A 576,716-nucleotide genomic window follows, 5' to 3' on the forward strand; every position below is an offset into this window, starting at 1 on the left:
TTGTCCTGAAATGGCTTGCACGTAGACAACATTATCATCATCAAGTTATTTTTCTGTGTAATGTGTGGGACAAGCCAGGATCTTTAATCAGAAGCTTCTTGCTCACACATCATGAGGCCGGAACTCATTCTCCTCCACTCTTCCATCATGGATGTTATGATATATTTCAGCAAAAGCTCATTCAATCACTCCCACCAAGTGTGCTTCAAAATTTGTTGTTAACCACAGCCTGCCTTTATTCTGTAACCATTAATACCCTTGCTCTCTTCAGGTGTTGTTCCTCTCTCTTTTCAATTCTTCCATCAGCAGCTCTCTCTTCATAAACAACAACCCTTGACCCCAGCGTACCTGCAAACTACCACCCCATCTCCAACCTCCCTAGCCTCTCCAAAGTTCTTGATGTGTTTGTAACCTCCCAAATCTATTTCCATCATTCCCACAGCTTCACGTTTGACTCCCCCCAATTAGCTTTTCACTCCTGCTATAACACCAGAACAACTCTTACCAAAGTCAGGAACTACATGTAATGTGAGGTGATTAATGTAAACTGTCCCTTCTCATCCTTCTCGACCTGTCTGCGGTCTTTGACACAGTTGACCACACCATCCTCCTCCAATGCCTCTCCATTATCGTCCAGCTGTGTGGGACAATTTTCACTAGCTTCCATTCTTATTTGTCTAATTGTAGCTAGAGTATCACTTGCAAGGCTTCTCCTTTCACTCTGCACCATTATCTCTGGTGTCTCCCAAGGATCTATCCTATTTCTCATGCTGCCCCTCAGCAACGTTATCCAAAAGGGTATCTTTAGTTTTCACATGTACATTGATGACGCCCAGCTCTACCTCACCACCACCTCTCTTGGTTCCTTCACTGTGGCCAAATTATCAGAATGCTTATATAACATCTAGTATTGGATGAGTAGAAGTTTCCTCTAATTAGTTATTGGGAAGACTGAAGCCAATGCTTTTGGCCCCCATTCCAAACTTTGTTTCCTAGCTACCAGCTCCATTCCTCTCCCTGGCAACAGTCTGAGATTAAACCAGTCTGTTTGTAATCTTGGTGTGATATTTGACCACATATTTGTGCCAACGTTAAGACCATCTGTGTTTCCACCATCATAACGTTGCCCAACCTGAGCTGAGACCCTGTCTCAGCTCATCTGCTAATTTGTGCCTTTATTACCTCTAGACTTGACTGTTCCAATACACTCCCGGCTGGTCCCCTTGTTCTATCCTCTGTAAACTTGACATCATCCAAAGCTCTGTGGCCTTTGCCTTGACTATTTCCTGTTTACCAATCACTCCTATGTTCATTTACCTACATTTGCCCCTGGTCAAACAACACCTTGCCCCTCCCTAACTCATAATCTCCTCCAGCCCCACAATCTTCTGAGATATCTGTGCTCCTCTAATTCTGGACACTTGAGTATCCATGATTTTAAGTGCTTCATCATTGGTGGCTGTGTTTTCAGTTTCTAGGCCCTAAACTCCGGGTTACCCTCCTTACACCTCTTTCCCTTTCTACCCCCCTTTCCTCCTTTAAGCCACTCCTTATATCTTACCTCTTTGACCAAGCGTTTGGTCATCTGACCTAATATCTCGCTATTGGCTTGCCATCACATTTTGTTGTATAATGCTCCTCTGAAGCACCAGGGGAGGTTTCTTCATGTTAATGATGCTATATAAATATAAGTTGTTACCTAGCAGAAATCTGTTGATCACAGTTCTGAAATTTTCAATTGACCTGGCGTCAACAGTTTTTGAGGGAGCGGGTTATAGATTTCCACTGCACTTTGTGTGAAGGTATCACCACTAAATGGCCCAGATGTATGCAATATACTTCAACAAACATCAAATTATATTTCATGGAAAATTCATTCAGTCACTCCTACATAAAATGCTTCAAAGTCTGTTGATCATCACACCTAGTTACTGACTTGCATCCCCCATTTGACCAAGGCGCTGTGCAACACTTGCCACTGTTATCCTTATATAACTGAGGAGACAATGTTGTTTCTTCGGTAGCCTTTGTCCAGACAGTGGCTCTTTGATGAATTAGATTCTCAGCAGCCATTCACAACTCAGCTTGATTGCGGAAGTGTGGTTATTAAGCTATAACTCCACTGCGGCTTTCTGGAAGTGGATACATGACTGAATTAAGAAGGTGGCATTAAAAGTTAATAAGCTTCTAGGTATGTCAAGCCTCAGATTCTTTTAATGAGTTTTATTATACATAATTTTTTCATACAACTCTCTAGATGTTCCCTAGTTTACTGGGTCACTGCTAATTGCCATATTGATTAATATTTTAAAAGCTGCTGCAGGGTTTAAAAACTCAGAAAATGCAAATGATGGAATCATATCAACAGTCGGCTTTTTATGAAAACAGTTTCTTCTTCAGCCTGGTGCCCTCTGCAAGGCAGAATTCCAGCTGAGTGTTTTCCTGGCAGTTTTATTTATCCCCTACCTAGTTGTCTCCCCTCTTCAGAAGATGCTGGCTCAGGAAGTGATACCGTTCTCAGCTGGGCTCTCGTGCTTTATAGAAGTGGACATTCCTTTGCCAGCCAGATAGTGAATGCCACAGTGCTATTCAGCCAGGGTAATCGCACCCATCACTGATTCTGCCTTCAGGTGCACTCTCTACTGGCGGTCATTGGACAGCAGTCAGGGAATTTTTATTTTCTCCCTCAGTGTCCTAGTGATGTTGAGCCCAATTTTAGATCTCCTGCAGTTTCGCATCCCCATTCCATCCCCAGGTAAGCACATACCTGTGAACATCTAGGTGTAGAATGTCCAATAGTATCACATTGAATTTATCACCTCAACCACTGACTTAGTTGGCATTCAGATGGTCTTAATGCTCCTGACCAGCCAGTATTTCACTATTGAGTTGGATTTCTGTTCTTCCTTTTCTGTTAACCTTATTTTTCAGCCTTATTTTCAAATCTTTCCATGGCCTCGCCCCTCCTTATCTCTGCAACCTCCTCCGACCTTACAAGTCTCCAAGATATCTGCCTTCCTCCAATTCTGGCCTCTTGCACATCACTGAGTTTAATCGCTCCACAGTTGGTGGCTGTGTTTTCAGTTGACTAGGGCTTAAACTCAAGAGCTTCCCTCCTAAACCTCTCTACCTCTCTCTTCTCTTTAAACGCACCGCTTAAGACCTACCTCTCTGGACAAGCTGTCTGTCTGTCACCTGTCCAAATATCTATCCCCTTAAGCACTTCAGTATCAAATTTTGCTTGGTAACATCTCGTGAAAAACCTTAGGATATTTTACCACATTAAACATGCCGTATAAAGGCGCCATGACGTTTTTGTCCAGTCAAATAATGAATTATTTGGTGATATTCAGAAAATATTCAAAACACACTTTTACTATCGCAATCAGAAAACAGCGGCTGTACAAAACAATGCTTATTTTCATTGGTGTAATTCCTGTGATGTGCTAGATTTCATTCAAAATGTCTATGGGCGAAATTGTCCCAGATTTGCGCCAAGTGCAGTAGTGGGTATGAAAAACAATGTTTTTCCGGCCGGCTGCAACGGCAGGTTTTTGCGCCATATCGTACACTCCCCGGTGCATCCCGCCTCATTAATAATGCTTTCATGGAAAACACGCGGGATCGCAGGTGGCCGGGCTTGGATTTACCCACCGCACTGTGACCTTACTGCTTCCTCGCTCCGGGTGCCATATTTAAAGTGCACCAGAGCGCATGCTCACTGCCTACTTCATGTCTTCAGACCAGGACTGGTCCAGGTGACAGCTCGCCCTGAAAGCCAGGAAGTCAGCGGCCCCAAAATTTAGCGATGTCTCACTGGATCACTTTTTGGACACTGATGAGGCCAGCCACCGTGTCCTCTACTCCTGCTCTGGATGCAGGAGGTCCACCAGAATCTGGCCTGGGAGGTGGTGGCAGTGGTGGTCAATGCCAACAGGGCACGGAGAAGGTCAGCCACCCAGTGCAGGGAGAGGATGAATGATCTCATCCGTTCTGTCATGGTAAGTTAACCACCTCATCACTCATATCCTCTGGAGTTCATGTCCTCATCGTGTCCATGTCTCCGCTCACCACACAAACATTCCGCGCATCTTTATCATCCACCGTGGCATGCACTCTGCTCACACTCTCTTCATCTGTTTTCATGCAGGAGAAACTTGCTCACAACAGCAGGGAGAGGTCCCAGACCGGGGGTGGAGTGGCCAACATTAGGCCCCTCACTCACTTTGAGGAGTGTGCCATCGCGCTGACTGGTGAAGACATGGACCGTTCCTGCGGTGACGATGAGGTTGGTGGTGAACACTCATGAGAGGATCCTGCACCATATCATCCCTCTCTCAACGTGATTGTGAGTGCTCTCTCTCCTGCTTTTGACTCTGCTGCCATGCACTAATTATCTCTACTTTGGTTCACAGGGAGCTCTGACAAGCAACCAACATCCTCGGCCAGCCAATCCCTCACCTCCAGCCAAGAGGACACCCCCTCCATTGAAGAGCTGGAAATAAGCAGCCGGGAAGACCCGTCACAGCGCTTACCCACACCCTCCACCAGCGCAGAGACACACACCTCAGTGGGACCTAGATCTGGAGCAGGGTCAGGTTCAAAATCTGGTGGTCACCACATGGACATGTGTCTGTAGCAGGAGGAGGCAGGTTCAGCCGAGCTCCCCGGCACCCGAAGGACTGCTGGGGAAGAGATATCTGTGAGCTCCGAGTCAGATGTCGAGCCTCTGGATTCAGCCTCCCAGCTCATCGGGGAGAGTCAGCAGAAAGTGGGGGAACATCACGCAGAGAGCTGTTGGAAGCCCTCAACAGCATGGCACGTGAGTTGGAGAAGTGCGTCCGTCTGCTCTCTGATGGAGTGCACAGACCTGCACCCACTGCGGGAGCCATGAGTGAGTTCCTGCAGTGGCAACACAGGAGGGAAATGGGGCACCTTGACGTCTCTCCAGCTGCTCCTCTCCCTCAACTAGTCAGGCCGGGGCCCCCCGGGAACCCGAAGGGAGGAGGAGCGGCAGTTGGATATCCCTGGGTCATCCACTCAGGAATCTCAGAGGTTGTTCTCTCCCTTTGAGTCCCCTTTGCATGTGACCCCCCTCAGGCTTGTCCTCTGTCACCGCAGTGGGAGCAGCTGCCCACAGGGGGACAGCCAAAGTAAGCCGGGGTCCCCAAGGCCTCGGCTCTCCGGAGCATGGACGCCAAGTCATCAAAGGCAACAGGGCCAACCATTGCACAGGCTGTCTCCATCTCTGCTGCAGATGTCAGGGCAGCACCTAGAAGAAGTGCTAGGCCTAGAAAAGTAATGAAATTTTAATCATAAGTGGTTCCTTGGGTGAACATGTTTTGTCACTTTATGGGCAGAATTTTCCACTTGGCGTGTGGGCATGTGCCCGATATGCTCGAGCGTGAAGTAAGCATGCTATGATACCGGGCCAGCGTCCTGACTTCATCGTGCACTCGCCCGATATATCAGTTCGCAGGTGCACACGAGAGTCGGCAGCATGTCTGCCAACAATTAAGAGGCCTACTAAGGCCATTAAAGTATCAGTTAACTGGGATCTTTCACTGCCCGTCCAAACGTATGGTTGGCAGGCGGGCAAATCACACAGGCAGCCTTTAGATTTTTTGTGAAATCTCAGCCCCGGGTGGGATGAGGTTTCAAACCGTAATTAAAAAATAAATAAAAACTTTGGACATCATTTTTAATATGTCCCTGTTCATGTGACTGAGTCACATGTGGGGACATATATCTCTCATTTTTGAAATCTTTGTTTTTCTTTCTACAATTCTTCAGCTCCCTGAGGCAGCTCTGTGCCTTCAGGGAGCTTTCAGTGCGGAGTCCCCTGCACATGTCCAGACTTTAGCGCTCAAATCCCTCCCACCTGCACCCCAGCAACGCTGAGCTCCTCAGCACGCCTTTCATGCTGGCTGACCATTAACACCTTCCTCTCCCACTCACACCTAGACCTTCCTCTCCTCACCACCCTTCACCACGCATTCGTACCTGCCCATGGTGAGGACCCTGGGAGATGGTGCGAGTCCATGGTGAAGGCTCTGGGAGATGGTGCGAGTCCATGGTGAAGTCTCTGGGCTATGGTATGAGCCCATGTTGAAGTCTCTGGCTGATGGTACAAGCCCATGTTGAAATATCTGGGTGATGGTGTGAGCCCAAGGAGAAGTCTCTGGGAGATGGTGGGAGTCCATGATGAAGTCTTTGGGTGATGGTGCGAGCCTGAGGTGAAGTCGCTGGGTGATGGTGTGAGCCCATGGTGAAGTCTCTGGGTGATGGTGCAAGTCCATGGTGAAGTCTCTGGGAGATGGTGGGAGCCCATGGTGAAGTCTCTGGGTGATGATGTGAGCCCATGGTGAAGTCTCTAGGAGATGGTGGGAGCCCACGGTGAAGTCTCAGGGATATGGCGTGAGCCCACGGTGAAATCTCTGGGTAATGGTGGGAGCCCATGGTGAAGTCTCTAGGAAATGGTGGGAGCCCATGGTGAAGTCACTGGGTGATGATGTGAGCCCATGGCGAAGTCTCTAGGAGATGGTGGGAGCCCACGGTGAAGTCTCAGGGATATGGCGTGAGCCCACTGTGAAATCTCTGGGTAATGGTGGGAGCCCATGGTGAAGTCTCTAGGAAATGGTGGGAGCCCATGGTGAAGTCACTGGGTGATGGTGTGAGCCCATGGTGAAATCTCTGGGTAATGGTGGGAACCCATGGTGAATTCTCTGGGAGATGGTGGGAGCCCATGGTGAAGTCTCTGGGTGATGATGCAAGCCCATGGTGAAGTCTCTAGGAGATGGTGGGAGCCCATGCTGAAGTCTCTGGGTGATGGTGCGAGCCCATGGTGAAGTTGCTGGGTGATGGTGCGAGCCCATGGTGAAGTCTCTGGGTGATGGTGCGAGTCCATGGTGAAGTCTCTGGGAGATAGTGTGAGCCCATGGTGAAGTCTCTGGGGGATGGTGGGAGCCCATGGTGAAGTCATTGGGTGATGGTGTGAGCCCATGCTGAAGTCTCTGGGAGATAGTGTGAGCCCATGGTGAAGTCTCTGGGGGATGGTGGGAGCCCATGGTGAAGTCGTTGGGTGATGGTGTGAGCCCATGCTGAAGTCTCTGGGAGATAGTGTGAGCCCACGGTGAAGTCTCTGGGAGATGGTGGGAGCCCATGGCGAAGTCAATGGATGATGGTGTGAGCCCATGGTGAAGTCCTTGGGAGATGGTGTGAGTCCTGGCGATGTCCATGAAGATCCAAAGCCTCAGCAAAGTTGAAGCTGCTGCATGGAGAACCCTCACCTTCCTAGAGCTGCTTCATAGCTGAGCCATGTGCAAGAAGATCCACCCAGCATGCGATGCACGTGTTGCTCCGGGGTCCAGTAACTGTAGGCCTCCAGCATTGTCTTCTCCTTGGATGTCAGTGGTTTTGAGCAAGCCTCGACCTCTGCACCTCTCAGTTGTCCGGACGTGTCTGTACCAGCGTGTTTTCCTGCTGGCGTAACGGTAAATTGGTCCTGCCAGGACAATTCCGGTCGGGCCTTACTTTGCATCCCATTAGTGAAATGCAAGTCAGTTTCATGCCAGCCTCCTGCGGGATCCATGATCTGCCATGGCGGACACCATCGGATCATACGGCTGTGATTTCACGCCGGCGTTAAACCGATTTCTGCCCCTGCTGTTGCATTCTCCCCCTCCCCTGCTTGACATGACCCCTGCCGCAATGGGTAGTGGAAAATTCCGTCTTATAATTCCTCACCAATTGTAGATAATGGACTGCTATTGAGATTGCTTAAAAAATCCACATGATTTATGCGGAAGACATGGTTTGTTAGTCTGGGTGGAAAACCAGGCTGGAAGAAAGGGATAAAATTGTTTCCTTTCTCTGCTACCCTCTCAACTTCTGCATTCTCCATCTCCTGGTTGTGAGAGCCCTCAGTGACTTGTGACTGAACAATGTGCTCCGAGTAATCCACAGAATGGAAGTGCTACAATTCAATTTAAATCACCAATCTCACTCACATGGGTCACAGGAATGAAGATTTGAACAATCATAACGGTGAAGCAGGAAGTGTTGTTCTGAGGTTGATGGTTAAGTCACTTTGTGGGACAAAGTAGAGGAACTTTATTCTGTGTTGAGCCTGTGCTGTACCTAACCTGGGAGTGCTTGATGCAGTAAAGTGTGCTGACATCCTGCACCAGAAGGAAGTAAAAATATACACCCGACATATAATTTTAAATGATTTACAGATACTTCCAGTGGGGGTGGGGGTTATTTAGTGTGATCAGGGTCTGAGAGGCAAGACCATTTTCTTGACACTTAGAGTCAGGCAGAACAAGTTACAGTCAGAGCTGAGACAGTCCTTGAGCCTTTGTAGCTGAGTTTCAAGTGAGCAACCAGCAGGACATCATCAGTGTGGAGGAGCTCTCTGATCAGGACATAATGTGTTTTTGTCTTTGCTTTCAGTCTTGAGAGATTGACCTAGTGTGCAAGTCGACTCTTTCCATATCTGCAGGGAAGGCAAAGGTCAGGAGCATGGAGAATAAGATGCTAAACAGAGTGGAGGCTAGGACACAGCCCTGTTTCACTCCATTCTTCACTCTGAAACTGTCAGATGTGGAACCATCAAACAGTGCAGTGCGTGTTGTCATGGAAGGAGTGGATAAGACTGAGGATCTTCAGTGGACAGCCAATTTTCCCCAAAATCTTGTTGAGTCCTCCTCTGCTGATGGTGTTGAATGCCTTTGTGAGATCTACGAAAGTAAGGTAAAGAGGTATTCCCTGTTCCCTACGCTTCTCTTGTACCTGGTGTATTGAAAAGACCATTTCCATCTGCCAGCATGGAAACCATACTGTGCCTCTGGGTACTCTCGGTCTGGAAGTAGAAGGAGTCTTTTAAGTATAACCCTTGCAAAGGCCTTCCCTGTGATGCCAAGGGGTGAGATGTCCATGTAGTTGTTGCAGCCTCCTCTGTCGCCTTTCTTTTTATATAGTGTGATGATTTTGGTGTCACATATCTCCTGTGGGATGGAGCCTACTTTCCAGTATAGAAGGAGAAGGTCATAAAGTTGTGGCAATAGATGGGACTTTATGTGCTCGAGCAGTTTGGCTGGGATTCCATTGTTGCTGGTTACCTTTCTGTTTGTGAAGCAATCAATGGCCTTCTCGTGCCAAGTGATGAGAGTTCTGCATCTAAATCATTCATGACAGGAAGCATCAGGAGAGTGCCAAGCACAGAGCGGGAGATTTTTGTCTCACAGGAGTACAGTGTACAGTATTATTCAGCCCTGTGCGCCATCTGTTTACTTTTGTCGGTGAGCACATCAACATCTGCCGACTGCAGGGGTGAGGGGCAACTTTGGTGATGGTAGGACCAAGAGGTCTCCTGATCACTTATACATAGCTCGTAGATTTCTATTGTCACAGGCAGTTTAGATTCCTTGGCCCAGTGACTCCCTGTCTTTTATATAGCTGTCTTGGCTACTTTCAGGTTGTCCAGTGTTTTAGCTGCTGGGTTTATGTTGTAAGCTTTGTTTTTTGCATCAATGACAGATGTCATCTCAGCTGCAATGTTCTCAAACCAGTCCTTATTGTGGGTCCTGCCTTTACTAAATGATGCTTCTGCTGCTTCATAGATGATTCCATCTTCCAAGCTTCATTGATAGGAAAAGGAAAGAAAGGCTTGCATTTCTATGGCACCTTTCATGACCTCAGGGCCCCCTGAAGCACATTACATCCAATGAAGTACTTTTGAAGTATTGTGTTGAATGAAATGTGGCTGCCAATTTGCACACAAGTAGATCGCATAGTAAATAAAAAGGTACTTCCACTGCAAGTATTCCAGTAAAACGCATAGCCATTAATCTGAGGCCTTGATTTTGTGGCAGCGGGGTTAGGCAGGAACTTAGCTAACTTTGCTTAGTAACTGACAAATTTCCTTCTGCAACTTGAAGCTTAGAAGTGGAGCAAGATGTAGAAGAACACAGGCTAAAACTAATGAAGGCCCACTTTAGGATGTGTGGTAACCAGAACATTCAGCAAAAGGTGAGACATGGAATGGTCATTGAGAGCAGGCGCTGGGGCATTACATGAACATTGCATTCATTCAAGGCACAACTAATTGACACAATGTGATGGTGGGCTGGGGCTGGGTGGTCAGGGGAACTGCATTTAGTTTTGGGCACCTCACCTTAGGAAAGATGTATTGAATGTGGAGGGGGTGCAGATTCACCCAAATGAAACCGGAGTTTAAAGGTTCAAATCATAAGGGCAAGTTGCATAAGTTTAGTTTGTATTTCATTGAGTATAGAAGGTTGAGGCGCAATCTGATTGAAATGTTAAAATGTTACAAGGATTTGAGGTTGGGTACAGATTATTTCCTCTTTGTCAAGGACAAGGGGCATGAGCTGGAAATTAGAACTAGACCAGACAGGGAACATTTTTTTCATACAAAACATGATAGAACTCTGAAACACTCTCTTCTTTGAATGCTGGGTCAATTAGAGCTTCCATGACTGAGATGGATAGATTTTTGTTAGCTAAGGATATCAAGGGATATGGAGTTAAGGAGTTGAGGTGCAGAACAGCCATGATTTAATTGAATGATTGAACAGCCTACTCCTGTTCCTATCATTTGTCTGTTTCTAACAGTAAGTTAAGTTTTTCCCTGGGCAAATGTATTAAAAAGGGCCAGATGGGGTCCTCTTCATCTATAGTTATCTTGTGACCTTAAGAACTGTAATGTAGTTCGCTAGCCAGATCCACAAATGTACAAGTAGCAGAATAATGCAAATAGATTGAAAACAAGGAGGTCAGATGAAGAGGATCTGCAGCTGTAGGGTTGGGAGTGTTTGTTGCCCCACTTTAGGAGCTGTCGTCTGTTATTTGAATAGAATTCAATTTCTGTTCAGGTTACTGCACGTTTCATGACATTGTTGTATATTCATCTTTTTGTGGGGAAAGGAGAGAGGAAAACTGAACAGGAACCAACCCTGCTTCACAAAAGCATCCCACTCACTGGGCAATGAGGGAGGGTGATGGTACCAGCGGAAGAGCACGGTTTGTCGTGTAGACTTTCTCTCTTTCTAACTGGAAGATGAAACTGTTGAGTCAGATTTAGTGTAAACAAGAACAAGGGGCACAAAATTAGAGGAATATAATAGAACTGGAAAGCCAGGTCAGGAAGTTATTAACTGTTCGCTGATGGCTCAAAGTAAAACAGGAAATGCTGGATTTATTCTGAATCCTGACAATGGGTTTATAGTCAAAATTTATTGTGGTCTTTTCTCCAGATGCTGGTGAACATGCTGAGCATTTTTAATATTCTCTGATTTTTGTTTCAGATTCCCAACATTTATGGTAACACGTTCCTAGATCCAAATTAATGTATTTATAGAGCGAGTTATGAAATGGGGACACATTGTGGTGAAGTGGAGTTCTGATCTCCCATCCAGGTCAAATTTGGGCTGATTTGATTTTAACCAGGAATTTTTACAGCTGCTACTGGTGGATAAATATTTAGGGGTGGTGGACAGCGGGGGAGGGGGGGCGGGTCATTTTGGAGGACGATGTAAAGGACGATCAAATAGATGTCAGGTTGGCCGTCAGTTACCTGCCCTGCTCAGTTACTCTTTTGACTGATTTCAGTGTAACGAGATGCATAATGGATGACCAACCCTGGACGTGCCTGTGTTACAGCACTGTCCAAAGTTAGTGGGATCCCTAAAAAGTTCATTACGACATTCTTCCATCCACATCAACTCCTTTACTTTAAGCAGGATAATGCCTCAGTTAAAACAATGGGCAGGAGAGCAACATAGATCTGCTACTTTCTCTTTTGTTATGTCATCGACTGGTGATGAGTTACAGGGCACCAGACTGCAGCTACCTCAGTGTTTTTTTTTCAATCTGAAAGCTGTAAATACATGAAGCTGATTTAAAGATTGAGTTTAATCGAGGCTCAAACAGCTGCAGAATCTGCTGTAGCTTTTGCTGCTGCTTCTGATTGTCAGAAAATATGCAGCGAACCAATGGGAATGGGCAAAGCAGTGCTCAACCTCTGATCAACTTACCAGTTTGCAATTCATGGCTACATCATTGTCCTGTTCATGTGTGTAGCAAATTTTAAATGCTATATTCATTCCACTGACACCTCACTGTCTATCCCCTCTCCTATGACCTTCAGTTTTAAAAATATTATATATTTAGCTGTGTGCCTGCTCTGAACTCTAAGAACATCATTTCCATTTCTCCACTGTTGGAGGTCAATGTTTGGCATCAACAGCTGACTGAAGTTACACAACTGTTCCAGACAAAGGAGTATTGGTTGCACTTCTGATATGTTGGCTGTGAAAATGAAGCAGAAACACAGCTTAAGATGTTTGCTTTGCCTCTAATAGTGGGTTTTAACGTTTGTTAAATATTGATGTTAAACTCACTGACCTGCAGTTTGTCCTTCCCTCCTTTTAGCAGTAAGGATCTGTGAGATCATCAGTTTTCTGCCCTTCTGGGGCTGGGCTGATTGTGAGCTGTAAGCACTTTGCCATTAGAATTGGTGTGCACTCAATGGTTTGTCTGAATTGTTGACTTGCTGTCACGTTATTTTTCTATCAATAAAAATTGTTTTCTGTCACGTTTCCCATTATGTAGCTGACACAGTCATTCAGATGCTTAGACAGTGGGTGCTTTGGAGCGCTCTAGTAGTTCCCAGGACAATAGCAGTACTTACAAGGAATTCCTAGGGCCAGACCAGTGATTACAAGGCTCTCTCCCCTTGTAAACACATACACAAACAAAGCCACCAGCATGGAATTGTGAAATACTCAAGCCTATATCCTTAAAGATATTTTTGTCAACCCATCTAGATTAAGGCTCTTAATCTGTTCACAACCGCAAACTTGTCTCATTATTTTCACACTTAGCCAGGCCATTTAATGGACATCTAATTACATTATCATATTAACAGATATTTGAAGAGCCACTGAGCGCAGCTAGTAAATCTGTGAATAGCAATAATTAATTTGACTGCCCGCATGAATACATAAATTCAGACCTCATGAGGTAACCATTTTGATCTATTTGCTTTCCAATATATACTGGCAGCCTTGCCTGTTCACAGGTGGCTGAGCTGAAAACAAACTTTAATATTCTAGTACAATGAAATGGAAAGAACACACATCTGGCTGGATCTCTGAAATAAAAGCAGAACATACTGGGAATTCACAGCAGGCCAGTCAGTATCTCTGAAGAAAAGAGACAGGTTATAATATTTTATATCTGCACCCTTCATTAGAACTGAAGATTAAAAGTTGATTGGCTATATTGATTTGGAAAAATAGACAGAATACAGGGAAGAGGAGAGAACCAAAAAACACACTTGTCACAGATGTGAAGCCAATAAGTTAGCCAAACTTCTAACAGAAAATTATTAGGTGATACAAAAGGGAGATGATGTGGTAGTATAAAGAGGGTTTAAGAGTAAGTGGATAGTTTGAATAGATATATTGGAAGGATGCATGAAGATGGACAAACAAAAGCATAAGAAAATAAGGAAAAATAGATAAAGAGAGGAAATAACACAAGCAGCAAGTCTGAAAGTGAAACAGAAGATTAAAGGGAAACACTGTGAATCTACTGGATAAAAGAAAAGCAAAAAATGCAGGCCCATACCATGGGCTCTGCTTGTCACCCACTTACAATAAAAAAAGAAAATAGCCCTCTAGTCCTCACCCCTCACAACCCCTTACCTTCCCACTCACTCCCATGCCCCATCTATGCCAACTCATGGCATCTCATGCCCCTCCTCCACCTCCTATGGCTCCTCATACCCTCCATGCCAACAATTTCCCCTCTACCAATCGCCATGGCCCCTATTAACCTCCATACCAACTTTTGTCCCTCTGCCCACTACCACGGCTCTTTATAGTCACTATGCCAACTTAGTGCCAATTCATGCCAGCCCATGTCTTCCACACATACCACTTTTTCCTTGCACCTTCCATGCTAACTCACCCACTATCCACCATAGGAAGACCTCAGGAACGAAGGTGAGATGAAATAAAATAAAGTTCTAAGAGTCTATTACAGATTTCGTTGTTTTTATTTTAAATAATACTCGCATTCAAAAAAACCCATTCAATAAATTTAAATTCTTTCAAATGCGTAACCCCTAATGAAAACATTTGTGTTCGTAGCCTCACATCAAAGACTTTATAACCATTTGGAGCAGTCATCCAAACTGTGAACTTGCAGGGCCTCCACTCTGACAATGATAGCCCTCGGGTTTATGTCAGCCCACAGCCAGTGCAGCCACAGCAGGCATTTTCTTTCAAAACTTTAAAGGGCTTTGGGATTTAAATGACTTGATAGCTTGACAATTCCACTGGTTGTATCCACTTTTTAGGCATATCCATGTCTTCTCTTAACAATCTCAAAGGGCAGCTTACCTCTTCCAAAGGGGCACCTGGACCTCTCCAAAAGGATATTCTACCTCTCAAAATGACTCCAGCTGCTTTATATCTTTTCCACAGATGTCTAAGTCCCACAAGTCATGTTCTGGACATCCCACTTACGAAAATTGTAACTGTGTGAAGGTAACTACACTTTTCATTGTACTGCTACCTCTTAAACCATAGATGTGCAAAGTACATTCCCTCTCACCCCCAGCAAAAATGATGGAGGCAGGTTTAGGGGCAGGACTTATGAAATTGGGGCTCCAATACCATTTTGGCTAAGGTGTAGAACACTCTGGCTTTGTGAAAATTTGGGCCCATTTTTCCTGTTATTAGCTAATCCTCTATCCATGCTAATATAGCACCCTCAACACCGTAAGCTTTTATCTTGTGCAGTAACTTTTATGTGACACCTTACTGACTTATTGAATGCCTTTTGGAAATCCAAATACACTGCATCTACTGGTTCACCTTTATCCACCCTGCTTGTTATGCCCTCAATGAACTCTAATAAATTTGTCAAACATGATTTTCTAGATGTTTTTACATGATTACAGCATGTAGATGAGAAATAGGAGTGGCTCAAGGATAGATCTTTAGGGGACACAAAGGTAATAGTGTGAGACCAGGAAGTGAAGTCATTGCAAGTGATACTCTCGTTATGATTGGATAGATAAGAATGCAACCAGGCGAGAGTAGACCCACCCAGTTGGACGATAATAGAGAGGCATTGGAGAAGGTGGTTTGTCAGCAGTGTCAAAGGCTGCAGGCAGGACGAGAAGGATGAGGAGGGAATGTTTATCTTTGTCACAGTCACAAAGAATGTCATTTTTGACTTTAAGAGCCATTTTGAAATGTGGCAGGAGCAGAAACCTGATTGAAGGGACTTGAATATGGTGTTCCAGGAAAGATGGTAATGGGTTTTTGAGCTGACAACACGTTCAAGAACTTTAGATAGGAAAGGGAGGTTGGCCAGGATGATGGGGTCAAGGGTCATTTCTTTGAGGAGAGGGATAAGCTCAGAAGATTTAAAGGAGAGAGGGACAATACCTGAATAGAGGGACTGTTTACAATATCGGCTAACACGAGGGACCAGAAGGGGAACTTGTGTGATTAGAAATTTAGTGGAAAAAGGGTGGAGGGAACAGGAGGTGGGTTTCATGGACAAGTTGAGCTCAGAAAGAGCATGAGGAGAGATAGGAGAGAAACCAGAGAAAGTTCAGATCTAAGGCAGCGGGGGGGCTTTAGAGTATGTTTGGCTAAGTGGGCTAGTGGAAGGGAGGACAGAGGTAGCTGATTCAAGGTCTCATTGATGTTTTCAAATTTTAAGATTTTATAGATGCATTGAACACAAATAAATGGTTTGACACAAATAGGCGACACAGACTTAAGCTCAGAAGGAAGGCAGATAAGCAGTTTAGATTCACCTGCCTAACACAGGAAACAGTGAAGGTACAAACAGACTGCCGAGAACAACAGTAGAGAGGAATGGTGAAAGCAGGTTCTAGAAGTAGTTTGATCGGTTTTTAGTGAAAAAAGTGTTGTTGGATAAAAATATAAGGTATGGTATGAAATACATCTGAATTGGGAATATCGGGAGGAAGTCCTAACTAATGTTCATCCCTCAGCAAACATCAGCAAAGCAGATTCCCTGTCCACATTTACGGCTCATGACAACTTGCTGTGCGCAAATTGGAGACCTGTTTGCCTAAATAACAACACATTTCAAAAGCAATTTATTGGCTGTGAGATGCATTGGAACATCATAAGAATATGAAAGATACTATATAAATGCAAGATTTTTCTTTCATTTTTATATGCAGGAAGGCAATCAAGATCTATTAATAAATATATTGCTTGTAACATTATCACCATCTAGTTCCTGGCCAGTATATGGTTGCTAATAATGATAGCCACAGGGAAGGTAAATGACTCTGAGGATCATCATATGATCAGGCAATTTATAATGCTTTTTGTGGTTAGCATGAGCCTTGCTCCCGGGGACTAGTTGGAGCTTCTAATAGATTTTACTTTGCTTTTTTAAATTCATTTAACTATTTCCTTTTTTTTAATGGAAACCTGAAGACTGTGATCCTTAGAGTGGATATAAAGAAGTTGTCAATTATGTGTTGAGTAATCACTCCTGTGACATTTTACTATGTTAAAGATGCTATGCCATTAGATGTTATCACCTACAGGTGGCTAGGAGCCCACTCCCATGTGATACAGGTGTCGCCATGTTGTGGGGGTATCTCGTGGGTCTGTCTAGAGGTCAGTAATTGGGACAGGATCGGGTGACCCAATGTAGCCTGTGGAGTTTGTGGGGTTGAGCCCATAGTTGACAGCACTGGAGCTGTGGAAGGCATAGACAGCTCAGCAGGTATGTTAGTGTTTGCAGGAACAGGCTGATGGCAGCATTCACCATGGCTGGTAGAACTATAATCGGAAATGAAGCAGATCGCAAAGCCACGACAGAAGAAAGGGGCCTTTTAGCATTCATGCTGGGGAGGTGATGGCATAGTGGTATTGTCGCTGGACTAGTAATCCAGAGACCCCAGGGTAATGCTCTGGGAACCCAGGTTTGCATCCCGCTACAGCAGATGGTGGAATTTGAATCCAATAAAAATCTGGAATTACAGTCTAATGATGACCATGAAAGCCATTGTCGATCATTGTAAAAACCCATCTGGTTCACTTATGGCCTTTAGGGAAGGAAATCTGCCGTCCTTACCTGGTCTGGCCTACATGTGACTCCAGACCCACAGCAATGTGGTTGATTCTTAAATGTCCTAACTACTCCCAAAACAACACTGACAGGAGGTCCAGTTTCTAGGTTATCTTGTTATGTTAGATCATTTTTTCAAAATCCTATTTCAAATATTGTTGCGTTTTATTATTTCCTGTCCAGAATGCAGTGATTCACATTGGCAGAAGATCTACGATCTTCTAGGGATGGGTAATAAATGCTGGCTGAGCCAGTGACGCCCACATCCCATGAACGAATAAAAAAAAATCTGATCTTTTGACATGATAAGTTTGCTATGTAGCTGGGAACTGATGAACTTGCAAATAATGCACCAGCCATCATCAATAGAGGACCGAGTGGCATATATTCACCTTGGTTATTTTGTTGGCATTGTTAGTTAATATAGGAAGGGAATTTGATGCACAGGAAAGAGAAAAGGAAAGAAGTCATACCATTATACGTGGAGGCCTTGTGGTGCAATGGGCATTCCTGCCTCTGAGCCAGAAGCTCAATGTTCGAGTCTCACCCCAGGACCTGAGGGCCAAGGAAGGTATGTTTATAATACTGCCAAACAGTTATGTTTGAATTTATGAAAGGGAAATCATGTTTGACAAACTTGTTGGAGTTTTTTGAGGATGGAGTTTTTTGTAGCATAGATAAAGGAGAATCAGTGGATGTAATTTATGTGGATTTTCAGAAGGCTATTCATAAGGTCCCACACAGATTAGTAAATAAAATTAGAGTGCATGGGGTTGGAAGAAATACTCTAGGATGGCTTGGGAATTGGTTAACAGGCAGAACGCAGAGAGTAGGGTATAAACGGATCATTCTCAGGATAGCAGGCTGAAAAGAGGAGAATGAGGGGTGACTCAATGGAAATGTTTACGATTATAAAAGATTGGATAAACGCTGAGAAAGTATGTTCCCGCCTATGGGGAAGAGCAAACCTAGAGGCTATCCAAGATAAGATAATCACCAAGCAATTCAATAGGGAATTCAGAAGAAACATCTTTACTGCGAGGTGGTGAAAATGTGAAACTCGCTACCCTAGCAAGTAGGGCCACCAATAGTATAAATGTATTTAAGAGGAAGCTATTGAAGCATTTAAGGGAGAAGGGAGTAGATGAGGAAGAAAGGAAGGAGGCTTGAATGGGCATGGGCTGGTTGGGAGGAATGGTCTGTTTCTGTACTGGATATTCCATGTAATGAAAATAGCTGCATAGATGGGATGGGAAGAGGAAAACCTTGAGCTGTGCGGTCAGTGTGCTTGACACTGCTTGGTTTTCCTTGAGGAGGGGTGAGTCCGTTGGACAATACTGCTGCTTATGAAGCAGAACACTGTATTCTATTACATTTTTCTCATGTTTCCTTCTTCTCTGATGACCAGCATTGTCAACAGGCTTAGTTTATCCTCCAACATCTGCTTTTAATTTTAAAGGAACACTAGGAAATGAAATGTGGCACCACTTTGAAAGGATTTTTATCACTTCAGAAGATGGAAGTGGACAGCCATGAATACTCTATTAAACACTGAGCTTGTAAATGACTCAGTATTCCCTATTCCCAAAAGATCTCTTGTGGTTTTTATCTGTTGCCTATTTATACTGAGCAAGTTTACTCACACTAACGCTGTCCCTTTTGGGAAGATATCAGGTACTGAATGATTACCTCAGTAAAATTGTTGACAGTACAAAGGTTAGCAGTTACACACGTCCCAAGGAGAATGCAGTGAGAGAGAAATATGTGCTGTTTCTTCTTAAGTTTTATTCATTAGATGTGGGCATCACTGGCTAGGCATTTATTGCCCATCCCTAATTGCCCTTGTTTAGAGGGCATTTAAGAATCAGCCACATTGTTGTGGGACTAGAGTCACACATAGGTCAGACCAGGTAAGGTTGGCAGATTTCCTCCCCTAAAGGATATTAGTGAACCAGATGGGTTTTTACAATAATTGACAATGGTTTCTTAGTCATCATCAGTCTTTTAATTCCAGATTTTTATGGGGATTTGAACCTGGATCCTCAGGACACTACCCTGGGTCTCTGGATTACTAATTCAGCAACAATACCACTATGTCATCACCTTCTGCTGTACAAGCTGGCTATTAAAAATACAATTAGCTGTTAGAACGGGAGCATTACTGAAGGGGATGAGCTTGATTCCACTGCCTGGTATGTTTTCATCCTGCACTTTCTTCTACTCTTTCTCTTCCACCCCAACCCCCTCACTGCAGTGACTTTTGTCATTCATCAGTTTTAAAGTCTTCCCACTTTTGACCTAAGTTTGACACTGCACTGTTGCTGCCTGTGCATCTACTATACGCTGCACTCATTTGTTAATATACCTCAAGTATTAGTGCTCAGCCATGCTTGTTGAAAGTGTCAGCTTAGTATTTAGTTCATTGACCTACAGAAACTGGTAAGTTTGAACCCTACAATGTTACGTCTTTAGTTGAAGTTTTAAGACCTTTTGTGTCACTCTCTTAAAGAGGAAGGTAACTCTGCTATCATCAAAGATCTATTTCTTTTCAGAATGTGGATACGACAAGGTTAGCACTTATTGCCCATTCCCAGTTTGATACAACTGAATGGCTTGCAAGGCCATTTCAGAGGGCAGTGAAGAGTCAACCACACTCTTATAGCCTGAAGTGATTAGATCTTGGTGAAGCCAGTAGAAGGTTGAATTACACAGACTTGCTCTAGAGTTTCGAAGAATGAGAGGTAATCTCATTGAAACCTATAAAATACTTAAAGCAATAGGCAGGGTAGATTCAGGTCAGATGTTTCCCCTAGTTGGAGAGCCTAGAACCAGGAGACGCAATTTCAAAATAAGGAGGAAGCCACTTAGGAACGAGATGAGGAGAAATTTCTTTACTCAGAGGGTTGTGAATCTTTGGAATTCTCTACCTCAGAGGGCTGTGAAAGCTCAGTCATTGAGTTTGTTTAAGATAGAGATTGATGGGTTTCTGATTAACAATAATGTAAAGGGTTATGGGGATAGTGTGGGTAAAAGGCATTGAAGTGTTTGATCAGCCATGATTGTACTGAATGGCTGAACAGGCTCAATGGACTGAATGGCCTTCTCCTGTTCCTATGTTCCTAGACCTGGATAGGGTGCACAAGGTGTGGTCTAACCATGCAGAGAACTGTACAGTTTGATCATGACTTTCTCTGACATATATTCTATGGTTTTGACTTTATGTGGAGAAGATACCCTCATTGTCATTGTTTGATGCAAATTTCAGCAGAATGGCTATGGTTTAAGTTCCATGTTCAATATTTTATTGTATATACATGGCACCAATTGCATTACACACTTTTTACATCCTCAAAAAAAGCTCGTATTTTCTCAGATGCTTATCGAGCCGAGCAAAAGTACCCAATCTGTTACATATCGTGTCGCGTGACACGGAATATTAATCTTTTTACATTTGTTAAATATGAAATTTAAAAATTAAGACAGCAAAAATATCAGGAAATGTACAGTAAACTCGCGATGGTAACATTTTCTTATGATTGTGACGGAAAGACCACAAAACAGGTGGAAATGTGTTCCTGTTATTTGAATTGGTACAGAGTTGAAAGCAAAATGTTCTCGGTGCCACATGGATTCATTATAACAGAAATTTGGAAAGGAAAAGCTGCCTTTTTAATTTCTGTATTACCTGAGCTCTCTAGAGTCTCTCTCCATCACCAAAACTATTTTCATCCCATCATTCGAAAATACGACCAACTCATTTAAGGGAAAGTATCCCAACACTCTTGAGTGCGAGATATGATGAACAGCTGATAGTTCTGCATATCTCAGATTTATGGTGTAACCGACAGAAAAATTTCTCGGTGTCTGTTCAAAAATAATCTGCTGTGTGAGCCTTCACTTAAAAGGGAAATCACTGTTGGATACACAGCACTGAAATGTAATGTTGTCCCAAGCAGAAGCTGAAGGGCTCAGGGGCGGTGGGGAGGTTGTGGGGGGGGGGGTGGGGGGAGGGTGTGCTGAAAATCCACAGGCTGAGATCACGAGGGCTTTGCCAGGTTCCTGCTCATTGGTGCCCTAAAGTGCTGACTCAGCCAGAGATTTTGTAAGGTCAGTAGGTTGGCACATAATTAGCATGCAGCTCAATAATCTCCTGGGAATCCACAATCAGGGGACTGGCAGGGGCATAGCGGATAGGTCAACTTGGACACCCCTTTGAAGCCCAAGACCTGCCTGATCCAATCTATCAGGCAGGTTTCCAAATGGAAACCCAGCACTCCTGCCCTAAATAGGCTGCTTAAACAGGCAAATATTGTCCTACGTGTTATAGAACTCTTGACACCAACTTTCATGTACAAATGGGGGCAGGGGCCGTGGACAGTGGGAGCATGCACCATGCACACTAGGCTTCAGTTAAAGGACATCCAGCTGTTCTTAAAGCTGTTGGAGGCCGCTCCGAAAAAAACAGCCTGGGAATTTTTCTCGGTGGGGGAGGGAATTTTTCTTATTCACAGCTTTCAGTGTGTAGAAGCATTCATTTCTTCGCACAGTTGATTCAAATTCAGCTCTACTTCCCTTATTGGCACATTCATATTTTAGAACATGGTACCTCAGCTAAGCACGTAACCCAATCTATTTTGAATTTGAATTGGAAAATAAAGCCTGCGTCTTTTTAAAAAGTCTTAGCTATGAAGTTCTATTGACATGGGTGGTAACACCACTACTCCATTGTAACAAGATGCGGGGGAGGGCGGGGAGAGTTCAAATGTAACTTCAGGCTGGTCTCGCCAAGCTGACCCAAAGGTAGATAGAAGCTGAGAGGGCGCGGCGGGGATTGAGTCTGGGTTGCCAGCAGGCTGTAATATTTTTGTGGAGCACTCCTGTTCCTTCTAGTTCTACAAAAGTATAAGGGTAGTTTTTGTTGAATGACCCTGTAAAGGCTGCGGTTAGGCTGCTCAAGACCTAATTCACCAACATCTGCACCCGGATTTTGCATCATTCTACAATTGCTGTAGGACCTCGATTTGCATAGTTAAACAGCCTCAGGCCTCAGGCCTGCTTTGGGTGGGAGGGCGGACTGCTAGCCACTTACAAGCCCACCTTGGAGTTGCAGATGGGCCTCGAGTGTCAGTGGGGCAGTTCTCCCTCCCCCCACTTTATAACATCTGGCTGCTTGTCTTCAGCTAAAAAACCAATAGCTTGTGAGTTGAATTTCTCCCTTCTTTTGATTTCATGGGTATTTCTTGGGCTGTTTTCTGTAAAGCATTTGAGCGACCATTCAAATTCAAACCCCAGTTGTATCAGTGCAATTCTCAGACAGGCCCTCGGCAACCTTCAGTCTCCATAGTTACTGTTTCTCCTGTGATCTACGCAAGGTCCCAGAAAGCAGGCTACCTCAACTCAAAAGTGCTTCGGTGGACATTTCAGTACTTTGTTACAGTTCACCCATATCCAGATTAATTTGTGACTCAAAAATGTACATCTCAGCGATAAACTGCACTGATCCAGGTAGATAGAGACAGTTTTTGTTGTGCTAGCTCAATCTTACTTTGTTTTAAATCGAAAATTTAATAATCACTTCAAATCAGTCAATATTTGGACAGTAATTGGAAAAGATTTGGGAAGTCCTTTATCAGGAGACTGAATATAAATACTAGATTAATCAGAAATTCTTAGTTAAATTGTATTTAATGGCCACCACAAATGTAAACGAGTGATTAGAAGAAAGCACCTTTTCAGAGAAATCGATGAAAGAAGGATTTTCCAATGTAATTTCCCCCTAAAGCGCTTGTCACGCCATTTTGTCGGGCCAACTGTTTGCGTTTCCATCAACATTTCATTGAATTGTTACCTCTTGTTGACTTGCAGCTGAAATATAAGAAATGGAGGGTTCTGTCAGGCAATTCAGTATCGATGCGGCTATGGACCTCCACATTACTGTGAACGTATTTCGAGTCTTGTCGTAATGGGGCGGGTGTGGGGGGGGGGGGGGGGGGGGGGGGGGGGTGGGGGTGGGGGGTCGCAGTGGGCTGATGGCATGAAGCTGTCTTCCGAAGAACCGGTGGGGGGAGGGGTGCGGATTTTGAGGTTAGCTTTTCCAGTCCCTTCACTGAAGTTCATATTAAACATCGCACGCCTCTGCCTGTGTCTGCTGCCCCTCCACAGCCGGCAGAAACTGATCTTGCTCCGGTGGTTTCTTCACCCACGTGCCCAGGTCGGCTTTCCGCAATGCTTTAAACAGCTGCTGCTTGGCGGCCTGGTAGGGCTCGGCTGCCAGTTTGGCTTCGCAGTACATGGATGGCACTCCCTGAAGGTTCGAGCCTCGTGTACTCAGCTGTGGAGGAGAGCAAAACAAAACGAGTGAGCTGGTGCAGGCAGGAGGCTCAAACAGCTGTGCAATTTCCGCAGTTAATTTTCACAAGCAGTTCCCCGGCTCGCACACACCTTGTGGGCTTGTTTACTTCCCATAAAAATTTCAAGAAGAACATTAAAATAACGATGTGAGACTGGTCACGGCTGCTGCTGGTGCAGTGAAATGTTATAGTGGCAGGTGGATATAAAGTCTAAAACTCCATCTGTGCTCTAATTGAAATGATTTCAAAGGAAGCACAGCGTGGGCTAAAACATTTCCAAAAATGCTCCTTATCGCTTCAATATTTACTTCTCGATTGGTCTGGTTTCGTTGACGATTTACAATTACTTCATCCTCCCCTGTGGTAGGGTGTTAGTCACTGGTATAAGCTGACTTTAGTTATAGGCATTGCCAGAGTCTGGCAATGTTGCACTTTGGTGTCCAAGACCAACTGGAGACTGGGTGAGGAACAGGTGAGCTGGGAAAGACTAGCAGTTGAATCCTCCATGTTCCCTGGCTTGGCTACTTACTGATCAGCATGCAGTCCTAGGCTAGTCCTAGATCTCTGGACCTCCTTCTTCATCTACCTCCCGAGTCACTTTGTGCCATTGATGTGGCACCTTTGTGCCCGGGAGCAGCTGAAAATGAGGGTAGGACAGAGCAATGAGCGTACCTCCAACTGGGGTATTGTACTCAAGTGTGAAAAGTACTCCACACCACAGCGGGTACTACATTTCTTTTCCTGTGAACCTGTCATCCTCAGGCTATCTGGCAGGAGCTCTGCAATTTTACATATAGTGAGTGATTTTTACTCGACTCATCTGCCAGAAGCTGAATGGGTGGGTAGTTAAAATCCCCCAGTTTACTTACCCTCTGGAAAGTCACCAGCAACTCAGCTGAATTATGAGCTACTCAATTGTACATGTAAATATATTTATAATAATGATTATGAAGACTATGAACAGATAAACCGAATCCCAGAATGATTTCACTTTTCTCTTTTTATGAAAATGATATCACAAAACTGATCACAAGTCTGCACTGCTCTGGTCTAGGTGACAATTTAACAGAATTGAATTGCTACTGTTCATTGTATGTGGAGATGCAGGTTGGGGCCAAACTCATTGGAGTTTAGGAGGATGAAAGGTAATCTGATTGAAACATATAAGATCCTGAGGGGGCTTGAGAAGAACCTAGAACTAGGAAGCACAGTCTCAGAATGAGAGGTGTCGCATTTAAGACCGAGATGAGGAGGAATTTCTTCTCTCAGAGCGTCGTTCGTCTTTGGAATTCGCTTCCCTCTGCGAGCAGTCATTGATTGTATTCAAAGCTGAGTGATACAGAATTTTGATTGACCAAGGAAATAAGGCTTATGAGGGGCAGACAGGAAAGTGGAGTTAAGGCCACAATCAGATCAGCCATGGTCTGACTGAATGATGAAGTAGGCTCAAGGGGCCGAATGGCCTTCTTCTGCTCCTTTTTCTAACGTTCTTATATACTTCAGTAACAAGATCAACATGGTTCTTCCCTGAGCTCTAGAACCGTTTTTATTGCCTTTAATATGAACATAAACATGCATATACGAACATATGAATTAGGAGCAAGAGTAGGTCTTTCGGCCCCTCGGGCCTCCCACACCATTTTATAAGATCATGGCTGATCTGACTGTGGCCTCAGCTCCACATTTGCCTACCCCCGATAAACTTTGACTTCCTTGTTAGTCAAGAATCTATCTATTTCTGCCTTAAAAATAATCAATGATCCTATTTCCACTGCTCTCTGGGGAAGAGAGTTCTAAAGATTCACTAATCCACGCGAGAAAAAAAAAATCCTCTCACCTCTGTATTATTTTTGAACTGTGTCCCATGGTTCTCGTCTCTCCCACAAGGGGAAACATCCTTCCAGCATCCATATGTGTCATTTAACTTCCATAAAGTTATGTGTCAGCTGTAAATCAGGGGTAGCACCTTCCCCTCTGACAAAGGTTGTCAGTTTGAGTGCCACTTAAGACTGGAGCATAAAATCTAGGCTGATGCTTCAGTATTGTTCTAAGGAAGTGTGCATGGTTAAAGTTGCTGTGTTTCGGGTGGAATATTAAACCGATGCACTATCAGGTAGATGTAAATAATCCCATGGTGAAGGAGAGCAGTGGAGTTCTCTCTGATGTCCAAGTCAATACTTATCCTTCAACCAACACTTAAAACAACAGCTTAACTGTCATTATCACATTGCTGCTCCTGGGAATGTGCTGTATGCAGATTGTCTGCTGCTTGTCCTGCATTACAACAGTGACTAAGTTTAGTACTTCATTAGCTGTAAAGCACGTTGGGATGTCCTGAGATTGTGCAAAGTGCTACATATGCTAGTCTTTCGTGCTTTTCTTTACAAACATTGAATTACCATTAATAAATGATTCAGTTTGACGCAATTGTGTGTGTGCGCGCACATGCAGCGCAGGCTATCGTTACCGCATTACTGGAGATTGGTGGTTTGATGGGTAGGAGATGTCATAGGAAGATGCAGTCACTGATCTTGACCTCTTGTATTGGGTCATTGAACTTCTTGCGACACTGTAGCCAGGTCCATGGAACTGACCTCCCTGGCCACCTGCCCCCATTTCCTTTGGAAGGTAGTGTTTGAGGTCCTGCCGCAACAGTGCATAGCTGAATGTATACTTGATATCGCATTACACTCAATATTTTACTATGAAATTTTAATGATTTTCCATCAGAATTTTTACTGATTTTTCCATTGAAGTTCTATTGATTTTATATCATAAACAACCTGTCCTTTTTAAGTCATAAATGCAATATTCTTAACAAGAATTGTAGGGCTAAAAATTGGTTCGCTTCTGTTTTTGAGCGCGAGGGCTGTGTTTCATAATTAGCCTATGTCCAATCCCTCTGAGGCTAGCAGCAGGCAAACTTCGTGCTGCCGCCTTATTTGATGGATTGTAGCGTTCAGCTGGGCATGACGCACCCTGGTGGCTGGCTGAATGAACATAAGGACATAAGAAATAAGAGCAGGAGTAGGACTGTCAGCCCCTCAAGCCTGCCCCGCCATTCAATAAGATCATGGCTGATCAGCCCAGGCCTCAACTCCTCTTACTTGCCAGCTCCTCATAGCCCTCAAATTCCCGATATTTCAAAAATCTATCTACCTCCCTGCCTGAAAGGGTGGTAGAGGCAGATCATAACCCTCATAACATTTAAGAAGTATTTGGCGGTGCACTTGCGATACCATGGCATACAAGACTATGGGCCTAATGCTGGAAAATGGGAATAGAATAGTTAGGTACTTGTTTGACTGGTGCAGACTCGATGGGCCAAAGGGCCTTTTTCTGTGCTGTAGACCTCTATGACTCTATGACACCTCTTTAAACACTTTCAGTGATCTAGCCTCCGCAACTCTTTGGGGTAGAGAATTCCAGACATTCACTACCCTCTGAGAGAAGAAATTCCTCTGCATCTCAGTCTTAAATGAGTGTCCCCATATTCTGTAACTATGTCCCCTAGTTCAAGATTCCCCCACTAGCGGAAACATCTTCTCAATATCTACCCTGTCAAGCCCCCTCAGAATCTTGTACGTTTCAATAAGATCACACCTCATTCTTCTAAACTCTAATGAATAAAGACCAAACCTGTTTAGCCGTTCTTGATAAGTCAACCCCTTCATCCCAGGAATCAGCTCAATGCTCAACAGTGTGCATGGCCATCACATATTTCATCTAGCAGTGTTAAAGGCAGTCTACCCCTCTTAAAGGGGAGCTGTGCTCATTACACAGGCTACCTGCAGTTTTAAGTGGCTGTAAGGTAAAAGACCACAAAGAGCAACAGCCAAGAGAGAGGGTTCCAAAGTTCTTGGATGTGGCACTGCAGGGCTCCAGTAGGAGACAGGAGGAGAGAGGCCATGTTTCCCTGACAGGCCCTCAAAAGGAATGGGAGTAGATGGCCAACGAAGTCAATTCCCAGAATCCAATGCTAAGGACTTGGCTGTAGCGCTGCAGAAAGTTCAATGACCTCAAGAGAGTGGTGAAGATCAGTGAATACATTTTCAAATGTTGTCTCTTACCCACCACACCTCTAGTCTGTCACGCTGCTCAATGCGCTACACTTTCATCACTCATCCATCAGCACACCCTAGCATTCAGGAATCAGGTCAAACTTTCTCCACCTCACTTTCACATACCCACCAATGATGCCAGCCTCACACCTACCTCTTGCAACCTCCACATACCTTTAGCTATTCAGCTATGGCAGGCACAGCGCAACAGAGTCAGTAACACTCTTCCTTGCAGGACATGGCAGCTTGTGACTGCAGGGAGCAAAGCAGAACCAGAGTGGGACAGGCACTCCATAAACATCTAAGGTCGCTGGAGGAGACTGTGCTCAACATTGTGAGGCCAGCTGTGACATAGGCTGTTGTATCTGGCATTGCTGAGACTGTTCAGGATGATGCTATTTTCATACCTTATGGCCCTTTTCAAATCCTACCTCACCCTCATCTTGCTATCTGGCATGAAGAGCGAGTTGCAGATGGTGGACCACAGACCTCTTTCTATCTCCCCCATCTCCCTTCCTTCACCTCCAACCCAACCTTTCTACATTTCTGCTTTCAGATTCCCCGAAACTGGCATCTGGCCAGCCACTGAAGCCTCATGAGGCAGGGCAAGAACTACATCTGATGACCTGACCTGAGGAAGCCAGCCATCACTTGATTTGACACTTGCAGCCGCCAGCTCAAATACTGGCAAATTGCATACCTTAGAGGGTAGTCTAGAGTTGGGATCGGCACCTGGTGAGTCACCGGCAGGAGTGGGCTGCCGCCAGGCCAGGGGGATAGGAAACTCAATTTGTCAGCTCGCTGGAGGGCAAGGTCACAGACAAGTTCCCCTACAGGGGCTTCAGATTAAGACTTTGATGGAGTGGCCTACACAAGAACACTAGTTGAGCATGCACACAGAGTTGCTTGGTGCATTTGCAGGCCGGTCAGACAGCGTGTTGTCAATGTCAAGCGACATGAAGCTGCCCTGCTCCAACATGGCACAGGACTTCATGCAATGCTTGGAGCCCATACTTCCCAGCATGGCAGTGGTGGTCAGCACCATGACAGTGATTGCGGGCCCACCTGTCATGTAACATCTCAAAGCTGCTGTGGAAGCTTAGACTGAGGTCTGAGCTATGGAGCCATATTTTCATCCCCCTTTTACTGACCAGTGTGCCTTATGGTGCCCCTGTGTCACTGAGCACCGATTACCCTGCACCTTGTTTTATCATTCACTGTATCGACCTCGCATGGTGCTGCCAACAGGGAGCCAAGGTTGAATGCAGTCCTCAAATGATTTGGGGTCACAGGCTGAAGGGCAATTGGATCAGAATGCACAGGTGTACTTGATTCCCCAGTTTAAACTCATATGTCCAGGTCTTACTTTGACACAACAAGCCAATTTCCCATGGAGTTGTACATAGTAAATCAGCGAAGAGGGTCACAGTCCTAACTCTAGCTGTGTTGCAGTTTCTTTGTTTCTCATTTTCTGCTCCTGTCTCTGATGCTTTTCTCTCCTTCACTCTTATTTTTGCTTCTTTTCCTGTTAGCTCCTGCGTCTCTATTTTTTTTCAACTCTGCTTTCAGGTTGGAACTGATGTTGTCCAGTAAATGTCACCGACTCTCAAATTCTTGTCCTTCTCTCCAGCCCATCGTGCCCCTTACCCCCTCACCTTTGAATTACCAATTCCTGTACCACCCATTGCTATAGTCACTCAATTTGGCCTCAACTCTCAAACCATTCCTACTTGTTTGTCCCAAAGGCGCTTGATGAAAGTAGAGAAGGCCTCTTCCAATGTCTCAGTGAATTGCTCTGAAGCATTGCTGCGTGGGTAAACTCCAATACAGTACTAAAATTAATTAAATTAAACGGTAATTAAATTAGAAGTTAAGGAAGTTAACCCCTAAATATCTTCTTCCAGTCAGTGTGTGTTGAATTCAAACCTAGATCCTAAGAGCATTGACACAGTGCCCGCTGACTGTACCACTGGGTCTCACTGTTTTCTCACAATTTATGGGTAGGAGTCTTTCAGCTGATGTGGTGATGCAGATTTAATTGAAGGCTGAACAGTTTTATAGTTGCGTTAAAAGCTTGATGCCCCATTATCATTCCAGATACAGTGGCACAGCAATGTTAAAAATCTGCAATCCTTTCATTTCCCTCCAAAAAATAGGAGAAGCTTGTTTAAGGGAAACGGCATGATGTGCAGGGCAATCTTTCAAAATGTCGGATCAATAATTTATGAACAAAAAATATTGCCCTCGCAATTAATTCCACTGGGATACAAAAACAAAGTCAAAGTTTAAGGAAATTTTAGATTTTTCGTCGAAACCTGTGAATTTAGCATGTAACATAAATTAAACAGTGAAATAATTTATGTTCCACCAACAAAAGACTGAAAAATGTAGTTATTTAGCTTAAACAATAAATATTATCATTGGAATTATAACAAAACTTAATTAATGGAGCATTAGTAAAGTGTTTAACTAAGGAAGACATGATAAGACATTGAAAAGGATTTAAATTGTGTTGAAAAGCTTCAGGCTCCTAGTTTTGAGGCTTCCTGATATTAACTAGACTTTGTGTGGAGAATATTGATTCCATCACATTGAGTTTACTGGATATGTATCACTTATGAGCTGCCAGATATAATTTTCACTAAACCTGACTACACAGAAGAAATCCTTAGCAGAAGGAAACCTCATCCGTGACATTTATTAAAATACTGATAGATTCCCTCTGGGATGTATATTTGCAGCTGAAAATGTGTAAATCCAATAACCCATATTTTATTGAGGTGGATGTAATTTTGAATGGGAAATTTCAAACAAGTAGTCTATAAGGCTTGAGAGTTCTGTGTTTGACTCAATTGTATCAACAGGCTTTGAGTGTGTCACTGCATATAGCGTTTCTTTTTACTTGTTCACGGGATGTGGGCATTGCTGGCAAGACCAGCGTTTGTTGCCCATCCCTAATTGCCCTTGAGAAGGTGGTGGTGAGCTGCCTTCTTGAACTGCCACAGACCATGTGACATAGGTACACCCTTGTATCCTCGTAACTGAAGTTTCTCATCCCTGGAACCATTCTTGTAAACCTCTTCTGCACTCTCTCCAATGTATTCACATCCTTCCTATAATTTGGTGCCCAGAATTGTATGCAATATTCCGGCTGAGGTCTAAGGAGTGTTTTATATAAATTCAGCATAACCTTGTACTCTATGCCCCTATTAATAAAGCCCACGGTACTATATACTTTATTAACTGCTCTCTCCATCTGTCCTGCCACTTTCAATGATCTATGAACACTTACACCCAGGTCTTTCTGCTCCTGCACCCCCTTCAAAATTTCACTCCTTATTTTATATTATCTGTCCACATTCTTACTAACAAAATGCATCACCCCACACTTCTCCACATTGAACTTCATCTGCCACCTATCTGCCCACTCCACTAACTTGTCCATGTCCTTTTGAAGTCCTACACTGTCCACCTCACAGTTCACAACACTCCCAAACTTCATATCATCCGCAAACTTTGAAATTGTCCCCTGAACCCCAAGATCTAGATCATTAATATATATTGGGAAAAGCAAAGGTCTCAATACTGACCCCTGGGGAACTTGGCTACAAACCTTCCTCCAGCCTGGAAAATATCCATTGACCATTACTCTCTGCTTCCTATTTTTCAGCCAATTTTGTATCCACGTTGCTACAGTCCCTTTTATTCCATGAGCAACAACTTTTCCCACAAGTTTGTTGTGTGGCACTGTATCAAATGCCTTTTAAAAGTCCATGTACACCACATCAACAGCATTACCCTCATCAATCTTTTCTGTTACCTCTTCAAAAAACGTCAGCAAGTTAGTTAAACATGACTTTCCCTTTACAAATCCGTGCTGGCTCTTCCTTATCAACCCATATTTTTCCATGTGACTACTAATTCTATCCTGAATAATTGTTTCTAGAATCCTGCCCACCACTGAAGTTAAACTAACTGGTCGCTAATTGCTGGTGACAGAGTTTCCTCATCTGTCACCATGGCCTGGGTAGCAGCTACCTCCTTGGTGAAGACAGGTGCAACGTATTCATTTAATACCTCAGCCCCTTCGTCCACGTGTAAATTCCCTTTTAGATCCCTAATCGGCCCTACTTCTCCTTTTACCACCCTTTTACTATTTATATGCCTATAGAAGACTTTGGGGTTCCCTTTTATGTTGGCTGCCAGTATTTTATCATAATCCCTCTTCACTTCACTAAAATGCTTTTTCACCTCCCCTCTGAACCTTTTGTATTCTTCTTGGTTCTCAAGGGCATTTTCTACCTGACGCCAGTCATAAGCACACTTTTTCTTTCTTATCTTAATTTCTATATCCTTTTTTATCCAGGGAGCTCGAGATTTGTTTGCCCTGCTCTTCCCTTTTGATGGAATATACCTTGACTGTGCCTGAATCAATTCCTTTTTGAAGGTTGCCCATTGTTCAGCTACAGTCTTTCCTGCCAATCTTTCGTTCCAGTCTATCTGGCTCAACTCCATTCTTGCCCCATTGAAGTCGGCTCTCGTCCAGTTAATTATTCTTACTTTGGATTGCCTATTATTCTTTTCTATCATCATCCTAAAATACAATGATTACTGCCTGTTAAATATCCCCCCACTGACACTTGATCAAGTACCAGGTCCAATAATGCGTCTTCTCTTGTTAGATTGGGCACATACTGCTGCAGAAAATTTCCCTGTACACAATCTGGGAACTTTTGCCCCTCTCCACCCATTAAACTGCCACTGTCCCAGTCTACATTCGGGGTAAGTAAAATCACCCATTATAACTACTCTATAAAGTTTGCATCTCTCGAATTTTCCTGCAGATTTGTTCTTCTACGTCCTTCTCACTAGTTGGCGGTTTATAGACTACACTGAACAATGTAATCACACCCTTTTTGTTCCTTAGCTCTAGCCAAATTGATTCTGTCCTTGAACCCTCTGGGATGTCCTCTTTCTCCAGCACTGCAATTCTCTCCTTAACCAATACCACCACCCTCCTCCTTTCCTTCCTTTCCTATCTTTTCTGAACACCTTGTACCTGGGAATATTTAACACCCAGTTCTGCCCTTCCGCGAGCCAGGTCTCTGTTATCGCCACAACATCAAATTTCCACATGGCAATCTGTGCCTCTAACTCCTCAATCTTATTTGCTATGCTCCGTGCATTCAAATACATGCACAGAAACACTGATTTAGATTTTGTTACTTTCTCCCTCACCTCGACTTCATCTATTAACTTACTATTCTCTAATCTAGTGCTATCTGTCCCTCCCTGTATTTTGTGCACCCTGCTATTCCTCTCTAATACTTTCTTTTGGTTCCCACACCCCTGCTGAGTTAGTTTAAAGCCATCTCAGCAGCGCCAGCAAAACAAGCTCGGTCCCGGCTCTGTTCAGGTGCAACCCATCTGGCCGGTACAGGTGCTATTTTCCCCAGAGCCAATCCCACTGTCCCAGGAATCTAAAGCCCTCCCTCCTGCACCATCTTTCCAGCTTCACATTCATATGCCTTATCCTCCTATTTTTGTATTCACTGGCACATGGCACTGGGAGTAATCCGGAGTTTACTACATTTGAGGTCCTGCTTGCTAATTTTCTACCTAGCTTCCTAAATTCTGTATGCAGGACCACATCCCTCTTCCTACCTAAGTAATTGGTCCCAATGTGGACCATCACCTCTGGCTGTTCGCCCTCCCCCAGAAGAATGTCCTGCAGTTGCCCTGTAACATCCTGGACCCTGGTAGCAGTGAGGCAACATACCCTCCTGGTGTCACATCTATGGCCACAGAAACACCTGTCTGCTTCCCTAAGCAATGAATCCCCTATCACTATTGCTCTTCCTTTCTCCTTCATCCCCACTTGTACAGCCAAGCCACTCGTGATGCCACAAACCTGGCTCTGACTGCACTCCTCTGAAGAACCAGCGCCCTCACCAGCTTCCAAAACGGAAAACCAATTTGTGAGCAGGACCCCAGGTGACTCCTGCACCACCTGCCCACTTCTCTTGGACTGCCTGGTGGTCCCCATTCCTCCTCTGGCTCTAGGTCCTTAAACTGTGGTGTGACCACCTCTCTGAACATGTTATCCACGTAGCTCTCAGCCTTGTGGATGCACCACAGTGATTCCAGCCGCCGCTCAAGCTCTGAAACCCAGAGCTCAAGTTTCTGCAGCTGACAGCAGTTCCTGCACATGTGGTTGTCTAGGACACCGGTAGCATCCATGATTTCACACATATTACAGGACACGCATTCCACGCGACTGAGCTACCCTGCCATGTCTTAACTCTACTTCCCTTACCTTAACTTTATTCTACTTTGGATTATTTATGTTACTTTATTATATTAGCCCTAAATTTCCCTTATTCCTGGTGCTTCTCAGTTAAACCCAAGCACAGCAACTTTCTTAAAAATATTATACTTTCCTAAGTTATTACCAGGTCCTTCTTACCAAGGCCGCCACTATTCTTTCTGAGCAAAGGTAGGAAAGGAAAGGAGTACTACCTCCCTCCTCACTGAACTCCCTCAGACCCCTGCTCTTGAACTCTCGCCGCTTCTCATCCTGTTTTTATAGCTCTTCTGCTCTTCTCTAAGTCCCCCTCATCTTCCTCTCGCACTCTCCTCTAGGTGCTGCTAGCTGCCTGTCCCAGGGTCCTCCTCTCTCACTCTCCTCTAGGTGTTGCTGACTTTTTTTTGCAAAAATATACTTTATTTATAAATCTTCAAAAACATTTCGAAACATTTCAAATCACCATTACAAAAATACAAACAGGTTCAACTTTTACAACATGAAACAAGGTGTATCAGAAAAATCAATGAATATTTCAATCATTGGCAGACATACATTTTAATCGGTACAGCCTGAGGGGCTCTTTACAGTTCCCAGCCTCCCAGTGCACTGTGGCAGAAAGGTCTTAGGCAGCGACCCTTCCCCATTGCACCTTTGCGGCGGCTGCCCCAAGCTTAACTGTGTCCCTCAGCACGTAGTCCTGGACCTTGGAAAGTGCCAGTCCGCAACACTCGTTCGGGGACAAATCTTTGCGCTGGAAAACCAACAAGTTTCGGGCAGACCAAAGAGCGTCTTTCACCGAGTTGATGATCCTCCAGCTGCAGTTGATGTTTGTCTCGGTGTGTGTCCCTGGGAAAAGCCCGTAGAGCACAGAGTCCTCTGTCACAGAACTGCTCGGGATGAACCTCGACAGCAACCACTGCATCTCTCTCCAGACCTTCTTTGCAAAGACACAATCTACAAGGAGGTGAACAACGGTCTCTTCCCCACCACAGCCACCTCGAGGGCAACGTGCAGAGGGCGTGAGACTCCTGGCGTGTAGGAAGGATCTTACAGGGAGGGCCTTTCTCACCACCAGCCAAGCTACATCTTGGTGTTTGTTGGAAAGTTCTGGTGATGAGGCATTCTGCCAAATGACTTGGTCAGTCTGATCAGGGAACCATCCCACAGGATCCACCCTCTCCTTTTCCCTCAGGGCCTTTAAGACATTACGTGCCGACCACTGCCTGACGGACTTGTGGTTGAAGGTGTTTCTCTGCATAAATTTTCCCACGAGGGACAGGTGGTACAGCACAGTCCAACTACTTGGAGCGTTCCGCGGCAGTGTGGCCAGACCCATCCTTCGCAACACCGGGGACAGGTAGAACCTCAGCATGTAGTGACACTTGGTGTTTGCGTACTGAGGGTCTACGCACCGCTTGATGCAGCCGCACACAAAGGTGGCCATCAGTATGAGGGTGATGTTGGGCACGTTTTTTCCCCCTTTATCTAGAGGCTTGTACATTGTGTCCCTGCGGACACGATCCATTTTCGACCTCCAGATAAAGCGGAAGATGGCTCGGGTGATCGCCACCACACAGGAGTGTGGAATGGGCCAGACCTGCGCCACGTACAGCAACAGTGACAGTGCCTCACACCTGATGACCAGGTTCTTACCCGCAATGGAGAGGGAGCTTCGCTCCCACTTGCCCAGTTTCCTTTTCACCATAGACACTCGCTCCTTCCAGTTTCTAACGTGTGCCCTGGTCCCTCCGAACCATATCCCCAGCACCTTCAGGCCATCAGCCCTGACAGTGAAGGGGACAAAGGATCGGTCAGCCCAGTTCCCAAAGAACATGGCCTCGCTCTTCCCACGATTTACCTTGGCTCCCGAGGCCAGTTCGAAACGGTCGCAAATGTGGATAAGTCTGTGCACCGACAGCGGATCCGAGCAGAAGATGGCGACATCGTCCATGTACAGGGAGACTTTGATCTGAGTGCCTCCACTACCTGGGATCGTCACTCCTCTTATGCCCGGATCCTTCCTGATGGACTCAGCAAAGGGTTCTATTCAACACACGAAAAGAACAGGCGAGAGAGGGCAGCCCTGCCTGACTCCAGATTTAATAGGAAAGCTATCTGATTCCCACCCATTGATTGAGACTGCGCTACTGATGTTAGTGTAGAGCAGTTGGATCCAACTGCGAATTCCCTCCCCAAACCCCATTTTGGAGAGCACATCCACCATGTAGGTGTGCGATATTCTGTCAAAGGCCTTCTCCTGATCCAGGCTGATGAGGCAGGTATCCACACCCCTGTCCTGTACATAGGCAATCGTATCCCTGAGCAGCACGAGGCTGTCAGAGATCTTCCTGCCCGGCACAGTGCAGGTCTGGTCAGGGTGGATCACCAATTCCAGAGCGGATTTGACCCGATTGGCGATGACCTTGGACAGAATTTTATAGTCCACATTCAACAGTGAAATGGGTCGCCAATTTCTAATTTCCTCCCTTTCCCCCTTGTGCTTGTAGATGAGGGTGATAGTGCCTTTCCTCATGGTTTCTGACATACTGCCAGCCAGGAGCATATTCTCGTACACTTCTAGCAGGTCTGGGCCGATCCAGTCCCACAGAACCAAATACAACTCCGCCGGCAAGCCATCGCTTCCGGGAGTTTTACTCTTCTCGAAGGACTCAAGGGCCTCAGTCAGTTCATCAGGAGTTAGCGCTTTGTCCAGACTCTCCCGTGTACTGTCATCTAAGACCTCCGTGATAGAGGACAGGAAGGATTGGGAGGCCGTGCTGTCTGTGGGCTTCACGTCATACAATCCAGCATAGAAGGATTTGCTAATCCTCAAAATGTCAGATTGCAATGACTTTACTGAGCCGTCTTCTTCCTTCAGGCTGCTGATCACAGAGCTCTCTCTGTGTACCTTTTGGAAGAACAAACGTGAGCACGTCTCATCCTGCTCCACGGAGCGGACTCTGGAACTTGATCTTGGAGGCCTCCGAGGCAAAGAGCGAGGCTTGCTGGCTCTTCACCTCTTGGAGTTCCTCCTTGATATCGACCCCCATCGACCGCAGCCAGAGCAGATTCTGCATGTTTTCCTGGAGTCGGGACATTTCCCTCTGTTCCTTTCTAGCTTTCTGGGTGCCTTTGAGGACGGAAAACCTCTTGATGTTTCCCTTGATCGCTTCCCACCAGTGTGTCAGTGACTCAAAGTGGGGTTTCATGGTTCTCCAACCTTTGTAATCCCTCTTGAGCTCCTCAATGTTCTCTGGGGTCAGCAGTTGCACGTTTAGCTTCCATACCCCCCTGCCAACCCTCTGGTCCTTCTCTAAGTGACAGTCAGCCAGTAGGAGGCAGTGGTCAGAGAAGAACACTGGCTTGACGTCAGTGGATCTGACTGTGAATGCATGGGACACAAACAGGAAGTCTATCCTGGAACAGACGGACCCGTCTGGCTGCGACCAGGTGTATCTACGCTGCGCTCCATCTGCAGGGTTGCTGAAGACGTCGTGCAGCTTGGCATCCTTTACTGTTTCCATCAGGGATCTGGACGTAGCGTCCAATCTGCTGTCGGCCCTGCCGGATCGTCCAGCCGCATCGATGATGCAGTTGAAGTCACCGCCCAGAATGACCGGGCTGGAGGTCGCCAGCAGCAGTGGGAGCTGCTGAAAAACCTCCAGCCGCTCAGTCCCTTGTGACGGGGCGTAGACGTTAATTAAATGGAGTGGAGCATTCTTGTACATTACGTCTGCTACGAGGAGGCGCCCGCCCACCACCTCCTTAACCTGGGAGACGGTGAAGCTGCCTCCCCGCAGCAGAATCCCCAGGCCGGAGGAACGAGAGTCGTTTCCTCCCGACCAGATCGATGGCCCATGGGACCACCATCGTGACCATTGCCTGTAGGAGCTGAGGTGCGGTATCGCACACTCCTGCAGAAACAACAGGTCAGCTTTGACCTTGGCAAGGTAGTCCAAGGTCGCAACACATCGCGTAGTAGATTTAATGCTACGCACATTTATGGATACAATCTTTACACCCATTTTAAAGCAGTTAGTCGCTTACCAAACCTGTTGTCTCTGAGAGTTCCTTCATGCCCGTGGTGTGCTCAAATTGCTTCACTTGGGATGGGCTGAGGAAAGCGTCCTGAACCTCCCCATTTGCGGTGTTCTGCTCGGGTGGCATCTGGAGGTCTATGCAGAGAGCGGGGTTTGAAATGTCCTTTGTTGGAGAAGCTTCTCCAATCCTCTCCCTCTCTGGGGCGTTGCTGCTCCCGGCTTCCCGGAGCTGGGGTGCGCTGAGCGCCTCACTGCTCCCAGATTCCTGGGGTTGTGGTGCACTGGCCTCTTCAGGTTGTGGGCAAAGTTGGGGTGCGCTGGTCTCCTCATTTTCTCCAGTGTTCTGGAGCTTGGGTGTCTCGTCCTCCAACTCCCTAGCGTTTTGCCGCTTCTTCTGTTGGCGCCGCCCTGGCACTTCTTCGTCCGAAGAGCTGCTGCTCTTGTTATCTGTGTCGGATAGGAGACGCCTCTTGACTCTTGTCTGGGAAGAGGCTTGGTTTCTTTTTTGCCCCTTCTTCCTTTTTGCTCTCTTCACCAGCTGCCACTCCCCCTGCTGCTTTCCCACTGCTGCCTCCTCCTCCTCCGTTGATTTGCTCTCCTGAGGAGTGGGAGGTTCAGGGGGCAGTGCTGTTGATTGGCTGTCTGTTGCCCCAAACTTTTCCTCCACCTTGTCTCTCTCTGTGTCCTCCTTTGTCCCGTTGTTCTCCCTGGGGGCCTTGGTGGTTGGAGTGACACGAGGCATTTCTTCTGCTTCCCCCTCGTTGGTTTTAGCTGCCTGTGCATAAGTGCGGCAACGTTTAGGGCAAGTCTTGTAGAGGTGACTTGCCTCGCCACACAGGTTGCAGCACTTAGCCTGTTTACAATCTTTTGTCTGGTGCCCTTCCTTTTTGCAGTTCTTGCAGAGGACAGCACTGCAGTTGGCCGCCACATGACCAGACTTGCCGCATGAGCGACAAAGTTTGGGTTGCCCAGCGTAGACTAGGTACCCACGGCTTCCCCCGATAGCGAATCTGCAAGGGGGGTGGAAAACGGCTCCCTTACCATCGGTCTTGAGCGTTACCTTAACCTGGCGTTTACATGTCCAGATCCCCAAATTATCTTTAACTTCAGTGCAGCTCCCAACCTTATCGAAGTACCTGGTAAGGAAGGTGAGCACGTCAGCGACAGGGACGTAGGGGTTGTACAGATGTACCGTCGCAACCCGTTCACGATGCAACGGTAGAACAAAGAGCGGCTCCGCCGTCAGGATTTCATTTCTGGCAGGTCTTTCTTTTCCTCAAACACCTTCAGGAGTTTGACACAAGCTGCCACGTGCTTGAAGGTCACATCAAAGAAACCAGCGCTGGGGAAATCCTGTAGGTGTTGCTGACTGCCCTGTCCCAGGGTCCTCCTCTCACACTCTCCGCGAGGTGCTGCTGACTGCCTGCCCCATGGTCCTCCTCTCTCACTCTCCTCTGGTGCTGCTGACTGCCTATCCCAGGGTCCTCCTCTCTCACTCTCCTTTAGGTGCTGCTGACTGCCTGTCCCAGGGTCCTCCTCTCACACTCTCCTGATGGTTAGATTCTCTCTTGTTGGAGATGGTCATTGCCTGGCACTTATGTGGCACGAATGTTAATTGCCACTTATCAGCCCCAGTCTGAATGTTGTCCAGGTCTTGCTGCATATGGGCGCGAACTGTTTCAGTATCTGAGGAGTTACAAATGGAACTGAACAATGTTCAATCACTGATGAACATCCCCACTTCTGACTTTACGATGGAGGGAAGTTCATTGAGGAAGCAATGGAAGATGGTTAGGCCTGTTGTAGGATGTTGTTTACAGTTTGGTTGATCTAAAGAAGTCTTTGTACTCATAAGTATGTTAACTGTAAGTCTTTCTTAGAATTATTCATAAATATACAGCAAAGGATACAAGCTAGGAGCTGTCTCCATGCTTTTGGTACACAAGGCTCTGTCCAACACTAGACTGACCCTGGGTGTGGGTCATGAGTTATCTTACATCACTGTGTGGGTGGTGCTATACTCAGTCCTACATTAACCCCTTATGCGCCAGACCCTTATGCTACAGGACCTAGGGCACTACTCTGAGGAACTCCTGCAGCGACATTTTGGGACTGAGATAATTGGCCTGCAACAACCACAACTATTTTCCTTTGTGCTAGCAATGACTCCAGCCAGTGAGTGTTTTCCACCTGATTTCCATTTACTTTAATTTTGCTAGGGTTCCTTGATGCCACACTCATACAAATGCTGGCTTGATGTCAAGGGCAGTCACTCTTCCTGCATCTTTTGGGTTCAGCTCTTTTGTCCATGTTTGGACCAAAGCTGTAATGAGGTCAACAGCTGAATGGCCCTGGCAGAACATAAATTGTACATCAGTGAACAGCTTATTGCTACCTAAGTGCTGCTTGATAACACTGTCAACCACACCTTTCATCGCCTTGCTGATGATCAGGTGCAGACTGATGGGACAGTAATTAGCTGGATTGGATTTGTCCTGCTTTTTGTGGACAGAACATCCCTGGGAAATTTTCCACATTGTTGGGTAGATGTGTCTTCATTGAACTACTCATCTAGCTTGACTACAACAGTGACTACATTTCAATAGTGCTTCAATGGTTGTAAAATACTTGTTTTTTAATTCATTAAAGGGAAGTGGGCGTTGCTGGTTAGGCCAGCATTTATTGCCTACCCCTAAGTGCCCTTGAGAAGGTGATGGTGAGCTGCCTTCTTGAACCACAGCAGTCTATGTGGTGTAGGTATATTCACAATGCTGTTGGGAGGGAGTTCCAGGCCTTTGACCCATTGACAGTGAAGGAATGATGATATATTTCCAAATTAGGACGGTGAGTGGCTTGGAGAAGTACTTCCAGGTGGTTGCGTTCCGAGCTGGCCGCTTCCCTTGTTCTTCTAGATGGTTTGCAAGGTACTGTCTAAGGAGCTGTAGTGAGTTTCTGCAATGCACCTTGTAGATGATACACGCTGCTGCCAATGTTCGTCAGTGGTGAAGGGAGTGAATATTTGTGGAAGGGGTGCCAATCAAGTGGGCTGCTTTGTCCTGAATGATGTCAAGCTTCTTGCATGTTGTTGGAGCCAAGTGGAGAGTATTCCATCACATTCCTGACTTGTGCCTTGTAGATGGTGGACTGGCTTTGGGGAGTCAGGAGGTGAGTTACTCGCCGTAGGATTCCTAGCCTCTGACCTGCTCTTGTAGCCGCAGTATTTATGTGGCTAGTCCAGTTCAGTTTCTGGTCAATGGTAACCCCCAGGATGTAATGTCATGAAAGTGGCTTTATTCATACAAGTTTTTCTTTCTTTATAGAGGGTGGGTGTCCAGGAAAATCACAATGCACAGCTTATTCCATAACATAAAAGATCAAGGTTCATCAATTCACCTTCTACCATTGCAGAGTCACATAATACAATGATAGTGATAATGAAGATGTTGACTATCATAGCAATCTACAACAGACTGAGATATGATGCAAGGAAGCCCCCAATAGTGGAGAGCATTGGGAACCGTTGGTCCAAAGTCATCTTGTTCCCTCTCATTTTCCAAATGCCACTTCTTAATCTGCTCATATATTGCATCCCAAAATGACTTTTCTAAAAAGGGATCTACCTAATTTGCAGCTGAGTGAGTCACTCCAGAAATACATTGAACTGGGACAGATTTTCAGCATGCTGTCTTGAGTGAATACAAGATCATGGGGGTGAATAGAAGAGCACCTGGTGAATTTCTGCATGGTTCTCCCATTTAGTTGCTATAATGTCAGTGTAATCTCTGGGGAAACATGGAAAAACAGCATAGATACGGTTTTCAGCAGTTTCCCCAGCTTTTCTTTCAAGTCTACCCCGGACAAATGGAAGAGCACCCTTTTCCCATAACTCCCACAGAAATGAAGGTAACCGATTGCAACAGATGAACACATCATCTGTTAATAAGACATTAATGAAGTCATTTATGTTAAATAGATTAACACCACCACTAAAATAGTGGGAAGAGGAGTGTGATTTAAATACATTGTCCTGCTGTAATTCCATTGGGATACTGACAGAATTCCCAGGGATGCAGTGCAAACGCCTGCTTCTAGCCATTGATGCTGTTTCCTTGGGGGCTTCTTTGGTCTCCCAGTGAAGTTACAGTGAGATTCCAGTAAATCCCATGTCAACTTTCAGGATCTAAAGATGGGATCTTCCCAGGAGCGGGGAGGTCCCGGCGTTGGGAAATTTCTAGGATGGCCTGCACTCTCAGACTGAAGGCAGGATTTCCCCTGTAATATTGCCAGGATGAGGCAATCAACCTTGTCAAGGCTCCTTCGACAGCACCTTCCAAACCCGTCACCTTTACCACCTAGAAGGACAAGGGGATGGGAACACCATCATCTGCAAGTTCCCTTCCAAGTTACACACTATCCTGACTTGGAAATATATCACCATTCCTTCACTGTCACAGGGTCAAAAACCTGGAACTCCGTCCCTAACAGCACTGTGGGTGTACCTACACCACATGGACTGCAGCAGTTCAAGAAGGCAGCTCATTACCACTTTCTCAAGGGCAATTAGGGATGGGCAATACATGTTGCCCTAGGTAGCAATGTCCATACCCCTTGAATGAATACATTTTTTAAAAAACTGGCAGAGGGAATGAGGTGGTTAATTAAGGAAGAAAGGCGGGCCTTCCTTACTGCCAGTCCAATCAGAGAACCATCGGCTGTGCAGTCTCAACAGTGCCACTGAGAGAGGCAGCAAGTGAAACATGGGGCCACATCCATTTTGAGGTGTCCTGGCAGCGGCAGCAGAGTTCTTTATTTTTGTCAGGACCAAGCAGGCAGACTCTGACGACCAGAGGAAAAATGCTTTCAGCAGCAGCTTAGCAGCTGGTGGGCCGCTCCATGGGCCATTGAGCATCTGGCTCCAATGACTCCTCCAACCACCGCCCCCTCCCATCTCCTGGGGAGCCACAGGGAGGATGCCAGCAGCCTAGGGAAACAGTCCTTAATTGGGCCTTTAATTGTCTAAATTAGCCACCTGCCTCTGGTCGCCTAACAGCCGAACTGCTGCCATTCCTGCCACTGGGAAACTTCGCCGGTGGTGGGACTGCATTAGAAAGCAATCCCAATGTGGCTTCCGGGCAAGTTACCAGCCCTTACCCTCCACCCCCTCCTCCTAGCCCACCACCCCGTGGCCAGTAAAATTCCATCCTATGTCTTTGTCCAATTATACAGCAAACAGAAATTCCTAAGCTTATATCATGTTGCCAATGGCTAGTGGAAAATACAGAGATGTATTAAAACACATTGTACATTGCGGTATTGAGCTGTGAATCTGCTCTCTCACTTAGCGCAACTAATTTGAGTTATCCTCTGCCAAATTTAATTCACTCCAAACTGTTTCTGTTAAATGCAATACAACCGAAGTAATTGAATATGTCAATATGACAATGAACATCCACCACTACAACAAGGTTCTCTCCCTCCATTAGGGTTGTTTCTGGTTTTGTGTCCTTGTTAAGCTGCAGTACACTCAATTAACTTGCGGATGTCAATTGTGCTTCGAGCTCGGGGATGGGGATGCAATGGGAGGCAAGCTTGCTGTGAAATGCGATGAATATACTTACAGGGAGAGTAGGGGTTTTGAAATCTGTGCTTGTCTATCCATGTTTGAGATGAAAATCAGCACTGGTCCCAGCTCCAACTCCTCCAACTGATACTCCGGCTCCTACCAATGCTGTGTGCTGCACATTGTGGGAAGGATTGAGTTCCTGATCTTGCATAATGTAGCGCAGCAAAGTATAAACCTCTGGTGCAGCATTATCTGGGACTGGGATGAGGGGAGGACACGGTCAACATGAACTGGGAGACATGGGGAGAAGATTGTCCTTATGAAGTGAGAGACAGTGGGTTGAGTATAGTCTTGAATTGAGCAGGTGGTATGAAAACATTCCCATTGGTGGAAGGATTGAGAACCAGACGACACAGATTTAAGGTGATTGGCAAAAGAAGCAACAGTGACATGAGGAAAATCCTTTTTACACAGCGAGTGGTCAGGATGTGGAATGCGTCTCCTGAAAACATAGTGGAGGCAGGTTCAATCAAGGCTTCCAAGAGGGAATTGGATAGGCACCGGATGAGAAAAAATCTGCAGGGCTAGGGTGATAAAGTGAGGAAATGCAACTAGCTGAGTTACTGCAGAGAACTGGCATGGACACAACTGAATGGCTTCCTTCTGTGCTGTAACCATTCAATGTTTCTATGAATTGAGGTAAAGGAGGAGAAATAACAACAAAAACTTGCATTCATATAGCAACTTCAACATAGCAAAAAAAAATCCAAGGCACTTTGCAGGAGCATGTGCAAATAAAATTTAGCACTGACATAAGGACCTATTAGGACTGATGACCAAAAGCTTGGACAGAGAGTTAGGTTTTAAAAAGTGTCTCAAAGGAGGAGAGAGCAACAGACAGACATACCAGTGTAATCTGTGGAGGAAGGGGGGAGAAATGCTTGTATGACTGGGGTTGGGGGTGGGGAGTGCCAGGATGATCTCCAAGTTGTGGAGAAGGTAGAAAAATACTTCAAAATCAGTGCACTTGGATCACATCAGGACTTCAGTGGATGTTGAGTTTCTAATGTAGACTTTACTAGCATTGTTCTCCCATTTACAGTGAGCTAACAAATGATTATTGACTGCTGCTATAAACCGTAGTGCAAGAACATGCATCACTGGATCGCTAAATATTTACCTTGCTATAAAGCTTGGCCCACTGGGTATAAAGTGCACGTTTGCAGAGTCTGGACGCACTTCCCAGGTCACCCTTTCCAGTTGTGGCATTAATGACCTCCAGGTCATGGTCACCCACTGTCCAGTTTACACTGAAACTAGGAGACTTTCCCTGCTGACGAAATCCAGTGCTACTGATGCCTGCAGAGATATCAAAGTGAGTGAAATCAGAATAGGAGCAAAGGCCAGCATGGTGAACAGAGATCGAAAATGGGCACAATTCATTTCTCCTGGTAAGGAAAATGTCGAGAACTTTTGTACACTTAACCGCACACAGGTGGATAATTGTGAAATACGTGCCTCCCACTGGACTCATATTTTCCCTTTTCGTTATGGGCCTCATGTGAAGCCTTAGCTATCAGAGGGGAATTTGAGCAAGCTTTGAATCACAGTGCTGCTGGAGTGTGGAACCCAAGCCAATTTCCCATGAAACTCACTCATGTTGCAACATGTTTGGAAACATTTTAATGGAGTGAGTGTATCGTGAGAGAATCCAGTTTGCCTTTAAGGACTCATGAGAGGAAAATATCACTTTCAAAGGGTTCGAGGTAGGAGAGAAGAGCTCTTGGTACCTCTTAAGTATTTCTTTCACTTGTGCGGCTTGAACATACAGGTTTCCCAGTCAATTTGTGATCATGGCATATCACTTGTGACTGCTGCTTGATTTAATTTGTAATTAAAGTCATTGTGACTGAGTGTTTAAATATGGAAAGAGAAAAGCAGACTAGGGTTGACACCTGTGTGGTTTTGAATCAGAAAATCCAGAAGCCACTTTCCTGGGCCTCTCCTGACCTCAAAAATGCCACCTAGTCCTCCAGTTGGAGCTGCCATTCCAAATGTTGCTCTCTTTCAGACTGCGTGTGCCTGATCGGCTGCCTTCATCTCTGAAGGCATCTAACCTGTTACCTAGCTGCCTCTCCATAATTTCCTGATCTGTAGCTTCCCCCACTTGTGGATCCCCAGCATGATGGCTCTGCCTCTTTTGAATGCAAACTCTGTTAAAGTGATATGAATATGAAAAGTTAAACTACAGAAAGGAGTAAACCTCCAAAGTTCTCATCTTCTAAAAAGAGCTTTGACACGCCTTTTCGGCTCTTCTGCTGTTACTGGAGAAAAATAAGGGTTAAAGTAAAATTTTGTTTCTTAACAAAAGATGCGCTCAAATCGTATTTAGGGGGTTGAACCCTTTGGGTGTCAAAGGATGGGGAAGTAGGTGGGGAGTGGAGAACTGACTCAGTATTTACCATTGTGCTACCCCACTCCCCACCTTTCTTTGGCTTAAGTTTCTGATCCCACTTATGTTTTGTCCTAAGCTTCGATTCCCTCCCTTCATTCAGGACTAAGGGAGGGAAGCACTTGGGGAGAAGTTTAACTTGGTGGGACAGGGGAAGGGGCAAACAGTAGACATAAAGTCCATGAGCTCCTTATGCATGTTGATGGAAAGATGGTGATGGGAAGATGGGTTTAAGGAGATGTTGGTTATGAATAAAGGTGGTGGGCATTTTTTCTCTAAGTTGATTCTGCAGCAGTGGACAGTTTGGGAAGAGGAGAATGAAGCCCATACAATGCTTGATGTAGGGTCCAACTAGATCTGATGGTGGATGGCTATATTCCATTTACCTTATTACTAATTTCTGATTTTTCTGTGTTCATGTCCTTCTCTTTTTCTCTTTCTCTTTCTCTTTCCTCTACCACATTTGCCTCCCTCAGGACATCAGTGTTTTCTATAATTTCTGAGGTTAAAAAGCAGAAAAATGATGTGCTGTGTCTGGTCTCTCTTGACATTTTTCAATATATAAATGGTCCAATGAGGAGTGCAGGAGGGCATGCCAGGAGCAGCACCAGGCATACCTATAAATAAGGTGTCAAACTGGTGAAGCTACAACTCAGGACTACTTGCATGCCAAACAGTGTAAGCAGCAAATGATAGACAGAGCTAAATGATCTCACTGTCAATGGATCAGATCTAAGTTCTGCAGTCCTGCCACATCCAGTCATGAATGCTGGTGGACAATTAAACAACTCACTGGAGGATGAGGTGCCATAAATATCCCCATCCTCAATGATGGAGGAGCCCAGCACATCAGTGCAAAAGATAAGGCTGAAGTATTTGCTACAGTCTTCAGCCAGAAGTGCCGAGTGGATGATCCATCTCGGCCTCCTCCGGAGCTCCCCAGCATCACAGATGCCAGTCTTCAGCCAATTTGATTCACTCCACGTGATATCAAGAAATGGCTGAAGGCACTGGATACTGCAAAGTCTATGGGCCCTGACAATATTCCAGCAACAGCACTGAAGACTTGTGCTTCAGATCTTGCCGCGCCCCTAGCCAAGTTGTTCCTACATTTATAACACTGGCGTTTACCCAGCAATGTGGAAAATTGCCCAGGTATGTCCAGTACACAAAAAGCAGGACAAATCCAACCTGACCAATTACTGCCCATCAGTCTACTCTCCATCATCAGTAAAGTAATGGAAGGAGTTATCAACAGCGCTATCAAACAGCACTTGTTTAACAATAACCTGCTCACTGATGCTCAGTTTGGGTTTTGCCAGGGTCACTCAGCTCCTGACCCCATTACAGCCTTGGTTCAAACATGGACAAAAGAGCTGAACTCCCGAGGTGAGGTGAGAGCGACTGCCCTTGACATCAAGGCTGCATTTGACCAAGAGTGGCATCAAGGGGCCCTAGCAAATTGGAATCAGTGGGAATCAGGGAAAAGCTTTCCACTGGTTGGAATCATACCTAGCACAAAAGACGATGGTTGTGGTTGTTGGGGAATCCCCACCATCAACATCCATTGACCAGAAATTGACTGGGCTAGCCATATAAATACTGTGGCTACAAGAGCAGGGCTAGGATCCTGTGGTGAGTAATTCACCTCCTGACTCCCAAAAGCCTGTCCACCATCTACAAGGCATAAGTCAGAAGTGTGATGGAATACTCCTCAATTGCCTGGATGAGTGCAGCTCCAACAACACTCAAGAAGCTTGACACCATCCAGGACAAAGCAGCCTGCTTGATTGGCACCCCATCCACAAACATTCATTCCCTCCACCAGCGACACACAGGTGGCAGCAGTGTGTACCATCTACAAGATATACTGCAGCAACTCATCAAACCTCCTCAGACAGCTCCTTCCAAACCCAGGACCAATACCATCTAGAAGGACAAGAGCAGCCTAAATAGCCAAGTGGTTATGGTACTGGGTTTGTAACCCCAAGATCAAAAGTTCAAATCTCACAATGGCAAACTATGAAACAATATAACTTCATCTGAATAGGAACAGATGGAAACGTGTTTGTACTTGAAAGAGTTACATGAGAACACCGCCACCTGGAAGTTCTGCTCCAAGCTACTCCTCATCCTGTCTTGGAAATATATTGCGGTTCCTTCACTGTCGCTGGGTCAAAATCCTGGAACTCCTTCCCTAACACCACATGGACTGCAGTGGTTCTAGAAGGCAGCTCACCATCACCTTCACAAGGGTAATTAAGAGACAGGCAATAAATGCTGGCCTAGCCAGTGATGCCCACATCCCATGAATGAATTAAAAAAAACACTGAATGAGTTTGGACAAATGGATTGTCCAAGGCAATAGTGGAGATGGACATCATTGCAAACTGAAAAGGGAATTTGTAGCTTTTTGATGGAAGAGTGGATTGGAGGGTAAAGGGATATATTCCTTTCTTGAACTCTGCGATCAGCCAGATAAACTGAAATGGTGTTTTCTGATGCTTTCTCGTAATTCAATCAACTACAAAAGGCACGATTCTCAATCTGTTGTTGCTCTCCTCTACTTCTCTCCCCAGAGTGGGCCTCTGGGAAAGGCTTGTACAATCGAGTTCCTTCAAGCTGGATCTGCTTCTGGCTGGTGCACACATCAGCCCTTGCAAAAGGTAGACACTGCAGGAAACTCATGGCTCCTTGCTGCCATACTCAGTCAAATTCTGCCTTGATGTCAAGGCCAGCCTTGATTGCCTAGGTGGTTCGGAGAGGAATTTCCCAGATTTTTAAAATCCATTTTCCCATCTCTCCCAGGAGATGATATGGCTTACGGTGGAGTGGAGAGTGCAAGTGTTGTCACACATAAGGAATCACAGTTGTTTGGGACATATGCTGGGTGGACCTGGGGATCCTTGCCTGTCTATCATGATTCGTATGCTCGTATTTATAGTTCACCCAGTGCTGCACTGCACCAGGCACTGGACAGGAGAGGAGCTGTCAAATCTTTCCTGCTGTCAGAACAAAGTCAATGAGCAAGCTTATATTGTTAACTGCAGCTGATGGGGAGGGATCCAGGTGCTCGTTTTAAATGTAAAATACCCATTAACTTGTAGAAACTGAAAACTCCAGGGAAGTGGCTTCTCGCTTTGGTGAGGACTGACTTTGAGGAGTTACTGAGACCGACAGTGAGACTAAGCTGAATTAACATGACTGTAAGTTTTAATAAAAGCCTGGGGTAATGAGTGATGTTAATTCAGCTCCTTCAGACTGTCAAATTGTCAGAATCATTTATTCCTTCCAGCCTGGGCCCTGATGGTATCAAAGTGCACTCTTTAAAATCACAGACAGAAAACAAATCAAAAGGAAGTCAGTTAAAAAAAGCTAAGATTTAACCATTAAAAAAAAATCACTCTTTAAACTCTATTTTCTTTAAATTAAACAAGAATCCAGCCCTTTGCGGTGAATTTTAAGCCTCAAACCTGGATGGGTTTGGGTCTGGTGGGAAGTAAAAACTGAATAATCTGAAACCCACCCAGAACCCACCCGCTTCTGGTTTTAACGTACTGGCATCAGTAAAAGTGACCATTCTCATAAGAACCTGGCTGCCTCACTGATGGAAGGAAGCCTGCCTTCCTTATCTGGTTTGGCCTCTCTGACTCAAGTTCCACTACCAACATGGTTGACTCTTAACTGGTCTCTAAAGTGGGCTAGTATGCTATTCAGTTATATTAAGGGCAAGGTAGGGATTGGGAACAAATGCTGACAAGATTACATGGAACATTTGAAAAATCAGATGAACTTCCTATTACATATCTGATGCTGCTAATATTTTACTTCCTCTTTCATGGGACGTGGGCATCACTGGCAAGGCCAGCATTCATTGCCCATCCCGAATTGCTCTTGAAATGAATGAGGGGCAATTAAGGAAACCGCATTGCTGTGGGCCTGGTGTCACATGTAGGTAAGGCCAGGTAAAGATGGCAAATTTCCTTATTAGCCAACCAGATGGGTTTTTAAACAACAATTAGAGCAGCTTTTTAATTCCAGGTTTTCTTAATTGAATTCAAATTCCACCAGCTGCCATGGGATTTGAACCCATATTCCCCCCCCCTGCTTGCACAGAATTAGTCTGTCCCTCAGGATTACTAGGCTAGTGACATTACCACTATGCCACCATCTCTCTAACTAGTAGGTTGCTTTTCTTTAAGTGTCAACTGGTCCTACTTTTTGCAGCAGCAGTGACTGCTAACACATCTACTCTGCAACAGCAAGTCACCTGTGTATGAGAACATTCATAGACTATCATGACGTAATTCATTGCTGATTGCTGGGAAATTCAATGTCAAGATTTGTTAGGATAAAATATTCCAAAGAAGTTTGTCAAAATTTGCTGCTAATAAAGCACAAAAAATCAGATTAAAATGAAAGCTCATTTTATGAAATTATTGTACTCAGTAATCATTCAATAATGCTGTCTTTTCATTGTTTCACTGCAACATTAGGAAGCCATAGTGCTTAATATTTCCAAATTGTGTGCTTTGCCCAAGTGCTAATGCTTCATTAAATTGGCTTCTGTCCAAGTAAGCAATTATCTCTAAAATGCAAATTAAACTTAAATTAAGAACTTAATGACTGACATTTTAAAGATAATAGGAAAAATTATGCCATTCAGCAAAAGTGTGCATGGGTTAGAAACTGAAGGCATAAAAGTGAAATTCTAAACCCCAGCATTGTTTTTATTTTACTTTTAACATGGGGTCTCTAAAGATTCATTATTATAATGGTTATTATCTACCTATATGCATTATATGTAAATTACAGTGATAACTAATTAGGTGGATGAAATTTGGCAAAGTGTTAGATAGCAGAAATGGAAAAGTGAGTAGGGAGTATGGTGACTGCAGTTTCTGCAACTGAGTTCTTAGTTCTCAACCCTGAATTGGAGTTTAGCTTGAACTTGCCACCGTTGGATGGCTTACTTTAGTTTAATTGCTAGACAGAAATCTGTGTAAATGTAACAACATAGGCAGAACTTACACTGTTCGGATATAACGCACTAGAGTTGTGCATCTTCAGAGCAGACTGAGTGGGACATGAAGTTTATGGCCAAGGTAATGCACTTTAAGAGCAGCTTGAATTAGGAGCAATTGAGCATTAAACAAAAGTACTATTGCAAAATCTGGGAACTTATAGACAATCAAACATGTTATTAAATTAAAGAATAAGGGACATTTACAAATAAGTATCAGCTTTGAGATGAAGCAGTTTTTGATGAAATATGCAAAGAAGTGTGTGAAGATTAATCTAAAGGTCAACTTTTTTATTGGTGTGGGAAATAGAAAGAATAGTCTGTGCAGCGCATGCGGATAAAGATTTTGACGCTTACAGAATATAGGTCTAACAGCTTTTGATCGAATAGACTACTCTGTTAGTAGGAGAGACTAGGACCCGAGGGCACAGCCTCAGAGTAAAGGGAAGACCTTTTAGAACAGAGATGAGGAGAAACTTCTTTAGCCAGAGAGTGGTGAATCTATGGAATTCATTGCCACAGAAGGCTGTGGAGGCCAGGTCATTGAGTGTATTTAAGACCGAGATAGATAGGTTCTCGATTGGTAAGGGGATCAAAGGTTATGGGGAGAAGGCGGGAGAATGGGACTGAGAAACTTATCCGCCATGATTGAATGGCGGAGCAGACTCGATGGGCCGAATGGCCTAATTTCTACTCCTATGTCTTATGGTCTTATGGTTATTTATCAGGACTGGTTCCTTGAGTGCAGGAGAGGAGTGGAGTGGAGGACAGAAAACCTGGAAGTCCTGGTCCATGCATGTTGTGCAGTTTTAATGTTACAGTGTGTGTCTTTTTTTCTCCAACAGCATCCCTGCCCTGAATCCAGTCTGATTGACAGGCCTGGCTCCCTGTTGGGCAAGAACGTGCCAGAAGAGGCTGCAAGTCAGGAGGAGGAAGGGCAGCCTGCTGCTGGGATAGTAGTGGCGTTGAGGATTCAGGTGAACTGAATTCTTGACGTATCACAAAAGATTATATAAACCACAAATTCAGTGGCTTTAGCCGTGATTCATTTGGGTTAAAGTTCCCCTATCTCTTGCCCTGGTTCAACTGATTGCAGAAAGGCTGGCAGAAAGGCGACCCCTTAATGTTTATTCTACCGACTGCCTGGCCTATTGTTTATTTAAGAGGGCGAAAGGTTAAGCTCTGCCTGAGATTATATAGGCCACACATGACAGGCCACAATGAGGCCAGGGAGTGCAGGCCAGTTGTTGAGAAGACTGATAACATACCACTTAGAAGAGGCTGGTTGCATCGGTAGGGTGGTGGCAGCTGAGCGACATCCTCTAGCCGTTGGCACAATGCGCGGAAAAGGTGACCAACGTGGTGAGTGCTTCCCAGCACGATGCTCTGCAGGTAGATTGGTTCAATGAAATGACTCAGGAGAGATCCTTGAGCACCCAGAATGTTCCACCTGAAATACAGGAGAGGTTTAGCGAGTTAACCAAAGAAAGAAATGCACTTTTTTTTTGTTTAAATCTCATTTTAAATCATTTCACTGTGTCAGGATGTGTTTGTTCTAAACAGGGGCCTCAACCAGATTGCTCCCAGCTGAGCACTTTTCATTTGAACCTGTAGTTAATTTGGCGTAACCAGCTCCTCATCTGCTAATTGCGCTACACTGCAATTAAGTGTTGAATGGGCAGTTGGGCTAATGACAATTTAGTACAGACACTTGTACACATGTGTCTGATACATTTGTGACCTGCATTTTTATTTGGGCAACAGATTAAACAAAGGATATATTGATGTTAATATAGTAGCTTCACAAATCAGAAATTGAGAAATACAGCCAGACCTTTTGCAGCTCAGTCACTCTTTCCCTCCTTGAAATATTTTCAGTCATGAGAATACAAAAACAGAAGAAATTGGGGCAGGAGTAGGCCATAAGGCCCCTTGAGTCTGCTCCATCATTCAATGGTTGATCTACCTGAACTCCACTTTCCTAGCCTATTTCTATATCCCTTGATTTACTTAGAAAACAAAAAGCTATCAGTCTCTGTCTTTAATATTCTCAACTACTGAGTGTTAAAATTCCAAAGATTCACAGCCTTTTGAGTGAACCGATTTCTCCTCATCTCAGCCCTACATAGCCGATCCCTTATCCTGAGACTAATGCCTGGATTTCCGTCCACAAGGCGGGTGGTGTGAGTTGACAAACTCTCCCAGGGAGAAACTCCCCTGAGTGGTGGGATCTTTGTTGTGGGGAGCCAGGTGCAGGATGCAGCCTGACCCAACATTCCTTGCTACCCAATGCTCTCGACTGAAAGTTTCTGTGCGTTGATGCCAAATAAGGAGAGGTTTGCAATTGACTGAAGAAAGGCAAATAAATCAATTGTATTTATTGCACCTCTCATGCTCTTCATTCAAATAATATCGCTGGATCTTTGATGTCTACTGGAGAGGGCAAACAGCCTTAGGTTTAATATCTCATTTGAAAGACAACTCCTCTGACAGTGTTGCACTCCCTCAGTGTCGCACTGAGTATGATCCAAAGAGAATTCTGACACTCCAGAACAAGAACAATGGCCACATGGATGAGGTAATGGAGGGTGACTGACAACTGTGGAGCTGAACACCAGCAGTAAACATGGCTTCAGGTGAGAGGGAAGATGGATGGAGAATTTTTCTATTATGAAGTTGAATATGTGCTGAGGATATCCTCAGAGTCGCTAACCTCTTCCTCCACTGCCTCCCCTTTGCCAGTGCCAGATTGTGGAGAGCGCAGCATGCCACCACTATCTGTGACACCCGCTTTGAGGGGTATTGTACTGCGCCCCCTGACCAGTCCAGATATTGGAAGCGCATCTTGAGAAAACAAATGGTCCTTGTAGAGCCATGACTCATAACACTTCTCTGCCTCTGTTTTTGGATGACGGAGAGGCATCATGAGCCACCTTTTCAGGGGATAGCCCTTGGCACCCAACAGCCATCCATCCAGTCAGGCTGGTGCACTGAAAAGCCTCAGCATCTGGGAGTGTCTCAGGATGTAAGCACTATGGGAGCTGCCTGGGTACCTTGCACAGACTTGCAGAATCTGCATTTTGTGATCACACACTATCTGCACGTTCATGGAGCCAAAGGCACCAGGCTCACCAGCTGGCACCTTGATGGTCACATGTGTGCAGTTGATTCACCCTGGGCATGGGGGAACCCAGCAATTTCGGTGAAGCCTCTAGCTCACTCAGCCTGGCTGGCCTCATCCATGTGGAAATGAATGAAAGTCAATGCACGCCCGAATGGAGCTTCTGTCATCGGTTTGATGCAACTGTGGACAGCTGATTGGGAGACTCCACACAAATTCCCCACTGACCCCTGGAAAGAGCCGGAAGCATTGATGTTGAGGGCCACTGCGACCTTCAGAGCCACTGGCATGAGGTGTCCACCCACACAGATAGAGCTGATTTCGGGGCCAATCCTCTGACAAATGGTGTTGAGGTCTCCCTGCAGAGGGGGAGCCTCCTTTGGCATTCCACCTCAGACATATTGAGATAGCTGCATCGCCGCCTGTATACCCTGGCAGCAGGATAGTGGCATCTTCTGTGGCTCCTTCCACCTTGAATTTCCAGCTGGCCCTGCCCCCGCTGTGCCTGCGCTTCTCCTCCCACAGGTCACTCCCCTGGAAGCTGCAAAGAGACACCAGGCCTCCTCTCTGCCCATCTCCTCCTCCTCAGAGGAGGTGCCTCCAGCAGAGACCACAATCCCCAATACCAGGGTTATGGAAGGCTGTCTGATACCTGGAAAGGTCCACACAGTCCGAATCCTCTGGGGGCCTGGAAGACAACGATGAGTCTTGAAATGAAGCCTGGAAATGCTCAGAATGCAGCCCTGATGTGAAATGGAGCTGTCCAGTTCACACAAGCAACCAACAGCACATGATCTCCAAAACTCCTCACTGCTCACATTGACAATGCTGCTGATCCTTCTTATCCCGCCTGTGGATGAGCTTTTGCAAATTGGGGCCTGCCTGTTTTGCCCGTGTGATGGCCGAAAAATTGCACAGGTTACATAAGGTCGGTGGCACTTGGTGTGTCAAGGGCCTTAACTGGCCTTTTAATTAATGGTGGGTGCGCCTCCGTCTCCCACATGTGCCTGTCGAGTAAAATATCGCGACAGTGTGCATTGACATCGGGACACTTGGCCAACATCGCGTGTTCTTTCATGCTCGAGCGGGTCAGGTGCGTGCCCACCCGCTGAGCCAAAAATTCTGCCCTATGTGTCTTACTGTTGCCTTAGTGTAACTGGCGTTTCGATTAATTAGGGGATTTAGAAGTTATCATAGTAATAATTAGTAGATCTATGTATGTGCTTAAAATCATTTCTTATATTAATAAAGGTTTAATTTAGTTTTGTAAGCAGCCTATAAGACTTGCTGGTTTTCTTTTACTGAATTCAATGTCTGCATCTCAAAATAAGTACAACTTGTAAATAGCTGTGGCAGCTGCTTCAAGTTTCCCTCTGGGATTTGGGCAGCTTGGTATTTACCATCCACCTGCCTTATCAGTGCTGTGATCATAAAAGACACCAGCCAACGGGTTTATTTGAGTTTTAATAAAGAAAAGAGGATAGCTTATATTGCACTTAACCCGCTCTAAGTAAAATAAAAAAATACACGCTGACTTTCGCATACAAATGCACTCAAAGTTTGCACATGTGTAAATAGATTGCAGAATGGGAAAATGCTGATTAAGCAACTTCTGTAACATCCTTGACCCTGGAACCTAGGAGGCACCATATTATCCTGGAGTCACATCTACAGCCGCAGCAGCATCTGTCTACCCCCCTCACTAACGAATCCCTGACCACTATTGCCCTTCCTCCTGCCCTGAGCAGCTGGACCACCCACAGTGCCATGGCCTTGCTCTGGTTGACCTCCACTCACTCTCACCATTTTCCAAGGCCAAAAAATGGTTTGTGAGCATGATGTACTCAGGGGGATTCCCTTACTACTTGCCTAGACACCTTCATCTGTCTGGTAGTCACCCATTCCCTCTCTGCTTACATTAAGCTGCGGGGTGACCACGACCTGAAACGTGCTATCCATGAACCTCTCAGCCTCGTGAATGCACCACAGTGCCCCCAGCTGCTGCTCAAGCTCCAAATCCCGGAGGCACCTCCTGCGCACATGGTCATCCAGACCGCCAGGAGCGTCTAGGATTTCCCACATAGCGCAGGATGTGCAAATCACGGGACTGAGCTTCCCAGATATATCTTAACTAAATAGAATATGGGTCCTTGTTTTTATTTTACCCTTACTCCTACTTGAGTATAAACTAGGTGCTGGATCCTCCTCACGCACTCTCCTCTAGGTGCTGCTGACTGCCTGTCCCAGGGTCCTCCTCTCTCACTCTCCTCCTGGACAATCATGCCCATTGTATTCCAATTGTATTTAATTAGAGCATGTCTGGGAATCCTCTCAGCCTAATCCCAGTGTCCAAGTGATTAAGACTAATGGTCTATCTCCACTCAGTTGAATTTTTTTTATTTGATCATGGGAGGTAGCCATTGTTGGCTAGGCTAGCATTTATTGCTCATCCCTAATTGCCCTTGAGAAGGTAATGGTGAGTACCTGGATGCTATGCTAATGGGATAGAGGATGTGGTCCATTTACATTGCCCTCATGTCACTTCCTTTGGTTTTTGTGGACAGGTAAATTCTATCTTAATGGTGTTGGAATGTGAAAGCTATGGTAATGCTTTGGCTGGGAGCTCAAGTCACTGCTTTAAAAAAATTCAACTCAGCGTTCAACTGGTAGAATCAAAAAGCATTTATTGACACAAACCAGGCTTGATGACACCCCTGAGCTGCAGGGGAACACTAGTAGAAGTCAAGTACCAGTGCGCTGCAGGGAAACACTTCAAGAGCTCAGTACTTCTGCACTGAGAGAATGGTAGCTGGGGAGTGGAGAGGGTGAAGAAAATGTCCAGATGAGGGTTGTTGTTGTTTATATTATGTATTCCTTTCTGGGTTTGCTCTGGCTAGGATTATATGATAAAAACAAAAAAACTGCAGATGCTGGAAATCCAAAACAAAAACAGAATTACCTGGAAAAACTCAGCAGGTCTGGCAGCAAATGACCTTTGTCTTATCGGTTGGTTGGACGGGGGAGGGGTTGACGTTTGTGGGGATACTGGGGACTGAAGGCCTGATACCCCAAAGGGACAAAAATAACAAAACTCTTGAAAAGGATTTACACATGAGAGATTAACATTACTCCAAACCTTTTATGCTGCCAAACATAAATAAGAGCTCGTATTCTGTAAACTCATCTTTACAACATAAACCTAATGAAACCAAAGCAAATGAAAAGCATCTTTGTCATATTTGTCAAACCTTATAAATATTCATATCTGTATGTACTGTAATCTACTCCACTGAGGACAGCAAACAACATGAGAGAGAGAGAGACAGAGAGAAAGACAGGTATACAGCACCAACTGCATAACCCCATGGAAAATCAAGTTCCAGTTAAGCTGCCGTAGGCAATATTTTTGCTATTACAGGACATCCATTTTAGATACACAGTCACTGCCCCTCTCTTTGATTTTCTTTCTTATAGCACAACTGTTATTGAAATGAAGAATATTAGCAATCATTACTTCTTCATAATTGGTGGCAATGCTTTGCCTGATCATTTGAATTTGTACCCAAGGTATTTCTCATGTAATTCAAACTGAGATTCCTTGGCTGTTCCAGCAATTTCTCCTGTAACTTCGATGAGAGGCTAATGGAATAGCCACAAACTTCACAGGGATCCAGAAACAGGACAAAGTTCCACTATCGTTTTGTATTAGTGAGACTATCCAGTCCCCAAAACCCCACCCAACTCCAATATTTACAAGGCTAATGAGTGAAGGGATGGGGGTGATGGTAAGGCTGAGGTCATGGCCTCATTAAGTCCCAGCCTCACAGGAGCCCAGCATAAATTTGGAGACTGGTTAACCAGAATGAGAAGTACCATGCTGGAGAAGGCCAGGGATGGGTCACACTGCACCACTTGGGGCTGATGTGTGTTTATGAAGGGGGCTTTGAACCATCTCTACCTAGCAGTTCTGGCCAGGTTTCCTGGCAACTTGAGGCTGGTGGGCACCCCAGATGTATGCCAAGGCCTCATTTCCATTCACTGGGCAGGATTTCTGTTTTGGTTTGGGACCCCAGCGGTCCCGAACAGGGATGGCCAATTAATGGCCAGGCAATACACTTGTTGTCCACTTAAGGGTGGTGGGTTGGCATCCCAGGCTGGAGGGCCAATAGGAAGCCCTGCAGTAATGGCAAAGCGACAGCCCCACTGTCCAAGGTGGGAGCTATGCATGCATGTAAGGTGTGTAGGGGTGTGGGGGTGTGGGTGCCTAATGCTTGAGGCATCCTCTGAAGTTTGATTTTCTATTTAAAAAGACCATAACTATCAGACCGTCATGGTGGAGGGGCAGCTGCAGCAACTATGTTGATGCAGGCGGGACCCTAGTGGCGTGGAGCACTGGTGCCCTCTCCTGCCCCTACCCTGGTTTGTCACTGGATGGCTAGCTCCATCCCCTGGACTTGTTTCAGTGGGTTTTGGGACTTGAATGGATCGTGGTTTATAGAATCAGCGGGTTAGCTTGGAGGTCTGAGGGGAAGCACTCCTGCTTCCCCTGTCAAAAAGATGTGCTGGAAAGGCTCTCACCTTTTGGATTTGGCCCATTTTGCCTCCCTCCCGCTATTGGCTTCCTTGAATCCTGGGAAAGTTGGCCTGGAGCTTTCACACCTAAAGATCTGTTAATACTTGGAGGCAGGCAGCCTCATTGGCATATTAAATGCCTGATCAGCCTCTCGAGAACAGGTTAGTTATCAGTTCCCTGACCGGACAAGGGCATCCAGTGACATGCTAGGCTTGGTTTTTAGATTTTTGACAAGTTAACCTGAGTAAACTGTGCAGTGTTATTCTGCTTCTTCATTTATCCGAAGTTTGAAGAATCTTTCTTAGTCATTCAGAATGTGGGCATCACTGGAAGGCCAGCATTTATTGCCCATCTTTGGTTGTCCTTAGCAAGCGGTGCTCAGCCTTCTTCTTGATCAGCTGCAGTGTAGTGGTCTGGTACAACTGAATGATTTCTGTGGGACTGGAGTTATGTGCAGGCCAGACTGGGTCAGGTCCAGGTCTGCAGCCTTTCTCTGAAGGGCATTAGCAAACCAATTGGGCTTTTATGACAATTTGACAGCTTTTCATGATCGCTTTTGCTAATACCATCTTTTATTTTGCAAATTTTATTGTAAACTGAGCTCAAATTCTCAAACTGCCAAACTCGCATTCTCTAGATTATTGTTCCTGGCCTCTGGAGGAATAGTCCATCATGTTACAGTTTAAATAGCCAGATGGTGAAGGATAGAACACACATACAAACTTTTAGTTATAGCAACACATACTGCATATTATGTACCTTTAGCCAACACCAGACTTTCAGCATGGTCCTATATATATTATACATATATAGGAGCACAGGTGAGTCTCCAATTAAAGTCCACCACCTCAATACAATTAACCCACAGTTGATATACAATTAACACACTACACTACATACTCACTACAGAGAGCCTTACTTGTCTTTTCAGTCTAGCTGTACAATTCTATTTCCATGCCTTTACACACACCTCAACCTAAGGGCAGTGAATCAGGCTGGTAAAAGAGGCCAACATTGTAAACATTAAAATTCATACGGTAGTCTCGATGTGCATGCATACGTTCTTCATTTTCTATTTAATAGAGTGGTAATATCATTATTGTTAAGAATGCAGATAAACTATGACGATAAATCATTAACATCTTTTGATGAAACCAATGTTAATTCACTGGAACAATTTGCAATATTTCAGTTAAGCTACCAAATGCAATCAGTTTGTACATTTAGTAACATTGAGTAACATGGGTTATTAATTTATAATAAACATTTGCTATGAAACATTTACAAATGTACTGCTATCAATTGCTGTTAAATTACATTTAATTCTAGTGCTCCACTAATAGTGCTTATTTTGTTTAATGCAAAACATTTTGTTTAAATATAGCTTTAATGTCCCTTGTGAGAAAAATAACATGACACACATTAACCCAAGCCCTTGCAACAGCAAAAACAAGCTACACTTTTGTAGTGTCTTTCACATTACTCGAGGTCCCTTAGATGAAAACTTGCATTTATATAGTGCCTTTCATTGACATCCCGAAACACTTTACAGCCAATGAAGTATTTTTGAAATGTAGGCACTGTTGTAAGGTAAGAAATATAGCAGGCAACTGGTGCACAGTAAGATCCTACAAACAGCAATGTGATAATGATCAGATAATCTGTTTTTGTGTTGCTGATTGAGGGATAAATATTGGCCAGGAAACCACAAAAAAGAAATAGCCCCATAAGATCTTTACCATCCACCTTAGAGAGCAGAAGGGGCTTCAGTTTAGTGCCTCCCCTGAAGCAGCACCTCCAACAGTGCAGCACTCCTTCAGTACTACACTGGAACATTATTTTAGGTTTTTGTGCTGAACTTCTGGATTGGAACCCACAACCTTTGACTCAGAGGTGAGAGCATTACCACTTGAGTCATGGTTGACATCAGCATACCATGGTATTTTACAATGGAGCCCAGGGGGTGGGAAAGCGGTTGAGAGTGGGGTAAAAAAAGGAACTGAAGTTGAGAGATGAATGAAACTCTGGATTTATCTTGAGCAGTTTGATGGTATCCCAAAATGAAGTGTTACCTGAACTAGTTTGGAGTGAAAAGCCAGTTTATATATATCCTCAATCAATTCATCAGATCTTTAACCTTTGTCACCACCTAAATGTGTTTAGTGTGGGGAACTGAATTTTATATATTGGGATGAAATATACTAGGATGTTCTTACTTTCTGTAACTAGAATTTATTTTAAGTGACAAACATTACGAATGATGTAAACAGTTCCATATTTACATCAGGATTGAAATTTTATAGGAAGTATGAGGATCTTCTTAGTGCAACCAAACATGTTCCTACATTATTTTTACATTGCTAATACCACATATATTCTATTACAGAGGGAGCATTAAGCTGTATTATATTCTAATTTACTACAGCACTTACAGGAAAGGGTTGACGTTGATTTGGATGGATATTCCAGTACACACAAGCACACTAGTTACTGAGCACATGGAGCAGAAATGACCTGTAAAGTATTTTGAAAGATCCTTCCAGCTTAATGAAGCAAATGGGGGTGGGGGGGTGGGGTGCAAGGAGGAAAATATGTCCTTCTTTTGCCAGTCTCTGTAGCCTGTGGTGATTCTGTGTCCACCAGGGTGAGCAGGTGGCTTATTCCCAGGCCTTCACAAACATCTCTATAATCTGCTTGCTGCCAGTGGCATGTCGGTGGCCTAGTATAGTTCTTGCTCTGATCTTCCTCCCTGTTGAGAGTGCACCTGGCTGCACCAAAGGCCAGGGCTCAGCAACATGGGGTGATAAATAAACTGTTGTACAGCCTGCCTCTGAATTATTTGAATCAAAACTCAGAGACAGAGGAAACTGTAAAAGTTAAGGTTTCAGTAAACAGCTGAAAGCAAATTGTTTCAGAATGATCCAGGAATGCCTGCCTGAAAACTCGGCCGTGCAGTGACAATGATTTTTTCTAGATTATTTTACCTTTTAGTGAATGTCTGCCTTTAACATCAAAGTGGATGTTGAACTTTCCATCACGTTAACACTATTTAAGTTTCTTTAGTCTTTACAGATATTCTAATATTCTGCCATAAATTTAAATATAAATCATGTAATTATTCAATCTGGAGGAATATAACTGCATTCAATTATTTACATAAGGATTTCTGTCTAATGTAACTTCTATGTTATGCCTTCATGAAGTGCTTTGAGATGTGTTTCTATGGTAAAGGTCCTATGTAAATGCAAGTTGCTGTTTTATACTAAACACTGCACTATCAGAGGCCACCCTTTGAATGAGACATTTTGAACCGAGATCAAATGCTCTCTCAGGTGGATGTAAAAGATCTCATTGCATTGTTTCAAAGAGTGTCCTGGCCAATATTTATCCCTCAACCAACAAACTGAAAATGGGTTATCTGACCATTATCACATTGTGGTGTGTGGGAGCTTGCTGTACACAGGTTGGCTGCTACGTTTCTTGCATTACAACAGTGACTACTCAAATGTACTTCATTAGACGTGACGGACTTTGGAACGTGCTAAGGCCGTGAACGGCGCAATATAACGGCAAGTCATTCTTTCTTCCTTTTACTAATGAGGTCTTGGCCTACTAGAAAGTATGTTGAGAAATGCAATATGTAAAAAATGTTCCAGTCCATGCTGACAGTTCCACCCATAAAATCATAATGGAAATCTCACCATTATCGCACTTTCAACAGTGTGAGATCCAACAACAAAGACTGGCGGCTGTCTCTTAGCAAGAGGTTCACAGTATGGGTGCTGTAAATCTCCAGCACTCCATTGCTGCCACGCACACTAATGAGTTCCCAAAGCATATTAAATCAGTGGCTAAACATTATGTATCTAATTTTTTTACATCATTGTTCTTTTCATTAATTAACGTTTCTCCATCGTTAGTGCAATTATTGCAGTTGCCTTGCTGCTGTACATCGCCTTTCATGATTAATAAGTAGTCATTATATTTAGCTTCCCAAATCAGTCAATTAACAGAGAATACTTTGTGATAATTACAGACTGTTAAAGGCAATGTTCTGTACCTGGAGAGCAATCTGTTCTTTTGGAACCGGCGACACAGATCGCCATATAAAAAAATTCCTTCAATAATTTTCTAAAACAAAAACAATTCTCTCCTCTGTATTAACTCAACTGCAGAATCAATACTGTGAATTAAAAACATCTTTTAATATCATGCAAGAAAAAGCAGCCATCTGGCATTAGTGATTGAGGGAGGAAGATCTCTGTCGGTGTGGGTCGTTAAGGTAACATATTCATCTACTTAAATTCCAGTCTGAAAGCTCACATCAAATTGAAGATGATATTCATACATAAACAATTAGTCCATCTTTGCTGTCTCCAGGAAACATTTGCCGCATTCTGTCAACATAATTTGCATAATTGCACTTAATCCATGATCTAGTTCTATTTAATCCCAAGTAAATGTAACATGGTCAAGGCACAAAAAAAACTTTAGTGGCAGAGAGGTTGTCATTCAGTTTATATGGACGGTTTTAAATTGCTGATGTACTTATTCATTATTTAATAGGGCTGCAATCTTTCAGCTTTAGACACAATGGTCCAAATGTCTTGTAGCAGGCCAATGAATGGAATCTGCTGTTAGTGAGGCTTGTCCTTGCCTGTTTAATCTCGATGATACTTTGTGCAGCAAGTTGCTGATGTGTGAGGCGGGAACTCTCTCTAGGGCATCTGGGAAGAGGGAAAGTAAGTGCTTTTCCTCAACCAATCAGATTGAAGGATTGTGAAATTACCAGTGAAAGGACTGAAAAGGAAATGTAAATTCGAGTGGGTGAATGGAATGCCAAAGCAGGTACAGAAAGAGGAATAAAGAGAAGGGAAAGAAGATTGATTAAACGAGTGAAAAAAGAGATGGAAAGGAAAAGTCTTTTAAAAAATGCATTTAAAATGAAATCTCCAACAATTATTAAAATCAGAAGGATTGAGATTCCACAATTGCAATGGTTGATTTTCAGTGTCAGATGGGGAGATTGACAATAAGTAACTCATTGCTTAATAGGTTATTTGAATTTGAAATGAATTGACCTAACTATCTGTGGTACTTCCTATCTACGGTGGAAGAATAGGATCTTCACACAGGTCAATGCATTTGAGTGGAGAGCTGCACGGCATGATGCCATTTTTGTGAAGCTAACAGTGAAACAGTGCATCTCCCACTGCAACTTTACAACTTCTGCATTTGATCTCCTATCTGCCCTTGTTTGAAGTTGGTGTGGTATTTGCACAAAGGTAATGCAATGTTATTCACCTAGCCCGGCATGGATATGGAGCGATATGACCCACTGTGTGTAGTTGTCTTGGCACAAGTCTGGTTGGAGTGTGATGGAGGTGCTGGACATTGAGATAGAATCTGGATATGCCAAAGAATGCTGGATATGCTTCTGCACCAAATTTCCACAAGGCAGGACTTCCAACCATCCCAAACACTACCTTTGCCATCAGAAGGAGTGGGGTCAGGAGTGGGATCTCACTAGGTGGGAAAGCCTTACACCCACCGCAACTTGAGTTACACCAAGCAGCTTAGACCATTGGCCTTATCCAAGCTGACTGGTCCTTGGCCTGACGTAGGTATGGCCCACTTCAAAATAATGTCACCACTCTGAAGTGGGGCAATGATAAAAGTTAATAATTGGCTTTGAGGCTCTGGCACTTCCTAGTGCTCCCATTCCCTACCTCTCTTTCTCTGGTGTGTGTCCAAGATGTCCTCATAGTGGTGCAGGAATATTTAAAATGGGTGACCTTCTCCTGACCCCAGATACTTTGACAAGGTCAAGAGTAGAGGGCACTGGCAGACACTCCCGGACACTTGCGTGGGGCAATAACGTACTTTTCATCTTGTGCTACCAGTGACAATTCCAATTTTGAACACTGATGTTGGAAACATCCGGAGCATCCTTTAATATCACCAGCTGTTGCAATTCAGAAGTACTTGGTAGTTATAGCAGGAACTGAATAATTTGTTGCAGCATGGCTATATTTTACAGAATAAATGAGACCAATATCAATTTTTCTTGAGTATATTTCGTCTTGAGTTCGTGGTCTAAATGGTGTTTCTATTGGGTTTACCTGTTACCCTAAGAATGCTACCATAGACTGTTATTCGTAAAAGCCATTCTTGTTTATTTACAGATCTATATACATTTCAGTACTCTACACGAGACTGTATTTCTGCTTCCCATCAGATCGCAGTCTTTTAGTCATGTGACATTGCATCATAGTAACATAAGTAGTTACATCAGTATCAGGTGCTCCTTTACCCAACATCTTCCTCCAAGTCTTTATCCCGACTATCTACATACTCCTACATCTCCTCCGAAAGTCTCAGACTTCACAGGGTTAGTCTCTGTAGTGCCTTGACCAATCTCCCTGATCTGGTCCTGATTTCATTTCGAAGTTGAAGATGAACTGAACTCTCTTGTCATTCAATAGGAGTGTCCTCCACCTGTGTGGTTGTGGAGTTTCTGCTTGTTTCTGCTTCCTTGTCCCCCTCCGGATCTAAATAGTATATCCAAGGTTCCACTGGTTTCATTCCCAATGATATCAAGATTCGCCAGTTCCTTCTGATATTTCCCTGGTCCGCATCAATTCTATAAGGTCTCTGCTGTGGAGCTCTTTCTATTATAATGCCGTCTTTCTGTTGATCTCATTTGTATCCATACTCTCTTCCAGGGCTGTAGCACTTTCAAGTCTTTGCTCGTGTCTGAAGTCAAAATTGCGAGCTTGACTGTCTTTTTGTTGCTCCTCAGGCTTCCTAACTTTCTCACGATCGCCTAAGGTAATGTTAAGTTGTATCTGTTGTAGAGCTGCAAGTTATTATCACAGCTGTCTTTCCATCAATACTTTTGATGGCGAGAGCCTGTTTTTTAGTGCTGTGGTCCAATAGTTAAAAAGGGCTAAGTTAATATCGTTGTTCTTTTTCACCAATTCCTTGATTTGTTCGAACTCTTTTTTTTGCTTCTTCATTCAGCTGATTATATCTAGGTGAACCATTGCATGCACAAAACTATATTCCTGCGCAAAGTAGGAGCAAACTGAGGGGCGTTGTCTGACACCACAGTATCTGGGATGCCATGAGTTGCAAAGATTCTTCTTAGTGATGTAATGACTGCCTCTGCTGTGATGCTGTGCAGTCTAATCACCCCAAACCTTCTGGAGTAGTAATCAGTGACAATGATGAAAACTTTGCCTTTGAACTCAAATAAACCCATTCCAAGGCGCTGCCATGGCCTTGAAGGAAAAATGGAGGGTGTCGCTCTGCTATTTGCTATTCACTGCACACGTAAAGCAATTCATGATTAACAATGGAATGACCAATACCTGGCCGCCAGGCTGATTGCTGGGCTCTTGCTCAGCATTTTGCTTTTCCCAAAAGACCTTCATTGATTTTCTGGAGAACGTTGAGTCAAAGTCTTTTAGGGATGACTAGTCTGTCATTAAAAACTAAGAAATCATTGATGATTGAGAGATGTTTTCTCTGTTCAAGGTATTGGTGTAGTACTGGGTTGTTAGGAGTATACTCCGGCCATCCATTCTGGCAATACTCTTTTATTTTCATGCACTCACCAATCTGCTGTTGTGCTTGCTTAATTTCTTGTAATCTCTTTTCAGCGGTTGGTAAATGTTTGGTATTGAGCAAAGTATATACTTCTACTTCCTCAATAAAATTTAAATCTTGTAGCTTAAATCCTTCCACTGGACTCTTGATAATGCATCCACTGTTGTCTGATACTTCCTTTGAATGTACTCAGCAACCGAATCACATCTCATGAGCTGCAATCTAAGACATTGAATTCTAGGCAGCATTTTTGCAATTTCCTTTAGGGTTAAAAAGAGTAACCAAAGGTTTGTGGTCGGTTTCAATTTTAAACCTTAATCCCAGGACATAATCAGAGAACTTCCCACTGGCCCATGTGGTTACTAATGCTTCTCTCTCAATGGTCGCAAACCTCTTCTCTGTGTCTATGAGAGATCTTGAGGCTTAATAAACTGGTCTTCTTTGTCCATCTTTTTGAACTACACTGCACCCAAGTCTGCAGATGATGTACTTGCTGTTACAATTGTTCACAGTTCTGTATCATAATGTGCTAGAGTTTTTGGTGAAATTAGAAGGTTTTTGGCCTTGTGAAAAGCATTTTCCTGGTCCACATTCTAGCACCACTGTTGACCTTGACGCAACAGCTGTCATAACAGCTCATTGATTTCCTTCAAGTTTGGTAGGAATCTCTACTTGATTGATCATTCCAAGTATTCTTTGTAATTTTGCAATGTTTTTAGGTTGTGGGAACTCTCTAAGACCTTGGTTTTCTGCAGGTTGGCCATAATTCCCGAAGCTTGCATAATGTGGCCAATGAATTTTAGACTTTGTAAATTTACGTTTGTTATTTAATGTCAAACTGCTTCTTGTAGGATTTTGAGAACAGCTCTTACACAACGGTTATGTTCTTCCCTTGGTGAACCATGCATGAGAATGTTGTCCATATGGAATATTACTCCTTCCATGCCTTCCAGGGTCTGAGATGTTGTTCTTTGCAATATTTCTGGTGCAGAAGCAATTTCAAATGGTAACCTGGTAAAATAATAATGACCAAATGGGGGTGATAAAAGTAGTTAGCAATCTGGTTTCTTTGTCCAGAGGCAACTGCCAAAAGCTGCTGTTGGCATCCAATTTTGTGCAGAGAGTGCTTTTTGCTAATTTGGCAAGACTTTCACCCAATGATGGATCTTGTGCTCTACTGACTTGTTTAATTGAGTCAAATCCACACAGATTCTAGTGGAACCATTGGGCTTTGGTGCTGTGACCATTCTAGAACACCACTTTGTCGGTATGGTCACTGGAGAGATGATTCCATGTTGTAGCATGTGTTCAGCCTTGCTCTTGTCTTTGTCTAAGAGTGGGTGAAGGACCTTCCTCATTGTGAAGAGACTATAGGCTTAACGTCTGCCCTTAGGGTGATGTGATATCCTGCTTTCAGCTTTCCTAAGTCTGAAAAAATGGATGAAAATTCAGTCCTGAATACCTCACTAGACTGCTAGTCAGCAATTTCATCACTCTTATAAATGAGCCTCAGCTGCAAGCATGCTTTTCTGCTTAATAATGATGAATCCTAGCTTTGTATAATGTACACTGGTTCCACAATTTCTTTAAACTTTTATTTAAACTTGCCAAGTGTTGGCCTTTTATTATTACTGTTGTCCCTCCTGTACTTTGCAACTGGATGAAGAGTGGCTGTAATGTGATACTTTTAAGTCATTTAACTTCATCAGATAATACCGAAACACCTGTGCCAGTATTTAGCTTGAATTCTGTGGGTCACCATCAGCTTCTAATGCTCCAATTAGATGCTTTCTGTTTCATTAACTTCTCCTAAGGAGGTTATTTGTTTTTTTTTTGCGGTTCTTCCATTTCTTGGATTTTATTTTGTTTCATTGCTATCTCTTTTTTCCTAAGAGCTAAAGGAACTTTGGATCTGCAGACTATTTTAAAATGTCCTAACTTCCCATGGTTGAGGTACTCAGTTCTCCTTGCTGGGCATTCTTCCCGCTTGTATAGGGTTTTCCTGCCACACTGACAGCACCTCAAGATGGTGGTTGTTGCACTTTTCCCCAATTTCGTGGGCTTTTGTTTCACTGTGCTCTTTTTTTGTTTGACATATCACAGAATCACAGTGCAGAAGAGGCCCTTCAGCCCATCAAGTCTGCACTGACACGTGACCTACCTACCTGACCTACCTAACTAATCCCATTTACCAGCACTTGGCCCATAGCCTTGAATGTTATGATGTGCCAAGTGCTCAACCAGGTACTTTTTAAAGGATGTGAGGCAACCTGCCTCACGTGTCTTCACACATTTTTCCCCAAGGGACATCACTTACCCAACAAATAGCCCCTCTGCTTTGCTTCCTCACCTTGTCAGTCACTGTATTTGCACTGTCTTTGTGAGAGTCAAATCTTCCCTCGTTTGCATGAGGTCTGATAGGGTTTCATTGAAGACCCCAATTACTATACAATCGCATATTTATTTATCTCTGTGGATGCCATAATCACAATTCTCTGCAAGTCTGCACAGGTCATTTATAAATGAGTCCATGGATTTGCCCGGTTTTTGCATCCTCTTATTAAATTTTGCTCACTCAATTATCACATTTTTTCGAACATTGAAGTGTGAAATGAATGCTTGGAGGACTTCCTTAGATGAGTTTGAAGTCTCATCGCTGCCCTTTCTGGCAATAACATCATTTGCTATGGCCCCTACTGCATAGAATGAAGTACTGACTGATCCTTCTGTTCCTTCTTATCCAAACCTGAAACTGTTCTGCACTTGGAAAAACTCTTCTTCCAATTGTCCCAGTGTTGAGCTTGTTGGGAGCCTTCAATGCTTTGGAACAGTTCTGGGAATGGCAATGTAGACTCCTTGCTTCTGCAGTCCTCTCCTGGAGTTTTTATGGGTCTTAATGCTCTGTCCGCTGCCACCATGTTTTACCTTGAGTTTCGGGTCTAGGTGGAGTTTCTTTAGGGTTTGCCTGTTACCTTAAGAATGCTACCATAGACTGTTATTCATTAAAAACATTATTTTTATGTATAGATCTATATACAGCTTAGTACTCTACACACTTCCCATCAGATTTCAGTCTCTTAGTCATGTCGTATTGCATCATAGTTACATCAGTGTCAGGTGCTCCTGATGTTAACTCTTTACTCTACAGCGTATACTGATTTATAGAATGACCCCCTTTTTCTCATTGGTGTCTTATTTGACACCTCCATTTGGCAGACTTCTTCGTAAAATAAACTGATTAATCCCCCTTTTCTGTGTGATTGTGAGGGGAGAACAATGGTAATGTCACTGGACTAGTAATTCTGAGGCCCAGGCCAATGTTCTGGATTCAAATCCCATCATAGTAGCTGGTGGAATTTAAATTGAATTAATCAAAAAAAAAATCAGGAAATAAAGCTAGATTCAGTGATGGTGATCATGACAACTATTGCTGATTATTGTAAAAACCCACCTGGTTCGTTAATGTCCTTTACATAAGGAAATCTGCCATCCTTACCCAATCTGGCCTACACGTGACTCCAGACTCATAACAATGTGGTTGACTCTTAACTGCCCTGTGAAATGACAAGCAAGCCTCTCAGTTCAAGGACAATTAGGGATGGGCAACAAATGCTGGCCTTGCCAGCCATGCCCACATCCTATGAAAGGATAAAGAAAGCTGATATAGTTTTTGAGATGAGGGATGCTGGTTCTGGAGAAGGGAATACATTTCTGATTTTGCCAGCTGACGTCACCAGCAAATACTTCTGGCATAATGTGAACAGAATGCAGCTTATGGATTCTCTAGTCCACTTCAAATATGCCTGTCAGTACCTCCTGGGTCTCGGAAGAGCACTATTTACTGTTTCAATTGGATAGTTAAGTAACTCACGTTGCCTTCCCTTGCAGTTGCTGATTTACTCTTCTTGTTATGGGCAGTTTTATGTTGTTTACAATAAGAACTGGCCTTCCAGATTCACTACACTTAGTACCCTTAGAACCAGCAGGGAGAGACAGCTTCCATCCCATCAACTTGGTCTGAAATTAAAGCCTCACTGCGCAAGTAAAACCATAGCGATGTAATGATAGTGCCACACAAATTAGTTTTTCACTAGAGGATCTTCATTGTCACATGTTCTTCTGTTTCTTGTGCTTCATTCTTAAGATTTATAGCTTGAGGATATTTCTCTAGTCAGCTCATATTAACACAGACATTTATTGATGTATGGTTTATCTGGCCGTTACTGCTTCTTCTCAGTAGAGGGTACTGTTGTATAATGTTACACTTGATAAATTTGAGTTGTGAGGGGAATGCACTATTTGTGCTTCATGTTCAGTAATGACCTATGCAACTCCAAAGAGGAAACATAAGGCTCTTTTTTCCCCTCAGAAAGTGGGAAATTCTGCAGAAACTTCCACAGCAAAATCTCCAGAATTGATCAATTAAAGGCACAGTACAACCAGTCTATTCAGAGTACGCTGTAGCAACAAAGTTAGGTTATTGGCCTGAAATGTTGGGGTTGGTCTGCTTCGTGAGGCACCTGCTGCCATTTTTACTGGCAAGTTGCAGGGTTTGCTTGTGTTGCATCTTGGAGAATGGCAGAACACCTCATTATCATACTTAAATTAGGCTGCCATTGTGCAGATGGGAGCCCCTGACTTAAATTTTTCATTGTAACTTTGATCGGTGACTAGAAAGGCTTTGAGAATAGTTGCTGATGTCTTTCTGGTCGGTGGGCAGTAGGAATTATGGTGATCTTGAAATATTCAAAGATGGCGGGGGGGGGGTGGTGGGGTGGGGGGGGGGGGGGGGGTTGGTGCGGGGTCGCTCATGAAGTTGTCCTTATTAAAAGGCTGCATTTGTTTGAACAAATTGGACAAGTGCAGAGATTCCTACACAGCCTGATAAACTCAATTGGTAGTTAAAGGGACTCTTAATCCCAGGGTCACGGTTACTAGCCCCACTTTGGATTATGATTTTATTCTTAAATATTCCAAGAAATTTTAATTTTTCTTAAATTTTTTACAGGCTGCTGGTGGACGGATACCTGTTACCCCCAGGCACATACATTGACGACTGGAATAACTGTTCGAAAAACAGTATTGCTTTCCTTAATAATTTGCAAGCCTCCCAGAAGGAAAAAAAACAATAAAAACTGGGGTATAAGAGTACTGGTCCGAACTGGTCTTGTATACCTTACAATGGAACACCAGTAAAACTGGGGTATAAGAGTCTGAACTGTTTTTTTCCTTCTGGGCTTTACCTTAAATAAAACTCTCCATCAAGAATTAGGAGCAGGAGTAGGCCATTCGGCCACTCGAGGCTGCTCTGCCATTCAGTGAGACCATGGCTGACCTGATTGTGGCCTTAACTCCATCTATCTGACTGTCCCCCATTACCCTTGACTCCTCTGTCGATCAAAAATCCATCTAACTTGGCCTTGAAATTATTCACTGACCCAGACTCTAGTGCTCTCTGGGGAAGAGACTTTCACAGACTAACGACTCTCTGGGGGGAAAGAAATTCTCCTAATCTCAGTCTTAAGCGAGTGACCCCTAATATTTAAACTTGTTTTAAATTCCCCTACAGGTGGAAACATCCTTTCAGCATCCAACCTGTCAAGCCCCCTCAGAGATTTTAGGCGTATATGTGCACCTATGGATGTCAAGTGCCCTCAGGATTTTAAGTTTCAATAAAATCACCTCTCATTCTTTTAAACTCCAACCGTTTAAAAAAATCTGAAAATGATAGAATTTCAAGGTGAAGCAATGTTGAAACAAACCATTAAACAATAATTATAATTATACTTTCCATTACAAGAAACTGACTGTTAAAATGGCTGCTCTCTGAGCAGTTACATTTTTCCATTAACTGATGTTGTTGTAAGGAGAACTATAAGACATCGACTTGCAAACAAATGCATAATTCAGCACCAGAAAGCAGAGCTGCACTTAAAAGCATCTTTCTCTTTAAACGGTCATAGGCAGTGGGTGGAATCGTCCCAGCTTTGCACTAAGTTTGGTAACGGGCAGGAAAAAGGACATTTTATCCACCGGCCACAATGGCGACTTTTCACGCCGTGTCATCTCAATCCCGCCTCATTAATCAGGCATTCCTGGGAAACACGCTGTTTCGCTGGCGGGCGGACTCTCCTTTGCCCGGTGTGCCATCGCCTTGCCGCTTCCTCCTGCCGGGCGCCATGTTTAAAGGGCTGCTGCATGCACACCTGTCAATGCTTCCAGACCAGGACTGCTGCAAAGAAGACATGGCCCCGAAAGGCAAGGAGACTGCAGCCCTCCCAGTTTAATAATGTGACCCTCGAGCACCTTTGGGATGCTGTGGAGGCCCACTGTGATGTCCTCTACTCCCAAAAACAAGGTCACCAATCCAGCATGGGAGGTAGTGGAAGCGGTGGTCAACGCTAATGCCCTGCAAAAGAGGACAGCTACCCAGTGCCTCAAGAGGATGGAGGGTCTCATCTGTTCTGCCAGGGTAAGTCACTCTTCTCATCACTCAACTCACAGGGCAGAATTTTGCCCTTGATGGGCGGGCGTGCCCCACTGGCTTGGCGGCCTTGTGGGCAGCCGATTGCTGCTGCCAAAATGGGCCCCGCCGCCATTTTAAGTGGGCGGACCAATTAAGGCCCACCCAGCAGACCGCCCGACGAGAATGCTATGTGCTTTATATGCTGGGGTTGGGGGGGAAGGATTTCCCATCTGTCAAAGTGCGCTCTTTCACGCATGCGCAGGAAAGAGTGCACTGCTCCCTGAGACTAAGTGCTGCCTCAGGGAGATCACTGACAGTGTTTCAAACAAAAAATAGAAAAATAAAAAAATTATTAACATGTCCCCCTCTTGTGACAATGTCACATGAGATGGTACATGTTAATAAATATCAGAAGAACTTTATTAAACTTTTTTAAAACCGACACGAAACCTCATCCTGCCGGTGGATGAGGTTTCATGTATTATCAGAAGCCCGCTGGGGCTCCTGGCCTGCCCGCCAGCCTTAAGGTTGGATGGGCAGGGTCTTTAACTATCTTAATTATCCTGTCAATGGCCTCAATTGGCCATTTACAGGTCGGTGGGTGCACAGCCGTTTACGCTGTCCACCCGCCTTCCTGAATATTTAAATGGGGCGGGATGACGTCGGGGGTTCCTCCTGACATCATCCCGTGTCATTTTCGTGTCGGCAAGCAGGCCCCGCCCCCAACTCGCCGACAGAAAAATTCTGCCCACACACTGACAAGCCCATCACACATCCACAGGGATCTCAGACCTCAAGGGACAACACCACTAACTCCCACACACACTCTCACATCCCTATCAGGCTCATATCCTCTTGAGCTCACATCCCCATCTCGTCCATGGCTCCGCTCACCACACAAACATTCCACGCAGTGCCATTTGTCCTGCTCACACTCTCTCCATCTGTTCCCATGCTCACACCAGCAGGGAGAGGTCCCAGAGCAGGGGTGGAGTGGCCCACGTTAGGCCCCTCACTCAGTTTGAGGAGCGTGCCATCACGCTGACTGGTGAAGATGTGAACTCTGCCTGTGGCAATGGTGAGGTCATGAGGATCCTGCACCACATCATCCCTCTCTCAACACAACTATGAGTGTTTATCTTTCCCGCTTTTAACTCTGCTGCCATGCACTAATTATCTCTATTTTGGTTCACAGGGAGCTTTGTCAAGTGACCAACATGCTCAGCCAGCCAGTCTCTCAGCTCCATCCAGGTCCTCACCTCCAGCCAAGAGGACACTCCTCTATTGAAGAGCTGGAATTAAGCAGCCTGCAAGACCCATCACAGCGCTTACCCACACCCTCCACCAGCGCAGAGACACACACCTCAGTGGGAACTAGATTTATAGCAGGCTCGGGTTCACAATCTGGTGGTCACCGCACAGACACGTATCCACAGCAGGAGGAGGCAAGTTCAGCTGAACTCCCCAGCACATGGAGGACTTCTGGGGAAGAGGCATCTGCGAGGTCTGAGTCAGATGACAAGCCTCTGGATTTGGCCTTCCAACTGATTGTGGAGAGTCGGTAGAAGGCAGGGGAACGTCATGCAGAGCTGTCGGAAGCCCCCCAGGCCTTGGCTCGCTGGAGGATCCAAGCCAAAGTCATCAGAGGCAACAGGGCCAAACATTGCATTGGCTGGCTCCACCCCTGCTGTGGTTGTCAAGGCAGCACCTAGAAATCTAAGGCATAGAAAAGTTAAGAAATTCTGATCACAGATCACAGTTGGTTGCACAGGTTAACGCATTTTGTCACTTTACAATCAGTAAATATATTCACTTTCACTGAATAATGATCAGCTTCATTTACAGGCTTTGCGAGTCAGCCCTCTGCATCTCCTCCACACCATCAACCCCTGCCCCACCCCAGCCACTAGCAATTCAGCTGCACATAGCTGGCCCACGAGTGATTCTGGGGGGAGAAGTGTTATGTGTGTGGAGCTTCCTGCATGCAGCCTCCCACGCACGCGGATCCTTCTCCCATCACATCTCAATGTCCTGAGCATCTTCAACATGCTTGATGGAGTTCTCTTTCAGTTGTCCATCTGAGCTGACCTGCATCTCCGCCCACCCACTGACCACACTCCCGTGCAGCACCTGTTCTCTCCCACCACGAGTCTGGTTTCACGACACACAGGAAGGTAGGAAAGTAAATTGTGAAGAGAACATAAGGAGGCTACAAAGGGACATGGATAGGTTAAGTGAGTGGGCAAAGATCTGGCAAACGGAGTATAATGTGGGCAAATGCGAAATTTTCCATTTTGACATGAAGAATAAAGAAGAAGCATATTATCTAAATGGTGAGAAATTGCAGAGCTCCGAGATTCAGAGGGATCTGGGTGTCTTAGTGCATGAATCACAAAAGGCTGGTATGTAGATACAGCAAGTAATTAGGGAAGCTAATGGAATGTGAGCATTTATTGTGAGGGGAATTCTCACCATTCCCTCCTACCAGGCACACCCTCAGTTTACCCCCCAGGAGGCAGCCATTAACTCCACACAGTCCTCTCTCACATGTTCACCTGGATATGCCCCCCTCCAGACTTCTACCCCCTTGGAACTCTTTCACCCACCCCTACTCCTCCCCTCTTAGTGCTTCCCCCTTCCTGACTCCTTCTTCCACTCTTTCTTCTTCTTCCACTCTTACTCTTACCCCTCTCTGGACTCCTTCCCCTCTCTGAGTCCTTTTCCTCTCCAGACTCTGTCCTCCCGCTGGACTCCTTCCCCTCTTTGGACTCCTTCCCCTCTCCAGATTCCTTCCATTACACCTTCCTCCCCGCTTATACCTACCTCCCTAGTTGCTGTATTCTCCCCGTTATCTCCTCGTCCCCCGTACACCCTCACCCCACAACCTCACCCCGCACCCCCCCAACACACCTTCCTCTCCCAGTCGATCAAACACCTCCCTCTCCCACCCGCCGCCCCCCCGGTACATCTTCCTCTCCCAAACACAGCTGGACCTTCCTCTCCACCCCCTCAACCATCATCCATTGTGAGCAGACCCTCAACAGTGACTTTCCGCCTTCCATGAGCTGCTTTGCGCTTGAGGCAAGTCCATGAGAATGCACCCAGCATGTGGTGGATGTTCCTCCAGGGTCACAGTGCTGTCGGGCACCAGCATCTTCTGCTGCTTGGATGCCTGCGATGTGAGCAAGGCTCTGACGATAAGTCCCGACTTCTGCACGTCACACTTGTTAAGATGGGTTGTGCACCGTTGTGTTTTCCTGCTAACGTGGGCGGTAAATTTGACGTTGGAGGGATGATTCCTGTGAGCTGGGCTTATAATGATATGCAGATATATTACAATGAAGTTCCCGATGTCCGATGATGGGAATCCCGGCCCGCCTTTGATGGGCAGAGCGGCTGATCGCAACTGGTTTCATGACGCCGTGAAACCAATTTTTGGCCTTCTCACTGTATTGTCCGCTCAATTTGTTGGACACGCCCGACGCCAACAGGCACTGAAAATTCCACCCCCGACACCCACGTGCAGGATGTGCTCCCCCTAGTGTTGCAGCACAAATAAATGCAGCCTTAAATTTTACTGCTGCTGTGAGGTTGTGCAGGGTTTGGGAAACCCAGCAGTGAATAGAGAGAAGAGGTAGTGGCTGCAGAAGGCAGGTGTTTTTTTTACAGCACTCCTTGTGGGCCAGGAGAAGCATGACAGCCCCAACTCTCTTAGACCCTTGAGCAAATCTGTGACCGATCGCAACCTCTCGTCGTGGCTCAGTCTGATGACATGCACCCCCATTCCTCCAACACCTTTCCTTCTCTCTCAAAAGCCAGGTTCTGACCCATACCACACGCACCCCCAAACCTTTCCCACCTGTCAGCCAGTTAGCCAGCCTGTAACCTGGCCAGTTGCTGGGCAGAAAAATGAAAATAAAATTGATAAAGAGATCCTGCTGTAACATTTGGAAGGACCTCCTGATCGCTGGTGTTTCCCCACTCCCTGTCTGTCCCCCTGTAAATAGAGGGTTATTAATTCTATGACTCTCTACAGAGGCTGCCTGACCCACTGAACGTTTGCAGCAATATCTGTTTGTATTTCAGATTTCCAGCAGCTGCAGTATTTTGTGCTTTCGCTTCAAGGTTAGAAGCTCTCCTGTTGCAGAGTAATTTCAATGTTATTAGAGCAATGAATGAGTTAGATTAAGTGGCAGGGAAATAGGTTACCTGCAAACTAACATTCCCTGTGCTCTCCACCGCTCTGCTGGAATCTCACTCTCTTTGTGTGAAGACCATTGCACAATTTCTAGGATATGGAGCCATACAATAATAAAATTAACTCCATGTTTGCACTTCATTAAGAAAATTTGAACCACCAGGCTGTCATGTATCCAGGACTGGCCTAACCTATTGGCAGAGGGTAAAAATAGTTCAAGTGCAGATAATAGCATTTGTGTTTGTCTTCTGACTGAGAGTTTGATTTGAAGGTTCACTCACAAAACGCTTAACACAGTAGAAGATGCTGAGATGTGACAGGGATAAAGGTATTTGTGAGAGTGCAAGGCGACACAGACACCAGTGGCTCACAACCACCGTTAGGCCAGCATGATAGAAGTGGGCAACATTTGGAATATGACATTTGTCAATTGTCATCTAGACATGTAGGTCTGGCCTACATGTGACTCTTAAATGCCCTCTTCAGTGGCCTAGAAAGCCACTCAGTTGTAACAAACAGCTACAAAGACATAAAAAAGGAGTGAAACTGGACGGACAACCTGGCATCGACCTAGGCACCGGAAACGACAACGGCAAACTCAGCCCTGTTGACCCTGCAAAGTCCTCCTTACTAACAGCTGGGGTCTAGTGCCAAAATTGGGAAAGCTGTCTCACAAACTAGTCAAGCAAAAGCCTGACATAGTCATCCTCATGGAATCATACCTTATAGATAATGTCCCACCATCACCATCCCTGGGTATGTCCTGTCTCACTGGCAGGACCGACCAAGCAGAGGTGGCGGCACAATGGTATACAGTCGGGAGGGAGTTGCCCTGGGAGTCCTCAACATTGACTCTGGACCCCATCAGGCCACACATGGGCAAGGAAACCTCGTGCTGATTACCATCTACCGCCCTCCCTCAGCTGATGAATCTTCCATGTTGAACATCACTTAGAGGAAGCACTGAGGGTGGCAAGGGCGCAGAATGTCCAGACTTCAATGTCCATCACCAAGAGTGGCTTGGTAGAGCCAATACTGACTGAGCTGGCTGAGTCCTAAATGACATAGCTGCTAGACTGGGTCTGAGGCAGGTGGTGAGGGAACCAACAACAGGGAAAAACATATTTGACCTCATCCTCTCCAACCTGCATCTGTCCATGACAGTGTTGGAAGGAGTGACCACCGCTCAGTCGATGTGGAGACAAAATCTCACCTTCACATTGAGGATGCCCTCCATCGTGTTGTGTGGCACTACCACTGTGCTAAATGGGATAATTTCAAACAGACCTAGCAACTCAAGACTGGGCATCCATGAGGCACTGTGGGCCATCAGCAGCAGCTGAAATTGTACTTGAACACAATATGTAACCTCGTGGCCTGGCATATCCCCCACTCTATCATTATCATTAAGCCAGGGGATCAACCTTGGTTCAATGAAGAGTGCAGAAGGGCATGCTAAGAGCAGCACCAGGCATACCTAAAAATGAGGTGTCAACAGGACTACTTGCATGCCAAATGGTTTAAGCAGCAAGTGATAGACAGAGCTATTTGAACCCACAACCAATGGATCAGATCTAAGCTCTGCAGTCCTGCCACGTCCAGTCGTGAATGGTGGTGGACAATTAAACAATTCACTGGAGGAGGAGGCTCCATAAATATCCCCATCCTCAATGATGGGGGAGCCCAGCACATCAGTGCAAAAGATAAGGCTGAAGCATTTGCTACAATCTTCAGTCAGAAGTGCCGAGTGGATGATCCATCTCGGCCTCCTCCAGAGGTCCCCAGCATCACAGCTGCCAGTCTTCAGCCAATTCGATTCACTCCACATGATATCAAGAAACGGCTGAAGGCACTGGATACTGCAAAGGCTATGGGCCCTGACAATATTCCAGCAATAGTACTGAAGGCTTGTGCTCCAGAACTTCCCGCACGCCTAGCCAAGCTGTTCCAGTGCAGCTACAACACTGGCATCTACCCGGCTATGTGGAAAATTGCCCAGGTATGTCCTGTACACAAAAAACAGGACAAATCCAACTTGGCCAATTACTGCCCCATCAGTCTACTCTCCATCATCAGTAAAGTAATGGAAGGAGTCATCAACAGCGCTATCAAGCGGCACTTACTTTGCAATAACCTGCTCACCGATGCCCAGTTAGGGCCAGGGCCACTCAGCTCCTGACCTCATTACAGCCTTAGTTCAAAAATGGACAAAAGAGCTGAACTCCCGAGGTGAGGTGAGAGTTAATGCCCTCGACATCAAGGCAGCATTTGACCAAATGTGGCATCAAGGAGCCCTAGCAAAACTGGAGTCAATGGGAATCAGGGGGAAAACTCTCCACTGGTTGGAGTCATACCTAGCACAAAGGAAGATGGTTGTGGTTGTTGGAGGTCAGTCATCTCAGCCCCAGGACATCACTGCAGGAGTTCCTCAGGGAAGTGTCCTATGCCCCACCATCTTCAGCTGCTTCATCAGTGACCTTCCTTCCATCATAAGGTCAGAGGTGGGCATGTTCGCTGATGATTGCACAATGTTCAGCACCATTCGTGACTCCTCAGAAACTGAAGCTGCCCATGTCCAAATGCAGCAACACCTGGACAATATCCAGGCTTGGGCTGACAAGTGGCAAGTAACATTCGCGCCACACAGGTGTTAGGCAATGACCATCTCCAACAAGAGAGAATCCAACCATCGCCCCTTGATGCTCAACGGCATTACCATTGCTGAAACCCCCACTGTCAGCATCCTGGGGGTTACCATTGACCAGAAACTGAACTGAACTAGCCATATAATTACTTTGGCTACAAGAGCAGTTCAGAGACTAGGAATCCTGCAATGAGTATCTCACCTCCTGACTCCTCAAAGCCTGTCCACCATATACAAGGCACAAGTCAGGAGTGTGATGGAATACTCCCCAATTGTCTGGATGAGTGCAGCTCCTACAATACTGAAGAAACTGGACACTGTCCAGGACAAAGCTGTCCACTTGATTGGCACCACCTCCACAAACATTCACTCTCGCCTTCACCACCAACACACAGTAGCAGCAGTGTGTACCACCTATAAGATGCACTGCAGGAATTCACCAAGGCTCCTTCAACAGCACCTTCCACACCCATGACAATTACCACCTAGAAGGACAAGGGCAGCAGATAAATAGGAACCCCACCACTTGGAAGTTCCCCTCCAAGTCACTCACCATCCTGACTCGGAAATATATCTCGGTTCCTTCACTGTCACTGGGTCAAAATCATGGAACTCCCTCCCAAGTAGCACTGTGGGAGTTGTTAGCTCCCACAGCTAACATGGACTGCAGCGGTTCAAGATGGCAGCTCACCACCACCTTCTCAAGGGCAACAAGGAATGGGCAATAAATGCTGCCCCAGCCAGTGAAGCCCACATCCCATGAATGAATAAAAAAATCAGTATTACAAGAGAGAAGTAACGTTTTATGTTAGGATTATAAACTTTAATTTCAAGACCGGAGGCCGTGACAGGCACTATATAAATACCAATCCTTTTTTTTCCTTAAAATCAGAATGTACGAGAATATCTGAAAACTATTTTTTTGATCAGATGAAAGCATTACAGAAAATTCTATTCTCTGTGAACTCAATAGTGTTTCACATATTGTGGCCCATGTCAAATAGTTACTGACAGGAGAAATTGTACTGATGACACACAGGACAATTCTGCCATCTGTGTCTTGTGAAACCTTTTGCTTAGTGCCAGTTCCTTATTGTGATTGTAGTCAACAACATTAATTAATAAAATGTGCTTTAAAAAGTGTCCAATTTTTAAATTTTCTCTGCACTTGGCTATCCCTTTTCAGTCCTTTTCATTTATATATAGATCATTACAAACCAAAATAGCAATTGGGTCCAATTTATGTCAAAGGACCCCAGTATCAATATTAATAAGGACTTATTCCCTGACAGAGGTGGGCCTTTTGGATGCCGGCTGCTGTGTTAATGGGGCAGTAAACCAACCAACCACACCTGGAGGTTTTTACTGCATCCTCCAACCCTCTTCCTACCTCCAGTTCATGCCAGACCATATGGCAGCAAAAATCAACTCCTATGAATTTTTTTTAGGTGAATATTCAAACAATTTGCATCCTGAGTAACACCAATGTTATATTGCTGCCCAGTTAATAGTCCTACCCATTGCTGTGTTTACATCAGCTTGAATTAAAAAGAAAGATAAAAAGATAGTAAGCATTGCATTGATGCGCTGCCTTATTATGTCTTTTTGAAACATCTAAAAAAGTGTTTCACATTCAATGTGATTACTCTGAGGTGCAGTGATTGTTGTTAACAATGGCACAATGTCGGCAATACTCCAGCAAGAATCAGCACTGGTCTGAGATGTAAAAATCTGACCAGGAAAGGACAATAGCTACAACTTATTTTTCCTTTTCTGCCCCTTACCCTGGGCTACAGTTCTATACACATTCGAGTGCAGTTCTTTATTTTTATTCATTCAGGGGGTGTGGGCATCACTGGCTGGGCTAACATTTGTTGTCCATCCCTAGTTGCCCTTGACAAGATGGTGGCGAGCTGCCTTTTTGAACCGCTGATGTCCATGTGGTGTAGGTACATCCACAGTGATGTTAGGGAGGGAGTTCCATGATTTTGACCCAGCAACAATGAAGGAATGGTGATACATTTCCAAGTCAGGACGGTGAGTGACTTGGAGGGGAACTTCCAGGTGGTGGTGTTCCTATCTATCTGCTGCCCTTGTCCTTCTAGATGGTAGTGGTTGTAGGTTTGGAAAGTGCTGCCTAATGAGGCTTGGTGTACTGGTGTACAGTTTTACACACACTTGGATATCGTTATACACTCACTAGGGTATAATTCTATGTACACTGGGGTACAGTTCTTTACTCACTGTGGCACGGTTTGAATTAGCACTGGGCTACAGATTTATGTACAATGAAGTGCTGTTCTACATATACTGGGGCATGTTTTGTTGTGTGGTCACTACCTGTGGTGTACACTGCTTAGACATCATTAAGCAGTGTTGTAGAAGTTATCAAATAGGCTTTATTAACATCACTGAACTATGTACATATTTACAGTAGAGGGTACAGGTATGGAGAGGACTCCCTGGCATCCTTAGATGCTGCTACCTAGCACTATGCTGCTGACCTAAGCTCTAGGTCAGGTGCCTTCTTACATCACCAGTGGGCGGTACTGTACTTGGTCCCAGGTTAACCCTTATTGTACCAGGTCCTTCTACTACAGGGTATAGTTTGATGTGCACTTCATTACAGTTTTATGTCAACTGGGATGCAGTCCTTCATGTAATGGGGTACTTTTTACATATATTGGAGTATGGTTTAACACCCGCTGGAGTACAGTTCTGTCTGTCAATAAATCTCTATGCTCGTCCATTATTCCTAGTTACATACCATATGGAAAATACATTAACCTATCCTGCTGTCATCATCCAACTTGTCATCAGCAACCTTAGATATATGGATCTCTATTACTTCTTCTACGTCATTTATAAATATAGTGCAAAGCTTAGGTCCCAGTACAGAATCCTGAGGGAAATCCCTAGTCACATCCTGCCAATTGGAACACATATCCCATTCTCCCTTCTCTCCTACCTCCTTTGAAATTTCCTGTTATAAAAGAAAAAATGACTTGCATTTATATAGAGCCTTTCTTGAACTCAGAATGTCTTAAAGTGCTTTACAGCTGATTACTTTTGAAGTGTAGTCACTGTTGTAATACAGAAAACGCAGCAGCCAATTTGCATACACCAAGTCCACACAGACAGCAATGTGATAATGACCAGATAATCTGTTTTTTAAATGATGCTGATTGAGTGTTAAATATTTGTCAGAACACCGGGGATAGCTCCCCTAATCTTCTTTGAAATAGTGCCAAGGATCTTTTACATCCACCTGAGAACAAAGTTCAGGTTTAACATCTCATCTGAAATATAGCACTTCCAGCAGTGCAGCGCTCCCTCAGCACTACACTGCAGTGGCAGCCTAAATTTTTGTGCTCAAGTCCTGGAGTGGGACTTGAACACATAAATTCTGATTCAGGGACAAGAGTGCTACCAACTGAACCACAGCTGACCTATTAATGTTAACATGTTACCACCAATTCCATGTGCTCTCATTTTTGTTTACAGTCTCTTGTGTGGAACTTTATTGAAAGTTTTCTGGAGGTCCATATAAATGTAATACACACTCCCTTAACTACCAAGCTGGTTAACTCCTGAAAACGGTCAACCACGTTCATAAGACAAAATTTACCTTTTACAGATCAATGATGGCACTTTCTGATTAGTTCATCTTTGCCCAAATGCTCTCCACTTTGCTCCTATTAATTTATTCCAGTAACTTCTGCAGAACAGACGTTAGACTAATAGCCATATAATTTTCTAATTTATCTCTCTTACCCTTCACAAATAGTGGAGTGATATTGGCATTTTTTCAATCCAAGGGGACAATTCCTGAATTGAGAGAGCTTTGGAAGATCATTTTGTTGTATGTGTTCAAGATTGTGATGCAGATATTTGGTCTCTCAGGGAATCGAAGAATATGGGGAACGGGCAGGAAAGTGGAGGTGAAGCTGAAGATCAGCCATGATCACATTGAATGGTGGAGCAGCCCTGATGGACAGGGTGGTCTACTCCTACTTCTATTTGTTATGTTCTTATCATGACTGGAGCATCTACAATTTCCTCCCTTACTTATTTTAATACCCGGACTGGAGATTGGTTCATCTTTTTTACTTCAATGTCCATCAATGAGGGTGGCTCGGTAGCACCACTGCTGACTAAGCTGGCCGAGTCCTAAAGGACATAGCTGCTAGACGGAGTCTGTGGCAGGTGGTGAGGGTACCAACAAGAGGGGAAAAAACATACTTGACCTCATCCTCACCAACCTGCCTGCTGAAAATGCATCTGCCCATGACAGGTAGGAGGTATCGGTAGGAGTGACCGCCGCACAGTCAGTGTGAAGACGAAGTCCCTCCTTCACATTGAGGATACCCTCCATCCTGTTGTGTGGCATTACCACCGTGCTAAATGGGATAGATTTTGAACAGATCTCGCAACTCAAGACTGGGCATCCATGAGGTACTGTGGGCCATCAGCAGCAGCAGAACTGTACTCGAACACAATCTGTAACCTCAAGGCCCGGCATATCTATGCAGCCAGTGGCTCAACCCTGGTTCAGTGAAGAGTGCAGGAGGGCATGCCAGGAGCAGCATCAGGCATACCTAAAAATGAGGTGTCAACCTGATGAAGCTATAAAACATGAACACTTGGGTGCCAAACGGTATAAGCAGCAATAATAGACAGAGCTAAGTGATCCAACAATCAATGGATCATATCTAAGCTCTGCAGTCCTGCCATATCCAGTCGTGAATGGCAGTGGACAATTAAACAACTCACTGGAAGAGGAGGCTCCATAAATACCCCCATCCTCAACGATGGAGGAGCCCAGCACATCTGTGCAAAAGAAAAGGCTGAAGCATTTGCTACAATCTTTAGCCAGAAGTGCCAAGTGGATGATCCATCTCAGCCTCCTCCGGAGATACCCGGCATCACAGGTGCTACTCTTCAGACAATTTGATTCACTCCACGTGATATCAAGAAATGGCTGAAGGCACTGGATACTGCAAAGGCTATGGGTCCTGACAATATTCCAGCAATAGTACTGAAGACTTGTGCTCCAGAACTTCCGTGTCCCTAGCCAAGCTGTTCCAGTGCAGCTACAACACTGGCATCCACCTGGCTATATGGAAAATTGCCCAGATATATCCTGTACACAAAAGACAGGACAAATCCACCCCAGTCAATTATCGCCCCATCAGTCTACTGTCAATCATCAATAAAGTAATGGAAGGGGTCAACAACAGTGCTATCAAGTGGCACTTACTCAGCAATAACCTGCTCACTGATGCCCAGTTAGGGCCAGGGCCACTCAGCTCCTGACCTCATTACAGCCTTAGTTCAAACATGGACAAAAGAGCGGAACTCCCGAGGTGAGGTGAGAGTGACTGCCCTTGACATCAAGGCAGCATTTGACCGAGTGTGGCATCAAGGAGCCCTAGCAAAACTGGAGTCAATGGGAATCAGGGGGAAAACTTTCCGCTGGTTGAAGTCATACCGAGCACAAAGGAAGATGGTTGTGGTTGTTGGAGGTCAGTCATCTCAGCCCCAGGACCATCACTGTAGGGTAGTGTCCTAGGCCCCACCATCTTCAGCTGCTCTATCAATGACCTTCCTTCCATCATAATGTCAGAAGTGGGGATGTTCACAGATGATTGCACAATGTTCAGCACCATTCGCGACTCGTCAGATACTGAAGCAGCCCATGTCCAAATGCAGCAAGACCTGGATAATATCCAGGCTTGGGCTGACAAATAGCAAGTAACATTTGGGCCACACAAGTGTCAGGCAATGACCATCTCCAACAAGAGAGAATCCAACCATTGCCCCTTGATGTTCAATGGCATTGCCATCACTGAATCCCCCACTATCAACATCCTGAGGGTTTCCATTGACCAGAAACTGAACTGGACTAGCCATATAAATACTATGGCTACAAGAGCAGGTCAAAGGCTAGGAATCCTGCGATGAGTAACTCACCTCCTGACTCCCCAAAGCCTGCCCACCATCTATTAGGCACAAGTCAGGAATGCGATGGAATACTCCCCACTTGTCTGGATGAGTGCAGCTCCTACAACACTGAAGAAGCTGGACACCATCCAGGACAAAGCAGTCTGCTTGATTGGCACCACATCCACAAACATTTACTGCCTCCGCCACCGACGCACATTAGCAGCTATGTGTACCATCTACAAGATGCACTGCAGGAATTCACCAAGGCTCCTTGGACAGCACCTTCCAAATGCACGACCACTAATATCTAGAAGGACAAGGGCAGCAGATACATGGGAACACCACCACCTGGAAGTTCCCCTCCAAGTCCCTTACCATCCTGGAAATATATCTCCGTTCCTTCACTGTCGCTGGGTCAAAATCCTGGAACTCCCTTCCTAACAGCCCTGTGGACACCGCATGGACTGCAGCGGTTCAAGAAGGCAGCTCACCACCACTTTCTCAAGGGCAACTAGGGATGGGCAATAAATGCTGGCCCGGCCAGCAAAGTCAACATTCCGTGATTGATGGACTGCAGCGGTTCAAGAAGGCAGCTCACCACCACTTTCTCAAGGGCAACTAGGGATGGGCAATAAATGCTGGCCCGGCCAGCAAAGTCAACATTCCGTGATTGATTAAAAATAAAATATACTATATGCTGTCATTGCTCCAAGGCAAAAATGCTACTAGTAAACCAGGCTGAGATCTATTGTACTCTAAGTCCTTACTTATTAACCCCAAAATGTTGTTGGCCTTCTTTTTAGTGGCTTCGTCTATTGCACTAACACCACCACACCGAGGGGTAACACAGCTCAGGCCAACCTTGTCCTCATCATGCAGATTTGTCGGCAGGCAAAACCAAAATCTTGATTTTTCTTTCCCACATCCCTATTCTCAAGGCACTTGGGCCAAAATTGGAAACATTAGCACTATTCCCACTCGGTTGAATTAATTCTGCACAAGGCCACAGATCATAGGTATTGGGGTTTCTCCAGTCTGTATGGCTGACTCCTGCATTGGGCTATTCAAGTTCCCTATTGAGCCACCGGGAAAGCTGGTTCTCAATGAGAAAGAACACCCAAGAGATGAATGTAATTGTTACTTGGTTCTCAGTTTAAATTTTTCAGCTAGTACATATCCTTAAGCCCACAATCTTATGCTGGAATTGGTTTGTCATGGAATTTGATTTCAGTTTTCTTTTCCATTGGCATATTTCAAAGATGGCATTTACTCAAATAGCTTTATTCATCTACGATTAACCACGTATCTTGTCTCTTTGATTATTCAAAATCTTACATCAATTGTATTGGAAAGCTTTTGATCTCTTTCCTGCTGTCCAAGGCTTGCTTCCCTGACTGTCAGCAATAAACTAAAGCCATAGGCATTTAAAAAAGTCTAACTTTAAAACTGAGACAGAAGGGCCTCAGAGAAAGTAAACTCATGAGGTCAGTGTGAGAGGAATTAGTCTGTTTAAGCTGAGCAAGACTTAAACTGAAGTGGAGTATCACTGCATATCTATTATTTTTAGTTATTATGTGAATAGAAGTTGTATTGACAAAGCTGCAAATGAACCTGATCATTCCATTTGCCACGTATACTCATCTAAAGTTGTTGAACAGTGTACAGCAAGGCTTGCTTTACCTAATATTAGCTTGGTTTACCTATGAGGAAATTGAAAAAATACATATGCAAAAGACACAAAGGTCCAATCCAAATCACAAGAGGATGCCATCATCACGTCCCTAGGTTATGGTATTGTAGGAGTACATGTAAGATACTGTCAGTCAACTCCCACTGAGTAAGACAGTCAAATCACTTACAGGAGCGAACACTGAATCTGAGAAGATATGTAGAGTAGATGCAAATGTGTTACACCTGGCTTCAGAAGATGGAGGTTGAATTGGGCCTATCAGGAGCCGTGCTGGAATGAATTACCTGGGGAAGCTTGGGAAGCCCACCCCACCCACAGCAGCTTGACAAGTGAGGGGGGTTATGGGGAAAGCTTAGGGGAAGATGCACCCATGAATATTCCTATCAGAGTTTAAAGGACCAGTGCAAATGGGGCAGATTCATAGTATAACATGGTTCTGTCCCAAATTCCTGCATGTGCGCCTCCTTCCCCCAACCCCCATGGCTCCGTGCAGAAATATGGATTTTCTTCCTCTCCAGTTCCAAAAATATCTGGATTACTTTTTAGCTTTCTTTTTCTCCCTGTGCAGTCACAATGTTGGGTGTTTACTATAGGCCTCCCAATTGCCGGTGGGAGATTGAGGAACAGTTATGTAGGCAGATTTTGGAAAGATGTAAATGTTTGGTGGGTGATTTTAACTTTCCCAATATTGACTGGGAATCTCTTGGTGCTAGGGGTTTGGATGGTGCAGAGTTTGTAAGGTGCATCCAGGAGGGCTTCCTGAGACAATATGTAGACAGTCCAACAAGGAAAGGGGCAATACTGGACCTGGTATTACGGAATGAACCCGGCCAGGTGGTCAAAGTTTCAGTAGGGGAGCGTTTAGGGAAAAGTGACCATAATTCAGTAAGTTTCAAGGTACTGGTGGATAAGGATAACAGGAGTCCTCGGGTTAAGGTGCTTAATTGGGGGAAGGCTAATTATAACAATATTAGGCAGGAACTGAGGAATCTCGACTGGAGGCGGATGTTTGAGGGCAAATCAACAACTGACATGTGGTGGGCTTTCAAACATCAGTTGATAAGAATTCAGGACTGGCATGTTCCTGCTAGGATGAAGGATAAGCATGGCAAGTTTCAGGAACCTTGGATAACGAAGGATATTGTGAGATTAGTCAAAAAGAAAAGGGAAGCATTCGTAAGGGCTAGAAGGCTGGGAACAGATGAAGCCCATGGAGAATATAAAGAAAGTAGGAAGAAACTTAAGCAAGGAGTCAGGAGGGCTAAAAGGGGTCATGAAAAGTCACTGGCAACCAGGATTAAGGAAAATCCCAAGACCTTTTATACATATGTAAAAAGCAAGAGGGTAGCCAGGGAAAGGGTAGGCCCACTCAGGGACAGAGGTGGGAATCTGTGTGTGGAGCCAGAAGAAATGGGAGTGATACTAAATGAATACTTCTCATCAGTATTCACCAAAAAGAAGGACTTAGTGGTCGATTTGTCTAGGGAAAAGTGTGTAGATAGCCTGGATCATGTTGAGATCAAAAAAGAGGAGGTGTTAGGCGTCTTGAAGAATATTAAGATGGATAATTCCCCAGGGCCGGATGGGATCTACCCCAGAGTACTGAGGGAGGCAAGGCAGGAGATTGCTGGGGCCTTGACAGAAATCTTTGTATCCTCACTGGCTTCAGGTGAGGTCCCAGAGGACTGGAGAATGGCCAATCTTGTTCCATTGTTTAAGAAGGGTAGCAGGGATAATCCAGGAAATTACAGGCCAGTGAGCCTTATGTTAGTGGTAGGGAAATTATTGAAGAAGATTCTTCATGACAGGATTTACTACCATTTGGAAGCAAATGGGCGTATTAGTGAGAGGCAGCATGGTTTTGTGAAGAGAAGATCGTGTCTCACTAACTTGATCGAGTTTTTCGAGGAAATGACAAAGATGATCGACGATGGAAGGGCAGTGGATGTCATCTACATGGATTTCAGCAAGGCCTTTGACAAGGTCCCTCATGGCAGACTGGTACAGAAGGTAAAGTCGCACAGGATCAGAGGTGAGCTGGCAAGATGGATACAGAATTGGCTTGGTCATAGAAGACAGAGGGTAGCAGTGGAAGGGTGGTTTTCTGAATGGAGAGCTGTGATTAGTGGAGTTCCACAGGGATCAGTGCTGGGACCTTTACTGTTTGTGGTATACATAAATGATTTGGAGGAAAATGTAACCAGGCTAATTAGTAAGTTTGCAGACAACACTAAGGTTGGAGGAGTTGCAGATAGTGAAGAGGATTGTCAAAGGATACAACGGGATATAGATCGGTTGGAGACTTGGGCGGAGAAATGGCAGATGGAGTTTAATCTGGACAAATGTGAGGTAATGCATTTTGGGAAGGTCTAATACAGGCAGGAATTATACAGTAAATGGCAGAACCCTTAAGTGCATTGACGGGCAGAGGCATCTGGGTGTGCAGGTCCACAAGTCACTGAAAGTGGCAACACAGGTGGATAATGTAGTCAGGAAGGCATATGGCATGCTTGCCTTCATTGGCAGGGGTATTGAGTATAAAAGCTGGGAAGTCATGCTGCAGCTGTATGGAACCTTGGTTAGGCCACACTTGGAATATTGTGTGCAATTCTGGTCACCACATTACCAGAAGGATATTGAAGCATTGGCGAGGGTGCAGAGGAGGTTTACCAGGATGCTGCCTGGTCTGGAGATTATTAGCTATGAGGAGAAGTTGGAGAAACTTGGATTGTTCTCACTAGAGCGACGGAGATTGAGGGGTGACTTGATAGAAGTTTACAAAATTATGAGTGGCATGGACAGAGTAGATAGTCAGAAGCTTTTTCCCAGGGTGGAAGAGTCAATTACTAGGGGTCATAGATTTAAGGTGAGAGGAGAAAACTATAGAGGAGATGTGCGGGGCAAGTTTTTTACGCAAAGGGTAGTGAGTGTCTGGAATTTGCTGCCAGAGGAAGTGGTGGAAGCAGGTACGATCGTGGTGTTTAAGAGGCAGCTTGACAAATACATGAATAGGATGGGAATAGAGGGATATGGACCCTGGAAGTGCGAAATGTTTTAATTGACGGACAATATGATCGGCATAGGTTTGGAAGGCCGAAGGCCTGTTCCTGTGCTGTACTGTTTTTTGTTCTTTTCCTTGCTTCTCATTGAGCCTTTAATCATCAGTATCTTTTTAAAAATTAATTCATGGCATGTGGGCTTGGCTGGCTGGGCCAGCATTTATTGACCATCCCTAATTGCCCTTAAGAAGGTGGTGGTGAGCTGCCTTCTTGAACTGCTGCAATCCATGTGGTGTGGGTACACCCACAGTGCTGTTCGGGAGGGAATTCCAGGGTTTTGACCCAACAACAGTGAAGGAATGGCAATATATTTCCAAGTCAGGATGGTGAGTGACCTGGAGGGGAACTTTCAGGTGGTGGTGTTCCCATTTATCTGCTGCCCTTGTTCTTCTAGATGATAATGCCCATGCGTTTGGAAGGTGCTGTCGAAGGAACATACGTGAATTCCTGCAGTGCATCTTGCAGATGGTACACACTGCTGCTACTGTGCATCGGTGGTAGAGGGAGTGAATGTCTGTGGAATGGGTGCCAATCAAGTGGGCTGCTTTGTCCTGGATGGTGTTAAGCTTCTTGAGTGTCGTTGGAGCTGCACTCATCCAGGCAAGTGGAGAGTATTCCATCATACTGCTGACTTGTGCCTTGTAGATGGTGGACAGGCTTTGGGGAGTCAGGAGGTGACTTACTCTTCGCAGGATTCCTAGCCTCTGACCTGCTCTCATAGCCACAGTAATTATATGGCTAGTCCAGTTCAGTTTCTGGTCAATGGTAACCCCCAGGATGGGATTCAGTGATGGTTCTCTGTCATTTTTATTACCATTGCTCTCTTTTAATGACTGATCCAATTTGTTAAGTTCCTGATTGTTGTGGGAATGGGCCTGGAATTTAGGTAAGTGCCTCCTGACAGCACGATGGATCATTAAAAAGGAGCTGTCAGCAGGCTGCCCATATGCCTGAAAGCAAATGGTTCACACTAAATCTTGGCCACAGGAAGTAATTGGCCTAGACAAAAGGAATAAGGAAAGAGTTGAGGTAAGGATGGCTTTGAGCAAGAGTGAAGAAAAGAGTCACGAGGTTCTTCAAAATGTGTGGAACATCTCCATAACTATTATGTGTATCAGGGATTTCAGCATGGCCGCCTTGAAATTGTAAAAGGAATGGCAGAACTGAATCTGCAGTTTAGCAGGGTTTTCCATTTCCTTTCCCGAATCAATTTTTTTCAGTATTAAATCCAATGAAATATTTACATTTCCCGTGTATGGAATGACCGGAATCCCAGTCCTTTACAACTGCAAATCCCCAAATAGCCTGATCAGTGGTCATTAAAGGGACTGCTCCGGCCTCCTCAGAAACAGGCAAAAACTTTTGTTGGCATTCATGCTCCTTCTGGTCCCACAAAATTTTCATGGCCCACTGCTAGCCTGTTCTTGTCTGTGCTCCCCGGGCATCCCTTCCCACCCTAACAGACTGTGCTGACCAACTGTCCCATGCAGAAGATGGACGATTTTCTCCACCTGACACCGGCGAGCTTTGCGGGCCATCCACTTCGCTTCAGCAGCTCACAGGTAAAACCGATATCAGGGTCGAGCCTCTCGGTGGTGGCCTCAGATCATCAGGCGTGGATCACTGACTTCATCCCCACCTTGTATCACCTTGGATCTCTGAGCAGTCAACGAAATGAGAGTTGTGATGTATAACCTGGGGTCTTCCTGCTGATGGTCGTGGAAGGCGTGAAGGTTTTCTGTGGAAACTATTGCATTCCTTCCCTACCTCCTTTGGCCCTTCCACCTTCTCAAACTCTAAAAGGTTGTAAAATCTGTGCTTAGTGTCAACTGAATGCTAACCCCTGATTCCTGAACCACACAGGTGATTCCCTAACCAAGCACTCTCAGATTGTAGAGTCCTGGGCCTCCAGCTGTTGATTTTTCATTTACAAAAAGAAAGGCTTGCAATTATATAGCACCTTTCACTATCTCAGGACATCCCACTGTGCATTATAACCAATGGAATACTTTTTAAGTGCAGTCACTGTTGCAGCACAAGGAACACAGCAGCCAATTTCCACACAGCAAGCTCCCAAAAACAGCAAAATGGCAAAGAGTAGATAATCTGCTATTGAGATGCTGATTGAATAATAAATATTGGCCAGAACCCCCGGATTAACTCCCCTACTCTCCTTTGAAATAGAGCCATGAGATCTCTTATGTCCACCTGAGAGATCAGACGGAGACTCAGTTCAACATCTCGGACAGTACAGGACTCCCTCAGTAATGTGCTGTGGTGTCAGTTTTGATTTTTTTGTGCTCAAGTCTCTGGACTGGGACCTGATCCTGCAACTTTCTGACTTAGAATGCTATGAACTGAGCAACAGCTTCTCTACTTAAATTATGGTTTAATATTTTTAAATATAGTTAAAACGGATGGGAAATTGGGGCTGTGGGCCCGTGACAGGAACACAGAAGCAGGAAAAGGCCATTCTGCCCCCTGGGACTGTCCACCATTTAAGTAGATCATGGCCGATCTTCTATCTCAATGCTATCTTCCTGCACTATCCCTGTATCCATTAACATCATTGGTATCTAGAAATCTATTGACCTTTACTTTGAACGCACTCAATGACTAAGCCTCCGCAGTCCTCTGGGATAGAGAATTCCAAAGATTTACCACCCTTTGACTGAAGAAATTCCTCCTCATCTCAGTCCTAAATGGCCCACCTCTTATTCTGAGACTGTGACCCCTGAGTCTAGACCTCCCCTCTCCCAACCAAAAGAACCAGCCTTCCTGCATCTATCCTGTCAAGCCCTGTAAGAATTTTATACACTTCATTGAGATCATCCCTCCTTCTTCTGAACTCTGGAAAATACAAGTCTGGACTCCTCAATCTTTCCTCAAAGGACAATCCTGCCATCCCAGGAATCAGTTTGGTGAACCTTGGTTGCACTCCCTCAATGGCAAGTATATCCTTCCTTAGGTAAGGAGAGTTTAAGGCTGACAGGTGCATTGGCCAGGCATTAGTGTCACAAATGATGTGCATTTCCTGATGTTGTGGATGTGAAATTAAAAGCTGCTCACTGTGGTGAAAGTGTGTGAGACTTTATGCCACTGGAGATCCAGGTGGGGTTTCATTGGCGGTGACATTTTGGACCCTTGAATGACCATGAGACTTTGAAGCGAATTGAAGATAAATGGGATCCTGGAGACTTGGGGAAGGAGAGATGCAACATACATTTACAACCGTGAAAAGTCTTCTATGCAATGAGTAAACACGTGTCACCAGTGTGCAGTCAAGACTTTTTAATCTTTCTAACCATGCTGCTATATCTAGGTGCAGCCCTGACATCTACAGCTGAGGTGAAGGCAGCCTGCTGACTGCTATGCCCTGTTATCTGACATGACTTCAGCAGGTGACATGCTGGTGACCTGAGGCCTTGTGGGCTCCGGCCTGCTAAGCATCTCTTACTCATGTGCCTGAACTGGAGTTGATAGGGTCACTGGCAGAAGGGAGGTGGTGTGGCAAGGCACCCTTGGAATATCCTGAATAGATGGCCCCTCTTGCCTAGCTGAAATGTACCCTTGGCTGGAGCGATGGTGTGCAGGCCTGAGTACAAATCTGGCAGAAACTGCTGGAGCTGGGTTTCCAAGGTGGCCACCATCCTTCCAATGGAGACTTCAGTGCACTCACATGCTGGAACCACAACATCAGAGAGAGCGTGGACGGCCTCCTCCATCCTTCAGTCCAGTTCACTGATGGCCTCTGACAACTCTGCCCGATGTTCCCCTGCCTGTCTCTGCATCTCCAAGCGACCTGTTGTTGCCGAGCCCAGAAGGTCGTTATTGGACTTGGTCTCAGCAGGCGCCCTGTCTCCTGCAGTCCTCAGAGACCTTGGCTGCCCCGGCCTTCACCTGCTGTGGACCCCTGCCTGTGAGGTACACACCAGACTGTGAACCCAAGCCTACTCTAGAGCTAGGTCCCACTGAGCTGTGTGTATCTGTGCTGGTGCAGGGTGTGGGTGAACAAAGTAATGGCTTTTCCTCTGAGGATACTTGTGCTTCCTCCTCAGAGATGATCTGGGGGCTAGGGCTGAGTCATATGCAGGAGGACGATCCGCATTTTTCTCACTGGTACCTGGAATAGGGAGAAAAGAGAATTAGTGATTGACTAAGCAGGCTCACACATTGAAGCTCACTCACAGTCATTGTCCACATTTTGTCGATGTATATTGGATGGACCCTCACTGGCTTGTTGGGGATGTATTATTTTTGGTTTCAATGATGCACACAGGCCAGCTGGTGCCAGGACATTGTAGCTGAGCTAACTTTATTGATAATACATTTTCACAACATAAACACATATCTCTGCAGTAACTGAACTCCATCTAGACAGGCTCCATCATGTGCTATCTGACCTTCAACTCCCAGGTCAGGTGCCCCCCCATTTCTAGTACAGAGTACTATATAGTATCTAATACTGGAGTCAACTACCACAATCAACTATTATCATGACAGGGGAGGCCAAAATCATCTTCTGTGCAGAAGCAATCTCTATCCTCTCCAGTGAGCTCTGAGGCTACTCTTCAAAACTGGATAGGGTCCGGATCTCAGGGGTGCTCTTCCAGTCATGGCTCCCTCTCTGTTATGGGCGATCTTGTCCTGCATTAAGACAGATGGATTGACTGTGAGCGCTATGGATGGAAAGGCAGTTCAGAAGCATGCATGCCTGCTGTGTCTGCTAACCCTTCCCCAGGAAGATGCCATTTGTGCAGGATCTTACATGAGATGGTGAGCTTAAAGTGGCTGGCAGACATTCAGTGCTGATGTCCCATCTGCTGGTCGTGTCTGACATCCCTGTGGACTCTAACCCTTCGATTACCTGATGCCTTTATGAGAGTGTGAGTTTGCAGTGAGCAGAAGTTTCACTTACCCTGGCGGAGTGCAGCAGATCATTCATGCATTTCCTGCACTTCTGGGTGGTCATTTACTGGGCTCCACTGGCGCTAACCTCCCCTGGGACCTCCCCCCAGGTCAGTTGGGAGGATCTCCTGCTCCCATCCTGAGGAAAGAGGACCTCCTGCCTTTCCTGGATGGCCTGAAGGAGAATCCCTAGGGAGGCTTCACTGAACTGTGGGTTTCTTTCGTCTCGAGTCATCATGTGCTACTTCTCTGCAGCTCCTGCAGTCAGTGAACGTCTGTTCGGGTGCTGTTTCAATGAGGTACCTTCGACCTCATGAGGTAACCCTGGGACAGGCGACTTCCTGCCCACTTCTCCACGAGAGTTGCCGAGCTCCTCGGTGAGGCATAATTAATGCGTGTGTTCAGTCATCCTGCCGCCCAGAGGGAATCATGCCGACTTTCCCTTCCCACCATTGAACTTGGTCTCCAGAATGGTGGATTCCATCCCATGGTTCAAACAGCTTTCGACTGGCTCAGATGATGCCAACTCAACATGATTAAACACAAATTCCACAACAAGACACTAGATCAAGCCGATTGGAACTCTATTTTTAACTTTGTGCTCAATTTATGTTATAAACGTTAAAAAAAACCTATCAATTATGGCAATTCATGTTGCACAGGCTGATTAAGTTAGTTTAAAAAAGTCCTTAACAACTCTGTATTCACAAACCTTATCCTTATGAAAGTTGAAGGATATATTCATTATGCTTTCAACTCTTTCGAGTACAAACCCGTTTCCATCTGTTTCAGATGAAGTTACATTGTTTCATAGTTTGCCATTGTGAGATTTGAACTCTTGATACTCTTTTTGAGTAAACCTGTTTCCATCTGTTTCAGATGAAGTTACATTGTTTCATAGTTTTGCCATTGTGAGATTTGAACTCTTGATCTTGGGGTTACAAACCCAGTACCATAACCACTTGGCTATTTAGGCCAAGCTTATATTATTTCATAGTTTGCCATTGTGAGATTTGAACTCTTGATCTTGGGGTTACAAACCTAGTACCATAACCACTTGGCTATTTAGGCCAAGCATTATGCTTTCAAGAGAAAGAGATGACTGAATTGTGCTAATTAGATCTACTTTACACTTGTTAATCAGCCCAAATAGAAAACAGATTTCCCCTACACCAAACTTCAGTGAAGCTGGAGTTAAATACTAACTCAGTGTTTTATTGGTCGGTTTAGTTGTTGCAGCCTTAAACCCAAGGCATAAGCAAAGGCTCAGTCGGTACGGAACACCACCTCTGCTTATAGGTCTTTAAAAAGATTAATTCACAAGAAGTGGGCATCACTGACAAGGCCATTTTTTATTGCCCATCCCTAATTCACAGAATTACAGAATTGTTCCAGTGCAGAGGAGGCCACTTGGCCCATCATACCCAGCTCTCCAAATAAGCAATTCACCTAGTTCCATTCCCCCTCCTCCTTCCTGTAACCCTGCGCATTCTTCCTTTTCAGATAATAGTCTAATTCCCTATTGAATGCTTTAATTGAACCTGCCTCCACCACACTCTCAGGCAGAACATTCCAGACCCTAACTGTACCCTGGGTGAAAAAGGTTTTCCTCATATCACTATTGCTTCTTTTGCGAATTGCTTCAAACCTGCGCCCTCTCGTTCTCGATCCTTTCACGAGTAGACCAATTGTCATTGGGAAGGTGATGGTGAGCCACCTTCTTGAAGGGTTTGCTTGGTCATTTTAAAGGGCAGACAACCCCATTGCTGTGAGTCAGGAAGCACAGACAGGCCCAACCGGGTAAGGGCATCAGATTTCTTTCCCTGAAGGACAATAGTGAACTGGATGGGTTTTTATTCCAGATGCATTGATTTAACTATATTTAAATTTCCTCATTCCCAAGGTTGGAACTGAACTCGAGCTGAATTTACGAGCGGCATAGCGATCCTGATGCAGGTTAGTAAGTGGGTCCAAAGCCCGCACTTTCCAACAGTGGGATGTGCTTGGCAATTTTACCACTGGCGGCCTTGGTTGCCTGTGGGCCTGCCATCTAATTAAGGATGGCAGGTGGTCTCCTGATGTAGGAGGCCATGACCCTCTGAGAGGTAAGTTTAAAAAAAATTAAAACTCATGGGGCGTGAGGGCAAATTCCTCTGGGGAAGTCATTGAGGCTACAAGGGCTGCCTTTCCTGCCCATGGCCCCTTCCTTGTTCAAAAATAAACCATCCGATCCAGACAGCCACTTGGAGGCCAGCTCCATGTGGGAGCCTCCCCACATGCTGACGGTAACATAAAATGGCTCCTAATTGGGTCTTTAATTATGTAAACTGGTTGCCTGCCTCGTTGGAGCAAGTAGCCACTCTGCATTGAGTCCCGCTGTCAGTAAAATGCCCCAACGGTAGGACCACATCACGGAGTCAATCAGTCCCTTGATCTTACCAGCCCCAGTGCCTCTCACTCTGCCTCCCAGGAGCTGGTAAAGTTCTTGGCTCAGATCTCTGGATCAGTTCAGGCCTCTAGATTACCATAACATCACCACTATGCTACCACTCCTTAACTAATAAACTTCCCTTTCTGGTGACAAATTAATCATTATGTTAATGTACACCTGATTTGTATGTCCAAGTTGCAAATATTCAAATTAATTATTTTTCAATATGTCATGAACAGTGACTTTCTTTTGCTGTTTGAAACACTGTAAAGAATATTGTTTTAACGCTTGTGTTAACAAGAGCTAATTTGCATGTGGGTATCAGAATAATTGAAACAAGACTTTCACTGAATTGTGATCCAAGTATTTAATAAACAATGGTGGTATTCTGGTTCGTGGTCACGTCAACATCAGCCTCAGTGTCATATAATCTTGCACCCAGCCTCTCACTTGAATGATGCACCTGAATAATGCTCCCATGTGCTAAAGATCACTGGATGTGCAGCATTCATGTGACACTCCTCGTTGGTTGTATGACATTAAAATTCCAAACAATTAAATTCCAATAAATAGTTCTCCACAACTTAAGCCATCTCTAACTGCCCTCGCAAGTATGGAATGGTTATTATTGAACAGTTATTGATTAAGAAGGTGGAAAATCTCACTTCTCTTTCCCTCGGCCCCCTCCTCCTACCCCATTGTAGTTCTATGCACTGCCATCCAATGCTGGAGATGTAAATTGATTTGTTGCCACCAGGTTAGGCCTGTGTTCAGATGACAATTCTCTAAGAGCATTGCTGTCTGTACCACTGAAATGTTAAAGGAATAGACAATATAAAAAATCAGAAAATTATTTTAATCTCAGCTGGGTAATAGTATTAGCATTTAATTGTCTGACTATATCGCAATGTAGGTAAAAATATAAGATTGTAGCTTCTCCATTGGCAGCCAATGTTGGCCCCCTTATTTTGCCTAAAATCTATCCTTATGGCTCAGATTCAGAAACTCAGTCAAAACTGGTCAAGTTCATGGATTTCACTAATCGGGAAGGTATCAAATTGGAAGAATGAACTTCAGATCAGAGACAATTAAGATAAAATCTGTAAAACGACGTAACAATAGCAAATGAAATTCAATACAGATGTAAGTATGAGGTATGGCACATTGGAAGAGAAAGAATGGGTGCATACATAGGCCGGGATTTTTCAGCCCCGTCGTGGGTGGGGCCCACCGCAGGCGAGGCGGCGCTTCAGCCAGAAGTCCATTGACGTGCGGTGGGACTGGATGATCCTGGTGGCAGTCGGGTGTGGAAAATCCCGCCCATAGCCTATTAATGGTGTTGAACTAACTAAAGGTGTATTGGAAGACAGCTGAGGGTGATTCTAGATTTAGTACTCAACATACATCATTGTGGAGTAGCAATCATAAAACTAAACAGAGTACTGAGCTTGTTTCTAAGTCAGTGGAATATAAATTGGAGCGTCTATTTGTTGTAATATGCCTTTAAGGGGTGTCAGCATGACATCACCAGAAGGGAAGTGTGTCAGGTGATCTAGTCTTTTTTTTTTACTTTTGCTTGGAGCAGAGCACACATACTCAGCTCTGATCCCTCCAAGCTTCAGGACTGTTCTCATGCACCTAATCTTAAGAAATGAACCTACGTGTTTACCCAATTCCATATGAGCGATTGGTACCGTGTGTCTTGTGCAGTAAATAAGCCTAAGGTATTATAGCATTATAATAACATGAAACTAAGGCTGAAATTGTGCATTGCTCTGACCAGATTGCACTTTGAACACTGTGTCAAGTTTTGCTCACTGACACCAAAGGGAAACAATGAGTGCCTGGTGTTAGGAACTGGAGATAGTTTAATAAGTTGTATTTGTATTTGTGGGTGTTAGGAATAAACCATAGCTTTAGGGTTAAGTTTAATTTGTTTTTCTATATTTGTGTTTTAAGAAAGGTGGGGGGGGTGGGGGGGGGGTGATGCTCGTGGTTTAAAAAATGCCTGCATTCTAATGAGGTTTTATGACACTTGAAGAGAAGTTAAAACAAACACAAGGTAGAAAAACTGCCAGGACCCACAGACACAGGGGAACCGAAAGCAGTTGAAGTTCCGTTGGTGATTATGCTCTAAGGCAGAGGAAGCAATTTAAAACTCTCTCAAGCTGGACATACTAGCAGATTGCTGAGGAAAATAAGGAAAATATGCACGTGAAAGATCGCAGGCCCCGACTCAGCCCCCCCCACACCCACCCCCCCTCCCGCCCACACATGGTGCTCCCAGCGCTTCTGAGTGCGCGTCATGCTGGGCCAGCCTTAATTGGCCCACCCACATAAAATGGTGGTGCGCAGCCTATCGCAGGTGGCGATGGGCTGCGCGCCCACCCACGCCCAGTCCCGACCAACACCCCTCCCGACGGGGAGAAAATTCTCCCCATAGGTAATACATCATAGAAACAGGCCATTTGTCCAACCAGTCAGAATCAGGAGAGGCCTATTCAACCTAGAAAGTGGACTCCTTCCGTACACTACAAACCAGTCAGTGTAAGATGTTTGTATCCTGTAAAAATTACATAATCCAGGTTGGGGAATACCATTGACATTGAATTAACAGAACTGATATGGCATTTCGGCTATTGAGAAGGTTTCCGGGCTAGTTTTAATATCCGCTGTGTCGCTGTTAACAGGAGATCAGCCACAATATTTCAAAGCAGTATGAGCATCTAGACCCAATCTTCCAAAGTTTACATTTCAGATTTTAATCCCATAGTTCCTTGTGGGTGAATTGGGTTTAAATTACAATTACGCTCCTCAGTTTCTCTTTCAGAATCAGGGCCTGGATTTTAGGTGGGTAGTGGGAGTTGGGAAAATTTTCAGCTCGGCCTGCCCACCTCGGGAGAAAGTGCCCGCAAAGGGTCTTCGTTGCCGGGGAGGGTGGTTGAGGGGGATGGGTGCAGGCTGGAGTCAGGCCAGCTGACCCAGGAAAATGTTCAGAGGTAGCCACAAGGGCTGCCTCATTATGTATGCTTGGCTGATAGCCCAGGCAACCATTACTCTTGTTGAAACAACTGTGCCTCAGAGAAAACATTGCTTGATTGACAGCTCAGGCTGTCTGATCTCTGCTATCAATTTCATAATGTTTATTTACACAAGGTTAAGTGGTTTCTAGGGCTTGCTGCTTTTGTTATTGATACTTTAAAGAGTCTGGATGATTGATACTTTTGATAAAAGCAAATGAAGAGTCATACGGACTCGAAACGTTAACTGTGTTCCTCTCTGCAGATGCTGTCAGACCTGCTGTGTTTTTCCAGCTATTTTTGTTTTTGTTGTGATTGATACTTTTGATGCCTTCTAATTACTTTTCTGGTTACTTTATTAACTTAGTAGAATGTAATGAATGATTTACATTTTTAAAGCTTTTTAAAATACATCCCACTGTCACTATATGGCTCATTGGTTATATACGCTGTATCATGGGTCATTGGGCATGGAAGTGCCAAAGCTTGGCATTGGGGACATGATGGGCCATGGGGGGGGGCGTGGGAGGGGGTGGAGGGGGAGATTAACTTGGAATAGGGGGTATGAAGAGGTCCTTTTGAACTTAATTTTTAAAAGGTCTCCTTATGCAAACTAGGGTTCATAACTCCTCTGAGGGGCTGTGAACCATGACTCTTTAAAAACCTGGCCTGAGCCGATGAAAATAGTGGAGGAGTAGGACATGCCTATTCCCACAATGGAGTCAGCCAGGTTGGGAGTGCCAGATATGGGCTTTTGACAGGAATCAGGCCGCACCCTTAAAGGCACTCCTAAAAATCAGAAACCCTGGGAATGGGGTCAGGAATCCCGGAATTGGGACCCACAGTTCTCGAGTCACCCCAACTCACTGAAAAATCCAGACCCACATCTCCAAATTTTTCAGACATGCACATACACTCAGTTGTTAGCTTACCAGTTAGTTTTGAAGTTATTAGCCATATTATGAAGTTCTGTAAATTTAATTTGGCACCGATAGGTAATGCACTGATTAATTGGTGAATATTCACAGCAGATCAGTCAAATTTGACTTTGTACAAGTGTGCCATTTGGCTTGGGGAGGGATTGGGGTGGAGCAGCATGGTGGCGGTGGGGGGTGGGGGGGCGGTGTTGAAGAAGGGAGTGAAGTTTATATTATGTTTCTCTCTAGATTTAACTTTGGAAGAGTTTATGTAGAAGCATCTGATAACACGAAGTCAGAGACTGGACCAGACACAACTGGAATTCTCCAGGAAATCTTCCACAAGGATCTGACAAACACAGAATTCTATAATAGATTCAGCTGTAGAATTCCCTGCTGCTGATCAACTGCATTTCATTTCTCATTCAATGTACAGAAATGATAGCTAGCACAGCTTTCAGTCTGAACATCATCAACAGCATGGAACCTGCACCTAAAGGGAGTCCTGGAATAAAATCGAGAACATTCTTAACATTAACAGCAATTTTTTCCCCAAAAATAAGAGATGCCTTGGAGTGGTTTCATGCAGTAATCTAATCTCTGTGTTCAGGTGACTGTTAGAAGCTATTTGAACTTCAGCCATCATCTGAACATCTTGATGAGATTCCTGCCTTGCAATCATTTCCATTATTCTGTGCTTACTCTTGAATTCACACCACTCTGATTTTAGCTCCACTAAATTGGAACAAGGATGGTAATAGTTTTTTAATATACTACTTCAGCTTTATTTTATTGTAGATACTAAATGATTTAGTTTCTTAATTCAATTAAAGGGGATCTTTTTGTTACAATGTAGTCTCATATCTATCTCTTTTGGCGCTTGTTATGATGCTGATAGCTGTAGATTAAAGATGTCAGCTCGTCCTCCCTCATCATCCTGCAAAACAAACTGATACATTTTTTTTGTGAAGCCACTGCGTTTCTATACTGCAGGTTTTTGACTGTGATGGATGTACTGTGGGTTTTGGACTGCTTGTTTGATTGATTGCTGTTGCTATAAACTTAGAAAAAAATGGCCATTGGACAGATTTTTTATTTGTTTCTTGGGATGCAGGCGCCACTGGCAATAATGTATTTGTGGTCCTTCCTTAGTTGCTCAGAGCAGGTGTGGGCCTTCTCTTTGAATTGTTACTATCCTTATGATGATGATGTTCCCAATATAGTCTTGATCATGGAATTCCAGGGTGTTGACCTGATGATGATGAAGGAATGGTGATTTACTTCCATGGCTGATGTATGGCTTAGAGGGGAACTTGTAGGTAATGATGTTTCCATGATGTTACTGCACTTGTCCTTTCTGTTTTATGCAGTTCACAGGAAGGGGAGCTGTTGTTGAAATAACTTTGTTGAATTGCTGTTGTGTATCCTGTAAAATATATATACGGCAACTACAGTACGATGGTGGTACAGCTCGTGAATTCAGTGGCAGTCAACAACCATGTGAACTCTTCCATCCTTAGTACTGTTGAATATCTTGACTGTGGTCGTGGTTGTTCCCATCCAGGAGGGTGCAGAATATTCTAAATCACTACTGACTAACGTCTTGTAGACGTTAGAAAGGTTTTGATGGGTCTGGGGGTAAACCACTTCTCAGTGCCCAGCATCTGCCATGTTTTTGTAGCCATAGTATGCCTGGAACTGACCCCCATATTGTTAAGGGTGAGGGGCTCTTAGCCGTTGTACGTCAAGGAATGGTGCCCGGTTTTTATCTTGTAGCAGATGGTCATTAGCTGTCAATTATATGATGCTTTTTACAAAAATTTATTTTATGGTACGTGGGCTTCGCTGGCTATGCCAGCATTTAGAGTCTATCCCTAATTGCCTTTGAGAAGGTGGTAGTGAGCTGCCTTCTTGAACTGCTGCAGTCCATGTGGTTTAGGTACACCCATGTGATGTTAGGAAGGGAGTTCCAGGATTTTGACCCAGTGACAGTGAAGGAATGGCGATATATTTCCAAGTCAGTATGGTGAGTGGTGTTCCCATGTGTCTGCTGCCCTTGTCCTTCTAGATGGTAGTGGTTGTGGGTTTGGAAGGTGCTGTCTTATGAGCCTTGTGAGAGGTTTTGAGGAGGTAATGGGGACCAAAGAAGATATTTCATATAGTCTACATGGATTTTAGCAAGGGTCTTGGCAAGGTCCTACATGACAAACTGGTCAGAAAATAAAAGATCTTACGATCCAAGTAAAAGTAGCAAGTGGGGTCCAGAAGAGTTTCAGTGGCAGGAAGCAAAGGACAATAGTTGATGAGTGTCATTGTGAGTGGAAGGCTATATCCAGTGGAGTTCCGCAAGGCTCAGTACTAGGCTCCTTACTTTTTGTAATATATATATATATATCAATAATTTAGAATTAAATGTAAGGGGCATGATTAAGAGCTTTGTAGATGTTATGCAAATTATAAGGCAAACGGAGTGCAGTTGAGGAAACTGAGTGCAGATTTGGAGTTTGGTGAGTGGGAGAGTTCGGTGAAGGGGGAAGGAGGTGTTTGTTTCCTTTTTCTTACTTTCTCACCCTGTAGGAATTGGTTACTCCTCTACTAGAGGGAAAGGAGCTGGTTGTTTGGTGAATATCTGGTAAGTGGCTAGGTCTATTCTATTCCTAAGGTTTAAACTAGTATACAAATTGGTGGTAAAGTTAATCAAATATATAAAAAAGCAACATAAATAAGTGATAATATAACTAAGTAATTATTTAAAACACATTAAGGATGGCAGGACAAGTGATGTGTCAAGGCTGCAGTATGTGGGAGCTCCTGGGTAACATTGTGATCCAGGGCAAACACATCTGCAGTAAGAGTTGCAGCTCGAGGAACTTTGGCTCAGTCATTGAGCTGGAGACTGAGCTGCAGAATTATTTTTATTCGCTCATGGGATGTGGGCGTCACTGGCTTGGCCAGCATTTATTGTCCATCCCTAATTGCCTTCGTTCACAGGGCATTTAAGAGCCAACCACATTGCAGTGGTCTGGAGTAACATGTAGGCCAGACCAGGCTCGGAGGGCAGACTTCCTTCAATAAAGAACATTAGTGAACCAGATTTGTTTTTAACAACAATCTGCAATGGTTTCATGGTTATCATCAGATTCTTAATTCCAGATTTTTATTGAATTCAAAGTTCACCATTTGCCAAGGTTGAATTCAAACCCAGTTCCCCAAAGCATCACCCTGGGTCTCTGGAATACTAGTCCAGTGACAAATACCACTATGCCACTGCCTCCACTCTGGAACACATCAGGGACAGGGAAAGTTACCTGGATGCTTTGTACCAGGACGCAGTTACACCACTTAGGATAGGTTCTTCCGATTTGTTCAGTAGTCAGGGACAGGAGGGTGGTGAGTGGGGCAGGTAAGGGAACCGAGAGGGCAGGAGTGCAGGAGTGTGAGCCTCTGCAATTGTCCAATAGGTTTGAGGTTCTCTCAGCTTGTTTGGATGGGAGCAGGGGCTGAAGGATGGATGAGCAAACTGGCCATGGCCTATGGTATGGGAAGCCGTTCAAGTGGGGGGAGCAAAAAGGAATGCCGTGGTGGTAGGGGACAGTATAGTGAGGAGGACTAACGCTCTTCTCTACAGCAAAGAGTGAGAGTCCAGATGGCTTTGTTGCCTGCCTGGCACCAGGGTTAGGGACATCTGCTCAGGGCTGGAGAGAACTTGCAGTGGGTGGGGGAGGATCCGGTTGTCATGGTCTATGTAGGTACCAATGACATAGGTAGAACTAGGAAAGAGTTTCTGCATAGTCAGTATGACAAGCTAGGCACTAAATTGAAAAGCAGAACCTCAAAGGTAATAATCTCTGGATTATTACCAGAGCTGTGTGCAAATTGGCATAGGGTACAAAAATTAGACAGGTGAGCACATGGCTCAAAGACTGGTGTGGAAGAAGCGGGTTCTGGTTTTTGGGACACTGGCACCAGTACTGGGGAAAGCGGGGGCTGTACTGTTGGGGTGGTCTACACCTGAACCATGCTTGGATCAGTGTTCTAGGGAACTGCATAACTTGGGAAGTAGAGAGGGTTGTAAACTAAACAGCGGTGGCAAAGGATCAAATGTGGGAAGATGTGGCATATCAAAGAGTAGAGACAAGGTAAGAGAGGTAAATAGTAAAACAGGAAATGAGCGTCAGAGAATGACAGGAAGGGACAGAGAGGAAAAAACCTAAGAATGCACCAAGAATCAAGACTAGGTGTCACAAAGATAACAAAAAGGCTCTGTATCTGAATGCGTGTAGCATTCGTAACAAAGTAAATGAATTGATAGCGTACATTGAAGTAAATAAATATAACCTGATATCCATTATGGAGACATGGCTGCAGGATGACAAGGATTGGGTCCTGAATATTGAGGGGTATATGACCTTCAAGAAGAATAGGAAGCTAGGTAAAGGTGGAGGGGTAGTACTGTTAATCAAGCAAGGCATTTGTGCAATAGTTAGAGATGATCTTGGTTCAGGAGATCAGGATGTAGAATCGGTTTGGGTGGAGATGAAGAATAGCAGGGGAAAGAAGTCATTGTGGGAGTGGACTACAGGTCCCCTAACAGTAACCACAATGTAGGACAAAGTGTACAAGAAGAAATATTGAGTGTTTGTCTGGCAATAATCATGGGTCATTTTAATCTACATATGAACTGGAAAAATCAGATTGGCTGTAGAAGCCTGGATGAGGAGTTCATAGAATGCTTTTGAGATAGTTTCTTAGAGCAACACATTCTGGAATCAACCAGAGAGCAGGTTATATTAAAGACAAAATACTGTAGCTGCTGGAAATCTGAAATAAAAACAGAAAATGCTGGAAAAACTCAGCAGGTCTGGCAGCTTCTGGGTTAATGTTTCATATTCCTATTAAGAAGAGTCAAATTGATTCGTAATGTTAACTCTATTTCTCTCTCCACAGATGCTGCCAGACTTGCTGAGTCTTCCCAGCATTTTCTGTTTTTATAATAGCAGGATATATTAGACTTGGTTTTGTGAATTGTGACAGGATTAATTAATGACCTCAGGGTAAAGGCACCCTCAGGGAGCAGTGACCACAATATGATTGAATTTTACATGCAGTATGAAAGAGAGAATAGTGGGTATAAGACTCATATTTTAAACTTAAATAAGGGCAGCTATGTGAGAATGAAAGTTGAGCTGGCTGAAGTTAACTAGGATGCTAGGCTAGGGGGTAGATCAATAGAGAAGCTGTGGCAGATAGTTAAGGGGATTTTTCAGAATACTCAGAGTAAGTATATTCCTATTATAAAGAAAAACCATCCATGGTTAACTGAAGAAGTTAGGGAAAGCATCAAACTTAAGGAAAAAGAACATAACTGCGCAAAGTGGAGTGGCAAGTCAGATGATTCGTCAGAATATAAAGGATGGCAGAGAATGATTAAAAGGTTAACCAGGAGAAAGAATTTAGAGTATGAGAGGAAGCTAGCTAGAATTGTAAAAAACGATAGCAAGGGTTTCTACAGGTATTTAAACAGAAAAAGAGAAGATAAAGTGAGTGTTGGTCATCTAGAGAGTGAGAATGGTGGTTAATAGTAGATAATAAGGAAATTGTGGATGAAATGAACAAATATTTTGCTTCTGTCTTTACTATAGAGGATATGAAAAACATTCCAGTAATAGCTGTAAATCCGGAGGTGGAGGGGAGAGAGGAACCTGGTGAAATTACAATACCAATGGAAACTGTATTGAGCAAACTGATGGAGCTGCAAGCTGAAAGTCTCCAGGTCCAGATGGACTTCATCCTAGGTTCTTAAAAGACGTGGCTAATGAGGTAGTAGATATGTTGGTGTTAATTTTCCAACATTTCCTAGATTCTGGAAAGGTTCCATCAGACTGGAAAGTAGCAAATATAACCCCTGTATTGAAGAAGGGAGGGAGGCAGAAAACAGGAAACTGTAAGCCACGGGGAGGCAGTGGCACAGTGATATTGTCACTGGACTAATATTCCAGAGACTCAGGGTAATGTTCTGGGGTACGAATCCCATCATGGCAGATGGTGAAATTTGAATTCAATAAAAATCTGGAATTGAAAGTTTGATGATGACCATGGTTATTTGTCGTATGAACCCATCTGGTTCACTAATGCCCTTTACGGAAGGAAATCTGCTGTCCTTACCTGGTCTGGCCTACATGTGACTCCAGACCCACAGCAATGTGGTTGACTCCTAAATGCCCTCTGAACAAGGACAATTAGGGATAGGCAATTAATGCCGATCTAGCCAGCGATGCCCACATCCAATAAATTTTTTAAAAGTTAGCTTGATGTCTGTTATGGGGAAGGTGTTAGAGTCAATCATTAAAGTGGTTATAGCTGGGCACTGGGAAGAGTAACCAATTTATTAGAGTTCTTTGAAGAAGTAACATGTACTGTGGATAAAGGGGATTCTGTAGATGTACTGCACTTGGATTTCCAGAAGACATTTGATAAGGTGCCGCATCAAAGGCTTTTGCAGAAAATAAAAGCTCATGATGTAGGGGGTAACATATTAGCCTGTATAGAGGATTGGCTGGCTGGCAGAAAGCAGAGAGTATGCATAAGTGGGTCTTTGTCTGTTTGGCAGGATGTAACTGGCGGAGTCCTGCTCAGGCCTGTGGTGTGGCCACAACTTTTTACAATTTAAATCAATGACTTAGATGAGGGAAGTAAAGGCATGGTAGATAAATTTGCAGATGACACAAAGAGTTCTGTTGAAGGGTCATGAGGACTCGAAACGTCAACTCTTTTCTTCTCCGCCGATGCTGCCAGACCTGCTGAGTTTTTCCAGGTAATTCTGTTTTTGTTGTGATGGGAAAGTATGTTGTGAAGAAGACAGAAAGAGCCTGCAGATGGATATAGATAAGTTGAGTGAGTGGGAAAATATCTGGCAGATAGAGCATATTGTGGGAAAATGTAAGGTTGCTCACTTTGGCAGGAAGAATAAAAAAATAGAGTATTCCTTAAAAGGAGAACAGCTGCAGAATTCCAAGGTGCAGAGGGATCCAGGTGTTCTCATACATGTGTCACAAAAAGTTAGTATTCAGGTGCAGCATGTAATCAAGAAGGCTCATGGAATGCTATCCTTTATTATGAGAGGAATTGAACATAAGAGTAAGGATGTTATGCTTTAGTATATAGGGCATTGGTGAGAATGCATCTTGAATACTGTGTGTACTTTTGGTCTCCTTATTTAAAGAAGGATGTAAATGCATTTGAGGCGGTTCGGCTGAGGTTTATTAGATTGATACCTGGAATGAGCAGGCTTTTGAGGACAAATTGGACTAAGTGTAGATTGGGATAGGTCTTATGAGGATAAGTTGGACAGGCCGGAGTTTAGAAGAGTGAGGGGTGACGTGATTGAAGTATAAATGGTCTTGAACCTTCCTGTCAAGGTGGATATGGAAAGGATGTTTCCTCTTGTGGGTGAGTCTAGAACCAGGGGGCAGTTTTAAAATTAGGAGTCACCCTTATAGGACAGAGATGAGGATTCATTTTTCTCTCTCAGAGAGTTGTGTGACTTTGGAACTCCCTGTCTCAGAAGGCAGTGGAGGCGGGGTCACTGAATATTTTTAAGAGAGGTAAATAGATTCTTGTTAGGCAAGAGAATCAAAGGTTATTGGGGGTAGATGGGAATGTGGAATTTGAAACACAAGCAGATCAGCCAAGATCTTATTCAATGGCGGAGCAGGTTCAAGGGTCTGAATGGCCTACTTCTGCTCCTATTTCATATGCTCAAATGTAAATTAGCATGTAGTTTGTGATGAATATCTAGTTCATAGTTCATGTTAATATTTTAGAGGTAATGTTTAGTTCTCGAAAGTTATAAAGTTTAACCGTATAAAATGGGATAAATGCAGCTCAAGCAGCTTGAAGTCTATTACACTTAAAAGGTTGGGGCCATATTGACTTAAGGTGTCCTAGATAGAAAGGTTAGATCCTAAAACTGTAGGTGGGCTTACTTAGTTGGAGCGCTGGTGTCTACACTCTTTGCAAGAAGTGCAGTCCAGAGAGATATTTTGTTTTGGGAATTATAACTAAATTAGTTTAAAAGCATTTAGTGAACCTTGAAAGGCTACATGATCATGGAGATGGATGGAGTTTAAAAAAGTTCTCCCTTTCAAGTTATCTGTGTGTTCTGGGGCAATTCCAAAAAGGTGCTACTGTTAGCAAGTTTCAGGCAATTAGGGCTCAGAAAAGCCCTGAGAGCTGTTAGGTGCAGTTAGGGCTCATGAGAAGTCCTGTGTAGCTGGGAAGCTGATGGAAGGTCACTAGTTCTGTATTGGAGAGAGTTAGGGCTCAGAAAAAGTCCTGGAACCTACTTATAGCTGGGGCAGCTGGGAGACTGGAGTTCTGAGAAACCCAGGGATACTGCCAGCTTAGCGAAACTAGTGACTGGCAAAAAAATTAGAAGTGTACCAGTAATTAGAGGCGGGAGTGCAACTTTGTGAATGCCATGGAAGACAGTTTCAGGAGAAGAGATTGAACAATCAGGCTATGAACAGTCATTGAGGCAATCTGAGTCAGAGCAGCAGAGACTAGGATCTTTGAAAGTGAAGAGTTGAAATCCCTCCTGAGGGATACAGAGTCTTGCCAAGATTTTGTGACTCACAGTGGTCATGGATGACTGGGTGGGTTGCTGAGAAGTCTGTGGGATCTGTCTTTGTTGCGTCTACGATTTAATGTGTGGTGTGGTGTATTTGACCAGTTTGTTTGTTAATATATATTTACCTCATGTTAATTCTGAATGTTAGAGTATAAGACAGGTATTGTAGATTGTCCTACTTTTTTGACTTTATTCTGTTTGTTTAAAACTGTGGAATCTTGTGTCTTTATTCTCCGAGTGGATAACTGTGATTTCAAACTTTGTCTATGTTAAACAGAAAGTTACTGGTCCCTAACCAGAGCATTTCAAGTTAGTAGTGAGTAAAAAAGCTTTAGACTCCAGGAAGACATCAATGGACTTATCAGGTGGACCGAAAAGTGGCAAATGGAATTCAAAGCTTAGAAGAGTGAGGTAATGTATTTCAGAAGGGCAAACAATGCAAGGCCAATACATGGTAGTGTAGAGGAACAGAGATTTATGCATGTCCACAGATCCCTTAAAGTAGCATAACAGATAGATAAGGTGGATAAGGGAAATAAGGCAGATAAGAAGGTACTTTCCTTTACAGGCTGAGGCCTAGAGTATAAGAGAAGGGAATATATGGTAGAATGTATAAATTACTAGTTAGGCTACAGCCAGAATACTGTGCACACATTTTTGGAAGGATGTGATCAAACTAAAGAGGGTACGAAGGAGATTTACGAGCATGTCACCAGGGGAAAGAGTCGTTTAGCTTTGAGAAAAGATTGGATAGACTGGAGTTGTTTTCTTTGGAACAGAGAAAGCTGAGGCCAAACTTAACTGAAGTGTATAAAACTATGAGGCAGATAAAGCAGAGAAGAGTAACTTATTTCTGTTAACAGGGAGATCAATAGCTGGGGCATAAATTTAAAAGGATAGAAGGATTTGAGAGAGTTGAGGAGTAAGTTTTTTATCCAGAGGATGGAGGGGGTCTGGAACTCACTGTCTGAAGGGTGGTAGACGCAGAAATCCTCATTGCATTTATAAAGTCTTTGGATGTACCCTAATCTACAGGACTACGGACCAAGAGCTGATGATGGGATTAGATTGATTAGATTAACCAGAATGTGCATGATAAGCCAAATGGTCTCCTTCTGTGCTGTAAATATTATTATGTTTCTAACCCCTACAGTGATGTCCTGTGGCATTAGTGTTTGGACTCCAACACCACCATCTTTGTGTTAGGTATGACTCCAGCTATTGCAAGATGTTCCCTTTGATCTTTGAATTTAGTTTTGTTAGAGTCCTTTGGCACCATTCTTATGTGAAGTTAGTTGCTCCTACCTCTGACATGCAGCTCTTGCATCCATGCCTGAACCAAGTTTTTGCCAAGGTTTGGAGATAAATGGGTCTGGCAGAACCCAAAATGTGTATCCAATAAGCAAATCACTGGGAAAAGTGCCACTTAATGACACAACTGTTGACTCCTTCCACTGATCATTGACTGGTCAGCAGTATGATGGAAATGTGGAGAGGAATGGCAGAGGTCAAATGAGCGCCAAATGGAAACTGTGGATAAAATGAGTTTGAAGAGAGGAGAGAGGGAAAAATTAGCGTGTAAAGCTGAACTAGATTCAACTGTACTCCACTTAAAAACCCATCATGGCAAATTATGAAATGGAATTAAGAAATATTCTGGTAAATGGTGGCATCTGTTCACTAATGTCCTTCAGGGGTGGAGCCTGTCACCTTTACATGGTCTGGCTTATACATGACTCCAGCCCCACATTATTTGGTTGACTTCTAGTGCTCTAAGAACAATGAGGGTTGTCAATAGCATTTGTGCCAAGGACACTGCTTCAGTGTTATCTAGAGAATGCAAGTAAGTTCAGTGTCTTTTAGATAATGGAGGGATAATCGATGCCATTGGAATAAAAGAGCTAAAACTCAATATTATCTGGACTGTGTAGACATGTTTATGATTGTCTGCAAGCAGCAGACAAGTTAACTGTACAAAACAAAGAAGTGGCTTGGAAAAAGCAGACAGAATCAATGTCACCTGAATGAAGCAGACAGATTTAGTGTCGTCTTGATAAAGCAGCTGAGTTTGGTGTCGTTTGGGAGTGGTAACCTCTAAGAGCTGCTCAATGAAATTGCAGCTGCTATTTTGTATGACGCTTGTGTCCTGTGTTTATTAACTGTTTCTTTAACCAAGGTTAAGTGAATCCAACTAAGATGAGAAAAAGGGAGCACTTAATAACCAGCATCCACTCTATTATTTACAGTTGATTTGAATTACTGTCAAACATGAATTTTAAACAGTTTTGCTTTTGTCAGACTGTGAAAGGCAGGCTGCAGAGGTGTGACAATCTGCAAATTTTATTCAAATATTTTTGACTGTTAATTACTGAAGCAGCCCATTGAGCAACCAAGTTCTGTGCAAAAAAATGGGATTCTTAATTAAATGAGAACATGAGAGAAATGACAGATTTAGTAATAATTAATCTCTTCAGAGTTTAAACGTGAAAACTGAGATACTTAGCTTATATTAACCAGGATATTTCTAATTTATTTCTGAAATGAGTAAATGCTGAAGATGGTGGGCAAGCAATTGAGATCCGTAGTACCCCTTTGTTGCATGCTACAAATGCCATTAGGGATCTATAGTGCTGTCAGCAAAGCAAAGGTTCTGAAGCAAAGTGCACCAGGCTAAATCTTGGTGGATGCATTCACACTCATGAAGTTAATGTCTGCCAGAAGTACGCAGAACAGACAGATCATGACGTATAACCCTGATGTGACACCAGTGCTATTGCTTGGAGATCCACACTGGAGCCAATGCCCTCTCTTAAGCTCACACAACTGAACATATGTTAAGCAGCAGGAAGGACCTCCTCCACTTCAGCGCTATTTAAAGGGATCATCAACTACTTATAAATTAGTTGTTAGTTGATTTCTTCTGGCTGTTGCTACAGTTCTGCAAATGTTTGGTGCTTTCCATAGCTGTTTCAAGTTGTTTAAATCTACAGGGTGTAGTGCGTCAGATGCTATGGGACTTTTTTCTTACTTCAAGCCTTCTGCACAAACCAGCTGCTCCTAGCCACAGGTAGCCTAGTAGACTTTCCCCATGGAATAGAGCATGATGGTGTGAATGAGCAGAGGCCACACAGAGTAGGACAAGTTGCTAGAAGATCAAGGAGGAGGAGGGGAAGCAGGAGATCATATCTGCCCAGAGTCTTCAGAGGGCAATTCTCCTATTTGACCCTCAGTGAGGCACAACACGTGAGACGACCCTGCTTCACTAAGCATGTTCTCACTGAAATCTGCCACCTGCTGCAGCTGCAACTCCAACCTCAAAATAGGACAAGGACTGCGTTGCTAGTGGCTGTACACCTGAATCCTTCCAGGCTGAAGCTAGAGATATTTGAAACATCTCACAATTTACTGCCCACTGTTGCATAAGGGAGGTCACTGAGCCTCTCTGTTCAAGAAAAGAACTAGCTTCATTTTATTCTCTCCTTCCTCAGGCAAGGATATGATATTCTGGCTATGATTAGATAAATAAGCATGGAACCAGGCGTATGCAATCCCACCCAGCTGAATGACTGTGAAGAGGCATGGGTTGAGATGGTTGCCATAGTTTTCCCATCCTTTATTGGTAATACTCTCACTTCTGGGTCAACAGGTTAAAGGCTCAAGACCCACTCCAGAATGTCAGAGCATGATCCATGCTGACATTTCAATGCAGTTACTAATGGAGAGCTGCATGCTTGAGGGTGCTGCCATTCAGGTGAGATGTTAGTCTGAGGCCCTGTCTGTCTATTCTAGTAATTGAAACCAATCCTGTGGTAAAGATGAATGGGGGAGGTGCCCGGGCCAAAACTTATCCAACAACCAGATTTAATTGGTCAGTTAGCTCATTGTTATTGGTGGGATCTTGTTGCGTGCATATTTTGTGCCCTATTTGTCTACATAATAACCTTGATTACAGTTTGTAAATATTTCCATGGCTGTGAAGCACTTGGGAATATTGTGAAGATATGAAAACTCGTTATAAGGCAAGTACAATCATTCTCCCATGGGATGAGGGAGTTGGAAAACTGTGAACAGTGCAAGACAGAGTTTCTGGGTTTCTGTGCGGCCAGCCTATAGGACTGTCTGTCAATTGTTCGAGCTTGTAGATTGGGCCTCGTTATACGCTCACTAATAATTCTTCAAGAATACATCAATCTTGAAAACGAGTTTAAGTAGAACTGTTCCCAATGGTCGATTTGTTTGTTTTTGTTTCCTGTGATGTTAGTTTGTTGGCAAAAAAAATACATGCTTCTGAAGCCATCTGAGTGGGGTTACTGAACCCAAGGAAACTAGGGAGCTGAATTAATACTGGCAGGGCACACTCATTAATCTTGTCACTGCCATGGAGTTACGTCAATTCAGCTCCCTTGTGTTCTGAGGCGTTGAAATTGTTTTCCTGAATATGCCATGAATGCTAATCGTTTCTCTTTTAAAAAAAATTGAAGCTCCCCTATGATTCACTGAGTAGACACACCACCTACCGTGGTACAAAGCCACAAGATCAGCAAGGTTGCGAGTTCAGGTAGTATTGAATTAGTTTCTATTGGCCATTGTAGGGTCACTATCATTAGTTTCAGTGTGCTTACACTGGAGGGCATTGGCTGAGAATTCTGTTCCTGATTGCTATCCAGTGACCCCTAGTTTAAAACGCTTCATGTGTGAATGCCAGAAAGGCCAAGGGCTTTTGGGGAAATGTGGGTGTTGGGAGCTGGTGTGGGGAGCAAAATCAGACTTAGCTATGATCTCAGCCTTGCCACAATTCCCCCGACTCATGTCACATCGCATTGCACATCTGAGGCTGTGTTCTTCACTTTTAAGACATATTTAACAATTAAGAAATACTGACAGTGCCTTTCACAACTTCAAGACGTCCCAACTCTCTTTGCAAACAATGACGTTATTTTGAAGTTTATTCACCACTGTAATGTAAAGAGACAAGGCAGCCAATCTGTGCGCAGAAAGATCCCTCAAACACTAATGAGATAATCACCACATAACCTCTTTTAGTGATGCTGGTTGAGGGATAAATGTTGGCTGGGGAGACCGGGAGGATTCAACTGCTCTTCTTCAAATACCACCATCAGATCTTTTATGTCCACCTGAGAGGGTAGGTAATGTCGTGGTTTAAAATCTCATCCATAAAACGGCACCTTTAATAGTGCTGCACTTGCTCAGTAACGTACTAAAGGACCAGTTTAGGCTATGTGCTCAAATCTGTGGGCTGAATGATCTGTTTTTGTGCAGTAGATTCTATATAATTCTATACTCCTCACTCCCTCAAAAAAGGTTTATGCTCCACACAAGCCTCCTCCCACTCGATTTATTTAATTTCACCCAATATGCATATCCTTTTATTGCTTTGGCCCTCATCTCCTTATCTAACTTCCCCTTAAAAACATTTGAGGGTAAGTTCAAACAGTTTTTAACCAAAACAAAAAATAGCTAGGAAATCAAAATAAAATAAGTGTGGTTTTACTGTCATATGGTCCTATTTTCCTTTGGCAATTTTATTAAAATGACAAATGTGAGTAGGAAACACTGATGTTTTAGTTGTCCAAGTTTAGCAAAAGTCTAAGGATTCATAACTCTCCAAATTTGGATTAAAGAACGGTAGTGAAGCCTGCAACCAAATGACTCTTGTTCAAACTGCAATAAATATTATTGATGAGGAACTCATATAACATTCTGTAGTTGCACAGTCAAATTGAAAAGTAAATATTTTATATGCATTTCTCGCCAGACATTGGAAAAATTGATTACATTTTGAATAGCAATAGCAGAAAAGAATACTGCAGAGAAGGTTTTTGTCAGAGACTATTGCTGTAGCCGCTAAAGGTAAAAGACAGACTTGTAATTATATATAGTGCATTTCATAATCACAGGATGTCCCAAAGTGCTTAATCACCAATGAAGTATTCTTGAAAAGTAGCAGTGTTCTAATGTAGGCATCCTTAGGGCAGATTAGGTTAGGGGGAGATTTACTAGAGGTGCTCAACGTTTAAAGAGTTTCGAGAGAGTAAATAAGGAGAAACTACTTTCACTAGTATGACAGTAAAAAAGAAAAACACCAACTTGCATTAATAAAACAGTTTTAATGCAGTAAAACACATCTCATGTCACAGTAATCCAGCCAAAATTAACACCACGTGAAAGGAGGAGATTTTGGAATCAAAGGTTGGCTCACAACACATTTGATTAAGTATCATAAAGGGGAAGAGAGAGGTGGACGAGTTTTTCAATAAGGCCACAGTTTTAAGATAATTGGCAAAAGACCTAGAGAGGAGATGAGGATGTTTTTTTTAAACGGAAGGAGTTGTTGTGACCTAGAGTGCGCTACCTGAAAGTCTGGTGGAAGCAGATTCAATAGTAAATAATAGTCAAAAGGGGTGTATGCGTGAAAAGAAAACTTTTCCATGGATATGAGGAAAGAGGAAAGTTGGACTAACTGGATAGTTCTTTCAAAAATCCCACACAGGCACAATGGGCCAAATGACTCCCTGTTCTGCTCTATAATTCTGAACCATTCTCTTTGTGATGGCGCTGCTGTAGAATACTTTATTAATATTCCAAACCATCCTTTTTTGCCCACTTGTTATATTATAAGCAAGAATAATGGCCTGAAATTTGCAGTTACGGTGATAAAAACAAAAAACTGGGGATGCTGGAAATCCAAAACAAAAACAGAATTACCTGGAAAAACTCAGCAGGTCTGGCAGCATCGGCGGAGAAGAAGAGAGTTGACGTTTCGAGTCCTCATGACCCTTCAACAGAATCTCAGTGTTCGCCATCAGTATTGTGCAAAACTGATAGCAACCTTTGGAGGCCCCATATGAACAGTTAAGCATGGAGATCTGGAGGTTGCTGTCAGTGATACCCTGTTTCTCCACAGGGTTGCTGTTCCAGTCTTTGCAAATGCAACTAAGAGTCAATGATTTGACGTGAATGTTTACTTTTTATGCACTATTCTCACCATAATTATCATTGAAAATGTTAAGCTTTGTTGAATGAGGTGGAACTGAGCTTTTAAGGGCACACTAAATCATAGTATATCCTGGTATAGTATAGTAAATCATAAATCATAGTAAATCATAGTGCTGCTGAACAACTTTGCTTTCCCTGAAAAGGTGATTTTACATGTGTTGAGTCTAATTCCTTCAGAATAATGCTTAACAATTCCATGGTTTTAAAAATAATACAATGTATGCTTTGTAAAGTTTGGTTATAATATTCCAGTTTCTACCTTAATCCCATATATATATATATATATATATATATGTGTGTGTGTGTGTGTCCCATCATTTATTTTGCCTGCTATGAAATGACAAAGTAATGAGTTATAATTTTTGCTTTTCACTTCCTGGTTTACTGTCTGTGAGAATTCTTTAATCTGATAGGCTGATGACGATTGTTGGCACATTGGAATAGGGGATACCAATGCTCTAGAGCGCACTAAATCTTTGTGGGCAGCTATTCCAAGGTCAGTGTAAGTGTTGTCCTTTCACTGCAGACTATAAAATGCAGGCCAATATATTCTCAGTCCTCTCCCAACTTGAGCCACATCAATATTATACATTATCCTATTACTTTATTGCTCTAAATACCTCTGATTTATTCATACTTAAAGAGATTGCTATTATTTTGTGGCTGGACAATGGGTTAAACTGCCAAATAAACACAGCTTTGAGTAAAAGCTAGCAAGAGAATTCGTCTGGAATTCAGCCATTTCTGTGTTAAAGATTTGACTGCTAATGGTGTAGCCTAGCCTACTACTGGATTTTGGCAATGCCATTTGAATTGAAGCTGCAATCAGTAGTTGCACAGTATCTCAAGTCCCAGTATTCCTAGTCCTCTTGCTCTGATGGGTGGAAAGTATCAGCTGGTGGTTTGTGGGCATGGAAGTTCTGGCAACTGAAGGTCCCCAAAAGAAGGCTCATTAGCTCCCATCTTGTGTGGAAGGGGTGAGGGGGTTGGGGGAGTGATTTTGCAAAGGTCTGATGGGAGAGAAGGATGGATATCCTCGGTAGGGGAGGTTGTGATACTTCTTGCACTACTTAGACCTTCAAAGGAAAGTTGTTAACTTATCTTGGCGAGCCTCTTTGCTTCTCGCTGCCCATCAACAAGGAAACTCGACTGATTTCATAACCTATTATCATCACAGTGGGGTGCCTGTCAATTCACAATTTGATTGACAGCTCCAAGTGTTTGTAAAGTCTTTGAAGTGAGGATTATGAACACAAATGCTTTTTATTTATTTGGGATGAAAGGAAGTTAAATGTAGTAAATAGGTTTTTATCAATAAGAGTGCTTTTTTGAAAGAGTAAATTCATCAATAGGCACTTAAAAGCTTTATTTAATCTCAGCATGGGTCCTGAGGACTGCCCATGGTGGATACTGGGTGATTTGGCATAAAGGGTGTAAGACCAAAGGGTGGTGGATGTGGGCATAGGTTGGCATGAGTTGGCACTGAGTTGGCATAGTGGCTACAAAGGTCTGTGGGGGTGGGTGGAGGGGCATAGGTCGGCATGAGTGTTTGTGCTGGGAGAGGGGATGTGAGGAATAAGGGCTGGAAGGCCTTTTTTTTGTTTTTTTTGCAAATCTGCGAGAAAGTCCCACAACACTAAGGCAGGCCTTTCTGCCTGGACAGCCTCTGCACCTGACAGCTGCCTCTTCACCCGACAGCCTCTGCACCCGATAGCTGACCCGGCACCCGACAACTGCCTCTGCACCCGACAGCTGCCCCTGCACCCAACAGCTGCCTCTGCACCCAACAGCCCCTGCACCCGACAGCTGCCTCTGCACCCGACAGCTGCCCCTGCACCTGACAGCTGCCCCTGCACCCGACAGCTGCCTCTGCACCCGACAGCTGCCCCGGCATCCGACAGCTGCCCCCGCACCTGACAGCTGCCCCTGCACCCAACAGCTGCCTCTGCACCCGACAGTCTCTGCACCCGACAGCCTCTTCACCCGACAGCCTCTTCACCCGACAGCCTCTGCACCCGACAGCTGCCTCTTCACCCGACAGCCTCTTCACCCGACAGCCCCTGCACACGACAGCTGCCCCTGCATACGACAGTCTCTGCACCTGACAGCCTCTTCACCCGACAGCCTCTTCACTCGACAGCCTCTGCACCCGACAGCTGCCTCTTCACCCGACAGCCTCTTCACCCGACAGCCCCTGCACACGACAGCTGCCCCTGCATACGACAGTCTCTGCACCCGACAGCCTCTTCACCCGACAGCCTCTTCACTCGACAGCCTCTGCACCCGACAGCTGCCTCTTCACCCAACAGCCTCTTCACCCGACAGCCCCTGCACACGATAGCTGCCCCTGCATACGACAGTCTCTGCACCCGACAGCTGCCTCTGCACCCGATAGCTGACCTTGCACCCAGTAGCCTCTGCACCCGACAGCTGCCCCTGCACCCGGCAGCCTCTGCACCCGACAGCTGCCCTTGCACCCGTCAGCCCCTGCACCCGACAGCCTCTGCACCCGACAGCCCCTGCACATGACAGCTGCCCCGCATACGACAGTCTCTGCACCCGACAGCCTCTTCACCCGACAGCCTCTTCACCCGACAGCCCCTGCACACGACAGCTGCCCCTGCATACGACAGTCTGCACCCGACAGCTGCCTCTGCACCCGATAGCTGACCCTGCACCCAGTAGCCTCTGCACCCGACAGCTGCCCCTGCACCCGACAGCTACCCCTGCACCCGACAGCTGCCCCTGCACCCGACAGCTGCCCCCGCACCCGACAGCCTCTGCACCCGACAGCTGCCCCTGCACTCAACAGCCTCTGCACCCGACAGTCTCTGCACCCGACAGCCTCTGCACCCGACAGCTGCCCCTGCACCCGTCAGCCCCTGCACCCGACAACCTCTGCAACCGACAGCCCCTGCACCCGACAGCTGCCCCTGCACCCGACAGCTGCCCCTGCACCCGACAGCTGCCCTGCACCCGACAGCTGCCCCTGCACCCAACAGCTGCCCCTGCACCCGACAGCTACCCCTGCACCCGACAGCTGCCTCTGCACCCGACAGCTGTCCCTGCACCCGACAGCTACCCCTGCACCCGACAGCTGCCCCTGCACCCGACAGCTACCCCTGCACCCGACAGCTGCCCCTGCACCCGACAGCTGCCCCCGCACCCGACAGCCTCTGCACCCGACAGCTGCCCCTGCACCCACCAGCCTCTGCACCCGACAGTCTCTGTACCTGACAGCTGCCTCTGCACCCGACAGCCTCTACACTGTGTCCAGGTTTGCCTGGCCTGAGTCCCATTGCACCCCACCTGCCCAGACCAAAAAATCAGAAATTCCCGGGTCGGGTTTGCGGAGCCAGGAATTCTCCTGACTCTGCACACTTGGCCCGGGAGCGAAAATTCAGGCTTAATTGTCACTCGTCAAGAATCATGGTAATTGACAGACAGTAATAATGAACAAAAACAAAATTACCTGGAAAAACTCAGCAGGTCTGGCAGCATCGGCGGAGAAGAAAAGAGTTGACGTTTTGGGTCCTCATGACCCTTCGACAGAACTAGATATAATGAACTAATGAACGATTGAGATCAGAATGACAGGAACAGGGAATGGAAATGAAATTTCCTTCTTTAAATTCACAAGATTACAATACGGATACGGATGCGGAAGGCATTTCAGCCTATCCACGGAGGAACGTGTTTATGATTCTTCTCCTCCTTATGGAATCCCACTGTTATTGAAATGATTCAGGAATTCTGCCTCTAGTCCTATACTGGGAAGTCCATTCCAGGTTGTCACTCTTTGAGGATGATTTACACCTTTGCCACTTGGGTGATAATGAAAACTAGGTGCTTTCAATGATGGCGGGAGCAATCAGCATTTACCACCTAAGTTGTGAAGGTGAAGATTTTCATGGTATCAGCGCTGTGTTTGCCATTTGCTCATTTAATCTGTGGTATGCATTTGCAAACAAAATGGTTTCCTAATCGGAGTTATGATCTCATGTGTAAAACTGCCCCTCAAATATTGATCTTGGTAGCCTTCAAATGAAAACCATCACCTGATGCTAAAAGGCTCCTAGTTTCTGCACTGCACCTTACGACCTCACTAAGTGAAAGAACTTTTACTGCAAATCCACGGTGCATTTTTTTTTTGGCGCTGTGTAGATGAAATGATGAAATGAATTAGTGCAATGAACCAGATATCAGAGGAGAGGTCAATGTACTAGCAATTGCGTGGCGCCTGCAGTTTCTGCCCCACATGTAAGCATTTCTACTCCTACCTGTTAATCTTGTCAGTGCAGGACATTGTGAGCAGCTGCTCTCCCTGTAATACGCCATCCCATGTCTGGATGGAGTGGCAGGATCGGATTGGAATGGTGCCTTCACCGGATTCAATCTTGGTTCTTAGGTGTCCCCGGACTTTCCTGTTCAACGGTCGACTGTGGTGTACTAGAAAACAGAAAATGCTGCCTTCAACCTGTGCTTAAAAGACTCAGTAGAAAGAACGGTGAAGTACTTACCTCAGATAATAAGGAGCTGATGGAAACTGAGGGTCGGAAACTCTATTTCCCAGAGGTCCGACAATTCGCCCTTCACTTAACTGTTCCAAATCCTGGGGATGAGGCTATTTGGACAAAGGAGATATGTGGCCACATTACTTAAAGCATTTGGTGGGCATCCGCTGTTTTTGAGGGAGGGAGGGAGGGGGAATGGAGTGTCAGGAATTTTGGAGCAACACAGCACTGCTGTTTCCCATGAGGCTGAAGATTGTATGACTTTAAATTAAAAACAAGCAATGGGCTATGCAGGAACTGGATTCCTAATGGCAAGTGATCGATCTGTGACATTAGGAAGTCAACATTGTGAGCCCTGCCTCTGAGAGTAGAGCACAAGTAGGTGTTCTTGGCATATCAGGCAAAGGAAGTGGAACTGGTGGGACTTTTAGCAGGTGACATCGTTGCAGTTCCCCCCGCCCCCCCCCCCCCCCCCCCCCCCACCCCCCCCCCCCCCCCCACCACCACCACCCCCCGCGCCCCCACCCACCCAACACTCCTTTCAACATGGGAGAATGGGGCACTGAGAAAAGACATCTGATCGGAATTTCTTGTATGGTTAAATATAAATGCGAGGAAGATTAGTGGAAGTGGATCCAACCCCAAGTTCTGCTTTCCTGCTCTGAATATGTCCCTATATTCCCAACTCAGGCCCTGGAATTTTTGGGGCCAAATGCTTCAGCGCGGACCATCTGTCATTTAACGCACCCCCATCATTTTTGCCCCTTCGTTTTATGCGCTCGGCTTCCAAATGTACTGGACTCGACTGGGAAAGCTGTCTTGTTGTACTTGACCAAATGGGCAAAGCTCTTGTGTGAATCTAGACGGTGAGTATCAGCAGACCACAATAGGATGCTCAGTCCCATTTGTGCACCTATGCGCTTTCTAACAGGTGGTCAGGAACAGGGGCCATGGTCGATTCTTCTTTTAATCCCCTAACTGGGGTCCATGAGGCAAATTTTGGAATTCCAACTGCTGCTTTGGCTGAGCTCCATCAATTCAATACAGACCAAGGACCAAGCCTGCTCTGTAATCTTGGGGACCACACCAAGTGCTGATTAGGACCACTGCAAGAGTGGAGGATAAATGTTAGCATAGACTGTTTGAGCCAGCCTGGTTCCATGTTGTGATTTCTATGTAATATAACACAAAGCCATTGACAGAAGTTATTGTCTATTTCAAACTAGTCGAGTGCAGTTAGATAAAAGCAAAATACTGCAAATGCTGGAGATCTGAAATAAAAACGGAGAGCGCAGGAAATATTCAGCAGGTCTGGCAGCATCCGTGAAGAGAGAAACAGTTAATGTTTTGAGGTGAATGTGACTCTTCTTCAGTTCTTCAGTTGCTGCCAGACTTGCTGGGTATTTCCAGCACTTTCTGCTCTTAGTGCAGTTAGATGGTCTGTTTAAGCTAGCCAAATTAGTCATTTTGAAAAGTTTAAGCAGACCATCCAACTATAGCAACCCTTTCGACTCAGCTGCAAAATCCATTAAACAGAAATTCAACCCAAGTTATTAGTATTTGCATCCATTTGCATATGTATAAACACATTTTCACCTAACTCATTATTTGTTAATATGCATGTAGTGTGCAAAGTTATATTGCCTCCTATTTTAATTTTCTCATATTAAACGCTTGTAGATTACAAATTGGGGATATTGAACTGCACTTACTTTCATCATTTATTCTCTATAAAGTGTTTCCATTTATAATCACAGAAGCATCTATCAGTTGTTGAAATAATATTGGGGTATTTTGGCAATAAAAGGTTAAATGGCCATTTCATAACTGACAAATCCTCAACACGACACAAAACACTTGGGGTGGAATTTTCCGTGCCCGCTAGCGTTGGGTGTGCTTGGCGGCGTGAGCGGACAATATGGTGAGAATGCCAGAAATTGGTTTCACGAAGTCGTGAAACCAGTTTGCGAGCGTCCGATCAGCCCATCGATGGCGGGCTGCCATCCGATGTCAGGAATCTCATTGTAATACATCTGCATATCATCATAAGGCCAGCCCCTGCCCCCCAATCCCACCCCCAATGGATCATCCGCCCATGTCGGCATGATTCAACACCGACGTGTTTCACAATAGCGTACAAATGGCGTGCACTTGGCGGACTGCACTTTGAGGGGAACTCAGAGGTGAGCGCATAGTAACATTGCGTAGCACTCGCGAGGGTCGCCTGTTGGACTTCAAGGTTGAGGCGCATTGTGATGGTGGGGAGGGAAGGGGGCAAGGGCAGCCCTGCATTTGAGGCAATTTGGGGGTTAGGGCAAGGGCTGCCCTACAGTTGAAGGTAGTGCACTAGCAAGTGTGGGTCGGTGCTTGAGGAAGCGGCCACGCATTAGGGAAACCTTGTATAAAGTGATTGTTCCTCCACAGTCGAGACAGTTCAGACGCAGCTACATTGACATGCTCGGAGCCGGGCTTCTGGCTTATCTGCCCACTCAACAACGCAGAGGCTTGAAAGTGCCACAAAGTGCTCCAGAGCTTTTCGCCCTTCGGGAATAAACTGCAAACTAATGAGCGTTTTAGTGGACTGCAGAACAATTGGACATCTGGGCATGTTGTCCAATCTCCTTGCTAAAGCTGCCGTGGCGCAGCCACTGGTGGAGGCGCTCACAGCCCCTTACAATGTCAGCATCCCGGTTTGGACCAGTCTCCCCCCTGGTTCAAGCTAACAGTGCAGCCTTGCAGTGTGGGTTAGGAGAATGCCTGCTCCTGAGCTGAGAGCACAGCATGCAGCCCAGTGGACAAAACTGCTGCAAGTCTGTCAGATGGAGTGGGGCAGAGGTGGGTGGAATCTCGGGCAGCCATGCAGCACACTTACCTCTGGCCATCCAAGTGGTGGCCAGCACTCTCTGGGATTAGTTAAGGAGCTTTCAGACTTAACCAAGGAAGGTTCTTAGTATACCCAAGCTAACCCACGCCTCTCTCTTTTCATCCTGCAGGAGCAGTACAACAGGAACATGGAGCCTGGTGAACTAGTTGGACACCTTGTGGCGAGCAGAGATCAAAGACAACAGAGAAGAGAGCAATGGAGGTGCCTGGTTGTGCAGAAGGAGGAGCAGCACCCTTAGGGAGAAGGGGCGACTGGGGTGCCCGCACAAGCCCCTGAAGACCCACAGTGAGCCGTTGTTGGTTGGCGCCTAGCTAGAACCAGAGGGTCGAGAAATGTCACCTTTCATTCCTGTAGATGACTGACAACCAGTGTGGCTGAAGACTGTGTATGTCTAGGGAACTGATCAGTCACATCTGCCAGCTGCTGCAGGATTTGGCACCACATGGACATGGAGGGCATCCACTGCCTGTGGCTGTGAAATTGACTGCGGCGCTCAGTTTTTACAACAGTGGCTCCTTTCAGGGCCCCACAGGTGACCTCTGTGGGTTATCACAAGCCTCCATTCACAAATGCATCCATGAGGTCATGGATGCCATATTCTCGAGGGCACACAATTTTGTGCATTTCGCCCGGGGCCAGGTCAGCCTGGATGCAAGAGCAATTGGTTTTGCCCAGGTCCCGGGTTTCCCACAGGTGCAGGGTGCCATCGACTGCACTCATGTGGCGTTCAGATCTTTGTGGCAACAAGTGGTCAATTATGTCAACTGCAAGGGCTTCCATTCACTCAATGTGTAGCTGGTGTGCAACCACCACAAATGCATCTTGTAGCTCTGCTCCAGTGAGTGTTTACGACTACTACATTCTCAGTCGGTCACAGATCCCTGAGCTCCTCCAGGGTCCACAGAAGCTGCAGGGATGACTCCTTGGGGACAAGGGATACCCACAGAGGATGCGGCTGATGACACCCGTGTGGTGGCCTCAGACTGCAGCAGAGTGAAGGTGTAACGAGGCTCATGCTGCAACTCGCAACTTGTGGAACAAACCATCGGAATGGTGAAAATGAGGTTCCAGTGCCTGGACCGGTCTGCTGGAGCCCTGCAATACAGTTCACAGAGGGTGTCACACATCGTCATCACCTGCTGCGCCCTTTACACCCTGGCGCTATAACAGGGAGAGGAGCTGGCTGAGGAGGAGATGCAGGAGCTAGAGCTCTCTTCTGATGAGGAGAACGTTGACGGTGATGAGGGTGAGGAGGTCCTCGAAGGCAACGATGACGGGGATGAGGCCCTCACACTGGTCAGATGAGGCAGGCATGCTTGGGAAGCTGCTCGATTTGTGGAGGACGATGACGACATGCAGTGAGAAGTCACCATAGTTCCTCACATTACATCTATGAATGTTTGACTCCATCTAGCTTATAGCAGCACACGTACCCTCTGTGATAATGCTCCTGTCATGCAAACGCATGTGGAGGCCCTAATAGTCACTCGATTGTAGGAGGATGATGACAACATGCAGTGAGGACACTCCATAGATCTTCACATAGCCTCTGAGAATGTTTGACTCTGGTCTGGTTGAGGGTAGCTCACTTGCACTCTGTGATCAGGGTCATATCATAGAGATGCAGCCATGAAACTTTAAAAGCATCTGATTCTTTGTCTGCCTTCAGAACCTGACCCATTCAGGAGCACAGATACTGAAGAGCACACAGAAAGAATGACAGAACTCAGTGATGCCTGCCCACGACATTCTGGCAGCAATGACAAGCACCATCAAGGTGCAGGCATCACTAATGTTTCCAGGGAGTGTGAGGCTGGACCATCACTGTGGTCAGAAGGTTGCACGGAGCACAGGGAAGAGGCCCTGGACTGAGACAGTCCACATCTGAGTGACACCAACACTGCTCATCAGAACAAGGAGCCGCGGGCGGTGAAGACATTATTGAGAGTTTATTTACAATAGTGAACCTTATCTATAAGTGATTAACACTTGTGCCCAGGCTGTGCAACTACTTAACCTTCCTAGCTTGGCCTAAATAGCCAAGTGGTTATGGTACTGGGTTTGTAATCCCAAGATCAAGAGTTCAAATCTCACAATGGCAAACTATGAAACAATGTAACTTCATCTGAATAAACAGATGGAAACATGTTTGTACTCGAAAGAGTTACATTTTCTTAATGCTTGGCCTAAATAGCCAAGTGGTTATGGTACTGGGTTTGTAACCCTAAGATCATTTAATGGGGAGGTGATAGCATAGTGGTATTTTCACTAGGCTAGTATTCCAGAAACCCAGGGTAAAGCTCTGCAGACCTGGGTTCAAATCCCACCATAGCATATAGTGAAATTTGAATTGAGTAAAAAAAAAAAAAATCTGGAATTAAAAGTCTAATGATGACCATGAAACCATTACTGATTGTTGTAAAAACCCATCTGGTTCACTAATGCACTTTATTTCCTTTCCGCCTTCAGACCCTGCAGCGATACCTCTACGTTGAGCCTCCTCCTAGATGGTGTGCCCTGATGACGTATTTCTTCCGTCAGGTGCACGGCCTGAATTATGACGTGCAGCTCCTGTTTATAGAACAGCTGGGCCTCGGTGGCTCCTTGCAGGCATTGCCCGTCTTTTACCAGGACCTGATCAAAGTCTGGAAAGTGGTCGCCTCGCGACGCAGCTCTCCCCCGTCAGGAGTAGCGGCTATCGTCAGAGAGCCGCTGCTCAGGAATCCGCCCCTCCGTCCTTTTCAGTGGTTGGCGGAGAGGAGGGCTGTGGCCGCAGGGGTGACCAGGATCGGGGACGTGCTGGGTGGCGGAGGACTGGGCTGGATGCTCCCGCAGGAGTTGGCGCGACGCGCGTCTGTGAGTGTCCAGGTCGCAGCCGATGCCATCCAAGACCTGAGAACGGTCGTGCTCGGACCCGACGTTATTTTGGGTCTTGAGGCGGCCCAGGTGCGCGGTGGTCTTCCGTCTGAGCGTTCCCCTGTTCGGACGGAATTCCACATTGGCCCCAAGCCCCGAACCCTCCCTCGGGTGCTGGTGCCCCGCAATATGAGCCGCCTCGGGGACATGCCCTCTGTGCCTTTTGGCACAGCAAAGAGGGGCTTTTTGTATGGACTGCTGCTGCACACCTTCCATTTTCTCGCCCTTGTCCGTCGACCGGACACGCCCTGGCGTGCCTTGTTGCCGTCCGGCGGCGGAGGCCCTCGATGGGAGGCCCTCTACGGAGGTGTCCTCCCCCTTTCTATCGAGGACCTGGGTTGGAGGGTGTTGCATGCAGCAGTCCCTTATAATAAGAGGATGCATAGGTTCACGGACTCTCAGGACACATGCCCTTTTTGCGGTCTTGTGGAGTCCGTGGACCATGTATACATAGGGTGTTGTAGGCTGCACTCCCTTTTTAGTTATTTGAAAAACCTTTTATTGATGTTTTGTTTGCACTTCAGCCCCACGCTCCTGATCTATGGGCACCCGGTGCGGAAGGGGGTCGGGAAGGAGGAGGACCTCCTCGTGAACCTGCTCCTGGGCCTGGCCAAGTTGGCCATTAACAGGTCCAGGCAGCGGGCGATCGACGGGGGAGTCCCGCCCGATTGTTTGTCCCTCTTCCGCGGCTATGTTCGCTGCCGGATGTCCCTGGAGAAGGAGCACGCGGTGTCTGCTGGCACTCTCGAGGCCTTCCGTGCTCGGTGGGCACCGCGGGGACTGGGGTGTTTTGTTGACCCCTTTAATCACATTTTGATTTAAAGTTTGTAAGTTTCCTTTAAACTTTGTTCTTGGTTTTACAGCTGACCTGAATTAGGGGCTGTGCCTGATTTATCCCAATTTTGTTGATTTGGTTTTCATTTAAAAGATTATCAAGAGTTCAAATCTCACAATGGCAAACTATGAAACAATGTAACTTCATCTGAATAAACAGATGGAAACATGTTTGTACTCGAAAGAGTTACATTTTCTTAATGCTTGGCCTAAATAGCCAAGTGGTTATGGTACTGGGTTTGTAACCCCAAGATCAAGAGTTCAAATCTCACAATGGCAAACTATGAAACAATGTAACTTCATCTAAAAACAGATGGAAACGTGTTAACCATGTATACATAGGGTGTTGTAGGCTGCACTCCCTTTTTAGTTATTTGAAAAACCTTTTATTGATGTTTTGTTTGCACTTCAGCCCCACGCTCCTGATCTATGGGCACCCGGTGCGGAAGGGGGTCGGGAAGGAGGAGGACCTCCTCGTGAACCTGCTCCTGGGCCTGGCCAAGTTGGCCATTAACAGGTCCAGGCAGCGGGCGATCGACGGGGGAGTCCCGCCCGATTGTTTGTCCCTCTTCCGCGGCTACGTTTGCTGCCGGACGTCCCTGGAGAAGGAGCACGCGGTGTCTGCTGGCACTCTCGAGGCCTTCCGTGCTCGGTGGGCACCGCGGGGACTGGGGTGTTTTGTTGACCCCTTTAATCACATTTTGATTTAAAGTTTGTAAGTTTCCTTTAAAACTTTGTTCTTGGTTTTACAGCTGACCTGAATTAGGGGCTGTGCCTGATTTTTCCCAATTTTGTTGATTTGGTTTTCATTTAAAAGATTATCAAGAGTTCAAATCTCACAATGGCAAACTATGAAACAGTGTAACTTCATCTGAAAACAGATGGAAACATGTTTGTACTCGAAAGAGTTACTTAACCTTCCTAACCCTCTTGCTATGTCTTGATGCTCCCCCGACATCCACAGTGGAGATGGAGGCAGCCTGCAGACTGTGACACACTGTCTGTGATGACCTTGGCAGACGTCCTCTGGAGCGCCAAGGCTTGGATGGCCCTGGCCTGCTTTTGGGGTCCGGTTGTGTGGCAGTGGCTCCCTGCTCAGCCTGTGGAGCTAGAGCTGCTGGGGTCACAGGAAGAGTGGATTCGGATGGGCTGGACACTCACAGAGTCACCTGGATGGATGGCTCCGGGGGTATACCTGCTGATCCTCCTGCTTTTTTTGGTTCCTGAGGGCACCTCATTGAGAAGAAGGGGTAGATGGAGTGAAATTGGGCTGCCCCACATCCTTTGTCATGTACACACCTTTGGAGGCCAACTATGGTGTTGATGATGGAGCTCAGCCCATGCAGCAGTGCAGGACAAATGTCCCGGAACAAGGTCTCCATGGAGGCTGCCATCCTACAATGTTGACCTCTGTGCATTGGCATGCCAGCGCTATTACCTCAGCCTTAAGGCACATAGTCTCCTCCATCGTGCCTTGCAATCTGAGGAATGCAGTGGATATCACTTCCTGATGTTCCCAAGCTTGCCTTTGCAGCTCCAGGAACTGTGACATGACCGAGTCTAGAGGCTCATCAGCTGAATCAGGCTCAGCAAATTTCTGGCCTCCAGTAGTCCTCCGAGTGCTGGGGACCTGGGAAGTCCCTGCTGCTGCCTGTGGATCAGAAAGTGCAACGTGTCGACCAGATTCTCATCCCAAGGCTATTCCAAAGCCAGGTCCCACTGAGGCGTGTGTCTCTGCGCTGGTGGAGGGTGTGAGTGAGCGCTGTGAACAGTCTTCAGGGAGGGTTTCAGTGGATTCCTCTTCTGAACTTCCCTTGAGGCTTGGCTGGAGGGCCTGGGTCATGGACTCTCTTGGCAGTTTCCCATATGTGCCTGTGAAAGCAAAGAGAGATATTTAGTGCATAGCAGTGGCCTGTGAAACAGGACACATCACTCACAGCATGGTTGTCTGATGGATCTTCACTTGATTGAGCACCGCTGGCCACACCGTCAGCATAGGAACAGTCCAGATCCTCACCAGCCATCTGGATGGCCCTGTTTTCAAAGTCCATGAAGAGCCTTGATTTCAGGCATTCCTCCACCGATAAGTGACCTCTCTCTGTTGTTGTGTGCCAGCTTGTCCTGCATGAATAGAGATGGAGAGAGTGTAAATGGGATGCCTGCCAGGCCAAATGATAAGTAAGCCTGGCATGTGTGGGTGTTGAGTGGTCCCATGGATGGAATGTGTACAATGAAGTAAGTGAGAGAGTGAATAGTGATATCCCTTGAACCAGCACATGTAAAGAATACCCTTTCAACACAGCATGAACTATGATTCCCCATATTTGAGTCAAATACTTTGCAACATCCCACTCCAGGGACTTGAGCACATACTGAGGCTGACACTCCAGTGCAGCACTGATGGAGCATTGCACTTTTGGAAGTGTGGTATTTCAGAGATGTTAAACCAAAGCACAGTCGGTCAGGCAGACGTTTAAGGTTCTATGGCGCTATTTGAGGAAGAGCAGTGGGAATTGTTCCCAGTGTCCAGGTCAATATTCATCCCATAACCAAAATCACTAAAACAGATTATCTCATTGCTGTTTGCGGAATCTTGCTGTGTGTAAATTGACTGCCACATTTCCTACATTACAACAGTGACTACACTTCAAAAGCACTATACTGGCTGTTGTAAAGCGCTTTGAGGTTGTGAAACATACTTATTTAACCAGTAGTCTTTCTTTATCCCTTGGAAGAAGAGTAATGGAGTTCACCTGGTCAATATTTATTTCTCAATCAACATCACAAAAACAAAAACTGATTATCTGGTCATTATCACATTACTGTTTATGGGAGCAGGTTGTGTGCAAATTGGTTGCCATGCATCCTACTTTACAACAGTAACTACATTTTAAAAGTACTTCATTTTTTTGTAAAGTGCTTTGGAACGCCCTGATATTATGAAAGGAGGTATATAAATGGAGGAGTTTCTTCTTTAACTGTATTCAAAAGTACTTCATTGGCTGCACACTGCTTTGGCTTGAGGATATGAAATGTTCTATAGAAATGCTTGCTTTATATATAAATGCAAGTTGTTATTGCTGGTATTCTTTTCATAGTCAGCATTTCTGTGTTGGAGCAGACAGATTCTGAAGCGCTCCCTAAATCTTCCTTCAATACAATGCGAGTTACTTCACTGCATGCAAGATGTTTCAGCATATGAGCAGGAGTGAACCCGCAATGCATTGTGTGCGGATTTTAAAATATCATATATTTGTAAGCATTTGATCTTCTGCCCAAGACACAGGGCCGAAAATCTGACTGCTTGCTCCAAAAGTCTGCAGTTGGTAACTATGTAATGGAATATTGTAAAACTCTAGAACCGTGCATGTTTAGTAGAAGACTTATGCTTGTTTCCGAAATGCACAATGACTGTGGACATCCTGCACTGATAAGCCATATTTACACTTACATTCAGCCCTTGCTTCTCGGTGAGAGTTCAGGCGTGCGTCTCCACATGGAGGTGTACTGATATATAGATGGAAAAAGATGCTCTCTTTCAGCTTGTAGCCTCCCTCCTTCTGATGAACGAAAATTGATCGTTCCCAGTCATCTGGCTGTTTACTTTTGAAAACAGAAAGAGATTAGATCAGTACATTCATTTAATGAATTCCCCATTAGCAAACTGCATTCAGTTCTCAGCAAGCAGGGGTTATCTAAATTGTTTCCCTTACAATTTGTGTAATAATCTTTGCCGAGTTTGGAAATAATGTCTTTGTATGTGTAACGTGTGGCTTGTAGAGTAGTTGTAACTGCATTTATCTGCAGCCTGTTATTAATTTTAAAATAATCCTACTTATATTTTCTTTTTAACCCTTTAATTTTCACAAATCGCTTCTCCAGCTTACGCTGCTTAAAAGGCATAAACCAAAATATTAAGGAAAGTGAGAGCCAAGGACTGGATTTCCTGCACCCGATTTTCAAAATGGATGATGGCCCACAATGTAATTTTTCTCTTTCCCCTTGAAAACCAAAATTAATTTTGTTTCCAGATTTTAATGTATTTTCACGAAGCAATTCACACCAATTCAACTAATTTACATGGATAAGGTTGGTCCAGGCCAAGTTCATTTTAAAGCCTAGATAGTTGCTAAGTTGAAGTATTAGTGCGATACTTCATGGAACTAAGCTGCAGTGATAACAAATGCCATCTTTGAATTTGCTGCATTGATTATACACAAATTGGCACAGGAAAATTCCAACCGGTGTCTAATTACGTTTTGTATTAGCTTGCCTGAAGAACAGCAAGTTGCTAGTTTACAAGAAACATAATCCAGTTTCTCCAATCTTTGGTTAATTCTTGCTCTGCCTCTTGCTGATTTAATCCTTTGCAAATAACTGTAGCTTTTCTCTGCTCCATTTAACAGCCACTTGTGTCCAAGAAAAATCTCTATTGCAGAACTGAGGTTTACTGAGGTCAATAAAGACATATTTTTTCAAAAGATGTCTTTTCTTTGTTGTTTTCTCCCCTCCTCCACTGAAGGTTCTCACTCAAAGATGGTGTGCAGTTTATCAGGCACTGACTACTCTCTACATCACAACAGTAACTAGGCTTCAAAAGCAATATATTGGCTGTAAAGCACTTTGGGGCATCCTGAGGTCATGATATAACCAGAAGAGTAGGGGATAAAAACAAAAAACTGCGGATGCTGGAAATCCAAAACAAAAACAGAATTATCTGGAAAAACTCAGCAGGTCTGGCAGCATCGGTGGAGAAGAAAAGAGTTGACATTTCGAGTCCTCATGACCCTTCGACAGAACTGATTGAATATTAGAAGGGGGTGAAATATATGCTGGTTTAAGGCGGTGGTGTGGGGGGGGGGTGGGGAGGGGTGCGGTGAAAGAGTAGGGGAGTTGTCTGGGCCAATAGTTATCACCCAATCAACATCACAAAAGTCAGATTATCTGGTCATTGTCACATTGCTATTTGAGACAGCCTGCTGTGCGCAAATGGGTAGCCACACATCTTACTTTACAACATCAACTATCATTAGCTGTAAGGTGCTTGGGGCATCCTGAAGTCACATAAGACACGGTATAAACTCAAGCTTTAACATTTTCTGGGACAGAATTTTTTAAAATTCATGGGACATGGCTGTCACAGGCTCAGGCAGCATTTATTGCCCATTCCTAACTGCCCTTGTTCAGAGGGCATTTAAGAGCGATCCACATTGCTGTGGGTCTGGAGTCACATGTAGGCCAGACCAGGGAAGCATAGCAGGTTTCTTTTCCCTAAAGGACATTAGTGAAGCAGATGGGTTTTTACAACAATCATTTTGTGGCCATCATTAGACTTCTAATTCCAGATTTTTATTAAATTCAAATTTCACCATCTGCCATGGTGGGATTCATTACCCTGGGCCTCTGGAATATTATTAGTCCAGTGACAACACCACTATGCCACCAGCTCTCTCTGCAGATGAAAGGAAACTCTCTCAATTTGACCAAGTGACATCTCTGCAAACAGGATGGACAGGATTCCAGTGGAAACCAATAGTAAAAGTAATGCAGTCCTACTTCTGGAGCAGGTAAGTCACATACTTAGCATTATTATGAAGCAGAAATTGGCTTCACAGCAATGGAAAATGTGGCATATAACTGGAGTCAAACTGGCATAGGTATATGATACAACTTTGGGAATGAGACCACAAGACACAGCTGCACATTGACCTTAGAGTAACTTTAACTACTATAAAATGACCTTCTTGAATTTTAAAATGAAATTTTAATTAGTTTTCCATGGTAGTCTGCTGAAGCATCTTTATCTTTTAATTTTTTTTTTAAAAATTGTTCATGGGGTGTGAGCATTGCTGGCTAGACCAACATTTATTGCCCATCCGTAATTGCCCTTGAGAAGGTGGTGGTGAGCTGCCTTCTTGAACCGCTGCAGACCCTGTGATGTAGATACACCCACAGTGCTGTTAGGGAGGGAGTTCCAGGATTTTGATCAGCAACAGTGAAGGAACAGCGATAAAAGCAAAAAACTGCGGATGCTGGAAATCCAAAGCAAAAACAAAAATACCTAGAAAAACTCAGCAGGTCTGGCAGCATCTGCGGAGAGGAACACAGTTAACGTTTTGAGTCCGAATGACGCTTCAACAGAACTAAGTAAAACTAGAAGAGAGGTGAAATATAAGCTGGTTTGGGGGTGGGGGGGGGGGGCGTGGTGAGACAAGCAGAGCTGGATAGAGGGCCAGTGATAGGTGGAGATAACCAAAAGATGTCACAGACAAAAGGACAAAGAGGTGTTGAAGGTGGTGATATTATCTAAGGAATGTGCTAATTAAAGGTAGAAAGCAGGACAAGCAAAGTACAGATAGCCCTAGTGGGGATGGGGTGGGGTGAAGGAATCAAAAAAAGGCTAAAAGGTAGAGATAAAACAATGGATGGAAATACATTTAAAAATAATGGAAGTAGGTGGGTAAAGAAAAATCTATATAAATTATTGGAAAAAAAAGGGGGTGCGGAATTGGATAGGGGGTGGGGGGATGGAGGAGAGAGGTCATGATCTAAAATTGTTGAACTCAGTATTTAGTCCGGAAGGCTGTAAAGTGCCTAGTCAGAAGATGAGGTGGTGTTCCTCCAGTTTGTGTTGAGCTTCATTGGAACAATGCAACAAGCCAATGACTGACATTTGGGCATGAGAGCAGGGTGGTGTGTTGAAATGGCAAGCGACAGGGAGGTCTGGGTCATGCTTGTGGACAGACGAAAGATGTTCTGCAAAGCGGTCACCCAGTCTGCGTTTGGTCTCTCCAATGTAGAGGAAACTGCATTGGGAGCAACAAATGCAGTAGACTAAATTGAGGGAAGTGCAAGTGAAATGCTGCTTCACTTGAAAGGAGTGTTTGGGCCTTTGGACGGTGAGGAGAGGGGAAGTAAGGGGGCAGATGTTACACCTTCTGTGGTTGCATGGGAATGTGCCGTGGGAGGGGGGGTTGAAGTGTGGGGGTGATGGAGGAGTGGACCAGGGTGTCCCAGAGGGAACGATCCCTGCAGAATGCCGCCGGGGGGGAAGATGTGTTTGATGGTGGCATCAAGCTGGAGTTGGCGGAAATGACGGAGGATGATCCTTTGAATGCGGAGGCTGGTGGGGTGATAAGTGAGGACAAGGGGGATTCTATCATGTTTCTGGGAGGGAGAGGAAGGTGTGAGGGCGGATGTGTGGGAGATGGGCTAGACACGGTTGAGGGCCCTGTCAACCACTGTGGGTGGAAAACCTCGGTTAAGGAAGAAGGAGGACATGTCAGAGAAACTGTTTCAATGAATCTCAATGAATTTCGGGCTCGGCACGATGTTGAACTCTTCTTCTGCCACCTTCGTCTCCGTGCTCACTTCTTTGGGCAGGAGGCTTCTCCCCATTCAACGGATCCTTTTACCCACCTCCAATATTCTTCCTCCACCTGGACCCCTCCCTCTGGATTCTTACCTTCTCTTGATCTTTTCATTGAGAAATGTTGGCGTGACATTAGTCGTCTCAATTTCTCTGCTCTTCTCACCCACTCTAACCTGTCTCTCTCAAAACTTGCTGCACTCCGTTCTCTCAGGTCTAACCCTGACATTGTCATCAAACCCGCTGACAAGGGTGGTGCTGATGTTGTCTGGCGCACTGACCTCTACCTCACAGAGGCTGAGCGTCAACTCGCAGACACTTCCTCCTACCTCCCCTTGGACCATGACCCCACCACTGAACATCAAGCCATTGTTTCCAGGACTGCTACTGACCTTATCTCCTCTGGGGATCTTCCATCCACAGCGTCCAACCTGATAGTCTCCCAACCTCAGACGGCCCGCTTCTACCTCCTATCCAAAATCCACAAACAGGACTGTCCCGGCAGACAGATCGTGTCAGCCTGTTCCTGCCCCACGGAACTCATTTCTTGCTATCTTGACTCCATTCTCTCTGTGATTCCTCTGACACCCTACATCATATCAAAAATTTCCAGTTCCCTGGCCCTAACCATGGACATCCATTCCCTCTACACCTCCATCCCCCACCGGGATAGTCTGATGGCTCTTCGCTTCTTCCTCGAACAGAGGCCTGAACAATCCCCATCCACCACTACACTCCTCCGTTTGGCTGAACTTGTTCTCACACTGAACAATTTCTCCTTAAATTCCTCTCACTTCCTCCAAATAAAAGGTGTGGCTATGGGTACCCACATGGGCCCCAGCTATGCCTGACTCTTTATGGGTATGTGGAACATTCCTTGTTCCAGTCCTACTCCGGCCCCCTCCCACAACTCTTTCTCTGGTACATCGATGATTACTTCGGTGCTGCTTCATGCTCTCGTCTGGACCTGGAAAAATTTTTAAATTTTGCTTCCAATCTCCACCCCTCCATCATTTTCACATGGTCCATCTCTGACACGTCCCTTCCCTTCCTTGACCTCTCTGTCTCAATTTCTGGTGATAGACTGTCCACCAATATCCTTTACAAGCCTACCGACTCCCACAGCTACCTCGACTACAGCTCCTCACACCCCGCTTCCTGTAAGGACTCCATCCCTTTCTCTCAGTTCCTTCGCCTCCGTCGTATCTGTTCTGATGATGCTACCTTCAAAAACAGTTCCTCTGACATGTCCTCCTTCTTCCTTAACTGAGGTTTTCCACCCATGGTGATTGACAGGGCCCTCAACCGTGTCTGGCCCATCTCCCGCGCATCTGCCCTCACACCTTCTTCTCCCTCCCAGAAACATGATAGAATCTCCCTTGTCCTCACTTATCACCCCACCAGCCTCCGCATTCAAAGGATCATCCTCCGCCAACTCCAGCATGATGCCACCACCACACACATCTTCTATTCACCCCCCCGGCGGCATTCCGCAGAGATCGTTCCCTCCAGGGCACCCTGGTCCACTCCTCCATCACCCCCTGCACCTCAACCCCCCTCCCACGGCACATTCCCATGCAACCGCAGAAGGTGTAACACCTGCCCCTTTATTTCCCCTCTCCTCACCGTCCAAAGGCCCAAACACTCCTTTCAAGTGAAGCAGCATTTCACTCGCACTTCCCTCAATTTAGTCTACTGCATTCGTTGCTCCCAATGCAGTTTCCTCTACACTGGAGAGACCAAACGCAGACTGGGTGACCGCTTTGCAGAACACCTTTGGTCTGTCCACAAGCATGACCCAGACCTCCCTGTCGCTTGCCATTTCAACACTCCACCCTGCTCTCATGCCCACATGTCTGTCCTTGGCTTGCTGCATTGTTCCAGTGAAGCTCAATGCAAACTGGAGGAACACCACCTCATCTTCCGATTAGGCACTTTACAGCCTTCCGGACTAAATACTGAGTTCAACAATTTTAGATCATGAATTCTCTCCTCCATCCCCACCCCCTTTCCAATTCCCCCCCCTTTTTTTCCAATAATTTATATAGATTTTTCTTTACCCACCTACTTCCATTATTTTTAAATGTATTTCCATCCATTGTTTTATCTCTACCTTTTAGCCTTTTTTGATTCCTTCACCCCATCCCACCCCCATTAGGGTTATCTGTACCTTGCTTGTCCTGCTTTCTACCCTTAATTAGCACATTCCTTAGATAATATCACCATCTTCAACACTTCTTTGTCCTTTTGTCTGTGACATCTTTTGGTTATCTCCACCTATCACTGGCCCTCTTATCCAGCTCTACCTGTCCCACCCCCCCTTAAACCAGCTTATATTTTATCTCTCTTCTATTTTTACTTAATTCTGTTGAAGGATCATTAGGACTCGAAATGTTAACTGTGTTCCTCTCCACAGATGCTGCCAGACCTGCTGAGTTTTTCCAGGTATTTTTGTTTTTGTGAAGGAACAGCGGTTTAGTTCCAAATCAGGTTGGTATGTGGCTTGGAGGGGTACTTGAAGGTAGTGGTGTTCCCATGCATTTGCTGCTCTTGTCCTTCTAGGAGGCAGAGGTCGTGGCTTTGGAAGGTGAAGTCAAAAGAGCCATGGTGAGTTGCTGCAGTGCACCTTGTAGAGATGGTACACACTGCTGCTTATTTGTCGGTGGTGGAGAGAGTGAATGTTTAGGGTGGTGGATTGGGTGCCAATCAAGCGGGATGCTTTGTCCTGGATGGTGTCGAACTTCTTGAGCATACTTGGTTTAATGTTAATACATAGATCAGCAAAAGTCCCTTTTGCAGCTTTCATATAATATCTGTGATATAACTGCAGCATGAGATGGTTTCTGAAATCTGAATTCTCTGAAAACTTAATTTAGTCTTCTTTTAATGTTGATTATTTTTATCTAGATTAAGGATGGTATTACATTTCTCGATGCAACACGGGAGCCAGACAGAGATAGGTATTATCCCTTATAGGTTCTATTGAAAGGGTTGCTGATACAAAGAGGACAATGTCACATTGATGAGATGGACTGACTATCAGTGCAGAAAATTCAAACCTTTTCAGCACTTCTTAAGAGTGCACAGTGTTAGATCACGCTTCTATCTGCTTTCATTGGTGAGATTAATGAAATAAAGCACCTTCTCTGAACACCATAACAGAAAGAAAAAATCTTACTTAATCAAAATGTTTTAAAAATATCAGGCTTGTCACTCATTTTCCTTTCCAGGTATTTAACCTTTGTTGCTGCTGTTCCAAACATGTTCTTGCTGTTTTGTTTATTTAAAGCCTTAAAAGGCTGGTTATAATGATCGTGGTTTAAAAGGAAGCCTGTGTGTATGCTGCCTGGTGTCGTACATTGAACCATTCTGAAAGGTTACAGGGAAAAGACAGGGGATTGGGATTATTTGGATAACTCTTTCAAAGAAATGGCACAGCTAGGATGGACAAAATGGCTTCATTCAGTGCTGTATCGTTCTATAATTCTATGAGACATCTATTTGGATATTTGAAAAAGCAACCCTCAGACATGACAAAACGGCATAGGTGTCACAGAAGCTGAAAAACTCGCCAGACTCTGTTGTCATTATAACTTTTTCACAGTTTAAAAGATCCAGTAGAGGCTTTTGTTTCCATTGCTGCTGTGAAGGAACCATTAAAGAGCTGATTTTTCAGCTACTCATAAATCCTGTTGATGTGAATAGCAAAATCAGTTCATGGTTAATGTAATTTCTTCTGAGCTCAACTCGGCAGTAGGCGAAACCTAAGGAGAGCAATGAATCTCCATCTATTCTGAATTACTCAGTCAAAAAATACCACTTGCATGTTAACCCATTAAGCATTTTCTATTTATCACCTTTCGTAGTGTGGAAAGGCTTCCATTTTGGCAGTTCCAATCTGTATGCTTAGAAAAGTACCAAATCTATTTAAAATCAAAGCTAACCCTCCAGTTTGGTGGAAGGATTGAATTGGTTTTTACAGCTACATATTCAATTTGACTCCAAGCAGACAGGTTAAATTGCAAATTCTGGGACTATTTTGTTCTGATGTTGGAGTACTTAAAAGAACAAACATGCTGAGTTACCATGTTTTTTATTCCTGCAGTGACTAATTTGCTTATTTCCATTTTAGTTGAATCCACTTGTTAAAGGAAAGAAAGCTGAACAACATTCTGGTGTAAGCTTTATTTTTCGACCAGGTGCAAAGTAAACTTCTCTTGAGTTAGGCAGCCATGAAAAATGGGTAACAGGAAATTAGCAATTCGCTTTGCACCCTGCTTAATTTATTTTCCTGCTGAATTCATTCTCAGGCAATATGGGCAGGGTGTAAAATGAGCTCTAACGGAAAGTCATGGGTCTGAAACATTGGGCTAGATTTACCCAGCCCTGTGGAAACAAGGCTGGAGGTGGAAGGTGAGGGGGTGGGGGGGTGTTGAGGGTACTGGAAAAGCTATGGCTCCCTAATACATTTCTGCCACTGGGGGAATTGCCTGGAGCAGGTCTGCACAATGGAGGCAGGTAGCCAATTAAGGCGATTGAGATCCTAATTAGGGGCAATTTTGCTGCTTTCCCAGTGGAGTGGCCGTCCCTCGTTCTCCATCTCATGCTCAGGCCCTCACTCACTGGAGTTGGCCTCTGCAGCCGGCTGGGGAACCACTGGAGCCTTAGGTTCATAGGAACTTAGGACTTAGGAACAGCATGTCAATCAGCCCTTCGAGCCTGCTCCTCCATTCAATAAGATTTTGTGTGGTCTCAACTCCACTTTCCCCTCTGCCCGCCGTAACACTTGATGCCATTGCCTATCAAAAATCTGTCTAACTCTGCTTTCTGGGAAGAGAAATCCACTGACTAATGACCATCTGAGAGAAAAAAATTCTCCCCATCTCTGTCTTAAATGGGCGACCTCTTAGTCTTAAACTTTGTCCCCTAGCTCTGGTCTCTCCCACAAGTAGAAACATCCTCCCGGTACCCTATCCAGTCCCCTCAGGATCTTATGTGTTTCAAAATGATCACCTCTCATTCTTCGAAACTCTGATGTGTATAGGCCCAACCTGTTCAACCTTTCTTCATAGGATAAGCCCCTCAATCCCAGGAATGACTCGAGTGAACCTTCTCTCAACTGCTTCTAACGTAATTATATCTTACACAGTATTCCAGATGTGGTTTCACCAATGTTCTGTAAAGCTGCAGTAAAACATCTCTACTTTTATATTCCATTCCCCTTGCAATAAATGCCAACATTCCATTTGCCTTCCTAATAACTTGCTGTACTTGCATAGTAACATTTTTGATTCGTGTACCAGGATACCCAGATCGGTCTGTACCACAAAGATTTTCAACCTCTCTCCATTTAAATAGTATGATGCTGCTTTTCTATTCTTCATGCCAAAGTGGACATGTTCACATTTTCCCACTTTATACTCCCATGAAATTTTTGCCGGCTCACTTAACCTGTCTATTTCCCTTTGCAGACTCTTTACCTCCTCTTGGCAATTTACTTTTCTACCTATCTTGGTGTCATTGGCAAATTTCACTACCATACACTCAGTCCCTTCATCCAAATCATTGATATAGATTGTAAATAGGCTCCATGTCCATTGACAGGTGCTCAAACATGAAAGGCAGCAATGGCGGCCAATCCTGATCCATAGGGTGGGGGGAGTTCCTGGGGGATCTGCTGGCTTCCATGTGAATTTCTTCGGCCAGCAATGGTGCTTCCATGTTGAGGTGCCCTTTTGATTCCTGACCTGCCTCAGCAGTGCCCACATCTCCCAGTGTGGCTGCCAAAGATCCAGAGCTGTCGCTCCCCTGCAGCATTGATAACCTGCTGCTCCTTAACTGGAGCATGAACTCAGAAGCGGCCAAATAGGAGGCTGAAATCCAGAAGATTGCTGAGCCGTGCCGCAGACTCGAGACCCCCATGCTGAGCTTCCCAAAGCCCATGGGACAGTTCGGCCCATTAACTCTGTTGCTCTTTTCACAGATGCTTGCCAGGCCATCATTTTCCGTATTGGTTTCTGTCATTTCTCTCTTGCTCAAGCTATATTTAAGGCCCATTGAGTAATCAATTAATGGCAGTTTTGTGCTGGCTTGAGGCCCACTCCACACAAACCATCTCTAGCTATCAGGCAGAGGAATCTTTCATCAGTCTGGATTGGTTTGGAATCCAACTTCCAGAAAAGAAAGACCATCATCTAACCCGCAGTGCAAGTCAGGTTTAAGTTTGCTTAAGAGAAGCATTGGAACAATGAAAAGTCAAAGGTTTGAGTGTGGCAATCAATTCAGTGACTTTGGTTTCCTTTCAGCACTGTTGTAAGACAAATCTTTTGACATGGAGCCTTGCTTGCTGGGATTGAAAAATCATCTGGGGCAGTCAATGGGTCCAATTCACATAGCTCTTGAATCTCAAGGCTTTAAAACTACCCAACATAAAATTGGAAGCACCACAAATGGTGACATATTGATTGCAACACCCTGGTTAGAAATTCCCGCCGAGAGGCGATGGACATTTTGGTTTGCCAAATTTTCTGTTTTGCCTGCAATGGACCCCACTTGAAAAACCTGGCCCTAGTTTCTGATTCATTCTCCTGTGGAGTGAGGTTTCAGGCTGGGAGCTTTTCCTCATAAAATTCACCCTTATGCTCCAAGATGGATCTCCTGTTTATCAATTAGACACTTACTGATGAGGTTAGATTCTGACCCCTGCCTACGTGCTTTAAAGCAATCAGAAAAAATGGAACAATCCTCAATAAATTTCCACAGGGGTTCTCCTGTTCTCTTGTAACTCACAGTGTAAAATCAGCAGAAACTGTGACTAGGCGAGGAAAGGAGAATGAGGCGCCATGAATCATTTTTGTGGAAGTATTTTCATTTCTTTTTGATGATATGCAACAAAAATCATGTTGGTGTGCATCTCTGTGCTGCTTTTTTCCTACACCTCCTGAAAAAGATTGTCTACAATGCTGGTGAGAAGGCAATTGAAGAGTACCTTGGCTAGAATCTTACTGCTAACAGACAAATGGGAACTTCCCCAACAGTCAAATGTGTTCTGTTTGTATATGCCCACTGTGGCAGAACAGAAAGTAATCCTGTTTCAAATCATTATAGTTTAATGTATCGTTCATTCATTCGTTGCCATCATAGCCTTAGTGCTTAATCTAACCCACTTATTTGTCTTTCTGCCCATCTAGTTGATTCTGAGCATCCTCCACCATATCCACATTTCAAAAGCTGTTATCCTCCTCTCATCCTTTCTTCAGAGTTTAATTGTCACATGTATAGAATGCAACACTCCCCACAAGTGACTGTACTAGGTGTTTTTCCAGCTTCATGCTAATGCTTTCAGACATCCAGAAGCTACTTAAGTGACTGGTCACACCTCTTGCTGTAGCTAATCTAGCCTGGATTTCATACTTGGATGTAACTTTTCTGTTTACCATTGAGCCTAGGTATTTGAATTTGTTGACGGCCTCTATCTCAGTGCTTCTGATCTTTACTTTTCCATTGCAATTTAAAACCACAATGTGGTCTTTGCCTCATTTATGTTCAGTTGAGAAGACTCACTGTGCCTTTTTGGCTGGGCCTGCCATAGCCTATAGCTCTTCCTCTGTTCTGGCTGCGTGTGTGGTGTTGCCTGCATACCTGAGATTCAATATACAAGCCATACCTCTCTGCTAATTCTTCCCTCACCATCCTCATTATCTTCTCTCCCACAGCATTAACAGCATGGGTGACAGAAGGCACCCCTGCTTGACTCCTTTCTCGAACAGGAACTGGTTTGTATGCCCATCACCAACTCTGATTACTCCTGAACCATTTCTTTTATGTTCTTGTATCAGCCACACGGGATGTTTGGGTACATCAACGTCTATTAGTGTCTTCCATACAGCATCATACTGGACAGTTACAGAAGCTTCAGCATAGTCTATGAATATGAGTCAAAGCTGAGCTTCCTGTTTGTTTTCACATTTCCCCACCAGGTTTCTGAACATGAGCATAAATTCAGTTGTACCCTTTCTAGGAATTAAGTTTCATGCATAACTTCAAAGTTAAACTGGATGAAAATGTGAAAATTTAAACTAGTTTGTGCTATGTGTTGTCTGGGAGAGGAGTCTTCTGTCTTCATGTGGCTGTGTGTGCTTGTTTTAAAGAAAGAACTTACATTGATATTGCATCTTTTCACTTCCTCAGGGCATCCTGAAACACTTCACGGCCAATGACTAGTTTGAAATGTAATCATTGTTGTTTTGCAACCAATTTATTTCTACAGGCGACAAATATAATGAATAACTAAAAGATCAAATGGTAAGAGTTTGCACTTTCGATGCATTCAACGGTTCCAGTGGAAATTGCACCCAAAATTGTGCTCATTTTGAAGTGTTCTTTTCCCCCCACGTTTCCACTCAAGCTCATTTGCACATCTCCGAATGTAATATCTGCCAAGAACCCATGCAATTGGGCAGTGTTTTAAAACATTATTTGAAAAAAGAATTACATGATAGATTTAAGGATGGTAACTTGGTAAAGCTTGATAATACAGCTGAAAAAGCATTTAATCACAAAAATACACATTAGTATCAATCCACTACCTGCGAGTAACCTGATCTTAAATTCCTGAAAGTGTCTTATAAAAAAATCATACAAAACTATTTTCTAGTTATATTTGGGTAAAAGTTGAGTTCCTTTTTAAAATAAAATAGACAACATTCAAAACAAGGTAGTTATGCTGGAACTTCATAAAGCTCTGCTTAGGGCACAACTAGGACATTGCATTTGGTTCTGGTCACCACAGTTTAGCAAGGATATGTGAAGGTCCTTGAAAGCATACAATGCAGATTTACCACAATGGTTCCAGGGATGCAGGGTTTTAGTTACAAGGTTAAGAGAATCGGGTTATCCTCCTTGGAGCATAGGAGATTGATGGGAAATTTGACAAGGTTATGACAAGTTTAGAGGAGGTAGACGAAGAAAAATTGATCCCATTAACTAATTATATAAGGGCTAGGCAGCCGCAATTTTAAGGTTTAAGGTCAAAAGATGCAGGGTGGGGTGGGGTGGGGGCGATGCGAGGAACAACTTTACGCTGTGGTAATGATCTAGAACTCACTGCCTATGAGTGTGGTAGAAACGGAGATGATCAATGATTTCAAAAGGATATTGGATGGGCACTTAAGGGAAAGTAACTTGCAGAGATACTTTAATGTTTTTGGTTCTCAGGTTCGCTTTGTCCGGCGAATGTTAGCTGTGCCCTCGATATTAATACATTAGTTGGTGCTTGAAACAATATAGGCAGAGGGACCGGTTAACTGAATAATCTCTGGTTGGAACCAAGAACAGAGCACTAACACTATGTGTGCTTCTTCAATCACCTCCAGCTCTTGACTTAGAAGTCCGTGCTGTGTAGCGATTGGTCAATACAGTCACATGGTCAACTAACTACATTCTCTTTACATAGTACTCTACCCTACCACCTCCCTCCCCCTTCACTTGAAAGTACTATTGACAAGCATCACAACATCCCAATTATTTACATGAATAACTAGTTACAAGTCAAGTCTCTCAGGAGGTTTCCTCAGATGTGTCGAGTGTTGTAGCTCAACGACCTCGGCTGGTCTTTCCGAGACTTCCTTCTCAGGGGACAACTGCCCACCAGGCTCTTTGGTGAAAGTGGGCGAGTTTGTGTCTTCAACCCATTCGAGTCCAACAGGCCCCACCAGTATTTCCAAATCGCATGAGATTTTCTCCACATTCGGTGCAGACTCAAATGCAAATGATGATGGCATTCCTTCTTGTGGGACTGTCTCTCTTCTCCAGAGATGATCCACATGTCATCTAATCGTTCGGCCGTTTACCGACACATTATAGGAGAGAGATTCTGTCACGGCACCCATTTCGCCTAATAGCCAGTTGGGTCCATCTCCGAAGTTCTTCGCGAGAACTGTGTCTCCCATGTGAAATTTCTTTCATGCTTATGGCCTTCCTATCTAGTCTTCTGGGCCCCTTAGTTTCTCTCCACCCTTCTTCTTAAATTAGACCTGATAAGAGTTAGACGGATGTGGAGATGTCTCTTCATTAGTAATTCAGCAGAGGCAATACCAGTGGCCATGTGTGGCATTGTTCAGTATGTGAACAGGAACCATGAAAATCTGGTGCTGATGGAATCCCCATCCAGCTTTTTCATCCTGGACTTAAAAGTTTAGACTGCCCGCTTAGCCAAACTGTTAGAAGCGGGGTGGTAAGGCAAGGTTTTGATATGAGTTAATCCACTGAGGGTTGTAAACCTGGGGAACTCCCCACTGGTAAATGCAGTCCCATTGTCTGACAGGAGCACCTGTGGTAACCAGTGCATGGCAAAACTCTGTTGCAAATGGTCCAATATGGCAGCAGACATGGGTGACCGGACTTCATAGACATTTATCCACTTGGAGTGGGTGTCTATTAGTAAAAGGAACATCCTGCCCAAGAAGGGCCCCATGCAGTCGACATGGAGGCGTACCCATCGCCGACCTGGCCATTCCCAGAGCTGCAATGGAGCTAAGGAGGGTAGCTTTTGTACCTGCTGGCATCGAAGACAATTTTGACCAGGGTTTCTATGTCTGCTTCCATCCCTGGCCACCACAAGTAGCTGCATGTGAACATCTTCATCCTACTAATGCCAGGGTGAGCGCGCTATGTAATTCGGCCATCTTGGCAGGTGAGCTCATATCTGCGATTGAAATAGGGCTTCATGTCATCAGACTTCAACTCACTTGACCGTCCATTCAAGACCGGCTCCCGGACATGAGATAAAAGTGGATCTCGGCTTGTCCACTTACAGACTTATTTGGCCTGGACATGGGAGGAATCCAAAAAAAATTGTACTAAGACAAGGTCCTGGGAATTGGAAACTTCACATTGTTATCTGGCAGGGGGAGGCGGCTCAGCGCGTCAGCATGTGTGAACTGCCTTCCCCATTAGTGAATAAAACTGTAGTCGTAAGCAGCCAATATCAATGCCCACCTCTGGATGCGAGCAGATGCGATGGGGGAGTATCGCCTTATCCTCTCCAAATAATCCCAGCAGAGGCTTGTGGTTGGATATAATGTGAAAATGGCGACTATGGAGGTATTGATGGAATCTCCGAACACCACACATAACAGACAAGCCCTCCTTCTCAATTTGAGTATATCATCGCTCTGCAGCACTGAGCGTGCAAAGTGTATAACCAATGGGTCGTTTGGAGACATCCACCATCCGACGTGAAAGATACGGTTCCTACTCCATAACGGGTTGTGTCACAACTTAAAATCAATTATTTCTTTGGGTCAAAGTGGACCAGTAGGGCTAATGATCTTACTAATTACTTTACCTTCAGTATCCTGGTGAGGAGCTTGCCAAATCCATTTATGGTTTTTCTTAAGCAATGTGTATAACGGAGCCAGTATGGTTGAGTAGATTTGGGATAAGTCGCCCATAGTAGTTTATCATGCCTAAGAATGCCTGTAGTGTTTCTCGGGGTAGGGGACTTGCGAATAGTGTTGACCTTTTCTTCCAGGGATGCAGGCCCTGCATGTCGACCTTATGGCCCAAGTGAACTACCTCTTTGATTTGGAAAATACATTTTTCCCCCTTCAAGCACACCCTGGCTTATGAGAAGCGTTTCAGCGCCTCTTCCAAATTAGCTAAGTGTCCTTCATCAGTTTGTCCAGTGACTAAGACATCATCCAGATAAACATGGGGCAGTCCCTGAAGCAGATTTTCCATGATACACTGGAAAATAGCACTCACTGAGGAAACCCCAAAGGGTAGTCGAGTATATTGATACAACCCTCGATGTGTATTGATGGTCACGAATTCCCTAGAGCCCTCTTCCAACTCTACCTGCTGGTAGGGGTGGCTCATGTTGAGTTTTAAATATGTGATGTCCCCTGCCAATTTCGAATATAATTCATCAATTTTCGGTATCAGGTTTCTAACAAGTTTCGCCACTCTGTTTACAGTTAACTTAGTCACTGCATAAGCGATGTCAAGAAGATATAAGAATGTCTATAATGTTATTGGAAATTATTTTAAAATAGAGTACTGGTGGTGTCTGTGTCTACGTGTGTGTGTGTGGGTGTGTCTGTGTCTTAACTGGATTAAAGCCTGCTGGTCTAGAGGCTTTGATGTATAGAAGAGAAGTAGGTTTGAAATGGTAATTAGGTAAATTACAAGGTGAAGTGTAAAGGGGGAAATTTGCATTTTTAAATAAACCATTCAAAAGAATGGGTGAAATATTACTACAAGAAGCCAAACAATGTGTTTATTTTTTCCAAAGCTTATTAATAAAATAGGTGTTATGAAAGGGTTTTATTGTTAGGAGAGGTGAAGTTCAAAAGACATAGCAATACAATGAAAATTTGCATTCAAAGAGGAAAATATGTATAAAGGAAGAGAAGGCTGTTGGTAAAAAAGGCGGGGGGGGGCGGGGGGGAGGGGGGAGGAGGATTCTAACATCTATAGCCTCCAGGCTGTAAGCTTCAAGCCGCTGTTTGCAAGGACCCAGAGCTGAAAGAAACTAATTTTGTCCAGCGTGTGGTTTGCCGGAGCCTGTTTAAATCTGTGTGTTTTACTGTTGCTTTAACGGAGGTGTAACTAAGAGTCACATTAATTAGGGAATTTTTTTGTAGAAGTTATTATCATAGTAATATGTAGACATATGTATGTGCTTACAATCTTTTAATTAATAACTGTTTAATTTAGCTTTATAAAAACCTCTTGGGACTTGGTGATCTTATTATAACTGAATTCAAAGCCTGCATCGCGAAACATACAAATTGCAAAAATTGGTTATGACAGTTGTTTCAAGTTTCCTTCTGGGATTTGAACAACTCAGCATTTACCACCGGCTGTGTCATAATAGCAAACACTTTTGTCTGGCTTTAGTACGGGTACTCGGAAAATTGCACCGGTTGTAAGATACTCAAGTTTTCCAGCCTGTTTATCTCAGTCTCGACTTTGTCCGGTGGAGAATAAGAGACTGGTCTGGCTCTGATAAATATGGGGGTTGTGTTATGGTCTATGTGGATTTTGGCTTGTAGCCCATGAATCCTTCCTACCTTGTTAGTGAAAATGGAAGCGTACTTTTGTAACAATTCCTGTAAGTTTCTCATTCTGATTTGAAAAATCTCAGCCCGTTGAAATTTACTTTTTGAGCCAGTTGTGACCAACTAAACTGGGGCTGCCCCACCTCCTAATATAAGGGGTAAATTTGCAAACTGACACCTATCCTGCACCAGGACTTAACATATCCCTTTCACTCTTAATTCTTCACCCGTTTATGTTTTTAATTTAGTGTCTGATTCTTCCAAACTTAAAGGATTGACTCCTTTATTCAAATGTCTGAATGTATGTTCTCCTCTGACAGACGTTGATGCCTCAATATCCACCTCCATCTTGATGGGTTGTTCATTGACTCTAATGACTACCTGGAATAGCTCGGTTCTACCCACTCTCAGGTTGTATAATGAATAGATGTCAGATTCTGCTTCCTCTGGTTCTTCAACAAGACTGATTTCGTGATTTCTACCGTTGTTTTTAAAATGCTGTCTCAGCCTATCTTGACAGTGCCGCATTATGTGACCACTGAAGTGACAGATAAAGCATTCGATATTTCTGATCTGTTGATCGCCTGCAGGTTGCCTGGATGCATTTCTCTCATTAATGTTGTGGGTTTTCAATGTAGTACTGTTGTTCTTCAATGCTTTGCACATAGTGGGCGTTTCCCGCCTTTCTGCGGAGTCTGACATTTTCGGGCCTTTTGTTCCCGGTCCTTTTCGCTCTACAAGATGGACAGCGCCATTTTGTGTATCTTTTATTGCCCCCGAGTCTCTAACAGCGCTCTCCATGGCTGTTGCCAATTCTAATGTCTTACTGAAGTCTAGGTTAGTTTCAGATAGCAGTCGCTTTAGAATAGCATTGTCTCCAATTCCACATATCAAATGGTCTCTCAACATGTAATTAATTGAAGTTCTGAACTCACGATATTTTGTTAATTCCTTTAAAGCAGCGACATAGCCAGCGATTGTCTCTCCTGGAAACCTATTCCTTAAATTGAATTTAAAATGCTGGATAGTGACTGAGGGTTTTGGCTTCAGGTGGTTTTTTACAATGTTTACTAACTTGTTGAAACTCTTGGTATCGAGGGTGTTAGGTGACGTGAGGCTGCAGATCAGCCTATATGTTTTGCTCCCGCAAGAGGATAAAAGAATCGCCCTCTTCTTGTCCTCCCAAGCGATGTCATTAGCGGTAAAGAAAAATGCTAGCCGTTTGACATGACCAGTCATCGGAAACAGGGTCAAATGGTTCAAGCTGTCCAAACTGCGGCATACTCAATGATTACAGAGACAGTGCTTTCAAACAGCTTTCAAGGTAGTGGCGAAGCTTACCGTGGCTTTCTTGATTGACATTAGTTGATCCGGTTTACCTTCATTGTCAGTCTTATGTTTTTGGTTATCAGGTTTGCTTTGTCCGGCGAATGTTAGCTGTGCCCTTGATATTAACACATTAGGTAGTGCTTGAAACAATATAGGCAGAGAGACCGATTAAATGAACTAATTGGAGATAAGAACGGAGCACTAACACCATGGACAGATTTTTCTGCCTTCTAGGCGGGTGGGCCCGACCCAATTTCTGGCGGGCGGGGAGCCAATCCCCGCTGAACAAGAGGGCCCCACCGCCATTTTATGTGGGTGGGCCAATTAAAGCCCGCCCAGCATGACATCCGTCGGGAAGCGCTATGCCCTTCCTGTGCAGGCGGGGGGGGGGGGGGTGCGATTCCCTAAAGGCGAGAGTGCGCTCTTTCACGCGTGCCCCCCGAAGAGTGCACAACTCCTGAGGATAAGTGCTGCCTCAGGGAGATCGCTGACAGTTCTAAAAATATTAAACATTGAAAACAAAAATCCTTAACATGTCCCCCTCATGTGACAATGTCACATGAGATGGGACATGTTCATAAATTACACTAAAACTTTATTAAACTTTTTAAATCCCTACCTGAAACCTCATCCCACTGGTGGATGAGGTTTAGTGTTTTTTCTATTGCCCGCCGAGGCTCCTGGCCTGCCCGCCAACCTTAAGGTTGGACAGGCAGGTCCTTTAATTGTTTTAATGATCCTGTCAATGGCCTCAATTGGCCATTAACATGTCGGCAGGCTCATAGCTAATTTTGCGGCGCCCCCGTCTTCCTGAAGATTTAAATGGGGCGGGATTATGTCAGGGGTTCCCCCCAACATCATCCCACCTCATTTTACATGTCAGCGAGCAGGCCCCGCCCCCCTGCTCGCCGATGGCAAAATTCAGCTCCAGCTCTAGACTTGCAGTTACCCAAGAAGGCCATGCTGTGTAGCGATTGGTCAATACCGTCACATGGTCAAGTAACTAAATTCTCTTAAAGGTACATAGCATTCCACTTTACTACAGATACAGGGATAGAGCAGGGACATGAGGCTGATAGCATTGCTCTACAGAGAGCCAGCACTGACTCAATGGACTGAATGATCTCCTTCTGTGCTGTAATGGTTTATGACTCCATGTCTATTAGTGTCCTTGGGATCATATGTTCCAGCTTAATTTTGGTCCCTGTTGGCCAGGAAATGAGTAGAATAATTCACACTGGTTGAGTGTCAGGTTTTGTAGGCAGGGTCTGTTTCTGGCACAATACTTTATAACTGGTGTAAAGGATCGCAGACACTTGACGTGTGCTAAACACATCTGCGCTTGAGATTTCACAATCATTTGAGGTGGATATGCGGATATTGGAGGAATTCCACTGACAGAAACCTGCGCAAATGAGCAGAAACCTCAGACCCTGCTCTGCTAGTGTTTTTATTCAAGTTGTGCTGTAGGATTTTTTACATCCACTTGAATAGGCAGATGGGGAATTAGTTTAACATCTCATCCAAAAGATGAGGCGTTAAATATATACCAATTTATCTGGAAATATTGTATTTGAGGGAAGATTTAAACTGATTAACTTTGATTGCTTTGCGGAAGGAATTTTCTGTATATTTATGGGGTGAGAGAAATGGAAGCTGATCATAGTACAGATGCTCTTTTCAAAATTGGGAAACCTCAGTTCATACAAATCACTTGAAGCCCTATGCTATCAAGGCAAAACTGGGTTGATTAATTACTCAAGCAATATTTTCATTTGAGAAGTTAATGAACGAATAGAAGGGTAGGTGTGTGAAAGGTACAAACATTTTTGACCCATGAAGCATAGGGCCAGCCACCCTGTCCATAACGATCATGAGCAGTGGAACACCCAGTCTGCTGTACTGCTTTCATAGGAACACAGGAACTTCTGGATCATAAAAGACCAAAACCCACTTTGTCCACCCGATAGTTAGTGGATTCGATCATAATGGCGTTATTGACTAAATAGAGCAATATTTATGTCAATTAGTCTACAGCTGACCCAGACATGAGGAAAACTCCAGAGATACAGAGCTCTGGAAAACTGTGGCCTTGATATTAACCAACAACCACCGCCTCCCCCCCCCCCCACCACCGCTCCCCCTGAACGATAGACAAGAGGAGCTCAGCGTGTGCGGGGCGGTTAAACCTTAAAAAATGGGGAATCCACCGCCAACCTGCCATGTAAGGGCTCCTTGCCATTCTTACAGCTTTAGGTAGCAACTTAGGCATGTTCCTGTTTGTAGAGGGAAGATACTTCACTAATATATTTAAAAAAGGATCCTGTAGTACAACTGGGACCCTGATTTTGTTTGTCACGCTTTCATAAGGTGTGGTGTCGCTGGTTGTATCAGCACTCATTGTCAATCTATAATTGCCTTTGAGAAGGTGGTGGTGCACTGCCTCCTTGAACCATTGCATCCACAGACCTGTAAAGGAAGGAGTCCCAGGGTTTTGATCCAGCAACGGTGGCATAAAGTAAATTTAAATTTGTCTGCTGCCAGTCAGGTTTCCCAGGTCTTGGGAAACCCAGCAGCGAAGGGGAGCCGGAAGTTTCTAGCTTCAGAAAGTAAGCATTTTGTATAGTGCTCTTTGTGGGCCAAGAGATGGAGGACCGGTCCCCCACCCCCCCTACTCCCTCACCCATCCCCTCAAGGAAACCTTCAGCCTGCCCTCTGCCCATCACAGCGTTTGTCTCCCCGGGTCGTGATTGCTGTGATTCTAATCCATGATTTACGGCCCACCCCGTGAGCCAATCGCTGAAGAACATCCCCAAGGTTCCTCGGCTGTGGCCTCCTGCTGTTGGGTTTCCCCACTTGGCAAGCCTTCAGCGTGGATGGTTCAAAAGTGGGAAACAGAAGAGAAATATTATAATGAGGATTCCCCTCCCCCACCAAGTAAATTTGGCAGCAGCTCCATGTCCGTGGCATTTCTGGGTTTGGCCCATGTTACCATGAATCCCTGCACCCTCCCCCTAAACATTGGTACCCATAGGTCAGAAATCACCCTTTTTCTCTTCAACATGCTACACTTACAACTTGTCATGTCTCAAGTTACTCATATACTCTATCCCTAAAGGAAAGAACCAGAGAACCACAGAAAAGTTACAGCACATGAAGAAGCCATTCAGCCCATCATGTCTGTGCTGGCTGAAAGTCAACCATTCTAATCCCACCTTCCAGCATCCGATCCATAACCTTGCAGGTTACAGCACTTCAGGTGTAGATCCAGGTACCTTTTAAATGAGTTGGGGGTTTCTGCCACAACCATAAATCCAGGGCAGCAAATTCCAGACACCAACCACTGTCTGGATGAAAAAGATTTTCCTAATATCCCCTCTAATCCTTCTACCAATAACCTTAAATCTGTGCCTCCTGGAAATTGACCTTTCTGCTAGGGGAAACAAGACTTCCCTTTCTTTGACTACTCTATCTAGGCCCCTCATAATTTTGTACCCCTCAATCAAGTCAGCCCTCAGCATCCTCTGTTCACAGGAAAACAATCCTAGCCTACCTAATCTTTCCTCATAGCTGCAATTTCCCAGCCCTGGCAACTTTCTTGTAAATTTTTTCTGTATTCTCTCCAGGGCAATTGTGTCCTTTCTGTAATGTGGTGACCAGAACTGTACGCAAAATTCCAGCTGTGGCCCAACAAGCATTTTATACAGTTCCATCATTACATGGTCTGACAGCATCTGCGGAGACAGAAACAGAGTTAATGTTTCAAGTCCGTATGACCCTTTTTCTCTGCTCAGCTCTGAAGGAGGGTCATACGGACTTGAAACATTATCTCTGTTTCTCTCTCCACAGATGCTGTCAGACCTGCTGAGTTTTTCCAGCATTTTCTGTTTTTGTTTCAGGTTTCCAGCATCCGCAATATTTTGCTTTTATCCATCATTACATCTCAGCTTTTGTATTCTACAACTTGTGCAAGAAAGGGAAGCATTCTGTATCCCTTCTCTACTACCTTATCTACCTGTCCTATCACCTTCAGGAACATGTGGACATGCACTCTAAGGTCTCTCACTTCCTCTACTCCTCTCATTATCCTCCCATTTATTGAGTATTCCTGTGCTTTGTTTCCCCTCCCAAAATGCATAACCTCACACTTCTCTGGATTTAATTTCATTTGCCACTTTTCTGTTCACTCAACCAAACCATTGATATCATTCTGGAGCCCACAGCTATCCTCTTCACTACCAACTACATGGCCGATTTTTATGTCATCTGCAAATTTCCCAATCATCTTTCCCACATTTAAGTACAAATCAGTAACATATATGACAAATAGCAAGGGACCCAACACTGAGCCCTGTGGAACATCACTGGAAACCGCTTTCCATTCGCTAAAACATCTGTCAATCATTATCCTTTGTTTCTTGTCACTGAGCCAATTTTGCATCCAACTCACTACATTCCCCTGTATCCCATGGGCTTTTACTTTTCTGAACAGCCTGCCATATGGGACCTTGTCAAATGCCCTACTAAAATCCATGTAGGCCACATCCACTGCACTACCCTCATCAATCCTCCTTGTTACTTACTCAAAATATTCAATTAAGTTAGTAATTAAGGTATGATTTACCCTTAACAAAACCATGCCGACTACCCATGATTAATCCATGCCTTTCTAAGTGACAGTTTATCCTAGCTCTCAGAATTGATTCTAATAATTTGCCCAGCATATAAGTCACACTGACCAGTCTATAATTGTATGGGCTATCCTTCACATGTCTGTCCTTGGCTTGCTGCATTGTTCCAGTGAAGCTCAACGCAAACTGGAGGAACAGCACCTCATCTTCTGACTAGGCACTTTACAGCCTTCTGGACTGAATACTGAGTTCAACAATTTTAAATCTTGAACTCTCTCCTCCATCCCCACCCCCTTTCCGTTTCTTCCCCCTCCTTTTTGTTTTTTCAAATAATTTATATAGATTTTTCTTTTCCCGCCTATTTCCATTATTTTTAAATGTATTTCCACCCACCGTTTATCTTTTATGCCCTTTTAATCTTATTTCACCTCACCCCCACTAGAGCTATCTGTACCTTGCTTGTCCTGCTCGCCACTCTTAATTAGCACATTCCTTTAGATAATATCACCACCTTCAACACCTCTTTGTTCTTTTGTCTGTGACATCTTTTGGTTATCTCCTATCACTGGCTGCTTGCCCCAACAAGCCCCCCGCTTCTTCACCCCCCCAAACCAGCTTATATTTCACCCCTTTCCTATTTTTACATAGTTCTGTTGAAGGGTCATGAGGACTCAAAACGTCAACTGTGCTCTTTGCTGATGCTGCCAGACCTGCTGAGTTTTTCCAGGTATTTCTGTTTCTGTTTTGTTTTGGATTTCCAGCATCCGCAGTTTTTTGTTTTTACTCATTAAGAACCCTGCCCACATCTTCTGCATCAATTCATAAATTACCTTGCACATCCCTGATAAGCCTTACCCTTTCCTTAGTTATCCTCTTGCTCTTAATGTACTGATTAAACATCTTTGGGTTTTCCTTGATTTTACCTGCCAATATTCTTTCAAATCCTCTTTGCTTTCCTGATTATATTTTTACTTCACCCCTGTTTTTTTAATATTTCTCTAGGCTTCTAACGTATTACATTTTTTGTGACTGTCTTAAGCTTTCTTTTTCTGTTTTATCTTACCCTGTAGTCTTCTAGATAACCAAGGGGCTCTAGATTTGGCAGTACCACCCTTTTTCTTTGTGGGGGCATGCTTGCACTGTACCCATAGAAACTGTTTTTGAATGTCTCCCTCTGGTCTGTCACTGATTTCCCTTCAAGTAGCTGTAACCAGTCCACTTTCACCAGATCACCTCTCAGCTTTGTAAAATTTGTCTTACCCCAATTTAGAACTTTCACTCCTGTTCTATCTTTGTCCTTTTCCATAATTATGCTAAATCTAACTATATTACGATCACTACCTCCAAAATGGTCATCAACTGTTACTTCATCTACTTACCCAGCTTCATTTCCTACGGCTAAATCTAGAATTACACCCCTCACATTGGGCTTGTTACGTGCTGGCTAAAAAAATTCTTTTGAATGCAGTTTAAGAATTTTGTGCCCTCTGCGCCCTTCACACTGTTCATATCCCAGTTGATATTCGGGTGATTGAAGCCCCCAACTATTACTACCCTATTGTTTCTGCACTCAGAAAGTTGCCTACAGATTTGTTCTTCTATCTCCCTCTTACTATTTAGGGGTCTATAGTACATTCCTTGTAGTGTTGCTGCCCCTTTTTTATTTCTGATCCCAACCCATATGGCCTAAGTTGATGATTCATTTAGTAAATCATCCCTCCTCACATTTGTAATTGATTCTTTAACCAATAATGATACACCCCCACCTCTTTAGCCATCTCTCTATCTTGTCTGAACACCCTACATCCAGGGACGTTGAGCTGCCATTTTTGCCCCTTTTTAAGCCAAGTTTCTGTTATAGTGATGACACCATGCTGCCGTGTATCTATCCGTTCCCTCAGCTTATCAGCTTTGTTTGCTATACTCCTCGCATTTAAATATACACCATTTAACACTGCCCAATTCCTGTGCTGTACACTTTTTAACCTTTGCTTCTTCTGACTTTCAGAGTCATTTGCTTATTTTCGGTTTTACGTTCTCCGCTCTGAATTTGTCGTAACCGAACCTACCGTCAGGTTCCCATCCATTTGCCAATCTAGTTTAAACCCTCCCCAGCAACATGAGCGAACATCCCTGCAAGGACATTTGTCCTGGTCCCATTCAGGTGCAGACCATCTGGCTTGTACAGATCTCACCTTCTCCAGAGCCAGTCCCAATGCCGCAGAAATCTGAAGCTCTCCATCCTGCACCATCTCTCCAGCCACACATTCATAGAAACATAGAAAATAGGAGCAGGAGGAGGTCAATCGGCCCTTCGAGCCTATTCCGCCATTCAATATTGGCGGATCCTCCATCACAACACCATACTCCCGTTCTCTCTCCATACCCCTTGATGTCTTCAGAGTCCAGAATCTACCTACTTACTTCTTAAATATATTCAGTGACTTGGCCTGCACAGTCTTCTGTGGTAGACAATTACACAGATTCATCACCCTCTGAGTGAAGAAGTTTCTCCTCATCTCAGTCCTAAATGGCCTATCCCAAATCCTGAAACTGTGACCCCCTTGTTCTAGATCCCTCAGCCACAGCAAACATCACCCCTGCATTCAGTCTCTCCAGCCTGTCAGAGTATATGTTTCAGTGAGATACCCTCTCATTCTTCTAAACTCCAGTGAATACATGTCTAGTTGGCCCAAACTCTCCTCATAATACAATCCTGCCACTCCAAGAATCAGTCTGGTGAAACTTTGCTGCACTCCCTCTATGGCAGGCAGATCTGTTTTGAGATAAGGAGACCAAAATTGCACATAATACTCCAGTCTTGGTTTTACCAAGGCCCTGTACAGAAGCAGTAAGACATCCTTGCTCCTGTATTCAAGTTCTCTTGCAATGAAGGGCAACTTACCATTTGCCTTCTTAACTGCTTGCTGCACCTGCATGCTGGCTTTCAGTGATTGATGTACAAGGTCACCCAGGTCCCTTTGTACATCAACATTTCCCAATCTATCGCCATTTAAATAATATTCTGCCATTCTGTTTTTCCTACCGAACTAGATAACTTCGCATTTATCTAAGTTATACTGCATTTACTAGGTATTTGCCCACTCATTCAACCAATCTAAATCGCCTTGAAGCCTCTTGACATTCTCCTCACTGCTCACATTCCCAAGTTTTGTGAAGTCAGCAAAATTGGAAATATTACATTTGGTTCCCTCATCCAAATCATTGACATATATTGTGAATAGCTGGGGCCAAGCACTGATCCCTGCAAAGTCATTGCCTTCTAATAACTGCCTGCCACTCCTAAAAAGATCCATTTATTCCTACTCTCTGTTTCCTGTCTGCTAACCAATTCTCAATCCATGCCAATATATTATCCCCATTCCATGTGCTTTAATTTTATATACCAACCTCTTATGTGGGGCTTTATCAAAAGCTTTCCGAAAATTCAAATATACCACATCCACTGGTTCTCCCTTATCTATTCTGCTGGTTACATCCTCAAAAAACTCCAGTAGCTTTGTCAAACATGATTCCCCTTTCATAAATCTATGTTGACTTTGTCTAATCTCATTGATATTTTCTAAATGTCCTGTTATCATAGACTCTAGCATTTTCCTTACTACCGATGTTAGGCTAACCGGTCTGTAATTCCCTGTTTTCTCTCTCCTTTTTTAACAGTGGGGTTACATTTGCCACCCTCCAATCTGCTGGGACTGTTCCAGAATCTACAGGATTTTGGAAGATGACAACCAATACATCCACTATTTCCATGGCCACCTCCTTTAGTATCCTGGGATATAGATTATCAGGCCCTGGGGATTTATTAGCTTTCACTCCCATTAATTTCTCCAGCATTATTGTTTTAGTAATATTATTTTCCTACAATTCTTCCTTCTCACTGGACCCTTTGTTCCCGAACATTTCTGATGTTATTTGTGTCTTCCTCCAAAGTAGTTGTTTAATTGCTCTGTCATTTCCTTGTTCTCTATTATGAATACTCCTGTTTTGGACTGTAAGGGATCTACGTTTGTCTTCACTGATTTTTTGCTTTTTACAATCTTGTAGAAGCTTTTACAGTCCATTTTTATATTCATTGAAACTTTACTATTAAGCTCTATTTTCCCCCTCTTAATCAATCTCTTGGTTCTCCTTTGTTGAATTCTAAACTACTCATAATCCTCAAGCTTATTACTTTCTCTAGCAACTTTATATGATTCCTCTTTGGATGTAATACTATCCTTCATTTCTTTTGTTAGGCTGTTGTTGGGCCGCTTTTCCTGTTTGTGTTTTTTGTGCCAGAAAGGAATGCATAACTGTTGCAATGCATACATTCGTTCCTTAAATATTGGGCATTGCCTATCCACCGTTATGCCTTTTAATGAAATTCCCCAATCTATCTTGGCCAACTCATGCCTCATACCTTTGTAGTTTCCTTTGTTTAGATTTAGGACCCTGGTTTCAGATCGGACTGCTTCACTTTCTATCCTAATGAAGAATTCTATCATGTTATGGTCACTGTTCCCTAAAGGACCCTGCACAACAAGATTATTAATTAGCCCCTTCTCATTGCACAATACCAAATCTAAGGATAGCCTGTTCCCTAAATGGTTCCTCGACATACAAAACCATTTCTTACATGCCAAGAATTCATCTGCCACAGTATAATTGCTAATTTGGTTTTGCCCAATCTATATGTAGATTAAAGTCACCCATGATTACTGTAGCACCCTTATTGCATGCATCTCTTATTTCCTGTTTACTGCTGTCCCCTACCTTACTACTACTGTTTGGAAGCCTATAGACAACTCTCACTAATGTTTTCCTCCCCTTGTTGCTTTTTAGCTTTGTCTAGACTACATCAACATTTTCTGAGCCAATGTCCTCTCTTTCTATTGCACTGACTTCATCCTTAGCTCACAACGCCACACCACTTCCTTTTCCTTTTTGCCTGCCCTGCCTAAATATTGAGTACCCTTGGATATTCAGTTCCCAGCGTTGGTCACCCTGCAGTCATGTCTCAGTAATCACAATCAAATCGTACCCATTTACATCTATTTGCACGGTTAATTAGGCTACCTTATTGTGAATGTTCTGTGCATTCAGATATAGTGCCTTTAGACTGATCTTTTTAACACATTTTTTTGTGCTATGGCCCTATTGCTGCGAGCCCTTGTTTCATCTGCCTTCCTCTTTTGCTTCCTACCTTTCTTTCTTTCATTCCTATCTTTGTTTCCCTTTCTTGTGTCTCACCGCTCAAGTTCCCGTCCCGCACCAGTCTAGTATCCTCCCCCTATTACTAGCAAATACCCCTGCGTGGCTATTGGTCCTGGTCCTGCTGGGATGCAACTCATCCAGCTTGTACAGGTCCATTTTCCCCAGGATCAGTCCCAATGTCTCAGGAATCTAAATCCCTCCCTCCCACATCAGCTCTCCAGAAACATTCATCTGGTCTATTCTCCTATTCCTAATCTTGCTAGCAGGTGGCACTGGGAGTAATGCTGAGATTACTACCTTTGAGGTCCGGCTTTTCAATTTATTTGCTTTCAATTTATTTCCCTTTCTGCCTGCGGTGTGACCACCTCACTGTATGTGCTATCCACGAAGATTTCATTCTTGCAGATGCTCCACAGTGACTCCAACATCAACTCCAGCTCAGAAATGCACATTTTGAATAGCTGCAGCTGGAGACAGTTCCTGCACATGTGGTTACCCTGGACACTGGAAGTGTCCCTGACTTCTCACATCATACAGGAGAAGTATTCCACTTGGCCAAGCTGCCCTGGCATGACTTAACCTTAAATTACTTCTGGCTGACTTACGCTTAAATTACTTCTGCTTGTGCACCCTCACCCTCCAGAATGCTCTGTAGACATTTGGTGATATCCATGACCCTGGCACCAGGGAGGCAATAAACCATCCTGGAATCACATCTGTGACTACAGAAGTGGCCTGATTGTTTCTCGAACTAATGAATCCCCTCTTCTCCCTTCCCTCCTGTACAAGTGAGCCACCCATGTTGCCATGAACTTGGCTCTGACTACACTTCTCTGAGGAACCAACACCCTCTCCAGCATCCAAAACAGAATGCTGATTAGCGAGCGGGACCACAGGGGACTCTTGCACTACCTACTTGTTTCTCCTAGACTGTGGTCACCTTTTCCCTTTCTGCCTCCATGCTCCTAGCCTGTGGTGTGACCACCTCTCTGAATGTGCTATCCACACATCTCTCAGCTTTATGGGTGTGCCACAGTGACTCCAGTCGCCACTCGAGCTCTGAAACCTGGAGCTCAAGTTTTTGCAGCTAGTGACACTTCCTGCACATGTGCTCGTCTAGGTCACTGGTAGCGTCCACAACTTCCCCCCCATACAACAGGCCACACATTCCACAAGATTGAGCTGCCCTGTCTAAACTTTACTTCACTTACATTAATTTTATTTTACTTTGGTTTACTTATATTAATTTTACTTGGCCTTAACTCCATAAACCTTATTAGTACTGGTAAATCTGACTAATACACATGTTACAAATTGCAATAAATCTAACTTAAAATACCCCTTTCCCCCATGCACCAAATGAACCTAATTTGCTACTCCCTCAGTCTCCATCTCACTCAGGTGTCACTCTTTCGAGTCTTTGGCTATTTACATTGTTTCATAATTTGCCATGGTGAGATTTGAACTCTTGATCTTGGGGTTACAAGCCCAGTACCATAACCACTTGGCTATCATACCAGAACTCTCACTCAGGTGTAACTCTTTCGAGTACAAACACGTTTCCATCTGTTCCTATTCAGATGAAGTTACATTGTTTCATAGTTTGCCATTGTGAGATTTGAACTCTTGATCTTGGGGTTGCAAGCCCAGTACCATAACCACTTGGCTATTTAGGCCAAGCAAAATTGCGCCCTCTTGTAACTCTTTCGAGTACAAACACGTTTCCATCTGTTTCAGATGAAGTTACATTGTTTCATAGTTTGCCATTGTGAGATTTGAACTGTTGATCTTGGGGTTACAAGCCCAGTACCATAACCACTTGGCTATTTAGGCCAAGCAAAATTCAGTTTGTAACTCTTTCGAGTACAAACACATTTCCATCTGTTCCTATTCAGATGAAATTACATTGTTTCTTAATTTGCCATGGTGAGATTTGAACTCTTGATAATCTTTTAAATGAAAACAATTAAACCAAATCAACAAAATTGGGATAAATCAGGCACAGCCCCTAATTCAGGTCAGCTGTAAAACCAAGGACAAAAATTTAAAGGAACCTTACAAACTTTAAATCAAAATGTGATTAAAGGGGTCAACAAAACACCCCAGTCCCCGCGGTGCCCACCGAGCATGGAAGGCCTCGAGTGTGTCAGCAGACACCGTGTGCTCCCTCTCCAGGGACATCCGGCAGCGAATGTAGCCGCGGAAGAGGACAAATAATCGGGCAGGACTCCCCCGTCGATCGCCCGCTGCCTGGACCTGTTAATGGCCAACTTGGCCAGGCCCAGGAGCAGGTTCACGAGGAGGTCCTCCTCCTTCCCGACCCCCTTCCACACCGGGTGCCCATAGATCAGGAGCGTGGGGCTGAAGTGCAAACAAAACATCAATAAAAGGTTTTTCAAGTAACTAAAAAGGGAGTGCAGCCTACAACACCCTATGTATACATGGTCCACGGACTCCACAAGACCGCAAAAAGGGCACATGTCCTGAGAGTCCGTGAACCTATGCATCCTCTTATTATAAGGGACTGCTGCATGCAACACCCTCCAACCCAGGTCCCCGATAGAAAGGGGGAGGACACCTCCGTAGAGGGCCTCCCATCGGGGGCCTCCACCACCGGACGGCAACAAGGCACGCCAGGGCGTGTCCGGTCGACGGACAAGGGCGAGAAAATGGAAGGTGTGCAGCTGCAGTCCGTACAAAAAGCCCCTCTTTGCCGTGCCAAAAGGCATGGAAGGCATGTCCCCGAGGCGGCTCATATTGCGGGGCACCAGCACCCGAGGGAGGGTTCGGGGCCAATGTGGAATTCTGTCCGAACAGGGGAACGTTCAGACGGAAGACCACCGTGCACCTGGGCCACCTCAAGACCCAAAATAACGTCGGGTCTGAGCACGACCGTTCTCAGGTCTTGGATGGCATCGGCTGCGACCTGGACACTCACAGACGCGCGTCGCACCAACTCCTGCGGGAAAAATCTCACCCTCTTGTAACTCTTTTGAGTACAAACACATTTCCATCTGTTTCTATTCAGATGAAATTACTTTGATTCATTGTTTGCCATTGTGAGATTTGAACTCTTGATAATCTTTTAAATGAAAACCAAATCAACAAAATTGGGATAAATCAGGCACAGCCCCTAATTCAGGTCAGCTGTAAAACCAAGAACAAAGTTTAAAGGAAACTTACAAACTTTAAATCAAAATGAAAAGCTGACTAGCTTGTAACTCTTTCAAGTACAAACACGTTTCCATCTGTTTCTATTCAGATGAAGTTACATTGTTTCATAGTTTCCCATTGTGAGATTTGAACTCTTGATCTTGGGGTTACAAGCCCAGTACCATAACCACTTGGCTATCATACCAGAACTCTCACTCAGGTGTAACTCTTTCGAGTACAAACACGTTTCCATCTGTTTCAGATGAAGTTACATTGTTTCATAGTTTGCCATTGTGAGATTTGAACTCTTGATCTTGGGGTTGCAAGCCCAGTACCATAACCACTTAGCTATTTAGGCCAAGCCTAAAAGCTGACTAGCTTGTAACTCTTTCGAGTACAAACACGTTTCCATCTGTTTCAGATAAAGTTACATTGTTTGCCATTGTGAGATGTGAACTCTTGATAATCTTTTAAATCTTTTAAATATGTGAACTCTTGATCTTGGGGTTATAAGCCCAGTACCATAACCACTTGGCTATTTAGGCCAAGCCTAAAAGCTGACTAGCTTGTAACTCTTTCAAGTACAAACACGTTTCCATCTGTTTCTATTCAGATGAAGTTACATTGTTTCATAGTTTCCCATTGTGAGATTTGGTACCATAACCACTTGGCTATTCAGGCCAAGCCCTTTAGTACAAACACGTTTCCATCTGTTTCAGATGAAGTTACATTGTTTGCCATTGTGAGATTTGAACTCTTGATCTTGGGGTTACAAACCCAGTACCATAACCACTTGGCTATTTAGGCCAAGCTCACTCAGGTGTAGTCTCCCATCTCCCTGTGCACCCCTTATTGATCGTGGGGCTTGAAAAAAGTCTGACTCTTATTTAGGCCCTCTGATGGGTCTCCAGCTAGTTTAGCTTCCTGCTATCGTAATCAACACTAATTGAACCAATTACTTTCAGCAGGTTGACAGGTAACTACCGCTACCTGTCAGTTCCCTGTTTAACAAGGTAGTCTAACTTACTTGAAGGCTGTTAGTTCTATGTCAGAGCTTGACTCTTAATCTATATTTAAACCTGAAAAAGACTTACCAGAACTTACTACATGAACCTAATTCACTACTCACTCAGTCTCTGTCTCACTCAGGCGTATTCTCCTGCCTCCTCATGCGCTCCTTACCGATATCATATCTCAAGTTACTCACATACTCTATCCCTAAAGGGAAGAAATTTAACCTGCTTTTGAATAAATGGCCTGTTCCTGAGGGCTCGATTTTTGTGGAGTCAGGGAGATTCTGCGAACCTTTAAAATAGCAGATAGGACCCAATTCCGGGATTTCCGCCCGTATTCCTGATGCCCCAATTTTTGCTAACACGGGAAAAGAGCGGAGGCAGTGATCCAGCACCCTGTATTCTGATCCAGCCAAATCCATTGTTGGCATAGACATATCCTAGCTTCCCAGAATTTTTGATGAGTCAGGCTTTTTAAGGACTTATGGTTCATGGCCCCTGAGAGGAGTTGTGAACCCCATAGTCTGGATTCAGGAAACTTTTGAAAGATAACGTCAAAAGGTCTTACCCATGCCCCCATGCCAACTCATGCCACCCTCATCCACCCCTTATGGCTCCCTAAAACCCTCCATATCAACTCATGGCACTTCCACGCCCATTAGCCCAGTCTACCCTCTGTACAGAACCAATGAACCTTATAGTTCACAGTGGCATGTGTGAAAAAGCTTTAAAAACAGTCATTCGTAACTTTCTTTACAAACCCGCTATTATTACAACCCTGTGAAAGTACCAATCAACCAGACCTTTAAAGCATAAATAGCAAAAACTATGTTCACTTGATACCTCATTAAGTTATGCAAGTAAACATTGAGCCACTGAAAAATATATTAAGAAAAGAAGCAATCACACCAACAATATTTCCCCTTGTGTGCACCAGTTCTGATAAACATAATGGATGTCTATGTGGTCAACACTGCGGGGCTATTGGGGGTGGGTGAGGAGCATGGGTTATCATGAATTGGGCAAAGGAGTGGGTGAGCAGTGAGGGCTAGAGGACCTAATATCGAACAACACAACAGGGACAGAACCGAGACAGGCATTTTAACCACCCTGCCTTGGCACTCGGCAGCCCACGTGACTGCCTCTGATCTGTATCCGGGGATGGCAGGCTTGACTCCAGCATGCACTCATCACCCCGGGATGAAAATCATGCTGTTGAGGCACTTTTTCTTGAGATGGGCATTCCAAGCTAGGAAATTTCACGGCTCCCGCTACCTCCTCTAAGATGAAAATCCAGCCCTGAGTCTCTGAAAAGACTTGTGTCCTAAAAATGGTTGCCTTCTGATGCTAACAAGAGTGTGGGTGGCAAGACTGGCCCAAAAATACTGCCAAGACAGATGAAAAGTTTCAAAACTGTTAGGAATAATTCACTACCTGCTGGAGTGAGCCTCCACAGCTTCATTATTGGCTTTGTTGAGTGCCATGATTGAGTGTCATGTCAGTATTATAAAATACACCATTAACAAGGTCCTCTCTGACATTAATTACCAGTGCTAAATGGCTGCGGTGAGGAAAAAAATCATACTAGTGTTATAAATCTGGCAATTTCATGATCGCCATTCAGTTCTATGGGCAGCTATAAGGGAGTTTTATCAGCTTTTGGGGATAATAATGATGGAGCAACTTGCAGACTTACTTCACACAAAATGTATTATAAGAGTTAATTAATGACAAGTTCCGCTAGTGTGTCAATATAATCCCAGCACTAGCTGGCCCAATATCTGTAAAGGTTGCCCTATGTGAAGCAGTGGGGGAGGGAGGATATCCTATTAGGATGTTGATGGTGCATCAATTTCTGTAACCATGACAGGAAAGGTTTCTTTTGGCCTAAAAGGCTTCAAATTGGTGCTCATCTTTGATATACTTCACTTGGATAAACCACACTTCTAGGTCATGACAGCGTGAAAAGAGCAAAAAAACAGGTTCCAATATAAGAAAACATCAAAGTTAAGAGTTCTAATTGTCAGAGAAACCAGGATAAATTTTCACCTTTAGTGCTCCAGATACAGAAGTGCCTGTGCTAAGAGCACGAAAGGTGAATACTTGCTCCCAGGAGCATACAGCCGACAATCTGCACTATATCTGATCTTAGCCAGGAATAGAAGAACATGCTACATCCCATTCACTGCACAACGTAGATGAACATTTGGTTGGTAAAATGTGCAGTCTTGCTTAAGTGAGCAGTCTTTTGTAATTTGTAATAAGAGAGGTTTGGAAGACGACTCTAGTTGTATCAGCTACATTGGGCAGAATTTCACCCATGTCGGGTGGTGGTCGGGGCTGGAAGGCGATTTCACGCCGGTGGATCAATTAAGGCCGGCCCAGCGTGAAACATGAGCATGGATGGGGCTTGCCACCTACACTTGTAGAGCTCCCGTTTTTAAAATTTATTGATGGGATGTGGGCATCGTTGGCTAGGAAGCATTTATTGCCCATCCCTAATTGTTCTTGAGAAGGTGGTGGTGAACTGGCTTCTTGAACCGCTGCAGTCCATGTGGTGTAGGTACACCCACAATGCTGTTAGGGAGGGAGTTCCAGGATTTTGACCCAGTGACAGTGAAGGAACAGTAATATATTTCCAAGCCAGGATGGTGAGTGACTTAGAGGGGAACATGTAGTTGGTGGTGTTCTTATGTGTTTGCTGCCCTTGTCCTTCTAGATAGTAGTGGTTGTGCATTTGCAAGGTGCTGTTTAATCAGCCTTGGTGAATTCCTGCAGTGCTTCTTGTAGACGGTACACACTGTGCAATGGTGGTAGAGGGAGTGAATATTTGTGGATGGGGTGCCAATCAAGTGGGCTGCATTGTCCTGGATGGTGACAAGCTTCTTGAGTGTTGTTGGAGCTGCACTCATCCAGACAAGAGGAGAAATCCCATCACACTCTTGACTTGTGCCTTGTAGATGGTGGACAGGCTTTGGGGAGTCAGGAGGTGAGTGACCCACTGCAAGATGCTCTTGTAGCCACAGTATTTATATGGCTAGTCCAGTTCAGTTTCTGGTCAATGGTAACCCGAAAGATATTGATAGTGGGGGATTCAGTGATGGCAATGCCATTGAATGTCAAGGGATGATGGTTAGTTTCTGTCTTGTTGGAGATGACCATTGCCTGGCACTTGTGTGTTTCAAATGTTACTTGCTACTTGTCAGCCTGAGCCTGGATATTGTCTAGGTCTTGCTGCATTTGGACCTGAATTATTTCAGTATCTGAGGAGTTGTGAATGGTGCTGAACATTGTGTAATCATCAGCAAATATCTCCACTTCTGACCTTATGATGGAAGGAAGATCATTGATAAAGAAGCTGAAGATGGACGGGCCTAGGAGACTACACTGAGGAGGTGGTATTCCACCTGAAGCAGCTTTCCCCCTCTTAGCTGCTGTCTTAGCTTTTACAGCACCATGAATATAAGAACAGGGCAGAGACTGGTGACTCTGTGACAAGTGTTTCACCCGCCTGATCCTTCAAAGCCTCCCCTATTACTACAAGAATCAAGTTTGGTGAATGATGGAGTAAGCATGACTTACCTGGATAAGTGCAGCTGCAATGAAACTCAGAGCTCAATGTCATCCGGTGCAAAGCAGTCCACTTGACCAATGCCCTTGGGTTCAATATCTATCTCTACACCACAAAGCAGTTGGTTATTTCTGTTTTACAAAGACTTATATGCAGCCCAGAAACAGGCCATTCAGCCCAACTACTAAATGCTGTCATTTATGCTCCACTTGAGCCTTGTTCCATCCTTCTTGATTTAACTGTATCAGCATAACTTTATTCCTTTCTCCATCATATGCTTACTTAGCCTCCCTTTTATACTATTCACCTCAATTAGTCCCTGTGGTCGCAAGTTCTCACCACACTTTGGAGATGAAATTTGTGCCCAGGGAATGTCTTCAAAAACTAGAAGCCATCAGCAGAAGATAGTTACCAATAAAATCATTATGAAATTCAAGGGAAACTTCTTCAGCCAAAGTGCTGTGAGGTACGCACTGTGCCAGCAGTCACTTCTGTCATGGCTCTTGTGAGACGCCATCTTGAGGAGTGCACCTGCGTAGGCATCCCCCACAAACGGTGGGACCCTGAAGTCACACAGCCTGACTGGCTAATGTGGCCCCATTGTCCAAGTTTGGACCATGCAGGCCCATTAACAATCTGCTACATCCCGACAGACAATGTGGCATACAATCCTGCACTCAGGCTCAGCTTAATTCTCTGACAATCAGCGACAGCTTTTGCTTAGGGAACCTGAAGACTTGGCAATCCTGATGCTCTCGGCCATAATTGTGAATGATGTCCAGCTAAGGGAAGCAGCCAATGCTTAGGCCCTTTTTTTATTTCCACCCTTCCCCTTTAAAGAGTGAGTAATGTGATTCTGAAAAAGGGTGCCCATGTTATCCAAGGTGCTATCAAAATGCAATCCATGGTTGCTGGTGGCTATTTAAAAGCACCAGTGTATGAGCGGAAAACGATGCTTTGGCTGGCCAGCATCATGGTTACTGGTTCTGGAACTGCCCTCAGCATATCACTTTGCTACTGGCCAGCTCCACAGCTGACATTGTCACACACCAAGAGTGCGAGGCAGCATCATCCACGTAGAGTTTCAGGTGGCCCTGTCACTGGTAGCTAACCTCCCAGCGAGTTGGTTGCTGAGGTCGTGGTTTGTGCACTGGTAACTATGCAAACATCAGGGAGATCTCCAAGGATCGAGGTCAATGAGTCATTTTACTAAGGTATTGCCTCTGGACTGTATAGCCTGAGATATGCATTAATATAAACACTTCATAATTTGTGTTGTTACATAGGAGTGGTCCATTCAGAAATGGATTTAGTTTGGCCGGTTTCATTTTTTGAGAATCGCCGTACTAACTCTGAGCTTGAATATGAAGTTTGATGTAACATTGCTTCCTCCTCCTGCAGGAATCCACTGGAATTACTCCTGAATTGATCCCATCTCTGTTACCTTACATCATTCCTAATGCAAACGAAAGTTGCCCGACACCAGGATTTCCTGATCTGATTCAGTTCCTTAGTCTTGAGGCACCCAAAGAATGTTGGCAACAGTTGCAAAGGGCACACACTGCAACTTAACAGCACCATTACTTTGTGGTATCAGGCGGAATTAGTGCAACCAATTGCGCCCCACCATTTGGGCAGCGGACTTTCCAGATTGCACTTTGTGCATTAATACTGCAGAGTTACAACAGGGGAAATGTGAGACTTGGCAGCAAGGCAATAGCTTTATAGGAGGAACATTAAACAATTATAACAGAGACTAATGCCGCAGCAAAATACTGCAGATGCTGGAAGTCCGAAGTAAAAACAGAAAATGCTGGAAATACTCAGCAGGTCTGGCAGTGTCCATGGAGAGAGAAACAGAGTCATTGGCCTGAATCTTCTGGTCAGTGGCAATGCTGCGCACATTGGTGTTGGGCGCAAAGATTTTCCTGACCCGATGCTACTGTCCATTTCTTTTAGGATCTTCTGATCCCGGCTGGAGGAGAAACGGGCAGCACAGCGTTTCTGGGGGAAATGTAGCAGTTTGAGCTGGGGTAGGACAGGACACCTCCCCACACACCTCCCCCACCCCTCCTTCAACCCACCCCCAACCCCTCCAATTCCCCCCGCCCCCGACCACCCCCGGCACCGGCTGTGTATTCTGGTAAGTATTTAAAGGTCCAGTCTTCTACTGAATGAGTGTGGGTTAGTGAATGGGTAGCTGGGTAAGTGGGCGAGGTGGGTAGATGGTTGAAGTGGGTAGGTGGTTTGGTTGGTGAGGTGGGCAGGTGGGTGAGTGGGTAGGTGGGCAAGTTGGTAGGTGGGTGAGTGGTTAGGTGGGTGAGTAGATAGGTTAGTGAGTTGGTAGGTGGGTGAGTGGGTAGGTGAATGAGGAGGCAGTTGAGTAAGTTGAGCAGGTGGGTGAGTGGGTGGATGGGTGAGCGGTTAGGTGGGTGAGTGGGTAGGTTGGTGAGGTGGGTAGATGGGTGAGTTGATAGGTGGGTGAGTGGGTAGGTGGGTGAGTGACTAAGGTAGGTAGGTGGGTGAAGTGAATATTTCAGTCTGGACGGGAGTGTAATCAGATGGTTGAGCATAGTTGGATCTAGTTGGGTGGAATTTGGGCGGTCTGGGTGGGGAAGATTCAGGTTGCTGGGGGGAGTCAGGTGTTCAGGGCTAGTTGGATCAAGTGGAGCAGGTTACCGAGTGGTCGGGGGAAGTTGGGTGGACTGGGGGATGATAGTCGAGTGGTTGGCAGGGGTGATTGTGGGGCGTCGGTTGTGGTGTTACCCAGGAGTTAGACCAAGTTTTAAAACTATCTAACATTTCCAGGGTAAGTATCAAGTCCTGGGTATCTAGCCCAATTCGCCGACTCTAGCTTACTTTATTTTGCCTGAAAGAAGGTCATTGACCTGAAACATGAACTCTTTCTGCCTCCACAGATGTTGCCTGACCTGCTGAGCATTTCTAGTACTTTCTGTTTTCAGTTTATGAGAAATTCAGAAGCCACAACATAATGGTCCCTACAAATCCATAAACAAATTGACTGCACTACTGTGCAACCTCAGAACCCAGGGAGCTGCAGGATGCTCCTGACATGAGACAAAGGTGTGGGGGACGTTGGGCACAAATGTCATTATCATTTGACTGCTTCCCAGCTGGATGTCTACTCAAATCTCGAAAACTGTCAGGCATATGGTAATCATTGGGCTTGAAAGGTAGAATTGAAAAAATGTCCTAAAAAAATTCTTGATCTGATAAAAGGGTTTTAAATACAAATAGCACTCCTTCTGCTTCTAGGTAAAGAAAGGAAGAACTCCCATTTACTCAGGATGTCCCAAAGCACTTTCCACCCACTCAAGTACTTTTGCAATGTTCTATTACGGGAAAAGCAGCAGCCAATTTGACGGAGTAAAGCTCCACAAACAGCTGTGGCCTGTTGCGAGTTGTTGCCCACAGTAGATATCTACCTTTTGAGTCATCAATCAATGCCACTCATAGGTGACCAAAAGCTTGGGCAAGGAGGTAGGTTTTAAGGGTCGTTTTAAAGGAGGAGAGAAAGAGGTAGAAAGGCAGAGAGGTTTAGGGAGGAATTCCAAAGTTTAGGACCAAGGAAGCTGCAGACACGACTGCCAATGGACTAGTGTTGTGCCTTGCTTTTCCCTAGTCATCTGGACAGTTCTTGATTTAGCAACAACACTAAACTGACAGCTGTTGTAGAAGAATTCCCCATCCATCTACCTTGGACTCTTTCAGCTGATGACAAATTTAGTATCAACATCCTGGTCACCACGTCACTAGCAATAATATTCTGGTTTCTCAGGTCGTGTAAGGTTTATCCACTGGCCACCTTTACTAGTATTATTCTACAACAACAAATAGCATTTATATACTGCCCTTAACTTGGTAAAACATCCCAAGATGTTTCACGGGAACAAAGTTTGTCACTGAGGCAAATAAGGGGCTGGATTTTACAGGGTGGCATCATCCCCATGACCCTGCTGGCTGCCCAACAGCAACTTAATACTGGGAGGAGTGTTAATTAATTTAAGGCAAGACTTGTGCCCCTTTCTCGGGAGGAAGTCCTGCCTTAGAGAGCTGCCGGTCAGTCGAATTGGCTTGCCGGTAGTTCTGTAATCTCAGCAGCACCAAGGGTAGTCCCCACTGCTGAGAAGCCTGGACTGAAAAGGAAGTCCATGGATGGAGGGTCATAGTGAGAGGGGTGAGTTGGGGCAAGGGAGTAAGTAGGTGGATGGGGTGGGGGGGGTGGAGTTGGCAGGGTACAAGAGGAAGGTTAACGGGGGGGGGTGTGACATTGGAGGAGGTGCCCCATAGGATGTCACCCCTGCTTGCCTGACACCAACCTCCTTCCTGCATGGAATGTGTCTCCCCCACCAGCGTAAAATAGCGGCTGGGACAGAATGACGCCTATAAGTGACCAATAATTGGCACTACAATGGCAGCAGTCTCTGAGTTTACCATGAGTAGACCCTGGGAGCTGGATTTTATGGGGTGCCATGGCCCCTGGTCTAACCTGCCCCAGCTAAAAAGTTGGTGGGGAGTCCGCCCACTGGAAGGACAGCTGTCATGGGCCATTAATAGGCTAGAGGTAGGATTTCCACACCCCTCAGGGACAGGCAATCCCACCTTAGAGAACTGCTTGCCAATCGGTAAGCCAGCAACTTTGTACACCAGCAACGCTAGGCAGGAGCGGTGGCCACTGCTGGGATTACAGGCAATCCCCAATAGAGATTGTCGTTGGAGCCGGACAACAAGGTAAGTGGAGGGGGATTTCACCAGGGACGTCTGCCAGGCTCTGGTGAATAGGGTAATAGGTAGTAGGGGGTCACATTTGATAGGCCATGTAGATAACGTTACTGTGTTAATGGCTTTGTGTGGGCCTCACCCTGTCATTGGGTAAAATGGAGGTAGGGGCTGGATGAGGCCCCTATTTGGCCACTTAAGGGCCTGAACAGGCCCAAGGCTGGGTCTTCCAATGCCTCCATTGCCCTCTGAAAAAATTCATACAGGTCAGGGGTGGGCAGGTTGACAGCACAAAGGCCACACAATGGATTTTACTAGCCGTCCCCTCCCCATCTTTAACCTGGCCATTGAGGAGCATAAAATCCAGCCCCGAGGCTCCCAGAATCCCAGAAAGATGTTGAAGATATTGGGTTGTAAATCGATGTGCTGTAACACTGTTCATTTGCTTCTAAGATGAAAGGGATTTGGGGCCACAAATATCTAATCAACATTCTACCTGTTTGCAAGATTAATGTGTTTCATATTGCCTTAAGGAATAAGGCAGAGGAAGCCATTTTCAGATCAGGTTACAGGCTTCCCTACAAATCAATAAATATTACAGACAGAGCAGTTCTGCATAATCAGCAGAGACAAAAAGAATCATCATCAGAATATATTTTACTGCTGGTGCTGGATTTAAGAAACTCTGAAAACTGAGAAAAGTGCCTGGAGATGGTCACTTGAAGTTTATACTTGGTGAAACAGGGATTTGGGAACTCATTAGAAACTGAGAACAACCGTGGACTGTTTGCCATAAGGACTATAATTCCGTGAAGAGTGCAACATGTGGTAAGTTTAAAAGGGGAATGTTCCTCACTGTAGTTTCAAGTATAAGTTGCCAATAAAAAAGTAGTGTTTAATCTAAAGTGATTTTGGTCATTTGTTATAGTAAAAGTTTTAAAACATAGAATCTTGTCATGTTATTCTTTCAGTTAGTAGCTGGAAATACAAATCTCTTTCCAAAAGTTATTATTCTCTTTGGAGATTGTAACAGAATCAAGCATAACCACCATTACTCGGGTAGTTAGACTGTTCTAGGTGGCTTAGCATCACAACCTAAAACATAGAATTTTTAAGCTGTTCACATTTCTGGGCTGTTTCGGGACGTACCAAGAATCCTCAGCAGCCTACTATTAAATTTAAATTGACGTTACCACTAACTTGTGCACGGTTGTAAACACTTGTAAATCTTGCTATTGAATTCAAGATTTGTCCACCAATGAGAGGTGTGACATCTTTGAATTACAAAAGAGACTGTGTGCCACGTGGAAGTAAAGTACCCAAATGAACCGATTTGTTCCGGTTTTAATTTACATACATATATAGGCAAAAGGCCACAGGAGGGTACTATTACACTCCTCCCTCCTTAATGAAAAATAACACAATGTTCAAATTCCATACAACTTATGTACATTTCTTGTTTTTCATTTATTTACAAATCCAATTTAGCTTAAGAGAATACCTCCTTCTTGACATAAACTTTCAGAACTTGGGGATAGACCTTGACACAGCAGGACCTAAGTCTGAGAGATGTTTCCTCCAACAAAGACTGATTTTGCCCTTGGCGTTCAGCTGAATTTTCCACTTCATCAGGCAAGTCTATCTGACTGACTCGGATCTGAACTAGTTTCAGGCACTTGTGTTGGGGTAATTATTGGTACTCTAGTACTGCAACTATCTAATTCATCAGACTCATTTAATTCTTCCCAATGCTTTCTTCTTCATAGACCTCTGAAGATAAAATATGATCTTTTTGTACAAATGTAGCCTTTCCTTTACCAGACAATGTGACCAAATATATGCCAGGACCACATATTTTCACGAGTCTTCCCGGTAGCCACTTCGACCACTTATGATGATGACCCTTAACCTTAATCTTCAGGTTCAGATTCAGACTTCTTTCTCTTACTCTACCCTTTTCATGACTCTATTTCTGTCTGGATTATTTTTCTTCTACTGACTGTGCTAAATGTGGATTCAGTAACGAAAATGTCGTTCTAGGCTTTCTTCCAAGAAATGATTCAGCTGGTGTTCTACTGGTGTGAGGTGTGTCACAATAAATGAACAAAAAAATCATCAGTTTGGGATTGAATGACAGCTGATGTTTCCTCCAAATTTGTACCTGACAATTGTTTAACAATTCGCTTAACAATTTTTACTGTGTGCTCTGCTGCTTCATTTGAAGTAGGGTGATACAGGAGAACAAACAGGATTGCGTTGCCTCGGCTTCAAGAGTTGGATTGCTAGGACTTGGGGACTGCAAGTGGCCCAAAGTTTGTGCACTCTTGTTCTAGGACACTCCGCTCCCAAGTGAAAAAATAAAGCTTGAAGCCTAACATTTGGATTGGAGATGTCTCCTAGGAAACAAGTTTGTCCATGTTGCTAGGCCACGTGTGTGATGGAGCAAAAAGCTGGACAAATGAAAAGGTCTGTGATCAAACCACCTATGACAACTTTTGTAAAAGCAAAATACTGTGGATGCTGGAGATCTGAAATAAAAACAGAAAAGTGCTGGAAAAAGTCAGCAGCACAGACAGCATCTGTGGGGATTTTGAAGAAGAGTCATATTGGACTCAAAACATTAACCGTGTTTCTCTCTCCACAGATGCTGTATGACCTGCTGAATTTTTCCAGCACTTTCTGTTTTCAAATTATATGACAGCTTTTGGGTGGATTGAGAAACAGCTTTGACGTTGGTAAGTATTACCTAGTTGGTAATTTTTGGTAATGTGTAAATTTGTATTGATACAGAAGTATCTACGGGTTGAATAATTCCGTGTTCTCAAACGTGGATGTGGATGACATATCTAGGTTGGGAGGGGAAGAGATTTGTTCTTTTAATTATAGATATTCCAAGTTGGTGGTGTAAACAGGTTTCTTCTTGCTCTTCCCAGTAGAATTGCAGTGCCTCTTCAAACCCAGGTTTTAACCTCTCAGTCAACTCATCAATTAGTCATAACCCAAAATTACTTGCAAATCTTTTTACTGTGAAATGTGCCTTAATTGATTGGATGCAAGAGAAAGTAAAATAGTTTGTAAATTATTTACCCTCCTAATATTTGTTTATCATAATAAAAATGTGTTTTCATTCTTCTGTTGCATATCATCCGATTAAGGAGCAATCTATTGAAAAGAGCACTTGCTATCGACAGACTAGTTAAGGAGGGAATGCTGCATTTACAGACTATTCAATATTACGATTTCGTACATTAATCTCAGTTCTCTAAAAATAAATGCATCTTATTTTGGTTAAAGTTTCTGTTCTCTCCAAACTGAAGCAAGCAGAACACAAAAACTGTCGCTGTAAATGTTTGAACGATAAAGTGTTAATGTGCAAACAAGTATGTTCCTGATTATGAAATTAGATATACATTTCTGAGAAAGAGGAAGCTGGGAAATTGCTGTGCTGAGCCTTGGAAAGGTTACCATGGCAACCTGCTTATCCAGGGAGCATTTCATGTTGCTCACACAAGCACCAAAAAAAAAGTAAATTGTGCTGTTTTGTGATTTCCATTCCCTCCCCCCTCCCAATTGCGCACCCAAACTCATACACCGTTTTCCGTTCCAGAACAGGCGGGAAACCTGAGCCCAGGCTATTGAGTTGCTTGACAGAAGATGCCCGGGGCCTCCCTGAAAGTGAGCATTTTGTCGGAAGGGAATATTGAAGTACTGGAGTTTTACTTCAAACGTTGTAAATTCCTCGGTGTTCATGATTCCTCTTATGCTTGAACAAGGTTTTCTCACTTTCACTGTGTGCCTCAATTTTTTTTCTTTTATAAGTCTCCCTCCTCCTTTTTGGCCATTGTTTGGATTTTAACCTGGAGGTCAGTCCTGTTGCAGGGCTTGCTGGGGTGGGGAGTGGCCTGTGGTTGTTGTGAGGTTAGGAAACTCAGAAGAACAAGTTTCTTGAACATCCTGAATTTAACTCTAAGATAAAAGCAAAATACTATGGATGCTGGAAATCTAGAACAAAAACAAAAATACCTGGAAAAACTCAGCAGGTCTGACAGCATCTGCGGAGAGGAACACAGTTAACATTTCGAGTCTGTAAGACCCTTCATCAGAACTTCTGATGAAGGGTCATACGGACTCGAAACGTCAACTGTGTTCCTCTCCGCAGATGCTGTCAGACCTGCTGAGTTTTTCCAGGTATTTTTGTTTTTGTTCCTGAATTTAACTGTTGGCTTTTAAGTGAGGTTCCTGGTTGCTGGCAGCCTGATTGACAGGCTAGAGAGTTTTCAGATAGGAGGCCTGTTCCACAGGGCTGAAGCCTATGACAGTAGCTAGGTGCGGGAGTGACGGTGCTCGCATGGGAGTGTGGTTCAGACTGCGGTGTGGGTTGGGATATGTAAGGGACTCCAGATCGTAGCCAGGGAGTGGTGGTGTGGGAGTTGTTGCGGGGAGGTGTGGTGAGGTGGGGTCCAATGAGGGTCCGGGTGGGAGGGTCAGATGATGGTTGGATGTGGGGGGGTGGGGGGGGTGGTGTGGGCTCCAATGGTGGTTGGTGGAAGTATTTGAGCATTTGGTGGTTGAGCATCCAGTGGTGTTCTGATGGTAATCAGGGGTGGGGAGAGCCGCCAGATTGTGGGAATTGTAGTTGGGCGGGGGGGAGGGGTAGCTTATCAGGACTGGAGAAAGCACTCCTGCTCCTCCTGGCCCACAAGGAGTGCTGTAAAGCTACTTACCTCATGGGCTCAATCTTGCTTGTCTCCTTTAATCTATCAATTTTCCTGAGGCTGGCAAAGTCCAGCTGCCTGGGGTTAAAAATAAAATGACTATTAAAGTGAAGGTACGCAGCCTCAATATATTATTTAAAAGACCAACTTGCGTCCCTGTGCAGATTAGTTGCTTGCCCCTCGCCCTTGCCTCTGAGTTGGATTTGAGCTGGTTTGGGATCCCATTTCCGATCTCCTGCATTTCCGCTCTGACAGGAGCCCAGCACACGCGTTTCTTGGGAGTTAAAATTCAGCTCTTGTGTGTTTGCACTTCCTTCTCTCTGTGCCTGTAGCTCATTTTCATAATCATGAGAGAAGATGAGATACCTGGACCATCTCCACTGAGCATGCAGAGAAGGCTAAAAAGAGGGTAGGGAGTTTTTGAATGATAAAGAACATATATAATGTTGGAATGGAGTCAGAGATGCACAGTCTTCAGTTTAAAAATGTCAAGCAGAGAATGAGGAGAGAGGTTTAGCTAAATTTCTTCACATAGAGAGTTAACATTGAATAAGTTCCCAAAAGGAATGGTTGAGGCCAGTACTGATTTTGAGAAGAAAGAAACGAAGAAGGCAGTAAGATTAGTTTAGGATTGTTTTAGCAGAGTCAGCTTGGGGAAGGTGTGGGTAGGTAGAAACGCAATTGAGTGAGACATGGAGATGAGTGACAGCTGGTCATAATTTAACGTGGGGCCGAGAGGACCAGATTTGGTCCTCCTCCCGCTTCCATAATAAGGCAAGTAAAAAGATTATTTAAAAGCTACATTCTAAACACCTCAAACAGCAGAGAGCTGGTGCTGGTTTCACCACTGGAGAAAGGGTGGGGGTGGGAGGGTGAACCCATGGGAGCATACCTCAGTGGGATGAATGGAGCGGGGTGGGGTGGGGAGTGAGGGGAGCTGGTTGTTTCATTAAGGGGACAGGCCACCTGAATACAGGTCATTTAAATTAAGTCACAATTTTGAATTGCTTCTCTATATTTTACGTTCCGTGGGCGGGCGGGGGCCAGACCCGATCGGGCGTAAAGTTGTGGGCAGTTGAAAGCGAGCCCGCCGACGATGAAGCAGGCAATCAAGCCCGTTAACGGTGCATTGAAAGCAATTGAATATGGCCCAACCTTATGGTTGGCAGATGGGCTAAACGGCCAGGCGGCCTTTACATTTTTCACGAAACCTCATCCAAGAGCAGGATAAAATATCCGTTCGGAAATAAAATAAGAAGAAATATCTGGGGACAGCATTTTTACGAGGTATGCTTTCGGGTGCTTGATTGTGCTGCATGGACATTTTTTGCGGCTTCTTTATGCTTTATTTTATTATTTGCAGGTCTGCAGCTCCCTGAGGCGGCTGTCTGCCTTCAGGGAGCTCCCTTGAAGCGCTCACCCATGCCCACGGTGAGTTTGTCGCCCACTCTCTTCCTGGCCCACCCTGGTAGCTCCGAGATTTTCAGGGTGCGTTTCACACTGGCTGGCTGATCACGCATGCCCGACATGGGAAAAATTCAGGGCATTATTCTAAATTAGGCAAATATTAAAAAGCACCCTGAGCTGTTTAAGACTCACACAAGATCATAAGAACTAGGAGCAGGAGTAGACAATTCAGCCTCTCGAGCCTGCCCCGCCATTCAATACGATCATGGCTGATCTCATTTCGGCCTCAACTCCAACTTCCCGCCCTCTCCCCATAACCTTTCAACCCGTTACAAATTAAAAATCTGTCCATCTCCTCCTTAAATTTATTCAGCGTCCCGGCATCCACTGCACTCTGAGGTAGTGAATTCCACAGATTCGCTTCCCTTTCAGAAATGAAACTCTTCCTCATTTCTGATTGAAATCTACCACCCCTTAGCCTAAAACTATGGCTTCTCATTCTAGAAAGCCCCACAAGGGGAAACATCCGCTCCACATCTACTTCGTCTATCCCCTTTAGCATCTTATATACCTCAATTAGATCTCCTCTCACCCTTCTAAACTCTAGCGAGTGTAGGCCTAAACTGCTCAATCTCTCCTCATAAGACAAACCCCACATCTCTGGAATCAACGTAATCTCGCCCACACAATAAACAGTCTTGTTTGTGTAGCAGGCAACAAGAACAACAACTTGTATTTATATAGCACCTTTGGCATAACAAAACATCCCATGGTCCTTCACAGGAGCATTACAAAGTAAAATTTGACACCAAACCGCATAAAGCAATAATAGGGCAGAAGGTCAAAAGCTTGTTCAAAAGCGATAGGTAGGTTTTAAGGAACATCTTAAGGAAGAAAGTGAGATACAGAGGCAGAGAAGTTTATGGAGGCAATTTCAGAGCTTTGGGCCTCGGAAGCTGAAGACCCAGCTGCCAATGATGGAACAGTTAAAATCAGAGATGCTCAAGAGGCCAGAATTAGCTGAATGCCGATATCCTGGAGGGTTGTGGGGCTGGAGGAGATGCAGAGGTAGGGGAGGGCGAGGCCACAGAAGGATTTGAAAATGAGGTTAAGGATTTTAACATCAAGGCAGAGGCAATCTGGAGAAGACAATAATTCTGGGTCTTTAAGAAGACAGTCTACTCATCTGGACTTCGTGGTAGAGCAAAGAGTTAAGATGAACAACAATCAGGATTATTTTTTTGTTTACCTTAAGTGTAGTTCCAGCTGAGAGTAAAGGAAACGAAGAAAAGATCTCCGTGCCACAATTTCAGCATGGCAATCGTTAAGTGTTAGACCCCGGTTACTAATGTATTCTCCGTTTATACATTTTGTCCCTGTTGACAGTGCAACAACCTGGGCCTCCTTCATGTTTAGACCTGCAAGAGGAAACAGCAAAAAAAAATCTTTTTATAAACCAATATAAGTAGATTGGATTGTTCTTAATCTCGACCAAGCTGGCTGCCAAAAGTTAGCAATAGATAAAATTGCTCCCTTTCGTTTCAGAGCTAAGGATGCTGTCTGTGGCATTTCCTATCGGCCACTATATGGAGCAATTTGGTAAGTGCATTGGTGAAGGTTTCTCTCTGTTTGGTATTCCTAGCAAAAACCGAATGTTCTTCCTGAATGCATTTAAGATATCACTACACATTGCAGCTGGAGTCCTTTCCTCTGTGTACTCTAGCTTCTAATCACAAGACAATTACAGATAAGGGAGGCCATTCTAAGTTCATCCATCCAGAAATGCGTAAAGTCCCCCATTGCAGTATCCAATTGGTTATTAAATGATTACATGCCTTTTCTCTCCGCTGCTCTATCCAGAGGGCCACTTCATGTATTGGCCACTTGTGTGAAGAACTTCCTGATATCAGATTCCCCACTCCTAGATTAAACACGTTTCCCCTCATTCAAGTTACTTCAAAGTAAATGTTTTTTCACCCTGTTAACTATCTTATGTTCTTCCATAAGATCATTGCTGGAAGGCCACCTTACAAGACTAAGAAGCCTAAGTTTTTTCAGTCTGCCCTCAGAACTCAGACCTCTAACACTAGGGATCATGCTCGTGGCTCTTCTCTGCTCATAGAATTTAGAAAGTGAACGCTGACTCTTCAATAATTTGAGCAAAAAAAAAGCTGCTTTGTGCTCATGCCGAATTCTTCGTCAAAATTATCAGCAAGTGGAGCTTCACCAAAGGGGGTTAAAGGCTTGCAGTTTCTATGTTGCAAAGCCTTTCAATGAGATTAGATTCCAAGTAGCAATGGAATACCAGTTTCTGTACCTTGACAGTGCATCTCGCCTGAGTGGGGGTAACTTCTTATGGATAATTTCTAAATCCATGAAAATCGCACAAATTTCTTGCCTCAGACATTACCAGAGGGACAGTCTGAAGGTCTGTTCTGAGATACGTGAACTATCTGCAACATTCTCTGCTGAAATTGCAAAGATTTTAGGATTTGCACTCCTAAGCTTCCGATTCCAATTCCTTGCTTTGCCCTGGTCTTAATTTGCACCATCGCAGTCACGAATCAAAGCATGTTCAAATCTCCAGCATCAGAGCAACCAGAACAATCACATCTACAGGGAATCCTGCGACTCCAAGTCAGTTTATCCTACGAGAAACTCAGTGTTCAATCACCGAAACTCTTTCAAGATAGGTCAAGTAATTTGATTTGATAGCTTAACAACAACAAATTATGCTTATATAGCACCTTTAATGTTATGTAGCTTCCTAAGGTGCTTCACAGGAGCAAAAGTAAGGTGATTTTAGGTCAAAGTGGAGTATCCTGAAGGAGGAAAATGAGGTAGAGAGATGGAGAGCTGTTGGGAGGATATTCCAGAACTTAGGGCCTGTGTAGTTCAGTGAACACAGGGGTGACGGGGGATGGGACTTACTGTGAGTTAAGACACGGGTAACAGATTTTTGGATGATCTCAAGTTTATGGAGGGTAGAATATGGGAGATCAACCAGGAGTGTGTTAGAATATTCGAGTCTCAAGGTAATGAAGGCATGAATGAGGGCTCTTGTAGCAGAGGAGCTGAGAAAGGGGTGATGTTGGGCAATATTACGAAGATGGAAATACCTGTTCTTAGGGATGCCATGAATGTGATGTCAGAAGCTCATCTCAGGAACATAGGTGATACCAAAGTTGCAAACAGACTGGTTTAACCTCAGACTGTAGAGAGGGAAAAGGATGAAGCAGCAGCTAGGAAATCAAGTTTGGAGCAGGGACTGAAAACAATGACTTTAGTGTTCCTACTATTTTACTGGAGGAAATTTCTGTTAATTCAGAACTGGATTTCGGATAAGCAGTCTGATAATTTAGCAACAGTGGAGAAGTCGATAGAGGTGGTGGTGAGGTGGAGCTGGGTGTTGTCAACATATATGCCACCTAATGTTGTGCCTTAAGATAATGTCACTAAGGAGTAGCATGTAGATAGGAGGGGGCTAATGATAGATCCTTGGTGAGCACCGGAAGTAATAGTGCAAGATCAGGAAGAGAAGCCATTGCAAGTGATTGTCTGGCTACAATTAGGTGAGAATAGAACCATGTGAATGCAGTCCCACCCAGCTGGATGACAGTGTATTAGTGTTGGAGGAGGATGGTGTGGTCAACCTTGTCAAAGGCTGCAGACAGATTGAGAAGGACGAGGTGAGGAAGTTTACCTTTTGATCGTAGTCACATAGGGTGTCATTTGAGACTTAGATAAAAGCTGTTTTGGTGCTGTGACAGGGCCTGAAACATGATTGGAGGGATTCAAACATGGAGTTCCTGGAAAGATGGGAGTGGATTTGGGAGGTGACAGCATATTCAAGGGCTTTGGAGAGGCAGGGGCAGTTGGAGTTGGGGCGTTAGTTTGCAAAGATAGTGGGGTCAAGGGTTGGTTTTTTGAGGAGAGAGGTGATGACGGCAAGTTTAAAGGAAAGAGGGACAACGTCTGAAGAGAATTATTTACAATATCGACTAACATGAGGGTCAGGAGTGGAAAATCTCTGATTGTTATAATTCCTCTTTTAGCAAGGTGCCTGAGGCATTCTGTACTAGGCATAAAAGGATTTGTGTTGCCAATCCTTTCCTCTTGTCTTGCTTCCACTTGAAGAATGCTCTATTATGCTGATTTGCTAGGCTGATGAAGATAGTGAATTTGAATTACAGCTGAGGATTGAGTCCTGTAGATGGCAGTCTGTTCATTTTTTGTTACCTGATCAGGACTATTCGCAAGCACAACTGAAAGCACAATGTACATTGAGCTTATTTCCCCTCCTTCACTCCAGGAGATTGGTGCAGTAGAAACTGAGCGTAGGCTTGCTTTATATCTCAGGATTAAAAAGCAGTCCAGCACTGGGGGGAATAATGACATTCATGTTTCAAACCAGAGGTCATATCAGAGCTTTTCGTCCTGATAATGACCAACTCATGATCTGCCAGCTGTGCTGAGTATTGCAGATTCTCTGCTGGGTTGTTAAGTGAGGTAAACATAGAAACATAGAAAGTAGGAGCAGGAGTAGGCCATTTGGCCCTTCAAGCCAGCTCCTCCATTCTTTATGATCATGGCTGATTATCCAACTCAATGGCCTGCTCCCGCTTTCTCCCCATACCCTTTGATTCCTTTCACCTCAAGAGCGATATCTAACTCCTTCTTGAAAACATACAATGTTTTGGTCTCAACTACTTTCTGTAGTAATGAATTCCACAGGCTCACCACTCTCTGGGTGAAGAAATTTCTCCTCATCTCAGTCCTAAATGGTCTACCCCATATCCTCAGACTATGACTCCTGGTTCTGGACTCCCCCATCATCGGGAACATCCTTCATGCATCTACCCTGTCTAGTCCTGTTAGAATTTTATAGGTTTCTATGAGATACCTCCTCATTCTTCTGAACTCCAGCGAATATAATCCTAATTGACTCAATCTCTTCTCACATGTCAGTCCCGCCATCCCAGGAATCAGTCGGGTAAACCTTCGCTGCATTCCCTCTACAGCAAGTACATCCTTCCTCAGATAAGGAGACCAAAACTGCACACAATATTCCAGGTGTGGTCTCACCAAGGCCCTGTACAATTGCAGCAAGACATCCCTGTTTCTGTACTCAAATCCTCTGGCAATGAAGGCCAACATGCCATGGTAGGGGAGGATCTCATTTCAACATGTGGAAGAAAGGACAACACATTTAGCCCAATAGGATGCAAAGGTATAGAAATCTCAGTCTTACAGCACAGAAGGAGACCGTTCAGCCCATCATGCTTGTGCCAGCTCTTTGAAAGAGCTGTCCAATTAATCCCACTCCCCTGCTCACCAATCTGCATCTGTCTTGCTGAAGTGTGCTACAATCCTCCCTACCATTTACTAAATCTTGAAGTTATGTGCTATCTGCAACTTTGAAATTATGCCCCTTAATGCTCAAGTCCAAGTCATTTCAAAAATAGCAGCAGCTCTAATACCGAGCCCTGGAGGATACCGCTGCAAACGGAAAACACCGTTCACCACTATTCTCTGCTTCCTGTCTCTATTTTCGTATCCGTGTTGTCACTGCCGCTATCAGCCCATGGGCTTCATGGGATTATACTAACATGGTCCTGCCCACTTCACTCAATATGTACCCATGCAATCAATAGCAGTGAAGAAAATAAAGCTAAAAATAAGAGCTTTTCATACATATGGAATGTGAATTACATTGAGCAAACCTTGGGATTGTTGCTGGCAGCATTTCGCAGCATATGAGTAATGAAAACAATATAGAACTGTACAGCTCTGAAGAAGGGTCATACAACTCGAAACATTAACTCTGTTTCTCTCTTCACAGATGCTGTCAGAACTGCTGAGATTCTCCAGTATTTTCTGTTCTTATTTCAGATTTCCAGCATCCGCATTATTTTGCTTTTATCTTAGTGTATAATTCATTGCCACTTCTCTCCCAGGAATGCCTATCTTGAAGGAGTACTGCTCTTCTCTCTGACAGGATTTCTGTTTGTCTCTTTCACCCTGTTCACCTTCATTGCTTCCCATTCCCCTCCGGGTGTTTGACAAGGTGTTTACCAAAACTCGCTTTCACAGCCATATTTCCTTCCTCAGCGACTGTCTCCACCTCTGACTTACCCCACGTGGATTCCAGCTGAAGTTCCAACACTCAAGTTTTGAATCCACCGGGATTACAGGTATCTCCGGGACATACAATGCTCCTTGGATTGCTGTTCTTGCCGCATCCTGAGACCCACACTCAGTGCCATGCGCCGCCATATGAACATACTCGACCTCTCTCTCTAGCAGCGACTCACCCTATCTTAAGACCATAAGACCATAAGACATAGGAGCAGAAGTTAGGCCCTTCGGCCCATTGAGTCTGCTCTGCCATTCAATCATGGCTGATAGGTTTCTCAAACCCCTTTCCCCCCAGTTTCATTTTATTCTTTGTCTCATCCGACGGCTTAACAAGAAACTTTTCCTCTACCTTTCAGGTGTTAAGGAACAGAAGATCCAACAATTTATTGATACCAATGCCTATCCAGGACCCTCCATCCCTTCCCGTCCCTCTGATCCCAACCCTTCTTCGAATCCTAGCCCTTACTGTGTATTCACCATACCCTCTGACCTTCCCCTCTCTGATGCTGAATGTTTAGTGCTCAGCAAAGGACTCAATTTCATATTCTTACATCCTCATCTCAATGAATTCTGGGTTCGGCACGATGCTGAACTCTTCTTCCGTCGCCTTCGTCTCCGTGCTCACTTCTTTAGGCAGGAGTCCTCCCCCAGTTCAACGGATCCTTTCATCTGACTCCAGTATTTTCCCTCCACCTGTACCCTTCCCTCTGGCCCCTTACCTCCTCTTGATCTTTTCATTGAGAACTGTCAGTGTGACATCTGCTTTCTCAATTTCTCTGCCCCTCTCACCCACTCTAACCTGTCTCCTTCTGAACTCGTGCCAGTCCGTTCTCTTAGGTTCAACTCTGACTTTGTTATCAAACCTGCCGACAAGGGTGGTTGTTGTTGTTGTCTGGCGTACTGACCTCTACCTCACAGAGGCTGAGCGCCAACTCTCAGACACTTCCTCCTACCTCCCCTGGACCATGACCCCACCATCATCAAGCCATCGTTTCCAGGACTGTCACTGACCTCATCTCCTCTGGAGATCTTCCCTCCACAGCTTCCAACCTCATAGTCTCCCAACCCAGCACAGGCCGCTTCTACTTCCTCCCCAAAATCCACAAACAGGACTGTCCTGGTAGACCCATTGTGTCAGCCTGTTCCTGCCCCTCGGAACTAATTTCTTCCTATCTTGACTCCGTTCTCTCTCCTCTTGTCCAGTCTCTTCCCACCTATATCCACGATTCCTCTGATGCCTTACGTAATTTTAATAATTTCCAGTTTCCTGGCCCTAACTGCCTCCTCTTCATCATGGATGTCCAATCCCTCTACACCTCCATCCCCCACCGGGATGGTGTGATGGCTCTCCGCTTCTTCCTTGAACAGAGGCCCGAACAATCCCCATCCACCACTACTTTCCTCTGCCTGGCTGAACTTGTTCTCTCACTGAACAATTTCTCCTTTAACTTGTCTCACTTCCTCCAAATGAAAGGTGTGGCTATAGGTACCTGCATGAGTCCCAGTTATGCCTGTCTCTTTATGGGGTATGAGAGAACATTCCTTATTCCAGTCCTACTCAGGCCCTCTCCCACAACTTTTTTCTCGGTATATCGATGACTGTTTTGGTGCCGCTTCATGCTCTCATCTTGACCTGGAAAAATTTATCAATTTTGCTTCCAAATTGTACCCCTCTATCACCTTCACATGGTCCATCTCCGACACTTCCCTTCCTTGGCCTCTCTGTCTCCATTCCTGGTGATAGACTGTCCATCAATATCCATTACAAGCCCACTGACTCCCACAGCCACCTTGACTATAGCTCCTCACACTCTGTCTCCTGTAAGGACTCCATCCCTTTCTCTCAGTTCATTCACCTCCGTCACATCTGTTCCGATGATGCCACTTTCCAAAATAGTGCTTCTGACCTGTCTTCCTTCTTCCTTAATCGAGGTTTCCCACTCGCAGTGGTTGATAGGGCCCTCAACCGTGTCCGACCCATCCCCCGCGCCTCTGCCCTCACACCTTCCTCTCCCTCCTAGAACCATGACACGGTCCTCCTTCTCCTCACTTTTCACCCCTCCAGCCTCCGCATTCAAAGGATCATCTTCTGCCATTTCCACCAACTCCAACATGATGCCGCTACCAAACACATCCACCCCTCACCCCCTCCCTGTCAGCATTCTGTGGGGACAGAATACCCCTCTGAGGCACTCTGGTCCACTTTTCCATCACTCCCAACACCTCATCCCCTTCCCATGGCACCTTTCCATGCAATCGCTGAAGGTGCAACACTTGCCTCTTTACCTCCTCCCTCCTCACCGTCCAAGGGCTCAAACACTCCTTTTAGGTGAAGCAGTGCTTCACTTGCACCTCCTTCAGTTTGGTCTACTGCATTTGCTGCTCCCAATGCGGTCTCCTCTACATTGGAGAGACCAAACGCAGACTGGGTGACCACTTTGTGGAACACTTTAAGGTCTGTCTGCAAGCATGACCCAGACCTTCCTGTTGCTTGTCATTTCAACACAACATCCTTCTCTCTTGTCCACATATCCATCCTTGGCCTGCTGCAATGTTCCACTGAAGCCCAACGCAAACTGGAGGAACAGTACCTCATCTTCTGATTAGGCGCTTTACAGCCTTCCGGGCTTAACATTGAGTTCAGCAACTTCAGACCAGCTCTGAAGAAGAGTCATACGACTAGAAACATTAACTCTGTTTCTTTCTCCACAGATGATGTCAGACCTGCTGCGATTTTCCAGCATTTTCTGTTTTTATTACAGTACTGTACATGTTTGACTTAATTATGTGAGTCAAGTTACAGTCCATAATTAAGTCATAGCTGCACGTTTGTCATTCAAAAATAAAAAGTCAGACATATCATACTGTTCTACCTGTGACAGTAAGTTTCGCATCAATACTTCACGCATCTTCATTTATGTGGGAATTGTCAAAGTAATTCACTCCTCTCATTTCTCTTTCCAGAGAAGTGGGGAAATTGCTGTGTTGACTTCGACAATCATAAAAAGGACAGCTCTTTTGTCCCGTCTGCTTTGCAGCAAAGCAGGTCCAGTCTGCCTATTCACTTTCACAGCGAGAGTGATTGTCACTTCCAACAAAGAGACGGGAAGAAATAGAGCTGAACTGTGACAGATTCACATGGAGCTAAATGGCAACATGAGAGAGGAAGATGGACTTTCAAAAACCTTCCTTTTTAAATGAGATTTTAAAAATAACTCACGCGCAATTAAACCTGTCAAGAATTATCAAACAAACCCAGAAAGGGGACAAAATAAATGATTGCATGTCTGTTTGCAGCAAAGTGCTGAAGATGATTATTTATGTGATGCAACTTTGGCTGTCTCAGGGTGGAGGTCAAGGACTTGTGCTTCTGAAATAGAATGTGGAAGGAAGGCTCCAGTCTGCTGATGCCGTGTGAAATCATTTCTAACATACATTTTAAATGATCAGTCAATCTAATTATTATACCATGCACATGGTGGCAGATCCAATGCAGTTGCAGCAACCTGGGTTTTCATTCTGTGATCTTGAACTAACACTGATGACATGGGTTTAGTCTGGCTTCATGATCAGAGAGATGCAAAGTATACCTGTCCCAATTCATTTCAAAGCTAATGTGACCGAAAGGAAGTTTTCAAGCTTTCGCTGATGCTCATTACCGTTCGTTGGCAGAAAGGATGAAAGTGAGCCTGTGCTGTTTTTATCATTTGGACATAAAGTGACAAAGATTTATTGCTGAATGGCCAATATCCGCTGGCAGCTATCTCTCTAAAATAGCTAATCCAGCCACTTAAGCTGTGGTGACAAGGGCCTGAATCTTCCAAGCAGAGGCAATCACCACCGGATTACCACTCCGTTCCTGCTTATAAGTACATTGCCGGAGCTCTGCATTTCTGGCCAGGACTTCTGATCCTGGCTTCTCCAGGAATGCAGAGCGTACCTGGAATCCAAGTGCTTCCTCGTATTGCTGGATCATCAGGGAAAGACAAGCCTCAGTCCGTTCTTAAGGCACTTGCTGCTGTATTCCGGTAAGTGTTCACTAACACACTGAAAAGTTGGGACATTTAAGCAGCTGTTAGTGTATGAGTGAATGGGTGAATGTGTAGGTGGGCGAAAATAGGAAGATATTGGAAGATAACTGCCATGGTGGGACTTGAATGGGGGTCACCGAGCATTACCCTGGGTTTCTGGATTACTAGTCCAGCGACAATACCAAAACGCCATCGCCTCACCAACCTGTCTGCCGCAGATGTATCTGTCCACGACAGTATCGGTAGGAGTGACCACCGCACAGTCCTTATGGAGACGAAGTCCCGTCTTCACATTGAGGATACCCTCCATCATGTTGTGTGGCACTACTACTGTGCTAAATGGAATGGATTTCGAAGAGATCTAGCAACTCAGGGCATCCATGAGGCACTGTGGGCCATCAGCAACAGCAGAATTGCACTCAAACACAATCTGTAGCCTCATAGCCCGGCATATCCCCCACTCTACCATTACCATCAAGCCAGGGGATGAACCCTGGTTCAATGAAGAGTACAGGAGGGCATGCCAGGAGCAGCACCAGGCATATCTAAAAACGAGGTGTCAACCTGGTTGACAGCACAGCACACAGGATAAGCAGCAAGTGATAGACAGGGTTAATCGATCCCACAACCAACGGATCAGTTCTAAGCTCTGCAGTCCTGCCTCACACAGTCGTGAATGGTGATGAAAAATTAAACAACTCACTGGAGGAGGATGCTCCACAAATATCCCCATCTTCAACGATGGAGGAGCCCAGCACATCAGTGCAAAAGATAAGGCTGAAGCATTTGCAACAATCTTCAGCCAGGAGTGCCGAGTGGATGATCCATCTTGGCCTCCTCTGAAGGTCCCCAGCATCACAGCTGCCAGTCTTCAGCTAATTTGATTCACTCCACGTGATATCAAGAAATGGCTGAAGGCACTGGATACTGCAAAGGCTATGGGCCCTTACAATATTCCGACAATAGTACTGAAGACTTGTGCTCCAGAACCTGCCGCGCCCCTAGCCAAGCTGTTCCAGTGCAGCTAAACACTGGCATCTACCCGGCTATGTGGAAAATTGCCCAGGTATGTCCTGCACACAAAAAACAGGACAAATCCAACCCAGCCAATTACCGCCCCATCAGTCTACTCTCTATCATCAGTAATGGAAGGGCTCATCAACAGTGCTATCAAGCAGCACTTGCTTATCAATAACTTATGCCTAGTTTGGGTTCTGCGAGGGCCACTCAGCTCCTGACTTCATTACAGCCTTGGACAAAAGAGCTGAACCCCCGAGGTGAGGTGGTAGTGACTGCCCTTAACATCAAGGTAGCATTTAACCCAGTGTGACATCAAGGAGTCCTAGCAAAACTGGAGTCAATGGGAATCAGGGGGAAAACTCTCCGCTGATTGGAGTCAAACCTAGCACAAAGGAAGGTGACTGTGGTTGTTGGAGGTCAGTCACCTCAGCCCCAGGACATCACTGCAGGAGTTCCTTGGGGTAGTGTCCTAGGCCCAACCATCTTCAGCTGCTTCATCAATGACCTTCCTTCCATCATAAGGTCAGAAGTGCGAATGTTCGTTGATGATTGCACGATGTTCAGCACCAATTGCAATTCCTCAGATACCGAAGCAGTCCCTGTCCAAATACAACAAGACCTGAACAATATCCAGACTTGGGCTGACAAATGGCAAGTAACATTCGAGCCACACAAGAGTCAGGCAATGACCATCTCCAACAAGAGAGAATCCAACCATTAACCCTTGATGTTCAATGGCATTACCATCACTGAACCCCCCCCACTATCAACATCGTGGGGATTACCATTAACCAGAAACTGAACTGGATTAGCCATAAAAATACTATAGATACAAGAGCAGGTCAGTGGCTAGGAATCATGTGACGAGTAACTCACCTCCTGATTCCTCAAAGCCTGCCCACCATTTACAAGGCACAAGTCAGGATTGTGATGGAATACCCCACACTTGCCTGGATGAGTGCAGCTCAAGAAGCTTGACACAGTTCAGGAGAAAGCAGCCTGCTTGATTGGCACCACATCTGCAAACATTCACTCCCTCTACCACCGACGTATAGTAACAGTAGTGTGTACCATCTACAAGATGCACTGCAGGAATTCTTTGAAGCTCCTTAGTCAGCACCTTCCAAACTCACGACCACTACCATCTAGAAGGACAAGGGCAGCAGATAGATGGGAACACCACCACCTGGAAGTTCCCCTCCAAGTCACTCACCATTCTGACTTGGAAATTTATCACCGTTCCTTCACTATCACTAGGTCAAAATCCTGGAACTCCCTTCCTAACAGCACTGTGGGTGCACCTACACCACAGGGACTGCAGCGGTTCAAGGAGGCAGCTCACCACCACCTTCTCAAGGGCAGTCAGGGATGGGCAATAAATGCTGGCCCAGCCAGCGAAGCCCACATACCGTGAATGAATAAAAAAAAAGGAAGATAAGCAGGTGCAAAACCAGAAAAGACCGCTTTTCAGTTCAGCTGGGCAGCCTCAGAGTTCAAAGGCAAAATATAGCTCACTACCAGTATTTCTCAACTGATTTTATGCCAAATGCCTGTCCAACTTCCTCTGAAAATTATTGATGTTTTCAGCCTTGATGGCTTCCAGGGCATTTCATTCCAAACATTAACCACCCTTTGTGTTAGATAATTATCGGATCTGTCCCATTCTGATCTTTTCCTGTACTGTGTTCTGCAGGCTAACGTCATGTGGTTTACAGTTTCACTGGTTTATTCTCCTTCCTGACCTTCATCACTTTACATGCACTTATAATGAATTGCATTTTCAGCCAAGTTCCCATGTTATCTGGATCCCTCTGCACCTGATTAGCCTGCTCTTGATGAACCTTGTTGTCATAAGCAATTATTGACAGTTCTGTCTCCAGCCCCTTTTCCACATTATTGTTCTCTAACATGAAAAGGAATGGTCTAAGCATTAATTCATGGCCACCCCACTTGTCACCGATGGCATATATCAGTTTCATCTGGCGAAGATTTCATAGTAACAACACACAGTGACATAAATGAATAGTGCAGAGCATTTTTCTGTTCAAAGTTGTGCTATTGTGCCCATTAGCAGGCCTGTACCTGTAGAGCATGAGGAAGGGAGGATGTCTCAGAATCAGAGACAGTACAGAGGCACATGACTCACAGCAGGTGTACTCCCAAAGAGTCAGTGACATGGTCATGGAGGAGGACCAATGCCTGAGCAGGCCCAGGCTGACCTAGTAGTTATGGCTGACTTGCCCAAGCTTCATCCAAGTAGACTTAAAAGGGCCAATCAACCATCTGACAGGAATTAACAGTAGGATGGAAGATCACTTCTGCCCTCGGCTTTTACGTCTCAAGGTCGCTCCAGGACTTGGCCACATTGCTTGTTTGGCTTTGGAGAAGGAAAGGATGGCAGTTGGTAAGTTACAAGGGGAGTATGGTTAGTGGTTAACATGTATAATGTATTTGGTTACTTGTTATGCACTTTTCTATATTGGATTGTGAGAATGCCTTAAAACTAAGTCATTAATGAACAAAGAATTGGCGGCATGGAAGGGAAACCTGTACCTTACCATGATGATACTGCTTTAGTGCTGGGGCTAGCATAAGGCTAATTATTTTTGATTGCTCACACTGCTTTGATTCCCTTTCAGTGTTATCATGGTCCTGATTCTGCAGTTGGTGATATAGAGAAGTTGAAACAAAGAAACAGGCAAATCAATTCATCAAATCCATGTTGGAGTTTACCTTTCAAACAAGCAAACAATTAAAATCACGTATTTTCTTCATCCTCCTACCCTATCTACTCTTGAATGTCAAGTTAGTTTCTGTCTCAGCCACTAATCCTGGAAATGAATTCCACAGCTTCACAATTCTCTTTGTGAAGCATATTCTCCTGCTCTCATTTCTAAATTTCTTACATTTAATCTTGCACCTATTAACTTTCATTCTTGACTCCTCAACAAGAAGCAGTCTGCTCCTTGGCACTCCATCGAGGCTGGTCATCATTTTAAAAAATTCATTCTTGAGATGTGGACCTTTGAGAAGGATTTGTTGAGCCACATTCTTGAACCACTTTGTCATAGCAGTTTGGTGAAACAGAGCAGTCATTGCTAGATTATTTCAAAAGACAGTTAGGAGCCAACCACATTGTGTGGAGTCTCGTGGCACAGGACATAGGAGAATGGCAGATTTCCTTCCCTAACCAACTAGTCCAGTAACATAGTAACTTTGCTACCATACTCTGATCTGAGCTGTGAATGTAAGTTTTGACCATTCAAATCACAAATTTAACAGGTTATAAGATAAAATTAAGGTCTACTGAACAGCTGGTCCCAATAGTAGAGGTTAAATGCTCTGCAATGTTGATCTGCGCTCCACATGGCTCTCATGGCTGGCACTATTTTAAGTGTTGTGATTGCTTTTAAATAGGGATCCATTGTAAACAAACTTTCAGGAATATTGGGACAATTAAACACAGATTCATTATTAATTTACGATACAATGTAGTTTCACCAATTTTTAATGTTTTCATTGCTAACCTGATCAGTGCCGATTCACATATTATCCATTACCATGACAATTGGTAATGAGGTAGTTGAGCTATTAGATGGCCTGAGGGTACTGATAATATTAATAATGCAGTTAATATCAAAACGAGTGCACATAATGTTAAGTTAAGGGATTTGTTAAACATTCATGGGATGTTTTCCACTTTTAGAAACCAGGATATTAACGGTGCCGTACATTGTTAATTTTAATGGCATAGAATAGAATTGCTAATGGTTTTGGTTTCCAGTGGGTGATTATATTCTAAAGGATTTCAATAGCCGAACTGACAGAATCTTGGACAATAAGGATCTGCCTGAAAGATGCTCATTTTGTGCCTCTCTAGAGGCATAAGAGCCACAAAACTAGTCAAGCGATGGCCAGCTCCAGAGATGGGAGATATAAAGAAGGATTTTGGAATCAAAACCAAAGTTTCTAAGTTTGTGGATGATGCCAAATTGGGGTGGGGTGGGGGCTATGAATACTGAGGAGGACTGGAACAAATTACAAGAAACCATTAGTAAATTTGCAGAACAGAGAAATAATAAACTTAGGGTACTGGACAGGTTTCTTGTAAGAAACAATAAACTTTATTTACAGGACTTCTGATGAAGATTCATCCTTGTCCCAAGACCAAAGCAAGAAAGCTCTTCCCCTAAGTTTACCCACGCTTAGGGCTGATTCGTCTGAACAGTCACATGATCCCCATAACAGTATGAAAGGTTTTACCTACAATTACTAAATTCCTCTCCTTTTAATTTTGTTTCACCTCTCTTATTTACATAATTATTTTAACCCATATATACAAATATACACAGTTCATGCAATTATAGCTTTAGGCTGGGATTTTCCATGCCTGCCAGCATCGGGTGTGTTTGGTGGAGTAAGCGGACAATATGGCGCGATCGGTTTCATGCCGCATGAAACCAGTTTGCGATCATCCGTTCAGCCGTCGATAGCGGACTGCGTTCCCTGCCATCAGACATCAGGAACCTCATCTCATTGTAATACATCAGCATATCATTATAAGGCCAGCCTGCCGGACTCAACCCTCCCTGCTGGATTGTCCGCACATCTTGGTGGGAAAGCACACTGAAGTGTTTCGCAACAGCACATAAGAGACTTGCACCTGGTAGGCTGCACAGCGCTTGGGACTTCAAGGTTTGTTTGCCTACTTTGCTTCGGCCAGCACTTGCAGCCATCAGCTCCAGGCTTCACAGACAGCACCACCACCACATCACTTTTAGGGGGGCTCATGCAGATCTCTACCAAGAAGGTCAGCTATATATGGGTGGCTTTTCAATGGCTGCAGGGCTATGGCTAGCTTGGTGAAGGGGGAGAAGTGGCCTCAGGCAAGGGAAGGGGCTGCAGGATGAGGGCTGTACTTGGGAAGGAGGGTAACCCAGGGTGTGTTTTGGGGGGGGTGGGGGGGGACCAAATGTTGATCTGTGCAAGAGGCGTCAAGATGGTGAAGGCTGAGGAAGCAGTCTCCAGAGGAAATGAGGCCAGAGGGACATGTGAGGGAATGTGTGTGAGAATGGGTGGTGATGTCCTCGAGTAGTGAGTGAGATGCCAGTGAATGTGTGATGGGCTTGAGTTTGTGAGTTTAGAGTGATGAGATAGTTGCCATACCCTGGCTGCACGGATGAGATCATTCAGTCTCTATCTGCATTGGACGGCCAACCTCTTCTATGCAGCACTGGCGCTGACCACCACTGTCATTGCCGACCAAGCTGGAGTGATAATGTTGTTGCCCCTCCTCCACCCAAGCGGGGGTAGGGGACATCACAATGAGCTTCCGCAGCATCCAAAAGGTGCTGGGGAGCTGCAGTCTTCTTGCTTTTCGGGGCCATCCTGTCTTCTGTGCAGCAGTCCTGGGCTGGAAGAACTAAGGGGTGTGCGTATGGCTGCTCTTTAGAAATGGCGCCCGGTGTGATGAAGCGGTGAGGTGATGGCGTGGCGTGCGAATGAGAGCCTGCCGACCATGGAAATGGCGCATAAATAATGCGGCAGGTTTGGGATGATATGGCGTGAAAAGCTATCATTGTGGCTGGTAGGTGAAATGTCGTTCACCCGCCCACTACTGCACTTACCGCAAACCTGGGAGGATTCCACCCACAGTCCTTGCGGTGGATTTTGGACTCGGGTAGAGCGCTGCAGCTCTATGACCTGAGATTCTTCCACTGGATCGACTTGACCGGGAATGGCAGCATCAGGAGCATCTTCAGACAATGGCAGCTCAATTATTTTCTCTTACAGAGACATCAGCTACATTTATTTGTCAATCTGACACCTTAGGGATCAAAGGTTCGGCTTCAAATTCAGGTGGATTAACTGTTCGATTGTCTTGCTACTTCTTAGATGATCCACGTGTTTCCTAAGAATCCTGTTTTGCACTTAAACTTGATATGACAAAGGTCCTGTTTCAGAGACGATTGTGCCAAGAAACCATTTTGGTCCAGTTGCACAATTTCCCACAAAACCGTCTCCCTACTGTAAATTTCCGATCTTTGTTAACATCACGATTCACTTTCTGACTACTCTGGTTCTTTACCAGCTCCACCTCCACCTTCCCCTCTAAGTTAGGGAATACTAGGCTCAACCTTGTATGAAGGTGGCGTTTCATTAGCAATTCAGAAGGCATTGAACCCATAGTTGCACGAGGAGTCGTGCGATAGTTGAAAAGAAACCTTGAAACTCGTGTTTCTAATGTTTCTTAGGATAATTTCTTCATTCTTACTTTAAAGGTTTGTATTACACTTTTTGCTAACCCATTGGAAGAGGGATGATATGGTGCTGTTTTGACATGTTTAATCCCTGTTAGGTTCATGAATCTCTGGAATTCTGTACTAGTGAAGGCAGTACCATTATCAGAGAAAATCACTTCTGGTAGACCATGTACACTAAAATATTGGTGCAACTTTTCAATAGTTGCACATGATGTAGGTGATCTCATTTCATACACATCCATCTACTTTGAATGTGCGTCGATGATCACTAAAAACATGGTACCTAAAAATGGACCTACGTAATCTATATGTAGTCTAAACCAGGGTCGACCAGGCCACTCCCATGGATGCAGTGGGGCCGAAACAGGCAACTTCTGCTGTTGCTAACACTGGAGAGAGTGTTTAACCATTTTTTCTATATCACTGTCTATACCTGGCCACTAGATATAACTTTGTGTGAGCATCTTCATTTTCGAAATGCCTGTGAAGCTCTGTCAATAGTGGTTCTCTTCCTTGCGAAGGGACGATGACTCTTGCTCCCCATGGCAAGATATCATCTTGACAACTTAGTTCAGATTTGCAGGCATAGAACGGTTTTAATTCTTCAAGGGCTTGTGCATTTGCCCATCCCTGCAATGTCTGTTCTCGGACTCTTGATAAAATTGGATCCTGGTTTGTCCAATTCTTTATCTGCTTCGCACAGGCCAGTGAGGAGTCCAGGGAATTCAACATAAGTACAGCTTCTTGAGGCACTGGAGCATGTGTAATACTATCTGGCAAAGGAAGATGACTGAAGGCATCTGCATTTTCTATAAGCACACTTTCTATATGCATAAAAGTGTACTTGTATGCTGACAAAAGCAAAACCCATCTTTGAATTCTAGCAGAGACTATTGGTGGGATTGCTTTACCTTCACTAAGCAAACCCAACAGTGGCTTGTGATCTGACACTATGGTGAAATGTCAACCATGCAAATATTGATGAAACTTTACTCCAAGTATAAGCCTTCTTTTTCAAGTTGTGAGTAATTCTTCTCAGCTGCAGAGGGGGTTCGGGAGACATAACCTTTTGGCCTTTCCGGTGTGATTCCTGTCTTGCTTTATTGTGTTTACCACAGGGTTTTGTCCCTTCCTTCATTCTGATTTCACAGTCGGCCAAATTTCTCTCTGGTGAAATCTTAACTTGGTTCGATTAGGGGGTTGAGCTACCCATTCGCATCTTGAAAAGTTCCATGGCTTTTCCTTCTAATGCCCCCTTTGTCTCAATCAACTGATTCCTCAGTTCTTCTATCTCTTCTTTGTATTTTTTAGCTTCCTCTTGGAACATTGTCGAGTTTTTTTCTGTCAACTGTTTCATCAGTTTGTTCAGAGTGGCACTGTATCCGTTTAAGCTTCTTTTCCTGATTTTCCAGTGGAACCAACTCTGACTGGAGGGATCCTTGCATCCTGTGAAGATCCTTCAGTTCTTCTATCTCATTCCAAAAGACACCATCATATTCCCTTATCAACTCAAGATTTCTTCCTGTTCCAACTTGAAAAATTTCTGACCAGTTAAGCTTAATTTCTTTCAACCAATCACGACCCAGAAGGCTAGGTCCTCTACCTGTTGCAACAATCACTAGCAGCTGGGCTGCCTGTTGCCTTTCACCTGTATTGCCTCTCCAGTATACGTTTTCAGCTGAGCTGTGGTTTGCTCCAAACTCAATGGCTGGGCTGGGTACCTTCTCTGAGGTACTTACTTATGTATTCCCCTACCACTGTGGTCGATACTCCTGTGTCAATCTCCATGACTAGAGGCTTCCCATTAACTTGAAGGGTAACGGTGATTGGTTCAGTTTTCCTGGCCTTAAGATTGTATAGGGAATAGATATCAGTATCAGAAGCTTCTGGTTCGTCTGTATTGTGCACTTCATCCATCTTGGCCTGCTGTCTGATTGGCTGTCTTGATCTCACCCTGCACTGGTTTACAACATGCCCTTTTTTGTGACAGTAGTGGGATTCTGCCTCTTTAAATCTGCAGGTTTTAGGTACATGATTACCCCCACACTCTAATTTCTGAATTACTGGGGAGCTTCTTCCAGTATTTTTTTTTTTTTCGAGCGGTAAGGACCGTGTCCAACTTCACGGTTATCCCCCTGGTCTTTGCGCCACGCCCGGCGGCAGGTTCCTGCCCTAGCTGCAGAACTGTGCCATGTTGCACACTCTGCAAAGGCTGTGAGTCCCTCTCAGCACTATCCATCGCCAGTGCTAACTCCATGGCGCGCTTCAGGTCTATATTAACTGCTGCAAACAAATAGTGCTGAATGGGGCTGTCATGTACGCTGCAAAACAAACAATCTCGCAACACATCATTTATAGTTTCTCTGAAGTCAACAGTGCTTCGTTACCTGTTTTAATTTCACGATGTATATTACGATCGACTCACCGGTGGCTCTTATTCTAGAGTTGAACTTAAATCTTTGCATGATCACTGATAGTTTAGGCTGAAAAAATGCATTCATGAGAGCTACTAGCTCATTGAAGGATCTGGAATTTAGTGCTTTCGGGGCCATCAGACTAAGGATTAGATTATACGTCTTGCTCCCACAGACAATTAGAAGAATTGCCTTCTGTTCTGTTTCTCCTCTGCCATTACTTTGTTCGTCAAAAAGTTGAAACCTCGGGGCTCTATGTACTGATCTCAGTCCTCAGTGGATGAGTCATATGGGTCAATTCTGCCGAAGAGTGGCATGGCTGGTGAGTATACGTTTCTTTCTTCCCTTAAAAACTGAAATACTCACAGTGAAGAGGCAAGGTGCAGCATTGAAGCTATTTATGCTTACTGCCAATTGTAATAAACTTGGGGTGCTGAACAGGTTTCTTGTAAGAAACAGTAAACTTTATTTACAGAGCTCCTGCTGAAGCTATATGCTTGTTCCAAGACCAACGCTAGAAAACTTCGTTCCTAAGATTACCCCAGCTTCGGGCTGATTCATCTGTATATTTACATGATCCCTATAACAGTATGAAAGGTTTTACTTACAATTACTACAAATTGGCAAAAGAATTTCGACGTAGATAAACGTGAGGTAGTACATTTTGGTAGGGAGACCACTTATACTTCAAGGGTGAAAGTCAAGGTGGGGTAGAGGAATAAAGGAATCTCAGAGTACAAATACACCATCACTAAAACTTGCACCACAGGTTAGCAAGGCTGCAGAAAAGGAAATCAAGCACTTGGCTTTATTTTTAGATGGACAGAATTGAAAAATAAGGAAGTTAGGATATAGGATGATATCTCAAACCTTGGTTAGACCACAGTCGGAGTACTGCATGCGGTTCTGGTTGCCATATTATAAAATTAATATAGAGGCACTGCAGAGAATGCATAGAATATTTACAAGGATGCTACCAGAAATGTATGGGTATATATTTAAGAAAGAATTGACAGGGTGGGTCTCCTTTCTCTTGAAAAAATAAGGTAGAGGAGTGACATAATGGAGGTCTTTAAATTTCTGAAAGGTTTTGATAGAGTGGATACAGAGAGAATGCTTCCTCTTGGTGGGAAGAGTACAGCTAGAGGCCATCAATATAAGATAGTAAACAAGAAATCCAAAAGTGAATTCAGAAGAGACTTCTTCACCCAAGGAATGGTGAGAATGTCAAACTTGCTACCACAGGGAATGGCTGAAGCAAATAGTATAGGTATATTTAAGGTGAAATCAGACCAGGAAATGAGAGGGAAAGTGTGAAGATGGGTGTTATTATTTTAATAGTTTGAGAATATGGTGATGTTATGTAAAGAAGGCTGTGTATATGTGTGTGTGTCCATGATTAATTAAACTGGATGAAGGTTAGTAAAGACAGCTTGTCTCTGGGGACTGAGAGATGAAAGGTAAAGGCTCTAGATGCATGCATTTGTAAGGAGAGGCTATGGTGAAGTTGAATGCACAAGTAAATAGGTTGGGTTTTAAAATCTGCATTAGGTGATAGGTAGGGATTGGACTTTTCAGCTGTTGAATTTCAAAGGGAGTTTGAGGGTGTTTTATGACTTACAAAGGTTTATAAATAAACAAGGGAAGGTTATTAAATTTTATTTGACCCGAAAGTGGTGACAATAGGAAAACATGAAAGACTTTTATATTTTGAAAAGGTTGAGCTCAAAGAGGTGCTTAGGACAATGGAAGGTAAGATGAAAGGAGAAAAGGATATTTAAGGAAAGATGTTAAGCTGACAGTGTTGGATATGTGGGGGAGATGCCCTGAAACCAGATCTATGCTGGAAGAAGGTGTGAAAGTTGTGAATTTGAAAGCAGCCATCCAGTTTTTAAGCCAGAGAAGTCTTTGTTTTCAGAAAGCAGTCTGTTTCTGAACCTTAATTTTGGATTTCCACAGCAGAGTGGAAGAGAGTGAGAAGTTGTTTGGTATACCTTTACTAAACTAACAGCATTTTATGCCTTAGGCAATATTACTGGATTTTTATGGTCAAAAATATATAAGGGAGCTGTTGCCAAATAGTTTACTTGTGTGTTCTGCCCAAATTGGGTTTTTTTGTGGGGGGAAAATGTTTTGTAAAACTTTTAACTGTGCAACTTTAATCTTGTATGCTTAAGTTTTTTTTCTCGTTAATAAATCTTTTAATTTGGACAACATCTTCCCCCCGTTGGGGAGGAAGTGTGGGAGCGGGCGGGCTTCCGATTGGGGGGGGAGTCACCATTTTACGTGGGCGGGTCAATTAAGGCCCACCCAGCGTGACATGCGCCAGGAAGCGCTATGTGCCCCCTGTGCGGGTGGGTGGAGAATTCCCTCAGCCGGGAGCGCGTTCTTTCGCACACTTGCGCAAAAGAGCGCACATATCTCACTGAGGCAAAGTGCTGCCTCAGGGAGATCGGCACCGATTTAAAACTTCCAATAAAGATTAGAAAAAAAATTCCCTGCCATGTCCTCTCATGTGACAGCGTCACATGAGCTGGGACATGTCCATAACCTTTATTGTAAAATATTCTGCATTTTTAAAATCACTCATGAAACCTCATCCCGCCCGTGGATGAGGTTTCATGATTTTTCACAAGCCCGCTGGGCTCCCGGCCTGCCCGCCAGCAGAGTTCAATTGTTTTTTGAATGGCCTTAATAGGCTGTTGACAGATCGGCGGGCACGCATCTGAGTCAGATGCACACCCGCCGAACTGACAATCTAAATGAGGCGGGATGACATTGGGACGCACGACCGACATCACCCAGCATCATTTTACATGCCTGCCCCCGCTCGCCGACCAGAAGATGCTGGCCAAAGTGCTATTGGGATTCTATGCTTCTGGGATCAGTAGTTTTCCCCTCATCTTCAAAATAGTTTATGATCAGTAAGACAGGTTTCCCTCTGGATCTGGCTTGCCCGACAAATGAAATCAGCTGTGGTCATAACAAATTTGAGGGCTCGACCAGGATTTAAAATTCCTTGATTGAATTGGGATTTGTGAATTTAAAGTTTACAAGTACAAGGAGAGTACTGAACTCAGGAGTTTTGTGTTGAAGGATTTTAAAGTGTTTGGAATTCAAAATGGCTTTGGCAGTTGCTAAGACTTTTCTGGGAGTGGAAAACGTGATTGTGCTGTATTTGTCTCCGACTAAAGCTCAGCTGAGAGAGTTAGCATTTAAAATGCAGGTGGAAATAAAAGCAGAATTTTGTAAGGCTGTATGGTTAAAGTACTTACTCAGCATTTAAAGTTAGAGAAGGCGATATCTAAAACTTGTGTCAGCTAGAGGTAGTAAGACTGCAGTTGCAAATGAAAAAGTTTGAACCTGAACAAGAAATGGAATTGAAAAGACTCGAATCCGAAGAAAAAGAGAGAGAAATGAAAAAATCTTGAAGAAGAAAAGGACAAATAAAAAGAAATAGAAATGAAAAGGTTTGCATGGGAAAAAGAGGAGAAAGGAAAGGAAAATATAGCACAAAATAGAAATGTGAAAGCTTGAACATCAACTTCAGAAGGAGAAATGATGGTAATTGTGGAAATAGAGAAGGAAAGAGATAGAGAGTTTCAGAAGCCAGACAGTATGAATTGTTTAAAGTGAAGCTTAGAATAAAGGAGGCAAGGGGAGATAGTGATTCAGATGATGACTTTGATTCCTTTGAAGAATTTGATTTAACTAAAATTTGGTTAAGTTACAGAGGGTGGAATTGAAAGATATTTCATCTCATTTGAAAAGATAGCTATGAATTGAATTGGCCAAGAGATGCTTGGACTATAATGTTGCAGAGTGTTTTGTCAGGTACAGCTTATCAGAGGAGTATTCCGCAGACTATGAGGTAGTTAAAAGAGCAATGCTAAATGTTTAAGAGCTCGAACCTGAAGCTTACTAGTTGAAGTTTAGACTATAAGAAAGAGACCTAATCAGGCATTTGTAGAGCTTGCAAGAGAAAAAAGAAGCTCTCTGGGATCAGTGGTTTAGAGCATGGGAGTTGGACAAGACTTTTGAAAATGTAAGAGAAATTATGCTTATGGAAGAATTTAAAAGTAGTCTTCCAGTAACTATCAAAACATATTTAGATGAAAGACTAAGTAAAAAGATCAGGAAAGCTGCTGTTTTAGCCGATGTGGTATTTCACACAAGCAGATGAGTGCGGGAAAGAGATCATATGGGAGTCAGCAAGGGAATTGGAGGTATAGAAAACCTAGTGATGGTAAAAGTGTCAGTACCAAGGAGCCAGTTGGAGGTATTAAAGGAAAGGTAGAAGGCAAGGACGAAGGAAGAAAAGTAGTATGTTAACATTGTAACAAGGCTAGACCTACAAGATCAAATTGTTGGGAGTTAAATGGGACAGCGATTGCACTGTTTGGAACTCAGGAGAGCTCTGTGGGGTCTGAGACCCAGGTGCAAGACAGACCAGTGGCCTTTGTACAGATGAAAAATGAAGAGTCAGCATTAACTGGAGAGGTAGGAATGTGTTCACAGTTTACCCAAGGAAGTTCTGAAGGACAAGTTACAGAGCTGTTTAAAGATTTTATATGTGAAGGAAAAGTATATCCATGTTTACTGGGAAGAGCAGGAAAAGGTATTAAGATTTTAAAAGATACAGGGGCTAGCCAGTCATTAATGTTATGGAATAGTGCTATCTACTGTCCAAAAGGGGTGTTGCAGGAGAAAGTGTTAGTTGGTGGAATTCATGGAGGGTTTAGGTCTATTTCATTATACAAAAAAAATTTAAAAAGTGATTTGAAAACAGGAGAGGTGATTGTTGGAGTGGTGTAGAAATTGCCTATTACAGGGTTCAATTTATTCTAGGGAATGATATAGCTGGATCGCAGATATTGACTATGCCTATTGTAGTAGAAAAAAACCATTGAGATGCAATTAACGGAGGTTTTACAGAAAGGCCATCCTGGATTGTTTTCAGATTGTGTGGTGATAAGGTTACAGAGACACAAACTTAAACAGGAAGAGGAAGAATCTAAAAGACAGGGGGAGGATACTGAACTTCAGTTGGCTGGATAAATCTTTGAAAAGATTACTCAGGAAGAGAAGATTAGAGATGTTGATTAAGAAGTTTAGTTCCTTAAAGTTAGCGGAGCTACAGCAGCAGGATCCAGACTTAAAACCATTATACTTTGTCAGGGAGGATAAATAGAAGGATATACTGGTAGTGGTAAGTAAGGAGGAAGAAACAGAAATTAAAGACTCTGAAATTGACCTTCCTCTGATTAAGTTAGACAATGAGAACCTAAGAATCTAAATGTGGTAATAAGTTACCTTCCAGAAAACTATCAAAGTGATTTATAAGAGCTGTTGCAGTCACATACAGCAATTTGCAGAAATGGACCAAGGAAGACAAATTTGGCTTTGCATGATGTTGATGTGGGAGATTCAGTTTCAATACGGCAACACCCATATAGATTAAATCCAGTAAAATTGGCTCAAGTGCAGAAAGTAATTGAATTTATACTTCAAAATGAAATCACAGAGCCCAGTCACATTGTAATAGTGCAAAAACTGGATGGATCACAACAACTATGGGCAGAATTTTTCTGTTTGCGAGCTGGGGGCGGGGCCCACTCGCTGATGCAAAAATGACACGGGATGACACCGGGGAGTACCCCCGACATCATCCCGCCCCATTTAAATATTCAGGAAGGTGGGGGGACAGCGCAATCAGCTGTCTGCCCGCCGTCCTGTCAATGGTCAATTGAGGCCATTGACAGGATCATTAAGCCAATCAAAGGCCCTGCCCACCCAACCTTAAGGCTGGCGGTCAGGCCAGGGGCCCCAGTGGGCTTCTAAAAAAACATGAAACCTCATCCACTGGCGGGATGAGGTTTCATGTCGGTTTTAAAAAAGTTTAATAAAGTTTTTGTGATATTTATTAACATGTCCCATCTCGTGTGACATTGTCACATGAGGGGGACACATTAATCATTTTTTTATTATTCTATTTTTGAAGTTTGAAACACTGTCAGTGATCTCTCTGAGGCAGCACTTAGCCTCAGGGAGATGTGCGCTCTTTCATGTGCATGCATGAAAGAGCGCACTCTCACAGTTGGGGAATCCCTCCCACCCCCGCACAGGAAGTACATAGCACTTCCTGTTGGGCGGCCTGCCCACTTAAAATGGTGGCGGGGCCCGTTTCGGCGGTGGCGATCGGCTGCCCGCCTGTCGCCAAGCTGGTGGGGCCCGCCCGCCCATCAAGGGCAAGATTCTGCCCTATGTATTGATTACCACAAATCAAGTGCAGATCTATATCCTATTCCATGGTTGGAGGATTATATCGAGAGAGTGGGATTTATCACAAAAATTGGCTTACTGTGAGAATACTGGCATGCATCCTTATCCAAAAGGGCAAAAAAGATATCAGCTTTTGCAACTCAGGATGGTCTATATCAATGCAAAGGAGTGCCCTTTTGCTATGAAAAATGCAGCAGCAACATTTCAGAAACTGACAAAGTGATTGAAGGACTAAGCAATTGTGCTGCCTATATTGATGACTTAGTGGTATTCAGTCAAACCAGGGAGGAACATCTACAACATTTAAAGGAACTGTTCGACAGACTATAGGAGCCAATTTGGTTGTAAGTTTGGCTAAAAGTGAATTTGGGAAAGAATCATTTACATAATAAGGCCACACTGTTGGACATGGGCAAGTGGCCCCACGAGATGCAAAAGTAAAAGCTATTGTAGATTTCCCAGTGCCTACAATGAAATGGGATGTTTTGAGATTTCTGGGCATGAGTCAAGTTTATTGGAAATTCGTGCCAAATTTCAACAGTGTAGTTGCTCCAGTGACTGAGTTATTGAAAAAGAACAGGAGATTCCAATGGATACAAGAGTATCCGACTGCATTTGGCAGCTTGAAAGATGTATTAACCACTACACCTGTTCCAGCAGCATCTGATTGTACAAAGCAGTTTAAAATGCCAATTGAAAGCAGTGATGTGGTTGTTGGTGCTGTGTTACTGTAGGAAGATGAATTGGAACTTGAGAAACCAGTGAGGTATTTCTCACGGGAGCTGATTGTATATCAGAAGAAATATTCAACTATCAAAAAACAAAATTTAAGTTTGGTTTCAGCTTTGCAGCGTTTTGAAGTGTATGTTGCAAACATCTTTTCAGAGACAGTTGTATATGCTGATCACAATCTTTTGAAGTTTCTTGAAAAGTTTTGAGATAACAACGTCAGACTGTTCCATTGGAGCTTGTTATTGCAACTGTTCAATTTAAAAATTGATGTGACTGGACAAGAGAATTTAATTGCAGATGTGTTGTCAATAGTTTAAATTCAAAAGGACTTGGAAAAGAAGGAAATTGTGAATGGATTGGAATGAACTTTATTCTGACAAAAGAATTGTATATATTTTCATGGTTGGTGCATGTACACCATAGTGTAATAGTTTATTTTATAGATAAGAGTAATAAGTAATATGAAGTGGGTTGAGGAGGTGAAAACATCTTTTTGAAATATGTTTCATTTTTTCCATTGAGGTAGGTGTGAAGATGGATGCTATTATTTTAATATTTTGGGAATATGGTGGTATTATGTAAAGAAGGGTGTGTGTGTGTGTGTGTGTGTGTGTGTGTGCGTGCGATTAATGAAATTGGGTTAAGGTTAGTAAAGACAGCATGCCGGTGGGAACTGAGAAGTGAAAGGTAAAGGTGCTAGATGCATGCATTTGTAATGAAAGCCTATGGTGAAGGTAAAAGCACAAGTAAGCAGGTTGGGTTTTAAAATTTGCATTAGGCGATAGGTAGGGACTTGACTTTTCAGCTGTTGAATTTCAAAGGGAGTTTGAGGGAGTTTTAAGGCTTACAAAGGTCTCATAAGTAAACCAGGGAAGGTTATTAAATTTTATTTGACCCGAAAGAGGTGGCAATAGGAAAACATGAAAAATATTTACATTTTGGAAAAGTTGAATTCAAAGAGGGCCTTTGGACAATGGAATCTAAGATGAAAGGAGAAAAGAATATTTAAGGAAAGATGTTAAGCTAAGAGTGTTGTCTGTGTGGGGGAGTTGTCCTGAATCCAAATCAATGCTGGGAGAAGGTGTGAAAGTTGTGAAGTTGAAGCAGTCATCGAGTTTGTAAGCCAGAGAAGTCTTTGGTTTCAAAAAGCAGTCTATTTCTGAACCTTTCTTTTGGGTTTCTACAGCAGAGTGGAAGAGAGTGAGAAGTTGTGTGGCATACCATTACTAAAGTAACAGCAGCTTATGCCTTGGTTAATATTGTTGGATTTTTATGGTTAAAATTCTATAAGGGGGCTGTTGTCAAATAGTTTACTTGTGTGTTCTGCCCAAATGGGTTTTTTGGGGATGTTTTGTCTGTTTTAACTGTGAAACTTTACTCTTGTGTGCATAGATCTTTTTTCTCTTATTGTTAATAAATCTTTTCATTTTAAAATCCTGGGAGTGTTACGGAGATTCTATGCTTCTGGAATCAATAGTTTTCCCCCTGTTTCCAAAATGCAAAAAAAGGTTATGATCAGTAAGACAGATTTCCCTCTGGGATCTGGCTTGCTCGGCAAATAACGTCGGCTGTGGTCATAACCGAAGGGAATAGAGAGTTAAAGAATCACAGAACCTTTACAGATTCCGCCCATTGAATCTACATTGGCTCTTTGAAAGAGTTTTCTACCAAGCCCTACTTCCCTGCCTTATCCCCGTAACCTTGCACATTCTTTCTGTTCAGGTAGCCATCCAATTCCCTTTTGAATACCTTGATCGAACCTGACTTCACCAGCCTCTCAGGAAGCTCATTCCAGACTCCAACAACCCTCTGGGTGAAATAAAATTTCCCTCACATCACTTTTACCTCTTTTGTCAATTATCTTGAATCTGTGCCCTCTAGTTCTTGATGCTCTCTTGTGTGGGAACTGTTTCTCATTATTTACCCTGTCCACACTCCTCAGGATCTTGAACACCTCTATCAAGTCTCCTTTCAGCCTTCTTTTCTCCAAGGAAGACAGTCCCAATCTCTCCAATCTATCCTCTTGGTACAGTTCTTCATCCCTGGGAACATTCTTGTGGATCTCCTCTGCACCCTCTCCAATGCTTCACATCCTTCCTCAAGTGTGGTGCCCAGAACAGGATACAGTACTCTAGATGAGGCCTAACGAGTGCCTTATACAAGTTCAACATGACCTCCTTACTTATGTACTCAATGCTCCTATTAATAAAGCCTGGGATACTATATATTTCATTAACTGTTCTCTGAACATGCCCTACCATCTTCAATGATTTATGTACATACACACCGAGGTCCCTCTGATCCTGTATCTCCTTTAGAGTTTCTCGGTTTATTTTATACTGTCTCACCATATTCTTTCTACCAAAATGAATCACTTCACACTTCTCTGCATTGCACTTCATCTGCCACTTGCCTGCCCAATCCACCAACATGTCTATGTTCTTTTTTGACATTCAAGAGCATCTTCATCATGGTTGATGTTTCCAATCTTCATGTCACCTGCAAATTTTGAAACCATGCCCTGAACACCACAGTCTAGGTCACTAATATATGTCAGGAAGAGCAAGGGTTCCAAAATCTGACCCCTGGGGAACTCCACTACAAACCTTCATCCAATCTGAAAAACATCCATTAATCACTACTCTCTGTTTCCTGTCACTCAGCCAATTTCTTATCCAAGTGCCTACTTTTCATTTTATTACATGACCTAAGAATTTTACTCACAAGTCTGTTGTGTGACACTGTATCAAATGCCTTTTGAAAATTCATATCCATCACATCAAAAGCATTGCGCTTATTAACCTTCTCTGTTAGCTTCTCAAAAAACTCCAGCAAGTTAGTTAAACATGATTTTCCCTTAATGAATCCATGCTAGCTTTCCTTAATTATCCTGCACTTGTCTAAGTGACTATTTTGTACTGAATTATAGTTTCCAGAAGTTTCTCTACCACTGAAATCAAACTGACTGGTCTTTAGTTGCCAGCTTTATCCTTGCACCCCTTTTTTGAATAAGAGTGTAACATTCACAATTCTGTAGTATTCTGGCATCACCTCTGTGTTTAAGGAAGACTAGAAGATTATCACCAGAACCTTTGCTTTTAACACTCTCACATCCCTCAGTTCCCTTGGATGCATCTCATCTGGTCCTGGTACCTTGTCAATTTTAAGTAAAGATAGACTTTCTAAAACCTCCTCCTTCTCAACTGTAAATTCTTCAAAGAACAGGGCCCTGTATATTAATATATGTAGCTTTAGCAAGAACATCATTGTCTAAAACCGATGTGGTAAGCCAGAAATATGAACCTGCAATACATTGTTTCTGCATAGGGTAGCGTTATAAGAACAAAAGATCATTAGAAATAGGAACAGGAGAAGGCCATTTGTCCCCTCAAGTCAATAAGGTCATGGCTGATCAGATGTGGCCTTAACTCCAGTTTCCTGCCTGTCCTCATAACCCTTAATTCTCTTGTCAATCAAAAATCTGTCAAACTCAGCTTTGAATATGTTCAATGACCCAGGCTTCCCTGCTCATTGGGGGAGAAAATTCTGAATACTAACAGCCCTCTGAAAGAAGAAATTCCTCCTCATCTCCGTCTTAAATTTTGAATCTGTGCCCCTTAGTTCTAGATTTCCCCACAAGGGGACACATCCTCTTAGCATTTACCCTGCACTCTGAGGATTTAATCCCTTGCCAGATAAATTTATTTCAATGACAATATTTGAATTAACATATGCAAAATTCTTCCTGGGTAAATAGCCAAGAATCCAGTGAAGGACCTTTAACATTGCAGTGGGGCCTGGTATTCCACTTGTAGCCCAATCTGCATATCTAAAGAAGGACCTGAGTGCTTCAGGTGGGTGTCCTTGTTGCCTACTCAGAAGGACTGGTTAAGACTGAAGTTGTCCTGATCTATAGGTAGGTCACCAGCTGGCTGATTTTATCTGTCTGCCCCTCTAGTTTTGCCTCTCTTTTGGATTGTGACTGAATTAAAGGAATTACTAGCTGAAAATAAAACTTGCATTTTTCACAGGGACTTTGATAAATTGTCCCAGAGTCTTAACTGAAGATAATTGTGTAGATGTGAGGAATTCTTGGAGGATTAGAAAATAGTTTTAGATACAAAGCATCTCTCACTACTTCCATTTTAAAACTAACTTACTTTAAATCACTGCCTGTGATATTATTAAAAGTGAGAAGAAAATTATATTGATTTTATCTAGTTTTGTTTATTATAAAATCATACACTATGAAAGTCCAGGTATGAGTCATCCAACATATTTATCCTACATATTCCAATGTGCATTTTAAAAAATTTGTTCATGGGATGCAAGCTTTAGAAGGCCAGCATTTGTTGTCCAGCCCCAGTTGCTCTTGAGAAGGTGGTGGTGAGCTGCCTTCTTGAACAGCTTCAGATAATGTGCTGTTAGGAAGGGATTTCCAAGATTTGACCCAACGACAGTGAAGGAATGGTGATATATTTTCTAGTCAGGGTGGTGTGTGACTCGAAGGGAAATTGCAGGTGACAATGTTCCCATGCATGTGTTGCCCCTATCTACCTAGGCATTAGAGGTTGTGTGTTTCGAAGGTGCTGTCAAAGAAGGCTTGGTGAGTAGCTTCACTGCACCTTGTAGATGGTACACACTATTGCCACTGTGCATCGGTGGTGGAGGGAGTGAATGTTTAAGGCAGGGGATTGGGTGCCAATCAAATGGGATGCTTTCTCCTGGATGGCACGTTGAGCTTCTTGAGTGTTGATGGAGCTGCACTCATTCAGGCAAGTGGAGAGTATTCCATTACACTCATGACTTGTAAATGGTGGTCAGGGTATGGGGAGTCAAGAGGAATTCCCAGTCTCTGACCTGCTCTTGCAGCCACGGTATTTATATGGCTATAACTGGTAACCCCCAAAATGTTGATAGTGGGGGTTCAGCAATTGTAACACCATTGAATGCCAAGGGGAGAATTTAGGTTTCCTTTTGCTGGAGATGGTCTTGTCAGTAGTTGTGCTGATTGTTACTTGCCACTTATCAGGAGAAGCTTGATTGCTGTCTAGGGTATTGATGAGTGCAGGCACATACTGCTCCAGTATCTGAGGAGTTGCAAATGGTGAACATAGTGCAATCATCAGCGAATATCCTCACTTCTGACCTTATGATGAAGCAACTGAAGACGGTTGGACCTAGGACACTACCCTGAGGAACTCCTGCAGCAATGTCCTGGCACTGAGATGATTGGCCTCCAACAACTACAATCAGATTTCTTTGTGCTAGTTATGACTGGTGAACAGTTTTCCCCCGACTCCTATTGTCTTTAATCTTGCTAGGGCTCTTTAATGCCACGTTTGGTCAAATGCTGCCTTGATGTCACAGACAGTCACTTTCATCTCACCTCTGGAATTCAACTGTTTCTCCATGTTTTGACCATGGAGCTGAGTGGCCCTGGCGGAACCCAAACTGAACATTGGTGAGTAGGTTATAACTAAGTGCCACTCGATAGCATTGTCAATGACACCTTCCATAGCTTTGCTGATGATCGAGAGTAGGCCAATCACATGATAATTGGCTGGATTGGATTTGTCTTGCTTTTTATGGACAGGATGTACCTGGGTAATTTAACATGCTGTTGGGTAGATGCTAGTGGTTGTAGCTGTACTGGAACAGCTTGACTAAGGATGTGGCTTGGTTTTGGGCACACATCTTCAGTTCTATTGCCCAGATGTTGTCAGACCCCAAAGCCTTTGCAGTATCCAGTGCCTTCAGCCATTTTTAAATATCAATTGTAATGAATCGAATTGACTGAAAATTGGCAGCTGCGATCTTGGGGACCTCAGGAGCAGGATGAGGTGGATCATCCACTCCGCACTTCTGGCTGAAGATGGTTGCCAATGCTTTAGCATTGTCTCTGCCATAATTGAGAATGGGGATGTTTATGGAGCCTTCTCCTCTGTTTAGTTGTTTAATTGCCCATTTGCGACTGGATGTGGCAGAACTGGAGAGCTTAGATCTGATCCGTTGGTTGTGGGATTGTCTATTTACAATTTTTAACAATGACTTTTGATAGTGGTACACAAACAGCAACATTCATCAGTTAATGTCGCAACTATTGTTGTCAGCCTGGGAGAACACTGAATACCTGATACATTTAACTGGAACTCAATGGACTAGAGCTGTCTTCTGGCTGCCAAGCTGTGGAATTGTGCAAACAGCTAGGTAAACAGTGCTGATTAATTATTAACAATAGAGACAGGAGAGACACGCTTGTCACTGTGGTATTCTTGGATTCCAGCTGGATTATTGCATGGAGGGACACAGAATATTTGTGAAGTGCAATTCAGTCGACTATAATTTTGAACAATGACAATGAGTATCTTGCGATTGTAGTCTTCTGTTGTTTGCGTCAAAGGGAAATGCAAGCAAGCAGGTTCAAAATCCATCGAGTAATTCAGTGCTGAGGGAAATAAAATTCATCTTCTGTCAAAGAGCCTACGAGTCTACAAAAACAAACACCTTGTTTTCTCATTTATAGCCTCTAGGATAGAATCTGTTGATTTATGCTTCATCTAAGGAACTTTAACTCACTCCTTAGTTCTCAATATCATTCTATAGTACATTTTGACTTCTAACATGGTCACAGATTTTTCTTACGTCAATAGACATGGCATATAAAATACAAACTCCATGCCTCTTTTATTTGACTCCCACGTGTAATTCATCTGCCTGCCTCAGATTGACAAATTTCCTTACAGCATAAACTTCCAGGTAGAAAAGCAGAGGCAAAAACCCAGGAATCATTACTTTAGATGAAAGTGTGGGAGTGTAATAAGGGAGCAGAAGTTCCAATTAGTGAAAGGTAATTTTCAGACTGGCATTAGGAAATTCTTTGTCACATTCTCTGCCCCCTAATTTTACTTCCACCATTTAACTGAAAGCAATGATTCTGGGTTAACATTTTTCTAAACTGTTAATAATCTTATATATGTCACAGTTGCTCCATATGAGCCTCTTTCTACCTCACTTCCTCTAAACCTATCAGTGTAACCTTCTATTTCTTTCCTCCTCCTTATGCTTATCTAGATTCCTATTAAATACATCTCTGTTTTTCTCCTCAGCTTTTCCTTGCGGTAGTTAGTTCCCCATTCTAATCACTCTGTAAAGAAATTTCTCCTGAATTCTTTATTTAATTTCATGGTGATTATCTTATATGTATGGCCTCTAGCTTTGGTCTCCTTCTCAAGTGGAAGCATCTTCTCTTCGTCTATCTTTCAATTCATGAGGTACATCCTTTATGTGTGTAGCAATTTTGTCTGCAATTATGCTTCCCACTTGCATACATTCGCTAACTCGTTTTGTAATTTTTGAGCTGCCTCCTCTGATTCCGCTGCTCCTCAGTATTGGTATCATTTGAAAACTTGGCCATTTTGCATTAAGCTTCTGAATCCAAGTCTTTTATGCAAGTTAGACACAACAGTGGCCTCAGGACTCTGCCTTGAGGTAGCCCATACAGTCTTAAATCCCCACTCCAACCAAACTTCTCCAATAAACACCCATTGTTTTCCAAGCTTCAGCTATCCTTAGCCATTTCTAAGGCTTGCCTTGAATCTTCAGACCTTTGAGTTTAGTGTACTTTCATGTGGAACTTGTGGAAGTCAAGGCACACTGTTTTACAGGACTTGTCACAGGTTAGGCAGGCAGCATTTTCTCCTTCTGATTCCAGGCTGACTGCTGTTAATTAGGTTATTGGTGTACATGTGATCCTGTACAGGTTTAGACCTGATAATTGATTCCATTATGCTATACTAGAAAGTTAGGTTAATGGGTTTGTGTTGCCTGTGTCTGTTTTGTCACCTTTTTTGAAGAAGGGCACAATATTAGCCACCTCATTTATATTTTTAAAAAAACACATTGATTTTCCTTAGGGTGGCTTTGTTTAGAAGCATCTTGCTCATGTCTTCCTTGTAAATATTTGGAGGAAGAATTCATTCAGAATATTAACTATTTTGGGATCACCCGCAATTTCAAACATATTTATGTCTTTCTATGAACTTCACTGGTCTCTGACTAGACCCATGGTGTTGTGGCACTATATGCCACCCAACTTTGATACCTGTTTCTTCATTTCCAGACTGATCAAGAATGACACTGATTGTATTAACATTAGAAATTTGCAGTGAAAACCAAATAGCATATCATTAAATATTACAGATAAAGTACTGAAAGCTAAAAATAAACAAGCAAATCAGATAAAACTTCCACATTCTCATTCAACTTTTTGATTTATGTAAATCCCTTATCAAGGAAAGGATTTACCAGAACTCAGGAACTCAGTATTAATACAGTAGAGAAATCATTCTCCGAGGATCTGGAGGTCAATTTCATGTTTTGGAATTTATGGGATATTTGCTCTTCAATGCAAATTTATATCATTTGCTTGAATTTATAGGTGGCTGACTGATAGGGTTGCCAACTGTGATTAAATGTATCCTGGAGGTTTGATCACATGACTTGCCCCCCCCACCCCCTGCACCGCTCCAGCCATTAGTCATCCAACATATCCATCCTTGTGACACACTGCCTTCCTAAGCCAACTGGAAAATAAAGACTCATTACCCAATTGGGTGATACTTGACAGTCAGCCAAACATTCTTTCTTCAACCCCATTTGCAATATTTTTATATCTGGTAAAGAAAATTGTTCAAAGAAAATGACAAAAAAACCCTTTTTTAATGTCCTGATGATTTTTCTCCAGGGTTGCACATGCAGTGACCTGGAGATTGATCTCCAATTCCTGGAGACTCTAGGCCAATCCTGAAGGGTTGGCAACCTTACGATTGACTATGGACAATGAAAGAAAATCTGTTTATCTCTTGTCTCACTCAGGGGTAGCTAAGTTGGCAACTCCCTGCCACAAATTGCTGGACGATTTGCACACTAATAATGGAATGTGCTTTAATACACACATCATTATTTTTCCAGCAAATTCTGGGCTAATTTTTCAATTCTATCAATGTGGGGTCCTTATCTCGAGGAACTGTATTTGTTGCTTGTGAATTTAGATGCTTGTCAGAGATAATCTAAAGGAACCTAAAACCATAACTCGGTTCAGCTAAAAGATAACTTACATAAAATATTTGAGCAGCGTTTGATAATTCAGACAACTACAATTGTTTAGAGCATGCAACAGCTATGAAACGTTAAAATAATTCTTCAAGGTTCCACAGCCAGCTGAAAAGGAGTAGTATATTCTTCAAGTCTAAACAGGCTTTCAGAAAATAGACTAGACAATAAAAATACATTAAGTAGTTTATACTAAAAGGAAAAAAAGGAAGAATTCTCCAGGATACCACATTTTGTATTAAGGAAACATAATCCGCAGGGTTTAGACTTTCCTTACCTCTTGTCATTACGATTCCTGCCAGCACCTTATGCCGCGCATGTGAGGAGGTCAAATTGTCTGTCAGCTCTTTGAATTTCTCTGTGACCATCTGGAATACTGCATCAGCAAACTCCTGAAAGACACAGGTACATTTTATTGCTGTGAGGCTGGTTTTTTTTGTGCATGATCTTATGTTGTCCACCCTGGTACAAATACTGAAGGCTATCTGTTCCATGGTTCTTTCTCTTCCTGAGCAATTGTTGAAATAAAAATACAACCAGTACACTTTTGGTTCCATGCTAAATGCTGGATAATTTCACTTACCAATTGAGTTGTTTTCTACCTTGAAGAGCAAGGCAATGAGACTAGTCCATTCAGTGTGCAATACCAACCCACATATCCTCCCTATTTGTTATTTCTCTATCTTCACTGCCATCTCCAGTTAGGTGCTATGATCTGTTATTAATCTTGCCTTCATCTTTCTTATGCACTTTTTATACTACGTGCAAGTTTTGACTCTTTTTAATGATTAATTTCTTCAGGTTAAGATACAAATACATGTAGTTGAATCTAGCAAATGCAGACCAGGTTTTGCATATCCTTGGGTAACACTTTGTATTTTTCTTTGTTTTTGAGAGTAAGATGTGATGAGTGTTACTGTTCTTAGCCCATGGTTACCTGGAGTTCATAATTATAGGCGCATTTTGCAATTTTCATTACATCATCTCTGTGATAGCTTTTAATCGTATTTATAACTAATAGAAGTCAAGTAATTTTGTCAGATTTATGTGACTAATCTAGATTTTTGTGAATAATTATTAATCATGAGTATGTGCATGTGTTTGTGGATATTTAAAAAAATCTTTGAGTTATTAATTCCAGCAAATAAATAAAAACGAAAGGTTGTCTTGATGCCTTCAAAATGTGTTCACTATCTTTAAGAACAAAACCAATACAAAGAGAATTTATTAATTTCTTCCTATAAATCAATTTGAAAAAGGTAATAGTTTTCTGTTGTCCTGGAACATTTTGCATGCAGTGATACAGACCACTAACTGCTGCTCCGTACTTTCAACATCATCTTTAAATGTTCTCTAATGGATCATCACATGTTGCCTAAAAACCAATTAAGGCAGTTATTTAGAGCAGATCTCACCTGAATGTCAGAGAGGCATTACCTGTTTTATTGGAGCCATTGAACAAATGCTGCCTAAATCAGATTTAATCCCTCCTACCTTCTCATATTAATGATTCATCTATGTTTATATACAAGTATCATTAATCGATGAGTCATTTGACTATCATTCATAATGATATGCAAAACTTGATCTATTTTGAGTGATTGGATTAATATTTGAACTTTAAAAAGGCTAATTACACTATACAATGCATGTGATTTAATGGAACACAGCAATCTATATATTTATTAAAGTCCTCTGTTTTGTTTGTCACATTGTCAGGGCATCTTCGGACTTGCGGAAGACAATCATCCTTGTTAGCAAGGGATAGCCAATAACATGTCAGAGGTTATACCTGCAAATCACTTTTTAATGTGAACACTTATTTGACGCAATTTCATGATTGAAAGAATATGCCAGGATTTACCAATTCTGGCCCAGGGCCCCTTTCTGCATTCCTGGAGAATTAATGAAAACAAAACCATTTTTAGGAGCCAAACTGAATATTTTTTGTATTGAGCCTCAAAACAAGATGAGTTTGTAAAACACAAACTTTCTGATATTTCCTTCTGAAGTAATTTCGTCAAAAAGGACAACGCAAATTTTAAATAATTACAAGATAAGATACTACTAATATGAAAACCTTAATAAAAGGTTTTATAACCAAATGTAAAAGTTTTGGCACCATTTTCATGGTAGTTGTAGACAGACTTACAATGCTCAAAATTATGGATGTTGTATATCAGAGGGCGTTAAATTGCAGTAGAAATAAAATCTACAAAATGCTGATGGCAACTCTGAGAGTTAATACCATAGAGAATGTCCCATTCGATTGGAAACGTGCCAACTGGTTTCAAAAATTAAAATAAATAAACCTAACTCACTAGAGGCCCATTTAGTCTCACTTTGATAACTCAGTTCACTTGGTTTCAGAAGAGGCAGATCCGCCTGCCAGCCCACTCTTTTTGACAAATTTACATCCTAAGTGAATGCCGGAAAGTCTTATCACACGGTGTCAGTCCTCTGGAAAGCCTTCATTAATACTACGACAGAGGCTCACAGCTGTGCATAAACCAGGTAAAATTTAAAGGTGAATAAGGAGCTGGATGGAAGAGAACCAGTCAGCAGCTATTAATCCAAGGAGTAAACCAGGGAGCTGTACTGAGTGCAGTAACCCAGGGACTAATATTGAGGTCCCTACAGTTTCTAATCTCATCTTTGCATTCAAATCCCACCATGGCCTTGCACCACCTTATCTCTGTACCCACCTCCAGACCTAGGACCCTCCGAGATTTCCGTACTCCTCCAATCCTTGCTTCCTGCATATCCCAGTTCTAGTTGTTCCATCAATGGCGCTGGTGCTATCAACTGGTTCGGCCCCAAGACCTGGAATTCCTTCCTTAAACCTTCCTGCCTCTTGACTTCTCTCTCCTCTTTTGATATGCTACATAAAACCACCTCTTTGACCAACTTTCTGATCATTTGTCCAAATATGTACTTTTGCGGCTTGGTGTCAAATTTGTTTGATAAAGTTCCTGTGATTCACCATGAGATGTTTTACTACATTAAAGACATTACTTAAATGTGCTTTGTCGTGGCTGTTGTAAATAAATGTCCTGGAATGCAAACTGATCAGATTAGGTGAGAGGGCAATGCAGCCTGATGGATCAGCTAAGTAGCTAAAGGAAGCCTTATATGAAGTGAGCAGAACTATGGAAAAGGACATTCAGTACAGATAAGTACAAGTTCCTACACATTGGCACAAAAAATATAGGACATATTTAATTAATGAATGATGTTGAATTGGCTCAGGTATGGTAAATGTTGGGTCTACTATGACTCCCAGGTTTCTTCCAGCCTCTCCCCAAGCTAGCTTATGATTTACCACATTAATACCTTGAAATTAGGCTCAGTTGGTATTAGCATATGATTGCTTGCATGAAATTCCTTTGACTGCTATTTCAAGGAAGCTGCTGATCTATTTGAAATAATCAGTTAGCCTCTCTATTAAATGGCAAGTAAAAGAATTTTGAATGAATTTGTTTAAGCGCTCCTACACTAATATTCAAGGAGCTTAATTCGAGGTATAAGAGTTGACTTGGTGATAAATTAGAGGCTGGGTAAGATTGCCTCCTTTGCTGAAATGGAGCATTTATGTGAGTTAGATGGCACAGAATAATTTTACCCGTGATGCAGATTCTTCCCAAGTATAATGAGGCAATTCTATCATCTGTCTTGGCTATTTTTGAACTTTTCTCAAAATATTCCCAGCCACATATTAAAGCAGAACATCTTAATTTTATTTTGAAGATGTTCGGAGAGTTGATCTACTTTGAATTGCCCTGCTTTGACACGACTTCTTTATGGAACAGGATTCTCTTCATAATCACATTTTAAGGACTTCTTCCTTGGACTGTCTGCTTCAACATAGCTGTGATAGAATTTGGACATCTTTCTCCCCCACCTAGCATTGTTTGACCACATCTCTGTCACTCAGATGTGACAGCATTTCAAAACACTTGTCACTATAGAAATACACGTCTGCGGCATCTTTGGATTTGCATTGTATTACAGTCTTGCAAGCCATTATGTTTCAAACCGTGTAACAAAATTATATGCAAACAAAATTCCAGAGTGTTTACATACAAATCTTGCACCTCTATCTTTTTTCAAATCAACTTTATTTCCCCTGCACATCCTGATGGAAGTGACAGCTTCAAGTTCTGCTGTCTTCTAAAGCTTTGAAAGTTGCCCGAAATATAAATTAAGAACACAACTCCAGATTCCTAACAATGGCACATTGCAGTTATTGTAGTCTCTGTGATGTGATTTTATTGGGATTTTCATAATGTGGGCTACTTTGTGCTGGTTTTAATAATTTTCCACATGACTTTGGAGGGCTGTAGTCTGTGCTATGTGCTGGCAGCGAGAATAGAGTCAGGCAGAGATTTAATTTATGAGTGTATCACCCAGGAGATGCAGTTGATAACAAGGAGTCACTTGGAAGTATTTTACAGTCATCTGACTGAAGGAAGAGAGAAATATCAGCTATCTATAAGACTTAGTTGTTTTTGTTTGGAAACTCAACATGAATAATCACATTTATCTACATAATCATCGTTTGAACACCTTCCTCATGACACTAATTGTCTGCTTCGATTGTCTTTTAGGTTGATGCAGTATTAGGTACCTGATTGCTAACCAATTTTGCTACTACCACTTGTACACTGACAATCACCAAGGCCGTCAAGTTTGGATGGGAATTTTATAAACCTATAAATCATTGTTCATTATATTATGGTTTGTGGTAGCACATACCTGCTGAATCTGCTCAATGTGATCTTCTCTTTCCAAGTCAACATAATGGGTAAGGTCAGCTTTTCTCCCACCCCACCCCGCCCCCCATAACTGGGAAACATCAACCCTTTGAGATCCGCAGTGGGGTGAAACAGGGTTGTGTTCTGGCATCGGCAAACCCTGGCATATTCTTCTCTTTGCTGCTGTCATATGTCTTCAGGTCATCTACAGTTGGTGTCTACTTACATACCAGAACTGACAGAAAGCTGTTCAATCTTGCTCGCCTGAGATCCAAGACAAAGATGCATCAAGTACTCGGTTGCTGTATGCTTACAATGCTACACTAGAGTATTTCATACAGAGGAACACTTTCAGCAACAAATGGAAAGATTCTCTCATTCCTGGAAGGAGTTTGGTTTTACCATCATCGGCAAACAAATGTCATGGTCCAGAATGTTGCCATACCACCATCGAACAGCATGAACAATGTGATGCCGGAGGTTGTTGATAGCTTCACATATCTAGGCTCCACAATCACCAGCTGTGTGTCACTTGATGCTGAAATCAACACATGCATCACAAAAGCTGCAGCTGTTATTTCCAAGCTGAGTAGGAGAGTGTGGAACACCAGCAACCTGACAGAATAACAAACTATGATTCTACCAAGCCTGCATCCTCAGTGCACTCCTCTACAATGGAAAGTCCTGGACAATACGCTAGGTAGAAGAAAAAACTGAATAGTTTCCACCTTTGCTGTCTCACACCTTCCCTCAGCATCTCTTTGCAGGATAAGGTCACCAGCTCAGAGGTCATGGAGCATGCTAATTCCATCAGCATATACTCATTGCTAAGCCAACATCATCAGCACTGGCTCAGCCATACTCATTGGATGGATGACAACTGTATAACCAAAGACCTTCTGTACAGTGAATTGCCCACTGGGTCATGACCTCCAGGGTGTCCATACTTATGCTACAAGGACATCTGCAGTGAGATATGAAGATTGCAGATATAACACTTGTCATGAGGGTATACCCCTTTATTTTTGAAAATATCAATTTTTAACTTTCAACTGACTGGAAATTTTGCAATTTGAACTGATACAGAGCAAACAGCTTAAAAATGCAAGGCCACATTCCAATGTGAAGGTGAGCAACAAATAAATCACCCTTAGGGAAGTGTGAAGAGAGACATTTGCTACAAACCAGGCACCCATTGAAACTCATAACTGTCTAAGGACAAAACATTAAAAAGGCAAAGTATTGGACAGACCCACCCAAAACCTCTTGGAAATACACAATAGGTGAAGTATTTCAAGACAAGGCTGCCCAGCCACTTGAGAGAGATTCAAGTGACACAGGCAGCGTCAAGAAAGTCTTCAGCAGAGGAACAGTCTGAAGGCTGCTCCCTCCGCCTCTTGAAATAAGTGAGTTGTCTGGTTTGAGAAGCTAATGCTACCAAAAATCTACCAGCGAACTAAAATCTCATAATAACTGCAACATCTTATACATCTGACTGCATTCAAGAGATCCATTTACCAAATCAGGCAACAGAAGCCATTCTGTGAATCACAACTGTTTTATTGTTAAACTATAGCTCAGTATTAATACCATTTTCCACTCTTCCCTTCTGAATCCTTTCCCTGTGCAAAAGCAAAAACCCCACCCCCTACCAGGGCAAAACCCAGCTCTTTGGTACAGGCTTCAATGAGCATCACCTGCTCTCAATTCACTCTGAAGTTTTCCCGCTTTACTCTTAAAGGGACCTTCATTTCTAACATTGTTACAAAACCAACTAACCTAAGTTTTAAAAAATTCATTCACAGGATGTGAGCTTTGCTGGCTGGGCCAGCATTTATTGCCCATCCCTAGTTTCCCTTGAGAAGGTGATGGTGAGCTGCCTTCTTGAACCGCTGCAGTCCATGTGGTGTAGGTACACCCACAGTGCTGTTAGGAAGGGAATTCCAAGATTTTGACCCAGCAACAGTGAAGGAACAATGATATCGTTCCAAGCCAGGATGGTGAGTGACTTGGAGGGGAATTTCCAGGTGGTGTTCCCATCTATCTGCTGCCCTTGTCCTTCTAGATGGTAGTGGTCGTGAGTTTGGAAGGTGCTGTCAAAGGAGCCTAGATGAATTCCTGCAGTGCATCTTGTAGATGGTACACACTGCTGCTCCTGTGCATCAGTGGTGGAGGGAGTGAATGTTTGTGGATGTGGTGCCAATCAAGTAGGCTACATTGTCCTGGATGGTATCAAGCTTCTTGAGCATTGTGGGAGCTGCACTCATCCAGGCAAGTGGGGAGCATTCCATCACACTCCTGACTTGCTCCTTGTAGATGGTGGACAGGCTTTGGGGAGTCAGGACGTGAGTTAATCATCACAAAAACAGAATTATCTGGAAAAACTCAGCAGATCTGGCAGCATCGGCGGAGAAGAAAAGAGTTGACTTTTCGTGTCCTCATGACCCTTCAACAGAACTGATCTTTCTTTACAAGGAGAGGGAAATATAAGCTGGTTTAAGGTGTGTGGGGGTGGAGAAGTGGAGTGGGGGGGGTGTTAGGGTAGGAGCAGATCATCAAAAATGTCACAGACAAAAGAACAAAAGAACACAGAGGTGTTGAAGTTGGTGATATTATCTAAACGAATGTGCTAATTAAGAATGGATGGTAGGGCACTCAAGGTATAGCTCTAGTGGGGGTGAGGGAGCATAAAAGATTTAAAAATAATGGAAATAGGTGGGAAAAGAAAAATCTATATAAATTATTGGGGAAACAAAACAAAAGGAATGGGGAAGAAACAGAAAGGGGGTGGGGATGGAGGAGGGAGCTCAAGACCTAAAGTTGTTGAATTCAATATTCAGTCCGGAAGGCTGTAAAGTGCCTAGTCAGAAGATGAGGTGCTGTTTCTCCAGTTTGCGTTGAGCTTCACTGGAACAATGCAGCAGGCCAAGGACAGACATGTGGGCAAGAGAGCAGGGTGGAGTGTTAAAATGGCAAGCGACAGGGAGGTTTGGGTCATTCTTGCAGACAGACCGCAGATGTTCTGCAAAGCGGTCACCCAGTTTACGTTTGGTCTCTCCAATGTAGAGGAGACCACATTGGGAGCAACGAATACAATAGACTAAGTTGGGGGAAATGCAAGTGAAATGCTGCTTCACTTGAAAGGAGTGTTTGGGCCCTTGGACGGTGAGGAGAGAGGAAGTGAAGGGGCAGGTGTTACATCTTTTGCGTGGGCATGGGGAGGTGCCATAGTTGGGGTTTGAGGAGTAGGGGGTGATGGAGGAGTGGACCAGGGTGTCCCGGAGGGAGCGACCTCTACGGAATGCCGACAGTGGGGGTGAAGGGAAAATGTGTTTGGTAGTGGCGTCATGCTCTAGTTGGCGGAAATGGCGGAGGATGATCCTTTGACTGCGGAGGCTGGTGGGGTGATAAGTGAGGACAAGGGGGACCCTATCATGTTTCTGGGAGGTAGGGGGTCATATCCCCTCTTTGCACTCCGAATTGCTTTCTTAAGCTCCACCCTGCACTTTCTGTACTTCACTAATGCCTCTGCTGATTTGCTCCCCTTGTACCTGCTAAAAGCCTCTCTATTCCTTCTCAACATATCCTGAATATCTCTGGTCATCCATGGTTCTCTGGGCTTGTTACTCCTTCCTATTACCCTAGACGGAACATATTGAGTCTGTACCCTCCCCATTTCCTTTTTGAACACCCCCACTGCTGTTTTCCCCACTAGTAGCTGTTCCCAGTCTACCTTGGCCAGATCCTGCCTTATTTAACTAAAATCCGCTCCCTCCCAATCCAAAATATTTTTTTGCAACTTGTCTATTTCTTTGTCCATAACAAGCTTAAATTGTACCATGTTGTTGTCGCTAAAATGCTCCCCCACCATCATCTCAGCCACCTGTCTGGCTTCATTCCCCAGAATTAGGTCCAGCAATGCGCCGTCCCTTGTTGGACCCTCTACATATTGACCTAAAAAGTTCTCCTGTTCACATTTTAAGAAATCCACTCCATCCAAGCCCTTAACATTATGTCTATCCCAATTGATGTTGGGAAAGTTGAAATCACCTAATATAATTACCCTATTGTTATTGTTTTTACACACCTCTGCGAATTGTGCACATATTTCCTCCTCAATTTCCCGCTATCTGGGGTTTATAATAAACACCTAACAATGTGGCTGCCCCTTTTTTATTCCTAAGTTCTACCCACAAAGCTTCATCCGATGCCCCCTCCAAGATATCATCTCTCATTACTGCAGTAACTGACTCCTTAATTAATAATGCAATGCCTCCTCCTCTTTTACCCCCTTTTCCTGTCTCGCCTGAAGATTCTATATCCTGGAATTTTGAGCTGACAGTCTTGCCCTTCCTCAACCATGTCTCAGTGATGGCTACTGTATCACAATTCCACGTGTCAATCCTCACCCTTAACTCATCTGTTTTACCTGTCATTACTCAATACTCCTGGCATTAAAGTTGAGGCCTTCCAGCCTTGCCTTACTCCTTTGAAACTTACTGCAGCTATACTCCCTCTGACTTGATTGTTTTATTGAATTATGATGTGTCACTATTCTGTGTTCCCTCCCCTTGTCGAATTAGTTTAAACTCCTCCCAACAGCAGGAGCAAACCCACCTGCAAGGATGTTAGTCCCACTCTGGTTCGGGTGTAGACCGTCCCGCTTGTACAGGTCCCACCTTCCCCAGAAACGGTCCCAGTGATCCAGGAATCTAAAACCCTCTCTACTGTACCAACTTTTAAGCCATGTATTCATCTGTGCTATTCTCCTATTTCTGTGCTCGCTAGCGCGTGGCACTGGGAGTAATCCAGAGATTACAACCCGATAGGTCCTGCTTTTTAGTCTACTGCCTAACTCCCTGAATTCTGATGCATGACCTCATCCCTCTTTCTACCTATGTCATTGGTACCAACATGTACCATGACCTCTGTCTTATCACCTTCCCCCTTCAGAATGCCCTGCAGCCTTTCAGTGACATCCTGGACCCTGGCACAAGGGAGGCAACACACCATTCTATAGTCATGTTGATGGCTACAGTAGCACCTATCTGTTCCCCTGACTATAGAATCCCCTATTACTATTGCTCTTCCTCTCTTTCTCCCATCCTATACAGACAGGCTGCTTGTGGTGCCAGAAGCTTGGCTCTGCCTGCACTCCCTGGAGGAACCAGCGCCCTCATCAGCCTCCAAAATGGAATACCGATTTGCGAGTGGGAATCCAGGGGACTCCTGAACTACCTGCCTGTTTCTCTTGGACTGTCTGGTGGTCACCCATTCCCTTCCTTCCTCAAGTCCCTTAAGCTGTGGTGTGACCACCTCTCTAAATGTGCTATCCACGATGGTCTCAGACTCACGGATGCTTCACTGTGTCCCCAGCTGCTGTTCCAGCTTTTAAAGCCGAGCTTCCAGGAGCTGCAGCTGGGCACACCTCCTGCACACATGCTGGTCCCGGGCACTTGAAATGTTCCCGACTTCCCACATGGAGCACGAGGAGCACACCACGGCTTTGAGCTCTCCTGCCATGACTTATCCCTTTAAATTAAACCTTTTAAATCAATTACTCTAGGGTCCTTCTTTCCTGATCCTCGTTACTTTAGAATATACAAACTATAAACCACAAAAAGGCCTTAAACAATAAGCGATAAAAGTAGTAAATACTTACCCAACCTTACCCACTACTTACCAGTCATTTTTCTCCCCTGTAGCCTCTACTGCTACAGCAGGGCAAGACTACTCTCTGAAGATTTAAGAAGTCGGATCGCAAAGAAAAAATACAAAGAGTACCTCTTCCCCTCTGTACCAAATTCCCTCTGTGCACTAAATTGTCAATGCCCACACTCACTCTGGCTGTGTTTCAGTCAGGATGAGGTCTCTCCCCTGCTCATGTGCAAGCTCACTAATGATAAATATGGCCTATAAATTGTCTTCAAACAGTTATATTGGATGAAATTCATCAGAGTGATAATAACCACACATGCCTAACAAAAACTGGACTGTGTGCAGTTAAAATGACTTATCTACCAATTTCCTGCCTGCTTTGTGCCAATCCTAATGTTAATATGCTCATCTCAGCAGGTAGCAAAGACTCGTCTCTGATATAGTCCTTTAGTTGTCAGAGCCAGTCAGGCTCTAATAACATTATGGCCTAAATAGGGAAACTGCTGTGGCTTTTCTGCTAGGTGAAGAGAGCAAGAGGAGGTTTCGGGAGCAGAAGAGGCCACCAAAGGTAAGCTTTTTTTGCTTTCCTTGTCAGGCCAGGAGGAATGGGAGTACTCTTCTGGACTCCACAAGGAAAGTTTAGGCCTTCTCCATCCCAGAGCTTCCCCTCCTTCCCTCTGTCTGCACTTAGCTTCTTGCTGATGAAGCTTCACTTGGTGCCAACCAACGACCTCCTGCTGCCAGAACATCTGCTCCTATCCACTGACCAGTCTCCACTTTCTTCCCCAACTCAGATGTTCGGCTCACTGGTGGAATGCAGCAGGAGGCCGCGGCATTGGAATTGCTGCCAACACTGGGATGTGGGAAGTCTACTCTCAAGAGCAAACTGACAGCTTCATGTCAGATAAGAGCTGGGTTCACCAGCAAGGAACCACCAGGGATCTGTTTGGGAGCGAGGAGCAGAGTGTATCCGGGAACATGGTGGCTGAGAGGATCACAACAGGAGGAAGCAGCAGGGAAGACACTTCCTTTTTGATATTTAGTTGGTATTGGACGCATTGAAGTTCAAAAGGTAGCGCCTTGCAAAATTTTTTCCATTGAGCTAAAAGGTTCTGGACGATGAACCTTGTAATTGTGCTATTGAGAGGGCTTAATTTGATTTTAAAAGATATACATCTCAACCTTTGACTGGCCTTTGACAAGGAAGTGTTAAAGCTTAAAGGGATTATTGCTGCATTGGCATATTTTTAGGCAAAATAAGCTCCCGCTGCTGTGAGGAATAGCCTGAACCAAAAGCTCATCATGTTAAAAGTGCCTTGCACTGTCCGCTGGAGGTTATAATGGAGATGGAGAGGCTCATGTTATGTTTGCTTTCAATGCCAATCTGATCAAATGCATTGCACGCTCCATATATTTCAGTCTGTCCACACTGTTAAGGCCACCAAGGAATTTCAGCAAAAAGCAAACTTTTGGAAATTGGTAAAAATTTTCTCAAGCGCAAAATTCATTAATAAACACCTCTCAAAAATTATGAGGCATAACTGATGAAAATGTCATAAATGTAGAAGCATAGGGAACTAAGAAGAAAGCCTTCTCTTGCCTCCGTACGATCCACTGGACTGCTCAACTAATGCCTTAAATTTCCAAGGCTAGAGAATATGGCTCAGATGTATCATTATGAAATGTTACTGTTATGAGTACTTGACTGGGCTTAACAAGTTAGAAGTAATTTTCTAACTGTGTGCTTCTGACTAGAAGCCTTGTCTGTTGGAAACAGACAATGAAAGTATCAGGTGACTACATATGATTTTCCAGCAGATGGGGAGGAGTTTGCTTGATGGGCAAGTGCAAAGGGGAAAAGTAGCAGAGGAGAGATGGAGTATCAGTTTGCAGAGGGCTCGAAGGTGGCTTTTTGAGGAGAGGGTGTGAGAATATGGCAGTTTTGAAAGTGAGGCAGTCAATAGCTAAGGAGAGGGAAACATTTACAATGGCAGCAAAGGTCCTCATGTTTAAATCACTTCATGCCCTCTCTATCTCTGTATCTTTTCCAGCTCTACAACCCTCTGAGAAGCCTGTATTCCTCTGACTCTGGCCTCGTGGGAATCCCTGCTCCCTTTGCCCCATCATTAGCTGCCATGCCTTCAGCCCCCGCATTGTGGAATTCCCTCCCTAAAACTCACTACCTCTCCACCTCCATCTTTAAGACCCTGATTAAAACCCAACCATTTGACCAAGTCTTCGGTCACTTCTCCTAATATCTCACTTGGTGTCAAGTTTTATCTGATTAGCCATCTGCTGTTTTTTTTCTACATTAAAGGCGCTACATAAATGCAAATGGTTATTGTATAGCAACATGGATTTAATTACAAAATAATGACCATTGCCCCTTTATGGACTGATGATTATTTCTTTCTGTTTCAGCTGGGTGGTGTTATGAATTAAATGTAGTCTGATTCTATCAGTCTACTGCAGTTGGCAGTGATACAGTAGTGCATTTGATTCCGAACTTTATGCTGGGGAGAGAATAGACACAAGAATGATAATCTTCACAACTATGGTGTGTGAATGCTGATGGGATTTCCTCCCACTCAGTTCTTAGAAGATCAGCTCATTGTTTCCATTTGAATGTAAATAGTTCTCAGTCCCACTCAAGAGTTTGCAAAGAATGAATCTCAAGTCTAACCTCGGTTGACAGAAATAACATTTTAACGAACTGAGCATTAAAAAGCCCACATACAAAATTCTAACGCATCTGCTGCTGCATTTACCATGGCTCTTGCCCATTGTTCATAAAGGAAAAAATGATTTGGTTTTACGACCCCTCAGGATTCATTCTTGGAATTTATTGCTAAGGCAACTCACAATGCCAATGCCAATTTTGCAGAACTCTTCTCAGAGTCAATATTGTGTGTGCTAACAAATGTCAATAGGTGCTCTTTAACCCAAGCACCTTTTCTTACAGGGACCTGTCTGAGGTTGTCTACAGGTGTTGAATAATTTAAAACATGCAGCAGGTTTCTGACAAAGGGATTGTTTCCAAAACAGGATATCAAAGATTTTCTTCTGATCAAACACAAAGGCTTTAGTTTGGTACGATGCTGAGGAGAGACTGTGACAGTGGGTGTAGGGTACTATTGTTGTTGACAATTCTGGAATATGTGGAGGGAGAAGCAGAGGTGATGTTTCAGGCTGATGACGTTTCACCAGAACACTTTTGAGTTCTAATTTTGAAGACCCGACTGGGTTAAGGTCAGCAAGTTAGGTAGGGGTCAAGGGACATCTACCTGGTAGACCAGAGGCTTCCGATTGGTTGGATGCATCCTGATCTTTTCTGTCTATTGCCTCTTAGTTCTCAGCCTCATTCATTATCTTCAGTTTTTTACTCAGAGAGTGGCAAGAATCAGGAACTCTCTACTAGATGGGGTCGTTAAGGCAAATGTATTCAAGGGGGAACTAGATAAGTGCATGAGGGAGTAAGGAATAGAAGGATATACAGGTAGAATTGTTACAGCACAGAAGGAGGCCATTTGACTGGTCGTGTTTGTGTAGATCTCCAAATGAGCAATGCACCTAATGCCAGTTCCCAGCCTTCTTCCTGTAACCCTTCCTCCAATCCATGGCAACCAGGTGGGAGGTAGTTAAAATTGAAGCCTTCATGAAATACAAATTTGAACATAGAAGGGAAGCTATTCAGCTTGCCTTGTGCACACTGAATTTGGGCCACTCTTGGCAAGTTGAAATTCAGTAGCCTCATTTTTTCACAGTTGTCCTATACTCAGTTACATTGTCTCTCTTTAAGTAAATACCCGGCACCCTTTTGAATGCTGTAGTTATTTTAGCATTCATCATTGTTTATGGCAAAGCATGCCACCTTTCGATAATTCCTTGCAGCAGTTGTGCTTTCTACCTAATGATCTTCCTGAAGGATGAACTGTGTTATGCTAAGATTGTAGCTATGTATAGGAAAACAGTAAACCTCACTAATTAGATATAATATAAAAGATAAATTGATTGAGGCTGTGTACTTAGTGTGGCTGCTCAGCTGAAAGCAGTATGGATCTGAGAAGCAGGCACAGAGGTCATTCATTGTAATGATAGATGATTGGGAGCACTGTGACTCAGAAGACACTGTGATATCTGTGGCCAAATCCCTATTCTAGGGTTCCACTGAGCAAGGCATTACAGTGGGATATAACTGTCACATCAATTATACAAGATAGTAAAAATTACATTGTCAGCTTTTGCTTTAAAATAATGGGGAGAATTTTTCCTATGGTGGGCGGGAAGGGGCGGGCGGGGGCGGAGCTGATTGGCGCCCGCGCTCAGTTGCGTGCCGCCATTTTACATGGGCGGGCCAATTAAGGCTCAGTGCTGCCTGTGTGGGCGGGAGGAGGAGGGAGAGTCGGGGCCTGTGCATGTGCGTGAAAGAGCATAGCAATCCCCCTGAGACACGGAGCTGCCTTGGGGAGATTGAATAGATAATAAAACATTTTAATGAATGCCAGTGTCACATGAGTTGGGACATGATTATGAAGTAAGGAAAATTTATTTAGATGTTTTATAGAAGCTTCAAGAAACCTCATCCTGCCCGTGGATGAGGTTTCCTGAAAAATGCGAAGACTGCTTGGGTTTTATGCTTGCTCGCCAACCTTAAGGTTGGACGGGCAGCATTTTAAATACTTTAATTACTTTCTTAATGGCTTTAATAGGACGTTGACATTTCGATGGGTACACAGCTGACTCTGGCGCGCGCCTGCTGTACGAAATATCAAGATGACACGCGATGACATTGGGACGCATGCCCGATGTCGTTGCGCGTCATTTTATGCATTGGCATGTCAGGCCCGCCCCCACACGCCGACTGGAAGATTCAGCCCAATATAAAATATAAAATTCAAAATGTCTACTCTCAAGTGAAGTGCCAACTCTCATCAGAAACTATTTAGCAGCATGAGTTTTGCTGGATTGGGCACATGAAAAGGAAGTGAACTTCACTAGTTCTCTGGTGAGACCAAAAACTTCAAGCAGCATCTTGCTCATGTTCATACACATAAGGTGCACTGCAGCATGGAGTGGTGGGATGCAGGTCTATGCCTGCCATCTTTCAAACTATAGCTTATCCAAACTGCGCTCACTCACCAGTTAAAGAAAACAAAGAGACAACGTTGTGTGCTGCGATTATCTGGGTATTCATAACGGGTTTATAAAAATGCACTACCCATGAGTATTTTCAGCTCTGTGATGCCCCCATCCTCCCCCACCTCCCTTTCCATACATTATGTTGTGCTGGTCTCTCATGTGACTGCAAGCCTTTCCCCATCGATATCTATTGCACTTCTCATGCTGGCCCCGATGTGGCTCCTTATTAAGTATGACAGATTCCTCACTCTTTTTGCTCTCACTGACAGTCAGGATGCTAGTGGGAGGAGGGGCTATTCCAACATCTCATGTGATGTGAAATGGGTCAACTTTTGCTGGGAGGATCTGGTGGAGAGGAGAGGAAGCAAGAATAGGGTGATTTTCCAATTGTATTCCTGACTTGGAGTTGGCAGATGCGAGGCGAGGGAAAAGGAAGCAGTTTCTGGAAACTGGAAAATGTAAATCAATGAATACTTAAACCACATATTTGTGGGTATGAGTTTCAAATAAATTACCACGTGAGGCTCTTTAGAAAAAGAGTAGCAGATAGCCCAGCAAAAACAGACCATTGATAGTCCTTCCATTTGCCAATGAACTGAATTAAACTTGATGTTAAATTGTACACTGTTGTGCTTTTCATTGTTGAGGAATCTATAGATGAAGCAGCACAAAAACCCAGCTTTGCAAACGTCTGCAATAAGTTAGACTGTTATGTTCTTTTAAAGTTCATTCTTTTTTGGGATGTCAGCATTGTTGGCAAAGCCACTACTGTTGCCCATTCCTAATTACCCTTGAATTGAGTGGCTTGCCAGGCTATATCATTGAGCAAATTGTCAACAAAATTACCATGGTTTGGAGTCACATATAGGGAAGAATTGTCCCCTCCCCCCCCACCCCATTACGGGGGAAGTGCAGGTGCAGATGCAGGCAGGCGCACCTCCGATCAGTGCCCCCTATTGGGGGCGCGTCGCCACTTTAAGTGGGCGGGCCAATTAAGGCTATGCGGTCCCTGTGAGCGGCGGGGGGGGGGTGGATTCCCTCGACCGGGAGTGCGCTCTTTCACGTATGCGCGCGAAAGAATGCACTGATCTCCCTGAGGCTAAGTGCTGCCTCAGGGAGATCACCTCAGAATTAAAACTTTTAAGACAAATGTTTAAAAAATTTCCCTGGCATGCTCCCTCATGTGACACTGTCACATGAATTGGGACATGTCCATCACTTTTACTCAAATCTTTATTAAATATTTTAAAACCCTCATGAAACCTCATCCCATCCGTGGATGAGGTTTCACGCTTTTTCTTAAGCCCGCCAGGGCTCCCGGCCTGCCTGCCAACCCGAAGGTCGGACGGGCACGTCCATTAATCATGTTAAGTACTTTTTAAATGGCCTCAATAGGCCATTGACAGCTGATTTGGCTGCTCCCCCGCCGACCTGAAAATGGATTTGACGCGGGGTGACGTTGGGAATTCCACCCGCATTGGCAAGCGGGCCCCACCCCCGCTCACCGACCAGAAGATCGTGCACATAGGTAAGGATGGCAAATTTCCTTCCCTAAAAGGTATTAGCGAACCAGATGGGTTTTATGACAATCGATAGTAATTTCATGGTCACCATTACTGAGATGAGCTTTCACTTCCAGATTTATTAATCGGATATAAATTCTATCAGCTGCCATTGTGGGAATTGAACCCACGACCCCAGTAATCTTTGTTCAGTGACATTACCACAATGCTACCGTCTTCCCTAGAGAGTTTTGCCAGCCCAGGAACAAGTGGGGCAGCAAGATTTGAAGGCTACCATGATAGAGGAGCCAGAGGTACTTTGAAAATCAACCAGAAACCAGAAGGTTCAACAAACATACAGACCTGCTGAGTTTTTCCACAGATGCTGCCAGACCTGCTGAGTTTTTCTAGTATTTTCTGTTTTTCTTTCAGATTTACAGCATCTGCAGTATTTTGCTTTTATCAACAAACATCCATTCACTTTACAAACCAGTCCATTGGGAAACAGTATCAGGGAAGGACCAGAGGTCCGAACTTTCTTATGACAGCACTGAGTTTGATTCCCAAGATGCAGACCAAGACTGAATAGGGTGATTAGTTTGCTGCTTGATGAGCAGTAAATCAAAGTCAATAGAAAGAGTTATGGTCATTAGAAAAAGGGACTATGTCTATGTAAAGTGGCCTCTTTTGGATACTCGAAAATGACAGCCAAGACCTTGCCAGTTGTAATACATTGGAGAAGGGTTCTAGTACATGTCGCAGCCTATAATATGTACTACTCAGGTAATTTTGTCCATAAATTTGCATTATTTTCCAAATGTGTTCTGCTCTAGTGATTAACTGATTTATTTGTATGCAAATCATGTATTAGTATTTCCCTCATTTTCACTGTCAGCTTTGCCAGGAACAATAAAGTTCCATCTAAGACCACAAAAGGAGTTAAGGTGAATTTTGCTATTTTAACTAACTGATAGTCAGTCTGGCATAACTAATATGCTAATTGATTCATATTTGTTAATTGGCACCCTTCACTTGTATTCACATCCTTGCATGGCAGGATACTAAAATCAGCTCTAAAATAACCAGCTAAAGAACCAATTAAGTAGATCTGATCTTGTATTAACAGTGCTATCAAGCAGCACTTGTTTAGCAATAACCTGCTTGGTGATGCTAAGTTTGGGTTCCACCAGGGTCACTCAGTTTCTGATCTCATTACAGCCTTGGTTCAAGCTTGGAAAAAAGAGCTGACCTCCAGAAATGGGGTGAGAGTGACAGTCCTCGACATCAAAGGAGCATTTGACCGAGTGTGGCATCAAGGAACCCTAGCAAAACTGGAGTCAATGGGAATCAGGGGGAAAACTCTCCGCTGGTCGGAGTCATACAGAGCACAAAAGAAGATGGTTGTGGTTGTTGGGGCTCAATCATCTCAGTTCCAGGACATCACTGCAGGAGTTCCTCAGGGTAGGGTCCTCGGCCCAAACATCTTCAGCTGCATCATCAATGACCTTCCTTCTATCATAAGGTCAGAAGTGGGGATGTTCACTGATGATTGCATAATGTTTGGGACCATTCATGGTTCCTCAGATACTGAAGCAGTCATTGTCCAAATGCAGCAAGACCTGGACAATATCTAGGCTTGGGCTGACAAGTGGCAAGTAACGTTCATGCCATCCAAGTGCCGGGCAATGACCATCTCCAACAAGAGGGAATCTAACCATCGACCCTTGATATTCAATGGCATTACCATCACTGAATACCCCACTATCAATATCCGGGGGGTTATCATTGACCAGAAACTGAATTGGACTAGCCATGTAAACATTGTGGCTACAAAAGCAGGTCAGAAAGCTAGGAATCATGTGACAAGTAACTCATCTCCTGACTCCCCAAAGCCTGTCCACCATCCACGAGTCAGGAATGTGATGGAATATTCCCTACTTGCCTGGATGAGTGCGGCTCCCACAACACTCAAGAAGCTTGACACCGTCCAGGAGAAAGCAGCCCGCTTGAGTGGTACCACATCCACAAACATTCACTCCTTCCACCACTGACGCACAGTAGCAGCAGTGTGTACCATCTCAAAGGTGCACTGCAGGAACTCACCAAGGCTCCTTTGACAGCACTTTCCAAACCCACACCCACCACTATCTAGAAGGACAAGGGTGGCAGGTAGATGGGAACACCACCACTTGGAGGTTCCCCTCCAAGTCACTCACCATCCTGACTTGGAACTATATCGTCATTCCTTCACTGTTGCTGGGTCAAAATCCTGGATCTCACTTCCTAACAGCACTGTGGGTGTACCTACACCGCATGGACTGCAGCGGTTCAAGACCTCATCACCTTCTCAAGGGCACCTAGGGATGGGCAATAAGTGTTGGCCTAGCCAGTGACACCCACATCCCGTAAATGGATAAAACAAAAACTCAATTTGTGGACACTCGGTTTTGTGATTGTTATGATCCACCCCCAGGTGAGGCTCCCCAAAGTTGTTGATCCAGGTGAGACCTCTCAATTTGTCTCTATCTGGCTGTTGTTATGCCCCGAGTGAGGGGGGATGAACTGGCTCCCTGCCTTTATTCAACCCCCACCACCCTCCCGTCCCCCACCCCCACCCCACATTGGTCGCAAAAAGATTTAATTTTAAAAAAAGCCTTTTATAGATACGTTTTACCCAGACCCAATCATTCTGGTTTTCAAGGAACCAGTTTGATCAGACTTTCTTCAGTAAATGATAAGAGTAAGTTTATTAACTACTAAAGGCAAGAAAGGATAAAATACACGCATATACTGCCGTACAGGTTAAAAGTAAGAATTTAGCTTGAAGTGTATATACACACTTATAACACACAGAACATCCCTTGATTCGTGGGCAATAGGTGATTTAGCGTTGCAGCTATTGTGATTCGAGATTCCAGTAGAGCTGACTCCGGTAGATGGACAGTTGGTTTTGAGGTTCCAGTAGTGTTGAATTCAGTAGAGAGATCAGGATACCTGCAAAATGGTGATTTGCAGGGGTACTGTGTGTGGCTGTCACTTGTGAGTCAAACTTCTAGCACTTGAGCTCTTGCTCAGAACACCCACCAACAGACAGACACCAGGGGAACCTTTCGGCTCACTTTCAACCTCTTATTTGTACATTCCTATTGCGAAGTGAATTTACAAATCTGTCTGGGTATTGTTCACAGGATTTCTTGATGAGATGATACTCATCTCCCATTATATCCCATTGTCTCTACCAGCAGGAGAAATTAGTTTCTGAATGTCTTTGGAAGTAACTTGTCTGGCAACAGGGTGGGGTTCCATTACCTCTTAGGGAGTCACCCTGCAGCATTCCAGCCAGTGGTTTGTGTGCATTTTAAAAAACTCAGGTCTATTTTTTAAACTCCAATATTTCCAGACGCAATTCGATGTTTTACTTTCATTATCGTGACAATAATGAAGGCTGTGAGGAACTTAAAGAGCAGTGAGCTATTGGAACACCAGACACTCTGACTTTCTCTACAAGTCACACACCATCCTGATTATGTTATCATTCCTTCAATGTCACTGGGATATTATTGCTGGAATTCCCTATCTGATGCTGCTGTGGAGCACGATCATTACATGGTCAACAGCAGTTCAAGGAGAAGCCCTGCCACCACTATCCTCCTAGGTTAACTAGGGATGGGTTTTAAATGTAACTTTAGGCCATAAGATGCAGGAGTAGAAGTAGGCCATTCGGCCCAGCGAGTCTGCTCCACCATTCAGTGAGATCATGGCTGATCTGATAATTCTCAACTCCATTTTCCTGCCTTTTCCCCATAACCCTTGATTCCCTTCCTGATTAAAAATCTGTCTATCTTAGCCTTGAATATATTGAATGACCTAACCTCTCCAGCCCTTTGCGGTTAAGAATACCACAGATTCAGTACCCTCTGAGAGAAGAAATTCCTCCTCATCTCTGTCTTAAATGAGTGACCCCTTGCTCTGAGATTATGTCCACTGGTCCTAGACTCTCCCACAAGGGGAAACAACATCCCAGCATCTACCCTGTCAGGCCCCTTTAGAATCTTATATATTTCAATAAGGTGACCTCTCATTCTTCTATATTCCAATGAATACAGGCCCAATCTACTCAACCTCTCCTCAGAAGAAGATCAACCTAGTGAACCTTCTCTGGGCTGCATCCAATGCCAGTATATCTTGCGTTAGATAAGGGGACCAAAATTGTGCACAGTATTCTAGGTGTGGTCTAACGAGTGCCTTGTATAGTTTTAGCAAGACTTCCCTATTTTCATACTCCATTCCCTTTGAAACAAAGGCCGACATTCCATTTGCCTTCCCTATTACCTGCTGAATTTGTATGTTAGCTTTTTGGGATTCATGAACAAGGACTCCCAAATCCTTCCGTGCTGTAGCTTTTTGCAGTCTTTCTCCATTTAAATAATATTCAGCTCCTCTATTCTTCCTGCCAAAGAGCATAACCTCACATTTTCCCACATTATATTCCATCTGCCAAGTTTTTGCCCACTTACTTAACCTGTCTATATCCCTCTTGTGTCATCTTCACCACTTGCCTTCCCATCTATTTTTGTGTCATCTGCAAACTTGGCGATAGTACATTCACTTCCCTCATCCAAGTCATTAATATATATTGTAAATAATTGAGGCTCCAGCACCTGTGGCACTCCAATAGTTACAGGTTGCTATCCTGAAAATGCCCCCCTTATCCCAACTCTCCGGCCAGGATTTTGCTCTTGTCGGTCGGCCTCGGTGGGGGCTAGTGGATGCAGCCGCAAAGGCGACCACTGACTGTGATCGGGCCCCCGTCTGCGATTTCATGCTGGAGGGCCAATGAAAGCCCACCCAGCGTGAAACACGCGCTGCGGCGCTGCCGGGTCAGGGTGGGAGGAGGGCGAGCACGCAAGTTCGCAGTTGCGCGTGGGTGCACACAATGATAGCTCCCTGAGGTACAGAGCTGCCACAGGGTGCTGAAGATTTAAAAATTGAAAAATAAAGAATTTTGAAATGTTAAAAAACATGTTCCCGCTCATGTGACTCTGTCACATGAGCAGGGACATGTTATGAATGTTATGAATGAAATGTTAACATTTTTATTTCATTTTTAATTGCTGTTAGAAACCTCATCCCACCTGTTGATGAGGTTTCCTAAAGTATCCAAAGGCTGCTTGGCCTTTTCGCCTGCCCGCCAACCGTAAGGTTGGACAGGCAGCACCAAATTTAATTCACTTGGTACTTTAATGGCCTTAATAGGCCTGTTAATTGTCAGCAGTGCGCTGCTGACTCCCGTGTGCGCCCTCCAACTGAAATATCGCGCAAGTGCACAATGACCCTCAAAGTTTATTTTCTCCCTCTTTATTATTTTTTGGTCATCTTTTGTCGGTTTTTAAAACTTTCCCAATCGTCTGGCTTACCATGAACCTTTGCCACATTATATGTTTTTTTCTTTCAATTTGATATTATCCTTAACTTCCTTGGTAACCATGGTTGGTTTATTTCCTTTCTTGAATCCTTCTTTCTTACTGGGATATATCTTTGCTGTGAGACATGAACTATTTTCTTAAATGTCTGCCATTGTTCATCAACCTTTCTGCTTTTCTGCTAAACTCCTTTCCCAGTCCACTCAGCCAACTCTGCCCTCTTTCCTTTGTATTTAAGTTTAGCACAGTTTCGTTTCCGACCCGAGTTTCTCACTCTCGAACTGGATGCTAAATTAAGCCATATAATGGTCACTGTTTCCTAGGGGATCTTTTACTCTGAGATCATGTATTAAACATGCCCCATTACACATTACCAGATCCAAAATAGCCTGATTCCTGGTTGGATGCACAACATATTTTCTACGAAACTGTCCTGAATACACTCTATGAATTCTTGATTGTGGTTACCTCTGCCAATTTTATTTTCCCAATTTACATGAAGATTAAAGTCACCCATGATTAATGTACTGCCTATTTTTTACATGCCCTCGTTATCTCCTACTTTATTTTCTGTCCTACAGTATAGCTACTGTTAGGGGGGGGGGGGCTAAAGCATACTTCCATCAGTATCTTCTTCCTCTTGTTATTTCTTACCTCCACCCATAGGGATTCTACATCTTCCTATCCATGATCATTTCTTGTTATCAATCTTATTCCATCTCATACTAACAAAGCTACCCCACCAGCCTTTATTTCCCACCTGTTCCATTCAAAAGTCACATACTCCTGAATATTTGGTTCCCAGCTTTGATCTCGTTGTAACTACACCTCTGTAATGGTATAAGATCATACCCAATAACCTCTATCTGTGCCGTTAATTCATTTTGTTCTGAATACTATGTACATTTAAGTAAAGAGCCATTTAGTTTGCCTTTTTACAATTTCACCCCCCCTTTGACCCTAATTGTTATTGTTGTTTTATGTTTGTACACTTTGTCCCTTCCTGTCACGCTCTGGATATCAATACCTAAGCAGCTACCCTGCAGGGCTGCCATATCCTTTAGCTTTGTAAGCCTACGTATCCCCTCTCCAGAACCCTCCCCCCCACCGCCCTCTATTTAGTTTAAAGCCCTCGCTGCAGCCCCAGTTATTCGATTCACCTGGACACTGGTCCCAGCACGGTTCAAGTGAAGCCCGTCCCTCTGGAACAGTTCCTTTCTACCCCAGTACTGGTGCCAGTGCCCCATGAACTAAAACCCATTCCTCCCACACCAATCTTTGAGTCACGCATTTAACACCTTGACTTTATTTACCCAATGCCAGTTTGCCTGTGGCTCAGGTAGCAATCCCAAGATTATTACCTTGCCAGTTTCAATTACACCCTGAGACCATTTTTTAAAAAAAACTTTACGTTGCTGAGAATGTAATACTTAGAAATGTTTTTATCTAAACTCGAGAAACAAATTAAAAATAATATTTAGCAGCAGTTCTGTTGAAAGGTCACCGACCTGATGTGTTAACTCTAGGGCTGAATTATCGCCGCCGATTCCTGAACCCTGCCAGTAGGCTCAGGGGTCAGAAGCCGCACTTTGAGGAGAACAGTCACTTATTGTGATTTCCATCAAGGTAGCCACTCAATGGCCAATCAAGGTGGGCAGGGAGGGCCTCTCAGCCTGCTTGGATTCCTGACCCTACTGGTCTGCCGCCAGGAGGTTGATTCCAGTCTAAGTTGTTCATCACTGCCTCCGGGAACGTGGATACCCATTGGAGAGTCCCAGTCAGCCTCATTCAGCTGGCCTTCAGTGGCTGTCAACCAGTTTAATCAGCTACCTGCTGCGTGCGGGCTTGTAGACGACTGATCCCCCCCATTCCATCTCCTGGACAATGGCCCGGCAGCCTGATGGAGCCGGCCAATCCGCGCTCAATTTAAGCGCCTGCCTACCTCTGGTGCGGTTCAAAAATCCAGCCCTCTGTTCCTCTCTCTACAGATGCTGTCAGATCTGCTGGGGATTTCCACCATTTTCTGTTTTTATTTCAAATGTCCCGCATCCACAGCATTTGGGCTTTTGTACAGGTAGTGTTGCTTATTAAACGTTTTTAATATTTCGACCAGTAATTGCAAAACTTTAGCTCACCCTCACCTTGTGATTAGATTTTGTTTTAAATGCTGAACACAAAATTGCATTCAGCAATACTCTCAAGTGCTGCGATTGATTAGTTTCCAAAATCCAACTGTTTCTCACACACCCAATTCAGATTTCCTGCAATTTTGGTGACCTATCTCAGGCGTACTGTGTTGTCAAACGCAGTCTTTCTGTTCAACTGTGAGGTCTTATCCGCTTAAAGCTTGCCAAGGACAGCTGAGCAGCAGAATATAACGTGTCAAGCCAACTGATCCTCATCGAACATTGATGACTGTAGATCAGAAGGGTTTAAAAAAAAAGGGAACATTGCTGTTGACTTGCAAGAAGGTTGCAGTTGATGTTGTAAATATGGTGAAAATGATTGCTTGACAAGGTGATTGATATACAGAAGTTTTGTGAAAGCCTTATTCTCACCAGCTCCTCAAAGACCCAAGTTCTTGCATTCTGCAACATGTCTTTCAATCGGCACTGCCTAATTTTGGGAAGGCTTCTTTTATTTTTGTTCCATTCCACCCCTGACAAGAGCTCCTGAAGAGATTGCTATTTCTGTCTGAGAGCTTTTTGTTTATCTCAAAGTCATTGCCTGGCGGCTGATAAAATTCCAGCATTTGCGCTGTCGTCGTGGTTTGGACTCAATAGGCAGATTTCAATGAGTGTCGGCACTTAAAACCTCAATTCCACATTTCCAGTGTGCGGAAGGCTACTCAGTGCATTGGCCTTTTTGCACCATGTTAATGGGGGATTTGTCTTTCAGCATTGCTTAAGCATACAGAAAAAAAGGTGCTTTATTATTGAAAACATCAGAAGAAAAAAACCTCTCTGCCAATAACGCAATCCCATTTGATTTTAAAGTAGCTGTTCTCAGAACAGAGAAGTAACTGGCAGCAATTTGTAACTGCCTTAGGACAGTGCTGTCTATCAGCAAGAAGAAGGTAGATTGATTCACCCACAGGGAGTTCATCAGTCTTCCAGAGCATAACGTCATCTTCTGCTTTTCATATCTAGGCAGCTTCTGGTGATGAGTTTTGAACAAAAAAGGTTTGTCAAAAATGCAAATGTCATTAGCAATCAGTGAAGGTGCGGTCTGCTATGATATGGAGCTGTGTAGACTGGGAAGACATTGTAGCTGATCTCAATCAGGGCAACAGGAGTGCTACCAATGGCCTTGTTACCCCTGGGTTTGGGAATATCACCGCGCTTCCCCCGCCACACCAGTTCAATGGTCTTATTGAATAGGCTTAAATGTGAATAAAAGTTACTGAGGCAAGGTGCTGGCAGTGACTGGCATCATGGTGCCGACAGGAAAGGCAGGGAGCAAACCCAAGGGAAGAATATTTACTATTCAGGCTATTTGATTCATGTGCTCTGGCTCCAAAGCCAGTAATTTATGGGATTTCAGCAAGGCTCACTCAGGGCAGACAATCCTGACATACTTTAGTGCAAAGTCTTAGAGTGGATTGTATCCAAGTTCTGGGAGTCCCTTACCAAGTGCTACCTCTCCCCTGTGCTTGCTGGCCTACATGGACCCCTGGCGCACTAAAAATTCACATCCCTGTGTTCAAGTTCCTCCCCATTTCTGTAACCTCCTCCAACCTTATAACGATCCAAGAACTTTGTGTTATTCGTTCCTTCACTCCACCACTGGTGATGGTGCTCTCAACCAGCTAGGCCCTCAGCTCTGGAAATTCCCCCCTGAAAGTCTCTGCTTCTCCCATTCTCTCTACTCCTTTAAGGCACCCTCTAAAAACTTATTGCTTTGGCAAAGCTTTGGTTTACCTGTCCTAATGTCTCCTCCTTTGTTTTGGTGTCAATTTTTAACAAATGATGCTGTTGTGGGAAGTCAATGGCATGTTTTACTATGTTAGAGCTGCCACATAAATGCAAGTTGTTGTTGCCTATAGTAACCTTTTAAGGGAAAGTGGCCATCTAAAGGGAAGTGACCTCTGTGTCATGTAAAAAAAATCTTCTACCCTTCCCAATTATGAGGATAGGTAGAAGAAGGGGCGGTAAGACTATGTGGCCAACAATTCGTGGAGGCAAAAAACATAGGCAAGACCATCGACAAAGTTGACAAAATATTACTCAGAGTAACTTCCACATGATAAAGGGAAACAAAACAGAATAATAATGAAAAATTGAACATCTACAATTATCATTTATTCTCTCCTGGGTTATTAGTCTGACTCTCACAACTATCATTCAAGCGATTGCCAGTAATACTGAAGGAAATCCATCTTTATTACTTAGTTGTTTGAGGAACAGTCATATTTCATGTTCTCGTCAAGCCAGAATACAATTATTTTCAGATCACTGGGCTGACTGTTCTACAGTCAGGCTGTCCACTGCTCCTGAAAGAAAACTACTTCCCAACAGCAAACGTTTGTGGAGCTAGAGTCTAAATATCAAGTAGGTGACTGGCGGAACCTGGTATTGCCAGTGGAAGGCTCAGTCCAGTATGAGAGTTGTACCTCCTCATCATGCCATTGGAGGGCTGCAGGCACCGAATAGGTGCCATGCTGCAGAATGCCTCCTCTGAGCTGATACAATATTGGGGATGGGGGTGTCCTGGGGGCTTACATGGCCAGCATCAAGGTTAGACCAGGAAGAAGATTGGGAGGGGAGGGATGGAGAATGAATGCTTGCGTGGAAGAGATGTATCAGACTGCAGTGACTGAATGACCTGTAGGAGCACAAAAAATATTTTTAGGTCAGGATTTTGCAGCCCCTCTCACCCGGCAGGATATTACGGTCCTGCCGAACTGACTGGAGGTTTAATTGGTTCACCGCATCCGCTTGGGGGGGTGGGGGGGGGGGGGGGGGTGTTGGGGGGCGACACATTGTGGCATGGGCTGTAAGACCCTGGCTTTATATTACCATTCTTGCCTTTCTTCTGCTGTGACGCCAGGTAAAAGTGGGTGAATTGTGCATGGTTAACGAACCACCGAATTATATTTCCAAAATTGGCATCCTCTGTATGGCCTAGCATCTTAATTTTCAGAATAAAAGGTCCTCTGGCCTGAAACAGGCCCCTTTTCAGGACCGCGTCAGCTGTATCTGGAATAGGAATGGGGTAGTAATGAACCCCCTGCAATTTCCTACACCCCCAGCCCCGATGGAGCTATTGAAAATCTCTCCCATACTCTTTCCCTAATTTCTGTCCCCCATCTACCCAAAGCCAATCTTAAATTATAGCTGACCTCATGGAAAAGTTGCTACTCAGCCAGGCGAGAGAGAGCTTACAGAAGTCAGTAAAAATTCCTGAATGAAATGGAAACTAGCCAGTGAGCAGAAACAGAGTAAGAACAGGAATAGTAATCATTTTCTGCCAGCCCAGCTGTAGCTTATTGATTAGGCCAACTATGAACAGAGGACAAAGAGAGGTCTTTCAAGGCTGTTGGGCTTCATGCTGTCACAGATGCCTGCTACATTCAACTTGACATATTAGCAAATTGTTCCCTCTTGTGCCAGGCTTTCTTTTTGTGATATTTTGCAATGCTGTACAAATGTTCAGCTTTTCCAAGAGTGCTGACTGGGGTAATGTCAATGGAGGCAAGCTATCCTACTGCAACCAACTGAGGAGGGTCTTTTGTTGCCAACAGCTCTGTAACCCAGGGCGCCAAGGAGAAATCAGGGTAAGCCCAGGACTGGATGGAAATATTTAAAAGAGAGAATCTGATATTTTTCATAGAAGTCCGGCTGGGCTTAAAAGAACATGTAAACGTGTAAAAAGGTCCATTTAGTTCACCGAACCTAATCCTTCCGCAGGATCCGTTTTAATGCAACGGCCCTTTCCATTGAGAATGAGATGCTAGGATTTCTGTAACACTATGCACATCAAGGGTTAACACTGGTCAGAGAAGGCCTGGGTCAAAGCACTGTTCAATCTCTTCCACCATTACAGTTTGGCTGTAATGGAGATGTCAAGGTGCAAAGGGACCGTGGATTCATAAAAGATGCTCAGAGAAATCTTGACGAGGTTTGGACCTAGGCTAATCAGTTACAAATGAAGATCAGTACAAACAAGTGAAGGTACCAACTTTTTGTGAATGAAGCCGGACAGGTGGCTGAGGTGATGCTGGGGGAGCATTTTAGTGATAGTGACCACAATATAGTACAATTTAAGCTTGTTATGGACAAAGAAATAGACAAGTTGCAAAAAAATGTTTTGGCTTGGGGGAGAGTGGATTTTAGTAAAATAAGGCAGGATCTGGCCAAGGTAGACTGCGAACAGCTTCTTGTGGGGAAATCTACAGAAGAGCAGTGGAGGGTGTTCAAAAAGGAAATAGGGAGGGTACAGGTACATGTTCCATCTAGGGTGATAGGAAAGAGTAACAAGCCCGGAGAACCATGGATGACCAGAGATATTCAGGATATGATGGGAAGGAAAAGAGAGGCTTTTAGCAGGTACAAGGGAGGCAAATCAGCGGAGGCATTAGTGGAGTACAGAAAGTGCAGGGTGGAGCTTAAGATAGCAATTCGGAGAGCAAAGAGGGGATATGACAAAGTTGTGGCTGGTAAAAGTAGGGAAAATCCAAAGATATTCTATAAGTATATCAATGGGAAGAGGATAACCAGGGAAAGAGTAGGGCCCATTAGGGACCAAGGGGGCATCTATGAATGGAGCCAGAGGATATAGATAGAGTGTTGAATTAATACTTCACATCCGTCTTCACCCAAGAGAATGAGGATGAAGGTATGGAACTCAGGGAGAGAGACTGCGAGGTTCTTAAGCAAATTGATATAGGGAGTGACAAGGTATTGGAGGTGTTGGCAGGCTTAAAAGTGGACAAGTTTCCAGGTCCGGATGATTTGTGCCCCAGAATGCTGAGGGAGGCAAGGGAGGAGATCGCAGGGGCTCTGACCTGAATTTTTAATTTCTCTCTGGCCACTGGGGAGGTGCCAGAGGACTGGAGAACAGCTAATGTGGTTCCGCTATTTAAGAAGAGTTGTAGAGATAAGCCAGGGAACTACAGACCAGTGAGACTCACGTCAGTGGTAGAGAAACTATTGGAGAAAATTCTGAAGGACAGAATCTATATCCACTTGGAGAGGCAAGGTTTGATCAGGAATAGTCAGCATGGCTTTGTCAGAGGGAGGTCATACCTAACAAATTTGATTGAATTTTTTGAGGAGGTGACCAGGTGTGTAGATGAGGGTAGTGCAGTTGATGTAGTTTATATGGACTTCAGCAAAGCATTTGACAAGGTCCCACATGGGAAACTTATAAAGAAGGCAAATGCACATGAGATACAGGGTAATTTGATAAGGTGGATTCAAAATTGGCTTAGTTGTAGAAGACAGAGGGTGATAACAGAAAGTTGCTTTAGTGACTGGAAGCCAGTGTCCAGTGGCATACCACAAGGATCTGTGCTGGGTCCCCTATCTTTCGTCATTTATATAAACGACATAAATGACTATGTGGGGGGTAGGATTAGTAGGTTTGCGGATGACACAAAGATTGGCCGAGTCGTTAACAGTGAGGTTGAGTGTCTTGGGCTACAGGAAGATTTAGATGGGATGGTCAAATGGGCAGATAAGTGGCAGATGGAATTTAACCCTGAAAGGTGTGAGGTGATACACTTTGGAAGGTGTAATTTGACAAGGAAGTATTCAATGAACAGCATGGCACTAGGAAGTTCTAAGGAACAAAGGGACCTTGGTGTGTGTCCATAGATTTCTGAAGGCGGAGGAGCATGTTAGTGGGGTGGTGATAAAGGTATATGGGACATTTGCCTTTATCAATCGAGGCATAGATTACAAAAGTAGGGAGGTCATGTTGGAGTTGTTTAGAACCTTGGTGGGGCCATGGCTGAAGTACTGTGTGCAGTTCTGGTCGCCACATTATAGGAAGGATGTGATTGCACTGGAGGGGGTGCAAAGGAGATTCACCAGGATGTTGCCTGGGATGAAACATTTAAGTTATGAAGAAAGGTTGGATAGACTTGGATTGTTTTCGTTGGAGCAGAGAAGATTGAAGGGTTACCTGATCGAAGTGTACAAGATTGTGAGGGCCATGGACAAGATGGATGGGGAGCAGCTGTTCCCCTTAGTTGAAGGGTCATTCACGAGTGGATACAAGTTCAAGGTGAGGGGAAGGAGGTTTAGGGGGGATGTGAGGAAAACCTTTTTTACCCAGAGGGTAGTGACGGTCTGCAATGCACTGCCTGGGAGGGTGGTGGAGGTGTGTTTCCTCACATCCTTTAAAAAGTACCTGAATGAGCACTTGGCACATCATAACATTCAAGGATACGGACCAAGTGCTGGTAAATGGGATTAGGTAGGTGGGTCAGGTGTTTCTCGTGTCGGTGCAGACTTGATGGGCCAAAGGGCCTCTTCTGCATTCTGTGATTCTGTGATTCTGTGTTACAGCTTACTGGAATTAGAAATGGGAGGTGCATGTACTCTATAGACAAGATAAAACTCACTGAAGTGATGACTTAAAGAGATTTAGGTGTGTTAGTTGATGCATTGGCACCATGGCTAAGCAATATGGGGTGGCAATGAACAACCTTACTGGATGCTAGATTATAATACCAAATCCAACAAATTACCAGAAGTCATGCTGAAGCCACAGAACGTTGGTCAGAACCTTGCACCTGAAGTTCATTACACTGTTCTGGCCCCAGTGGTGTATAGATGCCAACTAGGTCTGAGATGCAGCACGAAGGAGAAGAATGAAGAGCTGTAAAGGAGCATTTGTATGGTAGAGTTCCTCAGCTGCAAATAGTGATCTCTCAGAGGTGACCTTTCTATCGTATGGGGTGTTTAATGAAACAGAGAAAGTTAAGCTGAAACGCTGTCTTCAGACAGACTAACAGAACAGGAAATGAATGGAAGGATTCATAACTATGAAGAGGACAGAATAATCAACTGCTGCAATGGGTTGCCAGGAAGGATAACTGAGACCAGGACACTGGACTCAATTAAGAAACAACCATAGGCTGTAATGGAATGGCAGTAGAGCTGGTATCCGAAAGGATAAGATCAAAGGTTGAGAGACCTTCTTCATCCAAAGTTATCCTGTATTTTTAACCATTCAGTCTCACATAGCACAAGTAAAACTTTAATATAAATCCCCAAATGCCAAAGGCAATTGAGCAAATCTCCAAGTTGTCAATCTAACTGTACATTCTACATAAATCAACTGAAACAAATTTCATTCTATCAGTGGCACATAAGGGCAGCTGCCCCTGAACCATTGTATTCCATATGAGTACTTTCACAATACTGGGATACAATAACGTGACAAAGATCAAAATTTAAATTAAATTAAAACTAACAAGCAAAGGCTTTATTGAATTCTTCAACAACCTCATAAGAACAGTGGAAGATAGGGAGAGAGAGCCTGAGAGAGAACACTGCTGGATTTTCCATTTATAAAACAATTCCCATAATTGCAAAGAAAATGTTAGATTTTGTGCAGCGGAAATGTTTGTGATATTCAGGATACTGTGCAAAAAAAAAAAGAAATTACTGAACTTTAAACAAATCCCATTGCAACCATCTGAGTGAAAATATTATCAAAAGAGTGACCAGACTCTACTTCATAAGGGAAATAAACAAGAACAGTTGGGAAACAAAAACAGAATTACCTGGAAAAACTCAGCAGGTCTGGCAGCATCGGCGGAGAAGAAAAGAGTTGACGTTTCGAGTCCTCATGACCCTTCAACAGAACTTGAGTTCGAGTCCAAGAAAGAGTTGAAATATAAGCTGGTTTAAGGTGAGTGGGGGGTGCCATGTCTGGCCCATCTCCCGTGCATCCGCCCTCACGCCTTCTCCTCCCTCCCAGAAACATGATAGGGTCCCTCTTGTCCTCACTTATCACCCCACCAGCCTCCGCATTCAAAGGATCATCCTCCGCCATTTCCGTCAACTCCAGCATGATGCCACCACCAAACACATCTTCCCTTCACCCCCACTATCGGCATTCCGTAGGGATCGCTCCCTCCGGGACACCCTGGTCCACTCCTCCATCACCCCCTACTCCTCAACCCCCTCCTATGGCACCACCCCATGCCCACGCAAAAGATGCAACACCTGCCCCTTCACTTCCTCTCTCCTCACCGTCCAAGGGCCCAAACACTGCTTTCAAGTGAAGCAGCATTTCACTTGCATTTCTCCCAACTTAGTCTACTGCATTCGTTGCTCCCAATGTGGTCTCCTCTACATTGGGGAGACCAAACGTAAACTGGGCGACCGCTTTGCAGAACACCTGCGGTCTGTCCGCAAGAATGACCCAAACCTCCCTGTCGCTTGCCATTCCAACACTCCACCCTGCTCTCTTGCCCACATGTCTGTCCTTGGCTTGCTGCATTGTTCCAGTGAAGCCCAACGCAAACTGGAGGAACAACACCTCATCTTCCGACTAGGCACTTTACAGCCTTCCGGACTGAATATTGAATTCAACAACTTTAGGTCTTGAGCTCCCTCCCCCATCCCCACCCCCTTTCTGTTTCCCCCTTCCTTTTTTTTCCAATAAATTATATAGATTTTTCTTTTCCCACCTATTTCCATTATTTTTAAATATTTTAAAATCTTTTATGCTCTCCCCACCCCCACTAGAGCTATACCTTGAGTGCCCTACCATCCATTCTTAATTAGCACATTCGTTTAGATAATATCACCAACTTTAACACCTATGTGTTCTTTTGTTCTATTGTTGTTGACATCTTTTGATGATCTGTTTCTATCACTGCTTGTTTGTCCCTACAACCACACCAACCCCCTCCACTTCTCTCTCTCTCTCTCTCCGCCCGCACCCCCCCCCCTCCACCCCCCCTCCACCCCCACCACACCTTAAACCAGCTTATATTTCAACTCTTTCTTGGACTCGAACTCAAGTTCTGTCGAAGGGTCATGAGGACTCGCAACGTCAACTCTTTTCTTCTCCGCCGATGCTGCCAGACCTGCTGAGTTTTTCCAGGTAATTCTGTTTTTATTTTGGATTTCCAGCATCCGCAGTTTTTTTGTTTTTATTAGAAAAAGTGCTTGTGATGGGAAGCAAGGGATTCACAAGCGATTCAAGGTTGTTAAAATTGTGCTGTTTTCCTAGTTGGGCGGGAATGGTCAGCCGAAAGTGGCATGAGAAGCAGGAAACAGCCTCTGCTACCCGAAAATTTGAAGGAAAGAACTTAGCAGCAAATCTAATTGTTATCAACGTGGAAACAATCATACTCCTAACGATTGCCAATTTAAAGAGATGCAGTACTATTCTTGTCACAAAAGAGGGCACATATTGAAACATTGCAAAGCGAGATTAAAACAGGATTCCAGGCAACAAAGTCAAATTAAGTATATAATGTGGAAGAACCAGAAACAACCAATTCTGACATTTATTTCTTATTCAACATGAAAGTAGGGGAGACAGAGCCAATCACTATCACTTTACAGGTGAATGGAAAACCCTTAAAAATAGAAGTAGACACTGGTGCTTCTTCCACTGTAGTAGAAGAGCATACTTTCAGATATTTATATTAAGGCACTCAACAATTAAATGTGGAACAGACTTCTGACAAGTTAAAAGTGTAAACAAGCAAAGAAATCCAGGTAAAAGGTGGTATTACCAGTGTACCTATTTATTATAGACACCAAACAGCACAACTAGCAGTGATGGTGGTAGAAGGTGAAGGGCCAAGCCTTCTAGGTCATGATTGGTTGAATGAGATTAAATTAAACTGGCCCCAAATCTTCCAGTTGTGAGTAGGACTGCCAGAGCTGCAAAAAGAAAAAATATGATACCGTCTTCCAGGATGAACTGGGGAAAATCAAAGGCCTACAGGCCAAGGTTTATGTGGACTCAGAAGCAACCCCTCACTTCTTGAAAGCAGGATCGGTGCCATATGTTCTGAGAGAGAAGGTTGACGCTGAGTTGAACCAGTTAGAGGGGCTGGGAGTCATAAAAGCAGTTCAGTTCTCAGAGTGGGCAGCACCTATAGTCCCTGTCCTAAAACCAGATCAGACTGTTGGGATCTGTGAGAACCATAAGCTAATGGTCAACAAAGCAGCCAAATTGGACAGGTACTCTATACCCAAGCTTGAAGACCTCTATGTAAAACTAGCACGAAGAACGAAGTACACAAGTTTAGATATGATTCACGCATTTCAGAAACTGGAACTGGATGGTGCCTTCAAAGAATTTGTGACCATAAACACTCACAAAGGGTTATATCAATACACATGTCTGCCTTTTGATGTTTCTTTGGCCTGTGCCATTTTCCAGAGGACGATGGAGAGCTTGTTACAAGGACTACCTCGAGTTGTGGTCTACCTGGATGATGTAATGATAACTGGATTCACAGAAACTGAACACTTTGCTAATTTGGAGGAAGTTCTGAAATGATTTTTAGAAGTAAGAGTGCACCGAAAGAAGGAAAAATGTACTTTTCAAGAAATGAAGTAATTTATTTTGCCCACTGGGTAGATACCCAAGGGTTACACAAGTTGAAGAGAAGGTTAAAGCAATCAGAGAGGCACCTACACCTAAGGACATCTCTGAACTTAAATCATTTTTAGAGATGGTAAATTATTATGGCTGATTTCTACCAAATTTATCAATGGTTCTAGCACCTCTAACTTCATTGCTAAAGAAAAACCAGTGTTGGGTTTGGAAGTCCCCCAAGAAGAAGCCTTCATGAAAGTCAAACGGCTCTTGCACTCTTCAAATTTGTTAGTGCACTACAACCCGAGAAAGGAATTGGTGCTAACCTGTGATGCGTCCTCTTATAGAGTGAGAGCGGTACTATCTCACAAGATGGATGTCGGTGCAGAGAGGCCGATAGGCTATGTATCCAAGACTCTTACCACAGCCAAAAAAGATTATTCTCAGATTGAAAAGGAAGATCTGTCGATTATTTTTGGTGTAAAAAACTCCACCAATACATGCATAGGTGACACTCCATGACAGTAACAGACCACAAACCACTCTTGGGTCTGTTTAGCGAAGAAAAGGCTATCCCTCCCATAGCTTCTGCTCGAATACAAAGATGGGCCCTAATTTTAGCGGCATATGAATACACTTTTGTGCATAGACCAGAGATTCATATAGCCAATGCTGATGCCCTAAGTCGCCATCCTTTGTAAGAGGACAATGAACGTGTCCCAATTCCCCAAGAGATTGTATTAGCAATGAATTTCCTGGATTCCTCACCAGCCTGTGCCAGGCAGATAAAAAACTGAACGAATCATGATCCAGCTCTGTCTCAAGTGGGAGACCAGGTGTTAAATGGATGGTCCCAGGAATCAGTCCCTGGTGAATTGAAGCCATTTTTAAATCAAGGACACGAAATGAGCAGTCAAGATGGTATTCTATTATGGGATGTGTGAGTAGTAGTTCCTTCAGAAGGAAGAGAGCTGCTCTTAGTAGAGTTACACAGTGCTCACCCGGGAATCTCAAGGATGAAGATGATCGTGCGAAGTTATCTTTGATGGCTGGGAATGGATGGCGATATTGAGAGGGTGATTAAACACTGTGTGCAATGCCAAAAGCTACAGAAGTTGCCGGTGGCAGCCCCATTGCACCCATGGGAGTGGCCTGATAGGCCCTGGGTGAGATTGCACATAGATTACGTAGGTCTTTCTCTTGGAACCATGTTTCTACTGATTATAGATGCTCCTGCCAAGTGGTTAAACATATATGAGGTCAAGTCACCAATGTAAGGTGCTACTATAGAAAAATTATACCAAAGCTTTTCTAACTGTGGATTGCCAGAAGTAACTGTCTCAGATAATGGCACTGTGTTTGCTAGCACTGAATTTCAAAGATTTGTCAGCCTAAATGGTAACAACCACGTGAAGACTGTACCATACCATCCGTCACCTAATGGACTGGCGGAAAGAGCAGTACAAACTTTTAAGGTGAGAATGAAAAAGTTAACAGGTGAATCGTTGGAAACTAAACTTGCTCATTTCCTATTTCATTGCAGAACAACCCCCCACAACCACTTATTGTGGTTCCAGAGGTTGTGATTCCCACCAAAGAATCTGAAGTCATGGGGCTGAGACGTTCCACATGGATCAGGAAACTACCTGAAAGACTCAACTTGTAATTTCATGACCTGTGTAAATGTTGTAATGTCATGAGATAAATATTCTTGTAAATACAAAATTTACAGAGAAGTTAAAGGGGAAGGGATATAGTAAATATAGTTTTGATAAACATGGGACTGTAGCTTTAAGAATAATCCTGGTGTTGTAAGATCACATGATCTGTGTAAACCAATCAGTTTGCAGCACAGGGAACCTCTAGGAGGGAGTTTTTCTTTAGTTATAGAGTTAGATGTACACAGGTAGCTGCTGTTGCTACCTTGTAAATAAAGTTCAGTGTTTCCAGCAGGAAAAGTTGCCTGGAAAATCAACTCTATAACATACCCCTGCCACTCGGACAGGAGGTTTCCGTTGGAGCAAATTGGGACATCAACTTGTCAGAAATGGGCCCAGCCAAAAGTCCAGCCCAGACAACTTGTGTTGTGCCCATAAACACGCTTCTACATTGAAAACGGTGTAGGTTTTTGGTTGCCCCAGATAGATTAAGTTCAAAAATTTGCTTTCCCTCTCACCTCATTCCCTCTGATTCAAATCTTAAAATGGATACAAGGCAAATATTACATACCTGCTGGATGCAAAGGGGCTCCAACGATAAGTTAAGTTTGCATATGAAAGCATAAAAATACCTTGTGAAACTCTAAAAGAATATCGGAGACTTTGACTCAACCAAAGTCTGGTAAACAAGTGAATAACACACCGAGAGTATGTAAATGCTCAGTGAAACATCTACAATTTCACAACTAAATTGGATCTATTGTAGTCAGCTGCACACATTGTAACTCCTACTGCATATTTATCGTAAGTGTAGCATTTAAACCATTCTTGAAGACATAATTATACACATAATCTCATTTTGTGTTAAGACCATTTCTTAGGTTGCCTTTGTGGAAAGCAGTCAACATGTCACATTCACAGATGTTGCCTAGGCTTGCTGAGAGGATGGGGGATGAGCTCAATCCTGCCAGCAAGATGCTGTTTTCATTTTAAATATGAGGCTGTATTCTTTGTGTAGCAGTCAGTGCCAGTGGGTGGTGGGTGATGAAGTTAATACACTGATAATTAAAACTGTATGATTTACTTTTCAATTGTGTTTGTTTTTCAAAAAAAATGCTATTTTATTCAAAGTAAATCATTTATTGAATAGCCTCTTGGAATGAATTACAAAGCTGTAATCTAACCCACAAATTCAAATACAGCCTTAAAATGGTAATAGGCCAGTTCAATTTGTTTATAACCTGCATTCAGGAATTAGGCTATAATCGTCATCTAATTTCCTGACATTTCATTTCTTTAAGAAAAGATCTGTATATCCAGGCTGATTTCCTTTAGTGTGCATGGGGAGGGGTAGGTGTGTGATATGTAAATGAGTTTGTTTGTGGGGTCGTGTTTTTGTGCATATTCTGCTTACAACCTTGTAGGACAAATTTTCTGAGTGTCCAGGGCAGATTTTAATGCAAGATGGGGTTGTTGTGTGGGGAAAGCACAAAGTGGGCAGTGCTCCCAATAGTTGTGAGCAAACTATTTTAATTACCCAGCCTTATTTACACGCAACTTGTCGGCTTCATGATTGAACCCTGTGCCCGACTGAATACCCTGCTTGAGTGAACACGCTGGTGAACCAAGCCCCTCTGCCTGGCCAATTGCCCTGCCCAACTGATGGGACCATAAGACATAGGAGCAGGAGTAGGCCAATTGGCCCATCGAGTCTTTTCTACCATTCAGTGAGATCATGGCTGATCTGAAAATCCTTAACTCCACTTTCCTGCTTTTCCCTATAACTCTTGATTCCCTTACTGATCAAAAACCTGTCCATCTCAGCCTTAAATATACTTAATGACCCAGCCTCTACAGCTCTCTGCAGCAAAGAATTCCACAGACTCACTACCCTCTGAGAGAAGAAATTCCTCCTCATCTCTGTGTTAAATGGGTGACCCCTTACTCTGAGATTATGCCCTCTGGTACTAGACTCTCCCACAATGGGAAACAACCCCTCAGCATCTACCCTGTCAAGCCCCCTAAGAATCTTATATGTTTCAATAAGGTCGCCTCTCATTCTTTTAAATTCCAATGAGCACAAGCCCAACCTACTCAACCTCTCCTCATAAGAAAATCCCTCCATCCCCAGGATCAACCTAGTGAGCCTTCTCTGGACTGCATCCAATGCCAGTATATATTTCCTTAGATAAGGGGACCAAAACTGTTCATAGTATTCTAGGGGCGGAATTTTGCCCTTGTTGGGTGGGCTCAGCAGGGGCGGTTGGGAAGCTGACCCCTGCCTGCGATCGGGGCCGGACCGCGATTGCACGCTGGCGGGCCAATTAAGGTCCGCCCCAGCATGAAACACGAGCAGCAGTGCTCAGCGCTACCTGTGTGAGGGGGTGGGAGGAGGGAGAGCGTGAACTTCACGCATGCGCGTGGATGCGCACTTGAAAATCTCTGTGCCTCAGGGAGATGAACAGTTTTCAAAATAAAAAAATAATGGTCTTAACAATGTCATAAAGCATGTCACAATAGCAGGGACATGTTGTTAAGTAAATTTTAAAAATTTTATTTTATTTTTATTTGATGTTGGAAACCTCATCCCGCCCGTGGAGGAGGTTTCCAAAAAATGCAAAGGCCGCTTGGCCTTTTCGCCTGCCCGACAACCATAAGGTTGGACGGGCAGTGAAAAATGTCTTTTAATTACCTTTATAAATGCCTTAATAGGCCTTTTAATTGTTGGCAGGCACGTTGCCGACTCTGGTGCGCGCCTGCCGACTGAAATATCACGCGAGTGCATAGTGACGTTGGGACGCTCGTCCGATGTCATCACGCATCATTTCACACTTGGTTGGGTCGGGCGCGTGCTCGCCCGTTGAGCTAAAAATTCAGCCCTAGGTGTGATCTAACTAATTGTATAGTTTTAGCAAGACTATTTTTATACTCCATTCCCTTTGAAATAAAGGCCAATGTTCCATTTGTCTTCCCTATTACCTGTTGAACTTGTACCGATCCCCAGGGAAATCTATTAGAAACCTTCCTCCAGTCTGGAAACAGCCGCTCACTACTATATGAGCAAAATACTGCAGATGCTGGAGATCTGAAATAACAACAGAGAGGACTGGGAGAACTCAGCAAGTCTGACAGCATCTGTGGAGAGGGAAACAGAGTTAACGTTTTGAGTCCTCACCATCAGATGAAGAGTCATATGGACTCGAAATGTTAACTGTTTCTCTCTCCAAACATCCTCCCACACCTGCTGATTCCTTCCAGCACTTTCTGTTTTTTATTTTATAACTGTTCACTACAACTCTCTGTTTCCTATCACTCAGCCAATTTCATATCCGTGTTGCTATTGTCCTGTTTATTCCATGACGTCTAACTTGGTGTACAAGTCTGTTGTGCAGCACTTTATCAAATGCCTTTTGGAAGTCCATGTACACCACATCAACAGCATTTTCCTCATCAACCCTCTCTGCTACCTCATCAGAAAACACAAGCAATTTTGTGAAACATGATTTCCCTTAACAAATTTCTATTTGCTTTCCTCAATTAGCCTACATTTGCACAAGTGACTGTTAAATTTGTCTCAAATTACCGCTTCTAAAAGCTTCCCCACCAAGTTAAACTTACTGGCCTGTTAGTTGTTAGGTTTATCTTTACATCCTTTTTTGAGCAAGGGTGTAACATTTGCAATTGTCCAATCCCCTGGCATCACCCCTGAGTCTAAGGAAGATTGGAAAATTATGATCAGTGCCTCTGAAATTTCCACTTTCATTCCCTTGGTGTCCTTGGATGCATCTCATCCAGTGCTGGTGTCTTATCAACTTTATGTACAGACAGCATATCTAATACCTCCTCCTTATCAATTTTAAACCATTCAAACATCTGAACTACGTCCTTTTTCAGCATGGTCTCGGCAGCACCTTCTCCCTAAAAAAACGCAGATATAAAGGACTGGACTTTTGTTCCTGTGTCTGGTGCGCGGAGATGGGAGGGTTCCCGGATCCGTAAACCCGACCTTTAAAAAATGGTTGCCGGACATCAGATGTTCGGTCTGGGTGGGGCCAGCTGGACTAGAAATTGGGGCAGGGTGACTCCGGAAGAGCTGAGGAGGTTGCCTGGTGCAGAGAAGGCCTGCCTCTGGGCTCTGGCACTGCGTCCAAAATTTTAAAAATGAAGAATAAATCATGAAACAATCCTCCAACCCACATCACCCTCATTGCCCACACAGACTCCCCATGCCCAATCCATGTCAACTCATGCCAACCCACTCCCCTCCACCCAACGTCCATGGCCCCGATACCCTCCATGCCAATCCTTGTCCCTCCAACCACCACCCTTTGCCCTTACACCTACTATGCCAACTTACCCAATACCCACTATGGGCACACCTTGGGACCCATACAGAGATGATATAAAATGAAGTTCTATAAAATAAAGTTCTAAGTGTCTATTGCAGACCACTACATTGAGAAAATCTCTCATTCATAAAAACCCACTTACTATATTTGCATTCCTTCAACTACATAAAGCCATATAACAACAGACATTTAATTCAAGTGCACAATCCCTTATAACAATAAGCATTGGATATCATAGTCTGACTTCAAAGACTCTATAACCACCTGTAGCTGTCAATAAAACTAAGGCATCACAGGCACCCTACTGTGTTAATGGATGGTCGTGAAATCAGTCATGCAGCAGTAACCCAGTAATGTAACCCTTCAGGCTCATATGAACAGAGTGAAAAGCTAGCAATATTTTTTCTTAACACACCAGACATTTTTTTTCCAAAGGTTTAAAGGGCAGGACTTTTAAATGCTTTGACAGCTTGACAGTTCCCTTTGACAAGTGCTTTTGACAGTTGCTCTTGACACTTTTGACAGCTCCCTTTATCAGGTCCTCTCGACACATTTGACAATTCTTTCTGAAAGTTTTGACAGTTGATTTTGACAGGTTTATTGAAAGTTCCAATAAGCTTGACAGTAATGAGTTCATGCACTTCTTACATACGTTTATGCCTACTTGTATCAAACCACTAAAAAGTCAATAAAAAGGAATGAAACTGGATGGACCACCCTGGATCAACCTAGGCACTGGAAACAGCAACAGTAAACCCAGCCTGCAAAGTCCTCCTTACTAAAATCTGGGGGCTTGTGCCAAACTTGGGAAAGCTGTCTCACAGACTAATAAAGCAACAGCCTGACATAGTCATCCTCACAGAATCATACCTTACAGATCATGTGCAGCCACTACCATCACCATCCCTGGGTATGTCCTGTCCCACCAGCAGGACAGACCCAGAAGAGATGGCGGCACAGTAGTTTTACAGTCGGGATGGAGTTGCCCTGGGAGTCCTCACCATTGACACTGGCCCCCATGAAGTCTCATGGCATCAGGTCAAACATGGGCAAGAAAACCTCCTGCTGTTTACCACTACTGCACCCCCACTCTACTATTACTCTCAAGCCACAGGATCAACACTGGTTCAATGAAGAGTGCAGGAGGGCATGCCAGGAGCAGAACCAAGCATACCTAAAAATAAGGTGTCAACCTGGTGAAGCTATAACACAGGACTACTTGCACAGCAAACAGTATAAGCAGCAAGTGATAGGCAGGGCTAAGTGATCCCACAATTAATTGATCAGATCTAAGCTCTGTAGTCCTGCCACATTCAGTCATGAATGGTGGTGGACAATTAAACACCTCACTGGAGCAGGAGGAGGCTCCACAAATATCCCCATCTTCAATGATGGAGGAGCCCAACACATCAGTGCAAAGATAAGGCGGAGGCATTTGCTACAACCTTCAGCCAGAAGTGCCGAGCGGATGATCCATCTCGGCCTCCTCCGGAGGTCCCCAGCATCACAGATGCCAGTCTTCAGCCAATTCAATTCAATTCGCTCCATGTTTTTTCAAGAAACAGTTGTAGGCAATGGAAAGTGCAAAGGCTATGGGCTCTGACAACTTTCCGGCAATAGTACTAAAGACTTGTGCTCCAGAACTTGTTACATCCCTAGCCAAGCTGTTACAGTACAGCTACAACTCTGGCATCTGCCAGACTATGTGGAAAATTGCCCAGGTAGGTTCTGTACACAAAAAAGCAGGACAAATCCAGTCCGGCCAATTACTGTCCCATCAGTCTACTTTCAATCATCAATAAAGTAATGGAAAGGGTCATCAACAGTGTTATCAAGTGGCACTTGCTTAGAATAATCTTCTCAATGATGCCCAGTTTAGGTTCTGCCAGGGCCACTCAGCTCCTGACCTCATTACAGCCTTGGTTCAAACATGGACAAAAGATCTCCTGAGGTAAGGTTAGAATGACTGCTCTTGACATCAAGGCTGCATTTGACTGAGTGTGGCATCAAGGAACCCGAGCAAAACTGGAGTCAATGGGAATCAGGGGAAAACTCTCCATTGGTTTGAATCATATCTAGCACAAAGGAAGATGGTTGTGGTTGTTGGAGGTCAGTCATCTCAGTTCCAAGACATCACTGCAGGAGTTCCTCAGGGTAGTGTCCTCGGCCCAACCATCTTCAGCTGCTTCATCAATTACCTTCCTTACATCATAAGGTCAGAAGTGGGGATGTTCACTGATGTACAATGCTCAGAACCATTCATGACTCCTCAGGTACTGAAGCAGTCCATGTCCAAATGCAGCAAGACCTGGACAATATCCAGGCTTGGGCTGACAAGTGGCATGTAACATTCACGCCATACAAGTGTCAGGCAATGACTACCTCCAACAAGAGAGAATCCAACCATGGCCCCTAGATGTTCAATGGCATTACCATCACTGAATCACCACTATCAACATCCTGGGGGTTACCACTGATCAGAAACTGAACTGGACTAGCCATATAAATACTGTGGCTACAAGTGCAGGTTCGAGGCTAGGAATCGTGTGATGAATAACTCAACTCCTGACTCCCCAAAGCCTGTCTCGCCATCTACAAGGCACAAGTCAGGAGTGTGATGGAATACTCCCCACTTGCCTGGATGATTGCAGCTTTGACAATACTCAAGAAGTTTGACACCATTCAGGACAAAGCAGCCCGCTTGATTGGCACCCCATCCACAAACATTCACTCTCTCCACTACTGATGTACAGTAGCAGCAGTGTGTACCATCAAAGGATGCACTGCAGGAATTCACCTCGGCTCCTTTGACAGCACTTTCCAAACCCACGACCACTACCATCTAGAAGGACAAGGGAGGCAGATAGATAGGAAGTTCCCCTCCAAGTCACTCAACATCCTGACTTGGAAAAAATTGCCGTTCCTTCACTGTCACTGGGTCAACATCCTGGAACTCCCTCCCTAACAGCACAGTGAGTGTGCCTACACCACATGGACTGCAGCAGTCAAGAAGGCAGCTCACCACCACCTTCTCAAGGGCAACTAGGGATGGACAATAAAAGCTGGCCCAGCCAGCGAAGCCCACATCCCATGAATGAATAAAAAAGAAGCTACCAAAAAGGTTTAAGAAAGACAATAGCTATGACTGCCTGCTGGCACTTTGCCCAGAACATTTGGTAGTAATATTCTTCTAAATATAATTCAAACATGATTCAAACAATAGTATTACAAATAATGGGGATGGCCATTATATTCTCAGCAAAATACTAGCCTTGTGGTGACTGGTCTATGTTTTAACGATAAACAGAAAAAAAAAGGAAAAAAAAAATCCATTCAATCAATGCTGCAGCTTTGTAATTAGAGTTAGTAATGCTGTTGAGTTCAGTACTTCAAACTCTCCCAGTTTGTACATGACTCTTACATTCATTTACTGCAGGAATGAGCATGCTACGGTCGGATAAGTGCAAAGCATACTGGGTGTCATATTTGGAAGGGTTGCTCTTTCTCAGTTTTGCAGCTAACCATACATCATGAAATATTGATATGGTTCCACTAGGCTGCTGCACCTGACATTTGATTTATAGCTTCAGGTATTCCTTTTTAATTCTAAACAGTCAAGCAGGGATCAAAAGCAAAATGTCAATTTTGCACCACTCTGGGAGCAGAGTGGCATGGGCACATTGGTCGGAGGAATGCCCTAGGTCACTTCTTTTTGATTGGTTGGTCCTTATCTTGTCCCCAACTGTGGCTCGAAGGCCAGTTATTAGTCAATCTGCTCCACTTTTCCTGCACCTAAAATATTTATCACCTTAAGATACCAATTATTTGTATGTTGAATTCATTCCGCCCTTCACGCTTTTATGATTTTTTATTATTTCCGAAGAGAGAAAAAAAAATAGGGGGAATTTCTTGGACAAAATGAAGAAAGCATGTACCAATCAATAATTGGACTCAGGCAGAATTAAAAATATTCTGTAATACTTGAATACTTTTCATATTACTTTAGGGACAGTAAATTTTCAACATGAATGCCACTTCCTCAGCAAAGAAAGAAACAATGCAAATGGAAAAGTTGAACTGTATAGAGCCACTTTCAGTTAATGTGAGATTTTAAGCTTTTCAGCTCATCTATATTTTACAGCAGAAAAACATTGGGATAAAGGAACGCGAGTGGACCATTCAGGCCCTTTTAGTCAGATCATGGCTGCTCTGTAACTCAATTCCATTCACCTGCCTTTGTTACATATTCTTCGATACTCTTACCTAACAAAATGAAAGTCGCCATAGTCCTAGAGGCTGCCCTCTCATTAGAGAGAGAAGATTGGCGGTGAGTTTAACCTGAGGGTCGTCACACCTCAGGTGAGGGGCAAGGTTGACCTTAGCTGGTACGGTGATTGAACTCACACTGTTGGAGTCACTGTGCATCAGAAACCAGCCATCGAGCCAACTGTGCTAACTGATCCCCAACTAAACTCTATTGATTCTAGTGTTGAAAATTTCACTTGACCCAACGTCCACCGTCTTCTTGGGGAGCGACTGCCATTACACATAGGGGAGACTTTTCTCCCCATTGGGTGGGCCTATCGGGAGTGGGCGCAGAGCCGATCACCGCCTGCAATTGGCTTTACGCCGCCATTTTGCGTGGGCGAGCCAATTAAGGCCCGCCCAGCGAGACGCTCACCTGGAAGTGCTCAGCGCTATCTGTGCGGACGGTGGCGGGGGAGGAGAGTGAGTTGGGGCCTGAGCTCTTTCCTGTGTGCACGCGAAAGAGTGCAGAAATCACCCTGAGGCACGGAGCTGCTTCAGGGAGATTAATTTAATAATAAAACATTGCAAAAAAGAAAAAAAAATACTCAGACATATCCCCTCATGTGACAGTGTAACATGAGCTGAGACATGTTTATGTATTATATTAAAAATTTTTACTTAATTTATAAGCCCTTCATGAAACCTGAACCCGCCCGTGGATGAGTTTTCATAAGAAATGCGGAAGGCCGCCTGGGCTCTTCACCTGCCCGACAACCTTAAGGTTGGACGGGCAGTCCAGACAATCAGTTCAATTAGGTAAATAATGGCCTTGACAGGCCTTTGACAGTTCGGCAGGCGCACAGCCGACTCTGGTGCGCGCCCACCGAACTGAAGATTGGAATGACGCGCGGTGATGTCAGGCGCATGCCTGGCGTCACTGAGCGTCATTTTGCACATCAGCATGTGGGGCCCACTCCTGCATGCCAAATGGAAGATTCTGCCCATTGTGTTGAAGAAATGCTTCCTGACTTGACTAGTTCTGATTTTAATAATGTTCCCTCTTCTTCTGGATTCCTGACCAGAGGAAATAGATTCTTATCTATGCCTTTCAAATGGGTGAGCGCTTCCAGGTGCGCACCATGCTGGGTGGGCTTTAATTGGCAAAATGGCAGCACGCAGCCGATCGCAGGCGGCCCCGTGCCTGATCCCGAACTGCCCGCCCCTGAACTGCCCACCCAACAGGGAGAAAATTCTCCCCAATGCGTAATGGAAGTCCCTCCCCAAGAAGACTGTGGACCTTGGGTCAATTGAAATTTTCAACATTAGAATCAATAGATTTTAGTTGGGGATCAGTGAGCACAGTTGGCTCAATGGCTGGTTTTTGATGCAGAGTGACTCCAACAGTGTGAGTTCAATTGCCGAAGCAGCTGAGATCAACCTTGCACCTCATCTGAGGTGTGGTGACCCTCAGGTTATGCTCACCACCAGCCTTCTCTCTCTAATGAAAGAGCATAGATTTTTATCTGTGCTATTCAAGTGGATGTAAACAATTCCATCATATTATTTTGAAGGGCAGGGAAGTTTTCTCAAGTTCCTGGTCAACATTCATCTCTCAACTAACATTACCAAAACAGATATATTAGTCATAGATCTCATTGCAGTTGGCGGAACCTTGCAGTGCGAAACAATGGTGATTGTACTTCATGATTTCCTGAGACAATGAAACATACGATGTCAATGTAAGTTTTTCATTTGTGTTTTGTTATCACTACTGTACTGATATATCCATTTGAGCAGAAACTTAGAGTATGTTCCCTTATGTGCCAATGAGGGAAGCAGGAAGGACTCACATTTATAGAGGCCCTTTCCTTACCTCAGGATGTCCCACAGTGCTTTGCAGCCAATTACGTACTTTTGAAGTGTGTTCACTGTTGTATTGTTGTAAATGCAGCAACTAGTACGGGTATAGCACTGTCCTTCAAATCTAAACATGATAATGACCAGTGAATCTGTTTTGAATGGTTCTGGTTGAGGGATAAATATTGACAAGGACAACAGGCAAACTCCACTGCTCTTCTTTGAAATAGTGCCATGGGATTTCTGATGTCCGCCTGAGAGACCAGACAGGACCTTGGCGTAATGTCTCGTCCAAAGGATGGTATCTGACAGTGCAGCACTCCTCAGTCTGATTTGAGTTCTGTAATTCAACTCCATTTACCTGCCTTTGTCACATATCCTTTGATACTCTCACCGAACAAAACTCTATCGATCCTAGTGTTGAAAATTTCTATTCACCCAACATCCACAGTCTTCCTGGGGAGCGAGTTCCAGATTTGCATTACACTTCATGTGGAAAAAGTGCTTCCTGATTTGACTTCTAAATGGCTTAGTTTTAATTTTAATAATATTCCCTCTTCTTCTGGATTCCAGACCAGAGGAAATAGATTATGAAAAACAGCCTAAATTTTGCGCTCAAGCCTCTGGAGTGGGACTTTGAACCCATAAGCCGATTCCCTTAAGGTTAACTTGCAGGTTGAGTCGGTAGTTAGGAAGGCAAATGCAATGTTGGCATTTATTTCGAGAGGACTAGAATATAAAAGCAGGGATGTGCTGCTGAGGCTTTATAAGACTCTGGTCAGACCACATTTAGAATATTGTGAGCAATTTTGGGCCCCGTATCTCAGGAAGGATGTTCTGGCCCTGGAGAGGGTCCAGAGGAGGTTCATGAGAATGATCCCAGGAATGAAAGGCTTAACATATGAGGAACGTTTGAGAACTCTGGGTCTATACCAGATGGAATTTAGAAGGATGAGGGGGTTCTGATTGAAACTTACAGAATACTGAAAGGCCTGGATAGAGTGGATGTGGAGAAGATATTTCCATTAATAGGAGAGACTAGGACCCGAGGGCACAGCCTCAGAGTTAAGGGAAGACCTTTTAGAATAGAGATGAGGAGAAACTTCTTTAGCCAGAGAGTGGTGAATCTATGGAATTCACTGCCACAGTAGGCTGTGGAAGCCAGGCCATTGAGTGTATTTAAGACCGAGATAGATAGGTTTTTGATTGGTAAGGGGATCAAAGGTTACGGGGAGAAGGCGGGAGAAAGGGGTTGAGAAACTTATCAACCATGATTGAATGGCGGAGCAGACTCGATGGGCCAAATGGCCTAATTTCTGCTCCTATGTCTTATGGTCTTATGGTCTTATGATTCAGAGCTAGAAGCACTACCACTAGACCACAGCTGATGGATTGAGTGCTACATTTGTCTATGAAACAATAATGATTATACTTTGTTGTAAAGCACTTTTGAAGATGTTCCATTATGTGCCAACGGGGGCAATTTCATCATCGGTCTTTTCAGTCCTCGCTGGGGGGTGGGGCGGGGGGGGGCAAATTGGGAAACTTTCAGTGCACACCTGTGGTTTTCTGATCAATTCAATGGAAGACCATTGAGTAAATGTTCACGATTTCTAAAGAACCAAGCCTAGTTTTATTCAAGTATTAATCATGCTAAAATTATATTGTGGGACATTACCATACAAAACACTTAAGACTTATATGAAATTCTACTCTCTGCTATGTTAACATGGGCATTGACCTATTAATTTTAAACAGATTAATACCCGTACCAAAATGGCAGAAACCAAGCATGCATAAAGAGATTTGTCTAAGAGCCCAGACAACCATTAAAGTACAAAAACACCTACACCCCAGAAAAAACATAATTTTATTGACAGCTCAGGCTCTCTGATCTCTGCTGTCAATCAAACAAATTTTGTTTATACAAGCTATGTAGTCTCAAAGGTTTGTAGCTTTTGTTATTGATATGTTAAAGGGTCTGGATGATTGATACTTTTATTAGTTCGCAGTGAAGACTTTTCCCAAATTAGGAGAAAGTTATGAATGAATTATTTTTTAAAAAGTTTATTTTTATACACATCCCACTGTACACTACAGGTTCATTGACTCATTATACACTGTCTAGAACAAATGGGCATGGAATTGCCATAGCTTGGCTTAGGGGCCATGAGAGGCCATTGGGGGTAGGTGTAAGTGCTGAGCTTGGCATGGGGACATGAAGGGACATGGAAGGGGTGGGTATGGCTCATGAAGTAGCACGGGTGAGGAATGAGAGGCCATGTGGGGTGGGGGGAGGTGAAAGGACAGTGCTTAGCATAAAGGGCATGAGAGGCCATGGGGGTGGATAGAGGGTCATAACTTGGCATAGGGGGCATGAGGATGCCCTTTTGAACCTTTTTAAAAGGCCCTCACAAGGGTTCACAACTTCATAAACTACAATTCTTTAAACACTTGGCCCGACTCCATGAAAATTGCGGAGGAGTCGGAGATGCCTAACTCTGTAACGTGGTGAGGCAGGTTGGGAGCGCTGGATGTGGGCTTTTGACAGGAATAACCCTTTAAAGGCAGTCCTGAAATTCAGACAACACAGGAATGGGGTTGGGAATCCCGGAATTGGGACCCGCCCGCCATTTGTAAAGAGTTTTCAAGTAAATGCAGGTCAGTGCATCTGAGCAATGAAACAGATGGTTGCATCCAGAAACAACAGAGATGTCGAGGCCTGGCTGGTTTTAATATTTCATTTCCTAAATTTTATCAGGCAACTTCCCAAACCTGGTCAGATTCACTACCTGTTCTGCAGGCTACCAATGGTCAGGTGAAAACTATAGGAAGGGATGGGTTTGTGAGGAGATATTCAAGGAGAGAGCCAGAGGAATGGAAAGTTTTTTGGGCTTAGCAGGAGAATACAGAGGTAGGGAGAGATGAGGATTGAAAAGTAAGAGTGGGAATTTTAGATTTGCAAAGTTCGGGAACCGGCAGCCAATATAGGTGAGTGAGCACAGCAGAGATGGGTGGATGGGGTTTTGTAAGGGACAGGTCAGAGCAGCTTTAATGAGTTTAAATTTGCACAGCATGGAGGATGAGAAGTTGGCCAGGAAAGCATTGCAATAGTTGCATCTGGAGATGGTAATCAGATGGACGAAGGTTTCAGCAGCAGGTGGTCTGAGGCAGGGTCAGAGTTTGATGTTATTGAAAACAAAGCTCAACAGTAAATCTTAAGAGATTTGTGGACATTCAATTTAATCAAATTAAACTCACGTAACATAACTACTTTTATTTATATATTCTTTAGTTAGTTTAATAAGCAGTACTAGTTGTAATAAATATGTTTTTGAGAGGAGCAATGTCGCATTACATGAAAATAATTTAGAATTTAAATAGTTGTTTCGTTGTACTGATCTTGAGTGTTGCTGAAAAAAATATTTTTTTTTGTTGAAGTTTTTGGTCTTACATTCATCAGGGCAATTTATGAGAAGAGAGTGCTGATTGGTTGGCAAGTAAACTCTGATTGGTAGGGGTGTTACCATGGGGAATGCGCCAATGGATTCTGTCAGTCACCATCCACCGGTGCATTCTCCACGGCAACACCCCTACCAATCAGAGTCCACTTGCCAACCAATCAGCACTCTCCTTATCCAGTTTCCCCGACATTGGTGTTTTCTTGCGAATTGTCCTGACGAGTGCAAGATGAAAAGCTTTGACAAAAATGTCTCTTTTTTCAGCAATACTCCAATTTAGAATTTGTAAACTTACTTAATTTTTATGGGAATAAAGTGTAGCTAAGCTTTCAATTGTAATTGATTTATTTAAACCACCCCTTACCAGGATAACTGTGATTTCTAGATGAATTTGGAGTTGGATGTATTTGGTTCAGGTGGACCTTACCTGATACCTAGACTGTGATTGATATACTGATGCACTTGGTAATTTTCCAGCCAGCACTGGGAGGAATGCCATGATCGATTGCTGTTCAAAGCCCAACGGATTCACCAATGTCCTACAGAAAGGAGCCTGCTTCATTTACCCAGGCCTGAATTTTCATAATGACAGATAGCCATGAATCTGGAAGTGCTGCCCTGAACACGGCACCTACCATTTTCGTGGATGGGGTGGGATGGGAGACATGGGGAAGAGCTCTAACGTGCACATCTCTGGTTCATGGTGGCAAATATACATGTTAAACTGTAGCTGCCTCAGGCTGATGTAATTTTTGCTGGTGGGATGTCCAAAACACGACTCTGATGCTGCCGGAGCTCTTTGGAAAGTTAAGGTACCCTTTTGGATGTGGTCCCAATACACCTTTGGAGGAAGTCAGACGCCCTTTGTGATAGGCAAGGTACCCTTTGGGATTGTTAAACGTAGACATGAATATGCATAATAAGTGCTTAAGCTCATTGGAACTGTCAAAACGAGCTTTCAAAAGGAGCTATCAGGGCATCTAAAACTCCTGCCCTTCAAAGATTTGAAGCAAGAACTGCTGTGTTTAAAACAAAAATGTTCTTTGCTTTTTCGCTCCGACTGTTGAAATAAGCCTGGGGGTTACCATTACAGGATTAATGCTGCATGCCTGAGCTTGCAATCTTTCATTATCACAATGGAGTGCCTGACATTTCACAGTTTCACTGACAGCTCCAAATAGATGTAAACTCTTTGAAGTAGGACTATGGGCAGAATTTTGCCCTTGGTGGGTGGGCGGGCCACACCGGCTCGGCGGCAGCAGGCAACCGAACTCCGCCGCCAAAACGGGCCCCACTGCTATTTTGAGTGGGTGGGCCAATTAAGGCCCGCCCAGCAGCCTGCCCGACAGAAAGCGCTATGCGTTTCCTGTGCGGGGAGGGGGGTGGTGGGTGGGGGGGGGATTCCCCATCTGTCAAAGTGCGCTCTTTCACATGCATGCACGTGAAAGAGCACACTGCTCCCCGAGACTAAGTGCTGTCTCAGGGAGATTACTGACAGGTAAAAAAACTCCAAAAATAGAAAAATATTAAAATTATTAACATGTCCCCCTCATGTGACATGTAAACTTTATGAAACTTTTTAAAAAAGGACATGAAACCTCATCCTGCCAGTGGATGAGGTTTCATGTATTATCAGGAGGCTGCTGGGGCTCCTGGCCTGCCTGCCAGCCTTAAGGTTAGATAAGGTTGGACGGGCAGGTCTTTAACAATCTTAATTATCCTGTCAATGGCCTTAATTGGCCATTGACAGGTTGGTGGGCGGACAGCTGATTTCGCTGTCCGCCCACCTTCCCAAAAATTTAACGGGACTGGGATGGCATTGGGGGTTCCTCCTGACGCCATCCCGTGTCATTTTCCTGTTGGCGAGCGGGCCCCGCCCCCAAATCGCCGGCGGGAAAATCTTGGCATATGAATTCCAATGCTTGTTTTTGTAATGGACTAAAGGAAGTTGAATGCAGTGAATGGATTTTTATCAATGAAAGTGATTCCTTAAATTAGTAACTTCTTCAGTAGACACTTAAGAACTTTATCTCATCTCAGAGTGGGTCTTGAGGTCTGCCCATGGTTAGATACTGGGCGAGTTGGCATGGCAGGTGTAAGGGCAAAGGGTGGATGGGAGACTAAGTTGCCACAGGAGTTAGAAAGGGCCATGAGAAGTGGGAGGCGGCCATAAGTTGGCATGGAGGGAAAGAAGGGCCATGGGGGTGGGTAGAGGTACATAGGTTGATATGAAGTGTATGAGGGGCCATGGGGAATAGGAGGGTGGGGTTTCATGAAGTGGCATGAGTTGGCATGGATGAGGTATAGGGAGTGTGTGGAGTGATGAGGGGGTGTGAGGGGTGGTGCTTGAAGACTGTTTCATGCTTTGTTGTTATTTTTTTAAACTTTGACACTCCTTGTGCACTGGGGCAGGCCCAGTGCCCAGCCAGCCTCTGTATTGTTTCTGAGGTCGTTCTCGTCCGCCATGACTCGCATTTCAATGCTGCCCCGCTGCCCCCCCCCACCCCCCCAACACTGGACCATAAATCTGCCAGGGAACTTTCCCCAGACAGGGTTTGCAGGGCAAGGAATTGTTCTGACTCTGCACTCTTGACCCAGGAGCGAAAACACGGACCTCAGTCTGGATACTCATGACTCCAGTTCATACTATGGTTGACACTGTCACTCTGAAATTACCTAGCAAATCGTCCAGTTGCCTCTATGCAACGAGGCGCTATACAATAAATGTAGCCATGCCAGCATTGCCCCCCTCAACTTATGAACCAAAGAAAAATGCACAGCTTTGGGAAGATCACAGTGGATTACCTGGCCAGTACCACAATTCATAATGTACTATACTCTGCCTCTTATATCCATAAATTGCTTTCAGTAACATTCTTGTAATGTTCATTGGACCCATGATAATTAATGGCATTGTCCAGAGCACTCATTGCACATGCGACCAGCAAAATCACATGAATGTCTACTTGGACTGCAGTGGCGTGGAAGTAGTATCCACTTTGGACAGCTTATAAATTCTAAAGTGCTGACAGGTATTTGAGACAGAGATCAAAATTATTACTGTGAATCCAGGAGGTGTTATTTCTGCATTCAGGTCGCATTAACTCACGGTGATAACTCTTCATGAACTGCTGACTTCAAAACTTGTCACTTAATCAGACATAATGATTCATATTTATTAAGTGAGCTACTGCAGAGCCTGAAAAGTAGAGATCGCAAACTCTGTATAGTTACATGAGTTAGCATACAGAGTATCACCTCTTTTAAATTGACAAAGTAAAGCTACCCATTACTCAGGAGAATAAGAAATCTATATGGGTTATTAATGCACTTTAAATGTTGTTATGACCTTAATTACTTTATTCTGAAGTGCATAATTGCTGAAGTAGATATTCCTGTTAGGAAACAAGTTGATGACCTTTGAAATTGCTAACTTGACAATGCATGCTTATCCTGCTCTGATAAAGGACCCAGTTTAACTTATTTTTCCTCTTCCTGATGCTGACTATTCATGTATTTCCAGCATTTTCTGTGTTTTTTTCTGGGTAAGGTTTGCTCTTTTTGCATCCACATTTGCTATCATCAAGCATGTAACATCCCTTCTGTTTGATTGTGGCTCTCTGATTGGCAGCAGCCTGCAATGCAGAATGGTTTCGCATACGATCCATAAACACACTCGAACGGTTCAATCTATCCTACAGAAAACCAAGTAAACACCTCTGAGACAGGTCATACTTCAGGTGTAATTTTGTATTGTTCGTGTTGAGTGTCAGGTTTGGAGAAATCTTGGGAGCAAAATTCATTATCAAAAAGAGTGCCAGATTATAAATCCATTTGACTGCATGTTTAATTTTAAGAGTGGCATATCCAACTTAGGTGACTTTGTTGAAAAAACAAATTTCACTCTCTCCTTTCCCCTGAAGGTGACGACATCCATTGGAGTATGGTTTATGGATATGAGATTGAAATTTACATTAACAAAAAGGTTAGTTGCTTGTACGCAATTTGCGAAGCAACTGTATGCGAAGGTTACACTCATGTTGGATTTTATGACTATGGTTATGTGATATTCAAAGCGCTGTGTTGTACTTACTGAATCACAGCCGCTTCATTTGTAAATTCGTCTCCTCAGGACATGTTTCATCATATGCAAAATGAAATCTCCAGCACTTGGGACTGCCCTGTCAAAAGACAGAAATAAGCTCACTTCTGTACTTCCTGCTGTTAGAAGCCAGCCTCCAAATACAAGGAGATTTCATTTTTCTACCCTGTCCCAAGAAGGCCAGGCTCACCAATCTGTGTTTGGTGGGAGTTTCACAAAGGTGGTCATGGTCCCTCCTTAACAGCATTGTGGATGTACTGAACCCACATGGACTGCAGAGGTTCAAAAAGGCCACCTACTCAAGGACAATTAGGGATGGGCAACAAATGTTAGCCTTGTCAGCAACACCCACATCCCAGGAGCAAATAAAGATAACATATCCGCCCAGCTGAAGATTCTGATCTTACACCACTACTAATTCCTGGCATTTCTGTTCCTTCTACCTTGACTGGTAAGTGAGAGAAAAACCAAGAAATTTCTGTGAGAGTACAGTACTGTGAATGCAAAAATTGGGGGAAAAAAACATGTTGGAAATACTCAACAGGTTAGGCAGCATCTGTGGGGAGGGAAACAGAGTTAACGTTTCATGTCAATGACACTTCATCAGAACTGAGAATGCTTAGAAATAATGCTCTGATGATAGGTCATTGACCTGAAACCTGAACGCTGTCTCATTCTCAGCAGATGCTGTCAGACCTATGTAGAATTTCCAACATTTTATGTAATCAGATTTTTGTGAGGGCAGGAGTTATATCAGAATCGACAGCGAAGGGAAAAGCCTTGGACAAAAGCTTTAGAGTCTTTAGTTTTATAGCTCTTACCAACACTAAAGGCGAGGATTATATAAATGCCCTCTTCTGGCAGCCCATATTTTCCACTGGGAGGCATGATGAAAAAAGCAAGGGTGCTCCCTCTGATTTTCAACTCAAAATAAGTTTAAAACAAAAGGTGTGCACATGGCAGACTTCCTGAGTCCACTTTACTGTGTTCAAGACCCACTCTGGGGCTGGAGCACAAAAATCAAGGCTGACACTCCAGTGCAATCTTGAGGGGGTATTGCACTGCTGAAGGTGCTGTCTTTCAGATGAGACATTAAACCAAAACCTCTTCTGCCTGCTCAGGTGGGCAGGGGGATTTATCCCCATGCCCTGGCCAATATTTATCCCTCAATAAATATTACCAAAAAGAAAGATTATCTGCTCATCATTGCATTGCTATTCATGGGAGTTTGCTGACCACAAATTAGCTGCTGCTTCTCTTACATTGTAACAGTGACTCCACTTCATTGGCTGTAAAGTGCTTTGAGACGTCCAGCAAACAAAAGCCTTTCTTTATTCCTTCTTTCTTGGTGGGGAGTTATCTCCTTGCTGGCCTGGACCTAGAAAATTTGATAAGCACCCCACCTTTCAACTCTGGTGGGCAAGATTCCCAAGTGGGAGTGTGCATTCTTAAAATCTGCCCATTTAAATCTTAGGAGAGCACTTGTCCTCCAGCGCGAGAAAGCAAAAGATGAAATTTGCAGATCACAACGCCTGCTATGCTCTAACAGGAGATAGAGAAATGCAAACCTAAAAATCCACAGGCAAAGAGAGAAGACTGAGGAGAGAGAAATACGATGCCATTTTCTTGTCTCTTGCGACCTATGTTACAATCTGGGCTGCTGTATTTCTCCTGCTCAGATATTTCTGGCATGGATTGATTTTTCAGGTGCATGGCTCATGATTGAAAGTCTCTCATTTAGGATTTGCCCAGTACTGACAGCTACTTTCAACCTACTTTAAGTTTAAGAAGCCAAAGCACAATGGTGAAATAATTAAACTGAGGGGTGTAGACTTTGATCCTACTGCTGGTACCATGATATATTTTGTTGTCACTACCTTTGAAGAATATTGCTTGGACACCATGAAGTAGTCTTGTATAAGTTACAAGGAAGTCTTTATAAATAATATTTAATTATGTACATATTTACAATAGGTATGGAGAGGACTCCATACTAGGTCCTTACACATTGCTACTCATCTCTAGATTGCCCCAAGCTCTAGGTCACGCATCTTCTTGCATCACTGTGTGGGCAGTACTGTATTCAGTCTTATGTTAACCTATTAGGCACTAGATCCTTCTACTACAGACTCAGTGGAAAACAAAGTTGTGCAGGTTGTAAAATGAGCCGCTGATTTGCTATCACCCAATTTGCGTCACTATTCAAGTTGAATTTCACTCCCATTATTTCATACTGGTGAATTTACCAACCATGTTAACTAAACTCTGGGCCACTGCAATAGCTGAAAAACAGAGGCATACGGATGTATAATGGTTATTTACTGGACTACAATCCAGAAGCCTGAACCCATGATTCAGAGATATGTTCAGATCCCACCACGGATGCTGGAGAATTTAAATTCAATTAATTATTTAAAACTAGAGTAAATATGAGCATCACTAACAACTATCAGATTGTTGTAAAAACTCAGCTCATTCACCAATGTGCCTTAGGGAAGGAAATCTGCCAATCTTACCTGGTCTGCTCTAAATGTGACTCCACATCTACAGGAATGTATTTGACTCTCCACTGCTCTCTGAAGTAGCTGTGTTGCATCCAAAAAGGTGGCTAAACACTACTTCCATGAGGGCAATTACGGATGACCTATAAATGCTGACCTCCCATGAATGAGTTTAAAAATGTAACCCCTCATTAGACACTGGTGTTTTAAATATCCACTGTCTCACAAAAAAATTAAAACAGCACAAATTCCACAATTTGTGACTGCTAATTAGACCTCGTGTGCCTTCAATCAGGAAAGACATCTCACTAGCCAGTCAAAACCTACAACCCCTATCTCAATGAAACTTGGCAAGGACAACTATAAATATATTAGACACAATATATTAATATATTATATTAATTGCACCAATTTACATAAGCAAACTTTAAAAATCTGGTTAACTAGAAAACCAGGTTGCCTCATTAATTCAAGGACTAAATTTCCTAGCTTTATGAATCTCAAATATCATAGTTAGACAATTAGTATAATATCTAAATTAATTATGAAAATTGTCTACATGAACATATGTAAATTGGAAAATAAAAATTCCTCTACAACTTAAAAATGTCACATCTCTTGTCTGAAATTTGGAGTCTGTACAGGTAAACCATCACTGACTTAACTAGAGAGCGGCCCAATGTCATTTAATCTATTATTAGCGCAACGCTTGAATTGATATTGTACCTCATATGACATTCCACTATTCACTGCTTCAATGTAGGCATTAACCCATCTATTTTAAATGTGTTTATGCCTCCATTAAATTAGAGAGCAGCAGAATAAGCTACAAATAAATTAAGAGTTCCCGAACAGCGATCTTTAACTTGACACAAATACTGATAAGGAAAGTGCAAAATAAATAATTTACATTTATATAGCACCTTTCGTAACCTCAAGATGTCCCAATCAGTCAAGGATGTACTTTTTGAAGTGTTGGGGATTTGTTAATTAACTCTGACCAGCTGCATCTTTTTTTTAATATACACAGCCTCTCTACTTTCCCTTCTTCTTTAAGAGCCTCCTAGAAACCTAGCTCTTAATAAATCTTCTTTTTCAGCCCTCTGAATCTCTTTCTCCTTGGTTCAGTGTCCAAATTCTTCAAATTTTTCAGAGGCTTCTTCAGACATTTTTCTATGTTAAGGAATGATATAAATGCAAGTTGTTGGATGTTGTGTATTTGCTCTGCCCACCAGGCTGTGTAAGGTGCATTGGGTTAGGCCTCAACTGAAATATTGTGTCCAATTCTGGTCTCCTCACTTTAGGAAGGATATGAAGGCTTTAGAGGGGGTGCAGAAAAGATTGACAAGAATGGTTCCAGTGACGAGGGGCTTCAGTTACGAGGATAGAATGGAGAAGCTGGGGTTGTCCTCTTTATTCAAAGGAAAGTTGGGCGGAGATTTGATAGAGATGTTCAAAATCACGAGGGATCTGGGCAGAGTAGATAGGGAGAGACTGTTCTCATTAACAGAAGAGTTAAGAAACAGAGGACACCGATTTATGGGGATTGGCAAAAGACTCAACGGCGACAAGAGGGAAAGCTTTTTCTTTTACGCAGCGAGTGGTTTGGACCTGGGATGTACTACCTGAGAGTGTGGTGGAGGCAGAAAAATTTGAGGTTTTCAAGAGGAAATTGGATAGGCACCTGAAGAAAAAAAAATATTCAGGGTCACAATGAAAGGGTGGGGGAATGGGACTAGCTGGGTTGCTCTTGCAGAGACCCAGCACAGGCACGACAGGTTGAATGGCCTCCTTCTGTGCTTATAATAACTTTATGATTGATTCTATGATAAGCACACTCCAAACATAGCACAATCCTATGACAGTCCAGAGGTTTCACAGTGATCCCACCACCAAGAATCATTATGCTGTTAAATTCAAACCAATAAAATAATTTGTAGATACCAAGTTAAAGTCTATCAACTCACTTTGTTGGTATGTCTGACTTTCCCCTTATCTTAGTAACTGGACAGAACAACTTGTCAGAAACTGTGTTGGTGACATTTACCATTCCAACGAAGAGGAGTCGTCTCCATGTATATCCCCACCCTCAATGATGGGGAAGTCCAGCACTTCAGTGCAAAAGACAAGATTGAAGCATTTGTATATTCAGCCAGAAGTGCCCAATGGGTGATCCATCTTGACCTCCTCCTAAGGTCCTCAGTATCACAGATGCCAGCCTTCGGTCAAATTGATTCACTCCACGTGATATCAAGAAATGGCTGAAGGCGGTGGATACTGAAAATATGGTCCCTGACAATATCCTGGCTGAAGTACTGAAGTCTAATGCTCCAGAACTAGCCTTGCCACTAGTCAAGCTGTTCCAGTGCAGCTACAACACTGGCATCCACCAAACTATGTGCTGTGCACAAAAAGCAGGACAAATCCAACCCGAAAAATTTCTGACCCATCAGTGTATGCAAGGGGATGGAAGGTGTCATCAACAGTGCCAGCGATTAAGCCTTATTCAGCAATATGGTGCTCACTGATACTCAAGTTTGGGTTTCACCAGGATCACTTGGCTCCGGACCTCATATCACAGCCTTGCTCTAAACATAGACAAAGGAACTGAATTCCAGATGTGAAATGGGAGTGACTGCCTTTGTCAAAAAAGGCAGCATTTGACTGAAAGTGGCATCAAGGAACCCTAACAATCAGGAGGAACACTTTGCAATGCTTGGAGTCATATCTAGCACAAAAGAAGATGGTTGTGTAGGAGGCCAATCATCTCTGTCCCAAGACATCATTGCAGGAGTTCCTCAGGGTGGTGTCCTAGGCTCAAACACCTTCAACTGGTTCATCAATGACCTTCGCCCCATCATAAGGTCAAAGGTTGGGATGCTCGCTGATAACTGTTCAGTGTGCAATACCAGTCACAATTCCTCAGATTAATGGTGTAGTCTGTGCCTGCATGCAGCATTCAAGCTTGATAAGTAACAGGTAATATTCACACCACACAAGTGCCAAACACTGAAAATCTTGAACAAGGGAGAGTCTAACCACCTGCCCTTGACATCCAACAGCTACCCATTGCTGAATCCTCCACCATCAACATGCTGGAGGTTACCATTGACCAGAAAAGTAACTGAACTGACAATATGAATACTGTGGCTACAAGGGCAGGTCAGAGACTGGGAATTTCACAAGTAACTCGCTGCCTGTCTCTCCAAAGTCTGTGAACCATCAACATAGCACAAGTCAGGAGTGTGATGGAATATCTTCCACTTGCCTGAATGAGTGCAAGTCCAACAACACTTAACAACTTCAGCACCTTCCAGGACAAAGCAACCCACTTAATCAGCACTCCATCCACCATCTTAAACATTCACTCCCTCCACCACTGACACATAGTGGCAGCAGTCTGTACCATATACAAGATGAACTGCAACAACTTGCCAACCCTCTTTCAAGAGCACCTTCAAAACCCATGCCTTCTACCACCTAGAAGGGAAAGAAAGAGCAGCAGATGCAAGGGAACACCACCATCTGGAAGTTCCCCTTCAAGTCACTCACCATCCTGACTTAGAAGTATATCACTGTTCCTTCAATGTCACTGGGTCAAAATTATGGAACTCCCTTCTTGACAGCACTGTGGGTGTGCACACACCACATGGACTGCAGCAGTTCAAGAAAGCAGCTCACCACCACCTTCTCAAGGGCAACTTTGGATGGACAATATATGCTGCCTTTGCCAGCAATGCACATATCCCATGAATGAAAAAAAGGCTATATTTAATTGATATGCCAGGAAAGGTTACTACAGAAAATTCAAGCTTCAACAGCAAAATAAATCTTATTAACAAATGAAAAAAGTTTATACTAATGATGGATGGCTCAGAAATCCTATCACAATACAGCCTAGAAACACTTGGGAAAGAGTAAGTGAATGAAGTGAAAATGATTATGATGTAGAGATTTCAGAGTAAAAGGAAGACATTGTTTGACAAATATAATCAAGGCCACATTACACCATATACTTAATTAACAGAATAAAAGTTGGTATTTCTGTCAACAAATTCACAAACATTAATAAATATGTTGCTGGTGATGTTAGAGTCATAAGATCATACAAATTATAGCACAGAAGCAGCCATTTGGCCTATTATACCCGTGCCAGTACTAACTTATCGACTGAAACTTCTAGCCTAATGACATTTCCCCGACCTTTTCTCATAACCTTTGTATTATCCTGTTTAAAATATTTGTCTAATTCCTTTTTAAATGTTATAGTTTCAATTGCAGTTTGAATAGAAAACATTCAATTCTAAGAAAGCACTCTGTGAAACGATTTCTTCAAACTCCTGTCTTCTTAATTCTAGTGGTATTCCTCAGTCCACGTGCTCTTGTGACGGTTGATTATTCTATGGAGATAAGCATTCACTGTTCACCCTCCCAAAAACCTTTGCTAATTTTGGAATGCTCTATGACATTTCTCCTTAACCTTTTATCTTCCAATGAGAGTCTTTCTTCACCCATATAACTCTGATTCCTGGTCAAGTTCTGTTGAATCTTTACTGCATCCTTTCCATGACGCTAATACCTTTCCCATCTGGGATATCTAGAACTCCATGCAACACGTAGCCTAACCAATACCATACAAATTCGATGTCACTATCTTGTATTTATGATTGTGACAAAATGCGAAAGCTTACCTTGATTCTTAAATCAGCAGTTAGGGTTTTTAAAAACTTGTTCAGGCCTTTTGCACAAGTGCAGTTGATGTCTTTTACCATCTCTAGCCTAGGAACTGGCACTGTGTGCCTGCACAGGAGAAAAAGAAAGCAAAGAAGCGAAACTGCGTGAAACGGCAGGTTAGATGACCGGAACTGGAGCGCCATTGTGCTGAGTATGTCCCAGGGAGCAGACACAGGAGGGGACAGGGAGAAGATCCTAAACGAGGGTGTGGGACAGAAAGAGGTCCCAGAAGAAAGTACCAGGCAAAAACAAAGACAAGGATCAGAAACAGGTCCCAGATGGGAATCCCAGGTAATGCAGAGGGATAGGAATCAGAGACCTACACTGTTAAGTAAAGTTGAAGGGAAGGAGCAGAGAAATCGGCTCCAAATTAAAGACAGAGTTACAGGGTGCAGACTTGAAGCCGAGTGGGTCACCGTTTAAAAATAAGTGGTTGCTCATTTAAGACAGAGATGAGGAGAATATTTTTCTCTCAGAGGGTTGTGAGTCTTTGGAACTCTATTCTTCAAAAGGTGGTGGAAGAAGAGTCTTTGAATATTTTTAAGGCAGAGATAGATAGATTCTTGATTAACAACGGCGTGAAAGGTTATTGAGGGTAGGCAGGAATGTGGGGTTAAGGTTACATTTAGATCAGCCATGATTTTATTGAATGGGGAAGCAGGCTCGTGGGGCTGAATGGCCTACTCCTGCTCCTAATTCATATGAAAGAAGCCCTGTAGATCCAAGGAGGCAGCTGCAGGGTGGTGCCTCTTTACTGCGAGCCTTTGGAGCATTGGTGTTCTGCTTGGCATAGCCAAAGATCTGAAATTGTGCTTGTATAGTTCTGGGGGCCACTTTATAGGAAGGATGTGAACGCACTGGAGAGAGTGCAGAAGAGGTTTACAAGAATGATTCCAGGGCTGAGAAACTTCAGTTATGAAGATAGATTGGAGAGGCTGGGACTGTTCTCCTTGGAGAGAAAGCTAAGAGGAGATTTGATAGAGATGTTCAAAATCATGAGGGGGCTGTACAGAGTAGATAGGGAGAAGCTGTTCGCGCTCATAAAAGTGTCAAGATCAAGAGGGCGTAGATTTAAAGTGATTTGCAAAAGAAGCAAATGTGATGTGAAAACATTTTTTTTCACACAGGGTAGCTTGGGTCTAGAATGTACTGCTTGGAAGTGTAGTGGAGGCAGGTTCAATATAGGCATTCAAGAGGGCATTAGGTGATTATTTGAATAGAAACAATGTGCAGGGATATGAGGAAAAATTCAGGGCAATGGCACGAGGCCATAATGTTCATTTAGAGAGCTGGTGCAGACACGATGGGCCCAATGGCCTCCTACTGTGCCATTAAAATTCTGTGATTCTGTGAAGATGAAGCTTGAGTGTTTTCGGAGATCCAGGGGAAAGGAATCTCGAAAGGCAATACTGAAACCCAGGAGATGGATTCTTGTTGAAGTTGTCCGAGTGGGAGTGAGTTCTTCAAATGTGGAGATTGAAATCCCTTGTGGAAAAGACAAAGCTTTAGTGAGATTGTTTGGCTCACACTGTCATGAGTGTCTGGGTGGGTTGAAGAGAACTCCATGGAATCTGGTTTGATTGCATCCGTCTTTTATTTTGGAATATGGTATGTCTGACCACAGTTCGCCAGTTGATTCACATGTACCGCATACTTAGCTGGAATATTAGAGTATAAGATAGATATTGTAAATTGTTTTATCTTATTGGATTTGTTTGTGTCTGTAAAGTATTTCTGGGGGTAAAAGGAATAGTGTGATTTCAATCATATTCTTGTATTGAGATCTTTCTGCCTGATGTAACATAATTCATTTTTCTTGTTTAATAAATGTTTTTTTTTTGTGTTGTAAGTTCATCAGCAGACTCCTGTGAATTTGTTCAGTAACTTCCCTCCAAGGTTTTTAAAAAAATAAAGTTAGGATCATCAAGCCAGGTTGCACTCTGGGACGTGACTTGTCCAGTATTAACATCAGCTGGGATTGTAACAATGATCTATAGATTCCTCTATTCCTCTGCTCCATCAAGAATCTCACAATTTAAGGCAGGCTTTCTCTCACTGCTGTTTCCCCAAAATGTACCTCCTCAAACTAAGTAACTTGAAAAAGACTGTGGCAGTCTATCACAGCCCATTACATAGACTATCCATGAAATCACCATTCTGGAACTCATCAAAATAATGAAAAATCTCGGAAAATTCATGGATTTGATGAACTAACATAATGGGTGTGATTATTTTGACAACCCATATCATCCATTGCATTGACGGCATCACAAGGACATGAAAGAGATCAGTGGTCACACCTGTTCATTAAAGTGGTGGCAAATCATTTAAACACAAATCACCATCTGTAAAACTATCACCATTCATTGAGGAAATTAGCAGACTAATCTATAGTCGAGTAAGCAAATGCATCTCTGCAGTAAGTTAGCTCCCAGCAGGGAGTATCTGTTGAATCAATTCTTCTGTGCATACTGGATAATACACTGTGAAATACAAGCCACAGGAAAAGCATATTACTCAGCTTTTCTGACCTCATCAACTCATGTAACTGCAATAACCAAAAGATAGTCCTAGTAATATGGTTTCAATATTGCTGCTGCTTAAAAGTTCTACAGTTACCTAGGTCATGAAGAGAACTACTACTCAGTAGCAGAGCCTGAGGACATAGTTCTGCCCTGAGCTATTCCTAAACATGCTGAATCACCGTACCTTGAATTTATCTGCAATTGCTTGTTATTATGTTTGCTTACGTTACCAGTGAGAGGTTGCATGTTTGTTTTAGAAGTGCCTTGACATGCAAAAGTTCTGTTGAAGGGTCATGAGGACTCGAAACTGCCAGACCTGCTGAGTTTTTCCAGGTAATTCTATTTTTGTTTTGGATTTCCAGCATCCTCAGTTTTTTGTTTTTATGCAAAAGTAGGAATTAACAATCACAATGTGAACGTTAGATTTTGAGCTATTACATAGATCCTCCTTGTTGGTTTTTAGGGTTATTAGGAACAGAAGTAGGCTATTTATTCCCTTGAGCAGGCTATGTCATTCATTTAGATCATAGCTGATCTGCATCCCAGCTCCATTTACCTGTCTTTACTGAGACCACCCTCAATATCCTGACCAAACAAAAGTTTACTTATCTTCATCTTGGAAGTTCCAATTGTCTGAGCATATGTGGATTTTTATGAGGGACAGGGTTCCAGGTTTCTAAGATCCTTTGTGAGAAAAAGTGCTTCCAGATTTTAATCCTAAATAGTTTTTTGAGATGATTGAGTAATTTTTTGTTGTTACCAAAGTCAGGGCTGTAGGTGCAATGGGACATTGTTCCTGTTTGGCAGACAAGTATCCAGTATCAGCATTAACCAATGCCAGATTTAAATAAAGACTTGCATTTATATAATGCTTTTCACAGCCAGCAGATTTCTCAAAATATCTTACAGTGAATAATGTACTTTTGAGGTGTAGTCATTTTTGGAATGTAAGAAACGTGGCAACAAATTTGCACTCAGCAAACTCCCACCAGTAGCAATTTGATAACGACCAGATAATCTGTCTTTTGTGATGTGATTGAGGGATAAAGATTTGCCAGGACACTGGGGAGAACTCCCCTGCTCCTCTTCGAAATAGTGCTCTGGGATCTTTTCCAATAATTGAGCAGGCATACAGGACCTCGATTTAACATCTCCCAAAGACAGCTCCTCTGACAGTGCAGCACCCACTCTGCAGTGTCAGCCTTATTTTTGTGCTGAAGCCCTGGAGTGGGAACTGAACCTGGAGACTCAGAGGCAAGATGGCTACCAACAGAGCCACAGCCACACTTCATGCTCTTGTATAGTATGGATGGCAGAATCTAGGTGGTATTATGGATTATGGGACTAAATTGGGAAGAAATCAATTCCCCAGCAGTAATGACTTTCATCAGGGTGAGATGTAGATTAAAGTGCTATCTACTGTACCAACAAGAAATGCAGAATCTCAAAATGAGCACCTTACCAAAGCACTAGGAATTGTCCGTTTGGCAAATCAACCATTCTGAGACCTCTCTCTATGAGACTATAAAATAGTGCTGAGTTATATATGAATATGTGTTGTGATTCTTCAGCTGCGAAGAACTAAGATGAGGATGGCTGATCCCATTTTAGAACCAAGCAATGACAGGAGATTCTGAGCTGCATTCTAATTCAAGTTCCAGAGATGAAGAAGCAGCCCTCTTCAATGTGTGAAGGTTTTTAATAAAGTGTCAACTCCTTGGCCTTCACTGATAATGCTTTGAGTCAAAGACCAGGAGCTGCACCATCAGAAGAAATGGGAAATACAGCTCCTCGAGCCTACTCTACTAATCGTAGCCTCGAATGGCTTTGAGTCTAGTTTGCTTTCTCTTACATGTAACCCCGCTGCTCACAGTCCAATACTGAATGGAAACACCAGCATGGGGTATTGTGAATGAGACCCATGTTCACCCCGCACCATCTTCTCCCTATTTATAACATTTTGTTACAAAAAGAGCAGCAGATGTATATTCCCCTATTGCCATCAGGTATGAGAACCCAGCTCATACCAACATACGTAAACAAAAGAACAGAGAAAAAGCAGCTGGTACCATGCTCATCCCATTCTGTCATGGTGCAATTTGTGTATATTATGACCACAATCCTCCCATCCACCCACCTGTTAGGCATGAAATTTCTAGACAGAGACAAAAGAAGAGGAAAAACCTGCAGCCTAATGTTTAGAAACAATCTCTAGGAAATTCCTCACTGATTCTAAAGACAATCAAACAAGTTCCAGGAATCCGCAGTGACAGGGAGACATATCCCATAATACCCACCCACCTTCTGTATGCAGCCAAGTTGTAAACACTCAAGCTCGTGCAGCTCTATTTTAGCTGCAAATTTATACTCACTGCAAAGCTGGCAACTTGTTCCATTGATGAACAACTCTCTGTGAAAGAAAGTACTTCATGGCATTTAACCTACTCGACACTATGTAACTTTAATACACTTTCTTTACCATAACCTATTGAATAGGACTGAGTCTTCTTTCATTATTTTAAAAGACCTTGGGCTGGATTTGCATGGGTCCCAATTAAGAGCAAACAGAGGTGAAAAAGAAAATGGCCACCGAGCGATGTGCTAGGAATTCCCACCTCCCTTTCCACCCTTGGCCATTTTCGCAAGGATGGAGGAGGGACCGGGACCCAGAACCCAACCACTCCTATTAAGGAAGCCAGGGACAGCTTTGTGGACTCACTGAGAGCCCAACCCAGATAAGCTTTGTAATTTTCATAGAGGCAACTGGACTTTAGCAGCTGTCAGGCTGCACACCAGCTGCATGAAGGCCTGAACCATGGACAGGAGGTGGGAAGAATTTAAAAGGTAAGTAGAATATTCAGCTTCCTTTACAGTTCATCATGAAATGCTGTAGCATGCGCTGTATCTGTGTTCAGGGATGTGAGTTATGACAGCACTGCGATTGGGAATTGTAACCACCCAGTCAACAATGTGTTTGCCAGAGGAGGACAAAAGTCTTCAAAGGAATATGGATAGGTTAAGTGAGTGGGCAAAAATTTTTCAGATGGAGTATAACGTGGGAAAAGGTGAGATTGTCCACTTTGGCAGGAAGAATTAAAAAGCAGGGTATTTTTTTAAATGGAGAAATGTTGTAGTACAGAGGGATCTGGCTGTCCTTATACATGAATCTCAAAAAGTTAACATACAGGTACAACAAGTGGTTAGGAAGGCAAATGGAATCTTGGCCTTCATTTTGTAAGGCGGATGGAGTATATAAGTAGGGAAGTCTTGTTAAAACAGTACAGGGCATTAGTGAGTCTGCACCTGGAGTATTGTGTACAGTTTTGGTCTCCTTACCTAAAGAGGGATATACTTGCATTGGAGCACTTCAGAGAATGTTCACTATGCTGAATCCTGGGTTGAAAAGGTTGTCTTATGAGGAAAGGTTGGGCCTATACTCAGGAGTTTAGAAGAATGAAGGGTGATCTCATTGAAACATGTAAGATTCTGAAGGGGCTTGACCAGGTTCATGCTGAGAGAATGCTTCCCCTTTTGGGGGAATCTAGAACTAGGGGGCTCAGTTTAAAAATAATATCTCCCATTTAAGACTGAGATAAGGAGACATTTTTTCTCCAAGGGTTGTCGGTCTGTAGAATTCTCTTCCCCACAGAGCAGTGGAGGCTGGGTCACTGAATGTATTCAAGGCCGAATTAGATAGATTTTTGATTGATAAGGGACTCAAAGGTTATGGGGGACAGGCAGGGAAGTGCAGTTGAGGCCATAATTAGGTCAGCCATGACCTTGCTGAATGTCGGAGTGGGTTTGAGCGGTGGAACGACTGCCCTCTGCTGAGCTAACAAACAGGAACTGCAGGAGGGGAAGGAGAGTCTTGCACCCTGATCTTCAACCACCAACACTGGCACAAATCAAATTCTTAAAGGGAAAAATTAAAGGAGGCAGACAAATTCAGTTAACTTAAGAACATGAAAGTGATCGAGTTTGCGCCTTGGGTGCTATCGGCCATCCAGGCACCAATTGCATTCAAAATTGCGGCTGTTTTGAAAGGATATTATTTTCCTGAGTTTTATTTCAAACTCAAAATCTGCCATTTATCAACTCAATTGGGCAATGTTAAAACAATTTTAAAAAATTGCTTTAAATATGTTTCTCGATATATTTAAAAGTGATAACTTGGTAAGGTTTGACAGCTGAAAATGCGATTTCACAAAAAAAAAACATTTTAAGTCATGGTGTTAATCCACCACCTGTGAGTAACTTGACTTTAAATGACTGAAAATGACTTTTAAAAAATATCCAATCTATTTTCTGATTAGATTGGTGTACAGTCATCAGTTCCTTACAAATCAGAAAATAAGGAATTTAAGGCCTTTCAAAACATCCCTATTGGTGTCTTTGCATCTAAAAGTTCCAGTTTAATATTTGGAGCCCTCCTTAAAGGCTCACAAACAAATCCAATTAGTGGAAACTTCCAATGATGATTCTTTCACTCTGGGGGTGTGGTCAGTTTGTGGGTACTGCCTGATTCTGTGCAATCTTTACCAATCTAGAACAAAAGATGGTGGAAACCTGAGTTGTGCTTAGAAGTTCCTGATCCTTTGTTCCAGTTATTCTGGGACTGGACAAATTGAGCTGAAAGAAGCAGTGCAATCTAGCCTGCATACAGTTTAGGTCACAATAAAGTATGCATTGAAAAAGCCTCACTGGTAAGCCAGCCTGTCCTATAAACACAACATTTAGTGCATCACAGTACACACACCTCTCATCCTACTTGAAAGCTGTATGATCGCAGGAGAAACAGATTTAAAATCCCAGATGATTAGGGCAGAAAACATCTGGAACATTTCTCTTCGACTACCTTAAGTGACTGATACTAGTCAAGGTGACTACTCTTGCCCTGATTAACATCACAAGGAGTAAGCGGTGATCCTCACCCCAGTCAAAAACAAATCTAGCTCCTGCTTGAAGGATTTCAGTGAATCAGAGATCACTGAACTTGACAGAAGTATGCCACAGGTCAACTATTCTCTGGGAAAAGAAAAATCTCCTAACGTCTAACTCAGCTCTACCTTTACATGTCTTGAGAACTTGACAGCTGGTCCTCTCTAATCTATTTAGTTGAAACAATTTGTTAACATAAAACACTATCTAATTTTTTCATCTTCTTAAGAATCTCGATCAAACTATCCCCAAGTCTTTGCTTCTTCAAAGTGAAGAAACCCAGTCCTTTGAGCCTATATGAAAAACTAGGATGCTTTAAGTTGGGAATTAACCTTGTGACTCTCTGTGCTTTTTGTAAAGTTTCAATATTATCAACCATTTGAGGAGACCAAATTGGATATGGTATTTTAATTGGGGTTGAACCAAGGACTGTCGAAGGACAAAATAGTATAGTTTGTGTTGTAGTATTTTGTCTCCAAGCACCTTGTTCACCTTAACTTGCATTGTTCATGAGTCTTCAGAGATAGATGCACTAGAGCAACCAAATCTTTCATTCACCATTTGCTTTCATTCTTTTCTTGACTAGGATATGGATGTTGAGCATTTGTCTTGCCCACATGCATGGCACTGCATTTTTTTGTGTTAAACATCATTTGCCAGTCATGGATCCAATCCCTCATGTGTCTAGATCTGCTCACTGTAGTGAGCATCCTATACAGTCACTGACACTCACATATATCATGGCATCATCTGCAAACTTGCAACATACTCCTCAACATCTACATGTTGTTCATTTATGAAATAGTAAATAGCAAATTTTCTCAACTTCAATCCCAGTGGACACCACTGGCTTTCACCCAGTTCTTAGTGGATTACCACTAATTCCAGAAACTTCAACCATGTAGAGAAGCCTCCTATCCTGTTAAATCCCTCAAAAACACAACCAAATAGGTAAGGCAGGAACTTCTTTTTAGGAAGCTATGTGTGTCTCTAATCCCAGTACAGTAGTGCATTCCTAATGAATGGGGGATGCAGAGGGGTAGTGGTTTTGTTACTTGACTAGTAATCCAGGGACCTGAGTTAGAATCCCACCACAGCAGATGGTGGAATTTGAATTCAATTCAATAAAAATCTCGAAGTAAAAACTCAAATCCATGTTGATTGTCATTATAACCCATCTAGTTCACTAATGCCCTTCAGGGGAGGAAGTCTGCCTTCCTTACCTGGTCTGGCTTACATATGACTCCAGATCCACAGCAATGTATGGCTCTTAACTGCCCTCTGAAATGGCCCAGTCACTCAGTTGTATCAAACTGCTACAGAAAATTGGATAAGGAAATGAAACCAGATGGACCACCAGGCATTGACTTTGACCCCGGAAATGACAAAAGCAAACTCAGCCATGTCGACCCTGCAAAGTCCTCCTTACTAATTTCTCCCAAAAGTGGAAGAACTGTCTCACAGACTAGTCAAGCAACAGAATCTTGCCTTACAAATAATGTCCCAGACATTCAATCACTATCCATAAAACCATAGAACCATAGAACACTACAGCACAGAAAAGCAGGCCCTTTGGCCCTTCTAGTCTGTGCCGAAATATTATTCCGCTAGTCCCATTGACCTGCACCCAGTCCATAACCCTCCAGACCTTTCCCATTCTTGTATCTATCCAATTTATTCTTAAAACTTAAGAGTGAGCCCGCATTTACCACGTCAGATGATAGCTCGTTCCACACTCTCACCACTCTCTGAGTGAAGGAGTTCCCCCTAATGTTCCCCCTAAACCTTTCCCCTTTCATCCTAAAGCCATGTCCTCTCGTGTTTATCTCTCCTAATCTAAGTGGAAAGAGCCTTCTCGCATTTACTCTGTCTATACCCCTCATAATTTTGTAAACTTCTATCAAATCTCCCCTCATTTTTCTACGCTCCAAGAAATAAAGTCCTAACCTGTTTAATCTTTCCCTTTAACTCAACTCCTGAAGACCTGGCAACATCCTAGTAAATGTTCTCTGCACTCTCTCAATCTTACTGATATCCTTCCTGTAGTTAGGCGACCAGAACTGCACACAATACTCCAAAGTTAGCCTCACCAATGTCTTATATAACCTCACCATAACATCCCAACTCCTATACTCAATACTTTGATTTATGAAGGCCAGTATGCCAAAAGCTTTCTTTACAACCGTGTCTACCTGTGACGCCACTTTCAGGGAATTATGTATCTGCATTCCCAGATCCCTTTGTTCCTCCGCACTCCTCAGTGCCCTACCATTTACTGTGTATGTCCTACCTTGGTTTGTCCTTCCAAAATGCAACACCTCACACTTTTCTGCATTAAATTCCATCTGCCATTTTCTGGCCCATTTTTCCAGTTGGTCCAGATCCCTCTGCAAGCTTTGAAAACCTTCCTCGCTGTCCACTACGCCTCCAATCTTAGTGTCATCAGCAAACTTGCTGATCCAATTTACCACATTATCATCCAGATCATTGATATAGACAACAAACAACAATGGTCCCAGCACAGATCCCACCACTAGCCCCACCACTCGTCTGAGAAGCAATCATCCACTACCACTCTCTGACTTCTCCCACACAGCCAATTTCGAATCCAGTTTACAACCTTTCCATGGATACCAAGTGTCTGAAACTTCTGAACTAACCTCCCATGTGGGACCTTGTCAAAGGCCTTACTAAAGTCCATGTAGACAACATCCACAGCCTTTCCTTCATCTACTTTCTTGGTAACCTCCTCGAAAAACTCTACAAGGTTCGTTAAACACGCATAAAGCCATGCTGACTATCCTTAATCAGCCCTTGGCTTTCCAAATAATTGTATATCCAATCTCTCAGAACACCTTCCAATAATTTACCTACTACTGACATCAGGCTCACTGGCCTGTAATTACCTGGTTTACTTTTGGAGCCTTTTTAAACAACGGAACAACATGAGCTACCCTCCAATCCTCTGGCACCTCACCTGTGGCTAAGGACATTTTAAATATTTCTGCCAGGGCCCCTGCAATTTCTACACTAGTCTCCCTCAAGGTTCGATAGAATATCATGTCAGGCCCAGGGGATTTATCTACCTTTATTCGCTGTAAGGCAGCAAGCACCTCCTCCTCTTTAATCTCTATATGTTCCATGACTTGTTTCCCTTCCTTCCTTATACACTATGCCAGTTTCCTGAGTAAATACTGATGCAAAAAAAACTGTTTAAGATCTCCCCCATCTCGTGAGGCTCCACACGTAGACGGCCACTCTGATCTTCAAGGGGACCAATTGTGTCCCTTACTATCCTTTTGCTCTTAATATACTTGTAGAAACCCTTCGGGTTTACCTTCATATTATCTGCCAAAGCAACTTCGTGTCTTCTTTTTGCCTTTCTGATTTCCTTTTTTAGTATTTTCTTACATTTTCTATACTCTATAAGTACCTCATTTGCTCCTTGTTGCTTATACCTGCTATACACCTCTGTCTTCTTCTTAACCAGATCACCAATATCCCTTGAAAACCAAGGTTCCCTATGCCTGTTAACTTTGCCTTTAATCCTGACAGGAACATGCAAACTCTGCACTCTCAAAATTTTATCTTTGAATGCTTTCCACTTACTGAACACATCCTTGCCAGAAAACAACTTACCCCAATCCACTCTTCCTAGATCCTTTCTCATTTTCACAAAATTGGCCTTTCTCCAATTTAGAATCTCAACTCGAGAACCAGACCTATCCTTATCCATAATTAGCTTAAAACTAATGACATTGTGGTCACTGGACCCAAAATGTTCGCCTACACATACTTCTGTCACCTGACCTGTCTGTTTCCCTAATAGGAGATCAAGGATTGCATCCTCTCTCGTTGGTACCTCTATATATTGATTTAGAAAACTTTCCTGAACACATTTGACAAACTCCAAGCCATCCAGCCCTTTTACAGTATGGGAGTCCCAGTCAATATGTGGAAAGTTAAAATCTCCTACTATCACAACTTTCTGTTTCTTACATAGGTCTGCTATCTCTCTACAGATTTGCTCCTCCAATTTTCTCTGACTATTGGACAGTCTATAATACAACCCTATTAGTGTGGTCACACCTTTCCCGTTCCTCAGCTCCACCCATATGACCTCTGTAGACGAGCCCTCCCGGCTGTCCTGTCTATGCACAGCTGTGATATTTTCCCTGACTAGTAAGGCCACTCCTCCCCCTTTCATCCCTCCCCCTCTATCACGTCTGAAACAACGGAACCCCGGAACATTGAGCTGCCAGTCTTGCCCCTCCTGCTACCAAGTCTCACTAATAGCAATAATGTCGTAATCTCATGTACCAATCCACGCCCTAAGCTCATCTGCCTTTCCGACAATACTCCTTGAAATAGATGCACCTGAGAACATTTCTATCATGTACAAACCTTTGCTTTCTGTCTATACATGCATTCCTCTCTTGATCTTTATCCTCCTCCACCTCACTATCTGCTCTGACACTCTGGTTTCCTTCCCCCTGCAAATCTTGTTTAAAACCCCCCCGACCCGGAGCAGCACTAGCAAACCTACCCGCAAGGATGTTAGTCCCCCTCCAGTTCAGGTGCAAACTGTCCCGTCGGAACAGGTCCCACCTTCCCTGGAACAGAGCCCAATTGTCCAGAAACATGAAGCCCTCCCTCCTGCACCATCCCGTTAGCCATGTATTTAGCTGCATTATCCTCCTATTTCTAGCCTCACTAGCATGTGGCATGGGTAGCACTCCTGAGATCGTAACCCTGGAGGTCCTGTCCTTCAACTTTGCAACTAACCCCCTAAACTCTCTTTGCAGGACCTCCTCCTCCTTCCTATCCATGTCATTGGTCCCTACATGGACCACAACATCTGGCTGCTCACCCTCCCTCCTGAGAATACTGAGAACTCGATCCGAGATATCGCGGACACTGGCACCAGACCATCCGAGATTCTCGATCTCTCTCACAGAACCTCTTATCTGTCCCCCTAACTATCGAATCCCCTATCACTACTGCTCTCCTCTTTTCCCTCCTTGCTTTCTGAGCTGAGGGTCCAATCTCGGTACCAGAGCGACCACTACAACTTGTCCTGGGGTATGTCCTGTCCCACTGGCAGGACAGACCCACTGGAGGTGGCAGCACAGTGGTATACAGTCAGGAAGGAGTTGCCCTGAGAGTCTTCAACATCAACTTCGGGATAGAATTAGTAGTCACATGGAAAAATATGGGTTGATAAGGAAGAGCCAGCATGGATTTCTAAAGGGGAAATAACGTTCAACTAACTTGCTGAAGTTTTTTGAAGAGGTAACAGGAAAGGCCGATGAGGGTAGTGCTATTGATGTGGTATACATGGACTTTGAAAATGCATTTGACACAGTGCCACACGACAGTCTTGTGAGAAAAGTTATTGCTCATGGAATAAAAAGGACAGTAGCAACGAGTATACAAAATTGGCTGAAAAATAGGAAGCAGAGAGTAATGGTCACTGGATATTTTTCAGGCCGGAGCAAGGTTTGTAGTGGAGTTCCCCAGGGATTAGTATTGAGACCTTTGCTTTTCCTGATATATATTAATGACCTAGATCTTGGTTTGCAGGGGATAATTTCAAAGAGGATGATACAAAGCTTGGGAGTGTTGTGAACTATGAGGAGGATGGTGTGGAACTTCAAGAGGACATAGACAAGCTGGTGGAGTGGGCAGATAGATGGCAGATGAAGTTCAATGTGGAGAAGTGTGGGGTGATGCATTTTGGTCGGAAGAACATGGACGGACAATATAAAATAAAGGGTGGAATTTTGAAGGGGGTGAAGGAGCAGAAAGACTTGGGTGTATATGTGCATAGATCATTGAATGTGGCAGGATGGGTGGAGAGAGCAGTTAATAAAACATATAGTATCCTGGGCTTTATTAATAAGGGCATAGAGTACAAGAGCAGGGAGGTTATGCTGAATTTATATAAGAACATTGTTGGACCTCAGCTGGAATATTGTGTACATTTCTGGGCACCATTTTATAGGAAGGATGTGAACACATTGGAGAGAGTGCTGAAGAAGTTTACAAGAATGGTTCCAGGGATGAGAAAATTCAGCCATGAGGATAGATTGGAGAAGTTGGTATTGTTTTGCTCGGAGAGGCGAAGGCTGAGAGGAGACTTGATAGAAGTTTTCAAAATCATGAGGGGGCTGGACATAGTAGATAGGGAGAAGCTGTTCCCACTTGTAAAAGGATCAAGGAGGAGAGGGCACAGATTTAAACTGATTTGCAAAAGAAGCAAATGTGACGTGAGAAAAAACTTTTTCACACAAAGAGTAGTTCGGGTCTGGAATGCACTGCCTGGAAGTATGGTGGAGGCAGGTTCAATCGAGGTATTCAAGAGGACATTAGATGATTATTTGAATAGAAACAGGGTGTAAGCGTATGGGGAAAAGGCAGGGCAATGGCAGTAGTCCATAATGCTCATTGGAGAGCTGGTGCAGACACGATGGGCCAAATGGCCTCTTTCTGTGCCCTTAAGGTTCTGTGATTCTCTGGCCCCCATGGAGTTCCATGACATCAGATAAAACATGGGCAAGGTATCCTCCTGCTGATTACCACATACCACCTAGGAGTCATACCCAGCACAAAGGAAGATGGCTGTGGTTGTTGGAGGACCATCATCTCAGTTCCAGGGCATCACTGCAGGAGTTGCTGAGGGTAGTGTCCTCGGCCCAACCACCTTCAGCTGCGAATCAATGACCTTCCTTTCAACAGGTTGGAAGTGTTCAGCACCATGTTCAACACCTCAACTACTGAAGCAGCCCAAATGCACAAGACCTGGATAATATCCAGTCTTGGGCTGACAATTGGCAAGTAACTCCTGGAACTCCCTCCCTAACAGCACTGTGGGTGTGCCTACACCACATGGACTGCAGCAGTTCAAGAAGGCAGCTCATCACCACCTTCTCAAGGGCAATTAGGGATGGGTGATAAAAGCTGGCTCAGCCAGTGACACCCACATCCTGTGAATGAATATATCGAGAAAAAAAAATCCCTAAAGCTTCTTTTCTTTTACTGATGTCAAACTAATGGATCTTTAGTGACACAGATCTGCCTTATCCCCATTTTTATAGATTGGAACCACAAATTACATCCGGTCTGCCCAATTTTCTCTGCTCAAACAATAGGCATCAGTCATACACTATGTCAGAACCTTCCTTTTCATTTGCTCCTGGTTTTGAAGATGGGGCCAGCACAATGTCTCCAGCCCAGCCTATATGATCAGATGAATTTTCAACTGTCCTGCCGCATGGGGAAGATCAGAGCATAAAAATCAAGTGGGTTTTCCAAGCTGTTATGTGGTTACATTGAAGTAAACATTTCACTTGTTAGTAAGTAATACGTTCCCCAGGTTCCATAACCTACCGTGGAAAGCTTATAGAGATGAGTTAATAGTTATATCTGTACTGGGAAAGGAACACTATAAAATATGCAACTAGTTCAGAGTCTTTGTACAATCCAGTGCTACATATGTGGATAGTACTGTACAGAATGTAGCTAGTTGATCCAACTAAGATCAACTGCTCTTTTCTATCTCAAATTTCACCCTGAGGCAAGTAATTTATTTTGTCTCCAGCGGAAGTTGGCGGTACAATGATTCAACTCTGCAATCTGCTCACAGAATGAAAAAAACACGAGATTCAAGATCGGAGGAGAAGGTAACTCCAAGAGGCAGCACTCCCCATTCCTTAGAATTTGCCAATGCTTAGTGTTAAAATCATCCTCAAACATATCGCCAGGGTGGGCGGAATTTTACGCGCCTGTTGGCGTCAGGCGTCATGGTGGGTGTGAGTGGACAATTTGACGGGAAGGCCAAAAATCGGTTTCATGCCGTCGTGAAACCAGTTTGCAGCCAATGGAGGGCTGCGTTTCCCACCGACGCATGTCGGGAACTTTATTTCAATACATCTGCGTATCATTATAAATCCAGCTTGTTGGAATCATCCCCCCATTCTGGCTCATCAGTCACGCCGACGTGTTTCACATCAGCATTTACAAGGCATGCACGTGGCGAGCTGCACTTCGAGGGGAACTCGGAGGTGAGTGCACACTAACATTGCACAGCGCTTGGGAGGGTCGCCTGTTGGACTTCAACGTTGAGGCGCTGTGCATTCGGGTGAGGGCACAGGCAAGTCGCTTTTTCGCAACTGGCTGACAGTGAGGTGCTGGGGCAATGGCTGCACTGCCGTTGGGGCAAGCAAAGGGGGACAAGGGCTGCACTGTGGTTGGGGTGAGTTGGGGGAGGGCAAGAGCTGCACTGGGGTTGATGGTGGTGCACAAGCATGTGTGACGGTCGGGAGGTAGGGAAGTGGCCACGCATTAGGGAAACCTTGTATAAACTGACCAATCCTCCACAGCTGAGACAGTTCAGTGCAGCCACATTGACATGCTTGGAGTCGGGCCTCTAGCTTACCTGCCCCCTCAAGCAATGGAGATGCATGAAAGTGCTACCAAGTGCTCCAGAAGTTTTCACCCCTCAGGTACAGACTGCAAACTAATGAGCGTTTTAGTGGACTGCAGAACAATTGGACGACTGAGCACTTTGTACAATCTCCTTGCAAAACCTGGCCATGGAGCAGTCACTGGTGGAGGCGCTCACAGCCCCTTGCAATGTCATTATCATTTTGGACCAGTGGACGAAGCTACTGCCAATCAGTCAGGTGGAGTGGGGTGGAGGTGGGTGAGGTTTCGGACAGCCATGCAGCGCACTAAACTCTGGCCATCCAAGTGGTGACCAGCACTGTCCGGGATGCATTAAGGGGCCTTCACACTTAACCAAGAGAGGTTCTTAGGACACCCATGCTAACCCACGCATCTCTCTCTTTCATCCTGTAGGAGGAGTACATCAGGAGCATGGAGCCTGGTGACCTAACTGTACACATCACGGCATACAGAAAGCGTAGAGGAAGGAGAAGATTGTGACAGAGGCGCCTGGATGGGCAGAGGGAGGAGGAGCACCCTCAGGAAAAAGGGCCAGTTGGGACTCCCATGCATGCCGCTGAAAAGCCACAGCGAGCTGTCGCTGGTCAGCATCTAGCTAAACCCAGGGTCTATAGATGGCGCTTGTCATTCCTGCAGATGACCAAGAACCAGTGTCACTGAAGACCGCACATGACCAGGGAACTGGTCGGTCACATCTGTAGCTGCTGCAGGATTTGGCACCTCGGAGATGTGGAGAGCATCCACGGCCAGTGGCCGTGAAAGTGACTGCGGCGTTCAATTTTTATGCCAGTGGCTCCTTTCAGGGCTCCACAGCTCCACCCACAAATGCATCCATGTGGTCATGGACGCCACCTTCGTCAAGGCACACAACTTTGTATATTTCGCCTGGGATCAGGACAGCTAGGAAGTTTACCTGCCCATACCTCAGGTGCATGCTGCCGTTGACTGACTCATGTGGCACTCAGATCTCTGTGGCAACTTTGTCAACTGCAAGGGCTTCTACTCACTTCATGTTCAACCACCACAAACACATCCTGCAGGTCTGTGCACGCTTCCCAGAGGGTGTCCATGATTCAGTAGAATTCAGATCTCTGACATCTTCCAGGGTCCAGAGAGGCTGCAGGGTTGGCTCCTTGGGGACAAGGGCTACCTCACATTGCATCTGTGAACGTTTAGCTTCTGTCTGGCTGATGGAAGTGCACATACCCTCTGTGATAAGACTCCTGTCATGGGGATGCAGCAGATGCCCATAGCCCCTACATTCCAGGGGATCATGATGACATGCAATGGGGACACTCCATAGATCCTCACATAGCTTATGTGAATGTCTGACTCGTGTCTGGCTGATGGAAGGTCACTTACGCTCTGTGATCTGGGACATATCATGGAGATTCAGCGGGGAAACTTTAACTTCTCCTGATCTTACAGCATCCTTTGTGTGCTGAACCCTTCAGGACCACACTGTCACCGGACGCAGATACTGATGAGATGGGCAGCCATACCTCAAAGGTGCTGAGAGCACACAGAGGGAATGACAGAACTCTGTGCCACAGGCCCAGTACCTGACAGCAATGATAAGCCCCATCCAGGTGCAGGCACGACTGATGTGACCAGTGACTGTGAAGGCGCACCATCAGTGTGCTGGGAAGGTTGCACAAAGCACAGGGAAGAGGCCCTGGACTGAGACACCTGCTTTTATCTTGTGCAGGATATCAAGGTTTCACACCTGAGTGACACGAACACTACCCATCAGAACAAGGAGCCACAGGCAAAGAGGCTTTCTTGGGAGTTCATTTACAATAGTAAGCATTATGTACAAGTGATTTACACCCATGCCCAGGCTGTGCAACCACATCTTCTTAACCTTCCCAATCCTGCCACTATGTCTTGGTGCTCCCCCAACATCCACAGCGGAGGTGGAGGCAGCCTGCTGATTGCTGCGCCCTGTCTGTGATGAGCTTTGGAGGGACAAGACCTGGAGGGCCCTGGCCTGCTTTCGAGGTCCTGCTGTTTGGCAGTGGCAGTCTCTTTGGCCGCTGGAGCTGGATTTGCTGTGGCCACAGGAAGAGAGGATTTGGATGGGCTGGACTCTCCTGGAGTCACCTGTGTGGTGGCCCCAGGGTGTCAATCTACTGTTCCTCCTCCCTATGGGTGCCCGAGGACCCTTGGCTGACTCCTTGAAGAGAAAGGGAAGCTGGATTGAGATCGAGCTGCCCTTTACCTCTCTCACATTGACACTATGTTGGAGGCCAACTATGGCGTTAGCGATGGAGTTCAGCCCTCGCAGCAGTGCAGGACCGATGTCCGGGACCAAAGTCTCCATGGCAGCCACTACCCTACCAGTGTTGACCTCAGTGTATTGGCATGCCGGCGCTATCACCTCAGCCTGAAGGCGGATGGACTCCTCCATTGTGCCTTGCAATCTGAGGAGTGCAGCGGACATCCCTTCCTGATGTTCCTGAGCTTGCCTTTGCAAATCCAGCAACTGAGGCATGACCAAGTCCAGAAGCTCGTCATCTGAAGAAGAGTCATATGGACTCGAAACGTTATCTCTGTTTCTCTCTCCACAGATGCTGTCAGACCTGCTGAGTTTTTCCAGCATTTTTTGTTTTCATTTCAGCTCGTCATCTGACTTGGACTCAGCAGCCTTCTGGCCTCCAGCAGTCATCCAAGTGCTGGAAACCTGGGAAGTCCCTGCCGCCACCTGCTGTGGATCAGAAAGTGCAACGTGTTCACCAGATTGTGATCCTGAGGCTACTCTAAAGGTTGGCCCCACCGAGGTGTATGTCTGTGTGCTGGTTGAGGGTGTGGGTGAGCGCTGTGATGCGTCTTCAGGGAGGGTTTCAGCATATTCCTCTTCTGAGGTGACTTCAGGGCTTGAGTCGAGGACCTGGGTCAGGGACTCCCTCATCTGTTTCCCAGATGTGCCTGTGAAAGCAAAGAGAGATAATTAGTGCATGGCAGTGGCTTGTGAAACAGGACACATCACTCAGAGCATGGTTGCCTGAGGGATGTTGCACTGCTGGATCCTCACTTGGTAAAGCACCGCCATCCTCACCATCAGCACACGGATAGTCCAGATCTTCACTGGCCAGTTGGATGAGTGTGTTTTCAATGTCTGTGAGGACCCTGATTTCAGGCATTCCTCCACCAGTCTGCGACCTCACCCTTTTGTTGTGTGCCAGCTTGTCCTGCATGAATACAGATGGAGAGAGTGTAAGCAAGACGCCTGCCGGGCCAGATGATAAGTATGCCTGGCATGTGTGGGTGGTGAGTGGAGCCATGGATGGTATGAGGACAATGAAGGTGTGTGTGTGAGAGAGTGAATGGTAATGTCCCTTCTATTGGCAGTGAGTGAAATCCCTGTGGATGTGTGATGATTTTGTGAGTGTGTGAGTTGAGAGTGATGAGAAGAGTGACTTACCCTGGCAGAACGGAGGAGATCATTCATCCTCTTTCTGCACTGGATGGTTGTCCTCTTTTGCAGGGTGTTGGTGCTCACCACCACTGCCACTGCCTCCCATGCTGGATTTGACACCTTGCTTGCTGGCCTTCGCCCAGAGTGGTGGTAGAGGACATCATGGTAGGCCTCCACTGCATCCAGTAGGCACTCGAGGGAGGCATCGGTAAATCTGGGGGCAGCATGTTTCCTTTGGCAGCCATGACTTTCCAGCAGCTTCCTATCCCTTGAAGTGCGCTAGCTATTTGCAGGGCCATCCTTTAAATATGTCGCCCGGTTTAGTGAAGGCCTGATGTGGCGGAAGGGTGGGAAAATGAGAGGCTGCCCCGCCAGTGACCCGCCATGTTTCCCGGGAATTCATGATTAATGAGGGGGAATCGGGACAATACGTCATGACAACCGGTAAAATGTCCTTTTCCCCACCTGCTACCACACTTAGTGGAAATCTGGGGCACTTCCGCCCGGCATCTTTCTTAGCCATCCCTCTTCTGTCAGTCATGTCTGTCTTTGGTGTAGTTTTATAAAATGAGTTGCAACTGATGATCACCCATATAGCAGTGGAGTGTATATAACATTAACAGACCACTGTTGGCCCCAGCTACATTAGGCACTATTCTCCATGCTTTACGTACTCTTTGACAATCTCCCACAGTGAAACCAGTGGGTTGTATAGGTTAACATGAAATGGCAGTCTGGCAAGAGAGAAACAATTAAACTTGAGCTGTGGGTCAGGCGATGCAGTTGATCTGAAACAATTCCCAATACATGGAGAATTCTTCTAGTTTCTGCAGTGTGTTAATAACATCACAAACAAAACTGTGGGTACTGCTCCAACCATTAGGTCCAGCAAAACCATTATCACCTATTAGAATATTTTTTATGATTTTTGTTAGGAATGGGGGATGTAGGCAATCTCTTTCGATTGAGAAGGTTGCACAAGGTGTTCACTTTCTACCTGGAGGGAAAGATGAATGAACCAGTGGAGTTGCATTGCGAGAGCATGGAAATGGGTCATATTTTTCTGCTTTCAGGAAATGAGAGAAATGGGGATAAGGGACTTAAACAGGGGAGAAAAATCAATGAGAATGAATAAAATATGAACAGCAGCCAAACAGCCCCTTGAGCCTGTTCCAACAATTCATTTACACTATAATGATATGTACCTCAGCTTCATGTTCCTTGATCTCTTAGTGAACAAAATTCCACCCATTTCAGTCCTGAAAATTTCAAATGGCTCTGCTTTTTAGAGAAGCAGGTTGTGAATTTTCACTACCCTTTGTGTCAAAAATTCCTTCTTGATTTCACTCGTAAATATCCTAGCTTTAATTTTAAGATCAAGCCCTCTGGAATAGAGTGAATAGATTCTCTGCAGGTACCCTAATGATTTCCTTTATTATTTGTAATGCCTTGACAGTCTTCTAAATTCACAGGAACAAAAGCCAAGTTTATGCAACCTGTCCTCACAATTGAATCCTGCGTAGCTTTCTGCTTCCAGCCACACAACAAGTAACATTCGTGCCACACAAGTACCAGGCAATAACCAATTCCAACAAAGAGAATCTAACTATTTCCCCTTTATATTCAATGTCATTCCCATTGCTGAATCCCCCACCATCAATATCCTGGTGGGGTTACCATTGATCAGAAATTTAACTGGTCCAGCCAAATAAATACTGTGGTTGCAAGAGCAGCTCAGAGTTGGGAATTCTCTGGTAAATAACTCACCTCCTGACTTCTCAAAGCCTGTCCACCACTGACAAGGCCTAAGCCAGGAGTGTGATGGAATAATCTCTTCTTGCCTGGAGGGGTGCATCTCCAACAACACTCAAGGAGCTTAATGCTATCTAGGACAAAGCAGCCTGTTTTATTGGCACCCCATCCACAAACATTCACTCCCTCCACCACCGACGCACAGTGGCAGCAGCATGTACCATTTACAAGGTGCACTGCAGGAACTCACCAAGGCTCCTTTGACAGCACCTACGAAATCCACAACTACTGCTATAGAACAAAAGCAGCAAATGCATGAGAACACCACACATGAAAGTTCCTTTTGAAGTTACACACCATCCTGACTTGGAATTATATCACCATTCCTTCACTGTTGCTGGGTCAAAGCCTTGGAACTCCCTCCCTAACAGCACTGTGGGTGGACTGCAGCAGTTCAAGAAGGCTGCTCATCATCACCTTCTCAAGGGCAATTAGAGATGGGTAATAAATACCAGTGCTGCTTACATCCTACGAACAAAAAAAAATATTGTGCTCAGTACAACGGTGAATTCTTATCTGTATGTTGCAAGTATGTTGAAACTACTATAGCAAATTTAGTATAACCTCGAAAATATTCTTCTGAAATCTTGCTTCTTCAGAGCAAGCATTTAATTTTACTTTTGTGCTTTAATAATAGCTGGTTGGGTGATATCCAGCAGTCTTCATAAAATCATAGGCCTGATATTAATATAGGCAGGTTTTGGGGGCAGCTGGTTGGAGTTTCAGACAGGACAACCGGAAGTCCAGGTTTTAATTCCGCAGTTTGCATCCACTTCTCCTGAACAGGATGCCTGGAAGTCAGCTTGATTGGGAGGCTTGGCTTCCAGTCAGGCAGGGAGCAGCCGCAGGCAGGGAGCTGCGGGGCACCGCAGCTGACACTGGGAGCAGAGGATGTGGGGTGGGGGCATGTCCTTGGATTAGGTTAGGTCTGGGGGGTTGTGGGGTGAGGATCTGACTCAAGGGAGGAAGAATTTCTTGGGGTGTGTTGTGTTAACTCTTAACACAAATATACCAAACACTATGATAATGATTGGTAATGTAAATGAAAACTTATTTGAATAACAGAATTTCAGGAGAGCTCTTCATACACGTATTCCTCAGTGTTGTATAGGCACAAAATACTGTAGGTTAAGGTCTCCTTTATTACAAGAGGATTTGAATATCGGAGTAAAGATGCAATTATATAGAGCATTGGTGAGACCACACCTAGAGCTTTGTGTGCAGCTTTGGTCCCCTGAGCTAAGGAAAGATATTCTTGCCACAGAGGGACTGTAACAAAGGTTCACTAAATTAATTCCTGGGATGGAGGGATTGTTCTATGAGGGAAGATTAAATAGACTGGGCTTTTATTCTCTGGCATTTAGAAGAACAAGGGGTGATCTCATTCAAACATGCAAAATTCTTACAGGGCTCAACAGGGTAGATGCAGGAAGGATGTTTCCTTTGGGTGGTGATGGGGGTTTAGAACCAGGGGATTACAGTCTCAGAATAAAGGACAGGCCACTGAGCTGCGGCAAAATTTCTTCACTCAGAGGGTGGTGAAACTCTGGAATTCTTTGCCCCAGAGGGCAGTGGAGGCTGTCATTGAGTATGTTCAAGACTGAGATCGATAGATTCTGCATGTTAAAAACATCAAGGGATACGGGGATAGTGCAGGAAAATCATGTTGAAGTAGAAGATCAACTATGATCTCATTGAATGGCAGAGCAGGTTTGAAGGGTTGAATGGCCTACTCCTGCTCCTATTTCTTATGTTCTTATGTATTACCTGCTAATCAACACTACTCCAACTACTATGTCACATGTTAACTTGCATCACTTCCTGTGATGATGTTGCCAAACTATTTGCATATTCAGCAGTATGTTAATAAGTATGTTAAACTACATGCACTAGCAATAGCACAAGAGGGTGGGTTTGGTTGGGAGGAAGCTCTCTTGGTCCACAAGCAGTGCTGTAAGGGTACTTACTTTCTCCACAAAGCTGTCCTCACTACCCTTGAGCTTTTTGGTTTCCTGAGGTCTGGGAAATCGGCTAGCCAAGGGTAAACCTGCAAAGCCACTTAAATCTCATACTCATTATCATATTTAAATGGCCAGGTCACCTCCTAGGGAGCGAGTTGGCTGCCTTCTCCTCTCTCCCATCTCCATTAAACCCAAAAGTGGGTAGGTTGGAGGCTGGCTTGAGATTTTTAAAAGTTTTTTACATGTCACCCAACCCAATTCCCATCCATCTTTGGGAGTTAAATTTCATGCCATAATTTTTGAACTTTTCAAATGATATTTCTGCTGTGCTGCTCTTGCATTTTATCTTCTTTATGTGCTTTGCTTTTTCATTCACTGCAATAATCCTCACTTTTAACTGTAACTGAAACATTTACTGCAAATTTAAAATGTAAACTGTGATTCCCAGAATAAACTGAAATCGAACTACATTAATTTTTATAGCTCCTTCACTAACAGCAAGACCGCATAAAATAATATATAATTGGCCCCCTGGTATATTGCACATTTTATACAGTTCCCAGTGAATAACTATTATATGTGGTGCAACATTATGACTGTTGGTTTATCAGTTTTCTGGTTCTGTAGTTGCCAAATTAAGTCTAAACAGCTAGACGAACAGTCATTTTGTTGCTGAAGCCATTTAGCTAGGTGGATCACAAGGACCTTTCCTAGTCCTATATATTTCTGTGCTCACCAGATCGCAAGATGAAGGCCACTCAGCCCATCTTAATCCACCCTGAAAAATCCTGCTCTCTCTCACCCTGATGCCCCCACATTGCTGCATCTGTGTTTCTTAAATGACTTACATAAAGAAGATCCTGATATTGATCCTAAAATCCAGGCTTGAACTGAGGGTGGGGCGGGGGGGAGCTGAAGGGTATTCCCTCCCAGTGCCTGCAAATATTGTCCACAATTTTCATTCCCAATTTCAGGCGGGAATGGGACTGCAGTATATTCGAAATTATGGTGCAGAAGTTCTTGCATGTTCTTGCCAGGTGTCATTTTAATTGGGGGCCTCCAGATAGGTGGCCAAGGCTCCTATCAGAACAGGAGTCCTATAATGCCATTATATAATGCTTGATTCGATTTTTAGGTACTATTATTACTGGATGTCGCAGGCTACTTCAAAAAGGAGCAGGTAGCTTTTACTCCAAACGGTATTCTTGCAGCAATGGGAGGACCATTAAGGCTTCTCCCAGAGTTGCCCACGTCATGCATGCCCTCCCCCCCACCCCCCAAAACTCAATTTGACCATTTTGACTTGCTAGAGAAGCTGCCAGACTTCCTGCCGCCTGTTAGTCGAGCTGCTCTGGGCAAATAATGCCCAATAATACAGCCCTCTGACAGCTTCCATCAGGCAGACAGTGGCCCACATTGTCAGCCTTTTCAATGAAAGGAGTCACATCAAAATTGGCCCTGTTGTTTCTTTTCAAAGGGCAGCTTCCGAACTGATTTTCATAATGAGCTACTTCTACCTCGTATAAAATCCCTGTGTGAGCTATGATTATTGCTACAAATATGTATCAGTGACAGATCTGTTTCACCATATAAAGCAGGTATTTCCCTTGTAATAAATCATTCCTTTCTAATAATGAAGCACTGAATAATTATATCCTGCCCCCCTAGAACTATGCAGCATCTCAGGGACATTGCTTTTCTTTTTTTAGCATCTCAGGGACAATTTCTGCTCTATGAGAAGATAGATCCTGGAGTAAAATATCACTTGGGTTTGAAGATGTCTCAATCTCAATAGTTGAAAAATATTTTATAAAAACATTTAAAGTTTTGGCTTTTAAGAGAAAAGCTGTTGTCAAGTGATTACTGATCTTAGGTTGAGTCCCAAAAATAGTTGCCACGCAACATCTAGCTGTCTCACCTGACCTTTCACCTAGGACCACAGCACAAAACTATCCCAAATTTAGCACTATTTTTGTCTCATAGAAACTTTGGTTTGTAAATCTTCCAGGATTATCCTGAAGTCTCTAAGAATTAAAGATTGATCTCCTGGATGCTTCTGCAAACAATCCAGGGGGAAAATAATTGGGGTATTGAAGAATCTTTTTTCAAATTAAAGGCCATTAGATGTCATTCAACTGAAAGGGCGTGGGAATTGTATCCAAAAAGAAAATGATTGGATGGCAAGTTAGTGTCCAAAAAATCAGAATCCCAACCCTAACCCTCCTCCAGCTACTCCACTTCCTGGTCTAACTGAGGTTAGAGGTGGGGAGGTAACCAGTCCACTCCATGGAGGTAAGTTGGCATTTTAAATCTGATAACGTGGCTGAAAGTCTCGTTATTGTAGAATAAAGGGTTAACAGATGGGATATGCTAATGTATGATGTACATAATGATGTACCAGTGATATCAGTCAGCCATGTGTTAGACTCTCTCTCAAGAGGGAGGTTGGAATCTTGCCTAGGAGTAATATGCCTCCTCTGTATAAATAAAAGTAAAATACTGCGGATGCTAGGAAATTGAAACAAAAACAGAGAATGCTGGAAAACCTCAGCAGATCTGACAGCATCTGTGGAGAGAGAAACAAAGTTAACGTTTCGAGACCCTTCTTCAGAGCTGGCTACTCTGTAACCTGTTTAGGTGTATTACTAATAAATAGGTGCTGAGCAGATACCAGAGTAAGTCTGCAGTCTGTCCAAGGACCAAGACCCACGCCTGGAGTCCAGGGCAGAAGGACCCATCTTGCAAAAACTATTAATGTCGGCCGGGTTGCCTAACCCTCAGACAGTCCTGCATCGACATTGAGGCAAGGATTTTCTGGATTCTTGAGGTCAGTGATTTACACCCAGCCCCTGGAGCAAGTGTGCCTGCATGCGCAACCCCTGTGACTGGGTATTCCTCCCCCACCAACCTTCCCATTCGGCCCCCACTTCCACCTTCCCTGAGGTCCGATCTTCCCTCCTGACCTCTAGTGCTCCGACCTCCCTGCAAGGCTACCAGTCCCACTCCAGGCCTTTGACCACCCCCCCTTCCCCAGACTTCCCACCTTGATACTCAGGCTTCTGATCCCCTCCTCAAAATATCCCTAATGATTCAAGGCCTCTGACTTCCCCCCTCCTGCAATCTGGGATCAGCCCCCTGATTGCTTGCTCCAACCCATCTATCCTCACTTCTGTCCCCCCCCAACCCTGTCAACCCCCTCTCACAACCCCAAGATAGATCCTCCCCATCCCCCACCTCAGTCAACATCTGGGGGTTACCATTGATCAGAAACTGAACTGGACTAGCCACATAAATACTATGGCTACAAGAGCAGGTCAGAGGCTTGGAATCCTGCAGCGAGTAACTTACCCCTGACTCCCCAAAGCCTGTCCACCATCTACAAGGCACAAGTGAGGAGTGTGATGGAATACTCCCCACTTGCCTGGTTGAGTGCAGCTCCCACAACACTCAAGAAGCTTGACACCAACCAGAACAAAGCAGCCTGCTTGATGAGCACCCCTACCACAAACATTCACTCCCTCCACCACCAATGCACAGTAGCAGCAGTGTGTACAATCTACAAGATGCACTGCAGGAACTCACCAAGGCTCCATAGACAGCACCTTCCAAACCCATGACCACTACAATCTAAAAGGACACATGGGAACACCAAAAGTTTCCCTCCAAGTCACTCACCACCTGACTTGGAAATATATCGCCATTCCTTTACTGTCGCCGGGTCAAAATCCTGGAGCTTCCTCCCTTACAGCACCTTGGGTGTACCTACACCACATGGACTGCAGCGGTTCAAGAAGGCAGCTCACCACCACCTTCTCGAGGGAAATTAGGGACGGGCAATAAATGCTGGCCTAGCCAGCGATGCCCATATCTCATGAATGAATAATATATTTGGCAGAATATTGCAAAAGACCTCCAGCAGTTTTAACACAGACCATTCTACACATTCTAGTGTATTTTTTTAGTGAAATATAGATTTCTGATTAGCTAATTTCGTCATTGGATCTGCTCCTTCTTCAAAAATGCAAGATGCATTCCAGTTAGTGTTGATGGTTTCCAAGACTCCCTTTTGCTTTAAGACTGCTTATAAGGTTTTCACATCTACTATTTTGCTGGAAATAATTTTATTTAAACGGGTTGGAGGTGATTTTTTTATTATTACTTTTTTCAAGTTGAGGCGTATACAGTTGGAGCCGTTGGCTGTGGACTCTTCAGGCTCAGTCAATTTTGAGCTTGATGTACTATTTAGAAATATTTTATAGCAGCATGTCAAATTGTGGTCATTTCTTCTGTCTTGGCAACTGTGCTAGCCTAGCGATGTGACTAACTGGGAGGCACGCGAATAATTGTTCGGAACAAAACAAACTGCCTGGTGTTGAACTTTCTCAAGGTGGCTAGTGTTTTTAGCAGCTCTTTGGTCCCAAGCAGCTACTCCAATGCGGTCAAACCAATGTCTGGTACAGCATTTCCTTTACTGTAGTTGAAGAGTGATGCAAGTTCCATTTCATGAACCCAAGCACCTTGGAAGCCTCTTGTTGACTTTGTACACTCCACTTTCAATTATTTTGGATGCAGATTTTTAAGTGACGGCACTCTTTAGTAATTTCAAGGAGGGAATCATGCATTGTTTAGATAGATACTGAATATTGCTGACTCACGTGACGTTACCTTTCTCTATGTTGATTTTCATTCCCCATATATTGGCCCTTTTGGCAAGATTATTTAGATCTCCCTGGATGCTAACCTCACCTGCTGCTTCAGTAATAGCTCTGCAGACTAGGCAGTCATCTACAAAGGGTCTGATCTGACTTGATATTCTATCCTGGATGTAATTGATAAAGAGAAGAGGCCTGGGTTTAATGCTTCACCCAAAAAATACACCTTCCAGTGTAGTGCTCCATCACTTAAGTGCCAGCCTAGATTATATGATACAATTCTGATGTGGGGCTTGAACCAACAACTTTCAATCTCCGGGAGGAGAATGATTATGCCCCTGTGAAGTGCCTTGGGATATTTTATTATGTAAAAGATACTAGATAAATATAAGTTGTTGTTGCTGTTCTTATTAATACTACTAAGCTAAAGCTGAACATAAGAGAAGACCTTTAAGAGATATTGATGTAACTTTCTTAGGCTCCATTTATAAATAAATAGTAAAACTTACCACAATGTGAGAGGTATTTAGAGTTTGTCAGAGCTTAGCAGTTAGTTTATTAAATACCAAGCAGCTGGAAGGTGTAAAACTGAGGTTCTACACTGCCATCACTTGTGGAATAATGTAATTACAATGTGAGAAGTTTACATAGGCAGTTTCTATTATGTGTTTAAAGAATTAATAGCAGACGTTTTTGACACAAAGTGTGATACAAATGTAAGCACAGGAAGCAAGGTTTTGTAGACAGGAAGAGCACACAGACACAAGGAGCCCAATGTTCCTATGGAGGCAGGAATCAGGAGTAGGGACTGAACCCGAGCTGTGTGCCTGCCTTCGCCTTCGGGCTGCTATGGACTGTAATTTTGAGCTCCCCGGAACCTTAATTGGCCTTGAGGCAGGCCTGCTGTTCACTTTGGTGGACCTGAGGCAAGAGAGGACATGCGCAGACTCCGGAGCAGGCAGGTTAAAAGGCCCGCCTTCCCTCCAGCCCTTTGACAGGCCTAAAAGAATTTCAAAAGTATTTCAAAAATATTAAAATTTTAATGTATTTCCCCTCCCATCTCCCCCATTTCCCTCATTCTTCCCATCCCCCCAAGCAGCCCCCTCCCCCACCCTTCATCCACTTTACAAATAAATGAAATCACAAGCCCTATCATAAAAGCTGGATTTCTGCCAATGCCTGTAAACCTGCCACGATGTAGGTGAGGTTGTTAATAGGTGTAGGTTAAGTTGGGTCCTGCTCCCTCTCCCACACTCAAGAACCTGGCGGAGGGCAGAAACAGAGATGGGACTTCTGGCTGTGCCACTTGATGGCTTTTTTTTTGCCACCCACCCACTCTGTTCCCATTCAATTTGGGATGGAAAAATTCCAGCCTGGATTTCTAACAAATTTTATATGTACCTGAATTAATAAATCCATTTGTTCATCTGTTTTTTCAACCACTTTCTGAACCATACACAATTAACATGTGCATTAGGTTGAATAAGTGAAATGTTGCTTTTATTACAAGGGACTCTTGGATGTTTACTCCAGTGCTTTGGGGTTGGATATTGTAATTTCATACATGTTTCTGTGAAAACCATCAATCAGTGACCTTGCTGATGTGCTATACTTTGGAAGTAACAGACATGCCTATGTAAGGACAGTTATATTGCCCTGTCCTTTCAAGCTAGTGCACATGTTAATTGTGTATTAAAGGCAGGATGTTTGTGATTTGTCATTAATTGAGCAGGAGGTAATGTTTGTTGATGCTCCTAAATTTAATGTTGGGAGTGAATATTTCTAATGCACATTAACAATAGCTCTGGGGTTAAAGTTTTCTTATTGCCCATTAACTGGTTGTTAAGCAGCAATTAATATGGATGGACCCTGCATATTTCCTCAGCATTGACTTCATCCTTAAAATACATTCATTATTTCTACACAAAGTTGGCTTTTAAGCTCTTGGGGGAGTTAGCAGGGAATATTGCCTAGAGGAGGAGCCTTTAGGCAGCGTGTGTTTCTTATCAAATCTGTCACAGAATACAAAAATATAAAAACAAAAAAACTGCGGATGCTGGAAATCCAAAACAAAAACAGAATTACCTGGAAAAACTCAGCAGGTCTGGCAGCATCGGCGGAGAAGAAAAGAGTTGACGTTTCGAGTCCTCATGACCCTTCGACAGAACTTGAGTTCGAGTCCAGGAAAGAGCTGAAATATAAGCTGGTTTAAGGTGTGTGTGTGGGGGGCGGAGAGATAGAGAGACAGAGAGGTGGAGGGGGTTGGTGTGGTTGTAGCGACAAACAAGCAGTGATAGAAGCAGATCATCAAAAGATGTCAACAACAATAGTACAATAGAACACATAGGTGTTAAAGTTAAAGTTGGTGATATTATCTAAACGAATGTGCTAATTAAGAATGGATGGTAGGGCACTCAAGGTATAGCTCTAGTGGGTTTTTTTTTAATTTTATATAATGGAAATAGGTGGGAAAAGGAAAATCTTTATAATTTATTGGGAAAAAAAAAGAAGGGGGAAACAGAAAGGGGGTGGGGATGGGGGAGGGGACTCACGACCTAAAGTTGTTGAATTCAATATTCAGTCCGGAAGGCTGTAAAGTCCCTAGTCGGAAGATGAGGTGTTGTTCCTCCAGTTTGCGTTGGGCTTCACTGGAACAATGCAGCAAGCCAAGGACAGACATGTGGGCAAGAGAGCAGGGTGGAGTGTTAAAATGGCAAGCGACAGGGAGGTTTGAGTCATTCTTGCGGACAGACCGCAGGTGTTCTGCAAAGCGGTCGCCCAGTTTACGTTTGGTCTCTCCAATGTAGAGGAGACCACATTGGGAGCAACAAATGCAGTAGACTAAGTTGGGGGAAATGCAAGTGAAATGCTGCTTCACTTGAAAGGAGTGTTTGGGTCCTTGGACGGTGAGGAGAGAGGAAGTGAAGGGGCAGGTGTTGCATCTTTTGCGTGGGCAAGGGGTTGTGCCATAGGAGGGGGTTGAGGAGTAGGGGGTGATGGAGGAGTGGACCAGGGTGTCCCGGAGGGAGCGATCCCTACGGAATGCCGATAAGGGGGGTGAAGGGAAGATGTGTTTGGTAGTGGCATCATGCTGGAGTTGGCGGAAATGGCGGAGGATGATCCTTTGAATGCGGAGGCTGGTGGGGTGATAAGTGAGGACAAGGGGGACCCTATCATGTTTCTGGGAGGGAGGAGAAGGAGTGAGGGCGGATGCGCGGGAGATGGGCCGGACACGGTTGAGGGCCCTGTCAACGACCGTGGGTGGAAAACCTCGGTTAAGGAAGAAGGAGGACATGTCAGAGGAACTGTTTTTGAATGTAGCATCATCGGAACAGATGCGACGGAGGCGAAGGAACTGAGAGAATGGGATGGAGTCCTTACAGGAAGTGGGGTGTGAGGAGCTGTAGTCGAGATAGCTGTGGGTGTCGGTGGGTTTGTAATGGATATTGGTGGACAGTCTATCACCAGAGATTGAGACAGAGAGGTCAAGGAAGGGAAGGGAAGTGTCAGAGATGGACCACGTGAAAATGATGGAGGGGTGGAGATTGGAAGCAAAATTAATAAATTTTTCCAAGTCCTGACGAGAGCATGAAGCAGCACCGAAATAATCATCGATGTACCGGAGAAAGAGTTGTGGAAGGGGGCCGGAGTAGGACTGCAACAAGGAATGTTCCACATACCCCATAAAGAGACAGGCATAGCTGGGGCCCATGCGGGTACCCATAGCCACACCTTTTATTTGGAGGAAGTGAGAGGAGTTGAAGGAGAAATTGTTCAGTGTGAGAACAAGTTCAGCCAGACGGAGGAGAGTAGTGGTGGATGGGGATTGTTCGGGCCTCTGTTCGAGGAAGAAGCTAAGGGCCCTCAGACCATCCTGGTGGGGGATGGAGGTGTAGAGGGATTGGACGTCCATGGTGAAGAGGAAGAGGTAGGGGCCAGGGAACTGGAAATTGTTGATGTGACGTAAGGTGTCAGAGGAATCACGGATGTAGGTGGGAAGGGACTGGACAAGGGGAGAGAGAAGGGAGTCAAGATAACGAGAAATGAGTTCTGTGGGGCAGGAGCAAGCTGAGACGATCGGTCTACCGGGGCAGTTCTGTTTGTGGATTTTGGGTAGGAGATAGAAGCGGGCCGTCCGAGGTTGGGCAACTATCAGGTTGGAAGCTGTGTCACAGAATACATTTGATTGGGAAGAAGTCTATAGCGAGGTGAAGAGGTGTGTTGAAACGAGAGGAAGATGCAGCTAGGTACTGTTGACAATTATGGTGTTCAATTTTTCTGTGTTTGATTATTTGCGTCTGTTTACAATCACTGTGCTTGATTAGATGAGCCTGGATGTGGACTCAGAGAAAACTAAACAAAGCTGTGGAAAGAGCTCTGTGCCAGAGCTGAAGGATTAAGTGGACATGTTGTCCAAACTTTCTGCATTGGGGAGGGGGCAGTGGGGACACATTTCAATTTTTTTCTTAATCTAAGGGCTGATGAGCAAATTTCAGAAAGATAAGGTTTGGTACAACATAATACATGAATTTCAAAAAAATGCCGAGGTATGAAAAGAAATAACTTGCTAAGCAAAAAGAAAACAATTTTAAAGCAATAAATTGATAATTTTAAAAATGAGTAATAACTAAAGATGACCATTTGAGTGTGAGAGGGTGAGATTATGTGTGTCTGGCTCACTCCCAGTCTCCGAGTGCTCACTCACTCACCCCCTCCCACTGTGAGAGTGGGCAAGAGTGTGTGGGGGTGAGGATGAATGAATGCCCTGAGACTAGGAGTAACCCAGGTTTATGCAATCTCTCTCTCTCTCTCTCACACACACACGACCTCACAGTCCAGTTGTCCCTGCTCTTGCTCCAGCCCTCCTGGGCCCTGCGCTCCTCTGCGGCCTTGCTTTTGCTCTTGCTTCAAGCCCTGGATTTTACCTTGAAAACCTATCTTCTCACTGTTTGCTGCTCTTCCAATCAGAGGCTGGTTTCTCCCTGCATTTGCTGCTGACAGGCTCAGTAGGGACCAGCTTTACAGCATTTTTCAAGTCTAAATCAGTTGTAAGTCCAACACATTTGGCAGGCCAAGTCCAGAGGGGTCGGCGGGCTGGAATCTGACCTGTGTGCTACCAGTTGGACAAGTCTGTTTTAAAGCATTGTACAAAACATTGCAACTAAAGTTCCTGTGCTAGTGTCATCTCTGCATACCTCTGAGAGATATAAAATACACAACAACAATATCACCTTCCTTGGTCTTTGCAAGGAATAAGTGTAAGGAGGCTGCTACCTAACAGCGATGATCACTCAGATCTGTGTCACTTTCTCGATTTAGGCCTAGAGAGCATCAGGTATTGTTAATGGAATTGGAAGTAGTGACTGCCATATTCAACTTCTATACCATTGGGTACTTTCAATGAGAAACATCACTCAGATCAACCAGTAGGCATCTTATTGCAGCTTTAAGGTACCAGGTGCCCTCATCCTCCACGTATTGTCATACAACAAGGATAATAGTGGCATTCCTGAGCACAAGGCATAATTGATTCACCCACATTTTCACTCGTGAACCATTCACGCCTAACTTTGTCCTCACTGAATGTCCAGGTGAGAATGCCTTATTAACTCAATGAACAAGAGTAGAGGCCCAGGCTGCTTTCTTCTCCCTTCTAACCCAGAAGTACTGAGTCCAGTTGCTGCCTTTCTGTTGCGATCATTTGACTCAGCATTGCCCAAGGATGAAAGTTTGGAAAGCTTTTGGCCTACCTATCAACATGTTTTGAACAAAAGGAACACCAATGTTCATTTGTGTCCATTCTCAAGACTACTCATTCTAAACATTGGATGGATCATCCCAGATTTGCACTAAGTGCGGTAGCAAGCAGGAAAAGGACATTTTACTGCTGGCCGCTATGGCAGGTTTTCACACCGTATTGTCCCAATCCCGTCTCATTAATCATTCATTTCCGGGAATCACGCTGTTTCACTGGCGCGCAGCCTTCGATTCACCCGCCATGCTGTCACCTCACCGTTTCCTCTCAATGGGCGCCATATTTAAAGTGCAGCTGCACACACACCTCTCAGTGTTTCCAGCCAGGACTGCTGCATAGAAGACATGGCCCCAAAAAGCAAGAAGAGTGCAGCCTCGTGATTCAGTGGCACATCCCTGGGATGCCTTCTGGACACCGTTAAAGCCTGCCGCGATGTCCTCTATGCCCGCTTTGGCTGCATGAGGCCCATCAGTGGCACTGCGCCATTTTGGGAGGCGGTGGCAGTGGTGGTTAGTTCTGGCACTGCACAGAAGAGGTTCACCTTCCAGTGCAGCAAGAGGATGAATGATTTCATCCATGCTGCCAGGGTAAAGCAACCATCTCAGCACTCTAAACTCACACATGCATCAGCCCATCACACACTCACTGACATCTCACTCACTGCCAGCTCAAGGGACATCACCACTCACTCTCTCACACACACCCTCACATCTCCATCTGGCCTTATCTCCTCTGGGAACTACCTCCTCAGCCCTCACCCTCTTGAGGCCACTTGCACAGATTAACATGTGCCCCCGCACACACCCTGGGACACCGCCCTTCCCCAGTACAGCCCTCATCCTGCAGCCTCTTGCCTGAGGCCACTTCTCCCCTTCCCCAAACAAGCCCTAGACCTGCAGCCATGGAAAAGCCACCCCCCACCTTATGGCTGGTCTGGTAGGTAGAGACATGCCCGTGAGCCCCCCCTAAAAGTCATGTGGTGCTGCTTGCGAAGCCTGGCGCTGATGGCTGTGCTTGTTGCCTGAAGCAAGGTAGACAACAAGCCTCAAAGTCCTGAGTGAAGTGCAGCTCCCCAGGTACACGTCACTTACATTCAGTTGTGATGCACGTCGGTGTAGCTCAGCTGATCCAGTGTGGGGGGGATAATTCTGGCAAGCTGGGCTTATAATGATATGCAAATGTATTCCAATGAAGTTCCCGGTGTGCGGCGGAGGGAAACGCGGCCCACCATTGACAGGCAGAGCCGATAATTTCAAACGGGTTTCATGATGTCGTGAAACAGGCTTTTGGCCTTCCCGCCATATTGCCTGCTCATGCCCACCATGATGCCCAATGCCAGCGGGCATGGGAAATCCCACCCACTGTGAATGCAAGAGCCATAAGCAATAAGCAACCAAAAAACAAATAGTTAATTGTGCAAAATGGGGAGGAAGTTTCAAAGCCACCCCAATTAAACATTCTGACCTGAAGGACTTAACAGTTTAGAATTTTTACAGGAGAACCAGCATTGCTAGTAAATGCCTCAAGGGATGCAATAGAAAGCAAAGTAATCAAAACTGAAGAGTGTTTCATATTAAAATAATTGCATTCAGTCCCAGGGTTGTTCAGGGCTTTGGTCCTTTCTACACATAGTCAACAAAAATCAAAAAATCATTAGCATTCCAGGACTGACTTTACAAACGTTAATGTCAGACTTCAAAATAAAGGGCAGTTTATTCCACTGCCCAACAGCCTCCTACTTCCCAGAGCCTGAGTTCAGCACTGCTACTCCCATATCAAATCTAAACAGAATAATCATTTTTTAGCTCAGTTTTAAAGTGCAATTATGGCCTGAATTTATGGCAGCCAAAATGATGCTGGAGACCCAATTCTAGCAGTCCCTCCCTGAACCTGGCACCCATTGTTTTAGTGGGGATGGGGGAGTGCGGGTTGTAGTTTACAGATCCGTAGTTCATAGAGGCAGCTGCACATGGAAAGGTTTCACTAGCAGGATTTCCAAACCATGACTTGTGGGCTTTACACTTTTCAGTAGAAGGTCTAAAGCTATTGGAGTTCCTTGGAGAGGCAGAGTACCCTTTCTGATTGGTCCAAGGGAATATGCGTAAGAAGTGGATAAACTCATTGGAACTGTCAAGCTAATTGGAACTGACAAGCTGTCAAGGCATTTAAACTTCCCGGCTTTTAAAAGTTTAATAAAGCATTCTGCAGTTTAAAAAGAAATCAGTGCTTGCTATTTCACTCTCTGTTGACATAAGCCTGAGGGTTATCATTATTGAATTTGTGCTGCATGCTTGATTCCACAACCTATCATTATCACAGTGGGGCGCATGTCAGTTCAGTTTATTTGACAGTTCCAGGTGATCTTTGATGTGGGACTACGAATATAAATGCTTGTTTTAATAAGGGATTAAACAGTTGAATTAAATGTTTCTTTTTATAAGGGATTGAACACTTGAATGAAATATTTGTTTATACAACGGAATTATGTTATTGAAGGAATGTGAATGTGGTGAATGGGTTTTTTTAATGAGTGCTTTTTTCAAGAAACTGCAAGAAACACTTAAAACTTTGTTTTATTTCATTTCAGCATGGGTCCTGGTACTGGGTGAGTTGGCATGGGTGTAAGAGCAAAGGATTGTTGGGGGGGCATGGGTTGATATGAGTTGGCACTAAGTTGGCATAGGAGCTATAAAGAACAATGGAGGAGGGGGTAGAAGGCCTCAGGTTGGCATGGAGGTTATGAGGAGCCATGGGGGTGCATGAGGAGCCATAGATTGTCATGGATAGAGTATGGGGAGTGTGTGATGGGGTGAGGGGGTGTGAGGTGTGAGGGCTGGAGCGCTGTTTTTTTTGTTTTATTGTTTTTATTTTACAGCTGGGGCAAAGTCCTGGATCACTGAGGCTGTCCTGTTGCACAGCCCACCTCCACACCAGACAGCCACCATGGCAGCCTCCAAACTCTTTCTAGCATTGGCAGGCCTGACTCCTGTTAACACCCACACCCCCTGAACAACAATTAGACCACCTGGGGCGCTTTCTCCTGATTCCGGTTTGTGGAGTTGGGAATTTCCCCAACTCTGCGCTCCTGACTCGGGAGCGAATATTCAGGCCTATATCTTAATGCTGAAGAAGCTGCCATTTACAACAGTGTATTGCAGTTGGAGAAAAACACATGGAGTGACTGATGGGAGCTATTTATTATCATTTTGGGAGTTGGTGGGACATAACAGGGAGTGAATAGGGTTAGGTTTGAGTGATGGCAGTTCAATTTGGATTCAGATGATTAAAACGAGTAAAGTTCCGCTAAATGTATCGAATCCGGAAACCTAGTGGGGCACCTTGTGGGTTAAATGACTTCGCAGTACTGGGCACAAATGTATTTCAGAGCTGTCACTGGAAAAGGTTTATTATAAATGGGTTTTGGCACTAAAGGCTAAGCTTTCACGCTTGGCCATGTTGGAGAAGGGGAGTTGTTTGAGGCACTTGAGTGACAGCAATATTGTTTTATGTTATTGCAGCCACCATAAAACCAATTTCCACAGTTGTTCATAATTTTAGAGAAGCAACCTTAAGGATATCCTTATTTTGCATCCCTGATATATCTTCTTCTGTATTGAGTAGAAAATGCACCATATGACATATTAGTAATGAAAATGCTCTGGGATTTGATAGGTTGGCAAGGTGGACCAGTGAGTAGCAAGTGGAAATATATCTACAAGTTTACAGGATGAGAGAACAGAAATAAACAGAGGGAATATAAACTAAGTGGCTCCAGGCCACTGGAACAATGGAGGAAAAGGCTCTAGGGCTACAGCTCACTGAGAGCAACACCAAAGTAGGTGGCAGCAGTAAAGACAACAGATCACATTGTAAGCTATATTTATTTCACATTTCCAACATCAGCAGTATTTTGCTTTTTATTTCATTGCAGACTCTTAAGTGGGTTGATTAGTTGAACCCTTATAGTCCTTATAGTATGTTCAGGATCAGCAGAAACTCTAGAACAGGCTTAAGTTTGGAAGAAGGAAAGTGCATGGTGAGTTTAGATTTAATCACTTTAAGCAGTGGATTGTGGAGGAATGGATTACCAGCAAAGCAGGTAGAGCGGCAACATTTAATGGAGGCTGGATCAATAGATGAGGGAATGGGTGATTGAGAGGTATTAGCTCTTGTGCCCAGCACCGTGGAGTCATTTAACTCACAAGATGCCCCACTGAGTTGTGCAATTCAATACATTTAGGGGAACGTTACTCGTTTTAATCATCTGAATCCAAAATTGAACTGCCACGACTCAAACCTGCACAACTCTTACGAATATATTTGTATGAATTCCTTTGCCTGCTATTCCAGTGAAGAAGTTTAAACAGCATACACATGTGCTAACATGTTCATTGCTAATGCTGGTCTAATTTTAAACCTCTTGTGTCTTTCCAAGTGTTTAAGGGCTACAAGCCAATATTTATCCCTCAATCAGCAGCTAAAACTGAAAAATGCACCATTTTCTTCATTGCTGTTTTTGGGTACTTACTGTGTGCAAATCGGCCGATACGTTTCTTACATTAAAATCATGAAAAAACCTGAAGTATCTAACTTGCTGTAAGGTTCTTCAGATTTCCTGAGGTTAAGTGCGCTGTATATATGCAAGTTGCTTTTTATAGAAGGTGTGCACTGCAAGCCGTTAAGGTTTTCATCAAATGGGTGGAGCAACTGCTAAAGAATAATGTCATTCTTGAGCTGTACATGTTTTCACATTGCTTCAAACCTGTTAAATAATATTCTAGCTCATGCTTCTACCTACCTGCAGACACCTACCTGCAGACTGCCTAACAGTGAGTCAGGGAATGGTACCATGGTCCCTCACTCTCATGTATTTCCCTTTCCCTTACCACTGATGTGGCAGGAGCAACCAGTGGAATGCCTGGTGGAAGCGGGTGATGGGCTGGCGAGGGCTAGTTACAGGGAAGGAAATCCCAATCAGTGGGATTATGTGGTGATAGGTCTCACTATATTTCCATCATTCTTCGCTGTTCAGTTTTGACTAGAGCAGCAGACGTCTGGACTCACGGGGGAAGATCAGACACAGGAGTGAGAACTGAAGGCTCAGGAACCCTTCCCTTACTTGACTGCAGACTTGCAGGATGGTATGTGAGAAAGGGAAGAAAACTAGGATGAACATTGAATTTCAATTATTTTCCCTCATTAATTAGCACTATCAGATTCTGTGAATATCAGTAATGTGTTTAATAGTATTTTATCACTTCAAAACATTCCAAAATGCCTTACACAATGAATTATGTTTAAAGGACAGTAGCTGTTGCTATGTCGGCAGATGTAACAGCAATAAGGGGGAGGTGGTGGCATAGTGGTATTGTCACTGGACAAGTATCCCAGAGACCCAGGGTAATGCTCTGGGGACTGGGTTCAAATCCCACCATGGCAGATGGTGAAATTTGAATCCAATAAACACCTGTAACTGAAAGTCTGATGATGACCACTGATGTAATCATTGCTGATTATAGTCAAAACCCATTTGAAAAACCTTTTAGGAAGTCAACCATATTGCTATGGGTCTGGCCAGCTTACACGTGACTCCAGACTGTGGTTGACTCTAGTCCTGTGAACAGCAATAAATGCTGGCCTAGCCAGTGATGCCCACATCCCATGTGCAAATAAAAAACACCAGCAATTCTGTACTAGCAACATTGCTATCTAGCATTTAACATAGCAAAACACTTCAAAAGTGTAGTCAACATAAAAGAATGCAAAACCAAAGATGGCATATTAAGAGAGGTGACCAGAAACTGGGTTAAAGAGATGTTTAGGAAGAGTCTTAAACAATGTGAGTGTTGTAGGGATGGCACTACAAACTGTGTAACAGGCTTTGTTCACAGTGCTTAACATTGTCTGCTCCATGCTTACAGCTCTAGTATCCAGCAACTTCTACAGCCAGTCTACTTGTCTCTGAGTCCACACCCAGGCTTAATGGTCACCCAGTGACCATCAATAGTAAACAGACTCATATAATCAAACACAGAACAGTTGAACATGACAGAGAGGGAGGTAGAGAGCCATTGGGCTTTAGGAAGGGAAAGGGTTGATGGCATGATCAACAATGGTAAGCAAGAGGGATGGGGAAATGCACAAAAAGCCAATGTCAGAAGAATAGATTGTTGCTGGGAAGGAATTAGGGGGATTGTAAGGCTGGAGGAATTATAGAAGAGGACAGGGTCCATGAATGGAGTTAAACATGACCATCAGAACTTCAAATTTAAGCCAACATGGATTGAGAATCAATGTAGGTATTGGGTAAGCTGTTAAGATGTAAGCAGCAGAGCTTTGGATGAGCTAAATTTTACAGAATGCAGGCAATAGGAGCTCAGCCAGAACAGCATTAAAGTAGTCATGTCCAGACGTGCTACAGGGCATGGATGAGGGTACCAGTGGCAGATGAACTGACACAAGGTGGAAACAGGCAATGTTTAGATGTATGGAAGTCATCATTTTTTGATAGTGATGACACGATCCAGAATCTTGTGGAAGCAACGGGGGTCTCGGCTGTCATTGGAGAACTCACCAGAGCCCTGTGTCACCTCTTTTAGGGTAGACTTGCCAAATCCTGTTCCTATCAAGCACTTGACTGGCCAGCAGCAAGCCTTCCCTGGGATCAAGGACTATGCGGGTGGAAGTCCTGTCCACTAAGAGCTGCTGACCAATCAGAGGCAAGGGCTGTATTGAACAACAGCACCACTGGGGAGGCGGTTATTGCTTACAGTTATGACACCCATCTGAAGCCTAGTATCGTCACTGGATCCCTAGCAACAGGTGAGTGATGGTGCGGGTGGGGGGGGGGTGGTGGGGGGGGGGGGGGGGGGGCGGTCACGAGATGAAAGTTTCAGGGTTGGTGTCCTGTGGGATGGAGATGGGATCAGCAGCAAGGGCAAGGGGGTGGTTCTCAACAAGCCCACCTTCTCAGTGCTGGGTCACTCGATCAAGCACTGAGTGCCTTTGAAAGAGCCCCTCCCTACCCCCTCTGGGCAGTCTGCAAGCACCCCTGTATGCATTTTCTCGTCATGCTCCCTGCAAGATGAACCCCTCACTTGCCAAAGGGTTAATATTGTCATGATAATGAAAGAAAAACGCAAAATTGCATCTGGAAATATTGAACTGTAAATTTAAGACCTGAGCTTTTAAAAATGCGCACATGCTACCAGTTGGAATGCTGCAGGGTGACTCCCTAAGAGGTAATGGAACCCCACCCTGTTGCCAGACAAGGTACTTCTCAAGACATCCAGAAACTAATTGCCCCCTCCAGTAGAGACAATGGGACATAATGGGAGATGAGTATCATCTCATCAAGAAATCCTGTAAGCAATGCCCAGACAGATTGGTGGATTCAATTCTCACTTGGAATCTACAAAGAAGGGGTTAAAAGTGAGCTGAAAAGCTGCCCCAGTGTCTGTCTGTTGGTGGGTGTTCTGAGAAAGTGCAAATGCTGGGAGTTTGACGCAGAAGTAACAACCACACACAGTACCCCTGCAAATTGCCATTTGCAGGAATCCTTATCTCTCTTCCTCTCTAGCGAATTCAACACTACTGGAACTTCGAAACTATTCATCTACTGGAGTCAACACTACTGGAACCTCAAAACCAACTATTCGTTTACCAGAGTCAGTTCTACTGGAATCTTGAATTGCAATGGCCGCTACACTCAATCACTTATTCCCTATGAGTCAAGGAATGATCCGTATACCATATTTTTACATACATATATATATACACTTACTTCAAGCTAAATTCTTACTTTTAACCTGTATGACCATATATGTGTGTGTTTTATCCTTTCTTGCCTTTAATAGTTAATAAACGTACTCTTACCTTTAACCTAAGAAAGTCTGATCAAATTGGCTCCTTCAAAACCAGAAGGATTGTGTCTGGGAAAATGTCCGTGAAATAGATCCTTTTTAAATTAAAACTTGTTGCCACCAATGGCGTGGGCGGGTGGTGCTGAATAAAGACAGGGATCCAGCATATCCCTCCTCACCGGGGGAATAACATGTCCTAACAGCACTGTGGGTGTACCTACACCACAAGGACTGCAGCAGTTCAAGAAGGTAGCTCACCATCACCTTCCCAAGGGCGATTAGGGATGAGCAATAAACGCTGGCCCAGCCAGCAAAGCCAACATCCCGTGAATGAATAAAAAGAAAATTTTGGGGGTGTCCCAGCCAGACAGTGACAAATTGAGGGGTCTCGCCTGGATCAAAGACTTTGGGGAACCTCACCTGGGGGTGGGTAGTGACAAATTGGAGCGCTCATCTGGGATTTGAACAAATTAGGGGCTCGGAGCCTGGAATACTTTTTCCCACAGACGAAACGAACAAATTAAAGCGGGGAAAGTAAATTGTCCTTTTGAAATTAATTTTTTAGAAACTGCAGAACGATTTTCTTGAGTCTATCCTCCTGAAGTGTTAAAATGTCCACTTTGATGCCAGTACCTTTCTAGTAGAACCCAAAGCAGTTACTTCTGAGGATCTAAAAGTTCTGTCCCTCGAACAGTTAAAAGGCTTAGCGAGGTGTTTAGGGTTAGAATTTTGGCCGAAAGCCAGAAAACCTGAAATTTTAAAAGGGGTGGCCAATTGTCTACAGATGGAAATTGAGGATGATGAAACGGATAGAATAGCAGTAGAGAGATTAAAAATGGAGAAGTGAAAATTAGAATTCCAGGAGAGAGCAAAGGAAAGGGAATTTCAGGAAAGGGCACCAAGAGAACTAAAACAGCTTGAACTGAGGAACATGCATCTCGCTGGGTCCCTCTCGCTAGCTCACACTTAAGGTTTCAGGCAACTGGTTTACTCATCTAATCCCTGTGTTTGATAAAGCAGAGGTGGGAGCCTTCTTTATATCTTTTGAGCGTTTAGCACAGCAGTTCAAGTGGCCAGTCCAACAGTGGTCCCTGTTACTGCAGAGTAAGCTTTCAGGAAAGGCTCACGAGGTTTACTCTCTCCTGCCTGAGGAAAGTGTCACTGATTGTGAGGCAGTAAAAAGGTCTATATTAAGTGCACACCAGTTAGTGCCGGAGGCGTACTGTCAGAAATTCTGTACCCTCAGGAAACAGCCTGACCAGACACATGGAATTTGAAAGGCTTAAGCAACTTGCTTTTGACCAGCTCTTTGCCTGTACCAGCAGAATTCTACTGCTCCAAAGGGTTACTTTCACCCCAAGGCCCACAGCACGGAGTCACTAACCTTCTCTGCCTTCTCCAATCGGCAGCACCTCTTTCTAGCCCTGTTAGATTTGCCAGGGCTTTTCCTGAGCCCTCTCCAATTAAAGTGTGCCAACTGCAGCTACCATACAGTGAGCACTCAAACCAGAAGCCACTTAAGAAAACCTCCGTAAAATAATTCTCCTTGAGGAGTTTAAAAACTCCCTACTCTTTCCAATAAGAAAACACCTGGAGGTGCAGGGAGCAACATGGGCCATTGTGAGCAGTCTGAGCTAATGTTTTTAATTGTGGGTCAGCTTGCTGGGCCGCTACCAAGGAAGATCTATTTATCACCTCTTTTGGTTTTCTAGACTCCTGCAAAAGGTTTTAGGTAACCAGACTGGACGGCCATCTGCCTGTACTACCACTTCAGCTTCCTCTGTTAGAGCTTGTCAGGCCAAAGGTCAGGTTACCATACAGTCAGGGAAAATGCCAGGCACTTTCTCCTGCAGCTGTTCAGTCTCCTTGACCTCCATGGGCTTCTCTGAGACCATTGGAGATGCTATTACTTTTGATCCTGCCAGGTCATTGCCGAGGTGCAGGTCAACCCTGTCCACAGGGAACTAAAACAGCTTGAACTGAGGAACATGCATCTCGCTGGGTCCCTCTCGCTAGCTCACACTTAAGGTTTCAGGCAACTGGTTTACTCATCTAATCCCTGTGATTGATAAAGCAGAGGTGGGAGCAACTTGCTTAAGCCTTTCAAATTCCATGTGTCTGGTCAGGCTGTTTCCTGAGGGTACAGAATTTCTGACAGTACGCCTCCGGCACTAACTGGTGTGCACTTAATATAGACCTTTTTACTGCCTCACAATCAGTGACACTTTCCTTAGGCAGGAGAGAGAACTGGGAACGAGTCCCACGGTCACTGGTACAAGGTCGCACTCCAGATGTACCCGATATCACAGCTGAAAAATGGACAAACAGGTGACAATCTGTCCCATTGCCACCGACTTGGAGGAGGAGGGTATATCAATGGGGATGAATTGGAGGGAGACATGGGTGAGACCCACATTGAACCCCCTACCACCCGGCTAACCAATACAAAAATACTAGCCAAATTAGACTCCTTGCTCTCCCAATTTTGTTCATGCAGTGCTATTCAATACTGCATGAAAACGTCAGCTTAGATCATACGCTCAAATTCCATTGTGTAGCACAAACCTCCTGACCCAGAGGTGAGACTACCAACCTAGAAAAGTCAGCTGCAATAATTGTAGGGTACATGGCACACAGACATGGTAGCTCTGAATAGTTCAAATTCTTATTGTACATTTATTTATTACTATTATTTTTCACAGTCTCCAACAGTCAGGATAATAATCATATGACATCGATATCTCCTCCATGAGCTGAACATATTCCTTACAAAGCAGAACATTTCTCCTCCCAAGAACAAAGAAGAACCAGCTGCAAATGGATCTGATAGCATCGTTACCATAGGAACCACCAACATTTAGTGTATTCCTCAAATACAGAATAGGAAACTGAAAATCACGTTTAATAACAGATTTAAACTCGTATCGCTTGCAACTCACGCTTCCAGTTTAAAAAGTAACGGGTGTATAATAGAATTGAGTGTGCATCACCCAGGTTTATTTTGTTATGTAATCCAGACTAACCTCGTTGACAGGAAGCTCGGAACTATAACTGCCAGCGTTCTTCTGGAGTTTCTGCGGTTGGGCAGACTGGGAGCGGATTGTGTATGCAAAGTACAATGCTTTGGAGTTCTCAGGGCACCTACGTGAAGAGGAAAAAAAAAGAAATGGCGTGAAAATGATGTCTTGTGACCCGGGAGCAGAGTGCCATAATTGAGAAGAGTCCCAGGCAGAGGATGGGGAAAGGGAGAGGAGACAGGGAGAGGTCCCAAAAGAGTCCCAGGCAGGGCACAGGGCTAGGGGGACAAGGAGAGGTCCCAGTTAAGAAGAAAGAGGAGCAGAGAAAGATGCTCCAACAGAAGAAAGGCTGCAGTTGGCACACTTTAATTGGAGAGGGCTCAGGAAAAGCCCTGGCAAATCTAACAGGGCTAGAAAGAGGTGCTGCCGATTGGAGGAGGCAGAGCAGGTTAGTGACTCCGTGCTGCGGGCCTTGGGGTGAAAGTAACCCTTTGGAGCAGTAGAATTCTGCTGGTGTAGGCAAAGAGCTGAAGTTGTGTTTGTGAGTTAGTGCTGAAGCGCAGACTTGGGAATACAGGGGAATAGAGTTTTGAGAGATAAGATTGAAAACCTGCGAGGTGAGCTGTCATTGAGGCAGTCTGAGTCAGAGCAACATTTGGAGTGGATTCCAAGGCTAGATCTTTGAAGGTGAAGCCAAGTTCTTCCAGTACTGCCACAATACTGGCATCTATCTAGCAATGTGGAAAATTGCGCAGGTACGCCCTGTACACAAAACAAGCAGGACAAATCTAACCAGGCCAATTAAAACCCCATCAGCCTACCCTCCATCATCAGTAAAGTGAGGGAAGGAGTCATCAGCAGTGTTATCGAGCAGCACTTGCTTAGCAATAACCTGCTCACTAACGCTCAGTTGGGGTTCTACCAGGATCACTCAGCACCTGACCTCATTACAGCCTTGGCTCAAACATGGATAAAAGAGCTGAACTCCCGAGGTGAGGTGAGAGTGACTGCCCTTGACATCAAGGCAGCATTTGAATGAGTGTGGCATCAAGGAGCCCTAGCAAAACTGGAGTCAATGGGAATCAACTCTCCACTGGTTGGAGTTATACCCAACACAAAGGAAGATGGTTGTGGTTATTGGAGGTCAGTCATCCCAGCTCTAGGGCATCACTGCAGGAGTTCCTCAGGCTCAACCATCTTCAGGTACTTCATCAATGACCTTCCTTCCATCATAAGGTCAGGGGTGGGGATAAATACAGAAAATGCTGGAAAAAAACTCAGCAGGTCTGACAGCATCTGTGCAGAGAGAAACCGTGTTAATGTTTCGAGTCTGTATTTCAGATTTCCAAGATCTGCAGTATTTTGCTTTTATCAGGAGTGATGTTTGCTGATTCCTCAATGGTTGCACAACAGTTAGCACCATTCACGGCTCCTCAGAAACTGAAGCAGTCCATGTTTAAATGCAGCAAGACCTGTACAATAATCCAGGCTTGGGCTGACAAATGGCAAATAACAATCACAAGTGTCAGACAATGACCATCTCCAACAAGTGAGAATCTAACCATTGCCTCTTGACATTCAGTGGTGTTACCATCACTGAATCAATCCTTGACATTCAATGGCATTTCAATCACTGATTCCCCATTCTGGGGGTTCCCATTGACCAGAAACTGAACTCGACTAGCCATATAAATACTGTGGCTACAAGAGCAGGTCAAGGCCAGGATTGGATCCTGCGGTGAGTAGTTCACCTTCTGACTCCCACAGCTTGCCCACCATCTACAAGACACAAGTTAAGAGCGTGATGGAATACTGTCCACTTGCCTGGATGAGTGCAACTCCAACAAGACTCAAGAAGCTTGACGCCATTAAGGACAAAGCAGTCCGCTTGATTGGCAACCCATTCACAAACATTTACTCCCTCTTCCGATGCACTCTAGCAGCAGTGTATACCATCTACAAGATGCACTACAGAAACTCATCAGGGCTCCTTAGACAGCACCTCCCAAACTCACAACTGCCACCACCTAGAAGGACAAGGGTAGCAGGCACATGGGAATGCCACCAACTGGAAGTTCCCCTCCAAGCCACTCGCCATCCTGACTTGGAAATATATTGCCATTCCTTCACTATTGCTGGGTCAAAATCCTGGAACTCCTTCCCTAACAGCACCGTGGGTGTACCTACACCACATGGATTGCAGCACTTCAAGAAGACTGCCACCTTCTCTAGGGCAACTAGGGATGGGCAATAAATACTGGCCCAGCCAGCGAAGCCCACATCCCGTAAATGATTTAAAGAAAAACCTAATAAGCTAGTTTGTAGCAATGTGAAAAGTGCACTACAACTCCGGGTTGAAACCCAGATTTTGGAAAACAGTGTGGGACTACCCGTAGGAGGGATTTCCCACACAACTTGAACTGCACATAGGTTGCTGTACAAAGGTAACTAGCACCCTGCTGCCTTCAAAGCTTTACTTCTCAAGCTTAGAAAGATCCAAAGAATCTGTGTGTTTTTGAAATGCACAAACACACAGACACTCACTGAGTTACAAATAGTTGAAAAGGGTGACAGGAGCCCTCATGGTGAGATTGGGTGGCTGGGGTGGCAGTGTGAGTGATAGTGGGTTCCAAGGTGAAGATTAAAATCATCTTTGACCGGGTCGCAGCTGAACCGTAAACATTGGGCTGTTGCTGAAGGAGTTTATTTTGGCTGGAACTTAGAGGCATTGATTGGATGGTACCCAAGCCTGTCCAGTAAATGTGATCAGAATGGCCGTGCGGCCATTTCTTGTACACTGCGGTCAAGTCACTGCTCGAGGGCTATCTGAGGTCTGGCTTGCAGAAGTGGAAAGCAGGCTGTTGCTGCACAGATTATCTGATGGCTGAACCTGCGATTACTTAAATACATATTGCTCTTCATCAGAAGGTTCAAAACCTATTAGAATAGAGTTGTTACAAATATTAAAATATGTCACTGGCATTCAGGTGCCAGAAAGCGGAAGTTTTTAAGAACAGAGCTGTTTTTTTTTACAATTTGAGAGAGATGTGGAGCCACCCCCCTGATTGTTTTGCTTTCAAAGTTGCACCTTTAGAAAACCAGTAACTGAAGGAAAATTGTGTCATTAAAGAAAGAAGAAACTTGCACCTATGTAATGCCTTAACATGGCTGCAGCACATCTCAAAGTACTTCACAGCCAATGAATTGCAGAAACTATGGCATAGGTTAACTGATATCATAAATGCACAGCGTTAAAGTCATAGAACATTTAAAGAACAGAAGGAGGTCATTAGGCCCGTCATGTCCATGCTAGCTCTCTGCAAGTTTGTCCCATTCCCCATCCTTTCCCCATAGTACTGCTAATCTACACCCTTCAGGTGTTTATTCAATTCCCCTTTCAAAGCTCTGATTCTATCTGGCTCTACCACACTGTCAGGAAGCGCACTCTCGATCCTAACAACTCGATGCATAAAAAGCTTTCTCGTCATGTCGTCATTGGTTCTTTTGCCAATCACCATGTGTCCTCTGGCTCTTGACCTTCTGCCAATTGGGACAATTTCACTCTACCTACTCTAACCATACACTTCATGATTTTGAACAATTCTATCAAATCTCCTTTCAATGTTCTCTTCGCTAAGGAGAACAACTCCAGTTTCCCCAATCTATTCAAATCACTGAAGATCCCCATCCCTAGAACCATTCTCATAAAACTTCTTTGCACTTTCTCTAAAGCCTTCACACCCTTCCTAAAGTGTGGTGCCCAGAATTGCGTACAATACTCCAATATTTCATAAAAGTTCACCATAGCTTCTGTGCTTTTGTACCCTATTTATAAAGACCAGGATCTAATATGCCTTTTTAACCACTTTCACAGCCTGCCCTGCCACCTTCAACAATTCGTGCACACATAACCCCCAGATCCCTCTGTTCCCACATCCCCTTCAGAATTGTGCCCTTGATTTGTATTGCCTCTCCTCATTCTTCCTGCAGAAATGTACCATTTCATGCTTCCCCGCAATAAATTCATCTGTCATGTGTCGGCCCACTCTACCGGCTTGTTTTTGTCCTCTGGAAGCCTATCACTTCTCCTTTCAATTCATCATACCTCCAAGTTTTGTGTAATCTGCAAATTTTGAAATTGTATCCTGCACACCCAAGTCTAGGTCCTTAGTAAAAATCAGAAGAAGCTGGGCTGCTAGTGCCAATCCCTGCAGAACTCCACTATGTCTGGGGTGTTGTGTACAGTTTTGGTCTCCTTACCTAAGGAAGGATATGTATGTCATAAAGGGAGTGCAAGGAAGGTTCACCAGACTGATCCCTTGGATGGCGGGATTAATTCAGAAGAGTGATTGAGGAGACTGGGGTCTCCATTTAGAGTTGAGATGAATGAGAGGTAATCTCACTGAAGTATACAAAATTCTTACAGGGCTTGATAGGGTAGGTGCATGATGTTTCCCCTGGGTGGGACGGGGTGGGTTGGGGGGGTGGTGGGGGGTGGCTAGAATCAGGGTATATAGTCTCAGGATAAGAAGTAGGCCATTCGGGACTGAGATAAGGAGGATTTATTCACTGAGAGGGTGGTGAATCTTTGGAATTCTCTATTCCAGAGGGCTGAGGAGGCTTGGTCACTGAGTATGTTCAATATGCAGATATTGATAAATTTCTAGATATTAAAGTTATCAAGGGAAATGGGGATAGTGTGGGGAAAATGGCACTGAGGCAAAAGATTCTGGTTGAATGGCAGAGCAGGATAGAGGGGCCAAATAGCCTACGCCATCTCCTGTGTCCTATGTTCTTATGTTCTCATTCTTTTCCTCCAATCCAAAAAATAACTGTTCATCACTACCCTCTGTTCCCTGTCACTCAGCTAACTTTGTATCCATGCTACTATTTTCCCTTTTATTCCATGGGCTTCAACTTTTCTGGCACTTTCTTTTGTAGTGCTTGACCAAAGGTTTTTTGGAAGTCCATATGCATACCAACCGCACTGGGGCCAGCATTTACAGTTTGGGGAGGGGTTATTTTAGACAGAAGTATTGCAAGTGGCCAAAAAAGTCAGGTGTGGGTTGAAGTCAATCAAAAGGAATTGTATATTTAAACACTGACCTGAACTATAGTTGAAAGGATGTGACTGTCCAAGAAAGACTAATTGGAAAAGAGAAGACTAAGAGAAAACCTGAGAGAGGTCTGTAAAATTATGAAGAGGTTCGATAGGGTGAACCTGGAGGACTTGTGGTTGAGCCCAGAACAAAAGGACATAAAGGTATGATAGCCATTAATTTGATCAAAAAGAGAATTTAGGAGGAATCACTTTATTCAGAGCATGGTGAGAATGTGAAAAATGTTGCCGCATGAAATAGTTGAAGTAGGTAGTAGTCAAACATTTAAGGGGAGGCTTGCTGCATGGATAGAAGGGCCTCTCTCTGAAACTATCTCTTACCACCCCGATTCCCCTATCTCTCCTTCAAGGAAGCTTGTGTCGAGTATACCCATCAATACAAACCAATTGGACTGAATGGCCTTTTTCTCTGTGATGAACTGTCAAATTGAAGTACCATGGGACATGATTTCCTCTGTGTGCCATTTGCAGAGCAACAGTAAACAAGTGCATTGAGTACAAGTTTTCATCACTTCTCCACAAATAGTGGACCCAGGAAAGCCTTCTCCACCCAGATGAATTTGAGACCACTCTTTTACAGAATTCTTAGCATCACCCATCCGGAACAAGAGCCTTACGTCTAGCAGAGAGAGGGAATGCCAGGATTACAAGTCGGGTTCTAACTGCACATTCCCCATACTTGGTAAAAGATGTCATATCCTTCAGTTGCTCTTTCATTAGTAACAAACGATCCATGCCCGTCCCTAGATGCCATTTGTATTAGCTGGTTAATTGTGTGTGCAAAATTATTTAGGATAGGGTTAACATGCTGTTAGAATGCAAATACTCCTGTTCCTAACAGGTTGTCTAGCAAAATATGACACTGATATAATTAAAGTAATCAGCTCCCCACAAAAGCTTTTCTGCAGCCATCATTTCAAACACTGATGATCTCCTGTAGTATTCTACCCGAATCTGCTATTTTCTTTCCAACAGAGCTCTTATTTCAAGCACATGGTGAGGCTTGTGCTCTGCAATTCTCTACACTTTTCGAAGCCTTGCACCTGATGAGAGTTTACACCCAAATCATTGGCTTTATCACTGACCCCTGTATCAATCTGGATCTGTTCCAAAGCATCTGTGCAGCTTAATTGATCACTTAATCAATACCTAAGTCACAATTTACGTTGTTTTTTGCTGTATTTTATTAACTCTACTGCCAGTCTAGGTCATTCAGGAATGCTGGAAGTCGTTATTCCCAATGATATTATCATTACTCACTGTTTAATTACAAAAAGAATATTAATTAAGGATGAAAGCAAGATAACCTGGATGCTGGAAATTGAATGGCCACCTAATTGAAACGATAAACTTGGTTTCTCACTTCACAGATGCTGACTGTCCTGCTGAGTGTTTCCATCATTTCCTGTTTCTATGACGGAAGGAGGTTTAGCTCAACAATATTACTTTGCAACTCTTCTTAAAATTTCAACCACAATGGACGTAATTTAATTGAACCTGCCGGAGCGGGCATAATGGCAGGGCGGGGGGGAGGGATCGGGAGAATCAGGTCAGATTCCCAGCATCAGGAAAACAGTCGGGGGTGGGAAAGGCCGGTGCAGGAAACCTGACCGCTAGTAGCGGGATGCCAACTAGACTCGTTAATGAGACACTTGACACCAATTATTCATGAGCCCACTGGATTTTAGTGGTGGTTCAGGGATTTAACGCAATTCGCACAGCTCTCTCATGCCTCCATAGGATTAGCCAGCAAACTCTCTCGGGGCCTTTTGGGGGTGGGAGTGGAGTGGTTCCTTGTTGACAAGCATGCAGTGCCTGATTGAGGGTCCTGACATTGGGAAGGGGAGGGCTGCTGAAACCCACCCCTCTGTCCTTGCATCTAACACCCTCTCCTCGCCTCATCGGTGACCTCCTCCCCACAACCCCAATCCTACCCACTTCCCTGTGTCTGGGGATCCAGCGGCGATCTTTGAACTGGGCCTTGGAGTATTACCAGGAGCAGCCACCGCTCAAAGTGGCGCTGGCTCAGAGAAGGGATTTCCATCCAAATGGCGGCTTGATTGTGCGGAAGGCTTGACACTGATCAATTAAGGCCCTGAGGGCAATTAAATAGCATTGGGACATCCCCACGAAAGCAATGCAAGCTCTAGCTGTTCTCTAATTTGTGCTTGGGGGGGGTGGGTGGTGGTTTGGGGGTGGGGGGTGGGGGGGGCAGGTAGGGGTTGAAGCCCATTGTTAAAATTAAATCCCAGCCCATGTTTCTGCCCCCTTGAACTCAGTCCATAAATCCCTACATCTTATCACCATTCTTTTCTTTTCAAAAACCTCCCCAAAACCCTTCTCTTCAATTGTGTCTTTCCTTCCCACCCACCCCACCATCATCTCCTCTTGCTTGGGATCCATGATTCTACATAATATAAACTGTTTTGAGATGTCTTCCTGTACATAAGGAGCACTGTAGAAAGTAACTTGCTGCATTAATGATGCTACCTGTGCACTCGCTTTTAAATAGAAATAAGATAACAATAATTCAGCAACATACCCATTAATCTAAAATATATTTTATTCATTCCAAGTTTGTGAGAATCAGTGCCTAGCCCCGCATTGATTGCCCACCTCTAACTGTCCTTGAGAAGTTGGTGGTGTGCTACCTTCCTGAACTGCTGCAGTTCATCTGGTGTAGGCACACCCAAAATTCTGTTGGGAAGGGAGCCTGAGGATTTTGACCCAGTGACAGTGAAGGAATGGCAATATAGTTCCAAGTCAGGATGGTGTTTGACTTTGGAGGGGAATTTGCAGGTGGTGTTGCACCTGCTGCCCTTGTCCTTCTAAGTGTTTGAGGTCATGGGTTTGGAAGATGCTGTTGAAGAAGCCTTGGTGAGTGCCTTGTAGGTGGTGGACAGCTTTCTGGAAGTCAAGATGTGAGTCACTCATAGCAGAATTCCCAGCCTCTGAGCTGTTCTTGTAGCCACAGTATTTATGCAGTTGGTCCAGTTAATCTTCTGGTCAATGTTGACTTCCCTGGATGTTGTTGGGGGGATTCAATGATGGTAGTGCCCTGATATTTATGCTACCCTTCCAGAAAGAAGAAAAGAGCCGCATTGGGGTAAGAATCCCTCTATCTATTTTGTGAGGTGACATTGTAAGTATGTTTGTTCCACTACAGCTATAACACTGGCATCTACCCAGCAATGTAGGTGATTGCCCAGGTATGTCCTCTCCACAAAATTTAGGAGCCATCGAAACCTCTCAAACATCTGCAAGGCTCAAGTGGGGTCAGAAGTGTAATGGAATACCTTCCATTCACCTGGGTGGGTGCAGCCACAACAACACTCAAGAAGCCCAAAATTCTTGACAGGACGGAGTAACTTTGCTTGTTTGTTGCCCTCGCCACTTGACTCAATATTTATCTGCTCCATCACTGACGCAGCGCAGCTGCAGAATGTGTATAGCAGAACTCACCGAGGTTACTTTGACTGCACCTACTCCCCAGTTAACTCTCCCACTGATAAGGACAAGAGCAACAATGTAATGAGAACATCACCACTGCTACCAAGTTCCACTCCAAACCACACTATCCTGACTTGGACATATATCACAGGTCCTTTGCCGGTTTAATGCTTAAATTCTCCATCTAACATCATTGTGGATCACTTTCACTATAAATACTGCAGCGCTTGAAGCTGAAGGCCCATCACCATCTTCTTGGGGAAAATAGGAATGGGCGATAAATGAGACTTTGCCAGCAGACAGCACATATCGCAAATACAAATACAACGGTGTTATTCAATTTTCTTGAAATGGTAAACTGTTCTGACAGCAAACTGGGAAAACCTTTGTCAATATTCTTCTGCTATTGCTATACGTAGTGACCAATGACATTCTTATCCCCAATATCGATCTGTGCTATTGTTGGAGCTTGCAATCCATCCATCTTCGCTGTACATAGCAGTTGGCAAAAATAAATCACAATGAAAATAAGACAAAACCATCCCTTGTGAGCTGCATAGGTGAGAGACACCTTGGGGTTCAGCTCTTACAACAAACTGGTCAACACTTCAACTGTTGCAGCTCATTGGAACCACTTGACCTGTTAGTACTTGTAGCTCAATCCAACCTGTTTGCTGACCTCTGCGATCAACTTCTAAAGCAGCGCTGCTATAAAGTGCTGCCAGTTGGATTGTGAGGGGTATAGGTCCTGACTTTGCGTGATATCGTAAAGCAAGTTATGCGCCAGCATCTTGTTTTATGCCTCACCCTGTTTTTTTGTTAAATTGAAGCCAGTAGAAGTAAGATGTAAGAACGAGTTGTTGCCTCACTATCACCTGTGTACCGCACAGTCAAAAGTCTAAGTTGGAGGAACCTAGTCTAAAAGTCACAACACCAGCGTGACAGAAGTTCTGATTTTTCACAGGTTGGCAGAGTGTGATATTTTCAGCAGCAGGACTTTACATCACTTCCATTCACCTCCATTAAACACAGGAAAATAGGAACGTATAAACACTCTGGTGCTTCTGTGACAATGATTACACACTTCAAGTTGATGCCGTCAGTGTGAGCTATTAACATAGAATATGCTCTCATTAAATATGTGCTGCTTTCTCCAGCGTAACCCAGATGTGATGGCGAATTTGCATATTTTGACTTCTAAGTTGTTTCTTTTCTGCTTTAAGGAAAGAGAAAATCCTGATTTATTCTAATGGTTCATTGGGTAAATATACCAGTTTCTTGTAATAGGCCTCCAATTTTATCATCAACCATACAGGACAGGAAGTTGCTTGCTTCCCTGCTTTAACTCTGGCCTGTGTTGTTCTTAGCCAGACCTTTGTTACCCTTAGCTTGGGAAAGGAAAAACTGATCAAATCTGCACCACCCACTATTCATTGTTCGAAAATGTCTGATGCACCAATATTTTTGAATGCCGGTTGAGGATAGGCTTTGGTCCAGCTCAGCTGCCTCCCACAGTCAATAGCCCACTGGTATTCCTGCCCAGAATGACATGTGAGGAGTCACCATATGGCTGAGGTGTCTGAAGACTCACAGTGTTTAACAAATCCCAGCATGAGTTACTGCCTTCTAGATAGGAGACAAGAACGAAGATTGACACAATTACCATCTGTACCAGCTACCTTACCACTTATTAAACACTGGAGTATTCAACCATTCCCATAATAAGGCTAACCTGCACAAGCAACAACCCTCTCTCCCTAACTTCCTGCTCTGTATAGGCCCACCAGCATAGGGACTATTAGCACATTAAACAGAGTGTAAAGGAAAAGCGGGCGGGCTACATGAGAGGAGGTTGATCCAGCAGCACTCACTTTGTGTCCCTATTGCATTTTCACCCTGTGTGTGTCAGTTATGTTTGTTTCCCTTAAATGTAGCACTTTACATTAGATTTCTTCTGCCGTTATTCTGCCCACCTACATACTATATCCCAACTCACTGGGTAATTTCTGAACTGATTTCTCTGATTACACTGCCAATCCTAGTTTGGTATCATTTGGTATCACAAGGCACAAGTCAAGAATGTGATAGAAAACTCTCTACTTGTCTGGATGAGTTTCACCTCTAGTAACACTCAAGGAGCTTGACATCATTCAGGACAAAACATCCTGCTTGATTGGCGCCCATTCAACAAACATTCACTCCCTCCATCACCGACCCACAGTAGCAGCAGTGTGTACTATCTACAAGCTGCATTGCAGCAAATCACCAAGGCTCCTTAGGCAGCACCTTCCAAACCTATGGCCGCTACCATCTAGAAGGACAAAGGCAGCAGATACATGGGAACACCACCACCTGGAAGTTCCCCTTCAACTGCCGAAGTCAGCTCTACCGGAATCATTCAACTTAACAGCCGCAATGTTTCATCATCTACTCCTCACGGACAAGCCAAAGATTATATCTTTTTAAACTTATATTTCTGGACACGCTTCTCATTTGTAATCTGTGTGTATGCATGTTGTGGCTTTATTATTTTTTCTCGTATTTTAGTAGCTAATAAACTCACTCTTTCTTTGACTCAAGAAAGCCTGTTTAAATTGGCTCTTTTTAGAACATAAATACATTTGCACTGGGAAAAGGTATCCATGAGGGAAGAGATCCTTTTTAAATTAACTTTGTTGCAACCAACTGAGAGAGTTGAATAAAGAAGGGGAGCCAGTTTATCCACCTCACCCGGGAGCATAACAATTTGGAGGAACCTCGTCCAGGATCATAACAACTTGGGGGAACCTCGCCCAGGGACCAGTTGTAACACAGGACAAAGGAGACAAGCACATGGGGTTCCATTACCCAGCTGAAAGTGGTTTATTCCAGTTGGCTTATATACATACATACACAAATGACCACAGGAGGGTGCTATTACTCTACTCCCTCATTAATAAAAAAGTTACACGAAAGTTCAGATTCCATACAATATATATACACTTCATGTTTTTCATTTATTTACAAATCCAACTTAACCACTGGTTTCCTATTCCTAAGAGGATACTTCCTTTCTTGGTCCAAACTTTCAGAAATTGGGGAAGGCGCTTGACTCATCTGGGCCTGAGTCTGAGGAGAATTTTTCTTCAACAAAGATTGATTTTGCGCTTGACCTTCAATTGAACCTTCCACTTCATCAGACATGTCCATCTAACTCTGACTCAGATCTGAACTGGTTTCAGGCACAACTTGTGTTGGAGTAACTATTCCTATACCCAACTATGCAATTCATCAGACTCAGTTGATTCTTCCCAATTTTTGTCCTCTTCGTAACTCTCTGAAGATAAAACATGATCTGTATGTACAAACTTAACCTTTCCACTACCAAGCACCTTGACCAAATCTATGCAAATACCACATATTTTCCTTGTAGCCACTTCAACCACTTATGATGATGCTCTTTCACCTTAAACTTCTGATTCGACTTCAGACTTCTTTCATTCTACCCCTATCATGACTCCCTTTCTGCCTGGATTGTTTCTCTTCTGTTTCAGTAATGAAAACCTCATTTTAGGTTGACTTCTAAGAAACAGGTCAGCTGGTAGTAATGTGAGCTGTGTTAAGAAAAATAAACAAAAGGTTTACCAATTTGTGATTCAATGACAACTGACATTTCTTCCAACCTATATGTAGCATTTTCTTAATAAGAGCATACTTAACAATTTGCACGGTGGACTTTGCTGCTCCATTTGAAGTGGGATGGCATGGTGAAACTCTCGTGTATTTTACCCTGTTCATGCTCATGAATTTTACAAATTCTTCTGAACAAAACTGAGATCCGTTGTTGCACACAATTTCCTCTGGGACTCCAGGCAGTAAACAAACTATGCAAAATATTAAGAGTTTTGCTAGTTGTTGTTCGATTCATTGGAAACCACTCACACCATTTCGAATGGATAGCTATCATAATGAACAGTGGATGCCCTCCAAACTCTGCAAAATCTAAGTGCAGCCCATCCCACACTCTAGCTGGCCATTTCCATGGTTACAAAGGTACCAATGGCGGCTTCTTTTCTATAGCCTGACATACTCCACACTGTCTCACTGTGTCTTCTATGTCCATATCTAAACCTGGCCACCAAAGCTGGCTTCTCGCTAGACTCTTTGTCAAGTTCATCCCTAAGTGCTGGTCATGAAGATCATATAACAACTGCGACCTGTACTTTTCAGGAATTGCAACTCTGGCTTCCCACATAACACAACCTGTATCAACTGACCACTTATTCCTATGCATAAAAAAAGGTCAGATTTATAAGTCCAGTATCTGTGTGTACCAATCATTTGCAATATGGTCATATACCCTTTCCAATACAGGGTCTCTGTGAGTTGTGGTACCAATGTCATTTGCTGTGACTGGCAACTCATCTATGTATGAAAAGAAAAATGCATCTTCCCTGTTGGGCTCAACCTCTGATGAAGATGGTAATCTCAACATCACATCAGCATTACAATGATCTTCTATGTTTATTGTCATACTGATAAGCAGATAAAATAAAAGCCCATATCCGCATCCAGGCTGCAGCTAAAGTGGGTATTGGAGACTTTGGATTCAAAATAGCCATCAGTGGCTTCAACCATGAAACTATGGCCATACAAGTATTTATGAAATATTCTTACTCCAAAAATCAAAGACGCTGCTTCACATTCCATCTAAGTATAACTTCGCTCATTGGCACTGAGGGTGAGTAAGGCAAATGCACAGGCCTACTAACATAGAAACTCTTGGTACATTAAACAAAGTGTGAAGGAAAAGCAGGTGAGCTTTATAAGGGGAGGTAGATCCACTACCGCCTGTTTTGTGACCCTGTCACAAGGTCTCTTCCCACCATTATCTAATACATGATAATACACCTACTCTGTATGGAGAGGCATCACACGCTAGCTTAATCTTTTTGGGCACATTGTAATAACAAGCATTATACTGTCAAATAATTTACATTTACACAACTGAATTGTCTTCCCACACTCCCTTGTCCAATTCCACGAAATACCTTTCCTCAAGAGTTTATTCAATGGATGTAATAATTTGCCAAATTTCGTATGAATTTATCATAGTAATTCTCTAAGCCCAACAAAGATCTGAACTCAGAGATATTCTAAGGGTGTGATGTATGAAAAAAATCTGGCTTCCAAACAACATTGTGAAGTGATCCTCCACATTTGGCAAAGAATCAGATGGATTACATTCTAGTACCTGATTTACGGTCATCCTATAACCCCACATATTCTTTGCTAGTGACACAAAACTGGACAAGGTTGTGAGTTGTGAGGAGGATGTAAGGGGGCTTCCGGTTGATTTAGAGAAGTTGTGTGTTTGGGCAAACACATGGCAGATGCAGTGTAAAGTGAATAAATGTGAAGTTATTCGCTTCGGTGTGAAAAACAGAAAGGCAGAGAATTATTTAAATGGTGATATTTTGGGAAATGTGGATGTGCAAAGGGATCTGGGTGTCCTTGTACACCAGTGAAAGTAAACAAGCAGGTGCAGCAAGTAATTAGGAAGGAAAATGGTATGTTGGCCTTCATTGCAAGAGGATTTGAGTTCAGAAGTAGGGTTGCCTTACCACAGTTTTACAAGGCCTTGGTGAGACCGCACCTGGAGTATTGCATGCAGTTTTGGTCTTCCTACCTAAGAAAGGATATACTTGGCATAGAGAGAGTGCAGTGAAGATTCACTAGGCTGATACTGGGGATGGCAGGACTGTTGTATGAGGAGAGATTGGTTTCACTGGGCCAGTATTCACTAGAGTTTAGAAGAATGAGAGGGGATCTAATTGAAACATATAAAATTCTAACAAAGCTGGACAGACTAGATGTAAGAAGGATGTTTCCCCTGGTTGGGGATTCTAGGACCAGGGGCCACAGTCTCAGGATATGGGGCAGGCCATTTAGGACTGAGATGAGGAAACATTTCTTCACTCAGAGGTTGGTCAACCTGTGGAATTCTCTACCACAGAAGGATGTGGAGGCCGGGTCACTGAGTATATTCAAGAAAGAAATGGATAATTTTTTGGATATTAGGGGCATCAAGGGATATGGAGAGAAAGTGGGAATATGGCGATGAGATAGATGATCAGCCATGATCATATTGAATGGCGGAGCAGGCTCGAAGGGCCAAATGGCCTACTCCTGCTCCTAGTTTCTATGTTTCTATGTTTCTTACATTATCATATGACTTTGGTAATATGGTTACAGCCCTATTACTCTGTTCTACTTTAGAGATAATGTTCTCAGTCTCAAGTCTTTTCAGCTCTTGCTCTACTTTCTCCCTTAGAGCATTGGGCACTGGATGAGGCCTGCAGTAACCTGCTCTTGCATTCCTCTGCACCCATATGTTGGCCTTATCCTTGAATCAGTTTTCTGGCTTTACTGAACACCTGAAGGTATTGGCAATCATGTTGTCTTGTGTTGTGAATTTCACTTCTTTGTGAAAAAGCTCAATCAAGTTTAACTTAAGTGTTGCTAACCAGTTCCTTCCTATCAAGCCTGGTTTTTCACCCGTCACCACAATGATGGGCAATTTTGCACATTGCTCATTGTATGTGACTGGAAATGACAAACTTCTCATTATGGGAATTTCCTCTCCTCTATAACTTTGTAATTCCATGCATGATTTCTTTAGCTGATGTTCACCCAACTTTTGACAGTATAGTGATTTAGGAATCACGTTAACTGGTGCACCTGTCTCGTCCTCCATGTTTACCAGAGCTTCATCAAACGATATGTTGACTACGATGTCCTGAAAATTTCCACTGGGTATCCTTGTGCTTCGGTTCATATGGGTTTCAATTGACCTCTCAGTGACCTGGTGCTGATCAATAACCAGATGCACTATTGTCATTTCCCCCAGCCAACATTTTCCCCGTTTACATTTCTTTGACATGGCTTGGTAGCACTCTGCCTTCAGGAATGGACAATTCTGTGCCCAACGTTGGCCTAAACATTGGTAAGAGTACTTTGTAGTACCACTGCCAGACTGTCGTCAGCTTACTCAGCTGCAGCTTATTTACTTCAGCAGAAGACTGGTGGTTGTTAACTCTGATTTCTCTCGAGTCACATGTCCATGGAAAATGCTGTTTGGCAAGCTATGACAGAAGTTGAACTTAGCAATGTCAGCAACTTAATGCAAGTGCATTCACTTTTTTTAAACTGCACACAAACTGTCCCACAAAGATCTATCTTAAAATTCTCCAAAATTACAATGGATGGACAGCTTTGTCAAAGCCACGATAAAGTCTCCAATGTCCTGATTGAGCAACTGATTCCTTATTCCACACCAATAGCTTTCTGTTATTTCCAATGGCTTGGGATTGTAGTGCTGCTCAAGTGTACAAAAAATATCTGACAGCGGCGTGTCTTTTGGCTTAGCAGGAGAGAACAAAATCCTGAATGTTTCACACCCTCCTGGGCCTGCTTCAGTCAAAAATATCCCATTTTCCTTCCCCCACTGTCAGGTAAACAGCTGGATTATCAGGATCTTTGAGGATATTCTTAACAGTGAAAAACATCTTTAGCCACTTCAGCTATGCACTAAAAGGCTCTCAGCTGTGGTAATCTTTTCCCAATTGCCCAATAATACGTGTTGATGCAGCCATCATGAAGATCCTTATGTACAAACAGCCTTTCTTCCAAAACCAGATGTTATTTCTTAGCAAAAACAAACTCATTGTTCCTCTGCTGGGAAACGGACTGCTGACCACAATCGGCCCCCAACCGCACCTTCACGCTGGTTGGCCAATTAACGTCCAGTCAGAGTGAGGCACATGCTAAAAAGCTCAGTGCTGCCGGGATGGGGGTGAGGGGAGGGCAGACGATGACCTTAATCAGGGCGTGGGTGAGCGCTGGGAGAAAGCTCCCTGAAGGCAGAAAGCTGCCTCAGGGAGCTGCAGACCCGAAAACCATCAAATAAAGTTTCAGAAAGCTGGAAAAAAATCTCCAAGCTTCAGACTCAGGCACCTGAAAATAAAGATGACAAAAAAGGCCGCCCACAGGTTTTTATTTTTATTTTATTTCATAACTGGAAACCGATTCGCCTGCCTGTCAATCGTAAGGTTGGATAGATCACGAAAAATCGGAGTCAATTGCTCCATTAATGGGCTTAATTGCCCTCTTAATTGTCGGTGGGTGTGCTTCCGACTTTTGTGTATGTCTGTCGATTGAAATATCGTGTGAGCGCGGGATGATGTTGGGATGCTTGCCCGATGTCATCTTGTGAGATTTCACGTCCAATTAGGTCGGCGCGCGCCCACCCGATCAGCGTAAAATTCTGCCCATGGAGTTCAAGTCATGGAGCATGAGTACCCAACTGAAACTTGTTTATTCTGGTTTGTTTGTATACATAAAAACATAATTAGCCACAAGAGGGTGCTATTACATTTACATGTGATAGATTCTATTGAGTTTGCTTATGCAGCAGTGTAGACTGATAAAATTAATTAGATGCCTACTAATGGCATCTTTCCATAGTAGCATGATTGATAACCTGTTCTCAATCTGTGAGAATTGTGGTCTCCAATGGCTTCATAGTCATGCCAATGTGATTGCCCTGAACTTAATGTTCTGGATTTCTTTTATCATCATAGAATTTTACAGTAGAGAAGGTGACTTTTCAGCCCAGTATATCTGCGCTACCTCCCTGAACGACTATTGAGCCCATTCTCCAAATTCTTCCCTCATATCTTTATTAAATTTAAAATAAAATGGCATTTGCATTAGATTGCTGCCCAAGACAGCTCTGACTTCACTGACATCTGCTACGATGTAAATGCATCTATCACCCATGACAGTCACTTAAAGAGGTAGAATTGGCCACCACTAGCGAATGGAGTGCTGCTGTTGCCCATTACTGCAGGATAAGGGCAAGGGGCTGAATTCCTGCAGGGGTTCTCCCAATTATTGAATTTACTGCATATTGCACCTGGGAGAACCTGTGGAATTTTAACCCTATTATCCTTTGTGACTGTTGTAAAAAAAAAAGAAAGTTTACATAGTACATGGGACCTCAGGATGTCCCAAAGTGCTTTACTGTCAATGAAGTACTTTTGAAATGTGACCTTTGTTGTTATGCAGAAAACATTTATGGCTTATGACTGTGTCTAATCTTGCAGGGCAATAGTGCAATCTTCTACTTAACGGAGTATAATTTGGCTATGCTGCTCCTTATTATAGCTTTGCCTCAAACAAAAGGTTTAAACACTATCTTGCATTTATTAAAGGGTAGAAAATTTGCTGACTGACAAGGGGGCTGCCAATAACAGAATATCAATAGCACATAGTTTAATAGCATCAGCTCATTGCACAAGACGGAATGCAGGAAGAAGGCTTTTGTAGGAAAGGGAATGATACCAAGTCCTAGACAGCAGGTGTGGAGACTGACACATTTCTCTGTGCTTTTAGCAAGTTTTTTTTTAGGTGGTGAAAGATCAAGAGAATCGTGGCTAATGGTGCTTTCCTTATGTGCAAATACACCCTTATGGGTTGAACTCATGTCAAGAGGATTATATTAATACTCAAAACACCCCATGTGACTGTTCTCATTCCTTTTTGTTTACATGTTGAAAATATTTTTGCTATTATTTGTCCAGGCAGCTTTCAGGATGCCAATTCCGGTGGGACGTATTCATGGAGCCCCATCACATGACCTTCAACCATCCTGCCCAGTCAAACAACCATTTGCTTTCCATCTTCAATATGTCTATAACTGATAAAGAAATATGTTCAAAGAAAATGAAAAATGTTTTGATGTTGCTATGATTTTTCTCCCTGGTTGCTCAAAAAAGCATTCAGGAGATTAAACTTTAATTCCTGGCTGCTGTTTTGACAATCCTGGAGGGTTGGAAAACTACTCAACCTTATCTGACAGATCAGCTTTGAAAGCAAATAACTGCTCTGTACAGGACTTGCAACTATATATATATGTACATATATATTATATATATATATATGTAAAAAAAAGCAAATTTTGCGCTTTAGTAACTAGATTTGTTTTGCCAAAAATATGAAGACGAATACTCATAAAGTTTTAATTGCCACATGGCAGGGCACAATCTCAAGATTGGGGGATGATCATTTAGGACTGAGATGAGGAGAAATTTCTTTACTGACAAGGCTGTGAGACTTTGGTATTCTCTAAGCCAGAGGGTTTGGATGCTCCATCATTGAATTGATTTAAGGTTGACATAGACGGATTATTGATCTCTCAGGGAATTGAGGGATATGGGGAGAGGGAGGAGAAGTGGAGTTGAAGACCTAGATCAACCAAGATCATATTGAATGGTGGAGCAGGCTCGACGGCCATATGGTCTGCTCCTGCTCTTATTCCTTACGTTCTTATGAATATTTATTACTGTCACTGGAGGATAATTTTATACATTTTTGACTGGTGGTGCCTGAAATTCTGTCAGAAGAATTCAAATGGGCTTGTCCGACTGATTGGAGTTGATTCACCCAGTGGAATCTGTCTCTGGACATTCATATTGTTTAATATCTCATCAGTAATGTTTGTTTATGGAAATAATGATATTTATTAATAAACTTGTTTAATAGTTTAGTCTAATACAAATCATGCCTTCTGGGACTCATGGGGCCTGGATTATGGCAATTGTAATGCTGACAAAACCGTCAGCATTCACTGTTATTACTGTGTAAAACTGACAGCAACTCCTGGTGTCTGCACATGCAGTTAAACGTGGAAATCTGGAAGTTGCTGTCAGTGATGTCCTGCACTTCCACAGGGTGCACTGTTGCAGTCTTCATAGGTGCAATTAACAGAGAATCAGAGATTTGATGTGAACTTCAAACTTTTTACATACTACTCGATGTAAAAACCATTGAGAAAATATTAAAGCTTGTTGAATGAGGTGTCACTCAGTTTTCAATTACATTCTAAGTCATTATCACTGAGCAACCTCTCCGACCCTGAAAAACTAATTTTACAAGTGTGTAGTGTCATTCCCTACATTTGAGGGTAAAAATGCCACAGATTTTTCAAATGATAATCTTTTAAAGTGTGTTTGTGATATTTCAATTTCTACTTTAATCAAATGTGCATGTCCCAATCTTTATTTTGCCTCTATACTAAAGTGTGTATCATAAAACCTGTTTTTTACTTTCTGGTTTGCTGTCCATGAGAATTCTTCAATCTGGTTGGCTCGTCAGTCTGCTTGATGACATTTTCTGATGCTAGGTGCAGATTCCTCTAGATGGCGCCAAACTAAAACTGATGTTGGAAATCTTTGTAGGCAAAATTAGTTATTAGGAGCAAGTCCTAATTCTTCCCCCATTCACAGCACCCCACAATGGTGACAAGTGGCTAGAAAGGAAAGCAGTAAATTGTTAAGAATCTATAGATATCAAAGTAAAAACTCCTCGTGGGATTATGCCTAGTAACAATGCAATTGCCTTCAGGAATCCTTGATTGAATATTTCTGGAGCAATCCGAACTGCATTTCTTTTGAACGGAGCTACTCAAATGCTGAATCATAGACTGCATCCAAATTGAGAAGGTCTTAAACTCAGAGTTCAACATACTTGGATTTCTGCTGCATTTGCTGGCCCTAGACTGCTCTCACTCTCATGCACTGTCTCCATTTATACAATTTCTGCATGATGTGTGATCACCTTCTGCCCTCTTCATCTGCCTTATTAGAATGAGGTTACAAGTTTGCCAAAAAAAAATGTGCAGAAGGAATCTTTGCCAATGCATTTAAAATGTTGCTACACAGAGTCACCAGAGGAATTTCACCTTGTGCAGATGTCCCTGTGTTATTCAAATGCTATGGAATCTATCATTATTCTTCTCCCCTCATTCATGCCTTCATTATCTCTAGACTTCACTGCTGTACTCCAACACACTTCTGGCTGGTCTCCCACTTTCTAGTCTTCATAAGCTTGGGGTCATTCAAAACTCTGCTGCCTGTATCTTCAGTCACACCAAATCCTGTTCACCTATCGCCTCTGTGCTCACAGGCCTACATTGGTCAAGTAACATCTAGATTTTAAAATGCTCATCCGTCATTTTTGATCCCTCAATGGCCTTGTTCCTTCCTATCTCTGTAATCTCCTTCAACCTATCAACCCCCCCAAGGTATCTGCACTCCTTTAATTCTGGCCTCGTGTGCATCCTCGATTTTAATCAGTCATTGGCGACCATTGCCTTTAGTTGCCTAGGCCCTAAGCTCTGGAATTCCCTCCCTGCATCTCCCTGTCTCTCCACCTCACTTTCCTCCTTTAAAACACTCCTTAAATCCTACGTCTTTGACTGAGCTTTTGGTCATCTGACCCAATATCTCCTTATGTGGCTTGGCACCATATTTTGTTTTATAAGGCTCCTGTGAAGCGCCTTGGGCTGTTTTATTCTGTTAAATGTACTATATAAATATAAGTTGTTGTTGGTGTTCCAGTATAAAGGAGCCAGATTCCAACACAGCCAGACCCTCAAACTGCATTGCATGCCGCTCCATCTCGCAGATCATGAATATGAGAGCGGCATTAAACAAGTAGAATGTTTCATCACCACGATACTGCAACATTTTTTACACTTTCTCTCTGCCAAGCTAACACGTGGTATGGCAGAACAAAATGACAAACAAACAAATGTCTCAGATAGTGCAAGTGCCAACGCTCTGCAGGGGCCCTAATTTGTGCCTGATGGCAGACAAACAGTGACAACAGCAGGCCGCCAGCCTTGCGAGCTGGAGCCTCAGCAGTGACTGATAGTTGAGTACTAGGCAGTCCCAATCCTCAATATGCTGAGATGTATGGGCCAAAGACAGCTTGAGGTTTTATGGGTGTGCTGTAAAATATTCTTTGCTCACATGCAGCCGTGGTGTTGTTCTTTTTATTTTTGCTGAACAGCACTTAACCATTTACACTTGATGGAGCTTTGCTGTAATAATTTATCTGCCAGTGTTACTGCTAATACGTAAAATCGACAATCTTCTGAGTTGATTGTTTTTAAATCCTTATAATCTTATTTCCTGCCTCTCTGATTGACACTCCAGTGTGGCGCTGAGGCAGGGCTGTTCTGTTGGAGGTGCCGTCTTTCAGATGAGACTTTAAATCAAGGCCCCATCTACCCTTTCAGGTGGATGTAAAAGATCCCATGGCATTACCTTGAAGAGTGGAGGAGCTCGTACCAGAGTCCTGGCCAAGATTTATCCCTTGGCCAACATCAATAAAACAGATTCTCTGGGCATTATCACATTGGTGTTTATAGGTAGAAGCAAAATACCGCGGATGTTGGAAATCTGAAATAAAAATAGAAAATGCTGGAAAAACTTTAGCAGGTCTGGCAGCATTTTGCTCCACCTGCTCCATCCCCTCTGGATGAATACCATCACATTTCCACTTCTCTTTAGCTATGAGGAGGAGTCATATGGACTTGAAATGTTAACTCTGTTTCTTTCTCTGCAGATGCTACCAGGTTTTCCAGCATTTTCTGTTTTTTATTGCTATTTACACGACCTGGCTGTGCTCATATTGCCTGCCACATTTCTACCAATCCAACTGCGACTGGCCCTCATTGGCTGTAGAGCACTTTTGGATGTCTTGAGGTTGTGAAAGGTGCTATATAAATGCAAGTCTTACTTTGTTTTTCATCCTGACTGATGTCACAAATATCTTCTCCAAACGCTTTGTGAGATTGCAATGGGCATTGAAATAGAGTTTCTCTATTGAAATAAAGTGGATGACACCTTCATATGAAAGAGTCCAAAATTCCAATGAATTCTGCACTTCTGATGAAATGTCACAGACCTGAAATACAACCCTGTTTCTCTCTCCACAGTTACTGTCAGACCTGCTGAGAATTTCAATCATTTTCTGATCTTAGCCCAAAATGTACATTTTATATTTTTGTTGTGAATAGAATCCAAGGAGATAATTCAAATTGAGTAAGAGGCGCACGGACAGTGAGGGGACATTTCAGCCTGAGTGAGATAGAGACTGAGTGAGCATATCTGGGAACTTGGTTCAAAGTGGGAGTTAGGTGCATAGGAGGAAAAGAATTGCTTTAGGTAAGGTTTACTGCACCAAGTAAAGTGTGTTGAGTGAGGAGTTCGGTGAAGAGTGGGGAGGAGGTCCTGAGTGGGGAGTTTGGTGAAGCGAGGGAAGGAGGTTCTGAGTGGGGAGGTCGGTGAAGGGTGGAGGAGGAGATGTTTTCTTTCCTGTACTCTTTTTCAGCCTCCAGTATTTGATTTGTACTTTGGTGCAGCAGGAGGAGCAGGTGAATCAGTGACTAGTTTTATCAGTATTGTGAGCACTGTAATGTTTTATCAGAATTGTAAAATTTACTGGTAGTGCCAAAACCCAGTAGGAGGTGTAGGCTTTATTAATTATTAATTAATCAGCAATTATTAATTAATTAATATATATTGGAGATGGCAAGGCAGGTGATGTGCTGCAATTGAAGGATGGGGGAGCTTCTAGATACCGACGTGATCCAGGGCAAACCCATCTACAGTTTGCGGCTGCAGGAATTTCGACTCCGAGTTATTTAGCTGGAGGCCGAGCTGCTGACACTGTCGCATATCAGGAAGGGGGAAAGTTACCAGGACACTTTATTCCAGGAGGTGGTCACACCCCTTAGGATAGAATCTTCTGATTTGGTCGGTGGTCAGGGCCAGGAGGGAGGAGTGCAGGAGCCTTGGCCCTTGCAATTGTCCAACAGATTTGAGGTTTTTTCAGCTTGTTTGGATGAGAGTGGGGCCTACAGGGTGGATGAGCAAACTGACCATGGCACCATGGTACAGGAAGCCATTCAAGTGGGGCAAGTTACAAGGAATGTAGTGGTAGTAGCGGACAGTATGGTGGCCTTCTCTTGATCTTTTCATTGAGAACTGTCGGTGTGACATTAGCCGTCTCAATTTCTCTGCTCTTCTCACCCACTCTAACCTGTCTCTCTCTGAACTTGCTGCACTCCGTTCTCTCAGGTCAAACCCTGACATTGTCATCAAACCCGCTGACAAGGGTGGTGCTGTTGTTGTCTGGCGCACTGACCTCTACCTTGCAGAGGCTGAGCATCAACTCGCAGACACTTCCTCCTACCTCTCCCTGGACCATGACCCCACCACTGAATATCAAGCCATTATTTCCAGGACTGTTACTGACCTCATCTCCTCTGGGGATCTCCCTCCCACAGCTTCTAACCTGATAGTCTCCCAACTTCGGATGGCCCACTTCTACCTCCTACCCTAAATCCACAAACAGGACTGTCCCGGTAGACCGATTGTGTCAGCCTGTTCCTGCCCCACAGAACTCATTTCTCACTATCTTGACTCCATTCTCTCTCCCCTTGTCCAGTCCCTTCCCACCTACATCCGTGATTTCTCTGGCACCCTAAATCATATCTACAATTTCCAGTTCCCTGGCCCCAACCGCCTCCTCTTCACCATGGATGTCCAATTCCTCTACACCTCCATCCCCCACCAGGATGGTCTGAGGGCCCTTAGATTCTTCCCCGAACAGAGGCCCAAACAATCCCCATCCACCACTACTCTCCTCCGTCTGGCTGAACTTGGTCTCACACTGAACAATTTCTACTTAAACTCCTCTCACTTCCTCCAAACAAAAGGTGTGGCTATGGGTACCCACATGGGCCCCCGTTATGCCTGTCTCTTTATGGGGTATGTAGAACATTCCTTGTTCCAATCCTACTCCGGCCCCCTTCCATAACTCTTTCTCTGTTACATCGATGATTACTTCAGTGCTGCTTCATGCTCTCGTCTGGACCTGGAAAAATTTATTAATTTTGCTTCCAATTTCCACCCCTCCATCATTTTCACATGGTCCATCTCTGACACTTCCCTTACCTTCCTTGACCTCGCTGTCTCAATTTCTGGTGATAGACTGTCTGCCAATATCCGTCACAAGCCTACCGACTCCCACAGCTATCTTGACTACAGCTCCTCACACCCCGCTTACTGTAAGGACTCCATCCCATTCTCTCAATTCCTTCACCTCTGTCGCATCTGTTCTGTTGATGCCACTTTCAAAAGCAGTTCCTCTGACATGTCTTCCTTCTTCCTTAACCGAGGTTTTCCACCCACGGTCGTTGACAGGTCCCTCAACCATGTCCGGCCCATCTCCCACGCATCCACCCTTACACCTTCCTCTCCCTCCCAGAAACATGACAGGGTCCCCCTTGTCCTCACTTATCACCCCACCAGCCTCCGCATTCAAAGGATCATCCTCCACCATTTCCACCAACTCCAGCATGATGCCACATCTTCCCTTCAACAGCCCCCCCAAACCCCCCGGCAGCATTACACAGAGATCGTTCCCTCCGGGACACCCTGGTCCACTCCTCCATCACCCCCTACACCTCAACCCTCTCCCATGGCACCTTCCCATGCAACCGCAGAAGGTGCAACACCTGCCCCTTCACTTCCCCTCTCCTCACCGTCCAAGGGACCAAACATTCCTTTCAAGTGAAGCAACATTTCACTTGCACTTCCCTCAATTTAGTCTACTGCATTCGTTGCTCCCAATGCAGTTTCCTCTACATTGGAGAGACCAAACGCAGACTGGATGACCGCTTTGCAGAACACCTTCAGTTTGTCCGCAAGCATTACCCAGACCTCCTTGTCGCTTGCCATTTCAACACTCCACCCTGCTCTCATGCCCTCATGTCCTTCCTTGGCCTGTTGCATTGTTCCAGTGAAGCTCAATGCAACCTGAAGGAACAGCACCTCACCTTCCGACTAGGCACTTTACAGCCTTCTGGACTGAATATTGAGTTCAACAATTTTAGATCATGAACTCTCTCCTCCATCCCCACCCCCTTCCAATTCCCCCATTTTTTCCCAATAATTTATATAGATTTTTCTTTTCCCACCTATTTCCATTATTTTTAAATGTATTTCCATCCATTGTTTTATCTCTACCTTTTAGCCTTTTTTGATTCCTTCACCCCACCCCACCCCCACTAGGGCTATCTATACCTTGCTTGTCCAGCTTTCCACCCTTAATTAGCACATTCCTTAGATAATATCACCACCTTCAACATCTCTTTGTTCTTTTGTCTGTGACATCTTTTGGTTATCTCCACCTATCACTGGCCCTCTATCCAGCTCTACTTGTCCCACTCCCCCTTAAACCAGCTTATATTTCACCTCTCTTCTATTTTTACTTAGTTCTGTTGGGTCATTTGGACTTGAAATGTTAACTGTGTTCCTCTCCACAGATGCTGCTAGACTTGCTGAGTTTTTCCAGGTATTTTTGTTTTTGTTTTGGATTTCCAGCATCCGCAGTTGTTTGCTTTTTGTTTTTATCTTAGTATAGTAGTGGGGATTGACACTGTTCTCCGTAACAAAGAGCATGACCCCGGTGCCAGGGTTCAGGACATCAGCTCAAGGCTGAAGAGGAACTTGCAGTGGGAGGGGGAGGACCCATGGTCCATGTTGGTGCCAATGACCATAGTCAGGACAGAGAAGGAGGTTCTGCATAATCAGTATGAGGAACCTGGCACTAAATTAAGAAGCAAAATCTCAAAGGTCATAATCTCTGGATTATTACCTGAGCCACATGCAAATTGTCAAAGGACAAATCAGATTAGGGAGATGAATGTGTGGCTCAAAGCCCGGTGTGGGTTCTGGTTCATGGGGCACTGGCACTAATACTGGGGAAAGTGGGATCTATACCATTGGGTCTACATCTGAACATTACTGGGACTGATGCTCTTCAAAGCTACATAACTAAGGAAGTAGAGAGGGTTTTAAACTAAGTAGTAGGGGTAAGGGTACAAATTTGTGAAGATGTGGTAAATCAAATAGTCAAGGCAAGGCAAAAGAGAAAGGTATTATTACGAAAAATGAAAAACAGACTGTGACTGGAAGGGATAGAGAGTACAAATCTAACCGTAAATCAACAGATGAGACTAGAGGTTACAAAAATAATAAAAGGAGAAAACTAAGAGCTCTGTATCTGAATGCATGAAGCCTTCAAAACAAAACAGATGAACCATAAATGTGAACATGGAAATAAATAATCACAATTTGATAGTCATTACAGAGGCATGGCTGCAAGAGGACATGGATTGGGACCTGAATATTGGAGGATATAGGACATTTAGGAAGGCCAGGAAGCGAGGAAAAGCTAGAGGAATGGCTCTGTTAGTTAATAATGGTATTATCACAATAGAGAGGGATGACCTAAGTTCAGGAAACCAGGATGTGGGAACATTTTGGGTACAGATGCAGAATGGTAAAGGCAAGAAGTCACTTGTGGGAGTTGTGTACAGGCCCCCTAATAGTAACCACATGATAGGGTGGAGCATAAAGGAAGAAATAATGTAAGCTTGTCAGAAAGGCATGCTAATAATTATGAGAGATTTTAATTTACAAATGGACTTGAAAAGTCAGATGGGCAAAGGTAGTTTAGATGAGGAGTTCACAGAAAGTTTCTGAGATAGTTTCTTAGAACAGCATGTTCTGGAGCCAACCAGAGAGCAGGCTATCCTAGACGTGGTATTGTGCAATGAGATGGGATTAATTAATGATCCCATAGTGAAGGCACTGCGAGGTCGCAGGGACCATAATATGATTGAATTTTACATTAAGTTTGAGGGAGAGAGGAGTGGGTCTCAGACTATGTTTTTAAACTTAAATAAGGGCAATTATGAGGGCTTGAGAGCAGAGCTGGCAAAAGTGAATTGGCAAATTAGATTAAAAGATAGCTCAATAGAGATGCAGTGGCAAACATTTATGGGGATATTTCAGAATACACAGAATAGATATATCCCAAAGAGTAAGAAAAATTCCAAGGGATAGGCACACCATCTGTGGTTAACCAGGAAGGTTAAAGATAGTATCAAAGTTAAAGAAAAAGTATATAATTATGCAAAGATAGGTCGAAGGCCAGAAGATTGGACAAAATATAAGCAACAGCAAGGGGAGACTAAAAGATTCATAAGGAAGGAAATATTAGAGTACAAGAGAAAGCTAGCCAGAAATATAAAAATAGATAGTAAGAGTTTCTATAAATAGTTAAGTTAATAAAGTGAGCATTGGCCCTATAAAAAGTGAGTCTGGTGAATTGATAATGGAAAACAAGGAAATATCAGATGATTTGAATAGGTATTTTGCATCAGTCTTCACTAAAGAGGATACAAGTAACATCCCAGATGCAGCTATAAATCAGAAAATGGAAGGGAAGGAGGAACTCAGGAAAATTACTATCACCACAGAAATGGTACGGAGTAAATTGTTAGAGCTGCAGGCTGACAAGTGCCCGGGTCCTGTTGGACTTCATCCTAGGGTCTTAAAAGAAGTGGCTAGTGAGATAGTTGATGCATTAGTTTTAATTTTCCGTAACTCCCTAGATTTGGGGAAGATCCCTTTAGATTGGAAGATAGCAAATGTAACTCCATTATTCAAAAAGGGAGGGAGACAGGAAGTGTGAAACTATAGGCCAGTTAGCTTATTGTCTGTCATAGGGAAAACGTTGGAAGCTATTATTAAAGAAGTTACAGCAGGGCACTTGGATAAGTTCAAGGTCATCAGGCAGAGTCAACATGGTTTTGTTGGTAATCATGTTTAACCAACTTATTGGAGCTCTTTGAGGAAGTAACATGTGCTGTAGATAAAGGGGAACTGGTGGATATACTGCACTTAGATTTCCAGAAGGCATTTGATAAAGTACCATATCAAAGATTATCACGGAAAATAAAAGCTCACAGTTTAGGAGGTAGCATATTGGCATGGATAGAAGATTAGCTGGCCAACATGAAGCAGAGAGCAGACATAAATGGGTCTTTTTTTGTTGGCAAGATGGAACGAGTGATGTGCCACAGGGATCAGTGCTGGGATCTCAACTGTTTATAATTTATGTAGATGACTTGGATGAAGGGATGAGTGGGATGCTTGCCAAATTTGCTGATGACACAAACATAGGTAGGAAAGTCAGTTCTGAAAAGGGCATAAGGAAGTTACAAAAAGATATAGATAGGTTAAGTGGGTGGGCAAAGATCTGGCAAGTGGAGTTTAATATAGGAAAATGTGAAATTGTCCGTTTGGGCAGGAAGAATAAAAGAGAAGCATATTATCTAAATCGTGAGAGATTGCAGACCTCTGAAATGCAAAAGGATCTGCATGTCTTAGTGTATGAATCACAAAAGGTTACTATGCAGGTACAGCAAGTAATTAGGTAAGCTAATAGCATGTTATCATTTATTGCAAGGGGAATTGAATACAAAAGTAGGGAGGCTATGCTTCAGTTATACTGAGCATTAGTGGGACCACAGCTAGAGCATTGTGTACAGTATTGGTCACCTTACTTAAGGAAGGATATAAATGCATTGGAAACAGTTCAGAGAAGGTTTATCAGACTAATACCAGGATTGGGTGGGTGGTCTTATAGGAAAGGTTGGACAGGCGAGACTTGTATCTGCTGGAATTAAGAAGAATAAGAGGTGATTTGATTGAATCAAATAAGATCCTGAGGGGCCTTGACAAGATGGATGTGGAGAAGATGTTTTCTCTTGTGGGAGAATGTAGAACTGCTAAAAAAAAAAGGGGTCGTCCATTTAAAACAGAGATGAGGTGAAATTATGTATCTCGGAGGGTAGTGAGTCTTTGGAACTCTCTTCCTGAACAGGCAGCAGGAGAAGAGTCTTTGAATATTTTTAAGGTAGGGGCGGATAGATTCTTGGTAAGCAAGGGGGCAATAGGTTATCGAGAGTAGGCGGGATGCAGATTTGAGATTACTCAGATCAGCCATAATCTTATTAAATGGTGGAGCATGCTCGATGGGCCGATTGCTTAGTCCTCCTGGTTCATATGTGCAAATGTAAATTTGAATTCTGCCGATTAGATTATATAGAGAAAGTTCAGCATTGGAAACTCAGATCTGCTGTCCTTGTGTCTTATTCTTTTATGAGAGTTTTTTAAAATTATTTTCTCTTCTCTTCCTCACTTTAGTACCTCCAATACTCATACCGTACCTGGCTAACAGCTCAACAGCTTCAATGTAGCTCTCTTGCAGTACCACACTACATTTGACAAGAGACAAGGTGGCCAGCAGTGACTCTCCCATCCTACCTACAAGGGAATTCTAGCTACTCCTTGCAGCTGCCCATGCTCATGCAGCTGAGCTCGAAAACTCGCCTTATGGGATATATGTGGCCCCCATCACTCTATTGCACAATATGCCAAAGCTCTATTTATGCTGTGTGACACTTGTGCCCATTTAATACACAATGTGGATAAGATGAAGGCAATTTGGCTCCACAAGCATCGTACTGATTATTGGCTGCTTTAAGATTTAGTTCAAACACTTTCCCATCACCAATCTTAACAGCTGTTTTAAAATGCTGGTTGAGAAGACTGTGAAATTAAAAACGGGGGCTAACCATCTATAATGGCCTTTCAGTGCTGCATCTTGTTTAAAAACATGTACTTATTTGGAAAGAACATTGCTTTCACAAACTTATTAAACCTTTCTTTAATTTGGAAGAGAAAACAGATACAGAAGGATGTAATTGTTTTCTCTTGATGATATCACAAACAAGTGAAAAGATAACAGGGCTGAAATTCCAGCAGTCGAGGAGGGTAGAAATTCTCCACAATTCTACCAGGGATGGCAAATCCAGCCTGTGTTGGATATTTTGACCATTGGGGTTATTTTGCTTCTGTTCAATGTAGCATTTTGTGGGGCTGTGCCTTGGGAAGGGTGGGGGTGGGGGGAGGGGGGGGGGTTGGTTTGCACTGGCATTGGAGTGCAGGGGGTGGGAGGAAGGGTGTTCCTTGGTCATTCTGGGCAGTTCCATCCTGTTGTGTTCTCAAAGGCTCTGAAAATCCTATGCCTACAGACCTAGGGTGTGGCTTCCAATGTAGGCCTTAAGAGAAGATGACACAACAACCAATGCCATTTACAAGGACCCTCTTGCCTCCTAACAGGAGGCTTTGCTATTTTTCAGCATCTTGTTTTTGATCTATTGGGGATCTGTAGCTGTTGCCCCTACTCCATTCTATATTGCACAACAACCCTATCCTCAGAACTTGTAAAGGGGTTTCGGGGGGGGGGGGGGGGGCAGTTTGGCAGGAGGGCGTGAGCTTGGTGGGGCGGTTAACCAGTCTGTCAAAGCAATGAGTGCAAGTGTTGACTCACTGCACTTTGGCCTCAGGTAGTGGGCTACAGAATTTGGAGACCAAAGTGTATGGAGTAAATTGTATCGTCATGTAGTATGTTTCTAAACAAAGAAAGATTTCCCAGAAAGTTACTCTTAACTATTAGCCGGCTCAGAGCTAGTACTCACCACTTGAGCTCAAGGCCGGCCATAGACTTGAATTCATAATCTAGACTGAGGTGTCAGCTGTGGCTCAGTATTAGCGCTCTTGGCTCTGAGTCAGAATGTTGTGGAGTTGAGTCCCACTACAGACTTGAGTTCAGAATTTAGACTGATAAGTTATTGAAGTACTGACAAAATACTGCCTTTTGGATCAATGTTTAAACCAACTGTACCTTCTGATTAAAGGTCAGTGTTCTGAAATGTTAGTTCTGTTTCTCTCTCCACAAGTGCTGTCTGACCTGCTGTGTGTTTCCAGCATTTTCTGTTTTCATTTCAAATTTCCAGCATCGGCAGTATTTTGTTTTTGTACTTGTTAGGTTGATGCAAAAGATGGAATGGCACTCACTGTGGAGGAACAAGGAGCTTTTCTAGCTAACATCGTCCCTCAAATAGATCCACAAACAACCAATCCAGTCATGAATTCATCGGCTGGTTATGGATGTACCGCACAATATGCTCCCATATTTCTCTACGCCAACAGATGTAGTCTATTGGTTAACGAAGTGTTTTGGGGCTTGATCAGGAATTACATTGACTCAAATCCTTTCTTTAACGCCCCTCTGTCTTTTCTCGATCCATGCCTGTTGATTTTCTTTTCCACAATATTTCTGTTTGAAGGGTGAATATTTGTGATATTGCCCAGGGTCCAAAATGAAAGAAATGACTGAATTAAACACACTGAAAGCTCAGAATGAATACAAACAAACACACTCATTAACTCAGAGCCTTCCAGTGACAGTGCAATCTCAGCTGAATAGATTAACTCCATCCCTCACATTGTCAGCTTTCAGGAGTCCTCCAACATTTTCCAGCTTTTCCCTTCATTGCTTCGGAAGTGGGCCAATTCTGGACAGGCTAGAGCACCACGAGTGCTGGTAACCCTCCAGTGCTACAGGACCTTCTCTAATTCAGTCCTACTTTGGACGTGAGTCTATTGCACAAAGTCAAAATCTACTCCTGTAAGGTGTATGGAAATTGGGTGTTGGCAGGACCAGGCTCGCTTTTAATACCCTCTATGATAAATATCTTTCCGATACTTCGGGGGGATATTTAACCTCCAAAAACATGTGGATTTGAACTGCGTGGGGAAATCTCAAACTCAAACACGAGCATCTTAGAAACCCAACCATCTAATTTTAACAGAGGTGAGATGAGGGAGTTTGGATGGGGGGGATGCGGCAGATGAAAACTAATGCATTCTCAGGAGGTGAATCCCTCATTTCATTAATTTAAAGAGGTTGCTTGCCTCAGATTGTTTTTTTTCCCTCAGGTTTCATTTCCCCCTCTTCCACCTTCAATGCTGGCCAGATGGGTCTCCTGGGCCTGAGGAAATCTGACCGCTGAAGGGAGGCGAGAAGTGCTGGATGGGACACATAAGTGCTTTTCCAGCACTGCTTTTGGGCAAGAAGGATCGGGAGTGCTTCCTTCGACTCACCAAGGGAAACTTGACCTTCCCAGTGATCAGGCCCCTCCTCCCTGATCTCTCCACCCTTCAGCGTTCTTCCCTCAACCTCATCTCTGAGCCCTGCCACTTTCACCTCCTTCTCACACAATCTCTTCAGCACCCACTCCGTCATCTTCTCCACCTCTGCCCAGTGTCTCCTGACTGCTCACCCCCCAATGAATGCCCCCTGAAACCCTTGAACTGCACCACCCCCCCCCAACCCCCACCTCCACCATCATCCTCTCCAGTCCCTGGCTGGGTCCTGGTGTCACAAGTCAGCAGCCTAACATCCAACCAGCCTCTTAATCTGGCTGCTAATAGCTGGGCAATGCTAATGGATAATCAGCTGCCATTAAATTCAGCAGAACCTGAGGGAAACCTGTTCTTTCAGGTTTCCACGAAATTGCCCCTCACCATTCCCTCCCCATCAATAATGTGGCCCTCACTGGCTAGAGATGAACAGTAGGCAATGTACTGGTACCTAGAGAGAATCAGCATCTTTAGGAAATGGAAGAAAATTGGAAGGAAAAAAAGTGAGAATTTATTTTGTACACAACAGTTTAGATGTTTCCTGAAGGCATCCATGTGTATCAATGTGTCTGATGAGAATGTTCAGTGGAAATCCATTAGGTCAGCACTGCTGAGAGCAATGTAGAGTCAGTACACAGCTGGCTAGCAATCTCAGCAGATATATGCAGACAGGCATTTAAGAGAGAAATGTCTCTCTCCCATATGGAACAATATACTTAACATTTGAAAAGTCACAAGAGAATTTGAAGGTGAAGTTGGTCTCAGGCAGTAGTGCAAACTGGTGATAGTGAATCAGCAGCCTGATTTACACTCTATCTGATATTTATTTATTCCCATTAAAATCTCGAGGCTGCTGTTAATAAGACCAATTTCACGCAATTACAGAGCACAAATTGAGAATGTGATGGAATACTCCTCACTTACCTGGATGAGTGCAGTTCCAACTACTTAAAGTCAGTATGTACCTCTTAAAGGGTAGGTGCATTCTGGCAGGGCCAGGTGGTGGTAGTGGCTGAGCATGACATTCTTCCTGTCATGCTGCAGGGTAAGGGGGGTATGAAGCGCAGGACTGCACCCATTTTCTGAAGCAAACGGGTTTGAGGTGAATCTTCGGGGTCAGAATCAAATCCTTCAGCGCATGCCACGCGATCTGCTATAGATTTCAGCAACATTAAATTGCAGTACAAGCCACCAAACACCTCAATGAACTCAACAACAGCCAATAGAAATCAATCAGCAAATAATCTGAAAGTAGTTAATAATCCCTTTAAATATCACTGGTGGAAGGTGCTTCCTACTGTTGAACACATGTTCAGTTGGGCAAATTTGAGAGAGGACTCAAGTATTTAGCTTGAAAATAGCATAGCTACACTCAAATTAGCCTCCTTTGCATACTTACAGCACATGTCCTCTTTGCCTACACTAACACCCTTGCCAAAATGGTGTCCAGCATTCCAGTTTGAACCTGAAATGACATCATAGTACCAAAAATACAGGTACTACCCAACCGAATTTTGAAGCCCTTGTTTTGAAAGACAAATTGGAAGTTGTAATTGTCACTAAAAAAACCAAAAATATTTATGGAAGTGAAAGTCTGCTCAAGTCTGATTATATTGAATAGATCAGAAAAGAGCCCGAGTTGCAGCCTCACTACTGGGTGCTTTTTGCATTTGGAGATGGGCATCCTTTTACAGACAAACTGCTCAGTGGAGTGAGTCACTTGAAGGACCCCAAAGTAACTTGGGGCCGAATTTCCACTCCCAATTCGGGAATGCAGTCAGGCAAATTCCCGGCTCCGGACACCTGACTTGGGAGAAAGTGTCCTGAATGGTCATGCTTTCATTTCAAGGAAGGCAGTGGTGGGGGGAGGGGTGGAGGGGGGGTGTTAACTGGAATCAGGCCCGTCAGCACCCGTAAAGAGTTTGGAGGCAGCCACAGGAACTGTTGTGTACAGAGGTGGGCTGGTTAAAAGGCTTGCCTCAGTGCCCTAGGACTTCAGTCAAACCAAAAACAGACTTTGCCCTTCACACCCCCCACATACTCCCTGTGCTCCATCCATGCCAACTCATGTTACCTCATGCCTTCCACCCACCCCTCATATCATCCAGGCCAACCCATGCCCCTCTACCCATACACTCCCTGCCAACTTAGTGCCAACTCATGACCTCCCAACTCATTCCCATAGCTTTTTATAGCCACCATGTCAACTTATTGGCAACTCATGTCAACCCACAACCCACCCACCCACAGCCTTTTGCCTTTACATCCTCCATGCCAACTCACCCAGTAGCCACCATAGGCAGACCTCAGGAGCCATGGTGAGATGAAATAAAATAAAGTTCTAAGTATCTATTACAGACTTCACTATATTAAAAAAAACAGTCTCGTTGATAAAAGCACATTCAATACATTGAAATCCTTGCAAGTATTTAATCCCTAATAAAACAATTTCCTTCAAGTACTTAATTCCTTATAAAAACAAACATTGTATTCATTGCCCCACATCAAAGACAGCTAGTCCCTTTATAACTGTTCTGAGCTATCAACTAAACTATGAACTTACAGGCCCTCCAACATGATAATGAAAGGTTGTGGAAGCACTCATGTAGAAATAAAACTATAATGATAACCTTCAGGCTTATTTCAACAAACAGCTAGTGAAACTGAAAGCACTTTTTTCAACTGCAGGCTGGATACTTTTTCAAAACTTAAAGGGTAGGTTTAAATAGCTTGACAGCTTGACACTTCCACTTTTTTTGCAGTTCATATCTCAATCTCAACAGGATGCCTGACCTCTCCCAAGAAGTACCTGGCCCAAAGGGGTATCTTACCTCTCCGTAAGGGTACCTCACCTCTCCAAATAACTCCAGCAGGTTCAGAACTTTCCTCCAAATGTCAAAAGCTCATGGGTTGTGTTGCAGAAAACTGGGTAACCAAAAGTGTTTCTTTTTGAAGGAAGCTACACTTTTAAATGTGCAGCTGCCTCCATGAACTGCGATTGTGTGAAAGATGGTCCGCCCCCTACTCCCACTGCCCCCCACCATGCTCACCAAGTGAAAATGGTAGGTGCCAGGTTCGGGAGTGGGGCTTCAAGATTATGGGTGCCAGCGCCATTTTGGATAGGGGTGGAGTACTTCCGGATTTACGAAAATTCACGCCTTGGTGTTTGTGATTATATTTGTAATTGGCATTAGCACCATTGATTCAGGAACTGTACATAGCACACAGAACATGGTTAACAACAACATGCGGATATATAACAGCTACAGGAAGGTAGCTCAAACCACTTTCTGATATGGAGGATGGTGGACGCTGAGCAGGAGGCAGAAGAGGAAGTGCATAAAAGTTAAAACAGGAGGGGGGGCACGGTTGGGAAGAGGATTTTGAGGCACATTTGAAATTTAGGGACGGAAATGCCAAGTTGGGAGGATTGACAAAAGGAATTTCAGATGGCAGCTGAAAGCAATGACCATTAAAGGTGGAGCAATGAATGCAGGTATCACGGGAACAGGCAGGAGGTCACACGAGGGTGATATGGTTGCAGGTTACTGAGGTGGGATGTGGGCAAGGGCATGGAAGTCAATTTTGAACATGAAAACTGGAATCTTGGAGCCAGTGAAGCCAGGTTACAAAACGTTTAAAAACTCAGAGAAGATCAAACCACTGGGAATGCATGTCTTTGTGTGGTGCAAGATGTGGCAGCAGCGATCTTTGCGGGCTGTAATGTATAGGATCGGCAGATTGTGCAGTATAGTGTTAAAGACATTGAGCTTCTTAAATACAGTGTTAGGGACTCGGATATTAGCCTGTTGTGGGAGATTAGGTTAGAGTGGTGGTGGAAAAAAGTCCTTGAATAGAGTAAGGTAAGGATAAGACGTCAATGGTGCATGATAATGTCTAACTAATAGAAGAAAAGCAAAAGAAAGAAAGATTTGCATTTATGTAGCACTTACCATAATCTCAGGATATCTCAAAGAACTTTACAGATAATTAGATACTTTCTTGAAGTGTAGCCACTATTCTAAAGCAGGAAATGTGGCAGCCAATTTGGACACTGCCAGCTCCGACAAACAGCATTGAGATAAAGAAAGAAAGACTTGCATTTAAATAGTACCTTTCATGATGTCTCAAAGCACTTTATAGTCAATGAAATACTTTTGAAGTGTAGTCACTTTTATAATGTAGGTGACGTGTCAGCCAATTTGTGCACAACAAGATTCTACACAAAGTGTGATAATGACCAGATTATCAGTTTATGTAATGTTGATTGAGGGATGAACATTGGCATCAGGGTTGGCTCCACTGCTCTTCCATGAAATAGTGCCAAGGGATCTTTTATGTTCACCTCAGAGGGTGGACAGGGCCTCAATTTAATATTTCATCTGAAAGACAGCACTTCCTCAGTGCTCCACTGGAGTGTCAGCTCAAGTCCAAGAGTGAGTTTTGAATTCAGAACCTTACAGCACAAAAGTGAGTGATCAGCCAACTGATCCATGGCTGATAACAGCCAGCTAGCATGTTTTCTTAGCAATGGTGATAAATATTGGTCAGGTTATCAGGGAGAACACACCCACTCCTTCTGAAATTGTGCTGTGGGATCTTTTAACTCCTCCTGAGGGGGCAGTTTAACTTCTCAGGTGATTGGTAGTGTGATGTAACACCTTGAAGTTTTTAATGCAGATTGTCAAGGATTAACATATAGCATATAATATTTTTGTGTTATATTCAATGAATATTACTCGGGTGATGGGGGTCTCGGCAGGCTAGCGGCAGGCCTTTGGGCCCTCCCATGGGATCAATAACCCCAGGAGCGCCAAGTGCTGCCAGCTGGTCAGACACCGGCAGCTCTTCTGTACTCAGCAGCACCACTAGGGAAGCAGTGGCTGCTGGCAGTATTACACCCAGCCCAGGCCTTGAGTCGAGGAGGGATCCTGGCGGAGGTGAGTGATGGCTGAGAGCGGGCTGTGGAGTGGGGATTACAAGGGAGGGGGGGAGGGGAGAGGCAGCAGGACAGATGGGTGGCTCCAAACGGGTCTCCCCTTTCCGATGTTGGGTCCCATAATCAGTGCCTTTCAACAATGGATCTCCACTAGGACCCTGCAAGCAAAGATGCCAGGGTTTGCTTGTCATGCTCACCGCATCGAGTCCCCCATCTGCCGCTGGAGCAGGCTGAGGCCCTTAAATGGGTATTAATTCCTAGTTAAGGGCCTCAGTTGGCAGTTGGGTGGGATGTCTGTCCATGGGCCTTTCAGGCAAGGACTTAATAGTGGTGGAGGCTGGAGCATGGCAGGCTCCCCACCTGTCACCCTCCCACCTAATTAAATGCCCCCCTTCCACAAGAACACAGGAAATAGGAGTAAACTACATGGCCCTTCGAGCTTACTCTGCCAATCAATATGTTCATGGCTGATTTTGGTCTTCATTTTCCCTCCAGCTCCCGATATTCTTTGATTCCCTGAGAGACCAAAGGTCTGTCTATCCCAGTCTTAAATGTATTCCATGGTGGAGCATCCACAATCCTCTGGGGTAGAGAATTTCAAAGATTCGCAACCCTTGAGTGAAGTGATTTCTCTTCATCGCAGTCCTAAATGATCGGCCCCTCATCCTGAGGCTGTGCCCCCATGTTTTAGATTCCCTGACTAGTGGAAAACAATCCCCTGCTACCAGACTTGCTGCTGGGGAGGAAACAAGATTCCAGATATTCCTGTTGCCAGTGAGTGTAATGTTTCCTTTTATCTGGAAGCTACGCAAACCATTGGATGAAATCATTTTTATGAACTGATTATTGATATAAAAAATTATTACGAAGTATAATTCGAAAGAACCACTGACCTACCACTGTCCATTATTCAGTTTTGTCAAAGTCAGCAGAAGAAGAATAAATTGTCAACAGTTCACACTCTTTAATGTGGCTTGTTTTCTGCCACCAGCAATTTGTTCAAAAGACATTCATGGGAAGGGATGAAACGTAAGAAAAATTGTTGCTCATTGCTACCTGGGCCAATAAAGATCTATCAGGGTAAAATTTCTGTTTTTCCAATATGGAATATGCATGTCTTCTATGGATCCTACACTTGCCTTAAGTCTTGTGTAAAAGTGCTGCTAAATTTGAACCAAATGCAACCATGCAGTCTACTAGCAGAGAAAATTAGCATTTAAGTTTGGGGCATTGACTCACAAGATTATCTACTTGATTTCAGTTACCCCTTTGCTATTTTTCTGGCATGAATATCACAAGATCAGAAAGGCCATTTGGCCCATTTCATTCATCCATCCAGAGAATAATGGGCAGGGTTTTAGAGGTAAATAGTCTGTCATCAGCCTACTTGCATTACAGCTGCTGACAGATTTCACCGCTCCTCCCCCCTCCCCACCATAACCCATACAGTGTGATATCCCTGCACAGTGATTTTCAGTGCACTATAAAGCACTATTTTATACAGGGAGGATCTGTTCACTGGGATTTATTAGCTTTATGGTTAAGGCTAGTTTACTGCAGGCAGTAAGGGAAATAATTGCATGTGTTCTGAATACATTATATCAATTGTGTTCATGCTAGTGGCCCTAGGGTTTAACAAGATGAATTACTTATCACACATAATTGACCACAAAATGTACAAGCTCTTTGCCCCTAGTCATTATTGACTCATCTGTTGATTTAAGTCCTCTTTGTTCAAGTAGTTATAGGGTTAAGCAGCTTGAACATTTCATCTAATAATACTGCATGAGGATGAGCATTTATGTTGAGGCAATTGTGTTCACTATATCTAGGAAATGGCAAGATTAATAAAATGCAAGAGAACATGGACGTGTATGCTTTTCATTAGCTTAAATTGCATGGATTCAAAGTCTCACAAATACCCTCTCACTTAGCATTAAAATCATTGGAGAATAAGATATATACCCATTGTGAGAAACATCTGGGAAAAATATAATCTGTCAATCTATTTTTGTTTTGTTAATTGAAGGATAAATGGTGGCCAGGACTGCTTTTCTTTGAATAGCACCTCTTCTTCAGCACTATGATGAAATGTTAGCTTAGATTACATGTTCAAGTCCATAATGAATCCATGAGTTGGGAGACCTAACACTCGCACCCAAAAGACATTATTCTTATGGCAATTTTTATTTGGTAGGCCTTTAATGTTTTTAGTTAACTCATGAGGGTATACATTTTGTCAAGATCACATAAAATACAGAGTTGCTTGCATGTGGAATTGAAATTTGCAGCCTATCATTGAGTGGAAATGGGAGACGATGTGTTAGCACCTCAACAATGAAGGGGGGGGTAATGACTCACCTTTGCAATCCCACCATTACTACATACTTGGGTTACATTCCCTTGAAAGTAGGAGATTGAGAGGTGCTTAGCTGTTTAAAAATTTTATAAGATACATACAGGGGAACTATTTCCTCTGGTGGAGAAATCGAGAACAAGAGGACGCGATCTTAAAAACATGGCTAGGTCATTCAGGTGCGAGTGAAATTATTTCTTTTACACGAAAGATAGTGGAAATTGGGCAGTCCCTCCTCCAAAATGTTGTGGTTTCTGGGACAATTAGAACTTTCAAGACTGTGATCAATAGAATTTTGTTAGGCCAGGGTATCAAAAAATCTGGGTAAATGGAGTTGGGGTACAGTTTGGCGTAATGATTGAATTGAATGGTGGAACAGGCCAGGGGGGCGTTGAATGGCCTACTCCGATACCCAATGTTCCTATACTGCTAAGTGGCCCCGGCAGTGCTGCTATCACTGGGTGGTCAAAGTGCCCCTTGAATCCGGTGAGCATACGTTGGGACCCTATGAGACAGATGTCTCGTGGTTGACAGCATTCTGGCAACCCTCTTCATCTAGATGTTTATTCTGCGCTTTCTGTTTTGTGGTGTTAATGACTGATAATGGGAGAGCAATGAAGGAAGCTCCTCCTGACCATGCAAACATTTGATTGGGAGAGGGGAGGGGGTCAGCAGCGGAGGACATGGGCTGATACAACTTTCAGGAACCTTTGTGTTTTTGTTGGTGGCTCAGCACCTCATTCGGCACTTCACCAACAAAGCTGCGCACATTTGTGATGTAGTTTTCTACGTACCATCACAGGTTTCCTAATATTTCAGTGCCAGGAGGCTGACAGACAGTGATTGAAGTCACAGCGCCAGGAATGATCTTAAATACAATAATGCTTTCACGAAATGAAAAGACAAACGAACCTTTTGCATCTCAGGTTTTTAAAAAACCCTTCACAGCCAATGAATTATATGGGAAATGCAGTCATTGTTCTTCTGCAGAAAAAAATGGGGCTGCATTAACGAATGTTTGGACCGTGTACTGTTACAGGATGTGTTTGGACACCAAGTCTAGAAAATTGTTAAGATGATTCTTTGCAGGTCTCGTAAATTGTTATTAAACAAATAAGCATATTGCATACAATAACATTTGCATAAAACGCAAGAAGCATCCAAGCATTTGTGTAATTTGACCTGAGTCACTTACAAATGTAAACATGGCACCACTGAAAGGGGCCTTCATTGTAAAAAGAAGTATTTGACATTTAATTTCTTCATTGGATTCTTCCTAAATGCTGATAAGACCCGCATTTTGCTCGTAGAAGGATAACAGCTGGAAGAAACCATTTTCGTTCAGATTGTATCATATACACGTGAATTGATAGTACATTTTGGCATGATTTGTATTGTATCCTTGAATTTAAGCAACCATCCTGATCTTTTTCATGTAAACCTACAGCACTTAAAGGAATTTATGGTGAATTATGGTGCAATTCCAAGGCTGGGCTTCCCATACCGGGTCCTGGAATCTCAACACCCATAAACAATCATTTTCATTGCAACAGGATGACCTCAAGGGCCCTGAAAATTCTCAATGCCTGCTCCATTGCTGGAAGCGCATTGTGACAGGGTGGGACAGCTGCTATTCTGCCCTGGGGTGATGGCATCCCAAATCTCAGGGACAGATTTGGACAGCTGTGTACTTTATGGCACTTTCTGGGTGTCTATCTCATGTCAGGCCAGGGGCAGAGAACTTTGAAACTGCTAACTTCACCAGGAGCAGGGTGGTTTGTTGGTTGACCTCCTCCCACTACACTGACAGCCTCAAATGCTGCTATGTCAGTATTTCTGAATTCTGTCATTAATCGCCACTAGGAAACCTGGATTAGGCCCTTCTACTTCAACATTTGTTCATTAGATGTCCTTTCTGTTGACCACAAGAAAGGGCCCGACTACCTGTCCTGCTTCTTTGATTGACACCTGTTCTCATCTTCCAATTTTTTGATAGTGGATGGGATTGAGTTCCACCCCACATCTCTGTATATCCTGGAACTTCCTTCACAGGTCCAGGAATTGAGACTCATTTTTTGCACTTGAAGTTTTTTCAGAATACAGTTACGTAGAATATTACAGCGTTGGATCAGGCCATTCAGCCCAGAAGGTCTATTCTGATGTTTATGCTCCACACTTACCTGCTCTGACCATCTATCATCTAGTTCATCAATATGTTCTTCTATTCCTTTCTTCCTCATGTACTTATTTAGATTCACCTCAACTAATCTTTGCAGCAGCGAGTTTCGCATTCTGAGTAAAGAATTTTCTCCTGAATTCCTTATTGCATTTATTAATGACCATGTTATATTTGTGGCCCTTAGTTTGGACTTACTCACAAGTGAAAACATCGTGTCTACATCTACCCCATCAAACCCTTTCATAATTTTAAAGACCTCTCTACCAGGTCACCTCTCAGCCTTTATTTCTCTAGAGAAAAGAGTACAAAGCTGTTCAGTCTTGCCTGAGAGTTGTACCCTCTCTGTTCTAGCATCTGACTAATTACCAGTTTGACTTCCTTTTATCCTTTAAATCCACCAGTGTGAGGAAACCTTCACACTTCCGGAAACAAAGCTGGATTCACAGAGCCAAAGGGAAATGACAGAAAGCAGGCCTGAGTTTAACTGAGGGGTTAAAATCAGGCGAGTTGACTTACTGGGCCAGAGTCTTTCCATTCCTGTTTGGTGGCATTTTATCTTCGCTGACTTTCAAGTGGCTCGAGACTCCAACTACAGGTGGGCAGGGGCCTAACTGAGGTGTAAAAGTCACAATTCAATGAAGTCATCAGCATCATAATGCTGTTCTAGGCTCGAGTGGTGAATCTGCCAGTGGAACCGAGCAAGAGGCAGCAGAGTGGCCAGGAAAAGTTCAGGTTTACATTTGTAAAGCATTCCATGGTGACCCAAAGGAGCAGGAGAAAGGCTCTTCAGGGCCTTGCAAGGAAGTCTTGGGCTGACCCTGCCATGGTCTTTCTTCTCCCTCCTGAACCAGTGTTGACTCTGCAACCCCTCCCCAGCCCTGGCCACTGCAGCTTATACCAGGGCTGTTTTTCTGGGTTCCTTGGGTGGCACCAGGTTGCCTCCCCAATTCCGGTTCCTGCCTGCCAGCCCTGATGCCATTTTCAACCGGTTTCGGGCAGGAGACAGTACTGAACTGTTCAATGTCACAAAACAAAAACAGAATTACCTGGAAAAACTACTGTCTGTCCTCAAACAACTGCTGGGGAACAGGGGGACCGGAAGCTTCTTTTCATGTCTTATTCTGTTTAAAAAAGTAAACTGATCTTCTATTACTGGCCATTTGCATGAAGCAACCTTCAGTGATGTAATATATCCTGTGTTTATTTCAATGATTTTATTTTATATATATATAGGTATTAGTATATATATATATATAATATATATAGAAAGAGAGATAGCGATAGATATATAAATGTAAATATAGATATATATTAATTCTTATTTATAAAATAAATCTCTGAAATAAGTACTGGGAAATATTAGATCATATATATATATATATGTATGAATTTTATATATAGGTAGAAACTAGTAATGATTTTTTAGCTCAAAAAACGTCAATTTAATACATATTTATGTACCTATGTTATTGTTTCATTGAGAATGGAACTTCAAAATCTGCATTGAAAATATAATCCTACTGCAGGGAATTAAACTTTCATTAATTTACCAGGCTACTGCAAATACAAGATAGGTTCAAATGTGCTCAGCACCTCCCGATTACTTCACATCATTTCTTTCCCGCCCACCAATCTGTGTAAATGAAGGTTACCTAAGGTCGGCCAACAATTTGGTGTGAAATTTCCAAGGTCTGCCAATAGCTGGCAGGCAATTCTCACCTGTGGTAAATGAGGACATTTATTCCTGCCAGGCATTTGACAAGGCTTTCCACTGGGTACTGGCTGGATGTTAAAGAGAGTCTGAAGAGCAGCCTGTGCCGTTTGGGCTTTCGCCAGCTTCTTACTGCGTCCCGAGCCTTCAAACATTCTCCCATCAACCCTCACTGCCATCACAAAGCTCTTGACATGCTTTTCCACAGTCTCTGAGAGGCACACATACCTCAGTCCCGGACGTAGCTCATTTAACATCTCGACTGGATTCTTCCTGCTTGCTGCTGGGAATGGCATCTTGTGCTTGTTTTGTTTGGCTTGGACCATTAAATCCAACGTGTGGCAGAGTAATCGCCCATGTCTGCAGCCGCCATAGAGCAATTCATTTTCAGCAGGGCTGCAGCAAGGGAAGCCGTCACTCTGAGTCGACGGCTCAAACTCTTTGAATAGTGTGTTGGGGAAGTCAGCCTGGTCAGACGTGAAATCTGTGGTGGGATTGACACAGTGGCCCATGGCGAAATGAGCCTGGGAGGCATTTGGAAACTGCACAAAAGACTGCAGAGCCATCTCCGCAGCCCTCATCTTTGCTTTCTTTTTGGTGGGTCCCGTGCCTTCGAATAGCAAACCATTAACTTCGACCGCAATAGCAAAAACAGGTGCATGCACTGGCCCAGTCTGGGAGACCATCTTGTACTGTAATCCTGGCTTTAGTTCATTCAGCTGCACTAGGGCATTCTTTGGTGTCACCGACCATGACAGTTTCTTACATTTCAGCTGCACCTTGGGGTGCATGTGTCCGTTATTCCCTTCCTCCAGTGGCCTTTTCCTTTTCAGACCTGATGCTCCGCTTCCAGCAACATCGGAACAGCGGAAGACCTGCCGGTCATTGGATGCTCGTGTCTGATCCTCCAAAGATAAATTACCCACATTGCGATTCTCTTTTACCTCTACACTACTGGTGCCTGTTAAAACACAAGGAGATGATACAGTTACTGCGCAATCAACACCTGCATTTCAACCTCCTTTTAACCTGACCGCAATCATTCCGTTCCTGGTGAAGTGAAATTTTGTAATGTTTGGTTTCACAGTATCAGCTACCCTCAGATGTTTATTCACTGTTACCAATTCATAGCTCTTTTTTTTCTTTATTCTTTCACAGCAGGGCCAGCATTTGTTACCCGTCCTTAATTGTCCCTGAACTGAGTCGGTTTCAGGCCATTTCATAGTGTAGTTAAGAGCCAACCACATTGCTGTGTGTCTGGAGTCATTTGTAGGCCAGACCAGGTAAGGATGGCAGATTTCCTTCACTAAAGGGCACTAGTGAACCCGATGGGTTTTTACAACAATCGATGATAGTTGTCATGGTCACCATTACTGAGACTAACCTTTATATCCCAGATTTATTAATTGAATTTAAATTCAACCAGCTGCTGTGGTGCAATTTGAACCTGTGCCCCCAGAGTATTAGCCTGGACCTCTGGATTACTAGTGCAGTGACAGTAACCGTACACCATCGTCTTCCAGATCTCCAGTAGATATTCCCACTGGTTCAGTGCCACAGGTTATTGTTGTGGTCAGACTTTACACCTCTATAACCTGTTGCGCATTCCTGTTGCCTAATATGTAGCTGAATGATAACCTGACCTGGGGATGATAATAATAGCAGACCTCTTGTTTCGTGTGTTGTGATTTCACACACGCTGGGACCCATGCGCTCTTCTATTTCTTTGTTAGGAATCTGAACATCTCTTTACTGAGATAAGGCTTTCTTTTCTTAATTCACGGGACATGGGAGTTCTTGAGTGGGTAGCGTCTCTGTCTCTGAGCCAGAAGCTTTGTGTTCAAGTCGCACTCGAGGACTTGATGGCCAAGGAGGTTGTGTTCATAATGCAGCCAAACATGTTGAGTATCAATTTACAAACCCTTCCAACATACACCAATATTGGGCAATAAGAGCAGAAGAGGTTCCTGGTCAGCTATGTGATGGAAAGAAAATTGGATCCTCTACCATCCAGACTACAACATGAATGTAGAAATGTATGTTGCCACAACAACTCGGACTCCCTGGGGGACCAGTTGCTTCATTTGGCTGATGCGGATCAGATTCGTGCCAACAGCACAGAATTTGACCCCTGTTCTGGCTGGAGTGGACCTGCGTCCTTGCCCTACACGCAATGGAGATTGCGGCACTGAGAGTTGGACCTGTCTTCGTGCAGAGAACTGAAGAAGAAAAGAAGAAGCTTCATGAGATGTCACTGGCAAGGTCAGCATTTATTGCCCATCCCTAACTGCCCTTGAGATGTGATGGAAAGCTGCCTTCTTGAACTGCTGCAGTCCGTATAGTTAAACTACAACAACAGTGCTGTTAGGGAGAGAGTTCCTGTGAACAACTTGGTTTACTTTAAATAAAATATATGACAATAAAAAAATTGCATTTATATAGTGCCTTTCACAGGAATATAATCAGAAAAATAGGATGAAATATAATCAGAAAATAGGGTGAGATATATAGGCAAAGTGAAGTTTTCAGTGATATGTATCAAGTTCTTGCCAATCCTCACAATATAAAGCAGTAAGGTACATGATTGACTAAACTCACAAAGTTTAGTAGTCCCTGTGCATTTAACTGAGTGGACCCTGACAACATTCCGGCAATAGTACTGAAGACTTGTGCTCCAGATCTTGCCGTGTCCCTAGCCAAGTCATTCCATTACAGTTACAACACTGGCATCTACCTGGCAATGTGGAAAATTACCCAGGTGTGTCCTTTACACAAAAAGCAAGACAAATCAAAACTGGCCAATTGCAGCTCTATCAGTCTACTCTCCATTTGCAGTAAAGTAATGAAGGGGTCAGCAACAGTGCTATCAAGTGGCACTTGCTTAGGAATGACCTGCTCACTGATGCCCAGTTTTGGTTCTACCAGGGCCACTCAACTCCTGACCTCATTACAGCCTTTGTTCAAAGATGAAAAAAGGGGCTGAACTCCCGAGGTGAGGTGAGACTGACTGCCCTTGGCATCAAGGCAGCATATGACCAAAAGTGGCATCAAGGAGCCCTAGCAAAACTGGAGTCAATGGGAATCAAGGTGAAAACTCTCAACTGGTTGGAGTCATACCTAGCAGAAAGGAAGATGATTGTGGTTGTTGGGGGTCAATCATCTAAGTTCCAAGACATCACTGCAGGAGTTCCTCAGGTTCTGTCCTTGGCCCAAACATCTTCAGCTGCTTCATCAATGACCTGCCCTCCATCATAAAGTCAGACGTGGGGATATTCGCTGGTGATTGCACAAGGTTCAGCACAATTAACAACTCCTCAGATCCTGAAGCAGTCCATGTACAAATGCAGCAAGACCTGGACAATATCCATCCTTGGGATGACAAGTGGCAAGTAAAATTCATGCCACTCAAGTGCCAGGCGAGGACCCTCTCCAACAAGAGAGAATTTAACAATTGCTTTTTGACATTCGATGGCATTACCATCACTGAATCCCCCACTATCAACACCTTGGGGGTTACCATTGACCAGAAGCTGAACTGGACTAGCCATATAAGTACTGTGGCTAATACAACAGGTTAGAGACCAGGAATCCTGTGGCAAGTAACTTAACTCACCTCCTGACTCCCCAAAGCCTGTCCACCATCTACAAGACACTGGTCAGGAGTGTGATGGAATACTTTCCATTTGACTGGTTGAGTGCAGCTCCCACAACACTCAAGAAACTTGACACCATCCAGGACAAAGCAGCCCACTTGATTGGCACTCCTTCCACAAACATTCACTCCCCCCACACCGATGCACAGTGGCAGCAATATGTACCATCTAAAAGATGCACTGCAGGAACTCACCAAGCCTTCTTCGGCAGCATCTTCCAAACCCATGACCACTACCATCTAGAAGGACAAGAGCAGCAGATACATGGGAACACCAGCACTTGGATGTTCCTCTCCAAGGCACTCACCATCCTACTTGGAAATATATCACTGTTTCTTCACTGTTGTTGGGCCAAAATCCTGGAACTCTCTCCCTAATAGCACTGGACGTGTACCTACACCACATGAGCTTCAGTGGTTCAAGAAGGTAGCTCCCCACAACTTTCTCAAGGGCAATTGGGGATGGGCAACAAATGCTGGGCTAGCCAGCTTCAGGAGCTGAAGAGTTGCAAATGGTGCTGAACATATTGCAAAAGGATTTGAGTACAGGAGTAAAGATGTCTTGCTGCAATTATATGGTGCCTTGGTGAGAAAGCACCCTAAGTATTGTGTACAGTTTTGGTCACCTTACCTAAGGAAGAATATACTTCCCATAGAGACAGTGCAACAAAGATTCATCAGTCTGATCCCTAGGATGGCGGGATTGGCCTATGAGGAGAGATTGAGGAGGCTAGGTCTGTAAAAAGAACTTCCTACCCAGGCTGAGGTGAAAGAGGAGGTAACTGTTACATTGGAGTAACTTACAATTGAGAGGAAGGTGGTGTTGGAAAAGTTATCTTTACTTAAAATGGATAGGGCACTAGGACCAGATGAGATGCATCCAAGGGTACTGAGGGAAGTGAGAGTGGAAATTGCAGAGGCACTAGTGATAATCTTTCAGTCTTCCCTAGACACAGGATAGATGCCAGGAGACTGGAAAATTGAGGACGTTACACCAATGTTCAAAAAGGGGTGCAAGGATAAAACTGGCAACTGCAGGCCAGTCAGTTTGACTTCAGTGGTAGGGAAACTTCTGGAAGCTATAGTATGGGATAAAATCAATAATCACTTAGACAAGTGCAGGATAATTACGGAAAGCCAGCGTGGATTCATCAAGGAACAATCATGCTGAACAAACTTGCTGGAGTTTTTTGAGGAGGTAACAGAGAAGTTTGATAAAAGAAATGGTGTTGATTTTCAAAAGGCATTTGATACAGTGTCACACAACAGACTTGTAGCAAAGTGATAGCTCATGGAATAAAAGGGAAAGTAGGCACTTGGATAAGCAATTGGCTGAGAGACAGGAAACAGAGAGTAATGATAAATGACAACAAAAACAGAATTACCTGGAAAAACTCAGCAGGTCTGGCAGCATCGGCGGAGAAGAAAAGAGTTGACGTTTCAAGTCCTCAAGGGTCAAGATGACTCGAAACATCAACTTTTTTCTTCTCTGCCGATGCTGCCAGACCTGCTGAGTTTTTCCAGGTAATTCTGTTTTTGTTTTGGATTTCCAGCATCCGCAGTTTTTTTGTTTTTATCTCATAGTAGTGATAAATGGTTGTTTTTCACATTGGAGGAAGGTTTGTAGTGGAGTTCTCCAGGGGTCAGTGTTGGGATCCTTCCTCTTCCTGATATATATTAATGACTTAGACTGTGGTGTGCACGGCATGGTTTCAAAATTTGCAGATGATACGAAGATTGGAAATGTTGTCAGCTGTGATGGGGATAATCTTGAACTTCAAATGGATGTAGACATATTGATGGATTGGACAAACATTGGCAGATGAAGTCAATGCAGAGAAATGTGAGGTGATTTGTTTAGGCAGGAAAGCTATGGTGAGACAGCATAAAACAAAGGGAGAAACTTGAAAGGAGGTGCAGGAACAGAAGGACCTCCGTGTATATGTACATAAATTATAGAAGATGGCAGGGCATGTTGAAAGAGTAGTTAATAAAGCATATAGTATCTTAGGCTTTATTAATATAAGCACTGAGTATGTGAGTAAGGAGGTCATATTGAACTTGTGTGAGACACTAGTTACGCCTCATCCAGAGTACTGCATTCAGTTCTGGGCACCAAACTTGAGGAAGGATGTGTAGGCATTGGAGAGAATACAGAGGAGATTCACAAGACTGATTCCCAGGATGAAGAACTGGAGCTATGAGGATAGATTGGAGAGGTTGGGACTGTTTTCCTTGGAGAAAAGAAGGCTCAGCGAAGACTTGATGGAGGTATTCAAGATCCTAAGGGGTATGGACAGGGCAAATAGTGAGAAACTTTTCCCACTCAAGAGAACATTAAGAACTAGAGGGTACAGATTCAAAATAATTGGCAAAAGGAGGTGATGTGAGTAAAAGATTTTTCACCCACAGGGTGGTTGGAGCCTGGAACAAACTTTCTGAAAGGGTGCTGGGGGTAGGTTCAATCAAGGTATTCAAAAGGGAATTGGATTTCTACCTGAAAAGAGAGAATGTGCAAGGTTATGGGGATAAGGCAGGGGAGTGGGACTAGGTGGAACACTATTTCAGAGAGACGTTGCAGACTTGATGGGCCAAATGGTCTCTTTCTGCGCTGTAAAGATCCTGTGATACTCTGATACTCTGAGGCTAGAAGAATGAGAGGTGATCTCATTGACGTATGCAAAATTCTTACAGGGCTCCAAAGGGTAGATGCAGAAAAGATGTTTCCTCTGGCTGGGGGTCTGGATCCAAGGGGCACAGTCGCAGAATAAGAGGTAGGCCATTTAGGAGTGAGATAAGGAGGAATTTCTTCACTCAGAGGGTAGTCAATCTTTGGAATTCTCTACCCCAGCAGTCTGTAGAGGCTGTTATTGAGTATGTTCAAGACAGAGATTGACAGATTTCTAGATATTAAAGACATCAAGGGTTATTAGGATAATGTGGCAAAACAGTGTTGAAGTAGGTCAGCTGGGATCTGGTTGAATGGTGGAGCAGGTTTGAGGGACAGAATGGCCTCCTCCTTCTCCTATTTCCTGGGCAGAATTTTGCCCTTGATGGACGGGCTCGGCGGGGGTGGTCGGGAAGCCGACCGCTGCCCGTGATCAGGGCCAGACCGCGATTTCACGCTTGAGGGTCAATTAAGTCAATTGCCCAGTGTAAAGTGCGAGCGGCAGCGCTCAGCTGGGGTGGGGGTGGGGGGTTGGGGTGTGAGGGGGGGTGAGTGCAGGCGGGAACTTCACACATGCGAACTTGCAAATCTCCCTGAGGCACAGAGCTGCCTCGGGGAGATGAGCAGTTTCTGGAAAAAATAATAAAGATGTGAAAAATGTTATAAAACATGTCCCCTCATGTGACTCTGTCACATGAGCAGGGACATGTTATAAGTGAAATTTGAAAAATTTTACTTGATTTTTATTTGATGTTGGAAACCTCATCCCGCCCTTTTAAGTGTCAGAGTCGGCAGCGCACCTGCAGACTGAAATACCACGCACCATTTTACATTTGAGCAGGTCGGACGCATGCCCACCCGCCGGAGTAAAAATTTTGTCCCCTATGTTCTTATGTGTCACAACATATATTTCATTATACATAGGTCCTAAATTGACAATCTCACTCAGGATAATAGGAATGTGAAGCAGAAAAGCTCACAGCAAAACAGGAGGCTTGCTATTCCTGAGTCTAGGGGTGAAGGTGTATAATTAGGGCAGCGTCGAGAGAATTTTAGCCAGCATCTAGCCCATATTGTACCTGACTGGGAAGAAACTGATGTTGACCCTAAATGTCAAGATATTCCATTTCAGTGTTTGAGTCCGAATACAGATTAACCAAAAACTGATAAAGAAGGTGGACATGTCTGCAAACTATGTTTAGCGTTAGAGACAACTGGCAAATGCCAGCTGTTTTGATTGGAAGAGCCAAGTGTAGCTTTCTCCCAAAATTTTATGCAGTGCTACCACCTTCGCTATCAGAGGACACACTCATGACAAACAGCTGGTAAATCTGCTTCAGCCCAGTGATTTTAATCTATTTTGACATTTGTTCCTGAGAATCTGAGTAACTGGATTACTTTTTACTGTTGGTGTCAGCATAACTTTCACTTGAAGTATCTACTTGCTTCAGTGGTCACCGGTGGTGCTCTGGGAAGAGGCTGACCGCCTATCTCCCTAACAGTAATGTGATACATTGAAAACAAAGGAAAATATTTAACCAAAAAGCTTCAGAAGAATCTATTTAAAGAAAAACTGGACCATTTAAGCATTCATGGAAGCATTGTCGGTGATGCGCTCAAAGAGAGAGGAAACAACATGTAGATTCTGCTACACTTCAGGATTTTTCTATAGAAGGGATTTTGAGAGCAGAACTACTTTTAATCTTGGTTTCTGTTTTAAGAAAAGCAGATTCCCAGAAGTTTATTAAAAACGTTAATACACTAAGTGGATGTTATCTCTCCCAGAAATGAAACAATTGTTAATTTTGTCTAGTTAATTTGAAAAACAACTCCCACCCATTTTTTTTGGGGAAGTCCTTTGATCCCTGTCTGCCAACAAGCAAATGGAGAAATGATAGAGAAGTAGAAAAATAGGCTGTGAGGTGGTTGAGGGTAAGGGGGGAGGGGAGGGGGCGGCACTTAGCTTTCAAACTGAGTGTTGCAAATTCTTTAGGGAGGCTCAGAAAGACGGAAATGCTGGTGGACACATTGAGATCTCTTGCTAAATTTGGTAAGATGATGCACTAAAGTGGAAAAGTGTGGTATTGTTTTCATTTTGTATCAGTCCATGGAAGTAAATTAATTTGATTGAAGAAAGAGAACCTATCTATCATTGCTATTCCATACGTTCATTGGCTGTGATTATAAGTACCACAAAGATTTGTATCAAACCTCTCTTCATCAAATATTAACTCTGCCCTTGCTAAGATGGAAAAAGTATGTGTGCAAAAGATGTGTTCAGCTCTGATCACAAGGGGTTTCACTTGTTACATCTCTGGGTTACGTTACTACATGAATAGATATAGGGAACCATGAGTCATCGTCTAAAAAAGCTTGATGTTCAGATTGATTATGCAACTGGTGCCATGGAACATAAGAGAGTGGCCTGCATTACCTGTCATTACTCCCCTGAAACTGACAACAACTTCTGGAGTCCACACATGAGTGTTTAAATGTGGAAATCAGTACGTTGCTGTCAATGATTCCATGCTTCTTCAGAGGGTGAGCTGCTGAGATCATTTGGGAACTGTTTCGGTAGAAACAGATGGCCAGACATCTGGGTTCACCACCTGTGCCCATTATGAATACTTGGTTGAGCTCCAAGACAGACAAATGGATTTGCTCAGCAGGGGTTCTGTTTTGACGACTGAGTGGATTGTTTACTTTGCTTGATTGACATATATATGTGGTTGTAATAACTTATTTCTTCTGTGACCTCTTTTGCGAATGTCTGAGCATTTATTTGGACAAACTTAAAAAGCTTGAAGTAGTTAAAACTTTTGCTATTGATCCAATAATTGCCCTATTGGATTTATGCTTTTAGTTGGCTGTAGGAACAGCAGTTTATTTCAAAGAATGGGTGTTTTTTTTTCTCAGTATTTCAACACTTGCCATCGTTATATGGCTTATTGGTTCTGTACATAGTGCATACTAGGTGAATGGGCATTGGGGTAGCATGGAGGTGACAGGCAGGTCACGGAAGGGGAATGGAGGGCATGAAGGTGGCATGGGGGAATGGAAGTGGCACAGGGACATGGAAGGGTCATAAAGGGGATGGGTAAAACCTTTTGAACTTACCTTTCAAAAGATTTCCAAATCCAGACTATAGCCTGAATCTTGCGTTCGTTGGGCGCATGCAATTGATGGGCCTGGAAGCAGGCGCAAAAAGTACTTCTGCCTGCGATCGGTCCCCGAATGCAATTTCATGTTGGCTGTCCAATTAACAGTTAGCCAGCGTGAAACGCGTGCTGAGAAAGCCTTAGCGCTGCTGGAGGGTGGGGGGCGGGGTGCGGGAAGAGGGCGGGTGCCAAGAGAAGGGAGAGTGTAGGCTTGCAGTCCCTAAAGGCTGACGGCTGCTGTAGAGCTGCCTCAGGGAGCTGCAGTAATTTAAAAATGAAATGAGCTCAATAAACTGCTGTAAGCCGTGGTGATACTGTAAATGCAAGCACCTGGCAGCAGACTACATAGCAGATCATCCCTTAAACGTATTCTCTTATTTTATTTAACCCCAGACATCTCATCCCACCCTGGATGTAGTTTGTCATGAAAACCTGAAGTCTGCCTGGCCGTTTGGCCCGTCTGTCAACCATAAAAGTGGATGGGCCATGATAAATCGCTGACAATTACCTCCTTAATGGGCTCAATTGCCCACTTAATTGTTGGCGGGTGCACCGTAATGTTGCGTGCAAGCACAATGACATCGGGATGCACACCCGACGTCATTTCGTGCAACTTTATGTGCGTTTGGGTCAGATGCATGTCTGACCTCGGGACGCAAGACTTAGGCCAATGATTCATGAGCCACGAATCATGGAAGAGCTGGTCTAACTTCATGAAAATTGCAGAGGCCTATGAGATGCATACCCAGCAATGGAACCAGCATGCTCTGGGGTGCTTGTTACCCATACCCTTATCCCGTGCCATTAAAAATACCCAGGAATGGTGGCGTGAGTCCTGGAATTTGCAGCCATCTGCCATTTTTAAAAGGGTCTGGAATTGACCCAACTTTGGGGGAGTCTGGCCTTAGTCTCACTGTAAACACCATTGGAAAAGTTACACATTGTCAAATGAAGTGCAACATTCATTTTAACAGTGTTCTAAATTCATAATTACTGCTAAATACCCTCATGGGCCCTGAAAGAGTAATATTATATTTGTTGAATGCCAAATTTCTCCTTTATGATAAAATTTCCCAGTATTTTTAACTTTCTTATGGGCTGAATTTTACGCCTCACGGGCAGGAGCGCTCAAACCAATCGGGCGTAAAATAGCGCAAGATGCTGTTGGGCAAGCGTCCGTAGGGAAATCATGCTTAACAAATCTACTGGAGTTTTTCGAGGATGTAACTTGTAGAGTTGATGAGGGGGAGCCAGTGGATGTGGTTTATTTGGACTTTCAGAAGGCTTTCGACAAAGTCCCACTTAAGAGATTAGCATGTAAAATTAAAGCACATGGGATTGGGGTTAGTGTATTGAGATGGATAGAAAACTGCTTTGTAGATGGGAAACAAAGAGTAGGAATAAACTGATCTTTTTCTGAATGGCAGGCAGTGACTAGTGGGGTACCACAGGGATCGGTGCTGCGACCCCAGCTATTCACAATATATACTCATGATTTAGATGAGGGAACTAAATGTAATATCTCCACATTTGCAGATAACACAAAGCTGGATGGGAGGGTGAGCTGTGAGGAGGATGCAGAGATGCTTCAGTGTGATTTGGACAAGCTGAGTGAGTTGGCAAATGCATGGCAGTTGCAGTATAATGTGGTTAAAATGAGAGGTTATCCACTTTGGTAGCAAAAACAGGAAGGCAGATTATTATCTGAATGGCTATAAATTGAGAGAGGGGAATGTGCAATGAGACCTGGGTGTCCTCGTACACCAGTTGCTGAAGGTAAGCATGCAGGTGTAGCAGGTGGTAAAGAAGGCAAATGGTATGCTGGCTTTCATAGCGAGAGGATTCGAGTACAGGAGCAGAGATGTCTTGCTGCAATTGTATAGGGCCTTGGTGAGACCACACCTGGAATATTGTGTGCAGTTTTGGTCTCCTTATCTGAAGAAGGATGTTCTTGCTATAGAGGGAGTGCAGCGACGGTTTACTCGACTGATTCCTGGGATGGCAGGACTGACATATGAGGAGAGATTGAGTGGGTTAGGATTATATTCGCTGGAGTTCAGAAGAATGAGGGGGGATCTCATAGAAACCTATAAACAGGGCTAGACAGGGTGGATGCAGGAACGATGTTCCCGATGGTGGGGTGGTCCAGAACCAGGGGTCATAGTCTGAGGATATGGGGTAGACCATTTAGGACTGAGATGAGGAGAAATTTCTTCACCCAGAGAGTGGTGAGCCTGTGGAATTCACTACCACAGAAAGTAGTTCAAGCCAAAACATTGTATGTTTTCAAGTAGGAGTTAGATATAGCTCTTGGGGTGAAAGGGATCAAAGGATATGGGGAGAAAGCGGGAGCAGACTATTGGGTTGGATGATCAGCCATGATCATAATGAATGGTGGAGTAGGCTCGAAGGGCTGAATGGCCTACTCCTGCTCCTAGTTTCTATGTTTCTATGTATGTCGCAATCATATATTTTGCTATATATAAAATTTTAAAAATTGAAAATTGAAGGCTTCAGTCATTTTTACTTCCTGGTTTTCTGTCTGTAAGAATACCTAATTGTGGTTGGCTAGTTAACATCACTGTTGCTGGATGCCTGAGTTTCCCCTGACTTGGCACCAGATTCAAACTGACACTGGGAAAAGGGAAGCCCATGTCACACGTATCGCTAGATCTTTGTGAGCAGCTTTCTTTAAGGTCATTGGCCAGTGCTATTGCTTTGCTGCTGGCTGCGTAATCCTGTCACAAATCAATGACAAACCTGAATTTCTAATAGCGCAACTAACAAAGCTTGACAAGATGTTCTGCACTGTGCATATCACTGATAACATTAGCAGAAAGAAACAAAACTGTGTTGCTACAGTTGCCATGAAAAGCACTTTAAAATAGTTCATCACCAATCACTGTTCCTAAACCCTGTTGCCAACCTATGTATTTTTCTAGTTTCAATCCAATCTTGCTCATGCCCTTGCCAGCTTCACCCCATTCCCACAAAACTGTTCAGCACCCAGCTTCCCTTCCTGACCCCCATGCTACCTGTAAATGGTTCCATGCCCTCAGGTACTGTACCCCTCCGTTACAAAACTTCCGTCACCACCCATTCCTCAAAAAACACCCATGGCCTCTCTAGTCTTGCAAACTATTGCCTCACCTGAAACTGTCTCTCCTCTCCACATCCTTGGCTGCCTCCACTTGAATTAGTGCCCGACCTTCTCGCTACACCATGTGTGAATCTCACCAATCGGGATTCTACACCTGCCATAACACCAAAGTGTTTCTAATAAAACTCATAGTCCTCTGTGACTGTGACCATAGTGCATTAACCTCTCTTGATCTCTGTGCAGACTTTGACCCATCACTCTCCTGCCACACCCCTGTTTCATCATCCTGCTCAGTGGAACCGCCTCATTTGGTTCCTTTCTTACCTATCTGATTATATCCAGAATGGCACAACTGGTTTCTATTCCTGCTGGTGTTACATCTGGATCCCTTCCTCTCCTTTAATGCTGCCCATTGCTGATAGAATAGTAAGGCATACATTAGCTTTCACATTTATACAGGTGACACCCAGCTTTACCTCTCCACTAGCTCTCTCAACCTTCCATTGCCATTGATGTTATCAGACTGTGTGTCCAACATTCATTCGTGGATGGGCCACAATTTCCTCCAGTTAAACCTTGGCAAGCCCAAACTCCATACCTCACTCTCAAATCAACATCAACATCCCAGTTAATTCTGAGCTATATTTTTCCCAACACAGACACTGCCTATTTGCACCTCTGTAACATTGTCCACTTTCACTCCCACTTCAGCAAGTCTGGTGTTGAAACCCTTATTCTTTGTCACTTCCCGACTTCACTATCCTATGGTTTCCTGGTCAGACCCCCATTCTCCATTCTCCACGAGTTCAATTTACCTAAAGCTCTGCTGCCTGTTTCATAACCAAGACCACTCTCATTCTCCTATCAGCCCTGTCCTTGCTGACCTACATTAGTTCCTGGGGTTCACGCTGTCTACAATTTACAATTCTCATCCTCGTGTTTCGAACAATAGAACCATAAAAGAGTTAAGGCCATTCACTCCAGATGCCTGTGCTGGCTTGAAAAAGATGGAAAAGAAACTAGTCACTCATTTTAATCCCACTTTCCAGCACCTGGTCCACAGCCCTGCAGGTTACAGCGCTTCAGATGCAGATCCAGGTACCTTTTCAATGAGTTGAGCGTTTCAGCCTCAACCACCAGCTTAGGCAATGAATTCGAGATGCCCACCACCCTCTGGGTGAAAAAGCTTTTCCTCACGTCCCCTCTAATCCTTCTACCAATCACCTTAAATCTATGCCCCCTGGTAATTAACCCCTCAACTGGGGGAAACAAGTCTTTCCTGTCTACCCTATGTAGGCCCTTCACAATTTTGTACATCTCAATTAGGTCACCCTTTAGCGTCCTCTGTTCTAAGGAAAACAGCCCTAGCCTGTCCAATCTCTCCTTACAGCTGCAATTTTCAAGCCCTGGCAGCATTCTTGCAAACCTTCTCTGTACTCTCTCCAGAGCAATTATGTCCTTCTTATAATGTGGTGACCAGAAATGTACACAAAATTCCAGCTGTGGCCTAACCAGCATTTTCTACAGTTCCATCATTATGTCAGTCTTCACGGTGGAAGACACGAATAACATCCCCAAAGTTCAAGAGAGTCGGGGGGACAGAGGTGAGTACGGTGGCCATTACCAAGGAGAAGGTGTTGGGATAACTGAAAGGTCTGAAGGTGGATAAATCACCTGGACCAGATGGATTACACCCCACAGTTCTGAAGGAGATGGCTGCAGAGATAGTGAAGGTGTTAGTGGTGATCTTTCAGGAATCACTCGAGTCAGGGAGGGTCCCAGAGGACTGGAAAATTGCTACTGTAACCCCCTTGTTTAAGAAGGGAGTGAGGCAAAAGATGGGAAATATCAGGCCAATTAGCCTGACCTCGGTCGTCGGTAACATTTTAGAGTCCATTAGTAAGGATAAGATTTCAGAATACTTGCAAGTGCATGGTAAAATCAGGCAAAGTCAGCATGGTTTCATCAAGGGGAGGTCATGCATGACAAATCTGTTAGAATTCTTTGAGGAGGTAATGAGTAGGTTAGACAAAGGAGAGCCAATGGATGTTATCTACTTGGACTTCCAGAAGGCCTTTGACAAGGTGCCGCACAGGAGGCTGCTCAGTAAGATAAGAGCCCATGGTGTTAGAGGCAAGGTACTAGCATGGATAGAAAATTGGCTGTCTGGCAGGAGGCAGAGAGTGGGGTTAAGGGGGTCTTTCTCAGGATGGCGGCCGGTGACGAGTGGAGTTCCATAAGGGTCAGTGTTGGGACCACAACTTTTCACTTTATACATTAATATCTAGATGAAGGAACTGAGGGCATCCTGGCTAAGTTTGCAGATGATACAAAGATAGGTGAAGGGACAGGTAGTATTGAGGAGGTGGGGAGGCTGCAGAAGCATTTGGACAGGTTAGGAGAATGGGCAAAGAAGTGGCAGATGGAATACAACATGGGGAAGGGTAAGGTCATGCACTTTGGTAGGAAGAATAGAGGCATGGACTATTTTCTAAATGGGGAGAGAATTCAGAAATCTGGAGTGCAAAGGGACTTGGGAGTCCTAGTCCAGGATTCTCTTAAGGTTAACTTGCAGGTTGAGTCAGTAGTTAGGAAGGCAAATGCAATGTTGGAATTTATTTTGAGAGGACTAGAATATAAAAGCAGAGATGTGCTGCTGAGGCTTTATAAGGCTCTGGTCAGACCACATTTAGAATATTGTGAGCAATTTTGGGCCCCGTATCTCAGGAAGGATGTGCTGGCCCTGGAGAGGGTCCAGAGGAGGTTCAAGAGAACGATCCCAGGAATGAAAGGCTTGACATATGAGGAACGTTTGAGGACTCTGAGTCTAAACTCGTTGGAGTTATGAAGGATGAGGGGGGATCTGATTGAAAGTTACAGAATACTGAAAGGCCTGGATAGAGTGGACGTGAGGAAGATGTTTCCATTAGTAGGAGAGACTAGGACCCAAGGGCACAGCCTCAGAGTAAAGGGAAGACATTTTAGAACAGAGATGAGGAGAAACTTCTTTAGCCAGAGAGTGGTGAATCTCTGGAATTCATTGCCACTGCAAGTTGTGGAAGCCAGGTCATTGAGTGTATTTAAGACTGAGATAGATAGATTCTTGATTGGTAAGGGGATCAAAGGTTACGGGGAGAAGGTGGGAGAATGGGGTTGAGAAACTTATCAACCATGATTGAATGGCGGAGCAGACTCGATGGGCCGAATGTCCTAATTTTTGCTCCTATGTCTTATGGTCTTATGATCTTATTACATCACTGCTTTTGTATTCAATACCTCATCCAATAAAGGAAAGCATTCCATATGCTTTCTTTACCACCTAATCCACCTGTCCTGCCACCTTCAGGGATCTGTGGACATGCACTCCAAGGCCTCCCACTTCCTCAACCCCTCTCAAAATCCTCCCATTTATTGAGGATTTGCTTTGTTTGCCCTCCCAAATGCATTACCTCACACTTTTCCAGATTGAATTCCATTTGCCACTTTCCTGCCCACTCAACCAAAACATTGGTATAATTCTGGAGATAACAACAACCTCTTCACTATCAACTACAATTTTTGTGTCATCTGCAAATTTCTGTATCGTACCTCCCACATTTTTGTCCAAATCATTAATATATACAACAATAGCAAAGGCCCCAACACTGAGCCCTGTGGAACACCACTAGAAACCGTTTTCCATTCGCAAAAACATCCATCAACCATTAGCCTTTGTTTTCTCTCACTGAGCCAATTTTGGACCCAACCTGCCACCTTCTCTGGTATCCCATGGAATCTCACTTTTCTGACCAATCTGCCACATGGGACCTTGTCAAATGCCTTACTAAGATCCATGTAGACAATATCCACTGCACTACCCTCATCAATCCTCCTTGTTACTTCTCAAAACATTCTATTAAGTTAGTAAGACATGATCTTCCCCTAACAAAGCCATGCTGACTACCCCTGATTAATCCATGCCTTTCTAAGTGACAGTTTATCCTGTCTCTCAGAATTGCTTCCAATAATTTGCCCACCATTGAAGTCATACTGACCGGCCTATAATTTTCTGGCCTATCCTTTGCACCTTTTTAAAATAACGGTACAACATTTGCAGACCTGCAATCCTCTGTTTGTAGCTACTGCCTTTCTGTAACTTCCTCTAACACTACAACACTGTTGCACCCTTCTCCCTTCCCCAGTCCAAACACTCAGGTTCCTTCAACCCTTGCTTTAAAAAAAAGTACACTGAAAACCATTTCATTAGTAACTTCCTTCCCTTTGCCTCACCATTGGCAGTCATGCTTATAGCCACCTAGGCACTCGTACTCCTGAATTTCCTTCCCTTCTGCCTTTCCATTTCCAACAACAACAACCTATATTTATATAGCACCTTTAATGTAATACAGCTTCCCAAGGTGTTTCATAGGTGCATTATAAAACAAAGCACTGAGCTAGGTCAGATGATTTTAAGTGTCTTAAAGGAGGCAAGTGAGGTAGAGCGGTGGAGGAGAGAAGGGAGGGAATTTCAAAGCTTGGGGCCTAGGTAACTGAAGGCATGGCTACCAGCGGTGGAGTGATTATGATTAGGAATACACAAAGGCCAGAATTAGAGGAGGATTGTGTGGTTGGAGGAAATTACAAAGGTAGGGAGGGGCAGGGCCTTTGAGGAATCAAAAAACAAGGGTAAGAATTTTAAGACCAACATGCTGCTTGACCGGGAGCCAATATAGATCAGTGAGCACAGTGGGGATAGGGGAATGGGACATGCTGCAAGTTACGACATGGGCAGTCGTGGTGAACTCAATTTTATGGAGGTAAGGATATGGGAGACGAGCCAGGATTGCATTGGAATAGTCAAGTTTAGAGGCAATGAAGGAACAGATGAGGGTTTCAGCAGCAGATGAGCTGAGACATGGGTGAAGTTGAGCAATGTTACGGAATGGAAATAGGTGGTCTTGGATATGGCGTGAATATAAGGTTGGAAGCTCACCTCAGGATCGGATGTGACCCCAAGGTTGCGAACATACAGATTTAGTCTCAGTCTGTTGCAAGGGAAGGGGATGGAGTCAGTAGTTAGGGAACAGGGAAAGCTTCTGATCATGTCGGATGAGCAGTCTGATAATTTAGCAACAGTGGCCTGACAAATCTGTTAGAATTCTTTGAGGAGGTAATGAGTAGGTTAGGCAAAGGACAGCCAATAGATGTTATCCACTTCGACTTCCAGAAGGCCTTTGACAAGGTGCCGCATAGGAGGCTGCTCAGTAAGATAAGAGCCCATGGTATTAGAGGCAAGGTACTAGCATGGATAGAAAATTGGCTGTCTGGCAGGAGGCAGAGAGTGGGGTTAAGGGGATCCTTCTCAGGATGGCAGCCGGTGACTAGTGGAGTTCTGTAGGAGTCAGTGTTGGGACCACAACTTTTCACTTTATACATTAATGATCTAGATGAAGGAACTGAGGGCATCCTGGCTAAGTTTGCAGATGATACAAAGATAGGTGGAGGGACAGGTAGTATTCAGGAGGCGGGGAGGCTGCAGAAGGATTTGGACAGGTTAGGAGAATGGGCAAAGAAGTGGCAGGTGGAATACAACATGGGGAAGTGTGAGGTCATGCACTTTGGTAGGAAGAATAGAGGCATGGACTATTTTCTAAATGGGGAGAGAATTCAGAAATCTGGAGTGCAAAGGGACTTGGGAGTCCTAGTCCAGGATTCTCTTAAGGTTAACTTGCAGGTTGAGTCGGTAGTTAGGAAGGCAAATGCAATGTTGGAATTTATTTTGAGAGGACTAGAATATAAAAGCAGAGATGTGCTGCTGAGGCTTTATAAGGCTCTGGTCAGACCACATTTATATATATTGTGAGCAATTTTGGGCCCCGTATCTCAGGAAGGATGTGCTGACCCTGGAGAGGGTCCAGAGGATGTTCACGAGAATGATCCCAGGAATGAAGGGCTTAATATATGAGGAACGTCTGAGGACTCTGAGTCTATACTTGATGGAGTTTAGAAGGATGAGGGGGGATCTGATTGAAACTTACAGAATACTGAAAGGCCTGGATAGAGTGGACGTGGGGAAGATGTTACCATTAGTAGGAGAGACTAAGACCCGAGGGCACAGCCTCAGAATAAAGGGAAGAACTTATAGAACAGAGATGAGGAGAAACTTCTTTAGCCAGAGAGTGGTGAATCTCTGGAATTCATTGCCACAGAAGGCTGTGGAGGCCAGGTCATTGAGTGTATTTAAGACCGAGATAGACAGGTTCTTGATTGGTAAGGGGATCAAAGGTTACGGGGAGAAGGCGGGAGAATGGGTTGAGAAACTTATCAGCCGTGATTGAATGGCAGAGCAGACTCGATGGGCCGAGTGGCCTAATTTCTGCTCCTATGCCTTATGGTCTTATGGATTGCTGAAATAAGAGACATGTCGAAGCTTTTCATCTTGCACTCATCAAGACATTTTGTAAGAATACCAATACAAGGGAAAAACAACAATTTATACTGTATTAGAAGAATGCTGATTGGTTGGCAAATCGACTCTGATTGGTAGAGGCATTGCCATGGAGAATGCACCAATTGATGGTGACTGACGGTTAACTGCCAAGCATTGGTTGAAATTTAAATCAGGCAGCTTAACCCTGATTGGTCAAGGCATTGCCCTAAGGAATGAGTTAGTGAATGGCTGTCACTTATTTTGTTTAGCTGAAACAGGTACAATGTATGTACATGCTCTTTCTGTCTGCAATGAACAGGACCCTGTGTATTATATGTTGCTTCCAGTACTCGCAAACGCAGCACACTATGAGCCCAACTGACAATCATAAATCGGTTGTCAGCAGAATGCATAGCACACTGAGGATTTTTTAGCAAATGTCCAATTGCAGAATCATATCTTATGTTGGACACTGTGTTTTGAGTTTTGCAAGCACAGACTAGTTGGGTATGGACTGTATCTTTCCCGTTGCGATGTGTCTTCCCGTAAGTGTAAGTTGTTGTTTTCCCCTTGTGTTGGTATTTTTGCGAAGTGTCCTGATGTGTGCAAGATGAAAAACTTTGACATGTTTCTTTTTTCATCAATACTCAAGTTCTGTACTGCCAAATGTATATTAACAGTGGAGGAGTTGAGAGGGATGTTGATGAGCTAGAGCTGGGTGTCATCAGCGTACATGTGAAAATAAACACATTGTCTTTTTTTAGACTCTCCTTAATACCTTTCTCTTTGATCATGCTTTTGGTTACCTCACCCAATTGTCTTTCTTTGGCTTTGTATTAATTTATTTTTGATATATGCCACTGTGAAGGGACTCAAGACATTTCATGCAGTGAAATGCAACACTTAAAAATTCACATTGTTGTTGTTACTACCAATGTTTGTTATTTGAGATGAGCACGAAATAGCTCATAATAAAATCTTCCTCTGTCCCCTTAGCACTAATGCTAGAAACGTAACATTTTGACTGTTGCGAAGAAGGTAGGATGGATACCAGCCAAGAACTCCATGCACCAAGCGGTTCTCACATCCACTGTGAGGACATGGATAACAAACATCACTTTTTTATCATGGGTTTTGTCTGTACACAAATTATCACCAGTTCTGATGACCTGATACATTGGGCAGAATTTTCAGGTCAGCGAGCAGGGGCAGGGCCCTCTTGCTGGTGCGTAAAATGACGCGCTGTGACTTCGGGCAGGCTTCCCGATATCACCGCGCATCATGTAGATTTTCAGTTCGGCTGGCACATAGCCGAGTCGGCTGCACGCCTGCCGAACTGTCAAAAGCCTATTAAGGCCATTAATTAACAAATTTAACTAATAAACCATAAGGTTGGCAGGCAGGCAAAGAACCCAGGCGGCCTTCGCATTTTTCTTGGAACCTCATCCACGGGCGGGATGAGATCGCATGAAGTGTTTATAAACTGAATGAAAATTTTAAAAAATTTTCATTGACACGTCCCAGCTCTTGTGACACTGTCTGTCACATGAGGGGACATGTCTTAAATGTTTCTCTTTCCTGTATTCAGCTTTTTAAAACTTAAACAAATCTCCCTGAGGCACAGTGAAAGAGCACGGGCCGCAACTCAGGAAATCCACCCCCCCACCACCCTCCAGCCCACACAGGGAGCGCTGAGCGCTTCCAGGTGCGCGTCACACTGGGAGGGCCTTAACTGGCCCGCCCAAATAAAATGGCGGCATGGACGCGATCGGGGGCGCCTGCCCCCGCCCACTCCTGCACAATAGCATCCCCCCAACCCCCCAACCAACAAGGGGAGAATTCTCTCCATTAATTCTACTTCCCTCTCCACAGATGCTGTCCAAGGTGCTGATTATTTCCACCAACTTCTGGTTTCATTACAAATTACTACTTCACTACAGGAATTGGATTCAAAGCCAATTTACATAGCTTCATGCTGTTCAGCATGCACTTTCTGAGGACTGAAACTTGACAAATAAATTATTGGCTATCTCAAGGAACAAAAGACTTTTTAGAAAATGCTCTTTAGATTTTATTGGTAATTCTCACTGTTTTGTAGAAAACTGTAAAATGGTGGTTTGATGGCATAATTTTTAACCAATGTATGACAAGAAAATAGACATTCTTCTCAAATTTATTACTTTAAAACCTGTGCAAAATAATATTTTGTGCAGGATACCAATTCAAACCGATGTCTGCCACATATAAATACATTTTATTTCTGATTTTTGTATCAACAGTAACAGACACAGCCATAACACAGATTTAACGAGATTTCTGTTCCCTGTTTAACTCTACAAAATAAGAATTTTACTGTCCTTGAAATTTGAGTGCATCTGTAAAGTGGCAAACAGAGGATGCCACACACACCTGTTCTTGGGAGAGGCAAAATTGGTGCTGGCAACTCATTATAATGCCTACAGATTGAATGTTGCTTATTGACTGTGTTACTGCTTGGAGCTCAAGGAATCAGATGTCCCTGATGCCACGTCAAAGGCAGCCAACACCTTTTAAAGGGGCGGTGTATTCTGACTGCACAGGGGGGGAACACTAAGAGACATGGGGACTGTGCCCTCAGGTTCTCTGATGCCGTTTTGCAGGCCTGATTGCAAGATTTCTAACTAGACTTTGGTCAAATTTTATGAGGGGATAAAATGTGAATTATCTTTTGAACCAGGAGTTTTTATTACACAGCTATGGCACTTAATATTGTGTGCTGGGAAGGAACCTTATTAAACCATGCGCTGCACCAGGATACATGTAATTCCTTTCCTCTTAAGACACACTGCAGTGATAAAGAGCATCCTGCAATATTGTAATATGAAGATCATCTACACCCTAAAGAGGTCTTCAAAAATTAACTTTCAAGTGCTTTTTGATGGCCGCACAAAATCACTAAGACACCAGGGAACTTTCATTTATCTTTTAATTAAACATTTAAAAGAAAACGCAATGAAAGACATTTCATTAGCTGAGCTTCCTTTGGTAAACTGAGGCATCACTCTTCATGCAGGAAATGGTTATTTTTAAATTCCCATGAGTTGATTATAGCTGTCTAATATAAGTATTATATTGGAAGATTCTCACTTTATCACTGCAGTGTGTTTTAAGAGAAAAAAATCCCACATGTCCTGTCGTGGCCTATAATTAGACAAAGTGTGTTCAATTTAAAATTCAACTAAACCTCAAACATAAATGACAGGAAATCTTTTGACAGCTTCCTCTTGCATCTCTGTTAAGACAACATCTTGATTATTGGGTTGATACTTTATGTGGTTCAATCTGTGGTCTTTTATATTGATAATGTCCCTGTTATCCCCTGGTTGATTAAAGGTGAGCTTAATCATTGTGGAGGGACTTTGTACATGTGGTAATCTTTCGAATCAGCTTGAGTCAGGATATTTACTGATCAGTGGTGGTGATATGTTGAACAATGGATAGTGATGGTAGAGACTTCAATGTCCTTTTCATCACATAGCTGATCAAGAATCTCTTCCTCTCTTACTGCTTGCCATTGACATGAATTGGATGAATTGGCAAGTTGATACTAAAGTTGTTTGGCTGTGTTATGAACGCATCTTTCTTGGCTATCAAATTCTGGGGCGGGACATGAAACTGGAACTTTGGGCTCAGAGGCAGGAACACTGCAACACAAGAACTTCACTTACTAATCAGTACTTGACAACATAGAGCGGAGAGTAATGCAATGTAAATGTAGCAAGTGCCCACCTGCTAATACAACCAACTGTAGGTTCTAGTCCGCTGATTTAATAACTTAGTCTCATTCCCAACTATTAGGAGTGTATGATATATCAGGTCAGGTCCACAATCACACTTTGACACTTATTTGACGTATATAGACAACTAACAGCGCAACACAGATCTGCAACCATTCAGAGAATTTGAAGTGGAGATATTGAAAAGAGCTCAACAGAGAAGGCCAGATGTTTCCATCATTCTCTCTCTCTTACGCTCTGAAGAACTGCTCCTAGACTGAGGGTGGGGACAGTTGGTAAAATAAGAACAATGCAGTTATGCCCAGGAGTTTTTACAAATTAAAAATCCCCAGCCAAAGCTAATTGAATACTTCATGCTGTAAACTGGTTATTTAAGTATACCCTGGGTAGATATAAATTACAGCTACTAAATGAGTACAATCAGCGACTTAGTTATAATAGGTATGCAGGCATCAACAATGCCACAAAACCATTGAGACATGCCCGCTGTCAGCAATGAATTGGAAGAGATTCACTGTTTCCATGTGACTACATTTTTATTTAAATAAAACAAGAGTTGATAAATTTATGAATTTGCTTGTATATTTTTGTCACGGAGACACAGAACAAACTTTGTCTCTGCGGCTCATGGCCTTTACATATCAAACTGAGTTTAGATCCAAGTCTGCGATTTCCATACATTTATAAATACACTACTCTATATTAAAGGAACTATTAGGAGTGGAATTTTGCCTACTAATTTTACCATAAAAGTCCCGTGAGTACAGGGGAAATACTCTGCTTGTAGTCTCCCTGACATTTTCTGCACAGTTATCAAGAGGATGAATTGAACCCTGTGCATGTGCTAATTTTAACATTATATTTTCACCATTTTTCTATGAAATAACTGTTGCTTTTTATTGCTTTATATTTTTTCCCTACTCAGCTATAGATGTTGATTGGTCTTGGAACAATGCCACATGCAGCAACAGGATTTTGTATTTATAAAGTGATTTTAATGTAGAAACATGTCTCAAGGCTTATTAAAAAAAATCCCAAATCAAAGAAGAAGATATTAGATGGGAACCTGCAAAAAACTGATCAAAGAAATTGCTTTTAAGGAGGAGGATGTCTCTTCTAGGAGAAAGATAAGTCTTGTAGGGGGAGAAATTATGGAGGGAATTTCAGAGCATCTGGGACAGAAAAACGCATGGAAGTATATAGAAGTTACAAGGAAACAAACCATTAGGTCTAACATATGCATGTTAATTTACCTTACAAATAAGCTACAGTTCTAGTCATATTTACCCATCCTGTTCCCATATACTTTCAACATCCATCCACTTATTTCATCTCATTTTGAATGTAGACATTTGCACCTATCACTAATTCTGGAAGTGAATTCCACAGCCTCAACGCTCTTTGTAGAGAAGTTTCTCATGTCCTCTGACCTAGGCCCAGCCATCTTCAGCTGCATCATCCTTGACATTCCCTGCATCATAAGGTTAGAAATGGGGAGGTTCACTGATGATTGCAACTGTTCAGATACTGCAGCAAGATTTGGACAACATTCATCCTCGGGCTGATAACTGGCAAGTAACATTTGTGCCACACAAGTGCTAGGCAATGACCAGCTTCAACAAGAGACAAGCTAACCACCTCCCCTTGATGTCCAGTGATATCAACTTCATCTAATCCCCCACCATCAACATCTTTGGGGTTGCCATTGACCAGAAACTTAACTGGATCAACCATATTTATTTATTCTTTGATAGGATGTTGGCATAGCTGGCAAGACCAGCATTTGTTGACATCCCTAATTGCCCTTGAACTGAGTGGCTTGCTGGTCATTTCAGAGTCAACCATTGGGTCTGCAGTCACACGTAGGCCAGGCAAGGCATGGGCAGCCGATTTCCTTCCCTAAAGGGCATTAATGAACCAGGTGGGTTTCTACAGCTATCAATGATATATGTCATGCTTACAATTACTGAGGCTACCTTTATATTCCAGACTTATTAATTGAACTTAAATTTCACCAGCTGGCATGGTGGGATTTTGACCTGTATCCCCAGAGCATTAGCCTGGGCCTCTGGATTTTTAGCCCAGTGAAATTATCACTCCCCCACCATCTGCCCTTGTATATAAATACTGCACATAAATACTGTAGCTACAAGATCAGGTAAGAGGCTGGGAATTTTGTGGCAAGTAGCTCACTTCCTGCCCTCTCAAAATCTGTCCACTTTCTGCAAGGCACATATGATGTTAATCTACATATAAACTGGAAAAATCAGATTGGCAGTAGTAGCCTGGATGAGGAGATCATAGAATGCTTTTGAGATAGTTTCTTCAAGCAGCACATCTTCGAACCAACCAGGGAGCAGATTATATTAGATTTGGTATTGTGAAATGTGACAGGATTAATTAATGACCTCAAAGTAAAGACACCCCTAGGTAGCAGTGACCACAATATGATTGAATTTTACATCCAGTATGAAAGGAAGAAGAGTGGGTCTAAGACTGGTATTTTAAACTTAAATAAGAGCAACTATGTGGGCATGAAAGCTGAGCTAGCTGAAGTTAACTGGGATATTAGGCTAGGGGATAGATTGATAGAGAAGTAGTGGCAGACATTTTGGGGATCTTCAGGATACTCAGAATAAGTATATTCCTACTATAAAGAAAAATTCTAAAGGGAGGGCCCACCATCCACAGTTAACTGAAGAAGTTAGGGAAAGCATCAAACTTAAGGAAAAAGGGCATAGCAGAGCAAAGATGAGTGGCGGGTCGGATGATTGGTCAGCATATAAAAAACAGCAGGGAATAACTAAAAGGTTAATCTGGAGAAAGAAATTAGAGTATGAGAGGAAGCTAGCTAGAAATGTAAAAACAGATAGCAAGAGTTTCTACAGAAATTTAAACAGGAAAAGAGTAGGTAAAGTGAGTGTTGGCCTTCTAGAGAGTGGAAATGGGGAGTTAATATTAGATAATAAGGAAATAGTGGATGAGATGAACAAATATTTTGCTTCTGTCTTCACTGTAGAGGATACAAAAAACATTCCAGTAATAGTTGTAAATCAGGAGGTGGAGGGGAGAGAGGAACTTGGTGAAATTGCAATCACTAGGGAATCTGTACTGAGCAAACTGATGGAACTGTGGGCTGACAAATGGACTTCATCCTAGGGTCTTGAAGGAAGTGGCTAATGAGGTAGTAGGTGCGTTGGTGTCAATTTTGCAAATTACCCCAGATTCTGGAAAGGTTCCATTAGACTGGAAAGTAGCAAATATAACCCTTTGTTGAAAAAGGGAGGGAGGCAGAAAACAGGAAACTCTAGGCCAGTTAGCTTATTGTCTGTCATGGGGAAGATGTTAGAGTCAATTATTAAATAGGTTATAGCTGGGCACTTAGAAAAGCACAAGGAAATTGGGAAGAGTCAGCATGGTTTTGTGAAAGGGAAATCATGATTTAACAATTTATTAGAGTTCTTTGAAGGAGTAACAAGTGCTGTGGATAAAGTGGAGCCTGTAGACATACTGTACTTGGATTTTCAGAAAGCATTTGATAAGGTGCCACATCAAAGGTTATTGCAGAAAATAAGAGCTCATTGTGTAGGCGGTAACATATTAGCCTGGACAGAATATTGGCTGGCCGGCAGAAAACAGAGAGCATGCATAAAAGGGTCTTTGTCTGAGTGACAGGATATGACTAGTGGGGTCCCACAGGGGTCTGTGCTGGGGCCTCAACTTTTTACAATTTACATCAATGACTTAAATGAGGGGAGCAAAGGCATGGTAGCTAAATTTGTAGACAACACAAAGATAGGTAGGAAAGTATGTTGTGAAGAAGACATAAGGAGTTTACAGACGAATATAGATATGTTGAGTGATCAAAAATCTGGCAGATGGAGTATAATATGAGAAAATGTGAAGTTGTTTACTTTGGCAGGAAGAATAAAAAAGCAGAGTATTATTTAAATGGAGACCAACTGCAGAATTCAGAGGTGCAGAGAGATCTAAGTGTTTTAGTGCATGAGTCACAACAAATTAGCATGCAGGTACAACATGCAATCAAGAAGGCTAACAGAATGCTATCCTTTATTACATAAGGAATTCTCCAGTTATGCTAGCACCAGAGCTGGACCCTGAACAGGAAAAACAGCTCACTGTCCTGACCCTCAGCCAAACCCCAGACTCTGGATCCGAACACCTGAGCCCATAAGTTACCAAAGTGGAAAGGTAGGAGATAGACTGGATAAAAGCAGCTCAGATCTCTGATCCCAGGCTGTTATGCTTCAGTTTTACAGGGAATTGGTGAGACTGCATCTCGAATGCTGTGTGTGGTTTTGGTCTCTTTATTTAAGGAAGGATGTAAATGCATTGGAGGTGGTTCAGAGGAGGTTTACTAGATTGGCACCTGGAATGAGTGGGTTGTCTTATGAGGAAAAGTTGGACAGACTGGGCTTGTCTTCACTGGAGTTTAGAAGAGTGAGGGGTGACTTGATTGAAGTTAATAAGACCCTGAATGGTCTTGACAAGGTGGACATGGAATGGATGTTTCCTCTTGTGGGTGAGCCCAGAACTAGGAGGCACTGTTTTAAAATTAGGGGTCACCCTTATAGGATAGAGATGAGGAGAATTTTTTTCTCTCAGAGGGATGTGCGACTTTGGAACTCTGCTTCAGAAGGCAGTGGAAGCAGGGTCACTGAATATTTTTAAGGCAGAGGTAGATAGATTCATGTTGACGTTACGAGTCCTCATGACCCTTCGACAGAACTTGAGTTCGAGTCCAAGAAAGAGTTGAAATATAAGCTGGTTTAAGATGTGTGTGGGGGCGGGTGGGGAGGGAGGTGGGGGGGGGGTGCTCGAGAGAGAGAGAGAGAATTTAATTGACTGCCACTGCTCTTCAAGAAATGCCTACCTCCTTGAAGAAGTTCTGTTCTTCTCTGCGACAAGATTTCCGTACCTCTCTTTTGCCTTGCTCCTCTCTCTCTCTCTCTCCGCCCTCCCCCCACCCCACACACACCTTAAACCAGCTTATGTTTCAACTCTTTCTTGGACTCGAACTCAAGTTCTGTCGAAGGGTCATGAGGACTCGAAACATCAACTCTTTCCTTCTCCGCCGATGCTGCCAGACCTGCTGAGTTTTTCCAGGTAATTCTGTTTTTGTTTTGGATTTCCAGCATCCGCAGTTTTTTTTTTGTAGATAGATTCTTGTTAGGCAAGGGAAGCAAAGGTTAGCGGGGGTGAGGGGGTAGATGGGAAAGTAGAACTTGAAACACAAACAGATCAGCCATGATCTCATTGAAAGGCGGAGCAGGTTTGAGGGGCAGAATGGCCTACATCTGCTCCTATTTCATTTGTTCATATGTATGTGAGCCAAAAGTCAGGAGTGTGATGGAATGCTCTTCACTTGCCTGGGTGAGTGCAGCTCCAACAACACTCAAGAACCTCTACACTATCCAGCCCATTTGATCATCACTTTGCCCACCACCTTAAATATTCACTCTCTCCACCACCAGCCCACTTTGGCTGCAGTACATAACCATACACAAGATGCAGTGCAACAACTTGCCAAGCTTCCTTCGACAGCACCTTGCAAACACACCACCTCTACCACCTAGAAGAGAAAGGGCAGCAGGTGCACGGGAGCACCACCACTTCCAAGTTCCCCTCTAAGCCACACACCATCCTGATTTGAAAGTATATCACCGTTCCTTCACTGTTGTTGGGTCAAAAACTGGAACTCCATCCCTTTATCATGGATGAGGTTGTACCAACATGGACTGCAAAGATTCAAGAAGGTGACTCCCCACCACCTTCTCAAGTGTTTTCAGGGATGGGCAACAGATGTTGACCTTGCCAGCGATGCTCAGATCCTATGAATGAATAATTTTTTTAAAAATCTCTTAAAATCTTGTATCTATAGTCCCTCATTCTTCCTCCCTCAACTACTGGAAACAACCTGCTTCTATCCCTCTGGCCTAATCTGTAAAACTTTTAAAATGTTTCAATGTTAAATGTAGAAACATCAATACCATGATGACAATACTGCTCTGTTCCTTTTTCTATCTTTTGCATCTTAAAAACATGTTTTCTCAGTCTAGTCTATTACACTCCCCCACTGCGGCATAATACAGAGCATGGTATCCAGGTGTGTGACCCTTTGCACCAGTACTCTTTCGGTGAATGAGCTCTCCACTCACATTCCTCCTGTTAATGAAAAAAGAAATTTAAAAAAATTCTAACTTTACCCGGTTCTGACGAAAGATCACAATCTGAAATATTAACTGTCTTTTTCTCTCTCCATAGCTGCTGCCAGACCTGCTGAGCATTTCCACCATTTTTTGTTTTTATTTCAGATTTCCAACACCCGCAGCATTTAGCTGACGGTTTTGCGATTATATTTGTGATTGTCTATTTTTCCATGAAACTATCTTTCTTCTTGTTTTAAGGCATGCACTAGGATTGCCAGAAAGTAAGAAGAAGCCAGGAGATTTTTTTTTGGACAGGGTTTTTATTACTGACCAAGGTAAGAACCTCGTTGCTGGGCAACTGAATGAATTAGTTTTAAAATGCTCTTTTTCTACATTGTATTTGTAATAACTCATATTTTCTGTGCTCAGACATCTCTTATGATCACATTTATATTTTGCCAAGTTTAAGGTATTTATGTATTAATTTTTCAGCTGTGTATGTAGAAAGAATAGTTGAGAAGTAAGTATATGCTATCTATGTGTATCACTAGCCCTCCCTCTAACTGTCTCTCAGATACACTGTCACTAGCCCTCCCTCCAATACACTGTTTATCACTAGCCCTCCCTCCAATACACTGTTTCTCACTAACCCTACTTCAGATGCACTGTTTATCACTAACCCTCCCTTAGATACACTGTTTATCACTAACCCTCCCACCGATACGCAATCACTAACCCTCCCTCAAATACACCGTGTATCACTAACATTCCCTCTGATATAGTATCTGCAGAGTCACAAATGGTGCTGAACATTGTGCAATCATCAGCAAACATCCCCGCTTCTAACCTTATGATGGAAGGAACGTTATTGATGAAGCAGCTGAAGATGGTTGGGCCTCAGATACTAGCAATGTGATTCACTACCCCTCCTCCCCCATACACTGTGTAACACTAACACCCTGATACACTATTACTAACCCTCCCTACAACGCACTATCACTAACCCTCCCTCCAATACACTATCATTAACCCTCCCTACAATACACTATCACTAACCCTCCCCTCAGATATACTGGGCTGAATTTTGCGTTTGTTAGGCGGGCGTATGAGGAGCAGGCCATGGAGCTGGGGGGGAGGCAGGCGGCCAGGTCGGCAGGTGTCGGTGAGGCTGGGGTGCAGCGGCCAGGTATTTGAGGGCCATCCTCTCATCCAATCTGTCTCCCCACCATCCAAAGCACTGATGGTTGCTGCAATCGTTAATGCAGCAACACTGCTCATTCACAGACTGATTCAGTCAGACGTGTGGGTCATACACAAAGGTTCCTCGGCCCCTTGAGGATGCACGTCTCTAGCACCTTCCAAAGTTGCCTTATCCCATTTGTGACCATTATCTCCATGGCCTAACATGCCATGACATCACTGCTGTACATCCAAAGACTTATTGCATCTTAGGAGGGTTTGTACCTCCACCACCCTTTCAGCCAGTGCATCCCACATTACTCTGTCCAAAAGGTCCTCAGCACCTCATCTGTCAACCTCATGGCGCTCAACTTAAATAAATGCCACCACGTTAGTCATCCCTGTGCCAAGGGGAAATGTCACCTTCTGCCCAGCCGGTCTATGCCCCTCCTAATGGTCTGAAGGTCAATAATGTGACCTGTTAATCTCCTGTGCTCCACGGCAAATATTGCAAGTGTTTGCAATGTTTCCTCATCACTCCAACTCTCCAGGCCAGCATGCATCCAGGTCAGATACCTCTGCACTCTCCCCACTCCAATTCCATCCCTCCCATGAAGCACAGGTCACAACTGAATGCAGAAGTGTAGATGTGGCCTCGACAGCGTTTTCTGCACTTGCAACATGACCTCCCTTTTCCTACATTCTATCCCTCAGCTAATAAAGGCAAGTCTGGCTTCGACCTTGTTAAATGCCTTATGTTCCTGTTCTGCTACCTTAACGGGTCTGCCCAGCAAGGTCCCTATATTCGTCGTGACTTCCCATGGTCCTACCATTACTCATATATTCCCGTATCTTGTTTGTCTTGCCCAAGTGCTTAACCGCACACTTATCCACATAACATTCCATGTGACATTCCTTAGGCCATCTGACTAGCCTGTCTGTATGTGTGTGTAATATTTAGGCCTCCTCTTGACTATTTACCATCCCACCAATGTTCATCTCCTCGGGGTCAGCACAGGCTCCTCGGGCCAGAGGACGGCCACTAAGGTCATTGAGGCCAACAGGACAGCAGAGTCAGCAGGCTGTCTCACAAACCACTCTGAGCGATGGGGCGGCACCAAGACGTAGCACCCACAAACGTAAGCATAAGGCACGTTAGGCACTCCATGGGTTTGTCACTGGTGATGTTATGTTGGCCCTACCTTCGGGAATGTTTCATTATGTACGTCAGGGAGATGTTTGTGCTTTATTTTGTTGCGAATAAAGTCCACTTTTCTGACCATGGCTGAGGGTGTTTCCTTTGTGCTGCATTTGTATGTTTCACAGACATCTCATGAGTGTTTGAGTGGACACGATGTTTCTGTACTAAGCCCTTAGTTGCAGCTGATGAGGTGGAAGATGTAAGTGCCACATGTGGAAGCGCCAGGCAATGCTGGTCCTGCAGTTCCATGTGTGTGAAGCTAGCTGAAGGTTTGTTGGATTAAAGTGTCGCGGATGTCCCTGCCTCCTTGGTGTAGTAGCGGGTCGGCGTGCTGCCCCTCATCATTGCTCTGTGCTTCCTCATCCTCTGAGCCACTGCTGGTTTCATCATGTGCCGCCTCATCCACTGTGTCAAGATCTTCATCGTCAACTGCATCCCCCCTTTCCAGCGCAAGACTGTGCAGAGTGCAGCATGCTACCATTATCACAGAGACGTGATCTGGGGGGTACTGGAGTGTGCCTCCTGAACGGTCCAGGCATCGGAAGAGCATCTTGAAGAGACCGATGGCCCTCTCCACCACAGCCCTTGTGGAGCCGTGGCTCCTATTGTAACCTTGCTCAGCTTCTGTTCTTGGATGGCGGAGAGGCGTATGAGCCACCTTCTGAGGGTATAGCCCTTATCACCCAGCAGCCATCCATCAAGCCAGGCCAGAGTACTGAAGAGCCCCGGCACCTGGGAGTGTCTGAGGATGGAGGCGCCGTGGGAGCTGCCTGGGTACCTTGCACAGACTTGTAGAATCTGCATCCTGTGATCACACACTATCTGTACGTTCATGGAGTGGAATCCCTTCCTGTTGACGAAGGCACCGGGCGCACCTACTGGTGCCTTGATGGCCACATGTGCACAGTCTATTGCACCCTGGACATGGGGGAAGTCAGCAATGGTTGCAAAGCCTCTGGCTTGCTGTGTCTAGCTTGCCTGGTCGCAGCGGAAGTGGATGAAGGAAAGTGCACGTCTGAACAGAGTGTCTGTAACCTGCTGGACATTAGTGTTGTCAGCTGATTGGGAAACACTGCAAAGATCACCCACCAAGCCCTGGAAGCAGCCAGATGCACAGAGGTGGAGGGCAATTGTGAGCTTCAGAGCCGTTGGCATGGGCTGTCCGCCCACATAGTTAGGGGAGATCTCAGGGTCAATCATCTGACAGGTAAAGTTGACGGTCTCCCTTGACAGTCGGAGCCTCCTTCAGCACTGCACCTCAGACATTTTGAGGTAGCTGCTTTGCCGCCTGTTTACCCTGGCAGCAGGATAGTGGTGTCTTCTGCGGCCCCTTCCACCTTGGAAAACCTCTTGGCCCTGCACCCCTTGTGCCTGCGCCTGGCCTCCCAAAGGTGGCTCCCCTGGAGGCTGATTGTCCAGTCCTGGCCTCCTCCTTATTCTATCCCTCCCTTTCTCCTCAGAGGAGCTGCCTCCAGTGGAGATGTCAGAACCCATACCCAGGCTAAATGGAGGCCTCCGGAAAGCTGCAGGCCCGATAAAGATTACTGTCTGCAGACCGCTGAGCTGAAGCTTCAAAGTACAGAGAAAGCAATTGGAAATCGATCTGAACTGGTAACAATCACACAGTCAAGTTTAAAACACTTTCTGCATTAAATACTTCAGATAAAACATTAACAACCCCTCTGAGCCCACATATGCTGCCCATGGATGAGGTTTGTTAAAAAATCACTTACCCGCCTGCCGGTTGGGCCCGTGCGCTGAGCCGAAGATCGCACGGGCGCCTCAAAATCGGCTTCAGTTGCTGAGTCAAGGTCCTTAACAAGGCCTTTAATTAATGGCAGGCACGCGTTGCGCTTCATAACGCGCCCACCCAGCTAAATATGGCGATGCCGCGCGCTGACATCGGGACCCTCGCACGACGTCAGTGCGCGACATTTTAAGTGCTGACGTACGGGCTCCCCCACCTGCATCTCAGCCAAAGAATTCTGCCCACTGTCTATCCCTGTGGCCTAAATTTTCGCTTCCAGGTCGGGAGCGCAGAATCGGGACAATTCCAGGCTCTGTAAAGCTCACCCAGGGGAAGCTGCCGCAGAAGGTGAGATTTTCGGTCTGGAAGGGGCGGGTGAAAATGGGAGCTGTGGTGGGTGACCCCGGGACAAATGCAGAGCCTGCCAGGTGTGGAGGTGGGCTGGGTGGAAGGTCTAGCTCAGGCACTGTGTTGAAGTTTTTTAAAAATAAAATAAAATATAAAACAGCCCTCAAGTCCTCACCCATCACACCCACACCACTCCCCCATGCCCCATCCATGGCATCCCATGCCACCTCTTGCTTCCCCACCGTCACCCCCATAGCCCCACATAGCCTCCATGCCAACACATGCCCCTCTAACCACACCCATAGCCCCTCATACACTCCATGCCACCCTCTACCCTTCCCCATGAACCTTTATAGGCAGTATGCCAACTTAGTGCCAGCTCCTGCCAACTCATCCTTCCAGCAAACAACACTCTTTACCCTTACACCTATCATGCCAACTCATTCAGCATGAGCAGACTTCAGGACCTATAAAGTTTTTAAGTGTCTATTGCTATTCGCTATTTTAAAAAAAACACTCTCATTGATGAAAATCCGTTCGCTAAATTTGACTTCCTTTAATCCCTTATAAAAGCAAGCATTGGAATTCATTGTCCCTCTTCAAAGGGCCTGCAAGATGAGAGTGACTGCCCTTGACATCAAGGCTGCATTTGACTAAGTGTGGCATCAAGGAGCCCTAACAAAACTGGAGTCCATGGGAATCAGGGGAAACACTTCCACTGGTTGGAGTCAAATCTAGCACAAAGGAAGATGGTTGTGGTTATTGGGGGTCAGTCATCTCAGCTCCAAGACATCACTGCAGGAGTTCCTCAGGGTAGTGTCCAAAGTCCAACCATCTTCAGCTGCTTCATCAATGACCTTCCTTCCATCATAAGGTCAGAAGTGGGGATGTTTGCTGATGATTGCATAATGTTTGGCACCATTTGTCACTCTGGAGATACTGAAGTAGTCCATGTCCAAATGCAGCAAGACCTGGAAAACATCCAGGCTTTGGCTGATAAGTGGCAAGTAACATTCACGCCACACAAGTGCCAGGCAATGACCATCTCCAACAAGAGAGAATCTAACCATTGCCCTTGTCATTCAATGGCATTACCATCACTGAATACACCACTATCAACAACTTGGGGGTTACCATTGACCCGAAACTGATCTGAACTTTCCATATAAATACTGTGGCTACAAGAGCAGGTCAGAGGCTAGGAATCCTGTGGCAAGTAACTCACCTCCTGACTCCCCAAAGCCTGTCCACCATCTACAAGGCTCAGGTCAGGAGTATGATGGAACACTCTCCACTTGCCTGGATGAGTGCAGCTCCAACAACACTCAAGAAGCTTGATACAATCAAGGATAAAGCAGCCCACTTGATTGGCACCACATCCACAAATATTCACTCCCTCCACCACCATTGCACAGTAGGAGCAGTGTGTACCATCACAAGATACGCCGCAGAAACTCACCAAGGCTCTTTAAACAGCACCTTTGAAACTCATGACCACTACTATCTAGAAGGAGAAGGGCAGCAGATTGATAGCAACACCACCACCTGAAAGTTCTCCTCCAAACCACTCCCCACACTGACTTGGAAATATATCGCTGTCCCTTCACTGTCACTGGTTCAAAATCCTGGAGCTCCCTCCCTAACAGTATTATGAGTGTAACTGCAGCAGTTCAAGAAGGCAGCTCATCACCACCTTCTCAAGGGTAATTAGGGATGGGCAATAAAATCTGGCCCAGCCAGCGAAGTCCACATTCCTTGAATGAGTAAAAAAAAACACTTGGAGTTGTGAATCAAACTTTGAACTGAGAGGCACCCACTGTGATAATGGAAAGTTATGAAATCAGACATGCAGCACAAATCCAATACTGATAACCCTCAGGGTTTTGTCAAAGACAGAGTGAAATAGCAAGCACTTTGTAAAAAACACTGCAGTTTTTTTCCAAATATTTAAAGTTTTAAATGCTTTGACAGGTTGTTAGTTCCTTTTGACAGTTTCAATAAGCCTGACAGTTCCAATGAGTTCTTGCACTTTTTATGCACATTAATTTCTAATTTTAACAAACCCAAAGCGTAGCTTATCACTCCCAAAGGGCACCTTGCCTCTCCCAATGGGCAGCTTACTTCACCCAAGAGCATCAGACCTCCCCGAAAGGTGTGCAGGGACCATATTGAAACGGGTACTCTACCTCTCTAAAAGAGCACCCCACCTATCCAAGCAACTCCAAAAGGTTTAGACCCATTCCTACCAGGTCTGATCTGCACACACCATGTTCGCTACTCGTAGCTGACGAAAATCCGACATGACTAAAGACAGCTGATGTTTTAGCTGGGCAGCTGCCTCAGTGAACCATGGGTGTGCAATTTGGAAACAGGCCCCACTCCTCCCACCCTGCGAATGTTCGGGGCGCCACTTCCAGATCCAGGCCTTGGCAGCCATTTTCATAATGATGGGGGGGCTGTCACCCTTTACGAAAATTCAGGCCTTGGGTACCACCCTTAAATAACTTGTGTTACACTGTTGATGAAAGACATAACCTTTCAACTGTTTATATTCCTCATACCAAGCAACATCCTAATGAATATGCATTTTACCACAGGATTTTCCTGGCCTGCGGTGGACAGACTTGGAGGCAGAGTGGGGGGCCTGGGAAAATGGAGGAGGCCCTGCTGGGGCAGCCCTCAGACAAAGTCCCACCACCGGGAAAGTTTTCCAGCAGCGGGATTTGCTGCCTGCCGAACGGAGGCTGTCAGGTATTTGAGTAATTGAAGGCCCTCTCGTGGATGATTTCCCTGGTTTGATAGCATTTTGCCAGCGGTGGAGCAGGCCAAGTCCTGGGGCGGGGTGAGGGGAGGCCCCCTAGTTTCACAAAGGCTGCACACCAGGGGTGACCATTGGAGTTTCAAGCTTCATGTACCAAGGGGCTGCGAGCAGGTAAGGCCACTCCTGTGGCACCAATGGGCCACTCCGCTGGCCAACTTGTCTGGCCCCTTGAGATTTTAATTTTTATACTTACCTCTCCAAGCCTTTCGATCTCTGAGCTTCTTCAGCAGCACCCACCCCTCCTGGTGTTTTTCACTGGATGGTTGCGGTCCACAGGTGGCCAATTAGGAGACTGCCTGCAATTTGATTACTGAGCTGGTCCCACTGCCAGCAAGTGCTGGCTCAGCACCTACTTTCCAACTCAACTTTAGGGTCCCAAAGTTTGCAGTAAAATTGAGCTCTTACTCTTCTGAAACCTAAATATCCTTCCCTTATATTGGCATTCTTGCAAGTGTCCTGATGAGTGCAAAACATGTCTCTTTTTTCAGCAATACTCAAATATCCTTCCATTAATGTTCAGTGTAATACTGCATTCTAACTGAGGTCTTATTAAGGTTTTATATAGGGCCATCATTACCTATTGGCTTTTATATTTAGGTTATAATTTAGAATCCTTTTAACAGCTTTATGAACCTGAAATGCTTTCTTTAAGTCCCCAGTGAACCTATATTCCAACTCCCTCTGTTCTTCCAGTGTAATTACTGTTTTTTTTGTGCCAAGATTAATCCCCTCAAATTTACCATTGCTGAATTCTATCTTCCACTTTTCAGCAAATTTTTCTACCTTTTCAAAGCTTCCTTTCCAGGTTTCTACTGTCTTCTATAGAATTAACTACACATCTGATTTGCGAATTTTTATTATTTGCAAATTTCAATACTTCTAGATCTATGTGCGAATTATTAATATACACAGTGAGCAGAAGTGTCCCCTGTCTTATACCCTGAAGGGCGCCACTACACACATTCAACCAGTTTGAAAAACTGCTTTTAAATCCTAGTCTCCCTTTTACCCAGTTTAATCCAGTTTGCTATCCTTTCTATAATTTCATAACCCTTAATCTTCTCTGATAATCTCCAGTTTTATACCTTGTCAAAATCTTCCCTAATGTCAATGTATACTACATCAACTGCATTTCCCCCAACCACCTTGTCTGGTAACTCCTCAAACAATTCTGAGTTCTGTCAGGAATAATTATCCCAGTTGAAATTCACTTTGGGTGCTCCGAAGAATTGGGCAATGTCACAGATGTGGAACTAGTTAGTCTTTGTGCTGGAAAGGATATGTGGTCAGAAGCTCAGCTCTGTTTGAATAAGATGGAAAGGTTTAGCCTGAGAAAATGGTTGGCAGGAGATTGGAATTGGTGGAAAGGAAATGGGATTTGTGGCACAGACTAAGGTGATAGCTTCGCTTCTTCTGATGTTTACAGTAGCTCATCTTAGACTGGATGTTGGACAAGCAACCTGACAATGCAAGCAGTTGAAGGGTTGAAAGAGGTGTTGAAGAAGTAGCGCTGGATGGGCATCAGCAAACATGTGGAAGATGATTCCATCTGTAGATGGTGCTGCCAGAAGTTATAAGGAAGAACAATAGGTAAGGATAGGTATTTGAGAGACTCCAGAGGTAATGCTGAGAGGGGTAGGGAGAGGAGCCATTGCTGACAATGCTTTGGCTATAGTGAGGTAACTAAGAGTGGATTCAAATGAGGAAACTGGACAGCAGATGAAAGGCAAAATAGTTTGGCCTAATAGGATTAACTTCGAGAGAGCAGGAGGTGGATCTCATTGATGCGGTGGAGAGGACATGATGGAAGATACATAGAAAGAAGAGTGGGAGATGTAGATTCCAGGTTAGGGCAGGGTGGAGCTTTATACGGAGGCTCGGCTTGGTAATGAAGGGGAGGGAGAAGAGCGGCAGAGTCAGCTGAACGAAAGGTCTTAATTTTAGTGGCAAAGAAGTTCATAAGTTTCTTTTATTTGCTGGTGAGGATGGAGGAGATGAGGGAGAGAGGTTTAAGAAGAGCAGTGGAAAGAAAGCTAGAGTTTATATTTGGTCTCCTAGAGCAGGGAATGGTTTCAAAGAAGAAAAGTGAGGTCCAATGTGACCAGCTAGATCTGGTGAGGGTCATTCTACAGAAGACAAAATTCATCCTGTGACTGAGTCAGTGAGGATAAGCAAATTATGTGGATAACCTCTCATAGGTGGGATAAACCTCATATTGAACAACTTGTACTTGATAAACGTCCTATAAATTGGGATGTAATTTCCTTGGATGGGCAATCAGTGTTGGATTGCCACTCCATGCCCAACTACTTACACTAAATGTCTTCCAGTCCTGTCTCGCTCAATGTTCTGACTCAGGCTGGGTGAGATCCAAGTGGAGCAGTTTTCCTCCAGGTCCAGCATCGCAGTCCAGCAGAGTCAGATTGAAGAAGAGCACACCCTTGTGCCTTGTTTGAGGGGGGGTGGGGGTTGGACCTCAGGGGAGTGTGTGAGGGGGGTCAGATCCTGGCGTGGCATGGGGGGTGGGGGGGTTCAGACCTTGGATGGGGTGAGGGATTGGACCTCGGAGGGTTTGAGGTTCAGAGGGGGGAGTCAGACCTTGGGGCTCGGACCTCGGGGACGGTGGGATTGGGGGAGGTGTTGGACCCTGGGGATGGTGGCATTGGGCCTGCGGGAAGGGAGGTATTCAAATTTGGTCCGAGGGTGGAGAGTGGTGAGTCCTGTGCTGGTGGCGGGATTCCCATGGGGGGTTGAGGCGGGTAGGGAATACCGTGGGAGGGGTGGTTAGTCAGAAGCAGGTGGAGGGAGTCACCTGGATGGTGGGGGATGTGGTGGAAGTCCTCTGCGGGTTCAGGGGGTGAGGGGAGTCCTATGGGGGTGTCAGTCTGGGTCTTTGCAATAGTTACCCACAAGCTAGAAGAGGTCTGAATTCTTCTAGTTTGAGTAACTATTTGTGTAACACAGAATCACAGAATCACAGTGCAGAAGAGGTCCTTCGGCCCATCGAGTCTGCACCGACACATGAGAAACACCTGACCTACCTACCTAATCCCATTTACCAGCACTTGGCCATAGCCTTGAATGTTGTGACGTGCCAAATGCGCATCCAGGTACTTTTTAAAGGATGTGAGGCAACCCGCCTCCACCACCCTCCCAGGCAGCGCATTCCAGACTGTCACCACCCTCTGGGTAAAAAAGTTTTTCCTCACATCCTCCCTAAACCTCCTGCCCCTCACCTTGAACTTATGTTCCCTCGTGACTGACCCTTCAACTAAGGGGACCAGCTGCTCCCTATCCACCCTGTCCATGCCCCTCATAATCTTGTACACCTCGATCAGGACGCCCCTCAGTCTTCTCTGCTCCAACGAAAACAACCCAAGTCCATCCAAACCTCTTTTCATAACTTAAATGTTTCATCCTAGGCAACATCCTGGTGAATCTCCTCTGCACCCCCTCCAGTAGAATCACATTCTTCCTATAATGTGGTGACCAGAACTGCACACAGTACTCCAGCTGTGGCCTCACCAAGGTTCTATACAACTCCAACATGACCTCCCTACTTTTGTAATCTATGCCTCGAATGATAAAGGCAAGTGTCCCATATGCCTTTTTCACCACCCCACTAACATGCCCCCTGCCTTCAGAGATCTATGGACACACACGCCAAGGTCCCTTTGTTCCTCAGAACTTCCTAGTGTCATGCTGTTCACTGAATACTTCCTTGTCAAATTACTCCTTCAAAAGTGTATCACCTCACACTTTTCAGGGTTAAATTCCATCTGCCACTTTTCTGCCCATTTGAGCATCCCATCTATATCTTCCTGTAGCCCAAGACACTCAACCTCACTGTTAACCACCCCGCCAATCTTTGTGTCATCCGCAAACTTACTAATCCTACCCTCCGCATAGTCATCTATGTCGTTTATATAAATGACAAATAACAGGGGACCCAGCACAGATCTCTGTGGTACGCCACTGGACACTAGCTTCCAGTCACTAAAGCAGCCTTCTGTCATCACCCTCTGTCTCCTACAACTAAGCCAATTTTGAATCCACTTTATCAAATTACCCTGTATCCCATGTGCATTTGCCTTCTTTATAAGTCTCCCATGTGAGACCTTGTCAAAGGCTTTGCTGAAATCCATATAAACTACATCAACTACACTACCCTCATTTACACACCTGGTCATCTCCTCAAAAAATTCAGTCAAATTTGTTAGGCATGACCTCCCTCTGACAAAGCCATGCTGACTATCCCTGATCAAACCTTGCCACCCCAAGTGGAGATAGATTCTCTCTTTCAGAATTTCCTCCAATAGTTTCCCTACTACTGAGGTGAGATTCAATGGTCTGTAGTTCCCTGGCTTATCTCTACAGTCCTTATTAATTAGCAGAACCACATTAACTGTTCTCCAGTCCTCTAGCACTTCCCCCGTGGCCAGAGAGGAATTTAATATTTGGGTCAGAGCCCCTGCGATCTCCTCCCTTGCCTCCCTCAGCAGTCTGGGACACAAATCATCCGGACCTGGAGATTTGTCCACTTTTAAGCCTGCCAACATCTCCAATACCTTGTCACTCCCTATATTAATTTGCTCAAGAACTTCACAGTCTCTCTGCCCGAGTTCCATACCTTCATCCTCATGCTCTTGGTTGAAGACGGATGTGAAGTATTTATTCAACACTCTACCTATATCCTCTGGCTCCACCCATAGATTGTCCCCTTGGTCCTTAATGGGCCCTAATCTTTCCCTGGTTATCCTCTTCCCTTTGATATATTTATAGAACATCTTGGGATTTTCCCTACTTTTACTGCTGGAACCATCTGAAGTTTCCGATTTAAGTCCCATTTTTGGATGGTTCCAAGGGCAGGATATTATGCTGTACAAATATATTTCACAGTTGCCAATTTTCTCCCCTCCTGATGGCTTTGGTTCTCGTTGGGACACTGTCCAACAATTGTGAACAGCCTTCAACAGTTTGTCAAAGTCTACTTGCTTTGTCAAAGTCACTCTGTCTATTTGCCTAGACTGTGAGCGTTGGCAGTGGAGGGCTCATACACACCTTACAATGGATTTCATGCAATGGTGATCAGAGATGGAACCCCTCCCTACTTTGTAGACCTTACCTGTTACACCAACTAACTCCGTACAGACTAGAAAACAAATACGGGGATCTTTGCACATGATGGTTTGTGATGCACTAAGTGGTGCATTTACCCACTAGGCCACTCGGGTAATTGTGTAGGAAGCATTTTAACAATTTCCTTATTTAGTACATCCAGTTCTAAACTCTCCATTTTATGTGCTGTGGCTGCTTTAAGGCAGCTGTTTATATTGGCTTTCATAAACTAGAACATATGGTTGACTGGTACTAAGTGTGCTGGCTTCACAGCCAGATGTTCTCATTATTGTATGACTGGACTCTTTCCTATTTGATTCTGTCTGTCATGACTCTTGGCTGTGATGCTGGACAGAGCATCTTACACATTTTTATAAGGGAAAGGTGGACATGTATGGCTAAAAATTAAACTTGTTTGCTTAACGTTTAACGTGACATTCCTTAGTCTGTTATTTCAACACAAGGATTAACCCATTTATTTAATTCACAGACATGTATTTTTGTCACATGTTTGTCTGCCAATATGCTTCTGTTTTAATTCCATCGAATGGTATCAGTGATTTGCTCATCAAAAAGGGGAATGATACTTACTCAAATTGTCCTCATCCTCAGTATTTTCCAAGACGGGGCTGAAGTACTTGAATGGACCAATGAACGAAGAAAGTGTGCTTAATTTATCTGGAAAAAGAAACGTGTAATAGAACATCAGTTTTAATGGACTTTCATTATGGTCTATATTTTCCTTTGTTGGAGAAAAATGGGAGAAATGCCTGTTATTCATGAAATTAATGGCCGGCTAACAAAATGTCAGAGGCATGTGTGGTTTAGAGATGTGTGATTTGTCTCAATGTGCCTTTTTCAAACAGGAATGATTAAAAACAGCCAATCTCAGTGCATCTGCAATCAGATCCTGTAACATTTTTCACATGCGACTGAATAATAATAAAGATAGCTGGCAATGATGACAGATGGATCAAAGCCAAATTTAGTAGGCCCAATTTAAAGGCTAGCCTCTGAAAGCAGTGGTCACTGTTGTAGTGAGCTGACATGAGCAGAGTTTGACACAGGAAGATGGCCTCCAAGGTGTTGTAGGATGTCACAGATGGCCTGGTCTCCATGGCAAGGAGTTTGAAATAAGTTCCAGAAAGAAAAGGAAAACAAAAAGGCAAGAATATCATTGTAAAACAGAAGGACAGGACTTCTATGTTAGCTAAGTTGTAACCTTTGGAAAGTACAGAACTTATGATACCTGTGATGTATACACTTTGTCACATCAGTGTCTCCACACACAGTGATCATACACAAATACAAATTAGTTTCTCTAATGATAATGACATAGATAAATGTCCCCATATACTCATTATGTACCATCCACTTTCTTTCATCTCTGATCAATAGATTTTGGGCACTAAGTGAATCAAGGGATATAGGGGATAGAGCAGGACATTGGAGTTGATGTAAATGTTCAGTCATGATTTTATTAAATGGTGGAGCAGGCTGGTGGGGTGTTATGGCCTTCTTCTGCTCCTAATTCTTATGCTTTTATGTCCACAGAGCAAGAACCCAATATTTGTCAGTCGATTCAGAAGCTCACTACCATTGAGCAGAGCACCAAAAATCACAGCACTCATAGAAACAGGCTCCACCACTGACTCGTACAGATGAATTAATTCAGAAACCTTGTCAGATACCTTTTGTTTTATGGTCAGTGGGCATTATAGAGAAAAGGGCAGGAGCAACTGATTGGTATTGATATAGTGACAATTTGTTGCAATCACATGACCATGAGTAAATGGCAGTAGATGCTGCCTCTAAAAAATGAGGCTGTAAAGAATCTCCTTAACCTTTTACAAATACATCAGAATTAACCACAGGTTCAGGTTTTCTGCAGCCCCTGAAATGGGCCACTTGGGTTTGCAGTCACCTGATAATGGTTCTCATTTGAGCACCGGTCCACATGAGCAGCCAACACTTAGAAGTTCACAGAAAATAAGGGAAAAATACAACAGCTAAACGTAATAAACTCACAGACCAAGTGCAATGACAACATTAAATGACTTTGCTTTGACTGTAACTTGCAGTCTTCAATTGTCCAGAAAAGAATGCGTCTGTTGTCCAAAGGGCAAGGAGAGCTCCTCAGTGTGAGTGGCTGAAAGATCCCACAGCACAAATATTGAGGGCCCAGGTGACTTTTATTGCCACTAGAGCATGGCAGATGGCTGCCTGTCCCTACAGGTATTCATGGCACAGGTGGTACAGCTCAGTTGCAGCTTCCCTGCTGACCCCCAGCCTGCACATTCACTGCTTTTCTGGCATGCCCAAGGCAGCTGATTCTCTTGAAGCAGCATCATTGCTTGGGGTAGTGCCTGCAGTGAGTCATGCACCTCCTGTGCCTTCTGCACTTCATCTGTTTGCTGATTTTAGAAAAATAGATGACCTACAGAAACAGCGATGCATTCATGGTAGAAAACTATTTGCCCTTGTTTAGTGCTTTCAAAGCGTTTCTATCTCGGCAAAATGGAGTAACAACAGGGAGAAGTGTTCCCTCTCCTGCTGCATTGTGACACACGCCAATGACCATTTCACTTATGCTGTCAGATGGAAGTTGCTGTGTATTTTTCGTTTCTGACATGGCTGTGCTGCTCACTCCAAATCTTCCCCTTCATTAAACTCACTAAAACCAGGTCTCAGATATGGTAAACATCTCTATATTTAATTTAACTGCAGAGTTCTATAATGCTGGATAAAGATCTCCATTAATGGCTTTTAACAGGTGCTATTCACTAATGTTTGTTAATCCATTTTGTAGGGATAGGAAAGCTCAGCGTAATACAATGCGGTTATTTTTTTCAATTGTAACATCAACAATAACCCATCTAAAATAAAATATCCCATTGGGTGTACAATCGGAAAACCTATAACCCCAAAGCCCACTTTTCAGCTAAAATTAGCAAACAAAGAAACTACAACCTCACATATCAGTGCTTACTGAAGACTTTTCTATGAACAAGTTTTATAAAAAGGCAAGCTCACACAATAATGAGTCTGCATGTAGGATTCAGTCCCTGAAGCTTTATTGTCCTTCACTTATAACCTCAAATTTACACTCACTTACAGGTGAAGTTAGGAAATGCAAGTGTAGTAAACAGGAATTTTAAAAGGTGTAGAGAGTTACTTCACTACATTAAAGAAGAGCTTGTTTAAAATCAATTCGGACCATAATTTCTGAGCTTCTGTGCATTGTAACTGGTGTACCCCAAAGATGCACTGGGGAACTACCAGACCCTCCCTACCTTCAAGTCCCCAGTTAAGGACTGCCCAGCAATTGCCCAGGAAGTTCAAACTTCCGCTGGGTAATTACCCTGCACTTGGACCATTGGAAAGTACGATTTAAATTGCAAACTTCAGATGGTTCCGACTGTCTTACAGCAATAGTTACCTGGAAAAAGTAAGAAGAATTAAAATCACTTCTAACTCCTGGTATCTATGGTACTGACCCCCACATCCACCCACCCAAGGGACTGTCCACACCCCTCCCAACCTCCCCCACGTGACCACTTGACCCCACTGAACATAACCCCTCACTGACAATATGACCCCATCCGAACACCTGACACCCCCCCACGGACCACCTGACCCCCATCCCCCCAACTGACCACCTGACACCCCTATTGAACACCCAACCAGAAGAATCCACTGGCAAACTGAGCCCACCCAACCATCCAGCCCTCTTGACCAACCAACCCACCCCCTGACTAACTGACAACCTCCCCCCCCACGACCACTGGAAAACAGACCTCACCCGACCAACTGACACCCCTGAACAACAGACCTCACCCAACCAACTGACCCCCCACCATCTGACCACACCCCTCAACCACCCGACACCCTCGACCACCCGATCCCACCCTGACCACCTGACCTCTGCCCAGCCATCCAGCCCTACCCCGACCAACTGACCTCCCCCGACTGATCCCCTACCACTCACCAACCGATCCCATCCAACTACCCAACCCCCCACCCTCCCAAACAACCTAGTTAGTGTGTAAAAATAGAGAGGGGTGTGTGGCTTCCTTACGTCCGACTCTCCAGCGCTTGACTGAGGGCCTCTGGAATCCGCTGCGTTAGACAGTTCTTACCCGGCCTGAGTTTGAAGGTCGGGCGAGAAAGGAGTGGCTGGATTTCCAGGTAAGAAACTAGGAGCAGAGTGGCAATCTGACTTCAATTGCCACTCCACGGAAGCTTAGGCCCTTTAATAGGTTGTGTTGAAGATATTGTAGGCCTGAGGCCTGCAGGCCGTCAGCCACTAATTTTTGCAATTTCATATTTTTGCATTTTATTTCTGCTTTACTCTTGATATTGAGTCAATAGTGAATACATAAAGTTACTTTATATTAAATCTTACATTGATCTTAACCCAAGTATGATTGTGCTCAGTAATAATCAGTAGTGACCTGTTTTCCCAGATTTATGTTTTTCTCATACTGGCCATGCACAGCTGGCATTTAGACTACGGCTGGGATTTTCCGGCCCTGTTGTGGGTGGGACCCGCCACTGGCATGCCTGTGCCCCAGCCAGAATTCCATTGACTTGTGGCAGGACTGGAAGATCCCGGCGGCGGGCGGGTGCAGAAAATCCCACCCTACATCTTTGTTTTCCATTTCTCAAGCTAGAATACTAAAACAAGTTGCCTTTTGTTTATCCTTTTTTTACTGCGTTCAGCAACCCTTGGACTACAGGCCAGGGCGATGAATCACCTTATGGTGGTCACCGGGTATGGTCATCAGAAGATGAAGTTTAATTGATGGACATAACACTTGAAGGATGGCAGATGGGAAGATACCAGCGAAAGATGCGATGACAAATTGGACATTGTGAAATCTGCGTGGTCTTGCAGCGCCTGTGAGAAGAATTGATAAGAACTGAGACTTATTTTGGGAAAGGACAGGCTTCAGGGCTGGAATGGAGTCAGAAATTTTGCTTAAAGGGACACTGCTTTGAGGACTTGCTGCTGCAGCCGTAGTGGAATAGTCACCATTGAGGACGGGAGGAAGGGCCAGGAACGGAGTGACTAATGGTAATGGTTACTCAGTGACTTGGTAATGTATGTACCAAGGTGATGCTAACTTATGTACCAATTTAGGCAGCTGCTGTGGAACAGACTAAATTAGGGTTATCCATCTTGGGGAGCTGTCAATGACCAGATTAAATTGGGATTATTCTTTGTGCTTTAGAAAATTCTGTCTTTCTTCTGATATATATCAAGTGCTTTCTCCTTTCAGTAAGGTAACCTCTTTCTTTTTACTTATTTTTCTTTTTTATATATATTAATATATTATTAATTATAATTGTCATGTCATTATTGTTATTATTATCTTTATTCAATATTCAATAAAATTGCTGTTTTAACACATTAGTTGTCACAGTCTCCCATTCCTGTTATATCCAGAGGATGGCTCTGAACCTAAGTGAGACTCTGAAGGGAACTCTCAGGCCCCTCCCTACATACATAGATCCTTAATTGTCCATTCACATGATGGTTTCTGTCCTCTTGAAGTTTCTTCCAGGCAGTGTCCACTGGTGAAATAACTTCAATTACAGAATGATAATCTTCTTTCTGGTTTCAGAAGCACAGAATTGTTACAGTGCAAAAGGAGGCCAAACAGCCCATCATGTCTGCACCAACTCTCCAAATGATCATTATGACTCAATGCCATTCTCCTGCCCTTTCCCGGTAACCTTGCACATTGTTTCTATTCAAATAGTCATCTAAGGCTCTCTTGAGTGCCTCAGTTGAACCTGCCGCTGCCACACTTCCAGGCAGTGCTTTCCAGACCCAAACCACTCATTATGTGGAAAAGTTCTTTCTCACGTCACATTTGCTTCTCTTGCAAATCACTTTAAATCTGTGGCCTGTCATTCTTGATCCCTTGAAGAGCGGGAACAGTTTCTCCCTATTGACTCTATTCAGCCCTGTCATGATTTTGAACACTTCTATCAAATCTCCTCTTGACCTTCCCCTCCCTAAAGAGAACAGCCCCAACCTCTTCAATTTATCTTCATAATTGAAGTTTCTTATCCCTGGAACCATTCTTGTGAACCTCTTCTGCACTCTCTCCAATGTGCTCACCTCCTTCCTATAGTGTGGCACCTAAAACTGTACACAATACTCCAGCTGAGGTCCAGTTAATGTCTTATATAAACTTAGCATAACAGCCACTTTCAATGATCTATGTGCATAAACACCCAGGCCCCTCTGCTTCTGCATCCTGTGAAGAATTGTACTCCTTATTTTATATTGTCTCTCCATATTCTTCCTATCAAAATGCATCACCTCACACTTCTCCGCATTGAACTTCATCTGCCACCTATCTGCCAACTCCACTAACTTGTCTATGTCCTTCTGCAGTTCAATTCTGTCCTCCTTACAGTCTACAATGCTTCTAAGTTTGTCATTCGCAAACTTTGAAATTATCCCCTGCACACCAAGGTCTAGACCATTAATATGTATCAGGAAAAGCAAAGGTCCCAATACCGACCCCTGGGGAACTCCACTACAAATCTTCCCCCAGCCTGAAAAATATCCATTGACCACTACTAACTGTTTCCTATTACTCAGCCAATTTGGTATCCACGTTGCTACTGTCTTTTCCCAACTTTCACTTCACTCCTGCTCAATTTTTAAATTCCTTTGTACATGTTTTGCTTCAGGTTGTATGCAGCTCTGTTTCTTTCCTGTCTCTGGCACTCTCACACTTTGCCACACTCACTCATTGTTTTCTTCAACTTGTTCAGGCTGTCTCCTCTTTCCTCAGCTTGCTCTTATCACCCATCAAATCCATTTTACTTCCACCTTCAGTTTCTCCTCATGTTGTTAAGTCATTCTTGCTAATTCTTTCATGGGGTGTGGCATCACTGGCAAGGCCAGCATTGGTTGCCCATCCTTAATTTCTGTGAGATAGGAGTCGTGGGGTGCCTTCTTGAGCTGCTGCGGTCTGTGTGGTGAAGGTACCCCCACAGTGCTGTATTATAGCTTTTCGAAGCAGTTTGGTATAACTGAGTGGCTATTTGGACATTTCAGAAGGCAGTTAACAGACAATCACATTGCTGTGCGTTTAGAGTCACATGTAGGTTAGACTGGGTAAGGACAGCAGATTCCCTTCCCTAAAGGACATCAATAAACCATATGGGCGTTTACAACAAGTGTTGATAGTTTCATGGTAACCATTACTGAAAATAACTTTATATTCCAGATTTATTTAGTTAACTGAACTTAAATTCCCTCGCTGTTATGGAGGGATTTGAACTCTTGTCTGCGAATCATCAGGGGTTGTGTGGTTGTGGGAGGGAGGGGTTTGAGTTTGTTGTGGGGGGGGTCGGGTGGGGTTAGGTGGATGGTGGGGTGGGTTGGTCGGGGGTGGGGGGTGTCCGGAGGTCGGGGGGGATGGTCAGTCAAGGGGTTTGGTCGGGTTGGGGGTTGGGTGGTTGGTGCGGTTGGTCAGTGGGCGATGGTGGGGGGTCAGTTGGGGGCAGTCAGATTGGGAGTGTGGGAGTGGTCAGTGGGCAGTGGGCAGTGGGGGGGGGAGAGGTTCAGTTGGTGGGGGGGAAATGACTGATCAGTGGGGAGAGGTGGGGTCAGGTGGTCAATAGAGGAAGGGGTTGGCCAGGGGGTAGTTCTGGTGGTTGATGGGGGGATAGGGTTGTCAGGGGATGGTCACTTAGGGGGGATGTTTGGTCAGTGGTGGGCCAGTTGGTCAGGGCGGTCAATAGTGGGGGGGTGGTCAGAATGTCAGTCGGGAGGGTTGGGTGGTCAGTGTGGGTGCAGTCTGATGGTCAAGGTTGGTCATGTGGTCAGTGGGGAGATGGGAAAAATTTGCAGATGACACAAAAATTGGCTGTGTAGTTGTTAGTAAAGAGGGTAGGTGTCGACTCCACAATGATATCCATGGTTTGGTTGAATGGGTGGAAAAGTGGCAAATGCAATTCAGTCTGGAAAAGTGTGAGGTAATGCATTTGGGGAGGGCAAACAAAACAAGGGAATACTCAATAAACGGTAAATTATTGAGAGGATTTGAGGAAGTGAGAGACCTTGGAGTCCACAGGTTCTTGAAGGAGGCAGGAAAGGTGGACAAGGTGGTCAAGAAAGCATATGAAATGCTTGCCTTTATTGGGTGAGGTATTGGATACAAAAGCAGGGATGTAATGATGGAACTGTATAAAATGCTGGTTGGGCCACAGCTGGAATTTTGTGTACAGTGCTGGTCACCACCTTACAGGAAGGGCTCTGGAGAGAGTGCAGAGGAGATTTGCAAAAATGTTCTCAGGGCTTGAAAATTGCAGCTAACAGGAGAGATTGGATAGGCTGGGGCTGTTTTCCTTAGGGAAGAGGAGGCTAAGGGGTGACCTAACTGAGGTGAACAAAATTATGAGGGGCCTAGTTATGGTAGACAGGAAAGACTTGTTTCCCCTAGTTGAGGAGTCAGTTATATGGGGATATAGATTTAAGGTGATTGGTAGAAGGATTAGAGGGTAAATGAGGAAAACCTTTTTCACCCAGAGAGTGGTGGGCATCTGGAATTCACTGCCTAAGTTGGTGCTTGAGGCTGAAATGCTCAATTCATTTAAAAGGTGTCTGGATCTGCATCTGAAGTGCTGTAACCTGGAAGGCTGTGGACAAGTTGCTGGAAAGTGGGATTAAAATGAGCAGCTAGTTTCTCTTTTCAGCTAGTGAAAATAAGAATGGGCTGAATGGTCTCCTTCTGCATCGGCGTGTCTTTGGGATACCTGAAACCCCCTCCTCCCCACCCCTGTTACGATACCCCAGAAGCTATGGGCCATTGTGTTTCTAGATCGAAAGAAAAACTTCACACATTTACAGTTGCCAATAAAGTTGTGAAACTTTAATTTAAGAATTTTTTTTATTTATTCACTTCTCGGATGTAGGCCTCACAGGCTAAGCCAGCATTAATTGCCCATCCTTAATTGCCCTTGAGAAGGTGGCAGTCAGCCACTTTCTTAAACCGCTGCAGTCCATGTGGAGCAGGTACACCAAACAGAAGGAAGGGATTTTGAACCATTGACAGTGAAAGTGATGGTGTTCCCAAAGGTTTGCTGCCTAAGTTCTTCTAAGTGCTTGAGGTCATGAATTTAGAAGGTGCTGTCAAAGGAGTCTTGGTAAGTTGCTGCAGAGCATCTTGTAGATGGTACACACTGCTGCTGCTGTGAATCGGTGGTGGATGGAGCGAATGTTTAAGCTGGTGGATGGGATGCTGATCCAGGGGATAGCCTTGTCCAGCTTTTTGAGTGTTGTTGGAGCAGCACTCACCCAGGCAAGTGGAGAGTATTCCCTCACACTCCTGACTTATGCCTTGTAGACAGTAGACAGGCTTTGGGGAGTCAGGAGGTGAGTTAGTCACCACAGAATGCCCAGCCTCTGACCTACTCTTGTAGTCACATTGGTTATTAGTGCCAAAACAAAATACAGGAGCAGACCATATAAACCTTTTTCTTCGCTCGCTGGTTAGAATGACGAATACTAAAGGGAAGCTAAATCTAACTCTCACCAATTTGGCTCCAGTCAATTAACTCTGAATCCCTTGGTGCTGCTACGCTGAGCTGCACTGTTATTTAGTTATCAGTTCAATATACTGTTTCCTCCTTGTAAATGATCATCCTTGAAACTGTCTATTACACCGTCTATGTGTGTGAAGGTCACTGAGAGGAATGTTGGCCGGATCATCAGGGAATTGGGTCACATTGAAATTACCTCACCCAGCTGTAAGTTTAATATTGCAAGGGAGCTCTTGCCTTTTTCAGGCAAGGGCTCTAGACCCTGTGCTTTTTAAGACGGCTGGGGTTGGGGGGTGATTTTGACATTGGATAATAAAGGGGAATAGGTAATATTGATTCAAATGTGAACCTGACTATTCCCCAACTGTATTAAGAAAAAAGAAATCCAACTTTAAACAAAAGAATATTATTCCAAAAGGAAATGCTGAAGTGAAATAAAGAAAGACTGGCATTTGTATAGCACCTTTCATGACCCCTGAAGGTCTCAAAGCCTTTTTCAGCCAATTAAGTAGTTTATTTGAAGTGCAGTCTTCTTTATTCTTTTTGCAGGATGTGGGCTTTGCTGGCTAGGCCAGCATTTATTGCACATCCCTAATTGCCCTTGAGAAGGAGGTGGTGAGCTGCCTTCTTGAATTGCTGCAGTCCATGTGATGTAGGGAATTCCAGGATTTTGACCCAGCGACAGTGAATGAACGGCGACATATTTCCAAATCTGGTATGTGGCTTGGAGGGGAACTTGCACATGGTGGCATTCCCGTGCATCTGCTGCCCTTGTCCTCCTAGGTGGTAGAGGTCGTGGCTTTGGAAAGTGCTGTTGAAGGAGCCTTGGTGAGCTGCTGCAGCACATCTTGACCTCCAACAACCACAACCACCTTCCTATGGGCTAGCTATGACACCAACCAGTGGAGAGCTTTCCCATTTATTCCCATTGGCTTCAGTTTTGCAAGGGCTCTTTAATGCCACACTTGGTCAAATTCTGCCCTGCTGTCAAGGGCAGTTACTCTTACCTCACCTCTGGAGTTCAGCTCTTTTGCCCATGTTTGGCCAAGGTTGTAATGACGCCAGGAGCTGAGCGGCTCTGGTGCAACCCAAACTGAGTGTCAGTGAGCTGGTTAATGCTGACTAAGTGCCCAATTGGTACTTCGCTGATGATTGAGAGTAGGCTGATGGGGCAGTAATTGGTCGGGTTGGATTTGTCCTGCTTTTGTTCATTTTCCACATTGCCAAGTAGATGCCAGTGTTGTAGTTGTTCTGAAGCAGCTTAGGTAGTGGCGCCGCTAATTCTGGAGCACAGTCTTCAATATTGCCGGAATTTTGTCAGGGCCCATAGCCTTTGTAGTATTCCGTGTCTTCAGCTATTCCTTGATATCATGTGGAGTGAATTGAATTGGCTGAAGACCTATGATGCTGGAGATCTCAGGAGGGGCTAAGATAGATCATCCACTTGTCACTTCTGGCTGAAGATGATTGCAAATGCTTCAACTTTGTCTTTTGCACCGATGTGCTGGGCTCCCCCATCATTGAAGATGACGATATGTGGACCCTCCTCTTCCTTGACTTATTGTTTAATTGTCCATCACTATTCACATCTGGATGTGGCAGGACTGCAGAGCTTAGATCTGATCCATAGATTTTGGGATTGTTTAGCTCAACCTATTGCATGTTGCTTACACTGCTTGGCACGCAAGCAGTCCTGTGCTGTAGCTTCACCAAGTCGGCACCTCATTTTTAGGTATGCCTGGTGCTGCTCCTGTCATGCACTCCTGCACTCTTTATTGAACCAGGGTTGATCCCCTGGCTTGGTGGTAATGGTAGAGTGGGAGATATGCCGGGCCATGAGGTTACAGATTAGAGTTGAGTACAATTCTGCTGCTGCTGATGACCCAGAGTGCCTCATGGGTTCCCAGTCTTGAGTTGTTCACAATCTATCCATTTAGCGTAATGATAGTGCCACGCAACACGGTGGAGGGTATTCTCAATGTAAAGATGGGATTTTATCTCAAAAATGGCTGTGCAGTAGTCACTCCTACCAATACTGTTATGGATCTGCATTTGCAGCTTTTGGTAGGTGAGGATGAGGTAAAGTTTGTTTTTCCCTCTTCTTGGTTCACTCACTACCTGCTGCAGACCAAGTCTAGCAGCTATGTCTAGGACTCAGCCAGCTCTGTCAGCAGTGGTGCTACCGAGTCATTCTTGGCATTAACATTGAAGCCTCCAGAGTATATTCTTTGCCCTACAGTTAATGCTTCTTCCAAGAGGTGTTCAACATGGAGGAGTATTGATTCATCAGCTGAGGGTGGGGGTAGTGGTGGCGTAGGTGATAATCAGCAGGATGCTTCCTTGCCCTGTTTCATCTGATGCCATGAGAATTCATGGTGTCCAGAGTCGATGTTGAGGACTCCCAGGACAACTCCCTCCCGCCTTTGTACCACTGTGCTGCTACCTCTGCTGGGTCTGACGTGCTGGTGGGACAGAACATACCCAGGGATGGTGATGTGTGGGACTTTATCTGTAAGGTATGATTCTGTGAGTATGACTATGTCAGGTTGTTGCTTGACTAGTCTGTGAGACAGGTCTCCCAATTTTGGCACAAAGACCCAGATGTTAGTAAGGAGGACTTTGCCGGATTGATGGGGCTGGGTATGCCATTGTCGTTTCCCATGCCTAGGTCAATGCCAGTTGGTCCGTCTGGTTTCATTCCTTATTGACATTTCTGTATTAGTTTGATACAACTGTTGGCTTGCTAGGCCATGTTAGAGGGTTGGAGTCACATGTAGGCCAGCAGATTTCCTTCCCTAAAGGGCATGAGTGAACCAGATGGGCTTTGTTACAACAATGGTTCAGTCACTATTACTAAGACTATTTTTTTAATTCCAAGTTTATTAATTGAATTTAAATTGAGCTGTCCTGGTGAGATTTGAACCTGTATCCTCAGAGCATTACGCTGGGCCTCCTGATTATTAGTCCAGTGACATTACCCCGACACCACTACCTTCCCCCAATTACTGTTGTAATGAAGGAAATGTGGCAGTATATGTGAGCACAGCAAGCTCCCACAAACAGTAAGTGTTTGGGCACTAAGGGAATCAAGGGATATGGGGATTGGGTGGGAAAATGGAATTGATGTGGAATATCAGCTATGATCTTACTGAACAATGGAGCAGGCTTGATGGGCTGCCTGGCCTACTCCTGCTCCTATTGTTTATGTTCTTCTGTTCAAACACCTGCTAGATTGATGCAAGACCTAAACCACTTGTGGATGTAAAATACGCACAAGGCAAGCAAAGCTTCGTAAAGTGCCAGTGAAATCATTCTCCTTGTGTCAGATTGGTGTGAGACGTCAACTGGAAATTCTTGCAGTTCAAGCCATTCGAATAGCTGCTGAACTGGTTTAAACCGATATCAAATTAAAGCTCTGAATGGGATAGGAAATGCCGGGGCTCAGCAAATAATCATGTTTCAAATAACGGGCTGTCAAATTTTACTTCTTATGGTTTCATTGTCACTGTCAGCAGCCTGCTGTGCACCACTGTCTGTGGCCGAGTCGGAACAATAACTGAAGAAGCAACAGCTACACTCTGACTATCTCCCCTACCACGAGCATTTGGCAAGGCCCTGGTAGTCGGTTGGTCGGCGGGGGGGGGGTGTGGCGGGGGTGGCGGGGCTTGTGAATAGGGTCGTTGCCTGGATCCCTGAAGGTTGGGAGGATATTTTGTTTTTAAATGTTAATATGGAGGCACCTAAATATTATTTCCTGGGGTTCCTGGGTGGGTGGTGGGGGGTGGGGGGGGGGGGAATTCTCCTTAGCATGAAAATCCATGGCCGAATTTTACAGCCTCTTATAAAGGTAGGCAACCCCGATGCCCACCAATCGGAGAACATTTCCTTTATCCCTCCCTCCCAACTAATTTCAGTCCCATGGCATGAAGTTAGAAGGGTAAATGTGCCATGCTTTTTTGATTGGTGGAATGTGACAAGTGGTATTACCCTGTAATCTTTACTGAGGCCTTAGCTTTTCACTATGACCCAGATTTTTGATTTTTGCTCCCAGGTCAAGGACACAGAGACAGGAGAATTCCAGGCTCAGTACACCTGACTCTTAAGAATGGCTGCCCACAGGGCAGATTTTGCTCCCTGGGGGGGTGAGGGGCAGGAGAGCAGGTGGGCAGACTGGATTAGAAGTCAGACCCACCCCCTCCAGAATAAGTGTGGAGGCAGGCGAGGCAGAAGGCCTGTCTCTGTGCTCTGCTCTGTGCTCTGACGCTGTGTTGAATTAAATTTAAAAAAGAATAAAATAAAAACAGCTCTCCAGCCCTCGCACTAACCCCCATCACCCCCACAGATCATCATGTCAAACCATGCCAACTTAGTGCCAACTCATGCTAACCCATGACCCTCACCCACCACACTTTGACCTTATCCCTCCATACCAACTGACCTAGTATCCCTTGACAGTTTTGACATTTCTTTGCCACTTCATTGACAGCTTGACGGTTCTTTGACAGTTCACTGACAGTTCATTGACAGCTTGGTGATCTTTTAACAGTTCGTTGACAGTCTGACAGTTCTTTGCCAGTTCATTGACAGTTTGATGATTCTTTGACAGCTTGACAGGTCCAATGAGCTTATGAATTTTTTATACACTGCCATGTTTACTTTTAACAATCTCAAAGGGTGCCTTACTTCTCCCAAAGGACCCCATAACTCTCCCAAAGCATGTCCTTGGACCAGATCCAAAGATTTAACTTAACTGTCCATATGGGTGTCCTGGCTATCCAAATGAATTCATCGTTCCCTCCCTAACAGCAAAGTACCACATGGACTGCAGTAGTTCAAGAAGGCAGCTCCGCACCACCTTCTCATGGGCAATTATGAATGGACAATAAATGCTGGCCTAGCCAGAGATACCCACATCCATGGAAGAAGGAAAAAAAAGTTCAGACTTACTCTTACCTGGCCTAATCTGCACACTCCCGGTTTCACACTCCATGTCTACTAAAATCCCGCTTCAGTGGAGGCAGCTGGTGATTTAAATGGCCAGCTGCCTTTGTAACCCGCACATGAATGAATCTCGGCCTGCTTCCAAGTCCACCCCTCGCGAAAATGTAATATGTCATGTTTGGTGGGGGTGTGGGATTTAGGATTTCCGGCCATTTCTGGGATTTTCGCCACAACAGAGAGCCTTTCCATCATGGTGAAAATCTGGGTCTATATTTAACAATGACTGGAATACAGATATAGAGAGTTTTGTGCATCCAAGCTTTCAAATAACACTAAGTTGGGAGGCACAGTTAATAGTACAAATGACTGCAGGAAGTTATAAAAGGGTATAGAAAAATTAACTGAGTTGACAGAACTGTGGGAAAAGGAGAGCAGTATGGGGAAGTGTACATTTTGGATTAAAAAAAACAAATTGGAGTATTTCCTAAATGGTGAGAAACTAGGAACTGTGAAGTGACAAAGAAATCCGGAACAAAAACAGAAAATGCTGGAAAAACTCAGCAGGTCTGATAGCATCTGTGGAGAGAGAAACAGGGTTGACGTTTTGAGTCTGTGTAACTCTTCTTCAAAGTAAAGAAATCCGGTTGTCCATGTACACAAGTCACTACATTTAGGGAACTGGTATAAAATGCAGTTGGAAAGGCTAATGGCATGCTTGTCTTTAACTGGTGAGGAAATTAAGCTTCAGCTGTATACAGCCTTGGTCAGACTGCTACAACCTGTTCCACACACTGGATCTCAGGGAGGATAAATTAGCTTTGGACAGGGTACAGCACAGATTCATCAGAATGATACCGGTTCTTAAAGGGTTAAATTATGTGGGCATGTTTGCAGCCCCTTGAGTGGCAACCTAATTGAGATGCTTAAAATAATAACAAATTCAATAAAAACTTGTAGTGGGGAATTCCAGAACAAGAAGGCATACTCTTAAAATTAGAAATAAAAACAAAAAAACTGCGGATGCTGGAAATCCAAAACAAAAACAGAATTACCTGGAAAAACTCAGCAGGTCTGGCAGCATCGGCGGAGAAGAAAAGAGTTGACGTTTCGAGTCCTCATGACCCTTCGACAGAACTTGAGTTCGAGTCCAGGAAAGAGCTGAAATATAAGCTGGTTTAAGGTGTGTGTGTGGGGGGCGGAGAGATAGAGAGACAGAGAGGTGGAGGGGGTTGGTGTGGTTGTAGCGACAAACAAGCAGTGATAGAAGCAGATCATCAAAAGATGTCAACAACAATAGTACAATAGAACACATAGGTGTTAAAGTTAAAGTTGGTGATATTATCTAAACGAATGTGCTAATTAAGAATGGATGGTAGGGCACTCAAGGTATAGCTCTAGTGGGTTTTTTTTTTTTATATTTTATATAATGGAAATAGGTGGGAAAAGGAAAATCTTTATAATTTATTGGGAAAAAAAAAAGAAGGGGGTAACAGAAAGGGGGTGGGGATGGGGGAGGGGACTCACGACCTAAAGTTGTTGAATTCAATATTCAGTCCGGAAGGCTGTAAAGTCCCTAGTCGGAAGATGAGGTGTTGTTCCTCCAGTTTGCGTTGGGCTTCACTGGAACAATGCAGCAAGCCAAGGACAGACATGTGGGCAAGAGAGCAGGGTGGAGTGTTAAAATGGCAAGCGACAGGGAGGTTTGGGTCATTCTTGCGGACAGACCGCAGGTGTTCTGCAAAGCGGTCGCCCAGTTTACGTTTGGTCTCTCCAATGTAGAGGAGACCACATTGGGAGCAACGAATGCAGTAGACTAAGTTGGGGGAAATGCAAGTGAAATGCTGCTTCACTTGAAAGGAGTGTTTGGGTCCTTGGACGGTGAGGAGAGAGGAAGTGAAGGGGCAGGTGTTGCATCTTTTGCGTGGGCAAGGGGTTGTGCCATAGGAGGGGGTTGAGGAGTAGGGGGTGATGGAGGAGTGGACCAGGGTGTCCCGGAGGGAGCGATCCCTACGGAATGCCGATAAGGGGGGTGAAGGGAAGATGTGTTTGGTAGTGGCATCATGCTGGAGTTGGCGGAAATGGCGGAGGATGATCCTTTGAATGCGGAGGCTGGTGGGGTGATAAGTGAGGACAAGGGGGACCCTATCATGTTTCTGGGAGGGAGGAGAAGGAGTGAGGGCGGATGCGCGGGAGATGGGCCGGACACGGTTGAGGGCCCTGTCAACGACCGTGGGTGGAAAACCTCGGTTAAGGAAGAAGGAGGACATGTCAGAGGAACTGTTTTTGAATGTAGCATCATCGGAACAGATGCGACGGAGGCGAAGGAACTGAGAGAATGGGATGGAGTCCTTACAGGAAGTGGGGTGTGAGGAGCTGTAGTCGAGATAGCTGTGGGTGTCGGTGGGTTTGTAATGGATATTGGTGGACAGTCTATCACCAGAGATTGAGACAGAGAGGTCAAGGAAGGGAAGGGAAGTGTCAGAGATGGACCACGTGAAAATGATGGAGGGGTGGAGATTGGAAGCAAAATTAATAAATTTTTCCAAGTCCTGACGAGAGCATGAAGCAGCACCGAAATAATCATCGATGTACCGGAGAAAGAGTTGTGGAAGGGGGCCGGAGTAGGACTGCAACAAGGAATGTTCCACATACCCCATAAAGAGACAGGCATAGCTGGGGCCCATGCGGGTACCCATAGCCACACCTTTTATTTGGAGGAAGTGAGAGGAGTTGAAGGAGAAATTGTTCAGCGTGAGAACAAGTTCAGCCAGACGGAGGAGAGTAGTGGTGGATGGGGATTGTTCGGGCCTCTGTTCGAGGAAGAAGCTAAGGGCCCTCAGACCATCCTGGTGGGGGATGGAGGTGTAGAGGGATTGGACGTCCATGGTGAAGAGGAAGCGGTAGGGGCCAGGGAACTGGAAATTGTTGATGTGACGTAAGGTGTCAGAGGAATCACGGATGTAGGTGGGAAGGGACTGGACAAGGGGAGAGAGAAGGGAGTCAAGATAACGAGAAATGAGTTCTGTGGGGCAGGAGCAAGCTGAGACGATCGGTCTACCGGGGCAGTTCTGTTTGTGGATTTTGGGTAGGAGATAGAAGCGGGCCGTCCGAGGTTGGGCAACTATCAGGTTGGAAGCTGTGGGAGGGAGATCCCCAGAGGAGATGAGGTCAGTGACAGTCCTGGAAACAATGGCTTGATGTTCAGTGGTGGGGTCATGGTCCAGGGAGAGGTAGGAGGAAGTGTCTGCGAGTTGACGCTCAGCCTCCGCGTGGTAGAGGTCAGTGCGCCAGACAACAACAGCACCACCCTTGTCAGCGGGTTTGATGACAATGTCAGGGTTGGACCTGAGAGAATGGAGTGCAGTAAGTTCAGAGAGAGACAGGTTAGAATGGGTGAGAGGAGCAGAGAAATTGAGACGACTAATGTCGCGCCGACAGTTCTCAATGAAAAGATCGAGAGAAGGTAAGAATCCAGAGGGAGGGGTCCAGGTGGAGGGAGAATATTGAAGATGGGTAAAAGGATCCGTTGAACTGGGAGAGGACTCCTGCCCAAAGAAGTGAGCCCGGAGACGAAGACGGCGGAAGAAGAGTTCAGTATCATGCCGAGCCCGAAATTCATTGAGGTGAGGGCGTAAGGGTATGAAACTAAGTCCTTTGCTGAGCACTGAACGTTCAGCATCGGAGAGGGGAAGGTCAGGGGGTATAGTGAATACACGGCTGGGGTTGGGATTGGAAGATGGGGTGGGGACGGAGGGACAGGCAGGGGTGGAGGGTCCTAGATGGGTGTTGGTGTCGATGAGTTGTTGGAGCTTGCGTTCCTTAGCACTTGAGAGAAAGAGAAAAAGTTTCTTGTTGAGGCGTCGGATGAGCCGAAGGATAAAATGAAACTGGGGGCACGCGCAGCTTTGAAAAAGGGTACGGCGGTGCTGCTGGAGGGAGAGGTCGAGTGTGTTCATATGGCGGCGCATGGCACTGAGAGTGGATTTCAGAATGTGACGGGAACAGCAGTCCGAGAAACGTTTTATGTCCCGGAGATACCTGTAATCCTGGGTGGGTTCGAAACATGAGGGGTGGAATTTCAGTTGAAATCCATGTGGGGTAAGTCGGAGACGGAGACAGTCACTGAGAAAGGAGATATGGCTGTGAAAGCGGGTTTTAGTAAACACCTTGTCAAACACTAGGAGAGAAATGGAAAGCAATGAAGGTGAACAAGGCAACAGAGAAATCCGGAAATCTTGTCGCAGAGAGGAACAGAACTTCTTCAAGGAGGTAGGCATTTCTTGAAGAGCAGTGGCAGTCAATTAAACACAGAGATAAAAACAAAAAAACTGCGGATGCTGGAAATCCAAAACAAAAACAGAATTACCTGGAAAAACTCAGCAGGTCTGGCAGCATCGGCGGAGAAGAAAAGAGTTGACGTTTCGAGTCCTCATGACCCTTCGACAGAACTTGAGTTCGAGTCCAGGAAAGAGCTGAAATATAAGCTGGTTTAAGGTGTGTGTGTGGGGGGCGGAGAGATAGAGAGACAGAGAGGTGGAGGGGGTTGGTGTGGTTGTAGCGACAAACAAGCAGTGATAGAAGCAGATCATCAAAAGATGTCAACAACAATAGTACAATAGAACACATAGGTGTTAAAGTTAAAGTTGGTGATATTATCTAAACGAATGTGCTAATTAAGAATGGATGGTAGGGCACTCAAGGTATAGCTCTAGTGGACGGCCCGCTTCTATCTCCTACCCAAAATCCACAAACAGAACTGCCCCGGTAGACCGATCGTCTCAGCTTGCTCCTGCCCCACAGAACTCATTTCTCGTTATCTTGACTCCCTTCTCTCTCCCCTTGTCCAGTCCCTTCCCACCTACATCCGTGATTCCTCTGACACCTTACGTCACATCAACAATTTCCAGTTCCCTGGCCCCTACCGCTTCCTCTTCACCATGGACGTCCAATCCCTCTACACCTCCATCCCCCACCAGGATGGTCTGAGGGCCCTTAGCTTCTTCCTCGAACAGAGGCCCGAACAATCCCCATCCACCACTACTCTCCTCCGTCTGGCTGAACTTGTTCTCACGCTGAACAATTTCTCCTTCAACTCCTCTCACTTCCTCCAAATAAAAGGTGTGGCTATGGGTACCCGCATGGGCCCCAGCTATGCCTGTCTCTTTATGGGGTATGTGGAACATTCCTTGTTGCAGTCCTACTCCGGCCCCCTTCCACAACTCTTTCTCCGGTACATCGATGATTATTTCGGTGCTGCTTCATGCTCTCGTCAGGACTTGGAAAAATTTATTAATTTTGCTTCCAATCTCCACCCCTCCATCATTTTCACGTGGTCCATCTCTGACACTTCCCTTCCCTTCCTTGACCTCTCTGTCTCAATCTCTGGTGATAGACTGTCCACCAATATCCATTACAAACCCACCGACACCCACAGCTATCTCGACTACAGCTCCTCACACCCCACTTCCTGTAAGGACTCCATCCCATTCTCTCAGTTCCTTCGCCTCCGTCGCATCTGTTCCGATGATGCTACATTCAAAAACAGTTCCTCTGACATGTCCTCCTTCTTCCTTAACCGAGGTTTTCCACCCACGGTCGTTGACAGGGCCCTCAACCGTGTCCGGCCCATCTCCCGCGCATCCGCCCTCACTCCTTCTCCTCCCTCCCAGAAACATGATAGGGTCCCCCTTGTCCTCACTTATCACCCCACCAGCCTCCGCATTCAAAGGATCATCCTCCGCCATTTCCGCCAACTCCAGCATGATGCCACTACCAAACACATCTTCCCTTCACCCCCCTTATCGGCATTCCGTAGGGATCGCTCCCTCCGGGACACCCTGGTCCACTCCTCCATCACCCCCTACTCCTCAACCCCCTCCTATGGCACAACCCCTTGCCCACGCAAAAGATGCAACACCTGCCCCTTCACTTCCTCTCTCCTCACCGTCCAAGGACCCAAACACTCCTTTCAAGTGAAGCAGCATTTCACTTGCATTTCCCCCAACTTAGTCTACTGCATTCGTTGCTCCCAATGTGGTCTCCTCTACATTGGAGAGACCAAACGTAAACTGGGCGACCGCTTTGCAGAACACCTGCGGTCTGTCCGCAAGAATGACCCAAACCTCCCTGTCGCTTGCCATTTTAACACTCCACCCTGCTCTCTTGCCCACATGTCTGTCCTTGGCTTGCTGCATTGTTCCAGTGAAGCCCAACGCAAACTGGAGGAACAACACCTCATCTTCCGACTAGGGACTTTACAGCCTTCCGGACTGAATATTGAATTCAACAACTTTAGGTCGTGAGTCCCCTCCCCCATCCCCACCCCCTTTCTGTTACCCCCTTCTTTTTTTTTTTCCCAATAAATTATAAAGATTTTCCTTTTCCCACCTATTTCCATTATATAAAATATAAAAAAAAAAACCCACTAGAGCTATACCTTGAGTGCCCTACCATCCATTCTTAATTAGCACATTCGTTTAGATAATATCACCAACTTTAACTTTAACACCTATGTGTTCTATTGTACTATTGTTGTTGACATCTTTTGATGATCTGCTTCTATCACTGCTTGTTTGTCGCTACAACCACACCAACCCCCTCCACCTCTCTGTCTCTCTATCTCTCCGCCCCCCACACACACACCTTAAACCAGCTTATATTTCAGCTCTTTCCTGGACTCGAACTCAAGTTCTGTCGAAGGGTCATGAGGACTCGAAACGTCAACTCTTTTCTTCTCCGCCGATGCTGCCAGACCTGCTGAGTTTTTCCAGGTAATTCTGTTTTTGTTTTGGATTTCCAGCATCCGCAGTTTTTTTGTTTTTATCTCTGTGTTTAATTGACTGCCACTGCTCTTCAAGAAATGCCTACCTCCTTGAAGAAGTTCTGTTCCTCTCTGCGACAAGATTTCCGGATTTCTCTGTTGCCTTGTTCACCTTCATTGCTTTCCATTTCTCTCCTAGTGTTTGACAAGGTGTTTACTAAAACCCGCTTTCACAGCCATATCTCCTTTCTCAGTGACTGTCTCCGTCTCCGACTTACCCCACATGGATTTCAACTGAAATTCCACCCCTCATGTTTCGAACCCACCCAGGATTACAGGTATCTCCGGGACATAAAACGTTTCTCGGACTGCTGTTCCCGTCACATTCTGAAATCCACTCTCAGTGCCATGCGCCGCCATATGAACACACTCGACCTCTCCCTCCAGCAGCACCGCCGTACCCTTTTTCAAAGCTGCGCGTGCCCCCAGTTTCATTTTATCCTTCGGCTCATCCGACGCCTCAACAAGAAACTTTTTCTCTTTCTCTCAAGTGCTAAGGAACGCAAGCTCCAACAACTCATCGACACCAACACCCATCTAGGACCCTCCACCCCTGCCTGTCCCTCCGTCCCCACCCCATCTTCCAATCCCAACCCCAGCCGTGTATTCACTATACCCCCTGACCTTCCCCTCTCCGATGCTGAACGTTCAGTGCTCAGCAAAGGACTTAGTTTCATACCCTTACGCCCTCACCTCAATGAATTTCGGGCTCGGCATGATACTGAACTCTTCTTCCGCCGTCTTCGTCTCCGGGCTCACTTCTTTGGGCAGGAGTCCTCTCCCAGTTCAACGGATCCTTTTACCCATCTTCAATATTCTCCCTCCACCTGGACCCCTCCCTCTGGATTCTTACCTTCTCTCGATCTTTTCATTGAGAACTGTCGGCGCGACATTAGTCGTCTCAATTTCTCTGCTCCTCTCACCCATTCTAACCTGTCTCTCTCTGAACTTACTGCACTCCATTCTCTCAGGTCCAACCCTGACATTGTCATCAAACCCGCTGACAAGGGTGGTGCTGTTGTTGTCTGGCGCACTGACCTCTACCACGCGGAGGCTGAGCGTCAACTCGCAGACACTTCCTCCTACCTCTCCCTGGACCATGACCCCACCACTGAACATCAAGCCATTGTTTCCAGGACTGTCACTGACCTCATCTCCTCTGGGGATCTCCCTCCCACAGCTTCCAACCTGATAGTTGCCCAACCTCGGACGGCCCGCTTCTATCTCCTACCCAAAATCCACAAACAGAACTGCCCCGGTAGACCGATCGTCTCAGCTTGCTCCTGCCCCACAGAACTCATTTCTCGTTATCTTGACTCCCTTCTCTCTCCCCTTGTCCAGTCCCTTCCCACCTACATCCGTGATTCCTCTGACACCTTACGTCACATCAACAATTTCCAGTTCCCTGGCCCCTACCGCTTCCTCTTCACCATGGACGTCCAATCCCTCTACACCTCCATCCCCCACCAGGATGGTCTGAGGGCCCTTAGCTTCTTCCTCGAACAGAGGCCCGAACAATCCCCATCCACCACTACTCTCCTCCGTCTGGCTGAACTTGTTCTCACGCTGAACAATTTCTCCTTCAACTCCTCTCACTTCCTCCAAATAAAAGGTGTGGCTATGGGTACCCGCATGGGCCCCAGCTATGCCTGTCTCTTTATGGGGTATGTGGAACATTCCTTGTTGCAGTCCTACTCCGGCCCCCTTCCACAACTCTTTCTCCGGTACATCGATGATTATTTCGGTGCTGCTTCATGCTCTCGTCAGGACTTGGAAAAATTTATTAATTTTGCTTCCAATCTCCACCCCTCCATCATTTTCACGTGGTCCATCTCTGACACTTCCCTTCCCTTCCTTGACCTCTCTGTCTCAATCTCTGGTGATAGACTGTCCACCAATATCCATTACAAACCCACCGACACCCACAGCTATCTCGACTACAGCTCCTCACACCCCACTTCCTGTAAGGACTCCATCCCATTCTCTCAGTTCCTTCGCCTCCGTCGCATCTGTTCCGATGATGCTACATTCAAAAACAGTTCCTCTGACATGTCCTCCTTCTTCCTTAACCGAGGTTTTCCACCCACGGTCGTTGACAGGGCCCTCAACCGTGTCCGGCCCATCTCCCGCGCATCCGCCCTCACTCCTTCTCCTCCCTCCCAGAAACATGATAGGGTCCCCCTTGTCCTCACTTATCACCCCACCAGCCTCCGCATTCAAAGGATCATCCTCCGCCATTTCCGCCAACTCCAGCATGATGCCACTACCAAACACATCTTCCCTTCACCCCCCTTATCGGCATTCCGTAGGGATCGCTCCCTCCGGGACACCCTGGTCCACTCCTCCATCACCCCCTACTCCTCAACCCCCTCCTATGGCACAACCCCTTGCCCACGCAAAAGATGCAACACCTGCCCCTTCACTTCCTCTCTCCTCACCGTCCAAGGACCCAAACACTCCTTTCAAGTGAAGCAGCATTTCACTTGCATTTCCCCCAACTTAGTCTACTGCATTCGTTGCTCCCAATGTGGTCTCCTCTACATTGGAGAGACCAAACGTAAACTGGGCGACCGCTTTGCAGAACACCTGCGGTCTGTCCGCAAGAATGACCCAAACCTCCCTGTCGCTTGCCATTTTAACACTCCACCCTGCTCTCTTGCCCACATGTCTGTCCTTGGCTTGCTGCATTGTTCCAGTGAAGCCCAACGCAAACTGGAGGAACAACACCTCATCTTCCGACTAGGGACTTTACAGCCTTCCGGACTGAATATTGAATTCAACAACTTTAGGTCGTGAGTCCCCTCCCCCATCCCCACCCCCTTTCTGTTACCCCCTTCTTTTTTTTTTTCCCAATAAATTATAAAGATTTTCCTTTTCCCACCTATTTCCATTATATAAAATATAAAAAAAAAAACCCACTAGAGCTATACCTTGAGTGCCCTACCATCCATTCTTAATTAGCACATTCGTTTAGATAATATCACCAACTTTAACTTTAACACCTATGTGTTCTATTGTACTATTGTTGTTGACATCTTTTGATGATCTGCTTCTATCACTGCTTGTTTGTCGCTACAACCACACCAACCCCCTCCACCTCTCTGTCTCTCTATCTCTCCGCCCCCCACACACACACCTTAAACCAGCTTATATTTCAGCTCTTTCCTGGACTCGAACTCAAGTTCTGTCGAAGGGTCATGAGGACTCGAAACGTCAACTCTTTTCTTCTCCGCCGATGCTGCCAGACCTGCTGAGTTTTTCCAGGTAATTCTGTTTTTGTCTTAAAATTAGAAGTAGGCCACTCAGGTGTGAATTCAGGAAAAGGTTTCTCATCCAAAGGGTAGTGGAAATGTGGCACTCTCTCTCCCAGGAGGCTGGTGATGCAGGGTCACTTGAAACTCTCAAGACTGCAATCAGTAGGTTTTTTGTTAAGAACATTCAAGGGCTATGGAACAAAGATGGCTAAATGGAGTTGAGGTACAGACCGACCATGATCTAATTGAATGGCGGAATATTTTTGCAAAGCTGAATAGCCCCATTCTTAGACTCCTGGGTCCCACAACAATTAAATAATATTTTTAAAATGGCAACGCTGTGTAAATTGCTTTACACATTTTAAGGTGATTGAGGAAATGTATTTCAGGAAGTCGTTTCCATGGGTGACTTGATCCTTGCTTCATCTCTGTCTAAAGACAAAACTGACCAGGCCGGTATAATGCTCGGCTAGGAGTAGGCCACCATTGATATTTCGGAAGATGGGGGAAACGTGCAGAATTGATGGTATATATTGTGTGATTCAGATGTCCTGATTTGCACTATATGCTATCTGAGCATTTCCACACACAGCTATTATGCACAAGCTTATAATGGAGCGATTAATGTCAGCACCAAAATGGATAAGCGTGCTCATTTTCTCATAATGTACCATCTGCTCCTGTAACAGATCAAGAAGAACAGTTGCCCACTAAAATCTAAAGACTAACATTCACCAGAACACCCATCGTCAGTTTGACATTTATGTTAAGCTTCAGGACAGATATAGATGCTTTGTAAATACTACAAAGTGGTGTAGCTGAGGAATTAGAAGGCGAGGAAGTCAACACTTCCGATGAAGCGATAGCACCGGTGCTGGTTCATACACTGCCAGCTAATGAATTCCATGAGGGTACAGAACTTAATAGCCTGTTTTAAAACTGAGGCTAATACTATAGAAGAATAGTCCCTTATCCCCTTGGAATAGTCCATAGGGAAAGGCTCAAAGAACTTATAAGTGTTGACTATACATACAAATAGAATGGGTAAGGGGCGAAGATACATCGCAGGTGGAATTTTATGTAGAGAGGTATGAAGTGATTTATTTTGGTAGGAAGAGAAGTTAATTGGTACAATTTTACAGGGAATAAAGGAACTCAGAGACCTGGGGGGTGTACTAGTCTTTGAACGTGGTCGGACAAGTTGCAAAACCTGTTGAAAAGGCATTTGGGATACTTGTCTTTATACAAACGGGCATAAGATACAAAGCCAAGGAAGTTCTGCTAAAACATTATTAAAAGCTGGTTAGGTCCTAGCTGAATTATTGTGGTCAATTCTGAGCATCACGCATTAGGAAAGATGTCAAGGCACTTGAGATGCCGTAGAGGGATTTCCTCGAATGGGAGTAGAGATAAGATTCTTCAGTTACATGAAGAGAACAGAAAGACTAGAATTGTTCTCCTTGCAGCAAGAACATTTAAGGGAAGATTTGATTGGGCTGTCCAAAATCAAGAAGGGTTTTGGAAAAATTTACTGCACCGTGGGGAAAGAGCACGAAAGCGGGATAAATCGAATATCTCTTCCAGAGTCAGCACAGACACAATGGGCTGAATGGCTTCCTTCTGTGCTGTATCATTTTTTGATTCAATGATGTAGAGGTATGAATGGAACAGCTATCATTGGTTGTCCCTCAATTTGAGGATGAGTACTCAGGGTCACGAGTTTCTGCCATGGGTCTTCATGTGACTGAACAGGCTGATTCTCAACCTGCACTTGGGCATATGGGGTGCAATGTCCTATGAGATAGTGGGATATGCTTCCTTTTCTTCCCTTCTCTGCTGCCACTCTGCATCATCATTAAGACTTTGGGGCTGAAAGTGTGATGCAGCTTGATGGACAATTGACACCATTTTGAATGATTGGTAGCAAGCTTTTCCCATTCATCAAGGTCAATGCTGCCATACTTCAAGGAGAGCTTTAGAGTGTCCTTGAAATATTTTCTTTATCCTTCCCTGGAACTTTGGCCATTTGAGAGTTGAGAGAACAGCACCTGGCAGACGAGTCCCTTTCAGCCATCCAGACACAGTGCCCAGTCTATCAAAGTTGATCGTGCAGGTGTTTTACCTGAATGCTTGTGGAACTGGCTTCAGGAAGAACAGTAGCATTTGTTCAACGGTCCTCCCATTGAATCCGGGGGATGCAGCAGAAGCATTGCTGATGGGATTTCTCTAGCATTCCTATGTGTTGCTGACACACAATCCAGATCTCACTGCAGTGCAAGAGTGTGGTAACAACAACTGCTTGGTACATTAGGACTTTTGTTGACTTGAGGAGGCCTTTGTTGTTGAACACTTGCTGCCGTAGTTGGTAGAAAGCTGAAATGACACAACTGATTTGGTGTTGGATCTCCTCTTCAAAGGTGGCTTTTTGAGCGAGGTGGCTGTCGAGGTATGAGAAGTTGCAACATATCCCAGAGTCTCTCCTTCACTGGTGAAAGAGGGGAGGTGACCAGGTGTGGGTTGACATATGAGTTTTTTTCAGCAACATTCAAGGTCAGGCCAAGTTTCTTGTCTACATGATTGAAGGGATCGAGAGTGGCTTGCAAATCTGGTGCAGAGTGAGCAATGACACTGCAGTCATTTGCAAATGGGAGATCATGTATGTCCATGGAGCTGCAGAGCAGTGCTGATTGACACATTCATTAACTAACACTGCACAAGTTAGAAGAAATGTGTCAGAAAATAATGAATCCACCAACAAAGGCCACATTTGGCAATGACGCAGGTCCATCAGGGTTCATCACAGATGCATGTCGATCTTTTCTATACTCTGTGGCGCTTAGCATTGTCTATGCTGCCAGCTCCAATTGCTGCTTCTTCAACTAGTGGAGAATTTCATCACAGGAACAGAAAGGGGTGGAAGTTATGCTACAATTGCATAAGGCTCTGTTTGGACTGTTCCTGCAGTACTGCTTTCAGTTCTGGGTACTGCACCTCAGGAAAGAGAATGCAGCACACATTCATCGGAATGATACTGAAGCTAAAAGACTAAATTATGAAGAGAGGGATTGTATAGACCAGATTTGTATTCCCTTGATTATGGAATATTAAGGGTGATCTAATTGAGGTGTTTATGATGATTAAAGGATTTGATAGGGTGCATGTGGGTATCTAGAACAAGTGGGCGTAATCTAAAAATTAGAGCTAGACTGCTGAGGGGTGATATCAGGAAACACACAAAGGGTAGTTGTAATCTGGAACTTTCGCCTTCAAAAATCTTCTGTCCCTAGATCAATTAAAAATTTCAAAACATGAGATTGATAGATTTTTGTTATGTCCGGTTATAAGGGATATGGAACCAAGACAAGTAAATGGAGCTGAGACACACAGCAGCCATAAACTGACTGGCAAGACAAGCCAGAGACTGAATAGCCTATTCTTAGTCATCAGAACCAACGTATAGATTCTCACAGGTGAGGATAACTCTTTATTGATGAAACTCCAATCAGAGGAAATAATTCTTTACTTATTTTGTCAAAACATACATAATTGTACAATCACTTCTTGGCTTTCTCTGCTCCACTGAAATCTCAAGTCTCTCTTCATAACAACAGATTATCATCCCTTATATCATCCTGGCGAATCCATACTGGATGCTGTTGAGAGTTTTAATGTCCTTTCTGTGCCATGGTGCCCAAAACTGTATGCCATACTTGACCTTCTTCTAACCATTGCTTTCTATCACTTTGACCCTGTGCCATATTCTATCCTATCCTATCAGGCAGATCTGATTGGAGAAAGCAACAGCAGCAGAGGATAAGAGAGAGAAGGAGAAAGAGAGGGATAGAGAGAGAGAGAGAGGGCGAGCAGAAGGGCATTGGAGACAGCAGGCGCAGATGCAGCTGAAGTGTAGAATAAGAGAGAGACTGGGACAAAATTTGAGCCAAATATGGAAGTGTAGTAAACAGTGATGAAGATAGTAATAGAGTTTAAAAGAGGACAGACAGGCTGGTGGAATGGGAGAACACATAGCAGATGAATTTCAATGCAATAAAATGTGAAGTGATCATTTTGATAAGAAGAATGAGGAAAGACAATAAATACAAAATACAATGTTAAGAGAGAAACCTTAGTATGCTTATGCACAAATCTTTGAAGATGGTAGGATGATTATCAAAGCAGTTAATAAAGCATTGGGTTTTATAAATAGAGGGATAGGATACAAAAGCCAGGAAGTTATGCTGAATCTATATAAAACACTAGTTCGGCCCCAGCTGGAGTATTGTGTTCAATTCCAGGCACCACACTTTAGGAAAGATGTGAAAAATTTGGAAAGGGTGTTGGAGAGGTTTACTAGATTGGTTCCAGGAATGATGGATTACAGTTACATGGATGGACTCAAGATGCTGGGCTTCTTTAGTGCAGAGAAGGCTAAGAGGAGATCATTCATTCAAAAATTCACCTCACTGTGAAATGAAGCAGTTTATGTGTTAGCATGGCCTGACTTCAGGGAGAATAGAGATGTACAAAAGACACAAATATCTGCTTCAAGTCACTGTGGGTGGACGATTGTTACATATACAGGTTATACTATCTTAGAAGTAGATGTAGGGCAGGGTGAGTCAATTTTCATAAAAGTAAGGCACCTAGACCACTTTGATAAACTACTGAACTTGACAAGGTTACTATGCCAGGCGGCAAGTCTGCAACATGCCCCATAATGCTTATTAATATAACATGACTGAAATTGGACCAGCATGATTTATTTATGTTTGGCGATAGTAAACCCTCTTTAACTATGAGAACCCATGGGGTTGGCCTGACCACATTTTGTTATGTATCTCGGTCAGCCAGAGAGCCTTCTGGTTTGATAATAAAAAGGATCTGTAAAGGGATAATAGCACTTAACCCTTGACAGGCTCCTCTTGAATAGACCTACTAGGACAATTTAAACCTATTTATTACAAGCTACCCATTAACAGACTAAATAATGTGCATTCTGCTAGGTGAAGCCCTCAAAACTGGAAGACTGATTGAATGGAGTGTGATATATGCAGATGGTTGTCATTTACAATGAACCTTTTCTAGGACAGAAGTCAATCATCAGATGAAGTTTGCAGTCTGCTCCTTTGCCAGACAGTTAATGAATGCTATTAATAACTGCTATTAAACTGCACGCACTAAATACACATCAAGGATCATCCAGATGGCCCCCCCAACAATCCACACTAGCAGAATAAGTCATTTTACACATTCAGGTCAGCCATCCTACTCTAACTGATTGTTATAAGCTGCTTTACATGCATAAGAAGATCTAGCTATCATATTAAAAAAATCAACTGCATCAACATTTTAGTGTGATGTGGTTAACATCCTTGACTTAGCTAAAAGCATTGTGTGTGCAGTTGAACATAGTGATCCATTCTATTAAGACAAGCTATGTATGGCACAGGCTGTTTTCCTCCTTGCAGAATTAAATGGCGAGGCGTGTTACACAGTAAGTGAATGTATGGGTAAGAGATCCTGCTAATCAGGCCAAAGGGAAAAAAAAGAAAATAATGCTACGTTTGTTGGAAATGGTCAAAAGTCACGAGGATGGAAGAAGGAGATATTCTCTGAGCTAGCATTTTATACCGATACCCCCATTTAACGAATCCTTTATTAAACCCGTGGCAATGGAGCAATTTGCAAACAAGGATGTGAATTTTAAAATCAAGGCGTTTCTTAACCGGGAGCCAATGTAGGTCGGTGAGCACAGGGGAGGTGGCTGAGCAGAACCTTTTGCGTGCTAGGGCATGGGCAGCAGAGTTTTGAAAGACTTCATATTCGCAGAGGGTAGAGCTAGAGAGGCCGGCCAGGAGTAAAACAAAAATGGTAACAAAAGTGTGGATAAACTAAGACAAAGGTGGAGATGGGCAATGTTAAGAAAGTGGTAATAGGCAACCTTACCCATGGTGTGGATATGTGGTTGGAAGCTCATTGCAGAGTCAAATAGATTACCTGTGAGGCAAGCCATCTGGAACATTTGATTTATCTATACCTTAAGCATGGCCAGCCTCTTAATTACCTCCTCCTTTTCAATTTTGACACTATCCATTGCCTCCACCATCTCCACTTCTACTGGTATTTTGTCAGTAGTTTCTTCATATTTAGTAAAGTAAGGATTAGAGGAATTAATTCAGATTGATTGAATTTAATTTAATAAATGACAACATTCCTTACGTTGCAGCTTTTCTTTATTTAGCCATTTATAAATTTAAAGCTGCCCTTTTTATACTATGGATCCAGTGGAGGGGGAGGTTGGAGGGGGATTTGGAGGGAGGTGGGTTGGAGGGAAGTTTACGGGGGAGGTTGGAGTGCAGGTTGCGGGGAGGGTAGAGGAAGGGTTGGGAGAGATTGGAATGAGGGTTGGAGAGAAGGCTAGAGGGGAAGTTACAGGGGAGGTTGGGGGGAGTTAGAGGGAGGGTTGAGGGGAGGTTGGAATCAGGGTTGGGGGGGTGGGGAGGGTTGAGGGTAGGGTAGGAGAGTTGGGGGGGGTTGGGGGATGTTAAAGGGGAGGTTAGAGTGGAGGCTAGGGGAGAGGTTGGGGGAAGGTTTGACTGTGGTTTGCGGGGGGTTAGAGTGTGGGTTGGGGAGAGGTTGGAATGGAAGATAGGGTGAGTTGGAGGGGAGGTTTGGATGCGGCTTAGGGGGAAAGTTGGGGGTCTGTGCAGAGTTTGGAGTGGGGCTTGGGGGAGGTTGGGGGGGTTGGAGAGGGTATTGGGGGGGTTTGTGGGGCATTTTGAGTGCAGTTTTGGGGGAGGTTAGAGCGGGGTTGCGGGAGTTTGGAGGGGAAGTTGGAAGGGGTGTTGGACAGGAGGTTGAAGGGAGGTGACTGGCGGTGGGGTTAGCTACAGATTTGAATTGTTTTTGTAAATGTAGTGGTTTCTTTGTAACCACTTTCCTGACATCAGCTGATTGCTTTGTGATTAATAATACTTAGAGAATCAGCATTTGGCCTCCAATTTCATCGTTGCTGCAGTCACTCTGCCTGCTGCATGCAGGCGTAATAAAAGAAAGACAAAACCTACATCTATACTGCACCTTTGATGATGTCCCAAATCGACTTGTAGCCAATGAAGTACTTTTGAGTTGTGGTCACTGGTATAATGTAGGCAATGTTATCAAATGGTGGAGCAGGCTCAAGGGGCCCAATGGTCTACTCCTGTTCCAAATGCATATGTTTGTCTGTCATTCTGGGATGGATGAGATGAACTGTGTTAGATGGTCTTTGTCATCTATAATTATCCTGCGAATAGAGGGTAGAATCATGGCTGGAGTTCTGTTTATTGTTTTGCTAATGAAACTTTACTGTGAGCAGGATTTGTGAGGTGACATTGCCGGGACAAACATATATAATTGGCTCATTGTGAATCTGTAACCTGTTTTACACAGCACATGATACTCAAGAGCCTTTTCCATTGATTTCAATCTTGCCTTTTTGTCTTATTATCCCACTCTCTCGGTGCTTTTTATGAGTTCTTTTTAGGTATTGTAATATTGTAATAAAATTGTGTTGCATAGATGATATTGAAAATATATTGTCATGAGTAGCAGCAATCAGCAGAGTCTTCAGACTTGTCGATCAAGAAAACACAGATACAAGTATAAACTATTCAGTTTTGTCCTCTGGCCTCTTAAAAGTTATATTGCACAGAGGCATCTGAGGGCTCCAATGCTTATCACTGACAGTGAAGACCTATGTTGTTCAATTAATCCACATTGTTGCTTGGGAGTCATTTGATCTTTCTACCCCATGAGGTTACTAATAAAATAGAATCCAATTACACCTCTTATATGAAGTAATCACATTGAAAAATATCATGCACTCAGGCAGAAGAAAGTCTTCTTCTACTTCTACAGAATGGAAAAGATCTTGTGCAGTTTACCTGGGTTGCAAGTATTGAATCTTCACCCCAAATATGAAATAAAACCATGTCCATATGATGCAATGTGCAAAACATGTTAATGAGGGCAGAGACAGTCACCAAAATCAGTGTATTATATGCACTGTAAGATAAAAGCAAAAAACTGTGGATACTGGAATCCAAAACAAAAACAAAAATACCTGGAAAAACTCAGCAGGTCTGGCAGCATCTGTGGAGAGGAACACAGTTAACGTTTCGAGTCCGAATGATCCTTCAACAGAACTAAGTAAAAATAGAAGAGAGGTGAAATATAAGCTGGTTTAAAGGGGGTTCGTGGGACAAGTAGAGCTGGTTAAAGGGCCAGTGATAGGTGGAGATAACCAAAAGATGTCACAGACAAAAGGTCAAAGAGGTGTTGGAGGTGGTGATATTATCTAAGGAATGTGCTAATTAAGAGTAGAAAGCAGGACAAGCATCTGTGGCAGTCATGGGTTTGGAAGGTGCTGTCTGAGGATCCTTGGTGAGTTCCTGAAGTGCATCCTGTAGATGGTACACACTGCTACCATTGTTGGTCAGTGGTGGAGGGAGTGATGGGAGGGGTGATTGGCGGGCTTGGATTTGTCTTCCTTTTGGGGAAAAGGACATACCTGGGGAGTTTTCCACATAGCTGGGTAGATGCCAGTGTTGTAGCTGTACTGGAACAGCTTGGCTAGAGGCATGTCACATTACGGAGCACACATCTTCAGTGCTATTGCCGGAATATTGTGAGGGCCCATAGCCTTTGCAGTATCCAGTGCCTTCAGCCGTTTCTTGATATCACCTAGAGTGAATTGAATTGGCTGAAGACTGGCATCTGTGATGTTGAGGACCCCCAGAGGAGGCCGTGATAGATCATCCACTTGGCATTTGTGACTGAAGATTGTTGCAAATGCTTGAGCCTTAACTTTTGCACTGGTGTGCTGGGCTCCCCCATCTTTGACGATGGGCATTTTTGTGAAACCTCCTCCTCCAGTGAGTTGTTTAATTGTCCACCACTATTCACGTCATTGAAGTCCCCCACCCAGAGTACATTCTGCATCCTGTCAGACAACAAATCACTATTGCTAGCAGGCCCGCACTCTTTATGAGCTGCCTGCCCAACACCCCAGTGCTGATGTTGCACTTCTGCTGTTGGCTGCCTCACGTTTCACAGCCAGTTAAGTACTTTTGAGATGTGTGACTGGGTTTTACGCTCTTCTACCATTGGGCATGAAGGGAGCGGGGGGGGGGGGGGGGGGCCGGCGGGGGCCACGTAAATCCAGCAGGTGACCTTCCCTCCACCTACCCACCCGCCCCCACTACCTGTCTGAAATTTTAAGCGGGAGGGGGCAGCGGAGTGGCCCGCCAACCCTTGCACCCACCCACCCAATTAATGGCCACTGTTGAGCCTCACCCTGTCGCTGATGGTATTTTACTCGCAGCAGGAAGCCCAGAATTAACTGTGCAAGTTGGTATCGGAGAAGGGAAAGGGATGCCACCTTTGTAGGCTTCCTGGGCCAGCAACTCTCTAAGATGGGACTTTCTCCCGAGGAAGGGGCAGAAGTCTCGCCTGAAAGCAATGGATGCTGCTCCCTGGATTAAACTGCTGTGGGGCAGTGTTGGTACTGTGGGCGGTGTCCCCACCAACGATGTAGCAGGATGGGGGTGGAGGAGGTGGGGACCGTGGTGCCCTGTAATATCCTGCCTGTAGTCACCGTAAGTGTGATGCACTGTAACCCCTCCTGTTTGGAATGCTTGGGACCAAGGCCATTTCTGGATTTAGGAAGCTTTTGTATTATAGAATGCTTAACCATGAGTGTGTGAACCGGAACACAACATGGATATAAATATTTACCTAAAACAGAAACGAGTGATAAAACATCATAAAACGTTATGAAGTAGGAGCAAAAATTTTTACTTATCCAAATGCTGTATCTTTCATGTTTCTGATCCCAAAGTACTGTATTGAAATGATGGTGTGAGCTGCTTGGCTCTACTCAAATAATTCCTGCACAACTGGTGTTTCCGAACAATAGATTCTGGACTGGAGAGGTTACAGTGTGCAGTAAACGCTGCAGCTAAATTGTGTCTGGTGAGATCCCACAAACAACAATAAGATCATGACCGGATAATCTGTTTTAGTGATACAGGTTGAGGGGTAAATATTATACCAGGAAAAACGCCTCTACTCTTCTTCAAGCTAGTGCTGCGGGAGATTGTATATCGAATTGAGAAGGCGGGTGGGACATTACTTTAACATCCATGTCAAAACCAGCACCTCCGACAATGCAGCACCCCCTCAGGACCGCAGTGGAGGATTTTGTGCTGAAGTCATTGAATGTGACTTCAGCCAACAACCTGCTGACTCAGACATGTGAGTGAAACCCACTGAATTTTGCATATACCAAACTCCTGAACAATAGTTTATCTAGACAGGTCCATAAACTCACGTGGTCTCCAAAATGCACTGGAGAATAGATTTAAACTACATACTTTTATTGCAATCAGAGTCTGCAGAGCTCTGAAAGCTTAATAGAAAATAATTTAAATACTTTTTTTGCACTTGGTTGAATTCATTGGCCAGGTTTTTTTTAAAAGGAGAATAATATTCAACTGAATTTCTCTATATTCCTAATTATTTTAAAAATGAACTATGTCTACTCTGTGACAAAATTGTCCCTTGCTACCATGAATTATTTAACATTGTCAGAAAGAGGCCACCTGGGAGGAGGCACTTTATGTAGAATTCCCTTTATCCAACAGTGTAGGGCTCTCCATTCATGGTGTAATGCAGCAGACGTTAACATGCTATATAAAGGAAGGTTCCATTCACAACGACTGCTTTCAGGCAGCCCCTAACTGGCAGTTCCTCATATACTAGTTACAAGGGGCAACTTAAAAGTGTCATTTAAGTGAGTAGTGCATATTTCCCATAAAAACATAAAGGAATTATGGAGAATTACAAAGGACTATTTTAATATTACTGCTCCTGAGGTACACTTAAAATATCTTTTATGTTACCTCCTTTGAGTGAAATTCCAGTATCAAACACTAAGTAACCCTTATAATAATGTACTAATAAATATTTCCCACCTGCATTGATCTTTTCACATTGGTGTTTCCTGTTCTCGTTGCATATCAATTTTCTTTCTTGGCGAATTATCAAAGTCTTCCCTCACAATCTCGAGAGAGAAGTTAATGTGGGTAACAGTTCTCCTTTCAAGAAACCATTTGGGCTTCTTATTGTTCTTCTTACTAAGCAAACATGTTAGTTATGCTCTGAGCTGGATGCATTGCCCCAGTGTTTACCTATAGCACTGTGCTCGACTTCAATAAGTCTCGAGTGACGTAAGAGGTTTCTCATAAAATGAGCAGGCAATCCATAAACGAAATGACAGAAAGTGATCAGTGTTAGATTTAGATAACCAGACATGTGTAAATGTTTTGCTTTGTAGCATGGGCTAGATCTAAATTAAAATCCGAGAGATCATATTCAAATTATCAGGAGAGTTAATGGGCGGAATCGTCTCGGATTTACATAAAGTGCGATAGCAGGCAGGAAAAAAATTGCTCTACCGTCAGCTGCAATGGCGGGTTTTCATGCCATATCGTCCCATTCCTGCCTCATTAATTATGCAGCCACAGGAAACACGCCGTCTCACTGGCGGGGCCCTCCGATTTGCCCGCCACGCTGTTACCTCGCCGCTTCCTCATGCAGTGCACCATATTGAAACTGCAGCCACGCGCACGCTTCTCACTGCTCACAGCCCAGGACTGTCCAGAAGCCAAGAAGAGTGCAGCCCCTGATTCAGAGATGCATCTGTGGGACATCTGCTGGACTCCATGCAGGCCTGCCGCAATGTCCTCTACCCCCGCTCTGGCTGCAGGAGGTCCATCAGTCTCACCACTCCAGCTTGGGAGGCTATTGCAGCAGTGGTCAGTGCCAACGCTGCACACAAGAGGTCGGCTATCCGGTGAAAGAGGGTGAATGATCTCATCCGTGCCGCCAGGGCAGGTCAACCATCTCATCACTCTAAACTCATACACCCACAAAGCCATCAGGCAGTCAATAGCATCTCACCCACTGCCAGCTCAAGAGACATCACCACTCACTCTCTCACACACACACTCACATCTCCAACTGGCTTTATCTCCTCTGGAGACTGCCTCCTCAGCCCTCACCATCTTGAGGCCACTTGCACAGATCAACACGTAACCCAACATACACCCTGGAATATCCTCCTTCCCCAGTGCAGCCCTCACCCTGCAGTCTCTTCCCTTGCCTGAGGCTACTTGCCTCCCTTCCCCAAGCAAGCCATAGCCCTGCAGCTGTTGAAAAGCCACCTGCCTTACAGCTAGTCTGGTAGGTGCGCCCCGCTAAAAATGATGTGGTGCTGCCTGTGAAGCCTGGTGCTGATGACCACGAGTGCTGCCCAAAGTAAGGTAGGCAAACAAACCACAAAGTCCCGAGTGAAGTGCAGCTCACCAGGTGCACCTCACTTATTTACAGTTGTGAAAAGCTTTGGCGTGATTCCAGATGATCCAGCATGAGAGAATTTAACCATCTAAATATAGAAAGGGCTTTAACAGTGTAAGAGCAAAAAGGGGGAAGAGTTTCCAGAGTGTGTTCAGGGGGATTTTCTACATCAGTATGTTCCCAGTCCAACGAGAAAGGGAGAATTGCTTCTGGTGATCGAGGTAGGTCAAGTGGATCAAGTGTCAGCAGGAGAATATTTAGGGGGCAGGTTGGCAAAGGGAAAGGACAAGGAGCGATCAAAAGTAAGAATAATTAATTGGGGGAGGGCCTATTCTGAAAAAAAATCCTGAAATGTTAACTCTGCTTCTCTTGTCACAGATGCTGTCTGGCCTGCTGAGTATTTCCAGCATTTTCTGAGGCTATGATAAACCTGCATAAAACATTGGTTTGAGTATTATGTCCAGTCCTGGGCACCACACTTCAGAAAGGATGTGAAGGCATTACACAGGGTGTAGAAAAGATTCACGAGGATGGTTCCAGCAATGAGGAACTTCAGTTACATGGATAGATTGGAGAATTTGGGGCTGTTCTTGGGGAAGGGAATGTTGAGAGGAGATTTGATAGAGCTGTTCAAAATCATGAGCGATCCGGACAGATTAGATAGGGAGAATCTGTTCCAATTGGCGGAAGGATCGAGGACCAGAGGGCACAGATTTATGTTGATCAGCATAGGATGCATTGGAGGCATGAGGAAAAACTTTACACGGGGAATGGTTAGGATCTGGGAAGTACTACCTGACAGTGTGGTGGAGGCAGGTTCAATCATGGCTTGAAATATCTGAAGAGAAAAAGATTGCAGAGTATGGGGGAAAGGCAGGGGAATGGTATAGGTGAGTAGCTTTTGCTGAGAACCAACATGGATATGATGGACTGAATAGCTTCCTTCTGTGCTGTAACAATTCTATGAATCTAGTAGACAGCGAGTTCAGTATTACATAGTGCTGGCAATACCTGTACTGCTTGGGTTGAGGAAGTAATAGTGGCAGCTTGAGTTGCAATGAAAATGGCTTTGGGTGTTCCCAACAGTGTCACTTGATCCCTATCTCTTTATTTTGCCCTTCCTGATGTACAGCGGGAAGTACTGTCCACCCAAACCGGGTATGCCCCAAAATCAGAATGATCAGACATCCAGTGGGAGATTGGTGTTTCTCTTTGGAAGTTTTCTTCTCCTCACTGCCCCATTAAGAGGCCTAGAAGGGACAGTATCAAGATAAAAGTCACTCCACCACCACTCCACCACTGCCCCCCCCAACCCTGACGTCCAACAGGTCTTATTGTCCGAGAGTTCCTGATGTGTGAATGTGGGATACGTTAAAAATGGATTGTTACATGGGAGAAAAAGGGACAGCAATTGAAGTTTGGGAACTGAAAGAAAAGGCTTATTTAGGATTTATTTTGAAAGAGGGGGAGGTGTGAAAGTGGAAGGTTTTGGGTAAAGTGTCTCCAGAGAGCAGAGAGATAGTGTCACATTGTGCTTACTCTTACATTTATGCCACTATCAGTACCTCCTTTAGGCCTTACCCATACCATTAATACTCCCTTTGTCCTTTTGTCCATGACATCTTTGTCAATCTCTCCTTAGCCCCCACCTCACTGGCCTTCCATCCAGGCTTCACCTGCTCCATCCCCTTTAAACAGTATAAATTCCATCACATTTCTACTTCTCTGCCTGAAGAAGGGTCATACAGGCTCAAAACGTTAACTCTGTTTCTCTCTGCACAGATGCTGTCAGACCTGCTGAGCTTCTCCAGCTTTTTCTGTGCTTAATCGTTATTTAGTTTGATGCATGCTACACAACTATTAATAATGGTCAATTAATAAGCAACAAGCACATTGAAGTTTCTGATCTTTGGGCTATCAAATAAATTGGTTCCTTTTTTATTGACCGCTAGATTACACAAAAATCACCAAAAGGCCCACGTTATGCCAAGAAAATGCGATCTTGAGCCATTTAATTTTAGTTGCTGAGCTAGGCTTTACTCTTGACTATCACACAGTCTAACCTCTGACTCTGACATAGGGATGCTCAGTCCACTGGCACCTCCACCTCAGCAGCAGTCAAATAATATAAAGTTATTGCACAACCCAAGTGTTGTGTATGTAGGTTGATTTATTTCTTATCCACCTGGGATTTCCTCTTGCCTGCCTGAGGCTCCAGCAGGGCCAACTGTGGAAATGTCGATTTTCTTTTAATGTTACACTGTCTATTAAATTTTAAAATAAAATTCTCCTTTCACAGTTATTAAAAAAAATCTTTTTGTTTTTTTAGAGATTATTATTTTCCACCAAGGTTAATGAGATGAAAGTTTACTCTTCTTTGTATTCTTTCAGAGAGATTCATGCCAACCAGAATCTGACACTAATGGAAAGCTAGGTCATGCTATGGATAAGGAAATGGTGACAGCCTGCCAGTTGCTCATATGGTCAGAAAGCACCAGGCTGATACCAGTCCAACTCCTGTCCAACATCTTTGGCACAATGAGTGTCTTAGAATCATAGATAGGTTCTGGCACACAGAGGCCATTTGGCCCATCGTGTCTGAACTGGCTGAAAATCGAACCACCCAGCCTAATCCCACTTTCCAGAATTTGGTCCGTAGCCCTGCAGGTTATGGCACTTGAGGTGTGTATCCAGGCACCTTTTACATGAGTTGAGGGTTTCTGCCTCTATTACCCTTTCAGGCAGTGTCTTCCAGACACCCACAACCCTCTGGGTGAAAACATTTTTCCTCATCTCCCCTCTAATCCTTCTATCAATCACTTTAAATCCATACTGCCTAGTCACTGAGCTCTCTGCTAAGATAAATAGGCCCTTCCCATCTACTCCAGCCAGGCCCCTCACAATTTTATGAAAGCAAAATATTGCAGATGCTGGAAATCTGAAATAAAAACAGAAAATGCTGGAAAAACTCAGCAGGTCTGGCAGCATCTGTGGAGAGCGAAACAGAGTTAACGTTTCGGGTCCATATGACTCAGAGCTAAAGAGAAGTAGAAATGTGATGGATTTTTATACTGTTTAAGACAGGCTGGGGCAGCTGAAGCAAGATGGAAGGTCAGGGATAGGTGCAAACGAAGGAGAGATTGACAAAGATGTCATGGACAGAGCACAAAGGGAGTGTTATTGGTAGTGGTAAGGACTAAAGAAGGTGCTGATAGTGGCAGAATGTGTTAATAGCAGAACAAAGGTGAGCTTGCTATGAAAACACAACATGTGACAAATGGCCCTGTGGGGTGGGGGGAGGGGAAGGGGGAGGGGTGGGGGGTGGGGTTGGGGAAAAAGGATAACAACGAATGAATAAATAAAAAATAAAAACAAAATAAATAAGAATAAAAAGAAAAAAATTAAAAATGGATTAAAAAATGAGTAGAGATGGAGGAGAGAGTTCACGGTCTGAAGTTGTTGAACTCAATGTTAAGTCATGAAGGCTGTAAAGCGCCTATTCGGAAGATGAAGTGCTGTTCCTCCAGTTCGGGTTGGGCTTCATGGAACATTGCAGCAGGCCAAGGATGGACATGTGGACATGAGAGCAGGATGGTGTGTTGAAATGGCAAGCGACAGACTGAAGGTGTTCCGCAAAGCGGTCACCCAGTCTATGTTTACTCCAATGTAGAGGAGACCGCATTGGGAGCAGTGAATGCAGGAGACCAAATTGAAGGAGGTGCAAGTGAAGCACTGCTGTGAAGGGGATGAGGAGTTGAGGGCAATGGAGGAGTGGACCAGGGTGTTGTGGAAGGAATGGTCCCTGCGGAATGCTGACAGGTGGGGTGAGAGGAAGATGTGTTTGGTGGTGGCATCATGCTGAGGACAGGTGGAGGATGATCCTTTGAATGCGGAGGCTGGTAGGGTAAAAAATGAGGACAAGGGGTTCTGCCATGGTTCTGGGAGGGAGGCAAAGGGGTGAGGACTGAGGTGTGGGAGATAGGTTGGACACAGGGCCCTGTCAACCACAGTCAGGGAACTCTTGGTTAAAGAGAAAGGAAAACATGCCAGAAGCACTGTTGTGGAAAGTGGCATCGTCAGAACAGATGCAATGGAGTTGCAGGAACTGAGAGAATAGGATTGAGTCTTTACAGAAAATAGGGTGTGAGAAGCTGTAGCTGTGGTAGCTGTGGGAGTTGGTGGGCTTGTAATGAATATTGGTAGACGGTCTATTACCAGAAATGGGGGCAGAAAGGCCAAGGAAGGGAAGGGAAGCACCGGAGATGGACCATGCGAAGATGAGAGAGGGGTGGAAATAGGAAGCAGAATTGATAAATTTTCCCAGGTCCAGCCGAGGGCATGAAGCAACAACAAAACTGTCATCGATGTACAGAGAAAAGAGTTGCGGGAGGAATTCTGAGTCGGACTGGAACAAGTAATGTTCCACATATCCCACAATGAGACAGGTGTAACTGAAGCCCACGTGGGTACCCATAGCTGCACCTTTTATTTGGAGGAAGTGAGACAAGTTAAAGTAGAAATTGTTCAGTGACAGAACAAGTTCAGCCAGGCAGAGGGGAACGGCAGTGGATGGGGATTGTTCGGGACTCTGTTCAAGGAAGAAGCAAAGAGCCCTCAGGTCATCCTGGTGGAGGATGGAGGTGTGGTAAAGAGAAGGCGGTTAGGGCCTGGAAACTGGAAATTGTTGATATGACGGAAGGCATCAGAGGAATCGCAGATGTAGGTGGGAAAACATTGGACAAGGGGAGAGTGAATGGAGTCAAGATGGGAGCAGGGACAGGTTGACATGATCAGTCTACTGGGACAGTTCTGTTTGTGGATTTTGGGAAGGAGGTAGAAGAGGGCTGTCTGAGATTGGGAGATTATGAGGTTGGAAGCTGTGGGAGGCAGATCTCCAGAGGAGATGAGGTCAGTGACAGTCCTGGAAACAATGGCTTGATATTTGGTGGTGGGGTCATGGTCCAGGGGCAGGTAAGAAGAAATGTCTAAGACTTGGCGTTCTCCTCACAATTTTGTACATCTCAATCAAATCTCCCTTCAGCCTCCTCTAAGGAGATCAGCCCCAGCCTATCCAATCTTTCCTCATAGCTGCAGTTTTGGAGCCATTGCAGCTAAATTCATCAGAGACCAACACTGGGCATGATTGGCATTGCCAACTTTGTTTGGATATCTTTTTGGACACTTTATTGCATAACTTCCTGCCTTCAACCATTCCACCTAGTCAAACAGTCGTTTTTCTAACCCTTCTCAAATAATAATTTTAAAGCGAATGAATGAAAATGAATAATTTTTTTAAAAACATCATGAAGATTTTTATCCCTGTGGTTTTCTTCACAGCAGTGCCCTAGAGATGAATCTTTAATTCTTGGAGACTCCAGGACAATCTTGGAGAATTGGCTCAATCTGTGCTGCCAAGGCATGACAGAACAGAGAGCCTTGGGACCATTTTAAACTGATAATCAAACCTCATCACTATAATTGCCTGACCCATTTTGGCTGATCCAGGACATCAGCCAAGGTTCACACATCAGTATGGGGCAGAGGATGGAGAGGCAACCAGGAGAGGGAAATGCAGGCAAGGCAGCTGCTATAAGATTACTACTGATGCATTTCTGCACATCCTGAATCTATATTTTGGTAAGTTTGAAATAAAACAGGCACACGTGCTTCTTCCACAGTCTCCATAGTGTCACTTTAGAGCCTGAGAAAGGAATTGGGGGTTGCAGCAATATGAACTCCATTTACTTTTAATTAATTTTGCAAATAGGTCCACAAATGGGTGCAGAAGCCTAGTTTCAGTCCTGAAATGTAGCCAACATTCATGAGAGGTAGTTGCCATGATATCCCAAAAAGAAACCTGTTGAATTGGAGCATAAACAAAGCAGGTACAAGCCTTTAATTCTATTCACAATCATCAGTAAAGCGATGGACAGTGTTGTCAACCATGGTATCAAGCTACTCAGCAATAACCTATTCACCAGTGCTCATTTTGGGTTCCACCAGGGCCACTCTGTCCAGACCTCATTATAACCTTGGTTCAAACTTGGACAAAAGAACAAAATCCCAGAGGTAAAGTCAGAGTGGCAGCAATTGACAACAAACCAGCATTTGACCAAGTGTGATGTCGAGGAATCCTAGCAAAATTGAAGTCAATGTGTATCAACGGAAATACTCTCCACTTAGTTTGATTCATATCTAGTAGCAAGGAAGATGGTTATAGTTGTTGGAAGCCAATCTCAACACCAAGACATCGTTTCCGGATTCAGTAGGCCCAATCAACAATATTCAGCTGTTTCATCAATGACATTCTCTCCATCATAAGGTCAAAAGTGAAGATGATCACTCATGATTGCGCAATTTTTCTGCACCTTTTGCAACTCCTCAGGTACTGATGCCATCCTTGCCCATATGCAGCAAGACCTGGACAACATTCAGGTTGATAAGTAGCAAGTAACATTCATGTCACATATGTGCCAGACAATGACCATTTCCAACAAGAGACAATCCAACCATCTTTCCTCAAAGTTCAGTGGAATTACTGCTGCTGAATTCTCCATCATCAACCTTCTGAGGGCTGCCATTGACCAGAAATTTAATTGGACCAGCCATACAAATACTGTGGCTACAAGAGCAAGCCAGAGGTTGTGAATTCTGCAGTCACTCACCTCCTGACCTCCCAAAGCATATCCACCATCAGACACAAGTCAGGAATATGATGGAATGCTTCCCATTTGACTGAATGAATGCAGCACCAACAACATTCAAGAAGCTTGACACCATCCAGGACAAAACAGCCTGCTTGATCGGCACCTCATCCACTGCATTTAACATTCACTACCTACACCTGCATATTGGCAGCAGTGGGTACCATAAAAAGATGCACTACTGCAGCAACTTCGACAGCACCTCCCAAACCTGCAAACTTTACCACCAAGGAGAACAAGAGAGCACTGCCCTGTAGGAGATGCTGTCTTTTGGATGAGATGTTAAACTGATGCCTCACCTGCCCTCTCAGGTGGATGTAAAAGATTCCATGGCACTATTTTGAAGAAGACTGGTGTCCTGGCCAATATTTGCCCTTCAAACTACATCATAAATACAGATTATCTGGTCATTATTGCATTATTGTTTGAGTGAGCTTGCTGTGTTCCAATTAGCTGTTGTATTTTCTACATTACAACAGTGACTACAAGTATTTCATTGACTACTAAATGCTTTGGAATGTCCTAAAACTGTGAAAGGTGCTTTATAAATACAAGTCTTTCTTTCTAATTGCCGTTGGACAGTGTTAACAGGTTCATATTCAAACATCTTTAAAGATCTTTAAAATTTCTGTTGCAAAAATGGATAACATTGATGCAAAAATTAAAACCATAAAGGCTAGAATTTTAAACAATAACAAAAGCTCTGGAAATGCACAGCAGGCTGGCCAACCTTTGAAAGAGCATGAAAGGGCAATATTCGTATTTGCACCAGACCTGTATATATGGTTTAAAAATTGATATGCATGTGTGCTTCAATTTTAAATGGAAAAAGTTGAAGTATTATTAATGCGTGGATTCAAAACAGTAGGAAGGTTCCAGATTGATGTATAATTTAATATCTATGAGGTTACACGGCTTTCTACACTTTACAGTTAATGAAGTGATAGGCAGCGGCACCAGATTGGCTCCACATCCACGTCCATTGAAGTGTTACTGAGGAAGAAAATTATGAGCTTATAAGAATCAAATTCTATTCACACTGTATTTTTTTTTAAAGCTGCTTAATGTAGATTAAATCAGGCAATAAAATGAAACTAGAAAACCCATTAACATCTATGGGGTGTGAGTCTTTGATCTCCCAAACACGGGTAAGGACAAATGTTATTAAGTCTCAAGTTACGTGATGTGTGCCTTCATTGCAATGAACAAGAAGAATTTTCCAAATGTCTTGAAGTTCCCCTCCACTCCACCCCATTTTATTGCAGCCAAAGCTTCATTGCATTTTTCTTTTCTTCCGTGATTTTCAACGTAGCTCTGCGGAATGTGTGATTGGCTAATGTTCAATACGAAACAATATGCACAAATATAGGTCATCTGTCCCCACAAATTATAACACACCTAAGGTCGTTTGCATAGGCTAATCAGCAATTTCTATTGGACAATGCTGTTTTATCACAGTGAAAGTATAACAGTAGGGAAAAAAACATCAGGGTCACTGATTTCGAATGACTGAATAAATAAAATACTTTTTGTTGCATGTGCCTGGGGATTGAATTCCATGATTCTATCCCTAACTCCGTTAGTTATGTACTTAATTTCTATTTTTGAAGCTGAGGGGACACAGAAAGATGGCGTTTACGATTTACCAGGTGGTGCGAGGTACCTCAGGGGTAAAATCAGCCCGCTGCACAGCCATGCAAATGACGACATCAACCCCATACCCAAATGGTGGGGGCAGGGTCATTTGATTGTTTGGATAGAGCTCTTTACACCTGTAGGGGTTTAATTGTCAGGCACGCACAACACCTTCCCCCTCCACTAACCTCACTACCCCCCTGACCCCCTCAACTGAGGCCTGGAATGGGGGATCATCTCCATGCTGTTACAATGATGCAACCCGGGAGGAAGCTCATCGCAAACCAAACGGCCTCTTACCCCTTCGGTCCCAAAGGAGCTGTCCCTCCCTGCAAGGTAATAATTCACCTCGAAGATCAATCTCCTGCTTCCTCTGGCATTTGGGGCCATTTCTAAAGCTCATAATGAAACTTCTGCCTGTTGTATATTCCATATTTCATATCCATGCAGAGATAACACACCAGCTTTTTTGTGTGCAGGAACTTTATTTATAGAACATAAGAACATAAGAAATAGGAGCAGGAGTGGGCCATTTGGCCCCTCAAGCCTGCCCTGCCATTCAATAAGACCATGGCTGATCTGCCCCAGGCCACAACTCCTCTTTTGTGCCAGCTCCCCATAGCCCTCAACTCCCTGATATTTCAAAAATCTAGTGCTTTAAAATGTCCACATTATGCTTCAGCTCTGGCTTCCAGTTCTTTCTACAGCTGGCTAACTTTTCTCTGAGTCCACACCCAGGCTTAAGCAATCTGGAATTAAAAGTCTGATGATGACATTGCCAATTGTCGTAAAAACCCATTTGGTTCACTAATGTCCTTTAGGGAAGGAAATCTGCCACCCTTTCCTGGTCTGGCCTGCATGTGACTCCAGACCCACAACAATGCGATTGACTCTTAAATGCCCCCTGAACAAGGGAAATCAGGGATGGGCAACAAATGTTGGCCTAGCTAGTGATGCCCACATCCCATGAAAGAATAAAAAAAAAGCACAGTGGGCATCAGTAGTAAACAGGCTCCTGCAATCAAATAAAGAAGAATTAAACCATTGAACACCACTGCCTGCTCTCATCAGCCTTAGGTTCCATTCAGTAGTCATACTGGGAGAGTTAACCTGAGAAAGTTCTCCAGGCTCAACCTCTTAATGCAAGATTGTGGGGTTGGTGGGGAGTGGGAAAGGGGGTGGGGGGGGGGGGGGGGGGGTGGGTGCAGGGGCTGCGGCGGGAGGGTTGATAGGTGAAGAGGAGTGGTGATAATAGGGAAAATCCAAGAGGGATTAGCAATTTTTGCTTCTCTTCCCCTCCCCAACAACTGAGAAGCACTCAGAGCAAGGACAGAATGTAAGGACTCTGATATGGTTTAACAATATATGGAAGCAGATCTGCTCTATGGTAGCACTGGGAGTGATTCTGAGCTTTGGTAGCACTAGGGAAAATACCTTAAGGTGTGGAAAAGCTGGAACAGGTTCACTTGAGTTTGAGAGTACAAGTGGGCAGCTGCCGAGGTTCAATGTCATGTGAGAAAGTGGTGTGGGGTTGGGGGGTGGAGGTGGGTGCATGGCTATGGTTTGCCACTGACACAGAAAGGGGACCTGGGTGGTGGAATATGGAATTTGGCTCAAGGGGAGATATTATCCTAACTGGCTGGGAAACTCTCAGGATGGAGTGATTGGCGTCCTTCCATCTGTGAGAGATGATGGAAATGCAGACTCAGAACTTTGGCTAATGTAATATAAGAGTTGCAACAGGAGGATTCAGACTTGAAGCAATTAGACCATACAGCTTCTTCTGAAACAGAAGCAGAATACATTCCAGAGTATTATTACATTAAGAACAACGTGTTAATGAGGAAACGGAGACGGCCTCATTTCCCAGCAGATGAAAAGTGGGCTATAGTGCACTGAGTAGTGATACCATCTGGGTACCAGAATGAAATTTTGAGAGTGGCTCATGAAATCCCAAAGGCTCATAAATTCTTAATTTGCAAATTAGGAAAACTCAAGCTAAGATACAAAAACATACCAAGTGACCTGGGCTACATAAAGATGTAGTCAAATTCTATCAAATATGTCACACATGTCTGGTGATAGGAAAACCTCAGGCAGTAATTAGGCATGCACCTTTAATTCCAATTCCAACATTTGAGGAGTCTTTTTACAGGGTCCTGATTGACAGGACCCCTCCCTAAGACTAAAAGTGGAAATCCGTGCTTACTGACAACCATGGGTGTGTCCACAAAATTTCCAGAAGCAATACCTTTATGGAAAATTACAGCAAAGGTGATTGTAGAGGAATTAACCAAATCTTTACAAGGTATGGATTACCATGAGAAATACAGTCAGATCAGGGTTCAAATTTCATGCCACAGCTGTTTAAAGAATTAATGGACATCCACAGAATAAAACAATTTAAGTCATCAGTCTATCACCCTGAATCACAAGGTACCTTAGAAAGGTGGCATCAGACTTTAAAAACAATGATTCGAGCATATAGTCAAGACTATCCACATGATTAGGATCGAGGGATTCCAGTCTTGTTTCTATTAGGGATGTCCCTAATGACTCATCAGGGGTCAGTATTTTCAAATTAATTTATGATCATGAAGTAAGGGGACCACTCAAACTGACTCAGGAGAAATTAATGAGTCAAAGTTCTGAAATGGCCCTCCTGGATTATGTGACAAAATTCAGAGAGAGATTAAGTAAGGCACGTGAGCTAGCTAGGAAACATCTAAGGATATCTCAACAAGTGATGAAGGCAAAGGCAGACAAGAGGGCAAAGGCAAAAAAAAGGCAAAGTTTCGTGGCTGGGGAAAAAGTCTTAGTATTGTTGCCAGTGTCAGGTGAACCATTGAAGGCAAGGTTTAGTGGATCTTGCCAGATTGAAAAGAGACTGAGTGAGGTACACTACATAGTAAATACACCTGATAGAAGGCAGAGTCAGTGGGTGTGCCATGTAAATATGCTCAAAAATACTTTGATATAGAGGATTAACAGGACAAGGTACTGGTAGTTTTAAGTAAGGGAACGTGGGTAGAAAGTGAGGATCCTGAAATTGACCTTCCTCTGGTTAAATTGGACAATGTGGAATGCTTAGAAATCTGAATGTAATGTTAGATTACCTTCCAGAAAAGTGTCTGAATAATTTGAAAGAGCTATTGCAGTCACACAAAGCAATTTGTGGTAATAAATTGGGGAAAACAGATTTAGCTATGCATGATGTTGATGTGAGAATTAAGGTTCAATAAGGCAACCCATATAGATTAAATTCAGTAAAATTAGTTCAAGTGCAGAAAGAAATTGAATTTATGCTTCAAAATGATATCATAGAGTCTAGTCACAGTAATTGGAGTTCACCATTGTAATGGTACTAAAACCAGATGGATCACAAAGACTATGGCCTGGATTTTCCAGCCCTGTGAAGGCGGGGCCCACTGTGTGGTATGTGGCGGGCCAGCCAAAGTCCATTGACTTTCGGTGGGACTGGATGATCACGGCAGTGGGTGGGGTTGGAAAATCCTGCCCTATGTATTAATTACTGAAAAGTGAATGCAGAAACAAAGGCTGATTCATATCCTATTCCACAATTGGAGGATTGTATCGAGAAATTGGGACAGCCAACATTTATCACAAAAACTGACTTGCCGCAAGGGTATTGGCAAGTATTCTTATCTGAAAGGGGAAAAGAGGTATCAGCTTTTGTGATGCAGGATGGTCAATAACAAAGCAAGGTACTGGCCCTTGGCATGAAAAATGCATAAACATTTCAGAGACTAACAATCAAAGTGATTGAGGGACTGAGCAATTGTGCTGTTTGCATTGATGACTTAATAGTATTCAGTCAAATGTGGGAGGGACATTTACAACATTTAAAGGAACTGTTTGATTGACTGCAGGAAGCCAATTTGTTTGTGAATTTGACTAAAAGTGAATTTGCAGAAGTGCAAGTTACATGTTTAGGCCATACTGTGGGACATGGTTAAATGGCCCCACGAAATGCAAAAGTAAAAGCTATTGTGGAATCACCGGTGACTAAGCAAAATGGGGAGTTTTGAGATTTCTAGGCATGAGTGGATTTTATCGGAAATTTGTGCCAAACTTCAGCAGTGTAGTTGCTCCGCTGACTGGATTGTTAAATAAGAACAAAAGATTCCAATGGATACAGGAGCGTCAGAATGCACCTGACAGCTTGAAAGCTGAGATAAAAACAAAAAAACTGCGGATGCTGGAAATCCAAAACAAAAACAGAATTTCCCACTCTTTTCTTCTCTGCCAATGCTGCCAGACCTGCTGAGTTTTTCCAGGTAATTCTGTTTTTGTTTTGTAGCTTGAAAGCTGTACTAACAACTACACCTGTTCTACCAGCACCTGATTATACAGAGCAGTTTAAGTTGGCTATTGACACCGGGTGATGTGGGTGCTGGTGCTGTGTTACTACAAGAAGATGAGCTGGGAAATTGAGAAGCTGACAGGATATTTCTCACAGAAGTTGAAAGAGGCTTTAAGTTTGGTATTAGCTTTGCAGCATTTTGAAGTATATGTTGCAAACAATTCTTCACAGACAATTTTTATGCTGACCACAATCCTTTGAATTTTCTGGAAAAGTTTCGGGACAAAAACACAAGATTGTTTCAGTGGAGTTTATTGTTGCAACCATTCAATTTACAAATTTTACATGTGGCTGGATGAGAACATTTGATTGCAGATGCATTACCAAAGCTTAAAATTCAAAAGAACTTGGATGTTGACAATTTGAGAATGGACTGGAATGAACGATATTTTTACAAAAGACTTGTATACATTTTCATGGTAAGTACATCTACGCTATAGTGTAATAGTTTTGTTTGTATGTAAATTTTGTTTGCATGTTAAATGTAGAAAGGAATACAAACTAGGTTGAGAAAATAAAACCATCTTTTTGAAATTATGATGATACGTTTTTTTGCCAAGGAGGGGGGAGGTGTGAGAAATGGATTTTTAAAAATGTTTTTGGGGAATATTGTGTTATTCTGTGAAAAAGGCTGTGTGTGTGTATATGTTTTAATTAAGCTGGGCAGAGATTAATAGGACAGAAGTTGTCTGGGGGATTTAAAATGTGAAAAGGATAGTGGTGTCAGGTTTGAGGTGTAAGTGAATAGGTTAGATCTAACTTTTGTATTTTTAGATAAGTGGAGAGTTTGTTTGAATATCAAAGGGAAGTCAGAGGCGACATGTTTGCATCTTGCAGGAGTTCCATAGTTAAATAGAAGTGGGGTTATTATATTTTATTGATCCAAAAGCAAAGACAAGATAGAAACATGAAAGTTCTTATATTTGGAAGAATTTGAGTTTCAAAGAGGTGTGAGAACAATGAAACTGATATGAAATGGGCACAAATTATTTTAGATTTACTGTGGAGAGCTTAGGGTAGCTGGAGCTGTTTGAGCTATTGGACAGATTAGCTGGAGGTGTGAGATGTAGCAGCTGGAGCTATAGCTGGAGCTGTGGGCTGGGAGAGGATACAGTTTGAATCAACCATACAGTCAAGCCAGAAGAGTCTTGGGCTGCAAAAAGCAGTTTTATTTTAAAGTTTGGATCTCCACCAGAGGGTGGAAGAGGATTAGAGGTTATACCATATGCCTTTATTGAGTTTACCTTGGGTAATATTATTGGATTTTTATAGTTAAACATTTATAAGGCAGTGTTGCCTGGAAGGGGTTTACTTGTGGGTCTGACCAAGTAGAGAGTCTTTTTGGGAGAATGTTTTATAAGACTAAGTTTAACTGTGTATATGTAATCTTGTGTACTTAAGTTTTCTTTTATTCTTGTTAATAAAACATTTACTTTTAATTTTTTAAATCCCAAAAGTGTTAATGGGTTTCTTGCTGCTGAGATCAGTATGATTTCTTCTCGTGTTCAGAATACAAAAAAAAAGGTAAGGCCCGTAAGCCAAGTTTCCTCTGGGATTTGGTTTGCATAGCAATTAACATGGGCTGTGATCATAACACCCACCTCACAGGCCCAACATGAATGTGACAAGAGATATGACTTGTAATGTTCGTGAAGTCTTATGCTGGCTGTGCTTATCTACTACATAGAGTATCTTGAATACATTGCAAATGATTATATAATGTGTATATATATTTGTAATATATATATACACTATATGTATTACAAATATTAAAATATCTTACATCTGCACTGTGAACTTTTTCTGTTTTAGATATCTATACCTACACTTAACCCATAATTGGTAGCTCCTCTAAAAAGTTGGCACAGGCAGAGTAGAGCAAATGCCCTCCATTGTTCAGTCTGATTCTATCATTCATTTATAATGGAAATTCTGGCTGAATTTCTCAGTTGGGTCATGACCACGACATTGGGATGAATTCTGAGTTGGTAACCTGGAAGTGGCCATGGCAGGAAGATGGACGCAATCTTCCAAGAGGCAGCTAATTAATCTCATCCAGAAGCTCTGTCTAGTTAGCAATAGTGGCCGGTTTCCAGGCTTAAGAGGTCTGACCAGGTTGGGCTCATGGTTAGGCCCGCTGGCCAGCTTCTCAATGTGGATGGCCATCAGCAGGAGTGGGAATGGGTCCTGGGAGGAGGTGGCTGCCATTGCAGCAGGACATGCATTAACGGAGCCATCAGCATCCATGAAGTGGCTGCAAGGGCAGGCCTGCTGCCTGGGGAAAGATCCTCTTTGTAAATTACTGCTGGCAAATAAGTTAAAATTCTCAAATGTGTCGCTGTTCAGGCCCCCTGCTGCAAAGATGTCTCTGCTGCATTTTGGATCTGAGCCACATGCTGCCAGGAACATCTCATGCCCTGGGAAAATTGAAGAAAAGTATCTTACCATCTTTAATATGATACCTGCTGCTTCCAGACGTGTAGCCATTGAATCTGCCAGTCTGTCTCAAGGAAAAGCACTTCCAGGGAGAACAAATGGGCAGCTGACCACTTCCAAACTTGGCCTAACCCACCCCCACCCCTCCCACCCCCACTCCTTGCTTTTCAACAGCATAAAACCCATCGCATTCCTACCTCTCTTTAATTCCGATGAAGAGTCACATTGGCTCTGAAACATAAACTCTGTTTTTCTCTCTCTACAGATGCTGCCAGACCTGCTGAGTTTCTCCAGCACTTTCTGTTTTCATTTCCAAATTTCCTACTCCCTCACATCCAAAGCAGCTTCCTGCTCTGTGGGCCTGGGAAAACTTAGCCCAGTCTATGTAAACTTGCCACAGCGTAATTGCGCCACACCAGCAATGGAGGCACTGCACCACCACCGCTTGCCTGAGGCAAATTAAGATAGGCAGTTCTAACTGCTTCACTTCAGAACCAGTTTGGACTCTGAGAGCCAAATTGCAACCCACAAATTTAGCATTGGAAGCCGAGATCCCTTTGATCCTAACCTTGTATAATCTAGCATAAACATACCATCATTAAAAAAAAAGGACACTGCAACCTCAAAACACTGTTACTGCAAACTACCTGATTTGAAATTGCTGTAATGTCAGCACTGGCTTGAAGAACAATGCACAGACTTTCCTCTTATTCCAACAATGCACTTTATTCTTTGCCTTTCTTAGTTGTGAAGCTGACTTCATGTAGCTATTTAAAATGAAAATGCTTCAGATCCAAGACTGGTGTATTCTATAGCTGATTCAGAATTATACCTTAAAAATTGAGTAGTTAGGAGAGCCAGAGAGTCCAGAGACAAAGACAAATGTCTTTGCAGTTCCCAGTGAGGTGTGAGGTGCATTTCCCATCTCCTCATGGGATAAACAATGGCAGATTTGTGCTCAAATTCTCATTAAAAATAGACAATATTCAATTGTATCCACAATGTTACTTGACAAGTGACATAGGATGTTGGCATTGTATCAGTATAAATGAGGTTTCCCTCGATTAGATTCCACTATCACCAAGTGACAATAACAAGCTGTGTGTTTGGTTTGAACTGCTGAGGTGAAGCCCACAGGAAAATACTCTGCAACCACACAGTAAATTTAATTTGTTCCAAAGTGACTGAATAGCTAATTTAGAAAGCAACTATGGTTCAATTCCTAATTGGCAGCAGGCAGAGTTCTGGTTAGCCACTGGTTTGATCGTGGTAATAATGAGGAATCTCATGTGTTTCATGCTGCAATAAGATGCCGACACACCTGCACCTTGTCCCTCAATCAGCCCCAGGTCTCAAAATTCAGCATAAATCAGACTGGAACATTTTTCATATTCAGAAATAAATAAGTTGTCACATTTTGCTATGGTTCAAGCCTGAGCTCCAGAATCAGGTTGAAACCTCCAGTACAGTACCGAGGGATTGCTGCACTGTTGGAGTTGCCGTTTCTCAGATGAGGTGTGAAACCAAAGCCCTGTCTGCCCTTTCAGGCAAGTGTAAAATATAGCTTGATACTATTTTGAAGAAGATCAGAGGAGTTCTCCCTGATGTCCTGGCCAATATTTTTCCCTCAGTCAATATCATTTAAACAGCTTATCTGGACATTATCACATTGCTACAGGCCACACATCCCAACAACTGGTGGATTGTATCAAACAGCAAATCCTCACTGCTGTTTGCAATAGGCAGAGTACAGCCCATGCTTGCATATCTCAGAACATAATGTCTAAATGGACAGCACATTCTGAACAATCCTAAGCTAAGAATTACACTAACAATCAATTTAAGATTATCAATCGGACACACAATGTGGCTCACTTATACCAGCTAGAAGCTACATATATTCATATGCAGGGATCTGTCCTCCATGGGCCAAAGGAACGTGTTCAGGCATTACACCTTTTCTGGATTAAACAAAAGCATGGGAGACAATAGTTCCCTGGTGCATTCACCTTGGCAACACCTTGATCAATCAGAGCTGACTTGCCAAATAATCACCACCCATTTCTCATGCAATATAAGTTGTTATTCTCTTGGAAATCTGGCATTCTTGCATTTGTCCTGATGAGTGCAAGATGAAAAGCTTCAACAGCATGTCTCTTCTTGCAGAATACATTGTTGTTTGTGGAACTTGCCATGTGCAAAATTCATTTCTTACATTACAACAGTGACTACACTTCAAAAGTACTTCATTGGCTTTGGGATGTCCTTTGGTTGTTAAAGATGTAAATGTAAATTTTTTTAAAGCATTTGGGAACACTATCCTCTTGGCCAGGGTCACAGGTAATAAGTTGGAGGGGGGAGCTTTGCATCTGTTTACTGACCCACATTTCCTGGAGCGCCCTAATTTAGGGACACTCAATTGTGGTGAAAGGTCACCACTAAAGTGATTTGGCAAATTCAGTTAAGGGATGGGTCAATGGAAATGAAGCAGTGGGCATTTAAGGGGTATTTCAGAATACATAGAATATGTACATTCCAATGAGAAAGAAACATTCCAAGGGGAGGGCCCACCATCCGTCGTTAACTAAAAGTGTTAAAAGATAGCATCAAACTTCAAAAAAAAGCATGTAACTGCGCAAAGATGAGTGGCAGGTCAAAGATTGGACAGAATATAAAAAATAGCAAAGAATGACCAAAAGGTTGATAAAGAAGGAAAAATTAGAGTATGAGAGAAATCTAGCTAGCAACATCACAACAGATAGCAAGAGATTCTAAAGTTATTTAAAACAAGAAAAGAGTTAACAAAGTGAGTGTTGGTCCTATGAAAGTGAGTCTGGGGAATTAATAATGGAAAATAAGGAGATGGCAGAACAATGGAACATGTATTTTGCATTGGTCTTCACTATAGAGGGTACAAGTAACTGTAAATCAGGAAATGAAAGGATGGGAAGAACTTGGGAAAGTTACAATCATCAGAGAAGTGGTGTTGAAGCAAATTTTTGGAGCTGAGGGCTGACAAGTCCTCAGGTCCTGATGGACTTCATCCTAGGATCTTAAAAGAAACGGCTAGTGAGATAACTAATGCGTTTTAATTTTCCAAAATTCCCTAGATTTGGGGAAGGTTCCATTAGATTGGAAAATAGCAAATGTAATTCCTTTATTCAAAGGGTGAGGGAGACAGAAAGCAGGAAACTATAGGCCAGTTAGTCTAACATCTGTCATAGGAAAAATGTTAGAAGCTGTTATTTAAGATATTATAGCAGGATATTTGGCAAAAAATCAGGGTAACCAGGCAATCAGCATGGTTTTGTGAAATGGAAATCATGTTTTAAGCAATTTATTGGAGTTCTTTGAAGAAATAACATATACTGTGGATAAAGAGGAACCAGCAAGATATACTGTATTTAGTTTTCCAGAAGGCATTTGATAAGGTGCCACATCAAAGTTTATTGTGAAAAATAAAATCTCATGGTGTAGGGGGTAACATATTGACATGGATAGAAGATTGGCTAGCTATGAGGAAACAGAGGGTAGGCATAAATGGGTCCTTTTCTGGTTGGCAGTATGCCACAAGGATCCGTGCTGGGGCCCCAACCTTTTACAATTTATATAAATTACATGACTGAAGGGAGTGGTGGTACGGTTGCTAAATTTGCTGATGACACAAAGATAGGTAGCATATTAAGATGTGAAGAGGACATAAGTAGGCTATGAACACATATAAATAGGTTAAGTGAGTGGGCAACGACCTGGCAAATGGAGTATAAAATGGAAAAGTGTGAAATTATCCATTTTGGCAGGAAAAATAAAAAAGAAGCATATTATCTAAATGGTAAGAGACTGCAGAGCTTTGAGATGCAGAGGGACCTATGTGTCCTACAGCATGAATCGAAAAAGCTAGTATGCAGACACAGCAAGTAATTAGGAAAATAAATGGAATATTATGATTTATTGTAAGGGGGGGGCTGAATGCAAAAGTAGGGAGCTTATGCTTCAGTAATTCAGGGCCCTGCTGAGACCACATCTGGGTTAGTGTGTACAGTATTGGTCTCCTTATTCAAGGAAGGATATAAATGCGTTAGAAGCAGTGCAGGGAAGGTTTGCTACACTAATACCTGGAATCGGTGAGTTGTCTTATGAGGAAAGGTTGGACTGGCTAGGTTTGCATCTGCTGGAGCTTAGAAGAGTAAGAGGCAACTTGATTGAAACATATAAGCTCCTGAGGGGTCTTAACAGGGTTGACGTGAGGAGGATGTTTCCTCTTGTGGAAGAATCTAGAATGAGGGGCAACTGTTTAAAAATAAGGAGTCGTCCATTTAGGGCAGAGATGAGGAAATTTTTTCTCTCTCAGAAGGTTGTGAGTCTTTGGAACTCTCTTCCTCAAAAGGCGGTGGAAGCAGAGTCCTTGAATATTTTTAAGGCAGGGGTAGATAGATCCTTGATTAGCAAGAGGTGAAAGGTTATTGGGGCTAGGCAGGAATGTGGACTTGAAGTTGAAATCAGATCAGCCATGATCTTATTGAATAGTGGAGCAGGCTCGAAGGGCTCAGTGACCTACCCCTGCTCTTAATTCGTATGTCCATTTGTTCATAGGAGCCAAAAGCAGGTCAACAAGCACAGAGGTGATGAGTGAATAGCCCTTGGTGCAGTTTAGGATACTGACAACAGATTTTTGGGTGGCCTCATGTTTATGGAGGGTAGAATCAAAGAATCACAGAATTTTAAAGGCACAGAAGGAGGTCATTTGGCCCCTCTTGTCTGCCCCAGCTCTCCAAATGAGCATTACTTAGTGCCACAGCCATGCTTTTTCCCCATACCCATGCGCATTGTTTCCATTCAAATAATCATCTAATGCCCTCTTGAATGCCTCGATTGAACCTGCCTCCTCCACATTTCCAGGCAGTGCATTCCAGGCCCAACCACTCATTGTGTGAAAATGTTTTTTTTCATTTCACATTTGCTTCTTTTGCAAATCACTTTAAATCTGTGCCCTCTCATTCTTAATCCCTTTATGAGTGGGAACAGCTTCTCCCTATCTACTCTGTCCAGTCCCCTCATGATTTTGAATGAAAATTTTGAACAAAAATTTTGAATTTAAAAAACATCTCTATCAAAACTCCTTTCAGCCTTCTTCCCTCCAAGCAGAACAATCCCAATCTCTCCCAATCTATCTTTGTAACTGAAGTTTCTCATCCCTAGAACCATTCTTGTAAACCTCTTCTGCACTCTCTCCAAAGTGTTCACATCCTTCTTTTAACGTAGCACCCAGAACTGTACACAATATTCCAGCTGAGGTCCAAAGAGTGTCTTATATAAATTCAGCCTAACCTCCCTGCTCCTGTACTCTACGCCCCTATTAATAAAACCAAGGATAATGTATACTTTATTAACTGCTCTCTCCACTTGCCCTGCCATCTTCAATGATCTATGTACATATACACCCAAGTCTTACTGCTCCTGCATCGGCTTCAAAATTTCACCCCTTATTTTATATTGTCTGTCCATGTTCTTCCTACCAAAATGCATCACCTCACATTTCTCCACACTGAACTTCATCTGCTAGCTATCTGCCCACTCCAGCAGCTTATCTACGCCCTTTCGAAGTTCTACACTGCCATCCTCCCAGTTTACAACACTCCCAAATTTCGTATCATCCGCAAAATATGAAATTTCCCCCTGCACACCAAGATCTAGATCATTAATATATATCAGGAAAAGCAAGGGTCCCAATACCAACCCCTGGGGAACTCTACTACAAACTTTCCTTCAGCCCGAAAAATATCCATTGATCATTACTCTCTGCTTCCTATTTTTCAGCCAATTTTGTATCCACGTTGTTACTGTCCCTTTTATTCCATGAGCAATAACATTTCTCACAAGTCTGTTGTGTGGCATTGTATCAAATGCCTTTTGAAAATCCATACACTCCATATCAACAGTATTACCCTCATTGACCTTTTCTGTTACCTCTTCAAAAGACTCCAGCAAGTTAGTTAAACACAATTTCCCTTTTACAAATCCATGCTGGTTCTTCCTTATCAACCCATATTTTTCTATGTGACTAGTAATTTTATCCCGAATAATTGTTTCTAGAATCCTGCCCACCACTGAACTTAAACTGATTGGTCTGTAATTGCTGGGCTTATCCTTACAACTTTTTTTGAATAAGGGCGTAATGTTTGCAATTCTCCAGTCCTCTGGCACCTTCCTTGAGTCTAGGGAAGACTGAAATGTTATGGCCAGTGCCCCTGCAATTTCTACTCTCACTTCCTTCAATGTTCTTGGATGCATCTCATTTGGTCCTGGTGCCTTGTCAACTTTAAGTGCTGATAGTCTATTCAAAGCTTCCTCCTTATCAATTTTGAACACTTCTAGTGAGTTTCTTCGTTTGTCACCATGGCCTGGGTAGCAGCTACCTCCTTGGTAAAGACAGGTGCAAAGTGTTCATTTAATACCTCAGCCATGTATAAATTCCCTTGTAGGTCCCTAATCGGTCCTACTTTTACCAGTCCTTTACTATTTATATGCCTATAGTAGACTTTGGATTTCCCCTTTATGTTGGCTACTAGTCTTATCTCATAATCCCTCTTCGCTTCTTTAATATGCTTTTTCATCTCCCCTCTGAACCTTCTGTATTCCTCATGGTTCTCAGTTCTACTTTCTGTGTGTCATAAGCACAGTTATTCTTTTTTATCTTAATTTTTATCTCCTTTTTCATCCAGTGAGCTCTGGATTTGTTTGCCCTACCTTTCCCTTTTGATGGAATATACCTTGACTGTGCCTGAACCAATTCTTTTTTGAAAGTAGCCCATTGTTCAGTTACAGTTTTCCTACTAATCTTTCGTTCCAGTCTACTTGGCCGAGTTCTCTTCTTGTCCCATTGAAGTTGACTCTTGTCCAATTAATTGTTCTTGCTCTGGATTGCCTATCATCGTTTTTTTATCATCATCCTAAAACATACAATACAATGATCACTGTCTCCTAAATGTTCCCCCACTGACACTTGATCTACTTAGCCCACATCATTTCTAACTCTAGAGAGTTTGGAGATAGGGCAATAGCTTACAAGAGGGTTGAATGTGCTTTTGCCATAGAGAGGGTGATGACATGGTGTAGTGGGTAGCATATTAGCATGGATAGGGGATTGGCTGGCTGGCAGAAAGCAGAGAGTATGCATAAATGTGTCTTTTTCTGATTGGCAGCATGTGATGAGTGGCATCTCACAGGGATCTGTACTGGGTCCTCAACTTTTAACAATTTACATCAATGACTTAGATGAGGGGAGTGAAGTCATAGTAGCTAAATTTGCTAATGACACAAAGATAGGTAGGAAAATATGTTGTGAAGAGGACATGAGGAGTTTGCAGATGGATATAGATATGTTGAGTGACTGGGCAACTATCTGGCAAATGGAGTTTAATGTGGGAATATGTGAAGTTGTTCACTTTGGCAGGAAGAACAAAAAAGCAGAGTATTAATTAAATGGAGAACGGCTGCATAATTCTGAGGTGCAGAGGGATCTAGGTTTTCTAGTGCATGAGTCACAAAAAGTTAGTATGCAGGTATGGCAAATAATTAAGAAGGCTAATGGAATGCTATCCTTTATTACGAGAAGGATTGAACATAAAAGTAAGAATGTTATGCTTCAGTTATACAGGACATTGGTGCGACCGCACCTCGCATACTGTGTGCTGTTTTGGTCTCCTTATTTAAGGAAGGATGTAAATACATTGGAGGCAGTTCAAAGGAGGTTTACTAGATTGAAATCTGGAATGAGTGGGTTGTCTTATGAGGGAAGTTTGGACAGACTGGGCTTGTTCCCACTGGAGTTTAGAAAAGGGAGGGGTGATTTGACTGAAGGATACAAGATCCTGAATGGCCTTGACAATGTGGATGTTGAAAGGATGTTTCCTCTTGTGGGTGAGTCCAGAACTAGGGGGCACTGTTATAAAATTAGGGGTCGCCCTTTTAGGACAGAGATGAGGAGAATTTTTTTCTCTCATGGGTTATGTGACTTTGGAATTCTCTGCCTCAGAAGGTGGTGGAGGAGGGGCTATTGAATATTTTAAGGCAGAGGGAGTTAGATTCTTGTTAGGCAAGAGAATCAAAAGTTATCGGGGTTAGATGGGAATGTGGAAATCGAAACGCAAGAAGATCAGCCCTTGATCTTATTGAATAGCGGAGCAGGCTCAAGGGGCCGAATGGGCTATTCCTGTTCCTATTTCTTATGTTCATATGACAACTGTTTTGAAAGGGTGGGAGCCAGTGATAGCATTTGTGGAGAGGGAACTATTAAGCATGTCAACCATCATGGGTTTTGTAGTTAAGTGTGAAATTTTTCTTTAATTCCCAAAGAATCCTGGTTTAAAATGAAAGCTTGATCTCCTGTTCAGTAATAGGCATATTATTGTAACCTCTCTTCCTGAAATTGGGAAATTTTTGCTGTCCTCCATTTATTATGCAAAGCTCATAAAAGTTTGACCTTGATGTCTGTTGAAAAGGCATTGTGGCTGGCCGTCAAACAAATAGCATGAAATTGAAAAAGAAATATGCTTTGTTCTGATTCATTCAAACACTTTGCATAACTGGCAGAAAATAGACAGGGTTTCCTTCCCCTGAAGTATACTTCATGCTAGAGTGCTTTAACAGGATACCATTTATTGCTCTTAACTCTTGGCTCTGTTACATGCTAAAGACTTCACTGATGCTGATCTCCAATGAGTCATGGACCCTTTTTGTACATCAACTGCAGCTTTGAGCGAATGTTAACATGGGAAATTGTAAATTCCATTATCTAAAAGGAACTGGGCTGAAATTATGTCCCAAAAATGCTTTTGTACACATAAGATAACTAGAGCCTTACCTCAAAAGAAACACTAGAATCCCAGTGGGATATGATAATTAATAACCAAAGAATCACAGATGCCTTTTATGATTTCTGTGTAAGTATTTACAAATGAATCTGAGAACTATGATCTACATTCACAACTGGTATTTAAAGAAAATGTGGTAGATGAAGATAACGCTCATCAAGATGTGTTAGTTGAAGGACATAAAAAGAGAACAAGTCATCCAGTGTTGGTAAACTTCAAAATTGAGCATTGGCAAGAGGTAGCAAATGAAATCGGTTTTGGATTGATGAAGACCGTTTAATAAAGGAGTTGTGCCAAAGAATTGGAAACATGCAACTATATGCTGATTTATATAAAGGGTAAAAGTTTAACAAGGGAAACTGTTGACTTGCCAGCACCTTATTGGTAGTTGGGCAAATTATAGAAGTAATAGCAAGCATCCTGACAGAGAGAATAGTAAAATAGCAGAAGAAACCTTGAACGATTGAAAACAAGTCAATGTGGATTTACAGGGGGCAGATTGTGTTTGACAAATCTTCAAGAGCTGCTTCAATTGCTGCTACCTTGCTTGATGCCAAATTGTCACATCTGGCGGTGGCTCATGTGGTAGCACTCTTGCTTCTGTGTCAGAAAATTGTGGGTTCAAGCCTCAAATCTAAACCTGAGCACATAATCCAGCCTGACACTTTAAGGCAGAGCAGAGAGAATTCTGCCTTTTGGATGCCAAGGTAAACTGAGGCCCTGTCTGCTTTCTCAGGTGGATGTAAAATACCCAATTTGCATTATTAAGAGCAGTTGTAGGTGTACAAGGTAGAAAAACTATAGAGTAGAATAGAATCAAAGCAGTGTTACATCACAAAAATAGGCTATACAGTTCATCGAGTCTGTTGCTGGGTCTCTTCAAGAGAGTTCCACTCCCAACCATTCCCTGTACCCTATATATTTTTTTCTCCTTGGGTGCCTATCCAATTTACTTTTGAAAGGCATGATTAAATCTGCTTCAATCATTCCCTGAGGCAGTGCATTCCAGATCCGAACCACTTGCTGCATAAAAGCGCTTTTCCTTTTGACACCTTTGGTTCTTTTGCCAATCACTTTAAATCTGCAGCCTTTGGTTCTCGGCCCTCTGCCAATGGGATCAAATTTTCTCTATCTACTCTGTCTAGACCCCTCATGATTTTTAACTCATCTATCAAATCTTCTTTCAACCTTCTCTTATCCAAGGAGAACAACATCAACAGTCGACCCACATATTTGAAATTTTTCATTCCTAAAACATTCACATAAACTTGTCTAAAGTCTTTGCATCCTTCCTGAAGTGCAGGGCACAGAATTGGACACATTACTGCATTTAGGCTGAGCCAGTGTTTTAGAAAGGTTCATCTTAACTTCCTTGCTTATGTTCTGTAATTTTGATTTACAAAGACCATGACCACATCCATTTTCTAAACCAATCTGTCTCAGTCTGTCTTGCAATATTCAATGATTTGTGCACATATACCCTCAGATCTCTCTATCCTGCACTCCCTTTATTTTATGTTACCTCTCCTCAATTTTTCACCAAAATGTAACTCCTCGCACTTAAATTTCATCTTCCATGTGTCCATCCATTTCACCAGCTTATCTATGTCCTCTTGATGTTTACCACTATCCTCCTCACTGTTTGCAATATTTAAGTTTGATATCATCTGCAAATTTTGAAATTGTGCTTTGTAGCCAAGGTCTAGCTCATTAACATATATCAAGAAAAGCAGCAGTCCTAGTACCGATTCCTGGGGAGCCGCACGGTATACATTCCTCCTGTCTGAAAAACAACCATTCACCACTACTCTGTTTCCTGCCAGTGAGCCATCTTTGTATCCATGCTACCATGGATCCCTTGTCCATTGACCTCAACTTTGCTGGCAGCCTTTAATAGCACACTTTATCAAATACCTTTTAGAAATCCATGTATCCATGTACCACAGCAACCGTATTACCTCTTTGTTAACTGATCAAGAAAAAACTCAATCAATAGAACATGATTTGTCCTTAAGTCCATGTTGGCGTTCCTTATTTAATCTACACTTGACTGAGTGGCTTTTAATTTTGTCCCAGAATGTTATTTCTAAAACCTTTTCTATCTTTGATGCTAAACTGACTGGCCTGTAGCTGCTGGATTATAACATTTGCACTTCTCCCGTCCTCTGGCACCACCCATGTTTTGAACTGTCTTGCACCATATGGGCTTCTAAAACATTAATTTACAGGATGTGGGCATCGCTGGCTAGGCTAGCATTTATCACCCATCCCTAGTTGCCCTTGAGAAGGTGGTGGTGAGCTGCCTTTTTGAATCGCAGCAGTCCCTGTGGTGCAGGTACACCCACAGTGCTGTTAGGAAGGGAGTTCCAAGATTTTGACCCAGCAAGACAGTGATGGTGAATGGCTTGGAGGGGAACTTCCAGGCGGTGGTGTTCCCATGTATCTGCTGCCCTTGTCCTTATAAATGGTAGGGGTTGTGGGTTTGGAATGTGCTGCCTAAGGAGCCTTGGTGAGTTTCTGCAGTGATGCAAGAAGGTGGCTCACCACCACATTCTCAAGGGCAATTAGGGGTGGGTGATAAATGCTGGCTTTGGAGGTGATGCTCACATCCCAAGAGTGAATAAAGAAAAAGAAACATCCTATTTCTAAGGACGATTGGAAGATTATGGCCAGAACCTTGCAATTTTCTCCATTACTTCTCTCAGTATCCTTGGATATATCTCATTTGATATTGGTTTCTTATCAACTTTAAGTACAACCAGACTAAAGAATACCACCTCTTTGTCAACCTTTAGTCCATCCAGTATCTCAACTACGTCCTCTTTCACTTTGGCAGCATTTTCTTTCTTGGTAAAGAAAAATGCAAAGCTGCCTCCATGTGTACGTCCCCTTTTAAGTCATTAATCAGCCCCATTCCTCCATCTTTTACCCTTTTACTGTTTATATCTCTGCCTTCTACACTATTATTATACCAGTCCATTATTATCATTATAATACACCACTGCAATCTTCCTGCAAATTTGTTTCTTTATATCTTTCCCACTAGTTGGTGGCCTGTTAAATACATCCAATAGTATAATGGTATTGCTATTGTTTCGCCAACTAGCTTCTGATCCTAACAACTTGAGGACATCCTCTCTTTCCAACAATGTAATCTTCTTCTTATGCAATACTACCACCCCTCCTTCTTTCTTTACTTCCTTAAATTTCCTGAGTACTTTTCATCCAGGAATTTAGTATTTAGTCCTGCCCTAAGTTCTTAAAATATATATCCACATACATCTGCTCATTTTGCAATGACAATGCATGATCACAGTTGAGGCATTAGCTCATTAACCATCAATGAGACGAGTTTAAGAATATAGTAGGTGTATCACAGAGTCATGGAATGATACAGATTTGAAAGTGGCCATTCAGTCCATCATATCTATGCTGGCTCATTAGTAAAGAACAAAAGGGCCTCTTTTCTGATTCATTTCAATGAGGTCATCACGGTCCACCTGATCGTCTCTCCACATGGCGGAGGGTCCCCCCCGCTTGTTCTAATAAAATGCCAGTGGAGGTGAGAAGAGACCTTTAATTGTCCACAAGTGTTTCAATTGGGCTGAGTGTGATTTCCCACTGTTGGCAAATTTGGCATGCCTGCAGGAAGGTGATGGCATGCCAGAAATGGCCTTTCTGTGTCATTTTGCCACCCTTCCTGTCTCACAAGCTATCCCTAAAGGTCTAGTAAAATTCAGCCCTTAACTCTGTTAACCCCTCTGCAGATGCTGCCTCACCTGATAAGTATTATCCAGCATTTTTGCTTTTATTTTGAATAGTCTGATATAACACAATTAGGTGCCCACAGTAGAAAGTCTATTATCTAATGCCTCCTGTGAAAAAAGACTTACATCTACCTATATTAAAAACAGAAAATGCTGCAAATACTCAGCATCTGTGGAGAGAGAAACAGAGTTCATGTTTCAAGTCTGTATGACATTTCTTCTATGTCTATATAGCACTTTTCACAACCCAAATTGCTTTATATCCAATGAAGTACTTTTCAGGTGTAGACACTGCTGTAATGTAGGAAATGCTGTAACCAATTTGCGCACAGCAAGCTCCCACAAACACAAATGTGACAATGAGCAGATAATCTGTTTACGATGTTGATTGAAGGAAAAATATTGACCGGGATACTGTGGGTAACTTCCCTATTCTTCTTCAAAATAGCGCCATGGAATCTTTTCTATCTGCCTAAGAGGGCAGAAGGGCTTTAGTTTAACAACTCAATTGAAAGGCGACACTTGCAACAGTGCAGCACTCCGTTAGTACAATATAGAGTGACAGCCTTGATTTTGTACTCAGGTCCTGGAATGGGATTTTAACTCATGACCTTCAGACTCAGAGACAAGAGTGCTACCAACTCCCGATGCTCATAACAGGAGATAAAAGGTCAGACTCTAATGTTAAACAATTCTTTTGCAGGTAACTTTGATATGCACTAGATCCCTACATGTTTTGCTTTCTTGCTGAGTGCAGGAGGGAGGTAGTTTACTTTTTTTACCATGTGAAGACTCCAGTTGGTTCAACTTGGTTTGATTAACTCAACACAATGGTCGGATTGAGCTGCTGAAATACCCGTTCAAACTCTGTCTTGTCTGGATCTTTTCGTAGCTGACATTCAAATTCAAAAATAATTGGCTGTCACACATATAAGAGAGCAAATTGCACAACCTTTGTTCGAAAGTAGCTTGGTTCCTCCTCTCAAGCTTAGTGTTCAATTTGAATTGACCTTGTAACACATGCATTGAATTCAGCGAAAACACTGTTTGTTAACTGCAGTAGAAACAGAAAATGCTGGAAAAACTCAGCAGGTCTGACAGCATCTGTGGAGGGAGAAACAGAGTTAATGTTCTGAGTCCGTAAGATCCTTCTTCAGAGCTGAAACACAGAGTTGTTAACTGCAGCTGGTTTTAAACTTCTTGTACTGTGTCTGAATTTAAAGGAACAGCTGTCAAACCAAATGCAGACAAATGAAAATACTATTGCTCTTCTTGATATTAGTGACCTGGGTTTGGATAAAGGGGACAATTTTACTAAGTTTGCTGATGATATGAGACTCCAATATATAGTAAGCAATGAGGGGGATATTAACAGAGTTCAGGGGGACACCGAGAGACCAGTGAAATGGGGAGACACATGAAAGATGAAACTTAACGCAGAGTAGTGTGAAGTGATACAATTTGGTAGGAAGAATGAGGAGTGCTGTTCTCCTTAGAATAAAGAAGGCTAAGAAAAGATCTGATGGAGACAGAATCATGAATGATTTTGATAGAATAAATAAGGAGAAACTGTTTCCAGTGGCGAAAGGGTTGGTAATTGAAGAACATGAATTTAAGGTGATTGGCAAAGGAACCAGAGGCGACATGAGGAAACATTTTTCTTTTACACAGTGAGTTGTTATGATCTGCCATGTACAGCCTGGAAGCATGGGAAGCAAGGCCTCTGCACGTACTAGTTGTCTGCCAAAGTGGGCCTGGTCAATTCTAACTGTGGATGTGTGCGTGAGGGTCCTTGTGATTGGGCAGTGATCAACTCCTGTGCTATCTAACCTGTCTGTCATCCCTTTGTGGGCTGGTGTCTTCTTCCAAATATCTTGCTTGGGAAGGGGGAATTGAGTAAGTGGCTCACAGGATGGTGGGAATCTGAGCGCCAACAGTGACAAAAATAACAGTCAAAAGATGACTGAAATATGGATTGAAGATATTTACCTGGGGGCCATTTAAATAAGCTACTGCTTAAAGCTGATTCCCTAGTGTCCATTAGAGCTGGCATCCTGCATGCCAAAAATGCCAGGAAGTTTCAAATCTTGTAGGATGGCTGTGTCTTCAACAGTAGGTCCTGAATTTCCATGTAGTTTGTCCTGATCTGCTGTAAGTTCAGCTGGAGATTGGTGGACCCACCAGAGAAACAACCTTGACAGCTGGGGCAGAACTACAGCTTCAGAAATGAGTTTAGGGTTGCTAGGCCTGCCCTTACTATAACATTACATGTCCTCACTCTGAAGGCAAGACTTTGGCTACACAAGGATTGTGCAGTGGTCGGTTAGGATGAGGTTATATTCCCTTTTCTTCCCTCAATATCTGACACAGGTATTGTTCTGACACAGATTTTGTCCAGTTTTTAGTTGGAGTGCCTAATTACACAACTACTCCTTTAGCTTTTTTTATTTGTTTGTGGGATGTGGGTAGGCCAGCATTTATTGCCCATCCCTAATTTGAGTCAACCACATTTATGTGGATCTGGAGTCACATGCCAGACCAGGTGAGTCCTGAAGAGCATTCATGTGTAGGTTTTTAATGACAATCAACAATGGTTTCATAGTCATCATTTGACTTTCAATTCCAGATATGTATTAAATTTAAATTCCATCATTTGCTATGTGGGATTTGAACCCAGGTCCCTAGAACATTACCCTAGGTCTCTGGATTACCAGTCCAGTGACAATACCACTACACCACCACCTCCCCATTAATAGTTAGTATCAGGTTCCTAATGAGTCCACAAAATCAAATTGCCTTGAATGTAACCATCACTGTTGCAAAATTGGAGAGGTCATAAGCAGGTGTATGTGTAAAATGGGAATGCCACACTATCACAGTGCGCTGTGCACATTGAAGAATTTCCTCTGGTCACTACATGTTGTCAACATGGCACACTCAACATATTTTCTGATCCCAGTTTGTGGTAAACTTATTTATAAAATAAAATTATTTGAGTTCTTTAAAGGTTTAGCCAGAAAAAGAAAAGAACATCATCCCACTCCCCTTACAATGTCACTTAAACATCGCAACCAGAGAAAGCTTTGCCTCTCTGATGGGGCAGATTAGAGTCAATTTCAGCCAACATCTGTGAGAGGCTAATGCTGACACTGGAAAACATAGGAAATGCTTCATTCCTCAGCACTGACATGCTTCAACTTGATAAGCACAAATTCAACAAAAAGAGTTTACATTCAAAGTGAAAAAGTGTAAATCTGACAGTTAATTAAGAGAACAAGCAGCCTCTGAGCCTTTCTCTGCAAAAGTGTGCCGTCACCTTTCATTATTTCATCCATATGCAAACTCGCACAGGAATTCATATAAAATGAAACAGCAAACCTTTCCTAACCCCACGCTATTAAATCATATCAATTAGAAAAGAAGGTCAAAAAGTTATTTACCTTTTGAAACAGCAAGCAATCATGAACGGGAAATACTTCACAGAACTAGAATTTTAAAGAATTATCATAATAATTTGAGAAATCATTTCACAGCACTGTTTGCAGCATAATGAGTGCGAATAGCACGTTATCCATCTCACCAAATGGGGGACATCATACAATTGGTTTCACTTCACTGTATGATTGAGACCCATATGGACCTGCGTTAGCACAGTTGTTTGTATCTTACATTAGCACCAGGAATAAGTCTGCGATATGTGCTCCCTGTGGGTAGGACTCTGCGCTGGGAAAGTTCATTTCACCAATAATGGCCTTATAATGCCCCATGTATCTGTGCAAAGCATCCATCTGTAGGTGTAATTCCATGATTCAGTGCTCTCAGTGGGAAGTGATGCTCACAAGGAAATCGTGAGTCTAGGCTTGTCTAAGCGGGGTCTGCAATCTACTTTCTAGCCAGCAACATCCTGGAGAAAGAACAAAAAACTTGCATTTATATAGCAGCTTTCATGGCTTCAGGTTGTCCCAAAGCACTTTACAATCAATGAAGTACTCTTGAAGTGTCAACACTTTTGTAATGTATAAGTAGCATCAATTGAGGCTACAATAAGCATCTTTGAAATTGCAATGATTATTTTATACAAAACCTCTCAATTACAGACGAATGATAGTTGCACTGTTGTAGTTCCATCCTTATCATTTTCCAATGTCTCATGGGCTTTGAAAAGCTAAGATCTATGTTACAGCCAGGATGGGAGGATGCATAGTTTGACTAGCCCTGCTATTCCACAGGTTGCACCATTAGTTTAAAAGTCTATTCACTCATCAAAATGGCCAATTGTTTACCTTCACTATTGTCAGTCAAAATAAAAGAGACTTTAACCAGGCTTTTTTCAATAAAGAACAAACTTATTAGTTTGTTATAAAACCAGCCTTGTCAAACAGAAAGGCAAAGCTTATTGACATACTGTATGAAATATGAAGATATACCATCTACACACACACACACACACACACAAACACTAAAAATAGAAGAATGCTGCCAAAGGGTAAAAGTCAATGGTTCAAGGGAAATGGAAAGATAATGGGGTCCTTCAAATAGCATACGGGTTATGCGATTGGTTGCAAAATGATCAATGACTCTTACCCTGCTTTTCAGGTAGACTTGAGGAATACCTGCAGGTACTCAATTCCAGCACATAGAGCAACTTAGAAGCAGCTTATATTTACTTCCAGCTGATGGACTGGCTCTGAACTGCATAAAGGTTGCTGTCTTCCTTCTCAAAAGCAGTTGGTCCTTCTTCTCAAAACAAAACCCAAACCAACTTTTAAGCACAGTTCTAGAGTTGTTATTTTTCCAGAGCCACAAATTACCATGTAACCCTTTTTGTACGCTATCCACCAGGGTCAAAAGGTTTTCAGCTTACTTACAACTGTTTAATTGCTTTTTCTTGTAAGTGGAAGAAAAACAATCAGAGTTCTTGCATCCCGTCTTCCAATCCCAGCCCAGGCTGTGTATTCACTATACCCTCTGACCTTCCCCTCTCTGATGCTGAACCTTCAGTGCTCAGCAAAGGATGCAGTTTCATACCCTTACGCTCTCATCTCAATGAATTTCGGGCTCGGCACATGCTGAACTGCCTTCGTCTCCGTGCTCACTTCTTTGGGCAGGAGTCCTCTCCCCATTCAACGGATCCTTTTACCCACCTCCAATATTCTCCCTCCACCTGGACCCCTCCCTCTGGATTCTTACTCTGCTCTTGAGCTTTTCATTCAGAACATCAGTCGTCTGAATTTCTCTGCTCCTCTCACCCACTGTAACCTATCTGTGTCTGAACTTGCTGCACTCCGTTCTCTCAGGTCCAACCCTGATTTTGTCATCAAACCTGCTGACAAGGGTGGTGCTATTGTTGTCTGGCGCACTGACCTCTACCTCGCAGAGCCTGAGCATCAACTCGCAGACACTTCCTCCTACCTACCCCCGGACCATGACCCCACCAATGAACATCAAGCCATTGATTCCAGGACTATTACTGACCTCATCTCCTCTGGAGATCTTTTCTCTACAGCTTCAAAGCTCATAGTCTCCCAACCTCGGACGGCGCTCCTACCCAAAATCCACAAACAGGACTGTCCCGGCAGACTGATCGTGTCAGCCTGTTCCTGCCCCACGGAACTCATTTCTTGCTATCTTGACTTCTTTCTCTTTCCCCTTGTCCAGTCTTTTCCCACCTACATCCGTGATTCCTCTGACACCCTACATCATATCAACAATTTCCAGTTCCCTCAACCCAACTGCCTCCTCTTCACCATGGACGTCCAATCCCTCTACACCTCCACCGGGATGGTCTGAGGGCTCTCCGCTTCTTCCTCGAACAGAGGCCCGAACAATCCCCATCCACCACTACTCTCCTCCGTCTGGCTGAACTTGTTATCTCACTGAACAATTTCCTCTTAAACTCGTCTCACTTCCTCCAAATAAAAGGTGTGGCTATGGATACCCGCATGGGCCCCAGTTATGCCTGTCTCTCTATGGGGTATGTGGAACATTCCTTGTTCCAGTCCTGCTCAGGCCCCCTCCCATAACTCTTTCTCTGGTACATTGATGACTGCTTTGGTGCCGCTTCATGCTCTCATCTGGACCTGGAAAAATTTATTAATTTTGCTTCCAATTTCCACCCCTCCATCATTTTCACATGGTCCATCACTGACACTTCCCTTCCCTTCCTTGACCTCTCTGTCTCAATTTCTGGTGATAGACTATCCACCAATATTCATTACAAGCCTACCGACTCCCACAGCTACCTTGATTACAGCTCCTCACACCCCACTTCCTGTAAGGACTCCATCCCATTCTCTTAGCTCCTTCACTTCCGTCGCATCTGTTCTGATGATGCCACTTTCCAAAACAATTCCTCTGACATGTCTTCCTTCTCCTTAACTGAGGTTTTCCACCCAGGGTGGTTGACAGGACACTCAACCGTGTCTGGCCCATCTGCCGTGCATCCACCCTCACACCTTCCTCTCCCTCCCAGAACCATGGTAGGGTCCCCCTTATCCTCACTTATCACCCCACCAGCCTCCGCATTCAAAGGATGGTCCTCTGCCATTTCCGCCAACTCCAGCATGATGCCAGCACCAAATATATCTTCCGTTCACCACCCCCCCACCCCCCCCCCTCCCCCGGAGGCATTCTGCAGGGATCGTTCCCTCCGGGACACCCTGGTCCACTCCTCCATCACACCCTAACCCTCAACCCACTCCCACGGCACCTTCCCATGCAACCACAGAAAGTGCAACACCTGCCCCTTTACTTCCCTCCTCCTCACGGTCCATGGGCCCAAACACTCACTTTAAGTGAAGCAGCACTTCAGTTGCACTTCCCTCAATTTAGTCTACTGCTCCCAATGCGGTTTCCTCTACATTGGAGTGACCAAACGCAGACTGGGTGACTGCTTTGCAGAACACCTTCGGTCTGTCCACAAGCATGACCCAGACCTCCCTGTCGTTTGCCATTTCAACACACCACCCTGCTCTCATGCCCACATGTCCATCCTTGGCTTGCTGCAATGTTCCAGTGAAGCTCAACGCAAACTGGAGGAACAGCACCTCATCTTCCGACTAGGTACTTTACAGCCTTCCAGATTTAATATTGAGTTCAACAACTTTAGATCATGAATTCTCTCCTCCATCCCCACCCCCTTTCTGATCCTCCCTTTTCCAATAATTTATAATTTTTCAATTATTTATTTATATATATATTTTTTTCTTTTCCCACCTATTTCCATTATTTTTAAATGTATTTCCATCCATTGTTTTAACTCTACCTTTTAGCCTATTTCGATCCCTTCCCCCCACCCCACCCCCACTAGAGTTATCTGTACCTTGCTTGTCCTGCATACTACTCTTAATGTCATCATTAGCACATTCCTCTAATATCACCACCATCAACACCCCTTTGTCCTTTTGTCTATGACATCTTTGGCAATCTCTTCTTTGCCTCCACCTATCACTGGCCCTCTATCCAGCTCTACCTGTCCCACCCCCTTCAACCAGCTTATATTTCACCTCATTTCTATATTTCTTAGTTCTGATGAAGAGTCATACGGACTCGAAAAGTTCAGTGTTCCTCTCCGCAAATGCTGTCAGACCTGCTGAGTTTTTCCAGCTATTTTTGTTTTTGTTTCAGAGTTCTTGTATCAATCCTTTAAGGAACAGTATCTTTTAAAATCCAAAGTCTTCCAGAATTATCTTAGTCCTTGAAGATGAACCATTTTCTCTGAGTAAAGTATTCATCAAATATAATGCGAATGACATTTTTAAACACAGGTTTAATAATAATTAAGTTCACTGATTTGCAGTTTCCTCACAAATATAGTTGCTCAAATGTCACACTTAAATTCTGTTAAATGTTCCATTGGACTGCATTGTAGATTCTCAATCTAAAATCTAATCACCATAAGTCACTGGCACTGAAAATGTTACTTGCAATAAGAGAGGACATCCTCTGACTCATAGCAAGCCACGTCACAGGAGATCTGCTACAGTTAAAATAAGGGATGACTAGAGATAGTGTAAGCCTGTAGCCTAACTTACAGCTTTGCAAAGTCCCTCTGTACCTCCCCTGATATATTTGAACCCCTTCAATCTTATTGGATTCTTGCAACCTACTTTTACCTGATTTCAGGTGACTATTTAACGTAATAATCACCTGTTGCCACTGGCAAATTTCTTGAGGCATTTTTCCTTGGGAAGAGCAAGATCTCAGATGATGCATTCATCTATCAAGTCAACAATCTGTAAGTGTCTAGAATGGTTGAAAATGCATTGATGAATGACAAGAGAGAGTGATCACTGCTCTTTCAAAGATGCTTATTACAGCTTCAATTTATTATACTTAAGATGTACAGCTGTGCTTTAGCATTTTGTCCTACACCGATAATAAATGACCAAAGTACTTCTTTGTGATGAGATCCACCAGAAGTGCTTTAACCAAAAGATGCCATGCTCATTAAAGGGTGGAGGATAATGTGAGGGTTTGGATACTCTTCCATTTTCCATGACATGCACCATCAACCCCCCCCCCCCCCCCCCCCCCAACCAACCCCCCTCCAGTATCTAGTTAAAGTAGTTAATGATGCAACAGGAAGGGTAGATGATCCAATCTTGCTTTTCTACTGAAGAGTAGAACCACAGAGATTTAAATACACAGAAAGAGTCCATTTCTTCCATGCTGGCACTTTGCTAAAGTAGTCCAAAACTAATGACGCTGCACTGCTCTTTGTTCTCACTGTACTTCCTTAAAGCTTTACATTTTACATGGATTACAAAGATACCAGTAGATAAAGGCCACTAAACTAATCTTGGTTCTGTGAAGATCCTCTGCTACCATATTGATTGGTGTGCAGTTATAATTATAATATCTTTGCTGATTTGTAATACCAGTTACTGACTCAAGTGCTTTCTCAGTAGTGACAGAAACCAGCGTTACACTGCCTAAATGTATCCATTGGTTTGTTCAATCCAACAATTGCTCGTGTAATATGCACTTATGAACCTATTAAGGGGGAGCTAGATCAGTACATGAGGGAGAAAGGAATAGAAGGGTATGCTGATAATTTTAGATGAAGCAGGATGGGAGGAAACTGCTCCTGAGCATATACCCGTTGCACTAAATGTTTCTGTGCTGAAAGTTATATGTAACCTAACAGTAATATAAGAGGTTTGATGTGAGATGCTGGGCAGAACTTGAGTTTAAATACTATTGTAGAAACAAATGTACTTGGGCTGGATTTTCAAAGCTGGTGCTGTACCTGACATCCAGATGAATTCCAGGTCTCAACACCGCAGCCCAGCAGCATTGTTCTTGTGACACTATTTTATGATTCAAATGGCTTAATTGGCCAGGAGGCGAGCTCAGAGCCCAATAAGAGCTGTTGAGGGCTTGCCGGAGGTGGGAACTGCCTGCCTGGTCCCAGCAGCAAAGGCTGGTGGCAGCCAAGTTGGGGCTCTGCTACTGTCTTAGGGAAGAGAGCAGGCAGTTCCTCAGAGGGCTAGCGGCGTAGACAGGGTTGGAGGGAGCCATGAAGTTAAAGTGAAGGTTGAGCACCCGCACCAATGCAATCAGGTCCCAGAAAATTCTTATTTTTCATTCATTTACAGGATGTGGGTGTCGCTGGCTGGGCCTGCATTTATTGCCCATCCCTAATTGCCCTTGAGATGGCAATAGTGAGCTGCCTTCCTAAAATACTGCAATCCCTGTGGTGTAGATAAACCCACAGCGCTCTGAGGGAGCGAGTTCCAGGATTTTGATCCAACGACAGTGAAGGAACGGCAATATATTTCCAAGTCAGGATGATGAGTGGCTTGGAGAGGAACGTCCATAGAACCATAGAACACTACAGCACAGAAAACAGGCCATTCGGCCCTTCTAGTCTGTGCCGAAATATAATTCCGCTAGTCCCATTGATCTGCACCTAGTCCATAACCCTCCAGACCTCTCGCATCCATATATCAATCTAATTTATTCTTAAAACATAAGAGTGAACCCACATTTACCATGTCAGGTGGTAGCTCGTTCCACACTCTCACCACTCTCTGAGTGAAGAAGTTCCCCCTAATGTTCCCCTTAGACCTTTCCCCTTTCACCTTAAAGCCATGTCCTCTCGTGTTTATTTCTCCTAATCTAAGTGGAAAGAGCCTACTCGCATTTACTCTGTCTATACTCCTCATAATTTTGTAAACTTCTATCATATCTCCCCTCATTCTTCTATGCTCCAAGGAATAAAGTCCTAACCTGATTAATCTTTCTCTGTAACTCAACTCCTTAAGACCCGGCAACATCATAGTAAATCTTTTCTGCACTCTCTCAATCTTACTGATATCCTTCCTGCAGTTAAGCGACCAGAACTGCACACAATACTCCAAAGTTGGCCTCACCAATGTCTTATACAACCTCACCATAACATCCCAACTCCTATACTCAATACTTTGATTTATCAAGGCCAGTAGGCCAAAAGCTTATTTTACAACCTTGTCTACCTGTGAACTCCCAGATCCCTTTGTTCCTCTGCACTCCTCAGTGCCCTACCATTTACTGTGTATGTCCTACCTTGGTTTGACCTTCCAAAATGTAACACCTCACACTTTTCCTCATTAAATTCTATCTGCCATTTTCTGGCCCATTTTTCCAGTTGGTCCAGATTTCTCTGCAAGCTTTGAAAGCCTTCCTCGCTGTCCCCAACGCCTCCAATCTTTGTGTCATCAGCAAATTTGCTGATTCAATTCACCACATTATGATCCAAATCATTGATATAGACAACAAACAACAATGGTCCCAGCACAGATCCCTGAGGAACACCGCTAGTCACAGACCTCCAGTCTGAGAAGCAATCATCTACTACCACTCTCTGTCTTCTCCCACACAGCTAATTTCGAATCCAGTTTACAACCTCTCCGTGGATACCAAGTGTCGGAACCTTTTGGAATAACCTCCCATGTGAGACTTTGTCAAAGGCCTTACTAAAGTCCATGTAGACAACATCCACAGCCTTTCCTTCATCTACATTCTTGGTAACATCCTCGAAAAACTCTACAAGGTTCGTTAAATACGACCTACCACGCACAAAGCCATGTTGACTATCCTTAATCAGTCCTTGGCTGTCCAAATAATTATATATCCGATCTCTCAGAACACCTTCCAATAATTTACCTACTACTGACGTCAGGCTCACTGGCCTGTAATTACCTGGTTTACTTTTGGAGCCTTTTTTAAACAACGGAACAATATGAGCTACCCTCCAATCCTCCGGCACCTCACCCGTGGCTAAGAACATTTTAAATATTTCTGCCAGGGCCACTGTAATTTCTACACTAGTCTCCCTCAAGGTCCGAGGGAATATCATGTCAGGCCCAGTGGATTTATCTACCTTTATTCGCTGTAAGGCAGCAAGCACCTCCTCCTCTTTAATCTCTATATGTTCCATGAAACTACTGCTTGTTTCCCTTCCTTCCTTATACATTATGCCAGTTTCCTGAGTAAATACTGATGCAAAAAAACTGTTTAAGATCTCCCCCATCTCGTGAGGCTCCACATATAGACGACCACTCTGATCTTCAAGTGGACCAATTGTGTCCCTTACTATCCTTTTATTGTTAATATACTTGTAGAAACACTTCGGGTTTACCTTCACATTATCTGCCAAAGCAAACTCATGTCTTCATTTTGCCTTCCTGATTTCCTTTTTTAGTATTTTCTTACATTTTCTATACTCTACAAGTACCTCATTTGCTTCTTGTTGCCTATACCTGCTATACACCTCTCTCTTCTTCTTAACCAGATCGCCAATATCCCTTGAAAACCAAGGTTCCCTATGCCTGTTAAGTTTGCTTTTAATCCTGACAGGAACATGCAAACTCTGCACTCTCAAAATTTCGCCTTCCACTTACTGAACACATCCTTGCCAGAAAACAACTTACCCCAATCCACTCTTCCTAGATCCTTTCTCATTTCCACAAAATTGGCCTTTCTCCAATTTAGAATCTCAACTCGAGGACCAGACCTATCCATAATTAGCTTAAAACTAATGACATTGTGGTCACTGGACCCAAAATGTTCGCCTACACATACTTCTGTCACCTGACCTGTCTGGTTCCCTAACAGGAGATCAAGTATTGCACCCTCTCTCGTTGGTACCTCTATATATTGATTTAGAAAACTTTCCTGAACACATTTGACAAACTCCAAGCCATCCAGCCCTTTTACAGTATGGGAATCCCAGTCAATATGTGGAAAGTTAAAATCTCCTACCATCACAACTTTCTGTTTCTTACATCGGTCTGCTTTCTCTCTACAGATTTGCTCCTCCAATTTTCTCTGACTATTGGGCGGTCTATAATACAACCCTATTAGTGTGGTCCCACCTTTCCCATTCCTCAGCTCCACCCATATGACCTCTGTAGACAAATCCTCTGGGCTGTCCTGCTTATGCACAGCTGTGATATTTTCCCTGACTAGTAATGCCACTCCTCCCCCTTTCATCCCTCCCCCTCTATCACGTCTGAAACAACGGAACCCTGGAACATTGAGCTGCCAATCCTGCCCCTCCTGCTACCAAGTCTCACTAATAGCAATAATGTCGTAACCCCACGTGCCAATCCACGCCCTAAGCTCATCTGCCTTTCCGATAATACTCCTTGCATTGAAATAGATGCACCTGAGAACATTTCTATCACGTACAAACCTTTGATTTCTGTCTATACGTGCATTCCTCTCTTGACCTTCATCCTCCTCCACCTCACTATCTGCTCTGACACTCTGGTTTCCCTCCCCCTGCAAATCTAGTTTAAAACCCCCGCCACCCGGAGCAGCACTAGCAAACCTACCCGCAAGGATGTTAGTCCCCCTCCAGTTCAGGTACAAACCGTCCCATCGGAACAGGTCCCACCTTCCCTGGAACAGAGCCCAATTGTCCAGAAACATGAAGCCCTCCCTACCGCACCATCTTCTTAGCCACGTATTTAGCTGCATTATCCTCCTATTTTTAGCCTCACTAGCATGTGGCACGGCTAGCACTCCTGAGATCGCAACCCTGGAGGTCCTGTCCTTCAACTTTGCACCTAACTCCCTCAACTCTCTTTGCAGGACCTCCTCCTCCTTCCTATCCACGTCATTGGTCCCTACATGGACCACGACATCTGGCTGCTCACCCTCCCTCCTGAGAATACTGAGAACTCGATCCGAGATATCGCGGACCCTGGCACCAGGGAGGCAACAGACCATCTGGGATTCTCGATCTCTCCCACAGAACTTCCTATCTGTCCCCCTAACTATCGAATCCCCGATCACTACTGCTCTCCTCTTTTCCCTCCCTCCTTTCTGACCTGAGGGTCCAGCCTCGGTGCCAGAGACGCGACCACTACAACTTGTCCCTGGTAGGTCGTCCCCACCAACAGTATCCAAAACGGTATACCTAATGTTGATGGGAACGGCCACAGGGGTGCTCTGCTCTTTCAGTCTATTCCCCTTCCCTCTCCTGACAGTCACCCAGCTGCCTGCCTCCTGACTCTTAGGGGTGACTGTCTCCCTGAAACTCCTGTCTATTACTGCCTCTGCCTCCCGAATGATCCGAAGTTCATCCAGCTCCAGATCCAGTTCCCTAACTCGGTTTGTCGGGAGCTGTAGCTGGATGCACCATTTGCAGGTGTTGTCATCAGGGACAATTGTGCTGCCCCAGACTTCCCACATGCTGCATTCGGAGCACTCGACTGCCCCAACTGCTGCCTCCATTACCTGCTCCTCATTTAATTAAAGGACTTTACCCGGCCCTACCCCACTGGGAGCAAGCTCGTCCTCAGCTTCTGCTCGCCGAAGCCTCTCGAGTCAAAGCCTCAAAGCTCCACTCCTTCACTGGGCCACTCACACACTGGCCACTCCTCTTCAGCTTCCCCTCCTTTTATTTTCAATCACTGCGCTCTTTTTCAACTTACGTGCCTTCAAGATACGTGCACTTTTTCAAAAATTGAGTGCAAGAGTCCTTCTCCTCGATTCCCTCCTGAGTCATGCTGACTTCTCCCAGAATGCTTCAATCACTTTTCACCAGCACCCTCTGTTGGATGCCCTTCCTCCTGGTGGTGGTGTTCCCATCTATCTGCTGCCCTTGTCTTTCTAGATGGCAGCAGTCATGGCTTTGGAAGGTGTTGTCTAAGGAGCCTTGGTGAGTTTCTACAGTGCATCTTGTAGATAGTACACACTGCTACCAAAGTCTGTCAGTGGTGGGGGACTGAATTCTTGTGGATGGGGTACCAATCAAGTGGGCTGCCTTGTCCTGGATAGTGTAAAGCTTCTTCAATGTTGTGGGAGTTGCACTCATCCAGGCAAGTTGGGAGTATTCCATCATGGTCCTGACTTCTGCCTTGTAGATGGTGGACAGGCTTTGGGGAGTTAGGAGGTGAGTTACTCACTGCAGGATTCCCAGCCTCTGACCTGCTTTTGTAGCTACAGTATTTATATGGCTGGCCCTGTTCAGCTTCTGGTCAATGGTAACACCCAGGATGTTGATTGTGGGGGATTCAGTGATGGTAATGCCACTGAACATCAAGGGGCCATGGTTAGATTATCTCTTGTTGGAGATAGTCATTGCCTGACACTTGTGTGGCGCGAATGTTAGTTGCCACTTGTCACCCCAAGCCTGGTCCTGCTGAATTTTGACATGGACTGCTTCAGTATCTGAGGGGCTGTGAATGGTGTTGAACATTGTGCAATCATCAGCAAACATCCCCACCTCTGACCTTATGATGGAAGGAAGGTCATTGATGAAGCAGCTGAAGATGGTAAACTCCCACGGGTGGGATGAGGTTTCATGAAGCGTTTATAAATTAAATAAATGTTTTCATTAATGTTCCTTGACATGTCCCAGCTCATGTGACACTGTCACATGAGGGGACATGTCTTAAAATATTTCCTTTCCTTTATTTAAATTTTTAAACTTAAACTAATCTCCCTGAGGCACCTCTGCCCCTCAGGGAGATTTCTGCGCTCTTTCGCACGCATGCAGACCCTGACTCAAGGAATGACCCCCCCGCCCGCACAGGGAGCGCTCAACGCTTCTGGACGCACATCACGCTGGGCGGGCCTTAATTGGTTCACCCACATAAAATGGTGGCGCGGACCCGATTGGGGGCGCCGATAAGGTTTGTGCCCATTCTCGCCCGCCCCTGCACAATCCCTCCTACGGGGAGAAAATTCTCCCCCAGCACCTTCAGCTGTTTCTTGATATCACATTGAATTAATCCAATTGGCTGAAGACTGGGATTTGTGATGCTGGGGACCTCGTGAGGAGGCCAGGATAGATAATCCACCCAGCACTTCTGGCTGAAGATTGTTGCAAATGCTTCAGCCTCATCTTTTGCATTGATATGTGGGCCTCCTCCATTATGGAGGATGGGGGTATTTGTGGAGCCTCCTCCTCCAGTGAGTTGTTTAATTGTCCACCACGATTCACGACTGGATATGGCAAGACTGCAGAACTTAGAACAGATCTGTTGGTTGTGGAATCACTTAGCTCTATCAGTTGCTGCTTATGCTGTTTGGCATGCAAGTAGTCCTGCATTGTAGCTTCACCAGGTTGACACCTCATTTTTAGGTATGCCTGGTGCTGCTCCTGACATGCCCTCCTGCGCTCTTCATTGAACCAGGGTTGATCCCTGGGCTTGGTGATGATGGTAGAGTGGGGAATATGCCGGGCCATGAGGTTACGTATTGTGTTCGAGTACAATTCTGTTGCTGCTGATGGCCCACAGAGCCTCATGGATGCCCAATCTTGAGTTGTTAGATCTGTTCAAAATCTATCCCATTTAGCATGGTGCTAGTGCCACACAACACGATGGAGGGTATCCTCAATGTGAAGGCGGGACTTTGTCTCCACAAGGAATGTGTGGTGGTCACTCCTACTAATGCTGTCATGGACAGATGCATCTGTGGCAGGCAGGTTGGTGAGGATGGGGTCAAGTATGTTTCTTCCCCTCACCACCTGCTGCAGACTTAGTTTAGCAGCTATGTCTTTTAGGATTCAGCCAGGTTGGTCTGTGCTGGTGCTACTGAGTCACTCTTGGTAATGGACAATGAAGTCCCCCACCCAGAGTACATTCTGTGCCCTTGCCACCCTCAGTGCTTCCTCCAAGTAGTGTTCAGCATGGAGGAGAACTGATTCACCACCTGCGGGTGTAAGGGGGTGTCAGGGGCATAGGAATCAGCAGGAGGTTTCCTTGCCTGTGTTTGACCTGATGCCATGAGACTTCATGGGGACCAGAGTCATTGTGAGGGCTCCCAGGGCAACTCCCTCCCAACTGTATACCACTGTGATGCCACCTCTGCTGGGTCTGTCCTGCAGGTGGGACAGGACATACCCAGGGATGGTGATGGCAGTTTCTGGGACTTCATCTGTAAGGTATGATTCTGAGAGTATGACTATGCCAGGCTGTTGCTTGACTAGACTAGTCTGTGAGACAGCTCTCCCAAATTTGGCACAAGGCTCCAGACGTTTGTAAGGAGGACTTTGCATGGTTGATTAGGCTGGGTTTGCCCTTGTTGTTTCTGATCGATGCTGGGTGGTCTGTCCAGTTTCATTCCTTTTTATAGACTTTGTAGGAATTTGATACAACTGAGTGGCTGGCTAGGCCATTTCAGAGTGCATTTAAGAGTCAACCACATTGCTGTGGATCTGAAGTCACCTGTAGGCATATCAGGTAAAAAGCTAAAACAGATCAACTTTACCTAGCCAGGTGTCAAACCTGACAGATATGTGCTGACATGCATCAGGCTGTTCAGGTTTGCCAAAATGAAGTTTAAAAATTCAGTTCTGACCCTGACAAGGCCCTTAACAAGCTCCTTGAGGACCTTAAGGGGTTGTTAATTGGTGATGGGCAGGTTTCCCATGTCCTCCCCCACGTTGGCCATATGAAAATTGCAAACTCTCCCGGAGGCATTGAGATCCCAAGGTGACGTCCAGGATTGCGATTTTCAAATTCTGCCCATACAGGGTCCCTGAGGCCTTTTGAAAATCCAGCCCTTTGTTATTTCCGTATCTGCTACTTCACTTTAACCATTACTAAGTGATTTCACCGCAAACAGCCTGAGGCCACTAATTTGTCTGAGCATCTGTGGGCCGAAGGCAAGAGGATAATAAGAGTAAATAGAGTGGCTGGTGGGAAACAAACTTATAACTGAAAGCCATTGGACAGAATTTTGCATTTATGAGCCTAAGTGTGATATCGGGTGGTGTCGGTGGCGTGCATCTCGCTGCTCGAAATGGCCAGAACCCGTGCCCAAGTCAGCGCTTGGAAGCTCATTAATTAAGCACAGGCAAGTATTGCGCCGAATTACCTGACAGGTCAGGAGCTGATTCGTCCACCCCGCTGTCAGCTGGCAAGGTCGAAGGTCGGGGTGCCATATTTGAATGCCAGTTGAACACATACATCTCATTCTCTGCAGCCCACCTGGCCTCCAGGAGACCCTCCGAACGTTGCTTCATCGAGGAGCCTGTGGATGAGGCTCCACCCACCATGCAGTGCGTGTGCTCCTCCAGGGCCTGGTAGGCTTGGGCCTCCATCATCTTCCTCCCGCTGGATTTCCATGAGCTAAGCAAGGTCCTAAATGTAAGTCCCGATATGTGCACCACCACTCATTTTCAAACGGGTTTGAGGCTGACGTATTTCCCCCGCTGGCGTGGCACAGGATTGGAAGAGGTGAGGAGATGCCGGTGAGCAGCTGTTTTAATGAGCATTCATGAGCTGTCAATGAATGCAAATTGCATTCACGCCACGCGCTGGCAGGATAATGGACCGGCTGTGAACCCACCAGCAGGAGAATTGCAAACTCCTTTTACGCCGGTGGGTTTCCAACTTTTTGGCTCCCGCTAGATTCTCCACTCCTGTCTGCCACGAAACCCATCGTGGGAGGGATGGGAAAATTCCCCCCATAATTGTAGGCGTTATTGGGGAGTGGGTAGATGTGGGGGAAGAAAGGTTATCCTAAAAAAGGGAAGCAAGGTTTTAGGTGAGAAAAACAACAAAAACAGCTGAGAGAAAACTTCTGACAGCAGCAGAAAGTACAACTGACTCTTGTGGCTGGAAGTTAGCAGCAATTTGTTCCTTGGTCAAAAAGCAGACTTTATGCCCTGCATATAACTATGCAAGGCATGTACAAAATTAATGGATGACCATTAAACATACCCATTAATGGGCCCAGCTTTGCAAAATACTTATTAAGGGCAGTCGACAACTATCAAAACCACCAGCACTTGACATCCTGATCGAGCACAGAAGGCACAGATGGGTGTTTGACAATTTTTCATTGCTTGTTCCATTTCACAGAACTCAACACATCTGGTATTCAGTAGAAAGCATCTTTGCACTAATTTGTTTGTCACTGTATATTGAAACTACTATCTGTCATCTTGTCATGTTTTTTGTTGTCCCAAGCTCCATGAAGACATGGCAAGTCACAAGCTTCAGTTATTGACCCCCTTGGGACTCTGTCGTGCAAAGTGCCACCTGTTCCAAAGCTCAGCACCTCCTGGGCCACTGCAGATGCTGGCAGATGAAAGCATGAGTCAGCATTCTTTGTACAGCTGACAAGACCATACACGCTACATCACCAAGCTCTGCTATGGCTATTGTTTCCTTTAGAGCATTCATTAATGATGCAAACTAACACAGTAGCTACATCATTGGGACATCATTTATTTATATGCTGTTAAACACTGCTGCTTTGTTTTTATAAACAATCTGTATGCTTAATGTGATGAAAGCCTGGTCCAAATCTTTTTGGATGCAGTTACCACCAAGCAGTATAATTGTTATTATAAGCATTGCTGAAAAAAAGAGCTTTTTGTCTTGTACTCATCAGGACAGAATCACAAGAATACCAAATCTCAAAGGGAACAACAATTTACAGTTCCTTTGAGATTTGATATTTTTGCAATTCTGTCCTGATGAGTGCAAGATGAAGAAATTTGATAGCATGTCTCTTTTTTCAGCAATACTCCCAAGTTCTATACTACCAAGCAACTATTTATTATTATAAGCCATCATTTATTTGCTTGCTATAATTAATGACAAAGAAGGTAATGTAATTCTGTTTAGTTACATGTATTCATGAACTTCTTTCTGATTTTTTTTTTTAAAAAACATCTTTGCTTCATTACATTAAATTTCCTGCATTTCCTACATTTCAATATTGGCCACACTTCAAAAGTGCTTATTTGGCTATAAAGTGCTTTAAGACATCCAGTGGTCATGAAAAGCACTATATAAGCACATTTAATATATCACTGGTCCTTCACGGTTGCTAGGTAAAAATCCTGGACCTCCCTCCCGAACGAAACTCTGGGTATTCCTCCATACACCACATGAACTGCAGAAGTGGCTTACCACTACCTTCTCAAAGACAAGTAGGGATGTCCAAAAAATGCTGGCCTTACCAGTGACACACACATTCCAAAAGCAAACAAAAATAATAATTTGTCATATTTGATCAGTAGTGTCCTGTCTCAGAAGACCTGCTTTAAAAGCCTTGCAAAAGTTTTTAAGAGTTGAGTTTTTAATGACTCAAATGTGAGAATTGAAATAAATGGTTTAGGCTGATGACCTTTGTCCAGGAATCTAGGTCACAACCAGCACTCAGAGGCCCTCACATCCCTTGCCATCACCACCACCAACTCCACCCTGACATCTCTCCACTGCTCAGTCTTTCAAAAGATAAGTGATATGAAGGTTTAGAGGGTCCATAACGGGTTAATCAGTGAAGAGTAGATTTGATAAGACATGGTCAAAGAGAGAAATTTAACAGCTGACAAGATATGTATGGACAGGCGGATGTGGAGACAAAGCATCTGTATTGGTGTAGAAATTACTTTGTGTGATATCATCTTACTCTCTTGTCCACTACAGTATTTTAAAGTAGATGTTAATCTGTTTATTTTGAACAGATCAATGCCCCCCTTTAAATTACAGACAGTTATTTATTTCATACGATTATGTTTGAAATACATGACTACAACAACAAATTACATTCATTTAGCACCTCGACATAGTAAAACATCCCAAGCCACTTCACAGGAGCATAATCAGACAAAAATTACTGACACCAAAGTAAAGGAGGAAACTTTAAGACAAGTGATTAAAAGCTTGGCCAAAGAACTAGATTTTAATGAGTGTCTTAAAAGAAAAGAGGGGGACATGGCGAGGCTAGAGTTTGGGAGGGAATTTCCATAAACACTAATATTGCACACTGTAATTTCTAGGATGCAATAGAATGATGGCATAAGAATGGGTGGAAAAGAAAAAGCTAGCCATGGTTTGGCTCCTATCAGTGAGCTTGGCTAGTGTATGTATGTATGTATAGATGTTGGGTTCGACTGTGATGCCCTCCCCAGTAGTTGAAAAGCTCATTGACACTTACTGTCTCGGCTCACGCATGAAGAGTTGTATTCAGTTCGGTGAGGGACTGGAGGCTTGGCGCTGCAATGGAACCATACCCCAGCATGAGTCACTGTCTTCAGAACAGGAGGAGGAGAACAAACTGGAGGAAGAGAAAGGAATGGGAGAATGTGTCAGCTTGGCTCATTTGGCAGCATCGTCTGTCCCCCCAACTCACCCCACTGCCCCTCCCCCAAGGTCACAAGACCTGTGGGTTGACACAATCAGCGAAATACTAAGGGCAAGTTACATTGCAGGAGGCGCCATCTTTCACTTGAGATATTTAACTGCAATTCTGCTTGCCTATCCAGGTGGGTGTCAATGAACGCACTGCACTGTTTGAAGGCGAGCAGGGAGTTCTCCTGTGGTGTCAAGCTCTACGTTTCACCTTTAATCAACATGAATCATTTGCCCCATTGCTGCTTGTGAAGCATTATAGGCACAAGTGACTGCCATCTACAATCACATAGTAACCATCACTTGGCTAACAATGCTAGATAACCTTCCAGTTTCTAGATTCCTATGCACCAAAGTAACGTTATCCTGTGAAGGTGTTTAAGGAGTTCTAAGAACATGATCAGGTGCTAGATAAATGCAGGTTTGAGTATGTTTCTCCTAACTGATAGTATTAATGCTTGGTTGTGTGTTACACTATTGAGATTGCAGCTTGAAGTGCTGCACAGATGTGGCAACTTCAGCAACATCAGCCAGAACAAAGCAAAGTCAGCAATTCTCAAAGTCCTGCAGCAAAATAAGCATTGCATTACCTTTTAGAAACTGAAAGCATGAAATTGCTACTATCCACCCACTTTTATTGAATCACACAAAGCTCTGCTTAGAGAGAGACGGTGGGCCTGAAAAGCTCTGGGCTAGGATCCCAGCACTCATTCCTGCGTATTTGTCACATCAATTGGAGGTCACCTTATTTTGCATTCCCCTGGTGGGTACCCCTGTCACTATGGGTGTATCTTGGGCACCTGGAAGTCCTATACTACTGCAAGCTCTGCTGCCATTGGCGGGAACTGCCCATCCTGTTCCAGTAGAAAAGAGTCTCCAGCCATTATGGAGGGATTACATCCCAGTGGCTGAGTAAATGTGGGCCATTTATCCATTTATTTGTGTATTAATCAGATTTAAGCTAGTTTCAGGCATGCACATGGTGATGATAACTGTAATCCACTGTGAATGGTGGGGGCCACAATAAAGCTCAGCTGTATTGGTCAATGTCGGCAGCCTCCAATTCTATAATGAATTTCCAAGTATCCCTTCTCCCGCATGTAATGCAGAGATGCCCATTGTAAGAAGGGGCTTAAAAGTAGGGTTTGTTATCCTTTGCTGGAGCAGGATGGCTAGAACAAGCCCTGAGCCACAGAGAATTTCCAGGATCTGCCAGGAGCCACTGAAGGCAAATCTGTGACAGCTGGGCCAAGCTAGTCCCTGTTATTGTGCCACTTGGTACAGCTTGCCAGGTGAAGGTTGGCACAAATGACTGAGAACATCATACGAGGGCTGCTGACTTCAGTCTCAATTCTACTATATCCACGTATCTTAGGAAGTGACCAAAGATTAATGGTGTCTGTATTACAGCTCTGAGTGTAAAGGGATGTCATAATGACAGTTCCTGGGCCTGAATTTTACCCTTGGCAGGCGCGGGCGATTGGCAGGTGCGGGAGCAGTAGGGAAACAAGCCCCTGACCATGGTCGTCCCATGACCGCGATTTCACACTGGATGGACAATTAAGGCTTTCCCAGCGTGAAACCCGTCATCCCAATGGGCACGAAGGGCCGGGCGGGGACTTATCGGGCGCCGTGTCCAATGGCGACTCAGTAGGCAGTTTAAAATTGACAGAGGCAGCTCCCTGAAGGCTACCAGGGGACAATCATATTCTGCAGCCTGGAGACTGGAGTAATGGCCTCAACAGCAGCTGGAGATGTCAGGTGGGAGGGCAGGTAGGGTGGACGCTTGGCGCCCCCCATTTTTCGGACGCGTGCCTCGAGGTCCTCGTGGCGGAAATGGGTGTCAGGCGGGATGCCCTCGTTCCCAAGGATGGCAGGAGGAAGGCACCACATCAGATGAAAAATACTTGGGAGCAGGTGGCAGCCGATGCCAGCAGCCACGATATTGTGAGGCGCACATGGGCGCAGTGCCGCAAAAGGTTCAAGACCTGTGATAGCATGGATCAGTGTGGAGAAGTGTGACTGTTGCCCCCTGGAGCTAAGAGATGTTAGAGTCTGAGTGCCAACTGTCAATGATGCCAGGGCAGCCATCCATCCAGCCAGGCTGGAGCACTGAATAGCCTTGGCACCTGTGAATGTCTCAGGATACAAGCATCATGGGAGTTGCAAGGGTACCTTACACAGACTTGCAGAATCTGCGTCTTGTGATCACAAACTATCTGGGCGTTCATTGAGTGGAATCCCTTCCTGTTGACGAAGGTACCCGGCTGACCCGCTGGCGCCTTGATGGCCACATGTGAGTAGTCGATTGCACCCTGGATGTGGGGGAACCCAGCAATTACTACAAACCCTTTGGCTCGCTCAGCCATATAGAAATGAATATATGTCAGTACCCGCCTGAACAGAGCCTCTGTCACCAGCTTGACGCAACTGTGGACAGCTGATTGGGAGACTCCACAACTGAGCCCCGGAAGGAGCCAGAGGCATAGAGGTTGAGGGCCACGGTGACTTCCAGAGCCACTGACATTGGGTTTCATCCCACACAGTTAGAGGTGATCTCAGGCCAATCATATGACAAATGGAGGTCACAGTCTCCCTGGAGAGGCGGACCCTCCTTCAGCATTGCACCTCAGACATATTGAGGTAGCTGCAACAAGATAGTGGCATCTTCTGCGGTGCCTTACACCTTGGACTACCTGCTAGCCCTGTGCCCCTTGTGCCTGCACCTTTCCTCCCACAGGTCCTTCCCCTGGAAGATGCACTGGGACACCTGGCCTCCTCTCCCTTTTGTCTCTCTCTTCCTCCTCAGAGGGGGTGCCCCCAGCAGAGACCACAATCCCCATTACCAGGGTTACGGAAGGCTGTCTGATACCTAGAAGTGTCCACGAGGTTAAAATTCTCCAGGAGCCTTGGGGATACCAATAAGTTCTGAAATGATGCCTAGAAATGTGAAGACTGAAGCTCAGAATAGAGATGAAGCTGTTGGGTTCAAATAAGAAACCAGCAGCAAGATATCTCCCAAACTCCTCATTACTCACAATGGGAATTTTACTGACCCTTTTTGTCCCTCCCTTGGATGAGTTTTTGCAAAAAGCGGGCTGCCAGCCCGGTTTGCCCATGTGATGAGGGCAAAATCACATGGGAAGCATAAAATCAGGATCAATTGCCTTTTTAATGGGCTTAAGTGGCCTTTTAACTGATGGAGGGCACGGCTCCGACACCTGCCAACCTGAAGATTGCTCGTGTGCGGGGTGACATCGGGACGCTTGCCTGCCACCATCTCGCACGATTTCGTGCCCACGAGAGGTAAAATTCTGCCCCTGCTGTGTGAGTGAAACCCTTGGTTATTAATATTCATGTATTAAGCACACTTTCCAACCTAGGAAGACATAAAAGGCCAACAAACAACTTCAAAATAAAAACTGCCACAGCCCAATCAGCTGACAACTCAATTTTTTTTCTTTATTCTGTCGTACTTAGAAGACAGGAAAGAAAAATATATATATATATATATATATATCCATGTCACCCTGGCTATTTTATAAATTATTATCTTTCTTTTAAAATGGGCAAATGGCTGGACTGATGAAATGGCTGATGTTGAGCACCTGATGGTAACTCGGGAGCTTTCTGAACAATTTAAAAATGGGCAAAGGCTAACAGATCAAACCCCTGGAAGGTAACACTCCTTGCATTGCATAAACATTCCTGCCAAGCTAACACAAAGGATAGTAGATGTGACATCTGCACCAGCCAACTATGGACAAAGGCAAAGCTATTTATGGCTCCTCATCTTTAACATTGGGCTAATGGTCCTACAGTTACTTGCTCAACATATAATGGGTTTTAACAAGAAGCCTTGTTAACTGAATAACTCGACCTGAAACTGCCCTAGCACATGACCGAGACTTGAGCTATTTGAATTGCTTTAATTATACAGCTTTCAGATTCCATCTTCAACCTGTTGTTTAACATCTGACAGGAAAGCCATACAGAAGCAAGCTCTGGCCAGGTTGGACAATAGGCACACATCCAACCTCCCTCTGCTGGGAAGATTTTGTACTATTGTCTACAGAACTGACTCAACCTCTGCATGCCTAATTCATCTTGGGACATCAACACCACCGGAAAGTGAATCTGACACCACCAAACTCTGCGATAAAGTTCCTCATGGGACTTTGATTCTGGATTCTGGACTCACGTGAAACCATAATTCTTATTTTTATCATGGTCTCTGCCCTGTACCCCTTTCTTTCCCTTAGCCCGCTTTTACTGTATGAATGCAAAAATAAGTCGATGTTGCAAAATTCCTTTCCCATGTTTTGTTTGTGTGTAAAATAAATGAACCCTCTTATTTTACCTTATTGCGTGTTTGCTGTGGGGTTATTAATAGAGGATTGGATCACTCCAAACCGAAGGGTTGGGGAACATATGTCAACACTTATAAATGGGGGGAATCAAAAATCAAAAACCTACCTTTCTGTTTACGGATGGGTAGTGAGTAGAGAAATCAAGACTGCTTAGATTAAATCCCCTCCTGTCCATAAAACTTCTGTCATGGGATGCAGGCATCACTGACAAGGCCAGCATTTCATGTACATCCCTAATTGCCCTTGAACTGAGTGGCTTGTTGGGGCAGTTAAGAGTTAACCACATTGCTGTGGAGTCTGGAGTCACATGTAGGCCAGACCAGGTAAGGATGGCAGATTTCCTTCCCTAAAGGACATTAGTGAATGAGGTGGGCTTTTACAACAATCAATGATAGTTTAATGATCGCCATTACTAAGACCATCTAGGGAGGCGATGGCATAGTGGTATTGTTGCTGGACCAGAGATCCAGGGTCATGCTCTGGGGATCCAGGTTTGAATCCGGCCATGGCAGATGGTGGAATTTGAAAACCGTAGTCGATTGTTGTAAAAATCCATCTGCCATCCTTACCTGGTCTGGCCTGCATGCGACTCGACCCACAACAATGTGGTTAGCTCTTAAATGCCCTCTGAACAAGGGCAATTAAGGATCAGCAATAAATGCTGGCCTAGCCAGTGATGCCCACGTCCCATGAATGAATTTTTTTTTTAAAATTGAAGTTAAATTTTACCAACTGCCATGGTGGGATTAAGAACCATGTCCCCGGAGCATTAACCTCTAGATCGCTAGTCTTGTGACATTATCACTATTGCCCCAATCAAATGGCAGAACCTGGATCAATATCTTATGGTGACTGAAGAAGCTAAACTCAAGGGCTGCAAAATCCCACTCTATAGTGGCAGTTGTTTTGGCCCTCTGCGAAGGTGGTTGAGGTAAAATAAATGGCGGTGGTTCACTCTCAGGGCCATAGCTGATCACAATTTTGCAAAGGGTGATAGTGTGGGTGTCCTATGCCTGTGCCAGAAGTAGCAGTATGGGTAGATTGTGACATCAGTCAGCCTCCAAAGCTAGCTAGATGCCCAATCTGCCATTTTTGATCTCACCACTCCAGTTAATGCTTTCTCTTAAATACACACAGCTGAACATGTATTCAGGAGCACAAGGGACCCTTTCCACCCCCGCCAACATATTTAAATGTATCACCATCCAACTTTCAGATGGGTTACATTGATTATTTACTTTCTGTTACAGAGTTAGTGGAAATACTGGGTTGGTGGAGGAGCAACAAATGATGCTGTACCTTGGGAAGGTGCTCTGAAATGCCTCTTGAGTATACCACTTGCTCCCAGTCATAGGGGGGCAATGGTTGCACTTCCCCTTGGGCTGCATTGCCAGAGGGAGATGGAGCAGAGGCAGCAGAGAAGACAAGCTTCACACAGGCAGATGAGGAGGAGGGTTCTGAGCAGGAGCCCTTACCCACCCTATGTTTTTAGGGGGTATTTCTCCTACCTGCACCTAAGCCAGCAGCAGTGTGTGAGGCTACTTGGGTGGTTGGTAGGACTTGACATTTGAGGATGCATTTACTAACCAGGTGGAATCCATGATTTCAAAACTTATATTTTTTGAGGTAGGCCCTAAAGGGAAAAGGAGACAAAGGAAACTAACCCACGCAGGAAACCAAAACATCCAGTGAGACTGAACCTGGCTGACAGCATATAAAAGGACACAGATCAATCCAAGCTGAGTAGTTGAAGTTGTGTTCAGTGGCGCAGTACCAGCAAACTGAAGAACACAGAGGCCAGATCTAGAAAGTGAGAATAAGCTGCTGTAGCTGTGTCTGTTACTTGAAGATAACATTGGTGGATCTAAGCCACCCAGGCTGAATTGAGGAAGGTTCTGTATGCGTGTGATACTTTTGGTGAAGGCTCTGCCTGTGAACTCAGGTTTGTTGTGCACAGATGTTGGCTGGGGATCAGGCTACAACCTAGAAAGAGAGGAGCTGAAAGTCTTCGTACGGAAGGCAGAGTTTTGAAGGATTTTGGGCGAAATTCACCCATAATGAAACTAAGTGCGGTGGCGGTCAGTTTCGGCAGTGCCTAGCCTGCCATCCACAACAGCAGCAACTCGCGCCCGATTCTGCGCTTGAGCCTTATTAACTATGCAGGGGCATGTTCACCTGGCAGGCTGGGAGCAGATTCGTTTGCCCACAGTCAGCTGGTGGGTTTGAAGGTTCGGGCACCACATTTGAATGCCAGTCCAACACACAACCTCAACCTCTCCAGCTCACCGGAGAGGTCAGCAACCCATATGAGAAAGGCAGAAAGCCTCAGGACAAGGTCTGGAGCCCACTTCACCCACCAGGTCCTCCAGGCCATAGTCAGATGGCTGCAGGAAGTACAGCATCATCACCAGTCGGGCCTGGGATACCGTAGTAGAGCAGGTCAGAGCAGCTGACACCTGCGCCTGAAGTGCCACTCTGTACAGGAAGATGAAGACTGATCTCATCCACTCCGCCAGGGTAAGTCATCCTTCAACACCCTCCAATATCAAAATCTCACCATGGCATCATGCACTCAAATGGCTACTCTCTTCAGGAGCGTCATGTAACCATTAGCAGGGGACACATATCGACACTCATTCTCTCACTGAGACGCTCACATCACCACCATCCCATCTATCACGTTGCTCACGCTCCATCCTCTGGCCCTTCTGGGGAGGGCTCACCACACACAGGGGGACATGCATCTCACCCAACCTCTGCTCCATCCCTTCACATCACAGGCCTTTCTTTCTTTTTCATTCAGGCCAAGCTGGCGCACAACAGGCACGAGAGATCACGGGCCGGGGGAGAGACGGCCGACATCCTCACCCTCACTGAGTTTGAGGAGGCTGCAGCCGAGCTGGCTGGGGAGGACAGGGTTCGCTCCTGTGGGAAAGGGGAGATCGGCCTCTCCAACCAACCTAGTACGGATCACAGCTCCATTACCGCATCAAATCCTGACAAGCACAATGAGTCACATGCACCCTTATTTAGCTCGTACTCATTAACTGAAACCCTATTTTCTATTTTCTAGGCACAAGCACATCAAGCCCCAAAACCATTCCAACACCACCAGTGTGAGCTCCCAGACCTCATCCGAAAAGGAAGCTCCAGAAGAACAATCACGGCGCTGACACACACCCTCCACCAGCTCAGAGACACACATCGGTGGGGCACAGATGTGGATTAAGCTCAGGCTCACTTTCTAGAGAACACCTCACTGACACAACCTGCAACAGTCGGAGGCAGGGACAACCCAGGTCTCTGGCACTTGGAGGGCTGCACCAGCTTGGTCCAAAACAGTGGATGAGCCTCTGGAAGTGGCGGCCAACTCAATGCTGGAGATGCAACAGCAGGCAGAGATTTGACAGTCATTCAATAGACTACAGGGAACAATGGAGACATCTGTCCACGTTCTGTCTGATGCAGTGACTCCGACATGCAAGCGCCTCGAAGTCACCATGGGAAAGCTGGCGACCACCTTGGAGATCTTGGTCTGGCAGGTCTTGCTGGATTTGTGCTCGGCCTTGCACTCCATGGCCACATACCCTGGTGGGCACCATCAGTATGTAGGCAACATGGGGATGAGGCACCTTGACCTTCCTCTGGGTAAGCCATCTACTGCAGGAGTTAGGTTGGGGCTCTAAGGCACCCACGGGGTGGATGAGTGTTAGCTGGACACCCTGGGAGCCTCCTCTCAGGACCCTCCAAGGGTGTGCAGCCACTCACAGGCCCCTCTGCCTCTAACCCTACCCATTCCAGCTTCTCAGGCCGCCAAGGACGTTTCTGCCCCTGAGCAGGTGACCCTTATCAGGCCAGGGTCATTCAGGACTTGGGACATAAAAGGCCGTCCGCCAAGGTTATCACAGACATCAGGACGTTGCTGTCAGCAGGCTGCCTCCACCTCTGCTGAAGATATCGTGGCTGCACCCACACAGTAATGCTAGAGTTAGAATTAAGAAAAATTGATGCCACTTTTGGATCAAGGGTGTGCTAAACATGTGAATAAATTACATTTTTGCTAATATATTTCATGGTTATGTGAATGTTCCTGTCAACTGAAGGCGTTGTGAGTTTGTACTTTGGAATCCTCTTATTTCGAGATTTAGCCTTCCTCCCACTCAGTGATCATGTCCCATTGTGAGATTCACATTCCTGCGATGTCAACCTCATTTGAACTAGTTCCCGCACCCTTGTGTGATGTCGGGGAGATGTGTTTAAATCTTTGTTGGAAGTGTGTGAAGTAAGTATTTCTCACCCTTCTTCCTCAAGGAACACCATTGAGTGAGGGCAGCTCATCAGCAGAAGGGTGAGAAATGCTTACTTCACCATGATCTTTGCTTTGGTCCGTGGGGCCTGTGAGTGAGCTCATTCTGGGAACAAGAACAATGCGAGAGAAGACTTGAAGCCTTCACCACCACCTAATGATGCAAACACTGCTGAGACTAAGATGTGGACATGCTTAGGGACCTCCTCCTCCCGTGCATGTCTTGTCTTCTGCCACTACCACTGAGGAGACACAAATGCTGCTAGAATATCAATAATAAAAACAAAAAAACTGCGGATGCTGGAAATCCAAATCAAAAACAGAATTACCTGGAAAAACTCAGCAGGTCTGGCAGCATCGGCGGAGAAGAAAAGAGTTGACATTTCGAGTCCCCATGACCCTTCGACAGAACTTGAGTTCGAGTCCAAGAAAGAGTTGAAATATAAGCTGGTTTAAGGTGTGTGGGGGGTGCTCATGGTCAATGAGTGGATGCCCTTTGGCCTGTCAGGAGTGTCATATCTGGTGAACATGTGACAGGCGTTCATTGATGGAATGCCATATATGATACAGCTGTGTCTCCTTCACTAGCCTGCATTCCCAAATTCTGTACTCCTACATGTTACCCTTGAGGTGCAGCCACTGTGATGTGAAGCCACTGGGTTCTGAGCAGTTCTTTAACAGCGTTAATGAAGCCATTGGCTTTCAGTGGCTTTCATTGCAATAAGGTCTTTGTCCTTTCTTTCTAAGCAAATTCTTGCTCACTCCTGCAGCAACAAGAGGTTAGAGGGCGACCTCAGAAAGGTTCCCCTCATGTTCGCCCTTTCCCCTCACTGCCATTCCACAGCCTTCACTCCCTGTTGCCCCCCTCATGTTCGTTCTTCTCCCAGACTGCCATTACACAGCCTTCCTTTCCTGTTGCCCCCACTCATGTTTGCACTTCACCCTGACTACAATTCCACAGCCTCCCCTCCCCTTTGCCCCCCATTGTGTTTGTCAGCCCGACCCCTTGCCTCGCAGCCCGCCCTTGGATGAAGTGCTAATCTCTGAAAGTGGAGGCCTGCATGGATACCGCAGCACAGTGATGTTCCTTGGGACAACGAAAACAAAGAGAAGGAACAATCCAACCTACAGCCTCAGCAGAGTGACGTTCATCACAACAAGCCCTGTGTAGCGCTCCGGCAGGTACGTTCCACTCACTTCAAAGTTACCAGCAAACTGAGGTCTGACTTGTGCACGCCATCCCTTTTCAAACGGGTTTGACGCCGATGTAATTTCCCGCTGGCGTGACGGAATATTGGAAAGCGTGTCAATAACCTGGCGAGCAGCTGTTTTAATGAGCATTCATGACATGCTAATGAATGCAAATGATGCTCGTGCCACTAGTCGGTGGGATAACTGACCCGCCATGAAAACACCGTCGGGAGAATTGCCACCTGTTTTTACGATGACATGTTTCCAATTCCTGGATTCTCCGCTCCCGCCTGCCACAAAACCTGCCACGGGCGGGATGGGAGAATTTCACCCCTTGGGACTGAACTTTGATGACCTATGTTTTATGTGGGCAGCTGAGTCTGTGTTAGTTGTATCTGCCATTGAATGTGTAATTTATAATCAACTGTAAGTTGCCTGTCAATTCATGTTTGACTTATGGTGATTTGGGGTTGTAGGGTGTCATTGGTTATCTAAGATAATATTTAGTTTGACTCTTGTTTAGCAAAAAACTTCTGTTCTTAAACCATGGAATCTTGTGGCTTAATTCTTTTGGTAAATAAATGGGATTTTGGATTTCTACTTTTAAAAAAAAGTTACTGGCCTCTTCTGAGATCGTAACTTGACCTTGACTGCTTGTATGAGATCATTGAACTTCTTGTGGCACTTTATCCATGTCCTCTCTGCCAGGCTATTGACCATTGTGGCCACTTGATCCCACTGCTTTCTGAGCACTTATCTGGAGGGCCTTCTAGCCCCGTGAGGGAAGAGAACCTCTCTCTTTCAGCCCACCTCCTGCACTAGCGACTCTAGCGCAGCATCAGAAACCCCAGGGGTACACTCCTTGGCCTGTTGCTTCATTCCAGGTTCTTCCTGAAGCTGTTGCAGTGTTACCCAGCCACTTGCAATCTCTGCTGCAGCCAGAATGCACCTTGCCTTTAAGAGATGCAGTCTGGCTTTAAGAGATGCACTCTGGCTTTAAGTAACGCAGTCTGGCTTAAAGAAATGTTGACTGGATTAAAGCGGTGCCAGCCTCACATAAACCTGGGCCCCCCTCTGAGGTGGACAGTTATTCAGCCGCGCATTCAGCACTGGGTTGCATGCCACAGTCTTGGGAATGAACAGGCAGCATGACATTTGCTTCCTGCCTGCTTCACTTCAATCAGGTGCGGGATCATCATGCATCCTGATCCACACACCCGAATTTGGGAGCTGTCCAATTTAGCCCCAAGAGTTTTATTGCTTTGTTGGCACCCTGCACATATGGAAATGACTACACACCATTTATCTCTCTCCCGCTTGTTCTTTGGGTAATGCAATGAATTCATTAACGCAGGCAGGCAGCATATCTGTGAGCTGTTATATGCAGCCCAACTAGTATTGCGTATGTCTGAAGCTGCAAGCTGAAATGAACGTGATGCACAGCAGGTCAGGGATTAAATGCCACGGGCAGTGCAATGCCAGCTGTGATAGTGAGCAGAAGGTCTTGCTGTGGCACTCTGCAGAATTCTGTGATGGTACATCAGGGGAAGTGCAAACTCCTTCTATACTGCCCCTTGCTGAGCTTCAGGGAACTCATGACTGGGCCTGTAAGGCTGCCTGCCAGCACCCCTGCTCCTCCCTGAACTCCTTGCTACTCTCTAAATCTACCACATCTACTGCAGCTTCTGCTCCTGCAACCAGTAATGGGGAGGCCAGTATCACTCCCATCCTCTGAGGAATGGAGAATTGGATGGACTTGCAGTAAGCCAGGTTTGTCATGTGGGCTCAGCAGGAGCAATGGCAGGAAATGCCATTCTACAATGTCACCCCATTAGTCAACACTGCAGCACACGTACAAAGAAGATGCGACTCAGGTTTTATGTCACACTGGACCCTCACTGTCTCTCATGCTCTGTACCACATGGTAGTGCCTTTGAAGTGAATGGACAAGCTTGAAATCTACACCACCATGTTAATCCAGACACTGAGGGGGCATCTCACCACAGGCATTGCCAGGGCCTACAGAACCAAATGACAGAGTCTTGACAGGTGTGGCCAAGAAGGAAACACTGGCCCCTGATCATCCTGACAAGCTTTCTTTCACACGTCACCACATAAATTTTCTAAGGGATCTTCCAGCATGAGGGAATAGACAGGTATTCACATCTCACTGTTGATGTCATGATAGTCTGCTGCTGCGAATGAGCAGATGCACCTACACCAACTGTGTCTGACCGAGTGAGTTTTCCCACCTTTCTCTGTGGATCTTGGATTGTAGGTGAAGGTAAGAGGCACAGAGAACATTTCAGGTAAAAAAAAACCTGTCCGTCAGCAGTCTGCTCGTCCTTTTTTCCTCTGAATATTTCTGCTCAAATATTTCCTTCTGGCAAACTCTCTGGTGCCTACAATGTAGCCAAGGGGCAAAATAAATAAAACAGAACAGCCTCTAGCTGAAAACAGGCTTCAGCAAAGGTCTTTAAAAGGCCTACCACGCTTACCTGTAACATGTTTTGGCCTTTTAAAGGCCTTTCTGTCTGTCGATTTCACTGCATGTGCTGAAGACATAGAATTACATTGAACGCACAGGACAGAAACTGGCTATCCAGATCACCATTCTTGCTCACACAAGCCACTTTCCATTTTACTTCACCTCATCCTATCTATTCCTTTCTCCTGCACTTATCAAGCTTCCCCTTAGAAGCACACAAAGAAAGTGGTAAGGGCTGTAAAAAGCGAATGTGAGGAAAAATGTGTGAGGGATACCAAAGGAAACACTGAGGGCTGAACTGTGCCTTGATGGGCAGGCGGGTCTGACCGACTCGGCAGTGGACAGGCAGCCGAGCGCCGCTACTGAAACGGGTCCTGTCGCCATTTTAGGTGGGTGGGCCAATTAAGGCCTGCCCAGCGTGATGCCCGTCAGGAAGTGCTATGCGCTTCCTGTGCGGGCGGTGGGGGGTGGGGGTGGGGGGGATTCCCCAAATGCGAGAGTGCACTCTTTCACGCATGCGCACTTAAGAGCGCACGTCTCCCTGAGGCTAAGTGCTGCCTCAGGGAGATCGCTGACAGTTATAAAAACAGTAAAAATAGAAAAAAAAAAATCCTTAACATGTCCCCCTGAGAAGGGACATGTTAACAAAGTGCACAAAAACTTTATTAAACTTTCTAAATGCCGACATGAAACCTCATCCCGCCAGTGGATGAGGTTTGTGTAAAAATCATCCACCTGCCTGCCCGTTGGACCCATGAGCTGAGCCGAAGAGCACACGGGCTCCTCAAAATCGGCATCGATTGCTGAGTTAAGGGCCTTAACAAGGCCTTTAATTAACGGCGGGTGCGCATCACGCTGCATTGCGCGCGTGCCCACCTAAATATCGTGATGCTGCGCGCTGACATGGGGATGCTCGCACGACGTCAGTGCACCACGTCATTTTAAGCGCTGATGTGTGGCCTCCGCCACCTGCATGTCAGCCAGAAAATTCAGCCCTAAGAGTTTGTACAAGAATATTAAAAGAAAGAGAATGGCTAGGATTATTCAAATTGCCCATGAGTAAGAAAATGGTGTGGTGCCTATACCCATCCCTGATAGCCTCTAGTGAAGCTTTGCCCAAAGTCAGGCAGATGTCCATTCCTGCTCGACTGATAGACAGAAAACAGCCTTTAACCTGTGGCCACCAAGATTTCCACTGGAGTTCCTCAATCTTTTCACACCCTAAATCTTTGGTTATGTTGGGTTAATTAGAACCATGTTTTACTTGTGGCACCTTTAACCTGATCTTGACAGATCTGTTGTCCAACAATGTAGCGCATTAAATCCTGGCAGCCTCTGTAGGGATAGCCCATAGCACAAAACTGCCAGTAACTCAACAGTAATTCACATTGAATTCATACTTGTGAGATTTTTGGATTCAGGCCCAAAATAGATATCTAAATAGGCAGTCGACTAGTCATAAGTAATTTTAAGGTGGTTTATTAATTTTGTTGAGAAACAACAGTTTAGGTATGATACATAAAGTATACGACCCATAACAGTTGAGGGCAGTTTACTGATCCCAGAGGACAAACAGATGGTTGACAGAGTGTGTTAATCTCAGAAGCTTGTGATAACAGCATTCTGCTCTGTAGTCGAAGTGTTAGGAAACTTTTCCATCAATTTTCCTCCTCATCCACAGGCCCATCTTCCATCCGAAGAGCACTGCCACCTCACCAGTACCTCAGCCCCCTACCACCAATATAACACCAATATATCTGCCCTTTTTTGGGGACTGCTAGCTTACCCAATGTCAATCATCTAACTATTTTGACTAATGGATACGGGGCAGGTACTCCAAATGTCAGGGTAGTCGCCACCTCCCCTGTTCGTCACCCTGTTCGAGTCTAACTTTTTAGTTTACATCCAGCTGAAGGCTATATCCTGGTCCTTTCTAAACACTTACATAGATAACGGGGTACACAGGAAAACATCCCAACAGCTTAGGAATGTCAACGTGGCAGCCTGAACTAAGTGAACTTGCTTGTTTCCAAAAACAGTTTAAAAATCGGTGCCTTTTTAGATTGCACTTTAGGGAGTATTATACTATGCAGAAAATACCTTTACATTAAAGATCCCAATTCCTTGCATACTTTCAGAGGAAGCATAAGGATAGGTGGCGAGGGAAATGGAAATGCTACTTGGATGTGTTTGTCTGAAGTTGAGGTGAAGGTAAATTGTTGAGACAAAGCTAAGGCAACTTTGGTTTGAATTCAGTCTATGTAATAACTGATGTATCAGTCCTGTCACTGTCCAAATCGCAATGGAAACACTCCACTCAATACAACTGACTTCAATGAAAACAAATATTTATTCCCACACAGCATAGAACTTTTATGTAAGACAGGCAATTTCTCACCAAACTTTTATGTCCTATGTCTGTGCTATCAAACTGCAAGTTTGGTTTACGTGTGTCCTATGGCAGTGTTAGTTTTTGTACACATGCATTCTTCCTGGTTGAAATGAGATGACATAACAAGTCAAAAAGATGGCTTACAAGCGAATCACGTCAGAGGAAATGCAACTCATCGGGGAAAGATTCAAACTTCCCTTGCCCTTGGAATTCCCATTAAGACCAATTTGACAAATACCAGCATATTATTTGATTTCAAACGTATCTTGATTCCATTGGATGTATGTTCTAATTACAAACATGAGGCTCTGATAGGGGTGGGAATGGGGGTGGCCATAGGCCAATGTGCTGGGCTGCTGGCGCCATCCCACTCCTGAATCATTTTCCTGCAAGCTGGATTGGGGGTGGAATAGCTACCTGCCCGGATAGCTTGGTAAGATAAATACAAAGCCAATTAAGGTCAATGATCAGATGCTGACTGGAATTTTTGTAGTGTCAGAAGCATGGCAGCTGCCTGGAGGTGGCTTCCCAGGGGCAGGGTGGCTGACTTTGAGGTCCTCCCTGCCTATCTGGCCACAGCTGCAGCCACAGGCCACCCTATGGAGCGGTTTCCCATGGTCCTGCAGTAGTGGCCATTCTCTTATCCAAAATTTTAAAAGTACTGAGAGGGTGCCTCAAGATGGAGATGACCTCTCTCTCTCTCTCACTTAGCTGCCATGGCAGCTCCTTCCATGCTGAAGGGTTTCCTTTGGCCCTTCAGCTTTGAGAGTCTGCTCGCCTCCCCCCAACTTCCTTGGATAGAGATGTGCCCTTTCCTAATCCAGGCAAACTCGATGTCAGGTTGCTGCTCACACAGCACAGGATTGGGCCACCATTCTACCCAGAGGTCGGGGTCCAAGTGCCCAAAATGTAAAATTCTGTCTGTGGAGGCTCATTCCTTAGGTTTTAATTGCTGTTAGCTACTTTAGAAAAAAAATAATTAACATTAGTTTGCAATTTTTCTTCCTGTTTCTTTTCTTCTCTTTTCTTCATTATTCATTTACAGGATGTGGGCTTCACTGACTGGGCCAGCATTTGTTGCCTGTCCCTAGTTGCCCTTGAGAAGCTGGTGGTGAGCTGCCTTCTTGAACCGCTGCAGTCCATGTGGTGTAGGTACACCCACAGTGCTATTGGGGAGGGAGTTCCACGATTTTGTCCCAGCGACAGTGAAGGAACAGCAATATATTTCCAAGTCAGGATGGTGAGTGACTTGGAGGGGAACTTCCAGGTGGTGGTGTTCCCATGAATCTGCTGCCCTAGTCCTTCTAGATGGTAGTGGTCATGGGTTTGGAAAGTGCTGTTGAAGGAGCCTTGCTGAATTCCTGCAGGGTATCTTGTAGATGGTACACTCTGCTGCTATTGTGTGTCGGTGGTGGAGGGAGTGAATGTTTGTGGATGTGGTGCCAATCAAGTGGGCTGCTTTGCCCTGGATGGTGTTAAGTTTCTTCAATGTTGTGGGAGCTGCACTCTTTCAGGCAAGGGGGAGTATTCCATCACACTCCTGACTTGTCAGGCTTTGGGTAGTCAGGAGGTGAGTTACTCACCACAGGATTCCTAGCCTCTGACCTGCTCTGGTAGCCACAGCATTTATATCCAGTTCAGCTTCTGGTCAACGGTAACCCCAGGATGTTGATAGTGGGGGATTCAATGATGGTAATGCTATTGAACATCAAGGGGTGATGGTTGAATTCCCTCTTGTTGGAGATGGTCATTGCCTGACACTTGTGTGGAGCAAATGTTACTTGCCACTTGTCAGCCCAAGCCTGGATATTGTCTAGATCTTGCTGCATTTGGACATGGACTACTTCAGTATCTGAGAAATCATGAATGGTGCTGAACATTGTGCAATCATCAGCGAACATCCCTACTTCTGACCTTATGATGGAAGGAAGGTCACTGATGGTTGGGCTGACGACATTCCCTGAGGAACTCTTTATCTAATAATTCTTTCACTCCCTTCTTTCTTCTTTCAGTACCAGATTTGATACTGAACTCACCGAATCTCATTCGCATTTACTTGTCCAGGCTTGCAAGTTGCTGAACAGCAATTTGGCACCTGGCATAGATCTAAGGGTGGGAATCAGACATGCAAACCAAAATTGAGGTCCCTAATTTTTACTTAAAGCACAGAAATTTATGCAGTTGAACTGAGTTTGTGCTACACCTTTGGTGAGGTATGGCAGTAGTGAGGGAGCATTTCTGAGGAAATTCTGGCCTATAATTTGCTTCAAAAATTTCCCTATTAAAAAAGAAAAACAGAAAATGCTGGAAAAACGCAACAGATCTGAAGCAGGTCTCCAGCATTTTCTGTTTTTATTTCAGGTTTCCAGCATCCATAGTATTTTGCTTTTACGCTATTAAAAAAGACTTTGATAAACAGTAAGGCAAGAAAAGCGTTTATATAAGATTTCATGACCTTATGACATCCCAAAGCTCTTTACAACCAATCAAGTTCTGCTGAAGTGTAGTCACCATTCTAATGTAATAATCAAGACATGTGCAGCTAGGATCCATAAACAGCAACATATTAAAAACCAGACAACCTGCTTTAGTGATGTCACTTGAGGGATAAACATTGGCCAGTATATTGGGGAGAAATCACCCCCACCCCGGTCTTCTTCAAAATACTGCCATGGGATATTTTACATCTACCTGAGAAGGCAGACAGAGGCCTCGGTTTAATATTTCATCTGCAAGACAGTAGCCTCCACAACGCAGCGCTCTCTCAGTATTGCATAAAATTTCATTGTAAATTTTGTGCTCAGGTCTTTGGAATAGAACTTGATCCCACAACCTTCACACAGAATCACAGAATCTCAGCGCGGAAGAGGCCCTTCGGCCCATCGAGTCTGCACTGACATGTGAGAAACACCTGACCTACCTACCTAAACCCATTTACCAGCACTTGACCCATAGCCTTGAATGTTATGACGTGCCAAGTGCTCATCCAGGTACTTTTTAAAGGATGTGAGGCAAACTGCCGTCACCACCCTCTGAGTAAAAAAGTCTTTCCTCACATCCCCACTAAACCTCCTGCACCTCATCTTGAACTGACTGACCCTTCATTCCTTCTATTAAAAATTTTTAAAAAATCATTGAGTGCATGAATAAAGCAAGCTAAGCAAAGCACAATGCTGGGATCAGCATGGAATTACTTACATTGAATGCCATCTCATTAGAAGCTCATCTCCATAATAATCTCAGGATTACTACCTGAGCCATGGGCAAACTGGCGCAGGGTAAATAAAGTCAAGGAGTTAAATGCCTGGCTCAAAGAGTGGTTTGTGAGGAATGGGTTTCAGTTCATGGGGCATTGGCACCAGTATTGGGGTAGAAGGGAGTTGTTCCGGTTGGATGGGCCTCATTTGAACCATGCTGGGGCTAGTGTCCTGGCGAATTGAATAACCAGGGCTGCAGAGGGAGGTTTCTGGAGAGGGGATATGTATGATTACAAAGCAAAAGGGCATGATAGCCTCGGAGGGCAGCTATTTAGGCAATGAAACCCAGAAAGTGACAGGAAAGGATAGGAAAAAAAGCAGCAAATAAGGTCAAAGAGGGAAAAAATGGCATATAGGCAAAATTAAAGGCTCTTTACTTAAATGCACATAGTATTTGGAACAAAAGGAATTAATGGCACAAATAGAGGTTAATGGGTATGATCTTACAGCCATTACGGAGACATGGGGCAGAATTTTGCCCTCGGCGAGCAGGGGGGTGGGGCCCGCTCGCCGACGGGTAAAATGACGTGGGATGACGTTGGGCAGAAGCCCCGACATCACCCTGCATCATTTCCATTTTCAGGAAGGTGGGGGTGCAGCAAAATCAGCTGTGCACCCGCCGACCTGTCAATGGCCAACTGAGGCCATTGATAGGATCAATTAAACAATTAAAGGAACTGCCCGTCCAACCTTAAGGTTGACGGGCAGGTCAGGAGCCCCGGCGGCAAATAGAAAAAACATTAAACCTCAACCACCGGCGGGATGAGGTTTCATGCAGGGTTCGAAAAGTTTAATAAAGTTTTACTGTAATTTATGAACATGTCCCATCTGGGACATTGTCACATGAGGGGGACATGTTAAGGATTTTTTTTTCTATTTTTAACATTTTTAAAACTGTCAGTGCTCTCCCTTAGCCTCAGGGAGATGTGTGTTCTTTCGTGCGCATGAGCGAAAGAGCGCACTCTCGCTTTTGGGAAATCCCCTCCCCCTGCCCACACAGGACGCGCACAGCGCTTCCCGCCGGACGTCACGCTGGGTGGGCCTTAATTGGCCCGCCCATGTAAAATGGCGGCAGGGCCCACTTCTCCGGCGGGGATCAGCTCCCCGGCTGCCAGAGATTGGGTTGGACCCGCCCGCCCAGCAGGCAGAAAATTCTGCCCATGGTTACAAGGAGATCAAAGGGGAACTAAATATTCAGGGGTATGTGACTTTTCAAAAGGACAGCCAGGAAAGAAAAGGTAGTGGAGTAGCTTTGTTAGTACAAGATGGAATAAGTATGATAGCAAGAAATGATCATGGATTGGAAGATGTAGAATCCATATGGATGGAGGTCAGAAATAACAAGGGGAAGAAGACACTGGTGGCGTCTACTATAGGCCCTCTGTCAACAGCTATGCTGTAGGACAGAGAATAAATCAGCAGATAATGAGGGCATGTAGAAAAGGCAGTACATTAATCATGGGTGACTTTAATCTTCATGTAGTTTGGGAAAAACAAATTGGCAGAAGTAGCGACGAGGAAGAATTCCTAAAGTGGATTCGAGACAGTTTCCAGGAACAATATGTCGTGGGTCCAACCAGGATTCAGGCTATTTTGAATCTGGTAATGTGTAATGAGGCAGCTTTAATAAATTATCTCAGAGTAAATGATCCCCTAGGGAACAGTGACCATAACATGGTAGAATTTAGCATTCAGTTTGAGAGTGAGAAACTTGGGTCAGAAACAACTGTGCTAAACTTAAATAAAGGTAATTACAAAGGAATGAGGGCAGAGTTGGCTGGAGTGGACTGGGAAAGGAGTTTAGCAGAAAAGATGGTTGATGAACAATGGCAGATGTTTAAGAAAATAGTTCATGACTCACAACAAAGATATATCCCAGTGAGGAAAAAGGGTCCTAGGAAGGGGATAAACCAACCACGGTTAACCAAGGAAGTTAAGGATAGTATCAAATTGAAAGAACAAAACATACAATGTGGCAAAGATTAGTGGTAAGCCAAAGGATTGGGAAAGTTTTAAAAATCAACAAATGATGACTAAAAAAAAACAAAGAGAGAGAAAATAAACTTTGAGTGTAAACTAGAAGTAATACGAAAATGGACTGTAAGAGCTTCTTTAAGTAAATAAAGAGGAAGAGAGAGGCCAAAGCGAACATAAGCCCTTTAGAGAACGAGTCTGGGGAAATAATAATGAGGAACCAGGAAATGACAGAGGAGTTGAATAAATACTTTGCATCAGTCTTCACGGTAGAAAACACTAACAGCATTCCAAAAATACTAAATAATCAATGGCAAAATGTGGGGGTCGGGGAATAAATACAATAGCTATCACGAGAGAAAAAGTACCAGCAAAGCTAATGGGGCTGAAGGCCAATAAGTCTCCTGGACCTGATGGGTTGCAACCTAGGATATTAAAGGAAATAGCTACACAGATAGTGGGTACACTGGTAGTAACCTTCCAAAATCCTTAGATTCTGAAAAAGTCCCAGGAGATTTGAAAACTGCCAACGTAACACCCTTATTCAAAAAGGGAGGGAGACAAAAAACAGGTAACTATAGGCCAGTTAGCTTAACATCCATCATTAGGCAAGTGTTGGAGTCTATTATAAAGGATGTAATAGCAGAGCATTTAGAAATACATAACATAATCAAACAGAATCAGCATGGCTTCATGAAGGGGAAATCATGCCTGACAAATTTATTAGAATTCTTTGAGGAGGCGACAAGCAGGATAGATAAAGGTGCACCAGCAGATGTAATATGTTTGGCTTTCCAAAAGGAGTTCGATAAGGTACCACACATAAGGCTACTTAATAAGATAAGAGCCCATAGTTTAGGCGGTAGTATATTAGCGTGGATAGAGGATTGGCTAACTAATAGAAGACAGAGAGTTGAGATAAGGTGGGGGGGGGGGTGGGGGGTGCGTTTTCAGGATGTCAACCTGCAATTAATGGATAGCCACAGGGATCAGTCCTGGGGCCACAATTATTTACAATATATATTGATGACTTAGATGAGGGAACTGAATGTACTATCTCCAAGTTTGCGGATGACACAAAAATGGGTGGGAAGGCAAGTGGTGAGGATGACACAAAGAGTCTACAGAGGGATATAGACAGGTTAAGTGAGTGGGCAAAAACGTGGCAGATGGAACATAATGTGGGAAAATGTGAGTTTATGCACTTTGGCAGGAAGAACAGAGGAGCTGAATATTATTTACGTGGAGAAACACTGCAGAAATCTGCAGCACAGAGGGATTTGGGAGTCCTCGTGCATGAACCCCTGGAAGGTAGCATACAAGTTCAGCAGGTAATATGGAAGGCAAATGAAATGTTGGTCTTTATTTCAAAGGGAATGGAGTATAAAATTAGTGAAGTCTTGCTAACATCATACAAGGGACTACTTAGACCACACCTAGAATAACGTGAACAGTTTTGGTCCCATTATCTAAGGAAAGATATATTGGCATTGGATGCAGTCCAAAGAAGGTTGATTGTGGGCATGGAGGGATTTTCTTAGGAGGAGAGGTTGAGTAGGCTAGACCTGTACTCATTGGAGTTTAGAAGAATGAGAGGCCATTAAATTCCACTAGCAATCTTGAGATCTGCAACATTGGGCTGGATTTTGTGATAGAAAAATGACAAGGCCAATACTACTCACTGTTTTTACAGAGTAAATTGGACTGCAGCTTTCTGAGTCTGCCCACGCACAGTTAAATATGCAAATCTAGAAGTGCTGTCTGATTTGCCCTGCTCCTCCAAGACTTTGCTATATTCTATTAAGTAAAACCAAAATCACCTATTAACAAATCAACAAGAGGAACAAATTAGCAAATGGACAAATTAACGGGGGTACTCCCTTTAAGGGATACTGCAACTAAAAACAAATTCACAAGGGAAACTTACAAAACTTTAAATCAAAATGTGGTTCTGGGAATCAACAATGCATCCCAGCCCCTGCCATGCCCACCAATCATAGAAGGCGTCTAGCCTGCCAGCGGACACCGCATGCTCCCTCTCCAGGGATACCTAGTGGTGAAACAGACATTGCCACGCTGGTACCTTGCCACGAGAATGCATTTAAATCCATGTAAGGCTGTGAATTTGCTGTACTCCACCTATTAGCTACCCACTAAACACTGCAGAAAACATTAGGTCTAGTGCATTCAGGGGTAAGTGAATTTTTACTGGCTTAATAAGTCTTCATTACTACCTAAACCGCCCCCCACCGCCGAACACTAAAAATTCAAGTTTATAAGTGTGGAATCTCATTCCTTCAGGTGTTAATTATTTTTACAGATTTTTTAAAAGTTGGAATTATTTCTATTTTTAAAAAAATTGTCTTTCTATCTTTTAATTCAATCTTCCTTTCTCTATTTATTTCACTTTCTGTACATGTTCCTGTATATATCAATTAAATATTCCACTTGCTACTCCCTGGTTTAGACACTGTGGCCCTGCTATTATTTCAGGTGTTTTGAGGTGCTGTTTTGAGGTCAGGATACATGGTAGAACAAAGTTGCCAACACTCCAAACAGTGGAAAATGTATCTTCACTGTAGTTTATGTTTTGCTTTGCTTCTCCGACTTCATAACTTCTTGTGTCGCTGAGATATTGCTCCACATACACTTCCATCGAGCCATCAGGAGCACTCAATATATACCTCCCCTCAGTTTTAGCCAGGAAATCCTCAAGTCTGAATTTCTCCAAACACTGTGGAGTATTAACTCCTTGGTGCGCATTCTTTTTACAAACAGATTTCCCACCCAGAAGTCAGCCTGAGTAACAGGATTGGCTCCCTATTGGACAGAATGCTTGCAGCACAAGGCTGCAGCCCAGCCACAGGTAGGTTGATGGGGTTAGTGATTCTCAGGATGGGGAGGAGGGTAAAGGGGATGGATAGGGCATGGGTGGGAAGTTTGGGGGTGATTGCAGAGTGGGGGTTTAAGACCACAGGGTGGTTGAATATGTAGGATTCAGAGAGCGATCAGAAGGGAGTCGGAGATCCATTGGGGGAGAGCAAAAATTGGATGGTGAGCTCTTGGTCAGTGATGGTGTGGTCAGTGATCATGACAGTAATCATTGTTGAAGGGTTGTTTTAGCGGGAGATTGTGAAGCTGTTGGTTTACAGCTATGTTTGTTGTGCCTGGAGGGAACACTTTTGCTCCTCTTGGCCTACAAGCCGTGCTGTAAAGGCACCTTCCTTTTACATCCAGCTTACTCACCACTTTTTACCTAACAGAGGTTAAGAATAGAAACCCTCTTAAAATGAAAGCACACAACCTCTTTAAAAGGCTTCATCAATTGAGCCACCTCCCGAGAGTGGGCTAGTCACCTGCCCTTTCTCCATCTCTATGGAATTCAAAACTGGGCTAGTTTGAGACAGGATGTGTTCCGGTTTCAGATTTTTAACATTTTAACTTCCCACCTAACCCAAACCCACTCAATTTTGAGGGTTAACATGAACCCACCACTGCCCCCCGACCACTTTATCCCTCAGTTTGTCTTAACTCCATCTTTCTATTGCAGATGGGAAATGAGACAAAGGGAATAGATTCCCTTTAATGTCTAATACCAAAGATGACATGATATCCAAAACAATTGCATAATTTTGGATTTGGGTCAGAATTTCCAATCATGATAGTTTAACTTGATTAAATGTCAACTTTTTTTTAGAAAGATTGACCAAGAAGCCCAACACAGTAGGTGTGCGCCCTAAATAAGTAAAGGATCAGGTTTTTAAATATTAAGACCCATGTGTTCAAAACATGCCATGTTTTGTCCTAAGTTTTGATTTTACCAAAGTTTTGTTTGGAAAGTACATCTGTGATATACCCACATAAGTTGGAACGAGTAGAGCTTGTGAATAAGTGCTTTATACTTCAAGCACAACATGTTCCCTCTATGTCTTCAGTTTAGTGAAATCCAATATGTTTGCCCAGACATGCTGATGAAGAACCCATTGTTTACACCGCAGCTAGGATTTGCTTAGGTCAGTCCCTCCCATGCTACTATGTAGTTTATGCACTGGGTCTGATTCCCCAAGGAATGTTTGTCTAAAATGTTCATTGAAAAAATGCATACTTTTAGATGTAAAATCAAAACCTCATGTTGAAAATGAAAATGTATTGAAAAATAAAGACTAAAGCAGGAACAGTAATTATAGCAACTTCCTAAAGTGTTGGGTTTCTGAGTATTCTGTTATTGGGGAGGAACTCTCTATGCTTTGTTCTAGATTTCTGCAAACGTGCCCTGACTCAAGGTATAATGGAGTAATTTGTACTATTGTTCTGGCATGCTGAACATCGTTATTGCAATGCTGTCATTTATAACAGGGCATGGAGCTGGTCTGATGTAGAAGTTTACAAAGACTTCTTAAATATCTGCCAATAAAGCACAGGAGAAGCACAAGCCAGTGAGAGAAAGGGTGAAGAATACCAGCTGCTTTTAAAACACTGGCCTCACACAACAGCCACACCATCACAAACTCCTCTATTTTAAGCTGGAAACTGCTACTGCTCATTAATATTAAATATCCAATTATGTCTCCTTGTTGTGCTCTATTATTGCATTCTGTTAAGTGAAAACAATGTATTTTACAGTCAGAAACATGCATTGCTAAGCATTAGGGCAGAGTGCCTTTCCATCATAGGGGAATACAGTAAATGACTGAGCAGTGCTCAGAGCTGCACAGCACGCCTGGTTACCGTAGTGACTGAACCACTTCAAAGAAAAGAAAATATATAGTCTTAAAAAAAATCCAGTGTAGAATCTAAAATGGCATTTAGTAGCCTTTTCCCTCAGGGCACCATGATTCCTATTTGCGCATTGAGTGGATTTTACTGTCTATTTTCCATTTATGAGTCTTTCAGGCTTTGCGCATTAAAAACCTTTTAGTTAAAATTGCGGTAATATTTTGCAACAGCTTTATCGTTGTTCCGGCACTACACTCTGCCGATAATGAGCAAATACTGGCATAGCTTAACATTTAAAGCAACGTCAACATGAGTTTGTGTAATGTGGCACAGTACCATTCAGGAATATGCTTTAGGGTGTAAGCACTTGCTCAACTCTTGTGGGACTTCAAGAAGTGGAAAGCGGGGCACATTTTTAGGACAGCAATGCCCGAAAACAAACGGAATTTAGAGATAAGAAGCAAGAGCTTCAGCACTACCCCTGTTTACCTGTGATTCAATTTCACGTATCACGTACTTCCACAAGAGAATGTCTGTAATCTCTCTCATGGATAGATCACATTAAAGGAGGATTTACATACATGGATTGTGCAACAAATGTTTTTCAGGCTACCCCATCTAAAGGTTGGAGCTCTTACAGAACAGGAGGCCATTTGGCCCATTGTGTCTGTGCCTCTTTAAAAGAGCCATCTAATTAGCTCCATTCCACTGCTCCTCCCCTATCACCCTGCATTTTATTTTTATTTTTCAAATATCTACCTAATTCCCTTTTGAAAGTTGCTATTAAACCTGCTTCCGGCAAGCTTTCAGGCAGTGCATTCCAGGTCATAACAACTTGCTGTGGAAAAATAAATTATGTCAAAGGTATGACTTTCACTTGCTCAAGAGGTTTCAAAATGCTTCACGGCAAATGAATTATTTTGAAGTGCGGTCATTATTGTTATGTAGCCAATTTGTCAACAGCTCAGTCTCACAAACAGCAGTGAGATGAATGAATGTTCCTCAATCAAAACATGAACCAAAGGTTGGTCACGCGCCAGGGAAGAACCTCCCTGTTCCATTTTCAAAAGGTGAAACGGGATTTTTCACATCCCCCTGAAAAAGCAGATGGGACTTTGGGTTAACGTTTTGCCTGAAGGGTGGGACCACTGACGAAGCAGCAGGTCCTCAGCATTGCTCTGACTTCTCTGCCAGAACTAGGTTCTGGAGAGGGGCTTGAAAATAGGGCTACTGACTCAGTAATAAATGTGCTACCACTGGGAAGCAGATTTAGCAATTGAGACTTTAGGGAAGTCTCCTTTAAAAGAATTAAAATGAGCCAAAAGCTCTGATCATTAACGTATCTTCTTAGTCTTTTCACTTAATTGTACTTGTTTTTATTTTATCTTTTGTAGCCATACCTCTGATGCCTTGCTCATATTCATAAAGATCAGGGGCAGGATTTTCCCCCTGTCGGGGGTGAAGTTGAATGGCGGGCGTGCACAGGCACGCTTCCAATCGGTGCCCCCTATCAGGGGGTGCGGCGCCATTTTACGTGGGTGGGCCAATTAAGGCCCGCCCGCCGCAATGTCCGCACGGAAGCGCTAAATGCTCCCTGTGCGGGCGGGGAGGTGGAATCCCAAAATTGAGAGTGCGCTCTTTCGTGCATGGGCATGAAAGAGCGCACTCATCTCCCTGGGGCTATGTGCTGCCTCAGAGAGATCGGCTGTTCTGTGACAAACATTAAAAATAAAAAATAAAAAATTCCTGACATTTCCCCTCGTGTGACACTGTCACATGAGCTGGGACATGTCCATAATTTTTACAAAAATTTTAATAAAATTTTTAAAAACCTACATGAAACCTCATCCCACCCGTGGAGGAGGTTTCATGCCTTTTCTAATTCTCGCCAGGGCTCCTGGCCTGCCTGCCAACCTTAAGGTTGGACGGGCAGGTCCATTAATTAGGTAAATGACTCAGTCAATGGCCTCGATTGGTCATTGACAGGTCGGCGGGTGCGCAGCTGATTTTGCCCCCGCCTACCGGAAAATTTAAATGGGGCGCGGTGAGGTCGGGAGTTCCGCCCAACGTCACCGCGCATCATTTTATGCGTCAGCGAGCGGGCCCTGCTCGCTTGCCTACAGGAAAATCCTGCCCCAAGGATCGAGCACTTAAATATATATCAATATTTATTACTAAAATGCCAAATAGAATTTCAGTTCATTGCTGTATCATTTTTATATATGCGGTATGCTTATTGTTAAAGTTCTTCAGGAATAATGAAACATATGGGGGAGAATTTTCTCCCCATTGGGGAGGTTGGATGGGAACAGGCGCAGGCGAATGTGTAGTCAAACGACGCCTGCGATCGGCTGCGCGCCGCCATTTTGTGTGGGTGGGCCAATTAAGGCCCGCCCAGCATGACACACACCCGGAAGTGCTGAGCGCTCCCTGTGCGGGCGGGGGGAGTAGGCTGAATCGGGGCCTGCACTCTTTGGCGCATGCAAGCGAAAGAGTGCAGAAATCACCCTGAGGCACAGAGCTGCCTCAGGGAGATAAGATTGATTTTTAAAAATTTTAATAAAGCAAAAGAAAACATTTTATGACATGTCCCCTCATGTGTGACATGAGCTGGGACATGTCAATGGATTTTATTAAACTTTAAAAACATTCATGAAACCTCACCTCGCCCGTGGATGAGATCTCGTGATAAATGCGAAGGCCGCCTGGGCTCTTCACCTGCCCGCCAACCTTAAGGTTGGACGGGCAGCTCAGTTTATTTGTTTAATTGATACTTAAATGGGCTTAATAGGCCTTTGACAGTTCGGCGGGTGCGCAGCCGACTCCAGAGCTGAACTGAAGATCTGAATGACACGAGATGGCGTTGGAACGCAAGCACATTGTCACCGCATGTCATTTTACGTGTTGGTGAGCGGGCCCCACCCCCGCTCGCTGACCCGAAGATTCTGGCCATGGGATCTTTGGCTTTATAAATAGTCTTAGGCAAAAGCAAGGAAATTATGCAATTCCTTCATAAAACACTGGTTAGGCCTCAGCTAGAGCACTGTCTTCAATACTGGGGAACCATTTTTTTGGAAGGATGTGAACAGTTCAGAGTAGATTGACTAGAATGGTGCCAGGGATGAGGAACTTCAGCTAATTGGAGAGATCAGAGACAGAAGGATAAGGGGAAAGTTAATGAAGGGCTTTGTCATAATCCATAAGGAGAAATGATTTCCACTGGCAGGAATGTCGGTGACCAGAGAACATAAATTTAACATAATCAGAAAAAGAACAAGAGGGGATATGAGAAGAATTTTTTTAGGCAGTGATATGTTATGATGAGGAATACAGTGCCTGAAAGGGTAATGGAAGCAGATTCAATAGCAACTTCTAGGAGAGAATTGGATATATACATGAAAAGGGAAAATTACAAAACTATGGAGAAAGAACAGGTTAAAGAGTTGGCATAGGTATGATGGGCTGAATATACTGTATGATTCTATGGTCACATTTTGTGATTAGGAAATGAGAGTCTTAATGTTGAAGGTGAGAAAATTGTGAGGATTTATACTGAGGAGACATTGATGCCATGCCATGCCAGGTTTAGAGGAGAGAAAAAGTTGTTTTGAGTTTGAGAAGGTCCTAGTCAAATCATTTTACGATGACTTCCGAGTATTAATGACATTTGCTTTCTTGTTTTGTTACAGTACTAATTTCATTATCATCATTCATCATTGACAGACTACTGTGCCATGCTGTGTATTTTTATTAACTTTACATATTCTTTACTAACACATCATCTCATTAATTTGCTTTGATTATTTATCATAACCACTTCTTGGGTGCGTCCAATAAATAGTCCAGCACGAGATATGCCTTTATATCATGTGATAAATTTGTTTTATTTATGGAGGAAATCAGTGTTAAATAAGGTCTCAAAACCAGTGGCTGTGACAAGCCTTCCTTCTTAGAATTAAAATACCCATCAGTCTCAGTGCTTGCCAGGTTAGAAGTGAACTGCATCAGTTAAGTACAGAAATCTTTCTGTTTGCAAATCATCTCAATTGTATTTTTCTGGCGTTAAAGGGATATTTCCAAAGGATTAGGCTTTGTTTCAGAAACTCAAATAGAGAATGCTTTGTACAGCATTTCTTATGATATAGAATAATTTTTTCTATTTGATATATCAAATCATCTCTTCAGCATTCCTGAAAAAAGAGACATGCTGCCTGAGATTTTCATCCTGCACTCATTAGAACAGGTATTACCAACAGTAAAGGGAACGAAAATTGATATTGCATGAGAAGGGAATGATAATTGGTTGGCAAGTGGACTCTGATTGATAGAGGCTTTGCCATGGAGAATGCAGCATGGAACAGTTAACTGCCAAGCTATTGTTCAAATTCAAACCAGGCAGGTCGACTTTGATTTGTCAGTGCATTGCCATGGGTAATGACCCAGGGAATGGCTGTCCCCCAAGTTCTTGTTTAGTTGAAAAAGATGCAATGCGTGGACATGCTCCTTCTGTCTGCAAATGACAGGACCCTGTGTATGAATACATGTAGCTTCTAGCATGCATAAGTGAGCCACGCTGTGAGTCTGACTGATAACCTTAAATTGGTTTTCAGTGTACAATCAGGAGTGTTTAGCAAGTGTTGTCCATTTGCGGAATCACATCTAATATTGGACACTATGTTTTTATTTTTGCAAGCACGTGTTGGTTGGCAATGCCTCTACCAATTAGAGTCCACTTGCTAACCAATCAGCTCTCTCTTCTCATGCAGTATAAATTGTTGTTCCCTTTTCTGTTGGTAATCTTGCAATTTTTCCTGATGAGTGCAAGACAAAAAGTTTCAGCAGCATGTCTCTTTTTTCAGCAATACCCAAGTCCTGTACTATCATAGAACTAAATAATCTCATGTAGAATGGGGATTCTGTGCTTGAAAAATGTTATGCGTGGACATTGTGTGTGCATAATGTTTCATACCAGATGAAATCAAAAGGAGCAGTCCAGTTAACCATTTGAGTCTGTTCTGCTATTCAATAAGATCATGGCTTATTTGTGACCTAATTCTATATACCCGCCATACTACTTATTGGTTAACAAAATTGTATCAATCTCAGATTTAAAATTAATAATCGACCTAACATTAACTGCCTTTTGAGGATTAGCGTTTCAAACTTCTATCACCTTTCGCGTGTAGAAGTGTTCCCTAATTTCACTTCTGAAAAGCCTGGCTCTAATTTAAGATATTAAAAAAAACAAGTTTTAATCTGAAGCAGCTACATATCAGTTTCCATTTAGCACCTGGGATGATGCAGTTGGCTGTGATGAATGCACCATTATCGCATGATTGACGTAGCATGGCTGATGGTTCCGATATGACACAATAGTGCAAATGAAAAGAGCTTATTTGCTAATTCTGCTACACAAACCATGTTAGCGCATGAATTGGGAAACATATAAGAAAAATCTGCCAGCAGTGCCATGAATGAGCGTCCATTAAGAAAAGTGCAAAAGGAAAAGGTTTGGAGTGTGATTGCTATAAGGAAAAGACTTTTGAGTGTAGTTCACTGAAAGTAGCCAATCAACGTGAAGCTGTTAGCAACAGGAATAATCAACCACTGCAATGCCTCTCAAGAGTCTGTGATTAATAATTGAGACCGATCATTTTAACCCTCTATAACTCACTGGTAAGAATACAGTTCTATGAACAATTTTTGGCCCTGATTTTCAAAACAGCATGTGTCAGAGAACTGTGGTGAGGATGATTCTACAATTTAGGTTTACAAGTTATAGATAGATGGTAGAACTAAAGTTCTTTGAATTGTGGGAAAAAAAATTTAGAGGGCTCATAGTTAGCTCTTTAAAATAATGAGAGGTACACATAGTATGGATGTAGGGAGACTATTTAACCTAGACTGTGTTTACTGGCTAAGGGGACAATATTAACAAATCTCAAATCATATGGAAACATTAAGGTTTTTTTCTTAGCCTAGGCATATTCAATAGACTCACAGCAAAAACAACAATGTTTTATTGATTAATTATTCCAAAAACAGAACTGGATTAATAATGCTTTTGAGGCAAGTTCAAGATTTAAAAATATGGTCAAAATATTCTATAGGATGTGATGGTTTTTTATTCTGTATGGAGGAGGTAAGCATCATTTCTTGCATACAAAAGGTCATACTTTTAAATCTGTATGGTTTTAGTAATATTTCTTCAGAGTGTCTGGGAAATAAAATTGCTCAGTTTTTTATGTTCTTAAAGGTTTTACTTCCCAATTGGATGCTTCCTTCCAGAGATTGTGTTTGATAGATTCCTCAGTTATGTTATTTCTACACAGTCTGTGGAGAGAATGAGCTTGATGGGTGAGTGACCTTTTCTCATTCCATGCTTTCATACCTTCTCTATTACTGAATTTGGTAACATATATGGGATGAATTGTTGATGAAGTGCTTGTGAAAAAATAAGTTTCTGCCAAATTGGTTGCCAAAGAAGCTTTTTATGAAGAAAAGGTTAGAGTTTGTGTTGTCTAAAAAATCCCCGCTTAATATTTTGAGTTAATCTGGATTATATTTAAAAGGGAAAAGGCAGCTCTGCATTGATATAATGATATTCTTGACCACTGGATGTCTCAAAGTGCTTTACAACCAATGAAGTACTTTTGAAATGTAGTCACTATTATAATGCAGGAAATGCAGCAACCAATTTATGCACAGCAAACATCCACAAATAGCAACATTATAATGACCTAATTATCTGTTTTTGTGATGTTGATTAAAGGGTAAATATTGACCAGGATACTGGGGTTATCTCTCCTACTCTTCTTTGAAATAGTGCATTGGCATCTGTTACGCTCTTCCAAACTGGCATATGGGGCCTTGGTTTAATATTTCATCCAAATGACGGCACCTTTGACAGTGCAGCACTTCATCAGTACTACATTGTATAATAAGCCTTGATTTTTCTACTGTAGCACTGGAGTAGGCTTTGAACTGAGAAACTTGTGACTTAAAGATGAAAAAGAAACTAACTGGAGTATAAGGATCTGACACATATAGGGTTAATGTGGGACTGAGAACACTACCGTCCATGCAGTGATGTAAGCGAGCACATGATCTGCACCCAGGGTCACTGTAATGTTGAACAGAGCCGCGGGCAGACCCAAGCATGGCGACAGCTCCTAGCTTGTACTATCTTTATAAATAGTTCAAAGAATTAATTGTCAGGAAAATATAGTAATTTTCATTAAGTTATTGGAATTTATTATAAGGATAGGAATAGTGTATATCTGTGTGTGCCTGTGTGTGTGTGTGTGTGTGTGTGTGGGACTTAATAGAATTAAAGGCACTTGGTCTGAAGGCTTTGATGTAAGAAGGCAAGCTAGGTTTGAAATGCTAAATAGGTAAACATGGGGGAAGTTTTAGAATGTGAGGTGTAAATGAAACATTTGCATTTTTAAATAAACCAGACTAGCTTGAATTCAAAAGATGGGGTGAAATGTTTCATCTAGCCAGGAGGAGTTAAGAAACAATGTGTTTATTTTCCCCAAAGATTACTGGTAAAATAGGTGCTATGATAATTTTTATTATTAAAGAGGTAAAGCCCAAAGACAAAGGGGAAAATATGTGTAAAGGAGAGAAGGCTTTGTGCAAGGGAAGGAATTCTAAGACCTAACAAGTGTGAAAAGCCTCCAGCCTCTGTGCCCAAACTGCTGTCTGCAAGAACTGAAGTTAAGAAAACTCACTTTGAATTTGACTATTCAGTGTATTGTGTTACTTTGCCTGGATCTTTTAAAATCTATGAGTTTTTACTGCTGCCATAACAGAGGTGTAACTGAGAGTTAGATTAATCAGAGGAGCTAGGAGTTATCACAGCAGTAATTTGTAGACCTATATATGTGCTTAAAATTATTTATTTTATTAATAAATATTGAATTTAATTTTGTAAAAACTCTCTAAGACTTGGTGGACTTATTACCACTGAATTCAAGGCATGTATCTCTAATTAATATACATATTGTTAAGCAATTGTGGCAGTTGTTTCAAGTTTCCCTTTGGGATTTGAACAGCTCAGCATTTACCATTGGCCGTGTCATAACAAAATAAAGATTTACAGTTAACCTAACTATGACTACGAAGAGTTATTTAGACCTACTGTGATGTAACCAACACCCCACATCATTAACTGAATCACAGCTGACACATTTGGTTGCAGTTTGGTAATGGCTAAATTCTGGCTCTTAACCACTGGCCTAATGTGTGATCTATATGATGCAAGTAGATGGCACTTTTTCCCAATGTAGGTTGCACATAGACTTTTTAGAATGAGCTGATGGCTCCTGAGAGTTACTATTATGGGCATGTTCATTTTGTGTTTATGTGTAAACAAGTCATTTAGAACAAAGAATCTGTGAAAATACAGATAATAGCACTTCTCATCTTCTCCAAAGTAACATTCTGATATATCTTCTAGAAACTCAGCTGTTGGTCTTTTTTTGAGTTAATAGGATGTATCTTAGCTTGCATACAATGACTTGCTTTATTTCAATATTTGAGACTCTGCACTTGCAAAGTTGCCAGATTTTAAAAAGTGCATGGCAATGAGTGTTAGTTTATTAAAGAAAATTAAGCGTTGTGGAAATCAGGAACTCTCTCTGATAGAACTGTTGAGGCTAGGTCAACAATTCCAAAAAGATGATTAATAGATTTTTCTTAAGCTAGGAACATAGGGAATAGGAGCAGGAGTAGGCCACTCAGTCCATCAAGCCTGCTCTGCCATTCAAACATCTTATGGCTGATCACCTACCTCTACCCCATTTCTCCCCACTATCCCCATATCCCTTGATGTCATTAGTATCCAGAGATCCATTCATCTCTGTCTTAAACATGCTCAACGTCTGAGCTTCCACAGCCTTCTGGGATAGAGAATTCCATAGGTTCACCACCCTCTGAGTGAAGAAATTCGTCCTTGTCTCCGTCCTAAATGGCCAACCCCTTATTCTGAGACTGTGTCCCCTGGTTCTAGACTCACAGAGACAGAGTCTCAGAATCGGGGCAGGCCATTTAAGACTGTGATGTATTAAGGGTTACAGTAACAGGACAGGTAGATGGAGTTGAGATAGAGATCAACCATGGTCTAACTGAATGTTGGAACAAGTGCAAGGAACTTATTGGCTATTTCCCTGAACCTGTCTATGTTTCCAAATATAGGAAATATATATAGTAATCTCCTGCTGATTACCACATACTGCACTCCCATAGCTGAGGAATCAGTGCTCCTCCATGCTGAACCCTACTTGGAGGAAGCACTGAGGGTGGCAAGGATGCAAAATGTACTCTCGGAGAGGGTCTTCAATGTCTATCACCAAGAGTGGCTTAGTAGCACCACTACTGACCGAGCTAACCAAGTCCTAAAAGACACAACTGCTAGACTGGGTCTGCAGTCGGTGCTGAAGGAACCAACAAGGGGGAAAAACATACTTGACCTAATACCCACCAATCTGCCTGCCACAGAGGCATCTGTCCATGACAGTATTGGTAGGAATGACCACCAGACAGTCATTGTGAAGATGAAGTACCATCTTCACATTGAGGATACCATCATGGCACTACTGCTATGCTAAATGGGATAGATTTTGAACAGATATAGCAACTCAAGATGGGAAATCCATGAGGCGCCGTGGGCCATGAGCAGCAACAGAATAGTACTTGAACATAATCTGTAACCTCATGGCCTGGCATACCCCCCCTCTACAATTACCACCAAGCTAGGAGATCAACCCTGATTCAATGAAGAGTACAGGAGGGCATGCCACAAGCAATACCAGGCATACCTAAAAATGAGGTGTCAATCTGTTGAAGCTACAACTCAGGTCGACTTGCATGCCAAACAGCATAAGCAGCGCGCAATAGGCAGAGCTAAGTGATTCCAAAACCAACAGATCAGATCTAATCTGCAGTCCTGCTACATCCAGTTGTGAAAGGTGGTGGACAATTAAACAACTCACTCCAGGAGGAGGCTCAACAAATATCCCCATCCTCAATGATGGGGGAGCCCAGCACATCAGTGCAAAAGATAAGGCTGAAGCATTTGCAACAATCTTCGGCCAGAAGTGCCGAGTAGATGATCCATCTTGGCTACTTCCAGAGGTCCCCAGCATCACAAATGCCAGTTTTCAGCCAATTCAATTCGCATGTCAAGAAACAGCTGAAGGCACTGGATATTGTAAAGGCTATAGGCCCTATGACAATATTTTGGCAATAGTACTGAAGACTTGTGCTCCAGAACATGCCGTGCCCCGAGCCAAACTGTTCCAGTACAGCTACAACACTGGCATCTACCCGGCTATGTGGAAAATTGCCCAGGTATGTCCCATCAACAAAAAGCAGGACAAATCCAATCCAGCCAATTACCGCCCCATTAATCTACTGTTGATCATCAGTAAAGTAATGGAAGGGATCATCAACAGTGCTATCAAGCAGCACATGCCTAGCAATAACCTGCTCACTGACACTCAGTTTGGGTTCCGCCAAGGCCACTCAGCTCCTGGCCTCACTACAGCCTTGGTTCAAACATGCTTAGAAGAGCTGAATTCCAGAGGTGAGGTAAGAGTGACTGCCCTTGACATCAATGCCACATTTGACCTAGTGTGGCATCAAGAAGCCCTAGCAAAATGAGAGTCAATGGGAATCAGGGGGAAAACTCTCCACTGGCTGGAGTCATACCTAGCACAAAGGAAGAGAGTTGTGGTTGTTGGAGGTCATTCATCTCAGTTCCAGGACATCACTCCAGGAGTTCCTCACGGTAGTGTCGTAGGCCTAACAATCTTCAGCTGCTTCATCAATGACCTTCCTTCCATCATAAGATCAGAAGTGGGGATGTTCGCTGATGATTGCACAATGTTCAGCGCCATTCGCCATTCCTCAAATACTGAAGCAATCCAAATGCAGCAAAACCTGGACAATATCCAGGCTTGGGCTGCCAAGTGGCAAATAACATTCGCGCCACACAAGTGTCAGGCAACAAGGGAGAATCTAACTATTGCCCCTTGACGTTCGATGGCAATGCCATTGCTGAATCCCCGACTATCAACTCACCATCCTGACTTGCAATTGTCTCGCCATTCCTTTACTGTTGCTGGGTCAAAATCCTGGAACTCCCTCCCTAATAGCACTGTGGGTGTACCTACACCAGATGGACTGCAGCGGTTCAAGAAGGCAGCTCACCACCATCTTCTCTAGGGCAATTAGAGATGGGCAATAAATGCTGGCTTTGCAGTGATTAAGAAAAAAGGATATTACTGTAGTGTGATGTTGCAGAGCCCGACTATGTTCTAAAACTTAAAAGTTGTTTTCAGTTTGTTTATGCACACAAACTGGAGGTGCATTGATACATTGCATTAACCATAAAGAGAGGCTGAACCATCCAAATCAAGCCAGTCAACATCCAATTGGAAACATTAATAATCAATAATAGAACTGCATTGCACACCATAGAGGCCGTCAATCAGATCTACCTGACAGTAAAAAATTCTGCTCCCATCTGCCTCTTTCTGCTAATCATCTTTTCTTCCACTCCAATCTTTTGAATAATTGCAGAGTTTGATGATCCTACCTCCAGCAAATTAAAAACCTTTTGGAAATGATCATAAGAGCACGTTAGGAATTATAGTTAGCTGATGAATGCTTAACGTGTTTGTATGATATTCCTTTAACACGAAAGGTGTCAACACATTTATTTTCAGCGTTCTGCTACACAACAAACAAGGTATGTCAAATGAATGTGATTAGTGTTCATCTGCTGGTGTTGCCAATAGTAATTTTTAACCTCATTTTAAAAACAGAAAATATTTGAAGTGAACAACAAGTTCATCAGTCTCTATAACAAGGAAAGACAAGATAACATTTGAGTCTCATCTTTCATCAGAGCTTGTCTCAAAGATTCTATTTTGATGACAGCACTTCATCTTGTGTCATCGTGGTGCAGTTGCTAGCAGTCTAACCTTCAAATCACTAGATCCCGGGTTCCAGTCCCATCTAGGACTTGAGCATAAAAATCAATGCTGACACTACAGTGTGGCCTCATGGATGAGATGTTACACTGAGGCCCTGTTTTCCCTCTAAGGTGGGCGTAAAAGATCCCAAAGTGCCATTTCACAGAAGAGCAGGCGAGTTATTCCTGGTGTCCTGGACAATATTTCTCCCTCAACCAATATCACAAATTGGCTGTCATTTTCATTGCAACAGTGACTGCACTTCAAAAATTCTTCATTGACTGTAAACCGCTTTGAGATGTCTGGTGGTTTTGAAATGGGCTATATAAGGGCCATTCTTTCTTTTATTATCCTCCCTGGAATTATTTAATATCTACCTCTTCCACCTCCACACACTGAGGAACTTTGTACGATCCACACAATGGAACAATTCATCAATGTTATTTCAACAGCGTCTCTCTCTCCCTGTGACCACTACCACTGAGAAGGGCAAGAGAAGTAATGTTGTGGGAACACTATCACCCCCAAGTCATACATCATTCCAACTTGGACTATTCTTTCCAGGTCACTGAGTTGACATCCTGGAATTCCCTTCCTAAACCATTACGGCAATGCCATCATCATAAGCATAGCAATGGTTCAACGAAATAGTCCCATCCACCACCTTCCCCAAGGGGAACCAGAGATGGACAGTAACTGGGGGCTTGTCAGTTTTGCACATGTCAAGTAAAATTCAAGTAAAATAAACACAGCACTTTCCAAACCCACAACTGCTCCAACTAGAAGGGCAAGAGCAGCTGATAGATGGGAACACCACCACCTGCAAGTTCCCCACCAAGTCACTCACCACCCTGAGTTGGAATGCTCTCTTATCATTTTTTTTAGCTCTTTCATGGGATGTGGGCATCACTGGCTAGGCCAGCATTTATTGCCCATCCCTGATTGCCCTTGCGGTGGTGGTGGTGAGCTGCCTCCTTGAACCACTGCAGTCCATATGTTGTAGGTGCACCCACAGTGCTGTTAGGAAGGGATTTCCAGGATTTTGACCCAGCGACAGTGATGGAACGGTGATATATTTCCAAATCAGGATGGTGACCGACTTGGAGGGGATCTTCCAGACGGTGGCTCCCATCTATCTGCTACCCTTGTCCTTCTAGATGGCAAAGGTCATGGGTTTAGAAGGTACTGTCGAAGGAGCCTTGGTGAGGTGTTGCAGTGCACCTTGTGCGCCAGTTGTGGAGGGAGTGGATGTTGAAGGTGGTGGATGGGGTGCCAATCAAGTGGGTGACTTTGTCCTGGATGGTGTCGAGCTTCTTGAGTGCTGTTAGAGCTGCACTCATCCAGGCATATTTTAAAATTTGTAACTCTTTCAGGACAAACTCATTGCAGTTTAATAGGCAGTACAAATGAACCTCTAAAATATTGGAAAATGCACCAAATAAAAGGTAAAATATTGAAAGTTTTAGGGGAGGGACTGTCCCCAGAACTAGAAAATAAATCTCATGCTTTCAGCACACCAGCCCTCAGCTTTGTCCCCTAAGTAATTCCTAAATTCACCATAGCTACAAAATTAGTTTCTTTTTCTTGCGATAAAAGTCAAGGAATATTGGGCATGCAAGCAATTTAAGTTATAAAGAGCCCACTTTCCATGAATTCCACCTCTTCACATACAATAAAGCTTATAATCAGGGATGTTTTTGAGCGATTAGTTTTTGTGAAGCTCTTTGTCAGCTTTTGTTTGCTTCCGGGTTGACGTGTTTAGGAATTTGAAATGATCCGAAACATTCAAATTTGACAAGGATTTGGTTGTGATCCAGAGATCCTCGATCCTTCCTTCTGAAAGAAAATGAAGTTATAAAGTGCAAGGGGGAGAGGATGGCAATTTTTTTTTATATGGTAGTGCAGACATTTCAGGCCCTGTGGAGCATAAGAGTGATTTGAGTGTAAGTATCTGAACCTTTGATGGTTCATGAAACATGTCAGGTAAGGCATGTAGTCACATTTTGAAGTGCCAAGGTCTGTCATCTTGCTTGCCCTGCTTTACTGCAAGCTTCATTACTCAATGTTTTATACATTCAGCTGCAGGGACTGCTAAACAAGGGAAGATGTACCTCAGAAAGAATTGAGAATTGTGGACTTCCAGCATTTTGCTTACACTTAATGGTATGATAAATAAAATAGTCGGCAACATTTTTGATGCAACACAGCACTTACACACAAATAAAGATATCAGATTTAAAGTCTTGACCAACAACAACTGTATGGGTCTTAAAGACGCCAAAAAACAATCTTATACTGAGGTGCAAGGCAAGGCAGTAATATTCTGCAACCCCTAACAAATTTATTAAAAACTTATTAAAACTTGTCAGCAGCTTTGTAATAACATCACATTTCAACTCATTTCATCATAAAGCTTTGTAACACCTTTCGCTGAGGTCACCTGGGATAGTGCTCAGATATGAACAAAGTGAATAAACATAATGAAATGGAAGGACAACGTATTTTACAAACTATAATTTTGTGCTAAAATACAGTAAGTTCTGATTTTGGCTCCCGAGTTGGGTGTGCCAGAGATGTGAGAATTCCCAAGCATTAACAACGGCTGCCTGAATTTGGATTTTTGGTTGCTGTGGATGAGGAGGAGGGTGTGGTCTACAATAGGAGGTGGGGTGGGCAACCTGGGAAGAAATAAGGAGGCTAACATGTGTGGAGGCAGGCTGGGCAGAAAGCTTGGGGCCCCGGCACCGTGTAAACAAGTAAATAAAGAATAAAACATGAAACACCCCTCAAGCCCACCCTGCTCACCCACCATACACTCCCTACATCCCATCCATGCCAACACATGCCGCCTCAAGCCTCCAGCCCAACCCTTATGCTTCTCATGTTCCCAAGCCAAGGTATGCCCCCCAAATCACCCCTATGGCCCCTCATGTCCCCATGCCAAGGTATGCTCCCCGGCCACCCCTCATGGCTCTTTATTGTCCCTATGCCAACCTATGCCCCTCCACCCACCACAATGGCCCTTTATACCCCCTATGCCAACTTAGTGTCAACTTAGTGCCAACTCAGGCCAACCCATGCCCCCTCACCTACCACTCTGCCCTACACCTACAAGGCTAATTCACCTATTATCTACCATGGGCAGACCTCAGGACCGATGCAAATATGAGATGGAATAAATTTCTAAGTGTCTATTGCAGACTTCACTATATTGAAAAAAAAGTCATAAAAACCCATTTACTACATTCACATTCCTTCAACTGAATACAGCCTTATAACAATAAACATTTTATTCAAGTGCACAATCTGTTGTAACAACAAACATCGGAATTCATAGTCCCACATCAAAGAGTCTACAACTCTGTTGAAGGGTCATGAGGACTCGAAACGTCAACTGTACTCTTCCCCACCAATGCTGCCAGGCCTGCTGAGTTTTTCCAGGTATTTCTGTTTCTGTTTTTGCTGTGAAAGAGTCTATAACCATTGTCAATCAAACTGTGAAATGAAAGGTACCCTACTGTGATGGATGGTTATGAAATCAGTCATGCAGGATTAATTCCCCCAAAGGTGCCCTGGGACAGATCCAAAGGGGTACCCTGGCTATCTAAATGAATTCACCAAGTTCAGACCTGCTCTTACCTGGTCTAAACTGCACACTTCAGGTTTCACACTCTTGGCCTATCAAAATCCCATTTTAGTGGAGGCAGCTGATGATCTAAATGGCCAGGTGGCTCCCTAAGCTGCACATGAATGAAACGTGTCCCACCTGCAATCCTGACCCGCAAAAACGGGAAATGCCATGTTGGGGGGCAGGGCTTCTAATTTTTCAGCATTTCTGTTATTTTTGCCACAAGGAAGAGCCTTTCTGTCATGTTGAAAACCTGGGCCTAAGAGGTCATTCAAGCCGTTGATCAGTCAGGGTTATGCAGATGGAGCACCTGAGTTGAACTTTCTCAATGGCTCAGCAGTAAAATAAACCAGCCAGGGTAGAACCAGCCATTCAAACTGAGGAAGTCCTGAGTTCAATCTCTAATGTTGTGCTGCACTCATAACAGTTGAGGCACTAAAATGAGCCTCAGAGCCTCAGGATAAAAGTAACCACTGTTTGTGATTGCTACCACTGACCACTTATTTGTGTGGACATTCAGTAAAAGTTGGTTTAGGCGAGGCTGGGAGGCTTTCCAAAGTTGAAATGCCTGCTGACACTCACTGTGTGGACAAAGACATCACATGGTACTTGGGTGGGATACTGCAGAGTTACTTATATTTTTAGAACTAGGCAACAGCAAAGCTCAGGGCCTTCAGAAGGGAAGGAGGAAAAATTGGACGAGGGTGACATACTTAATCTTTACGTGTGGTTTCCATCATCACTAAAGCTCCTTTATTGTGTTACTGCTGTCTTGTTTTTCTTTCCTGAATGTCTATTATGAGTAATCAATTGAAATAGAAGAAAAGCACACTGTCTGCTCACTTTAAAAGCTTTTGTTCCAACTTAGAAAAAGACAAAGTATCATGGAGATATTTTATAGGTAGAGTGACAGAATTTCACAACACATGAGGAGGTTTTCAGAACCAACCTTGGAAGCCCATGTTCCAGGCTATTGGCAGGAGGAGGGCAGGATCTCTCTCCTTCTGCCAATAGCCTGGAACAGGCAATCTCCAGTGAGAAAACCAATGCAAGGTGCTTAGATTGTAGGACAAAGTTGTAATGCAGTTCAAAGTTCAATGACCCGACAAGAGTTGTCAAGGTGAGAAAGTTACTTCTCACATTGATTATTCTCTCCTCACACCTCCGCTGCCTCCATCCTCACTATCCACGATACTCTCCTCCCCACTCCTTCATTCTCCTACCATCACTGCACTGCACTTTTCTCTACCTCCTTCTCTTCATACTCAAACACTCTGTACCTTCTACTCTCACCACTAATGATAGCTTTCACCACACAGCATACAAACTACTTGAGCATCACATGAATAATCTCAAAGCTCATCACAAAGTTGTGCCTAACAGAGTCACTTCCTTCTAGCAGGAGAAGGTCATGCATGGTAATGTGATGGGAAGCCACAGTGGAAGATGGTCTCACACGCCGAGCACTCGTTCCACTCTGGAAGAAAATATTCTAGCAAAAATTGAGCAGGGGCATCATCACGCCAAGGCAAAAGGGCAAAAGCAGGGTTTCACACTTTATCACTTATCTCTCTCTTGGCCTCCCCATTAGACTAAGAACTAAGATAAAAGCAAAATACTGTGGATGCTGGAAATCTGAAATAAAAAGGAAAATGCTGGAAAGAGAAGTAAAAGTGTGATGAAACGTATGCTGTTTAAGGGGGGTGGAGCAGGTGAAGCTGGATGGAAGGCCAGTGATAGGTGGGGGCTAAGAAGAGATCAACAAAGTTGTCATGGACATAAGGACAAAGGGGTGTTAATGATAGTGGTACTGGCTAAAGGGGGTGCTGATGGTGGCATGAAGTTAAGAGAGCGGAATATGATAATAGCAGGACAAGGGTAAGCACTCTGGAAAGGACAACATGAACAAGTGACAGATGGCCCTTGAGGGGGTGGGATGGGGGGAAGACACGGTGATGGGAAAAGAAGATCGAAAATAGGATAAAAGGTGAGGGTAAGAAAATGAATAAAAATGAAAATTAAAAAAAATAAAAATAAGTAAATGAAAAAGAAATTTAAAAATAACAATGAATAATGAAAAAAGGAGATAAAGAAGGGGTGAGGATGGAGGAGAGAGTTCATGATCTGAAATTGTTGAACTCAATGTTAATTCCAGAAGTGCCTAATTGGAAGGTGAGTTGCTGTTCCTCCAGTTTGCGTTGAGCTTCACTGGAACATTGCAGCAGGCCAAGGACGGACACGTGGGCATGAAAGCAGGGTGATGTGTTGAAATGGGAAACGATAGGGAGGTCTGGGTCATGCTTGTGGATAAACAGAAGGTGTTCCGCAAAGCGGTTACCCAGTCTGCATTTGGTCTCCCCAATTTAGAGGAAAACGGCATTGGGAGCAGCGAATGCAGTAGACTAAATTGATGGAGGTGCAAGTGGAGCGCTGCCTCACCTGAAAGGAGTGTTTGGGCTCTTGGACGGTGAGGACGTAGGAGGTAAAGGGGCAGGTGTTTTACCTTCTGCAGTTGCATGGGAAGGTGCCGTTGGACGGGGATGAGGTGTTGGGGGTGATGGAAGAATGGACCAGGGTGTCCCAGAGGAAACAGTCCCACGGATTGCTGACAGGGAGTTGAAGGGAAGATGTGTTTGGTGGTGGCATCATGCTGGGGTTGGTGGAAATGGCAGCGGATGATCCTTCGAATGCAGAGACGGGTGGAGTGAAAAGTGAGGACAAGGGGGACCCTATCATGGTTCTGGGAGGGGGAGGAAGGTATGGTTGCAGAGACGCAGGAGATGGGTCAGACACAGTTGAGGGCCCTGTCAACCACAGTGGGTGGGAAACTTCAGTTAAGAAAGAAGGAAGACATGTCAGAAGCACTGTTTTGGAAAGCGCATCATTAGATCTGATGCAACGGAGGTGAAGGAGCTGAGTGATTGGGATCGAGTCCTTACAGGAAGCATGGTGTGAGGAGCTGTAGTTGAGGTAGATGTGGGAGTCCCTGTAATGAATATTGGTGGATAGTTTATTACCAGAAATGGAGGCAGAGGGGTCAAGGAAGGGAAGGGAAGTGTCGGAGATGGACCATGTGAAGGTGATGGAGGGGTGGAATTTGGAAGCAAAATTGATACATTTTCCAGGTCCAGACGAGAGCATGGAGCAGCACCGAAACAGTCATCTATTTACCAAAAAGAGTTGTGGCAGGGGGCCTGAGTAGAACTGGAACAAGGAACATTCCACATACCCAATAAAGAGACAGATATAACTGGGGCCCATATGGGTACCCATAGCCACACCTTTTATTTGGACAAGTGAGACAAGCTTAAGGAAAAATTGTTCAGTGAGAGGACAAGTTCAACCAGATGGAGGAGAGTGGTGGTGGATGGGGATTGTTTGGGCCTCTGTTCAAGGAAGAAATGGAGAGCCCTCAGACCATCCCAGTGGGGGATGGAGGTGTAGAGGGATTGGACATCCATGGTGAAGAGGAGGCAGTTAAGGCCAGGGAACAAGAAATTGTTGATATGACATAGGGCATCAGGGGAATCGTGGATGTCGGTGGGAAGAGACTGGACAATGGGAGAGAGAACAGAGTCAAGATAAGAATAAATGAGTTCCATGGGCAGGAACAGGCTGACATGATCAGTCTACCGGGACAGTCCTGTTTGTGGATTTTGGGGAGGAAGTAGAAGTGGGCTGTGCATGGTTGGGATTCTATGAGATTGAAAGCTGTGGGAGGAAGATCCCCAGAGGAGGTGAGGTCAGTGACAGTTCTGGAAACAATGGCTTGATGTTCGGTGGTGGGGTCATGGCCCAGGGGGAGGTAGGAGGAGGTGCCTGACAGTAGGCGCTCAGCCTCTGCAAGGTAGAGGTCAGTGTGCTAGACAAAAACAGCAACCATCCTTGTCGGTAGGTTTGATAACAAAGTCAGGGTTGAACCTGAGAGAACGGAGTGCGGCAAGTTCAGAAGGAGACAGGTTAGAGTGGGTGAGAGGAGCAGAGAAATTGAGATGGCCGATGTCACGCTGACAGTTGATAAGACCAAGGACAGGTAAGAGGCCAGAGGGAAGGGTCCAGGTGGAGGGAGAATACTGGAGGTGGATGAAAGGATCCATTGAATAGGGAGCGGACTCATGCCCAAAGAAGTGAGCACGGAGATGAAGAAAGCGGAAGAAGAGTTCAGCATCGTGCCCAGCCCAAAATTCATTGAAGTGAGGGCGTAAGGGTATGAAACTGAATCTTTTGCTGAGTACAGAACATTCAGCATTAGAGAGGATATGGTGAATACACGGCAAGGCCTGGGGTTAAAAGACAGAATGGGGTCAGAGGGATGGGAAGGGATGGAGGGTCCTGGATGGGTGTTGGTATAAATGAAATGTTGGAGCTTGCATTCCTTAGCACCTGAAAGGAAAAAACAAAGTTTCTTGTTAAGGTGTCGGATGAGACGAAGAATAAAATGAAACCGGGGACAAGGACAGCTTTGAGATAGGGTGAGTCAGTTCTGCTGGGGGGAAGAGGTCGAGTGTGTTCATATTGCGGTGCATGGCACTGAGTGTGGATCTCAGGATGCGGTGAGAACAGCAGTCCAAGGGGTGTTGTATGTCCTGGAGATAACTGTAATCCTGGGTGGATTCAAAACATGAGGGCAGGGACTTCAGTTGGAATCCAGGTGGGCTAAGTTGGAGATGGAGACAGTCATTGAGGAAGGAAATATGGCTGTGAAAGCGAGTTTTGGTAAACACCTTGTCAAACTCCGGAAGGGAAATGGAAAGCAATGAAGGTGAACAGGGCAGAAGAGACAAATAGAAATCCGGTTGGAGAGAAGAGTAGTGTTTCTTTAAGGTAGGCATTCCTGGAAGACAAGTGACAGTGAATTAAACACTAAGATGAAAGTAAAATACTGCGGATGCTGGAAATCTGAAACAAAAACAGAAAATGCTAGAAAAACTCAGTAGGTCTAACATTATTGAAAAACAGAGTAAACGTTTCTAGTCCATATGACTCTTCTTCAGAGCTAAAGAGAAGTAAAAATGTGATGAAATTTATACTGTTTAAGGGGTGTGGAGCAGGTGAAACTGGATAGGAGGCCAGCTGGCAGGCTGCCCAATGCACCTACCATTTCCTGATGAATCACCCTTACTCGTAGCCTGGGCCCTTAAAGTCAGCCCCTGAATCCTTTGTGGCAGAGCTAGTGCATGATGTTGACCCCTGAGCACCTGGCACCTAGAGCATCCTGTCCCCTTGCTTCAGCTCTTGCACACTATCTGCATTGTTCATTAACCAGCATTTCTTAATAAAGGATAGTGTTGAGCTCAAAGAAACGGAGATACAGACTAAATGGGCTTTCAGATGAAGATGCTGCCTGGTACATATTAATTTTTATTGGTAATTTCCTAGTAAAATTAACCTTTAAAACAAGTGCCTCTTTTTGATAGAAGTGTAATAAATAACATTTAGAAAGCTGACATCAGAGAGCTGACATCATCTGCCAGCCTTGAGTTGGTCTCAAACACCCCACGTTGAACTCCAACTTGAATAAGGCTACTTGTGAAAATGGAAGAAAATTAAGTGCAGCATAGATGTACTGTGCCTCATTTAAAAATGCAAAAGTATCTCCACGGTTTATTTGATGCATGTTATTGGACTAAAACTGAAAACATTTGATATCTGTAAAATATTAAGGTTCCTCCTTAAGGATACTAGGCTCAGCTTCAGTGAGAAAGCGTCTGTTTGAGGTGAGGAGAAGGTGAGATAGTCTCATTACTATTAGGCTCATTAACATTAGGTTTGTTTGGTCAATGAATTAAGAACAGAAATCTCATTATGTATGCTTGGTTGAGAGCCCAGACAAGTATTACTCTTATTGAAACACATGCACCCCAGGGAAAACATTGTTTGATTGACAGCTCAGGCTCTCTGATCTCTGTTAATTTCACAATGTTCGTTTACACAAAGTTAAGTGGTTTCAAGGATTTGTGGCTTTTGCTATTAATGATTTAAAGTGTCTGGGTGATTGACACTTGTTACCTTGTAGTGAAATGACTTTTTCTCCAGAACAAAGTTATGAATGAATTACTTTTTTCAAACCTTTTTTTACACATCCTACTATCATAATGGGTCAATGGACATGGAAGTGCCATTTCTTGGCATAGGCACAAAGAGCTGTGAGGGTTGGGTGGAAGGGCAGAGTTTGGCATAGCGAGCATGAGGAGGACCTTTCAAACTCCTCTGAGGGGCCTTGGACCACAACTCTTTAAAAATCTAGCCCAAATCCATGAAAATTGCAGGGGTGTAGGACATGCCTATTGCCACAATGGAGCCAGCCAGATCGGAAGTGCCGGATGTGGGCTTTTGACAGGAACCAGCCCATTCTCTTTAAAGGCACTCCTGAGAAGCAGAAAGCTCGAGAATGGGATCAGGCATTTTTAAAGGGCTCCTGAGTCATCCTGAACCAGTGAAAATCCAGCGATTAACTTTGTTTCTCTCCACTGATTCTGCCTGAGTATTTTCAGCATTTTCTGTTTTTATTTCAGAATTCCAGCAATCACAGTGTTTTGCTTTTATCTTTTAAACAAAAAAAGTATATGGATTAATGAGTAGTTTGTGGCAGAGATTCTTAATGTAGAGATGGATTTCCATATGCAACAGACAGTTGATTTTAAAGGATAATGATGGAACTACAAATGGTATTCACTACGCATCACTGTGATCTTGTAGTTGCTGATGTGATGGATGTGCTGCTGCTCCATCGTAGTGCAGTCAGAGTGTGGCTCTGCTCTACTATCTGTAATGATGTCTGTGTGAGCTGTGTGATCTTGGCCTAGTGCTCGTAATAGTGTCAGTGTCAGGTGTGAGAAGTGGTAATGATTGCAAGAATGTCAATATGAGGGTGTGCGACTCTAATATTTTTCCTTTTGTCTCTATTTAGTGGATGAAGTAAAGTCTAGCATTTGAAATGTCCTGCTGTCATTAAATACAGTAATACAGAAAATCACAAGTAATAAAATGTCACACACCCAGCTCCAGCTTTGGGTTTAATAGCTTTTTATCTTCAATGAGTAAAATGCCATGTTTCTCAGAAATTCTAGTGTTCTGTATTATATAGTCCTATTAAAATGTCTTTTAATTTGTAGTCGCTAATTCTGTATTGCCTTCCTGAATGACATTGGAATAAATCCATTGGCAAGTCAATTGTATTGATCTGTCATTAACAACATGTTGCCTCTGTGCTAAAAGAGATCAGTAGACTTGTACTTGCACGACTTCCATCTTACAAATGTTTCTTTTTGCTTGGCTCTTCAGAGATCAGGATTTATACTGAAGGCCGCTTGCCTGTGCAGGTTCCCTTTTGTAATGGTATTGATCTGCCTTGTTGCACAAAGCCAGGCTTTGTTGGTAGTTTGAGATACTCCAATGTCTTCTCTGTTCTTAGTACTGCAGTAGATGGTTTTGCACAGTGTGGTTTCTCCAATGTTGTATTGATTTCTGTCTTTAGGGACCATTCCCTTGGGTTGCATCATACTATTTATTAGCTCCTGTTAGCCATTTACTTGATTTTGTACAACTTATTTGCTTAATAGTTCAGGGGCTTGGTGCATTTAACAAAAAAGTGGACTATATAGAACCCAATGAAGCAGCTTACAAAGAGTACACTAAATAAATTAACCATACAGCTTTAGATTTGCATGAAAACCGACGTTAGTGGTGCAATGAGTAGGAAGAGTTGTGCTATTGCCAAGCATCAGATGCAGAGAGCGTAAATATAACATGAAACTCTGAGCATTTACTTTCAGATTCATGGAGGGTGAAGAACCATAGACATAGAAAGTCAGCAAGGGAACTAAATTGCTTAATAACATCTTTGTGCTACTATTTTCATTTGAGGATAAACACTGTTGACTGCCAAGATTAATGTAGATCAATAAACACTGAAGTGACATTCTGTCAGTACTCCAGCAGCCTAGCCCCAAATGTGTACTTTATGAAGTAAGGATGTTTCGCTCAATCAAAAGCAAAATCAAGTTCTTTGTAGCAGAAGTGTAGCAGATTACCTACCTCCAACTCTATCCTCAGCGTTTATTGAGGGTACTAAGGGCCAGTTTATTATGACCTCGATTTTTCATGACCTATAATTAATTAGCTGTTGGGTTGTAACTGGTTTGCATCTTCACCCTACCTGATACTGTTCAAGCAGTTAATCCATGTGACTGACAAACATTGCAGTGAAATTACATGTTGCACAGCTTAAACCACTAGCCAGTCGTCCTTCAATCAACCTGTTTACACAGCAGCACTAAATGTCAATATTGTATGTTAAGAATTAGTGAGGTGCATCAATGAACCAGCAAACTATAAAAATACTGAAGCATGGAATGGGTTATTTAATAAGATGCAAATGCACTCAAAGTGTACTTCCACTGCAAACATATCTCAGAAAGGAAATGTTATTTGGGTTTCCTCAGTGTCATTGGCTGATTTATATTCTTCACAACCCTTGCCTTTCAGCTGACGTTACTATATATAATTAAAATATGTTGAACGTTGCTAGATTATGAGTACTTTATAATAGTATAGTGATTTGGTAGTACATGGCTTGGGTATTGCTGAAAAAGGAGGCATTTTTTGTTGAAGCTTTCATATTGCACTTATCAAGGCAAAAAAATACCAATGTCGGGGAAACAACATATTTATGCTGTCAATCACCATCAGCTGGTGTATTTTCCATGGCAGCCCCTCTACCATTCAGAGGCCACTTGCCAACCAATCAGCACTCTCTTCTCATACAGTATAAATATGTTGTTTCCTCGACATTGGTATTTTCTTGCAAATTGTCCTGATGAGTGCAAGACCAAAAGCTTCAATGGAAAATGTCTCTTTTTTCAGCAATAGTGTAGTGGTTATGTTCCTGGACAAGCAATTCTCCTAGCCTGGGCAAATAATCCACAGGAAACTGAATTCCATGTCAGGCTGGGGGAATTTCAATTCAGTTTGAAAAACATAGGCATCTGGGAATAAACACTAGCATCTGTAAACGTTGTTGTAGCAGCCCAAATGTTTCACCAGTGCCCTTCACGAAAGGACACCTGCTGTCCTTGCCCAGTTGAGCCTTTATGTTGTGGCAACTGGAGATGGTCAAAAAATGCCATCCTTGACAATGATGCCCACCTCCTGAGAATGAATTTTTAAAAAGTGAAATTTTGTCAGATGTTTTATAAGCAAGTTTTGTGAAAATTCTTACGGTTTCAGTAAACTCATGATTTATTGCAATTCTTATGGCAGCATCACATGCGCTTGCTGGTAGCGAGCTTGGAGGCGGGAAGGGCATGTATGTAGGCAGAGTGGTGGCGGATGCATAACCCACCGCTTTCCTGCCTCCGTCTGAATTAAGCTCTGGGCAAGAAGGCCCATGTTCGTTCTTCCCACCCTGCCACCAATTGAGGCCCTTAAGTGGACAATTAATGACCACTTAAGGGCTTCATCCTGCTGTCATTGGGATTAACCTAATCGAAGGACTGGACATCAGGATGGTGGGGGCCTGCTGAGACCCACCATCCTGCCCTTGATTCTGAGCCCCCTGCATCCCTTTCCCTGCGACCACCCCCCCCCCCACCCCCTTGAGCCCTAAACCTTCCCACATCACTTATCTTTGTCCTGGGTCTTTCAGGGTCCTGGGACTCCGGGCAGTGTTCTTCTGGCAAAAGCCACAGCCTCCACCTTGTTGGGCACAAAAGCTGCCAGCCTCTGGTTGGCGGGCAGATCTCGCTAGGTGAGACTTCCTGATTCCTGGGGAAGGCCCACTGTTGGCCTTGCCAATACCCAATTGGCATGCGGCTTGGTAGGCCTTCCAGAAAAGAGGCAATGCGGGTCCCTTACCTGCTCTCCAACAGGCAGGCGAGACCCCTGATGCCCCAACAAGGAACTACCCCTAATCTCAGATATTGTATATTGAGAGGGACTTCAGGCTTTCCAGATAAGGAGCCATATCAGATATACTGAAAACCTACATTATACCAGTCACTGTGCTTCAAAAGTACACCATTATTCGAAGTGTTTTGGTGTATTAGGTGGTATATAAATATTTTTCTTTAAAGCACTGTTGTAAAAACTATTAATGCCTATTGTTGCAACATCAAAGTAATAATACTCGAGCTTTTCATTACAAATATTTTTCAGGGGATGTTTGAAAAGCAGCCAGCTTACACGCTCACAGTCTATCCGTGAGATGACAATTTGAACATGCATAATTATATATACTTAGACAATGTACATTTAAATGTTGCTTTTGAATTAAACTGATTGTGTTGGTACCATTTATGTTGCTGGCTATTAAAACATTTCTCTGTGTGCATAGCGGAGACAGCAAAATGCCAGAAATCCTGTAGGCTAATCGGACTTGATTTAGATTCATGGCAAATTCATCTGTGTTTGGAGCAAGAATCACTAGTTCAATAGCAAGTTACGAGACAATGCCCATGCATATTTTGTTCTTCTAAGTTATGGCCCCTGAACCTGATGATTCCAATTTTGCTGTCATAGAAAGAAGTGATTCATCAACCCCCACATTACTTAGTGAGCCAAATGGCAGGAGGATATTCATCTCCTTCCATGCCACAGGTCAGCCATAGAACTGATAGAAAGCCTCGACATGTAATAGCAAAAGCGTCTCTGATCAGGAATACTCTGAGATTTATACCTACTCTCACATGTGCTCAATACTCTTTAAAATATGCCTCCTGGACCAACATTGCAATTTGAATTTAAATTGAAATCAACACACAGATCCACTCCAATGTCTTCTCTCTTTTATCTGCTATTCATGTGCTTTTATTTTAGGCTGGAGATTGTGATACTTTGTAAATCTTTTACTGAAGGAAAATGCCCCACAAACGAGAAGAATAAAGAAACTCATCATTGGTGTAACATGGAAGTCTGAACTGTTGAACTCTCTGTGGAAGATGTCATGGGCACCTTAATGTGGATTTTTAGTGAAAATAATGAAAAGAGAGGCAAACTGCAATAAGCAGGCACTTTGCTACATAAATGTCTGCTTATTGAAGCTCTTAGAAAAATAAAAATACATAGCACTGGAGTTCCCACTGGGTTATGTTAGTCTTTTTGCCATAATTGGCTTATTTTTGTGTGATAAAAAATATTTTCAGCTATATTAATCAAACTTTACTGAGGTGCCCCCTTAAACATATCAAGGAATAAATTTTAAAGCAATTTTTCAAGAAGTTGCATTTTAAAAATGCTGCTTGAATGCACTGGGTCATAGCATATTTTGTGATTAGTGATCTGCAAATTAATTCAAGCAGAAAGAAACCTGACAGAAATAAGACATTTCCGGAAGAGGCATCATTTTGGCTGCAATTCACAGAATCACAGAATTGTTATGGTGCAGAAGGAGGCCATTTGGCCCATCTTGCCTGTACCAGCTCTCCAAATGAGCAACTAGATTGCCAATGGCACTTCAAACAGAAACACTACCCCATAAACTTTATAGAAAGGTAAACACATTCTGCAATAACTGTCATAGCCATCCCACAGAAGAAATCAAAATTGATGGTTCTCTGTCATTCTTTTTAATTCATCACAATTAACGGGTATTTCAGGAGAGGGAAAACTGGCTACAGTTTGCAAAACTGGTCACACAATCCAGCTGGAAAGACCAATATTAATTCAGACTTTGGTTCAGATTTGATTTTGATTAGTCTGAAATCAAGCATCTCCCTCCTCCCTCCTCCGCCCTCCTGAATCAAAATCTACAACCTGTGTCTTAACGACGGGCGATATGCAAACCAAAGGAGCAGAGGTTCTCATATTTACGGTATCAATAAAACACTTTGCAAGGTCATGGAAGTGCTTAGTATTTAGAATAAATCAGGAAATCCAAGCATGTGCAGTGGATGGTCATTAAGATAAAACATCAATGACCTCTGTTAAGGCCCTTTTTGGAGAGATTTGTCAGCACAATGGATACATTACTGCATTCTATGTATTTAAATCCCCGCTTCAATTAAAACTACTGAGAATTAGTCATTCAGAGAATGCTATGTAGTCCATTGTGCCTATGTCCGCTCTTTGAAAGAACTATCCAATTAGTCCCACAGTGCTGTTCTACCCCATAGCCCTGTAAATTTTTCCTGATTAAATTCTAGTCCCCCAGTACCCTTTTAATGACATGACACTTGTTAAGCACTGCCAGTCAACCTGTCTGGAGCTGAACATTAATTATTACATGCATGGAGTCTCATTCTTTCAGGCTTTAAATTGTTGTTGAAAATTTCATTCGTGTAAAATTTTAAATTAAAACTTCCCTTTGTCTCTTTTCTCTCTCTCTTAATCCAATATTTCTTTCTGTACCTGATTTGACATTGAATTCACCCACTTGAATTGACGCGTCCTTCTCAGTGTTTGTGCTGTTAATTTCACAATCCTACAATCTGATTGTCTGAGGAGAGACACATTCACTTCGTCTCAGATGCTCAGTTTCTCTCGCTGCTCCATTATCAGATTGCACCTTTAGCAGTTTGCCACACAAAAAATGTTAACATTTAACCATGCAAGGGCAAATTGAACTAACGTTGAAGCCATTAGATTCACACCTATTGGAAAAATTTGGTCCAATAAATTTAGCACGACTTTGATTTCTGTTGATGAATCACAACTCTTGTTTGCATCTCTTACAACTAACTTTCCATCATTGGTAGAGACATCAAACCTTTGCTGTGTCATTTGAATTAAGTTGCCAGGGATTTACTGGTGTCAGGAAAGGTCATTGTTATTCTTCCTATTGCGTTTCTGTACACCACACTGAATACCTCTGATTAGGGTTGGTGAAGGTTTGGCCTTTTAAATTTCCTTCTCAATACAACACAGTCCCTTTAATAAGAGCAAGGGTGGAAACCAATTGTATGGTTGGATGTTAGAGGTGATCTAATACATTTATGGCTTCGCGTTCCAAATCTCAATGAACACAAGCAACTTCACCCCACAGACACTTGTGAGACCAGCTTGTCAGAGGAGGAAGTCAACTGAATTTTAACCAACCCGGATTAACAGCCTGGAACCCGTCCAGCAGGTTACTAGTGCCTCCTGCCCCTTAGGGTCTCCAGGAAAATTTAAAACATGATTAGTGGAGTACCTAGATAAGACCAAATTCACAGTCTTACGAAATCTGGTTGTTAAAGTCAGGTCGGGTTAGGGTTTAAAATATCTTGTGGGGATAACTAACATTTAAAGAAAATGATGGCAAAAATAGCTTTGCCCATTCTACTTTAACAAAGACACGCTTTATGAAGGTATAAATCATATAGGCATGTATAGGAATCAGGCCCACAAACTGATCCTGCGCAGAATCTTTTAGGAAGAAAGTTTCAAATACATAAAATAGCAAAACGCTCTGAGCACAACGGATCCGTAGATCACCCCTATTACACCTGTATTCTCCGCGGGCCCAGGATTTTACAGCCCCCGCTGCAGCGTGTCTGCCCCCTAGCAGATGAGGCGAGCCATTTAAATCTCTATTCAGTTCGGCTGGACCGTAATATCCCGCCAGGCAGAAGGGGTCGTAAAATCCTGGCCACTGTTATTTTAACAGGCAAAAGAACTTGGAGCCAAGCCATATTTTCACTCATGTTATTGACTCTGATAACAATTTTAGTCTTCTGGATCAGGTCCAAGTTTGGAGGCCTTGGGTCAGGTTTGCATTGAACTAACCTGAATATCCAGACAATGTTTGCTCATTTGTGCTGCTCGATGCATGTTGCCACAGGGACCTTGTTTGAATATACTGTCTAAGGGCAGCTATGACTGTTAGCATGTAATAAAAAGACACATTGCACTTAAGTCTATTAAGCATGAAGGACTTTTCCCTATTTAGCTGTTCAAAAGATGTGTTTAGACCAGGAGTAACCAGCCTGCCAGCGTTGGCTGGGGCAATGATACGTATTCTGCTGTGACACCACAGAGGATCGTGATTCCCCCAGATCCCCAGGGAAAAATGAATGCCACAAATATCCTGAAATTATTTCTATTGCTCTCAACACCCCTCTTCCCCCCTTCACCCATCCTTCCCCCCAACCACTCACTTGACTAAGTTAATAACAGACAGGGCATATAAAAAGGTAGCATCTACCTTTAGCATTACAACAGCGTCTTGTATTTATATAGTGCTCACCGCACCCATTTTGGTTAAAAAGTGCTCCAAATGACAGGATCCTTATTCCGGATGGTGGAGGAGGGAGGGATGGGTGCTTACTAGAGTCAGGCCCACTGTCCACAGATGCTGATTGGAGGTAGCCACAGGGGCTACCAAGTGGCCACGTGCCGAGGCAGGATGGTTAAAAAGCCAGCCTGGCTTTCTGGAACCTTGTCCCAGTTGTGCTGTTAAAAATTTAGCCCTCTAGCCCTTGTTGTATGTTGGTTGTGACTGGCTAAGGAATGATTGTTGAGACATAGGTAAGTCTGAACTATAACTGGTTTATTGGATAAACATAATTACATACAGATACACGTGACTAGGTGTTACTCAGTCTAAGTGAGAAGCATTCTTCCTTTTGACTCTTGGTCATGTGTCTCTTACATCATTATGTGGGTGGTACAGTTTCCACAGACCCTCACATTAACCCTTTCAACCCAGATCACCCTAATACTACATCTCCCCCCAAGCCTTTGTCCATATGTATTTTTACATTTAGATTTATGTATTACCCCATCTCCATCTCAGTCTCTGACTTCATAGATTCAATCTGTCAGGAGGTTTCATAGCTCTCCCCGATCTTGTTCTTGTTGGACTTGGAAGATCAGCAGTCTTTCTTTGAGCTTCTTTTTCTTGACTTAGTCGGTCTTCAGTGAGAGTTGCCATACCTGGTGCTTTATTAGGTTGTGACTCAACATCTGGTTCTTCCAAATGTAGGATTGATGCTGTCTTTGAGGAATGAAAGTAAGATTTCTCATGTTCCTTCTTCTGGTACCTTCTGAGATATGTACTAAATAGGGTCTCTGCTGGTTGTAACACTCTGGGCAATCACTCCTTCTCTACCTTGGTCTCTTAGCTGGACCTAGGCTTGATTCTTTTCTTTCTCTCTTCGCTATTATACTTTTCTCGATCACTTGTCTCTCACTCTTGATTGGATTTTGTGGGTTTATCCCTCTCTTTGCATTTTATATGTTCCCTATCCTTGTCTGTTGTGTTCACCCTGATTCCTTTTAATGGTTTTGTCTGTCTTTACTTCTGGAGTGATGACTCCTTATAGCCTCTCATTTGTGAATGTTTTGATAGTCCTGGTCTTCTATGTCTGGAAATAATTGTTTAGGTAGGAAGTGAAGCTGTGAGGATCTATAGCATGCCTTCTCCCAAAATCCCATAGCCCTGGTGTAGCAATAAAGTCAGTGTCTTCCAATGTGGAAGAGATGGACATTACATGGTTTGGTTCTGTCTCTAGTTATGGAGTTGTTAGAATGCTAGCATCCTTGACTACCACTTTTGGTGGATGGGTGGATGTGGATGCACTTACAAAGAGGTCATCACTGTTGGATGAGTGTGGTATTGCAGGAGCATAGTCTATCACTTGAGTTACGTCTTCCACCTTCTCAGCAGAACCACAAGTGATGAAGGATCATGGTTTGACTCGAGTACTTGTTGGTCTAATTGATTCACTACACCTTCTTCCTGGACATTTTCTTGGAAAAGAGCTGGATGATCTGTAAAGAGTGCCAAAAAAATCAGCGCTGAAGTCTCAATTCAGATCTCCAGTGTAATTGGACAGTTTGAGGGGCTTAGTTTTGATGAGATCCTTGTATGTCTGTTGATTGACATCCTCTGCTGTTTTGATGAGATTGAGATTGACATGGGGCATTTTGGCTTAGAAGAGAGAATCCATGACTGCAAAGAATATACAATGTTTCCAGTAATTGTTGTCCCTTGTACTGCAATGTGCCGTTGACTTGTAATTTGATTCCTTCTGGGCCATGTAACTGCATTCCTGGACATGGCTCATTGTCTAATAAGACTACTTGCTCTTGGTTATATTGTTTATATATGCCAAATATCTGGAATGGGGTCTTTAATCTTACCCAGGAAACATTTTTTTCTTCCTCTTGTTGAGATTCTTCAATTTTACTGATCGCCATGTGTGTGAAGATTTTCTTGTTATTTTCTGTGTATTTAGGTTTTTGATCTGTACCTCTTCCCAAATGGTCCAAACCTTTTGCAGTGAAAGCATTCTGCAGTGCTTGCAGGACTTTGTGCCTGTGGACCTTGTTTTTTTATTCATTCATTGGATGTGGGAGTTGCTGACCAGGCATTTACTGTTTGACCAGGCTGGCATTTATTGCCCCATCCCTAATTGGGCTGTTTACATTTCAGGACTCACATGTAGACCAGAACAGGTAAGGACAGCAGATTTCCTTCCATAAAGGGTGTTAGTGAACCTGATGGGTTTTTACAACAATCAGCGATGGTTTCATGGTCATCATCAGACTTATAATTCCAGATTTTTTTTTGATTGAATGCAAACCCAGGTCCCCAGAGCATTACCCTGCACCACTGGATTACCAGTCCAGTGACAATACCATTATGCCACCACCTCCCACAGCACTGGCATGGTTTGATGGTGTCTTGAACTTTTGTTCCACACGATGTCTTCTTCCCTGGAGTCTCTTTGGCATTCTTTTATTTAATAAATTGCATGGTCACTGGTGGTTTTCTGAGCCAAGGCTTTTCTTCACCTCTCAGTATTACCCTATTCTGTTCACGGACCTCTGTCTGTCTCACCAGCTCTATTGTTTCCTCCAAGGTTAAGTCTTCCTTGGATTGCTGTAGGTCTGATAGGTTGTCATTGGTAACACTGATTACAATGCAGTCTCATGTTAATTCTGTTTTAAGGTCTATATTTTAAGGTTTATATTTGTGACCTGCAGCCTGTTCGTAAAGGCCATTAATAAAGGCATTTACTGGTTCACCTGTTTTCTGGACCCTTTTATTGAATTTGGCCCTTATTAGAATCTTGTTGGTCCTTAAGTTGAAATAATTATCAAAGGCTCATCTGCAATTGTTCCAATAGAGTACAGTAATGTATTGATTTTCTCAGCTTCAGACTTATTGTCCAATCCTGAAGCAATTTGGAATCTTTACAATCTTTTCCCCCAAAGTGCCCAGTTCTAACTTTTATTTGGTCCTTCCAGATATCTAAATCTCTCAGGCAATGTGTATTTGGAATCCATAGTTACTCTAGGCTTCCAGGAGGTTCGTCCTAATTTTTAAATTTCTCTTGCTGTAATGCAGTTTCCTGCACAGATCAGCCTTTCACTGATACCTGCTGTGGCCTCTGAGCCTTTTTTGTATTTGCTTCTTAATTTCACAGAGTTGTTTTTGAAAGCTATTTGCTTGAAGTTACTATTATGCTCTGTTCGCTGCTTCCCTTCTGCTGAGGAATGGTGTATATGCAGCTAATATTTTTTTCAATCACTGCCTCACGGTTGGCACGTGTAATGGTACCGACCTTGGACCTGGACTGAGGAGTGTATGAAACCTGCACTCATGATGGAGTTTGCCCAGTGCTGCCTGCTCATTGCGCTGCTAAATTGAAGATTTTCCCCCTTTTTTAAGGGCTGCTCGATCATCGCAAGGTTCTCCGACTCTGCTATTGCTGGATTGGGATTTTTTCTTCACGGACTACCATGTGCTGTGGTGCAGCCCTTACTGAACGGAACAGTTAAGTCCTTGCCTCTCCTTGCTTCTGTGTCTTCGATGGAGCTTTTTTGCAGATCTTCAAATGTCTTACTGAATTCTTCAATTTTAGGCGCCCTTTTTTTGGCCAGACTTGCAAACGCCTCTTAAGTTGATTTTTGGAGGTCTTGGGGTCCTTCATGGCTGCGGGCATCATGTTGTATGTTGGATAAACATAACTATATACAAATATGCATGACTAAGTGTTGTTCAGCCTAAGTCAGCAGCATTCTCCCTCTCAACTCTTGGTCATGCATCTGTAATATCATGATGTTTAGGCAGTCTTTCACATTAACGCTTTCAACCCTGATCACCCTAATAATACAGCTCTCCCTCCTCAAACCCCCTCATTCCTCACCTTGCCCAAGCCATGCCAACCCATGCCAGGCAAAGCCCCTCACCCACCTGCAATGGCTCCTTGTTCTCTCCATGCTAACCTATGCCCACCACTCATCCGCATCACCCCTTATAGCCGCTATGCCGACTTAGCATCAATCTAATACCAACTCATTCCCTCCATCCACTCTCCATGCCAACTCATCCAGTATCCACCATGTTCAAACCACAGGAGCCATGCTGAGACAAAATAAAATTCCAACTTTCTATTACAGACTTCACCATATCAAAAAAAGCCTCTCATTCATAAAACCCCCTCAATACATTTAAATCCAATAAGTACGGAACCCCTTATAAAAGCAAATATTTGTATATTTGTATTCATAACAACAGAACAAAACAGCTAATCCTTTAACAGCCTCTTGGAGCTGCCAATCAAACTGTGAACTTACAGCCCCACTGTGATAGTGAGAGGTTATGGAATCAAGATCAAGCAGTAATAATATTATAATGATAGCATTTAGGCTTATGTTAACAAACATCTTTTGAGGCTGCAGGCACAGTTTTTTTTAGCTCACAAACAAGGCAGGTTTTTTTTCAAAATTTAAAGGGCAGGGGATTGAAATAACTTGACAGCTTGACAGTTCCACAGGCCTTATCCACCATTTATGAGCATTTATATTCAGTCTAAGAAGTCATAACTCACATGCTGTGGGATAAGGCACTTACTCCAGTGAAAATGGGCCTATTTGAACTCACCATTGAGTTCAAATAGCCCTGCTGAGTTCAGGGTTCCCATATGCATAAGTCATGTCCTGTCGGCAAAAATAGGATCTGTTGAAAATTGGGGGGCGGGGGGGGTGGTGGGACTTCCTGATCCAGATTCCTAGCGCCATTTGGATATGCAGTAGGATCTGCACAACTCCACGAAAACCTAGGCCTCAGTGTCACTTGTCTTTTCTTTTGTTTTAGGCAAATAGGACAGATCATCGGCCATCTCTTCCCCCACCGCAGGCCAACTCACTCTGGTGGGTGTGAGAAAAAATTTCTGGCGGGATTCTTTCATTCAATTTTAAACTTTCTTTATTTTAACAACTGTTGGGGACTTTCTTATACAAAAGCATTTGGACTAAAATTTGGTTCACCCATTTTTTAAATGTGGAAGCCACAATTCATGACCAGCCTGTGCCCTTTGAGGCAGATATGGGCAGCGCATAAGTTCTGTGCTACCACTTCATTTGCCCAATTGTAGTGTAGGTCTGGGCAATTGTCGTGAAACTGGCTGCCTCTGTGCTTATCAAAGAGCCAAGCTGTGTGTGCCAGTAGAACATGGTGTAGCCAGCTTTCTGCTCTTAAAGGGAGTCTGTCCTTATTAAGGGGAAGCTGCAAAGAATTAGAAAAGGCTTCTGAATACCATTACTGCAATTCTGAAAAAGGAAATGGAACACCAGAGCAGAAAGAGGGCTCCAGGGAAGGTGGCACTGGAGGCCTTAGTGTCCATGGGAGGGCCAGGAGGCCTTCATGTGCCCCCTCAGAAGAAATTAGGAGCAAGTGGCCAGGAAGGTCAATTCTCGGCATGCGAACCCGAGGACCGGACATCAGTGCCACAAGAGGCTTAATGACGTCACATGGCTGGTCAAGATCAAGAAATGCATTTCACTTGATATATCTCCTACCCATCACTCCATCAGCCACTCAATGCACCACACAACCATTAGACACCCAGAACTCATGTCTAACATTCAGACACTCAACCTTATCCTCACATATAGACCAATGCTGATGGCCACCACCCACCGCTTGCTGCTTCATATAGTTGTGCAGGCACATCAATCATACACAGTGGGACACAGTCACTGACATTCTTCTCTCGCTCTTGCAGTACCAGATGGCCCATAACAGGAGACAGCAGTTTGGGGGGATAAGGATGCCTGCATATCCTGAGCCCTACAGAGGCAATGGCTCTCAGTATCATGGGCTCAGCTGCAACACAGCCTGTGGTATCCAGTATCCAGTAGCTCTGAGAATATTGAGGATGATGGCATGTTCCTACCTTATTCCCCTTCTCAACTCCCAGTTCATGCTCATCCTGCTATCTGGCATAATGAACAACCTGCAGATGGTGAGATCGTGGGCCTCTTGCTTCTCATCCCACCGTCCACACCTCCCACTTCCTTCACCCCCAACCTGCCCCTGCTGATTTCCTGATTTCAAACAAAGGTTTCCAGCTGGCCGGCCACAGGAACCCCAGGAGGAGCAGAGAGAGCAACAGCACAGTGCTGATGAAGAGGCCCCGTCACTTGATCTGACCCTCACAGGCACTAGCTCAGATACTGGTGCTGCACTTGAAGGTTTGTATAGGGATGGGATCAGCATGTGGTGCGTCACCAGATACGAATGGGCTGTAACCAGCTCAGGAGTAAAGGATGATTCATTTTCCAGCTCACTGGAGGGAAGGTCATATGTTCTGCTACAAAGGACTCAGACGATGATCTCACTGGGGTGACCTGCAGGACGATGCTGATGGGCATGCACAGGCGAATGCTGGGTGCGCTGATTAGCCTGCCAGACCGACTCCTGTCAATGTTAAGGAGCATAGAGGAGTCCAGCTCTGAGTCGGCAGAGGACACAGCTTCCCCTCGCCGTCGCCTTTGCACTCTGTCGCTGTTGTCCGCAGGCCCAGAGGCACTACAACTACAGATTCCATACTTGTTGCAGCCTATGTGTTAACAGATCACCAAATCCTCTTCCCTCCCTGTGAGGATGCAGCAACACTTCCTACCAAATCCAGGAACTCATCACTTCCAGAAACTTTACGATAGCAGAAGTTATTCAAAATCACCTTACCTTACCTGTCCCTTTAACTAGCAGTAGTGCTCGGCCCCTCACAGAATCAGAATCACAGAGCAGAAGAGGCCCTTCAGCCCATCGAGTCTGCACTGACAAGTGAGAAACACCTGACCTACCTACCTAACCCCATTTACCAGCACTTGGCCCATAGCCTTGAATGTTATGATGTGTCAAGTGCTCATCCAGGTACTGTTTAAAGGATGTGAGGCAACCCACCTCCACCACCCTCCCAGGCAGTGTATTCCAGACCGGCCCCACCCTCTGGGTAAAAATGTTTTTCCTCACATCCCCCTAAACCTCCTGCCCCTCACCTTGAACTTATGCCCCCTTGTGACTAACCCTTCAACTAAAGGGAACAGCTGCTCCCTATCCATCCTGTCCATGCCCCTCATAATCTTGTACACCTCGATCAGGTCACCCCTCAGTCTTCTCTGCTCCAACGAAAACAACCCAAATCTATCCAACCTCTCTTCATAAATTAAATGTTTCATCCCAGGCAACATTCTGGTGAATCTCCTCTGCACCCTCTCCAGTGCAATCACATCCTTCCTATAATGTGGTGACCAGAACTGCACACAGTACTCCAGCTGTGGCCTGACCAAGGTTCTATGCAACTCCAGCATGACCTCCCTACTTTTGTAATCTATGCCTCGATTGATAAAGGCCAGTGTCCCATATGCCTTTTTCACCACCCCACTAACATGCCCCTCCGCCTTCAGAGATCTATGGACACACACACCAAGGTCCCTTTGTTCCTCAGAACTTCCTAGTGCCATGATGTTCATTGAATACTTCCTTGTCAAATTACTCCTTCCAAAGTGTATCACTCACACTTTTCAGGGTTAAATTCCATCTTCCACTTATCTGCCCATTAGACCATCCCATCTATATCTTCCTGTAGCCCAAGACACTCAACCTCACAGTTAACCACCTAGCCAATCTTTGTGTCATCCACAAACTTACTAATCCTACCCCCCCACATTGTCATCTAAGTCGTTTATATAAACAACAAATATTAGGGGACCCAGCACAGATCCCTGTGGTAGGCCACTGGACATGGGCTTCCAGTCACTAAAGCAGCCTTCTGTCATCACCCTCTGTCTCCTACACTAAGCCAATTTTGAATCCACCTTATCAAATTATCCTGTATCCCATGTGCATTTGCCTTCTTTATAAGTTTCCCATGACTTGTCAAAGGCTTTGCTGAAATCCATATAAACTACATCAACTGCAAAGCTGTTCCAGCCGAATGCTTGATTTTTTGGCGAGTGGCTTGTGAATATGGTAAACGGACATGCATTGTCCAAATTTGGAAAATGGGCATCATATCAGCCAGTAGGGCTTCAGATGCATGCAGGGGATGCCCACACTGGTGCCCTTTTCAAGGTCGCACGCTAGGTGTGACATGCCAGTAGCAGCTGATGGCACAGTGCACACCCCAGGAGGTATTTTAGCCTTTGTCACACTGTCTCCAGTGCAACAAGGATCTGAATTTTGCATACTTTAAGTTTAAAAACATTCTGTATAACGCAATAAATAAAATCCTGAATAAAGAAACACCATTCCTTCGAGAAGTAACCTAACTCTGATCATTTGCCAAATTGTTTCAAGATTAATTATAGATTAAGATAACACAAAATATAATTACATTACACTGACCAGATTGACTGCAACTTAAATTCAGATTAAACTTAATTACCTTTTTTTTAATGGTTCCTTTGGCAAGTTGTGCTGCTTTGATCGTGGCATCAGCATGCTAGCAACACTGATACACCACAGCACATTGCAATAATTCTTCTGCTCTGTAAATCAAAGTGAAACTATATAAGCATGCAATGTTGTATATGTTCCAATACCTTTCCAGAGGAGGTTCCCCAGAGCTGCACTATGAAGTATACTTTGTGTTTAATATTAAGTCCTAGCTGGCTAAACTGCTGAGTTATTTCATGATACATCTCCCTACTATTAAAAATAAGCCTTGTCTGATTTATGAAGCTGGTTTGCAGTAATCAATTGTCCTTTATTGAAATATTAGCCTTTCTACACTTTGCTTTTCCTGCTAGTCACCTGCTCCTTCCCCCAACCTCCTTTGATTCTTGCCTTAGTTAATGGAATTGCAACCTCTGGTTGCTGGCTGTCTGACTAGTAAATCTCCCCTGTCCCCTTGACATCCTTCCTAAAGTGTGGTGGACTCATCACTCTGTCTGAGGCCTAACCAGTGATTCATAAAGGTTTAGCAAATCTACCTTGTTTTAGAACCTTCCACAACCAACCAATTGCTTTTTTAAATTGTAGTCATTGTTATGTCAGTCAAGGAGAGATGAGGACTGCTCTTCAAAGAGCCAGCATGGATACACACCCCCTCCCCCACCACTCTGTGCTGGATGATTCCATGATAAATGCAAAGTATTTCTTTCTTTTCAATTCTTGTGTCTTCGTGTGTTTGTATGTGTGTGTGTGTGTGTGTGTGTGTATGTCTGTTGCTGGGGTGTGATGGTGGGGAAATAAAGTATCCAATCTACACAGAATAATCCTATGGTCTGCAACAAGGTGCCTAGATAATGTATTTTAGTGATGTTGGTTGAGGAATAAAGGTTGACTAGGGTGGCAGAAATCTCATTCTATTGTTGACTAGATTACCAGAGGGGAAGTGAAGCTCATTAACTTGCTGCCCATGACTTATTGTGGTTTCCTCTGGTAACCTAGCAGGCAGCAATTTGTGAGACAGACAGGAAGAAAATCCACCAGGGATCCAGGCCTTGCCTCGCACTAATACCTACATTTGGCAGATAGGGAAGGGGTGGTGATCAACATAAGAACAAAAGAAAGTAAGGAATTGGAGCAGGAGTAGACCATACAGCCTGTCCCACCATTCAATATGACCATAGCTGGAACTGGGCTTCAACTTCACTTTCCCATATGTTCCCCATATCCCTTGATTCCCTGAGAGGCCAAAAATCCCAACCTTTAATGTATTCGATGATGGAGCATCCACAACCCTTGGGGGGTAGAGAATTCCAAACATTCACAACCCTTTGAGTGAAGTAATTTCTCCTCATGTCAGTCCTAAATGATCAACCCCTTATCCTGAGAGTGTGCCCAGCCAGGGGAAACAACCTCTTAGTACCTATGCTGTCAAGCCCCTTCATATTCTTGAATGGTTCAGTGAGATCAATTCTCATCTCTTCTAAACTCCAGAGAATATAGGCATAATTTACTCAGTCTCTAGCCATAGGACAACTCTCGCAGGGACCAATCTCGTGAAGCTTCACTGTATTGCCTCCAATGCAAGTATGTCCTTCCTTAAATATGGAGACCAAAACTGCACACAGTATTCCAGGTGTTGTCTCACCAAAGCTCAGTACAATTGTATCAAGAATTCTTTTTATTCTTGTACTCCAATCCCCTTGCAATAAAGCCAACATGCCATGTACTTTCTTAATTGCTTGCTGTACCTGCATGCTGACTTTCTGTGTACCTTGCACAAGCACACCCAAGCCTCTCTGAACATCAACATTTACAAGTTTCACTCCTTTTAAAAAATAATCTGCTTTTCTATTCTTACAACCTAAAGTGAAAAAAAACCTCACTTTTCTCCACATTATACTTCATCAGCTATTTTGTTGCTCACCCACTTAACCTGTTGATACCTCTTGCCGCCTCTTTGTGTCCTCCACATAGCTTGCATTCCCATCTAGCTTTGTATCATCAGCAAACTTAGATACATTATTCTCTGACTCTTCATCTAAGTCATTAATATAGATTTAATATAGATTGTAAATAGTTGAGGCCCCGGCACTGATTCTTGTGGCACTCCATTAGTCACAGCCTGTTAGCTTGAAAATATTCAATTTATCACTACTCTCTGCTTCCTGTCAATTAACCAATCCTCTATCCATGTTAATGTATCACTCTCAACTCCACAGGCCCTTATCTTGTGAATTAACCTATTGTGTGCCATCTTATTGAGTGCTTTTTGGAAATCCTAGTATACTACATGTACTAGTTCTCCTTTATCTACCCTATTAGATTTATTCTCAAAGAACGCTAATAAATTTGTCAAACAGGATTTCTCTTTCATAAAACCATGCTGGCTTGTTCTAATCATACTATGTTTTTCTAAGTGCATTGTTAAGACTTTCTTAGTAATACATTTTAGCACTTTCCCAATGACTGATGTCAGCCTAACTGGCCTTAGTTCCCTGTTTTCACTCTCCCTCCTTTCTTGATTAGCTTTGTTACATTTGCCAACTTCCAATCTGCTGGGACTGTTCCAGAATCTAGGGGGTTCTTGGAAAGTCATAGCCAGCACATCCACTATCTCTGCAGCTATCTCTTTTAGAACCCTAGGATATAGGCCATCAAGTCCTGGGGATTTGTCGGATTTTATTCCCTTGAGTTTTTTTTTTCTCTCTGCTTCACTCTTATTACTCCCTAGGTTACCTTTTATTTCTTGTATGTAACTTGTGTCTTCCATTGTGAAGGCAGAAATATTTTATTAATGTCTCTGCCATTTCCTCACTCCCCATGATAAATTCTCCTGTCAGCTTTTAAGGAACCAACTTTAGCTACTCTCTTTTTGGTATACTTGTAAAAGCCCTTAAAATCCACTTTTATAGTCCTGGTTCCTGGTTAGTTTAGTCTCATTTTCCTCATTTATTGTTTCCCTTTACTTCAAAGCTTTGGTGGCTCTTTGCTGGCTTCTAAAATACTCCCAATCCTCAGATTTACTACTACTCTTATTAATTAACCAATCCTCTATCCATGTTAATGTATCACTCTCAACTCCACAGGCCCTTATCTTGTGTATTAACCTTTTGTGTGTCATCTTATTGAGTGCTTTTTGGAAATCAACATTATAAGCCTCTTCTTTTGATCTAATACTATCCTTAACTTCCTTAATAAGCCACAGATGCATCTTTCTCACTGAGTTTTTGCTTTTCAATGGAATGTATTTTTGTAGAACATTTTGAATTATTTCTTTAAAAGTTTCCCACTATTTATTTACTGCCATACCTTTCGGTCTATTTACCCAATTTAGCTAGCTGTCCCTTCATACCTATGTAGCTGGCTTTGCTTAAGCTTAAGTTTCTTGTTTGTGATTGGAGTATCAATGTAGGGTTGCAGGAAATTCTTATCTTGGTCATTGAGATGCAACAGATCTAGTCAATACCATCACACTCAATTGGGATCATACCCTCTGAGGGAAATCCCAGGGGTTAAAAAAATCCCCACTTTTAAAAATCTGGATTTTGTATTTTTGGATCCTTCTTTGGACTGGTGACCTGGGGTAAGGGCATCACCAATGAAGAAAATGGGATTAATTTCAGAAAGCAGAAATTGAGATGATAAAAGCGACTTCAGAGAGGGGCTCTGAAATTCAGCACAGGCAAAAGGGCCAAATGGCCCCTTCCTTTGCTAACTTCTTTATGTTCCTGTGTTGCTTCATGTTTATTGACAGGAGGCATTTTGATGGGTAGGCCATGTTTCACAGATGACTTTCTCTCCCTTAAATCTGAGGCATTGGGCAGGATTTCCCGGCCCCTCCCGCCGGCGGGATCTTCTAGTCTGGCTGAAGTCAGCGGCGATTTGAAAGGCTTGCTGAATCTGCCGCGGATGAACCCACCATGACAGGGCCAGAAAATCCAACCAGCGCCAATGGTTTGGGTAGATCACGCCGTTGCCTTTGTCATCTCTGAAATGGAGCCTTCTGCCGTGGCCAACGAAACTTGTTCAGTGAGGTGAATGACGTCTGAATGAAAATAAGGGCTGAGTTTCTGATATACATCAACAACAGGAACATGTAATTATATAGCGTCTTTAATGTAGGAAAACATCTGAAGTTGCTTATGCAGCTTCCAAAAGATGCGTTGAGCAAGCTGGCTATCTCACCCTTTGATGTTCTCAGCCTCTCTGTGCAGGAACACTTTATCTCTGTCCAACCCCTTCTTCTCACCATTAACTCAGATTGCAACCTCGCTATTTTGGGTAAGTTCATCTTACGTTGGGGCTGAAAAGTTCTTGATTAAAAATTGCCTGTTTGAGTTTAAAGAACCCGAATGGAATTTGGGGATTGCATCTTTTTGATGCACACAAGATCAGAAAACATCATTTCATTAGCAAAGATGAAAAAAAAAGCAATGGTCTGAATTTCACACTCCCCTGCAGGTGGGTTTTTAGGTGGTGGGGGTGGTGAACAGCGTGAAATAGCACAAATAGGCTTCCGGTTGGTTTCCCACCCGCCCCAACCTTTCAGCAATTTTATGCTGGGTAGGGGTGGGGGACAAGGCCTTGGATGGGCGCCTGCACTTACCCCAATTGAGGCTCTTGGGTGGCCAATTATTGACCATCTAATGGCTGTTTCCCACTCAGTCTTAATATTTAGGCTGACGGGAGAATTTCCCAGGTGTGGGGGAAGCCTGAAAATGGTCAGGTTTAGGCCTTGGGCAGGAAGGGTTGGGTTGGTGGGGCAGGGTGCCTCCGTCAGAAGCTCCCTTCTAACTTCAGGCACCCCCAACAACCCCCCCTCCCCACCACCCCCCCTCCCCACCACCCCATCACCCCTTAAGGTCCAGTAACTGCTGGACCATCCTCTCCCCCAACACCCCAATTGCCCAATATCCACCGTGCCCTCCCCCAAGGCCTTCTTTACCCTCCCCACCCCGAGACCCCAAAAACTTACCTTTCCATCCAGCCTTCAGGAATAATGACGCTGCAGGGACAAGAGAGCTGCCGGCCAATCTCTATGGCGGGACTTCCTCCCGAATGATGGGGCAGAAGTCCAGCCTGCAGCTAATTAATGCTCATTTGATGGTTGGCAAGGATGTAATCCCCACTGACTCTTCAGTTGGTGGGATGGGAAAACCTGCCACCTGAAATGTCCTGGCCAGTAGCCTGACATGATGCACCTACAATAATGATCCTTCAAAGCATCTGAAGCAACAAACATGTCATGTAATCAGTGTCCTTTTACTCAGTTGGCCTCGCTATTACCTAGGAGTGAAATAATTTTTGAATCAGCTGCTTGATCCAGGATTTTCATGTGTAATCTTCACCACTCCTTCTATGTTATTGTGAGGGAGTGCTGCATTGCCAGAAGTGTGACCTCTAGATGAGATATTAAAGCAAAGCCATGGATGGCTGCTTGGGTTGCACGTAAAAATCCAATGCTAACTATTTTGAAGAAGAGTATAGAGTTCTCCTAATGTCCTGGCCAACATTCCTCCCCCGACCAACATTACTGAAATCAATTATTTGGTCATTTATCTCACTGCTGTTTGTGGGAGCTGTTGCCACCAAAGCAAGGACATCAAACCCAGAGGAAGATTGAATTAATTTGAGAAAGTTGACATTGAAAGCTGTGGAAAGTGCTATCTGAACAACATTCTTTTAGCCTGCATTCAAGAAAAAAAAACATCGCTGTTTAATTTTACCACCAGAACAAACAGCAGAATTGTGTCAAATGGTGCTACCTAAAGAGAAGCCTTAAGAGAAAGCCTTCAGATATTCTTAACATTTTATTCCTGAAATTTCAGTAAGCTAGAAATCATGAAAAAATCTGTCTTCGGAGCATTATTCTTGAGCTCATCATTTTTCTCAATGCCATTTAATATCTCATTATGGCTCTATAATGCTATAACCTTAAAAGATGTGTTCTAGGGGTATGTTAGCAGACATGGTTCATTTAACTGCAAAGCGCAAAAGATTTGCCCTTGAGTAGTCCCTTTGTCAGCATCTGATTAGAGTTGTATGTGTCTCTACATATTAAGCACACAGCATGTGTAGCTCAATGGAATCTTCAGTCTTCGTTCACATGTGACCAGAGAAGAGAGAACTTGCTTCTGGTTTTGTCAAATCAAGTCGAGATAATGTTGCACTTCTTATTATCAACACAGCAGTTTGCATTAAGGGAGACCTGGAAATGTATTTCCTCTTCAAAGCTCCTCTAATTCTTAAAATATTTGGATACAGGAAAATTACGAGAATTTTTGCATTATAGATAATGAATTATTTATTACGAAACTGTCTGAAAACTTGGTCCATTTGGGGAATCTATTTCAGTTTCTTTTAAAAGTTTAGCTCAGTTAGTGCATATCATCTGAGTGTGCTGAAATCTGTTCGCTACTGCTCAGCGGTGCTCCATGCTGCTCCCTGGATGGTACCTTGTATTCCTTAATAAGCAGCAGAGTCATACAGACCAGAAAGGCAGCAGGTTTATGTTACAAGTGTAGTGTTGGTGTGAAATGGCATCTAGCTAGACAGAGTATTACTTTGCTTCACTCTGGGTTTAGGTTAAATTATAAAGTATTACACAGTATTGACAGCATAGCAGCAGGCCATTTAGCCCAGCAAATCTGTGCTGCTGTTTATAGGAAAGAAAGACTCGCATTTATATACTTACTTTCACAACCTCAGAATGTCCCAAAACACTGTTCCAGCCTAAACTATATTTTGCAGGGTGTCCACTGTTGTTCCACACAAGTCACCTCCCATCTTACTTCATCAGGGCTGCAAAAATTCACCAAGGCTTTGTGAGCAGCACCTTCGGAACCCGTGACCTCAGTCACCTAGAAGGACAAAGGCAGCAGATGCATGGGAACACCACCACCTGCACATTCCCCACCAAGCCACTCACCAGCCTGACTTTGGAACTATGTCACCGTTCCTTCACTGCCACTGGGTCAAAATCCTGGAAATCCCTTCCTAACGGCACTGTGGACCTACCTGTGCCAGTCGAACTGCAGCAGTTCAAGCAGGAGGCTCACCACCACCTTCTGAAGGGTAAATAGGAATGGGCAACAAATGGTTGCCTTGCCAATGATGCCCACATCCCAAGAATGAATTAAAACAAAAATCAAGCATACTGCTTTGTACTGGATGGTGTCAAGCTTCTTGAATGTTGGAGCTGTACTCTTCCAGCCAAGTACACAGTATTCTATCAGACTCTTTACTTGTGCTTTGTGGATGGTGGAGGATGTCTTTGCAGAGGCATCGCTTGCTGGAGAATACAGTCTCTTAACAGCCATACAGTATTTATGGGCTGGATTTTACACTCCCCTGCTGGTGCATTTGAAGACAGAGGAGCTCATAAAATCCGACAGGGAGCCTACTACCTGCCTGAAATTTTATGAGGTCAGGGAAGCATCAGGCGGTCCACCCTCCCTATCACCTAACGGTGTTTTACTCACTGTGAGGGGAGGCCCAAGCTATATGAGAAGCTTGAAAGTTTTAGCTGCATGAGCTCCCCTCTCCCCTCCCCTCCCGCCTTTAACCCTACCCACTGGCCTCTTGAGCCTGACCCTCCACCTCCCTCACCGAGACCCCTGGCCTGGGTTCACCTGAACTCTTTGGCATTTTGGGAATACCTATAGTCCTAGCAGTGCCCACTATGCCCATTTGGCACTGCTGGATCTATCATCCTGAGATAGGGATGGAAGTCTTGTCTTAAAGCAATTAATGCTGTTCTCAGCATTAAATTTCAGCCTGGCAGCCATCGACACCGTGGATTGGCTCCTCCCCACCCCCAACATTTTAGGCAGGGACCACTGCACCCTGTAAGATTCAGTCCTATATGGCTGAGTTAAGTTAAGTTTCTGGTCAATAGTGACCTCCCTGATGTTGATGGTGAAGAATTTGATGATGTTAATGCCATTGAATGTCAAAGAAAGGAGGTTAGACTCTCTCTTGACAGTCATTGCTGAAACTTGTGTGCTACAAACGTCACTTACCACTTATCAGCCCAAATCTGAATGTTGTCCAGGTCTTGGTACATGTAGGTATGGACAGGTTCATTATCTGAGGAGTCACAAATGGTACTGAACATTCTACAACCACAACCCATGACCTTATGACGGAGGGACAGTCATTGGAACAGCTGAAGTTGGTTGATGTTAGAGAAAGCCCCAAGCTGGTTGTGAAGAAGAGGATGCTTTTGGTAGAGACTGTTTATTGTGGAGCTTACTTTTCTACTCCAACACCCTCACCCCCAGTGCTGGCTGACTCCTATTTTTATACACATTTGAGTATGATTAATTAATCAATCCCCAACACCTGTTAACCTTATTACCTTAAATTACTAGGTATTTCACATCCATCAACAGAAGCTATTAACCTATTAGATACTAACAGTTGGGCTGAGAATACTAACCTGAGGAACTCCTGTAGTGATGTACTGGGGCTGAGATGATTGATCTACAACAACCACAACCTTCCTTCTTTGTGATAGGTATTAGTCTTATAATATGCACGGTCAAATCATCAATGGATTTTCCAACGATTCCCTCTCATCCACCTCTATTATTTCTTAATTCATTGCAGTAAAAACAGCATTCAATCACCAGAAACCAGTCTCCTCAACAACTCAGGAGTGAAATTGCCTTGCACTTTAAAAATTATTGCCAATATTTTGCTACTTTCGCAGTAATGGGGCGATAGTGCATTTTTACTCACCACCCCAAACACATGCTAACATCAAATCATTTTAACCAATGCACAGACCCAACATTGTTGTATTTGTGGCCTAGTAAGCCCCAGTGAAATACAAAAACATACCTGGGGATTAAAATGATTTTGGTTAACACAAAATAGATGATGGCGAATCACTTTGGGAGCCAAAGGTATTATATCATTATAATAACAGGACAACTTGTGCTTATTTACTTATAAGACAAAAGGCAGCGATTGCTCATAAGGGATTTGGTTAACAAATTGAGGGTTCATTTATTAAGACTAGGCACATGACAACAGTTATCAGAGGGATCAGAGCTGTGCGTGTGTGCTCTACTCAAAGCAAAAGTGAAACTAAGACTGGATCACATGACACATTTCTCTTCGAGTGATGACATGCTGATATCCTTTAAAGGCCTATTGCAAAAATGCATTGGCCCCCAGACTGTTGAATGGGTAGAAATGGGTTCTGCCGGTGTTTGTGAAGAAGTAGGGAGTTGCAGGGGGTGGGGAGGGGAGGGGAGGGGGGGGGGCAGTGGGTGATGGAGGGGTGGGGGGTGAACTGTGGAAACAGTCTGGATCTCTGAAAAACAGGTACATTTAAAAAACATAGGCCCAGATCTTCCAGTCTATGGATCATCTGACTCTCTGGGAATTGCCTGGGAGGTAGTACTTCTGATGGGAAAATTTCCCTACTCCCCGGGATTCTCTGAAAAAGTCTCCAACTCTGAGTTAGAGTGAGAGGCTTCGGACAGTTCTGACTTACTTACCTGCATAGTTACCAAGGGAATGTTAGGAAATTCCTGGTCTAACTCCGGGATAACTATACCACTGACCACCCCCTCCCCAATCACTCACACTGACACCCCCAACTATCCCCTCAACCTCCTTCCTACCCATTTTGACCCCATCTCTGCTGACCCACCTACCCATCTGCCACCCTACACACCTATCACCCTACATACCTGCCACCCTACCCACTTACAAACTTACCTCACCCACCTACTCACTCAAACACCTACACATTCTCACACCTACACACTCATCCATTCACTCACACATTCACTCACTAACACACTGAGAAGCTAGGGAATCTTTAAACGCTTACCAGAATATGGCAGTTTGTGCAGTAAAATGGGGGTATGTCTTCTGCACAGATTCTCTTTGCTGCTCTCTCTCTGGATTCCTGCACTGAGGGAATTCTGCAGGATCCTTCAATGGATGTTTGGACAAACAAGTCGCATGTAGGTAAGTGGATAGTTTTCTGTCTGATCAATATTGGATTCATGGGCTTCGATAGTGACTGCAAAATTTGGGCCATTGTATTGCCCCCAAACACTATATCTCAAGACGTGGAGAGTACTGCATGGCGTTGGGGAAGTGGACACCTGGACTCTCCCCTAATGGTAGTCAAACGGTGCTGGAGTTTTCAATCATGGGCTGGTCCCAAAGATGTGCCCATTGTCATCTGGGAACCTGCCAGCCCTATGTAAATGCAATATCCTCCCACTGTGCCAGGCTGATGGCATTATCCCCAGAGGGCACGCCGTTCGTGGGGATTCTGTTCCCTTGAAATCTTGCGAAAGGGGGAATTTGCGAACGGCGAACATGCTCATGCATAGAGAAGGAACATATGCAGTTCACGCTTCATATGTGGGAACAATGAGACATTTACCATTCTCAATCATGGATGAACAAAGTTTTGGGTCATGAACAGAGGGGGTTGCGAATGGTGGGAGTTGACTAGGATTGCCCATGAATTGCCAGAGTTGACAGGTTTGTATGCATGTTGGCTACGTATTCCTATCAGATGCTGCTAGCCAATGTGACTCATCCAGTTAAGGTGCACAGCAATGGAACACTATCATTGTCTGACTAGAATCCAATTAGTCATCTGTTTGAGGTACTGGATCACTCCTAGTCTATTGTGAGAATGGCAAGAATATGATACGAAATGCAACCAGGTGAATTGGCTGAAAAATGGGCAAAATAATCAGGTGAAGACCTGAACAATAATTTACTATCAAAATGCATTCTCTTAATATTTGTCAGAAATAAATAATATTAAAGTAAAAAAGTCTATTGACTCGTAAGAAAGTAACAGAAGTAGAATTGAAGGTCCTGCAATTAAAACTGTACAGTCAAAAAGCTAATGCTTTACTGAAAGCACATGACAAGATCAGGGCATCCAATGATCTGTATCTGGCCAAATAAAGTGTGATATATTACTCCTGATACACCTTCTGCAGACGAACAACCTTAATTATGGCTGTATGAGTGTATGACCTTCAGCGTTTGCATTACACAGAATTACTGAAATGCTGTACAGAATATGTTATTGTTTTGAGACATATTGAAGCTCACAAACCAAATGTTCCATTTCCGGTAAGCCAAAGAGAATTTGTCCAAAAGGGTAAACTAATAATAATTTAAAAGGTGTTTGGGTTGTCCCTCTGAATTTTATCAGGCCTCTTGAGTCCTTAGTACAGGTCCAGTCTAGACTGGTAATTTAAGGGTTCCTTGTCTGTGACAAGTGCCTTATTTAATTCAGTCATAGGGTGTGGGCATCACTGGCAAGGCCAGCATTTATTGCCCATCTCTAATTACCCCTGAGAAGGTGGTGATGAGACGCCTTCTCATATACAGATTGCTAGGCCACTTCAAAGGGGAGTTAAGAGTCAACAAACATCAGGAGTCATATAAAGTCCAGAATGAGGAAGGAAGGAAGCAGATTTCCTTCCCTAAAGGACATTGGTGATGCCGGTGGGTTTTTACTACAACCTGGTTGCTTCATTGTCACCATTACTGATATTAGCATTTTTTTTTAATTCCAAATTTATTTAATTGACTAATTTAAGTTCCCCTGTTGCCATGCTGGGTGTTGAACTCATGGGGCTGAATTTTCATCTCCCACTGCAAATGGGATTTGCGCTGCAAAATGCTAAACTTCATTTTTTTTTTGTTGGAGAAACAATTTCCCTGTGCCTAACTGATGCCATGCCATTTTTATGTGGCCTTTGTTGTGGGTTTGGAAAGGCCTTGGGTGCAAAACACACATGCATCTCTTCCGAGCTGGAGGGGGTTGGGGGGGGGGGGGGTCCCGTTGTGAGGCACAAGAAAATTGTATTTCCTCCCGCACACTATTTTCCTTTGCTGGTGCGCATTTTGAAAAAATTTCACTTCCTTGGAGAATTTGGGAGAAGCCTGCTGTGCAGTCGAGAACGTTCTGAAAGGTAAGTGTAAAACGTTTTAACACCTTCAAGTATCGCTATTAGATGTTGTAATGTGGATGTGTTTTTAATGCGGTGACTGATCATAGGGCTCTGTCCTGCAAAGGTACATTAACCATTATATTGACCACCATTGTGTAAATGTTAACATGCATTACAGTCCTTCTTCCACTGGAGAAAATGCCACAATGAATTCTAAAATATAAAGAAAATTTGATGGTAAGCTCTCCTTGTTATGTTTGGCACTGAGATTTAAATGCACAGACAGGTTTGACTGAAAAAAAAATCCCCTGCTTTTGAAAGGTAAAGTAATTCTAAGCATGGCTCCTCAGAACTGTACATACTGCGTGTGTGGCTGGGGGGACACATGTGGGCATGGAGGGGGCATGGGAAATCTGAGAGGGTATGAGGTGGCATGCAGGATCTGAGGGGAATGGTGGAGGGGGATGGGTTGAGAATGAGGGAGTAGGGGTGAGATTTAGGGGCCTTAGATAGCATTGATCAAGTAATATCTAGAAGTTTAGAATATGGATTGAGTATGAACATTAAAAAGATAAAACAATGGTGGTTAAAAGGAATACATTAGAAAAAACTAGAGTGAAGAGTCAAGTGGATGGTGTCACACTGGAACAAGTAGATAAGTTTGTCTCTTTAGGATAAATGATAACAGAAGATGGCAGATGTGATGAAGAAGTTAGAAGAAGAATAGAAATAACCAGAAGTAATTTTGTGAAGATGAAAGACGTATTAACAAAAAAAAAACTCGAGCTTGTAACAAGGGAAAAAACTCACAAGATGCTACATTCTATCCACTTTCCTGTATGCCTCAGAAATCTGGACAATAGACAATTAGTAAAGATCTGTGGAAGAAAATAGAGCTTGTGAAATGTTGATGCTAAGGTGTATGCTAAAAATTCCATAGACATAAGACAAATGAGGAGGCTTGAAATAGCAAAAAATGAAAAGAACTCTTAAAAGTGACATCCAGAAAATAAAATGTCAGCATTTTGGCCATTTGATCAGAGCTGAAAAGCTACAGATCTCTTCTAGAGGGTAAAGAGCTGGGTAGCAGAAAGAGGGGTTGACCTAGCGGTAGTTGGATGACAGACATCACTCAGCAATTGCAGACGAGCTACAGTGGGTATGTGAGGATAGCGCATGACAGACGAGTGTGACATAACATGACAGTAGATCTCCTGCCTGGAGTAACTAAAAGCAGCAGCAGCAGCGGAAACTATGTTGAGAGCAGGGCTGTTGGGTCCAAAGCTGAGACAGGCCTTCGAACCAGACGGCCTCTACACCCACACTCCTCCTGCTCCATTGCAGCTCATAAACTGCACTGCCAACCCGAACGGTGTGCGAGAGAAAAAAAGCCTTGGGCAAAGTCACACATGGGTTCAGGTGTGCAGTTTGGAAGCCGTAAGTGTGCAAGTCACATTTTCCAGAACCTGCATGAAAATCCAAGCCATGCTTTTTATCCAGGCCTTTGGCTTACTAGACCAATAACATAATCAGTATGTCATTGTACCTTGAGCAGCATTGGGGCAGTCTCGAAATAGCTCCCAGCAAAGACAGTCCACCATTAAAAAGATGTCTGCAGCTGTTGCTAATTGGCCAGTGAATGTGTAACACAAGCTGGGAATTCTGTTCTGAAGTTGGGATTTAGGTCCTTTGCCAGGATAATGCAATGAGACCTTAGTGCTGCACTCAGCTTGTGTTATGCCAACCGCGGAGTGCTGCCACTTGTGTGCAGTAAAGAAATACTTCATTGCCAGAGCATTGTCACTTGTAATGCTCAGGCACCTGCAATTCAAATATTGGCTGAAGAAAATGCCTATAAAATGAAGGATGGTCTCATTTGAAGGAATGCTGTTTCTGGGAAAGCGATAAGGTGACCTTTTGCAAAATGTTTCAAACATGGAAGGGACCTTGCAATTTGCATTTGATTGGCCGACATATGCAATGCACCTTATAGATCTCTTTTCCCAACATCATGAAAATGTTAAATGCAATCCATCCCTCACTATCTGACGCTCACAGAAGGAGTTGATGGTAACGGAACACTGTGGAGATTGAAACAACTCAGCCAGCTTCATTGTACAGCTGATTAATGTTTCCTCAGTAAATTACATCGCTTTTTTGTGAACTGCACATAACATTTAATGGTGTCTTTTTTTTTTACTGCAAACTGCTTATGATCCTCCCCCACTCCTCCACACCAGATGAATCCCATTCTGTTCCTCTTGTGTCAGTTCTCCATTATTTACAGTAAAACCGACGATCAGCATTTGTACAGCAGGCAGTCCTCAGCTCAGTCGTGCCCAGAGCAAATCTAAGCTAGATTTTTAATGCAGCTGAGCACAGCCTAGACTATCATTACGGGTGTTGAGGCCTTTCTGTAGGTACTTCAATTTTTAATCATAACAGTGCTCGTTACATTGTTATATTGGGAATGGTGCTGCAATTAAACAAGTATTTAGAAAATAAATATTTGAACCAGTTGAAAGGGGAGATTTTCCTCAACTCCATTGTTATTATTATGTTATGGGATTGGCCTGGACTGTGTGGTAGCAATGGCAAAACTGTTAGCATTCATCATTGTTAATTCTCTGACTGACAACGTGCTGTTAAATGAGGAAATTTAGAAGTTACTGGCAGTGATTCTTTGCTTCTCCAGAAGGTGTGCTATTGTGGTCCTCCCAGACTACAATCAATTCGAAATAATTGAACTGAGAAGTTTTACTTTTGTGCTCTGTCTCAGTGAAAAAGCCCTTGAAGAAATTGCACATTGTTAAATGAGGTGTAACTGGGTTTTAACGGTGTACTTAGTTCATAATTACTGCTGAACAACCTCACTGGTCTGAAAAGAGTAACTTTATATTTGTTGAATGTCAAATTTCTCTGTGATAAAAAAAATTCCACATATTTTAAAAAATATTTTTAACTGTTTTTAATTATATCTTAGCTCATACCTTAATCCCAATCATTCGTTTCACTATCTAGAAAATTTGAAATTAAAATTGAAAGGATTCAGTGATTTTTAAACCCTGGCTTACTCGCTATGGGAATACTTCAATGTGATTGGTTGCTTTACCCTGCTTGAAGACATCAATGTTGCTGGATGCCTGGAGATCCCCTTGACTTGGCATCAGATTCAAACCGATGACAAGAAAGTGGATATCCATGCCACAGAGATCGCTGGATTTTTGTGGTAGTTTTCTTTGAGGTGAGCATTGGGTGCCATTGCTTTGCCGATGATCGTGAAAGTAAATCCAAATTTTTGTTTTCACGTAAGACAATTCAATTTTTCCCCTCTGTTTGAGACTACAGTTGAGTTTTCTTTGCAATTCAGTAGGAATTGCAGTTTTTTCTCTTTATTTAGGTCCAACCGTCAGAGGCAAAAAGAAAGACTTACTTTTATGTCACACCTTTCACAATTTTGGGATGCCCCAAAATGCTTTACAGTCAATGGAGTACTTTTGAAGTGCAGTCATTATTGTAATGTAGGAAGCTGACAGCCAATTTCTACATAGCAAGCTCTCACAAACCGTAATGTCATAATGACCGGATAATCTGTTTAAATGATCTTTATTGATGGTGTAGGATCAGAATCCCCTCCAACTGGACTTTTTGATTAAATATAAACCACCCCCCCCCAAAAGAAACTTTGCTTCATGGACATAAATACTGCAAAACAAACTGCCTGGGGTTAATCTTCAAAGTCAATACTGAAACCAAGTCAATACTATGTAAAGACACTGGGACATTATCATCTCAAAGAGACAAAGCAGGTGCCATCAGACAATCCAATAAAAGAAACTGGGAGACATCACAGCAGATGCTCCCAGACAACAGCCATCACACAAACAAACACCAACAACAGCTTTATCACATGCACGTCAACTTGGACTTTATCACACGCATATCAGCTTGGGAGCCAGAGATATCACACCTGGATGGGGTGTGTTGTTTCCTGGAAACAACATCGTGATGAATGGATTTGTCTGGACCAAGGCAGGAACCGGACTGAAGAGATTAAAAAGATGCTAAGCACCGACCATCCAAACAGGATGTCTCCTGGAAATACGCTTTGATATTGTCGATAAAGTTTGTGATAAAAGGCCAAGGCCGTAAGGCCTGGCATTGCAGTCACCAAGGAGAATGATAAATGGTCAACCTGATTCATGGACCTACAGCTCGCACCGGAACGACCAACCGTGTGGGGAGTTGTAAGTATCAGCCAGATCTGAGCGACTTTGAAATGGGTAAATGATGGCCAGAACACTGGTGAGAATTCCCCTACTCACTTAAGAAATAGTGCCATGGTATCTTTTCCTTTCGGCTGAGATGCGACCTCAGTTTGTTGTCACCTCAGAAAGACAGCACTGCCAACAGTGTAGCACTCCCTTAGCACTGTGCGGAATTGTCAGCCTGTGTTCGAGTCTCTGAACTGGGACCGGAACCCACAAAATCCTGACTCACTTACTTGTATGTGGCACAATTTCCAAGTAGCCCAACTAATGCTTTAGACTCACATGGGGTCCTTTTCATCCTGTGCAATAGTATAAGATGAGTCAAACCTAATTTATAATAAGGAAGATGACACGTCTATCTGCAGCCTGTTTAACATTTTTGCTGATTTTTCTTTCTATTGAAGGCAAAGTCAAACTGACACCTGCAATGGGCAAAACTGGAATGATGAATCCAGAACAAAAACAGAATTACCTGGAAAAACTCAGCAGGTCTGGCAGCATCGGCAGAGAAGAAAAGAGTTGACGTTTTGAGTCCTCATGACCCTTCGACAGAACTTGAGTTCGAGTCCAAGAAAGAGTTGAAATATAAGCTGGTTTAAGGTGTGTGGGGGGGGGGGGGGGGGGGGGGGGGGGGGGGGGGGGGGGGGGGGTGGGGGGGGGGCGGTCGGAGAGAGAGAGAGAGAGATAAGTGGAGGGGGTTGGTGTGGTTGTAGGGACAAACAAGCAGTGATAGAAGCAGATCATCAAAAGATGTCACCAACAATGATGAATCCATATCCTTATAACACAGTGCGCTCATACATCGAACACCATCACTGCATTGATCAGCACTAAACTGTCCAATTCACCATTGTGCTTTCCTGCATTGCTCTCAAATCGTAAGAAAGACACATCAGGGGTGATTTTCAACTCTTGCATAAAATGAATGCATAGTGAATGGGGCAGCTGTGGCAAATTCCCAATGATGGTTTGTGTCTCATTTCAATATGATGGGTGACCTGCCAACATGGCGTAGTTATTGGCAACTCACCTACTGGGGAGGGAATTCAACAGGGAGTGATGCCATTTAAAGGCAAGACTCAACTCTTTAACGGGGCTATATGTTTGCAAGTTTAAACTTGGAGAATAGTCACAGCGAGTACTGCGAGGGCCCATACATTTTCAGAAGGTGCCATGGAGGACTTTCTGGAGGAGGTTAGAAAGAGGAAAAATAAAGGAAGTCCTATCTTCTGACTGATGGGCAAGGGTGCTGATGCATGGATTGAGCAGGTGAGTGTGCATAGAGAAATGTGATGAGGATCTGGCAGCAATACAGGGAAAATAATAATAGTGCTTTAATAAACAATGATTAGAGCTTTGTGGTAGTTTTCTGGTTCCGTGCTTAGCCCCGCAACACGTGTAGCCCCAGAAAGCCTCGGTAGTGAGCATTCCTTATTTATTTTTTAATTCATTTCATGGGATGTGGGCTTTGCTGACTGGGCCAGCATGTATTGCCCATCCTTAATTGCCCTTGATAAGGTGGCCGTGAGCTGCCTTCTTGAACCACTGCAGTTCATGTGGTGTAGGTACACACAAAGTGCTGTCAGGGAGGGAGTTCCAGGGTTTTGACCCAGTGACAGCGAAGGAACTGCGATATATTTCCAAGTCAGGATGGTGAGTGACTTGGAGGGGAACTTGTTCTTCTGGCCCTTGTTCTTCTAGATGTTAGTGGTCTTGGGTTTGGAAGGTGCTGTCGAAGGAGTCTTGGTGAATTCCTGTAGTGCATCTTGTAGATGGTACACACTGCTGCTACTGCGCGTTGGTGGTGGAGAGAGTGAATATTTGTGGATGTGGTGCCAATCAAATGGGCTGCTTTCTCCTGGACGATGTCAAGCTTCTTGAGTGCTGTGGGAGCTGCACTCATCCAGGCGAGTGGGGAGTATTCCATCACACTCCTGACTTGTGCCTTGTAGATGGTGGACAGGCTTTGGGGAGTCCAGAAGTGGGTTACTGGTTGCACGATTCCTAGCCTCTGACCTGCTCTTGTAACCATAGTATTTATATGGCTAGTCCAGTTCAGTTTCTGGTCAATGGTAACCCCTAGGATGTTGAAAGTGGTAATGCCACTGAACATCAAGGGGCGATGGTTGGATTCCCTGTTGTTCGTGATGATCATTGCCTGGCACTTGTGTGACATGAATGTTACCTGCCACTTCTCAGTCCAAGCCTGGATATTGTCCACGTCTTGCTGCAGTTAGACATGGACTGCTTCAGTATCTGAGTTTTTGCAAATGGTGCTGAACATTGTGCAATCAGCAGTGAACATCACCACTTCTGACCTTATGATGGAAGGGAGGTCATTGATGAAGCAGCTGAAGATGGTGGGGCCTCGGACACGACCCTGAGGAACTCCTGCAGTGATGTCCTGGACCTGAGGTGACCAACCTCCAAAAACTACAACTATCTTTCTTTGTGCTCGGTATGACTCCAACCAGCAGAGAGTTTTCCCCCGATTCTCATTTACCCCAGTATTGCTAGGGCTCCTTTATGCCACACTCAGTCAAATGCTGCCTTGATGTCAAGGGCAGTCACTACCGCCTCACGTCGGGAGTTTAGCTCTTTTATCCATGTTTGAACCAAGGCTGTAATGAGGTCAGGAGCTGAGAGGCCCTGGCAGAACCCAAACTGAGCATCAGTGAGCAGGTTATTGCTAAGCAAGTGCCACTTGGTAGCACTGTTGATGACCCCTTCCATTACTTTACTGATGATCGAAAGTAGACTGATGGGGCAGTAATTGGCCGGGTTGGATTTGTCCTACTTTTTGTGTACAGGACATACCTGGGCAATTTTCCACACAGCTGGGTAGATGCCAGTGTTGTGGCTGTACTGGAACAGCTTGGCTAGGGGCGCAGCAAGTTCTGGAACACAAGTCTTCAGTACTATTGCCAGAATATTGTCAGGACCAATAGCCTTTTCAGTATCCAGTGCCTCCAGCTTCACATGGAGTGAATCGAATTGGCTGAAGACTGGCATCTGCGATGCTGGGGACCTCTGGAGGAGGCCGAAATGGATCAGCCACTCGGCACTTCTGGCCGAAGGTTGTAGCAAATGCTTCAGCCTTATTTTTTGCACTGATGTGCTGAGCTCCTCCATCATTGAGGATGGGGATATTTGTGGAGCCTCCGCCTCAAATGAGTTGTTTAGTTGTCCACCACCATTCATGACTAGATGTGGCAGGACTGCAGAGCTTAGATCTGATCTGTTGGTTGTGGGATTGCTTAGCTCTGTCTATCACTTGCTGCTTATGCTGTTTGGCACGCAAGTAGCCATGTGTTACAGCTTCACCAGGTTTACACCTCATTTTTCGGTATGTCTGGTGCTATTTCAGGCATGCCCTCCTGCACTCTTCATTGAATCACGATCCCCTGGCTTGATGGTAATGGGGGATATTCTGAGCCATGAGTTTACAGATTGTGTCCGAGTACAATTCAGCTGCTGATGATGGCCCTCATGATGCGCCTCATGCCCAGCCTTGAGTTGTTAGATCTGTTCAAAATCTATCTCATTTAGCACTGTGGTAGTGCCACACAGCACAATGGAGGGCATCCCCAATGCGACTTCATCTGCACAATGACTGCGGCGGTTACACCTACTGATACTGTCATGGACAGATGCATCTGCGGCAGGCAGGTTGGTGAGGATGAGGTCAAGTATGTTTTTCCTCCTTGTTGGTTCCCTCAACACCTGCGACAGACCCAGTCTAGCAGCTATGTCATTTAGGACGGCCAGCTCGGTCATCGAGCCATTCTTGGCGATGGACATTGAAGTCCCCTACCCAGAGTACATTCTGCACCCTTGCCACCCTCAGTGCTTCCTCCAAATGATGTTCATCAGCTGAGGGAGGGTGATATGTGGTAATCAGCAGGAGGTTTCCTTGCCCAGTCTCATGGGGTCCAGAGTCGATGTTGAGGACTCCCAGGGCAACTCCCTCCCAACTATATACCGCTGTGCCGCCCCTTCTGCTGGGCCTGTCCTGCCAATGGGTCCACCACATACCCACATGTGTTGGATGGTGGTGTCAGGGACATTATCTGTAAGGTCTTAATTCTGTAAGGTGTTGCTTGATGACAGCTCTCCCAATTTTGGCACTTGCCCCCATATATTAATGAGGAGGACTTTGTAGGTCTGCAGGGTGATTGCCATTGTTGTTTCCAGTGCCTAGGTCGATGCCAGGTGGTCTGTCCGATTTCATTTCTTTTTTGTGAAGATTTTGTTACAACTGAATGGCTACCACATTGAGTCAACCACATTGCTGTGAGTATTGAGTCACTTGTAGCCCTTCCCCTTCATGAGCCGGATGGGTTTTTAAACTGCAGTCAACAATGGTTTCATGGTCACTATCAGACTCTTAATTCCAGGCTTTTATTGAATTCAAGTTCCACCACCTGCCTTGGCAGGATTCAAACCTGGGTCTCTGGAGCATTAGAACAAAAACAAAAATACCTGGAAAAACTCAGCAGGTCTGACAGCATCTGCAGAGAGGGATACAGTTGACGTTTCAAGTCTGCGTGACCCTTCATTAGAACTAAGACATATAGAAATGAGATGAAATATAAGCTGTTAGAGGGGGGGTTGGGTGGGACAGGTAGAACTCAATAGGGGGCCAGTGATAGGTGGAGGCCAAGAAGAGATTGCCAAAGATGTCACAGACAAAAGGACAAAGGGGTGTTGATGGTGGTGATATTATCTAAAGGATGTGCTAATCGGGACATTAAGGGTAGAAAGCAGGACGAGCAAGTGGCAGATGGTCCTAGTGGGGGTGGGGTGGGGGGAAGGGATTGAAATGGGCTAAAAGGTGGAGATGAAACAATAGATGGAAATAAATTTAAAAATAGGAGGGAAAAGAAAAATATTTGTAAAATATTTTTAAAATTATTGGAAAAAGGGGGATTGGAAAGAGGGTGGGGATGGAGGAGAGAGTTCATGATCTGAAATTGTTGAACTCAATATTAAGTCCAGAAGGCTGTAAAGTGCCTAGTCGGAAGATGAGGTGCTGTTCCTCCAGTTTGCGTTGAGCTTCACTGGAACATTGCAGCAGGCCAAGGATGGACATGTGGGCATGAGAGCAGGGTGATGTGTTGAAATGGCAAGCAACAGGGATGTCTGGGTCATGCTTGCGGACAGACCAAAGGTGTTTCGCAAAGCGGTCACCCAGTCTGCGTTTGGTCTCTCCAATGTAGAGGAGACCTCATTGGGAGCAGCGAATGCAGCAGAATGAAGTGCTGCTTCACATGAAAGGAGTGTTTGGGCCCTTGGATGGTGAGGAGAGAGGAAGTAAAGGGGCAGGTGTTGCACCTTCTGCAGTTGCATGGGAATGTGCCATGGGAGGGGGTTGAGGTATAGAGGGTGATGGAGGAGTGGACCAGGGTGTCCCGGAGGGAATGATCCCTGTGGAAAGCCGCCGGGGGTGGGGGGGGGGGGGGGTGAAGGGAAGATGTGTTTGGTGGTGGCATCATGCTGGAGTTGGAGGAAATGGCGGAGGATGATCCTTTGAATGCAAGCTGGAGGAACAGCACCTCATCTTCCAACTAGGCACTTTACAGCCTTCCAGACTTAATATTGAGTTCAACAATTTCAGATCATGAACTCTCTCCTCCATCCCCACCCCCTTGCCGATCCCCCCTTTTTCAATAATTTAAAAACATTTTTTACAAATATATTTTTCTTTTCCCTCCTATTTTTAAATTTATTTCGATCTATTGCTTCATCTCCACCTATTTTGATCCCTTCCCCCCACCCCACCCCCACCAGGGCCATCTGCCAATTGCTCATCCTGCTTTCTACCTTTAATGTCCCCATTAGCACATCCTTTAGATAATATCACCACCGTCAACACCCCTTTGTCCTATGACATCTTTGGCAATCTCTTCTTGGCCTCCACCTATCACTGGCCCTCTATTGAGCTCTACCTGTCCCACCCACCCCCCTCTACCAGCTTATATTTCATGTCATTTCTATGTCTTAGTTCTGATGAAGGGTCATGCAGACTCGAAACGTCAACTGTATCCCTCTCCGTAGACGCTGTCAGACCTGCTGAGTTTTTCCAGGTATTTTTGTTTTTGTTCTAGATTTCCAGCATCCGCAGTATTTTGCTTTTATCTCTGCACCATTACCGAGTCTCTGAGTCCAGTGACAATATCACTATGCCATTTACTCTACATGGAGTAGATAGTAGATTTAATATTTATTGCCTCTACATTCATTACACTAAATATTGTGCTATTATTTAATCTGTATGTAAAAATCTGAATTAGTTTGATGAATAAATTTGGTATCTTAGTCTGGCTTCAGTGTAGCATACCTTCTTGAGTAGCTTATTGAGGAATAAAGTGCAACAGGTACTGGCAATCTAGGACTGCGTGAGTCCTAAAGGGTGAAAAGATATTGTAAGATCAGGAAAAGGATGCAGCTCCCAC

General features: G+C 44.0%; 1 protein-coding gene across 1 annotated transcript; it reads right to left on the reverse strand.

Moving 5' to 3' along the window:
- Window positions 1-23,281: 23,281 nt before the first annotated feature.
- Window positions 23,282-406,871, reverse strand: adarb2 (adenosine deaminase RNA specific B2 (inactive)). Its single transcript, XM_041183928.1, has 10 exons — window positions 406,784-406,871; window positions 406,345-406,431; window positions 364,415-365,367; window positions 214,818-214,932; window positions 179,796-179,964; window positions 131,789-131,940; window positions 121,470-121,638; window positions 52,228-52,409; window positions 44,665-44,843; window positions 23,282-23,494 (listed from the first exon to the last, which is right to left on the reverse strand). Exons 1-10 carry the CDS (start codon window positions 406,869-406,871, stop codon window positions 23,282-23,284), a joined length of 2,307 nt encoding a protein of 768 aa, XP_041039862.1.
- Between the last annotated feature and the right edge of the window lie 169,845 nt (window positions 406,872-576,716).

This window comes from Carcharodon carcharias, chromosome 3 (assembly GCF_017639515.1).
Source record: "Carcharodon carcharias isolate sCarCar2 chromosome 3, sCarCar2.pri, whole genome shotgun sequence".
Lineage (NCBI taxonomy): Eukaryota > Metazoa > Chordata > Chondrichthyes > Lamniformes > Lamnidae > Carcharodon > Carcharodon carcharias.

Bases quoted from the DNA above. Each gene is read 5' to 3' on its own strand.
- adarb2 (XM_041183928.1), bottom strand. From the start codon at position 406,871: ATGGAGACCAGGCCATCTGTGACATCCTACAACACCTTGGAGGCCATC. The intron at 365,368-406,344 runs GTAAGTATCATT...GTGTTTTAACAG, and splicing joins TGAGGATGAGGACAATTTGA to GCACCAGTAGTGTAGAGGTA. The intron at 214,933-364,414 runs GTGAGAATTGCC...TGTGTCTTTCAG, and splicing joins AATGTCCTCATTTACCACAG to GAGTTTGCTGATGCAGTATT.